At 38.2% G+C, this 467,658-nt stretch overlaps 5 protein-coding genes and 2 pseudogenes across 10 annotated transcripts in view; 4 read left to right on the forward strand and 3 right to left on the reverse strand.

The window, feature by feature from the left end:
- Positions 1-17,097: 17,097 nt before the first annotated feature.
- Positions 17,098-29,671, reverse strand: si:dkey-31c13.1 (uncharacterized protein LOC100002197 homolog). Of its 5 annotated transcripts, none has more exons than XR_007892294.1 (10): positions 29,498-29,671; positions 28,738-28,886; positions 28,513-28,635; positions 27,084-27,236; positions 26,820-26,900; positions 25,502-25,677; positions 25,118-25,323; positions 23,373-23,611; positions 17,304-17,449; positions 17,098-17,162 (listed from the first exon to the last, which is right to left on the reverse strand). XR_007892294.1 is itself a non-coding variant. In XM_051647160.1 (10 exons), the coding sequence occupies exons 1-10, from the start codon at positions 29,616-29,618 to the stop codon at positions 17,440-17,442; spliced, it is 1,434 nt and encodes a 477-aa protein (XP_051503120.1). In that variant the 5' UTR covers positions 29,619-29,671; the 3' UTR covers positions 17,310-17,439. The 5 variants fall into 5 exon arrangements, 4 of the variants coding, with proteins under 4 accessions (XP_051503120.1, XP_051503119.1, XP_051503118.1 ...); XM_051647160.1 differs by lacking the exon at positions 17,098-17,162 and adding an exon at positions 22,929-23,104 and having other exon boundaries at positions 17,310-17,449; XM_051647159.1 differs by lacking the exons at positions 17,098-17,162; positions 17,304-17,449 and adding exons at positions 18,859-21,533; positions 22,929-23,104.
- A 177-nt stretch (positions 29,672-29,848) lies between these two features.
- LOC127411524 (26S proteasome regulatory subunit 4-like) lies at positions 29,849-37,564 on the forward strand (annotated as a pseudogene).
- A 5,816-nt stretch (positions 37,565-43,380) lies between these two features.
- Positions 43,381-45,381, forward strand: LOC127411523 (antimicrobial peptide NK-lysin-like). Its single transcript, XM_051647179.1, has 4 exons — positions 43,381-43,473; positions 43,914-43,975; positions 44,888-44,989; positions 45,116-45,381. Exons 1-4 carry the CDS (start codon positions 43,431-43,433, stop codon positions 45,272-45,274), a joined length of 366 nt encoding a protein of 121 aa, XP_051503139.1. The 5' UTR covers positions 43,381-43,430; the 3' UTR covers positions 45,275-45,381.
- Positions 45,382-46,092: 711 nt separating this feature from the next.
- Positions 46,093-50,540, reverse strand: LOC127410784 (tonsoku-like protein; annotated as a pseudogene).
- A 697-nt stretch (positions 50,541-51,237) lies between these two features.
- On the reverse strand, positions 51,238-68,796 carry LOC127411514 (ubiquitin thioesterase zranb1-B-like). The gene is made up of 10 exons (XM_051647162.1): positions 68,158-68,796; positions 65,759-66,724; positions 62,922-63,109; positions 61,235-61,388; positions 57,141-57,212; positions 56,374-56,572; positions 55,823-55,943; positions 55,175-55,304; positions 54,336-54,565; positions 51,238-53,704 (listed from the first exon to the last, which is right to left on the reverse strand). Exons 2-10 carry the CDS (start codon positions 66,603-66,605, stop codon positions 53,486-53,488), a joined length of 2,160 nt encoding a protein of 719 aa, XP_051503122.1. The 5' UTR covers positions 66,606-66,724; positions 68,158-68,796; the 3' UTR covers positions 51,238-53,485.
- Positions 68,797-73,997: 5,201 nt separating this feature from the next.
- On the forward strand, positions 73,998-295,114 carry LOC127411506 (A-kinase anchor protein 6-like). Its single transcript, XM_051647145.1, has 15 exons — positions 73,998-74,203; positions 103,520-103,898; positions 125,983-126,234; positions 126,738-128,138; positions 134,916-135,038; positions 152,212-152,308; positions 156,089-156,258; positions 207,129-207,259; positions 212,928-213,048; positions 248,868-249,014; positions 260,708-260,962; positions 283,772-283,987; positions 287,106-290,162; positions 291,271-291,390; positions 294,120-295,114. Exons 2-15 carry the CDS (start codon positions 103,563-103,565, stop codon positions 294,150-294,152), a joined length of 6,459 nt encoding a protein of 2,152 aa, XP_051503105.1. The 5' UTR covers positions 73,998-74,203; positions 103,520-103,562; the 3' UTR covers positions 294,153-295,114.
- Positions 295,115-309,435: 14,321 nt separating this feature from the next.
- The window catches only part of LOC127411510 (neuronal PAS domain-containing protein 3-like), a 400,645-nt gene continuing 242,422 nt past the window's right edge, over positions 309,436-467,658 (forward strand). Inside the window, exons 1-3 of one of the 2 annotated variants that reach the window (XM_051647156.1) lie at positions 309,436-309,895; positions 406,701-406,799; positions 461,423-461,667. In XM_051647156.1, coding sequence (XP_051503116.1) covers positions 309,738-309,895; positions 406,701-406,799; positions 461,423-461,667 — 502 coding nt within the window. In that variant the 5' untranslated portion in view covers positions 309,436-309,737. Of the gene's footprint in view, positions 309,896-310,688; positions 312,377-406,700; positions 406,800-461,422; positions 461,668-467,658 lie in introns of those variants that run through there. The other variant, XM_051647155.1, reaches the window with a different exon arrangement.

The raw sequence follows: 467,658 nt of genomic DNA on the forward strand, positions 1-467,658 counted from the left end.
GAAATGCGAACCAATACACACTGACCATAATTGCTTGTGGAACATTCAATACCACATGCATTAATTGGAAGTTCTTCTGGCTTCTCAGAAGGTATTCCGCTTCATTTTAGAACAAGGCTGTAGGTTTTGCTCCCATTCGAACACAAGAACATCAGTAAGGTCAGGCACTGATGTTGAGCGACGGTTCTTGCTTGCAGTTGGCATTCCAATACATCCCAAAGTTGTTCAATGGGGTTCAAGTCAGAGCTTTGTGTAGGTCAATCAAGCTCTTATCCATTAAACTCAAAATGTTGTCGAAGCAGATTGCATGGTTGTATACTTCATTTGATGCCCCTGATAGTAATCTTTTGTGTTGCTGAAATAACCAAATCTTTTGATTAGAATGGGACAGTCCACCAGTGGCGGCTGGTGCTTTTCAAGATTGGGGAAGCACAGACTATTGATTTTAGTGTCTAAATTATTTCTCCCAAAAGCTGCTCAAACTAATAAGTGCCAATAGGCAAAATATCGGTTTATGAAAGCTGAAATAAATGTTACTTAAGAGTTCATTTCCAAGCTGCAAAACACACTGCGCTCGTGAACGGTGCTTTTTAAGGCCGAAACATACTCTAAACATACATATTCCAAAATGTGTTAAGACCGGTTCATACTTTTGCGACGAACCTGTGACGCAGCCTCTACGCAATGGCACTACGTAGTTGTTTGCATTTATAGTTCTGCATCGTGCTATGAGTACACAGCCAAAATGCTAGTGTATTGAGGGAAAATGCCTTCATTTTGGAAATAAATATACATTTAATAAATAAACAAAATAATTTGTGAATACAAAAGTATTTATTTATTTATTTATCTTTTTTGGGGGGGGGGGGGATTTTTCCCCTTTTTCTCCCAATTTGGAATGCCCAATTCCCAATGTGCTTTTAAGTCCTCGTGGTTGCGTAGTGATTCGCCTCAGTCCGGGTGGCGGAGGACGAATCTCAGTTGCCGCCGCGTCTGAGACCATCAACCCGCACATCACATGGCTTGTTGAATGCACTGCCACGGAGACATAGCGCTTGTGGAGGCTTCACACCATCCACCGTGGCAACCACGCTCAACTCACCACGCGCCCCACCGAGAGCAAACAACATTATAGCAACCACGAGGAGTTTACCCCATGTGACTCTACCCTCCCTAGCAACTGGGCCAATCTGGTTGCTTAGGAGACCTGGCTGGAGTCACTCAGCACACTACAAAAGTATTTATTAAATTATTGTAGCATCAGAGTATGTGAAAATGTTGAGATTTAGGAATCATTTATAATCCATTTTGCCTACCATGCAGTGAGAAAATAACTCAGGCAAATACAGTATGCTTGCTTGTGAGTTGCTTAAATAATGAATATCAAATCAATATTTAGGCATACGATGATCTGTGTTAAAAAAAAAATCTAATCAATGAATAAAAACTCGCCTGACAATCACAGAACGGGTGTCGTTTGAACAAGCCTACGGCGTAGGTTCAATGCAGAAGTATAAGCCGAAACATACTCTACGTAAGTACATGAATGCAGACGCTTCTAGCGAAAATATTGCTAAGCAAGTAAGTTAAAGTCAGTATATAATGTATATAGCAAATTACCAGAATAATAACACATTCAGTGTACCTTTGAATGTAATGCTATGGTTCCCTTGAGTACTGAGATTTGTTATGCAAAAATGCAATAGCCGTATGCATGGTTACGCTTCAAGTAATAATGGTGCAATGCTTAAATATATAGTTCTGTGTAAGCTGTAACCAGGCCCAGGAAGAATCTACAGACTTTTTGGGGGCAAGATTCCGGAAACTTAGCACCCATTAATACCACCATTAGGCTAAGTTTTATCTTACACACGGCTGGCACAACTGGTACCTGGAACTTATAAAGAATTTATCTTTCAAGATATAACCCTCAGGAATGAGCCACATTAATGACAAGTCAAAAGTTCATACTCATATATTCAAACATTCATGTATTGCCACACATTGTATGACTTTCATTGCATTAGAGAGCAAAATATCAAACCAAGTGACATCTGCAAACAAATGAGGAACTATAACAACACTTTTCTTGCTGTTACTTTTAACTAAATGCTGTAAGTGAAGGTGATTTTTGTACCTTCATGATGTAAGAATGGCATGCAAAGTGTGTTTGTATATTCATTAAGTGAGATGTTAGTAGAGCGAGACAGAGACCAAAGAGGAACATGTGGTTGAGAGACAACTTAAATCAGTTTATCTGCTAAAAATGGAAGCAGATAAGATTATTTGATTTGACTGATTTTTAAAGACCATTTGCAGTGTAGAAAGTCATATATTTATTCAGAAACGGCACTTTAAAATGGTTTGATAGTGTCCTACTTATGGTAACACAGCTAACCAAGTTACGTGGCCGTTACGTAACTGCAACATAATCTGATGACCAAACATTCATTGTGACAACCGGAAAAGCGAAATTCTTGGATTCATAGCCACAACACAACTTTGGAATGGTGCCAGTCCGTCATGATGATGTTGTGGCAAAGTCGAGAATCAATAGATGAAGTTACCGTTTACAAACAAACGGTCCGCCCCGGCCCCTTCCGGGTTCTTTTGGTAGCCCAGAAAAGAACTGCTGTCTATGGGCACTTCACTCAAAGCGTGCTGAAACTGCCCAAAAAGTGCTGTTTGTGGGGTTGGAACACCCCGTTTTACACAGATTACTGGAGAGTGGGGATTCTTTAGGGGTCGTTTACACAACAACTTTTTCAACTAAAAACTGAAAACTTTTTATGCGTTTTGGCTGTTTGTTTACAAGACAACGGCGTTTTGGGCCCTGAAAACGCAAACTTTTGAAAACGGGTTTCAAAGTGCAGGTTTTCGTTATCGTCTAAAAACGTGGATTTGTGAAAATGATGACGTCATGCACATGCGTATTACGTGTGCAGTCTATAGGCATGCGCGCGAGTACTTCAAAACAACCCGCGATACATTCAAAACTACAGTGGCGGACTACAGGACTTTGTTTGTGCTGCTCAATATTTTGAGTTTATTGACGCTTCTCCAGCAAAGTGTAGATTTACTGCATCACTACTACGACCAGCGATCGCCAACTTCATTGTTTGTATTCACCGCTCTGTGGAAGAACGCTTATGTGCGCAGGCGCGTAGTGTTTCTTTACAAAGTGACATCGCCAACTACTGGCCTGGCATGCATAATACAGCGTTTTTAGTCGTTTTCGCTGGTCCATGTGAACGGGGATCATTTTGACAACGTTGTCGTCTGTTTGTGAAACCTTTCAAAAACACAAAGGAAAAACTTTTCCGTTTTTAGTACATCGTTGTCGTGTAAAGGTACCCTAAAATTTCCACCAGATCGTTGCATCAGGAAAAACACAGGATTTTACATAAATGATGATGATAATTCACGGGTCACCGTCATTGTTATCACATCTGCTTTATTAGACACAATTGACCCTCAGCTGTTTAGTGATATTAACTTTTTAATGAGTAAATTATGTAAACTCTGAATGCAAACTGCAGTTTTTATTCCCAGAGTGCTGTCGGTGTGACAGATATGAGGTCAAATATGATCTTATCTGATCAAGATCACCATATACGATATAATGGGAGAATCCCGTCTCCACCACCACAGCACATGGACTACTGTTTGTGAAAGGATATGTGAATACAAATAATGTCATATTTCAAAAATGATGTCTTTGCATTTATTTTGAATGCAGTAAATAATATTGTTTATCGAAAATGGCTGTTATTAAGTTTTGATATGTAATAGGATCATATTGAAGTAAGAATATTATTATTTATTGTATGTGGGCTAATAATTTAAGCAGTAAAGACACATATTGCATTTCTAGTGGTAGTTTTTATTTTTATATATCACATTTCTTAGGCTGTGTTGTGTGTTAAACGTGATGATGTGTATTCATCAACCTGTTACATGTCTGACATAATCATACAGACTGTCACTGTAAACCATAGATAAACCATTTATAATAACTTTTATTTACATTAAAATACATTATTACATTCTATAAAGCTTAAAAGATTATTAAAACTGCAGCACTGCCTATTTCCACCATTGTAATCTGCTGCACAAAAGAAACCGGAAGTGCGGTTTCCTGCAGTGTGACGTCAGAGTAAATTCATCTATAGATGTGTGTTGATAATCAGTTCGTAATTTTTGCTTTTAATTATTATTTTATGGGCGGACATGCAGTAGTGTAACCTAATGTATGTCCTCATTTGCCCAACATTAATTTAAAGGCTATTTAAAAAGTTGCGTGCGTGAATAATGAATGCAGACTCAAAGTTAATGTACTTCATTTATTTTGACAGAACAGAGAAAAAAAAAAAAATGCAACAATAAAAGAAATGAGACCTATTGTCACAGAACTGCAATGAAATTACAAGCCTAAATTACTTTTGTACTTAGACCAGCTTAACACCTACTGCCTTGAATTACATTTGTTAATTTAAAGCAATTTTAAGTATATATAAAAATGGTTAATGACTTCATTAGAATATAATATTCAGAAGATCTACATATGTTTTTCAATAAATAATTATATTAAATGATAGCAAAAAAAAATATATATATATATAACTTTTATATATATATATATATATATATATATATATAATGTATGTATGTACAGTTGAAGTTTACATACACTTAGATTGAAGTCACTAAATCAAATTTTTTAACCACTCCACGGATTTCATATTAGCACACTATAGTTCTGGCAAGTCATTTAGGACATCTACTTTGTGCATGACACAAGTAATTTTTCCAAAAATTGTTTACAGACAGATTGTTTCTCTTTTAATTGACTATATCACAATTCCAGTGGGTCAGAAGTTTACATACACTAAGTTAACTGTGCCTTTAAGCAGCTTTTTTTTTGGACCTCTGGTTCATCCTTGGGAGCAATTTCCAAATACAGATTCATCTGTACAAACACGAGTACGCAAGTATAAACACCATGGGATCACACAGCCATCATACTGCTCAGGAAGTAGACGCATTCTGGCTCCTAGGGATGAACGTAGTTTGGTGCAAAAAGTGCAAATCAAACCCAGAACAACAGCAAAGGACCTTGTGAAGATGCTGGAGGAAACAGGTAGACAAGTATCTATATCCACAGTAAAACAAGTCCTATATCGACATAACCTGAAAGACTGCTCAGCAAGGAAGAAGCCACTGCTCCATAACCGCCATAAAAAAGCTAGACTACAGTTTGCAAGTGCACATGGGGACAAAAATCTTACTTTTTGGAGACATGTCCTCTGGTCTAATGAAACAAAAAAGTAACTTTTTGGCCATAATGACCATCATTATGTTTGGAGGAAAAAGGGTGAGGCTTGCAAGCTGAAGAACACCATCCCAACCGTGAAGCATGGGGGTGGCAGCATCATGTTGTGGGGGTGCTTTGCTGCAGGAGGGACTAGTGCACTTCACAAAATAGATGGCATTATGAAGAAAGAAAATTATGTGGATATATTGAAGCAAAATCTCAAGACATCAGCCAGGAAGTTAAAGCTTGGTTGCAAATGAGTCTTCCAAATGGACAATGACCCCAAGCATACCTCTAAAGTTGTGGCAAAATGGCTTAAGGACAGCAAAGTCAAGGTATTGGAGTGGCCATCACAAAGCCCTGACCTAAATTTGGGGGCAGAACTGAAAAAGCATGTGCGAGCAAGGTGGCCTACAAACCTGACTCAGTTACACCAGTTCTGTCTGGAGGAATGGGCCAAAATTCCTGAAACGTATTGTGAGAAGCTTGTGGAAGGCTACCCAAAGTGTTTGACCCAAGTTAAACAATTTAAAGGCAATGCTACCAAATACTAACAGTGTGTGTAAACTTCTGACCCACTGGGAATGTGATGAAAGAAATAAAAGCTGAAATAAATCATTCTCTCTACTATTATTCTGACATTTCACATTCTTAAAATAAAGTAGTGATCCTAACTGACCTCAGACAGGGAATGATTTCTACGATTAAATGTCAGGAATGGTGAAAAACTGAGTTTAAATGTATTTGGCTAAGGTGTATGTAAACTTCTGACTTCAACTGTATATATATAGAGAGAGAGTGAGAGAGAGAGAGAGAGAAAGATACACAGAGCGATAGATACACAGACAGACAGATAGATAGAATGATAGACAGATAGATAGATAGATAGTAACTCCACTGCAAACATTACTATATAAAATCAAGTTTTATGTATTTAGCATCTTTCCAAAGGTCAAGGAAACTTTACACACAATATTTCAGTAGGCTACTTTTTTAATAAAAGTTGTTTATTTGTTATGAAGTAATAAGTGTTTTACCTCAGAAAAACTCTCCTGTCAGACGCAGAAGTAAAAAATAAAATAATTTAAAAAAGTGCCTCAGAAATACGCGTCCTGTTTATCTGCTGTCAGACAAGATTCTATCAGACTTTGTGTAAATAGAAATATTCTAGTGTTATTTTCATAACTTAAGACATTTTTATATTGTGTTGTGAAATAAAAGTGTCTTACATCAGAAAACAAACGGTCCTGTGAGACGCATTTCCACTGTGCGCACTAACGGATCCTGGCATAGGCCATATAGGCAGGCGCCTCGGGCGGCAACGCACTCTGGGGCCCCTGGTTCGCGATGGGAGAAAGATAACCCAAATCATGACACCTTGCCCTGAGCTCGTAATATCGCGATGGGAGAGAGGTGCCCCAAATCGTGCTACCCCACAAAGCTTGCAAGATCGCGATCGTGAAATTTGCTCCGAGTTGTTCCTGACAGGCCAATCAGCCTTTTTTTTATTAAAATTTTTTTATTGATTCAACCATTAAATATATACATAGCAGAACACACATATACAGAATCAATATAGAACCCCCACTATCCCCCCCCAATCCCCCACCCAACCCCCAGTGGTCACACAACCATAGACACACAACAAAAATAAATAAATTAATTAATAAAAAAACTAAAATAAAATAAAATAAAACAATCACACACATAAAACCCCTACACCTCTCTCTCCACTGTCCCTCCCCGAGAGCCCTCCAAAAAAGACAGATATCTGCCCCACTTCTTCGCAAACATGTCCAGACTCCCCAGCCTTCTGGATACCCCCTCCTCAAGAGCTGCCACTCTGGCCATCTCTGAACACCACTCCTGAAAAGGGGGCGCTCCAGCCGACTTCCAACTCCTCAAAGTGGTCTGGCGATCATAACACTAGATAGGACCCAGTTTTTCACGTGCTTATTCTCCAAATTAATGACTGCCCCATCTCCCAAGAAACAGAGTCTGGAGCAAAATAAAATTTGAGAGGCCAAAACCTTGCACATAAAACTCTGAATCCTCATCCAAAATTCCTGCATCTTAACACATCCCCAAAAAACATGGGTTGTGTCTCCATCTTCTAATTGACATCGCCAGCAGGTGGGTGTGTCTTTAAGACCAAGCCTATGTAGTCTAGAGGGAGTCCAATAGACTCTATGTAAAATTTAAAATTGCATGAGGCGAACCCTTGCATCTCTGGATGCAGATTTGACATTTTTTAGAATCCCAGCCCACTCTCCCTCCTCCAATACCAAATTTAGATCTTTCTCCCATAATCTCTTAAGAGAAGTTGAAGTTCCGTCTCCCAGACACTGAATTAGTAGGGAGTAATACACTGATGCCTCATGACCTTTTCCAAAAGCAGTAATCATCTCTCCCAGAGTGTCTGCCACTTTAGGAGGGTGTAAACCACTCCCAAAAACAGTGCAGAGCAGGTGGCGCAGCTGTAAATACTTATAGAACTGAGTTCTAGGAATCCCAAAAAGTTGAACCAAATTTTGAAAGGATCTCAACACTCCATTCTCATACAGGTCACCGAGTGTAGAAACCCCCCTCCCAATCCACCCTGACCAGCAAAAAGGGGACTTGTTGATGCATAGTTTGGGGTTCAGTCATATGCTTGAGGCAACATTTAAAAAAATGTCAGAATTAAACAGTCTGGACACTTTAGTCCATACCGAGTTCAAGTGCGAGATAACGGGATGTAACTTAGCTTTTCCGATTAATTTGATAGAAAGGCTCTGCAGTGGTGAAATAGGGGCAAGAACTTCCTGTTCTATACAGAACCAGGGAGGGGCTCTCTCAGGTGAAAGCGACCAATGAGCCAAATGTCTGAGACCGAATGCATAATAATAAAATAAAATCTTGGGTAGGCCTAGCCCACCTTTGTCAATCGGCCTATGTAACTTATTGAAATGTAATTTGGGACGCTTACCATTCCAAATGAAAGACTTTGCTATGCTATCAAATTGCTTGAAATAAGAGAGGGGGACATCTACAGGGAGAGACTGCAGTAAGTAATTGAATTTTGGAATACAATTCATTTTAATAACATTAACCTTCCCAATCATAGATAAATGTAATGAAGCCCACCTGCCCACATCACTCGAAAACCGTTTTATTAAGGGGTCAAAATTAACTCTAACTAAATCACACAAATTTGCTGGAAATAAAATACCCAAATGCTTAATGCCCTGTTTGGGCCACTGGAAAGCACCCGGCTGGAAAGCCGTTTCTGGGCAGTATGCTGTCAGAGCCAAAGCTTCGGATTTAGACCAATCCTGAAAACTTAGAAAAGGAATTAATAATTCTGTGGAGGCAAGGCATAGATCTACTGGGGTCAGAGACAAATAATAAAATATCATCTGCGTAAAGCAAGAGTTTATGTGCCATACCTCCCGCCACCACCCTTGCAAAATCATCCTCCTTTCTTATCACTGTTTCAAATGGTTCCAGGGCAAGACAGAACAATAATGGGGAAAGAGGGCAAGTAAAATAATCTTAAATTAGTCCATTTGTTTGTACCACCGCTACTGGGTGTCTATAAAGTAACTTAATCCTTCCAATAAACGTACTCCCGAACCCGTATATTTCCAAGACCTTAAAAAGATAATCCCATTCTACCATATCAAACGCCTTTTGAAACGTCAAGTGAGATGGCAGCGACCGGAGATTGATCATTCGCTACTGACCACATGATATTGGTGAGACACCTAATGTTTTCAGAAGAGCTACGGCCCCGAATAACCCCACCTGATCTATATGTATAAGTGATGTCCTACCTTTACTTAATCGATTAGCCAGAATTTTTGACAAAATTTTTACATCTAACTGGATCAGGGAAATTGGATGGTAACTTTTACACTCGCTTGGATCTTTGTCCTTTTTAAGAATCAGACTGATCCGGGCTTGTGTCATGGTTGGCGGAAGCTTTCCATTCTTTAATGATTCAGTATAAACTTCTAACAAAAAAGGAGCCAGTTCTGTAGCATAAGATTTGAAAAACTCAGCAGCAAAGCCGTCAGGCCCTGGAGACTTGCCCGTAGGCAAGGCCTTAATAACCTCGCCAAGCTCCTCCAAGGTTATCTCAGAATCAAGAGAATTTTTTTGCTCAGTCGTCAGTTTAAGGAGATCTAATGGTTCCACAAAGTTTTTAATATCTTCATTAGTAGATGAAGATGTGGAACTATAGAGATCAAAGTAGAATTCTTTAAAAGCATTATTAATATCAATGGCCGAGGTAAATATTTCACCACCAGCAGATTTCATTGAGGGAATGGTAGAAAAAGACTCTCTCTGCTTTATATATCTAGCCAAAAGTTTTCCTGTTTTGTCCCCTGACTCAAAGTATTACTGTCTTGCCCTGAATAACCAAAACTCCACTTTCCGCGACAAAATAGTATTATATCTGTATTTCAATCGAGTCAATTCTCTGAGGCCATCGGATGACAAACGGCGCTTCAGCTCTGCTTCGGCATTTTTAATATTTCCTTCCAACATCACGAGTTCTCATGCTTTGGATTTTTTGATGAATGAGGCATACTGTATGATCCGACCCCTAAGGACCGCCTTAAATGCCTCCCAAGCCATGCCCACAGTGGATACTGAGGACGAATTGGTCTCCATATAAACACTGATTTCAGCCTTTAGCATTTGTTGGAAATCACGTTTTTGCAAAAGGGATACATTAAAGCGCCAACTATATGATTTCTTTTTCTCCGTATGTGGCACCACCTCTAAACTCACCAGGGCATGATCTGAGACTAAGATGTTTCCAATGGAGCAATCAACAACAGAGGAAATGAGGGATTTGGATATAAAAAAAAAATCTATTCTAGAATAAATTTTATGGACTGATGAAAAAAATGTATAGTCCCTACCAGATGGGTTCAAAAGTCTCCAAATATCTGTAAGACCAAGATATTTACACATCCTGTGAAGCGTCAAGGTTGCTCTAGGGGGCTTACACACTTTTGCTTTACTGTTATCAAGGACTGAGTCCATCAAAAGATTAAAGTCTCCTCCCAATATTATATCATGAGGGGTGCCAGCGGCTTGCAACATCCCTTCAAGATCTATAAATAAGCCCTGATCAACCTTTGCCCTTGAATTTCAGCTAAAACAATAATGACTCTTCCTAATTTATCTTTAATCTGTTTGAGAAATTTGAATTGTAAATGTTTATTTACCAATATAATAACTCCCCTGCTCTTACTTGTGCCAGTACTAAAGAAAACATGTCCACACCTTATCTTCCCAAATTTTTCAGCTTCCTGCGGGGAGAGATGTGTTTCTTGAAGAAACACTATATCATATTTTTTACATTTAAGAAAAGTAATAACCTTTTTATGGGGTGCCCCAACCCATTCACATTCCATGTGGAGGGAGATAGTACACTCATATTAACAACTGACATATTGATATAATAAAAAAAAAATAAACTGTGTGTCAAAAACAAAATTATACAGACCACATTCCCCATTAGTGAAACAATCAAACCCCGAACTTCCCCCCGAACAAAACAAACAGAAAAAAGAAAAACATGCGCATTAACCCCGCGCAGGAAAGCGCTAACCGGCGACAATCCCTCTAAACTCAAAAGGTCCATGAACGCCCACGAGCCCCCACAACAGCTTTGCCATCGGATTGCTCAATTTTGCCTCACAAATTTGTGAAGCAAAATTACATAACAGAAAATACTTTGTAAAATAACCCCCAGCCAAAAGGAAGAATGAACACAGAACATCTAGATTAATTCACAGAATTGTTTTAAAGGTGTGATCCTCCACAAAACAAATTTCAGCTGATATAAAACCGTCCAGTTTCACAAATGTTCAGTGAGCCAGCTGTTATGAGTTCAGCAGATGATGTAATCATTCCAATGTCCCGTAAATGCCACAAGTTCCAGCCGCTAGGCGGACCCAACACAAAAAGAAACAAAACCGACATCCCGGTTCCCCGGATGGTCAAGTCAATTCACTCGGAGGCCGCATAAAAGTATATACCATGACTTACTCAATCCGTCAACTTTATAAAAGACATCCTTTGTGTGAGCATGTAGATATTTTGCGGTCATCCGTAGTGTCCACTCTCAAACTGGCTGGGAACTTCAATGCAAAAGTAATCTTTCATCAATGCAAAAACTTCTTTAAGGAAAGTGTTATTCACAAAACAAACTCCAGCCGCTAGGCGGAGCCAATGCAAAAAGAAACCAAAATGACGCCCAGCTTCCTCAAGAGTAAGAACAGCGAGTCAGACCCACTCATATGAGAAACATCCAATGGTTTACTCACCCATTGATTCAATAAAAGACATTGCCTGATTGGGGCATGTAAATACTTTGCGACCATTCTTCGTTTCTATTCTCAGTTTGGCCGGAAACATTAGAGCAAACGAGATCTTTCACCGATGTAAGAGTTTCTTGCATTCTTGAACCGATCGCGTTTCTCTCTTGTCGAACTCGCAAATTCCGGGAACAAGAAAATATTATGAATCCTCCAAGAAAGCTTCCTTTTGCTCCTCGCCTGGCTCAACACGAGATCTTTATTGGATGACCTCAGAAATTTGGCCAGAATCGATCGGTACCTATCTCCCTCAGCAGATCTGTGAGCTGGGACTCTGTGAGCTCGCTCGATTTCCAGCTTGTGGCCTGTTATGTCGAGCAGTCTCGGGAAGAGCTCGTCTAGGAATTTCACCATATCTCTGCCTTCCTCATGCTCAGGAATTCCAACAATTCTGACGTTATTCCTGCGGTTTCTATTCTCAAGATCTTCAAGCTTTTCAAGAATACATTCCAGATCAACTTTGGTCGCTGGCGGATTAGCGGTTAATTCCCTCTCTGAAGACTCCAAATAATCGATTCGTTTCTCAGCGTCCGACACTCTTGTAACTAACTCAGAGAATTTTATTTCCATCGCCGTAATCGATCGACGTATTACAGCGAGATCCTCCAAGTCAGCAAGAACCTTCGTCAACATCACCGACATGTTGGACAGCTGACGCTGGATGTCCTCTCCCGCCGCGCCATCCAAATCGAGTTCCTGGTCTGTAGGTCTGTCGGACCTTTCATCCTGAACACGTTAAGTGTCTTTTAATGTCTCCAGAGCCCGATGATTTTGACTTCTTTGCCATGTTTTACCTCAAAGAGCAAATGTGTAACTGGGTGTATCGAATTTCATCAAATTATAACATGAGAATAATAAAAAATTTAGCAAAGTGAGCAGAGCTCGTCATTCACACGTCTGCTTCTTGCATGGTGTCACATGACCTCCGGCCAATCAGCCTTGAAGGCTCTATATGGTTAGGATTATAGATGTTCACAATGCATTCTTACATTCTGAACAAACATAAGATAATCAACAATATAGGTACACCATGACAAAGGATCAACTCAGTGGTCTTGAGAAAATAAGTATCAACCATGTGATCACTGGGCAGATAGGCTATGACAAATTCGTTGATGATTTTGCATCAATGAAAACTAGGAGAGGAGGGTTAAATTTTAAATTAGGAATTAGGTGTAATAGCACAAGCAGCAATCTAAAAGTATTTTGCCATTTTCTTTATTTATTGACAAAAATGTATTTGAGCAATTTAAGTTATTAATATATACAATGTACATGTTAATATGATTTGCCAATATTGTGTGTGTGTGTGTATATATATATATATATATATAAACATTATGTCCAGTAAACATAAAAAAGCTAAATCAATATTTGGTGTGACCACCTTTGCCTTTAAAAACGCACCAATTCTCCTAGGTACACCTGGACACAGTTTTTCTTGGTTGTTGTCAGATAGGATGTTCCAAGCATCTTGGAGAATTCACCACAGTTCTTCTATCTATTTAGACTGTCTCAATTGCTTCTGTCTCTTAATGTAATCTCAGACTGACACGATGTTCAGTGGGGGGCTTTGTGGGGACCATGACATCTGTTGCAGGGCTCCCTGTTCTTCTATTCTAATCTTTTCTATTTGCAAAAGTAATGTTTGGGAGTCTAACATTTATATTTCCTATTGACACACTAAAGCTGAAGATATAAATAACCATCTTAAGACAAATGCTTTTGTGAAACATCTTATGTGCCTAAAACTATTGCACAGTACTGTATATACTGTATATAGTTCATTTTTATATTCATTGTCTAGTTATTTTTATTTAAAGGGACAGTTCACCCCAAAATGAAAATTCTCTCATCATTTACTCACAGTCGTGCCATTCCAGAAACATGGCTTTCTTTCTTTTGCAGAAGACAAATGAAGATTTTTAGAAGAATATCTCAGCTCTGTAGGTCCATAAAATGCAAGTGAATGTTGGCCAGAACTTTGAAGCTCCAAAAAGCACATTAAGGCAGCATAAAAGTAATCCATAAGACTCCAGTGTTTTAATCAATGTCTTCAGAAGTGATATGATAGGTGTGGATGAGAAAATCTTAATTTTTTGGTGAACTATCCCTTTTATTTATTTTGTGTGTTAAAGCATAGTTCTGTAATAAAAAGTTAATATGATGCGTGTGCAAGAGTTCAGGCGGAGGCACGTGCTGTTATGTTACAGTAGCCTATGTATTGTGTATTTCCCATTCATCACTATATTAAAACATCATTGTTTATGCGTATCATGTTAAATATGTTTAACTTTGCGAAAGCAACACATTCTATCTTCAGAGAGATTTTCTTTTTCTGTGTTGTGACTGGAGACGCTTTATACATTTTAAATAGCAAATTCTGGTCATCATAACACATTGCAAAGTTATTGTGGTTTCAATTTGTTATTGTGTAAATATGTAAGCACTTGATTTATGCACATTTTGTGGATGTCTCCTAACAGATCTAATTCAAATCACTGTTTTGTTTTTAACTTGAATTTTACATGCAGTCTCTTATATTCTGCAGAGGATTCAGAATATTTAATGCACAAATAATTAATCATCTGAGACTGTAAATCAAACAGATAGAAAAGCAAATGATGCATGAAATACTAATTAGTATGTAAACATTTTGTTTTATAATGACACATTTTGTAAGATTTCATGTCCACTCATTCATCCAGATAAATTGTAGGCCTACTAAACTTGAATGATAGCAATTATTAAACTGCTACAACACAAATCTGTCATAGAAATGCAATTTTCCTGTGTTGCGACTGTGGTAATTATATTACAGACCTATGATATTGCAAATACATTGCCAATATGTCACAGAATTACCCAAATATTACGAATACTTTCTGTAACCGGACCATTCTGGGTAAGCTTGGGACATTAGGAGGACGTAAAGATGACATTGTGAATAAGTAATTTAATGGTAATGAAATGATGGGCCCATGACGTTGCAGTTAAACCTGTTAGTAAAAATGAATTCAACTGCCAAAAATGATGAATAAATGATGTAACTGGTACATTGTGTGTTAGCAGAGAAGTCTCGAGGTTAGCTGCAGGAATCCTTTACTCAACTACATGTACATCCAATCCTCTTGCATAAGTAGGTTTAACTGTAAATAAACTCATAACGTGTAACTAAAGTGTAGGCTACTAATCAGAAAAAGATTCATTTCTAATGAAAGAAAACACATAGTTGATTGTTTCATGTATATATTTTATTATGCTTTCATTATAATGGATTTAATACTTTCTGAGTAGTTTATACTCGTTCAGAGATTGTCATGTGCTCAATCAGATACAAAAATGAATTCCTTTATGGGTGGTGGTGGTGACCTAAATGAAACCAGAAACAGAAAAAAAAGTTATTCAGAATCTTCTTACTTATATTATGTATTACCATATTACCAGAGAAGAAGACACAAGACACTACACTTTAAATGCACTGTATTTCTGGGGTACCTATTTGCAGACATGAATTTTAGTACAGATGATGTTTGGGCCATCAGTGGTGTGGAGCTCGTCGATCAAAGTGCTTATATACTTTTGGATAAATTTCTTGCACTGAGATTTATATATGGGGAGTTTCTCGCACTTGTTGTTCAGCTTCACTTTGATTTCATCCTAAGGAAATTGATGTCATTAGTAAGAGGTGCTATAAAGGGTCAATTAAATATTGTGGCCTGAAATCATGACACCCACCGGCGTTGTTTTGGAGGAGATAATTTTTCTTACTTTCTTCATGATTATTTTACATATCAAGCAATAATCAAAAATCTTTTGCTCCATCATGTTGTCAGCCTGAAAAACACATGAAACAACATATAACAGCTAAGAACAGATAAGAACCATTTAAAGGAATATTCCAGGTTCAGTAGACCTTATTCACACTAGCACCATCTTTGGTGGGAATGACAATGGGAATGACAATGAGGCTGTGAGGGATGGACTTAGTCTCTTCAATGGCACGAACGGTATAAAGCTGTATATAGCTCCTAGATCACATCTGATTTTCCACTACTCATGTTGTCTGGAGTTCTTTGTCTATACTGAATGTCCTTGGGCAGATATTTTATCAATGTTTTGTCCACGGAACAACCCAAAAACACTTTAAACTGCAGTACAGCCCATTGAAGAGACTCTTAAGTCTATCCCTCACAGCCTCGTTCTCATTCCCATTACAAATCAAAGATGGCGCTAGCGTGAATAAGGTCGGTACAATTTAAGCTCAATCGACAGCATTTGTGGTATGATGTTGATTACCACAAACATTTATTTTGACTCATCCCTTCTTTTCCTTAAAAAAAGCAAAAATCTGGGTTACAGTGAGGCACTAACAATTGATGGGGGCCAATCTGTAAACGTTCAAATTAGAGGTTGGCCGATATATCGGTTTTACCGATTAATCGTTGCCTATAGTTGCTGATTTTTCTTTTATTATTCCTCATCAATAAACCTCATCTGGTGAAATGTATCTACAAAACTCTTCATCTGGTGATTATAAAGGCTATTAAAAGCTTAATTTGATAAATACTTCACTTACTTCAAACTTACTTCTCTGTCTGCTCGTATGAATGTAACACATCATAAGAAAGTGTTTCACCGCTGTTCAAATGCACTTTGGATCGCATCATTTATATGTATAAATGTTTTCCATCTGAAAGGACTAAATATTAAATGAAACAAATGACAATAAAATGCAAAGTAATCTCTTCAGTAATCTAAATACTTTTTGAATGTAACTGTATTCTAAATACCAATGATTTAAATTGTAACTGTAGTGGAATACAGTTACTTATATTTTGTATTTTAAATACGTAATCCTGTTACATGTATTCCATTACTCCCCAACCCTGGATTCACATTTCTGCCTTTAAACCCTCCAAAAATTGGCCCCATTCACTTCCATTGTAAGTGCCGCACTGTAACCTCGATTTTTGCTTTTTTTCAAGAAAATAAATTTTGTGGTAATCAACATTATGCCACAAGTACTGTCAAAAAACTATATGTAGTATATAGATGACTGTGCATCATCACGGCCCAGCCATGCCCTCCTCCTCGTCACAAATTATAATTAACTATCACATAGAATAGTTAAGTAATAGTCTCCCCTCTATTTTCCTGGTAAACAGTATTAAGTGATTTACATAATAATTGATCAGGTTAACATGATTGTACTTGTTTATTTTTCGAAACAAGAGAGTCGAAGTCATGTACATCTTGAGCACAAACTGTTGGAATTAAATCAGTTTAAGTTGCCAATTTCATATTTATCGATTATTGGTCCCTCAGTCTTGCACAACAGATCCAACATAAGTTTGTATGTTTACACTTCATAAATTGTGTTTATTGTGAACTGGATAAGCTTACAGGAATCTCTTCAAGTTGATCCTCAGCAGAGTCCAGTTCACGAATCTCCCAGTGAGCTGCACACACTGTGAAAAGTGCATTAAAAATAATGAATGCAAAGTTAAAACAAATGACTACCCAAGAACATTTGGTAAGCAGTTCAAAATTTCACAGACTGAACAATTGTAAGGAAAAATACAGAACTGAGATCATAGCGTGGATTTTACCTGAGTATACGAGTAAGGTGGCAAGAAAGATGTTCCGGAGCATGTTGATGTTGAAGAGTTACCAGCTGAAGAACCTTTCAGAGTCTGTACGTCTGTGTTCTTTAAAAGCCTGTGGACACTTTTGTAGTAGCCCTTCTTATAGGGCTCTGTTTGAACCACAGTGACCAAAACCACAAACAAAAAGTCATAGATGAATCATAATTAGTAATATTCTTTATTATATTTGTAAATTATAGCTTTGTTGGTTGTTCATACAGCCTAAAACATATCGTGTACGTTGACTGCACAGGTCTTATTAAATTTGTTTTATAATTCAAACATAACTAAAGGCAATGCATTCTTCTCTTAGATACAAAGTTAACTCTTGGTTATTACAGGATGTATGATTCATTCTAGTGAAATGGATCGTTCAGATGGTTTGTTTAAATTAATAAGTCCCAGTGAGGCATTTTACATTTCTTTTGGTAGAAATCCCAAATTTCATTTAAAAACGGTTTGCTTCTGTGTAATTACATAAAGTGTCATATAGTGTGCTGTTTATGATTCCAACATGTTGGTAATTGTTTTTTTTTTTTTTTTGTAAAGGTACAGTCAGGTGATTTACAAACGCTTTGACAACGGTCGTGGCTAGATCCACTGCCATGTGCATTTTTAATTAAAAGTAGTTTTAATTAAAGTAGTTTCTACTGTACCTACTTTGTTCTTATCAATGTAGTTCTTATGAGAACTTACAAGGGATACCTCACCCAAAATAAATAAATTAATTCATTATCATAATTCATATCATAATCATCAGTCATTATTTACTCACCCTGACATTCTGGTTGACATCTCATTTTGTTTTCAATGGAAAGAAAGTAATACAGGTTTGGAACAATATCAGGGTAAGTAAATGATGACAGAATTTCCATTTTGGCACAACTGTGAAGGCCAGGTGATGATGGTTATAGCACCCTCTAATGTTCATGTAGCAGCTTATATAATTTTCTTTTTTTCTTTTTCTTTTTTTCAAACAGTTAGTTAATAACCTTCTATTTGGACTCAGCACTGTTAAGGCCCATTAGTATGATTAGAACTCATATATATATATATATATATATATATATATATATATATATATATATATATATATATATATATATTGAATCATGGTTATACACTTAATTAGATGCAGAGTTGGAAACAGAACGAAGGAAAAAAAAAAAAAACATTGTTAAGACTGCTCATTTGTAATTTGTATTACCAGTTTTTTATAAAACTTCTATACTTATTTACCAATGACATGAGGCAAGACATTTTGTCTGAGGAAAATATTGCATGTTACTCACCAGAATGTCAGGGTGAGTAAATAATGACTGATGATTATGATATGAATTATGATAATGAATTAATTTATTTATTTTGGGTGAGGTATCCCTTGTAAGTTCTCATAAGAACTACATTGATAAGAACAAAGTAGGTACAGTAGAAACTACTTTAATTAAAACTACCTTTAATTAAAAATGCACATGGCAGTGGATCTAGCCACGACCACTGTCAAATTTGCACACAAATTTTGGTGCAAATGGCCTTTGGATCACCAGAAGCGATACTATTAACTAAAGTGTTCACAGAATTATTCATTTTTTATTCAAAGAGTAGTGAGATGAATTACATTTTAAATTCTTGTAATCAGATCATTGAATATCATGCTGCTTTCTGGTGCTTTTTTTGTTTTTTTTTGTGTTTGAAACTTAAGCTTTACAACTCTGGGCTCATAATTTATTTATTTATTTCAAAACACTTAGTGATAAATGTAATTTTAGTTAAAAAGTTTCTGTCGATTTTGTCAGTGTTTTGCTTGTGTTTATGTTTTGGCCTCTAGAGTTCCTCCTGGTGCTCTTATACCTAGCGTCTCTATTTGTAATCAGTGTAATTAAGTTCACGTGTGTCATTTAGCCCATGTATTTAAGTTACTCTGTCTCCTAGTTTCTTTGTTTGGTGTTTAGTTGTCCAGAAGCCAGATACCGAGTAAGTGTTCACTCAAAACGTTTGATTAACTCTGCCCTAGGATTTTTCCCCTTCACTGTTTTATTTCTTGTGGACTTTCTCCTCTGGAGTTTTTTTGCTTTAACTTTTTGGTGTTTTTTTTTTTATGCATTTGGGGAATGCCATTTTTGGACTGGTTTAGTTTGAGGATTACTTTTGCTGTTTTTTGCTCCAGCTGTGGATTTCTGTTGCCTGAACTTTTTATTAAAATATCTTCTGCACCTCAACTTCTTAGTGCGTCTTACTATTGGGTTCACTATCCTCCAGTGGCTCAAGGGTTGAGACTCCTGAGACCCGAGTTCAAGTCCTAGCTCTGACAGATTTTTCCTTTCTACCCCCGTGGGACTGGTGATGCAAAATGAGGAAAATGTTTGTATCTTTAAAAAGCAGCTTTGATCAATATCAGTGAACTGTGAGATGACATGGCAAGGGATTATATGGTTTGAGTGACTCTACTGTTTTCAAAAGCTCAGACTGGCCACATATTGTCTTTTAGATCTTAAGCTTCACTGTGTCCTACCACTCAGCACTCTGGTTAGTGCCCTGGTGCAAAAGGTATTGATTTTAAAGGTGCACAGTTATTTTTTTTTACCAATTAAATTTTACTCCAATGAATGTTTATTTTAAAACATATGTATAAAATCATGACAGCTTACATGAGATGAAGACTCTAATCATATCAGTAAGCTATTTTATTCTACATGGGGCAGGGGCAATGCAAATAAATGGTGATCAGACCTTTTGTAGCTCCAAAAATCACATAAAGGAAACATAAATCCATATTTTCTGAAGCGATATAATAGGTGTCAGTGAGAAACGGAACAATATTTGTCCTTTTTTACTCTAAATCTCCACTTTAACTAAGATGTGAAAGTGAAACTAAACCGGCACCACATGTGACTTTCAGATGTAAAAGTGGAGATTAAGAGTAAAAAATAAAAAAAAAAGGACTTGATTTTAATCTTGTTTCTCACCCACACCTATTATATCGCTTCAGAAGATATAGATTTAAACACAGGAGTCATATGGATTACTTTTGTTTCCTTTATTTGTTTTTGGAGCTACAAACGTTTGATCACCATTCACATGCATTATATGTAACTACAGAGCTGAGATATTCTTCTAAAAACATTTGTTTGTGTTTTGCTGAAGAAAGTCATACACATCTGGGATGGCATGAGGGTAAGTAAATGATGGGAGAAAGTTCACCCAAAAATGAACAATGTCTTTAATACAAATGTCCATGTCAAGCACTAGTAATGGTAGAGATGGGTTTGCCCACAATAATCAATCATACAAATAAGTGAACAATAACATTTTATAAAGCTCTTTTAAGGAAATAAACAGCAATTTGAGATGTTGTGTAACAAAGTAACTTGCTTATAAAGTTTGACAACAGGCTGAAATCAAGACATTTAAGGGAAGTAATGTGCTACGTAGTTCAAATGTCACTTGTAGGGACTTGCTCGCACCACTTAGCACAATGTCTTCGGGACTGTGCTAAGTGGATTTGGATGCCTGGTGGAAACTGAACACCATTTCTTGGACGGTGGTGTGTAGGAAAGGTCAAGAGTGTCGTTATGGGGAGTGTGGTGTCTCACGTCTTCTAAAAGATCAGTAAGGCGATCAATTACTGAATCGAGAAAAGTCTCATCTTGTAAGTGGCTTGTCAGATCAGTTATCTCCCTTAACAAGCTACCACACTTTTGCAGTTTCTGTGCTTGGAAACTAGGGGTGGTTAGGATGGTGCCTGAGGGAAGAGCAGGTGGTTGAGTAGAGCTGCCTTTCTCTGGAGTCTTTTTATTCCGTTTCTTCTTCAGAACCTCTGCTCTTTGCCTCGCTAAATGAAGATCAGCAGAGGAAGTTACAGGAAGTGTCCCGGAGTGTCCCAGGCAAACTTCATCCAGAGTGAAGAAAGGGTTCTGCCTGTACATGGAGCTTAGGTTCTCCCAATTCCAGCCGGGAACTAAGTTTAATACAGCACAAAAGTGCTGGCATGGGAGAAGATTTTCCTGCCAGTCCAGGCATGTGCATGAGGGCATCTGCTCATCACTTCCGAAGTTCACCTGATATTCTTCTTGTGAAGTCTGACTTTTAACATTGAAGACAGCCTTGTCAGCAGAAGTTATGTCACTTATATTGAAAAGCAGGGACTCTTGGTGCCTCGCCATGATGTGTTGAGCGATCATTCTTGGCCTGTCCCTTAGATAACAAGGCACATTTGCGCTGTATTTGCGATAGCCACTTGAGCATTTGACATTCAATTCAACATACCTGTATATAGATAAAGAGATTAAACCGCTTTATGAAGTTTTTTTTTTTGTTATTGGGCACAGTCATTGGTTGATATTGCAAAATTAACCCAGACAGGGTGATCTCGCGAAGCGCTGTGGTCTTGTCTCACCCTGAAGGGGTTTATTTTGCGGTAACAACCGGCTTACTGTACAAATATCCAGCTTATTAAATGGCTACTAACCAAATACATAAATACGTGGAATTAAATATTGATTTGCGTTGAAATTACTTAAGTAATCGCTGAACAGCTGAAATCCACCTCCAGCTTGCGTCGGAGTTCTGTTGGTGTTTATTTTGTAAATAATGTCTGTCTGACCCCTTATTATGGATCTTATTACAAGACTACCTGCCAAATAAATAAATCAATGGATGTGAAACATTGATTTGAGTTTAAATTATTTCATTTGCTTGCTTGTATAGATCACACACTGATCCGAGAAGCAGGAAAGATGACTTGCAATACCTGGATGTGTGGTCTGATATGTGGATGTGCGGTTGTTACTTAGAGATATCACACCTCTAGATGGCGCCATTGACAAATCAGAATAGAGTATTCCAGAGCGCCGTGTAATAAAACGTGTTAATTCAGTGCTATATATTGACTTCTAAAGCTGGTTTTTGTATTGCCCAATCAATGCTTTACTCGTCAGTTACAATAATACAATGTCTTCGAATTATCGTATATAATGTATAAGCATATACAGTATATATATTATCTTAATTTGGGGGCCTTTTTCAGCAAATATTGATATGCGATTAATTGCGATTTATTTGACTAATTATTCAGTATATCATATTAATTTGATTAAAAAAAATTCAATTGTCAACCCAAATTGTATTAAATAAAATTTATCCTATAATTAGGACAATTAAGATTGTTGTATTGTGACATTATTTTCATGACAATTAAGCACCCTGCAAATTTCCATTACGGTAATACAGTGGCATGTTTCACCTTTTTTGCAATTCCCATTATACTCCATGGTGATTCTCATTAGAAACTCATTACTTGTATACAGTAATATTTCAATTGAAATCAGCATTAAAGGCAGCACAACAAATAATACAATGATGTAAAAATACTTGGCAATTTAAATAATATATCATTATTTGATGTCACATTATATTAATGAGATTGGGAGAAGGGATTTGTCATGTTTAATTGTAATGAAAACAAGGTCACAATGCAAAAAAACTAAATCTCAATAGTCCTAAAAAATAGGCTTAATTTTCCTTGAGCAAAATTTAATTGCTTATATCTTTCCTTTGATTTTGGTGTGAACAAAAAAGAGGTGTTCTTACTTCTGATAGGATCTTGGCAGGAGGTCTCTCACTATCACGATCAGTGTTTCGCTCAGGCTGCAGTTTCTATACCCCTCCAGGTATGAATGCTTCAAAGCTTCATTTTGCCTTTCCACCCCGTTATTTGTGTAGAGGACCAACTTAAGGTTCTCATTTTTGAACACTTTTAACCATCTCTAGTTCAGGACATAGAAGAACAAAGTCAATACATTATTCGCTGTCGTCCTACTGCAGGGTTCCCACCCTTTTCGACCAATGACATTCCATGACTGTTCTAGTCATTTAGGATTTCTGGATACAGATTTTAATGAAGAAATTGATTCAGACCAATTTGCTGATTTGTGAACCGTTTGGAACCATTCATTGACTCTATCATTGGTTTACTAATTATGAAAAACTCAAATACAATTTCAAATAGAGCTGGCCAAAGAGTAACACACCCACCTCTGCTTGAGAAAGCCATTTGCTGGAGAACCATCTTCTGAGCTTCTCATTGGTCTGCCAGACAGGGTGTTGTTTGAGGGTAACGGTGCTGTTCTGAAACTCTTCTTTTGTCTGAGCATCTGCTATGGCCCGCAGAAGTGTAAGAACTTCTTTCTGGCATGTCACATCATTGTCCTTTATTCTTGTCCACTCCACCCATTCCTTCTCTCGGTGAAAATCAGAAAGGAGCACTTTAGAGCCTATAGACAACAAAGATTAAAGGGATAGTTTACCCAAAAATTAAAATTCTCTCATTTACTCACCCTCATGCCATCCCAGATGTGTATGACTTTCTTTTTTCAGCACAACACAAATGAAGGTTTTTAGAAGAGTATTTCAGCTCTGTAGGTTCATACAATGCAAGTGAATGGTAGCCAGAACTTTGAAGCTCCAAAAAGCACATAAAGGCAGCATAAAATTAATCTATACGACTCCAGTGGTTTAATCCATGTCTTCTGAAGTGCTCTAATTGGTTTTGGGTGAGAACAGATCAAAATATAACTCCTTTTTCACTGTACATCTTGCCATTGCAGTCTCTAGGCATGATCATGATTTCAAGCTCAATTACACGTCCTAGTGCTTGATGCACACACAGAGTGCTAGATGGCACAAGGAAGTGTTATTGAGCTTGAAATCATGATGTTGATGTCAAGATTTACAGTGAAAAAGGAGTTATAGTTTGGTCTGTTTTCACCCAAAACTGACTGGATCGCTTCAAAGACATTGATTTAACCACTGGGGTCATATGGGTTACTTTTATGCTGCGTTTATGTGCTTTTTGAAGCTTCAAAGTTTTAGTCACCATTAACTTGCATTGTATGGACCTACAGAGCTGAGATATTCTTATATAAATCTCTGTGTTCTGCAGAAGAAAGTAAGTCATACACATCTGCGATGGCATGAGGGTGAGTAAATGATGAGAATTTTAATTTGTGGATAAACTATTCCTTTTACACAGGACATGTCACACAGGAAGTGCTGCCGGTAAAACTGTTAAAATGTATTATATTAAAATAAAACAAAATAGGTGGGCTAGGTTACAAAAAATTAAAATAAAATTGAACTGAGAACAAAATGAGTCCACTTTCAAGTTCAGGTAAAGGTGTGTGTGTGTGTGTGTGTGTGTGTATGCAAAGAGAACTGGATTCTTTTACACTCTATTTAAACTTTAGATCAACTAAAGGTGTCTTTACACAGCTGAGTTAAGGCTGCTTTGTACCTGCTCAAAATTTTGTGTTAAGACTCAATGCTGCATAAAAGCCAAACTAAATTAAGCCTGCTCTGACCCACCTCAGCTCCAGTTTTAAGGCAGTTCTGATGCTGCTTTAGTTCTGTGTAAATTAAATGCTGCATCAGAGCAGACTTAGACTTTGTTGTCATGACAAAGCATATATGTCTTAATTTAGTTTCATATTTGAAAGTATAATTTAATATTTGCATTAATTTCACATTTCTGTATTCATAATTCTATATTTAAAACATTAATCTCATAATAGTATTTATGCAGTTGTAACTGCATTTATGTCTGCTCTGAGTAGCATTAAACAGTCTGTTCAAATTCAGCTAAATGCCACTTCAGTTGCAGCTTCTGTGCCACCTTTGAACTGTAAAGACGGCTTTACAGAGGTCACAATATCATCAAAATAGTTGAATAATATTGGCCTATATATAAAATTATACAGAGATTTACACACTTCTATATTTACCCTTAAACACCTCTTCTAGAGCACCAATTTCTGCCTCACGGAAATCCACCATGAAGTGTGAGGGATTCCAGTCTGAATTCCAATTCTGAAACACTTTCAAGGCATCTGCGATGTCCTCTTTAGTGTCAGTCTGAGTTATAAACACTCCAACAACAGCATAGTTGACATTTGTCCTCACCCACAAGAAGAAGAGCGGCACTGAATATCTGTTAGGCAAAGACTAGGAACTGGTTAATTTTTCCATTCAACTTTTTTTATAATTATTGTTTATTTGTATAGACACATTTTCATCTGAGATTCAATTACTATGAATTAGTACAAGTTATACAGCATCTAAACAATCTCATCTCTAATCCCCAACTAATTCCAACCGACATACAGTACCTGCTTGTTCGATAGGTTGCATCCAGTAAGCAGATCTGTTGTCCATACAGCAACATAAGCCTCCTCTGCCAAGGCATCTGCATGCACAGCAGCAACTTCGACATGGTACCACCCTTCTCCTGAGCGGGTCTGTACTCAATAGCATAGCCCTCTTCGTTCCATTTGTTTACCAAGGCCTAAAATGCATAACCTGTCAGTTAATTGTTTTATAGAATTCCACAACACAATAAAACATTATCAATGTTCAAACAAGTTCAAACATTCCTGGTGGCCAACAGTGATTGAGGCTCCTAATCTATACCATAACAAGCAACAAAACCAGGAGACAAAAATTTTAAAGGGACAGTTCACCCAAAAATGAAAATTCTCTCTTCAGTTACTCACCCTCATGCCATCCCAGATGTGTATGACTTTCTTTCTTCAGCAGAACACAAACAAAGATTTTTAGAAGAATATCTCAGCTCTGATGGTCCTCACAATGCAAGTGAATGGTGACCAGAACTCAGAAGGTCCAAAAAGCACATAAAGGCATCATAAAAGTAATCCATATGACTCCAGTGGTTAAATCCATGTCCTTAGAAGTGATATGATAGGTGAGGTGAGATAAAGAAGATCAATATTTAAGTCCTTTTTTACAATAAATCTCCACCTTTGACCAGCCCCAACCAGTAGGTGGCTGAATGTGAAAGTGCAGATTTTCAGTAAAAAGGATTTACATATTAATCTGTTTCTCACCCTCACCTATCATATCGCTTCTAAAGACATAGATTTAAACACTGGAGTCGTATAGATTACTTTTATACTGTCTTTATGTCCTTTTTGGAACATCTGAGTTCTGGTCACCATTCACTTGCATTGTATGGACCAACAGAGCTGAGACATTCTTCTAAAAAATCTTTGTTTGTGTTCAGCAGAAGAAAGAAAGTCATACACATCTGGGATGGCATGAGGGTGAGCAAATGATTTGAGAATTTTCATTTTTGGGTGAACTACCCCTTTAAAGTCAACATAAAAATAAATTTGACCCTGTTTACTTTTTAATACACATTTCTTGTCTGATTGCGTAGAATTCATCCATGCACGTTATTCCAATGAACAAAAATATTTGTCTTCGTAATCTTTCATCAAAATATAGTAACTTGAATTGAAATTACTTTCCTTTTTGGCTGATGTCAACAAGGCGTTTTATGTTTCACCCAAAGATTCAATCAATTCCTGATGGATTAAATTAAGGTTACAAATGTCATTTCATCTTGACTTTAAGAATGCCCATCGCAGGCTTTTTAGAACAGCACCTAAATCAGGTTTCAGTCTTTACCTGTAGATTAAGATGGTCTGTGCTGGATGTCCTGTTCCCTGTCTTTATCTTTTGAATGATGTTCAAAATGTCTGTGGTTGCCTACAAGTTCAAACAGACCAAAATGACACAATTCACAGCATTATCTGAAACAGCCTTGTTCATACTACAAAACTGCAAAAATCATCGGGGCAGGTGAACAATCAAATGTCAACAACTGGGGTCGACACTACAGTACATGAATTTATCATTAATTCTTTGCATTAACACAGGAGTCTGTGTTACCTTTACAGCAATTGGGTGGTTTTGATGATCCTTAATATTTGGGAAACAGGCTGCAAACATTTCCTCCGAGCGCACCTGCGATGGATCTTTTTTAAGAGCTTCTCTTAAGGCAGATGATTTGTCACGTTTCTGGTTAGGGTTGTCTTCAGTTATCTAGCAAAGACAAAATAACAAAACATTTTTATTGTACATTATGGAAGTGCAGTTTTGCAGAGCCAGACTTTTGACTTTTCAGTATAAAGTCTGTTCCACTTTGCTGTTTAATCTTGCCAAGAATCACAGCTTAAAGCAAAACTTCACCCAAAAATTAAACTTCTCTCATAATTGACCTACCCTTATGACTTTCTTTCATCTGCAGAACACAACAAAGATTTTTAGAAGAATATTTCTGCTCTGTAGGTCCATACAAGTCAAGTGAATTGTGACCAAAACTTTAAAGCTCCAAAAAGCACATAAAGGCAGCATAACAGTAATCCATACGATTCCAGTGGTTTAATCCATGTCTTCTGAAGTGCTCTAATAGTTTTTGAATGAGAACAAACCAAAATGATGTCCTGATGTCAAGATTTGTAATGAAAGGAGCTACATTTTGGTCTGTTCTCACCCAAAACTTATTGGATCACTTCAGAAGACATTGATTAAACCACTGGTGTCATATGGATTACTTTTATGCTGCATTTATGTGCTTTTTGGAGCTTTAAAGTTTTGGTCACCATTCACTTGCATATTCTAAAAATCTTAGTTTGTGTTCTGCTGAAGAAAGTCATACACATATGGGATGACATGAGGGTGAGTAAATGATGAGAGAATTTTCATTTCTGGGTGAACTATCCCTTTAAGAGAACATTTGATTCACATGTAAAGTGACCAACCACAGTTTGTTTTGTTTTTATGTGACACTTAGGGGTGGGTTTCCATTAAATAGATGATTGCAAGATAATTAATGGCATGGGGAAAAAATAAAGTAGCGGTCTCAACTAAAAGTTGTACCGAAAACACTAAAGAAATTCACTGAAATGTGTGTCGACTTAGTGATCAGAATTTCTTTCTGTTCAAAAGTAATAAGTACTGATTACTATCAATTACTTTAAAAGATTTCATGCCCTAAACCTCAGTTACTTTGGCAAAGTGCTCATTGAAGCAGCCTGGGAATTTGAAAACACAATTTTGTTTCTTTATTCCCAGGAATTGCATAGCAAACAGCCAAACAGATTAAACTGATGATTTCAATATGATCAGCGATAGGTCGTCTGAGGCTGAGACTAAGTGTGAATGGCTCACTTGCGAATGGGATAAACAGTTACATACTTTATACAATATTACACTTAAACTGTACACTTAAATACATTTACAACACAAGTTTTAGATTACATTTCCAAATGATGGCAAAAATGTGATGCTACTCTTGTCATGCAAGGTTTCCCCTTACCAAATAATCTGGAAATTTCACAATATGAGATACATATATGGTTGCAGGACAACCCATTTTTTTAGTTGGTTGCATCAAACGTCTTGTTTTAACACTTGAATGGTCCTCTTTGAGACATTGTGCCTAAAACAGAAGACATGGAAGAAAATCAGAAATTGTATTTCATACGGTATACACGATCTATTCAAAGTGTCGGACAGAACTGTAAGTGTTAGAAAGTCTTACTTTTGTCTCCTCGCGTCTCTGTTTTGCTTTGGCATGCTTGTCTCTTCCTTGGTGACATATATACGTTTTTTTCCCAATAACCTTAAAAGGTATGCCGTTGAAAGGGACCGTCTTCACCTCCCAGTTTAGCTGTTTCTCCACGGTCTGATCTAAATTAGGAAATAAAAAGTTGAATTACATGTTTTCTGAAGAAAATGTGAGGGGTTTTTAGTTATTAGAGTGTTGCTATATGGTTACAAGTGTGTTCTTCAGGGATCCACACCTTTTGGCCAATATATTTCCATGACTTTTCCAGGTATTCGTGATTATTACTGAATAACAATTTCATTGAGACTGCACTCAGAAGGAGCCATTCCTAGCGAATAAGTCTATCTTTTGCTTTATACATTAAAAGGGTAGGGTTATCCATATGTCATAATGCATACATTACTTATCGTCATGTTGTTGCAAACCCATATAACATTCTTTTCACTGTGGAACACAAAAAGAGATGTTAAGCGGTATGTTTGAATCAGTCACCATTCACTTTCATTGCATCTATTTTTTCCCTACAATGAAAGTAAATAGTGACTGAGCTACAGCTTATGTCGGGAATTGTCGGGACGAGTTACACGCCAAAGTTTCGTATTGAGGGTTAGGGATTTGTATATGAGTAATTGAAACAGTAATCCTTAGCTGTTTATGGCTATTAATCCGAAGTAATTAAAATTTAATAAAAACAGAGATACAAATACAGAGATGTGCTCGTTCCTAAACGTACCACTTTTTCCAAATGATCGGTCGCTCTTCAGAACGATGAACTTTGTTTTAGTGTCCTCTTCATACTGTCGAAGATATGCACTAAAATGATCCAAAGACGCGAAAGTTTCGATGCTCCCCATTATTTAATTCCCTTATACATTACAGAGAGGCTAGTAGCTAAACGGTAACCCGCGTTTTGTAGACTCTCGCGAGACTATAACGCAAACTTTTAAAGCCTTGCAATGCACTCTCGCGAGAGTTTCGCCAGAACGAGGGTCGAATGATTGGTCCATTTTTTTTTTTTTTTTTTTGTCTTTTATTACATAATGTATTTATTATTATTTTTAATAATTGTATTACATAATTTAATTAACTTATTTACACACATTTATTTAACAAAACAACTCAAAAAATATTTCTACTGTACGTCTTGATCAGCATGGCCTCCTCTCCAGGCAGCAGGTGGCTGTTGCACGAAAAGGAAATGCTTGACTTCAGTCCACAAGTGCAGAAGAAGAAACTGGTATAAACGACAATGGTGAGCCAGCTTATTTAACTGATTTTCCATTTTTTAAATATTTTATATTTCATTTATATATTTATTATGAAAGTATATGTATAAAATGAATTATGTGGGCTTAGAATTAAAGCATATGTGCCTTTTGTCATATAATAACAAGAAATATTAGTAGCTAGTATTGTTAGCTTATAACCAATGTTTACATCTGATCAAATGAAATATATACACTGGCGGGCAAAAGTTTGGAATAATGTACAGATTTTGCTCTTATGGAAAGAAATTGTTACTTTTATTCACCAAAGTGGCATTCAACTGATCATTTTAACATTAATAACGTGAAAAAGTACTATTACAATTTGAAAAAATGTTCAGAACATCTTAAACTACTTAAAAGAGTTCCCATCAAAAAATCCTCCACGTGTAGCAACGACAGCTTTGCAGATCCTTGACATTCTAGCTGTCAGTTTGTCCAGATACTCAGGTGACATTTCACCCCACACTTCCTGTAACACTTGCCATAGATGTGGTCTGTCTTGTCGGGCACTTCTCACGCACCTTACAGTCTAGCTGATCCCACAAAAGCTCAATGGGGTTAAGATCCATAACGCTCTTTTCCAATTATCTGTTGTCCAATGTCTGTGTTTCTTTGCCCACTCGAACCTTTTCTTTTTGTTTTTCTGTTTCAAAAGTGGCTTTTTCTTTGCAATTCTTCCCATAAGGCCTGCACCCCTGAGTCTTCTCTTTACTGTTGTACATGAAACTGGTGTTTAGCAGGTAGAATTCAATGAAGCTGTCAGCTGAGGACATGTGAGGTGTCTATTTCTCAAACTAGAGACTCTGATGTACTTATCCTCTTGTTTAGTTGTACATCTGGTCTTCCACATCTCTTTCTGTCCTTGTTAGAGCCAGTTGTCCTTTGTCTTTGAAGACTGTAGTGTACACTTTTGTATGAAATCTTCAGTTTTTTGGCCATTTCAAGCATTGTATAGCCTTCATTCCCCAAAACAATGATTGACTGACGAGTTTCTAGAGAAAGCTGTTTCTTTTTTGCCATTTTTGTCCTAATATTGACCTTAAGACATGCCAGTCTATTACATACTGTGGCAACTCAAAAACAAACACAAAGACAATGTTAAGCTTCATTTAATGAACCAAATAGCTTTCAGATATGTTTGATATAATGGCAAGTGATTTTCTAGTACCAAATTAGCAATTTAGCATGATTACTCAAGGATAAGGTGTTGGAGTGATGGCTGCTGTCTAGATTTGATCAAAAATGACTTTTTTCAAATAGTGATGGTGCTGTTTTTTACATCAGTAATGTCCTGACTATACTTTGTGATCAGCTGAATGCCACTTTGTTGAATTAAAGAACCAATTTCCTTCCGAAACAGCAAAATCTGTACATTATTCCAAACTTTTGGCTGCCAGTGTATGTATGAATAAAAATGTCAATATGTTATTTTTATTATTCTAAATATAATATTGTACTATAAATTGTGTTTGTGCTTATATAAAAGACATACCGGGATCTGGCAGAACTTTAGTAAAAGCATGCATGTGTCAGAATAATACAACAGAAGGCAAAATAAGATCAATTTGTGTATCATAAAGAAAAAATAAAAAGTATTTGAAGCCAAATTATTGTTAAAATTAGCATTTTCTAAGTAGAACATTTTTGTAAGCCAAAGTTATGCCATAAAATTGAGAGTCCCATCTCATGCATTTTGTTAATTTATTATTCATTAGCATAGATGGTAGACAGCCCTGTTAAAACTGTGATGATGTTTGTTCTGTTTCACAGGGTCAGAGTCAAAGTGGAGGACAGGGACCTGGCGGGGGAAAGAAAGATGACAAGGTGAGTATTTATTAGGAAAATACACTTACTACTATGCCGTGACACACAAACACATAAGGAAAAGAGTCTGTAGAGATTCATCCAGGCCATAATAGAACAGTCATTACAGTGCCATGTCTTCAACCATCAAGAAATTTGTCATAGGACAGTTTGAATACAACTGCATTTCTTTCTCCTCTTATCTGATAACATATCCCATTATTTCAGGATAAGAAACAGAAATATGAGCCTCCCATTCCCACAAGAGTTGGGGAAAAAGAAGAAGAAAGTAAAGGGACCAGATGCTGCGAGCAAACTCCTGCTGGGTAAAATAAACATCATTAAAGCTGTAACATAAATTGTAGTGAGACACATCATCATACAGTACTGTGCAAAAATGTTAGGCACTTGTGAAAAATGTTGCATAGTAAGGATGTCTTCAAAAATAATGACATAAATAGTTTTCATTTATCACTTAATGTCATACAAAGTCCAGTAAACATAAAAATCTAAATCAATATTCGGTGTGACCACCTTTGCCTTCAAAACAGCACCTAATTCTCCTAGGTACACCTGGACACAGTTTTTCTTGGTTGTTGGTAGATAGGATGTTTCAAGCTTCTTGGAGAATTCACCACAGTTCTTCTATCTATTTAGGCTGTCTCAATTGCTTCTGTCTCTTAATGTAATCTCAGACTGACACGATGTTCAGTGGGGGGCTTTGTGGGGGCCATGACATCTGTTGCAGGGCTCCCTGTTCTTCTATTCTAATCTTTTCTATTTTCAAAAGTAATGTTTGGGAGTCTAACATTAATATTTCCTATTGACACACTAAAGCTGAAGATATAAATAACCATCTTAAAACAAATGCTTTTGTGAAGCATCTTATGTGCCTAAGACTTTTGCACAGTACTGTATGTAGCTGTAATTCTTTTCCTCAGTCACTCCACACACTCAGTGTCGACTGAAGCTTCTCAAACAGGATAGAATTAAAGATTATCTGCTGATGGAGGAGGAGTTCATCAGAAATCAGGAGCAGATGAAACCTCTGGAGGAGAAACAGGAGATGGAGCAGACTCTTTCTGTGTCATTATCATCTCTATTTCTTTAACCTTTTGACAGTTTTTTTTTTTTTTGCAAAAGAGGTGTTAATTGTCAATTAGGCTTAAAATATGTAATGTGGTTGTGTTATGTTACATGTAAAATATGTAAGATGTTTGTTTTATAGGAAGAGAGATCTAAACTGGATGATCTCCGTGGGACGCCCATGTCTTTGGGAACCCTGGAGGAGATTATTGATGATAATCACGCCATTGTGTCGACATCAGTGGGCTCTGAACACTACGTCAGTATTCTCTCGTTTGTGGACAAAGATCTCCTCGAGCCTGGCTGTTCAGTTTTATTATACCACAAGGTTGGTAAAATCATTGTTATCTAATTTATTAAAACTGACTATGACTCAATGTCTTTGCTTCATAGATTCCACCCAATTAATTATATGTTACATGTTTTTTTTTACCATGGCATTTTAGCATGCCAAATAGATTATTACAAATTGATTTAATTAATAATGTTATTAAATATGAATTGTGTAAATGTTTGCAGGTTCATGCAGTGATTGGGGTGCTGATGGATGACACTGATCCTCTGGTGACTGTGATGAAAGTGGAAAAAGCTCCACAGGAGACATACGCTGACATTGGAGGCCTGGACGGCCAGATTCAAGAGATCAAGGTAACACACCAGCTACCAGGCAGAGCAAAGATTGTTTTGGATTTTTGTGGTTTACCAGTTTTATTTTAATGTGACGAAAAGCAACAAAGAGTGTCTTTTTTAACGCTATCACTGTCAAAGGTAGAAATTTAAAGCTAATGTGTGTCATTTTTCAGATATTAAAGATTTTTTCTAAAATCTAGAGGTCAACCGATATGGGTTTTATAATGGCCGATGCTGATATCCAGAGAGCAGGGTGGCCGATGGGCTGATATAATGCCAGTACATCACATAATTTATTATAATAGTAAATGGCATACATTATGCATAAATCTGCACCAAAAAAAAAAAAAAAAAAATTAGAATAATTTTTTATTTTGCATTATATTTACTCAAACTTTCACAAATTTTCTCACAAAAAGACAGAATCAAAAAATTGCACATACAGTGCACAGTGAATAGAACATTTACTTATACTGCACGTAAAGCGCTTTTACTTTGTTGCTTTATTACTCTCGTGCGGAGCCAGTAAGAGCAGCAATCTACTGACCGCTTCCAGTTTACTCAGCCCGGATTGCTGGCTTTGACTGTCACCATGTAAATTCCATGTATTTGTATGTCATTAAGCTTGACATTGTTTGTTTCCTCCTCTAGGAGTCTGTAGAACTTCCCCTCACACATCCAGAGTATTATGAAGAAATGGGAATAAAGCCACCTAAAGGGGTCACTCTTTATGGTGCACCGGGGACAGGTGAGTCTGCCTGCACAGTCCTATTCCTGCAGTTCTTTCTGCAGAGTTTAGTTCCATCTCTAATCAAAGACACCAAAACCAGCCAATCAAGCTCTTGAGGTTCACTAGAAAGTGACAGCGTGTTAGAGCACAATTTGAGCTTAACTCTGTGGTACATCTTCCAGGAGCAGAGTTGGCTACCGCTGCAATATATTTTCTATGTTTGGTGTTTTTCTCACATAAATTGACGAAAATTGTCCCTGGTGTGTAGGGAAGACTCTTCTGGCGAAGGCGGTGGCTAACCAGACGTCTGCCACCTTCCTGAGGGTCGTGGGCTCAGAGCTTATTCAGAAGTATTTGGGTGATGGTCCCAAACTGGTGCGAGAGCTCTTCCGAGTGGCTGAGAAACATGCTCCATCCATCGTATTCATAGATGAGATAGATGCTATAGGCACAAAGAGGTTGGTTTGTAGTTTTTGAAGTGTTTGGTTGGATTAAGGGTGTACACATAGGACACATTATTGCATTATTACAATTTTTAACTTAACTGTGTCTTTAAAACATAACGCTTATGGCATGAGATGATGAAACAACATGAGACAGCATGCAACAGCTAAAGACGATCTTATCCATATGTACAGTACATGCATCAACAATTACAAAATGGCACAAATGGAACACAAGAACACTTTCTCTGGAACACATGAAAATTCTCACATTCTTCTCACCCTCATGCCATCCCAGATGTGTGTCTTGTTTTCTTATACAGAACACAAATGAAGATTTTTTTGAAGAATATCTCAGCTCTGTAGGTCCATACAATGCAAGTGAATGGTGACCAAAACTATGAAGCTCCTTTAATCCATGTCTTCTGAGGTGATTTAATCGGTTTTTGGTGAGAACAGACCAAAATATAACTCCGTTTTCACCATAAATCTTACCATTGCACTCTCTTGGCACATCATGATTTCAAGCTCGATTACACTTCCTGGTGCTTGACGCATGAGCACTAGATGTTGCTAGGAAGTGAAGTTGAGCTTGAAATCATGATCACCAAGGAGACTGCTGATGTCAAGATTTATGGGGAAAAAGGAGCTACATTTTGGTCTGTTCTCACCCAAAACTGATTTGATGGCTTCAAAAGACATTGATTAAACCACTGTAGTCGTATGGAGTACTTTTATGCTGCCTTTATGTACTTTTTGGGTTTCAAAGTTTTGTTCACCATTCACTTGCATTGTATGGACCTACAGAGCTGAGATATTCTTCTAAAAATCTTAATTTGTGTTCTGCTGAAGAAAGAAAGTTATACACATCTAGGATGACACGAGGGTGAGTAAATGATGAGAGAATTTTCATTTTTTGGGTGAACTATACCTTTAAGGTAGTGTTTTGCAGTTATCTTTTTCTGGAGTTACAGAATGATGAACAGTGGTGTTGCGATTTATACCTTGATGAAGTAATAGTTTGCTTCTGCTCTGCAGGTATGACTCAAACTCAGGAGGAGAGCGCGAGATCCAAAGAACTATGTTGGAGTTGCTGAACCAGTTGGATGGATTTGACTCCCTGGAGACATTAAAGTTGTCATGGCTACTAATAGGATAGAGACTCTTGACCCTGCCCTCATTAGACCAGGTAAATTAATGAGCTTACCATGTTTATTTCTGGTGTGGGTTTCAGATCCTTATTAAATCAAACTTGACTCCATGCCCTTGTACAAATGTCTACGCCATCAAAACACTAGTGTGCAGCACAGTGTTAGGATGATGAGCAAAATACTGTTTAGATGGATTATAGAATGTCACATAGGACATGTCAACTACCCATTTCCCATTTCACTGATAAAGACGCCAAGAAAGTGTTCAGCATTGAATCATACTTTATTTGAACAATACTTTAATATCCAACAATAGTGTCATAGTAAGAGTGGGTTTGCCCTCTGTTATTTGTAATTCCACAGGCAGAATTGATCGTAAGATTGAGTTCCCACTGCCAGATGAAAAGACCAAGTGCAGAATCTTTCAAATTCACACCAGCAGTTTGACTGTGGCAGATGACGTGACATTGGATGACCTCATCCTGGCTAAAGAAGACCTCTCTGGTGCTGACATTAAGGTAGCCTTAAAGTAATTTTAATTACTCAGAATATACATGATTTTGCCTATTGTGCGTAATGTTTACGATAAAACATTATTGTATTTGGTCTCATGATCTCCTAATTTACAGACTTTGAACTGCAGATGACAAAGCAATACATTATAAATTAAACATAGACCATCAATGGTTTTTAACACATTTGTGGTAGTGTGCTCATTTTCATGTATTACTTTAAATGTTGTTTTCTTCCAGGCCATTTGTACAGAGGCAGGGCTGATGGCTCTAAGGGAAAGGAGAATGAAAGTTACAAACGAAGACTTCAAGAAGTCCAAAGAGAACGTCCTCTGTAAAAAAACAGGAGGGGACACCAGAGGGGCTGTACCTTTAAGCCACCGCCAGTCAAAGTCCTGTCTTACATGATTACTTTTTATAGTTACATTTATTCCTGACGTAAACCTCTGTTGTTCATTTGTGCTCGATGCCAATTAAATATTTCCATTCACTGAGTGTTTTCGAGTCTTAGCAGAACCCATATACACTGTTGATCTGAGTAGAATCAGGGGTGACTCTCACAAAAACACGTCCAGGTCAAATTTCACCCCAATATCAAAAGAAGAAAAACAAGAAATTATCGCATAAAGAACATGATGCTTATTTTAGGATTGTTAGGATTTCTTGTGACATTTTAATGATCATTATTTTAATTATTGTATTTTTTTTTTTTTTTTTTATTCTTTATTGTGATTCTTATCATAAAATATAGTATATACATACACTGGTGGCCAAAAGTTTGGAATAATGTACAGATTTTGCTCTTATGGAAAGAAATTGGTACTTTTATTCACAAAAGTGGCATTCAACTGATCACAATGTATAGTCAGGACATTAATAACGTGAAGAATTACTTAAACTACTTCAAAGAGTTCTCATCAAAAAATCCTCCACGTTTAGCAATGACAACTTTGCAGATCCTTGACATTCTAGCTGTCAGTTTGTCCAGATACTCAGGTGACATTTCACCCCACACTTCCTGCAGCACTTGCCATAGATGTGGCTGTCTTGTCGGGCACTTCTCACGCACCTTACAGTCTAGCTGATCCCACAAAAGCTCAATGGGCTTAAGATCCATAACACTCTTTTCCAATTATCTGTTGTCCAATGTCTGTGTTTCTTTGCCCACTCTAACCTTTTCTTTTTGTTTTTCTGTTTCAAAAGTGGCTTTTTCTTTGCAATTCTTCCCATAAGGCCTGCACCCCTGAGTCTTCTCTTTATTGTTGTTCATGAAACTGGTGTTTAGCAGGTAGAATTCAATGAAGCTGTCAGCTGAGGAGATGCGAGGCGTCTATTTCTCAAACTAGAGACTCTGATGTACTTATCCTCTTGTTTAGTTGTACATCTGGCCTTCCACATCTCTTTCTGTCCTTGTTAGAGCCAGTTGTCCTTTGTCTTTGAAGACTGTAGTGCAGTGTTTCCCCTTTTTTCTGCCACGGCACACTTTTTACGACTAAAAAATTCCACGGCATACCACTATCCCACATAGGATAACCATCATCAATATTTTGCCTTTTCAAGAACTTGTCCATGTTTTCTGTCCGTCTTAGTAGCGTGTTTACTTGTAATGTTTGAAATTCGGCTATGCAAAAAAAAATAAAAATCACAGCAAAATAAAGAGTATTTTGGTGAGGCTTGCTGCTGTTTCACAAATTTGTTCAATTTTATTAATTGATTAGTTCAATGACCCCTTCTGGAAATGACACTTGGTGGTGAGCGTCCTATGTGCTATGAGCGAGTCATTGAATCATTTTGAGTTGTTCATGACCGAAATCTACCAAGAGACTTTATAGTGTTTAAGCATTAAAAGAACAAAGCAGATGTAGAATCTTCCATCAGTCTGAGCATTATTTTTCATCCAAAAGAATAGTCTAATAATAGTGAATTTCAATAACATCCTTAGCTTCTTCTTTATTAAAACTTGCATGGCTACAAATCTACTGACTTCAGTATAAGAATTATAAACACAGGCTATCTGGGGGGGGATCACGTGACGCCTTACAAATAGCAGACGTGTGAGCGACGAGCTCTATGCACTTTGCTAAATTTTTTATTATTTTTATGTTATAATCTGGTGAAGTTTGATACACTCCGTTACACATTACCTCTTTGAGGCAAAACATGGCAAAGTCAAAATCCTCGGGCTCTGGAGACATTAAAAGATACTTACATGTTCAGGATGAAAGCCCCGACAGGCCTACAGACTGGGGACTCGATTTGGATGGCACGGCGGGAGAGGAGATTCAGCGTCAGTTGTCCAACATGTCGGTGATGCTTGTTGTCGGTGAAGGTTCTTGCTGACTTGGAGGATCTCGCTGTAATACGTCGATCGATTACGGCGATGGAAATAAAATTCTCTGAGATAGTTACAAGAGTGACTGATGTTGAGAGACGAATCGATTGTCTGGAATCTTCAGAGAGGGAATTAATCGCTAATCTGCCCGCGACCAAAGTTGATTTGGAACAGCTCCTTGAAAAGCTTGAAGATCTTGAGAATAGAAGCCGCAGGAATAATGTTCGAACTGTTGGAATTCCTGAGCATGAGGAGGGCAGAGATATGGTGAAATTCTTAGATGAGCTCTTCCCCATTGATATTAATAATGCCTTTAAAGAATTCTATATTGATCTTTATAGTTCCACGCCTTCGTCTACTGATGAAGAGATTAGGAACTTTGTGGAACCATTAGATCTTCCTAAACTGACGATTGAGCAAAAAAAACTCTTGATTCTGAGAGAACCATGGAGGAGCTTGATGAGGTAATTAAGTCCCTACCTACTAGCAAGTCTCCGGGGCCAGATGGTTTTGCCGCAGAATTTTTTAGATCCTATGCTACAGAACTGGCTCCACTTTTGTTAGAAGTTTATACTGAATCATTAAAGAATGGAAAGCTTCCGCCAACCATGACACAAGCCCGGATCAGTCTGATTCTTAAAAAGGACAAAGATCCAAGCGAGTGTAAAAGTTACCGTCCAATCTCCCTGATCCAACTAGATGTAAAAATATTGTCAAAAATTTTGGCTAACCGATTGTAGAGCCGAGGAGGGCGGGGCCAGGCTGGAATGACGCACGCCCGGTCCCCAATCAGCCTGATGGGGCGCGCAAGGGATAAAGGCGGCCGGGGACGACAGTTCGAGAGAGAGAGAATTACAGGCAGCTGTACTGTGTTTAAAGGTTGTGTGGTTTTGTTTAAGTTGTTTATTAAATTATTATTTAAGTTGTCAAGCCGGTTCTCGCCTCCTCCTTTCCACTGAACCCCCTTACACTGGTGCCGAAACCCGGGAAGGAGGAGGGATTCCCGTCGACCACCCAGACGCGGGGAATGGCCGCCGTCCGCGAGGTGAGTGGGGACGGGACTCCCTGACCGCCTGGAGCGAGGGAGCTGCTGCCGGGGGCGGAGGAGTGCCCTGCCGTCCCCCGGGAACGCGGAGGGGTCGAGAGAAGACCGCTGTCCGCGGGGGGGGGGAGGGAAGTGACTCCCCAACCGCCTGGAGTGGTAAGGCTAATGCCAGGGGCGGAGGAGTGTCCCCACGGGACGCCGGGAACACGGAGGGGCGTTCTGTCCGCTGGGGGTCGGAGGTCTGACTCCGGTCCGCCCGGGGAGGAGCGGCTGCCGTCCGCCTGAGAGGGTGGAGGAGTGATCGAGGACCACGCAACAGCGCATCAGAGAACCGGTGAGTTTCTTTTTCTCTCTCTCCTCTCTCTCTGTCGCTCCGTGTTGGCCTTTCCCTCGCCTATTTTGTTTTGTTGTTGTTTTTCCCCTCCTGTCTCCTCCCAGGTCGAGGAAGGTGGGGATGACCCGCCGGCAGTCGGGGCGCAAGGCACGCCCCCCCGGAGAGGAAGGGGGGGATGTACGTCATGCCGGGGGCTCCCCGGCCTAAGGCAACGCCAGGAGGAGTGTAGAGCTGAGGAGGGCGGGGCCGGGCTGGAATGACGCACGTGATGGCACATGACAGCCCGCCTGGAGTTTGCCAAAAGGCACCTGAAGGACTCTCAGACCATGAGAAACAAAGATTGAACTCTTTGGCCTGAATGGCAAGCGTCATGTCTGGAGGAAACCAGGCACCGCTCATCACCTGGCCAATACCATCCCTACAGTGAAGCATGGTGGTGGCGGCATCATGCTGTGGGGATGTTTTTCAGCGGCAGGAACTGGGAGACTAGTCAGGATCGAGGGAATGATGAATGCAGCAATGTACAGAGACATCCTTGATGAAAACCTGCTCCAGAGCATTCTGGACCTCAGACTGGGGTGAAGGTTCATCTTCCAACAGGACAACGACCCTAAGCACACAGCCAAGATAACAAAGGTGTGGCTTCGGGACAACTCTGTGAATGTCCTTGAGTGGCCCAGCCAGAGCCCAGACTTGAACCCGATTGAACATCTCTGGAGAGATCTGAAAATGGCTGTGCACCGATGCTCCCCATCCAACCTGATGGAGCTTGAGAGGTCCTGCAAAGAAGAGTGGGAGAAACTGCCCAAAAATAGGTGTGCCAAGCTTGTAGCATCATACTCAAAAAGACTTGAGGCTGTAATTGGTGCCAAAGGTGCTTCAACAAAGTATTGAGCAAAGGCTGTGAATACTTATGTACATGTGATTTTTTTTTTTTTTTTTCGTTTTTTATTTTTAATAAATTTGCAAAGATTTCAAACAAACTTCTTTCATGCTGTCATTATGGGATATTGTTTGTAGAATTGAGGAAAATAATGAATTTAATCCATTTTGGAATAAGGCTGTAACATAATAAAATGTGGAAAAAGTGAAGCGCTGTGAATACTTTCCGGATGCACTGTATATGTGTGTATATATTTATTATTATTTTTTTGGATTGTGTTTGTGTTATGTGGGACCACAGGGGTGTACGTTAGGGGTCAGGGTGGGATTGTATTAGTAGGGTTTAAATGTAAAATGTTGATTCTTTATGTGCTGAGTTTTTTCTACTGTCATATACATATGAATCAATAAAAATGTTAATTACAATAAAGATGTACAGTTCTTGATGCTTGATGACACAATGGACAAGAAATAATATGAGACATGATCATAGCTGATTAACTCAAGCCTTTAGGTGACTATAAAAGTGCAACAAAGACCGTGTGAAGGGGTTTAGGAAGTGTGAGTGTGCATTTGTGGGTTGTTCGTCAAATGTTGCTGTTGAGTTGTCTGGTTGTTTTGGTAGAAGTGTGAAAATGACATATAGATCTTGGGGTCTATCACACATGTAGGTGTTTGTTAAAATGTGGGTTTGCAGACCAGCTTTTTCAAGACTCAAGAAGTGGAGGCACATTATTTTTAATTGAGGTTGATAAACAATAAACCTTACATTTAAATTGAAAGTGAGATTGTAGCTCAACTTGCAAGGTCAGGGGTTCAATTCCCAAGGAATACACGTCATGATAAATTGTACACCTTAAATGCACTGTAAGATGTTTTTTTTATAAAAGCGCCTGCCAGTTGCATTCATGTTAACTGATTCTTCCCTTCAACATATTAGAAGCCTTTTTTAGGCCTTCTCCAATAAAGAATGCAATGCGTGACATTTGTGGTTGTCCTAGGTATTATTTCAGGGAGAAGGCCTTTGCAGAAATAGTCGACATAAAATTAAAGTTCAATAAAGCTAAAAACAATCAGGTTTTTACATTCACCCTTACTGTCAATTTCAAAATGGTGGTGTATACATTCTTTTACCAATAATTGATTGGAGATTGGAACACAATGCAGGCTGGATTCAAAACTTTAGGAACTCAGCACATTGCTACCAAAAGTTCCAGTACCCTGATATCGACCCCATTCTGCCAGTTACTGAGAAGCACCATCTTTGCATCAATTCAAATATGTTGTTTTATTTTCCAGTGGTGCTCTTGATTGTGCGTTGCCAAAGCTGCCTCACAGACATGGGTTCTGGTCCCATGAAGAGCAGGTAATCAAATTAATAAAATCAATATTGAACACGATTCATAGGTTTAATTTTCCCTCTAAAGCCCTGTCTGGACAGGATTAGTTTTCTAGGTATATGTCTGTAAAGTAATATGTCAAGTAATTGTGGACGTTTGTATTGTTTACCGTCGATTTGCAGGGGTTAAGCAATGTCTGTAGAAATCTCAGAGATAGTAGTGTCTACTGCATTTACACACTGCTGCTACGTAACTGGCCTATTAGAAAATGTATTTAGCTGTTCTGTTTAATTATGCAGGAAATATTAAACATGAGAATATACTGTATCTGGGATTATATTAGAAGAAATTGATTGAAATATCTGGCAAAATACAACAGAACTGTTGACATTAGCAGACTTTAATCCTATATTAAACTCTTGAATTAAAAATATCGGCAATCTGTTCACATTATTTTAATCCCCTCCAGAAAACATGTTCTGAAATGCTGGGCTGCATTTTCCAAACAACATTAAAAACCTCAACACAATTTCCCACTTCACAAAATTACATGCTTGTGTACTTCTCATTTTCTTAACCAAAGGAAAGCATGCTTGTTTCTTTATTGTTTGCATGGGTAAAAACACTTGAATGCTTGAGAAAACATGCGCAACGGTTCATCCGCAACGGTCAGTGTTATCTGATGTTGTGAAGTGCGTCTTTTCATTTTCTGGTTTCTTCTCATTAGCCATCATCCACTTCAGATATTGGAGAACATGAGAAACAATGATAATAAGAGGGTTTACAGGCTGGTCAATGCAGATGCACTGGCTTTTTACCAGCATGTTATTTTACATGGGATTAGAATAACCAGGGGTACTGTTAACACTTGAGTCAGAGTGTAAAAAACTTAGCAATGTAACACTCAACTATGGTAAAGGAATCTGAAAAAAAAAAATACAAATTTTTTTTTTTTCAAAAATGCTAGTGTTTCTTGACATGCTATAGGTGCCAATGGTCTCACTTAAACTATATATATGCCTGTGGTTTTTGGTTGAAGTGTTCAAACAGCCCTATAAAAGATCTTCTGCAAATCTGAAGCCAACAAAGGGTTACCAGTCTCCAAACAAGATGTTCCGAAATATCGTCCTTGTCACCCTGCTGATATCCTCAGGTATAGTTACAGTAATTAAATGTTAATTATCTACATTAATAATATTTTTTTATTATTATTGTTATTTTTTATGTGCCCTGCTAAAAAAAAAAAAAAAAAAATGGGTTATGCCAGTTTGGACCAGCTTAAATTCTGAAATTGTCTTAAACTGGTTTTAGATGGCCAGTGCTGGCATAATATGGTTAATTTTGTTATTGTTGCAGGTAGAAAATCCTCAAAACATATTCTAGACTGCTTTTGACAGCATGTTGATTGCATTTTTGAAACCAGGTTGACTGGCCTTTCAAGCTTAATTTATTGTTGTTGTTAATGTATTTTAACCACTTATCAATTTTTTTTCTCCACTATTTGGCTGGATTTATGTTAAGTGCGCTAAGTAGGGGACATGCTATCTTTTGGGTGTGGTATGTACTAAATCAGTGGTTCATATTTCTTCACAGTTTGTGCTCTGCACTATGAGATGCACAAAGGCTCGACTGGAGATGAACCTGAAGAAAGCTCTGTGAGTTTTCCTTGACGTTATGTTTTATGATGGACAGCTGCATTACTCTGTCATTGTAAATATATGCCTCATTTTGTGTTAATTTGAACTGTGGTGCACTAGACTGCTTAAGTCAGATTGCATAGCAATATTTAAAGAGGAACAAAATAACCCTACAAAAAAGTACTGTGGCAGTATTATGGTGCAGTGATGGTATCAAATGGCTTCAAAAGTACTGTTACATTGATATACACCTATACTATGTTGCTGAATGATTACCATTTTCAAATACCATAATAACATGGTACTCCAAGGCACTTCAAGGTGATGCATGTCCAAAACCCATTGTATTACCATCACACTGTCCAAAATAATTTCAGAAATGCTTTGTTAATGTTCTATAAGTGCAATGGCATCTGCTGTTATTAAATCCCCAAGAGTTTAAGGCCACGTCCATGCTAATCCATTTTGTTTGAAAATAGTTTTCAGTCTCCTAACATCATCATTTTCCAAAGCATTTTCTAAAGTTTTTGTTGGAGGAAAACACCATTCCAGTCTGGATGAGAGTCGCAAACGCAGCTAAATCAATGTGTATTCAAACAAAAATGTATTTGCGTGGATGTGACTCGGAGGACCTGACTACGGCCATGTTTTTATTCAAAAATGCATTGATTTTGCCACATTTATGATTCTCATCCAGAATGGGATGGTGTTTTCCTCCACTGAAATCTAGAGGCCTCATCCACAGTAATCCGTTTTTGGATCGTTTTCCAGACTATGCGGTAATGGAGAGCATTTTCAAAACGCTTTGTTTTCGGTGGAGAACAAAGTGCATGTAGAAAATGGTTTTCAAACAAAAATGGATTAGTGTGGACATGGTCTAAGTAACTGTAGCTAATAATTCTAATATTTATGTTGTGTCTGTTTTGTCAGGGTATGTCTATGGCAGAAACAGAAGGGCTACCTGGAGTTTGCTGGGCATGTAAATGGGCCATGAGGAAGCTGAAAAAACAAATCTCCACCGGTGCCACTGCAGTCAGTGTGCTCTTAGAATACTTTTGTAAACGATAAAAAATAAATAATTAAAAATTCATATTCAATATTCATGTTAGAATATCCAAATACAGAAAGTACAACATTGTTGTTGTGAATTTCCCACAGGACGACATCAAAAAGCTGCTGTCAGGCATCTGTGATGAGATTGGCTTCCTAAAATCCATGTGTAGGAACTTTGTGAACAAGTTCACCGATACGCTGGTTGAAGAACTTTCAACTACTGATAATGCTCAAACCATCTGTGGAAACATTGGTGTTTGCTAGAAAAAGGGATAGAGTTCATTTTCTTTTCTAAACTTGAGATTCTTTTTTTCCCCCTTTGTGAACTGAAGTAAAAAATGCTAAATAAAAATGTCAATAATTGCATGTTCTTGTTTGCTGAAAATGTTCATATAATTTTGCAACGCTCTGAGTGCACAAGGGTCAGTGGTGTTGCATATTGTGCTTATTAGTAAATATCACACTTACTGCAGATCTGTTGTAGTAGGAGGGTCTTAAAATGAGAGTTGTTTTTGCTTGTTTGTCATGCACACTTGCCTTTACAGTACTAGAATGTTTTCTGCAGTCAACTTAAAAATGTAGCTTGAAACAAACTTGTGCTTTAGTGACATTGTAATGCTACATTGTAATGCTACGTTTCAGATTTTTTAAGATCACTTTTATTGGTCAGTTTCTTTCGTGGCATCAAACCATCTGCTGTCGAAAAGCATTAACACCATGTACACTGGTATCTCACACCCATTTCATATAAAACATAATTTCTTGAAATTCTTAATTATTCCACGGCAAAGAGAATTTGCAGAAGAATTCTCAAGTGACACTGCAACTTCTTATAAACATACACACATATTTGTCTGTACAAATAATTACAACTGAAATAAAAAAGACGTACAGTACTCAACTATTCTTGCCAGATGCTACAATTACAAACAACATTTATAGACAATTGTGCTCACCAAACATGTCCTAAATAGATATTTTTGTAAGGAGTAGTTATAATGTAAATAATAGTCCTGAGGCGGAAAAATGCACCGCATTTTCTGCAGCAATCTGACTATTATGTTGGCAACTTGCTGGCTATATTAGTGAGATGCTGCAGTAATGCTCAGCAAGCATTTGGAGTTGCTAGAGAAGACATGCCCAGGTTCGGTTCTCTGTCTCCAGCTCTGTTGCAGTGCCTCCTGGTCCAGTTTATTCAAACTTTGAGAACACAACCGTAGATCCTGAATATGATCAGACAAGCTGTCCAAACACAGATCACCCCACGGGCCTGACACCTGGCAACCTGTCATGTAGAACCAGATAGCAACTTCTAGTCAAGTGTCAACACATTACAGGAGATATCAAATAAACAAATTTATATATAATAAATAGAATAATTACAATAATTTAAATATATTACATCATTGTGGCAGACAAGTACAGCATTAGACAATACAAAAAGTGGCTTTAGAAGGCAAAATATAGTTTTTTCCATTTCACTGAACATTAGCCAAACACTGGCCTACAGTTCACAGCAATCCATTTTGCTATTGAATTCATCTATTTGTCCAAGGCAGACTTATTATAAGGGCTTTTCTAAGAAAGCTTCAATGTACACATGCGTTCAACGGATGCTTTTGGAGAGTCTCTCTTTGGTTGTGTTGTGTCATAAACAGTTTTTTGGTTGCTGTGTCAAGTTAAACGTAGTTTAAAACTTAGAAATACACATCTCGAGACCCCTACATTTGGAGTTGCACTCTGTCCAGCTGTGTTTGAATGCAAGAAGGCATCCTCATCTTGCACTGTCTACTTTCAGTAAGTGTGGTTTGTTGTTTTGTGTTTACTGCCCCCTGCTGAAAACACGAAGTTGGTACTTCAAGCTTAAATTGCTCCGATAGAAGGAATATTCCTTATAACGGTCTGGGGACATGATTAATTGCAGTAATTTTTTTATGTGCTATTTTATTTAATGTAATTAATTGCACTGAATTAATGTGTTAAATTGACAGCCCTAAAAATAAACTTGATTCTACAGTACAAAGACATATGTCAAAAGCGATTTCAGGCCGAAACGTACACAAATATATGAATGCAAGCGTCTCTTATGCAAAGATCGATTTTGCACATTGTGTTCCAAGTACGTGTTGCATTCTTAACGTTGCCACAAGGGGCACTTTAGCAGAGATTAGTGTGAACTGTCTGCTTCTACAGTTTGTTTATTCTTTCAAGTCAACTTCTGTCATGGCGAAGCAACAGTTTAAAAAAATACTGCAAGTAAGTGAAAGTCAGTATATTTACAGCAACTTATCTGAATAATAACACATTCAGTTTAATGGCACAGACTTTCGAAGGTGACTATTGTAATTTCAGTGTCACTAGCATCTCCAAATGCAATTGCTCTAATAATGCATGTTTTCAAACAGGTTCCCGAAACACTGCCCCTGTCTACCACTTTCGCAACAAGTCCAACCCTAATCTCACGGCATTGGTTGTGAGTGAGTGTTGCTATGTTGGGCTGGTCTGGGTGTTCAAACAAAGAGATGAATGTGGCTCCACAGAGCCAGTGTTTACATTTTTCTGGGAAATCAACCTACGAATGGCTTACGTATAGTTGCCCTTTGACTGCCAGTTCACGAATCTCCTCTTTTGTGGTTTCAACCTACAACCTTTCTGCTATCAGCCTAGATTTCCAACCATTAAACCACAACACCCCCAATGGCAGGATCCAAAGCAAAATCCACAAAGACATTTTACGCACTTAGCTGACGAGATGCTGGCAATCAAACCTACAAATCGCAATGCAGGTTTACCTTGAAGATTGAGATGGGTCAAAGGTCACTGGGCCTCCATGAGGGTGTTAAGGAGACTTTGAAGCCCGGCCGAGGTCACAGCAGGGTTGGCCTACAGGTCCAAAGATGTCAGGGAATGACAGAATGGAAGACACCTAAAAACAACCAATGATCATTATACTGTAGGATAATTTTTGTACAATATAATTACTCAAAATACTTGTGAAATTGTCTTGGCAATATCAACAGCTCCAAACTGAAATGGTCATAGACATAAGAGCGCCAGAAAGTCTAGAACATGTCAAATGCACGGACATTATTGATCAATATTTCAGTACGAGTGACAAGAACAAAATGATTCACCTGGCGAGAGAAAGGATGCTGTGGTCCGTCAGGCCGTTACCAGCAAGACTTAAATGCATGAGCGGACAGTCACCCTGGAATCCAAACACAGATTGACTTTTAACATTTAAATAGTGATATCTGTTTACATAGTAGAATCCCACAGTGCAATTGCCACTTCAAAATAGATAAATTGACAACATCACATGTTTTTGCGGAAAAGATTCCTCGAAATTGTTGTACAGTGTGGTTCCTCGAAATCCGGAAGTGTTAAATACCATTCGCATTTGTTAAAAGCAATTCAGTCACATGCAAACTAATGGAATGGCAAACTAATACAACACTATATCAGCTTCATTTTTAAATAATTGTGTTTAATAGTGGAATTCCTGATGAAGAACTACACTACCCATGATCCTGAAAGGAAACAATCAACCAATCAGAGAATCACTGCGAACAAAGTGCACCAAAAGAGCTCTGCAGGGACCGCCCACTCCCATGATGAACTGCAAATAATGCAAACAAGTCTGTCTTCCTACATTCTCATCTGAATATTTTGCAATAAACTTAAAATACATTGCTTATGTTCTTAAAATCAACAACTTTAAATCAATAATTTTAGATTTTTTCATCATTATAAATTCGATTAAGTCATTCACAATTCTTCATGAGATTGTAGTTCATTCCCTTACGAAAGACGTTAAGTTTTCTACAAGTCTAGTATCTTTGTGTTTTTGTCCGATTTTCAAATACTTTTTTGCTTCAAATCAAAGTTTGTTCTGTTGTGTTTCACCTCGGAGCTGGTTGGCTTGCTTCATGCTTTAGAACTCTTTATGTTGGAAGAAATGTATAGGAAAAAATTCTTCCAGAACCAAGATCGCTGAAAAAGTAGGTGGGAATTGTTCCGCTCTATACAACAACTAAGAAGTCTTACATAAATGTATGTGCATGTGTACCTGTGTCAGAAGTTTAGTGAGGATTTCCAAGGCAGGCTGGTCAGATGGACCTCTACAGACCGCAGACAGCTGAAGGTGTGTGAGACAGCTCATTGGTAATGTCTTCAACACAAGTTCAAAACCAGTGGAGCCCAGTGCATTGTGGGAGAGACACACCGACCTCAGGTTCCCAGTGCCTGAAAGCATTAAATAAAACAGAAATTAAAAAACTAACAAACTTGACCTTCATTATAGGAATCTATTTAGTAATTTCACTGGTTTCATTTGGTGAGCTTATAATATCTGAAGGTGTCCTTACAGGCCATGGCATTGGCCAATAGGAGACGGTGTTGCTGAAGAAATCGGGCCGATAGGCTACATGCTTGCAGGGACAGAGTGGAGAGCAGGGGACAAGAGGACAGAAGACTTGCCAGCGCTTGTGCCCATCCATCACCCAAAGGATTCATACTGAAATTCAACTCCTCAAGACACTAAGAAATGTGAACATGAGGGGGAGACATGATGAAGAATTAATCAGAAAACCCAGGCAAGAACTATGGCTAATCGGTTGAACATGGAATTAGAGAGACAGTTCACCCAACAATAAAAATACTGGCATAATTTACTCACTCATGCTGTTCAAAACCAATAAGACTGACTTTCTTCTATCAAACACAAAAGGTGATTTTTTGAAGAATATCCTGGACACTTTTTTCATATAATGCAAGTGAATAAAGACTCAGCAAATCAAGCTCCAAAATGACAAAAAGCACAATGAAAGTATCAAAAAAGTGGTCCGTACGACTTGTGCGCAGTATTCAAAATTTAACCCTTGTGTGACCTTCGGAACATTTTTGTCTTTTTCATTTTTGTTTTTCTGATCATTTTGGCGATGCTACCAACGGCATAAATTTTGCCAAAGGTGTGTATTTTTTGGGGAATTTTTATATTTCAACCTCAGTTCCTAAAATACATCTATAATACATAGTGTACACAAAATAGTTACACTCAGTAGTAGAAGTAGATTTGTTTATTGTCATTGTTAGTAAAAACAACTAAATTTAGTTAAGCAGCTCCTAAAAAACAACGTCCAAATAAATTAGCAACAATAAATAGAACAACATAAAAACTCCAAAATAGCTCTACAATATCTACACATAAAAATAAAATAAAAAACAATACAAAGTAATTAGTACATATATGCTGTCAGGTTCTTTCAGTCAAATTAACAGCTCTAGGAAAGAAGCTGTTCTTTAACCTGTTTGTGTTGGTTTTAATTGTTCTGTATCTTCTTCCAGAAGGGAGGGGGGAGAACAGGCAATGTCCAGGGTGGGATGGGTCCTTTATAATACAGCTGGCTTTCTTTGTAAGTCGGCCAGTGTGTAGGTCTGTCAGTGGTGTGAGCTGGGCCCCAATCACTTGCTGTGCTGCCTTCACCACCCGTTGTAGATCCCTCCTGTTTTCTGCAGTGCTTCTATGCATACCACACCGTACAACAGTAGGTCAGAAGACTCTCAAACCTCAGGAAGGACTCAGAACCTTCAGGACAAAAATGTCCCCATTGAAACCCATTAAAACTGCCATATTTGATCCCAGTCCTATTAAAGCAGTGTTTCCCAACTTTTTTCTGCCACGGCACACTTTTTACGACTAAAAAAATTCTACGGCACACCACTATCCCACATAGGCTAACCATCATCAATATTTTGCCTTTTCAAGAACTTGTCCATGTTTTCTGTCCATCTTAGTAGCGTGTTTACTTGTAATGTTTGAAATTCGGCTATGCAAAAAAAAAAACAACAGTATTCAAAGACAATGGTATCCAAATATGGTAATTACTTGGTGTCAGGGTGTATATCAAAGAAAGTACATCATCTGACACCATCACTATACCATGGTGATGCGACAGTACTTATGAAAGGGGATGAGCCGGTTCTCAACAAACCAGAAGTATAAACTTCTATCAGTGTGAGATTCACAACTAACACTTCGACCATAAATGCTAATGCACTAAACCACACCACACAGTACCAATCCAACATCACAAAACTGCAAACTCCTGGCCACATCCTGATAAGACAATAGTGCACTGTCTTTTATTCGTCCTTCATAATGTCTTGTAAAGTGACGGACCCTTTTCACAAACTGTTGGTGTATTTTTGCCGTATTCCAGTTAGTAGGGTAAATCTAACTTTTTTATTTTACATTTTTTATTATTTCACGTACAAGATATGATGGTTTAAACTCAGTGACTAGGATCAGAAAATCTCCAGCATTTGCGGAACAGACACGAGAGCGGACTTTTACACTAAACACTGTGATGAGATAGAAATCACATGTCAGAATGGATCACAGTCCATAATGAGACCGGCGCAAGCATTTCTTGGCTGCAGTTCTCCTACTCGCAGTCCAAACATGCTGTTTATTAGGGTAAGCTGTTAGACAAAGCGTGGATTCCATCGCTTATATCCGTGTGTCTGATAACGGACAGGATAAGATCGAAATCACTCGTCAGAATGGACCACAGTCCATAACAGCACCATTATCTTTACACTCTAGAGACTGTTGTGTGTGAAAATCCCAGGAGATCAGCAGATACAGAAATACTCAAACCAGCCCGTCTGGCACCAACAATCATGCCACGGTCTTACATATTATAATACATACTGTATAATACTACCACAATGGATACATGCTCTTATACAATGTTTTTTTTTTTGCATTATGGCAAAGAGAATGCTCCTAAAACTCGACTTCATATTCTTTATACAAAACAAACATTTCTTATTTGTCAACATTTGCATATTTTATTAAATATGACCCAGACATGTTCTTGACGGTTTCTGTGAGACTCATTTAAGGTAACAGACGGCTAAACAATAGCTAGTAATAAATGTGCTATTGCTATATCCTTACAGAAGCTGATATTTAATACAGCCTTCATCTGAATGATATATAATTTAGGAAATCACACCTGTTCAGTTTAAAGTTTTATAATAATTTCAGAGTTGGTCATTCAAAACACTTAGGTCTTCAATATCACCAAGTTTGTTCTCCACCTTATTATATATCAAATATATCATAGTGTAGCGGCAACCATCACACAATTTAAAAAAGAAAATATAACTTTTTAAGTTGGTGAGGGGCGAGACTGGACACAAATACAGGAGGTTATGAGATGCTATGAACATGGAAAAACAAACCCAGTTATACCAGGTTAAATTACCACTGCAAACACTCCACAAAATCTCTCTTAATGTTCACTTTGGTCTACATCAAGTCTTTGTAATGACATGTGCATACAGAGATTTGGAAACAGTGAAAAAATAAAACCTGCATTGAAAAGTAATGGGCAGACATCACAGATAACAAACACATGCAGAACTACAGAACTGAAAGAGTGAAACGGACCACAGTTAAAGAAGAGTTGAAATAATGTACCCTTCCAAAAGGGTATGAAATCTGTACCCTATGGAAAAAGTATGAAATGTTACCTATGTTCAACAAGGTGCCTAACACACACATAATCTGACATATGCCCCATTCTCGCAGCGTTCACATGTGAATGCGATTCAGTTCAAAGATGGGACATTATTGGGACGTGTGGAAAAGCATTCGTTTCTATGGCTCACAAACTATTATTTTTATAAATAAAAAAACATGTGATAGAAATTGAATTAAACATGAACTTATCTCTTTGTAATGACCGGGTGAAAATAGTCAACCAACAGAACTTTATTTCGAACAAATAACATGACAGTCCTAGTTTGAGATAGTCTATAGTGTGAATGCATGTTTTAAAACATGTGTAGTGAATTATGTTTTGGTAATCTCAGTCTAGAGCATGGGTAGTCAATCCTGCTCCTGGAAAGCTACCTTCCTGCAGAGTTCATCTTCAAACCTGCACCAACACACCAACCTGTAATTTTCAAGTAATCCTGAAGACCTTGATTAGCAGGTGCAGATATGTTTGATTAGGGTTGGGTGCAGAGTTGGCTACACCTGGTCTAGAGTAATGCAAAACAAAAAGTAGACATTTGTATGAGTTTCATTACAAATAGAACAGAAAAGGGTGCTTAAATTGCTGCAATTTACCTATTAAATATATTTTTCTTTCCAGTGCACACTGGCGTAATTTCCAAATACTTCTATTTTTTTTTTTTTTTTGTAAATCACTACAAGCATTGCAAAAGCAACTTTAAAACAAAACACAAACGAAACCAAATAGCATACTGTGTAAAGACAAATACAATCATGATTACATTCCTTTATTTTCAACAGATCCATATGATTAGAGACAAAAACCAAAAGGAAACCATGGGTTTGTCATTCAGCTGGGACTAAATGTGTGCGTTTGTGCGTTTCAGTGTTAGGGAACACGAAAGGGCCATGTTGTAGTGTCAAGTGAACTTTGATGTGGGCCTTCATCACTCATCCTCATCTTCCTCTTCCTCCTCTCCGTCAGAAAGAGTGGGACAAGCAGCAAGCTGCCGATAACCGTCCAGCCACTTTTCAACCATCTGAGTGACAAGCGTGTGGTTCCGCCTCCTAGAGCTTTTCTGCATGGCTACCAAAACCCCGCCTTCTGTCACACAGCAGTCCATCCACTGCCTCAGCATCCGCTCCTGCTGCTCCTCTGTCCCCATCTGACAGACACAGACAATAGCCAAATCAGAGCACTTCAAGAGGAGTCACCCAATCACAGAGTGACTATAGAAACATACGTTGTGATACAGTTTGGAACTACTAGTTCTTAGAACATTATGCATAAGGGAAAGTGTCTTTTCACACCAAGTACAATCTGAATGACACTGTGGTATAAAATATTCACAAGCCAAAATATTTTTAGACCAAAACTATTCACATAGTGTCTGATGGAATTTTTCATCCATTATATGGAAAATAAATAAATATATAAAATACTTGGACACCTGAATGAATAGTTTGGAATTCAAAAAAATAAAAAAAATAAACCAAAACCCAAACTATTCAAACACAAACACACAAAAATAAACAAACAAAACAAAAAGCCAAGTCAAACCAAACTCAAAGCTAAAATCAAAACAAACACCAAAACCTAACCTATTTAAACAGAAAACCAACCCCCCTGCCCCACCCCCAAAAATAAATAAAAATAATTAACCAAGCTTCTAAATAAAATAAATGAAAATGGACTATCGCAGTACAATACTTTCATAGTGTTCATAGAGATGCGCTTTTTTTTTGGTTTTGTTTGTTCTTAAAAATCTTATTTCATGCTAGCAGAGTTTCCCTCACCTCCTGTGCAGACAGAAAGTGAATATGTAGCAGCTTCCGTTCACTGTCAACCAATGGCAGGAAAGTGACCGTGACATCATCGTCTGTGTTCAGGTTGGCGCCCGCACCTCGATTATCATAGCCATCGTTCTCCATGGCAACCAAGGCGGAAAAGTGTCCGCGTGTGTAACCGAGGGCAATAGGGCTTTTCCAGCAGAAACTCTGCTCCCATAATAGAGGCAGATATACACCTGTAATTGAGGCAAGGATAAGATAAAGGCAAAAGGAAACAGTAAGTGCTGAAGCTATGTGACTCTGACAACAGGAATTAACATTGGTTTTAAAGTAGGGGGAGGTTCAGCTAAAAAACAGTATATGGACTGTTTCCAACATGGCCAAACAGACCGAAAATATGCTAATTTGCTCATGTTAAGAATTACTGTAAACACTGAAAGAAAATACACATCTGTGTGTGTGTGTGTTATATATAAAGAATTTCACTGTATATGTGCAAAAACGTATAATGTGAGATAAATAAAATGAATTAAAAAATGTATTAATTTATATATATATATATATATATATATATATATATATATATATATATATATATACACACACACACACACACACACACACACACACACACACACATATATATATATATAAGTAATGATAAATTCAATGAATGTATTTTTTGGTCATTATATTGGTCATCAGCCACACTGCTCTTTTGATTTCAGAATTGGTCATTGAAAAACCCATATTGGTCAAGAACTATTTAAAACACAATAAGATTGCCAATGCCATGTCAAATTCAATCTACACCACAGAATTGAGTGTTGTGAGAGGCAGCTCACCCTGAAAGCGTGTGTATCCCAGCGTCTCTCCTCTGAAGCTCTTGTAATATTTCACACCGTACACTATGATGGGCCTGCGAAGAATGTGTGCCAAAACAAACACATGCGTCTGCTCTAAACTGGCACCCGGCTACAGTCAGAACAGACAAGAATACAAAGAGCGAGAGTGGGAGAGATTAACAACATTAATACAGGAAATCATTTGACAGAAATTACTGGTTGGATTTCCATTTGTATGCCATTTTAGAATTTTCGGATTTTTCCACGTTTCCCATTATCATGGGAACCATGTTAATATTACTTTACATGAAATATTTAAAAAGCCTTTTTTCTTTGCAAATTACTCCATGCTTTTATGCTTAATGCCATGTTTAACAAAGTAATGTGATTTCTTTCACTGTGAAACATTGTGAGAAAATAATGCAAAATTGAGTTAGGGAAAATGCATGCAAAGACTAATGGAAAAAAACTCTATAAAGTGCTCATTGCTCAAACATCTGTCCAGACTTCAGTCCTCTCTGGGTGGGATGTGTCTGTTTCTGTATGAGTTATTTGTGCAGGTATCTCAGTAGGAGGTGAAATACTGATTTGCTACATGGAAATGTTGTTTCCTTGATTGTATCAGCAGCTGTATTTGTGGTTGTATACCTGACTAGCTAATGACAGTATAAACGCCCAGTCCTCCTGCCACTGTTCCTCCCGAAGAGAGAAATGCAAACCAAAACTCTGTGAATACCAAGATTCCCACTCTTTCCAACGCGTGTAGAACCTGGAATACACACACAGACACAAGCAAACCCATTATATCAGTAATAAAATCCACAGATGCAGTTGCTCACATTTGAATCAAGTTATTTGACAAGAATTATGGTATCTCAGTGTAAGTCTTTCCCCTATTTTATCATCTGCCAGGCGAAAATCATTCATTTGATTGCTAAGAAATGTAACAGCACACCTCTCCTCACCAAGGCGCATCATTTGACAGACATCATTCATGTCTGTACCAAACGTGTGGGACAAGCTACATGCCCAAGTTTAATACTTTGGCAACCAAGTTAGTATGAGCAAGAGTAATAGTCATGCTTGCCTTTATTCAGTCTCCGTTATTGTTACATAATGCTGGTTAATGTGATGATATAAAATGCATAGCATCTAGAAAACTGTTGTACAGATACCTGACTCCTAATTTCGAGTCTTACCAGTGAGAGCAGTCGTGCAAGCTATCATTGAGGCTTTTTCTCAGGACAGAGTCTTTGTCATAGATTCCCCATGTGGCCTGTAACACAGAGTCCAGAAGGCAATCTCCTGCCGTTCGGTTCCAAAGAGCGTACAGCCGGCTGTCCAGACGTGTGCACAGCTCCAGAGACCAATTAATGATGGGAGACTCCTCTTCCAACTCTGAACAGAACAATGAAACCTGTTTCTCTTCATTAATTAACACATTATGTTACTGCTATCTCAATACTGAATTTAGACCAGTTTAGGCATCTTCTAGATCAGTGGTTCTCAACTGGTGGGTCACAACCCAAAAATGGGGCAGTGCATCCAATCAAACTTGTATTTTGCCACATTCAGCTGTCATTAGACAAATTATAATGCCAACTAGGGCAGGTTGCGTGATACGCCCTCGTCCTCAAAAAACATAAATCACAAAATACATCACGACCCAATCTACATTAAATACGGGTTCACTTGCAATGTGCATAAACATGGCTGAACTCTGCATCAACCACAGTTTGGTTGGTGGGTGAATTTTAAAACCACTGAAACAATTCTGCCACCATGTTGGATTGCCACTTGATTTATACTGTAAAATCTGGGTCCTGAAGTTCTGTTCTAGATATTCTCTAGTGCAAGAGACGTAACCAAGGCAACTTGATGTTTTAGTGCTATTTTCAGAAAAGCACATCCTTTTCTGGTTCTCAGTCAAAAAAAAAATAATAAAATAAATGTGCTAAATAGTCACCTTTTTGTACATCTCGATCCAGGATCTCATCAAACAATTTTTCTTGAACATTTGGGGGAAGGTCTTCAATATCTTAAAAGAATAAAGACATTTAACAAATTTTTTTGCAGTTACATTTGTGCATTAAAGGAATATTCTGGGTTCAATACAAGTTAAGCTCAATCGACAGCATTTGTGGCATAATGCTGATTTCCACAAAAAAATAATTTCTACTCGACCCTCCTTTTCTTTAAAAAAAAAGCAAAACTCCAGGTTCCAGTGAGGCACTTACAATGGAAGGAAATGGGGCCAATATCTGGAAGGTTTAAAAGGCAGAAACATGGTGCTTATAATTTAACAAAAGCCCTTATATTAATTCTTCTGTTAAAACCGGTGTATTATTTGAGCTGTCAGGTTGTTTAAATTATAAATACAGGGGCCTGGGTAGCTCAGCAAGTATTGACGCTGACTACCACCCCTGGAGTCGCGAGTCCAGGGCGTGCTGAGTGATTCCAGCCAGGTCTCCTAAGCAACCAAATTGGCCCGATTGCTAGGGAGGGTAGAGTCACATGGGGTAACCTTTTCGTGGTCGCAATTAAGGGTTCTCGCTCACAATAGGGTGCGTGGTAAGTTGTGCGTGGATCGCGGAGAGTAGCATGAGCCTCCACGTGCTGTGGGTCTCCGCGGTGTCATGCACAACGAGCCACGTGATAAGATGCGCGGATTGACGGTCTCAGAAGCAGCAACTGAGACTTGTCCTCCACCATCTGGATTGAGGTGAGTAACCACGCCACCAGGAGGACCTAATAAGTAGTGGGAATTGGGCATTCCAAATTGGGAGAAAAGGGGATAAAAATAAATAAATAAATAAATTTTAAAAAAAGAGAGACGAGCCGAAATAATTTTTTGAGGTAATCAACATTATGCCACAAATGCTGTCGATTAAGCTTAACTTGTATTGAACCCGAAATATCCTTTAAAGAGCACCTATTATGGTTTTTAAATGTGCCTAATTTTGTTTTAAAGGTCTCATACAATAGATTTACATGCATCCAAGGTCACTTTAATTTGCTCATAATTTAAATTGCAGCATTACCTTTTTTCCCCCAGTGTCAAAAACGACTCGTTCAAAGGATTCATTCTAAACTCCTCCTTTCAGAGAGCCTACTCTGCTCTGATTGGTCAGATGTCCCAGTCTGTTGTGATTGGTCTGCCACTTAGTGTTGTGTTTGAGGGCAGTTCAAAGCTGTTCTCGAGCAGCCAATGAAGACCAGTGGAGGGTTTTTTGTTACCAAATTACGTAGGTTAGCACAGGAAATAAGTCTGGAATTACTAACGACTCGTTTCAGGTGTTCAGAATCGGTTCTTCCTTTTGGGAGTCAATAACTCCATTCGTCCTGCACTTTGATTTTTGAAACTTTGCAGACTTTTTTTACATTCACAAACAGCTATATAACACGCTACATGAAAGGTAATATTTGAAAAACCATAATAGGTACTCTTTAATAGGGTTATTAGAGGTCGACAGATAGTGGATTTTGCCAATACCGATAACTAAGGTGGTGGAAAAGGGCGATGATGATTAATCGGCCAATAGTTTTTTAAAATCAATTTATATAATAATAAAACTTCTTATTCTTTCCTTACTATAAAAGGCACAGACATTGAGGCTCCCAAAAACAGTTTATTGTGCAACCAAAATCCCAATAATAACCAGAGAAATGAAGATTTGGTGCAAAACGCGGGACTTTTTACTTTAAACAAGCCCGAAATACACCAGGGACTCTTATTTTGAAATTACAGAGATTTGGCTCTGTTACAATGCTCTATAAGTATTTATTAAATTAAGCTTTTTTATAGCCTTTAGATACACCAGATGAAGAGTTTTTTATGTATATATTTCACCAGATGAGGTTTATTGATAAGGAATAAAAAAATTTAAAAAAATTAAAAAAAAGGAAAATAAATATCGGCAACTATTGCCATATATTTTCCAAAAAGCAACTATCTGTGCAGATTAATTGGTAAAACCGATATATTGGTCTACCTCTAAGGGTTCTAACACCTTTGAAATAAGAGCTTGATGTACAGTGCTGTTAAAAAGTCCTGATTTCTTGTATATTTTTTTGTATTTCTCAAACTAAATTATTTTAGATCTTCAAACGAGATGTAACTTAAAACAAAGGCAACCTGAGTAAACACAAAATATAGTTTTCAAATATATATCTTTTTTTTATTGAAGAAAAAAGTTATCCAACACTTATATCACCCATGTGAAAAACGAACTGCCCCCTTAAACTTCATAGCTGGTTGAGCCACCTTTAGCAGCAACAACTGCAACCAAACGCTTCCGATAACTGGAGATCAGTCTTTCACAACACTGTGGTGGAATTTTGGCCCACTCTTCTTTGTAGAACTGCTTTAGTTCAGCCACATTGGAGGGTTTGAGCATGAACTGCCAGTTTAAAGTCCTGCCACAGCATCTCAATTGGGTTCAAGTCAAGACTTTGACTTGGCCACTCCAAAACTTTAATTTAGCTTCTTTTGAGACATTCAGAGGTGAACTTACTCCTATTCTTTGGATCATTGTCTTGCTGCATAATCCAGTTTCGCTTGAGCTTCAACTCGTGGACTGATGACCGGACATTCTCCTTTAGGATTTTCTGGTAGAGAGCAGAATTCATGTTTCTCTTAATTATTGTAAGTCGCCCTGAAGCAGCAAAGCATCCCTACTCCATCACACTACCACCACCATGCTTGACATTAAGTATGATGTTCTTTTTGTGTAATTCTGTGTTTGATTTACGCCAGATGTAACGGGACCCCTGTCTTCCAAACAGTTCCACTTTTGACTCATCAGTCCACAGAATTCTCCCAAAAGCTTTGAGGATCATCATGGTGTGTTTTGGCAAAATTCAGACGAGTCTTAATGTTCCTCTGGGTTAGCAGTGGTTTTCACCTCGCCACTCTACCATGGATGGCATTTTTGGCCGGTGTCTTTCTGATAGTGGAGTCATGAACAGTGACCTTTATTGATGTGAGAGAGGCCTGCAGTTCCTTAGATGTTGTCCTTGGCTTTTTTGTGACTTCCTGGATGAGTCGTCGCTGTGCTCTTGGAGGAATTTTGGAAGGTCGGCCACTTCTGGGAAGGTTCACTACTGTGCCAAGTCTTCTCCATTTGGAGATAATGGTTCTCACTGTGGTTCTTTGGAGTCCCAGAGCCCTTTAAATAGCTTTGTAACCCTTCCCAGACTCATGTATTTCAATCACCTTGTTACTCATCATTTCTGGAATTTCTTCTGACCTTGGCAAAGTGTGCTACTAGATGAGACCTTTTAGCCAACTTCATGCTGCTGAAAAAGTTCTATTTAGGTGTTGATTTGATTGAACAGGGCTGGCAGTAATCAGGCGTGGGTGTGTCTAGTCCAGCTGAACCCCATTATGAATGTAGTTTCATAGATTTGGGGATTTAGTAACTAAGGGGCAAATACTTTTTTTTTTTTTTTTTACACAGGCCCATTTGGTATTGGATAACTTTTTTGCTTCAGTAAATAACATTATCATTTAAAAACTGTATTTTGTGTTTACTCAGATTGCCTTTGTTTTATGTTAGATTTTGTTTGAATTTTTGAAACAATTTAGTACGAGAGATACACAAAAACAGAAGAAATCAGAATGGGGCAAATACTTTTTCACAGAATTGTACATATAGACATGTACTATAAACATTTACAACAAAACATGAGTGTATTAAGATATGACTATTCAATATTCAGCAATTTGTAGTGTAACCAATGTATACTACACCAGTAACCAGACATTTACAGACGTCTTAAAAGTACATTAGCAAAAAACAGACTGTTTGTTAAATTCTAAGGGTCAGAGAGAGGGTGGAAATGGTCACTAAAAGCTAAGGTGCAAGAAACCTGGACTAACATTATATGTAGACTTCAAGGAAGAACAATAAAATGCTACAAGAGAGTAGAACATGTCCCCCTTTAAACTACTGGCAATGTCAGTATTCAACATAGGTCTCTTACTCATGTGGTCTGAATGTGAGATGACTATCATGGGACAGAAGGGGAATTCTCTTTTAATAAAGAGTGCATGCTCACCTGCTGGTAATGTAAAGGTGACGAGGTCAGTGAAGAAGTAACAGGGGAATTCTCCTTTACGTCTGTGAAGTGCTGCCGCCACCTCTCTGCGGATCTGTTCTGTTAACTCAGGACACACCAGAGCTGGTATACACTTAGCTGTCTGCTGAGATACCTACGTGGAGACGACACACATAAACATCAGACATATAATTAAACAGACACGCGCACGCGCACACACACACACACACACACACACACACACACACACAAAATTTCCGAACAAACAGCCAAAATGGTCTATGAATTAATTAAGCAATAAGGCACTCGATGCCATGCCATTTCGTGAATACACACATGGCTAAAGGGACACAATAAAAAAAATATTAAAATAAATATTCCGGTTGCAATAAAAGTTATGCTCAACCAACAGCATGTCTGGCATAATGTTGATTTCCACAAAAATTAATTACGACTCGTTTATTTGAAAAAAAAAAAAAAAAAAATTACAGTAAGGCCCTTACAATGGAAGTGAATGGGGCCAATACATAAACGCAAACATTTCAAAAGTACAGCAAAAAGATGTAAACATAACACGTTCACATGATTGTAGGGTGACAAAATCGCATACTAGCATTATCGGTGTTACGTTATATCCAATACCGGAATTACAGGGTTCTGTTCTCATGACAACAAAGTTGCAATATTGGATATAACTTTACACAGATAAGGTTAGAAAGTGATTTTATCACAATAAAATTGTCAAAATGTATAATGTTTACATCTTGCGGCTATACTTTTGAAACGATGTGCATTTTAGCGTTTATGGACTGGCCCCATTCACTTCCACTGTAAGTGCCTTACTGTTACCACAATTGTTTTTTAAGGAGGGATGAATCAAAATTATTTTTGGTGGAAAAAGTTATGCTACAAATGCCACATTATGCCACAAATTCTGATAATTGATCTTAATTTATATTGAACCCAGAATATTCCGTTAAGGACACACATTTACTTTGAAAAGAATTATATTACTAAGTGAATGCAGTAAGTGGCGTCCTTCCACTAGAAAATATAGTCCCTACCATGTAAACTAAGAATAATGGTTGGCTTCTATGGGTGCTGTGAAGTGATACACATGGTATCAAGGTGAACGGGTGTTTTGCATCATAACCGTTTCTACTATATTGTGTACGTTAGCACGGCTGGAATTCTGTTTTTGACCAATTAGCTAATTAATGACCAATCCAGGACCAGGATTATACATTTTATGTCTCAAGAAACAGACATTTCCGGCTAATATCTGATTGGATGAGCCACACTGACAGATGTGACAAAATAACTCAACTAAATGCCAAATCGCTCCATTAATAGAATGATTTTTGATTGTTACTTTTGCTTGACAATCTTGGAAATTATGATTAATAAACGTAATTAAATATATTAAACATTGGCGTCTTTTATAACAATGCTGTTGCACTATTTTATAAAAGCAATAAACCACTCGAGGATGTGTGAAAGTGATTTTACCACCATTAATGGTTTTTCTAACAATGCTCCCCTAATCATGTTAAAATAATTGTAACCCACAACCTCTTGTGGCTTATTGTAAAATTACAAGTGCGTTTTTACCCGGGGTCCCACATGACACTTTAAGATCAATTCTCTTCTGACCTCCCTTGACCCCTCATACACGTTAAACTCTGACCTCTGTGAGCAGCACGGCGAGCATGTCCTGTCTTTGGAACCGAATGGCCAGATGCACCAGCGTGAAACCACCGTCAAACGCAGATGGGCGGTTCAGGATCCGCACCTCGTCTGCGGTCAACTGACGTGCGATGTCACCGCCTGATGACTTATACGCCTCCACAGCAGCCAGATCCCCCTCGACAACACCTGAAGAAAGGTGGCAGTACTTTTAGAGGGGACCAATGCATCCAAATATACTGAAGCACACAAAGACAACAAACACCCTAGTTTTTTTGCTTTATCCAGTCCGGATTCAATCTGCACCATGACTCATACAGATGAGCCATATGAATTTCCTAAAAGACAAAGATGCTGCTCGGGAGATAAATGACTTCATAAACTGATGCAAGAAATCAGACAGCTTACAAGAGTATTCCCTGCTGCGGCTGAGCCCATGAGAGCAAATCTGTCAGTTTGCATGTGGAAATCAAATCATGCACATGCAAACGGTGTCCCACTAGTTTAGTGATGAGAATAAAGAGTTACACCAGCTGATGCCAAAAGATGCAATTCTGATTTTTTCTCTCTAATTGTCATAATACAGTATATCAAAGTTAAACATGCCACCAAAAATGTTGCATGGACACCTAAACCATACTTAATATGGATGAATGTCATTGCATTGGATAACATTAATATCAAACCAAGTGGTGATTTAAAAAATAAAATAAAAATAGTACAAGCACACTACAAGCAAGTTGTCAGATGTTAGTTGAATATGTACATAGTTGACAGGGATGGGAATTGTAATACATTTCAAATTTCTGGTTCAGATTCCCCCGATCAATTCTGATTCCTTTACGTTCCATTAACAATTCTCTGAGGAAGAGCAATTTGGAAATAAGAAATGCTATTTTTATTGCAATTACTGTCCTCAGCAGTCTGTTGCCAAATTATGAGATCACTTTAGAACTCAACAGAGCAGATATGTATCAAATCAGAGATACAATTTATATAATTCTTCCAAAAGAGTGTTTAAAAACTTTTTAATTACTTTTCAAAGACTTTTTAGAGGCATAAATGCAATGCAATAATTGGTCCTACTGTAACTATACTGTATGTATGCTTAACTAAATATTCTAAACAAAAATGTGCAAAACATATTTCATACATTTTTTAATTTTTAATTACATTTCACTATTAACAACAAAACTTGTAATGTGTAGGTAACTGTACAAAAGCCATTCACAAAAACAAAACAAATCATAAGAGTTATTCGTTCGGGAATCAGACTACAGCTGGTAATGCTGTACATTTTGCGCTTCAGATTTAAAAGAACTGGCTCATAAGAGTCATTGTAAATTCAAAAGAAACAGTTTGTTAGAGTCATTCTTTTGCAAATCAGACTGCACTGGTCACGCTGTACATTTCGCATTAGATTAAAAAATCTTTCAGAAATCAGACTTCACTGGTTGCCCTCTAGATTCAAAAGAACCAGCTCATAAGGGTTGTTCGTTCAAGAATTGGACTACAACTGGTCGTGCTGTAGATTCAAAAGAACCGGTTCCGAAAATTCATTGGTTCAAGAATCGGACTACACTGGTCATGCTGTAGATTCAAAAGAACCGGCTCCGAAAATTAATTGGTTCAGGAATCGGACTACACTGGTCGTGCTGTAGATTCAAAAGAACCATTTTCCAAAAATTAACTGGTTCAAGAATTGGACTACACTGGTCATGCTGTAGATTCAAAAGAACCAGTTCCGAAAATTCATTGGTTCAGGAATCGGACTACACTGGTCGTGCTGCAGACTCAAAAGAACCAGTTTATGAAAATTCATTGGTTCAGGAATTGGACTACCCTGGTCATGCTGTAGATTCAACAGAACCAGTTTATCAGATTCATTCATTCAGTAATCTAACTACACAGGCTGTGCTTAATATTTCACAGATTTGTATAATGCAGCAGAAAACACTGTCAGAGCATTTTGGCATGGTGTTCAGTTCGCATCGGCAGAAAATTGCACAATCAAAACCGTTAACGGAACCAAAAACAATGAAAATCTTTCAGTTCTAGTATTGTTTAAAAAATGGAATCGGTTCAGAAGAACCGGTTCTCCGTTTCCAACCCTAATAGTTAATAATACATGTATTTGGGGGCCTGGGTAGCTCAGTGGTAAAAGATGCAGGCTACCACCCCTGGAGTTTGCTAGTTCGAATCCCAGGGTGTGCTGCGTGACTCCAGCCAGGTCTCCTAAGCAACCAAATTGGCCTGGTTGCTAGGGTGGGTAGAGTCACATGGGGTAACCTCCTCGTGGTCGCTATAATATGGTTCGTTCTTGCGTGGTGAGTTGAACGCGGATGCCGCGGTGGATGGTGTGAAGCCTCCACACGCGCTATGTCTACGTGGCGACCCGCTCAACAAGCCACGTGATAAGATGCGCAGGTTGATGATCAGACACGGAGGCAACTGGGATTAATCCTCCGCCACCCGGATTGAGGCGAATCACTACGCGACCACGAAGACTTAAAAGCGCACTGGGAATTGGGCATTCCAAAATTGGGTGAAAAAGGGGAAAAATTACAAAAAAATAATAATAATACAAAAAATATAATACATGTATTTAATCTGCTAGGACACCAAGGAAACTTGAAGATACTGACATACAGCCACTAAAAATCACCTTGACACCAATTAAATAAAAGTCATTGCAAAAAGAAAAGTAGGTTCTGAGAAAAGCTCTAACATAATTTTATTGCAGATGCCACTTGGTTTGATATTTTTTCATTTAATGTAATGACATTCATACATTTTTAATTGTGACGCTGTATCTGGTATATGGGGTTGATTTCTCACCAGCACAGGCATTCAGGAAGAGCCAGTCGCTTCTCTGCATCCTGTTCCGGATCTGTTTAAGTTTTTTAAAGTCCGCCTCCTGCTCATTATCACTGCCCACCGCACCCGATGCCAGTTCGATTTTCACCTCCGCTTGTCCCTTAGACGTGGGGGGAGAAAGTTTCCTCTGCCTGCCCCTGATACCCCTGCTTATCCCCCCTCCTCCCGCTGTCCTTACGTTATCTCGCTCCTTCTCATTACCTATGGATGGGGACATTGCGCTCTCCGCCTCCGAGTCTTGCTGTGGCATCTCAGGTGTACTGCTCGGTTTAGGGTGGTCACAAACCACACATCTGAGTCTCTTTGGCCAGTTCTCATAGGTACACACCGAGCACAACCATTGCTGTGCGTGCATGTTCAGCCGATTTCGGTCGTTATACTCCTCGCAGGGATCAGAGGTGACCAGAGAGGGTCTGGGTCCCGAGTCTGAAGTTTGGGGGGCTTCTAAAGGACTGTGGGGCCCCAGATGGGACCCCCGCTGTCTTTGACTGAGGCACTGTGTGCAACGGATAGCGCGTGACCAGTTAAGGTAGGTGCACATGTGGCAGGACCATTTGCTGCTGGTCTCGGGCAGCTCGTCTGCAATCCGTACCTGAGGCCGAGCGCTTGAGTCGGGGCAGATAAGCAGGGTGGAACCGCCCAGGGTGGTGCAGAGCTGGAGGTCCAGGCTGGATCTGCACTTGAAAGGTTCCTCTGTGATGATGGGAGCGTTGTGTCTTTGGGCCCGACACATGGTGCATTTGATGGCGGATGGCCAGTTCTCGTAGGTGCAGTACTCACAGCTCCACTTCAAACCAAAATCTGTCATCCTCGCTTGTGCTGGTCACCACAGCTGATCTCCCCCCTCCCTCCCTCCCTCCCTTCCTCCCGTCTGTGCTCCGTTCTTCTGCTTTCACTCGCTCACAATCACAGAGCCTCCAGTTTCTCCTGCAATTATGACAGAGAGACAGAGTTTTGTTCTTGTTTGGGTAACGAAGTATAAGCTTAATTTAAAAAGTAGCAGTATTTACGTTTACATCTTGCTTAATACATCTTGCAAATACTTTTGAAACTTAAAAATACACAAATTAAAATGTGTCTTTTAATATTAGTAGACTTGCCCCATTCACTTCCATTGTGACTTACTGTAACCAATAGTTTTGCTTTGTTTAAAATAAACGAGGGACGGGTCGAAATCATTTTTTGTGGTAATCAACATGATGCTTCAAATGCTGTCAACTGAGCTGAACTAGTACTGATACTGAATCCAGAATATTCCTTTAATGACAAAATGCACTCGGTCCATGTTATCCAATGATTGGAGAATGTTCCAAAGAGCATCTTGTGAGCTTCCATGGAAGCAAGTAAATCTGATCTTTTGTACAGAGGAGCTAACACGGTCAATGGCACAAATTTGATTAGTGACCTAGAAATAGTCCTATCTTAAATATCTTAACTTTACATCATAACTATCACATTTTCAAAATCCCAAGACATTGATTATATCCAGTTTTAAATGAAATAAAAATTGAATTTCAATGCGGTTTCACACTTTTAATATGTTAATACAAAGAAGTACCAAAAAGCACTCTTGTATTACAATGCACCAAGGAAATTCCATGTTTTTTGGACATTTACAATGGTAATACTATGGTATTCTTTGAAGTACTTTGGAGTGCGATGAAATATCATGGTATATAAATATCGCTATCATTTAATATCATGGAACATATCAAAGAACCAATGAATTACCATCTAATGCCATCACTGTACAATGGAACAGTAGGCTACTTATTACAAGGGTGGTTACTACATTTCATTTCTTCTGATTAAATAGAAAAATAAATCTATTCAAATGCAGATAACATTAATAGCCCTGATAGTTTACAGCATAATGGTTGATTTAGTAATATGTATGTACAGTATATGTATGTACATACATCTGTACATTTTATTCATGTCTCTTTTATACAGTATAACACGTAAATTCTAATTTAAATCACATATTTCACACATTTGTCCCTCCATGTGAATGACTTTAATCTTTCCATTTGCTGTTGTAATAAAAGGGTGCAAAATACATTTATTCTGAAAGGCTTTTTAGAGTTCCTGTCTAATTCCTGACAACAGTCCAAACAGGTGGGCAAAGAAAGAGATGAATCCAGCACACTGAGGCATATGGTCACATCCTGTGGCCTACATTTCTACACTGAGTGCTGGGTGCTCGAGGCAAATCTATGGGGGCATATGCATTTTTAAAATGTCTGATACAGTAAACGTAATTAGTAGGACGCTAAACAAATCAAACTGCATTAATTTGCCCTGTTGCATATCCCCATTTCAAGGATACACACATCTATTAAATATCACAAGACCCTTACCTGTCTTTGCCCTCCACACTTCCCGAGTGTGCCCTTCTGCAAACGGATCGCTTCTCTCCCGAAGGTCTATCCAACCGAAACCCAATCGGGTCCAAATCCGGCTCAGCACCGACAATCTATCGCGATCTGCGGAGGAGCACCCATGCTATTTCGCCTCCCTTCCTCTGAAACCCCTCACAACACCGCGATCTTCGGGTCAGAGCGGCTTTTCAGAGGGTTTTAAACACCGGGATTCACATTTCTGTTGCCGACTCTGCTGGCTCTAATGGCGGCGACAGAGGAGCGGGGGTAAACCAAAATAAACCGACTCCGGAGATACTGGTAGGAGGGATATCACCTGGATCAGCGGGCACATATGATTGGCTCTCACTCCGTAAACACAGTGGAAACCAATGAGGGCGAATTTCTTTCGTTAAAGGGCTTCACGGCATCCCTCCTTTATGAGCAATAACAATCAGGAAACTGGAGCTCTGTGTCCGCCATCTTGGCTCTAAGAATGACTAGGAAGATATAGCAAGTATCTTTTGGATTGGAGCCAAAATGGCGTGTGTTTCGCGTTTGGATCCGCTGCCTGAGGCCGGAGGGATGATGTCATTGCTTCAACCGCAGCATCATCTGCAGTGACATAAGGGCAGTTTTTCAATGAAAACAAAAAAAGAAGAGTTGACTATGTTGCTCCAGGGCCGTTACATTGTACGGCATGTGGGGTTTTAAATAAATCAAAGGCACATGCATTTAGTGTGTATGGTTTTAGATGATTCATTTAGCAGACGCTTAAGCAAAAGTGCTTAATATAAGCGTCAATCCGTTTCAGTTTATTCATTTTCAAGTGAAAATGTGCATGACAGCTTATAAAGCAGGGATTTATTAAAAGGCTTGGAATCGAAAGCCTAATAATTAACACTTCTTTATTATGCATTCCTTCAATTGATCAATTATCTATTTAAAAGTATTTAATTAGCATGAATGTTTTACACACAATATTGCCAAAGCACAAAAGTAAATAACAGCATAGGAATAAATACGTAGAAAAAAAGCAAATAATAAGAGAAATAATAAAAAATAAAAACAATTTGCGACATATCATAAATCTAAATTAAATCTAATCAAAAATAAAGTAAAATAAAATAAATTGAATGTTCAGCTAACTTTAAGAAAGGTATTTCCTATACTGTAGGTCATAGGTTATGACCCATTGGACTACATGCTTGCTTCAGTTGATTGAACTAATCACTTTTCCATCACTTTAATTATTCAGCAGAATAGACTAATGCTTTTTTAAATATTTTTTTATTTTTTATTAATAACAATACAAATTGTACAAACATGAGTAGCCTACATATGACATTGTTTTAAAATAAACATGTCAGGGGTATACGTAATGAACAAATAAAATGAACAAATAAATAAAATATATAATAAAAAAATAAATGAAAGTGAATCACACAAATTACATCATAGGAAAAGACTGTACATAGTAAATAGTTGCAGTCAGAGTTCATATTGCTGCCATATTTTTACCTTTAAATTTTGTTTACAAGTGTGTACTTATTTTAATTTTAATAGTTCAAATAGCGGCATTTTTTTCAGTCAGTTTAACTTAATGTATCTATATAATATAGAGCCGTTTAAATAATTAAATCACATATAAATACATATATACATAAATATATATAAATAATTTTGGCGTTACTAATTTAAACAAATTTTAACAACATTCGAATCTTCAAAATTAACAAATTTTTATTTATTTATTTTTTATTTTTTAATTATTATTATTTATTTTTGCAAACTTTTTTTTTTTTAACTCTTTTAACTGCTTAAACATCAGCAATAAAGTGCAACTTTGTCGGTACCCAGTGGTATGAATTGGCTATAGCAACAAGAACGTTTGAAATAATGATATTGACTTCAAGACGCCAAGTATTCGGTAAGAAAAATAGAATTTTTTTTTTTTAACATTTTTAAATTTTTTTAATTTATGATTTTATTTTGAATTTAGAAGCAGAACATGTGATGTGTGCATCACAGAGCCAAAACATTATAAATCAACAAGGGAATAAATACGTGTAACACTTTGAAGACAAGCGTGTTTACATCATCGGGTAATTAATATATAGGCCACTACCCGTTTACTTTAGTAAAATACAGTATACCTTTTAATAGGTTACTATTCTGTAATTGTTTACTAAGAATCTTGTTTACATATTTTTTCTTTCTTGTTCAGAATTGCGTTGTATTTATGAAACCACAACAACAAAAGATAAAAATTGGGACATACTGACAAGACTAACAAAAAGTAATAAAGAGCGCTATCATATTACAAGACATGGCAATGAACATGGTAATACCATGGTGTTTTGGACATGCACTATGGTTGTATCATGATATTCTTGGAAGTTAATAATATTGTATCATTAAAGGAATATTCGGTGTTCGATCAAAGTAATGTTCAGACAGAATTTGTAGCATAATGTTGATTAACACAAAAATTAATTTCAATGTGTCATTCCTTCTCTTAAAATCTGGGTTACAGTGAGGCACTTACAAGGAAGCCATTAACCTTATTCACGCTAGCGCCATCTTTGATTTTTAATGGGAATGACAACGAGGCTGTTAGGGATAGACTTACAGTCTCTTCAATGGGCTGTACTGCAGTTTAAAGTGTTTTTGGATCGTTCCGCAGACAAAACATTGATCAAATATCTGTCTAAGAACATTCAGCAGACAAAGAACTCCAGACAGCATGAGTTGTTGAAAATCAGATGTGATCTAGAAGATTTATACAGCTTTATCCCTCACATCCTCGTTGTCATCCCCATTAAAAATCAAAGATGGCGCTAGCGTGAATAAGGGCTATGGGGCCAATCCATAAACGTTAAAATACTCACTTTTTAAAAACTATATCTACAATATGTAAACAATATGCACGTTAACACGAATTTAGTGTGATACAATTGCTTACTAATTGTTTCTTTGTGGTTTCAATTTTACAGTTTTGCTGCCATGACAGCGTGACACCATAAACCCTGTAATCTTGCAAAACCGACAATTTAAACAACTTTCCATCTCAAATAATAAACAATTCCCCATACAAAGACCCCATTCACTTTCATTGTAAGTGTCTCACTGTAACCTACATTTTTGCTTTTTTATTAAAGAAAAGGAAGGACGAGTCGAAAGTAATTTTTGTGGTAATCAACATTATGCCACAGATGCTGCCGATTCAGCTTAACTGGTATTGAACCTGGAATATTCCTTTTAAGTACCATGCGTGTGTGTGTGTGTATATATATATATATATATATACAGGTGCATCTCAATAAATTAGAATGTCGTGGAAAAGTTCATTTATTTCAGTAATTCAACTCAAATTGTGAAACTCGTGTATTAAATAAATTCAATGCACACAGACTGAAGTAGTTTAAGTCTTTGGTTCTTTTAATTGTGATGATTTTGGCTCACATTTAACAAAAACCCACCAATTCACTATCTCAAAAAATTAGAATACATCATAAGACCAATAAAAAAAACATTTTTAGTGAATTGTTGGCCTTCTGGAAAGTATGTTCATTTACTGTATATGTACTCAATACTTGGTAGGGGCTCCTTTTGCTTTAATTACTGCCTCAATTCGGCGTGGCATGGAGGTGATCAGTTTGTGGCACTGCTGAGGTGGTGTGGAAGCCCAGGTTTCTTTGACAGTGGCCTTCAGCTCATCTGCATTTTTTGGTCTCTTGTTTCTCATTTTCCTCTTGACAATACCCCATAGATTCTCTATGGGGTTCAGGTCTGGTGAGTTTACTGGCCAGTCAAGCACACCAACACCATGGTCATTTAACCAACTTTTGGTGCTTTAGGCAGTGTGGGCAGGTGCCAAATCCTGCTGGAAAATGAAATCAGCATCTTTAAAAAGCTGGTCAGCAGAAGGAAGCCTGAAGTGCTCCAAAATTTCTTGGTAAACGGGTGCAGTGACTTTGGTTTTCAAAAAACACAATAGACCAACACCAGCAGATGACATTGCACCCCAAATCATCACAGACTGTGGAAACTTAACACTGGACTTCAAGCAACTTGGGCTATGAGCTTCTCCACCCTTCCTCCAGACTCTAGGACCTTGGTTTCCAAATGAAATACAAAACTTGCTCTCATCTGAAAAGAGGACTTTGGACCACTGGGCAACAGTCCAGTTCTTCTTCTCCTTAGCCCAGGTAAGACGCCTCTGACGTTGTCTGTGGTTCAGGAGTGGCTTAACAAGAGGAATACGACAACTGTAGCCAAATTCCTTGTCTGTGTGTGGTGGCTGTTGATGCCTTGACCCCAGCCTCAGTCCATTCCTTGTGAAGTTCACCCAAATTCTTGAATCGATTTTGCTTGACAATCATAAGGCTGTGGTTCTCTTGGTTGGTTGTGCATCTTTTTCTTCCACACTTTTTCCTTCCACTCAACTTTCTGTTAACATGCTTGGATACAGCACTCTGTGAACAGCCAGCTTCTTTGGCAATGAATGTTTGTGGCTTACCCTCCTTGTGAAGGGTGTCAGTGATTGTCTTCTGGACAACTGTCAGATCAGCAGTCTTCCCCATGATTGTGTAGCCTAGTGAACCAAACTGAGAGACCATTTTGAAGGCTCAGGAAACTTTGCAGGTGTTTTGAGTTGATTAGCTGATTGGCATGTCACCATATTCTAATTTTTTGAGATAGTGAATTGGTGGGTTTTTGTTAAATGTGAGCCAAAATCATCACAATTAAAAGAACCAAAGACTTAAACTACTTCAGTCTGTGTGCATTGAATTTATTTAATACACGAGTTTCACAATTTGATTTGAATTACTGAAATAAATGAACTTTTCCACAACATTCTAATTTATTGAGATGCACCTGTATATACAGTACTGTGCAAAAGTCTGTAAGATGTTTCACAAAAGCATTTGTCTTAAGATGGTTATTTATATCTTCAGCTTTAGTGTGTCAATAGGAAATATAAATTTTAGACTCCCAAACATTACTTTTGCAAATAGAAAAGATTAGAATAGAAGAACAGGGAGCCTTGCAACGGATGTCATGGCCCCCACAAAGCCCCCCACTGAACATCGTGTCAGTCTGAGATTACATAAAGAGACAGAAGCAATTGAGACAGCCTAAATAGATAGAAGAACTGTGACGAATTCTCCAAGAAGCTTGAAACATCCTATCTGCCAACAACCAAGAAAAACTGTGTCCAGGTGTACCTAGGAGAATTGGTGCTGTTTTAAAGGCAAAGGTGGTCACACCAAATATTGATTTAGCTTTTTTATGTTTACTGGACTTTGTATGACATTAAGTGATCAATGAAAACTATTTATGTCATTATTTTTGAAGACATCCTCACTATGCAACATTTGTCACAAGTGCCTAAAACTTTTGCACAGTACTTTGTGTGTGTGTGTGTGTGTGTGTGATATATATATATATATATATATATATATATATATATATATATATATATATATATATATATATATGTTACACTACTTTGTTAGGTAAGGAGATGAAAAAAGTCTGTTTGTATTTAAGACATTTTAACACTTGCAATGATATAGCCTAATTATATATTTTTGTGACTCTTTTTATGTTAGAAATATAACACAAATAGTGTATCAGATGCATGCCAATCCTCCTATTTACTCTACAGTATATGAGCATAATACAGCCTTTTATGAATATGTGTTTGTGTGTTATTGCACACCAAAAGGACTCTCTCTCTCTCACTGAAATAGTGCATTTGCTCTCACAGCTCTGCTTCTTCTCTCCTCTCATGCTAAGCCACTCCCACCAGGGGCCCCATAGCAGGAGCACCACCCCACTTCAGCCAATCCCATATCAGCATGGCCCCTCCATCACTCCTCAGTTTCCAAGGTAACTGGGCTGCCCTCCTGAAAGGCGCTACATCATCAGCATCCGTCCAGCGAGGGCTGCTCGAGGCAGGCAGCCCTGCAGTAGATCGTATAGCAGGCACCTCCCTCACACACTGGAAGGAGAAATGGAGTAGTGGAGTACTGTTATGGTGAGTACCTGGCTTCTGTATTCTTCTGCTATGAGCTACTGGACTTATGATTTCTTAAAAAAAAAAGACCAGGATAGAATCGAAAATGGATATGATCTTTTACCAGAAAAGGTTTAAAGTTGATGGGTATTATTGGAGGTATGCAGCACGTTGCTTTGTCAAACTGGCCTGCAGAGGAAGAAGCTGTCGCATACACAAATAGTATCCAGAAAGGGGGCCAAACATATACATTGAAGCCTTTTAAAGCCCAGGGAAGGGTTGTTTTCTTTTTACAGTGGTGCTATTTCGGTCTATAAGGATGGGAATGTGAATGTGTCAGTGTGTATTCTCCACCCACCCTTAAACGGAAGTATGGCCCACTGTTTTCCAGCGTGTTTGTTTGCATTAAGCACGTTTGTAGCTGAATGGCTCATCCAGTGTATGTACATCTTCAGCTCTTGGTGCTGCAGGGTGGAGGATGCAGGATTTGAGGGTTAATAATCATTTTCTCAGGGCATGTGTTGCTGTGGACACGCCTGTGTGGTTCTATCATTGCTCGGTCATGGTTCTGTCTCCTCTAGATGCTGCTTCATCACCTTGAGCCCAAACATATGCCCGACTCTGTTCAGCCTGGGTGATCTTGGGCGACAGATGCTTGGAGATACATAGAAGAAAGCAAATCTATTGAAATAAGGCAGCATGAGTGCTAAGGTGTGGTGTTGCACCACAAGCTCAGAATCAGAATTCACGTGTATTTAATTGGTGGAACAGGAATTTGACTTGTTGGCACAGTAAACATGGTATCAAGCAGTGATAATATAGCATTACAAACTATATACAATACAGTATATACACACATAGTGTATACAGTATAATATACAGCGGGGTCCAAAATTGACCAATAGTGAAAATGTTTCTATTTTGCATACTTAAAAAAAAAAAAAAAAAAACATCAAAATGTTTTTTTTTCATTACAAATTATATTATCAGCATAACAGTCTGAGCCATACAATGTATGGTTCGTGTAACGCTTTAAAATCCGTTTTTCAGACTGTACCAATCCAAATGCAAAAATAGAAAAACAGTTTGAAACTTTTATTTTTCATTTTTTTTCCGGTTACTTTAAGAATGAATAATTGTCCTTTTCTCTCATTTTCTTCAATTTAACTTTTTCTAAATTGTGACTTTTAGAAGTCTTGCAATTTGTAAGACACTGTACCATTAGCGCGGGGTATGGGTTAGGGAATGGACTGCATGTACGTTAAGGAGTAGTTTTAAAGGCTTGCCCAGGGGTCGACAATTGAAGGCACACTTGCCACCTTTGCCACACGGAGGGGTTGGCACATGGGCAATAGCAAGAGTGTGGAAAAACTATTTGTGCGACCCACTGAGCGAAAACTTTCACTCATTGTTTATATGATCATAATTTTAACCATGTAATAATTCGTATTTTTGTAATTAATTTTCATAGTTTAATATTGAAAATCTGGGTCTGGGACAAGGCTGAAACTGCAACATATACATAAAAGGCATTTGAAAAGTACCAAAAATAAATGATGATGACCTGGTAAAAAAAAAAAGTCATTTTTAATATGATCTTCATATAACAAAAAGAAGAAAGGTTAAAATGTGTTCCTGGGACACTGGGTAATTCCTGGAACAATATAATATACAGTTACATTACAAAGTAAAATATACAGGGTGTGTACTAGAACAAGTGAGCGGCAGAAAGAAGCAATTAATGCAATAAATGCACTAAATAACTGATGCATTTGAGTGTGTTATCCATTGTAGCTTTGAGTTCTGTGTCTACAAGTTTCTAATGTCATAAGATAGCTGTTTATTTCAGCTCTGTGGCCCTACACACTGTTGCAGTTTTGCATGCCATGTCTCTGGGTTTTGTGAGCCAATCGTCTGTGATCTGCCCCTCCCTCTCCCATGAGATCCCTGTTTTATTATGGTGATGAGGGTTTGTGTTTAAGACACTTGTCTGTGTGTGTGTGTTTGAGTGTGGAAAGCAGGGGTTAGGTGGGGAACAAACCCTTTCTCTTCATTAGCATTGACCCCTGTTATATAGACATGGAACAACCTGTGTAGCTGTCTGCTTTTATTGTATCGCTTGCCTAAAATACAAAACTGCTCTTTGGAAGATTCCTACAATGCAGTACATTTCCATGTCCTTATCATATACAGTATGTCTTATATATTGGATACAATATTAAACACAATTTTTAAAGATGGAAATTATATAAGTTAGTTTTCTTTTCACAAAGTATCACAATTAATTGTACATGGGGTGAATTTTAAATAACGTTTCTACTTGGGTTTGAGTGGAGGTTGAGGGAATCCTCCAGGAAGTGATGTAATTTATGGTGGAAAAACAAATTAAAATTGAGAAGTTGATATTCAGGTCAAAAACTACGTTTCCATCCAATAATTTTTTGCGAAAATAGTTTTAGTGCATCAAAATAAAGCTGATGGAAACACAAATTATCGCTAAAATTTCACAAGTGTCGACATAATATTTTTCCGTTTCACTCTAGCGCATAAACTATGTCGATACTTCAACTGTTGCGAAAAACTGGTTTGGAAACACTTTTTGTCGAGAAAATTGGCATTAACGCAAAAATGTAGTGTCACATGACAGAGTTTACCCCAATCGTTAGCCTGTGTTAATCATGACAACGGTATACATCCTTGAAAGCCAATTTATTGTACGTGATTATGGATCGATCTTAACGGCATATAGATCTGATCACAGCAAACATGACACTTCCAGGAGTGCCAACACAAATATCTCGTATCATGCACATTGACAAGTGCACGGAGAACAAATGAATGGCCACTGTTTGTGATTAATTTAATCGCGGTAGCCATCTGTTTATTTATTAAAGTTGCTTTTCCACACCATTCAAAATAATAGATGGCAGTCACGGAATTAGCCCAAAATACAAAAAACATATAATTTCTGTGCACAAAGATGTTTTAAATAAAAAATAAATACACAATACTAGGAGAAAATCTTCAGTGTGCTTTTTTGGAACACGAACATATAGCCCAATTCTATTAAATTATTGTTTAGTTTATTTTTGAAAAAATGCCAGCAAAAGTCCCTATATTAAATTAAATAAATGACCAAATGAAATTTTTTAAATTTTTTTTTAGACCTATATATGCCTTTTTGTTACACAAACTTAATTTAGCAAGTCGGCTGAATTACATTTTCTACACTTCAGAACTATAAACTATCAGAACTATTTGTCCAATGCTGAGTTCACTTTCAGAAAATGAGCTTTTGCACATTTTAAAACGTTTAAATATTTAAAATCTAACCCTCTTTACCTCAGATACACATTTGCTGAGCTTCTTCAGAAAATGTAAATTGCACTATGATGCTAAAATTAATTTTAGATGATAATCGAGTTCAGTTGGTCATTAAAAGTTGCTGGACAAATATGCGGGACATAATGCAGTTGAGATGGCGATTCTTTAGATTAGATGATTGTTCAAAATAGCCTATTGAACATCAGGAATGTATCATATGTAAACCCTAATATTACACCGTATCATTTTTCTTTAATAGCTGTGCACACAGCATATACACATCGATGGATGGTCCTTATACTAAGACCAAAAGTTTCCCCACTACTTGGTGCAGGTTGTCAGCTTGAACAGGGCCATGACGATTCGTTTTCGGGTCAGAACCGGTGGCAACTTGCAATAGGCGCAACATCAGGACCAATATTACAGTCCTATCAGAAGGGCAACTGTTCCCTTTTGATTGCAATTCCTCTTCTGATTGCAATTTGTGAAATTAAAATGACAGTAAGCTGGTTAATTTCAATGAATTGTCTCAATACTCTCCCCATTTTACCAAAACCTCGGAGGAAAATAATTAGGGATATCTGGGTGGCGAATTAGCGATAAACACACATTTCTGTATGGAAATGGCTTAAGGGCAGATTTCTTTTACGATAAACCAAAACTTATGCGACAAAGTGTTTTTTTAGGCATGACGTCATCACGCACACCATTTTTATCGATAAAAGGCCATTTGAATGGAAACAGGCAGAAATTTCGCAAATGTTTTTTTACGCATTTTCACTTTGTCAATAACAAAATAGCGCGAAAAGTGGATGGAAACTAGGCTAATGACATGATGCTCTTTTTTTTCCTTTTTTTTTTAACTGATTCAAAAATACATTAAAAATGTAATTTACACAAAACAATTACTTGAAATATGTTTTTCTGGGGCTTAGAGTCCCAGTGGTGTAACTGAGAAACTTAAATTAATAAAAGTCTCATTATTAGCTGAATATTTTGAGAAATTTTGGCATATGTAGTTGGAAGTAATTGTTATTATTATTAGTTTTAACAAATTAAAACATTCTTCAGAATCTATAACGAGTTTTATTTGATTATTCATTTATTTTTGTATACTAACGATGTCCAACAGTGTATGGTCCGTGTAATGCTTTACAATTAGTTTTTCAGACTGTACCAATCCAAATGCAAAAATGGAAAAAAACGGTTTGAAACTTTTCTTTTTCTTTTTTTTTTTTCGGTTACTTCAAAAATGAATAATTGTCCTTTTCTCTCATTTTCTTCAATTTAACTTTTTCTAAATTGTGACTTTAGAAATGATTTTTTGAATAATTGACTTATCATCAATTTTCAAATTTTCTATTTCTTTGTTGAGTATGCACTGTACCATTAGCGTGGGGATATGGGTTAGGGTACGGGCTGCATGTACGTTAAGGAGTAGTTTTAAAGGCTTGCCAAGGGGTCGACAATCGAAGGCACATGTGAACCAACATTGCCAAACATAAAACAGAGAGGACTCCTTTAGACCCTCATGACTGTGTGTAAAGTTTTAAAAAATATGATATTTCGGGGGCCTGGGTAGCTCAGCGAATATTGACGCTGACTACCACCCCTGGAGTCGCGAGTTCAAATCCATGGTGTGCTGAGTGATTCCAGCCAGGTTTCCTAAGCAACCAAAATGGCCCGGTTGCTAGGGAGGGTAGAGTCACATGGGGTAACCTCCTCGTGGTCGCTATAATGTGGTTCTCGCTCTCAGTGGGGCACGTGGTGAGTTGTGTGTGGATGCCGCAGAGAATAGCGTGATGCCACACTAGGTCTCCGCGGTAACGCGCTCAACAAGCCATGTGATAAGATGTGCACATTGACAGTCTCGGACGCGGAGGCAACTGAGATTCGTCCTCTGCCACCCGGATTGAGGCGAGTCACTACGCCACTACGAGGACTTAGAGCGCATTGGGAATTGGGCATACCAAATTGGGGAGAAAAGGAGAGAAAAAATAAATACAAATGTTTCGACATTTTTATAAAAAGTAACATTTTATGTCAAATGGAATAACCCCGAGAAACGTCTTGCTATCCGTGACTCAAAAATTCATGATATCTGTAAAAAATAATTTTTATCTTGAAAAACGTTTTTCTATTTATTTATTTTTTGTTAATGATAAAATGTTTCCCCAAAATTTATTAAACCAACATGGACATAATGAAATTACATTTCTAGAAAAACTTGACAAATGTGTTTTAAGCTAATGACCTAATGTCTAAATTTAGATTTTATTTCCACCCTGTTAGGTATACTGTTATTTTTCTTCATGTAAATGAATACAATAAGGAAACTTATTTTAATTATTAAAGTTAAAGTGCCTGAGCATGACCAGAGCATATTTTTTAAAGTCTGGTGCACCGTTTTATGAAAGTACCTTCTGAAATTACAACACAAGTGTATTTAGTTGGTTTTTGGAGTTCAAAAGCATGCTTAGCATGCTTTCATAGCAAACTCTAAGCCTTAAAGCTTCCCAACACTGTAAAACTGTGCAATAAGTAATTTAAATGTGGATCCCAAACAAAATTTACACCTGACGTGAAACACATTGTATTTGGCTTTTGGTAACTGTTGTAATCAATGCAATAGGCCTATTGTTGGCCTTTCCTTCTCTAGCTATGATGGTGGTATCATTCACGTCTCAGTTAATGTTCCATTTGGACAGTGCCGTGCAGTCTGCTTGTCTCTGTATCATGTCCAGTTATTTCCGTTATTATTCAAACATAATGAGAGCAGCTGCCTTTTAACATCAAGACCAAGGGTGTGGCAACAGCCGGCTGGGCATACTATTCTTATTCAAAGTGTTATTAAGTATGTTTCAAATCTCTTAATCACAGTAGCTGGATTCTCGCACAAAAATAGAATGACCCTATAATGCTGTTCTCATTATGAATTACTTTTCAAGTAAATTAGTATGTAAGTTTTCATTGTACAGATGCTTTCATTACACATGTGCACATGGCAGTAATAGTAATGAACTTGGTGAATTAAAGATACTGACTTTTAACCTCATTACTGATTATTGAGGTTAAAGGTTAACAACATATTGATCAGGCACAGGTAAAAAATGGCCTGTAGAGATGGACAGCAAATGGGAACTTAAAAGAACATTCAAGCAGTAAAAGGGCCACACCAGAGAACATTGTGATTGTCATTGTCATTTACAGTGATTTGTGTTGCTGTCATACAACTGTAGAAATAGTCTGCCTGCAAAATACAAATAAAAACTCTCTTTGAAACTTTGGAAGTGGATAGAATGGCTTTTATTATACTTCTCTGACATAGTGGGTGGTGTGGCTTAAAGGGATAATTCCCACAAATGAAAATTCGGTCACCATTTACTCACCCTCACATTGTTCCAAACACATATGACTTTTTTCCTTCTGTGGAACACAAAAGGAGATGTGAAGCAGAACCTTCAGTCACTATTCAATTGTATTGCATCTATTGTCCAAACAATGAAAGTGAATGGTGATAGAGACCGAGTCATTCTGCCTAACATGAGGGTGAGTAAATAGTGACTTTCATTTTCACTTTAGTGAACTTTCATTTTTGGGTGAACAATCCCTTGAATTATTACTGTCACTTTAAATAAAAGTGTTTGTTAAATCCAAAATAACATGAAAAACATGAGACAGGGCAAAGACACCAGACATACTTATTATATTCTAAAGCAAGAATGAAAATACTAATATATAGACTATGAATAATAGAACAAACATTCTTCAATCCTTTCTCCAAAATGGCGGATGCAGCAGTTTGTGAGGTCATCGCTTTAGTGCTATGAATTATTGAAGTTCATCTGATATCTCACACAGATGCTGCAGGTCTCTGATTTAAACTGACGTCATATAACTCATTGTTGCATTGGCCAATGCAGAGCTATGACTATTTTTGTGTCTGTTCAGATGTTCTGCTTCTGTGGTCCTGCCTGAATTTGAAGAGTGGCCCCAAAACATATTTAGACACTTAAGCCACATTAACAATTTCAGAATGACATTGCATGAGACCACAAAAAATCAAATCAAGTGTCATTTATTTGAAAGAAAGATAACATACACTAAAAAAAAACAACAACAAAAAAAAAAAAAAACTGGTTGCCCATGTTTACTCCAACTGAATCAAGTAAACCCAACAAAATTTAACATGTAAAAATAACTCAAATTAAACTCTTTTAGTGATATGCTAGTGACAGGAAATGCTAGCATGCTAAAAACATGCTGGTGGTAAGCATTTCCAAAGTCTTTAAAGACAAGTCAGTCCACTTGGCGGCCATCTTTGGAACGCTTTTGGGCAGACTGGGCAGCTATTTTTCCATGTAAATAAGCGGCATAAAAGTGCAGCTCCTATCTACTTGAATGGGGAAAGACCGAAATCACCAAAACGGTTGGTCAAGATTGTGATCAAAGAACATATTTCAAATCAACAGTAAAGTCTGACAACACTGGTATCATCAACTGTGCTTCTTTAGCTCAGATCACGCTAATAAATGCTATTTTCCTGGCTTGTCTAGCTAATGCTTGTTCTCGAGTTGATTGACAGGCGATGTCTGTATCTAAAAGGTGATTGGCTCTTTTACCTGTAAGGCAGGACTTCCTTTTCTACAGCTGTTGGCAGTTCCAGTTTCTCCCATTCATTGTAACAGAAGTGGCCCGTGTCTGCTAAATAGTCTCTGGTATTACTGAGTGCAACTTGGTTACTATGCTATGGTTAGCACAGTAATTGCTCAATGGATAAAATATGTAGACTATTCAAAATGCATCGATCGTCAACCTAGGCTCAAGCTCCCCTCTTCACCGTGATGGTAACCCAAAATTTCTACATAACACACATTCTTCTAAATCTCAACATAACAAAACATTAAACACTAAAAAGTCTCCCCCTTTATATTTATCTTGCACAAAGAAAGATAAAATAACACTTAATTTTAAAATTTACTCTGATGACATGCTGGGAACTAGAAATCCTCTGCACAGTTTTAGTTAACCAAACAAAAAATATTCATGTTGTCACAATGCAAATGGAGTGAGTAAAGCTGACAAGACACTTTTATAGTTGAATCAACTCAGTTAATTTAAGTTCCCTTGGTTATATTGGGAAATATAACCTGGGAATATTTCAAGTTATATGAACATATTGAATAAAACTGGATAGTGAAAGTAAATTTTTATTTTTATTTTTTAAGTAAAACATTCCACTAAAAGAAGTTGGTTTGGTTAGGTCTTACAGGGTTAGTGTCATAATATATGGACCACTGTAAGTGCATTGCCATTTAAGTGTGGATTAAATTCTTAACTTTCTTTGGTAACTTAGATTTGAAATATTATACATTGTTCTTTTTTCATGTTAAAGTCTGTTGTTGTGGGAACAGTACTTAAATGTTATACTTCCTCTTTTTTGTTCTTGTTTGTTTTTAAAACACTGAAATATGAACAATCTTAAGTTATTCAAAGTGATATAAAAATTAACATGTCTTCTGTTGTTGAGCAGGGCGTGATTAAAATCATAATTTAAAAATATATTGTACAATTTGTGACTATAATAAAACATAACAATGCTTTACAGGATGCTACAGACAGTAGCCCCTTTCACACATGCAACCAGGTAAATTACAGGAAAATCATTGGGTTGCATTTACTGGTAAATGTACCACATGTGCTATTCATGCATGCAATGACTTTCCGTCTTTTTCCTTTTTGCTAGTCCCATTCACACATCAGCACCAAATGCCGGTAAACTCTGTGATGTTGTTTGCCGAAAATGACATCTACACGGCTGTGCCAGAAATTTAGGTTTCTTGTTCGAAAACATGGCAGGGTATTATTTTGTATCTGAATTCTGAATGTGAATTCTGAATTGTTTGGCAAATGTTCACATTAATGCAGTTGCTCGAGACTCAATGACATCGTATGCCATGACTTCAAAATAAGACTGATGAACTACAGAAAATAAAATGCTGTTGCTTGCATCCTAAGGTGGAGAAGCTATCTGCAGCTGAAAAGCACAGTAATGAGTACGTATATCGCTACAAAGAGGTCTGGGCATTCCCGGAGGAGGCTGGTTATTGTATCGTACGTAATGGAAATGCTTACTGTTCCTTTAAGCTGTCGGAAGATTTCTTCATCTGCTCGGATGAAGAGAAGCGCTCTAGTAATTGCGTCATCTATGTCAGAACATCTATTTCTTATTTCAGCACATCCCAACCTCGTACGAACTGAAACCAGCAATCTTATGGCTCTGTTCACACACACCATCAATATGGAAATGTATTGGTAATGAGACAACTTCTCATTAAAAGTTGCTCTCAGTAACTTTTTCTTTGTCATCTTGGACTTACAGTGACACCTAGTGGTGTGGATGTAGCATGCAGTTTTCAGTTACAGATGCCATTGTAGAAATTCACAATTCACAATCAGCCATGATTAATTTAATCCAATCAATCACATTTCAATCATATTTATTTCTTTAGTACATTTAAAACAACACATGTTGACCAAAGTGCTTTACAATAGAACAATTTAAAATACAGCCACATTTAAAACATACACAATAAAAATATAAACCAAAATATAAATACAGTCAAAGACAATAGAGAAAAGATGAGTCTTTAACTGAGTTTTAAAAGACTCAATTTAGAGTCAAAAGACTCAGAATTAAAATACAGCCACATTCAAGCACATACAGTACACAAACCAAAATATCATTACAGTACAACTAGGTACAGTCATAGGCAATAGTAAAAAGGATGAGTTTTTAACTGAGTTTTAAAAGACTCAATTGTGCCACAGGATCTAATATGGAGAGGCAGACTATTCCAAAGGCGAGGGGCTGCAGCAGAGAAGGCACGATTCCCTTTAGATTTAAAATGGGACTTGGGGACACTCAAAAGCAGACTCTGTGAAGACCTTAATGGTCTAGTGGTTTGATATTGATGGAGAAGGTCAGAAATGTTATCAGGTGCAAGCCCATGCAGACCCTTAAGAGTACCTTAAATTGAACACTATATTTAAATGGAAGCCAGTGCAAAGAGGCCATCACAGGAGAAATGCTAATGTGCTTCCTAGTGCCTGTTAGGAGTCCAGCCGCTGCATTTTGCACTAACTGTAAACGTGATAATAAAGCGTTTGAAAGCCCCAAATACAATGCATTACAATAATCCAATCTCAATGAAATAAAAGCATGAATAACAGTCTTCAGGGGCCAGTTGCACCAGCTATATGTAAGTTACAACTTAGCCTAGTTGTGGCGTAAATGGGCACTAAGTCACAATTTACGCACTACTAAATATTTGAGCATTGCACCATTAAAGTTATGTAGGACATAACCCTAGGTATAAACTAAATATTTACGGAAGACTCTGACCAAGAGTAACAGTTGGAATAAAAAAGCAGACTGATATTTTATGACATCAATGAGCTCATGTTTTGCGTGACAGGCTTCAATCCTTTCGACATATAGTATGATGTTGACATTTACGCTCGTTTACATTTACGAGAGAGAAAAAAAACTTTTAAACAGCTCTTCAGCATAAAACCATTCTAACAGTGCAGTTCTCAGGATGCGTCACCCGGTGTCAAGTTTCAACACATTCAAAATACATATAGGATATTATAATGAATAAATGTCTTTTTTTCCAGCCTGTTGTATTAGTATTTATTCATCACCCCTTATTTATTTAGATACAGTTCCTATATATTTTTATTTACACAGGGCAAATATACTATTTATCAAATCTACTTTTATTACGTATCATATTTCAGTGGGGATATAATTTATTACAGCTGACAGTTACGTGAGCAAACAAGGTTTGAACATCAACCGTAACAAGATAAAACTAAAATGCACGGCTTTTTAACACTTCTGTGTACAAATTTGAAGGCTGTTTATTGGATCAGTACAGGTAAACATCATATTATGCGACTACGCATTACTTTATGGAGAGCTTACGACCTGCTAGTTAAGTCTTGCCTTAAGAACAGGTGGTGCAACCAAATTAAGCACTGACTTAGATACAAACTAACTAGTAGTTACTAAGCCCTAAGTGTGCAACCCTACCCTGATCCTTTAATGACCACCGAATGAATTTGCTTGTCAAATTTTTGATTAGAATCAGAAATTAATACCCAGATTTCTTGCCTGAATAGTTAAATTAGTGGAAAGAGGGCCAAGATGTTTAATTAATTGTTTAGCCGAATCAGGGGGGCCAAACACTACCACTTCAGATTTTTATTAATTGAGCTGGAGAAAGTTAACAGCCATCCATCTTTTGATATCATTAAGACAGCCGAACAGAGAATTTAAAGCAGAATCATCACATGGCTTCAGGGGGAGATAAAGCTGAGTGTCATCAGCATAACAGTGCAATGTTGTATTTTTGACAGATAAAACCTAATGGAAGCATGTATAGAGAAAACAAAACATGGCTGAGAATAGAGCCTTGAGGAACCCCACAGGAGATGGGCACAGAGGAGGAGGAGAAATACCCAGTTTTATCAGTGAATGTTCTCTCCTTTAGATAGGAAGAGAGACATTTAAGTGCAGTCCCTCCCACTGACTTAATCGCTCTAAAAGAATACCATGATCTATAGCGTCGAAGGCCGCACTAAGTTCAAGGAGCACTAAGATCGCACAGTTTCCTGAATCTATAGACATCAACGAGTCGTTAGAAACTTTGAGGAGAGCAGACTCTGTGCTGTGTTTTGCTTTAAACCCAGATTGAAGTATATCAAAAATTCTATTCTATAAATTCTATAAAGTTCTATCCAAGAGTGAAAGTGTCCAATAACAAGACGGTAACTGAGATTAAGCAAGTAATATTCGGCTGGTCATGTGATTCTAAAATGGCAGCCCCCATGAGGTTGCCCCTGCCCCATGTAGAATAAAACAGCTTTTATAAGGTTACTGGTATGACTAGAGTCTTTTGTACATATGTTTCAAAATTACAATTAATTTCTATAGGAGTAAAACTTTTTTTAATGGGGAAAAAATTACTGTGTGCACCTTTAAAGGAAATTGCCAGAGCAAAATTTACCAGTATTTTCAAAAGGGTCGTGCTCACACATGACCTCTAACCTGAAAATTGCAGTACATTTTCTGAAAAAAGGCTGTATGTGTGAAAGGGGCTAGTGTATTGGGTGAAAAGTAATGTCACATTTCAGTCAATCAAGATTTTTGTTTATTAATGGTGATTTGGTGATTTAATGGCTTCTTTAACACTTCTACGGTGGCCCAGAGGTGCACAACACAACCAAATTAGCAAAGCAAGTAAAACCTGAAAACATAATGGAAACAAACCACAGCACAACAAAATTAAGCCACAACACAGTGGAAGTAAGCCATAACACATCTATATTAAGCCACAACATAATTAAAACGTGGCAAAATGTGGCTTATTTACATTGTGTTGTGGCTTAATTTAGTTTTGCTGTGATTGATTTCCATTGTTACAATTCACAACATACTGTATGACAATACAGAAATAGCATTCCTTGTTAACACAAGAAATTGTATTATTGCACAAAGTTGCACGTTGTGTTCAGATTGTAAAGTGTTGTGTTCAAAAAGAGGAGAAAGGAAATTCACACAGTCACCACAATTTATGAGGACAGTCAAAGGTGGACTCACCTCTCCAGGTATTTTAAGAACGGGGCCTAGGATGTTTTAGTTTTATTTCTTAAGCGTTCATAATTAGAGTTTTCTTGCAGTAAGCTGCGCCAGTGTGTTATATATCATATTCTATAACACCTCTTCAACTGTTATGCATAGCTATTGCAATTAAAGCATTAAATTTGAGCAAACATTCTCCCCTCTAAGCTCAGTAAGCAGTGTGGAGGGTGTAGGTCACAGAGACGGGCTGGTTTTCATCCAGTGGAGAGCTGGAGGTGATGCTGTGAGACAGAGAAATTATGTTCCTGTGTTCTGCCAAAAACGCTGCTGCAGGTGTGGGAAGGGTAATGAGCTGTGTCTTGGCAGCGTTTTCCTTTCTCTTATCATTCCAGTCTACAAATTCATTAAATCACATCTTCATTTTAATGCTTCTCATGTATTGCAGTTCTAAAACAGAGATTAGCAGAAAAAAGGGAACTTTAGCTGTTTGAAGCGGAAGTAGTTGAACTTCATTTGGTTGAAAAGTGTAATTGGATTTGCAAAGGGATAATAAAGGTTATTCATAATCTGTTTTTACCAGCCTGATCGCATGAATATTACTTGACCGTGGTAACATTTTTACAAACCAAATTACGTGCTTCATTACATGTTTCGCTGCAGTTTCCCAGTGAAATGTCCAGCTGGGGGCGGCAAAAGCGATTATAACGGTGTCGTAATCAGACGAGGTTTTTAAGGTGAATATTAGATGGAGGTCTAATATGTTTTTAAAATATGAATATTTTAATGAGTAAAACCTAAAACTTTAACCTAAACCTAACCAATAGTTTTGTAAAAGCAAATGAGAGGTGAACAAAACAGATATCCTTACCCTTAACCATCGCCTAAACCTAACCGATAACGTCCTAAACACAAATGCGATCTAAAAAGCACATTTTGTGAAGAGACCATATAATTTTGTGTTGCTTCTATGACACTTTTGTCTCACGTGCCAGCTTGCGTGCTTGGCTGGGCTCGAACCATGGATTGTCGAGTCCAAAGTCCAACACTCTATCAGGCAAGCTACCGCGGAAGCTAATCACATTGAAATAAGTGTGTAAATGTAGGTGGGTCTGTAATACAAGTGTTAAAATGTGTTGTTGTTTTTTTTTCAAATGATGCATTATAGTAAAAGTGTTTCGATATCATAACATAGCAGTGTGTGAGTAATAGTGTGAAAAATAAGTGTTTATAAAGTCATCAGCCATTTGTGTGAAAGTCAATAAAATGCACAGTTGTTGTAGCGCCTCGTGTTCATTTCACCAGGAAACTGCAGAGAATTGTGGATTGCGGCACTTAATCAGTTTGCTAAAATTTTGTTACAGTAACGTTCATTCTATGAGTATACACTTCCGAATACTTCCAGTGGCGCTGCTCTGCTGGCAACTCGGACTGGTGCTGTTCATTATATTTGTTTGTTTTCTTGTTGTTTTCTTGCTATTCATGTGGAAACTATTTGAACCATGACAACATCGGTACAGTTTTTGCTGCTAGCGCTGATTATTGGAGGACTTTTTTGACACAGACCGAGTTACAGGAATACAGTATGCTCTGTTGGCGTGCTGCCGCTATCGTACAGCAGAGAACAGCTGCTTTCATTCAGAACTGCAAGGACAATTTCCCCTGTGGATCTACCTGAGGCTGTTAAAAAGCAGCGAACTCAGAACTCAAGGAGGTGTTTACGGAAAAGAAGTAGGAGAGGAGGGATATGACAGTGTCTCTGGAACAGGGGAAACAAACCACCATCTTAAGTAACGTTCGGTCTCTCAGAAACAAAATTGAGGAGCTTTGTACAAACTCCAAGACATGCATTGAGTACCGGGATGCCTGCCTGATGGTGTTCACCAAGACATGGCTGCAATGCGATGTCCCCAGCTTGCTGATCGAACTTGAGGGCTTTTCCCTTATACGGGCAGACAGGAACGAAACATCGGGAAAAAGCAGAGGAGTGTGTATGTAAGAGACGACTGGTGCAGTCAGCACACTTTAAGAGAAACAGTGTGTAGTCCTTATGTAGAACTTTTGTGTTTATCGATGAGACCCTTTTATCTTCCAAGGGAATTCGAGAACATTCTAATATGTGCGTGTGATGAGGAGGGGGGCCGGGCCATGACTATGCACGCCCAGCCCCCAGTCAGGCTAATCAGCCAAGGAGAGGGATAAATGCAGCCAGATGCAGCAGTTCGGGAGAGAGAGAGCCACACGCAGCTGCTGTGTATGCATTTGTGTTTTGTGTCTTTATGTTTAAATTACTTTGACTGTTCAGCCGGTTCCCGCTGACCCCTTGCCCATTTTAAACCTGTTATATTGGTGCTGAAACCTGGGAGGGAGGAGGGATGTGCTGTCGTGGAGCCCTCGCCACTGCTGTCCTCCCAAATGAGCAGCCGCATCCTTCCGCCGAGGGACGGAGGAGTCGCTGCCGGCCGCCTGGACGTGGAGGAACAGCCGCCGTCCGCGAGGGGAGGAGGGGCTCGCTGCTGGTGCCTGGAGTGGTGGAGCTGCTGCCAGGGGTGGAAGGGCTCGCTACCGGCCGCCAGAATGCGGAGGGGCGTTCCATCTGCTAGGGGTCAGAGGACTTGCTGCTGTCCGCCCCGGGGAGGAGCGGCTGTCATCCGCCAGAGGGTGGAGGAGTGGTCGAGGACCAGGCGACGGCGTGTTTGGGAACCGGCGAGCAATTGTTTCTCTCTCTCCTCTCTCTCTCTCTCTCTCTCTCTCTCTCACTGTCACTCTGCCTCACCCTTTCCCTCTCCTCTTTTTTTTTCTTTTTTTCCCTCCCCTTGTCCCCCTTCCCAGCTCTATAGAGGTGGCGAAAAGCCTGCCGACAGGCGCAGCCAGAAGGGCAACATCATGCCGGGGGTTTCCCGGCCTGAAGCAAAGGAGGGAGGAGTGTGACGAGGAGGAGGGTGGGGCCGGGCCTTGACTACGTACGATAATCACATCGAACCCACAAAATGAACAAATTAACACAACAATAAGTCAATAAAGGGAGAAAGAGTAGAGCAAGTGTCAGTTGGCAGCCAATAGAATAACATATCGTCTCAGGCTGCATCAGTAAAATGCACGTCTGTATTGTTGACCAAGTGCAGGCAAATTACCCACTCACACCATTGATTTAATGAAGGCCATAGCTTGTCATGGGCTTGTAAAAGTCTTGCGACCACTCTTGGCGTCAGTTCTCAGCTTAGCAGGAAAAAGCAGTGTGAAACCCACCTTCTGTTGGTGAAGCAATTTTTTACACTCTTTGAATTGCACTCTGAATTGAATTCATGCTTTGCTTGATTCGATCTAGCAAAGTCTGGAAAAACCATCATCTTGTGGTCCTCCCAGCACAACTTGCCTTTATTCCTCGCCGCTCGTATAACAAAGTCTCTGTCAGCTGACCGCAAGAATCTTGCCAGGATAGATGGGGGTCTGTCACCTGCCACAGGAAGCTGACTGAAAACTCTGTGGGTGCGCTCAATTTTGGCCCGGCGGTCTGCTGTGTCGATCAAATTCGGAATAAGCCCGTCCAAAAACTTCACCATATCTTGACCTTCCGTTCCCTTGGGGATTCCAACGAAACGAACATTATTACACCTGTTCCGATTTTCCATATCCTCTAGTTTTTCCTACACGTTTTCCACATCAGCCTTGGTAGCAGGTGGGTTAGCCTGTAGCTCTCTTTCAGCTGACTCCAGAAACTCGACCTGTTTTTCAGCATCGTCCATTTTTATGATCAGGGTGTAAAGTTTCGTCTCCATAGATGTGATCGCTCGACTTATTTCTGCGAGGCCCTCTAAATCAGTCAAGATTTTCGTCAGTGCTGCATAAATATTCGAGATCTCCCGACCTACTTCACAAAGCTTGCTGCCACCATTCACTGGACCTCCGCCATGCTGATCCTGCAAGGTGTCCGACGCGTGAGAATGTGAGTGCTTTTTAATGTCCCCACAGGTCGAAGATTTCGAATTTTTCAACATCCTGCCCTCCCAGCACAGTTAGCAAACAAAACTATTACAGTTCTCACTGGTTAATATTGCTTAAAAGGATAATTGTAGCAAAGTTTAAGCGGAGCTCGCCTTTAAGCGACCAACCTTCGCATAGTGTCACGTGACTCCGACTAGGTTGATTTTTACACAAATGTAACATGACAACTTAAGATTTCAGTTTTACAATTTAGCCTTGACAAAGTAATACTTTGAGTTCTTTATTACTGCATGGAAAAAGGTATCTAATTCTATTTGAACTGAAAGTAAATATATTCATGCAGGTTTAATTTTTTTTCTGGAATATCGTAGTTTTGCTCCATTTTTTAAGGGGTGTGAAGTACATTTGGGGGTGGGGGTCACAATGTCTACAACATATCTGCTTGTGGAAACAATTAATAATTCAGTGGATTTGGACTGGTGCACCAGAAGAATTCTACTGGTGTATCCCTTCAAAGTGTTCACAATCCTGCTCTCTGGATATTTCTGACTGCATTGTTTTTACAGAAGCAAACATTGAACAGTAGACTGTATTTACTGAGTGCTTTCTTTGTCTCAGGACAGGATTATCTGATTGCCTGACCAATGGCAAATGAAAGGCAAGAAACCTGTTCAAAAACTATCATTGTTTTTGCAGTTCTGTTTGTTATGTCAGCGTCACATAAATTACACATTTCAGTTTTACACAAAAAGTCTCCAGTTTGCTCTCGATTTAATGTAATTGGTTTCTACAGAGTAGTAGAAGTGGTCTTACTTTCTATCATGTGGGAATAGCCCCTCTATAACTCAAATGAGGCCAGTCAAAGTGAATCACAGCATGACTGGAAATAGGTTTTAAATGCAGTTAGAGAGCTTAATGTGGGTGTTATGGGATTACTGGAGCAGCACTTTGCAGAGATTGAAGTCATCGCACACTGCTATCATTCACTCCCAGTACTGCTGTACACGTCTGTATTAATCCATTCTAGTTCACTCATTTATGTAAACCAGTGCTCAGCATGAAATATACACACAAACACAAACTCAGAAAGATGCCATTGCAGCCATATACATAAAGAGCAAGAGTACTGAACCTGATTACTATATTATTATAGAAATATAGCTCCATTATTGCAAGAAATTATTATGTTGTGAAAGCAATTTCAACTTATTCATGGACGATTTGATATCACATTCCCTTTACAGTAAATAACTATTCCATTAGAGTTGAGTATTCACTGTACATACAAAGGATAAAGGGGTTTAACTATCACAAGAAAGCTCACAGCTATCAGTCATAAGAAAAAGCCCATAGGCCTATACACTTTTTTGATAACACATTGCATTAAATTAACAGGTCTTATAATAAATTTGTCTACTAATGAACATTGTGTCGGGTGTAGAAAGGGTGGACTGTAAACTGACCAATCAGAATGGATATTCAAATGACGCAACATAATTTATGACGGAATGCTTTTGGGTCAATGCCGTCAAGAAGGATATAGCTGCAGACTGAGCTCCAAAAGTGGCAGGAGCTCCAAACCGCCAGCAAATTCAAAGCCCTTAACCCTAACCGTGTGTGGAATTGTCTACCCCGGTAGTTGGCCCAACCACCTTCTAGAGTAACACCACCCCCTTCTGAAGTTGTCACACCCTCTTTTGAAGGTTCCGCCCCCATTTTGAGATCTCTAGGCTGCATCAATACCTAATTGGCACAGATGGCGAGAAGGATATAGCTGCAAGCCAAGCTCTAAAATGGGGCAGGAGCTCCAAACGCCCAGCAAAGATATAGGGAGGACCTAACCTAACCCTTATTCCAACCCTAACCATGGATGGAAGTAGCGCCCCCTTTTTGGAGTTGCCCCACCCCCTTCTTGAGGAACCACGCCCCTTCTGGAGTTACTCCGCCTTCTTTTGGAGTTTCCTACCTCTTTTGGAGATCTCCGGTCTGCAGCTATACCGACTTGGCGACGGCTGGAATAAAGGGCATTTATATTCATGAGAAGAGCAATACATGATTGGTATGTGACTATTTCCAACCCTAAACCTTCCCATAAATGTTTCACCAACCAATCGGGTAGAACTTTCCTCATAATTACAAATTCATCTTTCCTTGCAACTGCCACTCGTCCAAAACACATGCAAAAAAGGGGGAACAAAATGAAATGTAATTTTTTTTCTGATAACCAGTCATTATCAGAGGTTATCTTTCAAGCCAATCAGCTTTCAGTGTCACTTTAATGCGTCATCAGGCCTGTTTGCAGTTAACGCAACAGACCAAAAATTTTGAAGGATCTGAAAACAAGTGACAAACTGAATTTTACATAATGAAGGAGCGAATGTTTGTATTGGTAGTCTGCAGATGGCACTGCGGGATTTGTTTTTTGTTTGCTATATTGACTTGTAAAATTGGTTCAATCAAGTCTTTTAAATCTTTTCACCAAAAGATTTTTTAAGATTTGTTTAGTGACCAAAAAATTGCTTACTGTCAGAGTATGTACTGGATTTAATAAAGGACGCACTTCTCGGCCGGTAAAACCGTATGTTCTTTAGGTATGCATGCGAGTAGTATGAATAAATTCCGGACATACTTCATCCGGGGACGTGGGTATTGACCCTTGACTCAAACATATGATGTAATAACAACTGCGCAGAGGTGGGTAGAGTAGCCAAAAACTGTACTCAAGTAAAAGTACAGTTACTTAAAAAAATCATTATTCAAGTAGAAGTAAAAGTGCTAACAGAAATAATTACTTGAGTAAAAGTAAGAAAGTATCCAATTAAAAGAGTACTCAAGTAGTGAGTAACTCGTGAGTTTCACAAATGACAGGGGCAGGATGTGTTGAATAGCCTCCGTCTGCTGCTTCACCACCGAGAACTGCTGGGAAAAGCCCTCGACGGTGTCGCCGAACAGGCCAACCTGGGAGATGGGGGCATCAAGGAACCGTGCCTTGTCAGCCTCTTTCATGTCGACCAAGTTGAGCCAAAGGTGGCGTTCCTGGACCACCAGGGTGGACATCGCCTGCCCGAGAGACCGTGCCGTGACCTTTGTCGCCCGGAGAGTGAGGTCGGTCGCAGAGCACAGTTCCTGCATCAATCCCGGGCAGCTCTTTTAGCGCCCTGGCTTGGTGTACCTGCAGGAGAGCCATGGCGTGCAGGGTGGAGGCGGCCTGTCCAGCGGCACCACCTTAGTCGCCAGAGACGATGTAACCCTACAGGCGCTGGACGGGGGTCTCAGGTGGCCCTGCCAGGTGGTGGCGTTTTGCGGGCACAGGTGCACCGCAACCACCTTATCCAACTGGGGAATCGCCGAGTACCCCCTGGCAGCCCCACCATCGAGGTTAGTGAGAGTGGAGAAGCTCAGAGACCGGGTCCGGGCAGTGAAAGGTGCCCACCGCGACCTCGTGGGCTCCTCATGCACCTCCGGGAAGAAAGGGACTGGGGTGGGGCATGGCCGTGAGTGGCGCTCCGGGCCCAGGAACCAATCGTCAGGCTGCGAGGGTTCAGGGGGGGTGGAGGGTTCCACTCCAGCCCGACACACACAGCTGCCCGGGCAAGCATGGCTGCCAGCTGCGCATCAGGCTGCGACCGGGCGACCGCACCCGAAGGTGGGAGCCCAGTCGAGTCCTCAGCGTCAGACTGAACAGCCCGCTCTCCGATGCTGCAATCGAGAGCTCATCCACTTCGCTAGTGCCGAAACGAGATCGCAAACTCGCCCTGAGACGAGCCGGTGGTCTCATCCCAGCAGGGCAAACGAGCATACTGGGGAATGGGAGGTCCGTGGGGAGTTACCCGGCGGAGTGGCTCCCATTGGGGTCCCCAAATCGCCCCCAGTGCTAACCGACGCGGCCTCAAACCCGTAGGTAGAAGGACCGAGGCGGGGAGCTGCTGGGGTGGTCTTTCCCTCTAACGAAGGAAAAACCACGACCGCAACGTTGCCATGGTCACGCTCTCGCAGTGAGAACACGACCTGTCCACGAATGCTATCTCCTTGTGGGCAGCGCCCAAGCACGTAAGACTGCGATCGTGGCCATCGGAAGCAGAGGGGTAACAACCGCAACCAGGAAATACACACAAACGGAGAGGCATCTTTAAAAAGACGCTCTCCGTTAATACCACTTTTTTAGAAGGGAAAATATACTCTTTCAGTAGGAAGAATATACTCTCGCCAATTCCCATTGGCCTTTTTTCAAAAACGCAGAGGTGTTTGGGGCTCCCAAGAGTGACCCCTAGTGTTACTACATCGACACAATGTACAAAGGGTCACATGGGTTTGGAACAACATGAGGGTAGGGAAATGATGACAGAATATTAAATTATGGCTGAGCTATAACTTTAAAGGGGTAGTTCACCCAAAAATGAAAATTCTCTCAACATTTACTCACCCTCATGCCATCCCAGATATGTATGACTTCCTTTCTTCTGCAGAACACAAATTATGATTTTTAGAAGAATAGTTCAGCTCAGTAGGTCATTACAATGCAAGTGAATGGGTGCCAAAATTGTGATGCTCCAAAAAGCACATAAAGGAATCATAAAAGTAATCCATCTGAACCCGTAGTTAAATCCATATATTCAGAAGTGATATGTGTCACGTCTAGATGTGTTTTTGTTCATGTTTTGTGTTAATGTCTTTTATTTTGAAAAGTGTTTCCATGTCATGTTATCTCCTGTTTCCCTGCCATGTCATGTGATTCCCTGTTTCCATGTCAAGTCATGTGATTATCCTGTTTCCCTCATGTTCATGTGTCCTGTTCCTGTTGGTTATAGTCTTGTTATTAGTTCTCTTATGTCATTGGTTCATGGTCATTGTCTTGTTATCTTGTTTATTAGTTCAGTCTTGTGATTGGTTGTCTTGTTTACTTGTTACCCATGTCTGTGTATTTAAGCCCTTATGTTTGCCATTGTCTCTTGTCAGGTATTGTTTATGTAACATTATTTGGATGTTAAGTCCATGTTTCTGGTTCTGTGCACGGTTTTTGGATTTCACGTTTATGAATAAACTGCACTTGTGTTCTTCACATCACCATCGTCTGCCTGTCATTGCCAGCATTTGTTACAATATGATAGGTGTGGGTGAGAAGCAGATCAATATTTAAGTCATTTTTTGCTAGAAATCCTTCTTCCTTGCCTGCAGGGGGCGATATGCATGAAGAATGTGAATCACCAAAAAACAAAAAAAGAAGAATGTGAAAGTGATCTGTTTCTCATCCACACCTATCACATCGCTTCTGAAGAGATTGATTTAACCACTGGAGTCTTATGTCTTACTTTTATGCTAACTTATGTGATTTTGAGCTTTAAAATGTTGGCACCCATTCACTTTCATTATATAGATCAAAAGAGCTAAGAAATTCTTCTAAAAATCTTCATTTGTGTTCGGCAGATAAAAGTCATACACATCTGGCATTAAGGGTGAGGAAATGATGAGAAAATGTTCATTTTTAGGTGAACTCTTATCAGATCTGGATGAATTTGCCAATAAGAAGAGAGACGTGGGACAAAGCGCACTGATATATTGCTGCAGATTTAAAAATGTACACTTAAAAACTGATGTGATGCGCCCATATTTACAGAATCACCCTGAAAATGACTATCACCATGTCACAGAAAATCCCACATTATCATTAGAGCCACGACTTACTTCAGAGTGCTGCCTTAAGTTGGAGCTTCAATTTTAACCTTGAAATATCTGCTTGACTTGGTATAAAATGGTGTTGCATGACGAAACTATTCTTTTTTCATTGTGCAGAGCAAAGAAAGTGTTTCACTTTGTTTGAAGAGCATGATGCTGCAGCAGTGATCGGCTTGAGTGACTATGACAGTGCGCGCAGCTGTGTGAACTTCCGCTGTCATAAAAGTCCCATTCAGTAATCTCTCAAATTATGCATGAATTAAAATGAAACCCAGTAATGTAAAGACAGGAACGCTGCCCATTGTAACAAAATAAAAGTAAATTTTTTCATTAGAAATTTACTTAAGTGAGAGTTAAAAGTACCCACTTTTAAACCTACTCTAAAAGTAATTTTTTTTCCAAGAAGTTACTCAAGTAAATGTAACGGAGTAAATGTAGCTCATTACTATCCACCTCTGCAACTGCGGCAATAATCTACTCTGGTTTGTTAAACAAGCACCATTTAAGCACAAGGCACAACTTTCTTGGTTTATATAGCCAACTGTTACTGTTGAAAAGAGCCATCTGACTCGCGGTTTACCACTGTTCTTTTAATTCTAGTATTTTGAATGGGATGTCTCCTCAGCTCCTAAGGGATAAAAAAGTTTCCAGCCGATCTGCACTTCAGAATCTCTCTGGAAATAGTAGGTCATCCGGGTATTTCTCACTTACTGTTTTATGAATACTGAGGATTCGGACATACACTATACAAGTGTTCGCTCACCCATCCAAATAATTGAATTCAGGTGTTCCAATCACTTCCATGGCCACAGGTGTATAAAATGAAGCACCTAGGCATGCAGACTGCTTCTACAAACATTTGTGAAAGAATGGGCCGCTCTCAGGAGCTCAGTGAATTCCAGCATGGTACTGTGATAGGATGCCACCTGTGCAACAAGTCCAGTCATGAAATTTCCTCGCTACTAAATATTCCACAGTCAACTGTCAGTGGTATTATAATAAAGTGGAAGCGATTGGGAATGACAGCAACTCAGCCACGAAGTGGTAGGCCACGTAAAATGACAGAGCGGGGTCAGCGGATGCTGAGGCGCATAGTGCGCAGAGGTCGCCAACTTTCTGCAGAGTCAATCGCTACAGACCTCCAAAGTTCATGTGGCCTTCAGATTAGCTCAAGAACAGTGCGTAGAGAGCTTCATGGAATGGGTTTCCATGGCCAAGCAGCTGCATCCAAGCCATACATCACCAAGTGCAATGCAAAGCGTCGGATGCAGTGGTGTAAAGCACGCCGCCACTGGACTCTAGAGCAGTGGAGACGCGTTCTCTGGAGTGACGAATCATGCTTCTCCATCTGGCAATCTGATGGACGAGTCTGGGTTTGGCGGTTGCCAAGAGAACGGTACTTGTCTGACTGCATTGTGCCAACTGTGAAGTTTGGTGGAGGGGGGATTATGGTGTGGGGTTGTTTTTCAGGAGCTGGGCTTGGCCCCTTAGTTCCAGTGAAAGGAACTCTGAATGCTTCAGCATACCAAGGGATTTTGGACAATTCCATGCTCCCAACTTTGTGGGAACAGTTTGGGGATGGCCTCTTCCTGTTCCAACATGACTGCGCACCAGTGCACAAAGCAAGGTCCATAAAGACATGGATGAGCGAGTTTGGTGTGGAAGAACTTGACTGGCCTGCACAGAGTCCTGACCTCAACCCGATAGAGCACCTTTGGGATGAATTAGAGCGAAGACTGCGAGCCAGGCCTTCTCGTCCAACATCAGTGTCTGACCTCACAAATGCGCTTCTGGAAGAATGGTCAAAAATTCCCATAAACACACTCCTAAACCTTGTGGAAAGCCTTCCCAGAAGAGTTGAAGCTGTTATAGCTGCAAAGGGTGGGCCAACGTCATATTAAACCCTATGGTTTAAGAATGGGATGTCACTTAAGTTCATATGCGTCTAAAGGCAGATGAGTGAATACTTTTGGCAATATAGTGTATTACTTCATTGGCATACTGTTTTTGGCGTACTAGATTGTAAGTAAGTATGGATATTCGGATGGAGCGGTGTGGATATTTATGTTGTTTTATTAACCCAAAAATGATATTCCCCATAGCCTCAAATTTGTACTCAATAGTGAGTAAATTATTTTTATTTTTTGTCCCCCATAACTCTGGGGACCCAGGCTCTCTCTCTCTGTTGTCTGCTGGCGGTGTGGCTCTTTTATGCCGCTCTTCCCGTGCTCACTGTAATTAGAGACAGGTGTTAGACATAACCTAGCTCAGGTGCAAGCACCCTTACCGCTTTCTGTCTCTCCGGAGAGACGTTTGACCACGCCCCCGCTGCCACACTGACCCTTTCTCACATGTCATTTAAAACCCGTAAAGTATGATTTTCTTTCTTCTCTGGAACAAAAATAAAGATATTTTTCAGAATTGTGCATGACATTTACTCATATAATGTAAATGCCTTACAACCAAGGGTGCATTTGTACCAGCTTGCAATGGGATATGACATAGACACCCACAAAAGATCCAGTCTGTGTGTTTGTCATGTTTAGAATATATTATGCATGCATTTAATATGCTAATCATCACCTGTAAGTCCCTCTGTAATCCTGTGTACATGTGAATGCTTGTTTGTATGTGTCCATGATGCAGATGTTTGTCATTGTAAGCCATTCTGTTACAGATTCGATGTGCCCTTTCATGTTTAATGTCAGCTTATGAATAAGTTTGGACGGTTTCATCCATGCTTTAACAAACAGCACATGCAAATGAACTGTAAATGCCAGGAAGTCATATAGGCTGAATAATTCATTGTATTGCTGTGATGCTATTGGTGGAAGTGCATCGCTCAGTGCTGAAGCAGCACATTAACCAGCCACACAAACTGGATCATTCAGTATATTGATTTCTAGGTTGGAGGGTCCTAGAATTCCATGCTGATGAGATAATGAGATAATCACTGTTCCAAGTTAAAGTCATGCTTAGTACCATCCCAAGTCCCAAGTGCAAGGTCAAAAGGATCTCAGTTACATTATGACATTGTGTATGACAGGGGCTGTTCTAAGGTCAGTGGACATCTGGGGCTTAGCCCAGAGACATTCATGTATGCATCATTATACCACCAGTACACGAGATACACTTTCAAATATGTTTAAAAGTTACATCGGCAAAGAGTGAATTTTTTTAATGAAATAAATCATTTATTATAGTTTGTTAAAGAATACAAAACAAAACATTTATGCCCGAGCATTAAATGAGTTGGATTGAAAACTTTTCAGATCTACCAACTGCTTTATTCCACCACTATAGACAATCTTCCACAATCCTCCTTAATAATACTGCTCAATACTTTTATAATTTGTATCAAACTCTTTGAACACATAGGCTATATGCTGGAAATCTACAAACCCTACGAACAAATAACATTATGCATCCAGATCAGATAAAGTGAAAGCCTGCGGATGTCATGGAAACACAAATGGCGCTTTCATATAATCACAGTGTGTGTTTTGAGAAGTCTGCGGCAGCGCAAGGGCCAGTCAGAAACTTCGCTAGCTTTTATTCCTCACAAATAGAAATCAGATAAACTATTAAAAAAAAAAGACACAAAAATGAAAATAATGCAATGATGAAATCATTGTTGTCACTTAACAGTTAAAGGGCTGTTAGGCGGCAAATAGTTAGCTTAATTTGACAATGCAATCAAGTTACAAACATACCTGAAGCCGCTGCATCTTGCCGGCGAAGTGCTGATGCTTTCTGAGGCTGTTTTACTTCTTCCTTTTTTAAATGTCCATATCAATATTGTAATAAATCTCCTCACCAAGACAAGTGCACACTGTGAACTGTCTGTCTAAAGCAGGGGTGCTCAAAACTTCCAAGAGGTCCGGTCTCTACATTTCCTTCCCAGCAAAGGTCCGGATAATAATATGTAGCTTACATGGTGTCAGTAGTTATATGGCTAGGAAATAATGTTTCTTTTTTATATATATATATTCCTAAAGAGTCAAAATAGTCTCTTCAAAACTGGGCAGGGATGAGGACATTGGCTGTCTATGGGCCCTCAAAGTAGTGGGTTCTGAGAGATCTTTTCTACCAAAAGATTAAACTATTTCATCAAGACTTCATCAGTCGAGGGCACTTGCATTTGAATATTAAAAGATATTCCACCACTATAGACAATCTTCCACAATCCTCCGGATCCGGACCGGAGTCCGTCTATTGAGTACCACTGGTGTAAAGCAATCGATGTAATTACATCCAAAAGTTCTAATCTCATTGGCTGGACAGAATGTAAATTGTTATTGACGATTGGCCAGTTTACATGTCAATCAGAAGTTCTTGTCTGAGCGGGTGATTCTTGTCAGGAGCGAATGAATGTAAAAGAAGATACTGTTTGATGCGCAGCACACTGAATAGCGGTTCTAAAGGATTTTACTTTACTGCACGCATAAAAACTTGTGATTAGTAAAAGGTTATAAAATAATTCTGGGCTTTTCCTTAAACATCTGGGGCTTAAGCCCATTAAGCCCACCCCTAGCACTGCCCCAGGTGTATGACTTTAGAGATGACTGCATTATTCATTATTCATCTGCATTTGGTGTTCATCTTACAGTAACTAATGAAAAAATTTGATTAGCACAGTGAGATACTAATGGAAAATGTGTATTTTACGTGAAATTATGCTGTGCAACAGTTTGTAATTACACATTCTCATTCGTGCTTGCTATGGCATTAATAAGTTACTACGGATATTAGTTACTTCAGATTGTGTAACTTCAAAAGTAACTTTAAGCTTGTTGAGTGCATAAGACCTTTGATTTTTGTCTGGCAGACAAAAATAATGTGATCAGTGTCTTTGCAGTTAGCACAAATACTAATCAAATAATTACATGTATCACAAAGGACATAGACCCATTTGGAAGACACTACTGGCGTTACCAAACACGAGGCTAGGTGAAATTAGCGTGTTGCTAATTCTTAGCAGCAGGAATTTTCTTGCTGAATACAGGTTAATGCTGGAGGATTCAATACTACCCACAAGCATATTTTTGATGTTTATTTGATGGTTTTGGTTCATTAATTTTACATTAGATATTAATTAGATTGGGTTAATTTTCCTAGAAGAAATTGTACAGTGTGGTTATGTCTGTGAGTTTAAGGTTGCATGGATAGGGAGAGTTCATCAAATGTTTTCTTCATCAAAAAAGGAAATATTTCCCAAATATGAGAAATCCCTCTTTCTTTTTAAAGTCTCTCAAATCAAAGTATCTGCATGCAAATGACTGATAATTTACTTGCCATCAGACTGTGACAGTGACCATCGTTAAATTTGCATCCCAAATGACCTGTCTGGCTCTTATTGTCATGTTTAGTATTTAAAATAATCTGACAGCTCTGAAAGAAAAAAAAAAAAAAAAAAAACAGCCTAAGATGGTTTGCATGTCTTAACTGGTATAAACTGTTTTTATTATTATTATTATTATTATTATTATTATTAATCTGTTTTAATCTGGTCTCTGAGTCTGGCTAACCTGGTTTAACTGGTTGGCAAGCTGGTTACTCAGCCTGATCATTTGAAAAGTCTCCAAAATCCCTCTAAAGACAGCTAACAGGTCATCCAAACTAGCCTTGGAGATCAGCTAAGACCAGCAAACTATATTTTGCTGGTTTAAGATGGTCTCTCATCCAGACCAAGCTGGTCTTTAACTGTTTTAGCTGGTTGGTAAGCTTGTCTCCCAGTATGACCTTCTGAAATTATCCAAAATTCCTCTAAAACCAGCGAACAGAGCATCTGAAGCAGTATGGGTGACCAGCTAAGACCAGCAAACCATCTAATGCTGGTTTAAGCTGGTCTCCACCCCTGATCATGTTGGTCTTCAACTGGTTTAGCTGGTTTGCAAGCTGGTCTCCCAGCCTGACTATTTGAAAAGTACCACAAATCCCTCTGAAACCAGCCAACAGACCAGTTTAACCAGGCTGGGAGATCAGCAAAGACCAGCACACCAGCTTTGGTTGGTTTAAAGCTTGTCTGATATCCTGACCAATCTGATCTTCAGATAGTTTAGCTGGTTAGCAAGCTGGACCATCTGAAAAGTGCACAAATCCCTCTAAAACCAGCTTACAGACTATCCAAACCAGCCTGGGAGACCAGCAAAGACCAGCCAGCCATCTTAGACTAGTTTAAGGTCTCCCATTCTGACCAAGCTAGTCTTTAGCTGGCTTAGCTGGTTGGCAAGCTGGTCTCCCATCCGGACTGAAAAGTGCCCAAAATACCTGTAAAATCTGCTAACAGACCATCTGAACCAACTTGGGAGACCAGTTAAGACCAGCAAGCCATCTCAGGCTGGTTTAAACTGGTCTCCTATCCTGAACAATCTGGTCTTTAGCTGGTTGGCAAGCTATTCTCCCAACCTGACCATTTGAAAAGTGCCCAAAATCCCTCTAAAACCAGCTAACAGACTATCTAAACCAGCCTGGGAGACCTGCTAAAAACAAAAAGCCTTCTTAGGTTGGTTTAAGATGGTCTCCCATCCTGACCAAGCTGGTCTTCTGCTGGTTTAGCTGGCTGGCAAGCTGGTCTCCCAGCCTGACCATCTGAAACGTTCCCAAAACCCCTCTGAAACCCCTTTGCTAAGAGACCAGCTTTGGCTGGGTTTAAGACGTTTTTGATCAAAAGAGCTGTTAATCAGTATTTCTCATTATTGTTTCTTTTTTCCTGATCTCATCCTTTTTCTTGTCTCCTTTCTGCACAGTTAAACCAAAAGCCCCATTCTCAGGATCACACTGTGTTTCGCCATGAACGTCACTGTATCGCCAATGGCTAGCGAGGCTTCCTCGCCTATGATAACCTCTGTGACCCCAACCCTGGAACCTGGCCCTGATAAACACGATGATTCTGATCTATGTGTGCCCACTGTTAGCGGGGATGGGGAGACCCAGAAACAAGATACCTACCGCAGGTACCAGAAGCCCCCTCCACTCCACACAGGGGCCGACTGGAAGGTGGTTCTTCACCTGCCGGAGATCGAGACCTGGCTGAGGGCCACAACAGAAAGAGTGAGAGAACTTACACACTCTGTGCAGCAAGACAGCATCAACAGACATGTGGATGTGCACCTGGTACAACTCAAGGTAAGAGTATTGTCCCTCATTGAGCAGTACATCATGATGATGCAGTTGGCTGAAAAGGTCTAGTTTATTATTGTAGTGAAAATAATGTCACAATCCAAAAAAACCTTCAAGGAATAGTTCACCTAAAAACGAAAATTTGGCCATTTACTCACCCTCATGTCAATCAACTCCCAACAGAAGCGGCCAAATAAAATATCAAATCAAAACAAATCAAATCTCTTTTTATTGTCACACAACCGTATACACAAGTGCAATGGTGTGTGAAATTGAGTCCGCACTGAACACGTGCGGACTCAATTTTTCTAACCGCGCGTAATCTGAACGTATGTGCATGCGCCTGGAATTATTTGCACTAGTAAGTGGGTTTACAAGGTGGCAACACTCACTGTTGAGCCATTGCTGTAATGAAGAAGCGCTAGAAGAGGATGTAATCCTCACTAAACAACAGGAGACGCACCCCATTTTTACCACCATTCTTAGTGGTTTGTCCAATGTGCTCAACAGTTGTTTGCATGCCTGCTTATGTTTTGATGTCAAAACCAGAGAATAATCAGATGATGTGAAATTTCATGTAAACATGTTGTTAGATATTTTTAAATATGCTGATATTTTGGTAGTTAGCAGTGTATTGGTGTGCATGTAAACACTCATTGACGTTCAGTCTGCGCCATAGTTGCGAAATTTGATTTGAGAGCGAATAATTACTTAAATTTCTGTCTGTTCATCATAGTAAGTAAATAAATAAGTGATTGTATGAGTAAATAAGTACAGGAATTTCCATTTTGGGTGAGCTATTTCTTTAATGGTTTTAAAAATTGATTTTTTTATCTTCAAGCAAATAGATTTTTTTCATTTGGTTTTGAGGTGAAATCTGGACATATCTTGCCTCTAATTGCCATCATCTTCATGATGGCATAGATGTAGTTATATAACCTGCCCTATAACCTTCAATATTTTAATGGCAGAATTTGAATATTTTTTGCTGTAGGCCCAGTTAATAACTCAATTTATTCCAGTTAAATAAAACACCTCATTAAATAAAATTAAAGTTTTGTGGCTTTTTTGTCTGTAAATTCGCGTTGCGATCGCCTATATGATAGTTTAGTCTTCTGGTGAAATGGTACAAAATGATTGCTGACTTCCTCTCCTGATCAGGGGTGTACACATTTTTTTTTCCTCCAATAAAATGCTCTCTAGAATGAGATTGTGGGCCCTATTTTATGAGCGCTAGCATTAAGCAGAGTGCTATGCCATAAGTCATAAGTCAGTGGGCATGGCCATGAAATTTTGCAAGCATGTGCTAAGTCTAGGCACAAGTAGGATTGGTGAAATTGTACGCGCAACGCGCAAATGGGCTGGATTAATAATTATACATAATAATAATACTTTTAAAATATCTATATATAACACAAATCTCATAAATCTTTGTTTCATAGTAGACCGCTACAATTCATCAGGGACATAATTTGACATTCCACTATATTTTCAGAGTTTGGACATTAACTTTATTACCACCTGCTGGTTTTCAAACGTGGTTTTCAAACGTCTTAGCGCAACAACCTATTTCACAGCAAAATAGCAAATTGCGCTTTGCACCACTTAGTAGATCCTCGTGGTGGCGTGGTTACTCACCTCAATCTGGGTGGCGGAGGACAAGTCTCAGTTGCCTCCGCTTCTGAGACAGTCAATCCGTGCATCTTATCACGTGGCTCGTTGTGCATGACACAGCGGAGACTCCCAGCATGTGGAGGCTCACGCTACTCTCTGCGATCCACGCACAACTTACCACGCGCCCCATAGAGCGAGAACCACTAATCGCGACCACGAGGAGGTTACCCCATGTGACTCTACCCTCCCTAGCAACTGGTCAAATTTGGTTGCTTAGGAGACCTGGCTGGAGTCACTCAGCACACCCTGGATTCGAACTTGCGACTCCAGGGGTGGTAGTCAGTGCCAATACTCACTGAGTTACCCAGGCCCCCCTTTGCACCACTTCATTAACTTACGATACACCCACAGTTTGTGTGCATACACCTACAATAGTGCAAACACTCCCACATATGCCCACTTGAGCTTTGCGCTGGCACGTAAATTGGATAAGACATTGCGCATGTTTGTTGCACGTATCGCTGTGCTTTGCGCGCTCACGAAAATAGAGCACTGTCCCTTTCCTACAAGGATCATTAACTGAGTGCTTCACGTCAGGCCACTTAGATGGAGAGAAATGCTTTAAAGGTTAAAACACAGTAAAGACTTTGAAGAGCTGTACCGGATCTTTGGGTTCTCTCTGTTAATGTGATTGGAAGTGGATCAATCATTCAATGGGCCAGAGGTCTGATCAGACTCCTCTACTCAGTCAGCTGACAGTATTTCTGCTTAGAGAATAGCTATCTGGATGTCACACAAGCACAGACTAAAAGTTAAGGTTGACACACACTGACAGCAATGTATAAAGATTTATTGTTGGACATATGAATTAATATAGGTTTATAGATTATATGTGTTTCCAATTTTGTCCTATACTGAGCACATAAATGTTTCCTTGGTTTGCTACTTTTAGGGTGCATTGAAAACCATCCTATGTTTTTAGTTTTCAGACAATTAAGGGAATGTCGAAGTATATTCTGTTACAGGCCGATAAGAGTTACACGCTTTTAGGCTGTTCACACCAAAGCTGTTTTTGCATCTGTCTGTGCTGTTTTGCAATTGTTTTTCCTCAGTAAACATGTGCCACATTGACATCTTTGATCGTTGCGCTGTCTCGCTGCTGTTCAGCGTCTTAAGCTAGCACACTAGCAGACTCAGAACAACTCGATTTTGGCCGAGGGTGTCACACATGCAGACTGTTTTGCTGAGATCTCGCTCTCTTCAGTCGGAGGTATGCCACACTTGCTGATTAAGAATGGTACAGGGGTGACAGGCATACCGACACACAGCAACTCTCTCTCTTTTATCCCCTGTCACATGGAGCTTGCCGAAATAACAACAGGAGTACTGCATGAGCATAAAAAATTGTAAAAGAGTGATTTAGGATGCGATTTATGGAGTAACATTACCTTGTTAAAGTGTGTGATTGTGCATTTATCCCCTCCATATGCAGCTTTCAGTGAAGAGTGTAGAACAGCGGTCACCAATTAGCGGACCACGGTCCGGGTCCAGACCCCGGATTGGTTCATTCCGGACCGTGAGACAACATGAAAACGGTTGCCCAATCTCACAGTTTCTACACTTTAGGTTAGCAGCGCGACAAAACAACGGAGCTGTGAGCACTGCAAGGGCTCCGGGGCGTAGGTAGCACTGATCTTTCAGCGCTATATCTTTGAATATTTTTCTCTAGCACCGATATCACTTCATTTATACCCTTTAAAGCTCCGCATATGTTGCCTCTCTCACTCGGCCCACGACAACATGAGGTGCCGCATAGTAGAGCTGCTGATGCAGTTATTTCAACGACAGTAGACCATAGTGGAGAAATACAGTGAGCAGCAATATAGATGGATACCGGCATTTTTCGCTAAAATACACTGCAGAAAACGAAAATGAAGTGAAACAATCTTCATGGGTCTGATATGACTCCGACGGTTCAGCTAAGCAGGGTTTGTGACAGGACAATTTATCGTGGTTCCAGAGCGCCTTTAGACCAGAAACAATTTTTTTCCATCTAATATTTGCTTTATTAATCAACATGTTTTGAGCCTATTGATAATAAACAGAGATTTTTGTTTACATTTTGTGAAAATTGAGTCAGAGATAACATCATCTCTAGCATGGAAGGCAAGAAAGACAACCAAAATTTTGAAATTACGATTTCTCTGCTGATGATGAAAAACATTTCCATTAATTGATAATCAGCCCATTTATACTTCACTCTAGCAAACAGTATTTTTAAACTGCACTATTTACATACATGTACATTGTTTGTTTGTTTTTGGTAGATTTGCATTTTAAGGAAAATATAAAAATGGTTAATTAAAACTGTTCGCTGTCCCCCACTTTGCTCGGTACATTTTCCTGCTTTTTTGTGCTTAGCCGATCACATGCCAGAGTCTAGGAAAAAAAGGCAGGAAAAGCACTTGGTGACAGAATCACTATGGATTACAATCAGCGTTTGTGATATGCAGCGGAGTGTGATGAAAATGTTCAGATCAGCTTGACGTCTTGTCAGTTCTTCAGTAAAATAAGAAGCTCATCGTTCACTTGAAGAGAACACAAGAGCCTACATTGGCAACAGAACAATTTTTTCAAGCAAGCCTGATGTGTTTTTTCAGTTTTTGAAGCCATTAACTCAGGTGGGAGCCCCGACAGTCAATTGATTAATGATCTCCCGCTGGCAGACGCTGATGCATCCTCCGTCTCCCTCTGCCTGGCTGGCGATTATGTAAATTTAAGCTCACACCTGAAAATCACTGAAAAGGTCAGCTGTATGGCGTCGGCTTTATGTAAGTTAAAATAATGACAACGGAAAAAGACACCTGCGGTAGTTTGGTGCATGGATGCATTCGGTCTGAACGACCACTTACTCTCTCTGTTACCAAATCTCTCTCAGATGTTTGAACCGGAGAAACTATTATATAACACAGTTTGAAAGAATGGGTTGCAGTGACTCCACTATATACCCTTTGTGTTCTTTCATCATTTTGTAGTTTGTTGAGGACTTTTTAGAACAGCAACCTCAGCGCTCTTTAATTAGAGATTCGTCGTCGCAATGTCTTTCACAGCAGAACATGTTGTGGCAGCCAGTGGATCATATAAATCTCTGATAAACAATTGCTCACACATCATTAGGAGAGATCAGATTGTTCCTGTAAGCTCAAATCTTTGCGTGAATGAATTAGAAATATACAGTCCTTTTTACCTAGAGGTAAAGTGTGTGATAAAGTGGAAAAAAGCTTGGCACCATAAAGCTAGAGTGTTATGGTTGGGTGCCAGGGAGTTATACTGTTGCTCCGGTGTTCTATGTGGTCTTAGCGTATTTCTATGTGGTCGCTTGGGTGTTCCGGGTGGTTGCTAGGGCATTGCTAGGTGGTTGCTTACTGGTCCAAATCAAAAGAGCCAACTCATAGTCTTATGTCCCTCCTTTAATGTAAGTCTGTTTGACTTTTTTCCGCCCGTTTTATTGTCTGCCATGCATATAATAAATATATGCAATATAACAATAGTGATAGTTGCCTTAGCAAGCTCTTCTCCTTTAAATAAGTGAAAGTGAAAAGAAAAAGCAGCCAATTGTTGTTCCGCTTGGCTGAATGTCTGCATTATTAATGTGTTACTGGAGTCTTTCCTGTAACTGAACGTGTATCACCGGCTCTGTAATGTGACCTGCTTTTAAAAGTATAGTTTCCTCTCTTCTCTCTGACAGTGCATTTGTCTGCTGCTGTTTGTTTTTAAATAACACACTGCAGTCTCTGGTGTCATGGCTTTAACAGCCAGTCTGAGAAGCTGCCTGTTCTGTTAATAAATCATGTGTGAGGTTTTTAGAAAGTGTGTGTGTATATGTAAGGGGGTTCAGCGGAAAGGAGGAGGCGAGAACCGGCTTGACAACTTAAATAATAATTTAATGAACAACTTAAACAAAAACACACAACCATAAACACACACACAGTACAGCTGCCTGTAATTCTCTCTCTCTCGAACTGTTGTCCCCGGCCGCCTTTATCCCTCGCGCGCCCCATCAGGCTGATTGGGGACCAGGCGTGCGTCATTCCAGCCCGGCCCGCCCTCCTCGGCTCTACACTCCTCCCGGCGTTGCCTCAGGTGAGGGAGCCCCCGGCATGACATACATCCCCCCTTCCTCTCCGGGGGTGGGCGTGCCTTGCACCCCGACTGCTGGAGGGTCATCCCCGCCTTCCTCGACCTGGGAGGAGACAGGAGGGGAAAAACAACAACAACAACAAAACAAAATAGGAGAGGGAAAGGCCAACACGGAGCGACAGAGAGAGAGAGAGGAGAGAGAGAGAAAGAAACTCACCGGTTCTCTGATGCGCCATTGCGTGGTCCTCGATCACTCCTCCACCCTCTCAGGCGGACGGCAGCCGCTCCTCCCCGGGCGGACCGGAGTCAGACCTCCGACCCCCAGCGGACAGAACGCCCCTCCGCGTTCCCGGTGTCCCGTGGGGACACTCCTCCGCCCCTGGCAGCGGCCCTACCACTCCAGGTGGTTGGGGAGTCGCTTCCCTCCTCCCCCCACGGACGGCGGTCTTCTCTCGACCCCTTCGCGTTCCCGGGGGACGGCAGGGCACTCCTCCGCCCCCGGCAGCGGCTCCCTCGCTCCAGGCGGTCGGGGAGTCCAGTGCCCACTCGCCTCGCGGACGCGATTTTAAATCAACAAATCTGTCATATTCAGCAAAGTTATTTATCAAAGCTACAAACCTTTAAAAGGAATTTTCCGGATTCAATAATGAATTTATTAAAAATACCTAAATTTAGGCTAAAATAAACATTTGTGAAGTCTTGTTGTAGCTTTATTTTTAAAGCTTTTTATAATGTTTATTCCAGTGCAATGTCCTGCCCCTTAGACTACCACTGTGCATTACTGTACACATGATTTTTGTTTGTAGTGACATTTCATTATGATTTAAAAATTTTTTGTTTTTTTAGATAATATGCTATCATCACAATTTGCTTTAAAAAAAAATAATAATAATAATTTAAAAAAAAAATGATTTAAATTTATAATTAAAGACAAGCCACCTGGATCAGCTACTTCACGAAGACTGGAAGGAATGTATTTGTGACGAATCAGAATCGGAATCAGAGAGTAGTCAAACAGGCAGAGGTCAAACCAGATAAGCAAATCCACACAATGCAAATAAATCCAAATCGAGAGACAACAGGGGAACAGGCAATGGTCAAGACAGGCAGGCCAACAAGATAGAAAACACTCAGAAATGCAAAACAACTAGGTGAATTGGCAAGACTTCGCAGTGAAGTGAAGCCAGAGCAGAGACTAAATACACAGGGAGCTGATGAGGGAATGGGAAACAGGTGTGTGTGAGAATGTCAGGAGGAAAGGGATTCTGTGAATTGTAGTCCAAGGTCGAGTTAATACTCAGGAGAATGGGATCTCATGTAGACAGATCTGGAAGATGTGACAGTATTTTAGGGCTGTAATAGATTAACATTGCCAAATCATTTTCACATACTTTTGTATTGTAGCTTGTCTGTTAATGGTAAGCCATAAAAAATGGAGTACAAATTTTAATGTACTTTGTTTACCCACTCATAACATTCGGGGACATCCTTTTTTTCCCCTTCGTCTAAGGATGTCTTTGGTTGATTGAGCAACATTTTTTCTGCTTCTGTTGAGGAGCATTATAAGCTCTCTCTCTCTCTCTCTCTGATGCTTTGTGTTGTTGTTGTGAAGAATTCTGTGTGTCTTGCTGAAATCAGTGGGGGGGTTTTTTTCTCTCTCACTATGACTGAACTCTTTGTGTCCAGTATCAGCAGACAATGACTCAGTCTGGCCAGGACACATCTGTTTCTGTAAAAGAGAGGCCAAAGACCTCAGCACTGGCTGATACTCCTACACTAGTGTGACTGTGTGACTCACATTCTTTCTTCCTTTGAGGTATTGAAGCAGTGCTTTGACTGTAACTTCGATATTCACTACAGGGTAAGCTGTGACCTAAGAATGGATTTTTTTTTTGTATTTTTTATTTTTTTTGTCATGTGTGCAGACAGTGATTGCTTTGAATTTCTATTTTTTATCAGCATGGAGCTTTGCGTATGTAATACGAACCTTAGGTGAATATATCTTGTCAACATAATCATGAGTTTTCTTGATGAAGCAGAAGGAATTTTAAATCATATGATTTTGAAGAAATTACAGATCTTTTCATACTATTATATATTTCCTAATTTTTTAGTTAGCTGCAGTTATTGTGCTTCCAAGCATACATTTTATACTTTTTGCTTAAACTAAGTATTTTGTTTAAAACATTTCAGTGGCTGTTCTCAGTATAATATGGAGAATTCCAGGTGTGTCCGCTAACTACTGAGACCAGTAGACTCAGTGCAGTGTGTTTACTATGACAGTGTGTTTACTATGACTTTCAAGCATACATTGCCATCTTGTGGAGAAGATCTATAGCTCAAGATTGAATTATGAACACCCATTACATTTGTCCAGTTGAGAAGGCATAAGCTTTACTTGCTTACATATTAAGATTGTTTACAGATTATACTAGATTTTATACATATCTTTACATATAAGTACTTTTTACATACAATTTGAAAAATACAAATTCCTCCAATACATAGGCCTATTTGTTCATCAAAAGGATTTTAGACCTTAAGGACTCTTTTTTTGGGGATGTTTTAAAGGGTTAATCACATGAGAAATTTTCCTTTATCTTTTTAAGGAATAGTTCACCACAAAATGAAAATTCTCTCATTATTTTCTCACCGTCATGCCATCCCAGATGTGTATGACTTTCTTTCTTCTGCAGAACACAAACGACGAGAAGAATATCTCAGCTCTGTTGATCCTCATAATGCAGGTAAATGGTGACCAGAATTCAGAAGCTCCAAAAAGGACATAAAGGCAGTATAAATGTAATCCATACGACTCCAGTGATTAAATCCATGTCTTTAGAAGCGATATGGTAGGTGTGGTTGAGAAACAGATCAATATTTAAGTCCATTTTTACTGTAAATCTACACTTTCACTTTTCCTTCCACATTCTGGTGTGGAAGTGACTTTCACTTTCACATCCAGCCACTTACTGGTTGGTGCTGGTCAAAGGTGGAGATTTATATAAAAAATTAAGTTTCAGTACTTAAAACATCCTTCTCACTACAAAAAGAGCATTTATTGAACCAAGCTGCCAAAATGACTCATTCTTTTCTTCCACCACATTGTGATGTCACACTGTAGAAGACATTTGCATCTGACTTTACCTTATCGCTTCCGTAGCCCCGCCCAGTTTGCAAGGAGTGAGAGCAGGCCAATCAAGAGCAGAGAGACAATCAGAACAGTGGGTGTTTACTGTCATGTCTTAAAGGAAAAGCAGCACCAAAACCGAGCGTTTCTGACAGAGGGTCAGAATGAGAGTGGAAAATGAATGATGTTTTACAAATATATGACAAAAAAACTTTACTAATATTATAAGTGATCTTCAAGGAACATATTGAGATAATAAAAAAAGGCACGTTATGACTGCTTTAAGTAAATATGTTATGTCATTTGAGCATGATATGATTTTATTTGGCAGGATGCTGATGTACCATCTGTTGACCAAGAGATGGCGTCATCAACATGTAGTCATACTGAAAGAACATGAGACGGCCTGCCACTGCTGTAATTAAAGGGATAGTTCACCCAAAAATGAAAATTCTCTTATCATTTACTCACCGTCATGCCATCCCAGATGTGTATGACTTTCTGTCTTCTGCTGAAATCAAACAAAGATTTTTAGAAGAATATTTAAGTTCTGTTGATCCTCACAATGCAAGTGAATGGTGACCAGAACTCAGAGGATCCAAAAAGCACATAAAGGCATCATAAATGTTGTGGGTGAGAAACAGATCAAAATGTAAGTCCTATTTTACTATAAATCTCCTCCTTTGACCAGCCCTGACCAGTAGCTGGCTAAATGTGAAAGTGAAAGTCACTTCTACACCAGAATATGGAAGTAAAAGTGAAAGTGTAGATTTACTGTAAAAAAAAAAAAAAAGACTTAAATATTGATCTGTTTCTCACTCACACCTATCATATCGCTTCTGAAGATATAGATTTAACCACTGGAGTCATATGGATTACTTTTGTGTTGTCTTTATGTGCTTTTTGGACCTTCTGAGTTCTGGTCACCATTCACTTGCATTATATGGACCTATAGAGCTGAAATATTGTTCTAAAAATCTTAATTTGTGTTCTGCAGAAGAAGGAAAGTCATACACATCTGGGATGGCGTGAGGGTGAGTAAATAATGAGAGATTTTTCATTTTTGGGTGAACTAACCCTTTAACCACATGCTCTATAAGACATTTTAACAAAACATCAGCAACCTAATTTTAAATGTATAGATAGACAGATACAGACAGATTTCGTCATTCCAGAACAAAATAGAATCCCTGTAGGAAAAATGTTGTAGAATGATGTGTGATTGTGTGAAATGCTTATCATGATGTAATGCTAAATTTTGTGACACGATAATAATACCATGTGGATATATATATATATATATATATATATATATATATATATATATATATATATATATATATATATATATGTGTGTGTATATATTTTAATTCCACTAAATACAATAAAATAAAATATATATATATATATATATATATATATATATATATATATATATATATATATATATATATATATTTATTTTTTTTTTTTTTTTGTTCTTAGGAAAAAGTTGTAAAGTAGAATTTTCCTGAATATATTTTTATACATTTATTTAAAAGTCTGGGTGGGGGAGAAGCCCAAAATAGTGAAATTCTATCAAATTTAACATCTCAACACTCTAAAAATTAGGAAAAATTAGACTGTGCAATATTTTTTCAAGATTTTATAATGAAGCCTTTAATGCTTGTTTCTTTAAAAATCATCTTAGGTGACAGAAAAGTTTTCCAAATTGTAAAATTACCTATTGATAGATTTTTTTTTTTTTAGATTGTGCTGATCATCTGCAAAAAAGACTCCAGTATATTTTGTTGGTTTGCAGTAGCAGTTGTGTGTTGAATGTAGAGAGTGAGTATACACTAACAGCAGTGAATGTGTAATGAGATCAGCAGACAGCTGTGATGTCCACATTCCCCACTGAGACCAGCCCACAGAACAATGTCTGCAGCACACCAGCAATGCAAACACACCCTTATTCCACATATATACAGCATGAACACTATTCACACATACTCATAACTCACACACACACACACATATGCACTATAGACATATAATAGCATTTTACTTATTAACAGGATCAGTTGTGATTTATACACACAGAGACACACACACACACACGTTTCTCACATCTGTGTTTTTACCCAGTTGAGACCAGATCAGAGCATGTGGATATTTATTTAGGGTGGTTTCACATATAGTACATTTTAAGTGAACCAAACCCAGTTCAGTTAAAGTGAACCAGAAAGAGAACCACCCGCAAATGACCTCAGTGCTTTTGGTGTTCACAATGTAAGTGGACTTAAAAGAGGACCCAGTTTCTTTTTTGGTCCTCTTCACATTAATGTGGTCTCAGACCCATTGTTGTTCACACCACAGCTCCTCAAGAACTCAGACCCCATTGCAGCTAGGGCTATCATGATTATAATTGTGATTATTATGATAAGCAATTGTCATACAAATTGTCATACTTCTTAAGGTGTACGTATGCTTATGACAGATAGGCCTACACCTTAAGTAGTAATTTATTGATATTTAACTTGAAATCATATAATAAAATGGGACTATATGATTACTTTTAAGGCTTTAAAAAATATTGAATTTTTCATTAAAAAATTTTGCACAGGGATAGAATTGCTTAAAAAGTAATATTTTATATGTTATATCATTTATGAAATCCAGACAACACTGCCAATTATATTACATTATGCAATAATAATAAAGTATACTGTATTTCTGTCCTAAATTCTTCACTCCCAATGCCCAATTCCCAATGCACTCTAGGTCCTCGTGGTGGTGTAGTGACTTGCCTCAATCTGGGTGGCGGAGGACGAATCTCAGTTGCCTCCATGTCTGAGACCGTCAATCCACGCATCTTATCACGTGGCTTGTTGAGCGCGTTACTGTGGAGATGTAGCACGTGTGGAGGCTTCACGCTATTCTCCACAGCATCCATGCACAACTCACCACGCGCCCCACCGAGAGCGAGAACCACATTATAGCGACCACGAGGATGTTACCCCAACATAACTCTACCCACCCTAGCAACTGGGCCAATTGGTTGCTTAGGAAGCCTGACTGGAGTCACTCAGCACACTCTGGATTCAAACTTGTGACTCCAGGTGTGGTAGTCAGCGTCTTTACTCGTTGAGCTACCCAGGCCCCCATCAAATTGAATTTTGACATTTTTACCAAAATTAAATTAATAAAATTTTAAATATTTTTGTTTTTTACATTTTATTTTAAGGATTACTCAATTCAATTTAACTGAATTTTGTTTTGAAATTGAAATGCGTGAATCTTGAAATTATTATATTTGGGGTGTAAAATGTATTTTTTCAAAATCGGGCAATTCTATGTCCCAGGGGTCATTGGCAGATTTAGGCATGGGCGACATGGGCAGCCGCCCAGGGTGGCATCTTGCAGGGGGGTGGCACCATCGCTATTATTATTTATATATCAAATTACAAAATATATTACAAATAATTACTTATTTAAAACAATGAAAATCTAAGCAAAGAGTTAAATACACAAATAATTTCAGTATTTATTTTGTGAAAATTATTTCTAAAAATGTTTCAAAAATTACAACTGTCCCATATGTAGTTGTGGCGTCATTTCACCACGAAAAACAATTTTGACCCTATTATAGTTCTTTCAACAGTTAATGTACTGGTACTTGTTAACCAAGTTGACAAATGCGTCAGTGTAATGCATGCTTGAGATCACAAACAAGTGATATTTGTAGAAAACAAAGAAAATTCAAGGTAATATCACTTGTGAGCAGAGTCTTTTTATCGGCCGTCATTCCCAATCAAGCTGTAATTTTGCCAAATTATGCAAACGTTTTAAAAATGTTATTTAATTGTGTGATTCTAGGATTCATAAAAAGTTATCCATGAAATTAGACTTAACAAGACATAAGAGTTGGCCATTTTATAAAAAAATAAATAAAAAAAACTTTAACCCTCTGGGGTCTGAGGGTGTTTTGGCCCTGGAGAAGTTTTGACATGCCTTGACATTTGTGCTTTTTTCAGTTGCTTAAAAACATATTAATGGCTAAAGTCTGATAACACTGTATTCAGCACAAACTGTGTTACAATAATATTTGAGCAACATGTATGTACATGTTTGTATTTTTGAGAAAATAATGTTTATGCGTGGTTTTTGAAAAAACAAAAATTTTAAGTCACTGAAATAAGGCCATATAACACATACTAAACATTTGTTCACAAGACTTTTGAGAACTGGATCTTGTAGCCTAGAGTTTTTGCTACAAAATGATGTGAAAACTATCCTGATCACTGATTCATACAAAACAATATAGTCATTTAACTTTTGTAAGACACTTTTAGTGTTAGAAAGGCCATATGCGAGGAGGCGTGATCATGAATATTGATGTGATTCACATCTGAGGAGACAAAGATCCCTCCCCTGAGAGAGAATGAATGTGAGGAGACTTAATGATTGAATGTATTGTTTGTAGCTTATTCACAAAATCAAGTTTAAGTTAAAAGAATTAATCTGACTATACATTTTCTTTACATAAAGACTTAAACATTTTAGACCTTCACTACTGTTTAAAAGTTTTAGATCAGTAAGATTTTTTAATGTTTTTAAAAGAAGTCTCTTCTGTTCACCAAGGCTGCATTTATTTGATCCAAAACAGCAAAAACAGTGATATTGTGAAATATCTTTACAATTTAAAATAACTGTTTTCTATTTGAATATATTGTCAAATGCAATTTATTCCTGTGATCAAAGCTGAATTTTCAGCATCATTACTGCAGTCTTCAGTGTCACATGATCCTTCAGAAATTATTCTGATATGCTGATTTTCTAATATGGGCATATTTACAGCACATTTTATACATTTACACCCAAACAGATATTTGCAAGCACAAGCTTCGTTGATGATAATGAGGCAGCATAAACACTAGTTAAAATATAATCTAAACATTCATATTATTTTGATATCTTATTACATATCATATTTATATCATACAGCATACAATTTAAATACCTGCTTTAGCCGAAACATTTAAATGTAACTAAAACTTGCCTATTAGGACATATTTCAAATTTCAATACTCTGAATCCTGGCTGACAAGTCTGGAAATAGTCCAGCTAGTAAAATATGTACATGTTTATATAAAATAGCATGTCAGCTAATGTAAGTAAAGACTTACTCATCCAAAATGTTATCCTCGGCTGGATCAAGTCGCTCTTCAAATGTTCATCGTCGGAGTCCCGTTCTTCTTCTGAGGAAAATGTGAACTCTTCGTCACTATCCAGGACCATCTGAAGAGCTTCCTCACCTGTGTAGCGTGCCATCTTCCAAACGCGCAGAAAAGTGAATGAACTTGATGCTTTTTAAGGCACTGTTGGGGGCGTTTACCATTTGCATCGATCGCCTCAGGACATTACCATTTGAATAGCGTGCTCTGCTGGTGGGTGGGATCACATTAGCGATAATTAGCAGAGCCAGGAGAAACTGTACATCGCTTTATTTCATCCAGATTACATTGCAGTAGAATATTTGTTTTAAATTGGAATTGTTTTATTTAAAAGTAGACATTTTAAGCTTTCTTTAGACATATGTTTCATGTTTGTCTGATTAGTATTCACGGAGTTTCAGTTCATTTTTGTGACATGTTTCAGAAAGATGCTTGCGGAGACAGAGATGGCTGAAAGCTATTCTATATTTTTCTATATTTTACAAAAGCACAAGGTTTTGTTGTTATTGTGAGTGTACACAAATAAAAGTAGACCCTTTACAGTCTCTAATGATGTCTTACATTTATCTGTATGCCCAAAAATGACGGAGTATTTTAAGTTGTTTCTGCTGTTATGAGGAAAAAATCCAGCAGGACGTGCCGGTGTGTCCATAGACCCCTGAGGGTTAAAAATTTAATTTGCATCAGTGTCATTTCAACCACAGAATTCTGTTAAGCACAATACAGAATTTGTGATGGAAATGACACTGTGGTTGGAATTCCCATGACTTTCAGAGAAAAATAACATAAACTGTGTGTAATGCATGTACATACACTGCTGGACATTGTTAGTAGACAATTAAGAAAAAAATTTGTTAGAGTGAGAAAAATGTTAAATCGAGACTACTATCTAGACGTTCATGGTGCTTAATGTGCCCAAAGTTAAAGAAACACCAATTCAGTATACTGTACAATTTGATATAGAATTGTACATTAAATGTTAAAAACAGCAAATGTAGAGCATGAGTTAGACAAGCCTTGTTGGCGTCAATGCAAATGTGTTTGCCGCAACTTGTGCTATGACCTTACCCTCTCTAGTTACCCCTCAAACGCCCCATCCCTGTAATTCCTCCCTCAGCAGCTGCCCGTGCCGAAGGGGTAGACAAAGTGAGAGCGGCACAAGGGCCAGAGGAGGGAGGGAGAGGTCAAGTCCCAAAATAGCCCCTTGTTGTAGTGCGGGAGCCCCTCCTTCAGAGATGAAGACAGGATGGAAGAAACAGGCCAGTTAAGAGAGTGAGAGCGAGGACGACAGCATATCAGACAGCATGAAAGCTCAGAACTGTCACGTCTGACATCAGATCTGACACATCAGCGTTACAGTGCTGTTGAGCACACTAAACGATTCGCAGACTTCTGATTCGCTTTGATTAGTTGCTTTTAACATTTTTCACTGAACAGGTAAGAGAATAAACTGACATGCTAAAATAGATTTTTAATCGGAAGTCCCTGAGTTGACATTGTTGAGTGTCAGATGTTAGGCAGAATGTTGACTTCAGTCACCATTCTCTTTCATTGGAAAAAAGATGCAATGAAAGTGTATGGTGACTGAGACTGAACATTCTGCCTAGCATCTCCTTTTCTGTGGAAGAAATTAAGTCATATATTGTAGGTTTGGAACAACATGAGGGTTGTAAATGATAATTCTTTGGGTGAATTATTCTTTTAAAGTGTTGTGTGTTTGGGGTTGCTGCATTTTCTGTTATGGCTAATTGTGTATGCTGGACTGGCTTTGTGTTTGATGTGATTGGGTTGATTTATTGCATATTTTAAATGGGAAAGATAGGTAATTGTGTTGGATTTATGTATATTGTGTAGGAAAATGTTTAAGCATTATTTTTCATTTGAAAAAGGAAGATACTTTTGCTGAAAGTGGGATTTTCACTGTCCATGTGTTTGGATCATCAGAGCTCAGGGGTCACATGATGTCGAGAGGGCAGCTGTGGTCTGATTGCACCCTCTCCCTGGCCTTTATCACTAGGTATGTAATAGGCTACGTAAGGGATAATCCATGGCTAGGTGCACGTTAAACAATTTTAATGCACCACATGGAGGCGAAGAACCACCCGACGCGAAGGTCCTGGTTTTCTTCTCTCCCCCAAGCTGAATGTCAATCCATACTTCACTTACAAACCTCATCGCTGTGTAAGAGGAAAGTGCAAGTGCATTCCCAATGACCTCCAGGTTGGACTCCTGTTTCCTGTAGCGCTTCACAGTTGATTTAAAGATGGCATAGCATGACTTGATGTTGTATTTTGTGATGTAATAGTTGATTCCGGGTCTGAGACTCATCAGACTTGCTACACTATATTTGTGTCCAGAGATAGTTTGAGCAGAGCCATAAAACTTAGTATGCGAGCAGGTGAAAGTAGGCGCTAGGTGCATTAATATAGAATGGTGATCAAACTGACTGGAACTACCTGTACATTATTATATGGCTACTAACCAAATAAATAAATAAATGGACATAAATGTTTAATTTGTGTTGCAATTATGTCGCTCAACAACTGAAATCAACAGCTGAAGCCATTGATCAATCAAAATTGAGCACTCCAGAGTAGTGTGTAATAAGCTGTTTTAATGCACAGCATTTGAGCCAATCAGAATTGAGTATTTGAATACATTTACATTTATGCATTTGGCAGATGCTTTTATCCAAAGCGACTTACAGTGCCCTTATTACAGGGACAATCCCCCTAGAGCAACCTGGAGTTAAGTGCCTTGCTCAAGGACACAATGGTGGTGGCTGTGGGGATTGAACCAACAACCTTCCACTTATCAGTTCATTGCTTTAGTCCACTACACCACCACCACTCCCGGTGGTATAACACTTTGAAAAACCTGGATATATTAGGGGATTTTAAAAGGGTGATTTTCAGGCCTGTAAAAAATAAATAATAATAATTCCATAGTGGAGTTGATTATTAACTAGCTTATAAACCTTTAAAGACAGACCTACTGTGAGCTCAATGGTATATGCTTCTGTTGAAGTCATCAGTCTGTGTTATTTTAACTTTGTTTAAAAATGAAAATATGTTTAATAGCACAACTCTCATGTAGAACTACATTACCCATGATCCTGATGAGAAATGATCCACCAATAAGGAATTTACGGCAAACAAACCGCGTGCCACAAGATTTGAAACTACTTATTTGTATACATCTGAATATTTATCAATAAATTTAAAACATATTATATCTATACTACTATAGACAACTTTTAATCAATATTTTTATTTTCGTTTTTTATCATTCTTAATAAAATTACGTCATTTGCAATGCTCTATGGGATTGTAGTTTATGCTCTCATGAAAGACGTTAAGTACACAGTCTTGTACCTTTGTCTTTTGGTTAAATTTTCAAACACTTTTGCTTCAAATCAAAGTTTGTAATGTAATTCACCTCAGAGCTGGTTGGTTTGTTTCATGACTTAGAACTGTTTTATGAAGGATTTTATCGAGATATGTGCTTTAGGCACAGAATGTATTTTGATCTGTATATTAGTCATATAATAATATCATAACTAAACCACATATCCCACTAGACCAATAAGGTATCAAATGAATGAGATATTTCACAGAAATTAAGATCTTACTTTATTCCCATTCTCCTGTTCCAAAGATATTTTTGAATGTTTCACCCTAGCTTATGCAAATTTTTTTTTTTTTACTTTATAAATTATAATAATTTTAATTACAATATGTAATATTACAATATGCACTTTGTATGTACTGTAGCATGATTGCCTTGTACTCCCCTATTTATTTTTGAGTCCGTGAGGCAGGAGACTAGTGTGGGACTTGTAGCATGCTAGCTGCGTTTGACCTACATTCAACGGTGCCATGTTATTTTTGGGGGTGGGCAGCACTGTAGCTGAGATGCTGCTGGCCGTAACTCCAGCGTTGCTGTGTTGACAACGAGCACCAGTTGCTTTGGCACGTCTGCCACATCCCATAATGCACAGCTGCTGACCATATTGTCATACTGGTTTTTATGCAGACATTGCCATAGGTATTGGCAATTATATTTTACTAAGTGGATTTTTTGGAGCTGTGGCACAGCGGTTAGTCCAGATTGACACTTTCGAGCTGTGGTGCGAGTGACACAGGTTCAAGTCTAGCTTGCAATGCACACTTAAAATGAATAAATGCTATTGCATTTAATAACAAAATATCGAACCGCATTGCATTTAGTCCAAAGAATTATGGCACAATCACATTTTAAAGCAAACATTTTACATTAGGCTTTAAATGCTAAAACAATAGATGTACACGGACAATAAAGATAAAGTATTTGGACACATTTGAGTTGTCAAATGTTAGTGGAGCATGTCCATAGTTAATGTGGTGAACTACACCTGTGGTTACTCTGCTAAGACACCTGTGTGAACTTGAGGGGATTTACAATAGCAAAATAACAATTTCAAAAGTTTGTTTTAGTAAAAGGTCTGCACCATATGTTTGCAGATGTCATTTGGATTGATATTTTTTATCTAATGCAGTGAAATTCAGACATGTTAAAGTGTGACTTAAGTTTCCAAATACATTTTTAGGGTCACTGTATGTGTGCTATTGCTGTGTAGTGTTTCTAATTCAGAAAAAGACTGGATTTCCATCTCATGTTATCGTGGTTTGTGATCTCATCTTCTGAAATGATCTGCTGCTTCTCAAATTAGCCTTTTAATATTATCTCCCCACAGCTGGATTTTTGATTTGACCAACAGTGACGGCAGAAGAAATAAGCACTAAAACTTAGTGACCCACAGTCGTAAATATGCTCTTCATTGGTTTGACTTTCACATAAGCTGAACCAGAAAACCCCATGTATACTCAGAAGTGCCTTATTATAGACAAATCGCTTGAATGAATGGCCACCCAAAGATCATGCAGGATCTCTAGATCAGCCAAACACATCAATGAAACATGTTTTGAGAAAAACTAATTAATCTATTTAAATAAAAGACATAGATGTCTTATTACACTCCCCCTTTCTTTCTTTGTTCGGCTCAAACAGCTTTAAGGCTTTAAGAATTTTTAAAAGTAAGAGATGGGAGGAGAGCTGTGGAAGTCTTCTTGGACCATTAAAGGAATATTGTGGGTTCAATATAAGTTAAGCTCAATCGTCAGCATTTGTGGAATAATGTTGATTACCACCAAAAAATTATTTCAGCTTGTCCCTCCTTTTATTTAAAAACAAATAACAAAAAGTAAGGTTACAGTGAGGCACTTAGTGCATTGGAAGTGAATGGGGCCAATTTTTGGAGGGTTTTAAAGCAGAAATATAAAGCTTATAAATTATAAAAAAGCTTAAATTAATTCTTGTTAAAACTTGTATATCATTTGAGCTGTAATGTTGTTTAAATCATAGTTTTTATGGTCGTTTTAGAGTGTAAGTGTTTGCGGTGTTACGTCGCCATGGCAACAAAGTTGCAAATTTCTGTGCAAATGTAACTTTGCACAGAAAAGGTTAGTAAGTGATTTAATCACACTAAAGTGAGCATTGTAGCGTTTACGGATTGGCCCCATTCACTTCCATTAAAAGTGCCTCACTGAAACCCAGATTTTTGTTTTTTTAAAGGAAAGGAATGACAAGTCGAAATTGATTTTTGTGGTTATCAAAATTATGCCATATTTGCTGTCGACTGAACTTGTATTGCACCCGGAATATTCCTTTAAACTTAATTTGATCCCAATGAAATCTTACAAATGGTTTCTTCAAGATATACAGTACAACATGGTCTCAGAGCAGTGAATCTTAATAAACAGTGCCAGCTGTTGCTTGGGTGGTCTGGACTAAACTAGATAGGGCTTATAGAGCCATGCCGTTTTGAGTTCATTATTAAAAGAAAATGAACAGTATTTCTAGAGGTTTCTATGTGTAGACCAGGCTTACTTTTTACCTGATGAAGTTTGACCACATTTGTGTAACTAATACTGTTCTGTCAGCTTGATATTTACTGAACATGTCTATATTTGTGGTGAGAGAACTGCATAATCGGTAGTGATTAACGGAGAAAACAACGCTATGTGGTGCTCCTTGGTATATTCTGAGATTTCCTCTGTATTATTCATTATCTCATGTGCAAATGACTCAAATATTCCTTCTTAATCATTTCCTCTTACATGGATACACAATGTTGTGATGCCTCATGTTTGTTACTTGTGACTTGTTTTGAAGGTAGGTGCATCACAAGATGTCTTGACATTTTGCAAAGCAGTTTAAAAGAAATTCCTTTTACCAAAAAAATATTAAATACTGTAGAGAGACCTGGGAATGTTGAGCTATTTCTCTCAGGGATCATCATTACGCTATTTGGTATGCATGATTCAGAAATATCCTGTTGAGTAATTCATTTTTTTATCCCTCGGTGGATGATTCTATCACTAATATTTGCATTGGTGATCGTCTGTGTTTGATTTCTGAAGACTCTCATTTCTCTCTGAAAATTTCAAAGTACTGATGACTCATGTAGCATCCTTGTTACTATCTCAAGAGCTGTAATTCATACAGGATAAACCATTTTGCCTGAACTTTCAATGCCTTTCTATGTCTTCTGTCTAAAACTCTTTAAAAGGATGTATGTGTCTTGAATATCCGTCTGGGTTGCAGATGGAAATAGCTCATTGCCATTTGCACAGAGGAGGAAGTAGTTGTTTTGATTTTATTTGGAGAATGCCTCATCATCAGAACTCTTGTATTTGTAGTGTAACTTAAGTAGAGGTAAATAAGGGACACTCTCAGTTTCTTTTTAAGGAGAAAAAAAAATAGCAAAATGCCACGTTGGCCATTTAAAATATAATTAAATCATTGGTGGCAGGTGACAATTGACCACATTGTAAAGAAAAACAGTAAGGCACTAAAATACGGGACAAACTGCATCCCTTGGGTGTTTCTTCAACTTCGGGCACTTTTATATCACAGGGGTTGATTTATATGAAAACGAACAAATTTCAAAATGTTACTTTTTTCATATGAAAGTCTCATAATTGAAAACTTTTTACCAGGCCTTCATCATTTATTTTTGGTACTTTTCAAATGGCTTATATATATATGATTTACGGTTTTAACCTTTTAGTGAGACTTTCAATGTTAAACTATGAAAATCCATTATAAAAATACAAATGATTACATGTAAAAAAGAATTTTTAACATAAACCAATTCAATATTTATTGTATGAAAAATATTTCTATCAATTATGACTGTGCCACAATTATGGTAAAATTCTTGGTAAATATCTCTTGTGAACAGAGTATTTTTATTGGGCATCATTTCCAATCATGCTGTAATTTCGCTAAATTATGCAAAAAATTTGAAAATATTATTGTAAAAATACTATTTAATGGTGTGCATTTAGGATACGTAAAATGTTAGCTATGAAGTCTTAGCAAGACAGAGTAATTTTTCCCCAATTTTTTTTTAAAAATGACACTGGTGGGAATTTTATTTCTCAGTTTATAAAAATTATTGAGAGTGTGAAAAATGTTTTATTGAGACTTCACTTCCCTTAAATAAGGGTCGATTCCATATTATATGGATGATTGGCAATAGGGTTGCATGAGATGGAGGAAAAAATCTATAAAATGTTTGGATAATGCCAACACTTTTAAAATTCGGTCAACATATACTGATTTTGGCTTAAGAAAAATCAGCACACATTTGCCGATTTTTTTTTATTTTTATTTTTTTGAGATCAGGCTGATAATGCAGTTGTGATATACAATTCATTAACCTAAGATTTCAATTATTTTCAGGTAGATTTAAAGCCAGAAAGCAAAGCATTGAGTATTTCTCATTTATTTATTTAAAGACCTAATTTTATTTAGTTCTTGTCCAAACAATGTGCAAATCAAATTGAAGGCTATAAAAGCAAATATAAATGTATGCTTTACATTGTGTGTAGAAAATTGTGTAGTGTATGTATAATGTCAAACCTGTCTCTTATGTGTTTTATAGGACATCTGTGAAGACATATCCGATCATGTTGAGCAGATCCATGCACTGCTGGAGACAGAGTTCTCCCTGAAGCTCCTGTCCTACTCGGTGAACATCATAGTGGACATCCGGAGCGTTCAGCTCCTGTGGCACCAGCTGCGAGTGTCCGTGCTGGTTCTGAAGGAGAGGCTTCTCCAAGGCCTGCAGGACTCCAACGGCAACTACACCCGCCAGACCAACATCCTGCAAGCCTTCAGCCAGGACCATGACGAGGTCAGATACATCTCCAAAACATCACCCAAACTAAACCACCTAAAGCGAGAATATCCCTATCTAATTCACAAGGACAGAAGCTTAGTTACGCAATATCCTGCTTGGAGCGTACAATAAACTCATATTCTTTATCCTTCACCAAAGACATTCACACCAGGCAATCCTATCAGAAAGAAAACATGCACAATCACCATGCCCGTTATGTGAATAAAAGCTGTGTTCTTGCCCTCTTTTTCCATTGTTTTACTATGTAAAGATGCACTAGACAGACTTTTTTTACTTGTGTTTTCTGTCAGCGTCTCGCAGAGGAGAGTTGTTTAGAGGCCGTGTCAGATTAAAAAGAACAGCAACTTTTAAAAGCTTGTTTCGAGACATTTGCGTTCTGTTATCCTCATTGCACTGTGTCTGTAGTTACTTATAAATCTGAACAAACAGTATATTATTTTAATATCAGTATATTTAATAGTGAAGTGAATAGTTTTTGTTATCACTCTCACATTCAGGCTCGACTGGAGGCTTTGACAGAAGTGGACGACTCTGGTCAACTGACCATTAAGTGCAGTCAGGACTACTTCTCTCTGGACTGTGGCATTACTGCTTATGAACTGAGTGACTACAGTCCGATCGAGGACCCAGAGGGCCGAGGGCCACGTTCCCTATATCCTGAATTGGAACAAGACTTTCCTGAACTGCTTCAGAGTGTGGATCTCCTCAGCATCGCAGCTTCAAGACAGAACCAGGCGTCATCTCCACCTGCAGAAGTTCCAGTAACCTGCACCCAGGAACAGCAAGAGACAATCAACAGCCCTGCAAAAGGGGACAGCACTCCAGCGTCAACAATGCAAAGTGTGACGCCACAGGGAGACAGCAGCCTTGGCCTTTCCAAACGCCCTTTCCAGGGCAGCTTTAGGAGTGAAGTGTCTCCCACACAGCCATTGCCAAAGAAGCCAGTGTATTTGGAGGGAGATGGGGAGACAAAGTGCAATAGACCTTCACCTCTTCGGTACCAGGCTGACTTGAGCAGAAGCACACCCTCTCTGTTGGACCCACCCGATCGCTCAAAGTTTTGGCTGGAGTTGGAGTCAGTTTATCCGGGCAATGGGAGTCAATCTTACGAGAGTCTCAATGGGAGGAACTTGCAAACAGGTCAACAGGCAGCTCTCAAGAGGCCCCTTGTGCAAATTCAAATACCCCTCGAGAGGCGTTCATCTGAGGCGAAGCCAGGATTCCACATGCAGAACCACTTAAAGAAAATGCACGTCAAAGCCGAGCAGGCTAACAGTGACTCTTCCAGCTCTCCATCATCCGGGGAGGATATCTCCGACCACGACCCACGAGAAATGTCCTCCAGCCCGGATGATCATGCTCCGAGATCTCTGTGGATCATGAACCAAAATGGCTTGTGCATCTCAAACGCATCAGGTAGCCCAAAAGAACACTGGTACGGCTCGGATGAGTTTCTCGCCCTTCCTGCCCAGCTGAAGAAGACGGAGATGTTGGCGTTTAAGCTGGAAAGCCTGGCTCAAGCTTTACCGCAAACATGCCTGCAAGAGCCCATTCAGGATGTTGATGATTGGGAACTCACTGAGGTCAACCCTGAATGGGAGAACAGCTCCGACCTCCTTCATCACTCTTATAAGAAGCCTTTCGCAGCAGGGAGGTTTTCACCTGCCTCCTCAAGTGATGTTGCTCCATCTGTAGATGAGAGCATTGAGTCTGGGCCCCTCAGTGACCTGCTGTCAGAAGACGAGGGGGCGAGGTGTACTCCTGAGTCCAGAAGAAACATAATAGCTGGATGGCCCAGTGCACCAAAGATGATGTTTCAGTGTACACCCATGATACAGCAACTACTAGAGGACATACAGCACCAGGAGAACTACCAGGATGTTTGGGGAAAGATAGAGGTAAGAGATGTCTGCCTTTCCAAGAGGTTGTGTTTGAAATGGAATACTAGTTTACTACTTAAAGGAATAGTTCACCCAAATATTACAATTCTGTCATCATTTACCCTCTTGTTGTTCATAACCCCCATGACTTTCTTTCTTCTGCAGAACATGTGACTTCAGCGTCATGTTCCAAGTCTTCTGAAGGCATGCAATAGGTTTTGGTGAAATTAAAGTTATTTTACTCAACTTTCGCCATAGCTCTCCTTTGCATGTTCAAAAACACCTTTTGCTTTTGCTCTCACTTTTAAAACTGAAGTGTGTCATTTCTGCACCATTAGCACCAGCGAATGGAATTGCAAATAAACGTTGTTTTTAAACAGCTTTCCAAATATGCCACCTTAAGTCGTTGAGCAAACAAACAGATAGTCCCACCCCCAATTCACACCACTGGTTGAGTCAATGTTGTTTTTGTTTAGCCTCCCATTCAACTCATGAAAACACACTGCGTGATCATGAGAAGGATTACATCAAGATGTAGATTGGAATGCAGGTGCGGAATTTATATAAATAAAATAGTCTACTTCTCTCTCGCCGTTGATGTGGATGATTACCCCTCCGCATGCCAATGCTGGCATGTGTGCCATAGGTTGCCGACCCCTGATCTATAGAAATGGCTTATTACTCTTTGCACATTTCAGTATTTTAGTGAATAAAAGTGTAATTTATCACACATCACTATTTGCACTTTTTGTAATTTGTTTCATAATGTCAGCTGCTTTTTTAACATGAGTATGTCCATAGAAATTATTAAACCCATGCCTTCTGAAGACTACTTTTATTACATTTTCTTGTCCTTTTTTAGAGCTTTAAAGTGAGTCACTATCAACTGCCAATGCATTGAAATCAGTGTATAGAACATCCTTTAAAATTCCTGCTTTTGCGTTCTGCATTAGAAAAAAAAGTCATACAGGTTCAGAACAACATGAGGGTGGGCAAATGATGACAGAATTTAAATTTTTGGTGTGCAGTCCATTCAATGATAAAACTCTTAATTATTAAACCTATCATCAGTTCTACAGTTTGTATCTAATTTGGGGTATAATAATTAAGGAAGTAATTTGTATGCCTTAATTCTTATTCACATGGAGGTACCAGCCAGTGTGTGTCACTATACACTAAGCAGATATTAAAAACAGCTGATAAGTAAAGGGGTAATGAACTAACAAGCCACCCCATCCTTTCACTAATGTTCAGAACTTAATTAACAGGATTGCACTCCTTCACAACCTCTCTTCAGTCCCTTGTCTGTAATTAAATGATTAGCTACATAATTAAGAACATGCAATCATGTTTGTAAAGGACTCTGATACTCAAAACCCAAACTCATCTGACAGATCTTCAAATTCTCATTGTTTAACAGTCTCCCTCTTAATCAACAAATCTCATCAGCAATGGCATTGAAAAACACTTTCCCAAAAATGAAAATTCTTCCCCGATGTCGTTCCAAACATGTATGACGTTCTTTCTTCCGTGGAATACAAAAGGAGATGTTAGGCAGAATGACAGCCTCAGTCACCATTCACTTTAATTATATAGAGAAAAGATGCAAGGAAAGTGAATGGTGACTGAGGCTAACGTTCTGCCATCTGCTACACATGAGGGTGAGGACATGATGACAGAATTCATATCATATAAATAAAAGAAATGGCAAAGTTTTGTTCTAAAAAAGATTAAGGTATAATAAATAGTTCTTGAATATCTCTTGCAGAGTGAATTGTTGCTTTGAGATTTCATGTGTATTCTTTTTTTTTTTCTTTTTTTTTCCTCTCCTTTTCTGATTGGTTTCTCGCTTCAGGTACATTGTGGCACATTATCGCCATCTGGTGGTTGAATGCAAATACACACTAAATACATTGTTCTTTACAATTCAAAAATGCTGTGGCTCTAGAAAATCTTTGTACACTTAAAATGTATGATTTGCATTGCATTAAATAGCAAAATTGCAAACGAAGTGGCATTCATTTTAAAGAAAAATAGCACAAGCACACTTTTTTTTTTTTTTTTTTTACATGGGTTTTAAATAATAAAAACACTACATATACTGTTAAAATGAAGACATGTGCATAGTTAGTGTGTTGAACTACACCTTTTGTTTCTCTGCTAGGACTGACTTCATACATCCTCTAAAAATCACCTTGACACCAGTTAAAAAGTCAGAAAAGCTCCTGCATCATTTGTTTGCAGAATTGACTTGGTTTGATATTTCATTGTTATGCAGTGACATACAGACATTTTTAAGTGTGGCTTAGGTCAGATTTTTGCATCTGATTGAGGTAAACAACATCCAGAGTGAATACTCTCAAAAGTTTGTGACTATATCCTTCCTTTCATTCCGGTTCAAGTGTGTGCATGTATGTAAGTGTGTGTGTGCGTGTGTGTGTTAGTGTGCAGTAAGCTTACTGGAGCAGGTGAAGGTAGGTAGCCACATCCACCTGAGATGATGTGTGTCATGCGGGATGTGATTGATTACATTAGTATGCAGCCACTGGAGATGACTTCATTCTCATGGCAACAGACAGCTGGCAGCTGAAGCTTCTTCTCGGGGGCGTCTCAGGGGTTTAGTCATGTGTGACGCCACCAGCCTGTCTCCCTCTTCTCCTTGTCTGTCTCTCTCATCCAGCCTCTGTCGTTTTTTGCATCTCTTTCTCTTTGAAGCTACCCCTTCCAATTATTTATCCCCATAGGAAAGTATTTCTCATTTCTTTCTCCTAGACAGTATTGAGAACAAGTCAGACCTGTTTAGAGTGTCAGAAGAGATCTCATCAATGTCTCAAACTTTGCTCAGATTTGCCAAGACATCAAAGTCTGCAATCAAAAGTCAGATTTCAATATGAACTCAAACATTTCTCATCAGGGGGCCTGGTAGCTCAGTGAGTATTGACGCTGACTACCACCCCTGGAGTCACAAGTTCGAATCCAGGACTTGCTGAGTGACTTCAGCCAGGTCTCCTAAGCAACCAAATTGGCCCAGTTGCTAGGGAGGGTAGAGTCACATGGGGTAACCTCCTTGTGGTCACGATTAGTGGTTCTCACTCTCAATGGGGCACGTGGTAATTTGTGCGTGGATTGCGGAGAGTAGCATGAGCCTCCACATGCGGAGTCTCCGCAGTGTCATGCACAACGAGCCACATGATAAGATGCACAGATTGACAGTCTCAGAAGCGGAGGAAACTGAGACTTGTCCTCCGCCACCCGGATTGAGGTGAGTAACCGCGCCACCACAAGGACCTACTACGTAGTGGGATTTGGGCATTCCAAATTGGGAGAAAAGGTCAAGATCAAACTTTTCCAAGACTAAACTATTGGCTATGCTGTCCATGTTAAAGGAAAACTTTAAATAAAAATTAAAATGTGGTCGTTATTTACTCACCTTGATGTCGTTCCAAAACTCAAATAAATGATTTTATATTTACTGATTTTAACTTAAACAAAATAAAAAATTAATTATTTTTTTTATAAAGTTGTATTCACTTAATTTTGTTAAAAAAAAATAATTACACAATTCAACTTGAATGAATTTTGTTATGAAATTGGAATGCATAAATCGAAAAAACAGGCTAAAATATATTTTTTTCGAGTAAAATCTATATGCTGTTATTTTTTATGGAAAAGAAAAGAAAGGAAAAACACCATCAAAATACCACAAAAGTAGTTCAAATGACTTGCCTTCTATATTTCAAGACTTCTGAAGCCAAATGATAGTTTTGTTTGAGGAGCAGACCGAAATTGAATGTTATTTAGTGAAAATCTCGCACCTGTTTGTAGCTATCAAATCAAAGATTTCAAGTCTTTTTTGGATTTTGACAGATGTTTGTGTTCCACAGGAAAATTAAAACAGTATACAGTTTTGAAGGGCTGGGTATTGATACAGACTTTCCTGTTTGATTTGATTTCGATTCACAAGCTCGTCTAATTCTGATTTAATTCCGATTAACTTGGATATATTTCTGTAATAATGCCCATTTTGCTTGCATATGAAAGTAATTTGATGCTTGTCAATAACAATTCCGATACCACAACCAAATGCTAAATTGAGTAAACATTGTGTCAAATTCTCAAGTAATTTATTCAAGACAAGTAAACAGTCAGTAATGAAATAAGAACAAATAACCAAAATTGCAAGGAATAGAACAAGTAAAAACAATAGAACAAAGATACAAATTAAGAAATTTATGTTTTAAGATTTTAACACCAGTATTAAGTATTCAAGTAAACATTCAGAAGTTGAAAAGTTATTAAATGTAACATAAAGCTACCGTACTTAAATGACTGGTCTTCACTGTATGTTCAAAATACATTCATATATTTTAAAGCTTCTTTCAGTTGTTCCTTAATGAAAACGTATTTAAAAATATATATTTATCCCATTTTTTCCCAAATTTGGAATGCCTAATTCCCACTACTTAGTAGGTCCTCGTGGTGGCGCAGTTACTCAGTCCGGGTGGCGGAGGACAAGTCTCAGTTGCCTCCGCTTCTGAGACCGTCAGTCCGCGAATCTTATCATGTGGCTGGTTGTGCATGACACCGTGGAGACTCGCAGCATGTGGAGGCTCATACTACTCTCTGCGATCCACGCACAACTTACCACACGCCCCATTGAGAGTGAGAACCACTAATCGCAACCACAAGGAGGTTACCCCGAGAAGCAGATTTGAAATTAAAATAATAAAATAATTATTAATGAATTATTAAGAGTTTTAAATAAGATAACATTTAGTCCAAACACACCCAAGTAGCGTGTGCATGCATGCAGGAGAGAGAGATTTTGGCTATTAAATGTATTTTTGAAATATTTTAAAGATTTTTGGGGATAGATTTAATATTAAGAATACATTTATTGAAAAGATGTTGTTTTATATTTGCTACTGTATACTTTATGATATCTATGATGATAATTCCCCCAAATGGGAAAAAAGTGTAGTTTATTATTTTCACTTATTTTGGTTGAGGCAAGCCCTAATTTTAAGCTTGTTTTTCCAGACCAAGTCCCTTTTTTTTCTTGAGAGATTTGGTAACAATGCACTTGGTATATAACCCACTCTTAGCACAGAGTACTGTCATTTAAAAAAAAAAAGAATGTTACTAACCTCTCTTTAATTTAGTTCTAACTGATTATCATTTGGAAAGGAGACCAGAAAAAATAAATAAAATAAAAAAATAAATACAGTTTCTACTCAGAACGAACATTCCGTTTTTAGTTCCTGGAAATAAATGACAGCGTCCAAATGAATACCTCACTGAGACGAAATTATTGAAGCTGCAACTCCGCATACACGCTCAGAGCACTCCCACATGTAAATCGGTATTTGGTAGTAGTCTCTCTCTCCATCTCTCTCTCTCTCTCTCTTTCATTCTCTGGGGCATGAAGTCATGTCTCATTTTCTCTTCCTCCTCTGTAATACACTCACAAACAGGTGTGGTGACAAGCTCAGTTAATGCCATGACCAGCGGCTACATATTCATCTGCTCTGAGAGCCGTATCAGCGCATGAGATGAGAGCGAGTTGCGCAAGGTCGCTGCCAGGGGAATAATTTAGCAGCAGTATCTATCGATCTCCGTTGACTGCCACAGTCTCACTGAATTCCTTTGGTCCATGATCATGTGTCATATTGCAGCAACCAGAATTGCATAGAGGGGCATTAGGTTAGAGGGGAGACCGGGCTAGTTGTCACAATTTTTTACTCCAGTGAATATTTCTCACGGTAGTTACACTTTTGAAAGTCAATTTCTGCAGAACCACATACCTTAAAGTCTTGGCTAGAAAAAAGCTAGTGAACATTTTCACTGTTCTTGCCCAGGAAAAAAGATACAGTTCATTGACCTTTTGTAGCAATAGTGGGGCATGTTGTCAGACAAAGTGGGGTTAGTCGTAACATTAAATCCGTGGTGGAGGTTTCGTGCGAACATTGAGGGGTGATGAGGTAATGTGTCCTCCAAAACCACCGCAGGTCTAGGTTTTGAAATGGCGCTCACACAGCGGTCCTCTCCAGCATTTAGCTTTGACAGCACAGCCAATCTCGCCTACTTCAAATCTCGTCTGCCTGGCTGGTGAAGGCCAAACAGTCGATAAATGATGGGATTTTTAGCCAGCTTCTGCAGAGAGGTAATTTGTATCAATAACTTTGATTTTCACCAATGAGCAGGGGGTGCTGCTGTGGAGAAAGGGCAAAAATATCCTCATATTCATTCAGATGGCTGCACCTGTTCATTAGATGTTAAAGAATTAAATTTGATCAGTTTGGGTTTGTGACAATAACTAGTGAACTATGCTCCATTCCCAGCAGCTCAAGCACAGGATCAAAGATTTTGTTCCGCAAATGCTATTGATTGAGCTTCACATGTATTGGACTGAACATTTCTTTGATGTGCATAGTTTTAGAGTGTTATGAGTTTTACATACATCCAGTAGATGGCAGTATTTACACATCACTCACACAGAACTGCACAGACCTCCTTAAACTCATAAAGCAATTCGGGTGCATCAAGGGCAGCAACTGTGTGACATTCCCTTAAGCATTGTGTGCTTTTAAACTTTTATCTGTTTATCTGTACACTTGATTCCATCTGTAAAGTTCTATTTGTTTTGTTACAATTTAACAGATATTTGGTTCAGTTTTAAGAAGGCTTCACAACATTGCTAGTTTTCACATTTTGAGATGTATTATGTCAAAAATAGTCAGTATAATGATGTGTGCCATGTTTGACCATGTTTATGTGCCTGTGTGTGTTTTGCAGGGTTTTGTTAGCAAGCTGGATGAGTTTATCTGTTGGCTGCGAGATGCTTTAGAAACCACGGAGAACTGGACGCCACCCAGAGCAGATATCGACAGCCTCAAACTCTACCTGGAAACACACCTTGTGAGTAAAGAGTCAAGAGTATAAATTGAGTAAATATTGTGTCAAAGTAAAATGTTCATTTATTTACTAATGATAATAAGTAATATATGTTCAGTTCATGTAGATTGGGCCACTTTTGTCACAGAGAGGCTGGGTTCACAAAGCAGCTGAATGTGGCCCAAATCAGTTTTTTTTTTTTTTTACTCACATGTTACACAGATCTGTTAATTGGGTGACCATGTGAACAGCCAGAAGTGCTTTGAAACATTTTCAAATCCGATCTGGGCCACTTTTCACATGTGGAAATAGATCAGATACGCACGAGATTTTTTTTCCCAACCTGCCTTCATTGTGAACAGCCAGGTCAGATTTAATGTGATTTTTTTTTGCATCAATCTAGCTCAACATTTAGCATTTACGCACTTGATTACTGGCATGTTATTGTTTAAAACTATTAATTGCGAGTCCTATCTTTTCTAGTTAACGCATTCGGTTCTTTTTTAAGGAAAGAAAATATAATTCTAGGTTCAACAGTTGGGTTCAGCAATTAATTTTGACTACATGTAGTAAAATATGTGCATGAAAAGTTGCAGAGATAGATTTATGTACTGTAAATGCTCTGATCGCGCAGAAAACACAGTTTCTATATTTCTCAAACTGTATCAAAATGCGAATGCAAGCAAGTCAATGAAAATCTGAAATGATTATACAGTAGAAAACAACTCTTCTCACCTTACAGTTTTTTTTTCCTGCTGTACATCGATTGTTTTGTGTGATTTGCTCTTAAGTTATATTATACTCTTTAGCTTTGATAATAATTAAATTGCACAATACGAAGGCAAATTACTTTATTTATGCTTTATTAATGCTTTATCCAAGATCAAGACAGTCTTTCTCCAAAACTTGCTGACATATTATTAGATACAGTTCAAGTCAGAAGTTTACATACACCTTAGCCAAATACATTTAAACTCAGTTTTTCACAATTCCTGACATTTAATCGTAGAAAACATTCCCTGTCTTAGGTCAGTTAGGATCACTACTTTATTTTAAGAATGTGCAATGTCAGAATAATAGTAGAGAGAATGATTTATTTCAGCTTTTATTTCTTTCATCACATTCCCAGTGAGTCAGAAGTTTACATACAATTTGTTAGTATTTGGTAGCATTGCCTTTAAATTGTTTAACTTGGGTCAAATGTTTTGTGTAGCCTTCCACAAGCTTCTCACAATAAGTTTCAGGAATTTTGGCCCATTTCTCCAGACAGAACTGGTGTAACTGAGTCAGGTTTGTAGGCCTCCTTGCTCGCACACGCTTTTTCAGTTCTGCCCATCGGATTGAGGTCAGGGCTTTGTGATGGCCACTCCAATACCTTGACTTTGTTGTCCATAAGCAATTTTGCCACAACTTTGGAGGTATGGTTGGGGTCATTGTCCATTTGGAAGACCCATTTGCGACCAAGCTTTAACTTCCTGACTGATGTTTTGAGATGTTCCTTCCATATATCCACATAATTTTCCTTCCTCGTGATGCCATCTATTTTGTAAAGTGTACCAGTCCCTCCTGCAGCAAAGCACCCCCACAACATGATGCTGCCACCATCATGCTTCACGGTTGGGATGGTGTTCTTCGGCTTGCAAGCCTCACCCTTTTTCCTCCAAACATAACGATGGTCATTATGGTCAAACAGTTTTTGTTTCATCAGACCAGAGGACCTTTCTCTAAAAAGTAAGATCTTTGTCCCCATGTGCACTTGAAAACTGTAGTCTGGCTTTTTTATGGTGGTTTTGGAGCAGTGGCTTCTTCCTTGCAGAGCAGCCTTTCAGGATATGTCAGTATAGGACTCGTTTTACTGTGGATATAGATACTTGTCTACCTGTTTCCTCCAGCATCTTCACAAGGTCCTTTGCTGTTGTTCTGAGATTGATTTGCACTTTTCGCACCAAACTATGTGCATCTCTAGGAGACAGCATACTTCTCCTTCCTGAGTGGTATGATGGCTGCGTGGTCCCATGGTGTTTATACTTGCTTACAGATTGTTTGTACAGATGAACGTGGTACCTTCAGGCATTTGGAAATTGCTCCCAAGGATGAACCAGACTTGTGGAGATCCATAATTTTGTTTCTGAGGTCTTGGCTGATTTCTTTTGATTTTCTCATGATGTCAAGCAAAGAGGCACTGAGTTTGAAGGTAGACCTTAAAATACATCCACAGGTACACCTCCATTTCAGTACACCTCCTATCAGAAGCTAACTGGCTAATTGTCTAAAGGCTTGACATCATTTCCTGGAATTTTCCAAGCTGCTTAAAGGCACAGTTAACTTAGTGTATATAAACTTCTGACCCACTGGAACTGTGATATAGTCAATTAAAAGTGAAACAATCTGTCTGTCAACAATTGTTGGAAAAATTACTCATGTCATGCACAAAGTAGATGTCCTAAATGACTTGCCAAAACTACAGTTTGCTAATATGAAATCTGTGGAGTGGTTAAAAAAATGAGTTTTAATGACCTCAACCTAAGTATATGTAAACTTCTGACTTCAACTGTATATAAGCATTAAATGTCCTATCCACTTACAAAACAGCCAATTACATTTTTAAATGCAATGTAATTCATTATTCATATCATAATGATGAGTTTGCCAGAGTTAAAGGAATAGTTCTCCCAAAAATGAAAATTTGCTGAAGTTTACTCACCCTCAGGCCATCCAAGATGTATCTGAGTTTCTTTCTTCATCAAAACAGAATTTAAGATTTTTAGGATTTCATTTCAGGCCTCCTCCTTTAAACAATGCAAGTGAATGTCCTCCATTTTTTGACGGTCCAAAATGCATATTTAGGGTATAATCCACACGAATCCAGTCGACAAATAAAGTTCTTCTGAAATCAAACGATTGATTATTTTTAGAAACAAAACAATACTTAGATACTTTTTAACTACAAATGTTCGCTTCCGTACATCTCTGTGACGTGCGCTCATGAGAGGGATGACGTAAGCTCGTTGGTAAGGTCACGCGTCACGTGGAGGAGGAGTCAGGAAGCGCGTCATTGTTTACAACATAAACTTGCACAGATCACAGACCAAGCGCCGTTCACAAACCAAAACAGTCCAAAACAATTTAAAAACAATATAAAATAAAAAATCATTTCCAAATAATAATAAAAAAAACTTTACTGCAGTAAATAACCATCCTTTATTTTGGAGCAATGCCGTTGCGTTATCTACTTGTACTTTTCCTTTAGCAGAAATATATAGGCTATATGACTGTCAGAAATTCAAGCCACACAAGTTGTAGTTAGTGAAACCAAATGCGAGAGTGTTTACTGAGATTCACAGGATTTACACAGTGAGATCAATGGTACAGGTGATATCACAGAAGAGAAGCTTCACAAACTGAAGCGAGTGAATTGAGTGCAGGTGCAGTGAATTAGAAATCGGGTGATAAGGATCAGAGCGCTGAGGGAGGTGCAGAGCTCGAGGGAGGCGTGACAATTACAACGTTTTCACACATACCTGAGTTTGCTGGAAAAACAGCACGGGCACAGCCGATGAATTCAGATATCGACCCTTTGTTTCTTTCGATGGTCTGAAATCCTCAGCGGTAAAATGTTCACTGCACACCCTCGAATATTTGAGAGAATGTGGGGTGTACTGATATCCAGGTTCAGCACGATAAGCCAGAGCTTCAATTGCTCATGATCATGTATAGGCAATCGAAGAAAAGTTAATATTTTTCCTGCCGTGCATTTTCTTTGGGGTTTCTGAAGGTTGAAGCATCCAGGATACACACGCCAAACGACCATTTTGAACAATACTCTTATACAAATACAAATCTTCAGCAAAGACAATAACATTTTGTATAGTGCTTCTCCTCTTGTAAACAATGACACGCTTCCTGACTCCTCCTCCACGTGACGCGTGACCTTACCAACGAGCTTACGTCATCCCTCTCATGAGCGCGCATCACAGAGATGTACGGTAGCGAACATTTGTAGTTAAAAAGTATATAAGTATTGCTTTGTTTCTAAAAATAATCAATCGTTTGGGTTCAGAAGAACTTTGTTTGTCGACTAAAGTCATGTGGATTATTTTGATGCACCCTAAATATGCATTTTGGACCGTCAAAAAATGGAGGACATTCACTTGCATTGTTTAAAGGAGGAGGCCTGAAATGAAATCCTAAAAATCTTAAATTCTGTTTTGATGAAGTAAGAAACTCAGATACATCTTGGCTGGCCTGAGGGTGAGTAAATTATCAGGAAATTTTCATTTTTGGGTGAACTATTCCTTGCTCAGGGATTGTTTTATGCATGCGGGTCAGTTTAGGAGCATCGGCTGTTCAGACCAGTATCTGATATGGGCTACATCATGTGAATAACCAATAAATAAATAAATAAATAAAAGATTTGAGCAGAAAATCAGATTTGGGTCAGCAGCGGTATGAACGTAGCCAGAGGTGAATGGCAAAAAGTGGCCCAATTTACCTGTATTTACCCCATATATTTTATCAGTATTACATATATCAGTGTTTTATGATATATACTAGATTTGAATTAGCATGTCATCGGCCATTGGCCACTTAGCTCTCTAGCTATTTATGTCTGCATTGACTATTAAAAAATCTGTATTGGTCGACCACTAGTTAAGATCTCTTCTGAATCTCCAGAGGAGACACATGTGAGATGTCGGGTCTTTTTCTCAGGAGAAATATCTGAGAAGCAGGGGACTTTCCTCTCCAGTTGCTCTCCATTCAATCTCATTGTTGTCTTCACAATTGAGATATTAAAGGAATGTTCTGGGTTCAATAGAAGTTCAGCTCAATCAACAGCATTTGTGACATAATGTTGATTACCACAAAAATTTATTTTGACTCGTCCCTCATTTATTAAAAAAAAAAAAAAAAAAAAAGGGCAAAAATCGCTGATACAGTAAGGCACTTACAATGGAAGTGAATGGGGCCAGTCCGGAAACATGAAAATACACACCGTTTCAAAAGCCACAAGACTTAAACATTATATGAGTTAACAAGATTTTATTCTGATTAAATATCGCTTACTAACCTTATCAGTGTGGTTTGCAGTATATTAAAAAATTACAACTTTGTTGCCATGACAATGCAATGCTGGTAAGCCCTGTGATTTTATCACACTAAAATCATGTTAACATATATAATATTTACGTCTCGTGGCTATACTTTTGAAACGGTGTGTATTTTAGCGTTTATGGACTGGCTCCATTGGCTTCCATTGCAAGTTGCTTACAGTAAAACAGGGACGAGTCTAAATTAATTTTTGTGGTAATCAACATCATGCCAAAAATGCTGTCGAATGAGCTTAACTTGTATTGAACCCGGACCATTCCTTTAAAGTTATCTTATTATGTTGTCTTTCTGTATGCACTAGTGAGACTTCGACTGTTTATCCACGTGTCCGTGTGCCTATCTTGTCTCTCCTGCAGGAGGGAAATCACATTGTGTTTAATAGTGAGGGGATTCATTCATTTTTATTGATTTAGAGAGAGGGGTCAGACATTCTTTGTCTCTCATCCAGCGTTCGGAGGTCTCAGGATGTGCTCACAGGTTTAATGTCTGGACGTTAAGGCCAGCTGGCAGGTGGGAAGTGTGCCTGTGTGTGTTTGTATGTGTGCATACGAGTACAGATCTTTCCGGTACCCATGGGAGAGCCATAAGAGGAGGCTGGCTGTTTCAGGGTAGTGAGAGAGAGAGAGAAAGAGAGAAAAGGAGTGAGCTTTCTTTATAAGGCATTGAGAGATTGTGAAATGAAACAGCTATTGATTGCGCTGGGTGGCGGATCCAGGTCTCTGAATCACATTAACGAGACACACACACACACACAAACACACACACATTGGCAAATGGGAAACAGAGACAAGAGCCTGCAGTCACAAAGATAGTGAGTTGTGCCCCTGCTTTCTAACATACAAGGAAACATTAAACACTCATCTTTTATACGTCTGTTAGTTGATAAAATGCACAGCGAAGAGGATGATGTCCTCAAATAGATTTGGCCTGAATGGACTTCTATTATGACGTGGCATGACGGTAAAAGACATCCGTCTAGTGCATGTTTACATAGCAAAACAATAAAAAAACAGCGCTGACAAACATCTCTGACAGCCTTAATTTGACCGCCTTACAACAATATCAAACCATTGTGTTTGCCAAGAAATATTGTAATTTAAGGCGGCATAAAATGGAAATTGAGATTTTTTCCATTCCAATTTTTCTTCCCTTTACAGGACACTAAATATAAAGGGAAAAAGAACACTTAGCTGTGCTTTACATCCCAATATTGGTGGATAATAGTGCGTTAAAGAAAATGAATAAAGTTTGGGGTAGGGAACAGGGTTTTGGCAGGAAAAACAGCCGAAAACACACCTCTTCATCTCTGCATTTGCTGCTTTGATGGCATTTTTGTGAACATGACTCTTGAAGTGGCAAGGTTAAAACTTGGCTTTACTGCAGCGTGGCCGTGCATACATCGGCAGAGTCAGTCATATCACCGGAAGAGCAAGTTATGACATATGAGTACGAGGTCAATTTTTTATTTTTATAAAATAGCAAATATGCATGGATGAATCATTCACAATAAGACCAGTAATAGGCACTATTAAAATAAATTGGGTCAGTTTTGATTTCATGCCAACTTTAAAGAATTATACAAAATGTAAATATTGGAGGCAACATCCACACTAATCCATTTTCCTTTGAAACCTATTTTTTTTTTTTTTTTTTTTTGCAAACGTCATTCTTTGACAAAGTATGTGGCCCTAGAAGGCGTTTTTTTTTTTTTTTTTTAATGCTACGTTTTTGGTGGAGAAATTGCCATTCTAGTGTGAATGTGAGGCGTAACTTAGCAAAATCAATGCGTTTTCAAACGAAAACGTATATAAGTGTGGAGGAAGGGATTGTGGGTAATATTAGTGCACTAAAACCATAATAAGTTGACTTTACTCAATTGACTGAATAAACTCGTTCCCTCAATTGAATTGAGTAATGGTGTCTCCAAAACTTGTGTAAAAGTTTACTTAAAGGGATATTTCACCCAAAAATGAAAATTCATCATTTACTCACCCTCATGCCATCCCATGCCATTCTTTCTTCAGCAGAACACAAACAAAGATTTTTAGAAGAGTATCTCAGCTCTGTCGGTCCATACAATGCAAGTGAATGGTGATCAGACCTTTGTAGCTCCAAAAATCACATAAAGGAAACATAGAAGTAATCCACTAGTGTTTTAATCCATATCTTCAGAAACAATATAGGTGTGGGTGAGAAACAGATCAAAATTTAAGTCTTTTTTTTCCTCTAAATCTCAACTTTCACTTTTACATCTGGAAGTCACATGTGGTGCCTGTTTAGTTTCACTTTCACATCTGAAAGTGAAAGTTAAAGTGGAGATTTAGAGTAAAAAAGGACTTAAATATTGTTCTTTTTCTCACCCACACCTATTATATCACTTCTGAAGATATGGATTAAAACACTGGGGTCTTATGGATTACTTTTATGTTTCTTTTATGTGATTTTTGGAGCTACAAAGGTCTGATCACCATTCACTTGAATTGTATGGACCTACAGAGCTGAGATACTCTTCTAAAAATCTTTGTTTGTGTTCTACTGAAGAGAGAAAGTCATGCACATCTGGGATGGCATGAGGGTGAGAAAATTATGAGAGAATTTAAATTTTTGGGTGAATTATCCCTTTAACTTGGTGTTCATATAGAATGAACTTAACTATTTAAGTTAAAGTAACTACATGCAAGTAGATTCGCTATTTAAATGTTGTTTCTACTTAATAATTTTATTTGAATTGACTCAAATTTAGAACACAGCTCAAATTAAGAAGATTATAACCGATTCTAGGAAAATAATTAAATAAACGTAATTCTCCACAGAAATACACATAGACATGTACTTCAGTTGCACATGCACAAGGTGAACTGAAATAGAGTTAACAGGGTCCAAGTTGACAAAAGGAGACACAGATCATTCTAATACTGTCACGTGTCACACAAAACAACTATTTGTAATAAAACAATATAATTAATACTGAAAAAGAGCTAAAACCTTTATGAATTCTTAATAACAGCCATTTAAATGCCCCCATAAGTTCCCTTTGACCAAGGAAACATAATTAAATAATTCATGTGCAAGGGATTAGGGGTATTCGTTTGAGTTATTAACACTTAAAATTTTAAGTCTATAGATTTTTAAGATAAATAAGTTCAAGGGACATATATATTTAAGGCCCAAAACTTGACATTTCAAATAATGTTTAATTAAGACAACTGATTTTTTCCAGTAGGGTTTACAGTGTGCAAAAAGCATTCACAAATGCATACTTTGCAAATCCACCAGATATAGTATGGCATCTGGCCACATTTGGCATAATGTTTGCAGTGTACTATGATTTGGGATATACTAATCAAAATCTTGCTTAGTATATTGTACAAATAATGTGCGAACTAAGAAGCAGCCAGAGTTGGTGTTTGGTCTTCACACAAACGTTCTTAATAACCAACCCAGCACTCCCTCTGTTTCTCATAAACGCATCTCTCTATAAACTCTGGCTCCTCTACCCCTGCCTGACCTCCCTGATCCAGGAGAGACCAGTGGGCTGCCCGCCCCCCCGTCTGCCCACCAAGCATCCACGGATTCCATCAAACCAACACACCGCAAACCCCAATCTGTTCCTCCCCTAGCAGCTTTTCTCCATGCCCTCGCCTTACCGTCTCTCGCTCTCTGATTTAGGGATTAGGACAGGGGGAGGTTCGTGGTCCACTGCTTGCTGTGGCACATCTATTGATGTCAAGTAAGCGATAACCTGTCTGCCCTCACGTCTGATCCTAGCGAGGGAGCTTCAGCTCAGTGTGTGGCGGTAGCACTGCGTCCTGTCTGTCTGCTCACACAAACATATATACAGAGGCGTATCACACACCTCGAGCTGGCAGAACAAAGCACATATCACCTTAGATGTTAAGATGGAACTTAAGTTTTCACTGTAATGGCAAGTAAAACACACATCTGCCTTAGGAATCGACTTAAAAGACAGATTTCAGCTTTACACTCCCATAAGGCAAGATTTCATTGTAAACATTGGATTTTCTCTTTGATTCTGGGTTTCCAAGGTAAAGGTGATGATGAAATGGATGCAAGGGCATTTTACACACCTAGAGACTCAACAGTATTTGGTTTTTTTTTTTGGGGGGGGTGGGGGGTATGGAGCTAAAAATATTTAACCAAATGTTCTCATTTCATAAAGCGTGATACTGTACGTGCTGCATTATTGGTTAAACTCAACCTTGAATTGAAAGCAGAAATGCTATAGATGTGTGCATATTGTTATACAGAATCTATTGTATTTTAATAAGATTGTTTATTAAGAAAGTAAATAGGGGCCATTTTGAACTCATGTTGATTTTTGGCTGTCCAAAAGTGTATTTCATTGTGGAATACAGCATTCCAAGTGTGCTCTGGTTGTGCTGTATACTGCATATTTGAGTTAGTAGGTTGTCTACACATAACATTTAGTTACTTTGCACAATGTACATATTGCATACAACAAAAATAGTATGGTAGTATACTGTGAAATAGATGCATTTTGGACATTTTGGACACATTGAGACTGAGAACATAGTATACTGCATACTGCAATAATAGTTTGAGAGTAGTATGCTACGAAAATGTAGTATGCTGTGAAATAGATGCAAGGGCACTTTGCACACCTTGAGACTAAATGGAAATGTGCAAACAAAATACACATTCTTTGCACAGTAAATATACTGCATACTGAAAAATAGTATGCATAGTATGGTAGTATACTGTGAATAGATTGAGACTTTGAGAGTCAACAGGAATGTGCATACATAAAATTTACATATTTTGTGCAGTGTACATACTAAATACTGCAAAAATAGCATGATTCGTATGCTCTGAAATAAATGCTTGGGGATTTTGCACACCTTTAGACTCAACGGGAATGTGTTCGCATACTGTACATATGCTGTAAGTGTCTGGAGTATGCAGTAGGTATGCTGTGCAAAGTATGAGTACTCCTATGGCAATATGCTATGAAATAGATGCAAGGGCATTTTGCATAATTTTATCATCGGAATGAGCATACATAAAATGTACATTCTTTATACAGGTGCTGTGAGATAGATGCAGGGACATTTTGTATATCTTGAGACTCAACAGGAATGTGCATACTTACAATTTGCATACTTTGCACAGTATACAGGGTATACTGCACAAATAGTATGAGTGTAGTGCTATGTATTTTGCACACCGTGGGACTCGAATGTCCTTTTTTCTGTTCATGAGCTTAAAAAGGTGTATGTTACGAAATATATTTTGCATTAAATATCCTCATTTCATAAAACATGATGCACGCTACATTATTGCTTACACTCAACCTTGAATTGGAGGTGCAAGTATTGTTCTTCCAGGATTTTAATAAGATGTGTGTGATATTGATATGCCTTCAGTTATAGCTGATGGGATTATCACAGCTCCCTTTTTATGCTCTTGAATACAGTGTAAGGATGTCTTTGCCAGGTGCACCAAACATTGATATTAGGACTCCTCTGCGATTGTTTTTAAAAGGCATTTCTTTGAGCGTGTGTAAGTGATAGATATCTGTTTATTCTGCTTTTTTTTTGCTCTGGATTGTTTACTCATTTTAAAGGTGTTTAGCTCTGTAAAGGATATCAATTTCAGTCAGTATCCAAAGCCATAAATAAGCTCTCCCCACTTTCACTCTTGTCTGTCAGGAGTGATAAATTCTCTCACCTGCCGATCCATCACACGTCTAGTCCCGCTCACGCTTTCTGATGGCACAAAGTTGGGAGTGTGTCTTGGCTCTCTCGTTCGGCTCTTAGACGGACTCAAACACCAGACCATCTATTTAGTACGAATGATGGCCCTTTTTTTTTATTTTATTTTTTTTAAGAAACCACTACACTTAAGGTTTGTATGATTATTGATCTCAAATGGGGCACAGTCCTAAACATTGGTAAAGATTAGTAAACGCATTAGGTATCATGAACTTACAATGAACATAATTTTTTAACAGCATACAGTTCATGTTAGCTTATAAAATACAATTGTCCATTGGTTAGTTCAGTAATATTAGTTAACTACTTCTATTTTATAAAATGTGTAAGTATATGTTGAAAATTAACATTTACAGCACTTTAAAAATTGGTTAATGTTCATTGTTATTTCATGTTAAATAATGTTAATGAATACAACCTTATTGTAAAGTGTTACAAATAAGTGTAAGGCAGGACATGATTTTCCATTAGGAATCAGAATCAGAATCAAAATGAGCTTTATTGTCAAGTGTTCTCACGTACACAAGGAATAGGAGAAATAAGTGCACACAGAACATTACAGTGAGACACAGAATATAAAACAAGGTAAGAGTATAAGTAGACATATAAAAAATAGGACATATAACATAGAATGGCGTATGTACATGTGCAAGTGGTAATATAATTAATTCGATTTCGAAACAGGATTGATTGATTCATAAAAAAATTTATGTTACACACCAGAATGGAGCCAGACCTGAATGTGAATTTTGTAACAATGCCTTTCTAGTAGAGTTAGGAACAAAGAAACATTTATTTTATTTTAAAAACCGGTAAAATAAAAAAAAATAAAAAATGGAACTAAAGGATTTTCATACAAATTTTGGTTCCATTAACAGTTCTTAAATGTGCATTCCTCCACTGATATGGACGCAACACTTTGCTAGTTTGCTAGACACTGTTTCCTGCTATCATTCAGCAGCATTGCAACAATGCTACTAAGCTAACTATGCTACTAAGGCTGCTTTAACACTAGTGCTTTTGGCACATGATTTTAGGATGATGTGAATGCTGTTTTCTGAACTCGAATAGGTGATCTGTGGTACGTTTAATGTGAACTCCAGTACGGTTCGCTGCTGATATGAACACAATTGTTCCATATTGCGGAAGTGAACCACTTGTGATGACGTATAATTACCATCTTTGCAGGTTCTGGTTGCAGTTTTTGTGGTATAATGCATTTCTCACACCTGCTCGTCTCCAAATAAATCCCCTAAAGAGAGCAGCTCACATTTTTCACCTCTTTTGTAACGGATCTGCAGGTGATGCTAAAATTCATCACATCATTGAACATTCAATGCATCTATGGCAGACAAACACATGGGTTGTTCTGTGCATGTAAAGTTTTGGTGGTAAATCCAAAGTGACGAAGACTTTAATAACACAGTGTGGCTGACGTCTTCTTGAGTTGTTACCTAGTTACAGTGGTAAACAGCTACCACTTGTACTCACGTCGATGATGCAATTGGATCGCGGTTTGTACCCAAATAATATGATGTTAACGGGAGGGGGGAGGAAATGTACACCGGTTCGGTCCAAGCAATCGCAGCAAGTGTGAAAGCACCCTAAATCAGCAGTGCGAAATGCACAGTGCGACCAGTGTAGTGCGATTCTTGAATGAATGACTCTTATGAACCATTTCTTTTGAATCTACGGTGCGAAACACACAGTGCGACCAGTGTAGTCCAATTCCTGAACAATTGCCTCTTTGAACCAGTTCTTTTGAATCTATAGCATGAAAAATACAGCACAACCAGTCTATTCCGATTCCCAAATGAATGACTTTAATGAACAGGTTCCTTTGATTCTATAGCGCGAAACACAGTGCGACCAGTGTGGTCCGACTGCAGGATGAATAACTCTTATGAACTGGTTCTTTTGAATCTGCAGTGCAAAACACACAGTGCAACCAGTCTTGTGCGATTGCCAAACAAATTACTTTTATGAGCCGGTTCTTTTGAATCTATGGTGCAAATTATATTGCGCAATCAGTGTAGCCTGGTTGCCAAACGAATGACTGTTATGAACAGGTTCTTTTGAATCTACAGCGTGAAACACACAGTACGACCAGTGTAGTGCGATTGCCGAATGAATGACTCTTATGAACTGGTTCTTTTGAATCTGCAGCACAAAACACACAGTGTGACCAGTGTTGTACTATCGCCAAATGAATGACATTTTCAGCTGTTTTTTTTTATTTATTTATGGTGCAAATTATACAGCACAACCAGTGTAGCCTGATTGCCAAACAAATGACTCTTATGAACCAGTTCCTTTGAATCTACAGCGTGAAACACACAGTATGACCAGTGTAGTGTGATTGCTGAATGAATGACTCATATGAACTGGTTCTTTTGAATCTGCAGTGCAAAGCACACAGCGCAACCAGTGTTGTGCTACTGCCAAACGAATGACATTTTCAGCTGGTTCTTTTGAATCTATGGTGCAAATTATACAGCACAACCAGTGTAGCCTGACTGCCAAACGAATGACTCTTATAAACCAGTTCCTATGAATCTACAGCATGAAACACACAGTGTGACCAGTGTAGTGCGATTGCCGAACGCATGACTTTTATGAGCCGTCTTTTTTTTTTTTATCTACAGCACAAATCATACAGTGCTTCCAATCAAAAGTCATTTCACTGGTAGAGTTTGATTAAGAAGATTAATAATTCACAATAAGTCTAGGAAAACAGGAACACATATTAATACATTAAATTGGGTCATATTTGATTATACACTGACCAACTTTTGCCTGTCCAAAAGCAGATTGCATTGTGGTAAATAGTATTCTGCACAATATGCTCTGATTGTAAATTACTTTTTGGCAAATGTTGTGGATCGTCATGCATTACGTTAAAGCAAATTACACAAAATGCAGAACATTTGCATGTGCAGACAAGTAATATATACAGTAATGGATACATTATAGAGTAACTATAGAGTAATTTGTTAGTATGCCATTTCGAAGAACATACCCTTGGTCTTTTTTTTTTTTTGCTCTAGACAGGATATGTGTTGAACAGACAGGTGGATTTGTGACAGCGGGACAGAATGGATACACTTTACTGAACAGATACAGCATTTTGATGTGGAGGCAGGGAGACATGTAGCTCTCCGTCAGGTAGACAGGCTGTCTGTCAGACAGCTGAAGGTGAAAACGGGCCGTGGCAGTTCCCGCTGCCCTCCGTGACGCTGGTCAAATCAGAACGGTCGGTAATGGCGTGAAACGGCACAGGGAGATCTGAGGAGATGAGAATCGAAGGTGAGGATGGCTCTAGGCGCCTCAACCTCGGGCCCCCTGTGGGAGCAGAGCCCCCCCCCCCCATTCCCCCTTTTGGCCCCCTCTGCACATCTTCAAAAGCTCAACCCCCCTCCCTTGCTCCAGACCAAGTATAATACTCTCTACTTTGATTACACTTAGCAACTAGAGAGCTCTCCATTCGAGAGTGCTGCGTTTATCAAAACCAATCAACATGAAGTTTTTTAAAGCCGTGGACCCACCCACTGGAAGGCGAGGGCAGGGAAAGAAAGGGTATTCATTGGGGTTTAGAGAGCGAGACGTGAAAAAAAAAGGGTTATAGTTGAAATACAGACATCAGGCTAAATGGGCAGTCTGTGGGGAGACATACGCATGAATGTGAGTAGGAGAATACTCGTCTGGTGGATCCTTTGAGCCACTGAGAGCCACACATTTTATTGTGGGTTTAAAGTAGAGAGACAGAAATAGGTTCAATTCCAAAACCTACATAGGCAGCATTTCAGTGCTAGTAACATCATCAAAATGAATTGCAAAAATATTTAGTTGTTCAATATCAAATCAACCAAATTTCAGAAACCGGCTGATTTTTTAAACCGGCTGAAATTTTGTTAATACTTTTCTGAACAAGGGTAAACATAAGTTTAGTGTCATTATTTTATTTTTACACAGAGATAGGAAGGTCTATTACAAAAATCAGTTGACTTCAGCACCCCTAGTTGCATTAAATGCCAATGGAGTCCAAAAATTGGAAAAAAACACTTTTTTGTTGTTGTTTCCCCAAAGTTGGAGTGCTTATAAATCCATAAGTATTAAAGATATCTTAATTTGCTTTTAGATACTGGTTCAGAACAAACTTTCCTTTTTGTATCTTTATTTTTAAGGCCATATATGGTTAAATCCCTGAGATATGGGGCTCTCAATGTTGCTCCATCCGTACATTTTACACATTTTCAGTGGTCGAAAACCAAATGTGGATCACATGGTAGGAAGCTAGTTTTTCTTGTCCAATAAAAAAATGGTCTGAAGTACAAATAACATTCAAGAAACTAGAAATTTATATTCACATACAAACAATAATGTCAAAATCTCTATTTTTTTGAGAGTCCAAACATACACAATCATTATTATTTTAATTTTAATTTTTTTAAATATTTTTTTCTCCCCAATTTGGAATGCCAAATTCCCAATGTGCTCTAAGTCCTTGTGGTGGCGTAGTGACTCAATCCAGGTGACAGAGGACGAATCTCAGTTGCCTCCATGTCTGAGACCATCAATCCGCGCATCTTATCACATGGGTTGTTGAGCACGTTACCGCGGAGACATAGCGCGTGTGGAGGCTTCACGCCATTCTCCACGGCATCCACGCACAACTCACCACGTGCCCCACTGAGAGAAAACCACATTATAGTTACCACGAGGAGGTTACCCCATATGACTCTACCTTCCCTAGAATCTGGGCCAATTTGGTTCCTTAGGAGATCTGGCTGGAGTCACTCAGCACACCCTGGATTCTAACACGTGATTTCAGGGGTGGTAGTCAACGTCTTTACTCGCTGAGCTACCCAGGCCCCCCTAACCTACACAATTATTAAAAATAAATGACACTTGTGGATCTTCAGTTAGTGCAATAGCCATATCTAGTTTTTGGATTTCAGAAATGTACATCTGCACAGCTCTGGAATGCATCATCCGTGCTGAAACATTCTAATGCCAAAGTCTTTTGTAATCAAATGATGAGTGAGTGTCTCCTGTGTGCTTCATGTGAGGAGCGGTATTTGTATGAGTTTCTGAGCATTTTGTGCATTCCAAATCACCATTTATGAAGCTTTTCACTTAGGATGCCTCCTTACAAGACACATAGAGAAACTGGAAAACAGATGCTCAGTAGAGTGGGCACCTGATGTCATTTTCTGGAGGGCATGACTATGGGAGAAATGGCTTCAGTTTTATAACGCCATTTGAATATTAGTTTATGCCACGGATGATGAATTAGAGGGACGGCTGTCGTTTGTTAATAATTCAGTGCTGTGTGGATTGCAGAATAGACTCAGGCAAATACACAGAGATGGGCTTCATTCCAGTGAGGATCTATGACTAATGTTCCACTGAGATCAAGGAGTGTGTGAAGGGTGTTTAAAGGTTGTGTGTCAGCAGCGTGCAAGGAGATTATGTACATTCTCGCAGATTGCGTAGAATTTTATGAATGTTTCTTCATGACTGGGGATAAAACCAGAAAGCATCAATTTCATCTGTTGTATTCTGATGTTCCATTGCATCCTGTAGGAAAGAAAAAGATAATATCTCAATTGTTTCTCTTTGACAGCATTGAGATTAAATGGAGAACAAATGACGACTTCTGTTTCTCAGATTTTCCCTCTAAGAAAAGACATCAGTAATCTCACAAGTGTCTCCTCTGGAGTTTCAGAAGAGATCTCATTGTTGAGTTCTTTTTTATAGCTCTGTACTCTTAATTTACTCAGTAAATTCACATTACTGTTAGAATAGATTGGCATAACTGGTATCATGCTAACTTCATGGTATTTATTGTAATGCTGTTAATTTATGCTGAGTTAAAAATATAATGAATAGCATATAATGTCAATCATCTTTGATAATAATGGGGATTCTTAATAATGTGTAAATTATGACTTGTTTTTATTGACATATTGTTTTTATTATTATTATTATTTTATGTTACTTTTATTTTTTTATTTTATGTTACATTTTTATTTATTTTAATTCTATTATTTTATTTTATTTATTCCTAATAATGGATAAATTATGACCTGGTTTTATTTATAAAATGTATAAAATAAATCCATGACCTGGTCAAAAAAAAAAAAAAAAAACAAAAGCATATAATTCTCCTCAGATTTGTTCGATTATATGTGTATTAAAGTCTTCTTGTACTAGAAGGCAGCAGGAAAATCTGAAGACGACCGAAAGTGAGAACATGAAAAGATGGTCTAACATTATTTTCCGTGTGCTAAGATGTCATGCTTTGTGTTTTGTGTTTGTTAATGTGTGTGTAGAGTTTCAAGCTGAATGTGGACAGTCACAGCGCTCTCAAAGACTGTCTCCTGGAGGAGGGACGACAGCTTCTGGAACTCATCATCTCCCACAAATCAGGTACAGTTCCGCCGAGCCACACATTTATTATTAATGTTTGTATTAACATAGTGACCTTCAGAATTTATAAATCCTCAAGCTACCCGCTTCTGAACCATCCAGTGCACATTTTCACATTCATAACAAACGCTGTGCAGCTCGCTGAATTGAGTTCTGGGATAAAGCAGAGAGACAGGCGCAGGAGTCGGCCGAGCGCTTCCGAGTCATATATGTAGAGAGCAGGAATTAAGAACGGCGAGTTCAGGAGTCAGAGACCATCGCAGACACTCGTTCCTGCACAATATCTCTCTCGTTCTGTGATTATTCACCTGAAGAGTCTGGCGGAGTGTTCTGCAAATGCACATATCCACTAAGCTGACCTTCCTGCTGGTATGTCTGGTATCCGCTGGGTAAAGCTGGCTGCCATTAAATATGCAGATGACAGAGTCAGAGCAGTACCTTATAATACCCTGACAGTGCTGTCCTGCGGTGCCACGGCGTGAAGACAACTCCCCCACCAACTATATAAATACAAACATGCACGCTCATGCCTATATTATACTGTACACCTGACCTTCTTTGCCTTATTTTGCAAAATATAGTTTTTTGAACTGAAGTACAAATTTTAGGTTTCTTGCACCAAAATTCATAATTTATTGTTTCATGTCATGTCATTTTTCACCCTATCTTTGATGCTTAGAATTAGTCAACATGAAATGGTCTCGCAAGAAGTACATAAAAATGACGTAAACCGATGAATTGGTTTACACATCAGTTTTCCACTTTATCTCTGACCCTTAGTGTTTAACAAGCAGTTATTGCTAATGTACCATTAAGATTTTTAAATGACCTTATTATTGGCTAACCTGTTTGTATCAGCATAGTTCACATTGCCATTCATTACATCAGGCCAAGTTTATGAAAATGAAATTACTCAAAGTTGATACAGTATATAAATGCAGTTGTGATGACCAAGACGATTTAAAAAACAAGCCATTTTGGCAGCTTAAATGGTCTGGGTGTTGTGGGTAGGGAGCTTTGCATCATGATTGTTGGAGTATATGTACTTAGTTCATGATTTCAAAACATTATTTTAAAGGAGCAAAGAAAATCCTGTTTTCAATTATACGTCCCCTTGAATGAAATTATTCAGCATTGTAATTAGGAGCAAATCTCCATCTAACCTCCCACCTTGACCAGTATTGCCCCGTATCTTAGCAACTCAGCAGACGGTTATCACTCCACAGGTATGAGTAGCGGCTTCCATCACAGTGCGCCGTCGGCCGCATCTAGAGACCTGAAAAAGACACAATGCAGGGTCACACTCCAAAAGACTGACTCAACCGTATTTATCTTAATTTATGCTTTTTAATTACTTTGAATAAATAGAATTTGACTATGGAGATGCTGATCGTGGCCGGTTGAGACGGAAACGACACATGATTAGTTTAGAATGTAGATATATCTCATAATACCCAAGGATTAACTCAATGCTTGGGTTCTCATCAGATGCAAAAACACACTCATGGGTCAGCTCGGGTCACCGACATCAAGTGTGTTATTCCTGTTATGCAGTAACGTTTGAACTCTTTAAAAAATCAATATGCTTATGTTGTAACTCATGGAAGTATTTCTAACAAAGGGTACACCAGACTTTTAGAAAAATGCACTGATCAAGCTCAGGTTTGATTAATAATTAATAATAATTATATACTGTATTAATATAATAAATTATTTATATCTGTTTTTGGTAACACTTTCTATGTAGCCCATTTTTGTATGCATTATAATGTGCATGTAATGTCTGATATTACACCTTATAATATGTTAAAACTTCTCATAAATAATTATAACCACAATTATAATACATTACAATACTTACCTATTCTTAGTTATACCTTAGAATACAATGCATTATAGCATGACCAATATAAAAGTTATAATGTAATATACATATTTGTATTATACAAGTGTATATAAGGTATGCTTTAAAGGGATAATTCACCCAAAAATGAAAATTCTTTTTAGAAGAATATCTCAGTTCTGTTGGTCTGTTTAATGCAAGTGAATGGTGACCAGAATTTGAGTCCGAAAAGCACATAAAGGCAGCATGAAAGTAATCCACATGACTCCAGTGGTTAAATCAATATCTACAGAAGCGATACGATCGGTGAGAGTGAGAAACAGATCAATATTTAAGTCCTTTTTTAATGATGAGTAAATTATGAGATAATTTTTATTTTTAGGTGAACTGTCTTTGTGATCATTAAGGCTGAGTTGTGATTAATGTTTAAAGGGGACCTATTATGCAAAATTCACTTTTACATGGTGTTTGAACATAAATGTGAGTCAGCAGTGTGTGTGTACACGACCACCCTACAATGTTAAAAGTCCACCCACTCCTCTTTCTTATATTTCTATTAATCAAAAACAGTGTCTCAAAATGACTTGTTTTGGTATCCACTCTAAAGTGACATCACTTTAGAGCAGGCCACGCCCATGACTGGTGACGGACTCCACCCTATTATCATAGATCCTCCCCTGAGTGATCGACACACAGTCCGCCATTTCTTTCCGTGCTGGAGCAGCTACAGTGAGAAGAATAATGTCTCAACTTCATAAGTGTCATAAGTGTTCTGTTGTTGGCTGTAAAAGTGAACATAAGAGTCTTCATGTACTCCCGGCATCAGAGCCACTGAAGACGCAGTGGACAAGTTTTGTTTTTGAAGAAAATGTTCCCCAAAACATACCAAAATTCGTGTATGTTTGTGCAAATCATTTTACACCGGACTGCTTTGTGAATGAGGGTCAATGTAAAGCAGGATTTTCTAAATATTTAATTCTCAAGCATGGATCAGTACCAACTGTTCGTGTTCCAGCTTTATATCCTGAAGATGTAAGTATCGCACTTTATATTTTGTGAATGTTTGCAAATCGCATGATGCAAGACAACCCCCTAAAATGTCATGTCTCGTTATAGCGCATAGCTAACGTCATTACAGTATATTTTTGTGCTGCTCATCCATCGTTGCTAAATGGCTGAAAAACACTCCGGTATTTACAGTGTCAGTCATATTGGTTCTGATTTGTTGTTGCTATAGTATCCAAAGCAGGAGCTGTAAAGGCACAGCCCTGTTCCGTAAAGGGGGCGGGAAGCAGCAGCTCATTTGCATTTAAAGAGACACACACGAAAACGGCGTGTTTTTGATTCCTCCCAAAAAGAGGCATTTACAACATGGTATAATAAATGATCCGTGGGGTATTTTGAGCTGAAACTTCACAGACACATTCTGGGGACACCCGAGACTTATATTACATCTTGTAAAAAAGGGGCATAATAGGTCTCCTTTAAATCACAGCTCATTAAAGGCTCATTAAAAAGAACTGTAGGGGGATGTGTGTGTGTGAGTGGGATGGGCAACTGGACGTTAGTAAAACCTCATTGTTGGGTTTAAGTGGGTGTTCTGCCAATTGGCTGACATTAGCTGTGTGCAACTATTGTATGCATGCACAACTAAAATCATGTTAACACAAATATTGTTTATGTCTTGTTGCTATACTTTTGAAAAAGTGAATGTTTTAATGTTCAAAAATACCTGTTCTGCATAGGATTGTATCTATATACCATTGTGTAAGATTATATAGGCCTACCTGACTATCGGAGCATGTTAAAAATTTTTTTATGATTGATCAAATTGAATGTTGATCCAAAATATTGATGTATTGATATATCGGATTACCACAAATAGTATGTGTGCATTAGTGTAAATGCTGATTCTCTTGTCACATCTGTGCACACAGGGTTGCGGGATATGCTCCATATGATCGCTCACCAGTGGCTGGAACTTCAGAGGCAGATTCGCCGTCAGCACAGCTGGATGCTGCGCACGCTGAACGCTCTCAAATCCCAAATCCTGTACAGTGAGAGGGACGAGGAACAGAAAACACAGCATCATCATGACAGCCCTGAGGTACAGTCGCTCACCCAACCATATGCCACACCGTCAACCCTGTTATCGCCCTGTATCCAAAGCTTAAATCTCTCCATCTATCTGCAGCTCTCAGTTCGCCTATGGCCACGCTCTGCTCGATCAGTAAAACATACAAACACGCAGTGGGAAGGATAGCCACGTATTTCCATAAGAAACGGCTTTCAGATAGGCTCTTCAGTAAGGTTTTCCATTCAGGGAGGATGCGATATGCGTGATGTGAATGAGAATGTTCTGTCTAATTTCAAAATCCAGCTTGTCGATTTTGAAAATATGTAGTTTTGCACATCTCTACATCAGTTCAGCACTTATATCTCAAACAACGCACATATTCACTCAACTTGGGGTGATGGTAAAGCATTGAACTCACATGTGAAAGGTGCTGCATCCACTTAAGTTTTGCTAGCTGCTACATTCTTCATTATTTACAACTGTTTTGTCAGACCAGCAGCGCAGCCAGGTAACTCCACCCCTTCCGCTATGTACGGCAAGCTGCGTGCGCTGAGTGCATGAAGTGTCCAACATTTCACACTCCATCTTGACGGTTGAAAAAGTGCATCATCCGAGTAATTAAAGTACACGTCTTTTTGTTGCATTTTCAGTTTTAACATACTACTCGCACTACTTACACTACAAATTGGCATAGAATAGTGCAGAAGTGTGCGGTTTTGGACGCACCTCTAGTGTACTGCCTGAATTTTATTTAATAGTATGTGAAAAAGTAGTACGCTACAGTACCAGTAGTTCAAGCAACCCTAGTCGAACTAGTCGATTTTTAAAATATGTAGTTTTGCACATCCCTAGTGTACTGCTTACTTTTTTATATAGAAGTATGTGGGAAAAAGTAGCATACTACTATTCATCCAAGCAACCCACTAACTAGGCAGTTTTGAAAATATGCAGTGTTGCATGTCCCTAGTGTACTGCTTACTGTTTGTTTGTTTTTTAAAAGAATGTGAAAAGTAGTATACTGCTAGTCATTCAAGCTACTCACAGACTAGTTAAAATATATCGTTTTTCAAATCCCTAGTGTACTTTGTGATATTTTTCAAATATTCGGTGATTAAAGTAGTATGCTACTAGTCGTTCAAGCAATGGCTCCGCAACTTTCCATGTTAAATTCAGCAAGTGTCATCCAGTTTTGGATTGAAATTGTGGTTAAAATTACTTACGGATTTATTGATCACACTGGACACTGGAAGGTCAAGTTACAGTAAGTGTATTGTATTAGAGGAGACAGTATTCCATCATGTATACTCATGCACATTTAAGCAGTGAGGTAGTAGTTCTTTCCATACTGTACACAGTATACATACTACATACTTCTTTCTAAAATAGTAGGTTTGGTTATGCCATTAGAAACAAATGTGATGCGAATGAGAGTTCTCTGTCCATGAATGAGCTGTAACACCATGGCACAAGACATTTGATAGCTCTCACATACACATACACACACACACACACACACACACACACACACAATTATGCTTTGGAGGCAACGCACAAGACTCAATTTATACTTCACACTTAATGTGTAAATACAGACATTGTTATTTCAGAGACCAATTTCTTATTGTTTAATTGTGATTGGGTAATTGCACTCCAATTAGATGGCGTGTTTATGTGCGTTGGGACCCTGAGAGCGCGGCCTGGCAGAAACAGTGAGGCGTGTTTGTGTTTGTGCACAGCGTGTACTTCAGTGGCAGCTTTAGGAACAGCGTGATCTCGCCTGGATTTCCCTCGGGAGCGTGAGTATCACCAGGGCGCAATCTCCACTTCTCCACTGTAATCTCTTCTGCTTCATCTGCAGAAAACCAGAACATCAGGGTCTCTCTCATTCTGTATTACTTTCTTTCTCTCTCTTTCATATCCCTTTTCCTTTCCTCTTTAACTGCTTAAACAGTAATCTATGGCTACTGTATGTTTGGAATTGCATACTAATATACTGCTCAATTACTGCAGTATGTAGTATACTATATATTGTGCACAGTATGATAACTTTCTGTAAATATGCACAACACAACAGGGCACACTAGATGGAACACTGTATCCCACTATGCTATCAGTTGCGGTTTTTAAAATCTCTATAGAGCGCAAAAGTGCCCGCCACTTTTTCAGCCTTCTTGGTTCCAGAGGTATTTTTCTCATTTTTTCCCATAGGGATTTCATAAAATTCTTCATAAAAGAGTTCTAAGCCATGAAACAAACTAGCTTCGAGATGAATCACAACATGAAAAACTTTGATTTAACCCCAAAATTTGGTACAAGACTGTGCACTTAACATCTTTAATGAGAGAATAAACTACAATCCCATGAAGCAATGCAAATGACATGATTAATAATGATGGGAAAGCACAAAACTATTGATTTAAAGTTGTTAAAGATAAGTATAGAAAAAATTTTTTTTCAATTTATTGCAAAATATTCAGATATGTAAATATATAAGTAGTTTGAGAGTGTTGGGAGACTGACTTGAGTCCGTCATTCACAGTGCATCATGGGAGTGGGTGGTTGCTGAAGAGCTCTTTTGGTGCACTTTGATGGTCGCGATTCTCTGATTAGTGGATCTTGCTCTGGAGGATCATGGGTAGTGTAGTTCTTCACCACAAATTCCACTAGTAAAAGCATTTTTTTATGAAGTTGAAATAAAGTTGTTTGATGTGTTCAGAAAAAGCTTATACAATCGATTAACATCCTGAGAGCTCAAGGTAGGTCTATCTTTAATGGTTTATAAGCTATCATTTAAATTCAATTCCCTATGAAAAAATAAATAAATGAATGGGATATTTACTTCGGGAACCAGCCTGTTGCACTCTGTTTTCACTCATTATTTGATACGACTACCAAAAATATATTTATACACAAAATTTGATTATAATTGCAAACTGTTTTTAGTTGATAACTCAATTAAAGATGCAGTGTGAAGTCGTGTAACAAAATAGCATATTATGTTTACTGTTGCAAACTGCGTACTGTTTCACTTCATGTTAGAGCCATAAATGGCCAAAAATCAAATTTTTCTGAATATTAAGTGTTTTTTATTTGTGTGTGTATATTATAATATGCTTATTTTAATTATTTAGACTGTATAATATCATGTATTTAATTTTATATGGTTTAAAATAATGGCCTTTTTATGAATTATTTAAAATTCAAATATTTCCTCTTTTTGGCTCACATGACTTGTCAATATCATCTGTAATACGTATACGTAAATTAACGCAAACTTTTCAAATAGTAATTCGAAGAATGGGGGTCGTTACAGTCTTTTGACCGTAAAATCATTTTTTATTTGAAGCTTGTTCACGTGTAAAAAGTTCTCAAGTTTGATTCTTTTTGTATCCTGACAAATGGAAAGTAAACTATAACACTGCAAGTTTCTGGCTGCAAGCACATTGCATTGAGGAATACAGTATTCCACAAAGTGGAATCTAATTATGTATTGTACGTTTTGTTACTGTAGCTAGTCATATGGGTTTTACATGAATGCAGAAAACTTGCATACTGTGCACACACTGTGTATACTACTTTCTTTCAGAAATAATAGGTATTATGACATTCCGAATATACCAGATCCTTCTTTTTTTCCCCCATTTTGTGGTGCCGACATAAATAATCATGGTGCTTTTAATTGTTTTGTTGCAATTAGAAATCACCACAATCAGTGTGATCAGTCAGCGTTGACAGCTATTAGCCGCTTGGTTACAGCAAATTAACAGAGAGAGGGGTGAGTGATTCATTATCTGAGCGCTGTTAATGATGATCAGATGCATCGCCTAATTAGAGACAGGCCAGAGGATTGTGGGAAGGTCACACAAGGAGCCACAAATCTCTCTTTGTCTGAGTGAGGGCGGGGCAGCTGGACTTAACTGTGCATGGCAGGAGTTTTGAAAATAGGTCTAGGTGGGACCTTGAGGTTTAGGACCATGTATAATGAACGTATCATAGGTACAAATCGATGTGTCTTTGATTTCACCATGGTTACCATGCAGGTACTTTGGATGTGCTGATGTACATTTATATTTCATTTGGCAAGAAAGTTTTATCCAAAGTGACGTACAGTACTGTGCATTCAAGATGTACGTTTTCTTTTAATCATCAAAAACATGAGATGCAGGAACCCTGTTATAAAATGATGTACAATACACTTTTTTAGAGTAGATTAAGATCAGTAATTTAATAGTTCAACGAATAGTTTTGCTGTCTTTCCCTCGAATCTCATTCGCATTTGCATGCATTCAAACTTGGGTTAAAAGCAGAAATGTGCAGCTCCTATTTTTCTTGAAGCACTTAAGTGTTTGTTATTTCAGCTGGAAAGTAATCGAAATTAGTCCTTTTGAGGTGCGACTACTGTTCTAAATGGAGGAATTTGGTAAGATATTAAAAGGATGGTTCACCCAAAAATGAACATTCTCCCATCGTTTACTCACCCTCATGCCATCCCAGGTGTGTATGACTTTCTTTCTTCTGGTGAACACAAACAAAGATTTTTAGAAGAATATCTCAGCTCTGTAGGTCCATACAATGCAAGTGAATGGTGAAATGGCACCATTTTTTAAAATCTAAATCTCCACTTTCACTTTCACTTTTACATCTGAAAGTCACATGTGGTGCCTGTTTAGTTTCACTTTCACATCTGAAAGTGAAAGTGGAGATTTAGAGTAAAAAAAGCCACACCTATTATATCGGTTCTGAAATAGATTTTACCACTCATATGCATTACTTTTATGTTTCCTTTATGTGATTTTTGAGCTATAAAGATCTGATCACCATTCACTTGCATTGTGTGGACCTACAGAGCATAGATATTCTTCTAAAGAAAGAAAGTCATACACGTCTGCGATGGCATGAGGGTGAGTAAATGATAAAAAAGTTTGAATATTTGGGTGAACTATCTCTTTAAGACGTTTAGTTTAAAGTAACTCAGATTACTCTTTAAACCTTTCAAAAAACTTAAAGCTGATATTAACAATAGAATATTTTCCAATTTGTTTGTTTTTCCTTTTACTAACATATAGTATTATATTTTGAGTATGTTAAAGTCTAAAAGTCTTTATCTTTGTGCTAAGTGTGCACTTTCACCTCGCAGGTCAAATACTGAAACAAATCCTGTTTAAAAGCCTGTCTTGGGTCGCCACATGGCCCATAGATTCATCTTAATGGAGGCACAGGGAATTCATATCATTTTGTTCAAACCTGTGTTTGCTAAACAATATTTGGAAACTGCTGTCAAGGCGCTCTTTTCAATGACAAGCCCTCCCGTTTGCTATTAATTCCTAATGCTTCACTACAACAGGTGTCGTTTGCGGTCATTAATTTGCTTTGGTTAAAAAACGGCTCACAAATGAGCAATGCTTGCCGTCAGAGGAGTAATATATTCCACCTCAGCCAGACACTAAGTCTGTCCCCAGAATGCCATTAAGGTGTGTACAGAGCAGGCCGCGTTCTCTCTCGACAGCCATAACGGTTTGTTATTATAGCTGAAACATATGTTCGCACCCACGTCTTGCCGTTGTATTGCGCCGTCTGAATTATTTGCTCGAGACCATAAAGTTTTAACATGGCTGGATGCTGGTCAAATGGCAATCCTGAGGGAAGCCTGTCTAGTTTAGTTATTCGCCTCTAATTAAACCATAGGGGGAAGATCACAGCATCGAAGGTGGGGGTGGGGAGTCATTAACGGCATGAAGCACCAACAATCGACTCGCAATAACATGGTTCTTGGACGTGAAAATTGTCATGCTCAAATCCAACATTCTCTTTGCTAGATGTAGACCTTAGCTCTGTTCCAAAACCAAGTAGCCAGCATTTTAATGTGTCACCAAACATAATTGCATATTAAAAATATATGCAACCTGATTATGTTGCCTCCTAAGATTACAGATTTTTTCCTGATAGATAGATAGATAGATAGATAGATAGATAGATAGATAGATGGATGGATGGATGGATGGATAGATTGAAAAGAAAGAGTGATGATAGATAGATGGAGGGATGGATGGAGAGCCTTCTCAATTTAAACTATGATGCTGCCATGGAAGACAACTGGTATGTAGGCAGCAAGGCAGCTCTCTAGGGTTTGAAACAGAGCCCTTCTCTCATATCTCCTCAACAATATTCCACAGTAAGTCACACATGACATATGTAAATCAGCTAAATGTCACAGTATATCAGAGGAAATGGAGAAAAGGATAAGCAGCAGGCAAACTTCAAATGTCTGACATATGTGCAGGGATTCATAGGTAATTTTTTATATGTATTCATGCTGTCACATTCATGGTGGGAATTCTCTGATCCGGTGTCAGGCTGTGACACAAGTATGTTCTTTTCCTGATCTGAAGGAGATTTTATCCACCTATAGAAAGGGATTCCATCCCATCACCATCTGCCTAAATATTACATCTGCCTTGCTTTCATTTCGAAGTCACCAAAGCACATTTCCATGTCAAATATACTATCACTAAACCCTGCTTTACCCATATAGACACCTGGCATTCAGTTATTTAGATTAGACAAACCCACCCTTTGTCATAAAGAAGTGGACCTTTGAAAGTAAATGAATATATTGGAATTGTTGATCTTACAAAGCATTGTGAAATAAAGCACTGTTTTCCATTAATGTTTTGCACATGGGTGGACAGCCTTCTAGAACATTTTAAGGTCTCTCAAGGGTGTTTTCACACTCCTTTAAAACTCAGACCCTCAGACAAAAAACTGAACAGAGTGCATTCGGCAATAAAAGTGAGCTCAGATATTTGTGGACTTTTTGTGGTCCATCTTAGTTTTGACAGTGCCTCAGTCCACATTCCATGCATTGTTTTGTGGAACGTGATAATTTTATAATATTCACCATTATAATTGTATTTATTCATTTATTTAGGGACTATTCTCAAGAAACATGTCAAGGTCATATTTAACCCCAAACCAATGCCAAAAAAATAAAATAAATATAAATGCATAACGAAAATGAGGCCTAATTTTAAGACCATTACGTTTTTTGTTTTTTGCATTTTGACATTATTTTCAGGGCAATTAAGCACATTTTACCTCCCAATTCTCATTTCCATAATGCATATTTTCACTTACTTAAAATCAGCGAAAATTAAAGGTGCTACCAGGGGAGCTCTTCTATGATATATATATATATATACACTGGTGGCCAAAAGTTTGGAATAATGTACAGATTTTGCTGTTTCAGAAGGAAATTGGAACTTTAATTCACCAAAGTGGCATTCAACTTATCACAAGGTATAGTCAGGACATTATTGATGTAAAAAAACAGCACCATCACTATTTGAAAAAAGTCATTTTTGATCAAATCTAGACAGACCCCATTTCCAGCAGCCATCACTCCAACACCTTATCCTTGAGTAATCATACTAAATGGATAATTTGGTACTAGAAAATCACTTGCCATTATATCAAACACAGCTGAAAGCTATTTGGTTCATTAAATGAAGCTTAACATTGTCTTTGTGTTTGTTTTTGAGTTGCCACAGTATGCAATAGACTGGCATGTCTTAAGATCAATATTTGGTCAAAAATGGCAAAAAAGAAATGGCTTTCTCTAGAAACTCATCAGTCAATCATTGTTTTGAGGAATGAAGGCTATACAATGCTTGAAATTGCCAAAAAACTGAAGATTTCATACAAAGGTGTACACTACAGTCTTCAAAGACAAAGGACAACTGGCTCTAACAAGGACAGAAAGAGATGTGGAAGGCCAGATTGTCAACTAAACAAGAGGATAAGTACATCAGAGTCTCTAGTTTGAGAAATAGACGCCTCACATGTCCTCAGCTGACAGCTTCATTGAATTCTACCTGCTAAACACCAGTTTCATGTACAACAGTAAAGAGAAGACTCAGGGGTGCAGGCCTTATGGGAAGAATTGCAAAGAAAAAGCCACTTTTGAAACAGAAAAACAAAAAGAAAAGGTTCGAGTGGGCAAAGAAACAGACATTGGACAACAGATAATTGGAAAAGAGTGTTATGGATCTTAACCCCATTGAGCTTTTGTGGGATCAGTTAGACTGTAAGGTGTGTGAGAAGTGCCCGACAAGACAGACACATCTATGGCAAGTGCTACAGGAAGTGTGGGGTGAAATGTCACCTGAGTATCTGGACAAACTGACAGCTAGAATGCCAAGGATCTGCAAAACTGTCATTGCTGCACGTGGAGGATTATTTGATGAGAACTCTTTGAAGTAGTTTAAGAATTTCTGAATTTTTTTTTCAAATTGTAATAGTAATTTTTCACGTTATTAATGTCCTGACTATACATTGTGATCAGTTGAATGCCACTTTGGTGAATTAAAGTACCAATTTCTTTCCATAAGAGCAAAATCTGTACATTATTCCAAACATTTGGCCGCCAGTGTATATGTGTGTATGTGTGTGTATACAGCATATATATATATACACACACACACACACCCACTGGTGGCCAAAAGTTTGGAATAATGTACAGATTTTGCTCTTATGGAAATAAACTGTGGCATTCAATTGATCACAATGTGTGTATATATATATAGTATACAGGTATACATTTAATTATATTACATTATAATAGCAGACACATTTGCGTAACTGACATAAAAATAATTTCACAATGCAAAATATCTTAATGGCCCTAAAAATATTCATAATTTATTTGCATTCTGAGGACCAGGACATTATCTTGACAGGTTTCGTGAGAATCGCCCTTATTTATATTTTTGTTTATTGAATAAGAGAAAAACTACTATATAATATTAATATATTTATTTCATAATTCTTTTAATGTACATCTCAGTATGTAATATCAGAAATAGAATCAATTGGAAATTTCCAATGTGTTGTTGCATTAGGCCACACAATATTAGAAACTTATTTGAATATGCAAGCAAAATAAACCTGGTGTGCACAATGTAAATTAAATATACTGTGGACTCCCGAGATTGAACTGAGTTTGGTTTGCTTTAAAAGGATCCATGTTCATTTGGTACATTCACATTTAAAGGAATAGTTCACCCAAAAATGAAAATTCTCTCATCATTTACTAACCCTCATGCCATCCCAGATGTGTCTGATCTTCTGCAGAACACAAATGAAGATTTTTAGAAGAATAATTCAGCTCTGTAGGTCCTTACAATACAAGTGAATGGGTGCCAACATTTTGATGCTCAAAAAAGCACATAAAAGCACCATAAAAGTAATCCATATGACTCCAGTGGTTAAATCAATGTCTTCAAAAGTGATATGATGTGTGGGTGAGAAAAAGATCAATGTTTAAGTCAATTTTTGCTAGAAACTCTTCTCCCTGCCCAGTAGGGGGTGATATGCATGAAGAATGTGAATCACCAAAAATGCAAGAAAAAGTGGAGATTAACTGAGCAGGGAGGAGAATTTATTGTAAAAAAAGGACTTAAATATTAATCTGTTTCTCACCCACACCTATCATATCACTTCTGGAGACATTGATTAAACCACTGGAGTCTTAAGGTTTACTTTTATGCTGACTTACTGTATGTGAGTTTTGGAGCTTCAGAATTTTGGCACCCATTCGCTTGCATTTATGGACCAAGAGAGCTGAGAAAATCCTCTAAAAATCTTCATTTGTCTTCTGCTGAAGAAAGTCATACACATTTGTGATGGCATAAGGGTGAGTAAATTATGAGAAATTTTCATTTTTAGATGAACAGTTCCTTTAAGTCAAATATCTTGCAAACCGCTCTTAAGACTAGTCAAACGAACTGCAAAGTGTGAAAACACTTTGCAGTTCTTAAAGTCACTGCCCCCGATTAGACCATGTCATTTCTCACTAACTATTCTAATCCTATAACCAAGCTTGTAAAAATTGTCCTCAGGTTAACAACCAAGCTATGACACTAACACGTTATTTTTCGGGTCACATTTTCCACACGCATCCCCTTTACCAGTTTATCGGCTTGTTGGGCACCTCCTCGACGGCCCGAGGAATTTGCAATATCTGCGTCCCTCTCGCAGCGACTGGGCAAAGCACAGGCCCTGCCAGCTGTCTGTGGCATATTCCTCTGCTGTCATATGTATGTATAAGGCAGTCAGGACTCTTATCGGTGACTCCTCGGAGACAGCTTGTCTGCCCTAGGGCGGTTATTTCACCCCTTGCTCTGTGCTGAACGCTGTGAAGTTGGGAGGAGGGGGAGAAGGAGGGCCGTACTGTTCGCTGGCATATGTTAAAAGCAGCCTTGCCACACTACACCACCCAGCCATGCATATGGAGCAGGCTAAGGTATATCAAAGTCACCATGCTTAAAAAGGGACCTGGGGTTATTGCTGGTGAAAATGAAATTACAGGAGGTGGCAGCTGAAGTATGGGAAAGAGGGGCCTGACCACCTCTGTGTAGTAAGTGCAGACTTAAAATTTAGAGTTCACTCCAAATTTAACATTAGTTTAGAAATTGAGAATTTAAATTAGAGTTTTAAGGGTTTGATGTATATTTAACCGCAGTGTTACAGAGTTATACGTTTGATATGGTGTAATTTGAGATTTTAGGGTGTAAGGCAGGGTAAAAGTTGGAGTCTGGGAATCTTGTATTTAGTTTTTCGTTTTACTTAGTTCCTGAAATAGTTGCTAGGTGGTTGCTTAGTGGCAAAAAAGCCACTAAATCAAAATAACCCACCTCTGTTATATCCTGGTCCATAGATATGACTTGGGTCCCCCTTCTTCGAGTGTATTGGATTTTTTTCACCCCCAATGATAAATTCAGCCTGATTTCATGAAAATTATGTGACTGTGGCGCACTTTTTGCAAAATGATATTACGTGGTTTCTTACGTATGTCGCAGCAAATCTAAGGTCAAATGTCCACTGTGAGGCGCTAAAAAATAGTTACATTTTCTCCAAGACAGATGAGGTTTTTAAGGTTAATGCTCTATTGAATTTTAAATCAACAAAACTGACCTCCCTCCCCTAAACCTAAGACCTAAACCTAACCGATAGTGTCATAAAAAGCAAACGTGAGATGAAATACGCAATTGCAGATGAAACCTCGTCATTTTGTGCTGTTTCTGTCACTTTTTCTGCTCCCGAGTTGACCCGCGTGCTCTTCAGGACTCGTACCCTGGTCCTTTGCATCACAAGTGCAACACTCTATCAGTTGAGCTACTGTGCAATTTGATCATGTTTGAACAAGCTTGTAAATGTAGTTGGCTTTGTAATGATAACGTTAAAGGGATAGTTCACCCAAAATGAAAATTCTCATTATTTACTCACCCTCATGATATCCCAGATGTGTATGACTTTCTTTCTTCACCATTACACATTTGAAGAAAAATAAAAAAATATCTTCACTCAGTAGGTCCTTAAAATGCAAGTGAATGGAGATTTATCTTTTGAAGCTCAAAATCACAGACAGTCAGCATAATCATCATCCAGACAACTCCAGTTGTTAAATTAATGTCTTTTAAAGTGACACGACCGCTTTTGGTGCAAAAAAGATTGATATTTAAGTACTTTTTAACTCTAAATCATGCTTCCGGTGAGCAGCGGTACACTCATGTGACGTACTGTAATCACATTGGCATTTGAAATACGCGAGAACTGACTTGCGTGTCACAGCCGGAAGAGCAGCGCTGTTTACAAGTGAGAAGGAGGAACGCTGAACAGATCCTTGGTTTTTGTTTAGATCTGTATTGATCTGTTTCTTTACTCACAATGGTGCATTTGTGTGCTTATCCTGGATGTCTTAACCGAGTGGAGAACGCAAGATTACATCTGTATCCATGGCAACGCGAATGCGTCACACGAGAGACCGCTTTACTCTGGATTTATGCTAGAGTGAGAAAAAGTCATTGTTTTGGCACCTCTAGTGTTATTTTCACCAGGAAAGTGCCGCAGTATGTACAACGAGCCAAGAAAAAAATCATTTTGCAAAAATCTATGTTTAGTAAAGTGATTCTATGAGACCAGGTTGGAAAAATTGTGGGGGGAATTCACTAAACAGTTGTGCCACGTTTGCGCGTGGTATTTCAGTGCAAACACCTGCGTCTTATTTACTAACCACCCTCAATCTATTTCAGTTGGCGCAATCAGCACTGAAATTGCCTTGCGTCTAGAGTATTTTAATTAAGCCAATGTAATTTCTTTCCGTGCAAACACGCCACCTGTCTATGTAAATTAGGCTCATTGTAGATTGCGCTTCATTCACAAAAATTGTCTGGCGCAAAATAGATTGCGCTATTACAACCAAATGAAAGTAGGCGGTAAAATGAATTTTATTTAAAAGAAATGTTTGTGAACATTTTCAACCGATCATATCAGCAGTAATTTATCAAATAATCATGAAATGATAGAGAAGAGCGTTATAACCTGGCATATATCCAGATGCGTTGTGTCATCAAGCGCACATTCTGCATGTTTAAGAGATGATCCAGGTGTCTGGATTGAAGTGATGCTGTGCAGTCCCGGCAGGGTGTGTCAAACATGGTGGTCTGCGTCATCCTCCGCTATATAGCGCTCAGAATCAGACCGCAAGAGCAGAATTGCACATGCAAATTGCGTCATTCAAAAAAATGAATCTGCTCTGTACTGGATGTTGAATTGGTTAGAAAGTATTAGCATACCTCTGCTCAACAACCCGCATGCTTTGAGGTATCATTCATGTTTGTTACATGTAGACGTTTAATATTTAGGGTTATAGATTTGAGCAAAAGGATGAACAAAAGGTTGCATTAGCAACCACCACTAATTAATCTATGGCTCTTATAAATATCAAACTATGATTCTCACATTTCTATCTGTGTTTGTAAATCCATTTTAGAATGATGAGCTCATTTAACAGAACTTTTGTTAATTTTGAAAGACTTAATATTCATCCAACCCCTCTGATTTAAAAAAAAAATAAATAAAAAAAATGATTATTAACGTTTGCATGACAAATGAAAAATAATCAAGGACTCAAATAGGTAGTAATTTATTTCAGGTCTCTCTGCTTATATTAGCATGCAAAAGCACTCCAGCTGTAATTCATAAAGTGACTTAAAAATGCCATACCTCTTTAAGTGTTTTTTTTTTCTTTTGCCAGAGGCAGTTTGACAATTGAAATGAATGTTTTATAAAATAAATTAATAGCACCTAGTTTTTGCAGACAGTTTCAAATATTTAATCACACAAATGATATTAATTTATATGCAGGCAAGGTTTAATTCATATGAATTTCTTCTTGCAAATGAGATGTACAAGCAACGTGTTTTGCAACAAATATTCTTAGTACGACTTGAATAAGTGGCTATGTGAAATGTGCACCTCATAACTGTCTGCCTTTGTTTGGCTCACAGTTGTTTTGAATTGGTCTGCATTTGTCTTCTATGTCCAATGTCTTTTTTAGTGTCTTCTTAAAGGGACAGTTCACCCAAAAAGGAAAATTCTGTCATTATTTACTTATTCTCATGAGGGTTGTTTCAAACCCATACGACTGTCTTTCCTCTGTGGAACACAAAAGGAGATGTTTGGCAGAATGTTAGATGTTATGAAAGTGAATGGTGACTGAAAGTGTTCTACAGTAGAAAGTCAGTTGGGTTTGGAACTACATGTAAAGTATGACAGAATTGTGATTTTAGGGTGAATTATGCCTTTAATTCCAGAGTTCAGCTGGAGAACTGGAATATTGTACTTCTGTTTTTATGAAGAATACATGTGGACATGAGGTTTTTCCAATCAGTCTTAGACGTATGAATCCATAAACCCCTGCTAATACTGAAACCCTCCTCTTGTGACTTAATTTGTTTTGTTTTTTTTATCCTGTGTCCTTTGGCTATATATCATGCCTGAGAAAGTCTGGAATATTAACCAGATTGTATTATTTTTTCATTTGTATTCTGAATTGTGCACTTGGCAACCGGATCAAAGATTACCAAACTTCGCAAAAAAAGCAACAAGGATCACGTTAGGCTGCAATTGTTGGAATCAGAGAGCTTTTCTGAAAAAGATAATGCAAAGGAAGAGTGTGTCATTTCCTTAAATGTTTAGTAAATTCTATCAATCTTTGAATTTTCCTTTGAAACACAAAATATCAGTTTACCCAGATAGGTGATATAAAATAAATAGATTTTTATGTTTTCTAAAGAAAATGTGAGTGGTCGCCACCATTATTATAGAGTGTTACATGTATTTGCTAGGGCATTTGTAGTTAGTTGCTAAGGTGTTCTTGATGGTTGCTAGAGTGTTAAGATGCAGTTGCTAAGGTTCTCTGGGTGGTTGCTAAGGCGTTACTAGGTGATAATTCGGATGTTCTGGGTGGTTGTTAGATGGTAGGGGTTTGTTCAAATCACTAACCCTAAGTATAAGCAATAGTTAATTACATCCACAGTATATAATAGTATAATTCTTACATTTATTGTACAGTCTTAGGGGTTTTCACATTTTTTACCGTTTGCTTAAGAATCACAGAAGTTTATATGACTGAAAGTCTTGCTGTGTCTAGAATGAGCATGATTTTGATGTGCAGACATCGACTGTGGAACATGTTGGAAAAATGGACATTAATAATTGCATGGATCTTTATTCTCAACTCTCTCTCTCTCTCTCTCTCTCTCTCTCTCTCTCCCTCTCTCTCTCAGTAGTGAGCACTTAGCCTTCTGTCACTGAGGAATAATTGTCAATGAATATTTAACAAGCCTTCAGTACGAGGGATAGGCATCATAGAGGCATCAACGCTTGCTCTATTATTAATATTGGAAATGCTAGAGACACTGTAGTCAGTGGAGCAGAGTGCATACTGGATTAGCAACTGAAAATGATACAGATGTGAATAAACCAACTCGTCTTCAGTCCTGCAGCTTTGCGAATAGAAGTGCAGATTCAGTTTTCTTATTTTGAACAGGGGTAAATCTTACCATGTAATATTTCACCACAAAATCAAAGGAAAGAAATAAGAAATATTTTGCCTAAAGAAAATGAAGCCGATATTTAAAGCCATTAAGACTTTTAGAATTGTGACATTATTTTCATGACAATTAAATACATTTTATCCCCAAATTCTTAATACTGTAGTACACAAAAAAATCACTCTAATGCAAAAAAAAAATAAAAAAAAAAACAAAACTATTGGACACATTATAAAGAGAATTTGGGGGTAATGTGTTTAATTGTCCTGAAAGTAGTCACAATACAAAAACTCAACTGTTTTCTTTTTCTCTCTCTCTGTTTTACTTTTATGCTGATAAAAAATAAATTGTATTACAGTACTTTTAAATTTATTTATTTTTTTGCATTACAGCAATAATAATTTGGTTGGAAATGTGCGTAATTGTCATGAAACGCCACAGTTCAAGAAATCATAATGATTTTAAATATAAGCTTAATTTTTTAATTAAAACATGATTACTTATTTTTTTTATACAGATTTATATGTAAAAGATATTGCAATAACTGTATTACAGTGATGAGGAAAATGAGAGTTACCACTGAGATTTCATTCTTTTTTTTTTTTTTTTTTTTACAAAATAATAAATAAAAAATAAATAAAAATAAAAATAAATAAAGTAATACTTTATTGTGTTACAGCAAAAAACTACTGTGGACAAAATTTTCATGCTGATCATTATTAGTATTCATAATCATTTAGTAGTATTATTGATAATTTGTGTTACATTATTACACTTATGTTTTATATTATGTTGTCTAATATGCATGCCTAAAACTTAACTTTAAATAAGTAATTTATGCAAGCCTTATATAAGTTGCATATGTAAGTTGCAATGTAATTTTCAGATACATTTGATTGACATTATGAAGTTATTTTAAACAGTGAAGTATGTGTTGTTGTTGTTTTTTGCTATGTATACTTAAATATGCCCTGCAAAGGCATTTTCTTCAGAGAATGACCAAGCAGACGAGAAGACCACCTTGTTTTTTGCTTTCTCTCCTATGTCTGACAAATAAAAGAATTAATAAATGTGTTATTTATTGGCAAATAACTGTCTCTGTGACTTCACAATAGGGAAAAAGACATCAACTACAGTAAAATCAGCATAAATTAAAGCTAAGAATTGGGACATTTTTGCATTACAGTAATGAGAATTTGGATGTAAATGTGCGTAGTTATCAAGAAAGTAATTTCACATTTCTTTATTTTCTTTATGCAAAATATAATTTCTTATTTTTTTACCCATTTGATTTTAGGGTGAAATATGACCTGAACATGTTTTTGTGCGATTCACCCACTGAGATTTGACAAACACTTAAAGCCAATCAAATTTAGCTGATATCCAAATCTCTTCATGTGCTTTTAAAATTTTCACAGATGTATACACTGTCTTGTTTTTGTTTTTCTATGTTCAGTCTTTTTCTTTGTCTCAATCAGTAATGCTTATGGCCAATCTGGTAAACATAAACCTGTCGGCCATGCGATGAAATACGCCGTGGCGGAATTACCTTATCACGACAGCACATTTAAGCATGCCTCTCAGGTGAGACGCCTCTCATCATTCCTTCAGAGTCCTCGATGACTGTCAGAGGAACTTCATGTTACCCGCTCTCTCCCTCCCCTGTCTTGAAGTGATATAAAATTCTAATGTCTACCCTCTGGTTTCCTTTCTCCTGAAATCTGGCCAAAGCGCTGAAGGTATGCGAGCTCGCTGACGTGCATGAGAAGGAAAACAGCGAGATGAGGTGAAGGCAGGAAAACCTGCTCATAAAATATATTCCAGTCCTGGAAAAATAAGAAAGAAGACATAAAATGCATGGGCGCTAGTTTGGTATCTGCATGTATCTTTTATAGCCCTGGCGTACTGCTACAAGCCCTTTGTTCTGTGCGTTTTGGATGCATTGATGAGCTCTAATGATTTCCCCTCAGATTTTACAACAGGCTGTGACATATGCTTGTAAAATGCTGTACTATCAGAATCAGGATTGGTGCTCAGACTAGAATGTGTATGCTCTTAAAAATAAAGGCTCTTCAATCGTTCTTTGCAGCACCTTCAGTGAAGAACTATCTGAGTCACTTATTTGATTCTACAGTATAAATTATATATATATAAATTCTCCAGGTTACATTATATTTTCTTCAGGTCAATTTATTGGTTTTTACATCAAAGGTTTTCTAAAGAACTGTAGAATAAAAAGTTCATGTGGAAGTTAAAAATGTTCTCCAATGGAATCAGACCGGAAGACCAGGCAGTGTTCTGAATTTTTATGGTTTAGTAATTTTGCTTCTCATGTAAACATATTTTGTTTTAAGAATGTGAACATCCTTTTTATATTGGAAAACAAGACAAAGATACTGATTAAGAACAAGATTGTTGCCGTGTAACTCCTGTTTAGATTATTTAAGATTGAAAACATTGCATGTAGCTGGTTTGACTGACAGTGATGAGGTAGCGAACAGGGAAACATATAAATCTCCATCATCATTTGAAAACAGGTGAAGTATGTCACATTCTGACTGAAACAAACTGCTTCCTCTTGAGACATAGTGCAGATCTTATGTGGCCTTGGTTGGAAACAAGCTAGACGAGGACTGACAGGATGACTGAAAAATGTATGTGTGTATAAGTAATTGTGCTTGTAAGTATCAGCCAAACTTTTTCAAAAAGAATTCAAAGCACTGTATAAATTTGACTCCCTCCAAGAAAGTCAACACAAAATGTTGGGCATGGGTCTTAGGGGCCATTAACACAGAACATGTTTTTGCATCCATCTATGCTGTATTTCAATAGTTTTTCTATGGAAACATGCGTTAGATGGACATCTTTGACCATTGCACCGCACCTTGCTGTTTATTTCAGTGTCTCGTGCAAGAGCGACATGTGTTAGGTCAAAAAGAATGTCAACTTTTACAAACATGCATTTTTCGTGACACCTACATATGGTTCTATTTGTTGTGTAGCATCTTGCTTTTTTAGCGCAAGAGCATGCTTCGTCATAACGGGCTGTTAAAAGGGTACATAAACTAAACAGTATTAAGTCAGTACTAACCCTCATGCACTGTTTGGACATTTTTGACCAAAATCAATTTTGTTTCTTCAATAAAACTGGTTTCCTTTATCTGACGGGTACGAGACTTGGTGATTTTTTGCCCATTTGATATCTGAACACACAAAAGTTTCAAAAATGACCGCCATAGAAAATGAATGGGAAACCCCAAAAATCTGAGATTTTTTTTTCATTATTTAGTCTATAAAATCTAAAAAACAGCCACAATGCAGAAAAAACACACACAGACATGAAGGGGTGAGACTACCAAACATCAAGAGTGCAAAACACACACACAAAACTGAACTGGTTAGACTATAAAATGGAACTGTTTTTTTGTTTTTTGTTTTTCATTTGTCAAAAAAAACACACACACACCAAAATGAATAGGTGAGACCATAACACATCTACTATGCTGAACACACACACACACACACACTCACACACACACACACACACACACACACACACACATTCATCTTGTTATAACTAGGGATAAATTAGGTTATTAATTGTTATTCTACTCATTTTAGGTATGCAAAAACTGACAAAAATAACCTCAAACAAATCAAACAGAATGCTAAACTTTGACAAGTAGTCTTTGTTAATGTTTAAATATATATCTAAATGCAGAACTTGTGACAGAATCTAGAAATCATCTTCTCTTCAACCATGGATGAATAAGTTGCTCTCTGCAGCCATGTAGTGTTTATACTTGGAATTTCATCTGGTTTTTATTTATTTATTTATTTTTTGATTTTCTACCCTTTTTGTCCCCAATTTGGAATGCCCAATTCCCAATGCACTCTAAGTCCTCATGGTGGCGTAGTGACTCGCCTCAGTCCGGGTGGCGGAGGGCGAATCTCAGTTGCCTCCGCATCTGGGACCGTCAGTGTGCACATCTTATCATATGGCTTGTTGAGCGCGGAGACATAGAGCTTGTGGAGGCTTCATGCTGTTCTCCGCGGCATCCACGCACAACTCACCACGCGCCCCACAGAGAGCGAACCACATTATAGCAACCATGAGGAGGTTATCCCATGTGACTCTACCCTCCCTAGCAACTGGGCCAATTTGGTTGCTTAGGAAGCCTGGCTGGAGTCACTCAGCATGCCCTGGATTCGAACTTGTGACTCCAGGGGTGGTAGTCAGCGTCTTTACTCACTGAGCTACCCAGGCCCTTCTGGATTTTATTTTAAAAAAATGGACAGCACAGTTTGATTCTTGAGACTTTAAGCTTTCAAACAGTATATCATTTATGAGGACTGGTTCAGTATTTGAGAAAATATTAATAATTTCTTTTTTTAAGTCTTTAAATGTGCTTTTACATAATTTAATTTAGAGTTGTTACATTTCTTTAATAACAATTTTACAAAATTACACGTTTATTGTTTCTGGTCACTTTTGACTGGGAACAACTGGAATGTGATTTATGATGAACAGTGCATAAGGGTTAAGTAATTTCAAAATTGCTTTCAAATGTTTCAGTAACCACTAAAATTAGATTCCAGGCTCATCGCAGTGTGTATTTCACCTGCACCTAATAGAAACTCGCGAACAGAAGTCCTGTTCACTTGAGGAGGTAACCATAGCAGCTGTGGGCTTCTTGAACGATTTCAGATATTATCAGAATCGATACATCAACATAATTTCCATACAGTCATTATTTATCTCTTCATTAGAGATATTCATATTAAAAAAATATCTTTAACAAATGGTGTGTAGACGTTATTGTAATTGCGAGATTCCAACTTCTTCTCTATTAGAGCACACACATTGACGTTGAACATCTTTTTATAGACGCGTCTTTTTAAAGATGCCTTTCCGTCTTTGTGTGATTCCTGGATGCGGTCGTTATCTCTTCGCCTCTGGCGGCCACATGCGCTGCCTCACGTGTCTGGGCAGTGATCACACTGAGGCAGCGTTTGTGGATGGTTCATGTTCTTATTGCGAGGATATGACCATGGCAACGTTGCGGTCGCGGCTTTCCTCCTTCTGAGGGAAAACCACTCTATTGCCCCCCCCCCCCCCCCCCCGTGCTGTGCCTTCTACCCACGGGTGTGAGGCCTGCCCGGCTGGTGCTGGAGGTGATTTGGGGAGTTCAATGGGCGTAGTCTCGCCGGGTAATTCCCCACGGACCTCCCGTTCCCCAGCACGCTGGTTTGCTCCCATCCGGTTCCAAAATGAGACCAGCCCGCCTCATGGCCGGCTTTACGTCTCTTTCGGGGCTTGCGAGCAGGATGAGTCTTCGATTGCTGAATCGGAGAGCGCACTGGTGATGTCGGATGCCGAGGACTCGACCGGGCTGCCACCTTCGGGTCTGCCCGCCCAGTCTGAGGCCGATGCAGAGCTGACCGCCATGCTTGCCTGGGCTGCCACGAGTATCAGGTTGGACTGGAACCCTCCAGCCTCCCCTGAGCGATCACGGTTTGATGATTGGTTCCTGGGTTCAGGACGCCACTCACGGCAGGAGGTGCATGACGAACTCATGAGGTCGCGGAGGGCACTTTTCGCTGTGCGAAATAGACTTCTGGGTTCGTCCGCTCTCACTACCCTCGTCGAGGGGCGGTCCACGGGTACACGGAGGTCCCTCAGGTGGATCAGGCGGTTGCGATTCACCTGTGCCCGCAAAACGCCGCCACCTGGCAGGATCGTCCTGCGCTCCCCTCCAGAGCCTACAGGACTACGTCATCTCTGGCGGCCAAAGCCTACAGTGCTGCTGGACAGGCCGCCTCCGCCCTGCATGCCATGGCCCTCCTGCAGGTACACCAGGCCAAGGCACTAAAAGAACTGCACGTGGGTAGTCCTGATCCCGATGTGCTGAAGGAGCTGTATTCGGCGACCAACCTCGCCCCCGAGAGACGAAGGTCATGGTGTGAGCACTCAGGCAGGCGATGTCCACCTTGGTGGTCCAGGAGCATCACCTGTGGCTGAATCTTGTTGAGATGAGGGACGCAGACAAAGCACGCTTTCTCAATGCGCCCATCTCCCAGATTGGACTTTTCGGCGACACCGTTGAGGACTTCGCCCAGCAGTTCTCGGTGGTGAAGAAGCAGACGAAGGCCATCCAGCACATTTTGCCCTGGCACGGCTCAAGATCCCGCACCCTGTCTGCTCACCGAGGGTGTCCCCCTGCAGTGGCGAAAGCCCAGGCGGCTCCGCCTCAGCCCGAGCCTAGCTCTTGGCCCCAGCGTACAGCCCCCCGTCTCTCGGGCCGGCACGAGGACACGGAAAGCTCCTAAGCGCCCCTGAGATGGACGACCCAGGGAGCGAGACGTCCGCTACGGAGCTGGTATCCAAACCACTCCATCCCCCGCTGGAGGGCTGGGAGGTAAATCCTTTGTTTCCTTTTCTTTTTTGTTCGCAGCATCCCGAATGGGCTGCGGTACCCAAATTGTCACATCCTCACTCCTTGGGTCACATAATTGGTTTTCACGGCCGCCGTTGTCACGGCCGCCAGACACCGAGCATTCGCAGCCAGGGCCCTGCGAACTCGGCCCCCCGTCTTCGCACGCCCGGCCGCACCACACCTACGGCCAGCCAGTTGTGATGAGTCTCGAGGACGGCCAAAGAGGCCCTCCTCCTCAGTCACTAACCCGCCCCATGCGGGGTATGCAGAGCAAGGTAAGTGCTTTGAGGTCCCCCTCAGCGCAGCCCCCTCGGGTCAAAGCAATTCTCCTCAACGTGGCGTTGCCTGCTCCCCCCACCGCGAGGCCCCACCCCCAGGTACATCAGATGCGACTGTCCCCTTAGTGCCCCTCGCCCGGAGCTTGGACGCGTGGCTAACGCTTTCCAACCCATCGCGGTGGCTGGCCAGGACCATCCGACTCGGCTACATGATTCAGTTCGCCAGGTGCCCGCCCCGGTTCAGCGGCGTCTGCTTCACTTCAGTGCAGGGCAACAATGCCACCACCCTGCATGCAGAGATTGCGACCCTTCTACGCAAGGGCGCGATAGAGCCTGTCCCTCCAGCCGAGATGGGGAAAGGGTTCTACAGCCCTTACTTCATTGTACCAAAGAAAGGCTGTGGGTTGCGACCAATCTTGGACCTGCGAGTTCTGAACTGGGCCTTACACAGACTCCCGTTCAAGATGCTAATGCAGAAACACATTCTGACGTGCGTCCGGCATCAAGATTGGTTCGCGGCGGTAGACCTGAAGGACGCGTACATTCACGTCTTGGTTCTACCTCGACACAGACCCTTCCTACGGTTTGCTTTCGACAGCCAGGCGTATCAGTACAAGGTCCTCCCCTTTGGCCTGTCCCTGTCCCCTCGCGTCTTCACGAAAGTCACAGAGGCAGCTCTTGCCCCGTTAAGGGAAGTGGGCATCCGCATACTCAACTACCTCGACGACTGGCTGATTCTAGCACACTCTCGCGAGATTTTACAATCTCCGGGTTGAGCCGGTTCATCCTGTGTTCTTTCAGGTAAGAACAGGTAGAGTTTGGTAATACGGAACAGTTGGCCGGGTGTATCGCTTGCATATAGCGCCTTTCCCCTCCCCTGAGGCGAAAACATGTGCTTTTACCCCCAGTCGAGTTCACGAAGTCGTGGGCCCTGGATGTCCTTCCTCCCTAACCCTATGGTTCGCAAACTCAGCGGAGGAGTTTGCAGCCAGCCCCACTATGGGGTCTAATATGCCCTGTACTGGGATAGGTGCTCCACAGGTGCCGATTACTCCGGTAACCCCTGTGATGTATATTCCGCGGTACGGTCTCCCTGTCGGCGGACCCACGTCTCTATTGGGCAGAGCTCTCTCTGCCCCCGGTCGTTGTGTTTGTAGAGTTCCCCCCCTTTTTTCGTGGCGGGACTTACCACCGCATCTCTTCCATGTGCGGCTGCTGAGCCCATGTGTCGTATTGCCACATGTTGACCTCCCCTTTGGGCAGGATGTGGTCTCCACGGGGTCTTTTCCCCCTGAAAGAATAGGAAAGGAAAAGAACACCTTCCCCGATGCGTATGATGTTAGATGGCCCCAGCTGAATCTAACACTCTGTGGAGAGAAAACATAGAAAGAAAAGGCCGCGGCTGGCGCCCATGCTAGTTACGTCGCTTCCCCCCCTCAGGGATATGGGGAACTACATGATGTCTTTTGGGGCGTTGGGGGAGGTTAAGTGCAGTCTGATGCACCTGCTATTACGCAGCTTGTTGCACCTGCATTGGCAGTTCACGTAACACAGTTCAGCGGTTTTGGTGTTTTTCCATAGGGACCCCTAGTGTCACTACATCGACACAACATCGAGTGAGTGACAGAAGGGGAACATCTCGGTTACTGTCGTAACCTCCGTTCCCTGATAGAGGGAACGAGACGTTGTGTCCCTCTTGCCACAACGCTGTACTAGCCGCTGAAATGGCCAGGACCGTGTCTCGGCTCCTCAGCAAAAAACCTGAATGAATCCTGCATTCCAGCTCCCTTTTATACCCATATGTCCGGGGGAGTGGCATGCAAATTCCACTCGCCAATTCTCATTGGCCTTTTCTCAAAGATCTGAGGTGATCGGGGCTCTCAAGAGTGACCCCTAGTGTGACTACATCGACACAACTTCTCGTTCCCTCCATCAGGGAACGGAGGTTACGACAGTAACCGAGACATTGTGAACTCAGAATTCTATGTAAGCTCCGACTTGGCAGACGTAACATCATGTAAAAAGAACCAAAATGGAGTAGCCTCAACAGTAAAAGGCAGATTACTTATATATCTGTTTGTTATTCCATTTTATTATAGCCAGTGTTGCCTGGAGTGCTATGTTTATTCTTACATGAATTTATTCACTCACCTCAATACATTTTTACTGAATATTTTGTTGTCATGAACAAAAAGCTGCATATGGAGTTGTAATTTTGAAATAATGGTAATTCCGACGTTGGTAAGATGACATAATTTGACGTTTGGCTAATTTGGGTTGCTTAAAATGAACCTCAACAGACTGTGGCCAGAAAATTACCTTTAGAAATTTCTTGTGGAAAATGTACCCCTTTGAAAGTCAAATTTAGAAACTTACCTAGAGTTGACTGGTACGTGTACATTTAGTGCATATAAATTTATATCTTAATATATACAATATGGGCACATAGAAGATTCCAAAATGTGTATGCATCATCATAGTTATATTTGAAATGAAACAGGACACTCATTTTTATATTCTCATGTTAGATGTGTTAAACAAATCAGTCTGCAGAGAGAGAGAGAGTGAGAGCGTACTGACTGTTTTGAAATGGAATTTTAATTTTGTGTTACTTTAGAGCATCCATTATAATACAAAAGTTCTTAATAGATCTTCGAAATTGTGCAAAACAATCCTGAGTAATAATGACAAATGATCCAGCATTTACAACCAGAGTGTCGAATACATTACATTTTATTTGTTTATATAAAACTGTCTTTGCCTTACAGATAATAACTGGGACATTTTCACTCATCAGGAATTCATGGTTATCATTTCAAAGTCTGATTCCATTCCGTTGTTTCCTCTTTGTTTTCCGAAGCCAATGAAATCCATTACAGCATTGTGGCAGTTACAAATGCAGGGCTTTCTCCGAACACAGAGAGGCTTGTCTGCAGGATTACTTTTGATTTATGCTCCAGCTGTGATATTGTAACTCCTTGCGATAGTGTCCTTGAACATAAATGTAAGTAAACGGCAGAAAGGGATTCATGAAGGCCCGTGTATCAGAGCTTTCTCAGAACTGCTCCATACCTTTATTTTTAGCCGTGCTGTGGTGCGGGGTTCCCCGGGGAATTCTGACCCTGATGTGTGTTGGAATTCTGTGATCTTCCGGAGAGCTGAGTTGTGTAGTCCAGTACACAGCTGATAAGGTGTGATAGGGCAGTGAATCGCTTGGATAGCATTGTAGTTTTGAATATTAGTATGTATTTCTTTTATATTTTACCTCTTTTGAATATTAAAGTAAATTATGGGGAGAAAAAGATGCGAGTCAGTCATAAATAATAATAAAGTCAAGAAAGATCATTTTTCACTCTGGAAGTGGAAGGTCAAGGGATACAGTATTCCATGCTGTATGCGCTGGTTGTATCCTACATATTTTGGCAAATGAACTGTTGTATATCGTACAGAAAATTTGCATACTGTGCAAACCATACATACTACAAATTGCTTTCTTTAAAAATAAATAGTAGGAGGGGCCTGGGTAGCTCAGCAAGTAAAGACGCTGACTACCACCCCCGGAGTCGCGAGTTTGAATCCAGGGCGTGCTGAGTTACTCCAGCCAGGTCTCCTAAGCAACCAAATTGGCCCTGTTGCTAGGGAGGGTAGAGTCACATGGGGTAACCTTCTCGTGGTCTCTATAATGTGGTTCTCGCTTTCATTGGGGAGCCAGGTGAGTTGTGCGTGGATGCCGCGGAGAATAGGTGGGCCTCCACGTGCGCTACATTTCCACGGTATGTATCACATTATCACATGGCTGAACAAGCCATGTGATAAAATGTGTAGATTGACATCTCAGACGTGGAGGCAACTGAGATTCATCCTCCGCCACCCGGATTGAGGCGAATCACTACGCCACCATGAGGACCTTGAGCGCATTGGGAATTGGGAATTACAAATTGGGGAGAAAAAGGGGAGAAATAAATAAATAAATAGTAGGAAGGATGCAATTCTTATTACTCTCACCAGTCTTTTGTAGCTCTTTTCCTGTCTCTTCTTTTCTATCTTTCCTCTTTTCCTTTGTTGTCAGTTTCCTACATGTGTATGCATAAAGCAGCCACCTTGGATCTTAAACGCCACTTATCAGCCACACTTTCTTTTCAACAATGACAAACATTCTTTCTATTTATGACACAGTTGACTTTAAATAACACTTAATTGTTCCGAATTACCCAAAATGCCATTATTACTGCTAATTTCCCCCAATGCATTAACATTTGCATACTACCCATGAAGTAAATAAGTGAGCTTAACTGATCTAATTTTTTTGTTTTCTTATTTAAAAAAAAAAAAAAAAAAAAAAAAAAAGATTCTTTGTTAAAAGACAAGAAACATTAGGAAATACTTATAAGGAATAGTTTCATGCAAAAATTGTACTAAAGAATCATGAGTCATTTCTTTCTTCTGTGGAACACAAAAGGAGCTATTTTGCAGAATGTCACAAAGTGTTCGTATTCATACAGTTAAAGTGAATGGGGACGGGGCCTTCGTGCCCCAAAAAAGAACCATAGAAGTTCATTAAAAGTGGCCCATAAGACTTGTGCACTACATCCCAAGACAAAGGATACTCTAGCTTTGCAAGAGGAACAGCGCAAAATGTAAATAATTATGCCCTGAAATATTTCCCTCTGCCGTAGCTCTCAAATCTCATTTGCGTTTATGTATATTCAAATGTGATGCATCAAGATGCATTGCTGCAGATTTGATATCCATAATATCAAACATTGGTTCTTGTGTGACCGATTATCATTGACATCAAACCTTGACACACTATATTTGAACATTCACAAATGCAAACAATATTTGAGAGGTACTATATTGTCGCTGTCTGATGAAAGGCACGTATCTCCAAAAAATTCTTTTTTCAAGAGCATGGAAAAGCTCTTTTTCCCATAAACAATCTTACAAAATGAATCTAAATAACATAATTAATCACCTTTAGCTCATGTGCTTGTGAACTTTTCGATATTTTAATTGGACTTACATAGGCTTTTGTTATCGAACGTGGACATACATGGTTTTCTTATCATGGGTTCCAGTGGTTCATGTTCAGTTACAGACTGGAGTCTAACTGTTCGTGTTCCCAGAACTCAGTTGGTAGGTTATACATTTCTAGAGAATTTATTTTTGGATATAATCTGAGCTTTCACTTGCTATTTTAGATCGAAATCAGAAATGACTAGGGTTTTTAGTCTGGCTGTTGAATGAACAGTTCGGTTTCGAGACGCGTTTTCCGGGTCACTTCTCAAGGCCAATGGAGATACTTGTTAAACAGATTGTTAAAAGATTAAACATCTTTTCATTGGTCATTTCAATGCACAATTCAAACAGTAGGAAGAGGTCATTCCGTGCATTCCGTCTATGGTAAAAAGTAAAAATTGCCAAAAGTGGAGATACTTGTTATTCATCAACAGCGACGATATACACTGGTGGCCAAAAGTTTGGAATAATGTACAGATTTAGCTGATTCAGAAGGAAATTGGTACTTTAATTCACCAAAGTGGCATTCAGCTGATCACAAAGTATTGTCAGGACATTACTGATATAAAAAACAGCACCATCACTATTTGAAAAAAGTCATTTTTGATCAAATCTAGACAGCAGCCATCACTCCAACACCTTATCCTTGAGTAATCATGCTAAATTGATCATTTGGTACTAGAAAATCACTTGCCATTATATCAAACACAGCTGAAAGTTATTTGGTTTGTTAAATGAAGCTTAACATTGTCTTTGTGTTTGTTTTTGAGTTGCCACAGTATGCAATAGACTGGCATGTCTTAAGGTCAATATTAGGACAAAAATGGCAAAAAAGAAACAGCTTTCTCTAGAAACTCATCAGTCAATCATTGTTTTGAGGAATGAAGGATATACAATGCTTGAAATTGCCAAAAAACTGAAGATTTCATACAAAAGTGTACACTACAGTCTTCAAAGACAAAGGACAACTGGCTCTAACAAGGACAGAAGGAGATGTGGAAGGCCAGATGTACAACTAAACAAGAGGATAAGTACATCAGAGTCTCTAGTTTGAGAAATAGATGTCTCACATGTCCTCAGGTGACAGCTTCATTGAATTCTACCCGCTCAACACCAGTTTCATGTACAACAGTAAAGAGAAGACTCAGGGGTGCAGGCCTTATGGGAAGAATTGCAAAGAAAAAGACACTTTTGAAATAGAAAATGAAAAAGAAAAGGTTAGAGTGGGCAAAGAAACACAGACATTGAACAACAGATAATTGGAAAAGAGTGTTATGGATCTTAACCCCATTGAGCTTTTGTGGGATCAGCTAGACTGTAAGGTGTGTGAGAAGTGCCCGACAAGACAGCCACATCTATGGCAAGTGCTACAGGAAGCATGGGGTGAAATGTCACCTGAGTATCTGGACAAACTGACAGCTAGAATGTCAAGGATCTGCAAAGCTGTCATTGCTGCACGTGGAGGATTATTTGATGAGAACTCTTTGAAGTAGTTCAAGAAGTTCTGAAAATTTTTTTCAAATTGTAGTAGTAATTTTTCACGTTATTAATGTCCTGACTATACATTGTGATCAGTTGAATGCTACTTTTGTGAATAAAAGTACTTTTATGCTTCTTTTGGTCATTTTCGGCGCTTGACAGTCTATGTATGGAAAAGAGCAGCCATTTTCAGTTCAAATGTCAGAACTCTCCTTTGGCCCTTTTAATGTGATCCTATTACACATAAGTCCTTGTGTTGCATTAGCTCTCAGCTATGCAATAAAGATTGCATTCTTTTTTTCCCCATGAACCCTCTTCAACAAATCATATTTGATTTCATGTGTAATTAGTTTGTCCATCAGCAGTCGATGGGACCCTGTAGCTGGGGTATCTGCAATTTCTGTGAGCTCTGATGACAGAGACTTTAGGACAACAACCAATATACATTGGAACAAAAGCACTGTTTTGCCCCATCACTCTGGATGAACTAGAACTCATCTCGTAAAACTAAAAATTTGTAACTATGCTCTCTCTTTACCTTGCACACAGCAGACCTCGTATATCCCAACACAGGCAGCCTTCAATATTTGATAGACGCTCTGCTCTTCGTTTTAAACTGGAAGATTTAATTATAATTTGAAATGATATTTTAATTAAATATTAAGGTAAGCAAAAATGGATTTGAAAATAATTACATCAAACATAAAAAAAAGTTCTGCTTGAACAGCAGAAAAAGTAAGAAGCCTTATTTTAGTGTCTAAGAGATGCAATCTAATTTAATTCTCTCTCCTCTAAATAAACAGTTCTCCAACCTTTTTCATCTGGGGGGAGAAGAGATGATGGAGGTAATCAATATTTCTAGCATTTTAATTAAAACCGTTAGTGGAATAAATCCATTTAATTATCAGTTAATGAAATACAAGGTCATTTACGTGACAGCAACTTTGAAGGTGGCTTACTGGTTGGAATGAGAGCGCTGGTGAGGTGTCATAGCCGTTTAGCAGCTGCCAAAACTCAAGTTGAGATTCTCCTCGGCTTGTTAACCCCTCGCTGTCCCGTCTGCACGTCGCCTGAGTCCTGCCTTCTGTTATACACACACAACAACACGCTGATAAGGCCATGTATAGCCAATAACCACAGCTAATAAAGATCAGGGTCAGAGCAAAGTAGGTTTTGTGTGGTGTATGTGTCAGTGGTCTATGTTTATTACAATTTACAATGGCAATCATTGTTACCATAGGCATTTACAGGTGTGATGTGTGGGACATGTTCCTACCACTTTTTGCCTTTGCCAGTTTTGTCCCCACCACTTTTTGGAATTGCTTTCGTCAGGTAAGTGTCTAATGCAGAAGAAACATCTCCAGTTCTTGATCAGGAGTTTCCATTTCGTTCGTGTGGGTTATAAGTGGTGATCCAGTGCTGGAGTTTGATTTTTAATGTTGTGATGAGTGCTCGTCATGCCCGCATTAATGCACGGGCTTACCAGGGCTTAAGTTTCATGGGGGCCCCCAACTCGGAGACAGTGCGCAACAGCAAAAACTGTCCATGTAGCGGATATATTATATTAGGGCAGATTAGAACCTGGAACTCATTGTACTAGAGGCGAAAACTTTACCATGAGACCAACCAGTCATACTAGTTGTAGTTATGCTGATGGATAGACCAACAAAATCCCAATACATACAGTGTTGTGTGAAAGGATGAAAGTTATCAAATGAATTATGTGAAATATTTATTCTAGCACTTGAATTGGTCATCAAGAACAACTTTTTACCAAAACAGTACAAGATTATTTGACATTATCTACACTTAACCTAATTAATATTCATGAGTTTTGCCACTTTGTGACATTATAACTATCCAGATTAGCATTTTTATATTTGGATTTATAACTATATATTTAGATTTACGATTTTATATTCAGATTTATAACTATATATTAAGATTTAGGGCCCTATTTTAAGAGTGCTAGCGGTAAGCGCAGCACTATGCCATAATTCATAATTCCAAAGTCAGTGGGCATGGCCATGAAGTTTTTGTATTTTCGTGCAAGCATGCGCTAAGTCTAGGTGCAAGTGGGTTTGGCGAAGTCACGCGCGCAACACGCTAATGGGCTGGGTCAAGTTCAATTTAATTTTGAAGTTCTTCTCTGGGTATTGCAGCATCTGCATCCTATTATATAGTACATTCCCTCTAGCACCAGTGATATAAATAAAGACAGCACATTCATAAGAACTTGGTATTGTAAATGGACTGTATGCATTGAATTAGAATAATAGAAATATGGTCACGTTCCTTTTATATGCTTAGAAAATGTTATTCTCATCAAGATTTGGATGTACGCTCCATTAAATTATAGAGAATAAATGTATTGTTAATAATTTTCATCTACTGACACACATATCATGGCTAGTATGTAAGGTGCACTCAGTAATTTTCACATTAAAAAGGTTTTACTCCTCAAGAAATTGATTGCAGTTTTAAAACATAAAATCATGACTACTCACATGAGATGAAGACTCCAGTCATACCAGTAACCTTATAAAAGCTGCCTTTTTCTACATGGAGAGGGTCCTCTTATGGGGACTGCCATGTTGAACGGCTACAACTCTGATCGTCAGAAACTTCATTTGATGTTCCACTGTACTTTCAGAGTACTATTTCACTGTACTATTACCACCCACTAACCCTAACCCTAATCCAAACTGCAATTTTAGGAACTGAATTTAGACTTTGCACTGAAAACAGACCTGCTTTTGAAACATCGTAGTGCAATGACCTATTTCTCAGGAAAATAGCAAATTGCACTTTGCGGCACTTCATTAGCATACAATACACCCAGTGGCTTGGGTAGCTCAGCGAGTATTGACGCCGACTACCTGAGTGACTCCAGCCAGGTCTCCAAAGCAACCAAATTGGCCCGGTTGCTAGGGAGGGAAGAGTCACATGGGGTAACCTCCTCATGGTCGCGATTAGTGGTTCTCGCTCTCAATGTGGCGCGTGGTAAGTTGTGCATGGATTGTGGAGAGTAGCATGAGCCTCCACATGCTGGGAGTCTCTGCAGTGTCATGCACAATGAGCCACATGATAAGATGCGTGGATTGACTGTCTCAATAGCGGAGGCAACTGAGACTTGTCCTCCGTCACCTGGATTGAGGTGAGTAACCGCGCCACCACGAGGACCTACTAAGTAGTGGGAATTTGGCATTCCAAATTGTGGAGAAAAGGGGATAAAAAAACAAAAAAACAAAAACAAACATACAATACACCCATAGATTGCACTCTTACACCCACAGATAGCGCAAACACTCCCACCCATGCCCACTTGTGCTTTGCACTAGCACAAAAATTGCACTTAGAATTAGCGCTCTCATGAAAATTACATAAGACGTAGCACACGTTTGATCTTATGAAATAGAGCCCTTATAGCTATAATTTGATTTACATAATACTTATTCTGATTTAAAACGGACATGAGGTTAAGTAAATGATGACAGGAATTTTTGGGCGAACTACTCCTTTAAAAGCATTCAGAACACAAACACCTTGAGAAAATCAAAGATCATGTTCGTTTCAACTGTCAGAACTCTTATTAGGCCCTTTTGATTGGATCGTATTAATCATAAGCCCAGCATCCTTGTGTTACACCACGGAACTGTAAGGTACTTTATGTGGTAATACCATCATGACAATGCTCAAAAACATCATAGTTATCAATTACCATTATGTTTTTCGATTAATTTTTCAACTGTAAATGCTCTACGGTTATTATGTCTTTCTGTAGTTGAACTTTTAGAGCATGGCACTAGTTATGCCAAGGTCATGGGTTCGATTTCCAGGGAACACATACTGATAAAAAAACTATCCTTGAAAGTACTGTATGTCAGTTTCTAAAGTTAAAAGCTTTTTCTAAATGAATAAATGATTTATGATTTTACATTATTAACAATAGCTGCAGTTAACAGTTTTCTGGCAGAAACTATGGTTGCTATGGTACATTTCTGGGTAACTTTGTGTATTTGAGTAACCAAGGGGTATTTCTCATAGAAACTGAACATAAATAGGCTGTACTACAGTGAAATTAGTTTAATGTCTGTCAGAAATGTTTTATTTTTTAACTTGGTCATCTGAGTTCTTCAGAGTGTGAAATTCAGTATGGAGGATGCAGCCACTGTGTGTGTGTGTGTGTGTTTAGAAGCGAAGGCTTTGTGCGAGAGAGTTTATTTCAAACTCAGTTTTCTGGGGTTGGGGCAACAATAGTCTCCCAGCAGCCCTTCCTTCACTATCTAGAACAAATACAACAAATAATAAATAGAGATACAATGGGGCAGAGAAATGGAATTTAACTCGGCCTGCAGCACTTACCTGAAATGTGCATATAATGGTCTGGGGCATTTGTCATAGCAAATGCTTTCTGGAGTTTTTGTCCTACTCTTAATGAAATAGTAAACTTGGCTCTGTACATTACGGTCGGGCTTTATGCATCGATCTCTGCAATAGCTTTCTTTGTCTTATTACTAAAATCTATTTCCCTCTGTGATTGCCAAGAAGAGCATTTAAAAGCACTTACTTCATGAAAGGTTTTCTAACTCCGTTCCCCACCTCTATGGCTTTTATTGTTCGGTGACAGTCCTTCCTAAAACAAATGCCCTGTATACGTATACAGCGTTCTTGGAAAGTGCCCGACAAATATTATAATCGGACTTTGAAGGACAGTCAGTCATACTCAAGTGAGATGTATTATTACTTTCCCAATCCTGGTTTGATGAAAGTGTGCCTAATTGTTAGACATAAACCTTATTTTGAAGGTTTGGAGTTACGTTTTAAGCACTAATTATGTGTTACACAAGAAGCACATGTTCCTTGACCTACATCTTTTGTTTTTACTTGAACATTTTGACTATCGCTGCTAATACACGTGGATTTAATACAAAAAATTGCATATCAGTAGTACTAGGACTACTTAAAACCTTTATTTTCTGAATTTCTCTTTTTATCTGTCTCTTAGACACATTCAGACCTGCAGGCAGTGGCTATGACGACTGATGTGTCTGTGCTTTAATACACTGATACACTGTTTGAATTGCAGTCAAGAGCCCAGTCTATATCCTCTAGATATAAGTTTGATATAAAGCCGGTTTATAGTTCCAGCTGACCACAGTCGACTTTGAAAAACTACCCGTTTCATCTCACACCCAAAGCTCATTTCTTCTTCCCAAACCTCAAAGATGCCATGTCAAGGTAGCTGCGATAGCATCTCCTTCCGATTTCAAATGAAGATCAGATTTTTTTTCTGTTACTTAATTATTTCCTAATTAGTTTGCATGTTAATTAAAATGGTGGCTAATGTTAATTACCTGTATTAATGGATTCTCATGTAACACCTGCCCGAAGCGCTTGGCTCCGTTTTCAGAATATCTTCATTTAAGCCGTTTGACGCATGCCGTCTCGCTTTGTTGAAAAGTGCAAAGGAATTGAAGTCTGGGGATTTTTGAAGCAGGTCGCACTGAAGTAGTCAAACCGAACACTTTCTTTTCTGCTTTCATTTGAAAGCAATATTTGTAGAGAGGATTGGCATATTGTGATTATATTCATATTTGTAAGCATGTTAAATGTGATGCTCAATCTATTAGACAAGATGTTCTTTGAATCTGCTGCCATTTCCAATTTGAAAAGTTTATTTTTTTATTTTTTTACCCTTGTGTTGTGTTCGTTTGTGCCAACACATTTTGTGTTCTCGGGTCAAAATGACCGGCCCACTAATATTGTTTATAAATCTCTCTTATTGCATGCTATATTACCACAAGATATTGCATTAGATCTTTTTATCAACTTCTTTTTTATTAATTATAACATGTTTTGTGCTCTTTTTTTGAAGATATTTTTAAAAATATATATCTTTATTGATAGAAGGAATCATTGATCTGAGCTTATACCAGGCCAGTCAGAAGCACTCACTTGCGGAAAAAAATACAAATAATAATAATTACATAATAAACGAATAACCACTTACTTGATCTGAACAAAATAGATGTCATTTTAAAGCTTAGAATCTGGACTTAACAATGCATATAGCTATATCCTACCAATTCTTAAATAATGCTTTTTAATTTGCTGACAAATAAGAGCTGATTCGTTCTCATCATTTGCAAATTTGTTATCACAACAATTATATTTAGAGTTGGTAAAACCATAAAAAAGATGAGATAGCCAAGTGTTACTCAGTTGAAGTCAGAACTTTACATACACCTTAGCCAACTACATTTAAACTCAGTTTTTCAAAATTCCTGATATTTAATCATAGAAAACATTCCCTGTCTTAGGTCAGTTAGGATCACTACTTTATTTTAAGAATGTGAAATGTCAGAATAATAGTAGAGAGAATGATTTCTTTCATCTTTTATTTCTTTCATCACATTCCCATTGGGTCAGAAGTTTACATACACTTTGTTAGTATTTGATAACATTGCCTTTATATTGTTGGGCAAACACTTTAGGTAGCCTTTCACAAGCTTTTCACAATAAGTTGCTGGAATTTTGGCCCATTCCTTCAGACAGAACTGGTGTAACTGAGTCAGGTTTGTAGGCCTCCTTGCTCGCACATGCTTTTTCAGTTCTGCCCCCAAATTTTCTATCGGATTGATGTCAGGGCTTTGTGATGGCCTCTCCGATACCTTGACTTTGTTGTCCTTAAGCCATTTTACCACATTTCTCCAAAAAAGATCTTTGTCCCCATGTGCACTTGCAAACTGTAGTCTGGCTTTTTTTATGGTGGATTTGGAGCAGTGGCTTCTTCCTTGCTGAGCAGCCTTTCAGGTTATGTCAATATAGGACTCGTTTTGCTGTGGATATAGATACTTGTCTACCTGTTTCCTCCAGCATCTTCACAAGGTCCTTTGCTGTTGTTCTGGGATTGATTTTCACTTTTCGCACCAAACTATGTTCATCTCTAGGAGACAGAATGCGTCTCCTTCCTGAGCGGTATGATGGCTGCGTGGTCCCATGGTGTTTTTACTTGCGTACTATTGTTTGTATAGATGAACGTGGTACCTTCAGGCATTTGGAAATTGCTCCCAAGGATGAACCAGACTTGTGGAGGTACACAATTTTTTTTTCTGAGGTCTTGGCTGATTACTTTTGATTTTCCCATGGTGTCAAGTAAAGAGGCACTGAATTTGAAGGTAGGCCTTAAAATACATCCACAGGTACACCTCCAATTGACTCCAATTAGCCAATTAACCTATCAGAAATGAATTGGCTAATTGCCTAAAGGCTTGACATCATTTGCTGGAATTTTTCAAGCTGCTTAAAGGCACAGTTAACTTAATGTATGTAAACTTCTGACCCACTGGAATTATGATATAGTCAATTAAAAGTGAAACAATCTGTCTGTAAACAATTACTGGAAAAATTACTTGTGTCATGCACAAAGTAGATGTCCTAAATGACTTGCCAAAACCTATAGTTTACTAATGTTAAATCTGTGGAGTGGTTAAAAAATGAGTTTTAATGACTTCAACCTAAGTGTATGTAAACTTCTGACTTCAACTGTATATCGTTGGAAAGATCTCGATTAGTAGAATGCAATGAGCAAATTTGTTTCTCTCAGAGGCCAAACTGCAGTGAGTATTAGTGTATGAAATTCCCACTGACACACATACTTATAATAAACAGGAGTGACTTTTTGTCATGTTTTTCCTTATTACTTCCTGAAACATACATATAACATTGTCATACAGCAGACTATCCTGATTCAAATGAGTCTAAACACAACATGATTATTAGATCTAGAAATATTCCTCAGTGTACATGGAAAGACGATGCACAAAAGGGCGCTCAACACACTTTGTGTGTGTGTGTTGTGTGTGTGCACATGTCCGAGGACTTTGTGTGTGCAAACACACATCCACATATGTTCTCATCTGAAGGACTGGGATGCTCCTGAACACTTAATATTTTTGGATTTTGTAGTCAAATCCATTCATTTCCAATGGCTGGTCATTTTTGACCAGGAACACAACAAGTGTAACAAAGTGAAATAAAACCAATTTTCTTTTAAAGAAAATGGTCCAATTTATTTTTTTTTTCCAGATACCATATTTGAACAAAGTAAAAAAAAATATTCTAAGAAAAAAAAAGTTGTCGGGGTCAAAATGACCAGAACACAACATAAGGGTTAAAGTAATATGAGTTTTAAATAATATTTCAGACAAATACTGTTTGAGTGTTAAACATGTTATTGTGCAATCGCAAAAGAAATTAATAAATGGTTGGGAGATATTTATGGCGTCAGGAAGGTAACATGGTTGACAGTTTTACAATTTAAGTTGACATTACAAGCTTTGAGTCAGGGTTATGGCAAGATAATAAAACAACAATATGCTTATTAGAAAGAAATTGCTGATTTTTCCACAATATCCAATTTTCAAAGTTCAATTATTTATCATTATAACAACATAACAAAATCAAACATAAAGTGATAAAAAAGAGAAGACATTTGCTTTATAATTCTTTATTTATTGATTCATTAATTTTTAAATTATTATTTTATTCATTTTTATTTTTTATTTTTAGTAATTTATCATTTATTTTTTGTTTATCTTTTATTTTTTATTAATTATTAATTTTTTTAGAAAGTGGGAAAATGATGGTTACAGGAAATGCATAACCTTATTCTTCAAGTCATTTTAATAATACTTTAAGCCAAATAAAATCTACAAATGTATTTTGAGAGAATAATGACAAAATGTTTCAAAATGTACAGAAATAAAGGGGTGGGAAAAGGAATTGGTAAAAGCCATTACCATGACAAACATAAATGCATAAATTATTATTATTATTATTATTTTGTATTCTATAGGTACTGGAGTTTTGTTGTATAGAATAATGTATAATAACATATAGTTATTATTGTTACAGTCATTTTTTACACATATGTATAGAGACACAAACTGCAGCCGTTTTGTATAATGACCTAGCCGTTTTCTCATCTCCTGTTTATGATGGCAACATTGCAGATCTACTTTGACATTCATGACACACCTGGTGTGATCGCTTGGCATGCATGACATACGTAGCTGAGCAAACCAACACCATATTAAAGTGAAGATGGTCTCTATTAGATTGAGAATGATGATCACTCGATCAATACGACCCCCTGTCTGACTAATCCATAACGTGAACATTGTTCCAGACCCTCGCGCTTCTACCCTACATGTACCTCGGGTTGCTTTGATCTCATGGAAGCAAGGATCAGCGATTAAATGTCACCTTTCAGCAACAACATTAAATAAGAAGCAGCAATTTACCTCCTAGCTATTGCTAATTTCACGCCCTGATAAATGTTGCAGGAGCTAAAGCTTTCAAAGTGCCTCAGATTTGTCTCAAAATGGTTGCAGCATACACAGATAAAGGCCTGATCTGTTTCGTGGGGACAAATGCACGCTTTTATATCAAGGTCAAAGGCATTGCTGACGTTATTTTGCTTGAAGCTAAATGTAAGTCATCCCTTATTAACTATTAAAATTTTATTCTGACTTCAATTAGATTTAGAGTAAGGGCTTGTTAAAAATAGATATTAAATATGCTGTTTTAAGAAATTAATGTGCATTGGAAGATATTTGACATTTATGAGAGGTTGTATAAAGGGGCGTTCACACATACAGCAACAGAAGACTGTCAATGACTGTCCGCTATTTACAACTAGATGAGCAATGGCAATCGATGGCATTGAAATGTAGGTGATGCGACAAAGTTAATAAAAGTTTAACTTTATGCAAATGAGCAGTGACAAGATGGAGTAACGCCTTGCAGTTAAAAAAGCCACTCTTCTTTTTGATAGAGCAGGGGTGGGCGATATAAGCAAAAATGTATAACAGTATTTTTATGCAATATATCAGTAAGATTATATATCTTACAACTAAATATATCACAATATACACATTCTAAAGTGATTCTTACAAATAGTGAAAATAATGGAAGACCTTTCACATTAGAACACACATTCTGTTCAATGCGGCGTTTTGCATAACTAACATTAGAAGCATAAAATATTTACAGTTTCCTTTATACTATAAATATAAATTATATTTGTAAAGTTACATTTTTACTATTGTATAGGTCCCCCACCCCTATATATAACCACTTAAAAAAAACCAAAAAAAACACATATCCGGCAAAGAAATGTACAGTGACAATTATTTTAGTTACAATATACTATTAAATACTGTATACAGTATATTTTTTGAACAGCTAATCCTACACCTAAACCTAACAATTTCTTAACAATATAAAAAAGGTAACAGGCAGATACATTTAATCACAGTACAGAAGTGGTCCAAATGACGCTGTGATGCATTCGAAGTAGTGCTGGTTGAAATGGCTGCAAAAATTATATCTCAATATTTTTCAGCTTATTGACAATTTTTAATATATATCTCGAATTCTCGATAATTATGTATTTATTCTAAAATAGCATTATTATTATTAATTTTTTTTTTTAATAAGAGGAACCATCTTGAATGATTCCAAATGATGCCAAAAACAAAAAACATCCAGTGAGCAGCAGTTCTGTGGACAGAAATGCCTTGTTCATAAGAGAGGTCAACAGAGAATGACCAGACTGGTTCGAACTGACAAAGTCTACGGTAACTCAGATAACCACTCTGTACAACTGTTGTGAGAAGAATATCATCTCAGAATGCTATTCTGAGATAAAGGTTGGCACTGTTTTGGCGGCACGAGGGGGACCTACACCTACAGGTGGTTTTAATGTTGTGGCTGATCGGTGTATGATGACTACTGGAACATGGTCTGTGTGAGATATATATATATATAGTTGGTTTAATATAATGTTTCAAATGTGTGTGTGTATATATATTTCATCTTCACCTGGAGCTTTTATTCTGGCGGAACATGGAAGTGCACTTTGGTTACAGTACAAATGTTTTAAATTGTTTTAAATTGTGTGACCAAACAAAAAGCACACTTCAGTCATCTTGATATTCACGATATTGCTTAATTTTATATCGCCGCAGCAAAGCCATCGCGATAACATGAATATTCCAGAATATTCTATATATTGCTCAGCCCTAATTCGAAGTGCTCTCTGACGGCATACAATAACTTTGTGTGAGGTAAAGAGTGGAATTTCAATTATTAATTGTGATTATTAATTATTAATGATCCACTCGAAGAAAATGTCAAATGAACCCACATGACTCTCTTTCTTTTATAAAACACAAAACGAAATGTAAAAAGCAGTATGTTAGTCTCTGTTACCATTCTCATTCATTGCGTCTTTTTTCCATACAGTGAAAGTGAATGGTGACTGAGGCTGTCATTCTGCCTCCTTTTAGGTTTCATTTAAGAAAGAAAGTCATATGGGTTTGGAACTTTGCGTGGAGAGTGAGTAAATGGTTACGTAATTTTAATTTTTGGGTGAGCTATCCCTTTAAAGGGCTTTAACATTTATGTAGAGCATAACTTCTACAATTGTAATAGAATACCATGACATGTATTGTATGTTGCAAACTGCTTGTTTTCTGTTGTACAGAAAAAGCATGACCAATTTATCTGGCACCTACGGTGGCATGTATTCCAGTGGCATTATAGATAGCCATAGAAATATGGCCCCCCTGTTTTTTATTGCAATTTATTGCATTAATCACATTTATTTGACCAAGCAGTCAAACAACTGCAAACGAATGAGCTCGTATCAGCAGCTGGTTAACTGCAAACAACAGATAAGAGCAAACGAACGAGAAGAACTTCTGTCTTACAACACTGTAATAATCGCCATTATTTTGGGCTATAAAATTGTGTGATTCATGTCAGAAGACCCCACCACATATTATATCCAGCCTTTATGACTAGTGATTTGAAAGTAATAGTTTTCAAATGAGTTTCATGCCTTCAACAGATCCTTTGAGGCCTGCTCTCCTCAAAAATAATCTCCCCTCGTAACTTTTCAGGGTAAGATGCAAAAACATCAGCCGCCAGGAATACTTGCACATTTTTCATGCTTGTGAAACTGGATGCATTGATTGCCTTGAAATGATTAACATCCCCTTTAAGGGATAGTTCACCCAAAAATGAGAATTCTGTCATCACTTACTCTCATGTTGCTCTGAATGACTTTCAATGTCTCGAAAAGAGCAGCTTGGAAATTCTGCTATTATAGGAATAGTTCACCCAAAAATGAAAATTCTCCCATTATTTACTCACCCTCATGCCATCCCAGATGTGTATGACTTTCTTTCATCTGCTGAACAAAATGAAGATTTGAAGAGCTCTTTTGGTCCATACAATGCAAGTGAATGAGTGCCAACATTTTGAAGCTCTACAAATCACATAAATCCTCATAGAAGTAATCCATAAGACTCCAGTGGTTAAATCTGTGTCTTCAGAAGAAATATGATAGGTGTGGGTGAGAAACAGAGCAATATTTATAGTCCTTTTTTACTATAAATTCTCCTCCCTCCTCAGTCAATCTCCACTTTAACTTTCACTTTAACATTCTTCTTCTCGTGTTTTTGGTGATTCATTCTACATTCTTCATGCATATCGCCCCCTATTGGGCAGGGAGAAGAATTTCAAGCAAAAAGGACTTAAATATTGATCTGTTTCTCACCTACACCTATCATATCACTTCTGAAAATATGGATTTAACCACTGGAGTCGTATGGATTACTTTTATGATGCCTTTATGCGCTTTTTGGAGCATCACACTTTTAACACCCATTCATTTGCATTGTATGGACCTACAGAGCTGAAATATTCTTCTAAAAATCCTAATTTGTGTTCTACAGAAGAAAGAAAGTCATACACGGGATGGCATGAGGGTGAGTAAATCAGGAGAGAATATTCATTTTTGGGTAAACGATCGCTTTAACTCGTTTTGTGTTCCACAAAAGGAAAACAAAATCATTGGTGCTTGGAACGACATGAGGGTGAGTAAATAATAACAGAAATAAAATTTTTACATGAACTCCACCTTTAAATGACAAATGTGGAGTTTTGTTTTCTTTATTACACCAAATGATCTCCTTTCCCAGCTGTCATGTAGAAAGTTTGTGAAGGTGAAGCTTTGCAGGCGGATTTGGAAATTGATGTGCTGCTTTGATAGAACCCTTGGCCGTTTACAACGGGCGCCTTGACCCCACACAACTCCCAGTTGAATTTATTTTCCAAACATGCCTGCATGCGCGCCGCTCAGCGCCGATACTGCCTCTGAACATCAGGACAAACCTGATGGGAGACATTTCAAACAGGGCGATGTATCTTCTGTCTGTTTTGAACACCGGTCGCTGGGGGGCTGAGGTGGTGGCAGACTTCCCACCGTTTTCAATCTCGCCGCGATGCTCCTCGCATTCAGAACAGATGATATAGAAATGAGCGAACACTGTGTTTTGTCACATAGCTTAAATATAGAATTTAGAAGGTATCCTCAGGCCCCATCCAGCAATTCACATTTATTTTGTACGTACTGCCTGCTGAAGTCACATTTTTCTGTTCATTAGTTTATTTCATTCCCCAGCTGCTTTCAGTGAGACTGTGTCCTGTTTGCACTGCTGCCACACGATTCATCTTCTTGTCCTATTTTTCTTTCTCTTTGTTTTGCATTGCAATGAAGCAACAACAGAGGGTTACTCAATTCTGTTTGGATTATTTTTGATCCTGATGAATATTGCCCTCCCGTTCTATGTGAAACACATGTGCATCAAAGCTCAAGGACTATCATGTTCTGTTAGTGTTTCCCTCCAGTGCACATTTATAAATACAATCTGCAGATTTTTTGCATTCGGTCCTGCCTGGCTTACGAACAGTCTGCAGTCTGTTTTTGTTATGCCTGTTAGGGCCTTTAATACTTTACTGTTATTGACATATTCTCTCAATATTATTTCTCTTTGGTACAATATAGTTTTTAAAAATAGAGGTATTTTTAGTGGTGCTTGCTAAGACTAGCATAACTATTACTATTGCTTATACTTGGGGGTTAGGGATTTCAAAAAACGGTAAGAATGAAATTTTGACATGTAACCTTTCCTGCAGCGATTGTGCTACTGACATAAGTGATGCATTAAAGCATGTGGCTTGTTGAGGAGAGATATGCTATTACTTTTCTAAATGATCAGATATTTACAATTTCAGCCCGGTGGATGACAAAACAGGCAAACATATCTCATATTTATATTAAAAGACCCAAATCATATCTAAGGATTAGAAAATCAGTAGCTGGTGAACTATTTCAATTGATGTGAATTTTGGAATATTGCATAAAAAATGCTAGATGGTCACATTTTTAAAATCTCAAAAATGTGCAAACCTATACGTATGCTTGCTTGAGGTGGATTAATTTTTTATTTGGTAGAAGACGTGCACTTAAACTACGATAGAAACACATTTACCGAATACTGTATACCGAATACACACATTTATTTACTGAATACCGAATATTTACTTACCGAACTCAACACATGGGTTGAAAACATTGCTTTATTCACATTGTCTTTGCGATACTCAGATTTTTCACATAAATTAAATGCATAATCGAAACGAGACTTTCAGGTAGGGCTCTTTTTGACTTGGGCCTGTAAGCAACCACCCACAAAAACCTAGCATTATGGTGACTCACATTTGCTTCAAAAAGTGTAAAAAAACTAATTATTTTTTGTTCTCGTGACAGTTTTGGTGTCAATTTTCAGGTTTAGTTTTTGGATTTTGTCATTTTGTTACATGCATTGCGTTATATTTAAGCAGACTGACCTCACTGTGAATTTGGCAACAGTAGGTTGAAAGTTTTGCTGCTGAAATCAGACTGTGCTTCCATAAATTCAAAATACTGCCCCCAGTGTCTGAAAGTGGAAATCTTGTTAGAAGTATTTTCCGTGAGCAATGTCCACAAAGTGGAACCAATAGCAAGTTGTATTTTTAGTTGTAAACTGTGCTGGGTAGTAACGGATTACATGTAATCTGTATTATGTAATCAGATTATGAAAATCATGAACTTGAAATTGGATTAAAATACATTTTAAAATACTCATAATCAGACTACAGTTACTTTTTTTGGATTAAATGATTACATGTTAATTAGGCAACGGCATTAAATTGTTCATAATTTATTGATCACCATAATTTTTCTCTTTATTAAATCTTTTACATTTTTCACTCTAAATCAGCCTACCTATGATATCCATTCAGTAACTCTTCGAGTGTTTTCAGAAGAGAGGGTGAGGTTGAGGGTTGTGAAATTGCAGACAGACCTGATACTTGTCATTAGCTAGGTGTTTGGAAGGGTTTTGTCCATCAAAATGCCCAAATACGCATCATTTCATATTCACAGAGTAAACCAATTGCATTAGCGCCCTTAAAATTTGTTTTAGTTTCGTGAAATGCTTTTGTACTCTGCTTCAAAAAATGTAAACAAATGCACTTTTGCTTTAGTAACAGCTTTGAGGCCATTTGTTTGACATTCATTCTTAAATATAACTGGTCTGATCTCTTACCACACAGGAGTGGCATTTGTAAAATGGCGAAATTGCATGTCCATATTTCTAGATACTCCCATAAGAAATGCCTGTTAAACTCAACATAAACTCAAATAAAAGAGTTAGGTTGGAAGTAACCCAAAAGTAATCAAATTAGATTATCCCATAGATGTAATCTGTGAGATTACTTTACTGATTGCAATTTTTGTCATGTTATTTGTAATCAGCACCTGATTACATTTCAGAAGTAATCTACTCATCACTGGTTGTAAATTATGTACAATAATAAAGTCAACAGGAATGCATATTTCAATAACTTTACCTCCTAACCCATACCCAACCCTAAACCCAACCATCAGTGGATTGAAAATGTAATTTTAGAGCAGAAATACAACCTCTGAATCGCACTCACCATTATGTGAAGGCGATTACTCCCTGGATCCGACAGGACCAGAACCCTTGTCTCTGTAGCACTAGAGGGAAAGGTGATCACGTATGAATTGGTGAAAAAATGTCTGATGGGGTTTGACACTTGTCAGTAATTTGACAGAAAGGGGTTGATTTCAGGGTACACGGACTTCTGGAAGCAACACGTTAATTTTGGCATTAGATGGTAAAGATGGTATTGGAGCTTGGGTTACTTTGCCTGTGGGTCTCAGATATTTAGTCAAAGATTATGAGTATATTATTTATTTTCAGATCAATCTTTATACTTGGTTTCTTGGAATTTTCCTATGTTCCTTGCTAGCCAACTTTGGATATAAAGATATTCTCTCTAACCAGTCTTTAAGGTGGCACAGTCCTATTGACATTATATAAAAATCATCTGCAGGCTGTTTACTGCAGTTTGTATAATTTATTGATAATGTACAGTAAACTGATACTGTATTTAAAGGAATTTACAGTAATACAAAATACAGTAATGTGTGTATGTGTGGTCAAATATGATGCTGGAAGTGATGATCACCACAATGTTATTGCGTGATTGACAGTGGAAACATACAGTGTCTCCCAAAGGACTTGAAAGTGCAGAAGTTTCTGGGGGGGGATACATTGAATTGACACAGACATGTAAACAAAAGGGCTCGATTCGGCAGATTTAACTGACATCCAATATCATTTTCACTCTAGGGACGGAAGTGAGAATTCATCAAATGACTGAATTTATATTGATTCCTGCCCTATTAGCAGTTTAAAGCAAGATTGCTTTTGACAGCACAAGTGAGAGAGGTTTCTGAATGATTCTGTTTGAAATAAGAATACAGAATATTCCGAAGTAAATCCCCTCTGTTTGCATATCTGAATAAGTATAACTTTAAACAGGTCAGGAGAGGGACAGAAAATCCAGACTTAGCATAACAGGGCTCAGCAATAAGGATTTTTCTGCTGGCAAGATCAGGTATATACAGGGAGCCCCCTCCCCTACCCAAAAAAAAAACAAAAAACAAATGCAAAAATGGGGCCACTATGTTTGATTGCTCATATCTTAAAAATGCATAAAGGCGTTCGCACATTTTTTGGTGTACTTCTTCGACTTTTGGAAACAACAAAATGACGTCACTGTGACATTATCGTGAGCAACAACTTGCTACAAATAAATAAATAAGTAAATAATTTTGTTTTCAAAATAAGTTTTCAGTGGCAGCAAACTTAGTTGCTTCTCTTTCGCCATGTGGCCCCTTTTTTGGATTTTCTCCCAGTTTGGAATGCCCAATTCCCAATGTGCTTTTTAAGTCCTCGTGGTCACGTAGTGGTTTGCCTCAGTACGGGTGGCGGAGGATGAATCCCAGCTGCCTCCGCGTCTGAGACCGTCAACCTTCGCATCTTATCACATGGCTTGTTGAGCGCGTTGCCACGGAGACAGAGCGCATGTGGAGGCTTCACGCTATTCTCCACGGCATCCATGCTCAACTCACCATGAGCCCCACTGAGAATGAATCACATTATAGTGATCACGAGGAGGTTACCCCATGTAACTCTACCTTCCCTAGCAACCGGGCCAATTAGGTTGCTTAGGAGACCTGGCTGGAGTCACTCAGCACGCCCTGAGATTCGAACTAGCGAACTCCAGGGGTGGTAGCCAGCGTCTTTTACCACTGAGCTACCCAGGCTGCAAACACCATTTTTAAGATATAAGCAATCAAACATAGTGGCCCTGTTTTTTTTTTGGGCCACCCTGTATATAGAGTATGTATACATACTGTATAGAAAGATACTGCTGTCAGACAGAAGTATATTTATATTTTATCAAGTTCATTACATGACAAAATAAAAACATGTAATGACAAATAATTTATTAGGTTTTTAATTTGTAATAATTACTTGAAATAATTCAGCTATAATGAGAGTTGCCACACCTTTTGACCAATGACTTTTTATGACTTTTCCAGTTGTTCATGATTACTATAAAGAATTTTTACATTAATTTAAAGAGATTGCAATGATAAAGAGTAATTTCTAACCAAAATATTTTAGGGCCAAGCATACTGTAAGTAGAAAGATCAAAATTCACTACAGAAATGTTTCATGACTTTTCCGAGCCTGGAATTCACAATGTAAAAATTCCTTGATATTTCCAGGATTTCCATGACCGTGGGAACACTGTATAATGTAACTCCATAACAGCTTTAATTATAATAAACAGAATTTAATTTGATTTAAAAGCAAGTTTATATGAACTGATAATCTGCCGTTTTACTTGTGATCTGTGTGAAAGTGAATAAAAGTTATTGTTGTGGTAGCGCCTCTAGTATTCATTTCAACTGGAAACTGTTGTGATATGTATGACGAGCTAAGTAAAAATCATTTTGCAAAAATGCCGATATAGTAACGCTTTTCTTTGAGACCAGGTTGCATTAACCATTTAGATAACTTTACCTTGGTGACAAATTTTAAGAAGCAGAATTTGCAATATGCATAAGTGCATGTGCAAGAAACGTGAGATGTAATGGCAATGCAGCATTGGCCCAATAAAGCAAGTGACAGTTCCATCAACTGGTTGGGAACTCTCTCACACTATCCTCGACCTATAGGCCATCCTCATTGTTGAGCACTGCATTCACTGCAAGATTTGGAGGGTTATTTACCCCATCCACGAGAGGCTCCGTGTTCTTGGCGTAAGGTCGTCTGGTAAGCCAGAAGTGGTTGTTAGCACAGTGGGTGACGTGCTTTTCACTGTTCATATGTAGAACACTGCAGCTCATAGGAAAATTAATTAACCAGTGCTTTGCTTTTAAGTCAGAGGCTTACATGTGTTTTTCTATGGTTGACATTGTCTGCTTCGAGATTATGAAAGCTTAGTCTTTATCTCAGCAGCAGTCAGACACTGACTGCACGGCATTGTAGGAGCAAGCCAGTGTGCAATATGAGGAGACAAATGATCGTCAATAACACGATTTCTCCTTCAAGAATTGGATCGCTGAGAATTATAGGTTTATATCCTCAGTATTGATATTTTTCATGTTCACCCATGGGAGCCGCATCTTCCAGCAGCCCAGACATATGCATTTATAGATTTCTTATACAATTCAACCATGTGATTTTAAAACTGATGAGTAATTCTGGTCCGTTTTGCAATAAGGGGTGGGAGTTAGATTATCAGTGCAAATGCTTATGAGTAATTCCCTACTATGCTGTACATTTTCATGTCAGCATCATAAAATATCAAACTCAAAATGTTTATATATTAAAGCCATATGTGTAAGGGGCCTGGGTAGCTCAGCGACTTTTGACGCTGACTACCACCCCTGGAGTCGTGAGTTCGAATCCAGGGTGTGCTGAGTGGCTCAAGCTAGGTCTCCTAAGCAACCAAATTGGCCCGGTTGCTAGGGAGGGTAGAGTCACATTGGGTAACCTCCTCGTGGTCACGATTAAGTGGTTCTCACTCTCAGTGGGGCGCGTGGTAAGTTGTGCGTGGATCGCGGAGAGTAGTATGAGCCTCCACATGCTGTGTGTCTCCGCGGTGTCATGCACAATGAGCCACATGATAAGATGCGCGGATTGACAGTCTCAGAAGCGGAGGCAACTGAGACTTGTCCTCCGCCACCCAGATTGAGGTGAGTAACCACGCCACCACGAGGACCTACTAAATTAGTGGGAATTGGGCATTCCAAATTGGGAGGAAAGGGGATAACATTTAAAATAAATAAATAAATAAATATGAATGCCATATTATCTTTTTTTCTTATCACAACATGGTGGTAAATGATTACACTAGTTCACAACTGCTATATTTGCCAAAGCTAGCAGTTTATTAAGAAGCATGTGCATGTAAATGTGCTTAAGCGTCCTGAAAATTATGTCAGAATGCAAAAAATCCTAATAGTCGTAAATGTAGCCTTCATTTTCTTTATGCAAAATAAAATTTCTTATTTTTTGTTTATGAATTGAGTTATGGCTAAAAATGACCAGGCCATTTTCTTGACAGCTTTCATGAGAATTCATCAGACGTACCTAATATGCATCAAGAAAACAAAAGCCATTTCCTGTATGACATCATCCTCCAGGAAGTGACATAATTTTGGTTGGAAAAACAAAAACAGCACAACATTTAAGTATTTGCAATGGATTAGATTAATTTTGTGATGTTTTGCTGTATTACATGGTTTCTCTCACTCTTAAATCACAGAAATCAGTATAATATCAGAATTTCAAAAGATGGCTCATTGTGCAATGCTAACTTTTGCTCTTTATTTCCAACCTTTTAGGTTCCATCATGTACATTTTTATGCCAATGTGTAAATAATCATGCTATAACTGATAAAGTTTAAGTGCCTAAGCTTGACCAGATAATATTTCTGAAAGTCTGGGTAACACTTTACGAAAAGTTTCCATCATTAACATTAGTTAACAACATTAGTTAACATAACCTAACAATGAACAATACTTTTACAGCATTTATTCTTCTTCATTAATGTTCATTTCAACACATACTAATACATTTTTAAAATCAAAAGTTGCACTTATTTACATTAGTTAATGCACTATGAACTTACACAAGCCAACAATGATTAAACTGTATTTTTATTAACTAACATTATCAAGGATTAATTAAAGGAATGCTCCGGGTTCAGTACAAGTTAAGCTCAATCAACAGCAATTGTGGCATAATGTTGATTACAACAAAAATGCATTTCGACTCGTCCCTCCTATTCTTTACAAAAAAGCAAAAAGCAAGGTTACAGTCAGCCACTTACAGTGTAAGTGAATGGGTCAATAAAAGTGCATTTGGCCAATTTTTGGTGGATTGAAACACAGAAATGTGAAGCTTATAATTTTGTAAAAGCACTTTCTTCTATTAAAACTTGTGTATTATTTGAGCTGTAATTGTTTAAATTGTCATTTTTTCCAGTCATTTTAGAGTTTTAGGGTTTGTTGACATTACATCGACATGGTAGATAAAATTGGCTATAACTTTACACAGAAAAGGTTAGTAAGTGATTTTATCACACTAAAATCATGTTTACACTCATATTGTGTATGTCTTGTGGCTATACTTTTGAGAAAGTGAGTAAAAATGGGCCCTATTCACTTCCATTGTAAGTGCCTCACCGTAACCTTGATTTTTGCTTTTTTTTTTTTTTTTTTGAAGAAAAGGAGGGACAAGTCCAAATGAATTTTTGTGGTACTCAGCATTATGCCACAAATGCTGTTGATTGAGCTTAACTTGTATTAAACCCGGAACATTCCTTTAATGCTGTAACAAATAGATTGGTAATTATTTGTTCATGATACCTAATGCATTAGGCCTAACTAATGTTAACAAATGGAACCTTATTTTAAAGTGTTACCAATGTTTGTTACACATTTTTGTAGAAAAACTTCATTAAATTACAATACAAGCATAGGATTTTTTCTTAAAGTTACAGAATTTAAAAGGTACTGCATAACAGGAACAACCTATCCATTTCTCCCCAACACACCCTTTGAAAAGCCACAAGACAGGCAAATCTCCAATATGACAATGCCGTCGTTAACTCAAAACTCAAAAGCTCAGTGCTGGGCCCATCTGTCCTTAGACTCAAGGTGTCTGGGAGAAATTGCTTTTGTTGGAGGTGGGCATTGGTTATTATTGTGTATGTAAGCTGCTCCGGCGGGATCGAGTAATTAGGATCCTGACATGGCATCGGCGAGCGAGCTGAGTGAATCAAAAATGAAGTCAAATGAAAGCAAATTTCTCAGAGGAGGTAGAGGAGAACTCAGTGCACTCGCAACGCTAATTTTCCAGAGCTCCTAGTTAGGTTCATTTCATTCCTCCCAAATGAGCAAAGCGCCTGAGCCCCGCTGCTTGATGCCCGCCCAATAAATGGAATGAAAAAGTGACACATCTTTCTGTTGATTTGCTTGTTTATTATCAAGGGTAGCTTTGATTGAGGAGCCGTTTACATTCATGGAATTGTCTGACCTTTCTAGAGGCATCTGCTGAGTGGAGAACACGCAACCAGTGCGCTTCATAAAGTGTCGAGAAATGAGCAAAAAATCAAAGGCGTCTGTTGGAGATTTTATTGGCTCGCTCATTCATGGCCACGTACTTTGCACAATAACTGATCTCCGGCAAGCCAATGTAGCCAATTTTCTCAAGCACCGAGAAGAAATACATATTTTCTTTCTATCTGATTTGAAAAGCGTGTACAAGAGTTCCTAATCACAGCTGAAAGCCAGCACAAACATTCTGAAATAGAAAGACGCCAGTTTGAAGTGTCTCCTGTTTATTGCAGTCGTGTTGATTAAACTGTTTGAAATGGGAGAACTCTGTTTAATAGTTTTGCAAGTTTATTATTTGTATAGTTTTGGAAGTTGGATCAATAATGTTGTAGTTATTGTTTTTGTAGAGGTTGCAGCAATAACACACTACTAATATGTGTCTCATGAAAGGCAGACCTAAAATATGTATGAATTTCTTTACAAAGCTAAAATTTCGATAAAGATTCGAAATCGAAATGGATGAGTTGAACTGGATAGTGAAGGAAAAGCAGCTAGGCAAGTGTCGCTCAAACATGGGACTCCTGTTCATGGGACATACTGTTTAAAAAGCATCTCAGGGTGCACCTCATGAATCTGGTTGTGAGAATAGCTACTTTGAAAAAGCTACAATATAAGATTTGTTGGACATTTCATTGGTCACAAAATAGGTCCCATGCTTCCATTTGCATTATTTCATAGTTTTGATTACATTTGACACTATTATTCTAGAAAGGATGAGTTGGTGTGTTCAGACTTTGGATTGGTGTGCGACACTGTGACTTTGTGTTGATGGTTTCTCATTGTTTAACTCTCCTTTGGTCATCTTTGTATTTGTCTCAACAGGTCGAGGTCCAGCAGAGCTATCGAGAGGCCCAGAAAGATGTTTTGGATCAGATGAGAGTTAAACTGAAGAGTCAAGAGTACTGCTCCAACAGCAGAAGTGTGGATTTCACCCTTTTGTCCAAGTCTAACAGGTATGATCTGACATATGTGAGAAATGTAATTGAATGCCCAATATGTCACTGTCTTGCAATAACAATTGATCAAACATAAAATGGATTATGCAAGAAATTGCTTAAGATGTCTTTTGGTGCTGAGTGATTCAAAAAGGAGATCGATCGGCTCATATCTAACCATGAAAATGTGATTTTAAATTGTTCATGAATGTTATTAGAACATGGCCCAAACATAATTTTGAAAAATAAGAGGAATTCGGGACATCAGGCTAAAAGGAACGTTTTTTCGGATGCGAAGCAAGTTATTACAGTTTGATGAAAGATTCTGAAGATTTAAAAAAAAAAAATGTTTTACTTTGGAATAACATGCACCAATGAATTGTTTTAAATGTATATAGAGATTTCGTGTACTACACAAGACTTTTGATTATCAACATAAAGTCTGGTGTGCATTGCAGCTTATTCTGTCTGAGAACCTTCCACTTTGACACAAGATTCTTCTTTCATATGTAACCTTGGGTATTTTGTTTTCACAAATATCTTGGCATTTTATCCATAGATTTGGGCTACTTTAAGGACTTTGTAACCATTTTTTTTCTCATGAGATGAGGAAAACATTATATAGTATATATATATATTTTTTATCCTTCCAAAAATGACTAATCTCTTCTTTTGGAGGAGCATTTGTTCTCTATACTCCTCTCACTCTCCTGATCCACTAAAGTCATGAATGTTAACAGCAGAGTCCGGACTGGACTCCTCGCCTTGGCTCTGAATCAAACATCGTTTTAATCCTTTTAAGCTTCCCGTTCTAATGATTTATTTTGCGGTAAAAACCCATAATGATCCTTTGAATTTTAATGTGGGTCTGCCTGCTCAAGGATTCATTGTTTTGACTTTTTGGCCCTTACCTTTGCATGAAAACATGTCTTAAGGGAGGAGCTGTCGAATTCTATGGCTTCTGGTGCCTTTCTACAGCTCGCCGGCCTCATCAAGCTCCCAGCAGCCTCACATCTGATCAATGTTGGGGTGTGACTAACTAAAAGAAGCGACACTACTTGTTTAACTGCATTTTTCAGTAGCATGACAGTAGTTCAGCTGTTTTCAAAAGAGTGTAGCTTTTCCAGGAACAATCTACCTTTTCCAACAAGCAGCGGTGTTGCGTCACAAAATTCATTTTTGTAATTGGGCACGCAGCAATAATGCTGTGCAAGATGAGGTGATAATTATTTATCTCTCAAATATGTAACCTTTGGAAGTGTAAAACATTGAAGTGAATTGGTTCGTTTAGATTCATGCTAATGAACAGGTTAAACTAAACAATTAACAGACTCACTAATATGTAGTGTTGGAAAGTCTTTTTTTTTTTAGTGAATCAGTTCGTTCGGATGGTTCACGTAAATAAACCAGTTCACATCAATGATTTACTGATTCATTAGAATCTGCAAAAGTCACTGTCTTTTTTTATGTGAAATATTTCTGTAAATAAATAAAAAGCGGGTTTATTTCATTTTTTATTTTTGTTTCATTGGTTATATTTAGTATAAATATAACCAATTAATATGCTCATTGTTCTTTTTCATATGTAAGCTTTGGAAGTCCAAAATATTTAAGTGAATTGGTATGTTCGGACATGAACCGGTTAAAGTAAATGATTCACCAGTTCACTTATATATAATGTTTCGAATTCCAAGTCATTTTAGTTTATCGATTCGTTATGATGGTTTCTGTTAATGAACCAGTTCATATAAATGATTCACTGATTCATTGTAACCTGCAAATCTACTGCATCTTCAGTTAAATAAAAATCATATTTTTTTTATATTTAGTATAAATGTACATACTTTTTCACATATAACCTTTGGAAGTCTAAAACATGTGAATGTAAGTGTAAATAAACACACACACATACACACACATATATAGTGTTGGGAAAGCGAGAATTGTTCACATAAACGATTCACTGATTCATTTGAAAGTCACTGCGTCTACTTTTCTTTTTTTGTGGAGTGGTGGTGGCGTAGTGGGCTAAAGCACTAAACTGGTAAGAAGAAGGTTGTTGGTTCAATCTCCACAGCCACCACCATTATATCCTTGAGCAAGGCATTTAACTCCAGGTTGCTCCAGGGGGATTATCCCTGTAATATGGGCACTGTAAGTTGCTTTGGATAAAAGCATCTGCCAAATGCATAAATGTAAATGTAGATCAGTACTGTTCTATTACTAATATCTATCTTGTAGTTATTTATTAAAAACGTTTTTCTTTAGATAGCTACGATGTAGTTAGCTATTTATTGTTAGTAGCTTGTAGTGGAGCTGACTACTTTTTAAAGCAGCATCTTGACTGTAGTTTTGCTACCTGATTGAGATGGCTCACCTGTCATTCAGGAATCAGAAACCCTCTCCAGGAGTGAAAAATAAAGAAGATCATAACAGACAGCTGTGAAAAAGAGATGTTAAGTCCCATGCATTAGGTACCAGGAATTAGCATCATAAATTAAAGAGCTCTTTCTATAAAACTGTCACTTCACATGATATGTGAGGGGTGTCAATATAGCTGGCCAACCTTTCCATGTGAGACTTGGGGTGAACTGTGCTGCAGGTGGGCTGATGAATTAAAACACCTTCCCCCTCTTAGAAAGGTGGTGGTGGTGGTGAGTGGGGATCATGTTGACATTAAACGGATTTGAAAAGAAAGAAAGACAGAGAGGCATATATTTCAGTCTCATAGGAGTGTCAGTCCGATGTTGACCTGGGTGAGCTGGTTTCAAACGGCTAACATTTAATGCATGTTGACAAAACTGCTCCATTCACAGACCGTGGGTAGAGAGAAGCATAGTTAGAGGTCTAAAGGACAGGTGGGTAAATCTCATGAAACCTGTCAAGCACATGTCTGGGTCATATTTCACTCCAAAAAAACAAAACAAAAAAAGGAATTGTATATTATTTAAAGGTGATGTGTGTAATTTTTTCAATGTTGAAACACTTTTTAATATGCCAGCTCAATATGCAATGACAACTTTTCGTAGGTTAAATTCCCTAAAAAGTGTAAACACTGTTATGCTACCAGAACATTTCTATTTTTTTGAGCACTTTTATTACTCTTTTGTTTGTTTGAGCACCTCAACCAGCTCAACATAGCAACCCTGGCTCAACCAGTTTGTGGCGGAACTGTTTGCTTGCCTCACCAATGGCATACAGGGGAGTACACAGGAAACCTCATTGCAACCCTGTAGTTACTGAACGGCAGGGGCGTTTCTAGGACTTGAGGTGGTTCGGGGCTTAGCGGGAGCAGGGGGGTGGTGGGAGGGTTCTTGTCACATGAACTTCAAACAAAATGTAGCAATATTATTGCGTAGCCTACATTTAAAATTACATTCGGGGATACAGTCAAAACATCCGGAAAAATGACCTGGCGACGCCGATGCTGTACAGTATCTATATATATTTATAAGTATTTATGCATAATGGTAGTTTTTGTTGTACTGCCTTAAATTTATTTATAATTCACCCTGTTTATGGATTTAATTTACACCCCCCCCCCCCCCAAAAAAAAAACGAATCTATTAAATTCTATTATTTTGATTTTTTTAAATAATAATTTTTGAATAAATTATTATTATGTATTTCATTAAAATGTATATTAAGATTAAGATATTAAGATTGTAGGTCATGGCAGTATTGGTTGTACTGCCTTAAATTCATGCTGATTTAATTATAAAAATATAATTTATACATCATGGTTGTACTGCATTACATTTATGCTGATTTATTTGAAAAAAAAAAAAAAGTAAAATAAATCTATTAAAATCTATTGTTTTTAGTTTTTTTTTAAATTTTACAATAATAATTTATCATAATTCATTACTAAATTATAATATACTGTATTATTATAGTGTATTTCCATTACATTTCTATTATTATCATTTAAATGGTAAAGTATTTATAGATCATGGTAGTATTTGTATTACTGCCTTAAATGTATGCTGATTTAATAAAAAAAATAAAACAAAATTAAATGTACGTATTTTAAAAGTATTTCACTGTATTTAATAATTTATTATTAAAACTATAGTTTATTAATATTATTTCTTTCTTTTTAATTTCTATTAATATTATTTAAATGGTAAAGTATTTTAGGATCATGGTAGTATTTATTTTACTGCCTTGATATAATTTGAAAAAACCTCACAAGTTTAATGTCTGGATACGTGACAGCAATGAGAATATTTTTATTTTTTTTTCATTGAAATGTGACTTAAACAATCTTAAATCTTTAAGACTTATACAGTTATACACGAAATATACAGTAACTGCTTATTTTTTCCTTTTAAATTTCAGGTTAAATGTGACCTGAACGTGTTTTTGTGAGATTCATGGTCAGAGGGTTCACTCTTGAGGGTGCTTGTGTTAGAAAGGATGTACAACTTGTTGTGTTCACAACCCAAAGCGAGCGAGAGGAAAAATGATGCTGACAGATCAAAATCCCATGATGCACGTCTGCTAAATGGATCTCACATTTTTTCTCCTGCTTGTTTTTCGTTATTTGTTGTTAATGTTGTTTGGATGCCCCCAGAGCTTATTTTACAAGCATTTAGATTTATGTTAGTGAGGAGAAAAAAACGACCACGAAAAACAATACAGTATGCAAGAATACAGAAATATGCTTGTCTGTTTAACTCACAAAAAGCATATTGAGTTTTAATATCAGTCATTGAGTGCAGCGCCTGAGGGAGTCTTCACACTTCTTCTGCACACGTCTGACTGTTTCTAATTTGCTGTCTTTGCCGTTTTGTTCTGATCAATGCATTGCATACAAACACAGCTCAAATGTTCCACGTACTCCCCAACGTCGTTTTGTTTAATCAGCGCCTGCTTGGAAATGCTAATTTGCACCACCATCCTTGTTGAAATTTCACACGTGCTACTGCTTTCTTGTTTCTTTTGTGTCTGCTCTGAATTGGAATAAAAAGAAAATGTTGATTTCTCTTCCACCGTTTTTTATCGTTATTTGTGTAACTTCATTCATAGCTTTTTTTACTTCAGGGACAACAGGACTGCTTGAAAAGTGAGAGGAAGGAAAATGGTGCTAGTCTGACATAACTGTCAAAGCGCTCGAAAGCTGCACAAATTCGAAACAATTTTCAGGCTAATGTTTATAAATCTGTGGCCCTCCTGCTGAGGCGAAAATCTAAGCAAAGTTTAGACACTAATATGTTTGTTTGTGCATGTGTAGTGATGTTTGTGCATTTATGAGTGTGCGTCTAGCCTGTATGGCTATAGTGCAAATATATGCACATACAATCGTACTTGTTCTGTTAAAAAATATTTGATACACTTTCACAGTGGTGCTGAAGGCAGTGTTGAGCGATCAGGAGGTGAAGTCATGTTTAATTAAGATGTTCTGGCTCACGAGCCGTCACTCAGGTTAAAGATCCCTTGTGCTCGCCGACTCTTTCACACTTCACATACCCACGACGCACTGTGCCTCGGTGCACCGCCCGCTAACGGGCTAGTATAATTACCTCCACTTGTCAAATATTCACCCAGTAAAATATGTCTGCATGCAGCCTCCCTAGACCTCACCTGAGCCAGAAAAACAGTGAACAGGAAGAGACTACTTCTAATATTAGACAAAGTGTGCCTTGTTTTAAATAATTGTACTACATTTCCTTTTTCCATCCAGTCTATCAGAGTTTGAGGCTGAGTATCAGGAGCTCTGGGATTGGCTGATGGATATGGAATCCATAGTAACGGACAGCCACGATCTGATGATGTCAGAAGAACAGCAGCATCACCTGTATAAGGTGAGTGGGTGGAGTCCATCATATGGTAGGTGATGATGATGAGAATGATACCATTTCTTCTTCCCTGAAGTAAGAACAATAAAATTATGCATTTCTTTTGGGATTTTATGCTATTGTAATCTTATTTACATGTACATTTCTAAATTTTACCATTAGTTTGCATATACAAATAAACAAATGTTTTTGAAAAAAACAAAAGAAATTTGAACCACGAAAAAAATATGAAAATGTGACATAAATTGGAGGCAGATTGCTTCCATCTGGTGAACAAAATATAAATGGTATGAACATGTCATGCTAGTAACAGCCAGTAGATGGCTGTATACACCTACTCTATAGTCTGATGGCTTGTTGTAACCTAATTTTATTTACATATTATCACAAGAGATGCATTTGGATATATATATATAGATATTATCAAACTATTATTTGTCAAAGTTTAGCATTTTAAAATTGAGTTGAAGTGTCAGTTTTTGCAGTTAATGTCATTATGCTTGCAATCAAACCTGACCATGGTGTTACAAAGAGAAGACAGAATAATCATTTATCTACCAATAATTTTTTTCAAACATAAAAATTTAGTAAATGCATAATAATTTCAAACTTTCTGTGGTCAAAATTCATTTAGCAAATGTGTGTGTGTGTGTGTGTGTGTGTGTGTCTGTTAGATTGCTTTCATCAGCTTGAAAACAAAAGATTACTTGTAATGCCAACAATGACCAAAAAATGGCTGTAGAACTCCACTTATTGATGCCCTGGTTCTGTGTGTGTATGTTTGTGTGTGTGTGTGTGTGTGTGTGTGTGTGTATTCTGCATTGTGAGTGTGTTATTGTCTCACCCCTTCATTTCTGAGTTTGTGTGTGTGTGTGTTTAGCATTGTAACTGATTTATTTTTTGTATTTTTTTTGACAAATGCAAAAAAAAAAAAAAAAACTTTTGAGTTATAGTCTCACCAGTTCAATTTCGTGTGAGTGGGTGAGTATGTTTTGCACTGAGGATGTTTTAGAGTCTCACCCTGTAATTTCTGTCTGTTTTTCTGTGTGTATTGAGTAGTTTGGGATTATCTTGTATTATTATTTCTTAATAAAAAAATAAAATTAAAAAAAATAAGCATTGAAACAATTTTGTTTTCAAATATTATCATTTAAAAAACTTTTGTCCACCAAATCGAAGTCAGGTGGTAAAACTAACACATTTCTTTCTAACTAACTAACTAACTAACTAATGTTAACAAATGGAACCTTATTGTAAAGTGTTACAAATACTACATTATGTGAACTTTTTTATTTTAGTTAACAATTTATTGCCCAATGGAAGAATTTGTGGGATTTTTGTCTTTTTAACACATTTTAATAAAAGTTCATTTTTTAGAGAAACAAGAGAGAGGAAAACCGAAAGAAAGAGAGAGTGCAAAGACGAGATAGTACCTCACTCTGTTTACAGTCCATGAATTTTTATTAGTCCCAGATAAAGTGGCTTGTATTGTGTTAGGTCAGTATGTTTGTTCATGATTAAAACAAACTGATTTTGGTCCTTCGTATTGATTGCATGCCCACCCGCTCTAATAAAAATGTACTGGGCTTCCATGTTTGTTATCTGTTTTTTGCGGGGTTCTCTCCTGTGACGCGTTATCAGGACTGTATGTTGGATTGATCGGGAGAGGAGTACATGTTTTAGACCGAGTTGGGGCTGGGCGGCGTGCTGTTTGCCCATGCAGGGGGAGTTTATCATGGTGGAAAATGGAGGGGGGCGGGGGTGCGGCAGAAAGCCTGACTCGCCGGGAGGCAAAGACTGTAAATCAGTCTCATTTAGGCATTCTTTACCAGACTGATTCTGACACTCTTCATCCCGCAATTGCTCCGAGCATATGGCATATTTCAAAAGAGCAGATTGTGAATCATAAAGAAATTAAATTAATACCACCCCCCCCCCCAGGACTGGAAACAAGCCCTAATGATGAGAGAAATAACAGCGAGTCGGCGGCCCCCTACTCCTCTTCCTTCTCCCCCTCTCTCTCTCCCCTCGAAACCTTTGGAGGTCACGTTCAAGGCCAGAACTAATCTTCCCGCTCATCGGGCATGCTGACCCCACCATTAGTCATATCTTACAGTAAGAGAGAAAGAAATATCAGCCTGGTTTCTGCGTTTTCTTTTAAGTTCCATAAAAGACTTTTAGTCCCGGGGTGCATTGGGAATGGCATGCTACCATATTTCTTGTACTGTTTTTGTAGTATGCAGTATGTTTACTGCGCACAGTATGCAAGTTTTCGAAATGCAAGGAATGTCTGGATGAGCTGCTACAAAACGTGCAGCATGGGTCAATGACGTGATGCTCATTTTTTGTCTGGATCTAAAAATACAATTCACACAAAACTGTTTCTTGAATGCACCTCTACAATGATGAACATATTTTCCATTTCTGATTTCAAAGTCATTTTGATATTTTTTTCTGGGGTTTAAAGTAAAAAATGTCTGAGTGGGGTAACCGTTTGGAAACAGTCTAATTAAAAGCTGAAATTCCTGAAAACAGTAATGCTGGCATGAGTAGTTTGGGATAATCTTGTATTATTATTTCTTAATAAAAAAAATAAAAAAAATAAAAAAATAAGCATTGAAACAATTTTGTTTTTAAATATTATCATTTTAAAAACTTTTGTCCACCAAATCGAAGTCAGGTGGTAAAACTAACACATTTCTTTCTAACTAACTAACTAACTAACTAACTAATGTTAACAAATGGAACCTTATTGTAAAGTGTTACAAATACTACATTATGTGAACTTTAAACATTTGTTTTAAACTATATTTTCAAAAGATTTCTCATCTTTATCACCTTGGTCAAACACATTTGTCGTTTACTTGTGTACATCTAGAGTACAAGTTAGTATACTACGGAATAGCATACTACCACACTATTCTTACTACTGCATTTCTGCCAAATAAGTCAGAAATAGTAAGAGTAGTATGGCAGTCCCTTCATCTTGTGATATGTTAAGAATGTTTTACTGCCATCAGACTACTCATACTTTTTCTGCAGAATGCAGAATACTTATACTGTGCATAGTATGCACGTTTTCTGTATGCATAAAATACACGGATGACCTACTGCATTTGTTAAATTGTGGAGCATGCAACAAGAGTACACTACGTGGAATGCATTGCGCTCAACTTGACCTAATATTTCCAGTGTAATGAATGAACTGGAAGTGACATAATCCATGACTAACTATGTCTTTCTTCACTTATTTTTTCATCTCAATAAAATTATGATATTTTTACACAAAATTGGATTTAAGATACAAAGTCACCACATTCCGAGATGATAACTGGACAACAACTGCTGTTTGAAATGTTTATCATTGAATCGTTTTTACTGTTTCACATACTGCAAAAAACAGCATACAGTGTATACAAATATTCCATTCCAAACATAACCTCATAAATACAAACCGCCTGACTATTTCTCCTCAAAGATCGCCACCTTTCACAACAAATTGTAGTTTCACCGAAATGTACTCAATTGTTATTCAGTTCTTTTATAAAACAAATGTTGACATACTCTTAGCACTTTCGACCAATTAATGTGTAGTTTATCGTCTTTGTTTATGAGTGTTTGCTTCGTGTCAGGCATCAATCAGGTGTTAGCTTGTTAGCCACTCATGGGCTCAAAGCATCGGTGTGTGTACGGCTCGTTCGGCGCTCCTTTAGCGAGCTCTGGCACGCTGAATAGATCTTAGTGTAATGTAACACGCTCTAATGCACTTGCTGATCAAAGCCTGGCTTCAACCAAACCTTTATGTTCAAGCTTTATCTGTCATGCATGCACGTTGCCCTGCAGATGCATTTCTTTTCACTGGTTTGTTCGTTCAGAGAAAGAGAGGTGTGTCTTTGAACAGCAAGGTTTATGAGGCATTGTTATCTGTCTTTATGCATGTGAAATCAAAAGATCTGATTCTCTCTCTTTTCCCAGTTGCAGTCATAAAAGGTATTTCCCACTTGGCCATGTCTGTGTGATCTGTCAAAACCTGTAAAATGCAACTTCATTTGCTGTTTGGATTCTCAACTCTTCACTTGATCTCATCTGTTTTGATAGCTCATGCAGCGTCTCTTTAAAACGCCACAGAGCTGATTAGTGGTTCATTTAGTGAGATTTTGGACTCAGTTTGTTTTAGTTTAAATGGGTGAATCTCACAAAAATATGCCCAAATTTCCCCCCAAATAAATAAATAAATAAATAAATATATATATACACGTGGATGCCACGGAGAATAGCGTGAAGCCTCCACACGCGCTATGTCTCCGTGGTAACGCGCTCAACAAGCCACTTGATAAGATGTGGAGGCAACTAAGACGTGGAGGCAACTGAGATTCTTCCTCCGCCACCCGGATTGAGGCGAGTCACTACACCACCATGAGGACTTAGAGCACATTGGGAATTGGGCATTCCAAATTGGGGAGAAAAGGGGAGAAAAAAAACCCCGCCTGCCTAATATTGTGTAGGTCCCCCTCGTGCTGCCAAGAATAGTATTCTGAGATGATATTCTCCTCATCACAATTGTACAGAGCGGTTATCTTAGTTACCGTAGACTTTGTCAGTTCGAACCAGTCTGGCCATTCTCTGCTGACCTCTCTCATCAACAAGACGTTTCCATCCGCAGAACTGCCACTCACTGGATGTTTTTTGTTTTTGGCACCATTTTGAGTAAATTGCAGTTACAGTAATACTCAAACCAGCCCATCTGTCACCAACAATCATTCATGCGATTATCTAATCAGCCAATCGTGTGGCAGCAGTGCAGTGCATAAAATCATTCAGATACGTTCAGGAGTTTCAGTTAATGTTCACATCAACCATCAGAATGGGGAAAAATGTGATCTCAGTGATTTTGAGTATGACATGATTGTTGGTGCTGGGCTGGTTTGAGTATTTCTGTAACTGCTGATCTCCTGAGACTTTCACGTACAACAGTCTCTAGAATTTACTCCGAATGGTGCCAAAAACAAAAAACATCCAGTGAGTGGCAGTTCTGTAGATGGAAATGCCTTGTTGATGAGAAAGGTCAACAGAGAATGGCCAGACTGGTTCGAACTGACAAAGTCTACGGTAACTCAGTACAACTGTGGTGAGAAGAATACAATCTCAGAATGCACGAGGGGGACCTACACAATATTAGGCAGGTGGTTTTAATGTTGTGGCTGATAAAAATTACATTTTATTTTGCATAAAGAAAAGCCTAGACTATTAAGATTTTATTTATTTATTTATTATTATTTTTTTTGCATTGTAGCATTTATTTCATGACAGTTTAGTACATAATTTTTTCTAAATCTCCATTTAGAAATTAAAGGGATAAGTCACCCAAAAATGAAAATTATGTAATTATTTACTCACCTTCATGTTCCAAACCTGTATGGCTTTCTTTCTTCAATGGAACAACGAATGCAAAGTTTAGCAGAATGTCCGAGCTGCTCTGAATTAAATGAAAGTGGATGGAGTCCAGGGGCTTTCAAGCTCCAAAAAAGGATATAAAAGTGCCATTAAAAAATTTGTAGTTAAAATAAAATAAAATAAATTATAATTGCGAATAATCACATAATTTTTCATAGTTAATCGCGATTAATCACAGATTTTGGAAAGTGCTGTAATTTAAATATATATACAGTTGTGCTCGAAAGTTTGCATACCCTGACAGAAATTTTGAAATTTTGGCATTGATTTTGAAAATATGACTGATCACGCAAAAAACTGTCTTTTATTTAAGGATAGTGATCATATGAAGCCATTTATTATCACATAGTTGTTTGGCTCCTTTTTAAATCATAATGATAACAGAAATCACCCAAATGGCCACATACCCTTGAATGTTTGGCCTTGTTACAGACACACAAGGTGACACACACAGGTTTAAATGGCAATTAAAGGTTAATTTCCCACACCTGTGGCTTTTTAAATTGCAATTAGTGTCTGTGTATAAATAGTCAATGAGTTTGTTAGAACTTTATAAAGATGGAAAAGGATATAAAAAGCTATCCAAAGCCTTGAAAATACCAGTCAGTACTGTTCAATCACTTTTTAAGTGGAAAATCCGGAGATCTCTTGATACCAAACCAAGGTCAGGTAGACCAAGAAATATTTCAGCCACAACTGCCAGAAGAATTGTTTGGGATACAAAGAAAAACCCACAGGTAACCTCAGGGGAAATACAGGTTGCTCTGGAAAAAGACGGTGTGGTTGTTTCAAGGAGCACAATATGACGATACTTGAACAAAAATGAGCTGCATAGTCGAATTGCCAGAAAGAAGCCTTTACTGCGCCAATGCCACAAAAAAGCCCGGTTACAACATGCCTGACAACACCTTGACACACCTCACAGCTTCTGGCACACTGTAATTTGGAGTGACGAGACCAAAATAGAGCTTTATGGTCACAACCATAAATGCTATGTTTGGAGAGGGGTCAACAAGGCCTATAGTGAAAAGAATACCATCCCCACTGTGAAACATGGTGGTGGCTCACTGATGTTTTGGGGGTGTGTAACCCTCCAGTGGTTACAGCAGAAAAAGGTGAAGGTTCTGGAGTGGCCATCACAGTCTCCTGACCTTAATATCATCGAGCCACTCTGGGGAGATCTCAAATGTGTGGTTTATGCAAGACAGCCAAAGACTTTGCATGACCTGGAGGCATTTTGCCAAGACAAATGGGCAGCTATACCACCTGCAAGAATTTGGGGCCTCATAGACAACTATTACAAAAAACTGCACGCTGTCATTGATGCTAAAAGGGGCAATACACAGTATTAAGAACTAAGGGTATGCAGACTTTTGAACAGGGGTCATTTCATTTTTTCTTTGTTGCCATGTTTTGTTTTATGGTTGTGCCATTCTGTTATAACCTACAGTTGAATATGAATCCCATAAGAAATAAAAGAAATGTGTTTTGCCGGCTCACTCATGTTTTCCTTAAAAATGGTACATATATTACCAATTCTCCAAGGGTATGCAAACTTTTGTGCACAACTGTACTTGTCCTGTCAAAATTCATTTATGTCCTTCTAAGGAAAGCAATATGTAACAATAGTGCTTTATTAACATTTTACAAACAAAGCCTTCAACATTGTAAAGGTAGAAATGCACAAAAAATAGCAACAATTCAAGTAACATTAAACATTTCCCAAAGTCTTAGTGGGAGGTTGATTAATTGAAAGAACTAGTCCCCATAGGTTGCATGTTCATTGCATTGCACATTAACTCTCTTAAACTCTCATCCTCTACAATATTAAAAAGGGCGTCAACGCCAGTGTCAAGCGCTGCTTTGAACTCCAGATTAAAAAAGTTTGCAGACAATGTCTCATTCTGCATTTTCCTTATAGTTAAGACTTGACGTGCTTCTGTGGTTATTCAATTGCATATTATAGAGGCTACAAATACTGTGTGTGTGTTGTGTGTGTGTGTGTGTGTGTGTGTGTGTGTGTATGTTGGCGGTCTGTTTTGGTGGAGCGACAGTGGCTGCGTGTGACACATTGCTGCTATATAGAGCCGGAGCAGGTGGTATGTAATGTGTCACAACATCACTGCTCTCACTCTCTCTCTCGATCTCCCCCTCTATTTCTTTAGTTTTCTTTTCAGAGGCCTTTTGCTAAACTTAGGTTTCCAAACCCTTCTGAGGGCCGTTCACACAAAACGTATTTTTGTATACATGTAAAAATGTGCAAGACAGACGTCTTTAACCATTGCACAGTGTCTCACTGTTTTTTCAGTGTCTCGTGCAGGAGTGCCACGTTTTTAAGACGTTGGGTCAAGTTAAAAGAAGTTCAGCTTGGTGCAATCCATTCTGGAATTGTCTTAACTGGTGCTGCCTTAAAATTTGCCTAAAATATGATATATTAGAATTTACACAAACATTTACCCACAAGAATCTTACACACAAACACACACACATACACAAATAAAATGACTATTTTCCCCTGTTATGACTATTTCCAAAGACCCCCACGTTCACATCTGCGGTATGTGCCGAAGATTGTGCAAATACTCTTGGGCGCACCTGCATGCACCATTACCCACAGACATACACATACAGCACTTTCAAACATCACTATAAACATGCATATGCACTTGCACTAGCTTCTGTAAGTATGTGCTAATGTAGGTAATCACTAATGGATGTTTTTTAAAATTTGATTGCTGTGTATTCGTTTATCTTGTACTCTTCCATTTTGGTTGTGTTCTCGCTTCTGTTCTAGGCCGGTATGCTTTATATAGGGTAAATAAATTCCTCCTCCTCTTCTCTCTCTCTCACTGATAGCGAGCGGTCCCTGGGTCACTCCATCTGAAAAGCTTCTCAATGGAACAATTTAATGCTGTAGTGTCTCTAGTAGCCAGGGCAACTGTGTCACTTCCAAAAGTAAACAATAGTGTTTTTTCTTTTCTCAAGAAGCTAATGTCCCATATACACTGAAAGTGCCATGATGCAACAAATGAACAAACGTTACATTTATATAGTGCTTTTCTGATACTATACTCAAAGCATTTTACACAGTGAACAGGGGACTTTCCTCAACCACCACCAGTGTGCAGCATCCACCTGGATGATGCAACGCCAGCCATAGTGCACCAGTACGCTCACCACACACCAGCTATTGGTGGAGAGGAGAGAGTAGAGTTATAGAGCCAATTAATGGATGGGGATTATTAGGAGGCCGTGACTGCCTCCCTAATACCTCTTCCAGCAGCAACCGTAGTTTTCCCCAGGAGGTCAACCATCCAGATACTGACCAGGCTCAACCCTGCTTAGCTTCAGTGGGCAACCAGTCTTGAGCTACAGGGTGATATGGCTGCTGGCTATTAATGTAGAACACTCCCGTTATATACAAAATACTGTATCTTTCATTCATTTTTTTTTTTTTTACTTTTGCCACAGGGACCAGCAGATTGATTAAAGGGTGAAATGACCAGGAAATAACCCAAGCTGGATTTAAACTCGGGTTGCCTGCACATTAGCGTAATTTTGCAAAATGTCTGAGATTTTCACCTTCACATATTTACATAATGTCTCTACATATAAAGCTACTTTTCTACAACTGATAAAGTCAAAATTGAACCAGTAATAAAAGTTAATATTAAGAACCCCAGAAACCATACATGAATGCATGCTTCAAAAATCCACCAGAAATACCATGTCATCCAGGCACCTTTGGCATACTATTGTCAAAATACAATGATTTGAGAAGCACTAACTCTCTTCTAGTATACTATTTGATACGAATGCAGTGTTACACTTCCGGGGTGGTTTGCAACTATATATACAGTTTGGCAGGCGATCAAGTGACCGTCTGTTTAAAAAAAAAAAAGCATGAGCGCTCATCACAGGCTCAAGAAAGACAGACAGCACTCTGGCTGGGAAAATGTGTGTGTGTGTGAGAGAGAGAGACAGAGTGAAAGCTTGTGAGATCTTGCCAAATAGTGTATTTGAGAAGGAGTTTAGGAGGAGATGAGAAGTGTCATTGATGTTTAGTTATGAGTGTATTGATAACTCCTCTGACTGACCCAGTGCACGCTTGGCTACCTCACTGTGATCTCTTCTCAACCGTCTCTCTCTTGCCCTCCTCACACCTTTTGATCCAATATCCATCACTCTCAGATCCAGCCAGAGACCGCACACCCTTTATCAGGGCTGCTATGTGTGTGTTTGGTGCCAGGGACTGAACACAAAGGGCCTAGTGTTGGAGCTAAGAATACACTCTATACACACACACACACACACACACACACACACACACACACACACACACACACACACACACACACACATACACACACACACATACACATATGTTGGTGCGGCTATCCTTATGAGGACTCTCCTTAGACATAATGATTTTTATACTGTACAAACTATAGATTCTATCCCCTAACCCTAACCCTACCCCTAAACCTAACCCTCACAAAAAACTTTCTGCATTTTTACATTTTCAAAAACATTTTTGAATATGTTTTTTAAGTGATTTCAATAATGGGGACACTAGAAATTTCCTCATAAACCACATTTATAGCAAAATACCCTTGTAATTACCAGTTTGTAACCTAAAAAAATGTCCTCGTAACCCCTCAAACCCACCCACCCACACTCACACACACACACACACACACACACACACTCACGCATAAACACGTTCTCTCTTACTCTCTGTCCTTCTTTCTTTCACTCTCAACAAACCCTATCTATCCATCCATCCATCCTTCCATCCATCCTTCCATCCATCCATCCATCCATCCATCTGATCTGTTTGTCTGTCTTCCATCTTTCATTTTTATTTTCCCTTCCTTCCCTTTTATTTTTTCATCTTCCTTCCTTCCTTCATTCTTTTGTTTCTTACCCATGTGTGCATATTAATGTACGCGTGTGTATGTCGATGCACCAGATGGCTGATCGCAATGCAAACGGGCATTAAAAAGTGAAAGACATTCCACAGGGGAGAGATGCAACAAGCCTGCAAGTTGTTGGATGCAGACTCCGAGATCAAGCTCTGCCCCTGGTCAAAGAGCTGTCGTGGCTGTCACATCCCTGCAGTCCACCAGACCGCCCATCCCACCCTGACTATCAACATTAGGCCCAGAATAAAGACCACAGCTCCCTCCTCTGTATCTATTACACCGACCGACTCATTCTGACCAGATTTATGCGCAACATGAACACTTGATGCAGAGCCTCAAGATGCCTGTAATAAGGGAAATGTGGTTTGTCAGGAATGACAGCCATACAGCCCATGAATTATTGAAAGAAGGGATAGAAGAGAAGGTAGAGACACCTGGAAAAGGAGAGAGGGATGAGAGGTGTAGGAACAGCTGAGGAGACGCATCAGAGAAACGGAGAGTGAGGGAGACAGACAAGGAAAGAGAGAATGAGAGTGGAGGACAGACACTACACAAGCTGTTTGAAGGCTGCTGTTTCTTCACCATGGTTTTTCCTGGGGTTGTGTAATAAATAATGTGACTTGTTCTGCTGCTCTTATGGCTCTCACCCTTTACAAGGTCTCACATTTTTCGACCTCTCAGAAATAGACTGTAGCATATACAGTGGTGTGAAAAAGTGTTTGCCCCCTTCCTGATTTCTTATTTTTTTGCATGTTTGTCACACTTAAATGTTTCAGATCATCAAACAAGTTTAAATATTAGTCAAAGATAACACAAGTAAACACAAAATGCAGTTTTGAAATGAAGGTTGTTATTAAGGGAAAACAAAATCCAAACCTACATGGCCCTGTGTGAAAAAGTGTTTGCCCCACCTGTTAAAACATAACTTAACTGTGGTTTATCACACCTGAGTTCAATTTCTCTAGCCACACCCAGGCCTGATTACTGCCACACCTGTTCTCAATCAAGAAATCACTTAAATAGGACCTGCCTGACAAAGTGAAGCAGACCAAAAGATCTTCAAAAGCTAGACATCATGCCGAGATCCAAAGAAATTCAGGAACAAATGAGAAAGAAAGTAATTGAGATCTATCAGTCTGGAAAAGGTTATAAAGCCATTTCTAAAGCTTTGGGACTCCAGAGAACCACAGTGAGAGCCATTATCCACAAATGGCGAAAACATGGAACAGTGGTGAACCTTCCCAGGAGTGGCCGGCCGACCAAAATTACCCCAAGAGCGCAGCGACGACTCATCCAAGAGGTCACAAAAGACCCCACAACAACATCCAAAGAACTGCAGGCCTCACTTGCCTCAGTTAAGGTCAGTGTTCATGACTCCACCATAAGAAAGAGACTGGGCAAAAATGGCCTGCATGGCAGAGTTCCAAGACGAAAACCACTGCTGAGCAAAAAGAACATTAAGGCTCGTCTCATTTTTGCCAGAAAACATCTTGATGATCCCCAAGACTTTTGGGAAAATACTCTGTGGACTGACGAGACAAAAGTTGAACTTTTTGGAAGGTGTGTGTCCCATTACATCTGGCGTAAAAGTAACACCGCATTTCAGAAAAAGAACATCATACCAACAGTAAAATATGGTGGTGGTAGTGTGATGGTCTGGGGCTGTTTTGCTGCTTCAGGACCTGGAAGACTTGCTGTGATAAATGGAACCATGAATTCTGCTGTCTACCAAAAAATCCTGAAGGAGAATATCCGGCCATCTGTTTGTGACCTCAAGCTGAAGCGAACTTGGGTTCTGCAGCAGGACAATGATCCAAAACACACCAGCAAGTCCACCTCTGAATGGCTGAAGAAAAACAAAATGAAGACTTTGGAGTGGCCTGGTCAAAGCCCTGACCTGAATCCTAATGAGATGCTGTGGCATGACCTTAAAAAGGCAGTTCATGCTCGAAAACCCTCCAGTGTGGCTGAATTACAACAATTCTGCATAGATGAGTGGGCCAAAATTCCTCCACAGCGCTGTAAAAGACTCATTGCAAGTTATCGCAAACGCTTGATTGCAGTTGTTGCTGCTAAGGGTGGCCCAACCAGTTATTAGGTTTAGGGGCAATCACTTTTTCACACAGGGCCATGTAGGTTTGGATTTTGTTTTCCCTTAATAATAACAACCTTCATTTAAAAACTGCATTTTGTGTTTACTTGTGTTATCTTTGACTAATATTTAAACTTGTTTGATGATCTGAAACATTTAAGTGTGACAAACATGCAAAAAAATAAGAAGGGGGCAAACACTTTTTCACACCACTGTATGTTTGTTTTTTCTGATACCTAGAATAAGTGAAAGCTAAAGGTTAGCATTCTGATCCTCGCTTATGAGTCAACAAATTATTGTTCTTCAAAAATGTCAGTTCTTTTAGTTTTTCAGGCTGAAATTTTAAGTTGGAATTCACAGAAAATTCTGCTAGCTAACAAATTTTATGTTCCACTGAACAAAAAGCATCATACTTGTTTCAAATGACATGAGAGTGAGATGTTCTGATGAGTGTGAGTAAATGACAGAACCATCCCTTTTTTGGGGTGAACCATCCCTTTAAAACTGAGGTCAGAGATGAGCTCAGTAGATATCTCTATCCATTGTTTCCATCTTGCGACCATAAAACCTTCTCAGATGGTTTACATATCCATGAATATTCAGGGTTTCTGTGTTTTGTAACTGGTTGGCATGTGATATTGGGTAGTTTTGTCCCCCTACAGCGTCTCTCAATGTCTCTTCTCAGAAGCTTCCACATGAGGGATGGTTGAAGGGAATTGTGTATGTGTGGTGTTTTGTGTGGTAAAATGATAGATTTGTTGTCTGTGTGTGTGTGTTAGTTGTGATGGTGTTGCCGTCTGGAGCCAGTGGCTCTTTCTGCAGGATGCTGACTAATTACAGCACTAATGCAGAACACCCACTGATACACACTCATTGAGCATGACCACACACACACACAAACACACACACACACACACACACACACACACACACACACACACACACACACACACCTGTTTCTTTGCCTCAGTCTAAAACTTAATTACGCAGGCTTGTGCACACACAGACAAAAATGCAAACATAATCTACAGACAGACATTCACATAATCGCAAACAATTTACTAGTCTTGCATAACCTGACTTTTGACTATTAACATTAAGTTTGGTCTACTTTGCAGCTTTATCTGGCCAAGAGCCACCCACTTAGACAGGAAAAGTCTGTTTAACAGACAATTCACTGGCTGTGTCTCATTTCGAAGGCTGCTTGCTAGGTAGGACGCGTCCTTTGAAGGCTGCAGTATACTGAGCGTCCTCCTTTAAACAAGCCTCATTTAAACGAGATGGCCTTCCTAGGACAAATGGAAACGGAACGTAACATGGTTGCTATGACAGCACGCCACTCTTTAACAAGCGCGAGCGCTTTGAGTGAGAAGGGAACAAAGTTCCTCTGGAAGGGAATGCATGAGGTACATTTTAGGAGAGTTATAATGATGTAAAGAGAAAAGAAAATAGATTTTACAGGTGTACTTTTAGTCTAAACTTTATTTTAATTACTATATTAATATAATTATACATATTATATACTCTGCACCCATCTACTGAGGTACTTCAACTTGGGAATTAACATTCCTTGCGTTTGAACATCATATTTACGGGCAAATTGGCGTCATTTCCGATGAAGCAAAGAATTGTGGGTTGTGAGTGGCCACGAAGGATACACCTCATGCATCCTCCGAATTCCCGTGAAAGAAGGTCGCATTCGAAGGCTGCAGTCGAAGTGTCCTACTCGCTTTTCTGAAACGAGACCGCCTCAATGACATATGCGGCTGACAAATACGACCTCCGGAGGATGCAGACACTGTCTTCTATGTGTGGTTTAGGGGCGGGTTCATCTGAATTGGCTTATACAACAACAATAATAGATGAACATAGAAAAAACTAATTTAAATAAGTGCACCATGGTGTCATTCCACAACTTGATCTATAGAAAACACTGAAAATTAGTGGAAGTGTTCACTGCAGACTGCAGACCACACCTGTTTATACCTCATAAATATGATGTATCTTCCTTTTGCAATTTTTCCCAACTCAGAAACTTGTCAAATAAGGAACACAATCAGCCGATAGACAGGAATTGTATTACCAGCATTTGTATGAGAACTGGAAGGCATAAAGTCAAGTAAATATATATGCAGAGTTTGATTCCCAATTATGTGTTTTTCTAAGAGAGAGGAGAGGGAAAGGAAAGGAAAGGAAAGGAAGAGGGCACAGAAGGAAAAGGGATAGATGAGAGCAGGGAAGAAAAGAAAATGAAGAGGGCAGAGAAGAAAAATAAAAGGAAAGGAAGAGGGCAGAAGAAGAGAAGGAGAAGGAAATGATATCAAGAGATCGGAAAATAAAAGAAAATGAAGAAGGAAGGGAAAGGAAATTAAATGAAGAAAGAAGGAAAGTGAAAGGAAAGGAAAGGAGCTGAGAAGGAAACGGAAATGATAGCAAGAGAGCGTGAAAGGAAAGGAAAGGAAAAGAGCACAGAAGAAAAAAGGAAATTGTAGCAAGAGAGCGGAAAAGACAGGAAAAGAGCAGAGAACGAAAAGAATATGGAAGAACGAGTCAGAAAGGAAAGGAAAGGAAATGGAGGGAAAGGAAAGGAAGAAGGCAGACAGGGAAAAGTTAAATCAATAGAATAAGGAAAAGAAGAAAAGTGAAAGGAAAGAAAGAGGGCAGAGAAGGAAAGGAAGAGAGCAGAGAAGGAAAAAAGGAACGGAAGAGGGCACAGAAAGGAAAGGAAGGGGCAGAGAAAAGAAAAGTAAAGGAAGAGGGCAAAAAGTAGAAGGAAATGATAGCAAGAGAATGGAAAAGGAAAGGAAATGAAATGAAGAAAGAAGAGAAAGGAAAGGAAAGGAGAAGGAAAAGGAAACGATAGCAAGAGAGCGGGAAAGGACAGGAAAGGCAGAGAATAAAGGGAAGATATGGAAAGGAAGAGAGCAGAGAACACAAAATGAAAGAATGAGTTGGAAAGGAAAGGAAACAAAGAGGGCAGAGAAAGAAAACAAAGTACAAATAGAGTAGCAAAGTAAAGTTAAGGAAATTAAGAGAGCAGAGCAGTGGCGTATCCAGGACATTTTTACTGGGGTGGCCAGGATGGGACACAGACTTAGTGTGGGGTGGCAATACCGGGAGAACCTTTATGAATGGCACATGATCAAAATGTGTAAATATTGCATTGCTTTGCTTCAACATCTACACATGTATAATAAATGAATTCTAAAACTCATGTTAGCATTCACTGAATTGTTTGTATTCAATATCAGACTGTAGTTTTGACATTTGACAATTTTCTATTCCTGTTCTATTTCAACCTATTACAGTTTCTGGGAATCTCTGGTTATTTTAACATAACATCCATTTTTAAATCAGCAATTGTTTAGGAAAAGTCAGTTACACATTTTTAAGAGCTATTCTCATTGTAGATCAATAATATGCGTATAACATTAGGTATACTGTATAATCATAAAAAGATACATGTCAAAAGTACAGGTGATAACTGATTGAGGCGCCTTCTTGTATGCCTCATTAATGGCATCACGTATGGAGAAGTCAGTGAGCACTGCCTTCTTGTGCTCACCCCATGCAAACATAGCATTGACATGACCCTCTGACTTATCATGTGCTTTGAACCCAGCATCTCTGTACATTGCCTTTTTCCAACGATTGAAGCCTTGCTGTGATGTGAACACAGATGCTGGGGTATATGGCAGAGAGAAATGCCTACATGCATAACAATAGGCAGAGTCTTGGCTTTGAGAATATTCAAGCCATGGATACTGTTATACCAGTCACTGTGGAAGCACCTCTTCCTGTTACCTTGCAGTGTCCAAGGAAATATTTTCAGATGAGGCTGTGTTGGACCTGCTGCTCTGGACTGTGAAACATCTACAAATAATAATCAAAATCAGTCCATCACCGTGAGGCTAACCGGTGCAATGTATCAATGCATTGTTACATCATTTTATAAGGCATGTCATATGAGCAAGAATGTAACATTAAAATTACATTCAAAAGGATTAGTTACAAAGTTAAGTAACAGTCAGTATTACAACTTGTTCCATGATAATTACATAGAAGGCACTCATAATGTTGTTTAGACTGAAAGATTAAATGTCAAAACATACCGTGAGGTCTGGGTGGGGCAGTATGTGCTTTTATAGCCTGAAGAGCCTCTTCATCAATGGTGTCAACATCACCTCTTGTAATGTCATTAGAATCACTTTCCCCACTAGATGAAGAACCTGAAGTGATAAAAATAATAACCATCACATTCATAGTTTGCGCATGGACACATTGATGTGACTTTTCTTCCTGTATCTTTTTATGTTCTGTAGTGAAATATTAATAATGTTGTGTATGCTAAAGTGTGGGTTTGCTCTGTATTAGCAAATGAATATCACATACACTGAGCAAAAGTGGATCACCCTTTTTAAATTAAATCAAATATGAGCACAAAAAACAAGTAACTATTCATGGAACTCAGAAAAGGAAGCAACTGAATTTGACATACTATTGTGAGGTGAGGCGGGTGGTGCTCCAGACACTCCTGGATCACACTCATCTCCCACAACTTTCTGTTGTGAATGTGGCCAGTCAACTGAATTTGAAGCTGCAGTGTCTGAATACAAAGAGACATCAGGTTGGAGGCTTTTCTCTGTCTTTTTCTTTGTACACTCTCTCTCTCTCTGCATTGCTGGCGGAGCTAGGATGATATTTGTGTGTGTGTGTGTGTGTGATGATTTATATTAAAACTATTTTTAACTAATCTTTTGCTGCAGCGATATTTGATCATATGATTGTACCTGAGTGACAACTTGAATGTAAGATTACATGGCAAATTCATATATGTTCATCCAGAAGTCACAGGGATTACCGTGCTGTGCAGGGGGAGCTGACTGATCACTGCTGTATCTAGGCAGTGAGTGGGCTTTTCCACTGCTGCTGGAAGTAGCTGCGGCTGGTTCTGGCTCTTTTCTTTTTTTGAAGAAAAAGATTTGAATATCTTTGGTTCTCTTCATAGCTGTTATCCTGGGGGAAATGCAATTCAATCAATCATTCAATCAATTATGCATTCATTTATTAGCTATAACTGCACTGTCCAGCAGAAATATTGTTAAATTGGGTACAAATCAGTGTGTGAAATTGGCTACGGGGCTTATAGGTGTCTGTCTGGAAAACCCAAAAAGAGCTCTATATACAGTAAAAAACAAAACTCTATTTACAGTGTCTACACAGGTTTCCACATGTTCTGATAGCTTCAATTACTTTGAATATTACCCAATAAAATAGTCAAATCATTTGCGGTATTTAAGTGCAATTTGCCCTGCCTCTGCATATTTAAAATGTCAAATAAGGTATAAAAACTTTGAAGATTTTATTGGTCTGACTGACCAATAATACACATAAAGAGCTCATAAATAACTCATGTAAAGACTTAAAGTACAGTCACAGCACAAACACACAGGTTAGCCATATATATAACTTTAGCTATTGAACACACCTCCATCATTAAATCAGAAAACATGGCATTTAATATTTCATGTCAATATCAATATAACATGCTGAATGTGGAGTAGGGTCTAGTTTACTCTTTAACCTAGCTACTGTTAACATGTTACATGAATGTTTTCACATTCAGATGGAAATTCGGGATAAATTAAACGTTAGATTAGATGAACGTACCTCTCAATTAACAGCTTTCTTTTTGCCCACAAATCGACATCGTCAACTCCTTGGAAGTTGGAGGTAGACAGTGCTTCTGACCGTCCGTTATACTCCAGACCTGGTGCCTGCTGCCCGCGACCTGCGGCACCTGCCTGGCCGCCCGAAGTCTGCCCCTTCCCCACTGATCAAAAATCAGCTCACACAGCTTCAGTTCCACCACTACTATAATGGTCAGAAATATAAAACTGACCCTGGGTCAGTGTGACTCTAAATCAACAAATGGCCTGAGATGTCATCTTTGATTGACAGGTGTTTCTCTTGGTTCTTCGTTCTTGTGTTGATGAACATGATGAACTACCAATCAGTTCTGGGGTGGCCAATGAGATTTCAGGGGTGGCTCAGGCCACCCCAGGCCACCCCCTAAAATTGCCATTGGAGGAGAGAAGGAAAGGAAATGAAAGGAAGGGAGAGAAGAGTAGAGGAGACTCACTGGCCATTCTTAAATTGACTCTGGGCTCAACAATGTGATGCATGCACATGCTCAAACCACTAGATGGCACTAAAACATCCAGAGCCTATTTAGACAAACTCATACACTCACATATACTAACATACATTCTCAAACACAGTCCTGTGTGAGTTTATTTCCTGTATACAGATGAGAAGTGTTCTTGTGTTCAAAATGTATTAAAACTGTGCTTTGTCAATTTCCCTCAGAAAACAGGCAAATTTGTTAGTGTTCCCTAAATACATGCTGCATTAGTTTTGGGGGTGTTCTGTTCTGGAGATCAGACCCTTGAGATGGTGAATATGAGAGAAGATTAATATTTTGTTGTCAGCAATTCGGGTAGAGTCCTGTTATGCTGCATGCATTATTCACTAATCCAAATGTTGCTGTTGACTAAAGGAAGCCATATCATTTTCTCTATAAGAAAGTGTGCCTGGGCGAAATTCACAGCTGGGTATTAGATCTGAGATTAATTAACGAAAAAAAGCTACTCTTGTTTTCTGTCTTTCTCTCATTCTCTGCCAGTTTGATTCAAATGATGCAGCTCGAATAATGAATTATATTTCTGATTATCTTCATACCGTGGTTTTATTGAATCAGTATGAGAAAGAAAAATGAAATCACGGTGGAATGAGCATTATTATTTGAATGCCTACATAAACGATTGTTATGCATAGATCAAAGGTCAAAGGTCATACTTTAACACAATATGCCTTATCCCCTGTGTCCTAAAAACTTCCTGTGGTGGTACCATGGTGGAGTTATGACATTAGAATGTGATACAGTGGCGCTGAATGAGTACAGTATAAACATGTTTAAAACACGTGGTATTACCATGGTACATGTCCAATTAACAGGGTTTTACCATGGTGCATAATAATAATAATAATAATAATAATAATAATAAAATAAAAAACATAGTATTACAAAGGTACATCCAAAAAAAAAAAAAAAAAAAAAAAAAAAACAACAACATGATATTACCATGGTAAATGACGCACAAACTTTGGTCCAAAAACATTGAAGTACCATGATACATGTACAAAAATGGTACATAATTTTTTTTTTATAGTATTATCATGGTAAATGACAGAAAAACCACAGTATTACCATGGTACATGTTCAGAAACATGGTATTATCGTTGATTAAAGTCCAAAAATAATGGTATTACCAAATGAAATACATACTGTAGTATTACCATGGTCCATGTTTAAAAACATGGTATTACCATGGCACATGTCCAGAAACATGGTATTATCATGGTAAATGTCAAAAAGCATAGTATTAATATGATACCACATACAAAAACCTCCAAAGCATTACCATGACCAAAAATTCATGGTGATACCATAGTATTTTTTTGCAAGTGCAAGTCAGGGAATTTTGTGCTTAATTTAAAACCAATCATCCTGTACTTGTATTTATTTCTGTGTCCATATATAAGTTCATGTATATTTGTATAGCTTTGGTAACGGACTGTAGTCTGCCAGTGGCTTATGTCATTGGATTTGTCTGACACGAACACACACATACACACACAGATACATTCTCACACATCGGCACTCTCTGCAAGACTATTTTCCAGTAGCTAGTCAGTAGGAAAGCAGTATTTGCATTTTGCCTTGAAGAATGCACTGTGGGGCTTTGGGAAAGTTTACTCATAAGAGTTAAAAGCAGAGAGGGGCATTGAGGGGGCGGTACTCTAATTGTGGGCAAATAGTCCCGAGGCATTAAGACTATGAGAGAGATACAGCAATTTACTGCATCTGTGTCTGAAAATATCCTAAATAACTCTTTATGTACATTCGGCTGTTCCTTTCAATGCAAGGCAAAATGGCATTTTAATGCTGTGATGTAATGTTGGAGTTGTTCTCTGGACTGCACGGCAGGCAGAGCGCTGTGTTGTTGTCTTTGCTCCCTGTTGTTTGACTGGCTCCGCTCCAGGATGCTGGAAAGACCTCCACAGCAACGGACAACTCTCTCTCTCTGTTTCCACTTTATGTTCTCCTCTCTCACTGCGGCTTTGCTCCATTTGTGTTTTTCTCTCTAACCGAGCACTCGGAGAGAGGGACACAAAGGGTAAGTCAGGGCACACAAGAGCTGGATCCATGCAAAAAAAAAAAAAAAAGAACGTTTTCAAGATAAATTATAAGAAGTTCTTACAAAGGTATCTAGCTATTAAAATGGACAATTTAAGCAAAAAGATAACATTCTTCAGAAGTCTTTTCGGGAATGCAAAATATTCTTAACCTGTTTTCATAAGTTAAAAATAAGAAGAAAATAGTTGTTGAAAAGGATTTTATTTTTAAGAATGTTTTGTGAATCCGGGCCCAGGTTCACCCTCATGTTGTTCCAAACTTGTATGATTTTTCTTTCTTCCATGGAACACAAAACAGATTGAATAAAGCTGACGCAGCCAGAGACTATTTAGCAGAGACAGGCCACTTCTATTAAAATGAATTGGGGAAATTGGAACGCTCAACCAAGTAACTCTAGTGCCCAACGGTCAACAGATGTAAAAAGGAAGTCCCGCCTTACAGGTAAAAGAGCCAGTCACCTTTTAGATACAGACATCACCTGTCAATCATCTATAGAACACGCATGCGCATTAGCTATACATGCCAGGAAGATTGCGCTTTTAGCGTAATCTGAGGTAAAGAAGCACAATTAAGCGCTCTAAGTCCTCGTGGTGGCGTAGAGACTTGCATCAATCTAGATGAATCTCAGTTGCATCCGCGTCTGAGACCGTCAATCTGCGCATCTTATCACGTGGCTTGTTGAGCGCATTGCCATGGAGACCTAGCACGTGTGGAGGCTTCACGCTGTTCAACACGGCATCCACGCACAACTGACCACGTGCCCCACCGAGAGCAAGAAACACATTATAGCAACCACAAAGAGGTTACCCCATGTGACTCTACCCTCCCTAGCAACCGGGCCAATTGGTTGCTTAGGAAGCCTCACTGGAGCATGCCCTGGATTTAATGAAAAAACTCTTTTGATCGTAATCTTGACCAACCATTTTGGAGATTTTGGTCTTTCCCTTTACAAGTAAATAGGAGCTGAACTGTCATGACTGGAAATAGTCTCCTGAGAGCGTTCCAAAGATGATCGACAGAGGACTGACTTGGTAGAAAGATTTTGACGCAGCTCTAAACATATAAAAATGGAAGGTTTAAGAAAAAAGATGAGAACATATTATTTTTTTTCCTTAAAGGAATATTCTGGGTTCAATACAAGTTAAGCTCAATCGACAGCATTTGTGGTATAATGTTGATTACCAAAAAAATAATTTTGACTCGTCCCTCCTTTTCTTTAAAAAAATAAAATAAACTAAATAAAAACATAAATCAAGGTTATTCACTTACAGTGGAAGTAAATGGAACCATTTTGAGGCTTTAAAAAGCAAAAATTTGAAGCTTATAATTTTATAAAAGCACTTACATTCAAACTTCTGTTAAAATGTGTGTATTATTTCAGTTGTACGGTTGTTTAATTCATAATCTTTATGATCGTTTTAAGGTTTTAGGTTTTACAGCGTTATGGCAACAAATGTATAGTTATAAAGTTATAAAACTGGATATAACTTTGCACAGAAAAGGTTAGCAAGGGATTTTATTACACTGAAATCATGTTAGCAGTCATATTGTTTACATCTTGTGGCTATAATTTTTAAACTGATTATTTTAAAGTGTACGGATTGGCCCCCATTGACTTCTGAAGCCAGATGTTTGCTTTTTTTTTTATTTTATTTTTTTTTTAAGAAAAGGAGGGACGAGTTGAAATAATTTTTTGTGCTAATCAACGTTATGCCACAAATGCTGTCGACTGAGCTTAACTTGTTGTGACAAGGAGGATGGGGCCCGGCGCCCTATCAGGCTAATCAGCCGAGGAGAGGGATAAGTGCAACGAGATTCGGCAGTTCGGGAAAGAGAGAGCTACAGGCAGCTGCCCTGTATGCGTTTGTGTTTATGTTTTGTCTTTATGTTTTAATGTCTCATTAAACATTACTTTGATGCTTCGTCCGGTTCCCGCCTCCTCCTGTCCATTGAACCCTGTTACACTTGTATTGAACCTGGAATATTCCTTTAAGTTATAAAATAAGAAGAAAATACTAGTTTCATGAATCTGGTCCCAGGTTCTGAAACTTTCACAAGATGTGCAAGCATCATATTTGTGTACAAACATCTGTTTAACATTGTAAACAAAAAAATAAACAAAAAATGTCACAAAAAGACATATTGAATGTTGTTCAAATGTCCGACTGCAAACATTTTAGCGACATATTGCAGAGACACTTTATGTATTACATCGTCCACATAAACGCACACATCAAATAGACATCTCAGTGACACATGTGTGCTATCAGTGAAGAAACTGCCCCGAATCCTCAATCTCTTGACCTCTGATAGAAAACACAAGATTGAGAGGACCAGACCACCCTCAAACGAGGTCAGGAAGGTGTCTTAGAGTCTTAGTGATTTGAGGTGGTGAAGCTTTGAGAGAATATGTCTCGACTGTGTGTGTGTGTGTGTGTGTGTGTGTGTGTGTGTGATATTCTCTGGCTCCCGTGTTGTGGAAAGCCTTAGGGGATTCCTGTCCTACCTGCTGTTTGGAGAGAATCTGGAGAAACAGTTGTATGGTCCCCTGAGGAATGGAGAGATGGAGCATTAAACGAGTGTACTCCGTCCATCATTACAGCTCCTGATCTGGGCCTCATGTTCTGTGCTACTTGCTGCAGACATGTTGTGAAATTCTTTCAGACAGCATTCTGTTTGCCGACTGCCTTTTATGTTACACACATAGTGCTTGTTATATTTGATGTCATTTCTGCACACAAGCTTGAGCTTACATGCCCAAATTTTCAACAGTATTCACAATTACTGCTGTAACGATATAAAGGCATAGTTCACCTGAAAAAAAAAAGTCATCATCCACTCACCATCTTGTCTTTCCAAATCCATATGACTTTCTTCCGTGGAACACAGGGGGAGAAATTTTGAAGAATGTTGATGCTGCTCTTTTATTCCATACAATGAAAGTGAATGGTGATTGAGGCTGTCAGTCTCTTCACATTCTACCCAACAACCCTTTTGGGTATTATCTGGGTTTGAAACAACATTACTGGGGTGCGTAAATGATGTCAGAATTAAATTTTGGGATAAACTCCCTTTAAGCGCAAAACGGTTTTCAGATATTGAATGTTGAGCAAGTCATAAATGACGTGTCTAATGGCTTTAGAGCCAATTGATATCCACAGGATGTAAACATTATATATAACATTAAATAAAAGTAATTTCGACTAATTTTGAAAAAAGTTACAGTGAGGCACTTACAATGGATGTAAATAGGGCCAGTCCATAAAAACAAAAATACACACCGTTTCGAAAATATAGCCACAAGGTGTAAACATCATATGTGTTTACATGATTTTAGTATGATCAAATCAGGGATCTATCGCTGTTACAGGGTTTACCAGATTACAGAGTTTACTGGCGCTTCATCATCATGACAGCAAAGTTGTATCTGTAGATTTAGCTTCATACAGATAAGATTAATAAGCAATTGTATAACACTGAAATCATGATAACTTGTACATTGTTTACCCTTTTGTGACTATACTTTTGAAATAGTGTGTATTTAAATGTTTATTGACTGGCCCGATTCACTTCCGTCACCTTACTGTAACCACGATTTCTAAGTAAATGCGGGACGAGTCAACATCGGCACATTCCTTTAATACCTCATCTGTTCCCAGAACCCCTCCCTCCACTCTTCCCTCCTAAACTCTGAACTTCCTTAAGGACGTAGAGACGCCCTTTGCACATTTCAGCCATACAATTAACGCGTGAGAGCTATAGAGTGTGTGCCCTGCTTCGCTCCATTCATCATAAGGCTTTTACACTGGCCTTGACACCCACTTCATTAGAATAAAAATTGTCCTGCATTTAGGTTACATTGTTCATCTGCACCCAGACCCCATGCAAATTCCTGCACAGGCGCGGCAGGACTGGCAGAGGTCATCTGCATTAAATGATCGCAGCTATTCTACAAATGCTGCTTTTCATTTGGCTCAATTCAAACCCTCCTTCTACTCTGCAGCCCATAAGCTAGAGTTTACCTCCTTGCTCACATTACTACAGGACGAGAACTTGATGTAATACAAGTTGAGAGGCAAATGTTGTAAGTCAAATTGCTTAGTAAAGAAATAGCACACTTCACCTCAAAAAGCAGTATGATTTGAGGTATTATTTATGACCAAAGTTCATAAATAATACCTGAGGATGAGCAATAGTAATAGTCATGCTTGTCCAAGCAAGCACCACTAATGAAAGTTCCCAGCATCTTTCAGTTGATAACTCAGCACTTGTTGTGGAATAAACCTGCTCTGTTTTTGGGGCTCTCTCTTTATCTTAATCCCTGGTTTAGAACCCAAATATATCTCCATTACTATCACATCAGTCAAAAGCAGACGGGCTTTTGAAATAAAAAGGCTTCCTAAATCCCATTCTGCACTACATATATAATTGGAATTAAATTATTAATGAGGGATACTTAAAAAAGATTGTTTTATGATTCGCTATTAGTGAATTTGCTATTCATTTTAATTTTTTCATTTGATTTATATGGGGATAATGCAATATAGGCTCCAATTAACAATGCATTGCATGTGTAATATGATTTTCAGTTAATGAAAATGGAATAAGCTAGAAGAAAGCAAGCGATTCGACTCCTCAAATGTAATTTATTCGGCCAGTTCTGCCAATTTTAAATGACATTGTACATTTTAATTTTCCTCCTTTTTTTCAAAGGTTGCAAATTTATACTCATTGAGCCGAACTGCCATTAATTTACATGGAAAATTACTAGCGGAGTTGGAACATCTGTCACGTTCACACCTATTTACTTTCAAAGCTCCAGCAATGAAGCAGGATAGAAGGTTACAGAGAATTCAGACAGTCCTCTACATAACGATTTCTGTTTGTAGTTGGTTAAAGTCACTAAAATGTCTAAACTTTCTAATCTCACTCATAGGACAGGAAAAATCACAAATGAGATCTCTTTATTATTTGAATTGTTTATCTCGGACAACTTTGAGTTTAAATGGAATGCAAATGGGGACTTCTATTAGCAATTTGCAGTTGGTTAAAATCACTAAAAAGACCAAATTTGATCATCTCTCCCACAGGAATGGGAAAACTCAAAATGGAGATCTCTTTGATATCTCAATTCTTTCTCCTAGACAGGACTGAGTATAGATGAAGAGCAGATCAGAAGACCATAGTAATATCACTTGTGTCACCTCTACAGTTTCAGTGTCAACAGTGTCTCACACTGTGCTCAGATCTGCCATTCATTTACATGCTCAAAAAACAAATTCATTACCTTTACTTAATTTAAGAACGTTTTTACAAGCAATTTAATTAAGTTACTTCTAATTAATTCAGTTTCATTAAACTAACAATCTAGTTGGATTAGGTCAAATCAATTTGCTATAGTTGGATTAACTCAACTTTATTAGGTTAATCAAACTTAATTTTTTTATGTCAGTTCAATGTAATTTTATTACTTTACTAAGGTTTATTTAATTAATTGTCTTATGTTAACTTTTTTAATTGTTAGTATATGCCAAGGTGAGCAAGTGTAAGGACAGTGAAACTATTGCACTCTCAGTTTGATAGCAACTGCTTATAGAGCTAAACAGCGTTCAAATCAAACATCACTTGAAAGAGCCATCACTAGAAAGTCCATCCTCCACCAAAGCACAAGCAGCAGTCTTCACCACATTGGTAACCCCCCAAACTCCAGCCAAACAAACACTACTTTAAAAAAATGATAAAACAGAACAGTAAACATGAACAAAACTCATCCTGTTTTTTCTTGCTCAAAAATGCATAAAATAACACTTAGTTTCGACATTTGTTCACACCATCCAGTCCCCTGCAAAGCATGCTGGGAAATCGAAATTTTCATCAATGCTACAAAGAATATTCATGTAGACCTTACTCAAATGGATTTTTACAAATGTAATTGAATTTAACGTAATGAATTTAAGCTAAGACAAAATGTTCTAGAATGTTGTTTCTTTAGTTAATTTTAATGAATTAAGTGAACAACCTGTAAAAATCCTTGTTTTTAGTGTAGCACTATGCTTACATTATTATTGTATTTCTACACTTTTTTTGTGTGTGTGTCTGTTTTTTTCTCCTCAGGAATTTTAGGAAAAAACATTTCAGACTGAGTTGATACTTTATCAAGATTTTCTGAAAAAAGTGGTCTGGGTGGCTGCGAGGCTGTTGCTATACAGTTGCTGGGGTATTTTGGGTGTTTTTTTATTTTTATTGTGGGTTCAATACAAGTTAAGCTCAATCTACAGCATTTGTGGCATAATGTTGATTACTACAAAAATTTAATTAGACTCGTCCCTCCTTTTCTTTAAAATAGCAAAAATTGAGGTTACAGTGAGGCACTTACAAAGGAAGTGAATGGGGGGCCAATTGTTTGAGGGATGAAATGTGAAGCTTAAAATTTTATGAAAGCACTTACATTAATTCTTCTGTTAAAACTCATGTATTATTTGAACTGTAAAGATATTTAAATCATAATTTTTACAGTTGTTTTAGGGTTTTTTGACATTACATTGTCATGGCAGCAAAGTTGTAAAATTGTATAATATAATCAATATTATACCACGAATGCTGTCGATTGAGCTTGACTTGTTTTGAACCTGGAATATTCCTTTAATGAATTTTAAGAGAAGCATCTCCTAAAGACAAAGTTTATACTTAAACAATGTGAGTGGTGCCTGCCTGTTGTTCTGGCTGGTTGCATGGGCGTTACTGTGTGGTTGCTAGGGTGTTCTGGGTGGTTGCTACTAAATTGCTACAGTAGGTGTTTTTGTGTGTGTGTTTTTATTTTTTTTTATGTTTATTTGACTTCTTTTTAAACATTTTAGGAGAAATATTTGAGAAAGTTGATACTTTAACCAGATTTTGACATTTTCTGAAAATAAAATAAAAATCTTGTCCATTGTTCTGGGTGGTTGTCAGGGCGTTGCTACAGTATGTGGTTGCTAGGGGGTTCTGGGTGGTTGTCAATTTTTTTTTATAATTATCACATTTTAAGAGAAACCTCTGAGACAAAGTTGATACTTAAACTAGATTATTATATTTTCTGAAGAAAATATGAGTGGTGCTTACCCATTGTTTTGGGTGGTTGTCAGGGCATTGCTATGCTGTGGCTAGGGTGTTCTGGATGGTTGCTATGGTTTTATTTTTTTCCTCTCTTTATGAATTATTGGAGAAATATTTTAGAAGTAAATATTTTCTAAATAAAACAACAAATAGTACTTGTCTGTTGTTCTGGGTGGTTGTCAGGGTGTTGCTATGTGGCATTAAATTGATTCTTAACTGAGACATAATTAAAAACTCTTGACTTTCATGGGTTATGAAAGAGCAATTTTTTTAGCTATACTGTACATAACACTCAGTGCTCAGTACTTCAATCAATGCAAATTTTGGCACCATCAGATTTTGGCACCACTATCCTACAGCCAGTTCGAGCAGGACTGAACTGATATTAGGCTGTCTCTCTCTCTCTCTCTCTCTCTTGGCAATTAAAGCCCAACTTTCTTGGCTGATTGTTTTTTTGTCCTGTGTTTGTCTGGTAAATAAAAATGCCACGCTCAGTGTAGAGAGGGTCAGTGGAGAGATTTTAAGGGGTTTTAAGGAGTATCTTTCCATGAGAACCCCTCCTCCCTGAACTCACAGCTGAGCTTCAGGCCCGGGGCCCCGGATAAATAGTGCCTTTGTTCGCCATTCAATGGCATTAGGCGTGGGCTTCCTATGGGGTTCACTAGCAAGCCTTGTGAGGGGACAGAAGAGGAGACTGCAAAAGAACAACACATCTAGACCAGCAGATCTATCAGCAGAATGGAGGTAGAGGGGCAACGGTGGTCGTAGTTTGTCGATATGAATCAAATAATGTAAAGACCTACAATTTACCACATAAAAAGCCATGTATCACTCTATTGAAAGTCATATTTCTCTCTGAAATAAAAAATTTGATATATTTAAAAAAAGAATCATAAAAAAATATTTTTGTGCCATTTATGATTTTTGTTTACGATCTGTTTTTGATAATAATTGGTTAGATGACGTATAACCACAACCATATACATGAGCTTTTATCAACATCAAGATTTTAGGTTTAAATGTATCTAAATTTATAAGGGAGTTTATATCTTAGGTCCTGTAACTGATATCCGTTTTTACGTTTTTCACCATTTTTTATCACCTTTTTGCCTTCAGAAGTTAATTTTAAATGGGCCAGTAGTGTGACAAATATATATATATATATATATATATTTACAGATATTCCATGTAGTCTCTCAATTAATATGAAGTCATAAAAGAAACCTGCAGACAGTAATAATAATTTTTTTTTAAATTGTAAAAAAAACAAAAACAGGATGATTTTTATTACTACATTACAGTAATTAACTGGCATTACAGAAATTGGAATTTTAGGGGAAAATGTGCTTAACATGAAAAAATAATGTCGCAGTACAACAAATGTTAATAATCCTTAAAAATAAGCTTAATTTCCTTTATGCAAAATATCGTTTCTAATTTTTTCAATTGTTTTTAATTTGGAGCAAAAATGATGACCTGGACATGTTTTTGTGAGATTCACCTAAAAAATAAATAAAATAAAATAAAAAAAATCACACAATCAGAAACCCATAAGGAGAGCCCATAACAGGCTGTAAAGCAATCCAGAATGTTTTCTTAAGTTTTTCTGGGTTAAAGTCCTGGCTGCTGTGTCTCACCATTTTTATAATATTGGTTTGGCTGACCAGGCTTTCTTTTGTTCATTTGTCCTCTTGAATTTCTCATTACCACTTAGAAACCCGCATAATGCATTCTCTTTAGCGAGAAGTGTCGGAGAGCAAATATCCTGAATTCCTCCATGCTCCATATTGTTTTGCAGATGGCTTGCTATTATGACAGCGGGATAGAGCAAATGCATTCCCATAGTCCCACATGGGTTAGTGACCATGACATCTCTTTTTCTTGGCTCAACCTTTTCTTGTCGTCGTGAACGATAGTATTGTCAATGCAATTTGGTGCCACTCAATGAATTTTGACAATGTGAAGTGTATTTTATCCCCCAATTCTGTTCCTAGAGAAACCTCATGCCAGGTTTGGAAAGGCTGATGGAAACTCTCCTAGGGTCCCTCGCTGACCCTGCTGTGACTGCCCACCTTGTTCTGAAACAGAGAGAAGAGAGCGGGGGGTGAAAAAAAGTGCTTGACTCAATTCGAGCCTTCTATACCAGCTGTAAAATGGCTTATTCTTCTAGTCACCATGGTGACAATTAATAGTGTTTCTAGGACTTTTGTTCACGGCCAGTTTGAACAGATTTTTTTCACCCCCCTTTTTTAGAAGCAAAGTGATTTTTCACGAACCGGGGAAAATAGCATCTATTTTGCATAAACAGTAAGGAATCGCATCCAAATGGGAGGCTTCACGTTTTTTCCCCTCCTTTTAAAGTAAATATGTTGCTTTTTACTTCCTGGTCTTTCAAGCTTGGAGCTCACACATCACTGAGAGCTTGGCTCACCCTCTTCAGCTGCACAGAGTTTGCATGAATGGGCCTCTTCTACCCGGTCCTCCTCCCCTCTCGACTGCTTCCTCTGCACCCTCTTCCCCAGCCCGCCATCTAGAGCGAATTACAGACATCAAGGATGCTGGCAAGATATGAAAAGGCCTCAAACTGATTAAGTAATTATCAGTTTTCCCAGCTTCATTCAGCTCTGTATCATGAAAGCATATCAAATGTAATATTTTGTACCTCAGAGTCAATTTGTAGCTCATCAGATCCCAGTGTAGGTTTTTATGTGACTGATGCATATTCAGTTTTTTCTTAAATGGATTCCCTTTTCTTCGTGCTAAAAATCTAATACGGCAGCTTCAGTGGATTATCGGAGAACCTCAAAATTGACTCTTTCGCCCTCTGTAGATTCATTTTTAGGGCACAAGAAAGATGTTATCACTTCATTTTTTGATTCAGAGACAGTGTAGAGACAGTGTAGAGTCAGTGTAGTGCAGAGTCACGTGTATGTCATAAAAACTATCAAGAAATTACCAGGTCATATTTCTGATGTCAAAACAAAAACATTTGATATTGTATTTTGTGTAAGGAAAATTAAGACTTTTTGGGCCATTTAGATTTCTTGCATCGTGTTTTACAGTATTTTATTATTAACACATAAAGGATAATTAAAGTACATTTTGTTTAAAGAACATATTGTCATTATTTAGGGCGCGTTCACACAGAACTCGTTCTTGCATTTAAAAAGCAAAACGGAGCTCAGTGGAATGGAAAACATGATGCTCATGTGCGAAACGCTGACAAAACAGCAAAATGTGTCACAGTGGTTGAAGATGTCAGTTTGGCGTGGTATTTTGCATAACGAAAATAAAGCCTTTTGTGGCCCATTAAGATTTCTTGCATGGTGTCATTATTTGATTATTTAATCCATTATTGATAGTTAAAGGGTTAGTTCACCCAAAGATTAAATTTTGTCATAATTTAGGGTCCGTTCATGCAGATGTACTGTATGATTGTATGTCTTCTGTGGAAGACGAAAAAAAATATGACACTGCTCTTTTTTTCTTCTTTTTTTTTTACAACAATAAAAGTGAATGGTGACTGAGGCTATCGGTCCCTAATATTCTGCTATTTGTGTTTCATGGAACAAAGAAAGTCATACATGTTTGAACCAACATGAAGGAGAGTAAATGATGACAGGATTTTTATTTGTGGGTGAACTATCCCTTAAAAGGATTCCCTTTTCTTCATGCTTAAAACCTAATACAGCAGCTTCAAGTAGTCATCGGAGAGGCCCAAAATTGACACTTTCGTCCTCGGCAGATTTTTTTTTCAGTGCACAAGAAAGATGTTATTAGTAAATGTTTTTGATTTAGAGACAGTGTAGAATCCGCTGTTGAAATGAGGGCCCCTTGAGAGGCTAAGAGTGCCCCGTGAATTCACATTTTTTCCCGGCGCCTTGTGGTTCACGTGTGAACGATTGCATAAAATGATTTAAAAGCGGCCCATCTCTGCCTCAGTTCATGGAGTCTTACGTCTGTTGTCTCAACAAGTTACGGAGCCTGAACCAATTTAATTTAATGCTTAAGATGAATCTTACGAAACACATTAAGTGTGTTCATGTGTGACATGCATTTTTGCTGACAATTTCAGACTTGTGTTCATTAATATGTGAAATAAATTAAACTTACTAGGGCTTGTTGATATTTCATCTATTTTTACCATCTCTTCTCACTATTTCAATTATTACAAGCATTGTACTCTTAAAAGGACTGTTTGTAAAGCTGCCGTTTCCTTTTTAGGACCTCAAGGCATGTGTTGAGGCAACTTAGTGATTGTGCCAGAAGTGATGTTGCATTGATGTTTTTAAAAAATCTTGCTATGGCAAGCATCACTATTACTATTACTTATGCTTAGGGTTAGGGATTTGAAGAAAACCCTAATAATAAGTATTAGAGCTGCATGATTTGAATTATGTTTTATTTTTATTTTTTTGCAATTGCAATTTGAAGTGCGATGTGATAAATGTAAAAAAAAAAAAAAAAAAAACTAGTATGTGATTTCTTTTGACCAAAATAAAGTAATGCTTTGACCATGCTCTGTTGCCAAGGAAGAGGGAAGAGTTGCTCTTAAAGAGTGTTCACACTTGAGTCCTCTTAAAAAGAACCAAACTCAGACCACTTTCACTTCAACAAAAATAAATAAACAAATAAATAAATAAAAAAAACTGCAATAAAGAGGAAAAAACATTAAAAACAAAACAAAATAATAATAATAATAATAATGATAATACTTATTATTTAATAATAATAATAATAAAAAGCATCGATGTCTGGTTCAATTACACCATCAAGCTTGGTGGAACACTTAAGATTACTTAAGATTTTACTTAAGATTTGTTAAGTAACATGAAGTGGCCATACACATTTGTAATTTCGCAAAGGTGAAATTTGAATAAATCTGGGAGCATTAAATATAATGCGCTCAGTGCACATTAGCAAACCGAACCAAACTCTGAGCACATCTGAACGGAAGATTGCATTTGTGCATTGAGATTGTTTATTTATTTATTATTGATCTATTTAAAGAAATCACAGCCTTTTGTGGTTTAATAATCACCCCAAGGCCATATCATGAATTTGATTTCTTTTTAATTGTGCAGCCCTACTAAGTAATAACCTTTGGTGCATACTGTAACTCATCCTGCAAATTTTGTGCTACAGACATGAGTCAAACCATTAGTCTTGTTGAAGAGAGGGGAACTTTTATTTTTGTAAGTGATTAGACTTCAGGGCTAGTTGAATTGAATGTGTTCAAATGTGTACTGTTTTTCACTGATAAACCACTCTTAAAAATAAACATAGTTTTTTCAAGATTTCATGTAGCACTAGTCAAGGTTAACGGAGCCATGCCAGAATTATGTTTTTCAGTCACACCTTCACCTGAGTGCCAACACTTGGCCCTGAAATATGTTTTTCTTCATTGTCAATTACACAGTTGACTATAAAGTTTTCACTGTGCCTGAGCCAGATCTATCTTCTAGGGTTAAGTATGCAAATCACCCTATCTAGGTTGCAATGGAGAAAGTGACTCAAGGACCAGAAGTCAGCCATGCACATAGCTTAGGTTAGCATGATAATTCAACTCCTCATCACTCTGGCATTCTAATTTCTTTGGCTATCTCTGCCGCTGTCTGTATTCTTCATCAATAAAATGCCATTTTTTAAACCAATGGGAGGACTTAAAATCAATATTTGCTGTCAACAAACAAATTGTGTTACCCCCTTTTACTTTAAAGCCAAGCGTCTTTAGTTTGGCGGCCACTATTAAAAACTGAAAGGGATGAATGATTTAAAAGGATGTGTGATACCATCTCCATCAAAACAAATGACAGTGAAAAATGAACGCTGGACGGATGACAGCGAGGAAAGAGAGAAAAAACAGCACATTTAAATATTTAAATGTGCATCCGCCATAATGATAAATGACAACCGAAAACTAGAATCAAGAAGCTATTGATGCAGAAAATGAAATGGGGAGAGAGAGAAAAAGAGAGGGAGGAAGAGAAAAATTAACTGAAAAAAGGTGTTGAATATCACCACTTTCATCTTTTACTGTATGTTGGCCCAGCATTAATACGGAAATGTCACGCCTAAAAATTGTAACAAATTCGCAAGACTACTGGTACAGATAGAGATTAATGTCAGTTAGCAAATACGGTTTGTTCTGTATCATCTGCTCATATATTTTGGCAATATATGCAATGCAATGCAAAGATTGTCATTTTATATTTTTCTGCACAGAGCTGTGGCCTGGGGCCGGATTCACAAAATCTTCTTTACATAAAAATTAAGAAAGTTCTTAGGATAAATTATAGGAAGTTTGTAAAAATGTTCCTGTAAGTGCAATTCATAAGAACATTCTTAAGAAGTCTTTTTGGGTTTACAATATATCCTTAACTTTTTTCTTATCCTCCTGAGACTCGAGCACGACTGCGATGTGCATATCCTCATATGTGGACAGTGGGACTAAGTTGCAAAATTTTTACTAATACCAAGCTATAGAAAGTCAGTTTGGCAACAAAATCTCAATGTTCTCTCTTTGCACTGTCAAATAAACAAGTGATTGCCAGTGCTGAAGCATTTTACCAATCAGAAATTAGCATAAATAATTCTGATTCAAAGTAATGGCCAGCATCTCCAGTCACTGCCAACCATGTTAAAATAAAATTTAGCATCATACATTCTGAATCTAAGTACTGATTATCATTGTCCCATGAGTGCCAACCATGTATAGGATTTCTAAGGGAAAGTAGTCATTGTGTTTTACAGCGTGCCATTTCACGCTAAATGGAAAAATGTTTCAAAATGGGTTATTGGATAAAACTAGAGACTACTTTTTTCACTCAAACAGGTTTCAATGTAAAAACGTAATGAGATTTTTTTTACCAGATGTAGTTTTGTTGGTGTTTCTCCCAAACACAAACTCTGCTGTGATCAGCACCATATTGTTTTGTCACATGACTCGAGCATCAAATGTTTAACCGTTTACTAACAGGGTTAAATTTAAAGGTGGGGCAAAGATAACAAGAGGGAGCGGCGGGTTGTTGAAAAATTAAGAGACCACTGCAAAATTATCACTGGATTTACTATTTATTGGTACTGTATGTGTTTGAGTAAAACGACAATTTTTGTTTTATTCTATAAAGTACTGACAACATTTCTCCCAAATTCCAAATACAAATATTGTCGTTTAGGGCATTTATTTGCAGAAAATTATAACTGGTCAAAATAACAAAAAAGATGCAGTGTTTTCAGACCTCAAATAATGCAAAGAAAACAAGTTCGTATTATATATATGCTCCTGAACACTTAATATTTCTGTATTTTGTAGTCTACTCTCTTCATTTCCAATGGCTGGTCATTTTTGACCGGAAACACAACAGGTGTAACAAAGTGAAATAAATACAATAAAATGTAAAGAAAATGGTAAATATTTTTTTTCCCAGATACCATGTGAACAAAGTCAAGGGGTTTATTTCAATTGGATTAAGTAAAAAAAAGTAAAAAAAAAAAAAAAAAGTTGTCTGGGTCAAAATGACCGGAACACAACATAAGGGTTTAAATGACCAATATCTCCTTGAATTAAGTGAATATTTCTTAAATTAATTGATATATTTATACACTCAAAACTTCTACAAATGAAAACTGAGTGAATCTTTATCATGCGTTCTTCTATATTGTCGATTGTTGATGTCGTTTACACTGTCACTAAAGCTTTGCTTGTCCTTACTGTTGTCGGAAGAGCTACCGTAACTGTGCACTCTTCTTGCCCTTTCCATAAAGCATTGCCCTGTAAATTTTTGTCCGAAGGGAAGAAATACAAATCACAACTGTGTTATTCATGCATTGATTACTGATACAGTAAATGAATAACAGTCCTGTTCCCCTCTCTTCTGCTCATCATTTCTTGTTTGTGCTATAATAATGTGACAAAAAGCCCCACCAAAAAAAAAATTGTAAATTGGCTTTTTCTCACCCTCTAACTGTGTTTGCTACTGTACATGTGCATCTACAGGGGAACAGTGTGGAGATGTCCATGTGGCTCCCAAAGAAGACACAACTTCTGGGTTTGTCTGAATCTCTGAAGAGGAGCTGTGCTGAACTTCCAGCTAACTTTGACCAGCGACTGAACACCCTGAGGAGCAAATGGGATCAACTCGAGGTGAGGTTTGACTTGGTTTTTCTCTGTTCAGCCTACTGTACGAACATGACATTTTCAATGGCAACATCTCTGAACAAGGAGAATCGGAAACAATAGACATCTTTGGGAAACCCTGTTAAATGATGTAAAAAAGACTCAAAAAACACATCTGTGGTTTCCATATGGGACGAAAGAGCTCTCTGAACGAAGAAGTCGACTGCTCTGACACGTGAGTGTCACATATTGAGAGTGATCTTACCTGATCCAGGGCACCCTGCAGAGAAGAGAAAGATGCAGGTGGGTTGGGAGGGATGGGGGAGAAATAGACAGAGATAGATACTAAGAAAGAAGGGAAGACATTGTCAAAGTAAAATTACATGGTAAATACCTCTTAAAATACTTATACATCCTCCCTTTGCTTCAAGTTCTTGCTCATGTATATCTCAGCTTCATATGTGCAAATATATCTTATTTTACTACGGCATTTTAGCTATTGAAGATGCTCTTTTGAGCTATTTTGGTCTCTCCACAATTTTTATGCTCGTATGGACACTTTTTACAGACTTTGATTTTACAGGTTTAAACTGCTCTAGCTTATCACTAGTGATCAGGCTGAACTGGTGTATAGTTCATTTAGCTGGACGATGAGCAGTTCTGCCAGCTTGATCGGTTGTCAAGTGCCCAAAATTTCTCTAAAAACCTCTAAATCCAACCAAACTTGGCCATGCTGGGTGACCAGCATTTTTAACAAACCACCAGCCTGGGCTGCGTTTCCCAAAAGCATCGTAAGCCTAAGTAGATCGTAGAATCCATCTTACGATTCATCTTATTTTTGCGGCCCATTTCCTAAAAGTATCGTAACTTAAGTAGTACTTTAAAATGCTCATAGATTTATGAGTGCTCTGGAGTAATCGTACAGCGCTAAGAGCATCATAAGCATACAGACTTATGCAGACACCTGCAGGACAAACTCGAAATTTCACCTGATATAATTTAAACACCTATAGCTACACTTTATGCTAAAATTTTAATATCAGGATACCTAAGTTTTATTTATTTTTATTTTAACAGACAAGTGTAATAATAATAATAACAAAATACATCAAACAGATAGTTTATGTAAATAGATGAGTAGATTCATTAGTAAACATATAAAGTTGTTAGTGTGGACTAGTTGGTAACAGCAAAGTGGTGGCATGACTGATGCAGACAACTGTATAAATTAAAATCAGAGAGAGAAGAAAAAAGTCAATAAAATAAAAAAAATCGTGCCTCGTGCCACCCCCCCACAAATGCCGCCCTGGGCATCTGCCCATGTCACCCATGCCTAAATCTGCCACTGATATTGTTTAATCCTTGTCTCCTCTTCCTATCTGACACCCAAAGGCGCTCTCGCCAGCACATCAAGTTGTGTTGCACCGCACATGCAGCACTGCTGTCACCGTTATCAATTTTGGAAGTAAAGAGCAGACCTCCACTTTACTGGTGAATACCTCTTCTAAACGTCTCCTTATATTGCGCTGCGTGATAACACGGTGAACCTCGTAATAGTCAATGAATCCTTGTAAGTAGCAGGATCATACACAGGGCCTCCACTGTCTTCACTAATCCTGAAAGCTTTCATATCGAGAGAAATGTGTGAAAATGAAATATTACACATGCACGTGTAACCAGTCCTGCTCAATCCGCTCTGAACAGGATTTGAACCGGCGTCTAACGATTTGAACCGGCGTCTAGGCGGGCACGCTAACGATGAGGCTAAAGGCTACAGCCTCTAGCATCAGTCGCTAGTGCACCTCTTGAGGCCAGGGGAGTGAGGTTTACACATACCGCACAGCTATCACTTACCAGCTGGCTCCTGTTACACTCACCCCCCTAATCCTCACTCCCATCCGGGTCACGGCACCACTGTAACCGGTCCTGCTCAATCCGCTCTGAACAGGATTCGAACCGGCGTCTCCAGCATGAGAGGCGTGCGCGTAAACAAGGAGGCTAAAGGCTACAGTAGCTAGTGCGCCTCTTGAGGCCAGGGGAGTGAGGTTTATACATACCGTACAGCTATCACGTACCAACTGGCTCACCTGATTATGGAAGCAGATCGTGTAAAAGAAATAGATCGTTCTGCACAAAATTATTGTATAACAATATGTAAATATGTAGTTAAATAGGTTGAATATTTAAGAAAATATTTTTAAACAAATATTAGCAAGGTAAATTACAAATTATTGTAAAGTTACGCACAAATATAATAAAGTTACAATGACAAGCAGCACTATACATTCACATTTCAGCACTGTTGTACGTACAGCGACTCTGTTAAGAAGCACTTAAAGTGTGTCCTCGCACGTTCATGTTAAGTGCAGTTTTGGGAAACGCACGTAAAAAATAACGAATGTTCATAAAATCGCTCATAGAAAACGCTCTTAACCAGCTAAGGTCCATTGTTATTGGGAAACGAGGCCCAGGACTACCAAAAACTAGTTTTCTCTGGATTTTTCAGATTTGTATCACATTCTAATGAAAATTAAGGTAAAGTTATGATTCATTAAAAGCTGTTGCAGCTGTATGAGACTTTTTGTCCTACACTAATAAACAGTAAACAAATACACCCATGTGGCTATGCATCTGCAATGCTCTTCAAAATTAGCATAACAGCCTTCGATCTGATCACATATTTTTTGCAGTTTCAAAGTGTCAAACAACTAATTTCTTTCCCCGTGTTGCAATCAAACGTTAATGAGGATCATCCAGAAGTAAAAATTCAATGCTACTTGGCCACAGCAAACTTTCTGACTGGCGTTAGCATGCGAGATGACGATTCATGATGAGTGCCGTTTTGCTAGCGCGACGTGAATAAAGCGTCAGCGGTGCGGAGAGTTCAATCTAAGCACCGCTGCATACTGCCCCTTGCATTATGCCATCTCAATTGCATATTAAACAAGCCTATCAAGTCAGCCATTGGCATCTGCTGTGCTGACACAAATTGTGAATTAAATGAAATTGATGTCCCCTGTCGTATATATTTATGAAGACAGACCATTTTCTGAAGTATTCTGCTTATAAAGAATTTATGATTGCAAACTGTTCCCGAACAAAATAAAGTGGCAATAAATTCCTGTTTTTGTGTTGCGTGACCCTCCAAGGGCATCGACTTTACCTCCCACTGAGACATTTGTTACTCAGAGAAAACAATAGCTAAATCTGGGTTCCATTGATGCTCGTCCAATCATCAGTATTCAAAGGAGGGGAAAGGACAGTGAAATAAAAGGAGAGAGAGAGATACAAACAAACAGAGGCTGTGAGAGTCTAAGGGCTTTACAGTCAACATGCTAAGGGGCGGTTCACATCAAATGTGTTTTGTGTCTGCTGTTTTTCAAATGTTTTTCTAAGTAAACATGCGCTAGATGGACATTTTTGACTGTTGCAACGTGTCTCGCTGGTTTTTTTTTGCGTCTCGTGCAGGAGCGCCACATTTTTTTAGACTGCATGTAAAGTTTAAAAGAACTTTAACTTTTAAAAACGTGACTCGAGACAACTGCGTTTTGCTCTATACATTGTGCTGTCTACCTTTTTTTTTTTTACACAACAACGATTATACTCTGTGCATAGAACTGGAAGTCTTTGGCTTGTACAGTCAACATATTAAAGGCTGTTCACACCAAATGCAGTTTTGTATTCATTTTGGGCTGTTTTTCAATTGTTTTTCTGCGTAACCATGCACTAGACAGATGTCTTTGATCAGTCTCGCTGTTATTTCAGTCTCTCAAGCAGGAGCACCGTGTTATTTAGATGCCATGTCAACTAACTGCAACACTGCGTAATGGACAATATTCTACACTTTCATACCATTTTATTGTTTGTTTGCCTAAAGTCCACTTATAATGTTTTTCAAGGTTCCTTGAACCACAAACAGTCGAAAAATAGTTTATATGACAATTTCCACCTTCACTCAAAAATGTTTTACTTTCACTGTCGTCAGTTTTACTCAGTCCTCCCATGTTCATATTACCCAAAAAAAAAATGTAACCTAGAGAACATAAAATAACTGAGTTGATTCAATTAAAAATGTGTCTTGTCAGCTTTACTCAATCCATTTGTGTTGTGACATAATGAATAATTTTTGTTTAGTTGGGCAGAGCATTTCTAGTTCCCAGCATGCTTTGCATGGGACTCGATATGGAGAGTAAATGTTAAGTGTTATTTTATGCATCTTTGTGCAAGACAGATATAAAGGGGAAAACTTGTGAGTGTTTAATCTTTTGTTATGTTGAGATTTAAAATAATTTCTGTTATGTTGTAGATTTCAGGTTACAATAATGGTGAAGAGTGGAGCTTGAGCCCAGGTTGAGGGCCAATAGATTTTAGTATTCCACAAATTGCTTTGTCCTTTGAGCAATTACTGTGCTAACCATAGCAAAGTGCTTAAACTGCACTTATTAGTGCTTCCCACCAGCATGTATTTAGCATGCTAGCATTTCCTGTCACTAGCATATAACTGAATATAACTAAATTCATTTGAGTTATTTTGACGTGTAAAATTGTGTTGGGTTTTTCTTGATTCAGTTATGTTCCCTCTACTTGAAGTAATTAAGTTGAAATTACTCAGTAATGTTAATTTAAGAAAACTCATTTCAAACATAAGGAACCACTGTCTGTGATTGAATCAAGGTTAGCCAAAAAGTTTTTTTTTTTTTGTGTTCTTTCTGACCTTTAGGATTAAATGGGCTGTTTTAAACAGAAATTGCTTTTAAAATATTTGTGAATCTGACGAAAACAACATCCTGGTCACATTTTACCCCAAAATCAAAAGGATAATAAGAAACAATATTTGGCGTAAAGAATAAAATATTGCCTATATTAGGACCATCAAGATTTTTTTTAAATGTCACATTATTGTCATGAAAATTAAGCACATTTAAACATCAAATTCTCATATCTTGACGTTTTAATGGTGCTTAATAATCATGAAAATAATGTCACAATGCAAATAATTTGAATGGTTCTAAAAAAGTCTTAATTTTCATTAAGCAAAATATTTTTTTTTAATGTCTTTCTGTTGATTTTGGGGTAAAATATAACCTGGATATGTTTTGATATGACAGCTTCATCCATATGTAAATGGCATCCGTTATATTTTCATAACGTCTAGGTTACTGTCGTAACCCCCATTCCCTGATGGAGGGAACGAGATGTTGTGTCAATGTAGTGACACTAGGGGTCACTCTTGGGACCCCAAACACCTCTCATGTTTTAAGAAAAGGCCAATGAAAATTGGTGAGTGGAATTTGCATGCCACTCCCCCAGACATCCGGGTATAAAAGGAGCTGGTGTGCAACCACTCATTCAGGTTTGTGCCGAGACAGAGTCCCAGCCATTACAGCGGGTAGTTCAGTGTTGTGGCAGGAGGGACACAACGTCTCGTTCCCTCCATCAGGGAACGGGGGTTACGACAGTAACCTAGACGTTCCCTATCGGACACTCACTCGATGCTGTGTCGATGTAGTGACACTAGGGGTCCCTATATGAAATGCCACAACCAGCTGAACTGTGTTACATGGAACGGCGGTGCAAGTGCAGGCAGGCCACTGCGTGCAAAGTAACAAGTGCACCGGCCCCATCGTAACCTTCCCAAGGTCGTGCTTCCCCAAATACTTACCGTCCACTGCATCGTGAAGTGCCGCTATAGCGGCTACATACACATTCAAGGTGGAGGGGGACAGCCGCCCCTCCAACCTCTCCTGCAGGAAGGAAAGCACAAATCTGACTGCACAAATCTGTGGGTCTTTGCCTCGGGAAGAACACCAATTCGTGAATAGGCGCCACTTCAAGGCATACAATCACCTGGTAGAAGGGGCTCTGGCCTGAGTGATAGTGTCTACCACCGCGGGTGGTAGGCCACTCAGATCTTCCACATCCCGTCCAAGGGCAAGATGTGGAGGTTTCAGAGGTCTGGTCACGGGTGCCAGATCGTGCCTTGTCCCTGAGAAAGAAGGTCCTTCCTCAGGGGAATTTGCCAGGGAGGGGCTGTCATGAGGAGCGTGAGTTCCGAGAACCAAGTCTGGGTGGGCCAGTAGGGCGCTACCAACAAGACCTCATCCTCCCTGACCTTGCACAACATCTGTGCAAGTAGGCTCACTGGGGGAAACGCATACTTGTGCAGACCCCAGGGCCAGCTGTGCGCCAGTGTGTCCATGCCGAGGGGGGCCTCGGACAGAGAATACGACAGTGGGCAGTGAGAGGATTCCCGGGAGGCAAACAGGTCTACCTGTGCCTCACCGAATTGACTCCAAATCAGCCGGACCACCTGGGGCTGGAGCCTCCACTCTCCCCTGAGCATCACCTGCTGCGACAGCGCATCCACTGTGCGATTGAGTTCGCCGGGGATATGAGCGACTTGAGCCGCTGCTGGCTCCAGAGGAGGAGATGGTGGGCGAGATGTGACATGCGGGGTGAGCGCAAACCACCTTGGTGGTTTATGTACGTTACCATCGCCGTGTTGTCCGTCCGGACCAACACATGCTTGCCCTGGATCAACGGCAAAGCCTCTGCAGGGCTAGCAGTACCGTGAGCAACTCGAGGCAGTTGATGTGCCAATACAGACGAGGGCCTGTCCAGGAACCTGCGGCTGCGTGCCCATTGCAAACGGCGCACCAGCCCGACTTGGAGGCTACTGTCGTGACGACGACTCGCCTGGAGACCTGCTCTAGGGGAACTCCTGCCCATAGAAATGCCAGGTCCGTCCAAGGGCTGAACAAGGAAGGATCTGTTACGAGGCAGGATCGAGATATGAAAGTACACGTCTTTCAGGTCTACCGCCGCGAACCAATATCGCACGATAGAATGTGCTTCTGCGTAAGCATCCTGAACAGAAGCCTGTACAGGGCCCGATTCAGTGCCTGCAGGTCCAAGATCAGTCGCAACCCACCGCCTTTCTTGGGCATGATGAAGTAGGGACTGTAGAAGCCGCTCTTCATCTCGGCTGGAGGGACAGGCTCTATTGCGCCCTTCTGCAGAAGGACCGCGACTTCCGTACGTAGGGCAGCAGCGTTCTCGCCACCTACCGAGGTGAAATGGACACCGCTGAACCTGGGCGGGCGACTGGTGAACTGAATCATGTAGCCGAGTCGGATCGTCCTGGCCAGCCATCGTGACGGGTTGGAGAGTGTTAACCATGCCTCCAAACTCTGGGTGAGGGGCACCAAGGGGATGACTGCTGCTAATGTACCCACGGAACGGGTCTCGCGGCGGAGCGGAGCGGGAAGTGCTACGTCGGGGTGCCTCGTGTCCCGATCTCGCTGTATATGGAGAGATGTTTAAGCACTTACCTCGCTCCGCGTACCCCACGTAGGACTGGTCAGTGACGGGGGAGGTTGCTGAGCGTCTTCATAGCCCGCCACAACCGCCTGTGCGTGGGTGTGTGTGTGTCACGGCCGGGTGCGTGGAGGTGGGAAACCCACACCTGCAACGCCCTGACCACGAATGCTCGGTGCATGGCTGTTGTAACAACAATGGTCGAAGGCAGAGTGTATGACCCAGAGAGTGAGGAAAGCGCTCTTTTTTTAAAAATGTGGGTAACGCAGCCCCTCGGATGTGCGGCAAACTCAACAAAAAAGGAAACCAAGGATTCTCCCTCCGGCCCTCCACCGGGGGATGGAGTGGTCTGTCTGCTACCTCCAAATGTGGCGAGAGTGTCCTCACCTCTGGGTCGCCTGTATCGGGGTGCTTAGAAGCCTTCCTAGGGTTCTTGGTCACGGACCATGAGACGGGGGCGTCAACTTCCTGCAGGCAGCTCTACACCGGGGCCGAGCCATTGGCTCAGGCTGCGGTGGAGCCGATGTTGCCACCACAGGAAGGTCGCCGCGGCGACGGGCAGACGGGGTGCACGATCTTTGACCACGCCAGGGCAAGATGTGCTGAATGGCCTCGGTCTGCTGCTTTACCATTGAAAACTGCTGCGCGAAGTCTTCGACGGTGTCGCCAGAAAGGCCAGCCTGGGAAATGGGGCGTCAAGGAAGCGAACCTTGTCGGCATCCCTCATCTCAACCAGGTTGAACCAAAGGTGGTGCTCCTGGACCACCAATGTGGACATCGCCTGCCCGAGAGCCTGCGCTGTGACCTTCGTTGCCCGTAGGGCGAGGTCGGTCGCCGAGCGCAGCTCCTGCATTACTCCCGGGTCAGGACCACCCTCGTGTAGCTCTTTCAATGCCTTGGCCTGGTGGACCTGCAGGAGGGCCATAGCATGCAGAGCGGAGGTGGACCACCCCTTAGTCTTACAGGCCTTGGATGGGAGCCTAGGACGGTTCCGCCAGGTGGCGGCGCTCTACGGGCACAAGTGCACTGTAATCGCCTGCTCCACCTGGGGAACATCTGTGTAACCCTTGGCCACCCCGCCGTCAAGGGTGGTGAGAGCAGCAGAACTCGAAAGCCTGGTCCGGGCAGTGAAAGGTCCCCGCCACGACTTTGCAAGTTCTTCATGCTTCCCTCTGAGGAAGGAAAGCCGCGATCGCAACGTGGCCATGGTCATGTTCTCACAGTGCGGAAATGAACCATCCACGAATGCTGTCTCAGCTTGTCTGGAGCCCAGACACGTAAGGCAGCGATCGTGACTGTCAGAAGCGGAGAGATAATGACCGCAACCAGGAACTGCACATAACCTGAAAGGCATCTTTAAAAAGACGCTTTCCGTCAGTGCCCACTCTTTTAGGGAATATACACTCTTTTAAGGAGAAATATGCTCTTTTAGCGCTCAACACGTGCCGCCGAAGCGCCCAGGGGCGTTATCTGCACTTATCTGTGCGAGAGGAGGAGGAACCGCTGTGATGCACCGTAAAATCCAGCAGCCGCGGAGATCGCTCTTTGCTTTCTCTTGCAGAAGTGAATGGATTGGCAGTGGAATACATCAACACCGCTCGGCTCCAAAGAGTCTGAATGAGTGGTTGCACACCAGCTCTTTTATACCCGTATGTCCGGGGGAGTAGCAAGCAAATTCCACTCGCCAATTTTCATTGGCCTTTTCTTAAAACATCAGAGGTGTTTGGGGCTCCCAAGAGTGACCCCTAGTGTCACTACATCGACACAAGTTCAAGTGAGTGACAGATAGGGAACTTCTTCGTGCCAGCATACTGTAGTTTATTAGGGTGATTTATCAAGTTGTTTATTATTGCATACACACTGATAAATAAATGTTGGCGGCCATTTGTTAATGTGTTCGGGTTAGGATATTTTTGAACTCTTATTTCAATAGAACATGAAAAAAAGGATTTCATGAGATGTCCACTTTAAAATAAAGGCTGAATTATCTGAATATTGCCTAGACTCCTGAAATTATTTTGATACAAACTGTCGATAAAATGCAGCACTTTAAACTAAACACACTTCAAAACATTTAGCTCATTTAGTTTCACAAAAAGCACTCTTTTATATTCTATCATACAATACAATCACAATCTAGAGAGATCTGATATTGCCACAGTCAAGACGGTGGAAAACTCAAAATGTGTTTTCAGCCAAAAAAGCCCATTTTCACAGTTCACAGCTAAAACACCCCTGACCACTGAGTTGATCTGTCCCTTTTCTTTGCAATTAACACTGTGTTGACAGAAGAACACAGATGTGTTAATCATGGCCTGATTTTTTTGAGCGGACACATGCGGCCAAACCCTGAGAACCTAATACGTGCTGCATGCTGAAATAGACACTTAATTGCTGCATCATAATGACACCTGCATTCATTCCAGCTTTCTAACACACATCACATATAAAGGAAGCACAATTACAGCAGCCAGTGTGTGTATTAATTTGATAATGGCGTGTTTTGTGCTTGCAATTGCCATCTCAGTATACAAGGTTCAACCTGCACTCTGTCTCCAAAAGTGCGACTGCTAGGCAGGCAGGTGGGAGTATATACACGCACAAACAAGCACACAGACGCACACAAAACACACACACACACTCGCGCAGGCAGACTGCAGCTCAGCATGATTCTCTGCTCTATTGCTGTCAGTGGAGGAAAATTGTTCAGCAGAGCCCATTTCTAATATCAGTGGTGTGTTTTTGCTGCTGATTGTTTGCTATTCAACAAACATTTGAATGTTGCTCTAAAAAGTAATGTTTTGCGATGAGATTTTAACCCTTTCAGACCCATCAGATAAAACGCACTGTTTTCAATGACTTGAGGCATACAGCAGCAACTTTAACAGCAATCCTTTCAGAATTTCACTTAATTAAACCCAAATAAGAAGAGTCAATCACAGTGTATTAGTCTATGAATCAGATTGTTGAGTCGTCTTGGCCATTTGTCTGAATGCATTTGAAAGTTATGTTTGTGTTTCTTTATGTGTATTTAGTGAGTCACTCTTTATGATTGACCATATTTCTTGTATAGTAAAAACATAGGTAAACTGTTGAATTTGTAGTAAGAACATAGTAACCTCTGGTAAAACCAAGGATGGTCCCCCGCAAACATGGTTAGATCAATTTATATATTATATCTATAAAACAAAGCATGATATTTCTAATGAAAGATACTGTAGAAGCTAAAACAACAAATACCATAGTGAGTAAAGGGCCCTATTTTAAGAATGCTAGCACTAAGTGCAGCTCTATGCTTTAAGTCATAAGTGCAAAGTCAATGGGCATGACCATGAAGTTTTGGTATCTTCATGCAAGCATGCGCTAAGTCTAGGCGCTAATGGGCTGGGTGAAATGCAATTGAATTATGAGGTTCTTCTCCGGTTATTGCACCGTCTGCATTGCTTTATGTTTGGGTTAGGGGTTAAACTTAGGAAAAAGGTGTTAGGGTTAGGATTAGGGTTAGGGTTACGTTTTCCCCATCTCGTACTATTATTATGACTTGTCATCAGAATGGGCTGGGTATTACCATCATGATACCATCACTGTACCATGGTATTGAATCAATGGCTGTGTCTCGTTTCGAAGGCTGCGTGCTAGGTAGGACGCGTCCTTTGAAGGCTGCAGTATACCGAGTGTCCTCCTTTAAACAAATCTCGTTTAAACGAGATGTCTTTCGTAGGACAAACGGAAATGGAACGTAACATGGTTGCTATGACAGCACGCCACTCTTGAAGGTAATGTATGAGGTAAATTTTAGGAGAGTTATAAAGATGTAAAGAGAAAAGGTGTACTTTTAGTCTAATACTTTATTTTAATTATATATTAATATAATAATACATATTATATACTCTGCACCCATCTACTGAGGTACTTCAACTTGGGAATTAACATTACTTGCGTTTGAACATCATATTTACGGGCAAATTGGCATTATTTTTTTTTTTACATTTCCGTTGAAGCAAAGAATTGTGGGTTGTGAGTGCCCACGATGGATATTCCTCATGCATCCTCCGAATTCCCATGAAAGAAGGTCGCATTCGAAGGCTGCATTCGAAGTGTCCTACTCGCTTTTATGAAACGAGACAGCCACGATGACGTATGCGGCCGAGAAATGCGACCTCCAGAGGATGCAGCCTTCCAAATGAGACACAGCCAATGTAACCTAATGTGACCTTAATAGATCATTTAGTGTGAATCTACAACAATTCCAATAAAATACCATATTCACCTTTATTTACTGTAGTAAAACTTCCATTAGGAAGAACTTGCAAAATTTCCATTAGGGATATCCAGTGATGTTTTCCTACTGTATGTGTGTGCATATGTACTCAAATGTAACATCTCTGTTTGTGTCCCATCAGAAAACCCTTTCTGAGCACATGGAACCCAGTGTGGGCAATCAAAACCCCCAAGATCTTCTGTCTCCAGACACCAAAAGGATGGTGACCCAGCTGGAGCACAGGATCAAGGAGTTAAAGAGCTGGCTAAGAGAAACTGAGCTCTTCATCTTCAATTTGAATCTCAGACCAGACGCACAACGGTGTGAGAGCAGCGACCAAGAAAACGATGACCCACAACATGACCCACAGGCTACCAAACTAATCCAGCACTTCAAGGTGAGTAGTTCATTGTCAAAATTATGTTTTGATTTGGTTTGATTGGGGTAGGCAGTTTGTAAATCTGCAGTTAACCCATTTTAGTTAAAGTTGAAGTGTGTCAGGGGCTTGGGTAGCTCAGCGAGTATTGACGCTGACTACCACCCCTGGAGTCGCGAGTTCGAATCCAGGGTGTGCTGAGTGACTCCAGCCAGGTTTCCTAAGCAACCAAAAAAAGGAGAAGTGTGTCATTTTTTTATTTTATCCCAGCTTAATATGCAAAGACAAAAATTTCCCTGAAAAATGTAAAGACTGTTGCTTTGTGGCGCTATCAGAGCATTGTTCTGTTCGGCCCATCCAGCCCGACACAGCAACATTAGCTTAACCAATGGAGGGGGGTGGGACTATCTCTTTGTTAACCAGCGGCAGACAGGGGGAGTGTTTGAGAAACCTGTTTGAAAACAATAATTAATTTTGCAATTCTGTTTGGTCTGGAGCCCATGAGAAGGGAGGAATTTTTTTTCTGAAATGGGTTTGTGGTCCCTTACAAAATTTTTGGATTCCCTTGCAGTATCTTCATCCATCCCTTATGAAAATGAACCATGGTTTTACAATAACCATGCCTGAACTATGGTATTTGCAGTAAAACAATAGTAGCCACAAAATGTACCATGGTTTTACTACACTAATTATAGTTCAGCTATGGTATTTGTAGTAGAACCATAACCACTAAATGTACAGTGGTTTTACTACAGTAACCATATTTTAATCATGATATTTGTAGTTAAGCCATAGTAATAATATAGGAAAACTAAAAGAATAATAAAAATAACCATAATAATTCTGCCCAAAAAAATACAAAATAATGGCTACTACTGTACAGTTTTACCGACCAAATAGCGTTGTATTTACATCCCAAAGCCAATTTTTACTCTCTTTTGGTGCAAGTTTTAATTTTGGACTCTGTCTGTAGGCCTACTTCGTTTAATTAGCCAGCATTAGCAGTGCTAACCCATTTTTGCCAAAGCTTTGCTCTCACACTAGCACATGGCAGACCTTAAAGGAATAGTTCACCCAAAAATTAAAATTCTCTCATTGTTTACTCACCCGTATGCCATCTCAGATGTGTATATCTTTCTTTAATCTGCTGAACTCAAATGAAGATTTTTAGAAGAATTTCTCAGCTCTTTTGGTCCATACAATGCAAGTGAATGGGTGCCAAAATTTTGAAGTTCCAAAAATCACATAAGTTAGCATTAAAGTATTCCAGACTCCAGTGGTTAAATCCATGTCTCCAGAAGCGATATGATAAGTGTGGGTGAGAAACAGATCAATATTTTAGTCCTTTTTTACTGTAAATTCTCCTCCCTGCTCAGTCAATCTCCACTTTAACTTTCACTTTAACATTCTTCTTCTTGTGTTTTTGGTGATTCACATTCTTCATGCATATCGCCCCCTAATTTCTAGTAAAAAAGGACTTAAATATTGATCTGTTTGTCACCCACACCTATCATATCATTCAGAAGATATGGATTAAAACACTGGAGTCTTATGGATTACTTTTATGCTGCCTTTATGTGCCTTTTGGAGGATCGAATTTTTGGCACCCATTGTATTGTATGGACCTACAGAGCTGAAATATTCTTCTACAAATCATCATTTGTGTTCTATTGAAAAATGAAAGGCATACACATCTGGGATGGCATGAGGGTGAGTCAATCATGAGAGAATTTTCATTTTTGGGTGAACTATTCCTTTAATACAAGCTTATACTACAGTACATGACAATATAGTGTCAGGTAGTCTGTGTATTTATCATGTAAAAAGAGAAGAAATGAAACTGCTTAGTCAAACTACACCAGAAAGAAACCCTCTCTAATTATAACCATGCTTCAGTGGAGCTGTGCTCCTTTAATAAATACAGAGCAAAAAGCACACATCAAATCCCCTGACTGAAAATCTATATGAAATAATTATTTGAGTTAAAATCCAGAGAAACAGCTCGGAGTATTAATCACGAAGCGTCAAAACACAGGTCGCCGAGTTGATTATCTTTCACCTGCTGAGTGACAAACATAAGTGAGGAGAAGCTTTAAATATACACAGGGCTAAATGACCAGGAGGGGAAAATGAGGCAAGACTTTCCTGCTTGATAAAATTCCATGAAGCCAAATAACATATTTTTGAAAAAGTCCAGAGAAAAGAATAATGCAAAGATTGGAAATATTCATAAGATTGTTGTCGTCCACGCTGCTTCTACAGTTGCAATGCCAAACTGAAGGCCTTTTGGCTTAAATCAGAAATGAATTTAAGACAACTCGAAATCAAGGGCATAGCCATGAAATACTTTTGGGTGGGCCTCAATAAAATGGATGGGCCAAGTTTTTGCCCACATTTTTTTTTTTACAAAATTTTCCTTAACAACAGAGAAGCACAGTATTCAAGCAGTTCTTTCACACTCTCAGAAATCCGAATTAATTTATTTTTAAACTATTTTATAAATATAAATTTGAAGTCAAAAATCATCTATAATTTTCTGGGTGGGCCTGGGTCTAATTTCCGGCCCACCCTTGGCTACGCCACTGCTCGAAATGTACAGTATATTGAACATTTGTTCAGCAGTTTAAGAGTGTTTCCATGTTCTGTCTTGATTCTGGTAGAATGAACTAAGATCTTTATTTATCGCCTCACGACTGGGACTGGTGGAATTTCAGCGTCTGTTCCATGTAGATCCCTTATGTCAATAAAATCCTGAAATATGTTTAAAGGAGAGATAGTGAAGCTCTTCATTATGCGTAACAGGTATGGGCACCCTTTAAAATGTCATCATAAAAATGTCTATCTTCTGCTGAATAAAAACCATTAAGTTCTTCACTTGCTAAGGGGGATAGGAGTCGTCTAAAATTAGACACTATTGTATCTTAACCTTCTCTGGTCAGACAGTTCAGAGTAGTTGGCTGCCAATTTCACTTCTTTCATTAATAACTGTCTTAGCTTTAATAGTGTGCCTTCATGATATTAAAACCCGAGGGTTGGACATTTCCTGACAGGCAGAGGAGAGACTGCAGGAACTGCGTGCCAACTTTGGTCATTAGATAACAGTGCTTTTACTTACAATACCTTCCAATAAAACTCTATATTGATATTACATTTTAAATATCACTGTTACTATTGCTCAAATTTAGAGTTAGGGATTCTTCAAAACCCCTAACCCTCAGTATTAAACTTTGTTTGTGCTGCAGACATGAATGGTGTCCAATAGTCAATGTCTCGATAAATTTGACATATTTTCAATGGTTGAAAACCAAATGTGGGTCACATGGTATGAAGCTAGTTTTTCTTGTTTAACAAAACAAAGGTCTGAAGTACAAATAAAGTTGAAACTAGAAATTTACCTCTATTTATAAATAGCCTATTAGCCTATAAAAATACCCTATGATATCTATATCTACTTTTTGGATTTCAGAAATGTAGGCCACATCTGAAAGGGGGAAAAATTCCATAGATTTAATCTGTAGGAGGGACCCAAGCCATATATATGGCCAGAATATCATAGAGACTTGGGGTTGGGCTATTGTGGCTTGGGCTGGTAAGCAACCACCCAGAACACCCTAGCGTAGTGACGGTAACTTCTGGACAAGCATCACTCACATTTTCTTAATTAGTTATAATTGTAGTCTGTTTTGACAGAAGACACTTGTATGTTTGTTGCACAGATGTCAGAATTTATTAAAGGCATAAAGAATTTTTTTTATAAAAGCTTACATTTATAGGAAATTGATCTGCAATTATTTTTAGAATATATTTTTATGAAATTATGTATGACATTGGCCTTAAAAGGGCCTAGTGACGCAATAAAGCTAAAGCCACAAGTCTGATAATGTTGTATTCCAAATCTGAGGATGATAACTTTAAAACTCAAGAGTTTTATGAAACATAATTTAAAACATTCAAATTGGTTTCATTTTCAGTTCATGAAAATTATGCCAATCAGTGCCAATTGGCACCAGGTTTGTGCACCATTCAGACTCAAATTGATAATGCATTTTTAATTTCAATTCAATTCCTGAATTTGAATTGAGGTAGCAAACAGTATGCGGTATTTGTAATTTGAATTTAGGCAAGTAAAATGAAAATAGAATGATGTGCTGTAAGTGTAGTTTTAATAAGACATTACATTTCTCAGTATGAATTATATATTTTATATTAAAAAAAAATATATATATATATATATATATATATATATATATATATATATATATATATATATATATTTAATATTATTATTATTATTTTATTTTTTATTTTTTTCAAAAAAGCATCTGCTTAATTACTAAATGTATATTTCATTATATCCAATCCAATCATTTTCATGTTATTGTCCATGTTGGAAGAACTCTTCATTTCCCAGATTGATCTAATGTACCTTATAATCTTCAAAATGAAGCTAAACAACATAAAGCAGCTTTCAAGATTTGTTATTAACATTTTTATTGATTCCATTCATAAAAAACCAATAGACACAACATAAAATACGGAATCAGATATATAAATTAAACCCTTCCCCCCAAACATCCCCCCCACCCAACACAAACACGCATTACAGTGGTCTCTTACAATTATAGCAAAAAATTAGAAACAAACCCTCCCCTCCCCGAGAACCCTCCAAAAATCAAAATATCCACCCCACTTCCTATTAAACAAATCCCACTTTCCTAACCTTCTGAAGATCGCCTCCTCAAATGCCGCAACCTCGCTCATCTCCCTGCACCACTCCCGAAACGAGGGTGCCCCCGCTGTCTTCCACCCCCTGAGTATTATTCGCCTGGCCACCATAACTCCGGCCAGGACCCAACCTCTCAAGTGGCTATCCCCAAAATTGATGACTTCCCCATCACCCAAAATGCAGAGTCTGGAGCAAAATGAAAACCTTTTGTCCAACATATCACACATAAATCCCTGAATCTTTAACCAAAATTCCTGTATTTTAACACATCCCCAAAAACCATGGGTTGTGTCCCCGTCTTCTGACTGGCATCGCCAGCAGGTGGGTGTGTCTTTAAGACCAAGTCTATACAATCTAGAGGGGTCCAATGTAATTGATTCAAAATCTTAAATTGCATCAGACGCACCCTCGAATCTCTAGATGTAGACTTGACGTTTTTTAGAATCTTAGCCCACACTCCCTCCTCCAATACCAAATTTAAATCTTTCTCCCATAATCTCTTGAGAGAAGTTGAAGCAACCCTGCCGGGTGCCCCTATCCAGAGTAAAATAATCTGAAATTAGTCCATTTGTTTGTACCGCCGCTACAGGGTGTCTATAAAGTAGCTTAATCCAACCAATAAAAGTACTCCCGAACCCATACATTTCCAAAACCTTAAAAAGATAATCCCATTCTACCATATCAAACGCCTTTTCGGCGTCAAGTGAGATGGCAGCGACCGGAGATTGATCATTCGCTACTGACCACATGATATTGATGAGATGCCTAATGTTATCAGAAGAGCTACGGCCTCGAATAAACCCCACCTGATTTATATGTATAAGAGATGTCATAACTTTACTTAATCGATTAGCCAGAATTTTTGACAACATTTTTACATCTAACTGGATCAGGGAAATTAGACGGTAACTTTTACACTCGCTTGGATCGTTGTCCTTTTTAAGAATCAGACTGATCCGGGCTTGTGTCATGGTTGGCGGGAGCTTTCCATTCTTTAATGATTCAGTATAAACTTCTAGCAAAAGTGGAGCCAGTTCTGTAGCATAAGCAGCAGCTTTCAAGATTAAAACCTTAAATAGAACATCTGAAGGGCTGTTCACATCGAACGTGTTTTTGCATCCATCCGCACTGTTTTTCAATTGTTTTTCTATGTAAACCTCTGCTAGATGGATGTCTTTGACCGTTTCACCACGTCTCACTGTTTTTCCAGAGTCTCGTGCAGGAGCACTGCATTTTTTAGATGCCGTGTCAGGTAAAAAAAAGAACGTCAGCTTTTAAAAGTGCATCTTAAGACACCTGTTTCTATTCTATGCGTTGCAATGCATCCAGATTTTTTAGTAAAAGAATGCTTTCGGTCTGATCTGCCTTTAGTTATCTGTTCTTGCCTGTTGTACCAAGGTAAAAAGGGAAAGGAGGAGGCGAGAACCGGCTTGACAATATAATTAATAGTTTAATAATTAACTTAAACAAAAAGACACAAACATAAACACATGCAGGGCAGCTGCCCGTAACTCTCTCTCTCTCTCTCTAACTGCCACCTCCGGTTGCCTTTATCCCTCTCGGGCTTGATCAGCCTGATTAGGGGTCGGGTGTGCAGCATCACGGCCCAGCCCCGCCCTCCGCCCTGCCACACCCGTTTTGTTGTGTACTTTTTTAATTTGTAGTATGACTGTGCTGAATTTCTTAGAATTACAATTCAATAAATTCTTCCCATCATTCCTGTTTAATTCAAGTTCAATATCTTAAGGGGCCAATTCGATTCATATTTCAACTCATGAATTGAAAAAGATTTTATCCTTAAATTGTGAATTTCACCCAAACCTTACTTGCACTTGCCCTAACTTGCTGCAAATGTATTGAGTCTATATACTGTATTTATAAAAAGCATATTATGGGAATTTTCTCTTTTAGATGGTCATCTTTGTCTTAGCTATTGTTGTCCTTTTGGAAAGGGGGGGGGGGAGAGAGAGCTGTGGTATTTCAGGAGCCCTTCCAAAAAAAACCTACATCTCTTAACCACATTTCTATTAAAGGCATTTCACCAGAGAATTAGACTAAATGGAAATCAGACAGAATCTTTGCAATAGCATTTGAGACTGAGTCCATCTCCACGTCTCTACGGCACCTTTGATCAGCTCGCCACAGCATGGGGCCCCGGGGCCTCATCCTCAGGCACCCGTCCTGCTGATTGAATGTGACGGCGCAGATATAATATCAATACTTTCTCATGATTAGGAATAAAGAACTCCTGTTCCTTGGCAAGTGGTAACCACATTAAGTCTGTTCTGGGACGGGTGTGCACGAGCGCCAAACGCAGAGTTAGCATCTCATCAGCAGGTAATGGGGAGCAGACAGGTGACAGGCCTGTTCATTACACACACAATCGACTGGCCACACCCGCACACACTGAGTTGTATCTTTCATTATATGTCCATCGCGCTTGCATTCACTTACAGGGACTAATGAGAAAATGTCGTCATTGATGGCAATGTTATCACTTTCCTGCCATTTGTTTTCGTTAGCACAGTGAAGAGGACGGCTGCCGTTCGTAAGACATTAGTCTCATTTTGAAAACACTGTCATTTTTTCTCTTTAAGGGAAAAATAATTAGAAATAAGCATCTTTAACGATTGGTTTTATGGAGGAAGGTCACTGACAATCTGACGCAAGCGAACACATTTCGGTCTTGGTAATTTAGATGTATTGGAAGAAGTCAAACTGAATTGAAAACAAGATCCTTTATTGTCATCTTATTTCCTGTAAAATATGGCTATGTAATTTGCTTCAGTCTTATGTGCAGATTGGTTAAGTTTGCCTTAAGGTGCGCATTGATGTCCTCAATCATTCAACCCAGTTACTAAGTTATTGTAATGATCAAACAAATCTTTTTTATTTTATTTTCTGGGAAATTTAAGTTTAATTTAACTTTGTTTCATTTATGTTCAATAACTACAAACCAATATTTGGTCCAAAACTGGCTAGCCCCTACTGAGTGTGATTTGGATGGCCAGATTGGTGAATTGCCACCCTGTTTTTTGCAGCCCTGTTATCCATTGTGGTGTAATACATGCATATACATATTTTAACTGTTGTAGCTGGCATAGGCAATGATGATGAAGTGAGAACCCAAGTGCAATTTATTAAATAAACGTGAAATCCAAAATCCTAACTACACATGAACTAAACTAAACATGACTTAACTTAAACATGGCTTGACATAAATGTGGCTTGACTTAAACATCTACAATCACATTCAATACTTGACAACTGACAATGGAAAACATGAGGGTTTAAATACATGGACATGGGAGAACATAAACCAATGAACAAACAGAACTCTAAACAAGATAATTAAACAATGAACCAATGAAAACAAGACACATGAACAAGGAGGGAAAAACAGGACATCACATGACTAGGGAACAGGAACTAAACTTTTCAAAATAAAAGACATGAAATACATGAACACACACATTAAACATTACATATACCCCCTGCTAGGGGCGGCTCCCGAACACATGAACCTGAACACACACAATAAACATGATATAGTTCGAAAGTTCTGTTGGGAGCTGGAGGGGTGGGTGTCTTGAGGCGTGGAGTGGGGCATGGGACCAGGGCAGAGTCAATGGAAGGTGGGGCCCTGAGAGGCTCGAGGGGTGGAGCTGTGGAAAGGTGGGGTTGTGAGAGACTTGAGGGGCAGAGCCATGGAAAGCAGAGCCGTGAGAGACTCGAAGGGCGACACCATGGAACTTGATACCCGTAGAGTAGCTGAAGACCCGAAGGACCAGGGTGGAGCCGGAGGCAGGGAGGACCAAGGCGGCACTGGAGGCTTGGAGGAGCAAGGCGGAGCTGGGGGATCGGAAGACTGAGGCGGAGCCGGTGGGACTGAGGACCAAGGTGGAGCCGTAGGGAAGGAGGTCCCTGGTGGAGCTGACAGATTGGAGGGATGAGGCGCAGCCAGAGGATTGGAGAGCCAAGGCAGAGCCAGGTGACCGACAGACCAGGGCTCGGAGGGTCCAGGAGGGGTCGGATACAAGGGTACTAAGGGTGGGTACAAGGGTGGGAACCATCTCCAGGTCCAACTGCTTAGATGTGGCTATGACAAGGCGTGGAGCAGACTTAGGCATGGCTGTGACATGGCATGGAGCAGACTGAGGCGTTGCTGTGACATGGCATGGAGCAAAAGATGGTGCTAGCTCAGCGACCATGACGAGGAACTCTGGCTCGGCGGCCATGACGAGGAACGCTGGCTCGGCGGCCATGACGAGGAATGCTGGCTCAGCGGCCATGTCGTGGAACGCTGGCTCGGCGGCCATGTCGTGGAATGCTGGCTCGGCATCCGCCTCCTCCACAGTGAACGTAGAACCAGTGATCTGCATGGCAAGGTCGATATACTGAGCGAGGGTGAGGGTACTCTTACCACCTGGCATCAGAGAAGAGATGGGTTCATAAAGTCCAAATCGGAAACAGTCCTTGAGGGCCACCTCATTAAAATCCACCCGGTAGGCCAGAGCGCAAAAGTCCTCCACATAGTCCTCCAGGGGACGATTCCCCTGATGTAGGCAGAGGAACTGGATTGCTGGGTTCATAGTCGGTCAAGTATTCTGTAACATTGTAGCTGGCATAGGCAATGACGATGACGATGAAGTGAGAACCCAAGTGCAATTTATTAAATAAACGTGAAATCCAAAACCCTAACTACACGAACTAAAGTAAACATAAACATGAACATGAACTGACTTGACTTGGCTTGGCTTGACTTGGCTTGGCTTATCATAAATGTGGCTTGACATAAACGTGGCTTGACTTAAACATCTACAATCACATTCAATACTTGACAACCGACAATGGAAAACATGAAGGTTTAAATATATGGACATGGGAGAACATAAACCAATGAACAAACAGAACTCTAAACAAGATAATTAAACAATGAACCAATGAAAACAAGACACATGAACATGGAGGGAAAAACAGGATATCACATGACTAGGTAACAGGAACTAAACTTTTCAAAATAAAAGACATGAAATACATGAACACACACATTAAACATTACACATATACATATACATATATTATTCATAAATATTTATTTAAGTTTGATGTTTATATAATGTTTTGCGCAAAAAAAAATAAAAAATGACAATCACAGATGTCACAGATTTTGGTAACAGAGTAGCAAAAATTGCAAACCTCATATAATACATAGTTTGACCTCCTGAAGTGGACGATCATCATTTTCTGAAAGTTAGATGGTAGTTCACCCAAAAATGAAAGTTCTGTCCACTGAAATAAAACATAAGAAAAAACATACATCATTTAATAAAATATAATTACACCCAATTTTAAAGAAATACTGTCTAACATAATTAAAATTTTTGCTGTTAGCTATAACGTAAATCATGTTTTTTTTACTTACAGTAAAACATATTTCTTTTTACAATGTTTGACCGTAAAATTTCATGTATTGTCTTGTTAAATTGTACATAATTTTTCATAAAATGGGTGATTCTCATGAAACCTTTAAAAAAAAAAGAATTCTATTTTACTCCATAATCAAAAAACAAAAACAAATAAGAAATTATAGTTTGCATGTTGAAAATTAAGCCTTTTTTAGGGCCATAAAAAAATTTTACAGTGTGAACTTATTTCCATGACAGTTTTCCATTTTACCCTCCAATTTTCCTGAAAACAATTTGAAAAAAAGATGGTCATTAAGAAATTCTCTTTATTACAATGTGATATAAAGATATATGATGTGAACTGTTAAGTATTTACACATCATTTTAGTACTCCCTTGCTACTGCCTTAAGTTTTCACTGATTTTAATAAAACAAACTGTACAATAGTAATACAGTAAAAAAGTACTGTGTTATGGTAATTAGAATCGTAATAGAAAACAATGGGAATATTAAAAGTAAAACACCCAGACACAATGAGAAATGGGTTGTAAAAATGTCATAATGCAAAAATCCTTATGGTCCTAAATGTAGGCTTCATTTTCTTTATGCAAAATATAATTTCTTATGATATTTCTTTTGATTTCGGAGTACAAGACATTTTCTTGACAGGTTTAGTGAAAATCACCCATATCTGATAAAGTAAATATCGGTTAACCAATTCACAGTGATTTACTGTAGCATTCATTTTCCATTTAAATAGCAAATTTTTTTTAAAGTGTGGGTTTGGAACAGCATAAGGATGAGTAAATGATTACAGAATTTTATTTTATTTTTTTATTATTTTTTTTTTAGCTGACCTATCCCGTTTAAGCACGATTTGTTGGGATAAAAAAGCCTTTGTTTTTTTTAAGCCCTATTCATTGAAAGTGCCTTTTATTTTTTATCGACGCAGTGGTACTATTTCTCTTTATTAGCACGTGGGGATTGAAGCAACTGCGATTGACAGACAGACACTGATGAAACTCGAGGCTGTGAGAGCTGAGGGAATGTGTGTGAGAACAAATGGCCTACATGAATTCGTTATACTCATCTGCGATAACAAGTGCTTGTGGTTTTAATTGACTTAATCAACAAATAGAATTAATCAGATATTTCTAATTAATGGTAAATGATTGAATATCCACTGGGTCACTGTCGGAGCTCGATTCCCGTGTCCTTGCCGTCACTGTAGGGGATTTGAGCTCCACTTCTCAATCTTGCCGAGATTAATTGAAAATGTTAAAATTGCAGCGGCTATAAAGAGCGAGATGAAGTGTGCATCCGTTTCTCCCAGTGGAGAGAGGGAAACAAATACCCCAAAACCCAAAGAGCAGAACTGTCGTCTGGCTTTTTTAATCCTAGTGCCGGCGCACACGTCATTTAAACTCCTCTCGCTCTTTAAGTCATACCATGCACAGAAAAAATTTATGAAAATCATAAGGCTTGGATTTGAATGAAATTAAGTGGGAGGGAGAGGTGGGGAATTGGAGTTTAAAGGCTTTAGCCTGAGTCTAGCGCGGTCTGTTCTCATTTTGTGCTGAATAAAGAGATAAGCAGTTTTTTTGTGAAACACTCTTGGGAGGTCTGTGTAATACACATGCATCTCACTGCCGCAGGTGTGATTACAGACGCTGATAGCGAGAGACCTGTAGATTAATACTGTACACCAGATGGATTTAGCCACACGATAACAGCCAGGGGAATGCGATGAGAGAGAATAGTGATCTCTGCCTCTCTGGAGATTGTGTTAGCACCTAAACAAAGCACGAGACAGCTGATCCTCTGATAGCTTTATTAAAAAACACCTGATAGATGATCTTGGTTGTGATGTTAGGTATTCTTAAGTTCTCACAGAAGATGGACAACTGGAGTGGCTATTTGTGTTTTGTTTCTGTAGTCTTTCTCAGCACACTCCCAGAGGGAAATGTTATTGCTCAGAGGTTGCTCTTTCATATCTCAGGAGACTTTGTGCTGTCAGGGTTCTCATGGCCATGGAGAACCTGGAAATAGTAGGGATCTTTAAAATTATGATTTCTAGGCCTGGAAAAGTCATGGAAATTGATAAAATCTCAAAAAAATCCTGGAAAAGTCAGGGACATTTCTAAAGTGAATATCAGAGGTTTATAGAAATGAAGTACAAATACTTTGTAACTGTACTTAAAAACAGTTCTTGAATATTTCTACTCAAATATAAATGTTTTTGTTGACTTTCACGTTTCACTACATTTTGAAGAAAAAATGGACTTTTACTCCCGATTCATTTCTCCAGACCCTTTCGCTATTTTTGCGACTGAACACCACAAAAAAATAGCACTGCTGCAAATGTAAACTGAATGCAGCTCAGCGATGATGATGTCCAATTTGCAAATTACAGTAAATGTTTAAGTTAAATGTTTTGAATTTGACTTTTGAATCAGTCAAATCTGTTCAAAATGTGGACTGAATGATTTGTTTAGTGAATCGATTCGCGAATCTGAATCAGAATCATGAGGGGAACCCCTGTCGTGTCTCCACTTCAGAATCTAAAGAGAAGAGACTGTTCATGTAAATTTTAATCTGGGATTTTGGCTAGAAATTAATTGATACAATTTTAGTTTTTCTGCTAGATTTTGCTCTTGTGTAGAGGAAAACTTGGCTTGCAAGCCATAGTGATTTTTTTCCTCCCCTTTTCTTGCCAATTTAGAATGCCCAATTCCCAATGCGATCCAAGTCCTCATGGTGGCGTAGTGATTCGCTTCAATCCGGGTGGCGGAGGACGAATCTCAGTTGCCTCCACGTCTGAGACCGTCAATCCGCGCATCTTATCACGTGGCTTGTTGAGCGCGTTACCGCGGAGACATAGCGCATGTGGAGGCTTCACGCTATTCTCCGCGGCATCCACACACAACTCACCACGCGAGTTAAAAATATAATTATAAAAATATCATTATATATTTGCAATATAGTATTAAGTATTAGTATATATTTATCATATATTTTTTTAAACATTTAACATTTTAAAATGAAATTTATTGCAAAAAAAAAAAAAAACGGTTGCGTTTTACAAAAAACTGTGTATATTTAACTATACATTGTCATATTAACAACAAGTGCAATGACTGGAAAAGGAATTTTATTGGTCAAGAAGGGTGGGAACATATTTCTCAGCATAGTTTCATTGAAGAGTCAACTTTGTTAGGAAAATCTAAGAAGCATGGGACTTCAGCAAAAGCCTAAGTTAGCTCTACATTTCATCTCATTGCTGTCCTGAAGGAAAAAGAAAGAGGTATTACAGGGTTGGTTCACCCCAACATGAAAATTCTGTTATAATTTACACACCCTCATGATGTCTTAAACCCATTTGACTGTCTTATATGTGGAACACAAATGGGGAAATCTTAATGAGCATCTCGTCCATCTTTTCAATACTATGTCAGTTGATAGGGACTCATTTTAAAGCTTAAAAAAAGACCCAAAAGTATCATAAAAGTATTCCATGCGACTCATGTGTTACATTTCTTATATATTTTATATACTGTAAATCTTCTGAAGGCATACATTAGGTTTTGGTTAGAAACAACCTGAAATGCATTAGGGCTGGGTGATATATTGAATATTAATGATATAATCGTGATAATGTTGCTTACGATGTAAAATTGACCAATATTGTGAATATGATTTTAATGTGCTTTTATTTGACCATTAAGTTTCATAAAGAGCACATCAGTAGACTAATTTCACAATCCTTCAGGGCTGCACAATTAATCAAAATAACATCAAAATGTCAAGTTGGTCTGTAACGGGGTTCAGGAAGGGCAAGGAGAAGGCGGGAACCGGCAGAACAGTCAATATAACTTTATAAATCGACTTAAACAAACATAAACACACAGACACACACACAGCGGCCACGTGTGTCTCTCTCTCTCTCTCTCTAATTGGTGCCTCCGGCTCATCTTTATCCCCCTCCTGGCTGATTAGGACAATTCAATGCCGGGCATGCGTCCTCACGGCCCGGCCATGCCCTCCTCCTCGTCACACTCCTCCACTGCCTGATCTAGGCTGGGGAAACCTCAGGCTTGACATACTCCCCCCCCCCCTTCCCTTCCTGGAGGGGAGGTATTGCCCTTCTGGCCGTCCTTCTGCTGGCGGGTATTCCCCGCCTCTCTGGAGCCCTGGGAGAGATGAGGGGAGGGAGAGGGGAGAGGGAAAGAGCAAGGGGGAGAGACAGAGAGACAGAGACAGAGACAGAGAGACAGAGACAGAGAGACAGAGAGAGAGAGAGAGAGAGAGAGAGAGAGAGAGAGAGAAAAACTTGCTCACCGGTCCCTGGACACGCTGTCACCTGGTCCTTAGTCACTCCTCCGCCCCCTGGTGGACGACAGCCACTCCTCCCCTGGCGTATGGCAGCAAGTCCTCCAACCCCTAGTGGACGGTAACGGCTCCTCCGCTTCCTGGCGGACGGCAGTGGTTCTTCCGGCTCCTGGTGGATGGCAGCGACTCCTTCGTCCCCCTGGCGGACAGCAGTGGCTCCTCCGCTTCCTGGCAGACAGCAGCGACGAGGACTGCACGACAGCGCATCCCTCCTCATTCCCCAGTTTTGGCACCAATGTAACGGGGTTCAGGATGGTCAAGGAGGAGGCGGGAACTGGCAGAACTGTCAACATAACTTTAATGACATAGATCGATTTAAACACAAATAAACACACAGACACACACACAGCGGCCTTGTGTGTCTCTCTCTCGAACTGGAGCCTCCGGCACATCTTTATCCCCTTCCTGGCTGATTAGGACAATTCAGCGCCAGCCGTGCGTCCTCACGGCCGCTTCAAGTTATACAAATTTACAAATGCGGCACAGAATAATAGAAAATGAGATTACAGTGTTTCAGGAAACGCGGAACTTTGTAAACTGTCAAATACACATTGCCTTTATATGTCGAAATAAAAGCTCCTTTTGAAGTTCAAGTAAATACGACAGCACTTTCGGTGTCAAAATAAAAGCCCCAGGTGAAGGTGAAGTAAACAGGACAGAAATATTTTACTCTTGTATAACGCAAATCTAATCTAAGAAATGGAATCACTGCACTCTACTAATTCAGGGCGTAGATCCATAAACCAAAAACAAAATGATCTGCACTCCTTTTCTCAATTTCTTTACATTTTATTTTATATCTCACAGAACATGAGAACACAGACATTTCGGCCTCATGGCCTTCCTCAGTGTCTGTGCCTATAACGCAAATCTAATAATCAGAATAATAATGATAATTCAGCATTATATTATAATAATCAACCTGACGTGCCACACAGTAATCATTTAGTATTATGCAATGTTCAACTGGGTTGAAGTAGCTTTGCACACTTTGTTTATTCACAAAAATGTATTAAAAGCAGTAAAACTTAACTGTTGTAAAAACATATGAAGGTAAATAATGCTTTTTATTAAGCAACTATGAATCATTGTATATGAAATATAAATATAAAAGTGCATATCAATGAAAATTAATTTAATTGAATTCTCCCTTTTGCTTATTTAGTGAAAAGCGAATTATTTTTAAATAGATTTTGAATAGATTTTCATTTAATGGCTACAGTGGCTTTTTGGATGAAATGATGGTTCCTCCAACAGCCACTTTTGAGCCATTTCTGAGCAAATACATAATTATCGAAATATATAGGGAAAATCGCCAATAGGCTGAAAAATATCAAGATTATTTTTTTTAAATGTTTGCGCTAGAACTTGCGTTATTTTTTGCGCTAAACAATGCAAGTGCTCTTGCACATTTTCTATTGTGTGTTCATGAGAGCATGAGAGAAGCTCATTCACAGTGGTTCAGGTGTTCACACCAGAACCTGTGTTGTTTGTAATGTTAAACAATGCTATAGTTCTCGTGTTAACACGCGGGCCACTGTGATTTAGCTTCTCTCATAGCGTTTTTTTGTTGTTGTCCTTTTTCCTCTTTTGATTTCTAACTGAAGTAACAGGGTTTATTGGCTAATGGCCAGCGTCTCGGCCATAGTGCTGCTTTTGTGGCTGTGAAATGGAGTCATTGTGTAGATTCACATACACAATGACTCCAAAACAAGCTACTTTGCTACACTGTGTATTTGGAAAAGCTTCTTGGCACCTATTGGTGCACCATACTCCTCTGTTCCTCTTTGTTAAAAAGACCGGACTCAATAGGGGGAAATCAGTTTATTAGACCCAGCAATGCAGAAATTACAGAGCATCAGATTTCTGGCGAGTTTATACATCTAAAAGTGTAAAACATTTTAAAACGTAAAAAGTTTTATTCAACATGTAATTATAAAGTACCCAATTCTGTACATTTAATCAGAGTGAAACTGTGGTATCAATTGACGATAATAGTTTGTCTGTATTTTATTGACATTCCTTTGGGTTCACCAGCTAATACCGGAAGGGTGGAATTTAGATACGGACAGAGTAGATCTTGGAACAAAACAGGCAACAAAACTGAACTAATAAAAGTTTATTTATCAAGGAATTATTTTGGATTAACCTGTTTAATGTGCTCTGAGGTATTCACCTATGTTTGAGTGCATTCTCCTGCTTCTTCCACAAAGATGTTGTTTTTGCCTTTATCATAACTCACCATGGGTCAACACCATCAGAAACAAATAGTAATAATAATAATAATAATAATAATAATAATGTGTCAAATTTGTATTATAAAGATTGACAAATCTGCCATTGGCTTCAATGAATGGATGGACTGGCTGATTTTTAGCTCCATCTACAGAACTGTCACCATGGAAATATGTAAAGGGGCCCTTTAGAATAAGGGCTGAGAGTTGATATTGCCTGATTTAAAAATAAATAAATAAATAAAAATATTGTTTGGTGTTGACAAAAAGTAGAGACACAGCTGTGAAAGAGGTATATTTCTTTTTGTCTGTCAGGACATACACTGCAAAAAACTAATTTTCTTTTTTCTCTGAATAAAACAACATTTCTTGTCATTTTGCTTCTCAAGTAAATTTCAAATTTGATATGTTGCTATTAAAAAATAAAATAAAAAAGTTGTGGGACATGTTTTGTCTCAAGTCTTAAGAATCAGGAAGCTTATTCTTGTAAAGACCCCAGGGGCATTTTAACTGACCAACATGTTGTGTCCAAAACATTTTTTTAGTTCAGGTAATTGTAAAATGTACCTGGATATAGACCTGAGAACAAAGCAGAATAAACAGTAGAGAATGTTGTTTACTTGTTATATGCTAGTGTCTCAAACTAAACCATTAAAGGTATAGTTCACCCAAAAATGAAAATTCTCTCATCATTTACTCACCCTCATGCCATCCCAGATGCATATTACTTTCTTTCTTCTGCAGAACACAAATGAAGATTTTTAGAAAATTATCTCAGCTCTGTAGGCCCTTACAATGCAAGTGAATTGTGACCAGAAGTTTGAATCTACAAAAATCCCATAAAGCCAGCATAAAAGTAATCCATAAAAATCCAGTGATTAAATCCATATCTTCAGAAGCCATATGATAGGTGTGGGTGAGAAACAGATCAATATTTAAGTACTTTTTTTATATATAAATCTCCACCTTTTACCAGCCCCAACCAATTGGTGGCAATATGCATGAAGAATGCAATCACCAAAAAATGAAAGAAGAAGAATGTGAAAGTGAAAGTGGAGATTTATGAAAAAAAAAGACTTAAATGTTTATCTGTTTCTCACACTCATCTATCATATCGCTTCTGAAGACATGGATTTAACCACTGGAGTCGAAAGGACTCTGGTCAGTTCAGGTCACCATTCCCTTGCAATGTGTGGACCTACAGAGCTGATATATTCTTCTGAAAATCTTCATTTGTGTTTTGCAGAAGAGAGAAAGTCATACACATCTGGGATGGCATGAGGGTGAGTAAATGCTGAGAGAATTTTCATTTTTTAGTGAACTAACTCTTTTAATATCTTTATTTTTTATAACAGTGCTAATTGGCATTGATATTAATTACAAGCTGGTAATACAGTTCACATGATGATGTAAAGATAATTAACATAATTAGATTAAGATTAAAATCCCCACCATGCCCAGTCCAAGACCTCCACCCAGACCATCTTTCTATGATTAGATGCTATAAACCTCACAAACTTTAAGACAAGGGTACTATGTTCCCTAGTCGTCATACTTTATGTGCTGTTTACTTGTGTGTGAAATAAATAAATAAATAAGTTGGTTTTTCATCATCTCACTCATTTCTAACTGTCAAAGTTTTAACTATACTGTAGGATAACTCTATCAGCGAATACTCTCCTCTGCCTCCTCTCTGGCACACTGCCGTCACATTTTACAGTCTCATTACCTTTTTTAAAAGACACGGCAGAGGGAAATATGCTAAAACAGAGGAGGGAAGCACTCCAGAAAAATAAAATCCTATTTAAATGTAATGGTGAAATGTAATGGTGTTTAATATTTATTGAAAAATGTACAGAAAATGTAAGGCAGTGCTTTTCGGGGCGGCCGGGATATGCATAAATTGTTTTCTGAATGTTTTTGTCCCGTACTGCACATGGAGTAGAGCCCGTCTATTCGCAAATCTGCCATTGCATATTTAAAAGAGGTTTTAGTACAGGTGAGAGACCATCAAAATTCCATAGACTTACTTATAGGATCTGTGCACCTGTGTGGTCTTCTGTTGGAGAGTGTAGTGTATGCTCTGGCGATTTCATTAAACAAGTGTCATTGCTGGACTCTGAAGCATGGGAATGAAGCTTTGGCCTTTAAATATTTAATTCTGTCATATTTATGGGGTAAGGGAATGTGATTTACATGTTCCTGACAGGCGGGATTGTTGTGGAGACCTCATCAAGCGTAAAGAAGTCGCTCTCTCTCTCACTCTCTCTCTTAATGTCATTCTATCTGTCTCGCTCTCTTCATTCGCTATGTTCATTCATGCCACAAACTAGTACAGAGTTGTTCTGAATTGCAGTAAGTTGACATACATGACTGTATTAAACACAGCAATAAACCCCACATTTGTGGCCAGGGGAGTAACTAACTAAAAGTAACTTAATTACATATTTCATTAGCGTGCCAGTAGCTCAGCTTTTTTTTTTTTTTAAACAATCTGCTTTTTCATTGAAGTCATCGCTCAATATTATTCACAAAAATCTTTGCATGAAATTTTGTCTTATTTTTCTTGTAGCAAAATACATACAGTATCAATTAAATTCTGTTACTATGATTTATTTAAGGGTTAATGTACAGTCAGCTGGTTAGTATCACAAATTAAACCCAACAGGGTGATTAGGTCTTGTATCACCCCGAAGGGGTTTATTTTGTGATAACATCTGGCTGACTGTACACTTATTACACGGCTACTAACCAAATCAATAAATACATGGACATAAACTATTGATTTGCATTTAAATTATACTGTATAATTATGTGAGAAGAAGTAAATGAGCTATAATCCACCCCTTGTTTGAGTCAGAGTTCTATTGTTGTTTATTTTGTGAAATCTGACTACCCATTATCCAGCCTGTTACTAGACTACTTGCCAAATAAGCAAATACATGTACATGAAACATTCATTTGAGTTGAAATTATTTTATTAACTTACTTTTAGAGATCCCACAATGATCCAAGAACCAGGAAATATGGATTGCAATACCCGGATGACCAGTCTGATACGTGGATGTGCGGTTGTTACAGAGCAATATCAGACCACTAGATGGTGCCATTGACCAATCAGAATAGAATATTCCAGAGAGCTGTGCAATAAAATTGTAGTACTATAGTATTAATTCAATAATACTAATGTCAGTAGGTGGCTCGCACAGATCCAACACTTACAGTGCAGTATTAATATATTACAGTATATATTAATATAAAAGTATGATATGAGTACTATATTAATATATATGTATTATTTACTTTTAATATTTGTAGTATTTTAAAGATTCAAGTATTGCAATATAATTGCAAAATTGTGCAAAATTAGCTGCAAAAAATAAAGGGCATCTTGTGGAGCACTTGCTTCTGTTCACACATGACAATAAAAGACTGAGCACAAGCTGGTCCTGAATAAATTATTTAATCAATTACAATAATGACAATTGTGCATGTGCACAATTTTTTACTCTGTGCTTGAGCATTATGGGATTTAAATGGATCCAAGTGGCTCGAGTGTTTTGACTACATTCACCAACATTCGTTCAGATCCATTTAATGATTCAGTGACCATTTCTGGTGATGCCAGAAGGTGGTGACCAATGAGTGTCTTGTGTGTAATAAGTTAGTCACTGAATCAACGATCAAAAGAAAATTTTAATCCTTTAAAATTTGTATGTCTACAGATCTACAAAGAGACTTTAGTTGAGGTTTCGAGCATTATAATAAGAACAAAGCAAATCTATAATTTCCCTACAGTTTGTGAGCTGCTGAGCATGACTTTTATCAAAAGACAACAATAATAGTCTTATAATAATTATGAGTTTTAATAATGACTGTACATTTGCATGTATATAAAAGCGTGTCTACATATCAATTCACTTCAGTAAAATGCCTAAGTGTTCTAAGAACACAGCAGATCTATCTTTAATTTGTCGACTGCACACCAACATAGAGGTAAAAAACAAGAGCTGTTATTAAAAATAGATTTACATATTTAACACAGATCTAGTAATCTGTTTAAATTGGCAAAAACAACCGATCAAACTATAACCTCACAAACATAATATAAAAAGCATAATTTAATGAAGACTCATGCACTGATATAAACTCCACTTACAACTGCTGCTTAAAAGAAGGATTGTCCTTTGTTTTTTTTCTGCAGTGCATTTCACGTAATGCTGCTATCAAGAATGATATGCTGATAAATAACTCTCGTTTGTGTGTTCCTCATCACTAGATTATTCATTTAGATCAACAACAGTGCCGATTAAAGAACATGGATAAATGAGCATTGTTGAAAGCAATTTTGTTTACTTGTTATATGCTAGTGTCTCAAACCAAACTATTAAAAGGGTAGTTCACCCAAAAATGAAAATTCTTATTTACTCATTTACTCACCCTCATGCCATCCCAGATGTGTATGACTTTCTTTCTTCTGCAGAACACAATCAGGGTTCTAAGTTCTGGTCACCATTCACTTGAATTGTATGGACCTACAGAGCTGAGATAATTTTCTAAAAATCTTCATTTGTGTTCTTCAGAAGAAAGAAAGTCATGCACATCTGGGATGGCATGAAGGTGAGTAAATGATAAAATCATTTTAATTTATTAAATATATATAAATATTTTTAGAATTGTACTAATTGGCATTGATATTAATAACAAGCTGGTAATACAATTCACATGATGTAAAGATAATTAAGATAATTAAATTAAGATTAAAATCCCCACCTAACCCTAACCTAACCCTAACCTTCCATGATTAGATGCTATGAACCTTGCAAACGTTAAGAAAAGGGTATTATAGGGGGCCTGGGTAGCTCAGTGGTAAAATACGCTGGCTACCACCCCTGGAGTTCGCTAGCTCGCTAGTTCGAATCCCAGGGCATGCTGAGTGACTCCAGCCAGGTCTCCTAAGCAACCAAATTGGCCCGGTTGCTAGGGAGGGTAGAGTCACATGGGGTAAACTCCTCGTGATCACTATAATGTGGTTCGTTCTCAGTGGGGCGCATGGTGAGTTGAGCGTGGTTGTCGCGGTGGATGGCGTGAAGCCTGCACATGCGCTATGTCTCTGTGGCAACGCACTCAACAAGCCACGTGAAAAGATGCTTGGGTTGACGGTCTCAGGCGCAGAGGCAACTGGGATTCATCCTCCACCACCCGGACTGAGGCGAATCACTACACATCCACAAGGACTTAAAAGCACATTGGGAATTGGGCATTCCAAATTTGGAGAAAAAAAAAAGAAAAGGGTATTATGTTCCCTAGTCACCATACTTTATGTGCTGTTTAGTTGTGTGTGAAATAAAAATAATAATAATAATAATTAAGTCAGTTTTTCATCATCTCACTCGTTTCTAACTATCAAAGTTTTAACTCTTCTGTAGGATAACTCTATCAGCGAATACTCTCCTCTGCCTCCTCTCTGGCTCGCTGCTGTCGCATTTTACAGTCTCATTACCTTTTTTAAAAGACACGGCAGAGGGAAATATGCTAAAACAGAGGAGGGAAGCACTCCAGAAAAATAAAATCCAATTAAAAAAAAATTTTTTTTGGAAAATTATCTGTTAATGTTTGATGATATCCCCATAATTGAGATAGTTATAAATATAGCTGTTTTTAAATAAATTATATAATCCAATGTAATTATAAATACATTTAATAAAGTGTATATTATATTATATTATATTATATTATATTATATTATAAAAGCTAGCTCCAATGTACTCAGCTGCTTTTTGTTAGTAACTTAGTGTAGCTAAATACTCTTTTAAAAGGTTATCAAATAATAAGTAGCTTACAGCCTGGCAAATAATTTCTCCAACATTGTTTGTGGTGCTAACTAAGCTTTTAGGGTGGTGTTTTGATTCCTGTTCTTAGAATTCAAAATGTCTTTAGTCTTTTGGCATTAACAAAACAAAAAGCTATTGGAGTAACCTGTCCTGATAACAGGAACTTTAAACCCTGTGTGTACTAACACAGTATATTAATATGAGTGTTTGAGAGGACTGACCCGTCCCTGTCTCTTCAGGCTCTCTGTATGGAGGTGCGGGGCAGACGGAAGGGTGTTTCCTCTGTGCTGAAGCTCTGTCAGAGGCTGCTGGAGGGGCCTGAACATCAGAGCTCAGACACAGAAAGACAATCGCTGCAACTACTGCAGGTCAATCTGGAGAGACGCTGGGAGGCCATCATCATGCAGGTCCTACAGTGGCAGACCAGACTCAAATGCTCGCTGGGCAGAGAACAGGTCACATATGCTGTACACTACTCTTATAAGCATAATACATAATATATCGTACTATGAATATAAACAGAATGGTGTGTTTCTAATTATTGCTTTAAGGAGATCAAGGGTACTTGGTGGTTGCTGGGTCAGCATATTATAGGTGAAGTATAGAAGTGGAAGAGACAGGCTGTTTTCAGAATGGAATACTACATACTGCCTTTTATTTATTTTATTTTATTAAGAATTGCATGTGAAACAGTGTGCAGTACAGCTTAGTATGCTACATTGTTGTCATATGACCTCACTGCTTTGTGTTCATCATCTTGAGGGCCGTAGCTAGTGGGGTGAAAGGTGATAATGATTCTAGGGGTCCAAAGGTCCAGGGGGCCCCACAACAAATTCTGAACTGTATTTTTTAATAGTAAAGGGGCCCAGAGCAAAAAAACAGTCAGGGGGCCCAGGTTACCTTGCTATGGCCCTGATCATCTTTGAAATATGTTTATTTTGCTAAATGCAGCGCTCTAGTGTGAGATGCTAAAAAAGAGCGAGACACAGCACAATGGTCAAAAATGTCTTGTCAAGCTCATGTTCACATAAAAAAATAATTTTAAAAAAAACAGCGCAAATGGATGCAAAAACGTGTTCAGTGTAAACGGTTGCTAGGACAATTTTAACAATTAATATGCTAGCAATACAGTAGTATAGCTGTAACAGTGCTATAAGAATGTTCTAGTATAGAATAGAACAGAATAGAATAAGCAAACCACATATAATGTGCACATACCGTCTTTGCAGCAGTTTAAAAACTTTTCAACCTTAAAACGGAACCCTTAACTAGCTCTTATTGTATGTGTGGGACCATTACAGTGCGACTTAAACGGGTGAGTGGGACAAGGGCTAGACTTCGCCTTTTGTCATGTAGATGTGCATTCCTGCATGGCCGCAGCAGGACTCTGGGGAGGCTGCGAACTGCACACAGAACAGCCCCGAAACCTGTTTGTGAATGTCCACTCACTTACACAGGGAAGACAAATTACTTGTCCCTGTCGAAGCCTGACCTTGCGGGCCTAAAGTGCAGTTTCACTTTTTGTGTGTGCAGAACAGAGGAAAAGAAAAATATTAGGTAGAGTTTGTTTCTGTAAATACAATACACTTCATGAAATGATAAAATACTTGACTGTTTAATGCTTAAGGAGGCCTTGCTCACAACCAGTCTTGTGTTAGGATTCTGGAAAAAGATATTCTGTCCTTAATCTTTCATGTGTTTTTAGATGGTAGTTTTTAGTCTGGATATCATGAATTCAATTTGAAGGTCAGAAATTATGCTTTTTTTAGTTTTTAACTTCATGCTCTCAAGGAAGTGATTAACCAGTGACAGAGTATCTCTTAAAATTAATTGAGCTTTACAAGGTCTTTCAATATACCGTTTAATATAACTGACACTGTAAATGTATTACTGTATTAGTATTTAGAAACTTATGCCACACTTAATGTATGAATGTTATTGCATGAGAAAACACAATATCAAATTTACAGATTCCACTTCGTTTGATATTTTGAAGATACATCAAAATTCATACATTTTAAAGTGTGGCTTAAGAGCCCAGCTTTTTTGAAAATGGCTTTCATGCAGCCAAAATCACTGGCCACACTATTTTTTTTTTTACTTTCTACAAAATTGCAAAACTAAATACTTTTTTAATGGCATAGCTGAAAAAAAAAGTTACTCAGAGCTCCTTAGAGAACAAAAATGTCTGTCAAAAAGCTGCCATAATAATATTATATATTAATATTATCTTCCACTTTCAGTTTTTTTAACTAACATCAGTCCTTATCGCATCTACCAAATATTCATTCATTTTCAAGATTTTAACCCTTTAAATGCCAGTTTGTTTCTATAATGCCACTGTTGTTTTTATGAAAAAACACAAAAAATTAATTATTTTCCATATACAAAATGCTAAGGGGAATTTTTTTTTTTTTTTTTGTATTATCACAGTCTGGGATATGTCAGTGATTATCAACAATGTTGATTTTGATGCATTATTATTTTTTGTCCAGTGTCAGATTAAAAAAACAAAAACACTCAGGACCTTAGAGGACAAAAATGTCCATGTCAAAAAACTGCCATAACAATATTATATATTAATATTATTTTCTACTTTCTCTGACTTAGATTTTTTAACCAACATCAGTCCTGATCATAACTACCAAATATTTATTAATTTTCAGGATTTTAACCCTTTAAATGCCAGTTTGTTTACATAATACCACTGTTTTTTACACACACACACACACACACACACACACACACACGCACATGCACACAAATTTCTCAATACACACATAAAAAACACAATTTAACATCCATACCAACACACCCACACAATTTTAGCTGCATCATTTATTCAATTGGCCTGCAGTGCTCTATAATACAGCTAAGAAAAAATTGGAAAAAAAACATGTATTTGCTCCATAGGCTAAACATGATAAAAATGGCGCCATCTGATGGAAAATATACCAAATAAAATGTTTGAAGCCAGGGCTCTGGAATGAAAGCATAATATCATAGAATTCATGATTTTATGCTTTAATGGTACTGGGATCAAATATTGTTTGTTTCAGTGGGGACATTTCTGTCCTTAAGGTCCTGAGTGTAACTGTTTTGTGTACAAAGTATATTATAGATGTATTATAGGAACTGAGGTTGAAATATCAAAATTCCCCAAAAATACACACCTTTGGCAAGATTTATGGTGTTGGCATTAACACAGCCAAAATGATTGAAAAAACAAAGATGAAAAAGACAAAAATGTCCCTAAGGTTGCACAAGGGTTAAATTAATGAGATAAAGAGGATCATGTAAATAGATCCTTCCTGAATGAACAAGAAGCAAAGCAATTTGTGTAATTATGTGTTGTACAAATTGGCCATATCTAAGCAAAAACTGTTGCATCAAAGGTTAAAAGGATATTTCAACCAAAAATGAAATTCGAGAAACTGAGAATTCTCATTAATGGGTGAACTATCCCTTTAACCTTCATTTGATCTAATTGAAATCCTTAGTAAAGGCCAGCTTGATCACAACTGTTACAAGAACTCTTTTGTGCCCTCTCTGACAACTTTTTGTCCCCTACAGGTCCCAGGAAACCTCATTGAGCCTTCACTCATGGACCTACATGGCCCGACAGAAGACTCCTGGGAGTGGGATGAGATGGACATGGCCATCAGCAATCTTGAGTCACAGGACTGTGAAGATAAGCAAAGCCCTGAATCTGAATTGCACCTTAATTTCCCAAAGGAGCCTCTGAGACTCACTGAGTCACGCCCAAATGGCACAGGTTGTGAAACAACCTTTGGCAACATGGAAGCGAATGCCACATCTTCCCGTGTTTATCAGGTGTACAGTTTGCATAACATTGAACTCTACCAACAACCCCAATATAATCATAAATCATCTTTAACCAAAGCCAAGTCCCAGCAGCCACTATTGAAGAGCCTGAGCATGGATTCCTCGTTCTCTTCAGCTGAATCGCTGCCTGATATCCTGGGAGAACTCTTGAAAGGGAAGCAGGCTCTGCTATCAGAGTCGGCCAGGAGATCGGAGAGCGAAAGTGGGATAGTCAGCGAAGGAGACACGGAGACCTCGGGTAACTCAGAGACCTGTTTGCTTTCTCAAAGCGAAGATCCAAAGGTCTGCGTTTCTCTAACTCCATCCACACGAGAAGATTTACTCAATGGAGATAGAGTCTCTGATGACGATATAGACAGGGTTTTGGAACGTGCCAACAAGAGTGTAGAATATGGAGACTGTCACACCATTGGGAGTAGTGACCAACGATGGCATATGTTGAGAAAAAAGAGAGAGGATGGTCAGGAAAGCAAGAAAAAATGCCACAAGGAACCAGTGCAGATCCTCATCAATGGCCATGGCCTAAGCCTTGAGGTTAATGACAAAAACCACCGCACAGAAGATGACGAGAGGGTAACCACAAAAAAAAATCTCCAAAAGGAGTTCACACAACTATCCCAAGGGTCCTCCCCCGACTCCCTTTACGCAGTAGGAGAGTTATTTCCATCAAGCAAAGAGGCACTAACTCGTAGCACTTCCCTGGAAAGCTGTCTTATTCCATATAAGAGTTCAGAGGATGCTGGCAGCAAGGAAAGTCTAAGAGACATTGGATTGGCAGTGGAGCCCACAGGCGAGCTAAGCAGAAGAACTCTGGAGCTGCTCAAACGCCTTGAGAAAATCCAAAGCCCTCTTGCCCTGAAGATGACACGTAGCATTTCTGACGTAACGCTCCAGAGCAGCTCACTGTGGCGTGGGTCACGCTCGGCTGGCGCTCCCTCATCCATTAACGAGAGCTCTGCAGCCTCTCTGACAGAGCTGAGCAGCACTGAAGACTCATCGGTGGCATCTGAAGACCTGGCTGTACAAATGAACCGCTGCATGGAATCCAATGCATCATTCCAAAAGCAGTGCCGCAGCCAGCAACAAACCGACGAGGCTGATGCTAGCATCAGTATGGTTGTCAATGTATCCTGCACCTCAGCCTGTACGGATGATGAAGAAGACAGCGATCTTCTTTCGAGCTCTACTCTGACTCTCACCGAAGAAGAGCTTGGTATTAAAGATGATGGCTCTAGCATAACTTCAGAGGAAGAGTACATTGAAGGTTCCTTCAATCTTGGGATCGACTACACGAAGGGTGAATTTCAGAGTTGGATGAAGCCCAGATCTCAGTGTAGAGAGAAAAATGAGGCAGATCTCGTGGATGAATTGCAGTGTGGCACCATGTCGAGAGAAATCCTGTCACCCGTTAAGACTGCAGATGATCGGCACTTTCTTAGCCGTCCTGCCTTGAAGCTCTTGGAAGTGAACACTAATGCTAAAAATGAGAGCCTTAAGCAACAAGAGGTGGACAGCAAACTTCGGGACACCACCAGGAGCTATATCAGTCGCTTTGTTGATGATATGGAGAACGGTAATGTCGAGAGCTCTCCAATCAAAGGAAAGGATGAAGATGACGAGCTGCTCAGGGAAGAGGGAAGTCTGCTTATTAGGAAGGGGGAGTCATTTAAAGGCTGTTACATGATGGATGCTGTAAATGGTGTCAAAAGTGATTTGCTTACCGCCACCTCTCCGTCCTCATGTGAACAGCTGAGCTTAAACTCCAAAGAGTCATCACTGGAGGGACAACTGAAAGGCGAGCTTCCCTGTCACAATTCTCACCATCCTTCCCCCTCTGTCTCGCCGGTGGAGGAGTGCTTGGGGTTAGCCGCACATGCTCACAGCCGAGAAAAGCAACTCGCTGCCTTTCTGAATGACGTCCATGAGAACCATCAAGAAAGCTCTTCAGATACCTGCAGCCACCATGTTTTCATCTCTGAAGAGGTCAAGAGCGAGAATGTTCATGATTTTGTCATGGAGATCATTGATATGGCATCTGTCGCCCTGAAAACCAAAGAGGCACAGGCAGACCAGCCTACGGAGGTTTCTAACCCAACATCTGTTTCTCAGATCAGAGAAAAGGTCCTTGAGCACTCCCATCGGCTTATCAATCTTCGCAAGGGAGACTTCTACTCCTATCTGTCGCTATCCTCGCACGACAGTGACTGTGGAGAGGTCAGCACCTGCACGGAGGACAAGAGCAGCACCCCGATCCTGTTCAGTACGCCAGATATCCGTGACGAAGAGCCGCTCTTTGAGGCCTGCACAGAGGAAGTGTACCTAGGCCCTCCTCTCCTTTACAGCATGTCCGTTAGCAAACGGCCTACGAGACATGGCACCCTCTGTCTCCCAAGCCCAGCACCTCCATCCTCCTGTGATGAATACCAAAAAGCACATGGTATTTCTCAAGCAAGTGTAGCGGGTAGCCAGTCAGAGTGCCATAATGAGGCGCCTTATCTTAATCCTTTACCATGTGAAACCCTCTTAGATACTGTTGAATGTTTTGCAGACACTAAAATGCTTGAATCCAATATTTCCCCTGTAATGACTAAGATTAGAGTCTCTTGCTCCCCTACAAATCCTTTAAAGGAGGAAGGGACCCTTTATATTAATCCCAAAATTAACTGTACGCTGATAAGAAAGACTGATAACGATGAAAGGGCCCCTGCTTCACAGTTGATGAGACACAAGAATGCCGGAAAAGGGCGCAGCTCTCTTCAGGAAGCCAAGTCGACTCGTAAACAGGTGTGTTGTTCTGACATTAGACCACACTCAATCTACTTGTAATGAGAGCGGTGTGCATTTCTGCTGAATTCATTCTCTCACCCCTCCTCTCCATTTTTCCCCTGAAGTGCTAATGGAAGAAGGATTTGCAGGCATAGATTTAAAATGTTAAGGTCTACAGAACAGAATAATCATAATCAGTCAGATTATGTTATGATTCATAAGCAAGAGTGTGGCGAGGATCATTACTTAATTTCATGACTGAATTAGCATGTATTTGTGTTCTTTTTAAGTAGTTTTCTATTTCATATGCAAACATCTCTCTGCTTGGTTCCAGCTTTGTCTGCAAATCCCGCATTTGACCTTATATTGCTGGCGAATTAAGTTCCTACTTTTCAGCTTATCGTTGATACCAAAAACACAGCATTAATGGCTGTAGTCATCAGTTGAATTTCAATGGTTTTACTCAGAAGGACGAATTAATTAAAATACAGTAGCTTAATATCTTTTACTATGTCTGCCTTTCTCGCTGTCTCTCAGTTTTTCAATTACAATTTAGTATGCTTTATTGGCATGACAAACAACTATTCATTTGTAATGCCAAAGTATTTTCACCTTAGATGAGTACAATAAAGTATAAATAAATGCATATATAAATAGTGGTAAGTAATATCAAGTCAAATAACAATAGTGTAAATGGAGTTTTACAGTAATATTAATGGTGATATGTGTTATTTTTTTCAATGTTAAAATATCCCAGCTTAATATGCAGAGACTACAATAAGTAAGCCATTTGTACATTGATTCAAAGTTGTTTGAACCTCCCAACCAGCCAGACATAGCAACACTGTCTCAATCAATGGCATGAATTTGGGGTGGAAATTTCTGTTTTCTGTACAATGGCAGATGAGGAGAGCATTCAGGAAACCCATTTGAAAACAATCCTTATTTTTGCAATTCCTTTGGTGAAGCTAGCTGCGCAGAAATACGCACTTCACCGTTAACATATAAAATTAGCAATAGAATAAATCAAATTATACAGAGTAAACAAGGAAATTTGGAATACATTCTAGACAAAACATTAATTAAACTTTCTATTTTTTCTCTGCTATTCTCTATTCTGTCTCAGTTGGCAAGGTCAGAGAACAGCAGTGGTGTTGTGGAGGGCCGCAGGGCTCAGATCAGTGGTCCGCAGACAGATAGCTCATCTGCAGGAAGGAGTAGAGTCAGCAGCAGGCCTCAGGTCAAGGTATGTGCTATAAGACTCGCTTCAACACTCTCAACTGCACCCTCCCGGCCACTTCTACAGGACCTCTGAAAAACGGCTGTAGGGTCTTTTCGACGTGAAGCGTTACATTGCAAACAACCCCATTTTCCACTGAGCTCCAAACTGCGTGATTTATTAGCATTGTGTTTTGAAATGAGTCTGTTCTGTGTTTTTCCATTGTTTGTAGGTTCTGAAATTTATCTTGATAAAAACCCAAAGGCTCGCTTTGAGATGACGCAAATTCCCGGTTTGGAATGACGGTGTTATGGTTTAAATTATAGGACACTGTACTTTCTACAATGATGATTCCCTTACCAGTAAATTGGTTTGAAAGGCAGTCATTACGTAACATGGTCTATATATCCAATGGGGTTGGCCTTTGAATTGTCTGCCCATTTTTCTCTGTCTTTCTCTGTGACTGTCTCTTTCTCAGTCTCTGCTGTGCCCTCATCAGAGAAGGGCTAGAATAATGAATGTGTGTTGGTAGGCAATCATTTTTCTTGATGAAAAGCATACACAGCAGATAGAAAACTCTAAAAAGTCCAGACTGCTAGAATATAGTACACATTGTAATCTGAGGAACTGAACTGATTCGGCAAACTTGACAAAAAATAATTGTACTGTAGATAACAGTAGAACACTGATTCTCAACTGGTGGGTCGAAACTCAAAAATGGGTTGCAAGTCTGCTCTAATAATGGACAGTGGGGGGGGGGGGGGAGGAAATCAATGCTAAATGCAAATGCACTGCTAACAATCAGTTTCTTTATCAGTATTTTTGTCTTGTTTTCCAGTACAAATTTCTAAAGGTCCTTAAAACTACATATCTTGAATTATGTTTATGTTTCTCACCCCATTGGAAAATTGTTTGTTTTGTTTTGGGATAAGTAAAATAAGCTTAATTCAAAATAAATTCAAAATCATGTCTCTAATCAAGTAAATATATTACTTAAATATAACTATAAATATATACAGTATAGCAAAATACAAGACAAAAAAACTAAGAAAAGTATTTTTAGCAGTGCATTAAAATGCAGCTAACATGCATATTTAGAATAGCAAAATAAAAAAACATTGATTTTGAAAGGAATTTTTTTTCCATATCTTTTGTTGGCTATGTGTCCAATCAAACTGTACAGTATTTTGCCACAATACACCGGCACATGTCAACATAGACAGATTATGTGACATGCCTTCATCCTCAAAAACCATGCACAAAACTGTGCAAGGTATAAAAAATATGACCCAAAACCACTGTAAAGCTAGCAAATATGTCTGGGAGGTTCAGTGCATATCCACCACAAACATAAATGATGCAATGATAATGGTAATATAATTCAAAGGAAAGGTCATGTTGAAGAATGTTAGTAGTTGGTGAGTTGGACACGTTTCACCAAACGCCCGAGGCTTTGGGGACACAGTAAACAGCAGAGAGAACAAACTATCTGTCTCTCAGCTACAGACACTATCATATCAGCCCTTCAGCCAATGAAGTTCAGTACACAGTGAAACATACTGCAGTCTCCCATTACACAGAGAGGAGCTGAACCAAACAAACAAACTATTAAGATGTATATTGTTGTTAAAATCAGCCATTTTCCACGAATAGGATTTAAATTGGAAAAAGGGGCAAAAATAACAATAAAGGGGCAAAATAATGTTTTTAAAGAGCCTAAATATGTTAGATATACATTTATCTTGCATGGAATTATTATAATAAAAAGGTAGCTAGTTTTCATTAGCCATTTAGCCATTCACAACCACTCAACCCTGTTTCCAAGCTAGCTAGCTCCTACAGAGTGATAGTTCACTTTTGGCTACATCTGCAACCCTTGACTCCAGCTAGGTCTCCTAAGCAACCAAATTGGCCCAGTTGCTAGGGAGGGTAGAGTCACATTGTGTAACCTCCTCGTGGTCGCGATTAGGGGCTCTCACTCTCAATGTGGCGCGTGGTGAGTTGTGTGTGGATCGCGGAGAGTAGCATGAGCCTCCACATGCTGTGAGTCTCCGCGGTGTCATGCACGATGAGCCACGTGATAAGATGCACATATTGACGGTCTCAGAAGCGGAGGCAACTGAGATTTGTCTTCCGCCACCCGGTTTGAGGTGAGTAACCGCACCACAACGAGGACCTACTAAGTAGTGGGTATTGGGCATTCCAAATTGGGAGAAAAGGGGATAAAAAAAAAAAAAGTGCAACCCTGTTGCCTAACCCTGTTGCCTTTATTTTTTTTTTTTATAAATGTTATTATTTATTTTTTTATTTATTTTACAAAAAAGGCACAAACCTCCTGTGTTTAGAGGGAAAAAATTGTGCTGCTACAGTGATAGTTTACTTTAGGCTAAATTTGCAATCCTGTTACCCGTTCTAAATTTCATTTATTTTTTAATTTGATTAATTTTGTTTACTTTTACATTTGTTTACCAGTCTTTTATTTATTTACATTTATTTATTTACTAAAAAGGCACAAACCCCATGTTTTTACAGAACCCCATGCTCCTACAGATTGATTTTTATTTATTTATTTATTTTTCATATTTGTTGCTAGGAAATTATGAAATCATTTCGGTTTTAAACTGTATTGAGACATCCCAAATTTTGGTAACTGGTTTACAAAAAAGGTATCAGTGGATGCAATGTATTTGAATTCAAGTCTGTTTACAGACTCTGCAGTCTAACGAACTAAATCTGTGTGTGCTTTTCTCTTCTAGAGATTCTCTGGAAGTCTATCCACGCCTAACTGATCTAGTTAAAGCCATCTGAAGGCTTGCACACCATCTCTGCATGGTGACTTTTGGGTCTGGAATCTATACCCACTTGGATGTTAGTGCATGGGCCGCTAGTCTGGCACTTTAGAGACCTCAGTTCTTCATCCTCAGCACCCTCATCCTCTTCCTCCTGGCTGCTTTAATATCTCTACCCTCTGGTGACGTTATTGTGACCCACCACTCCCAAGCTCCACCCTGGACTGAGCTGTTTCACCAGTCTTCCACCATCCTTATCCAGTTTGACACTTAAATTCACAGATATACACATAAAACCTCTTGTTATATCCATCATTACCTGATAATACTCTTTCTGGTCAACCAGCTGCCGCTATCAAGTTGTTTGTAACCCTTAGGGTCAAAGCTGAGGTGCGTTACTTGAGGGTCGCTTCAACCAAGTTATAGATTTAAGAAATAATAATCAGTAATGTGGCTCTAATCAGTCTTGATTGGGACGTGAGGTCATGATCGTCACATTTTCAGAGAAAAAACTGGCTTCACGTTCCTCTGAGAAATGACTGATGTAGCGCTACAATTTCTATGCAACACAACGGTTGTATGATGTTGTGTGGCATGTGATTTTTTTTGGCAGTTTGATGCGATATTTATTTATTTTTTTTACTCCCTGAGAAGAAAGCAATGTATAAACATTAAATTTTGTGCCTTGCAGTTATCACATTTAGTTAAAAACACTGCTTTTCTTTGTTGTGTGTTCAGTCAGTGGTGAGAAAGCAGATGTGCGGACAAAGGCTGATATTGATGAATGGGCATCTGTAAATATGTAAACTCTATGTTCAAACCCTGGTGTATAATGATGTCATAATTACTTCATGTTCGTGTATGACTGTTTGTGTTATGTGATGTGGATAAATAGACAACTGTTAGACTGCATGGTAAACTATGTACAAGAAAACTTCCATAAATAAACCTAATTTAATGAATCCCAATTTCACATGTGGCATTCATTTCACTACAAATATATTACAGTATGAATAAATTATTTAGCATCAAGTATACTTGAGTACAGTAAGGAAATTATGCAATGACTTTAAGAGGGTATCAACTTCTTTTAAAAGAACAAATTTCTTAAAGTTATATTCCTGGTTCAATACAAGTTAAGCTTAATCGACAGCATTTGTGGCATAATGTTGATTACCACAAATTTAATTTTGACTTGGCCCTCCTTTTCTTTAAAAAAAAAGTAAACATAAAGGTGACAGAGGCACTTACAATGGAAGTGAATGGGGGCCAATTTTTGAACATTAAAACCCTAAAACGACTGTAAAAATTATGATTTAAACAACTTTACAGCTCAAATAATACATGAGTTTTAACAGAATAATTAATGTAAGTGCTCTTATAAAATTATAAGCTAAACATTTCTGCCTTTAAACCCTGCAAAAATTGGCCCCCATTCACTTCTATTGTAAGTGCCTCACTGTAACCTCGCTTTTTTTAAAAGAAAAGAAGGGACGATTTGAAATAAGTTTTTGTGGTAATCAACATCATGCCACAAATGCTGTCGATTGAGTTTAACTTGTATTGAACACGGAAAATTCCTTTAAAGGCATCGAGAAGTGCCATTCAGAACCAATTTCTGTAATCTGATTTGTTTTTATTTATTTCTTTGGTTAAATTATAAGGATTAATTTAATTATTAGGTTCAATTACCAATGTTTTTTTTATTTTATATATATATATATATATATATATAATATTATTTTGGCATTAGTATTTTAGGGATGCACCAATATGATTTTTTGGATGATACTTATTTAAAAAATAATAATATCAGAATTGCCCTTTTCCAATAATGATATTTTGCCACTTATTTGCCTTATTTTGTCATCAGATCACTGTTTTGCTTTGGAATTATCCTTTAAAAAATGTACAAAGAGATACAGTACAACACAACATCTATTTTATTGTTTTAACAATAAATAATTTCCATAGAACATGGAAGGGATCTTTGTGACAGGCACTTGACTGGACAAAATTTGTCACCTTGTGTGAGTGACTAATTGCACACAGGTATTTGTGCTGTATGTGATGAAAATAGCATCTATCTTTATTTACAGCAGGGTGCAAAAAGCAGGAAACAAAGAAGCAAAAACCATCGGTTTTTCATATCAGCATTTTCTTGCTTATGACCGATATGCTGATGGTTTTAATTTGGTCAATAATTGGCTGATAAATATCGGTGGCCAATACATCAGTGCATCCCATTCATTACTGATTCTAACTAATAGAATTAATTCAACCTACTGTTGTTATAGCTACCTCCTTATGCAAACATCACCTTTTTGTCATTTTTTTTTCTTCATGTTTGTGAGTGTCTATTTGGTGCAATATGCGTTCCAATTAACTTTTAATTTAAATTATGTAGTTTTGCTTAACCTTTCCGTTTTACAAAAATGGTAAAATAGCTAACTTGTTTACCATAGCAATACATGGCATACTTACTTACCACCTTTAAAGCAGAGCCCGAGCATTCAAGCAGACATCAGCCATTTATTTTTGTGGCTAATATGCTGTTTACAGGAAGTCCTGATGACTCTGAAGATTGCGTGATGGGTCCTCAGAGATTCAGATATATACAGTGGCATCGGAACCACTGGAACTCTTCCACAGTCAATCAAGTGCTCTCCTGATTGCGGCATCACGGCCTGATGATAAGCTACATGCTATAATCGTCCATCGGCTCCTGTTGGAGATGCGTGTTTGTTGATGATGAGTGTGCGCTTGCACCGGAAAGAAATCAGTCTGTGGGAATCAAATGCTCTGAAAGCATGCGTCTGTTTTCTTATTAAATTAAGGACAGTGTGTTTTGGGTGCAAGTAATATCAGTGGCTTTCTCATTTAATATCACTGGCTACTGATTATAGGTGAATCTCAAAAAAACTGTTAAGAACATGTTTGGATTATTTCACACCAAAATAATTAAAATGAAGACAAAGAAGCATATTTTAAAAGGGGTCATGACATGAGGAATTACATTTCCCTTAATATTTTGACATATAAGATGTCATTATACTATAAAAACATGCTGTAAGTTTCTGAACTCAGAACGTCCTCCTCACTGCAAAAAGAGCATTTGTTGAAACCAAGCTGCCAAAACGACTCGTTCTCTACTTTCTCCACATTGGGATGTCACACTGCGGTAGACATTTGTATCTTACTGCCTCCACAACGACACATCAACGCCTACTTTACCTTATCACTTCCGTAGCCCTGCCCAGTAGTGGTGAGCAGTGAGATGGCAGGTCAGTCAAGAGCAGAGAGCCAATCAGAACAGTGGGCATTTACTGTCAAGCCTTAAAGGGGCAGCGGTAGCTCAGCGGTTAAGGCTCTGGGTTACTGATCAGAAGGTCGGGGGTTCAAGCCCCAGCACCGCCAAGATGCCACTGTTGGGCCCTTGAGCAAGGCCCTTGACCCTATCTGCTCCAGGGGCGCCATATCATGGCTGACCCTGCACTCTGACCCCAGCCTAGCTGGGATATGTGAAAAAAGAAGAATTTCACTGTATATGTGCAAATGTATAATGTGATAAATAAAGAAAATTATTATTAAAGAGAGGTAGCACCAAAACCGAGCGTTTCTGACAGAGGGTCAGAATGAGGGTGGAAAATGATCATGTTTTACAAATATATGACTGTCTTCCTCCGATGCATGCTGCCATTTGATTACATTAGTAGCGGTTGTCATTCATCAAACAAAATGCTACTCAGAGTCTTTTCAAGCACATAATATGTTTATTTTATGTAACAGACAGCCTAATTGTCACCAAAGTACCACGATAACAGTTCACAGCTTGTATCTGTATATGCACAGCCATCACATCTAAACGTGATCTTCCCATGCATGCAGCCACGTCTACTTAGTAGGCACAGATGTGGTTTTCATTCACACAAACAGCAACTCAAAGCAACTATGTCTTTTCAGGCATATAATACATTTGTTTTCTGAAACAGACAGCAAAACTATCTACTGGCTGTGCAGTGTCACATGCAAAAATAACTCACTCCAGGGGGCACTGCAGGGGAATTTAGACCCAACACATGAAAAGGTTAAAATAAGGTTTTGCCAGTGAAAGATGGCATTGATAAATTAGGATGGAAATTAATTCTTACACTGTCTTCAAAACATTGCATGGTGAACAAATTATTCCCCTTTTTGCAATTAACAGGACATTTTTCGTATGAAATGGAAATGGCTTTAAAGGTAATAAAGGTCAAGTGTATCCAACCATGGTGTCTTTGCAATTATAGCCAGTCACAATGTTGATTTGGAGATTTTGCCCAGACATAGATGGAAAAATTAATAAGTTGAAGTCTCTTTGTTGAAAAGATCGCTGTTGATTACATGACATTATGTGACAAAAAAGACAACATTTTTTCCACTTGTGTTTAAGTGGGATAAAAGAACACGAGTGTGAAATTCAAAATGTCAAAGATGCCTTTTTAATTTAGTGGACACAAACAGAAAACTTTATGCTTTAACAATTCTTCTTATGATCTAAACTATGTAAAGCTTGCTATGTTTTGCATTCACAAAGATGGACATGCTGATGTGTTAGAAGGAAATTCAAAATCTTCTTTGTCCTCCCCCAACCCCTTATTATTTATTATTTTTTAAACTAAAATATAAATGCAAAAATGTCTGAATCCCATCCACAATGGTGCCATGAGTAACACTGGGCTGCAGTCTAGATGCTGTGAGGAGGGTTTGATGTGAAGACACAATATTAAACATGGCATGTCACCATAACACAAAGTTATATATCAAGAGACACTTGACAGAATGTCTATACATCACTAGCTTTTATGTTTCAAAGTTATGATGGGCTTTTGAAAGACACTGTAAAAAAAAAAAAATAATAAAAGGAAAAGAATCAAATGCCGTCCAACTCGAGCCTAGAGGATGCTGCAGATCTGTGCTGCCAATGTCAAGCCATTTTGACATCATTTTTTTTCATAAAATTGCAGTATTTTTGTTGTAAGTGTTGTAACTGGACACTATAGGATAGCAATACAATAAAAGAGTGATGTTACATTAGGCTGATTCGTTGCCACAGAATACAGATGATCATAAAATATCTATATCAGGATTTGGATCTATTAAGTTAATACATTTAAAATGCAATTCATACAGACAGTGGCCTGAATACACCTCTCCAATAATGATCATGTTTTCAATTTATGAATTAAAAATTCATTTTGAATTCTGATGTTTTTTCTTCTTCTTTTTGTGGTACTTAAAGTACAAAGTCTTATGTAAGAGATTAAAATTCTGTCATCATTTACTTAACCTCATGTTGTTCCAAACTATACAGGTGACTTTTTTTTGTTCTGTGGAACACGAAAGGTGTTATTGAGAATGTTAGCATCAGTCACCATTTACTGCATTGCATCTTTTTTCCATGAAAGTGAATGGTGACTGAAGCCTATTCATACCAAGTCTGAATTTTCGGAGCAAATGTTCATTGCGAAAAAGCTTTTGAATAGGAACAATGGATTCCAATGGTGCTATTCACAATTGTATTTTTTATTTTTTTTGGACTGTAAAGAAAACTGTCTGACCAACGAGATAAGTGCTTTTAGTCAGGTTGACCGAGTCACTGCATTGGCAAAATCCAGAGTATTGATGGCACCAACACATCAAAAGTTGCCCACCAGACCAATATTAAACACCTAAAGATGAACAGCTAGAAACTGGCGTCAAATATGGATGTTAAGCTGCACTTGTCTTTGGTATCTGAGCACAAGGAATTATTTGATAAATGTCACAGTGGCTACAAAAATGCTATGGATTGGCTATAGAGTTATTTTGGCAAGGAACTGCAGAAAAAACAATCAGAACCAATGCTGAGTTTTTATTGTATTACTGTAAGTAGTCTTTTGATTATGAAATTGCTTTACTAACGTTTACATTAACATTTCATTAACGTTTGTATGTGGTGCAGTGAGAAACTTATGAGATACATAAAAAAGTACTGGAATAAAATTGCTTTTTGTTAAGTGCCACCTATTGTTCGGGAGTGAGCTTGCTTTTCAAACAGCCCGAGAAAAAATGGTCTCAGTCAAGGTATGAATAGACTTTTCGTCTGGAGTTTGTTTAGCTAATCGCAAATCTTGGATTTGGCAGGAATAGGCCTTGAGACTGAAAGGGATATTTCACCCAAAAGCAAAAATTCTCTCATCATTTTCTCACCCTCATGCCATCCCAGATGTGTATGACTTTTGTTCTTCAGCAGAACGCAAAGAGTTTTAGAAGATTATTTCAGCTCTGTTGGTCCACACAATGCAAGTGAATGGTGATCAGACCATTGTAGCTCCAAAAAACACATAAAGGAAACATAAAAGTAATCCAAACAACTCCAGTGGTTAAATCCATACTGTATTTTAAAGCAATATAATAGGTGTGGGTGAGAAACAGAACAATATTTAAGTCCTTTTTACTCTAAATCTCCACTTTAACTTTCACTTTCAGACATGAAAGTGAAACTAATCAGGCACTACATGTGACTTTTAGATGTAAAAATGGTGATTTAGAGGAAAAAAGGACTTAAATATTGTTCCATTTCTCACCCACACCTATAGGGTACAACGGGGCTAAAAGCTCCTTTAATTGTGTTTTCTCTCAAAACACTAAATAGCATCAAAAACTACCACAGCACTTTCCTAAACACCTGTTTGATACTATGAACAGCAAAATTCTCCTCTTCCATAAGGTCATTGCATGTGGCGTCTAAAGGATGATTTTCAGGCAATTTGATCTAATATTTAATATATTTTTAAATGTTGTAAATTAATTTATCTTATGAATATCCTGGAAATTATTACATTTATTTTTAAACAAAATACTTATTTGTCATTTTCAATTTTGTTCATTGTGATTATATACAGTATATATAAAAGAAATCAATAACTGTCCAATAAGTGAAACTGACTGTTGTTATTTCTTCCTCTCATATGGATTACTTCTATGTTTCCTTTATGTGATTTTTGGAGCTGCAAAGGTCTGATCACCATTCACTTGCATTTTATGGACCTACAAAGCTGAGATATTCTTCTAAAAATCTTTGTGTCCTGCTGAAGAAAGATTTTTCATTTTTGGGTGAATTATCCCTTGAACATTGTGCCTAACATCTCCTTTTGTGTGAAGAAAGAAAGTCATAAAGTTTTGGAACAACACGAGTGTGAGTAATGATGACATATTTTTTATTTTTGAATGAACTACTCCTTTAAAGGTTAAAATTCTTGAAAATAATTTTTAATTAATATTTTAAAATAAAATGACTCCACTGTTTAGTTTTTAGAGATATATAAATACAAGATTATGGGAAACTACTAACCCTAACTACTTTTCAAGAATTTTGACCTTTAAAGGAAAATTAAAAAATGTTATCATTACTCACACTCATGTTGTTCCAAACCTGTATGACCTTCTTTCTAGTAAAAAAAAAAAAAAAAAAAAAGTAATTAAATTACTTTTTTTAAATAAAATTACAATTCTTTATAATATTGTATTATTTATTATATTAATGTACTGGACACTACGGTAGCAATACAACTAAAGAGTGATATTACATTATACAGACACACCATTTGTGACTATTACATTTACATTTGCCACAGTCAACAGATGATCTTAAAAATATCTATTTGGGCCAAAAGATGTGTGATAGGGGATCACAGTACATTGCAGACAGCAGCAGTAACAGGTTTAGAGAGGGTGTGAGAAATGTGCGAATGACACAGTTGCTGCCCCCATTAAAACACTCCACAATGTGCTGAATTTGTTCATGTTATTTGTGGGGTGAGTAATTGGATTCCAGACGTGTCATCAAAGCATATTAGAAAACAATCTGATGTGAAATCACACGGAGGGCGAAAAGGCCACGCGGCACTTACCATCAAGAATAAACAAAATCCATGATGTCATTTTCCTTTGGCCCCTCCAATCAATCATTTCCATGCTGATTTCCCCCTCTCAAAGCTTTGTCTGTAATTTCTTACAGACGTTCTTCATTCAGTCTTGAGCTGTGATTCTCTTCCACAAATGCAGGGAAGCAATCTTTCATTATTTATTATAGATTTGGAGAAATTTTTTTGCAGTAGCCTTTAACCCTTGCTTTTTTAATGTTATCTGTTTCATCCATCGGTGCTGGGGAGAGAGTCAAATATAATTTATTTCTGACAAGTCCAGGATTAAAGTATTACCTTTCGGTTGCATTTGCATCCACCCACGTATAATCACACACTAGACACACATACAGTAGAAATAGCAAAGCACAACCCATGATGAGTCAGGCAGCTAAGAGATATTACATTTCAAACGATCAAATTATCTAGTAGGAATCTTCAGGGTTTAATACAAGTTAAGCACAAATTACAGAATTGTGCGGCATAATGTTGATCACCACAAAAATAAATTTCGAATTGTTCCTCTGTTTCTCAAAAAAAGCTAAATCTGGGTTACAGTGAGGCACTTACAATGTAAGTGATTGGGGCCAATCCGTAAACGTTAAAATATTTAGTTTCAAAATTATAGCCACAAGATATAAACAATATGCGTGTTAACATGATTTTAGTGTTAAAAAAAAAATTTCCCAATCACATACTAACCTTTTCTGTGTAAGGTTATATCTAATTTTACAACTTTGTTGCCATGATGACGTAACACTGTAAACACAAAAACAACTGTAAACACGGCGATTTAAATAACTTTACAGCTCAAATAATTCACAAGTTTTAACAGAAGAAATAACGTAATTGCTTTCAAAAAATTATAAGCTTTATATTTCTGCCTTTAAACCCTCCAAAATATTTGCCCCATTCACATCCACTGTAAGTGCCTCACTGTAACCTCGATTAATTATTTTTTTTTTTTTTAAGGTAATCAACATGTATGTTTCTCTCTTCACATTAAAGATATATTGCAGGTTCAATACAAGTTAAGCTCGGGGGGCCTGGGTAGCTCAGCGAGTACTGACGTTGACTACCGCCCCTGGAGTCACGAGTTCGAATCCAGGTTGTGCTGAGTGACTCCAGCCATGTCTCCTAAGCAAACAAATTGGCCCGGTTGCTAGTCTCCTAAGCAACCAAATTGGCCCGCATTGAGGTGAGTAAACGCACCACCACAAATTGGCATGTTGAGCACGTTACCACGGAGAAACAGCGTGTGTGGAGGCTTCACTGCATTCTCCGTGGCATCCACACACAACTCACCACACGCCCCACCGAGAGCGAGAACCACATTATAGCGACCATGAGGAGGTTACCCCATGTGATTCTACCCTCCGTAGCAACCAGGCCAATTTGGTTGCTTAGAGGACCTGGCTGGAGTCATTCAGCACACCCTGAATTTGAACTCGTGACTCCAGGGGTGGTAGTCAGCATCTTTACTCGCTGAGTTACCCAGGCCCCCCATAAATCCAGTTATTACAATGTAAATCTATGGGTCAAGAAAATTTATTGGGATAAACATGAAAATACACACAGTTTTGAAAGTGATCCACTAGACTTAAACATTGTATTGGCATGAAAGTCATGTGGTAAAATCGCTTACTAATCTTGAATGAGCAAAGTTACATGTCAGGACCATGTAAAGCACATGACTTCCCCATAGACTTCCACTGAAGTGCATTACTGTAAACGCAATAGGTTTCTACAGAATTATTGTCTGTGTCATCAACGACATGTCACAGATGCTGTCCACAGAGCTTATTTGTTTTAAACCCTGATAATTCATATAAGATTCGTCACAGTTCCAGGGAAGCAACTTTGAATATTTTAGAGATTTCACCATTTTTAACAAATGCTAAACTTAAAGTTTTCAAGTTATGCACTTGCCACATTAAAATAGCTAATCAGAGGTACTTTAATTAAGAAGCAGCATCAGTAATCACCTCTCCATAAAAAAGAAAGAGTCATATTCATCGTGCATTGTTATCATTTAAGAAGGCTAAGAGGAAAAAAATGTAATTCACAGTTACAGCTCCAATTATCCTCTTCTGATAGGAGCGCTGCTGATGACCTCATGATTGATGGAATTATCACATAATGGGACATACTCATTTTACAGCATAGAATGTTCGTTCTGATAAGCCAAACCACCAGTAACCAGTCGACAAACCTCAAAACTCCTCCGAAAAAATACCATTGACTTCATTTAACAAGGACCTTGTACTGATTGTTATCACAGGTGTTGGGGAGGATGATATTCAGGAAACTGGAGGAAAAGGAGGTGGGCGACTTTAAGTCTGCACTACCATTTGTTCAGCCCGCAGGGGAGAGATTTTTCTTTTGAGGCCGAACGGAGAGCTTGAGATGGAGAAAGTTTGGACAAAGTGGGGACCGACAGCGCCAATCACAGTTTGTCCTGCTTCACATTAGGCTGACTTGTCAACATGTGGTTTGGAGAAGAATGCCATTGACTGATGCCCTGTCTCTACGAGTGAAGCCCACCGCTGGTTTCCAGAATAATCCACTGACGCTCAGTGAGCAAATCATGTGCTGTTGAGAGCTAGCATCAGATAAGTCACTAGTATTGTTTGAGGAAAGGGGTTTTATGTGGTGGGTTTGTTGTCACATGTGTATTATAAAACATAGTTAGATGTAGTTAGCAAAAATGTAGCAAAAATGTAGTTAGATGCAATTCAGAGGTTGCATTTTTACTCTAAAATAAATATTTTACTCCACTGACGGTTGGGTTTAGGGTTTAGGGTTTGGGTTTGGGCGAATTGTTAATAAAACATGCATTCCTGTTGACTGCATTGCATCAAAAAATACAACTCACTTTTGGCGCCACTCTGTGGACATATTACTCAAATGCTGGAGCTCACACATGCCTATATGCTCAAAAAACTTCCAGCTTCAGCCACTGGGGGCAGTGATTTGAATTTCAGTGAGCACAGACCAATTTCAGCAGCAAAACTTTCGACATAATGACCCATAATTTAGTGTAAGGTCAGTCTGAAAAAAGACCCTAGTAATCTCATGCGTTTCAGAGGAGAGCTCTACAATGTCTCAGAGAACTCCTATCTTGTGAGCTATGAAAGAGAAAACTTAGCATCTGCACAATGCAATTTTACCCTGAATTGTGACTATAAACATTGCATTTCTTTGTAACAAGTGTACTTTGCTTGCAATCCTGACTGTCTTTTAACAACGCTCTTTGCTCCTGGTTTAGGACTATAATATTGATTGCCAAAGCTTTTCTCAAGAGAACTTGCACCACCAGCGTAGCTCTGTGATGTGGGAGGCTAACGCTGCCCCGGATCTGTCTCATGCAGTTTAGCACAGCACTTTAGACAAATAAATGCAATACAGACCACTGCAAATACCCAGGGAAGTAAACAGAAGAAAGTGTTAATCTAATTGAATTAGGAGCTGCAGTGTCGGTTTCAACCTTCCAGTGTAATCTATTTGATTCCCTCACAGAGAAGAGCAGCCTCTCTGCTGTCTTGTTTGTTAAGGCTGTTTTATTAGAGAGCTTTTCCATTTTCTGTCCCAGGTGAAGCACTAAGGGCATCTTTATTGATATTTAATCACGTCTGCTGATAATCTACTGGAGTATTTTTCATTGCAAAGAAGAGAGAGAATTAAATGTTCTCTCTTTAAAACTGTACACAATAGAGAGATTATGGCACATGTGTAGTATCAGTCACATTTTCCAAAATATCACAAATGATAACTCTTTAATATTTGAATGGAAAGCAATAAAATACTCTCATAGAAAGCAATGGCATTAAATGAGTGTAAAAAAAAGACTTTTGCTTAAAAGCTTATCTTAAAATGTTCACCCAATAATGAAAAGAATTTATATATTTGGAATATACACACTTTGCACACTGAAGAATAACATCGGGGTAGATAGGAAAAGCATGTTTTGTTTTGTCTATAAAATACATGAAATAAACTTAGACCTTCATGATCAACATAGTGCTAGTAAAAAAATTAATTAAATAAATAAAAAAACAGGCTAATATTTAATATGTTGGGGCAGAGGAATAGAAAATGACACTTGTTATATGAGGAAATATTGTGCCTAAAGACACCATACTTTCTTGCATTCTTAATATCAACATTTTGAAAAATGTCCTCCTTGCAATGTGTCCCTACCAACTTTCAAACCAAACCTACGCCTTTGTATTACACACACACACACACACACACACACACACACACACACACACACATATATATATATATATATATATATATATATATATATATATATATATATATATATATATAGTATTTTATTTTTTATATTTAAAGTTATATTTACACAATATATACAGTATATATATATATATATATATATATATATATATACACACACACACACACACACACACACACAGTATATATATAAATATATATATATATATATATATACACACACACACACACACACAGTATATATATATATATATATATATATATATATATATATATATATATATATATATATATATATATATATATACTATATATAGACATATAGATATAGATATATAAAATGTAAATATAATATACATTTTATATATCTTGTTAAAAAATAACCCATTACTCTCACATATACATCTTCTCTGGTGTTCTAGAGATCTCAGCAATGTCTCACACTGTTCTCAGATTTGCCAAGAGACCAAAGTTTACAATCAAAATTTAAATATTTTAATAAGAACTTTTCTGATATTTTTTTCTTAGACCAAATTATCTGAGCTATATACAGATTTAGGTTATAGCTTCATATTTTTATTGTATCTCAACAATTGTCTCATTTGTGTCTCTTTATTTGTGTTACCTTTATTTCTCCTAAGGGTTTGTTAAAATAATCGGAGACAAAGTTGATATTTAAATGAAACATAACTTCGAACTTATTTAAGTCTCCTGAGCTAAAAGATCAACGTCTGAGCAATAACATTTTCTTCTGGGATTTGAAATGTCATAACGTTTCTCTTGTCATTCTGTATGAATATAGAAATGCAACAAATGTGCAATGGCAACTAAGTATACCTACTGACACATACAAATCTGCTTGTAACCTAAAAGATAACTGATGTTTTAGTTTCAAGGACTTCTAACTGATGTTAGAGGTTGGCATGTGTCCACTGAAATCATTTAGAAGCTGCAAATCTTTGATAAATGCCATAATACAATCCTCATATATGGTGAATAGATAGCCGTCTTTGGTTTTTCAGAGGACAAGTGAGCTACAGTAGAAGATTCATGAGTGCTGGTGTGGATGCTGCTCAATATTTGCATTTAGGAATATTTTATTGGGTAACACTCAATCACTATCACAACAATGACAGTTCAAGAACAGAAGAGTCAATGAGGAGCAACTTGCGAACAACACGTGCCCACCGTCACACAGTTAAATCAGTGGAACACATTCGGCATTTCTCTGGAGTCTTAATTTCATTTCTTCATCTGTACATGCATCTGGTCTTGTGTAAAGTACTTAATTTCCTTCAGATGAACATGAAATTATGCAGGAGACACTCAAAACTCAGTCAACATTGTTTTGTTTGCACACACAGAGAGAGAGAGAGAGAGAGAGAGAGAGAGAGAGAGAGAGAGAGAGAGAGTAGAGATTTTGAACATTTTTCTCTTATTCATTTGTAAATAAAACTGTTCTAAAATCCCAACCCTGCTAGATCTAGGTGCATATATTTCTAAATTATATTGTAGCTTAATATTCTTTCTGAAAATGCTTAATCATGTCTGCTAACAATCTAAGTCTACTACACTTCATGCATACACTATATATAAATGTGTGTGTGTGTGTGTGTGTGTGTGTGTGTGTGTGTGTGTGTGTGTGTGTACCTCCCCCATCCCCACTGGAATCTACGCCCCTGTACGGATGGATGATTTAAAGTTGAGGTTTTGAGCTGTTGTCAGAAAGCTTGGTTGGAAAATCCATGAAAAGTGCCCAACAAGCCAATGACATCTTCGGGAAGTGTTGCAGAAAGCATGGGATAAAACTTTACCTGAACATCTTGAATAATTGACTTCTACAATGCCTGCGGCATCACTGCTGCAAGTGGAAGATACTTGGATGAACAGAAAGTTTGAAGAATACAGCATTTATTTCAAAAGAAATAGCCATATTTACCATTATAAATGTCTTTACTGTAATTATTGAACAATTTAAAGCATTCTCAATTAAATAAGGATAATTTTCTTTCACAAACATAAACATTTCACAGTGTTTCCAAACTGTTGAAGGAAAGTGTGCTAAGACTTTTTCAAACCATGCCAATAATGCCTCTCGAATCTCATATTGATAATTAACAGATTCAGCTGCTTCAATGTAACTGATCTTTTTCTAGTTCTACTTTCGTAAATCTTATAACTATCCATCATTCTGTTTCTAAAGGGTTAACTGCTGCGGTATCCTCCGCGCGCTCCCGTGCGAGCGTCCGATTGGCTGCGCAGCAGGGGCGCGCGCCGTTAATCAGCTGCACGAGCGGCTGAGTTCATCTTCTCGCACGCGCTACTGGGATGTCATTGCCACACACAGCAGGGCAACACAACACTACACACCAGGAGCGTGCACACAGCAAACATCCCATCATCTGACGCACCAGTGAACATTACAGCTGTGCACGTGTAGCAATCACTGAGCAGCGCAGCATCAGCACCAACATCAACAGAAGAAGAAGAAGCTTAGAGTTCCTTCTCTCTCTCTACAACTGAAAGCAGTAGCACATCATCATCATCATCACAACAGTAGGAGGCGAGCAGATCACGTCATGCACTGGACTTTCCTCGCGCAGAGACACACACTTAGATCTGTTTCCTGAAACCCCTCGCGGAATCGACAGCTGTCTCCGAATCTGAATCAATAGCTGCTAATTTCTTTCGGTCACACTGGACAGAAAAAAAAGTTATTTGCTCAAATATTTATATATAAACATTCCTTTACACTAGAGGGAAAGCATTGCACATTCCTTTACAAATAATATTATGGCTATATAAAGTTTTTAGCTGAAGGCTAGAAACGTGCCAATTGACATTTTTCGCTTTTGAAAGTTTAAATAATGACTGCATACATTGATGTGGTATTTTAAGAGTTCGTTTATCACCTTTTTTGTACATTTCCGAAACTGCCATAACATTCTGAGCTGCTAAAGTGGTTTTACGTACCAAAACGGACCCTGGTTGCTACTCTGATTTTTGGACCATAGAGACAGCCAGAACATTCATAGATTAGAGGATATGGTGAAATAATAAGGTTTTGAGGGAGTTCAACTATATAACAGAGGGTCCGAGGGATCAGAAACGCTCGTTATTGCATTTGAAACTTTTACGCGTAAAAGCGCACAGGACGCGCAAAGAGGCTTCGGTCGACGGGCATCTCTCATCACAAACCCTCTAAAAGCAGCACTTCTCTCTTCTGTAAGCCGAAAAACGAGACGCACAATGGCTGATGAGCGTGTTTTCATCACTAATGGGATTGCGCTGCTGTGATTTGTCGCACCGGTGGGAAGGCTGCTCGCAGACATCCACACACACTCGTTTGGTGTAGCATCGCGGTGTGCGCTCGGGGATGATCAGGATCTTCCCGGATTTCAGTGTTCAGGTGACGGCGGCGGCGGCGGCTGCAGGTGGGGGAGCCGGTGGAGGGATGCCGGCTGCGTCTCGAGTCCCGGGAGCTACGAACGGGAATCCGCAAAACGTCCAAGGGTTTACTTCCTACCAACAAAGGTATGTCGGATAAAAGCAAGACGTTGTTTTCTTTACATTTAGGTGACATTCATAACATTCATTTCATATTTGTTGCGTGCGTTCATATGCACCACGCGTTGGCAAGCTTAAAGGAATATTGGACTTTACTGGAGGTTTCTGTTACAAATTTAGACTACTGGAACATCATTATTGGCCAAAAACCCATGTTTTGCATTTACTTTATGAGACAAAAAAGATAAATGGCATAAAGCGGGTCGTTTATTAAGCTTTAAAGTTTGACTCTCTTGTCAAATTCCAGAACACACACTCAAACACGCGCACAGGTGAAAAGAGAAATCATAATATGATTGATAATCAACTTGGATAAAGCGTTTAATGTACTGAATACAATTGATCAAATAAAGAAACACCTTTTCGACCACAATATAAAATAATAAAGGCGATGTTGACATTTACAAACAAGTCATGAAGAGTCATTTTGGTGCACTCAACGTATGTCAACACACACACACACACACATGTTGGTGCAGCTATCATTATGAGGACTCTCCATACTGTACAAACTATAGATTCTATCCCCCAACCCTATCCCTACCCCTAACCCTCACAAAAAACTTTCTGCATTTTTACATTTTCAATAAATCATCGTTTAGTATGTTTTTTAAGCAGTTTGAATTATGGGGACACTAGAAATGTCCTCATAAACCACATTTATAGCATAATACCCTTGTAATTATCAGTTTGTAACCTAAAAAAAAAAAAAGTCCTCATAAACCACTTAAACCTGCCCACACACACACACACACACACACACATACATACACACACACAAACTCCCATTAACATTTGAAACAATCGCAAATGATTATATTACAATGATTTGGCATTAACTGCATGTAAACTCAATGCACATCGGTTACATCCATTTGCTTTGCTCAGAAACTCTCAAGAAGTGTTTAAGTAGATCAAAAAGATAACTACTAGAGATTTACAATGATTAAGTTGTAGTTTTAAAACTTTAATCACCAAAGAGAATGCCATCTAAACCACACATTGTGTGTTTATGATTTAAAAACAAAAGAAATATATATATATTTTTTTACATTTTGTTAAATTGATAAACACACTAAATGTTTTAAATGATTTCATGATTTTGTTATTTAGCCTATATGTGCATATAATTTACATCCATTTGAAACACAACAGCTTTTTAATTGTTTTGCAACTGGCGTGTAATAAACGTGAATGTTTAGTTTGTTTGTATACCAGCAGAATAAACTGATCAAATGCACACATGCTAACATATTCTGTCACGTTCAATTAAACAGTCTATTTACAGCACAATAGAAGGAGCAAGACATTAAATGACGTGTTTGTCAACACATGTCCTTGACAGGTCACGGGCTCTGTAATGCACAGTTGGAAACAGGCCTTTATTTATGTCAAAACATATTTCTTTAGTACAACCTGAAATAGATATGAAATTTAAAATACAAAAGTGAGTAGATTTAATGTGCATTAGTGCAAAACAAACAAACAAAAACAACAACAACAACAACAGCAACACTTGAACACTCGCATACTTTTTTACGCAGCATTAGATCTCTAATTGTTCAAGACATTTCCTCAAGAATGCATTTTTTGGATATAGAATATTTTTTTCACTCCTGATGCTTTGTCAAAATTAAGCTACTAATTTAGACATTACGCCAAATCAAGTTAAGCCATTACCCCAATCTGCTATAAAACAGATAAATCTTTGTATAAGTGTGTCAAATTGCGATTAAACCTGAGATGCTCTTTATATGGACGTATGCGTTGATTTTGACACCTGTCAACCAAATGATTGAACATATTTATAAAAACAAATCTGTTCTGAAATGATCAAAAACGTGTCATTAAAACAGATATAAACTAGTGCACCTAGTTGATGCTCTGTAATTGATGCACGTGCAAATCTTTCCATTTCTGCATCAGAAACAACCTGTACATTCCCAATAAACTCAAACTATTTCCAACTACAACTGAGTGGCGTTGTTGCGCCGGCAGGAGAGGAAGATGAGAGGGAGAGAGAGGCAGATAAAGATGGAAAATGCGGACAAACGTACTGAGAAAAGGGGGCTTTAGAGCGCGCGGTGTTCGAGGGGGCACATCCTGATGTAAATGCCCCGCTGGTGCACTGATATCTGCCCTCATTTACCCCGAGAAAACCCCGGTGTGCGCGAGGACAGCCGCCGGATTTCCACTCACTTTTCTTGGCATGCCTTTGGATCTCAGTCTCGGCTGCTCTCCGCGCCTGTCTGCACGCGTATGAACGCACGGAGACACGGGCACGAGCGCTTCGAAAACAACCGATGGCGTTGTTTAAATGCTCGCGGTTCCGCTGTCAGCTGCTCGTCGCGTGAAATCTGAAGAGGTGAAAAGTAAGAAATCAAATAATTGCAGGAAGATGGCGCCCACCAAGCCTAGCATACAGCAAGACCCTTCCAGAAGAGAACGGTAATAGCGCTTGGTTTGTTTTTGTCTCTGTGGAAACAGCGCGCGCTGACGCTCGCGAAGCTTGGCGTGCATTTTGTTGGACTGAGATGGGCCAACTTTGCCCTTTCCGCACGAGTGGGTTTGAGGGGTTGGGTAACAGGTATAAACGCTGAGAGAAGGCATGTGTGTGAGTGTGTGTGTGTGTGTGTGTTTGGCTGGACAGAGGACATGACAGTTGATTGAATGTGTGGAGCGATCTGTCCCGCTGACCGTTGACGCGTTTCCCGGGAAAAGTGTGAAATTCGAACGTGACGTTGTTGCAACACTGTATCCGTTTATTTCCTCTAAGCGTTCGATTTCGCCAAACACGCTGTTTGCTGCTGAGAAATGCTGCTGCTGGTGTTAAATGTGCATCAGGCAGCTGTTTGTTTAAATGTAGGCTAGATGCCAGGATTACTCCAGCAATGTATTAGCTTGGATTAGAAACACCATATAACGATGAGCAAAATGTATGTACTGAGTTTATCTGCAGTTTAGAAATTCGTTTTATGACTGAAAATATAATAAGACCATATATTGGCTATACTAGGCTGTTATTTTGTTTTTGAGTTTTTGGAATACTTATTGTTGCATTGCATTTGTTGCATGCAGTCTTTCACACTTATTAGATGACATTTCAAGTGCCTCAGTCTTTCTACACTTGGCAAGTGGTGTGGTGAATTAATCTACAGTTATGAAATTACTTTCATGAATGCAAATTGTGAAATAAGACTATATCTTGTATACAACAGTCATATGCATGTTTAGTGCTATATTGTGTATTGCATACAGTAATTGAAAGCCTTTTGATTGCGTATTCATCAGTCTTTCACACAAATCTTGTATGGTAAAGTTTTAGGAAATTGCCATTTCTGCGTATCAGAGATTAAATGTCAACCTCTATAATACCTGTAGTTCATATTTTGTTTTGTCGAAAGCATTTTGGACAGGACTATTAAATAAGGCAGTGATCTGTACAAGGCATACAGCTTGTTGAACTAATGTTAAATCGTATGCAATAATTCACCTGCGGTGTATATACAAAATTGCAGCCGTAGAGCCTGTGACATTTTACAATGTAAACACGGCCTGCTTCATATACTGTGCAATTGTGTCCCTGACCGGACTGAGAATGGTTATCATGTGCAAGCTTGACTAAAATCTCTGAGTGAGCATGATTATTTTATAATTCACACTCGAAACGCGCAGATTACACTAATGCACCTACGTCTAAATAGGCCACAACGTTAGAATTACATTCAACCCCCTGCCAGCCATAACAGCAGGAGATGTTTATGCTAAGTCAGTCTGCAGTAATCTTTCTGGCGGGTGCGTATTTGTGTGCCATTCCGAGCATATCACAGAGATAGGAATCTTGAAGATGGAATTAATTTTGAAGAGGGGAAACTTCATAGCCGGTGCAACGAGTGCCTCTCTTTTATCACCTGTTTCCGAGCAGCATTCTGAAGAGCTAAATTGCTCTCTGTGATTCGTTATTTGGCTGCACTTGAGAGTTGAACCGAACAACACTGGGCCTGAAATTCTCAGGGAAAGGTTTGGGAGTAAATTTTTTAATGCAGTGCTGTTTACCAGGCGTCGCTGCCTGCTGCTGTTAGAGTAGGGAGGTGAGGATTGTACTCTTGGGCTAAGCAACTCTGAAGGAGTCGGGCGAGAATTCGAGAGAGATTGGTTGGCGTGGATTTATACACAACACTAAACACAAAGTTGGCTTTGTGTCGGAGAAAGCAATGCCTCCCTCCCTCGCTGAGGGCAAACAAAAGTGCTAAATTGTTCTGTTTTCTCTCCTACATTGCAGTAGTGGTGTTGATCAGCTGCTTGGAGCTTTGGAATAGTTAAGGCTACTTGGTTTATTTGGCATTACCCATAAAGGATCATCTCTGTAATCATCCTGTTTATGTTTGTCATGTATTCAACAGGTCCATTAAGAGACTCTGTATTTGGGCTGTTGGCTGGAGTCCTTTTTTTGGGGGGTTAAAATCTGATATAAATGTACAGTATAAAGGACAGTGAATATCGTACAGTAGGTCTTTTAACTTATTGTAATTTCTTTTAAGTTTAGCACCATTTGTAATCACTGTTTTGATTAAGATCAGGTAATACAAGCTGCATAAATTGTCATTTTAAAGGAATTAAAGCACTGCTTAAAATAGTTTTAAGTAGGGCTGGGTAAAAATATCTATTTTCCGATAAAAGGAATAATTTTGGTTCAATACAAGTTAAGCTCAATTTTCAGCATTTGAGGCGCAATGTTGATAACCACAAAAAAAAAAAAAAAAAAAATATATATATATATATATATATATATATATATATATATATATATATATATATATATATATATATATATATATTGACTTGTCCCTTTATTTTCTTAAAAAAAAAAAAAAAAAGAAGAAAATTACAGTACTGGCACTGACAATGGAAGTAAATAGGGCCAGTCTGTAAATGTTAAAATAGCCACTTTTTCAAAATTATAGCTACAAAACGTAAACAATATTCATGTTAACATGATTTTAGTGTGATAAAATTGCTACTAACCTTTTCTGTGTAAAGTTATATCGAGTTTTACAACTTCGTTGCCATGACGACGCAATGCAGTTAACCCTAAAACCCTAAAACGACTGTAAAAATGACAATTAAAGTAACTTTACAGCTCATATATTACACAGGTTTTAATAGAAGAATTAATGTAAGTGCTTTTATAAAATAATAAGCTTCACATTTCTGCCTATCTGTAACCTACATTTTATGAAAAAACGAATCTAGTCTAACTAATGTTTTTCGACAAGTTCCGTGGAATGAGCTTAAGTTGTTTTGAACCCAGAATATTCCCTTAATTGTGATCTTCATTTGAACAATCCCAATGAAGATTCTTAAAGTCCTAAGATCAATCTTTTGCTTTAAAGTTTACTTCAGTTTGGGTTGTGTTAATGATTAGATCTGTTAAATAAAATAGTTTGGGTCCTGTTGTTAATTTTTAAAATATGTTCATAATGCATGTTTCATAGTGGACATTATAACTGAAATATAGGCTATATCCAAATTAATCAGTATCGAATCAAATCATATCAGAATCGAACTGATTTGAATCGAGAGCTTGTGAATTAAAATCAAATCAAATCGGGAAATCTGTATAGAAACCCAGCCCTAGTTTTATGGAATATAGAATTGACACACAGGACATGTCAACTTCCCAAATGGAGGCCTATTGCTTATCAACTACCCATAATTGTTCTCATTGCAAAATCATTCTGGTTGTTATTGAAATCACATTTTCAGTATTTCCCTATTCACTACAACAATCCTTTGATGGGAAATTATTATGAAAAATGGTGTTGACATTGTGCAAGATTACGTCTCGCTGGACTCTCAAAAGCTGAGAGTGTCAGTGCATGGTGTGTGTTATTTTTATTTCAAAATCACCTGTAGAAAATCCCAGAAGTGACATCCAGAGGGTTTGCGGTTATATTCTTTGAATTCTGGAGAGGCAGACAGCCCAAGCTGTGCTATACCATCACACAAAGGATGCAGAAATTCCACCCGTTGATTTGCCAGCGTCGAACACGCTGTGGAATGGAGGCAAATAAGCAATTCTGATGTGTATTTATCACAATTAAAAGGGATTTGCAGCCCCCATCTGTGGCTGCCGCTCGGCGTGTTGTGCAGTGATTATTGCGGCGCTTGCCAACTGCCACTCGTGTCTGTTATTGTGAAGGTCAGAGCAGAGAGACATACTGAAGATGCATCCCACAAAGGTAATCGTGCAGCCTGTACTCCAGCTGCATTAGTGCACGGCACATGGTGTGAAAGCCTTTATCAAAGCTGTGTGATGCATACATCTGTATGTTTGATTAGTTTACTGTTTGTGTGACACATGTGGACATTCCATTTATAAAGGTACCAGTGAATCGGTTGCAGGTGGATCTGTTACGTTGATGCAATGAATCGGTGACTGACCATAAGGAGCCATACTAAATTCTCCATAATATTCCTTTTTTATTATTATTGCCATCATAAATGTGGGCTTTAAAAGTGATAGTTGACCCAAAAACGAAAATTCTGTAATCATGCAGTATACTGTAGCCACTCACGCTCACGTTGTTCCAAAATCGAATTGCTTTTTTTCTTTCTTCACACAAAAGATGTTAGGCAGTATGTTAGTTTCAGTTGCAATTTGCCATTCACCTTTCATTGCATCTTTTTTCTTTCAATGAATGTTAATGGTGACTGAGGCTGTCATTCTGCTTTACATCGCCTTTTGTGTCCCACGGATGAAATCAAGTTATACAGGTTTTTGAACAACATAAGTTTGTGTAAATGATGTGACTTATACCAAAGTATTTAATTTTTAGGGATAAAAAAAAAAAAAAACCAAAAAAAGGTTATCCTTTTTTTTTTCAACTTTTAGAAAGTCTACTACAGTTTGAGATTAAAATATACCAATTGCCTAGTTCTAAATACCAATGGTTTTCAACTGGTCGATGATGTTGTGACCCAAAAAAGGGGTTGCATGTCTGTACTACAGTACTGGTCGAGTTTTATAATGGCTGATAGGCTGATACAATGCTGATATATCACACAATTTAATATAGTAAATAACATAAACATAAAATTGCTAAAAAATTTATAAACTCTTATTTAGCACTATATTTACTAAATTTCACACTAAACTTTAACTTTGTAAAAAAGAATCTAAAAAAAGAATATTGTATTTTAAGATAGCAGTAGATAGTAGTTTCTTCTGATTTCTGTTTAGTCATCAAATTTTAGTAATTTATTTGCACATGAAGAAATTGTTGATATATTAGGAAGGAAATAACAGTACACACAGTTGTCCATCAACCATAGATGACGTGCACATTAACAATTGCATTTTCTCAAAAAAACAGAATCAAACCAATTGCACATACAGTGCATAATGAATAAGACATTTACTTATAGCGCACGTGAAGCGCTTTTACTTTGAGGTTGCACTCACACGTTTGTGCGGATCCAGCGTGAGCAGCAATCTCCTGACAGTTTAAATGGCCTGGATCGCCTGCTTGGATTGTCACAGACTGACCGTCATGATTTGCGAATCATAGGAACTTTTGATCCTGTTCCTGAAGTTTTGATTCTGGATGATAGAATACGCACTTCAGAGGAAGATATTAGATGAGCGCTCGACGGAAATAAAATGCTGGATTTTTGTGAGGTTCGTGAATTACATCTGTTTAAACGAGCTATCTGCATATTTGCAAATGGTACAGTATATAGTAGACATTTTATTGATATTTGCCTTTTATCATTAGAAAAGAAAGTTTAAAGTGACAGGGAACTGCTGAGGAGAGGCTGATAGAATACGTTGAGGTAAATAAATGATGGATGCTGAATCTGCTCAAGTTTTTTGAGGTTTGTTTATTACATCTATTTAAATGAGATAGGCACATATTTGCAGATGGTATATGATATTAGTTTTATTGATATTTGCCTTTTTATCATTAGTCAAGACAGTTAAAAGTTACAGGGAACTGTTGAGGAGAGAGAGGGAGAATGAAACAGGCGAACACTTTAACGTTATGAGCTCAAACGCATCTGCTGCTGCTCTGATATGCGGACTGTTTGGATAACACTGTGTTGCACACCAGTCTATTATTGTAGTAACATGAAGGCATGTAACAACAAAATTAACCGTGATTGGTTGTTTACATTTCTCAGTCACTTCACATGCAAGCAGGTGATTTTTGGCACTTTCAAGAAACAAATCGGCCAAATGGGAAAATGTATCGGCCGATGCTGATAATTAAAAAAGTCTGAATATCATCCAATTTATCAGCCTTGGCGATATATCGGTCGAACACTAGTCTGTACTAATAGGGTCATGGACAACAGGGGAAAACAATCAAATGCAACTAAATATATAATTGCACACAGTTAAGATGGAAAAATAAATTGTCGTAACTTTTAAAAGGGAGGAGAAAATGCTTCTTGCCGAGAGCATGAAACTATTAAAATTCAAGAGACATTTGAAAACTGAACATATTAATAACAGTAGATTTCATTAGTAGATTTTGGAACTGACACTACGTAGAATGACCACCTTTGTTACTCGTCCAATTGAGCAGTTATGGGCAGATGCTGATTATCTAAAAATGGCCAAATATCAGCCGGTCAGTTGGTCTACCGATTGGTCTAAGGCTAGTTAAATCAGAAGTAGTAGGTTGACGTTTCTAGTAGCACTTTACAATAAGGTTCCATTTGTTAACATTATTTAACATGAACTAACAGTAAACAAAACTTTTACATAATTTATTAATCTTGGTTAATATTAATTTCAACATATACTATTAGATTTTTAAAATTAAATGTTGTATTTCTTAACATTATTAGTTAATGCACTATGAACTAACATGAACTACAATGAACAATTGTATTTTGATTAACATATATATATATATATATATATATATATATTTATTATTATTATTATTATTATTATTATTATTATGTGTAATATATGTAAGTTCATGTTACCTAATGCATTAACTATTTTTAATGAATGGAACCTTATTGTTAAGTGTTACCAGTTTTCTTTAGCTGAAATTGTGTTTAGTGTTGTGAAATGCTTACCGAAATGTAAAACACTGCCCCCAGTGGCCAAAGCAGTAACTGCTGTTGTGCATATGGGCACATGTGAGCTCCATTTTATGGGTGTATTGTCCATGGAGGGGTGCCAAAAGCGAGTTTTGAAGCGAGTTGTTTACAGCTGTACAGGCAGCAATACAGTGCATTTTTTAGTATCTGTAACCCTAAACATAAACCTAACCCTAAGTGGAGTAAAAATGTTATGTTAGAGGGAAAAATGAAAAATCCGAATCGCGATCATCACTGATTATGCAAACTCTCAGAAACAACATGCTGACTTCCCATGTGATCATGTTGACCTAGAGGATAACCGATTTTGTTGGCCTTTCTTAATTTGGATTTTTCTACCTATGACCCTCAGTGTTCACAAATTTCAGAAAGATTCTTTGTGCATGTAAATATGACAACAAATCATTTGCTTTTTTTGCCTTGTGTGTTATTGAACAGTGAATCTTTGAGTTCCATTTAGTCACTGGATGCTACATCTCAAATCTCAAATATTACACTGACATCTTTTATGATTTCTGGAAGAACTGTACATTATATCTTAAAAGACTCTAGGCAGGAAAAATTTTAGCCGATTGTGCTTTAGGCAGCTAAGTGTTGCTTTTGAATATTACAGGTTTTGTTATGGTTCGAGACCCGAGGTCTCTATATATGCGTTTAGTGTCCACAGTGGTTTTAAGACCTTCATTTAGTATGTGCTTGTACAGACAGATGTTGTGCCTGCTGACTCCCATCTGCTTGTTTAGTTTGGCTGTGCAGCGATCATCTAATGCTAGCAGCAAGCGTTGCCCTTTTTCAGTAGCACTTCTGAGAGCCTAATAAACTCTACAGCACTTCCTGTATTCACGTGTAATCATCGTAAATGAATTGGCAAAGAATATGGATGTAAATACGTATATGACATACTTGGATTTGGGTTTGGCTATCCACATATTTGCACACATCAAAGAATGCTTAAAAATTTTGATTTGAAAATATTTCCAGTTTTTCTCTGCATGTGAGATGTTTTGCATTTAGATGTCTTTTCCTTCTTTTGACTCTTATAAGCTGGTTCTTTTAAATCTACAGCGTGAAACATACAGAGTGAATTCCCGAACGAATTACTCTTTTGAGCTAGGTCTTTTTATCGAATCAAAAACATACTGCCACAAATCATTCATTTTGTCATGACCGTTTTGTCATGTTTAACCTGAAATGAACCAAGAATTCAGATGGGTATTGATATGACAATGCATAGTTACAGATACGCATTTGAGTTTAAAAAAAAATAATTTAGAGCTGGATCTGATTTTATCAACACACTTTCACAGCAAAATCGTTAGGATTCGTACGACTTTTCTAAATTTGTCTAATTCGAATGATATCGTGCGATTGCACTTGTTTGAATTCCAATGACTTTCAATTAAGCCAATGACGTCGCTGGACATCATTTCCATCTAATACGCGACAATTACTTGCTTCTGTCACACACAGCAGCTTCCTATCATGTTTACACACTCTACTGATTGGTTAAGTTTAGATAAGGGGTTTAGGAAAGGGCATAATATTAATAAGTATGTCCTTAACGACTCGTGAGCGGAACTCACGCTTACTTTGCATTAGACATCCGGAAATTTGCACGTAATGAAGTCGTACGAGTTTATGCGAACAATATCGAGCACGACCATACGAAATAGCCAACTCGTAAATTACGTATGACTTTACATGAGATTGGGTTGGAATTTATCCATCAGGAATTGATTGGATTGTAAAAAGTGGCCTCTATATAACAAAGTTAAGAGAGCCTGCTGATGCCAGCCAAAAAGGAAAGTTGTTCCCTATCTGTCACTCACTCGATGTTGTGTCGATGTAGTGACACTAGGGGTCACTCTTGGGAGCCCCAAACACTCCCAAATTCCAAATGGGAATTGGCGAGTGGAATTTGCATGCCACTCCCCCGGACATACGGGTATAAATGGAGCTGGCTCGCAACCACTCATTCAGATTTTCTCTTCGGAGCCGAGCGGTTTTGTTCAGCGAGCTGAATTACTCTGCCGATCCATTCACCTCGAAAAGCTGTTGGATTTATGGCGCATTACAGCAGCTTCTCCCCCTCTTGCACTGGTTAAGTGCAGAGAACGCCCCTGGGTGCTTCAGCAGCTAAAAGAGTATAATCTTCCTACTGAAAGAGTATATTTTCCCTTCTAAAAGAGTGGCATTAACGGAGAGCGTCTTTTCAAAGATGCCTCTCCGTTTGTGTGTATTTCCTGGTTGCGGTCGTTACCTCTCCGCTTCCGATGGCCACGATCGCGGTCTTACATGCTTGGGCGCTGCCCACGCGGAGACAGCGTTTGTGGACGGGTCATGTTCTCACTGCGAGAGCGTGACCATGGCAATGTTGCGGTCGCGGTTTTTCCTTCGTTAGTGGGAAAGACCACCCCAACGGCTCCCTGCCTCGGTCCTTCTACCTACGGGTTTGAGGCCACGTTGGTTAGCACTGGGGGTGATTTGGGGACCCCATTGGGAGCCACTCCGCCGGGTAACTCCCCACGGACCTCCCATTCCCCAGTACGCTTGTTTGCCCTGCTGCGATGAGACCGCCGGCTCGTCTCAGGTCGAGTTCGCGATCTCGTTTCAGCGCTCGCGAAGTGGATGAGCTCTCGATTGCAGCATCGGAGAGCGGGCTGTCCAGTCTTACGCTGAGGACTCGACTGGGCTCACACCTTTGGGTGCGATCGCCCAGTCACAGCCTAACGCGCAGCTGGCAGCCATGCTTGCCCGGGTGGCTGCGTGTGTCGGGCTGGAGTGGAACCCTCCACCTCCCTGAACCCTCGCAGCCTGACGATTGGTTCCTGGGCTCACGGCCATCGTTATCACGACCACCGGCCACCGTTCCTTTATAGCAGGTATGGCGCTGCAGGGGTGGCCCCCCTGCCCCAGCGCGCCCAGCTGTGGCACAAACACGCCCACACCAGTTTGGTTCCGATGGACTGCGGGGACGATATTCCTCCTTCCCACTCCCTGGCCGATCCTATGGTGGGTATCAGGAGCAGGTAAGTGCTTCGATGTCCCTGGACTCAGCACAGTTTGCAGAGGTTGCGGAGAAACTCGCTGCCGGCCCAGTACATGTGCTAACTAAGCCCTGTGCTGGGGTAGGTGCTCCACATGCGCTGGTTCCCCATAGGTGACCCCATGTGATATATCTTCCGCTAAATCATTTCCCTGTCGGTAAACTGCATCTTCCTTGGGCGTAGCAAGGAAGAATAGTTAATAGTTAAAATAGTTAATGCATTAGGTAACATGAACTTACATATATTACACATAATAATATATATAATATTAGTTAATCTGCCCCGGTCACCGTGTTTGTAGAACTCCTTCCCCATTGGGTAGGACCTACCATGGGACTTCTCCACATGACATACTTCCGACAAGACTCGGTAAGACCATGTGACCTCCGGGCGGGGTGTGGTCTCTGCGGTGTCTTCCCCTTGGGAGTGACACCCCCCCGACGTAGATACTTATGGCCCCCAGCCGGTAAACAAAATTCCACTCTTTTTGGGGAGAAAAAAAGAGGAAAAGAGGCCACGGCTGGGCTAGCCTGTCCCTATTTGTTGGGCAAGTCGACTTGTTCCCAAAGGACCGTTCGACACTCATAAGAGCATTGGGGGAGGTTACGTGACGGCCTGGTGTGCTGGCCACGAGGCACACAGCGGTCTGCCCGTCTCGCACCACCAGTCCACTTAACACAGTTCAGCTTATTGTGGCATTTCGTAAAGAGACTCCTAGTGTCACTACATCTACACAACGTCGAGTGAGTGACAGATAGGGAACATCTTGGTTACTTTCGTAACCTCCATTCCCTGATGGAGGGAATGAGACTTTGTGTCCCTCTTGCCACAATACTGAACTACCCGCTGAAATGGCTGGGACCTTGTCTCGGCTCCTCAGCACAAAACCTGAATGAGTGGTTGCGAACCAGCTCCTTTTATACCCATATGTCCGGGGGAGTGGCATGCAAATTCCACTCGCCAATTCCCATTGGCCTTTTTTCAAAATCAGAGGTGTTTGGGGCTCCCAAGAGTGACCCCTAGTGTCACTACATTGACACAACGTCTCGTTCCCTCCATCAGGGAACGGAGGTTACGAAAGTAACCAGGACGTTTTGAATAGTGTGACATTTTTAAATAAGTTTTTAAAACTACATTTATTTTCTGTTGATGTAATCGATGCCATGTGGGTGGGGGAATGTAATATCAGAATATCTGAAACACATCAAATTATGGAACTTAAATATGTTTTAAATGCTGTTTAATGCTTTAATGGTTGTAAGAACATTACAGCCATTTGATCATCTGCACCTGCATGACCTTCTTAGGCAATCCTATGTTTTGCATATGAAATTACAAAGTCAGAGAAGTCGCTGGAACACACAGCCTGATTAACACCAACTAGACTGGCATCACACGTCACCGTTATAGGTAAAATAGATTTATCGCCACAGATGTTTGCTAGCCCACCTGTCACTTTAATAACCAAATGTCATAGTGGCGATTTGGCTGTAAATGGAAGTAAAACCTCCATCACCTCACCTCACAAAGGAGCTCAAGCACGTGGAGGTATTTTCTCTAGCATTCCTTACGCATGTTGTCACCTAAAGAAACCCCCTTCGCGGGGATTCACTGACTGCTTTTGTCCCGCCGTTTTCCCAGGCTTATTGCTGGCTACACTCATCTAAAGCAGCTCCGTGGGACACTGTGTCAAGCACTTCTGTGTCTTCTGACACTTCTTGTGCTTTGACGTAGCAAAGCCAAACTTTTGAATTGATAATATATCCGGCTGTAACAGAAATACTGAGTGTGACTTGTAATTGAGTAATAGCATTGCTGTTGTCATGAAAAGGCTAAAATTAGCCCACATTCCTGAAAAATAGATGTCTTTCCACTGGCAGACTGTGGGAAAAGATCAAATTGCTTATTGATACAGCACAATAGCCATCAGCTAAAGTAAACGCACACAAACTTTTCAGTACTATCACGGCTTTCAATGAAAAACTCCTAAAAGTAATGAAATACATAGTAAATTATTTTATTTTATACCTGCAATTTAAAAGTCAGCAAAACTACCATTTACCTACTGTAAAAGGCTTATTTAGTTTTCCATTTCACCAACGATCGATCTGTCTGTCTGTCTGTCTGTCTGTCTTTCTGTCTGAACAGGTGATTTTCAAATACATTTTAGATTTGTAAATTGTAGATTTTAAACATTCCGACAAAGAATGTGTTTTGCCATTCCAAGCAAATTTATTAATTGCTAATATAATTTTGGGATAAAACTATGCCTTCAGAAAAGTAACAGGGTTGAAGGGTTTACAGGTTATGTAGCCATTTCTGGCCTTGTGCTAAAGGTCATGACCTTTTAAGTTGTTTATTAGACAGTTCATTAGACAGATAATTTAATTTCTACTCATTCATTTTTTATACATATATTATTTGCTTACTGTTAAAAAGATTGTCTCCTGAAAAACTATACAAAGCATATTTAAATGTATAATTTGTAGATTTTAAACATTCTTTCAGACAAACAGTATGTTTTTTAAGTGTTTATAAAACTGCCTTGTGCCATCTCAAGCAGTTATTAAATATTAATTTAATTTTGGATGTAACTATACCTTCATGAATGTAACAGCGTTGATAGTTTTAAAGGTTATTTTGTCTACCTGTCTGTCTGTCTGTCTAGCTATTATTTTGTCTGTCTGTCTGTCTGTCTATCTGTCTGTCTGTCTGCTCTCCGAAGAACACATGCGATACAATTAACAGTCAAAACAGTCAGCATAAATCACTTGAAAATCCGGATATTTCCCCCCGTTTTATTAAAGCAGATGTAAACCATAAGCAAGCACTTTCGTTGCCTCTTAATGATTTACAAACTAAGCTCAGGGGTTTGCATTTGAAAGATTGCTTTTGGCAGGAGCTATAGAAATTAAATTTTGCCCAAGAACAAATGAGCCATGTTTACGAAATAACCGTGTATTCCGACATCTCGAGAGCACTCCTACGGCTTTCAGACGGTACTCGAAGACCAGAGACGGATAGGATACTCTTCGATGGAACAGAAAACAACTTTCAAGAAAGCATACTTGAAGTAGTTGAGGTTTTGCGAGGTCAAAATGTATTTTTTCTCCCTCCCAGACATTATTTCATGGTTGTGCGGCTTTCTTCTTTATAATTCTTTTCATCTCATTGTAGCCCCCTGTGTTTGAAAGTCTAGGTCAATAAGGATGGGCACATTGCGAATTTCATGATCTGTGTAGTGGAACAAATTGAAAGCAAAGCCTTTATCAATCACGCTGAAGGCAGGGTTAATTGTTCTTGCTTCACAAGAACTCTGGACAGATAAAGGCATAATGAAACACTTATGCCTCTGATGTGGGCACTTCTCAGGATGAAATGATAGAAAACAAATGAATGTTTACTCCTATAGTAATTATGTTGGTGCAGAAGTCAGAGAATGAGAAGCCAAACAATTATTTTTGTCTTTGATGTCTGTGTCTTTCAAACGTCCTGATTTTTTCCACCTGTATTCTTTGCCCTTGAAATGTTGTTTTTAAGGATATCGGTATAGAGTTCCATGTAGCGCAACTGGTAGGGCTTAATGTTCGCAATACTGAGGAGTGCAGGAGTCTGCAACCTTTTTGACATTGATTGCCATTTTTTATTTTCCTGGTCAAAAACCTGTCCTTTTGTACAAAATGAGTTAACACAGTTAATGTCACAAATTTGCTTATTTGATTACTGATCATGAAATTGTGTGGAATCTTAAATATTTCTTATATTATGTCATACATTTTTCAAAATCACGCAGAGCTGATCACTAGTACGCAAGCAACAGCGAGAGAGGAGCAGTCTATTTTATTTATATGTTTTTCGCACCTGCATTCCAATCTGCATCTTGACGTAATCCTTCCTCGTGATCATGCAGCGTGTTTTCATCAGCTGAATGGGAGGCTAAACACTATTGAAGTGTGACGAGACTCGCGCTATGCGTGCAATCCATTCGTGCATCATAAGCCAATCAACTATTTAGCCCTTTTCGATGAACTGCATCTGCAAAACCCTAAAAATGTATTTCCAGGTTTAATTTATATTTTGAACAGACTTGAAAAGATTTTTGAATCACACGATGTGGGTTTATGTTTTCTCTTTTAATCGTTTAACTATGGTTTAAGGAGGGTGTACCTGTATGCTGTGTTGGAAATCTCAACGATTAATAGTGGTGTTTTCCATATTTCATCATGTGTTGTTCTGAAAGCAAAAAAACAAAACAAAAAAACAACAACAAATGAAACACGGAATGTAGGCTGACATCCGCGCAGCCTTACCAAAACAAAGCGGGCGCGTTTACTCGTGCGATTAACCAAAAGTGAAGCGCTGCCGGCTCGTGAAGTGTGAATGGCTTGCACGCGCTGCACGAGTCTGTTGGGTTTACTGCAGTCTCGTCACATTTGAACTTTTTGTTTAGCCTCCCATTCAGCTCATGAAAACACTCATGATCATGAGGAAGGATTACATCAAGATGTAGACTGGAATGCAGGTACAGAATTTATATAAATAATAGAGTCTACTTCCCTCTCGCCGATGCTGGCGTGCCAGTGATTACCCCTCTGCCTGCCAATACTGGCACACGTGCCATAGGTTGCTGACCTCTGGATTAATGTATTCCTTAAATGCACTGTAAGTCATTATGGAGAAAAAAATCTGCCAAATGAATAAATGTATATTAAATGTTTTTTTGTGTTATATTTATTCAAATCTACATATTTTTCAAAATCAACTAGTCGGTCACTTGCCATCAAATCTCTGCTTCTTTGCTCAATATTATAAAATGGTATGATGCAAAATTTTTAAATAGAACAAATCACACACACAGACACACAAACAAGCATGTGCAACCTTATGCATGCTTAAGTAGTGTCATGCACGCATGCAAGTCGCAGCACACACACAAATGTTCATGTATATTATATATACTTTTCAGTATTTAGTTAATTGAACTCTAAAGTCCATGACGGCTATCACAACACAGTGGGTAATTCTGAAAATTAATGAGAATGATAATTCTTAAAAGACTGTTCCAGACTTTGCCCAAACTCATTAACTAAATCTCTCATTTAAATACATTCTATAGACTTTCTGGGGAAAAAAACATTGTTGCAATGTAAGCATTAACCAGATTCTAAAATGCTGAAATGCAGAATTTTATGGAGGACTGAAAGTCTATCAGTCTATATTCTGGGTTGGAATCCTGCACTAAACAGGTTTTATCTGCTATAATGCAGAAAGATAAACTTCACATTAGTTCACATGGTAAAGGAAAACAATCCAATGCCTCGATATGTATGTATGTTCACCAGTAGATTGTAAATGTCCAACAACTATTATATTGTAATAGCTCAAAATTTGAAATATAAACATTTTAAAATTTATTTTTAACATTAAAGAGTGCTCTATGTGAGTCCATCATAAACCTTTTGCACTGTAAGTCACTTTGGATAAGTGCATCTGCCTTAAATGTAAATATAATACAGAGTTGATTTACTGTTTCATGTATTTGGCCAGTTGTAGCCATGTCATCTTGCTTGTGCCAATGTTTTAAAGTTCTGTTATCTGCAGACCATCTCACAGCGTCATGGAGCTCCTGATAGCTCAAGTTAATCATTCTGTTTGTTATCTCCATCTTCTGATGATTCCAATTAGGTTTTAACATATCATATCTGACTCATTTACTCTCTCAGTGGCAAATCTGTAGAAATTTCTGCCTGAACTTGCCTTTCTACATTACCTGTAGAAAGACCTCTGCCTTATCTCAGTGATTTAAAAACAGAAATACTGTACCTTGGAGACAGAAAAAGTGTCACTGGTTAAAAATGTGAGCAATCGAAAGGTTGGAGTTTCAGAGTCAGGTCTGTGGAGGGGTGGGAATTAATCAACAATTGGAAAGTTTCTGAGGTTGTGATCTTAGTCTAACATCGATGATCTGGTGAGAAACACCCTCAATTCTTTCACCACAGGGAGATGCCAACTGTAATTGGCTTATAGTAAGCACTGGATAAAAAAAAAAAAAAGTCCATTTAATGATAGATTTAAAACTTCCAAAAGCTTCAGTTGGCTGGTATATCTTTTCACAACTTAAAATCAACATGAAACAGGAAAAATGTAGTGCAGGTCTGTTATCTTTCAGAAAGTAATTGGATCGTAAAAAGTGGGTATTGCATAACAGAATGGAACAAGCTGTCAGCTGAAAAGGAAAGTCCTTTCAGAAGCAGTGGAAGTTAGCATATTTTGATGCCATATTATGTTTTTTTCCCCCTTTGAAATAACACACATCAATGAATCATTTACAGTAAGACCATAAATATGTATTTAAAAAAAAAATCATGTTGAATTTAAACCACATAAAAACATGCAAAGCAAAAAAAACAAAACAAAAAACAATTGTTCAATTGTAGACAGATCAACATGGTCACACGGGAAGTTGGCATGTTGTTTCCAAAAGTTCCGGTACCCTAGGATCAGCCACATCATGCCGCCTCACCGACAAGCGCCATCTCAGATCAGACATTTTTGCTTCGCCGCCAATATGTTTACCTTCCCCTGTGGTGCTATTGGAAGCACGATGCACCAATAGAGTGGGAGACCTGAGTTCGGATCCTGTGATGAATCCAGAATGCACTTGCATTTGCATTATCAGTGATTAGTGCGATTTAGAGGTTGCATTTTTCCCTTTAACGTGACATTTTTACTCCACTGATTGTAGGGATGGGTAAAAACATTGTTTTTACGATGCATCACTGTCTTCATTTGAACAATCTCGATATTGATTCTTAAATCCCAAGATTGATTTTCACTCAGTGCACAACCCTCCACTACAATGAGAGGAAATCACTCGCATTTGCAACCAGTGAACATAAAGTGAACATATTTGGCAACTCGCTGGTAAATGTTTACATTTCACTCACCGGTAATTGTGTAGTTTAGTCGTGAAGTGTTCAGCAGCGAGATCATTTCACACCTTTCACTCTTTTAATACCCTATCTGTTCTTTACAGTCAGTTGTTGAGCAAAACAACTACAAATTTAATTCTAATCATGCATCACACAGATGAGTTAAAGCCGTTCGAGTCATCTCTAGTTAACATGCGCTCATTTAAAGGCGTTGTTTACAGAAATGCAGTTCCCTATCTGTCACTCACTCGATGTTGTGTCAATGTAGTTACACTAGGGGTCACTCTTGGGAGCCCGAGACACCTCTGGTCTTTGATAAAAGGCCAATGAAAATTGGCGAGTGGTATTTGCATGCCACTGCCCCGGACCTACAGGTATGCAACCACTCATTCAGATTTTCTCTTCGGAGCCGAACGGTCATGCTCATTGAGCTGAATTTTTACTGTTCATTCACCTCTGCTGGATCTGACGGTGCATTTCAGCGGCTTCTCCCTCCTCTGCACTGGTGCACTGCAGAGAACATCCCTGGGCGCTTCGGCAGAAAAAAAAGAGAGTATATTTTCTGAAAGAGTTTATTTCTCTAAAAGAGTATATTTCTCTAAAAGACCAGCACACACGGAATGTCTTTTTAAAGATGCGTCTTTTTAAAGATGCCTTTCCGATTGTGTGTTATTCCTGATTGCGGTCGTTATCTCTCAACTTTGGATGGTCATGATCGCTGTCTTTCGTGTCTGGGTGCGACCCACACGGAGGCAGTGTTTGTGGATGGTTCATGTTCTCACTGCAACCATGGCAACGTTGCGGTCGCGGCTTGCTTTCATAAGAAAGCAAGCCACCCCAGCGGCTCCCCGTCCTGGTCCTTCTACCTACGGGTTTGAAGCCAGCGTGGCTAGCACTGGGGGCGATTTGGGGACCCCAATGGGATTGCCTCCGCCACGTATCCCCCTGCGGACCTCCCATTCCCCAGCATGCTCGTTTGCCCCAGTTGGGCTTTCGGATGAGTCCGCCGGCTCGTCTCACGGCGAATCTGGCCTCTTGTTCAGAGCCCGCAAAGATGATGAGCTCTCGAGCGCAGCATCGGAGAGCGGGCTTGTCCAGTCGGATGCAGAAGCCTCAGCTGGGCTCCCCCCTTCGAGGATGATTGCCCAGTCACAGGCTGATGCAGAGATGACGGACATGCTTTCCCAGGCGGCCGCGAGCGTCGGGCTAGAGTGGAACCCTCCACTCTCCCCTGAACCCTTGCGGCTTGATGATTGGTTCCTGGGCTCGTGGCACCACTCAAAGCAGCCACGCCCCCCTCCAGTGCTTTTCTTTCTGGAAGTGCATGAGGAGCTGACGAAATTGTGGGGGGCACCTTTTACTGCCTGGTCCCGATTCCTCAGTTCCCCCGCCCTCACTACCCTCGATGGCGGGGTGGCCAGGGGCTATACGGCGATTCCCCTGGTGGATAAGGCGCTCGCGGTGCACCTATGCCCGCAGAGTGCCGCCACCTGGCGTGGACGCCCAAAGCTCCCGTCCAAGCCCTGTAGGTTCACGTCGTCCCTGACGGCTAAAGCCTACAGCGCTGCTGGACAAGCCACCTCTGCCCTGCACGCCATGGCTCTCCTTCAGGTCCACCAAGCCAAGGCGCTAAAAGAACTGCACGAGGGTAGTTCCGCACCAGATCTGAGGCAGGAACTGCGCTCGGCGACCGACCTCGCTCTCCGAGCAACGAAGGTCACGGCGCGGTCTCTCGGGCAGATGATGTCCACATTAGTGGTCCAGGAGCGCCACTTTTGGCTCAACCTGGTCGAGATGGGTGAGGCTGACAAGACACGGTTCCTTACTGCCCCAATTTCCCAGGCTGGCCTATTCGGCGACACCGTCGAGGACTTTGCCCAGCAGTTCTCGACGGTGAAGCAGCAGACGGAGGCTATCCGGCATATCCTGCCCCGGCGTGGCTCAAGATCCCACACCCCGTCTGCTCGTTGCCAAGGGCGTCCCTGCAGGAAGCAGACGCCACCCGTCTCACAGTCGGCCGCTAAGAACCCATGGAGGTTGTCAAAGTGCCCCTGAGACGGGCGACCCAGGGTCGAAGAAACCCACTCATCTGGAGCTGGTAAGAAGACCACTCCATCCCCCGGTGGAGGGCCGGGTGGAGAATCTTTTGTTGCCTTTTTGTTTGATTTCGCCGCATGCCCAAGTGGCTGTGGTACCCAACAGTTCAGTAAAAGAGCGGTTTCCTTGTTCCCTGGGTCACATACCCAGTGTGCACGGTCGTCATCACGACTACCGTCCACGGGTTTTTCCTTGCAGGATTGGCTCTCCAGTGGTGGTCTTCCCGCCCCTGAGCGCCCAGTCATGGCACACATCCGCCCCCGATGTGACAGTCTCCACGGGTCACTAGGACAGGCCTCTTCCTCCCCCGTCCCAGGCTATTCACAAGGAGCCAGGTAAGTGCTTCGATGTCCCTAGACTCAGCACAGCCACGACGTGGTGTGGCACCTCGAGCTCCGCCCAGCCGCGAGGCCCCACCTGCCGGTACGTCCAACGACGTTGTCCCCTTGGTCCCCCTTGCATGGAACTTGGATGCGTGGCTTGCACTTTCCAATCCGTCGCGATGGCTGGTCCTGACCGTCCGACTCGGCTACGCGATTCAGTTCGCCAGGCGCCCGCCAAGGTTCAGCGGTATCCACTTCACCTTGGTGAAGGACGAAAATGCTGCTACCTTGTGCGCGGAGATCGCTACCCTCCTATGGAAGGGTGCGATAGAACCTGTCCCTCCGGCCGAGATGAGGAAGGGGTTTTACAGCCCCTACTTCATCGTACCGAAAAAAGACGGTGGGTTGTGGCCAATCTTGGACCTGCGAGTACTGAACCGGGCTTTACACAGACTCCCGTTCAAGATGCTGACACAAAAACGCATTCTGGCGAGCGTCCGGCATCAAGATTGGTTCGCGGCGGTAGACCTGAAGGACGTGTACTTCCACGTCTCGATTCTACCTCGACACAGACTCTTCCTGCGGTTTGCATTCGAAGGTGAGGCGTATCAGTACAAGGTCCTCCCTTTCGGCCTGTCCTTGTCTCCTCACATCTTCACGAAGGTCGCAGAGGCAGCCCTTGCCCCGTTAAGGGAAGTGGGCATTGGCATTCTCAACTATCTCGCTAATCCTAGCTCACTCTCGGGACATGTTGTGCGCACACAGGGACTTGGTGCTCTCACACCTCAGCCGACTAGGGCTTCGGGTTAACTGGGAAAAGAGCAAGCTCCTCCCGGTTCAGAGCATCTCTTTCCTCGGTATGGAGTTGGACTCAGTCTCTTTGACAGCACGCCTCACGAACAAGCGCGCCCAGTCGGTGCTGGCCTGTTTGAAGGCGTTCAAACAGAAAACAGCGGTTCCACTGAAACTTTTTCAGAGGCTCCTGGGGCATATGGCATCCTCAGCGGTGGCCACCCCGCTTGGGTTGATGCATATGAGACCGCTTCAGCACTGGGCTCTCGTTGTATGTCACAACTCGCCCACCGTCTCCTCCTCTGGAGCCAGCAGCACTTCAAGTCTCTGCGAGCCACTCTCTTTGGGCGAGGTGTGGTCTCCGCGGTGTCCTCCCCTTGGGAGGGACACCCCCCGAGTAGACCTGGCGGCCCAGTCGGATAATCCCCTTTCTATTTTAGGGAGTGGAAAAAAAGAAAGGGAAAAGAGGCCACGACTGGGTTAGCCTGTCTCTATCTTTTGGATAGTTGACTTGTCTGAAATGGCCTGTCCTTGTCTCGGCTCCTCAGCATAAAACCTGAATAAGTGGTTGCATACCAGCTCCTTTTATACCTGTATGTCCGGGGGAATGGCATGCAAATACCACTCGCCAATTTTCATTGGCCTTTTATCAAAGACCAGAGGTGTCTCGGGCTCCCAAGAGTTACCCCTGGTGTCACTACATCGACACAACGTCTCGTTCCCTCCATCAGGGAACGGAGGTTACGCAAGTAACCAGGACGTTTTTTGTTGAAGAGGTTTTAGCACGTGTTCAACAAATCAATGTAAATACTTGTTATAGTACAAATTATGCAATTTAACAATAAATATGTAACAAAAATAATATATGAAATATAATATCTTATTTATTGATTGAATACATTTATTTGTTCATTTTTAAAAAGCCAAAATGTGGCTTTGGCCACTGGGGGCAGTGTTTTGAATTTCAGTAAGCACAGACCAATTTTAGCAAAAGAAAAGTCAACCTACTGTTTCAATTTTACGGTGAGTTCAGTCTGGATAAATAATACATTTTTCTCTTATTTAAAAAGTGACAAAAGTCTTAATGCTTATTCATATATTCATAAAAGCTAAAAGATTAATACAACAACAATATTTTAATTAGGGTTGCACTATTATAGAAAAATCATTATTGTTCACAGTTTACATTAATGTTGTACTTGGTGATGACTAATTCCGATGAACAGAATTTGTAATAAAATATTTATTTTAGGCTACTGCATGCCATATTCTTTATGTACACACTTCTGTCATACTTTACCAATAGACCTATAGACTAATTTAAACGCCTCTAAATTTCCATTATATTTATGCACACAAGACGCTGATTGTTTACAAAGCTCAAACACTGAGAAAAAAAAAATTATATATATATATATATGTGGCAAGGAGGAGGGCTGGGCCGGGCCGTGATAACTGTGATTTACAATTAATTGAGCAGCCCTAATTTTAATATTTTTAACTGGATAAATTTCAGCTGGGAAACCAAACCCACTGAGCCCAAAATAGCTTAATGCATAGAAGACTGATGTATTGGCAGCAAGGATGGTGTAAGTGCTGGGCTTACTTGCTCTGTGGTTTGACCAAGTCTTACACAGAGAGACGATGGAAACTCTGCTTCAGGCTAGGACTGAGGGAGCCCCTGGCACTGTGTGTGAGCTGTGTGTCTTCCTCTGAACTCTCTCTCCACTGTCAGATGTGTGTCTCTCGCCCAGCAGTAATGGTTTACGCTTTCAGTGCCCACTCAAAGCCCTTTGAGAAATCCCCAAAGAGCGCTCTTAAAAGTACATGGACCCCTCAGAATCACTGTGGGGCATCAAATGAATGAAATCATATTAGTTGACACTATAAAAGGGGCGGATGTTGAACTTGTGTGTCCAGGATTTTAGTTATGTTCAAATTAGATCTGCAACTAACGATTATTTTGATAATCGATTAATCTAATGATTATTAGAACAATTATTCGACTATTTGGCGTTTATTGCAACAATGAATCATTAGCTCTTAACCAATTATTCAGCTTGTGCCTGACTTAAAAGGTTGTATTAAAAGTTCTTGCTAACAATAAAGAGGAAAAAATCATCTTTTAAAAATAAAAATACTTTTCATTAAGTTTAATTCAGTAAAGAAATTCACTGCAAAAGTGTTTTTTGTTATCAAGTGTTTTTGTCATGTTTTCAATTTAAAATTGTCTAAAAATCCTTAAGACAAGATACATTTAATTGAGAAGCAACATATAAAACTTGCTTTAAGAGAATGTATATTAAATATATATGTATTTTGTATATAAGAGTATTTTTTTGGTTATAATTCTGCGAGTGCAGTAAAGACAAAATATACCTATATTCAAGATCTATTCTCTAAAAGCAAGTCTAAATATCTTATATGCTGCTTCTCAGGTGAATGCATCTTTTTTAAAGGATTTTTAGATATTTTAAAATATTTAAAATTTACGTTGTTTTAAAGGATTTTTAGATATTTATATGGGAAAACAAGCCAAAACAAATCAAAAACATATTTTGTTGCGGTGTATAATGGGGCGAAAACTACCTCTCTCACCTTTCTGTTCACTTCAATCCATCTTTAACTCACAAAAAAAAAAAATAAAAAAAAAACTCATTAATAAAGCTGCGTATTGCCAATTTTTTTCACGATAAGAAATGCACAGTGACATATATTATGATTCAGTAAGTTGCGAGCCATCACGTTATAATCTAGCTGCATTAAGCATACGCGCTTGAGGGATGAGCGTCCCCGCAACAGAGTGTGCATCAGCCGGATGCAGTTTTAATCTCTCCTCCTTAGATCGGGACATTCACGTAACTCATAGAAGAGGCACTGACCGCACAGAGAAATGCCAGTTTCAGAGTTTGTAGTTACTTACATGATCTGCTTCCGTATTATTTGAACTTTAATAAAGCTATAACACATTAATATAACTGCATTTAAGATGTAACGCTGGGGTGTTTCCTTTAAAGACGCTCAACACGCAAGTTTTGCTTCAGCGGAGCGGCAGCGGCAGCTCCAGCTCCAGCTCCACATATTCCACAACGAGAGTGCTTCTGTATTTACTTATTTTGTATTTTTGCATTATAATTCCCTCATACTTTGTGATCTACATCACCTGAAACTGTTTAGAATGTTAAGAGTGCATCTGGACTGTGAGCTGTGTAATTCTTCCTCTCCTCAGTCAGGCGTGAGCTGCAGTGCTGCTCTTGTGCGTCATCGTTAGAGTTTAATGTGATCACATGTTACGTTAAATGAGATCAAATGACTATTCGACAACGAAAATTTTTGTTGACTATTTTTTATTGTCGACGTTGTCGATAACGTCGACTAACCGTTTTGGCCCTAGTACAAATGCTTGTTTCTTTATTGCGATGGCTGTCAGACTGTCTCCATTTGTTTGCCATTTCTTTAGCGCCTCTAGTGTACATTTCACCAGGAAACTGCTGCATTATGTACAACACACCATATAAAATTACTTGCAAAAATGTCGGTATAGTAATGTGATTCTATGAGACCAGGTAGTCACATTACGACAGTAAAATGGGTTGTGAACGCAGCTTCATGTTCACTTTTAATAGATTTTTCAATAATAATTATTATTGATTTTTTCATGTTTCATATAACTTGAATTAGTTTGTCATAGAAAACTGCAATAAATAAGATTGGCCCTAATGTACTCTGAATTACTCCAACAGAGCATGGGTGTTATTAATTACTGCCATACCAGCTAAATTTAAAGAATATTGCCCGCAGACTTGCAGCAGAGATGCGTCACGAGCAGTTGCTGAAGGGTTAAAAGAAATCAGCGGGGGGCGGAGCTGTGTGTCAATATTTGGACAGTTACTGTGTAGCACACCAGATGAATGCAGCATCTGCTGTGCGCAGGAGGAGGCGGGTGGGTTATTGTGTAGGCTGGCACACAGTATGTGCCCAGACACATTCCACAGGAAGTTCTGCGATTCTGTTGGCATGCGTGCCCGGTATTAATCATAAATATTTTAGCAATATCATTGCCCGACCATGCCTCAGTCATTTTGCCAAGTGAGGGGGGAAAACATTTAGCTCTCCCCCTCTATTTCGCTCTCTGATGGCTTGTAAATAATTTTTCATGCTGCAAATGCCAGTATATTTATTTCTCCATGAGCTGCATCATTAGATATAACAAGAATAATCTTAAAAATCTCACTTCAGTTATGTATAATCTGGCGCTTCACTTCAAAGCCACACTGTTTACCATATCAAGGCAATTCTGTCAGAGGGTATTTCTCTATGCTTGTTTACTATGAAATTGGCAAAATTGTCAGGAATGGAAACACAGAACATTTTTGTTAAGTTGTGATGCTCATTAAAGTGGATCTTTTCTCTCTCTCTCTCTCTCTCTCTCTCTCTCTCTCTCTCTTGGCCCTGTGCTAGTGCAAATGTTCTGTTGAGACCGTTTGCAGACATTTAGAACATTTTGTATTCCTCTGTCTTGCTTTGTCTCCGGCGTGCGCTGTTTAAACCCTCGCAAGTGCATATTTTGTCCTTCTCTCTGATGTGGATCCGCTAATGAGATCTCTGACAAATACAGTAATGGCCTTTCAGTTATGTATTTGGTGAGTGGAAAGAGGCTGTCTGGTGAAATTACGTACTGCTTCATTGAAGGAAAATGACTTGTAGCCTCAAAGGTACAGTAGTGCAGACAGAACTGCAAACGTTCTAGTGTGTACAATGGAAAGCTTTTGCAGAAAGCCTTTATCCTAAAGACTTTAAAGGAATATTCTGGGTTCAATACAAGTTAAGCTCAATCAACAGCATTTGTGGCATAATGTTGATTACCACAAAAATTAATTTCGACTTGTCCCTCGTTTTCTTTAAAAAGAAGCGAAAATCGAGTCCAATTTTTGGAGGTCTTGAAGGCAAAAATGTGAAGCTTATAATTTTATAAAAGCACTTACATTAATTCTTCTGTTGAAACTAATGTACTGTATTATTTGAGCTGTAAAGTTGTTTAAATGGACATTTTACAGTCATTTTAAGGTTTAACAAAGTTGTAAAATTGACTATAACTTTACACAGAAAAGGTTAGTAAGTGATTTTATCACTTATTGCATGCATATTGTTTGTCTTGTGGCTATACTTTTGAAAAAGTGAGTATTTTAATGTTCAAAAATTGCCCCCATTCACTTCCATTTTAAGTGTCTCACTGGAACCCAAATTTATTTATTTATTTATTTTTTTAAAGAAAAGTAAAAACAAAAATCTCTCTTTTCCCCCTGTAATTTTAATGTTTACATCTAATTTTTAATCCTCTTGTCATTTTTTTAAAAAATAAAATCCATCCATCCCTTCCTCCTCTCCCCAAAGAAATCTGTAATTACACAGCCGTGACATGAAATGGACCTGCAGTGAGCAGACACATGAAAGAGGGGATGGAACACGAGCTGAGAGCTTGGACATGGCCACAGCGAGAGGTCTTTGAGAGAAAAATAGATGACTTAAATGTAGAGAGGGAGGGCTGAGAGCGAGAGAAATAGAGAGAGAGAGAGAGAGAGAGAGAGAGAGAGAGAGAGAGAGAGCGAGAAAGAGATTTCAAGCCCTGGCTGGTTGCTAGTGGCCATGAGATGATGTATTTCAGCATCACTGTACAGAAATCTTGTACATTCAAGTACCAGGGGTAAATATCAGTTATTTTTGTGTTGTTTTGCCCCATATTTTAGAATATTATATGTGAGTAGACATAATGTACATTTATTATTAGTTTTACTTAGGATGCACAATATATTTTTGACAATTAAATTTTTTTTTTAATTATCGGTATGATATCGGTATGATTAGGCTGATATAAGCTGAGCAGATAAAAATACCACAAATTTTTTCCCTAATTCAATCAAAATGCATTTTTCAATGGCGATGTGACGAGGAGGAGGGCGTGGCCGGACCATGAGGATGCACGCCCGGTGCTGAATTGTCCTAATCAGCCGGGAGGCGGATAAAGACGAGCCGGAGGTGCCAGTTCGAGAGAGAGAGATACACATGCGGACGCTGTGTGTGCGCGTGTCTGTGTGTTTTATGTTATGTTTCAGTTTCTTTATACCATTAAAAGTTAATGTTGACTGCTCAGCCGGTTCCCGCCTCTTCCTTTCCCTAACCTGTTACAGACGAGTTTCAAAAATACTATGTAGCGAAAGTCTGAATGTCTGAGTGTTTTATGTTCCCTTTCGTAAGAACTCGAGTTGCGTAATCGCATTGGGACACACCCTGAGTGTCACGTGGTCTGAAGACCTTATACAATCACGGAAATGTATTGGCTGATGACGCTTAAGCGATGCCCCTAGGGAGCTACATCACGGGCTCCATAAAGGCGCTCGCTTCATGCCATCGAGTCAGATTTTCTGTTCCTCAGTGCACCATCTTGTCTGGCCCGTGTTGTACCAACGACTCACGTCAAAGTGAGGATCGTTATTATTCTCCCTTTTCAGTGGCAACACAGGATGGAATTTAGGAAGTGCTTACCTCCGTGCACACGGTTCATCGTCGGTGAAGATTCCCACGACATGTGTATTGCCTGTCTGGGTTTTCGCCACACAGAGGCTGCGTTGGAGGGTTCAGATTGCCAACAGTGTGATTTAATGAACGTCAGGGCGCTCCGTGAAAGGCTCGCCTCCTTTAGAAATGTGGTCAAGCCGCGTGCTGGTGCAGACCGTGTGTCTGCCAGCACCATGCTGACGTTTGACTCATGGGAGGCCAGCGCAGATGCCGAGGAGATGGGAGCTGAGCAGCAGGCCGACCTAAGGTTCTCTCTGCCTTTCTCCCTGCAGATGCTTCTTCGTAGAGAGAGAAAAAAGCCCGCCGCATCTCTGGTGTGTTCACGTTCGGTATCTTCGCAACATCCCACCAGAGAGCCGCATAAGGTGACAGACATGAGTTTTGCACCCCCTCAGAAGGATTGGGGTCCTCGTTCATTCCGGCCATCATGGGCGCGTCTGTGTAGGCATTTGGATGTTGGACCAGCCCCTTTTAAATGGCCGGCAGGACACCAGAAGCGAGCCTGACGGACTTGCAGTGAAACGAAGGGTGAGTCCCCATTCGGTGAACAAAACCAGACCATACAAACGTATCCGTGTCTTTCCAGTTTACCATTCAGACAGTATCGGGTTGAGTTCGCCGTTGTTCACGCTTCGAACACCTGACAGCCAGAATATAGTTCAGTTTCCCCCCGCAGCTTGCGCTGGGGAGTGAACATTAAAAACTCGCATTCAGAATTCAGCCTCTGTCTCCATGACCAAGGGTCTCGAGACATGCAAAACAGAACTCAATGTTCATCAAACACAATTTTCACAAAACACACAATGAACATAAGCACCACACATTGTCCCCCCATAAAGAATGCTGGGGCCATTGTGGCAAACCAGTTTTCCCAAATAAACATTTCTCCCAATGTTCGTACATTTTTCCCCATTCAAAATGCCAGGGAAAAAGGTTTATTCTGTCAATATTCTGTTTTTGCTTTATGCAATAAAGCAAAAACATTATCAAATTCCCTTCAACCAGTCTCAGTAGCAGAGGAGCAAAGGCTTCCCTCCGCTGTGCCGCTGGTTCACGCAGTCGCCGCAGGTCACGCTGCAGGCAAAAGCCATGCATTAATCCCTCTGTCGAACTGGGTTCTTCAAACGATAAAGCATGGTTATGTAAATCAATTCAGGCGAACTCCACCGGAGTTGAATGGGGTTGTTCTGACAGACATTTCTGTTCGAGAAGCCCGGTTTTTGATTCGGGAAATTCATTCTCTCTTAGAAAAAGTGGCAATAGAGGAGATTCCCCCTGCTCAGAGAGAGTGTGGCTTTTACAGCGGTTATTTTCTGGTACCGAAAAAAGACGGTGGCTTGCATCCCATTCTGGATTTGATATCTTTGAATTCCAAACTAATGAAATGTCAATTCAGAATGCTGACGCAGAAGCAAATAATTTCACAATTGTAGCCAGGGGTCTGGTTTGTGACAGTAGATTTGAAGGACGCTTATTTCCATATTCAGTTGCGCCGAAGCACAGGTGCTTTCTCAGATTCGCTTTCGGGGGCAAAGCGTATCAATTTTGCATCCTTTTGTTCGGACTTGCACTGGAACCATGCACTTTCACGAAATGCATGGATGCGGCTTTGATGCTTTTGAGGCTTCATGGCATCTGCATTTTTAATTATCTCATTGATTGGTTGGTGCTAGCTCACTCTGAGTCTTTGGCACTCCACAAAGGGACTACAGCCATTGATGCATATGTTCTGTCTCGTGGGTGCTACTGAACTCTGTAACCATGGAAACGGACCTGCCTTCTGATGTTAGGCATTCCGTTGGGACAGGTGTGTCACAGCAAAGTTATAATGACAGACGCCTCCTCCACAGGTTGGGGCGCTGTATACGAGGGTCTTCCAGCCTATGGGGTTTGGACTGGCCAGCGGCAATATTGGCACATAAACTGTCTGGAGATGTTCATGGTGCTGCTGGCGTTAAAATTTTTCCTCCCGGAGATTCAGGGCAGCCATGTCCTTATCCGGTCGGACAATAGGACGGTGGTGTCCTACATCATTTGCCAGGGAGGAGTGCATTCTCATGCCATGCTGAGGCCGGCATGGCGCATTCTTCTGTGAGCATGGGACAATGTGCAGTCTCTACGAGCTGTGCATGTTCCGGGCCGGTTGAATTTGTGGGTGGATCTCCTGTCCAGACAGGGCTTGATGACCGGTGAGTGGACATTACATCCTCAGATTATGGAACAAATCTGGAGAAGGTTTGGCAGAGAGGAAGTGGATCTGTTCACTTCGAGCGAGATGTCACACTGTTCCCTTTGGTTTTCCCTCTCGCCCCCAGCACCGTTGGGTATTGATGTGTTGGCACATCAGTGGCTGACAACGTGTCTTTACGCATTTCCACCGGTCAGTCTGCTCCACGCAGTTCTGCAGAGTGTTCGGGAGGATCTGGTATGGCTTCTGTTAGTGCCGTCGTTTTGGCTATCTCAAGTATGGTTTTCGACTCTGGTCTCTCTCCTGGAGAAAGTGCCTTGGGAGATTCCATTCAGAACAGTCATTTTGTCTCAGGCTCGGGGCAGTATTTGGCACCTCCGGCCAGACTTGTGGAAGTTACGGGCACTCTTTTGAAAGTTGGGTTATCACCTGCCGTGGTTGATACCATTCTGAATTCTAGAGCTCCATCAACTAGGAAGCTTTATATGTTCAAGTGGCATATTTTTGCTTCTTGGTGTACAGCGCGAGGTGAAGATCCAGTTCACTGCCCTGTCGGTACAGTGCTGGATTTTTTCAAGAGCGTTTTGGGGCCGGGGTTGCCCCGGCAATGCTTAAAGTCTATGTTGCCGTTATAGCGGCTGAGCATGCGCTTATCAATGGAGTCTCTGTCGGTAGAAATTCTCTTGTCTCCGGTTTTATGCATGGGGTACGCCGGCTTAGAACTTTTTGTCCCGTCTGCGTTCCTTTATGGGATTTATCTGTTGTCTTAGAGGTGCACTCGGGTGTTACTTTTGAGCCCTTGGCAACAGTCGCTAAGTTTATGACCCTTAAATCGACCCTGCTGGTGGCATTGGCGTAGTTTAAAAGGGTTAGTTATTTGCATGCCCTGTCGATAAATCCTTTATGTATGGATTTTGCACCAGGGAGTTCAAGGGTGGTGTTAAGACTTTGCTTGGGCTATTTGCCCATGGTTCTATCCATTTCAGTCAGAGGAGCATGAAAGATTGCATATGCTTTGCCCAGTTCAGGTGCTGCGAGTTTATGTTGACCGTACTAGCCAGTAGCGTAAGTCAGAGCAGTTCTTTGTGTGCTTTGGTGGCTGCAACAGGGGTGTTTCGGTGTCCATGCAAAGACAGTCTCGTTGGCTAGTTGATGCAAATTCAAGTGCTTACAATGCGCGAGGTTTACCTTCGCCTTTGGGTATTGGAGCTCATTCTTTGAGGAGCATGGCATCCTCATGTTCTTTGGCTAGTGGTGCGTCCTTGGAGGACATTTGTGTGGTGGCAGGATGGTCCTCTCCGAATACATTTGTTAAATTTTATAATCTGGATGAGGGTTTGACTCCTGCTTCCCAGGTTCTCTCTGTTGGAACAGGAATAAACTCATAATTCCCTCTGTTTTATTCAGACGTTGGCGTAGACAGTTGGCAGCTACTGTTCTCATGGTGTGAATGTATATCGTTCCTAATGCGATTACATAGCTCGAGTTCCTACAAAAGGGAACATCTCAGTTGTGTGAAGCGTAACCTTGGTTCCCTGAGTGGGAACGAGATACTGCGTAAACTGGCCATACTCTCTAGCAGCTGCATAGGCTCGTGCCATAGACTCGATGGCGTGAAACGAGCGCCTTTATGGAGTCTGTGACACTAGGGGTGTTTCTTAAGCGCCATCAGCTAATAAATTGGCATAATTGTATAAGGGCTTCAGACCACATGACACTTAGGGCGTGTCCCAATGCAATTACGCAGCATCTTGTTACGACTCAGGGAACCAGGGTTACGCTTCACGTGACTGAGATGTTTGTATATTATATAGAAAACAAAGTGGATGATGGCTGATATTATGTCAATATACAGTATATCATACAATTTAATGATAAGATGTACACAAAACAGCTTAATTTACACTACCGGTCAAAAGTTTTGAAACACTTACTCATTCTTTATTTTAATTTTTTTTCACATTTTAGAATAATAGTAAAGTCATCAAAACTATGAAATAATATAAATGGAACTATGGGAATTATGTTGTGACTAAACAAAATCCAAAATAAATCAAAACTGTGTTATATTTTAGCATCTTCAAAGTAGTCACCCTTTGCCTAGAATTTGCAGACATGTACTCTTGACATTTTCTCAACCAACTTCTTGAGGTATCACCCTGGGATGCTTTTTAAACAGTATTGAAGGAGTTCCCATCTATGTTGGGCACTTATTGGCTGCTTTTCTTTATTATTTGGTCCAAGTCATACATTTCCAAAAAAAATTTTTTTTTTTAAATAAAATTTTAGTTTTATAATGAAATAAATTAATATGGTGGTACAATTATATTTTTGTCTACAAAACTAATTTCAAACATTTAAGCATACGCCTTCAGATCAAAAGATTTTTAAGATCATGAGAGACATTTCAGTCAAGTGTTTCAAAACTTTTGACCGGTAGTGTATATAAACAAAATAATAAAAATATTTCCATTGAAAACGTTGGTAGATTTTGGAATTGACACTTTATTGTCAAATAACCAGTACTACATATTGCAGTTTAGTCTATTTAATGTTCAGTTTGTCTTGTCTACAATAAAATGAAAAGAAGAAAAAATTTTGATGTCTGATTTCACTTTCAGTATTCCATTTAGTGTGTATGCTTTTTTTTTTTTTTTTCAAAACAACATAGAATTATCATATTGGCCACTGTATATTTGCCATTATGACAATAATTGTCAGCTATTTGCATCTGTCAAAATGTTGGTGCATCCTTAATTTGTAATTTTTATTTATTTATTTATTTGTATAGCAACAGTACAAAAACATGATTAGAGCAAAAAATAAATAAATAAATAAAAAAGATGCATTGTAAATAGAGAATGCTAATTTGTAGTTCAGGTCCCCAGATATGCTTTTTCCCTAAGAAAACAAAACAAAACATAAAACTAAAAAGTAAACCAAGTTAACATTCAGGCTGTATAACTGCTATGATTTGAAACAATCCTTGCATTGTAATGATTCTTTTCTATGGTATTGTTTACTCATGGACACTGAATATGTTTTTAGTGGACCAAAGGCTTGGAGCTTCCCATCAATGTGGATCTCTGAGGGTTTGCTGCTCACTGCTTGTGTTAATAACAGTTGTGCTGACTGAGAACTTTAAACAGTGACAGCAAAGACCTTGGGTTGGTTTTCAAGCTTTTGTGGCATCTAATTATTGTTCTAGGGAGCAGATTTTAGGCCGCATTGCCATCTTACGATATATGTAAGAGAGACAGCCTAGAATTGGTTTATCTCAAGAAAGTAACCTTCTGGTCTCACTCAAATGTCCCAATGGAAATCAGTCTAATTAGAAGAGCAACTATGAGGGAATTATAAGGGTGTCTGCTGACTACTGAGGACAGAGTTGTTGGACAGGCATTCTGTTCTATAATAGTACCATGTTCAAAAACTCAAGATTTTATTAGATTAACATCAATGCATAAATCTGATCATGTTACTTAATCCTAAACTTTAACATTACTGCTGTCTCTTTGCCTTTCAATAAATACAACACACTTGTTTCATCTCCATCTCGCCACCGTAATCTATTCTGCACATCACTAACAAAATGAATTGATCCAATCAAAATGCTTCATTGGTGATTACATGATCAATCCGTTTTCAATGTCTGAGTCTCAATTCTGCCTGTCCTGTCTTTGTACTACTCACTGAGCTAGTCTGTCTTCCTCTAAATCTGTATTTCTTCTTCAAACCACTCTAAGCTCTCATCCTCCTGCAGTCTGTCTATTTGTATTTATTACTTTAGCTTAGGATGGCCGTCTCATTGAAATATGGTGTGTGCACGCATCTTTCATGTTGCCCCGGCCCGTGTTTTATCTAAGTAATGTGCAACGTGTCTTTGCTTTCTCCGCTTTTCTTTCATGCTGCATTAGACTGAACAAGGACATGCATTGAAATCACGTATACAGTGTTTCTGCACTAAATTTGTCTTTTAAGTTGCACAAACATAAACATGACTATTGAAGACAATGCATCAAGAAGGGTTAAGGTTGACAATTAAAAAGACAGCAAATGGGCAAATCTGACAAACCCTAATAACTAAAAGAAAGAATTTAGTTATTTATATTTTGCTCAAAGAAAATGAAGCAGACAAAAATTTCTGTTAAATTTACGGTAAATACCTGGGAGTTGTGGTTGTCAGAACTGTTCCTTCCAAAAATATGGTACACCGTATGATACATTGTAATTTTAACAGTAGTTTACCATGAAAGTACAAGTATTGTTTTTTCACCATAAACTGTATGGTAATACATAGTCTTTCATCTAAAAAACAAAAATTGTACAATATTTTACAGTAAAATTACATGTATTGTCTTGTTACAATATAATTTGTCACTGTATATGGTACGGTAACTACCAGTTAACCAATTGTTTTTTACTGTAACTATTTTAAATTATTTTTACAGTGTGATATTATTTTCATTACAATTAAGCATACCCCACATATATATATATCATTACCGTACCATCAAAAAGGGATTTTATTTTAAGTCATGGTACTATTTGTTGTACGGCCTTTAATTTATGATGATTTTCAATAAATAAAACATTGTATTACTGTAAAAAATACTGTATTACAGTTAAGAGGATCGTCATTGAGAATAATGAGAATTACAGAAAATGCTCATTTCATTTCAAAAGCTTAATTAACATTGTTTATATATATACATATATATAAACAATGTTAATATATGTATATGTATATATATATAATATATATATATATACATATATTATATATATATACATATAATGTACATTTACATTTACATTTATTCATTTGGCAGATGCTTTTATCCAAAGTGACTTACAAAAGAGGAAAACATAAGCGAATCATCTTAAGGAGACAGTGGTATGAAAAGTGCTGTATTACAAAGTATCACTAGCATCATAATAGTATTCAAAACAGAATAAAGTGCAACAGAAATTATTATAATTTTTTTTTTTTTAATGACTGGTTAAGTGCTCATGGAAAAGATGTGTTTTTAGTCATTTTTTGAAGACAGAGAGTGAGTCAGCTTCACAGATGGAGTTGGGAAGGTCGTTCCACCAACGCGGTATGATGAAGCTGAAAGTCCGGGAAAGTGTTTTGGTGTATATATATATATATATATATATATATATATAAATCATAGTGTTTAATAGCAGTATTCATAGTGAAGAACTACACTACCCATGATCCTGAAGAGAAAGATCCACCAATCAGCAGCAAACAAAGAGCACCAAAAGAGCTCTGCAGCAACTGCTCACACCCATGACGCACATGTGTCATCTGAGGTTTAGACTAAGCTAAAGAGGTTACTGTATCTCCAAACCTCCCAGTAGCTTCATGAAACCTGTTTCTCCTCTCATTTCACGCTCTAAATGTCTTCTTTATTCCTTTCTTGAGAACACAGAAAGAGTGAAAGAGGGTGAACGAGGAACAGAGTGTATCAGTCGTCAGCATGTACGCTGGCTTTGGTGAAGGTTCCTCCTTCCTGGCATCTCAACGCCTCAGAAATCACCACAGTAAGAGCAGCAGGTGTATCAATTTGAGCTGGCCAACTGCACAGCTAAATGTATGTGAAAGTTAACAAATCCCTGAGGTAAATTGAGCCAGATTTGAGCTGTCTGTGCGAGACTACTGAGGTGCGACATGCTGGATTGAACCTAATGCCTGAGGCTAGTGCAATCAAACCGACAGTTGAAGACTCTCCAGTTCCCAGCTGGGGAGAATCTCAACCGCACAACAAATGACTCACCTCAGAGCTAGGGGGAGGGAGACGCTGTGACATTGTTTTTATCGACTATTAAAGCACCCTGCCAGTAATTCAATTTATATATATATTCTATAGTGCATGCTAGAAATAAGGTAACGACTGCATCACAATTCGCATACAATCGGTACCATAAAGAATGAGATTAGTTCTCCCCAAATCATAGTATGTTAAAACAGTATAAAATACTGTACTGTTTTTCAGTGGATTTCCAAAGAATGCATTCATTCATGCTTTTTAGGGCTAATGTTATCTACAACCCCTTGTGCCATGGAAGAGGAGTTTCTGACGGCTCTATTTTGACATGTTAATTGTATAAAAATGATGAGGAATGCGAGTCCGAAGCTGCCACAGCAGTTTTTCTAAGTGCATGAAACTTATGTAATAACGCATTTTTAACCCTTGTGCGTCAATAAAAAAAAAAAAATTACTCAGAGGTCCTTCGAGGACAAAAATGTCCATGTCAAAAAACTGCCATAATAATATTATATATTAATATTATTTTCCACTTTCAATGAGTTAATTTTTTTAACCAACATCAGTCCTGATCATAACTACCAAATATTCATTCATTTTCAGGATATTAACCCTTTAAATGCCAGTTTGTTTATATAATGCCACTGTTTTTATACACACACACACACACACACACACACACACACATTTCTCAATACACACATGCAAAACACACTCTGGCATCCATACCAACACACCCACACAATTTTAGCTGCATCATTTATTCAATTGGCCTGCAGTGCTCTATAATACAGCAAACAGAAAATAGGAAAAAAGCATGTATTTGCTCCGTAGGCTAAACATGAGATAAATTGCACCATCTGTTGGAATATATAAACATTTAAATTTTGAAGCCAGGGCTCCGGAATGAAAGCATAATATCATAGAATTCATGATTTTATGCTTTAATGGCACTGAGATCAAATATTGCAGTTTTAATGGGTTTCAATGGGGACATTTTTGTCCTTAAAGTCCTGAGTGTAACTATTTTGTGTACACAGTATATTATAGATGTATTTTAGTAACTGAGGTTGAAATGTCAAAATTCCCCAAAAAATACACAATGCCGTTGGCATTAACACAGCCAAAATGATCGAAAAAACATAAATGAAAAAGACAAACTGAAATGTATGAAAACGCTGAAATCCTCTTATTGCGCATGTGAAAAGTCGCTGTTCCATGTACATTCTGAAAAGCAATTGTCCTCGTGTTCCGTCGCCGGACAGCAAATCTAAGTAAACTTCCAGTTGTCTTTGAAGGAATGCAATGTGATGATTTTACAAAGTAACATTTATCTTTACCAACATGGATATCAGGCACAAGCCGCCATCTTGATTGTTTTGGCTGAATGGATTACATGACTGCGTCATATGTCAACAAATGCGTCATAATTTTTGGATATATCCGTTTTCGCAGTCCACACTGCAATGCAGAGATGGCATATTAAAATGTATCCACTTGGGAGAGCATTTTCAAAAAGCTCTGTTTTCACTGAAAACGTATTAGTGTGGATGTGTACTTTCCCGTCACTTTTAGGAGCTGCCTTGCTTCATAGCTTTGTTGATGCGTTGTCAGATGACGCAATACAAGAATGGGAGTTTTGAGTTCACAAGTGTTGCATTTGGGTTAACTAATATCCATGGACAATAATAAACAGTGGAATATCTTACAGACTCATCAGAAGCTTGAACAGAGCAATTAATAAATTTCTCTCCATTTCTATCTACAGAATCTTGCACAGTCTGTCTGTAATGCATGTCTGAGAGAGAATAACATGTGTCCTCCCTTGTGGTTGACTTGTGTGGGGATGCATTTGCTAGGGATGTGAATCGCCAGCAATGACAAGCGCGTTTCCTCTCTCTCGCGCGTAGCTGCCAAGCGTACGCCTGCATGTTCCTGAGTGAGTGACTGTGTAAAGTATTGACATCAGCTGAATAAATAAACATAAGCTGGGATTTCACTCCCGGGCCGCTTGGACGGACTGAGAAACAGACGTGCCGCTCTCTTCGGTAACACCCCTCCCACCCTTTCTTCCCTTGCCATAACGGCACATTTACAGACAGCACAAACAAGGCCGCTCTAATCCTCCAACCTCAGTGCTGGATATTTATCTTAGCTGTTAAATAAATTGATTAGAAAGCGCAAGTGAGGAGACTCGTCCATCAGGCGGCCGTTTCAGGGGGAACTGCATTAGGGTGCCGTTAGAGGGCATCGCTCTAAACGACCCTCCCCCTCCTTTCTCATATCCATTCCTCCTCCACCGTCAAACCAATCTCTCTCTGTCCCATTGGCCGTCATGGACAATTTTATTTATTTATTTTATTTTTATGTTGAAGGGGCACCAGTGGTTTACCTGGCTCAGTTGGTGCCCTAAGACATAACTTAGAAAAAACAAGACTTTTTTATTTTTTTAAAGCTTCATTGTGTTCATGTGCAAGACATGTTAGTCAAGTGATATAGTTTTCGTTTAGCGGGCAAGGGGACTCAGTTTTAAATCCTGACCTAATATGCAATTTTTTTTTTTTAAGAGATAGTTCACCCAAAAATGAAAATTTTGCCTTTATTTACTCACCCTCATGTCGTTCCAAATAGATATGCTGTTTTATTTTTCTCTGTTGACCACAAAAGGAAAATTTTGAAGTATCTTCTCATAGCTTTTTAATATATCAGTGTTTATAGTAACCACGTGCTTTCAAGCTCCAAAAAGGACCAAAAAGCACCATAAAAGAAGTCCATACGACTATATTCCAAGTATTCTGAAGTCATATGATAGGTTTGTGTGATGATCAGACTGAAACTGAAGCAATTATTCTGTCATAAATCTAATAATGTATGTAACTCGTGCAGCTCTCAAATCAAAAACTGGATAGGTTTGATGTCAATAACATCAAACCGGTTCTCATGTGTCTTGTGACTAAACGTCATGACATCCTGTTGCACATTTGGTCACGAGATGCGACGAGAACCTAGAACGTTTGAAAAATGTAATTGATGTTGCCACCATATCTGATGTACTGTAAGCGCTCTTTATTCAAATAAATTTGAGAGTGAACAACAACTTGTTCATTGCCTAAAGTAATAGTAATGCTTCAGAAGTCTTGGAATATAGTGTAGTATTGATTATTTTGACTGTGGTTTTATGGTGTTTTTTCAAGCTCAACAGACCGGATTCATTATTCACTTATATTATAGCGAATAAACCATGTAAAGACTTTAAAAAATGTTTTTTTTTTTGTTCCACTGAAGAAATAAAGTCATACTGGTTTGAAGTGTCAACAGGGTGCATTAATGCCTTTAAATGGGATTGAAGTACAGTGAAACAAGAATATGTACTACTGTTTGCTGTGTTGTTACACAAATAAAAAAATCTATAAAAAATTACCTACAAAAATTTTGAAACTTAACAATAGTTAATTACATTATTTTAATTTTTTTTGCAGTTGCACTCAAAAAAAGCTTGCATTTGAAAGGGCATGACACCGCTGGTTTTTGTCTCTCCTATGTTGCGTGAGTGACTGTGACTTAGCTTCAGTGTTCCACTTCATGGGAGTCCAGACACCTGCCTGTCTCCCTTTTGCATATGTGCACAATATACTTAATGGGTCACCAGCTCCGGCAGAAAGAGGCGATTTTCAGAGGGGGGAGGCAGTGGAAAGCGGGTTTCACAGGCCTCAAGTTAGCTGGTCTCTTTTCAGATAATTCAGAGACAAAAGGGCCTGATTTCAGCCCACATTCAGGCCCAACCAGTCAGCGTGCATTTCCATTTTTTATTTTTTCACAAATGGTCCTCTCGACTGTTGTGAAATGTTTCAACCCTCTTGTGAGGCTCGGAAAAGAAAGTCTGAGTTTAGAAAAATGTGTTCTTTTTCATTATTTATTAAACTATCCACTTTCTATTTTGCAGTCAAAGGGGTCACTGTGCGACCCCTGTGTGCAAAATTTATCACACAAAAATCATTATTTGCCAATATGTTCACAATACATTTAAGATCAAATTTAGCACCAGCTCAAACCACACATAAAACTCCATTTGGTCTCAGAAACATGGAATTTATTAAGCTGATATTATGAGAAATGTAAAAACTTTGTGACTACAAAAATCTTATTTCAGGGTAACAAAAATTATGTGCATTATAGCTTGATATGGATAGATTCTGCATAAAAATGTAGCCAATCACGTGTAGTCTAGGCCTAAATAAAAGGTATTCATTTTGGGTTTCAACTGGTTTTGAGTCAATTTTTGGATTTAGCGTCAACTTTCTGTGCACACTTGAAAGCAATTATTAGTGAATAGAACCCAGTGTATTTTTTCAGCTTTGTTCAACTTTGTTCATCAACTTGTATCAAATCAAATTGTCTGCATGATTTTCAGGACCCTGGAAACATTCCCACAAACATTTGTTTTTCCTTCTAATTTAATCTTCAAGCTAATTTCTATTTAGCTTCCATTATGTAGTTATTTTCTGGAATTCTGGTGTAAATACCTATAGACTCGTCCCAAATTGCTGCCTGACAATTCATTTAGGCTAAAAATTCAATAGCTCTGTGTTGAGGACACTCTGCCCTCAGGTGTGCTTAGGAATGCAGGGGAAGGTAAGTTATTTATGGACCATATTCCACCTACTGGAACAATGTTATTAGAGTTTCTTGCCGAGTACAAGTCCAACTCTGCAATGGTAAAAGCATTTGCTTCAGTTGTCTATTAAGTAGCAACATTTCATTGCAGTGTTCGAGATTCGTTGGTTGTGGTCACTCAACTGTTTGATATTACATTGGCGGACAGACCAATGCACAATGCTACCGTATGTAAAAGCAACGTGTCGCAACATAATTTATGAATTTTGGCTGACACGTTTGCAAATCTGATTTTCTATCCAAGTTGCGTCGCTCCTTTCCTTTGTGAGATTTTATTGGAGTTGAAATCTAATTTATCATAATTCAAACGTGATTCAAGGCACATGTCTTTCAGTTGTCTAAGCCATTTGTTTCATTCAAATATTTGCTTTGCCCGAGTTAATCCCACCTCCAGTAAATCACATTTCAAAGCTGTGTGGTGCTTGAGATGAACGATATGATGAATGAAGACTGGACGGAAGAGAGCAAGGTGTGCATTTTGATCAAGGGTGGGTGCTTTAACCAACGTTTTTTAAAATGGTGGGATGTTTATCCTGATTTACATTACTAGCAAACAATCACAAAACAATTGTGCCGATAAAATGATTTACGATACTTGCAAAATATTTTGCTGAGGAATTTAAGAATGGAAGACTGAAAACACGTGGCACTTGAAACGTGCTGGCGATTCATTGTTTAAGTACAGCTTTGACAAAGACCTAAATGAGATGCATGCCCTGTTTTTGTCATTTTTTTCTTTTCTTTTTTTCTTTTTTTTTTTAAACTGAATCTCACAGTATATTACTCTTTTTTGAAATGTCAGTTTTACAAATCATATGTCAGTTCAGCACATATTGTTTAGATTTGGATCTCAGTTATAAATTAGTATTAGTGCAGTGATGATTGATAAACATTTAACCATCAACATCGAACACAATTGTATAGATTTAGCTCAGAATTTTAAACAAATAAAACAATTTAAAAAATAGAATAATTTTCTTGGATTTTTCCCCTTTTTCACCCAATTTGGAATGCCCAATTCCCAATGTGCTTTTAAATCCTCATGGTCATGTAGTGATTTGCCTCAATCTGGGTGGTGGAGGACGAATCCCAGTTGCCTCTGTGTCTGAGACCGTCAACCTGTGCATCTTATTACATGCCTTGTTGAGTGTGTTGCCACAGAGACATAGCATGTGTGGAGGCTTCACGCCATCCACCGCGGCAACCACACCCAACTCACCACACACCCCACCGAGAACAAACCACATTATAGTGGCCACAATGAGGTTACCCCATGTGACTCTACCTTCCCTAGCAACCGGGCCAGTTTGGTTGCTTAGGAGACCTGGCTGGAGTCACTCAGCACACCCTGGGATTTGAACTAGTGAACTCCAGGGGTGGTAGCCAGCGTCTTTTACCACTGAGCTACCCAAGCCCTGTTTTCACAGTTTTGATATAGACCTTTGTGCTCGGTTTCTTCAGATTTTTTGTGTCATTTAATGTGTTTGCACGAAAACTGCGTCTCTTGTTACTCTTGCAGAATTTTACACCAGAAGTTCGTCAACTAATTTCGTCAACTTAGCATGTTTTTAATTTTGGTTCCCAGTTTCGTGGTCAAATTAGCTTCTGATTTTTGCTGACATTGAATGTGTTCATATGAAATCTGCATTGAAGTTTGTCAACTTATCAGATTTAACTTGTATATTTTTAGATTTGGCGCAATAATGTTCAATAAACATTTAACTGTCAACATAGTTAAAATCTAAAGATTTACCTTACAAACTTAAACAAATAGACAAAATTGTCAGGCTTATGTTCAAATATTCTGTATATAGCTGATAAAAACACGTGAACGTGAAACTTGCTGGCACATCGTTTTCGCAGTTTTGATGTAGACTTCCAGAATGTAGACCAGTTTGATGTACACTTCCAGAATTTTAACCTCAGAAGTTTCTCAAATAATCATGTCAAGTTAGCATGTATATTATTTAGTTGTGGTTCCCAGTTTCATATTAGCACAATGAAGTTCAATAAACATTTAACTAACAACATAGTCCATCCATCTTCTATAGCCTCTTGTCCTATGCAGGGTCACAGGTAGTGCTGGATCCTATCCTAGCTGTCTTGGGTGGCCATCACAGGGCAGCACACACAGACATACACATTCACACTCTCACTCATACCTACATGGCAATTTAGGGTCTCCAATTAAGCACCTATTATGGTTTTTAAACGTGCCTAATTTTGTTTTAAAGGTCTCATACAAAAGATTTACATGCATCCATGGTCAAAAAACACTTTCATTTGCTCATAATTTAAATTGCAGCATTACCTTTTTTCCCAGAGTCAAAAACGACTCGTTCAATGATCCGTTCTAAAGGATTCATTCTAAACTCCTCCTTTCAGAGAGCCTACTCTGCTCTGATTGGTCAGATGTCCCAGTCTGTTGTGATTGGTCTGCCGCTTAGTGTAGTGTTTGAGGGCAGGTCAAAGCTGTTCTCGAGCAGCCAATGAAGACCAGAGGTGGGGTTTTTGTTACCAAATTACGTAGGTTAGTACAGGAAGTAAGTCTGGAATTACTAACGACTTGTTTCAGGTGTTCAGAATCGGTTCGTTCTTTTGGGAGTCAATAACTCCATTTGTCGTGCACTTTGATTTTTTGAAACTTTGCAGACTTTTTTTACATTCACAAACAGCTATATAACACACTACATGAAAGGTAATATTTGAAAAACCATAATAGGTGCTCTTTAACCTGCATGTCTTTTTGGACAGTGGGGGAAACCAGGTCACCTGGAGGAAACCCACACAAACACAGGGAGAACACACAGAAGGGCCCAGTTGAGACAGGACTCAAACCCCAGACCTTCTTGCTGTGAGGCAACAGTGCTACCCACTGAGCCACCATGCTGTTTTTTAGCTTTGGTTCCTAGTTTCGTAGTTGTATTATCGCAATGACATTCAATAAACATTTAGCCCTAAGCAGTCAACATTAAAAGATTTGTTAGGCTTTATCCCAGAATTTTAAACAAATAGCATGGAATTTTGCAATATTATATGACATACTATACGGCATGTATTATATTGTACTTGTGAGTTTAGGCAATCGCATAAAGCTGCATATGAATTTTAAGTGTCTGCTCTGCACATTGCACTCCAGTACTGAAGCAGTCATGAGAGATGAGTGTTTAAACTGCAAGCGGGATCCATCTATACCAGAACAAAGGATTTCTGCTTGCTCTCTCTCTTCATACTAACAGCATCCTGCACACTGTTGCTCCGTGACTCCCGAGTGAAGGCATTCCCACTCTGTCATGGGAAACTGTTCGCGGAGGGAGAGAAGAGCCCTTCCACTCCAAATCTCCTTTTGTGTGATGGCCCTTAATTGGGCCCTGCTTTGAAATCCAAGGTGCTAAAAGAGGGACATTAAATTTATTTTTCCCCATCTATTAAACAAAATGAACAATATGTTCAGAGAAAATCTCCTCATCATCTTGTTCACCTGAAAAAAAGCTAGTCTTTTTACACACACTCAGGCTGTGGGAATTTTCTCGTCTCCCGTAGCGCCGCAGATATTGGTTCCTGTGTAAGAGGGGCCTGTATTTACAAGGCTTAGTGTTGTCTGTGCGGCTGTGGACGGCGAAGATAACCTGACTATTACAAGCTTTGTTTCTTTGTTCAGAGATGGCAGTCAGCTGCCTCTTATTAGACCAATTTAATTAGACTCATTTCAATAGAATTAATTAGTGCAGTGCCACAAGATTTAAAAAGGAAGGTGATTGAAGTTGTGCGGGTTTTTTTTACGCCTCTGTAAAAAGCATTGTTTCATAATTTAATTTCAGAAGTTCTTTAATGGGATCTTGGATCTTTTCGCCATGTAGAAAAGTGGTTGGATTAATTTTTGAAACAATTATAAAGGTTTCGCACTTGCATTATTCTCGTAATTGCACCACATGCTGGTCTAAATGTCAAAAGCTGTCATTTTAAGGAAAATGTATTATATATATATATATATATATATATATATATATATATATATATATATATATATATTGAACATTTGTATATACAAAAGCCCATTTTTACAGTCCAGTGACCGGTAATCACGGTTTGTATGATCATTACTGCTAACTAGATTTGTGGCTATAATTTAGGAGATTTTGGTGCCTTCTCGCCACATAATGTGCAAGAAGGTGCAAGAAATAAATCTTTCTCAGGGCATTTTAACCACAAATCATCCAAAAAAGAAATTTCAAAGTTACTCAATCTCATATTGCTATAAACCTGTATGACTTTCATTTTTCTGAGGAACACAAAAGAAGATTTTTGGCAGAATGTTAGCCTCAGTCACTATTAACTTACATTGTGTGGGTTCACTTTCCATTGTCATACGGGTTTGAAACAACATGAGAGTAAGCAAATTATGACAGAGTTTTCATTTTTGGCTGCACTATCTCTCTAACTCTGTAAGTGTCCTTTACGTAATTGTATGTGTGTGTGTGTGTGTGTGTGGTGGGATAAACTCCTTTTTGATTTTTTTTTTCAGCCCGATTTGCCACTACAAGGCCATCCACCATTCTATTAGATATAAATGTTGCTCTTTGATATGCACAGGAGTCTAAAAGCGCTAGCATATGGGTTCGCTGCGACTGTAGAAATTTCTCCTCATCTCAGCACACCAGCTTTACGTCTGAAATGTACACCCTTTGAACATTTGATATGGAGATAAGCGGAGAAATTTGAGGAGATTTACATATTTCACTGTTTCTCTGCTCTATGTGGTGGGTAAATTTTTAATCAGTACAGAGGAAAAATTAATTTGCTATCCTAGAAAGGCAGAGCGGTACCAGAGGGATGCTTACAGTTTCATTAGTCGTGTTTTGTCAAAACAGCACCTACTGGCAGAAAGAGAGCGAGATACAGAGTGAGGAAAAATTGTCATTATTTATTCACCCTCATGTTGTTCCAAACCAGAATACATTTATTATTTATTTGTATTTTCTTCTGACAAAGCCAACATCCTGTTATTTTACAGAACTGGTTTAGGGTTTTGCTAAAATTCCAAAACAAAGACCAATATTTTTTATTTTAACTCCTTTCAAGCTAAATACAGCAAACTTGGCACACACATTCAGATAGTTCTAACTCGTGTTGCGAGTTGTCTTTTCTAACTGATTAAATGTACCGTTTTCCCATCACAGACAATCAATCAAAAACCCCCAAAATCCCATAGACTTACAATAACAGAATGTTGAAACGGGCCATGAGTCTGTCATTGAATGTTTGTGATTTCAAACTCCATCTGTCAAAACTCACACACATGTGTGCAAGACCTTCAAGTCACATTTACCTTCGCATGGCGAAATTCCAAGCAACGTGGTCATGAAATTCTTGCAATGGATTGTGGCGAAGTATTTCCCTTTGCGGATTTTGTGTGGAGTTCAAGTCTGATGAACTTTGACAGGCAAATTTGCCTGTAACAGCGCCTTTAGTCCCTTTCTCTCTCTCTCTCTCTCTCTCTCTCTCTCTCTGTCTGTCTGTCTGTCTGTCCATCTGTCCGTCTGTCCATCCATCCATCCATCCATCTATCTAAACACTATAACTTGCATGAACACCGTTGCAATGCTTAGAAATCAGCTAGAACACCTTAGCAACCAGCTAGAACACCCTAGCAGTGCCTAGCATCAAACAAGTAATTCCTAGCAATGCCTAGTAACCAGCCATAGCACCCTAGCAACTACTTAGTATTGCACTTTCTGTCAGTTTTGTCACCCACTTTCTCTGTCTGTCCATCTGTCTGTCTGCTGTACTGTAAGGCCTGTATAACTTTGAAACTTTTAAAGGTGCTGTAAGTGATTTTAGCATTCTGAAATTTCACGTGACTGAGCCGTTGAATTAGCCATGCCCCCTCATTCCAAAACCCCGCCCTCCAAAGATAATTTTGAGACCAAAACCGAGCTAAAGAGCAGCATTGTTAGTTCCTATGGCTGTCAAATTCAACAGTGGCAAAATAGCGCCCTCAACTGACAATCATTATGAATCATAGCCTCAATGATCCGCTTCAAATACAACACTATGAGCAGGACCGTATTTACACACGGGCTTACCAGGGTTGCAAAGGTGCTCTGAACACACAGGGTGTCCCGTCGACAAACTTTATCAATCTAGTTACCCTAATGACTTGAATTTCAGTCTGTTTCTCACACAAAGATATTGTGTAAGACTTTGAATATAGCGCACTGGTCGTGTGGTGTGTGCATTCTTGAAATGTTTTCCTTATGTGTTCCACAGAAAAAAAATATCAGCATGAATGACATTAGAGAGGCTTAATAATGACAGAATGTTGATTTTATGTGAACTATTCCTGCTAGACTGTGTTCAGGAAGTATACAGTTTGTGTGCAGGAAACCAACAACAAACAAGCCAATCAGAGTGCTGAGAAGTCTCAGGATTATTTGAAGCCCTGCAGCACCCGCAACAGTTCTCATGGATTTATCTCTCTCTCTCTCATATGTGCTGTTCTCTTCCAGCTTTAGGGCAAAACTCTGCCTGGAGAATTTTAGATGTGCATCGCATCGATATCCTTTCGGAGAGTTTGATTAATTATATAAGGCACGTTCAGGGACGCGTTCCTGCAACCTGTTTAACTCGCAGGGATTTCGGCATGCAGACAGATGGAGCGAGAGTGATGGAGGAGAAGTGAGAGGCGTTCTCGCCAAACCTCTGCTGAGGGGGGAACAATTTAGAGTGTTAGCAACTGCCTGATAAGAGGTTAACAATAGTGCGAGCTTTCCCTCTCTTCTTTCAGAGCCATACGGTACCACAGGGAGGAAAACGCCAGCGCCGACTGACAATCACTCGCTCTAATGTATTCATATATGGAGACAAGGGGGTGTTCGTACGCCTCTTTACTGAAGTGCTCCATGAGAATGTGTGAAGTTTGTTTCAAGGCAGTAGAATAAAATGTTAAAAAGAGATGAATAACAAAGTAAAGAGCAAAATGAAAGTCTTTTGGGCTTTTGTGGTCTGACAGCACATCAGACAAGAGCGTTCCTGATTGAGTCCATCATTTTAGGGAGTAAGGTAGCTTTGCAATACATAGATGCAGTAATGTGCTTTAAATACTAGAGCGGTCTGGTTACCACAGAATATGCGGTTATAATGTTTTTTGTCATTCTTAAAGACGACATGAAATCAAAATCGACCCATTGTATATTTTTAAAGGGATAATTCACCCAAAAATGAACATTCTGTCATCATTTACTCACCTTTATATTGTTCCAAACCCATATGACTTTCTTTTTTTCAGTGGAAGACAAAAAGAGATGTTAGACAGAATGACAGCCTCAGTCACCATTCGCGTTCATTAATTAATAAATGTCCTTGGTCTTATTGTGCAATTCAACAGTACAAATTATTTTAAAGAAAAAAAAAGTTTCTTCTCATATTTTGATTCATAATGGAAATTACTTTCCACCTCTGTAACGACTTTGCTGATATAATTAAGGCTGTGTCGGCGGTGACAAATTATATTAAAGGAATGTTCCAGGTTCCATACAAGTTAAGCTCAGTCGACACAGCATTTGTGGCACAATTTTGATTACCACAAAACAATATTTTCAATTCGTCCTTCGTTTATTTTAAAAGAAAAAATCGTGGTTACAGTAAGGCACTTACAATGGAAGTGAAAGGGCCCATTCCCTAAAAATGTAAAGACACATTATTTCAAAAGCCACAAGACATAATATGAAATGTGTTAACATAATTTTAGTGTGAGAAAATCATTAACCATCCTTATCAGTGTAAAGTTATTTCCAATAAAACAGTAAAACATATAGGCGATTTTAACGTACTAAAATCATGAAGAACAGATTTTATTCACACTAAAATCATGTTAACACATTTCATGTTTACATCTTATGGCTAGTTTATTGTTTATGGACTGGCCCCATTCACTTCCATTGTAAGTGCCTTACTGTAATTGCAATTTTTATTTAAACAGGGGTCGAGTCAAAAAAAATTTCTGTGGTAGTCAACATTATACCACAAATGCTGTTGATTTGAGCTCAAGTTGTATTGAACTCCAAACATTCCTTTAACCAGTAATATCATACCTTACTTTTCATGGTCCAATCAAATCCTGATGGATAAAATCAATCTTTCCTGTCGACATTACCAAGGTTATGTGGGTGGGGCAAAATATTATAAACCAACTAGACAAATAAAGTATGTCAAGACAAACTTTGATTCTGACTTGACAAATCATTAAAAGTTTCTAATCATTTCTGAATCACTTTAAAAGCTTAAATGTTGAAGATTTTGCAGGTCCAAAAGAAAGTGTCAAATAGACAGACAAATCGATCATGTCATGGTAAATCTATGGGATTTTTGGCCATTTTGAAGGTCAGATACAGGAAAACCGAAAGTCTGATCAGTTTGAAAATACAAAGCACACTAAGTTAGAACAGCATGAAGGTCTCTGCCAATTTTGGTGGATGTTGCCTGAAAGCTCTAGGAGGAGCTGCAATTGGAAATGTTGGTCTTTGTCAAGCCAACATAATATCGTGGCATTCCATGTTTCACACAGTCAAATCCCAATGTATAAAATAAAGTCCTGTCCTACATAATTTCCCACTGAATATTCTGTTCCTGTCAGAAATACGTCACATTAAAGAAGTTAAATGCATTGCAAATGCAGTTCCATGTTAACATTAAGCTGTAGCTGATTTGAGTTCCACACAAAGTACTCAGACATGCATATCCACACACTCTTACACACAGGGGCGTAGGAACCATTAGAACTGAGGGGGACATGTTCCCCTCACTTTTAGAAATAACTAAATTCATCCCCCCCACTTTTTGAGAAATAACTAAATTCATCCCCCCCACTTTTTGAGAAATAATATTTACATTTTAATAAGTTTATTTTGCTTAATTGTAGTGCAAAGGAAAAAAGTGCAGCCGTTTGCCTAACCCGAAGCCTTTAAGACCCAGCAGAAGCCTCTGCCAGCTTGTTGCTTTGGCAGTGGGCGAAACTAACTCAAAAGTGGTAATCCCATTGGCTAGTGCTCACAGTCCACATTTTGATTCAGCAAATCAGTTCGAGTGAACGCAGACAACGTAATAAATATTACTGAGCCCAACAGAGCTGCAATCTACACGAGATAAGATGTGAGCAAACAGAGAAGTTATCTTTGACTATTGTAAGTTAATGTTGTTAAACAGATGAAAACATTTTACATTTTGGTAACTTTCAGTGAGTTTTAAATCTCTGACCTCTTTAGTGTTAGTCTTTTTCACTGAAATACTGAATGACCGATAATGTCTCATGTACAACCACCAGCTAAAAAACTGAAATGGACAGACACTCTGGACTTCTTTCATAGACTCGTGTGTGGCAACAATAATAATATGTCATAGTATACTTCTAAACAATATATTGTTCTTTGAATTTTCCATGTTTTTTGTTTGGCTATTATATTGAATTTAGATTAATGGTAGTGGTGATGTTTGTGGCATATCTATTTTAGAAAAAAAGAAAAAAGATCAGTGATCAAGTCAATAGTGTAGACAGAGAGGTGACACAAGCTTCGGAAATGGTTCAGGTAAGATCATATTTGACAGCAGGATTCGTACAAGGTGCTTGAAGTACTTGAATTTGGCTTTTTTAAATTTAAGACCTTAAAAACCTTGAAAATAGCTATTTTAATTAATTTATTTATTTATTTATTTATTTACCAAGAGATGCTTAAAAAGTGCTTGAACTGCGGAAATCATTAAATAACTTAAATTTATTTATTTATTTTCGGAAAAACCACGGTTGCAGTCCTGTTACAGAAACACCCCCTTTGCTACAGCCAATCACCACATACCCCCTTCTCCCACGTCTTGCTCTCACAGTCACTGTTATTTCATGAATCATAGAGAATAAAGAATTTATTTGATTAATATGTTATTGCATACCTAAGGATGAATATAAGGATGAATGTTGCATATTCGTAAGAATGAATTGCGCCCGGTAACATCGCATTTCATCGTTATCTGGAAACATGACAGGTTACAATGCTCTTCTCCAACATTTTATCATTATTTGATGAATTACTGCTGAAATTATTGATAATACAGTAAATGTTCACAAACATCTCTTTTAAACAAAATTTGGTTTACCGTCTTGTAAATTGTGCCGGGCAATTTTTATGAAGCACAACCTACACTGAGCCTAATTTACATAGAAAGGAGGCGTGTTTGCACGGAATGGAACGATTATGACTTCATTTAAAAATTGAAGACACAACGCAATTTCAGCACTGAATTGCACCTGCTAAAATAGATTGCGTGTGGTTAATGTGTATAAGAGACACACGCGCAAAATAGTGAATTCCGCCCACAGTGTTTCTGGAAGTTATTCAGCTTTGTGCGCCATTGCTGAATTTACCTCAAGAAACATGCAGCGTGAACAGTGTAGTGCTATTTGCGAACAAATGACTCCTATGAGCCGGTTCTTTATAGAGAATAAAAAAACATACAGGGCCAGATTAATCACATCCAAGGGGCGCACCAGGTGATGCAAACTGTTTAATTGCCTCACTTTACAGTGCAGTGCGTTTCATTTTTTTAATGTTTATTGAGTTATGTGGCACCTGATACTTTTCGCAGCGCTGTTCAGTATGGGCGTATCACAAACTATTATTATTAGTTGAGGATTACATTTTTTTTTTTTTTTTTTAATATATACTGCTGTGGTGTATTTCCATTCACAAGAACATATCTTTGCAAAACATTTTAATTAAAAATTATTACTCCAGAGTAAAAATGTCTCAAATGAGATATATAAAATGTTCTGAGGTTTGAATGCAGTTTATTGGAGGATTCGGTTTCCTCTGTCAGGCGTCCCCTTATGGAAAGAAAGCTTTGTGTAGTGGCTGACAACATTTGCAGTTTTGGTCAGTTTCTCACATAAAGCTGTTGTATGACTTTAAAAAAAAACATGGAACAGATCTCATGGGTCATATGAACTACTTTTTAAGGTTCCAATTATTCACTTTTGTTGGAAAGCAAAGTGCATTTTAAGGCTGCTCACTTAAGAGTTGTGTTGTAATAACTGGTATTTTATAAAAATAAATTAAATTAATAAATATAATATGCATTTTTTATTTAAAAGGAACAAATTAAGAATTTGTTTGATGAATGACATCTCATGCATAGTTCTTGAAAACAAATAAAAATGTGCTTGAAAAGTCCTTGAAAGTCCTTGAATTTCACTTTGAAGCATCTGTACGAACCCTGTGACACGGACATTATGGAATTTTTTTTTTTTTTTGTGCTTTGATTCTTTGGTTCTGGCTGACTGGAGCAATGTTTGAAATGTTTGACAGCAGTCATTAAATTATATGATTATTCATTTGTTTAATATGAACATTTTCGTTCATACATGGTTTCTACATTTTAGCTCTAATTATCAAAGTTCTATTTAAAAAATGCTGTTTCTTAAATGTTCAGTTGATATGCTTTCTTTCAAATGATATCACATATTCTTAAAAACATAAAATATTATAAATAAAATAAAAAATATATATTATTTTTAAAACTGTCATATTGTGAAGAGAGGCTGATGAGAACACCCTGTCTACATTGGGCATGTCCGTTGATGCGACGCAACAGCTTGAGGCTGTCTACACTGGACGCGTTTACATGAATGTTCTAAACTGTTTATATGTGTTGTTGGCATTGGTAGCGGCAGCACATGCAGTGCAAAAATGTGACGGGACACCCGTTTACTGTCAGTGCAATGCGATCTGCCGCAACAGACGCTTCCAGTGTAGACAGCATCATTAATTATAATGGGTTCTATTGCTTTTGACGTGACGCGCCACTCACGTCCGGTGTAGATAGGGTGTTAGAATGTGTCCCTCCCCAGTTTTCAGATCGTTCCTACGCCACTGTTACATAAGCACCGCAATCAGTACACAGACAACCAGAAGATCTGTGCTACTCCCTGAAGAACGGGCCAGCTTGCGCAGATGTCCGTCCAGTTTTAATGGCTGTGAGATGGAGCATGTCTGACCTCCCTGTCTGGTGCCCACTGATTCACCACTCTTCCCCAGATCGGCATGGCTGGCTCCAGCCCCTGTGCAAGCTCAGCTAATGCTGAAACCAAAGCCCCGGGCCTGGGGTCTCACAAGGGGCTTGCAGTTCAGCGGTGGAGCTTCCTTGACAGACTACAGAGTACCTGCTAGCAGTTTGTTCACTCAAAGAGGCCAACCCCTATGATTGCTTTTGAGTAAAGTGAATCGACCGTGCAGTTGGGAATTCGGTACAGTAGGTTTGCACTCCGGGCTCAGAGCCGAGAAAAAGTTAAAAGGATAGTTCACCCAAAAATGTTTTCATTCTGTCATTGTTAACTTGCCCTCATGTTGTTTCCGAGCCTGTGTGGCTTTCTGTCTTCTGTGGAACACAATAGATGTGAGCTACATTTGGTTTTCGACCTGTGAAAATGGGTTAAATTTAACCATTTATGGAAGGAGCCATATTGAGAATCCCATATCTCTGGGATTTAACCATATAGGGCCTTCAAATTGAAGATTCAGAAAGTAAAGTTTGTTCAGAACCTGAATCTAAAAGGACATTAAGATACCTTTAATACTTTGGGAGAAGACAGGTGGAAGCATCTCTCATTCCAGCCAGTAAGACTACGGAGAAAAACTTCCTGTACTTCGTCGATGCTGTTTCCTGCCTCTGCCGCAAATGGGCTGTTCATGCAGATGTTGTTTGGATGTGTAATTTGACAGCAACTTCCTGATAATATTTTAGTGTATTTAATCAGGACATATCATGGAAAACAGGATTTTTGTTGTTTCCTTACTATATAAACTTTTTAATGTTCGCAACGCATGGCACAAGATGCTGAAAAAACTATCCATCTGACAACGTCTATATGAGACACGAGCAGTACGGTGTTACAAAAGCAAATCGCTCCCAATATAATCAATAATGCTGTCTACACTGGATGCGTCCGTTGCATCATGCCGACAGTAAACGGATGCCCCATTCTATTTTATGTTGCATGAGCTGGGGCTACTCCTTTCAACAAGACAAATAAACGGTTCAGAAGGTCTGCATTGACGCATCCAGTGTAGACAGCCTCAAGGCGTTGTGACGTTACGGGACATCGCTAGCATCCAGTGTAGATAGAGTGTAACACATATTTGCATAGTTCCGCCCCTCTAAGTACTCAGTTAATTTAACTAGAAAGTACTCAGGTAGACAAAATGAGCAAAATGCCTATCTCTAACTAAAATTAACCTCTCATTTTTACATAATGTCCCCTTTTGGTTATTAGTTTAGGGACAACATAACCACATTTAGCTTAAGGTTTAAGAGTTTTTGAAATATGACATTCGATAAAGACATTGGATTACAGACAGTAATTATTTTTATATATATTTGGCATTTTCTGATTAACTTAATTTGACTTAATCACATTTGGAATAATTAAGCTGTGGCGTGTATCTGATTTTTGTTCGATTATAGATGTGCACGTGTACAGCTCATTTGCTTAAGCTAACTGCTGTTTTATTAAATTAACTTATTAAGTTATAATAAATGAAATGAAGTGGACTTCTGGGGAAAATAACACAATGTGTACCCTTTATAAATCTCTTTATGCTGTCTTTACCCTCTATGCCAATGCTGTATTGTGAGAACTGTGCTAGTGTTGAATGTGTTTCTCTTCTTTTCAAGTATGTGATTGCTGGGCCGTTTCTTTCTGTTGTTACTGGAAGACTGTTTTCTAGCCTCATTTTGGGCCCTTGCCGACCTGTCCTTGCCAAACGCTCTTGTTTGCTCCCTCTCTTTCCGCCCCCTCTTCCCTCTCCATCTCCTCCTCCTCTTTCTCTAAACACCATCAAACTCATTTATCTCACATCCCCAACATCTGCCCCCAGTGTGTGCGCTCACAGAAGAAGCCGTTTAGTTTAGCAAGCAACACAAATGCGATTTACTCCCAGACATCAAACGGTGAAATGTGAAAATCTTTTGTGAGAATTATCAGTGCAGCACTTGAACAGTTTGTCATTTTTGAGTCACTAGCAACACCAAAAGGGAATTGCAAAAAATAACGATTGTTTCCAAACGTGTGTCCATTTTTTAATGCAAGAATGCCTGTGTTTAAATGCCCCCTTAGGCTATGATATTATTGGTTAATAGTATTTTTTTCCCGATCCCACACAGCATTATGTAATCAAATATATATATATATTTTTTTTACGATTCCAACAGTCATGAAAACCTGAAAAATATCTGAAAATTGTTACATTTCTTTACACTCTTAAAAATAATGGGTTTTTTATTAGCATGTATGGTTCCATGAAGAAACTGTAACATCCATGGAACCTTCCCACTGCACAAAAAGTTCTTTGTAGTGGGAAAAGGCTCTTTTGACTGAAAAAAAGTTCTTTTAAAAAGGTTCTTTATAGAACCTTTCACAGTTAGGTCTTGCTGGCTTAGCTAGTTATTCTATGTTAGGGACAGGCATCCAAACACAACATATGCTGGTGCTTTTTAACAGGGCAGGCCTGGAAAAAATCATGAAAATAAATAAAATCCTAAAAAAGTGCTAAATATTTCAATTGTGAATATACATTTTCTTTTTATGCTTCGCTCTAAAATTTGAGTGACAATAAGCCTCTTTTTGTGAGTGCACAAAATGTTTTATGTATTATTTTTCAAAAATCCTATATATCATGGAGAAGTAATGGAAATTTATGTATGTTGCTTTGGATAGAAGTGTCTGTTAAATACATATGCATTTCGGGTTGACAATTCACTGTAAAAGTAGGCAAATGTAAGGAATCATTGCACTGTGTAGCCAATATCAAGCGGAGCTCCAGTCCTTCTGAAATAGACTGGAGCTGCTGCATATGTTGATATGGTGTAATATGGCCCCTGACCCCTTTCTCTTACTGTAAATGAGGTTAAATCACAGAGAACAAATAAAAATGTGAAGTCAGACCTCATTCACTCAGTGAGACGCTGGATCTCACTCCTCTGCATAATCTGTCAGGGTCTGTGGGCATCAGGAGTGAATATTGCATGCTGGGTAATTGCGGGCTGGCAATGTAAACATCTCTGTCAAGCTGCTGATGGGGGGGAACACTCTCAGACAGCTGCCATTTGTCAACTGAATCATGATTTCTCTCTGTTGTGTAATTTTACATTTAATAATAGTGGAAAACAACATTCCACATTCCTTAGTGAGTTTAAAGACTCCACTCATATTTTGATTGTGTAGGGTGTCATTCTCATTAATATCAATAGCTAGCATATTCTACAGTAGTAATTGTAAAACAACATCAGTAGCTTTTAATAGCTAGCATTGATACCATACTGTATAGAAACAACAACAAAATCACATATAGCATTCAGAGTTGAAATAGGCCATGAACTAAAGACACTAATAGACTGTAATTGTAAAGGTTACAATTATGAACATGTTTTTAATTCCTGAGTCTAAAATCATTTTGCTTTTTTTAAGTGTAAGTTAAACTGTCTTAAATAGTGTAAATATCTGGAGATGTTAAAAATAAGTCTCATGAAAAGATGAAATTCTTGAAAAAAAGAAATGTTGGCATACATAGTTTGGAATAATCATTAAAAAAAGTATTGTTACAATTTTGTTTTAAAATATGATTTATATTTGAAGAACGGCCCCCCCACCCCCCCCTCCCCATTTATATATTTAAAAAAATAAATAAAAATAACTAAATAAATAAAACAGAGAGAACCTATTTAGACATTTTGACACTTTTATGAAAAGGCACATTTTGTTCGGGTCAAATGGAGTAACCCTAAGAAAACGTCTTGATTTTTGTGACTTAAAAAGTTCATGATATTTGTAAAATAAAAAAATAAATACATAAATAAATTACCTTGTAAAATATGCTTGAAAACGTTTTCGAAATTAATGATCAAGTTGTGTACATTTATGTGTTTTCACAGCGCAAGAAAAGTATTTTTACCCATTTGAAATAACTAGGCATATAATTAGTCATATTATAATTTTCGTTGGGTTATTGATGTGTATATGTGTACTCAAAAAAACACAAAGAAGTTCCGTGCCAAATATTACTCACAAGTGGTTTTCGGGGTAGTTGATTCCACATGTGAGGAAAAAGTTCAAATGGAATCCGCACACCAGAGAAGTTCAGATTCAAAAGTACTGAGGCTTGAAGTCTATATGTGTTCTCAACTCAGTTGCTTAAGATAATTGCAGTTTTCGCACACATTTGCAACATATACGACGATCAGATCCCTTCGCAAAGCATGTGCATATAAACAAATAGCTTTTAACTGTAGAAATAACTGCCTGAGGAAAAGTGATTTACTAAATGTGCTACATGACAGTGTCCATGATAAAAGGACATCTTATTTATAACAGTTATTGTTCTGATTTTGTGATTCTATGAGAAAAATGCATTCAATCAAAGGAAAGGACTTTTCTGTCTTGTTAAAGATGTTGGCCTTTGTAAGGCATTGTAAAAGCTCTTTTTATTTCAATAGATTTTATTTTATTGTTAGTATTTGGCAGGAAACCAGTGTTTGAGCAGAAAGCTGTTTTTTTTTTTACGATTATTTTTTCTTCATTCAACGGCAACGGATGACATGTTTACCACTTGTGTAATCTATGTTATGTCCCACACTCTGATGTCCGCTGCTGCGGGTCACCCGCTTGAAACCGATGAAGCCCAATTCATCATTATGGGAAGTGAAACAGGCTTGAACCCTGACTCCTCCGTTTTTGATTGAAATGAAGGCAGTGCCTCGAGCTCCTCCACCCCGCCCCCTGCCGTGCCGAGCTCTGCCGCGGCCCGGTTCCGCTCCCATGGAGAAATCGATACACTATATCTTTCCTCCTGACCTGCGCTGTGACCCTGATTGCCACTCGCCCGGCAATTGGTTTGAACAGCGGAGCCTGTGAATAAAACAAGCCCGCACTGACGTGGAAAAGGTGCCTTGGCTCTTACTTTGAGTGAGCTGTTCACCTTGGCTTTGGTTATAATCATGCATTACATGAAAGGATGAATTCCTTTCATTATTGATCATTGTGCGCGCTCTGCTCTTGCGAGCTCTTGCCCCTGTAAATAAGCACTTCTGACAGGCCCTGGCTGGCTCCGTCCCAGTGCTCTATCTGGTACGGATGCACATCGGCAAATGGGTTGTTATATATAAAGCTTGTAGATGAAATGGAGCAGGCCGTGAGATGCCAGCTGTAAACCTCTGAAGGGCATGCTGGACTGTATGATAGCAGTTCTTTTTAAAGGGGTAATGTCCCTATTTTCCAGTATATTAACCAGGGTGTTCGGTCAGTGCAGCAATAGACATTAGTCAGAGAAGACAGAGTACTAGAGGAAGGAGAAGGAGTCGGATAACTCCTAAAATAAAAAAAGCACAATATGGCGCCTTTCAGTTAATAGAAACAACCACTTTTTTGATCATCGCCTGTTAGACATTGGTTGTTTGTTTACTCAAGAATATGCATTAGTTGGACAAGCCTGAAAAATGCAGTGTTTTTTTAGCAAGATGAGCGTGACTTTGGTGAGTTTTTTGCAAAAAGATATTACATGGGTCCTTACACATATTGCAGCATTTTCGAGGTGAAATGTCCAGTGAGTGGCATTAAAAATGTCTTAAACCTTCTCCTATACAGATGAGGTTGCTTTTCATTTTAAGATGAAAAACAACCTCCCTACCCTAAACCTTAAACCTAAACCTAAACCTAAACGAAAGTGTCATAAATAGCAAATGTGAGATGAAAAATGCATTTGCTGAAGCAACCAATTCTATGACACTATCAGCTTAAGTTTTGACTTGCGTGCTCTTCTGGGCTCGTACCCCGGTCATTTTTATTGCAAGTGCAATGCTCTATCAGTTGAGCTACTTCATAATTTGATTGTGCACAAACAAGCTAGTAAATATAGTTGGTTATGTAATGCAAATTTTCAAATGTTTCACCTTGCAAGCCATGCACTATAGTGAAAGTGTTCAGATGTCATAAGATAGCATTGTGGTTGAAAAGTAAGTGTTTATGAATTGATAATCTGTCCTTGTGATTTGTGTGAAAGTGAATTAAAGTCTTTGTTGTTTAGTGCTTCTAGTGTTGATTTCACCAGGAAACTGCTGTGAGACGTTCAATGAGCCCCGTAAAAGTCATTTAGCAAAAATAGAGTAACGTGATTCTATGAGACCAGGCTGAAAATAGCGTTCTGGGGGCATTACCAAAATTGCCGCCAAGGTGACTAAACTTACTATTAAAGGGACTTTGGCCATGGGTTAGTGCAAACAAAGCTGTGAGTGACAGAAGTACTGTCCTAAGGACTAAATCCCACATTATATTCGTCAGTCTAAAATGAACGTTAATGTGGCACCCTTATTCTGAAAGAAGACACGAAATAGATTGGAAATATAGACAGATATGCTAAATTACTTTTAAAATGAACTAAATTAAGACAAAGCATTTTGAACTCCCATGATGTTGCGGGGGCGCCAAAGTAAAAGACGTCCCTAAAGAACTGCTTTAGGCTCAACAACATTAGAGTTAAATAGAGATAGTTACGAGATATTTTCTGGAATGGAAGTTTGTATTTTGTACATAAATATCAATACTTAAGTAATTCAGGATGTTTTCAGGATGAAGAATTGTTTTCTGTACAATCTAAATTCATTTTAGTCATACAAACCTCAGAGGTCGAAAACTGGGCTGCAATAAAAATGTCCACCAGTGTTAAAGTGTGATTCACTCATTAGCCATCATTAGAAAGCCTAATTCTTTCAGTGCAAAATTAATATGTTTTATGACAGAGATTTTATAAAACATTTTCACTCTGCTTTTGGCTGAGAAATATGAAAACATTGATGTTTCCCTTCCAGATGCAACACTGTGTTTTTTCCAGTCCACCTCTGGCATTACTCCTGAACTTTACACCAAAAAACAGCTCATTTATTTTGCAGATATATACACTGAGCCTGAAGATATATATCCATCAAGCAACCTGACATTCTCTCTTTATTCACCTTCATACAGCAAATCAATTTCCTCTGTCCTCTAGCCTTCTAACATGAAGAAGACAACTTGCAAATGCAGCTGAAAACTAAAAGCATGGAGTGGAAAGTAATTATGTTTGCTCATGTAAAGGGATCTGGCAAAAATATAGTATACAATAGAGTTTTTAATTATATATATATATACGTTTTTCTTTTATTTTCTGCAAATGATGAGTGAAATGGTTGCTTAACTTTCAGAAATTTTTTTTTATTGATAATAAATATTATATCAGCTGTTATATTTTACATTTAATGAGGTCTGCAAATTTTGCAACCCTGTTGCCATTATTTGGAATATATAAACCTATATTTCCCATTAAAGGAAAAAAAAATAGTAGTTTGATAATTTTTCTTACAACAACTTTGTCCACAGGGATGAATGCTTGAGCTTGTTACTTTAAACACTACAATTTGTATAAAAAATATTTTTTTTTGTAAAATGGTTGCGGTAACAGGGTTGCACGCAAAATGTGGACACAGCTAAACATGTTTATGGTATTTAAAACTAGTTAGTTATGAATAAACAATGAATAAATAAATACAATGAATAAAACTGATAAAATTGGGATTTTGGAGTGCCTTACCACATTTGTTGGTTTTAAAATAAACTAAAAGAAACTTTTTTATGATTATCTAACATATCAAATTTTTCCCACCACAAAAAAACATTGGAATTGTGCTTCAATTGCTAAAAAAAGAATACCACAAATCAAAGTCTTTCTGTACGGTTTTACTTGCCAACATAATATTGTGAAAAGAGATCTCTTTCCCAGCAGAGATGGACAAGATAAATAGTTAACAGTCGCTCTTTGATTGCGGCCGGTAGCGGTTGAGTTTCCACATAAAGGAGGCCTTTCACAGACCAGAAGGCCATTGCTAACAGAGGCGAAAGCAAAGCTGTTTGGCTTTGATCCTGAAAATATATCCGAGGCAAGTAAACGGCTTGCTTTGTTAACGCATGCATGCAAAAAAATGCGCACACACGAATCATCCCCTTGCGGATGCTTTGCATTTGTTGTACTTATCGCTGAGTGACAGAGCCCAGGTTGCGTTTGGTTACGCATGAAAGTAAAATGCGACTCCCCAGCTTGTCATGTATCAAAATGTTTGTCGACAATTGTTTAAAAAAAATCATTTTGCTATGAAGTACCACGCTTTCAGCCCAAGCTGCCGAGAGATGGATTGCTTTCTGGAGTTTTTGACAGGTGTAATTGTTAAGGCGTCATCTGTGCTTGTTTGCACAAAATACATTTTAGCCAACTGTAGGACTTGCTTGCTAATCTTTCTCCCATCATTTCATTCTTTGCTTGCCACTAGACAAATCCCCTGTTATTTGACCAGATGGTGGGAAATCCATTCTCATGATAAGTTGCCTCTAGTTTGCATTTAGATTACCTGCAAAAATGGAACAATTTACTACCCTGCCTCTAACCATAACTTGCCATTTTCTTTGTGTAGATTTGACTTACTTGTAGCAAATTATATAAATCTTGATGAGTATGTTAAAATTGGTGGTAATGTACATCAGGAGGAAGAACCAGTCGCTTTAACGGAAGCTGACGTAGTTCTGTGGAGCTGCAGAAACAGCAGACAAGATATGAACTCTTTACTTGGCACCATTAAATCTGCAAAATGTGTCTTTTGATCTTCCAAAGAACAACCAAAGAACCTCATTTTACTCTACATTTTCCACTGGAAAGAAAAATCAGATCTAGTCAGCATTGAGATTGAAAGGAGATCAAATTGAGACTTGTGAGACTGCTCAGTCTGCAGTCAAAAGATTTCAGTAATGAACTCATATATTTCTCATTGAGTTATGCTATCCACATTCATTTTAAAGCGGTCTCATTTGTGTATTTTTTTTTTTTTCTGAGGAGAAACGTCTGAGAAAAATTGATTCTTTCCATGTCTCCTGAGCTATAAATGAGCAAATTCTTGGGGTTATTTTGCATGTATAAATTAAATGGGATCTGAAAGTTTGAAGTGGAGCAAAGTTTCATATTTGTTGTGTATCCAGCACCATATTTTGGTGAAACATAGGCTATACACCAATCAGCCACAACATTAAAATCACCTGCCTAATATCGTGTATAGGTCCCCTCATGCCACCAAAACAGCTCTGACCTGTCTAGGCATGGACTCCACAAGACCTCTGAAGGTGTCCTGTGGTATCTGGCACCAAGACGTTAGCAGCAGATCCTTTAAGTCCTGTAAGTTGTTAGGTGGGGCCTCCATGGATCAGACTAGTTGGTCCAGCACACCCCATAGATGCTCAATCGGATTGAGATATGGGGAATTTGGAGGCCAAGTCAACACCTTGAACTCTTTGTCATGCTCCTAAAACTATTCCTGAACCATTTTTGCAGTGTGGCAGGGCGCATTATCCTGCTGAAAGAGGTCACTGCCATCAAGGAATACCATTGCCATGAAGGGGTGTACGTGGTCTGCAAAAATCTTAAGGTAGGTGATACGTGTGAAAGTAATGCCAGGACCCAAGGTTTCCCAGCAGAACATTGCCCAGAGCATCACACTGCCTCCGACCTGCCTTCTTCCCATAGTGCATCCTGCTGCCATCTCTTCCCCTGGTAATTGACACACACGCACCCGGCCATCCACGTGATCCAAAAGAAAACGTGATTAATCAGACCAGGCCACCGTCTTCCATTGCTCCATGGTCCAGTTCTGATGCTCACGTGCCCATTGTAGGCGCTTTCGGCGGTGGACAGGGGTCAGCATGGGCACTCTGACTGGTCTGCTGCTACACAGCCCCATACGCAGCAAGCTGCGATGCACTGTGTGTTCTGACACCTGTTTATCATAACCAGCATACTAACCACTGCATACTGGGAACACCCCACAAGACCTGCCGTTTTGGAGATGCTCTGACCCAGTCGTCTAGCCATCACAATTTGGCCCTTGTCAAAGTCCCTCAGATCCTTACGCTTGCCCATTTTTCCTGCTTCCAACACATGAAATTCAAAAATTGTCTGTTCACTTGCTGCCTAATATATCCCACCCCTTGACAGGTGCCATTGTAATGAGATAATGCATGTTATTCACTTAACCTGTCAGTGGTTTTAATATTATGGCTGATCAGTGTATATCTTACACCAAATGTCATCCGTAATAAAAAAAAAGGAAAACCATGATTTACAAATGAGTTAATGACAGCTTGTGCCTGCTTTAAAACTAGATGACAGTAAACATGATTTTAAGGTGTGCTGTCAACGAAAGCGCCTATTGCTCAGGTACATTGCCTGCAGATATCCAGGGAAAGTGTATTATATATAAATTTTCTGTCACCTTTTTTCAGTCTTCCTATGCTGTGATGAGTGCTAATTTGCATAATCCTTTTAAGGAATCAAATTATTCTGTCATGTAGCAGATTTAACATGCTAGCCAGCATTCCACTGCCTCGCAACTAATTAGTATGTACATTACAGCCCGTTTAAATTTGCTGCCGGGGTCCACAGCAACAGACAGTTGAATGCTCGTGTCCATTTCCTGGTCAGAGTACAATTTGGCTGTCATTATCAATTGTTCACTATGGATTCTTTCAGGTTTCATTCAATAAAGTCTACTACAAGGAACTAAGAACAGAATTGAACAGTGTATGGAATTGCTACGATGCATTGTTGAACTGTCTTTTTGTTTTTTTAAAGATTTAGCATAGTGCATGACTTCCTGTCTATATCCCAGAATTTTGAGAGCGAAGAGCTTTCATGACAAATGGGTAAATGACTTGACACTAATATTTGTCCCGATCTTTTTAAGTTATTCGAAATGCAATTGACAAAAAAACATTAGTTGAATACACCTCTACTATAATGAAAAGTTTTTCTGTTTCTGAGTTCAAAGTCATTTTGATGTTTATTCTGTATATTTTCTTAAGTAAAATGTCTACAGTAATTGGGAACCGTATAGAGACATAAAAACAATAAATAAAAAAAATAAAAATAAGTCTCATTAAAAGCTTAAAAAGAAATCTTCATTAAAAGCTTCATTTAAAAAAAAAAAAGAAAAATGAAAAGTTTGCTGAGCCTAAGTAGTTTTGAATAATCTTTTATTATTATTTCTTAAACAAGCAGTGTAACAACTTTGATTTAAAATATTATCTCCCAAATCAAAGTCAGGTGGTGTAACCAACAACAACAACAACAACAGCAAAAAAGTACTCTTTTAAACCCCTATTTTTTTAGTATTAGATATTTTGACATTTTTATGAAAAGGTACATTTTGTTCAGGTCAAATGGAGTAACCCTAAGAAAACTTCTTAATATTCGTGACTCAAAAAATCATATTTGTAAAAAATCTTTTTTACCTTGAAATTTGTAATTTTTTAACATTAATTATTAAGTTGTGTACACTCACAGGTATGTGAAGAATTTTTATGCCTTAACAAATGCTATAAATGTTGTTCAGAAATGTATAAAACCAACATGGACACCAAGATCACATTTCGATGAATTGAACACATGTGTTTTAAACAAGATTAATATATATATTAATTTTGAAACACTTGACTGAAATATTTCTCATGATCTTAAAAATCTTTTGATCTGAAGGCGTATGCTTAAATGTTTGAAATTAGTTTTGTAGACAAAAATATAATTGTGCCACCATATTAATTTATTTCATTATAAATCTAAAATTTAATAAAAAATAAAAAAAAGGTTTTTGAAATTGATGACTTGGACCAAATAATAAAGAAAAGCAGCCAATAAGTGCCCAACATAGATGGGAACTCCTTCAATACTGTTTAAAAAGCATCCCAGGGTGATACCTCAAGAAGTTGTTTGAGAAAATGTCAAGAGTACATGTCTGCAAATTCTAGGCAAAGGGTGACTACTTTGAAGATGCTAAAATATAACACAGTTTTGATTTATTTTGGGTTTTGTTTAGTCACAACATAATTCCCATAGTTCCATTTATGTTATTCCATAGTTTTGATGACTTTACTATTATTCTAAAATGTGAAGAAAAATTATAATAAAAAATTGACCGGTAGTGTGTGTGTGTGTGTATATGTGTGTATATATATATATATATATATATATATATATATATATTAATCTTGTTTAAAACACTTGTGTTAAGTTCAAACTTAACACAAGTGTTTGTAGTTGGCAAATAAGGATGTCCAAGGTGATATATATATATATATATATATATATATATATATATATATATATATATATATATATATATATATATATATATATATCGTTGCAGACCCGTATGACTTTCTTCTTTGGAACTTCAAAGGAAGATGTTAGGCAGAATGTTAGCCACCATTCACTTTCATTGCAACTTTTTTCCATACAATGAAAGTGAATGATGATTGAGGCTAACATTCTGCCTAACATCTCCTTTTGTGTTCAGTGAAAGGAATTAAGTAATATTGGTTAACAGAATTTTCATTTTTTGGTGAAGTATAACTTTAAGTCTAGCTTTAGTCTGCTACAATTTACTACCATTGACTACAAAATATCTGATCAGAACTCGGAGTGTAACACCATTGATAATACTGTAGTCTACTGGAAATCTTGTAGATGCATCCACTGTCAGTAGAAGTGCATCCATCACATTTCTCCCAGTGTCTTGTGTCACCTGATAACAGGAAGCTGTCTCTCCCATCAACGCTCTTGTTTTCCCTGAAAGCCTCCAAAACAACAGGAAATTAAACTGGCACTGTGTGCCAAGCACTTGGACTTTTCATTTCAAAACAACAATTTTACAGATATCTTTAATGAAAATCAGCAGGGTCAGCGAGATAAAGCTCTGGCGTGAGACCCCTCGGAGCCAACACTCTAATCATCTGATTTCCAGAGTTTGGGGTGGTTCGTGGCTGAATCAGTGTTTGCCCAACATAAGTGTCTCACCGTGACTCAAGATCGCGATCTTTAATCAAGAGCAAATTGGCGGTTTGACCGAATGTGTAGATTGGAGGACGGACAGGGTGAATTTTTAATACTCACAGACTAATTGCGATTAGAATCACATTTGCTTTAATTCAAGCGGCGCGTGATAAAAGCGGAGCCCAGGACATGAGCACTGCCGTCATTAGCCGTACGTCCCAGTCCACAGTGTCTCCGCTAGCTTCTTTATGTCTGCATTCTCCTGTATTAATTTTCTTAGCCTTATACAGTGACATTCGCTGAAGGTCATCAGATGTATCTCTCTCTCTCTCTCTCTCTCTCTCTTTGAGTGCCTGATGTTCATCAGGGCCTTCAGCCAAGTTGAGATCCTATGCGTGATCTGGACGGCGTGTTTTGTATGGCGTCCAAGCAAGAACGCCGCTGTTGACAAATGCTGTAATGAGTCTTGTCCTGGCATCGGTCTGGCCACCTGAGTAAAAGGATCTGCACTCATCTGTTTTCATACCCACCCTCTTTATCTGTACTTCCTGTTTTGCTAATGCTGGTTCACAGGAAAAAATATCTTGTCTTTTGCCGCAAACATAATTAATGTTTTTTTTATGATTTGTAATTGGATATTGCACATTTACTGCACTTTCTGTGCACATGTAGCAATGATGAAACCATGTCAGTAAGATTGGGGGGACCAAAGGTAAAAATTCTAAGAACTGACCATTGACAAAAAACTAGAATAATTGAGTTTACTGTGTGTATAATACACAAATACCAAAATTTTTTTATTCCAACACCTGACCAAACGTAAACAGTTATGCACACAACATTTGCACACATTTGATAAGCCGGTAAGAATGTTGGTAAAGATGTTTACATGCAACATGAAATTGGAATAATGAACAAAAACCTACTTGTGGCGATCGTTTTTTTGGTTCATTGACAAGCACTTTTCACAATACACATAGTTTCAAACCAGCTTTATAGAAAATCATGCCTTATTGTCTGAAGGCCCCCAGTAAGCAAACTGAAATGACTGTAGCAAGGAAAAAACTTCTATCAATGTTATCTAGTCGTAAAAAAAAAAAAAAAAAAAACCCAAGAGGAACCTGACTTCTGGTTTTACAATTTATGTACGTAATCTACTATTACTCTATTTAGCCATTTGAGCAAAAACCGAAACAAATCATTTTTTTTTGCCCTCTTCCCCCTTTCACTTTGCACGTAAACTTTACCGGCGTTATTACCGGCTCCAATGTGCACAAGTTTTGTTCTCAAAGCTGTTTACATTTCGAAGTCAAAAGCAGAGAATTATAAGTCTTATGTAATTGCGGGTTTCTGACGTTGTCGGTTTTTTGAATAAGCTGTTTTTGATAGTGGGAGAGTTGACTGTTAAACTTGCTGCCTTGCAAATCCAGCGATTTGTGCGGTGATGTCTGTGTAAATAAAACAACAAGTTTGATGTACTGTAGCACCGGGACATGACACTGTTGTTTGGCAAATTCGACAAGCTGTACCACTACAGTACAATCTACTTGATGTTTGCCATCAATCTTCTCGCCTATGTACTGTGAGTGTGTTGCTCTGTTTTTCTGTGAGTGCTCAGCGCCGCCTCTAATGGGAGGAGACTGTTTCGCAGCTCTCAATGTTGCTCTTCTTGGTTTTAATCACTGTAATGTTTTAATGGTATTGAATCGTGAGCATCATATCGTACGATACACACCTAATTTATATACAGTATATATATATATATATATATATATATATATATATATATATATATATATATATATATATATATGTGTGTGTGTGTGTTTGTGTTATTATTAAATTCATGTTATTTTGTTATATTTGTTATTTTGTCACATGACTACAAAATGGCTACCTACATGTTGATTACACCACATTACTTTAGATTTGGTGGGCAAAAGTTTTTCAAATATAAATCATATTTTTAAATAAATTATTTTCAGTGAATATTAATTATAGATTATTCTGCACTACTCATGCCAGCATTTCTTTTTTCAAGAATTGTAGCTTTTATTGTGATTTAAAAAAAAAAAAAAAAAAAAAATTTTTATATATATACAGTTACACCACGTGACATTTTTTTAACTTTTAGCCCCAGAAAAAAATATTAGAATTATTTAAAATTGAATTTAAATAAATTTTAAAATTAGTGCTGTCAGCATTAACACACTAACGCATGCGATTTATTTAAAATGTTTAACATTTTCATTTTTCTTTAGGCATGTACCGATTTGACATTAGATTTTGACATTTTATTCAACTCCATGTGAGTTATAAACACTGTTAGAGGGCGGAACCCTTGCGATGTGTCCAGTGGGGAAATTACACTCATAAACACACTAAAAACAAACACACAAGTCCGTGCCAATGATCAAGTGCTGGAGAAAGAACCTCTTATAAAACTAATGCTGAAGGGACTTAGCGAGACTTCACTGAAGTCCTTCACGTGTATTTTTTAAGTCAGCATTTTACCACATAAGCATGTCAATCCTTACATGCCCGCTGTGCAGATAGTTTTTCTCCCTGTTGACGCTCTGCTCAAATTTAATATAATTTCAACTTTGTACCCATTGCCACTGAGCTTTTGAAGAGTCAACTAATGATCACCGGACAGTTCGAATGAATTATCTTTATATTGGAAGTGCCGCTAAAAGCAGAACAGACGTGCTTTTCATATGGAGTTCAATGCAGTGTTGGATGCCCTGAAACAAATCATGTGCATTGCATATCTAAAGTGAAAAGAGAGTCTGCCGACTGATTAATATTAAATGAGGGTTTATTGTGCATCGTAATGAATACAAGTTCTTTCAATCAGTCAACATCCCACTAAGACTTTGGGAAATGTTTAATGTTACTTGAATTGGAGTTATTTGAGTGAATTTCTGTCTTTATACTGTAGAGTTTGGAAAATGTTAATAAAGCACTTTTGTTACATACTGTATTGTTTTGTTCTATTGTGTTGTTCTTTCCAAAGAACAAATAAATGCATTATGACAGGAAATAAATGTACTATATATTGAGTAAAATTTGACTACTTTGAAAATCTGAGATTAATCGCGATTAACTATGAAAATTTATGAGATTAATCGCGATTAAAAAAAATTATCTATCAAAGTAGAAGTGTATGCAAGTAATTGTCTTGTGTGAATTTCATTTATGTATTTTTGAATATTTTAATAGATCTGGACAACAACAAAAAAACTTTTTTAACACCATTTATGACCTCACACTAAACTATTTAAGATGGTTACATGATCATGTAAATGATATAATCTGTGTAAGATTGTGCTTGTAAATGCACTCAATATCAAATAGTGTTGTAATCAATGTCTTGTTTTTATACCTTATAAAGCTCTGAAAGTCAACATGAAATTTTACTAACAAAATGTGACATTTTAGTGAAATTGTATTCACTGAGAAAAAAAGTGTAGGCTGGGAGTTGATTTTATTAGACTTGATTGGATGGCGGTTGCCATATTATGTCATAAAAATTATTTGTTTGCGTCTAAAACATTTTTTTATTATTTTTATTTCTGCTGACGTAACCAAGACCACAGAGTTGTTTTTAACCAATAATATCATAGCCTACTTTTCAGAAACCAATCAAATCTTGGTGCTAAAATCAAGTCCCACCCGGCATTGAATATTCAGTTTAAATCATAAACAGAATATTTGTTAAAATGCCATTTCACATGCGCAATCCATTTTACTTCTATAACGTGACGTATTTCCAAGTAAAACAGGATTCATTCAGAAAAAATGAGGGTGGGACTTGATTTTATCCATCTGGAACTGATTGGATGATGAAAAGTGGTCTCTGTATGACAGGTAGTTATAGGAGGGGGTGATGAAAAATAAGAGGGCTTGGTGACGTTAGCTGAAAAGGAAAGTCTAGTCAGAATCGGGTCAAGTTTTTTTACATTTTAGTGAAGGATTACAAAGACAAACGGTTGTTTTCTTTAGAATGATGTGCACAGATGTGCATAGTAAGGATGGGGATGTGTATTAAGAAAGTATATAGGGTCATTTTAGATTTTATGTTGACTTGAACCTTATAAAGTAAGCGGTGTTCTTTTAAATATGAGTTATGACTCCCTCAACCACTCATGTAGCATAATATCTGTTACATCTTTTACTCTCACTTTGTCAAGTGCCAAAAAACAGGAAATGTTTGGCATTCACTCTAAACAACAACTTTCTCCCAAACCCAGTTCTGGACATGTCCTGTTTTCCATGAACTTTCTTCCACCTCATAACGGCTGCAGCCAGAATAGAACGACATTACTGCAGACCAGCTACCATTTATTCTTTCGTTTTTTCTTGTCCCGAACTCTTCCATCCGAGTGGTCACAGTTAGTTTAGTGGTTCCCACTCTGACGAGCGTTCGGCCCGGCTCGCTCTTTCTGCATGCCAGTGCTTTCCGCAGCCAGCAAATCATTACATGCGGAGTCCTGCCAAAGTTTTAAATACCAGAAAAGAACACCGTTTACCACACGCAGGGCAATTATTTCTGTGAAAAATTATTACCCTGGGGTTTTTTATTTGTGATAAACCCCCCTTTCTTTACAGAGAAAGACGATGCGCAGCCGGTTCTTTCAGGTCCACGCAAAACTCCTCATTAATATTTATGACCTGCTTTGCAAAGAAACAGTGATAAGCACTGGATGACTATTGAGTTTGATTTGATATAATTTTTTTTTTAAACTATTCACTAAATTAAAGAAAGAAAGAGGAGGAAAACCTTTAAAGAAAGGTAAAGAAAAGTGGAGACTTCATCGTGAAAAGATTAAATGGTTCATTTTGCACAGACAGAGGAAAGGAAGCTAACTTTCAAATTGCGTGAAAGAGCAAACTCTGTGATTTTTTTTTTTTTTTATTTTATTTGGCTGAACCGAAACAAAAATGTAGAATCCACTTGCAGGTGCCAGCATGGCCTTCCTGTCACTTCATGGCCAAGTTGTTTTCTCTTTGTTTAGGTATGGCAGACGATCCTTGAGTTGTCACGGTGTAGGATGACAGGGGTTTCTCTTTTCATGCCATAAATATGAATTAGTGGAGTGTACGTCTTTATACAAGAAAACACAGGGCGGTAACATCCTGCAGAATGAGATACCTGTCTCTTGTCTGTGAGATAGTGGATGCTTCTGTCCAAATGCTTGTAGTTAAGTTGAGTTATAGTGCTGATGTTGCTTGTAGAGCATCATTATGTTCTGAAATTAATGATTAATTTACCATTCTAATTAAAGTCTTATATATATTGCTGTACTTATCTGTGCAGATAGTGACACTTAGAGAGTGCTGGTTCTTTGATAGGACTTGCCATCCAAAAAAGACATTACATGTCCACAGCTGTGACATCTATATGTCTTGGCTCAAATACTGTTGAAAGCATTGTGACAAAATCAAATGATTAGTTGGCTATTAGTTTGGTCATGAAGAATGTTACTTGTGTGGCCCAAATAAGAAATTACAGATCATTTAATTCTGGTGACACTTGTTATAATAGCATTGGCATCCAGTTTTAAGCCCATTGCTGTTTATGGTATTTTCTCTTCAAATAGCTCATTGAAGTCTGTAGTCCTATACTGATATGAAGTGCTTGCACTCTTAATTAAGTCCTGCAAGTAAGTAGTAATTTATAGGGGTACACAATATATCAACGACCAATATAGTATTGGCTGACAATTGAGAAAATCTAAATATTAGTATTGCGCAAATAGTGGAACAATAGCAAAAAATGTTGCCGACAATTTGCTTGTGGCAAAGAATCACTGACTGCTCTCCTTCAGGCAGACAGTCTCAAGCATCGGTGAGCATGCATAGGAACAGCATTTGTGACCAGAAAAGATGGGATACAGAAGGGTATCGCGTCACTCTTTGAGGATAATTTCAACTTCTATGCACCATGTTAAGCTGTTGCACTCTTCTTACTAGTAAAACTCAGCATTGCTTTTATATCAATAATGACATTGTTATTAGTACAAATATCCATTCCTGATATCAACAATTGAATTATAACTAGTGAAAGTGTAAATGTTAGATTTCTGAAAATGTACAGTATTTTAACATGTTAGATTTGGTATTCCAGATACCTGGAAATGGATTCCAGATATCAGTAAATTGGAGAGTAATTAAATATACCTTAAAAGGCTTTCTTACTTGTTACAGTAACTTTACATTTGTATATCTTAAATTAACATTGCCACTTGTGAACACCGAATTACAGATATCATAAATAAGCACTTTTTGTAATTCAATTGTTGATATCAGAAATGGACATTTACACTAGTAACAATGTTATTATTGATGTCAAAAATGATCATTTTTTACTGGCAATAAGTGCATTACTGATATGTGAAATTGGAATTTCAAGTAGTAAGAAATGAATTATAGAAATATGTAACTGTGTTTTGAAAAGGAGTGAAGGACTGATCATTGTGAAATTCTACTAGTGAAACTGCAATTACAGATAATCATATTTTTATTAGCTGAAATTCCATTTTTGTTTTTATTTATTCATTAATTTTGTTTTAATTTTCTCCCCTTTTCTCCCCAATTTGGAATGCCCAATTCCCAATGCACTTTAAGTCCTCATGGTGGCGTAGTGACTCGCCTCAATCCGGGTGGTGGAGGACGAATCTCGCATCTGAGACCGTCAACCCGCACATCTTATCACGTGGCTTGTTGAGCGTGTTACCGTGGAGACATAGTGCGTGTGGAGCGGCATCCACGCACAACTCACCACATGCCCCACTGAGAGCGAACCACATTATAGTGACCACGATGAGGTTACCCCATGTGACTCTACCCTCCCTAGCAACCAGGCCAATTTTGTTGCTTAGGAGACCTGGCTGGAGTCACTCAGCATCGCCCTGGGATTCGAACTCGCGAACTCCAGGGGTGGTAGTCAGCGTCTTTACTCGCTGAACTACCCAGGCCCCGAAATAAAATTTTTGAAATCAAGAATGTGTATTTCTGCAAGTTAAGACATTATTTTGTAAAATCAAGAATTAATAATTTTACTAATGCAAATTGAATTACTGATATGAAAAATTAGCACTTTCACTAGTAGTAATTCCATCCCTGATATCAAGAGTTAGCATTTTATCTAGTGCAGATTGAATTGTTGATATCTGTAATTATTATCTTGCACATTGACAAAAATTGACAAAAGTCAGTTCGGCTTGCCATACATTTTGTGTATTTATGAAAACTCCACTCATCAATTAGAGAGTTAATAATGAAGTTTCAACTTCAAATTTCAGTCTGTTCTGGCTTCAGAAGATTTTGAATACTGTGCATGAGTCATATCGATTACTTTTACTGTGGTTTTATAGGATTTGTTTTTTTTTTTGTTTTTTTGTTTTTTGTCCTATTTGGAGCTTGACAGCTCAGATACACTATTTCTTTTAATGATATGTCAAAAAACAATGCAAAGACCTTTTAAACTTTTCCTTTTGTGTTTTACTAAGGAAAAAAAAATCATATGGGTTTGGAGTGACATTAGGGAAGTTAAAAATGAGCAGTATTTTAATTTGTGGATGAATTATTCCTTTAAGTGTCTCGATCAAGGCCATAATGGTGGTAATGCATGGTTTTCCCCTTGGGGGATTTGAAACTTTTTTAGTGACCAGTCCAACAATTGTACTTGTTTAGTAAACACTTCTTTAATCACTATCCCCTAATTACTGATGGTCAGTGGTTGAAAAATGGCTGATAAGATCTGATGTGACTCTAGGGAGAATCTGTACATGAATAGAGCAGAAGTGTATTTAAGATGGAGCCTTGCTAAGATTGGAGGATAATGCTGGATTCTCGCTGTGTCTCTGCCCGAGAGCAGCTTCACCCAGCCTCAAGAACTCTCCTTTCTTCATGCTACTGCTCATTAATTCTCATAATAAAACAGCAGAGCCATGAAGAGATCATACTGACTGCAGCAAGCTGTTAGAGGAGTTAAACCCTGCTGTACAGTTAGCATGTGCGGGAGAGGCCTTCTGTTTGGTTAGTGTAGTCCTCTACTTGTCTGAACAGCTTGGTGTAGCCTTGAGTTGTATAGTTTAGCATGCAGAACACACAGCTGACAGAATGCAAAGGACTACGTTGTGTACTCCAAATGGTCGAATATCTTTGGTAGCATGTTTCAGGCCTGAAAAATACTCTATGCAGGTATGTGAACGCAAGCACTTACAGCTACACAAGCTTGATTTCATGAGTTGTTGTATTCCGAAATGTGTCACACCTGATGCAACGCAACCCTGCTGAAAAGCCACCGTAAACCAGGCTGGTTTAAGCTGGTCTGCTAGCCTGGCTAACCTGGCATTCAGCTTGTTTAGCTGGTCAATCAGCTGGTCTCCCTGTCTGGCCCTCAAACAAGTGTCCCGAACCCCACTTAAACCAGCAAACCAGACTGGAAGACCAGCTAAGTTGCAAGAGGTGATACAGTGGCATTTCGCATAAAAATCTCTTCTTCTACAGCCATTTTTCTTTTTCAGGTCAACTACTGTCATGGCAGAGAAATAGTTTTAAGAGAATCTTGCTGAACAAGTTAAAGTTTCTTACACTGGCTACCACCCCTGGAGTTCACTAGTTCGCTAGTTCGAATCCCAGGGCGTGCTGAGTGACTCCAGCCAGGTCTCCTAAGCAACCAAATTGGCCCGGTTGCTAGGGAGGGTAGAGTCACATGGGGTAATCTCCTCGTGGTCGCTATAATGTGGTTTGTTCTCGGTGGGGCACATGGTGAATTGAGCGTGGTTGCCGCGGTGGATGGCGTGAAGCCTCCACACGCGCTATGTCTCCTTGGCAACGCGCTCAACAAGCCACGTGATAAGATGCGCGGGTTGACTGTCTCAGACGCAGAGGCAACTGGGATTCGTCCTCCGCCACCCGGACTGAGGCAAATCATTATGCGACCACGAGGACTTAGAGCGCATTGGGAATTGGGCATTCCAAATTGGGAGAAAAAGGGGAAAAATCCCCCCCCAAAAAAAAAAAAAAACAACGTTTCTTAAACTGTCAACATGTTTATAGCTAGCTACCTGAATAATAACACATTTGGTTTAATGGCAGATACATTTGAAGATACATTGTAAAAATGTTTTGTCCGGTAACCTAAAAATTTAATTCATGTAGTAACATCGAAATGAACTGGTTTAGGGGTCGGGGTTAGGCTTGGGGTTAGGGTTAGTTAGGGTCAAAAAAACCAAAATATGATTAAAAATAGCTAAATCAACCTGACAAATTGGGTTAAACCAAAGAAAGTATTTTTATAGATTAGAAATATATCAACTGAGGTAACAGTTACAGGTTAAGGTTTTTTTTAAGTGTAACCTGAACTTGAACATTGCCCACTTACTAAGTACCAAAGTTTGTTACTGAGGTTTTTCACTAGAACCAATGCTTGCACACACTACAAAAAAAAAAAAAAAAAAAAAAAAAAGTACTTACTGAGTATTTTTGTCTTGTTTTACAATAAAAATCTAAACATTCTTAAAATAAGATACATAGATTTAAGAAGTAAAATGACATAAGATGTTTGGTTTTGTAATGTTTATGCTTTCAAAAAAATGCCATTTGGGTAAGAAACATTTTTTATTAAAAGGGGAATCAAGTTTGGGTTTTTTTAACTCTTTTTTTTCTAGTTTTAAGCATAAACACCACAATTTTTTTTTAGATTTCTCTGAAAACAATACTTGCTGGAATATATCATGTCATTCTGCATTCAGTAATTTTTTCTTGTTTTAAAGGTGTTTAGATATTTTGCTCATTAAGAAAATATATATTGTTTTTGCAGTGAAAGTGTTCACATCTGTGTTTGTGTTCTTAGGTAGAAATGTTTTCAGCCTAAAAGACCAGACCCCTTATCTACTGTCAACTGTGGAATTTTATGGAGATAATATCTGAGGATTCTGTGAGTGATTGAGCTCTGTTGTCTTTAGTTAAATAAACGTTTAATCCTCAGGACCTTGATCGCCCCCACTTTGCCGCAGTCTCTCAGGGCCAACTGTCAGAATCTCACCAACCTACCTCATCATGATGTCAACATGGTGAGACATTAGGGCTGGATCTTTCTCCTCCTCTTGTCTCCAAGCGTCTTGAGCGTCACTCTGCTGCAAATACACAGGCAGAACTCTTGGGAAGGCAGAAGTGTGGCGGCTGCGTCCCATTAGAGTTTTGCTCCACCCCGCACCAGAGGGAGAGCAGCTTTTGCCAAACACAGGAGCTTTTTCTCGCTATCAGCTGGAGGTTGCATGCAGTCACTAATTGATTGCAGCTGTGCCGTTTAGCAGTTAAAACATGATTTGAGGTGTCAAAGATCAAACATGTAGAGGTTTGTTAATAGCCCAAAGCGTGTGTGCGTAACTGAGTTACATAATTGTGAGGAAATTAGGTTTCTAAAAGTGTGTGCGTGCAGTGAAACTATCAGACGTTAGCAGAGTAAGTATGGATGTCAGGGGAGCTTTGTTTTTGCTTGATCCGGCACCTTGTTTTGCAGGTAGCCAACAAAATATCGTAAGTTATCAAAGAAGCACCTGTCAGATTTGTGGATCCACCAAGTATGCACACTGTGCGTTCTTGCCTAGAGCTTTAGACTGCCTACTTCTATTGTCTTCCCCTCACTTTCCTTTTAAATCCTCTGCTTCATTTTCCCCTACCGTAATCCACAATTAAGGTGGAATTCAGATTTCTTGACTAACTATGCTCTTGCTTAACATACAGTATGTGGAAGAATGTAGCTACTTGCTCTGCAGTAGAGAGGGTGGAAATGGTCGACCTCAGATGAATTAGTAGTGGCAGGTTTCTTGAAAGAGTTGTCAACATGTAGACCTTGAGGCTTGTTAAATTCTGCTGAGCCAGATCTAGCATTATCAGAAATTAATGCAAGGACAAAATGCATGTAAAATGTAAATTTTTTGTCATCAGCACTTGGTTTTAGGTTGATGTTGTGCACTGGAGATGCAAAGAGAACCACAAATTTTTTAGATCTTTAAAATCCTTCTGCTTTTATATTATAGCTCTTATCTGCTTCTGTCTGATCTGATTTAATCTTCACTTTATCACAATGGTCTAATAAAGGGCATGAACAAATAAGACAGCATTATCACATGGGAAGTTGGCATGTTGTTTACCCTAGTATCGGCCACATCATGCCGACTCAATGGATTTGCATTGGCTTCAATGTGTTTAACTTCCCCTGTGGTGCGATTGGATGCACGTTGTGCTAGAGATGTGGGAGACCCGGGTTTAGATCCCACTATTCGGAGGTTGCTTTTTCCCCTCTTTCCCTTTTTTCCTTCTAACATGATATTTTTACCTCACTGATGGTTAGGATTAGTTTTGGGGTTTGGGTTGAGGGGTTCAGTGTATAAAATATGCGTTCTTCTTCTCTGTATTACAAGCTGCACAGCTGATCACAATGCACTTTTGGCACCCCTCTGACTGATAGGAGATGGTGCTTGTCATTGAGTCGGCATGATGTGGCCAATACTAGGGTACCGGAACTCTCGTAAACAACATGACTCTGCATGTGATCATGCTGTCTTATTCGTTCATACGCTTAATTAGACCAAATAGTTTACTCTTAAATAGTTATATCTAAAAATATCTACAAATACAAATGCAATCAAAAATCCAATCTAAAAAAGAGAAAGAAAAAAAATATATTACCAAAGCAAAAAGGACTCGCTGCAACACTTCTCCCCCCTCAAAACAGTGAAGAGTGTACGGGTCACATGCCAATCAAATTTCAAAAACGCAAATTATAAAAATGTTAAGACAAGCCCCCACAACAAAAGGAGGAGACGAGCATAATTAATAAAATAGAAGCACTTTATTTAAGCAACACACATTACGGAAAAGCTCGAGCAAAATAGACCACGGACACGGAGTGATGTGTGTTGTTTGGAGCCCAAAAAGGATTGAGACACCTCTGCTACAGGAAGGAAACGACTTAAGTAGAATGGGAAACCTGCATGCCAGAGTTCCAAATCACTCATCAGCCAGCCAATCAACTGCAAGAGAAACACACGGATGCACACACGGAAGTGACAAAGAAACACAAACAGAGAGCGGGTCGATTGGGTCATCACAATATACACTCACCAGCCATCAGAATGGGGAAAAATTTGATTTCAGTGATTTAGACTGTGGCATGATTGTTGGTGCCAGACGGGCTGGTTTGAGTATTTCTGTAACTACTGATCTCCTGCTGATTTCACGCACAACAGTCTCTATAGTTTACTCAGAATGGTGCCAAAAACATCCAGTGAGTGACAGTTCTGTGGATGAAAACGCCTTGTGATGACAAAGGTCAACAGAGAATGGCCAGACTGGTTCGAGCTGACAGAAGGGCTTTTTTTTCTGTGCTAGGATTCAAACGTACTGGTGATCTTTATTAAACTATAAAATCATAAAAGGTTTTGTCTTATGTAAAGGTGTATCCATTTCTGGTTAATGTAGGTGCTGTATATAGTTTTTTCTCTTTTGTAGCACTGTAGTACTTTTCATAGTACTTTTGTAGTACTGTTAAAGGTGGGGGGAAAATCGATATGTTATAGTAATGCAACATTTTTACTCACAATATTGTATCGATATTGATGTTGGTGCAGCTATCATTATGAGGACTCTCCATAGACATAATGATTTGTATACTGTACGAACTATAGATTCTATCCCCTAACCCTAACCCTACCCCTAAACCTAACCCTCACAAAAAACTTTCTGCATTTTTACATTTTCAAAAAAACATTGTTTATTATGTTTTTTTAATCGATTTGAATTATGGTGACACTAGAAATGTCCTCATAAACCACATTTATAGCATAATACCCTTGTAATTACCAGTTTGTAACCTAAAAAATGTCCTTGTAAACCACAAAAACCTGCCCACAGACACACACTCAGACACACAGACAGCACGCTATTGAGAAGCATATTAAAACTATTGTGAACTAGCCTACAGACAGAAACTCCAAGTTCGTCCTGCAGTGTTACGCAAAAAAAGAGTGTAATATAACTGTATGATTATTAACAATAACAACAACAACAATAATATATTACAAATTATAATAATAATTAAATTGACTGAGTAATGTTACATCCTCTCAAAAATAAAGTGTACACAAAAGAGGTCCACTAAAGGATCTACAGACTTACAGTATTTGAGGGTCAGAATTATCTTTACAAATAAATGGTTTACGTTCAAATTATTTGAGGCACTTTTATATTTATTTAATAATGCATTTGGTGATTTGGCAACAGTTTTCTGAAGTTGTATGAATATGAATGAAAAACAGTGAGTAAAACATGAAATCGCAATATATTCGCAGATTTGATTAGCAATACACCAAAAATAAGGAATCACAATTATATCGTATTGTGACCTAGATATCGATATAATATCGTATTGCCAGTTATCTTGTGATTCCCACCCCTAAGTACTGTATCTCGCTAAATGTTTCTGCAACAAATCTGACTTGTTTAAGCTTGTTAGCTTGTTGTTTAAATCTTGTGTGGTGTTCTCTTCTCTACAGTATATGCATAAATATGAATGAAGGAGTGGTTTGTACTGGTTTCCTCTGATATTTCCAGGTGAAACCATCTTTCCTGGATCGACATGCATAAACACGGTAATGCATAAATACATACATAATATATGGAAAACATCCCCAGATGTTTTGCTTTATGTGGGCAAAGACTTTCCCTATTCTGTAGTCATTGGCAGCAAAATGACACCTCATGCAAATGGTGTGAGATGTTTGCCCTCGAATATTCGCACAAAGCCACGCAAGACGATCCTCTAATTGGTACAGCAGCAATTTGGCCAAGTTCCAGTCTATCAATTACCGTCGCTGCTTTTCTAAAGTAATAGAGTGTAATTGCAATTCTTTTGCTCGTATTAATAGGATGCAGATGCGCTGGTGCACTAACACAATGGCAGCGACTTGCAGCGGCCAGCCATTTGGAAGTTATTTCAAAGATGAAAGCGTCTGCGGGCTCCCTCTGTGCAGATCTTCATTGCTTTCTCTCGGTTCCTTTAAAGTGCTCTTTCCCTGTCTATATCTCTCTCCTGCGTGCCCTCGTTCTGTCCCATCGTGACTGACAGTCTCTCTGTTGCACTACCCCCCTGCTTCATCGTGCAGCAAATCAAATATGACAGCGAGGACTGTAGACATAATGGAGAGTGTTAGGAGAGACCGCTACTGTACACACACAAATAGCCGGGGGCTTAATTGAACAGTGCTGCCCGTGACCCAAACACTTCCAGAAGTCTGCAGGAATGTAGCCCGTTCTCCGTTTTGCCTTGTCCTCGGGGTCGTATTTCACTCTTTTATTTACTGTCAGAATTGCTAAAGCCTCTGTCGGAGCTAAAACCTCCTGAAACATGACGTTGATGCAAAAAAAGCTATAAAACAGACAAAAAGGAAGACCCCGTGACCAATCGCATGCAGGTAGAGTCAGCGGTTTAACTTTATTTAATTAAATGCAAAGCTCCGTTGCTCATGAAGCTGCAGCGAATCAAACACTGTCTTCCTGAGGGGTGTAATTTTTGCAATGTTAGCAGCGGGTGAATTCAGGCTAGAGGAAGCTCTGATGGAGCATTTGACGGACAGGAATGCTCAAGATTCATTTTACAGGTCAGTTTGAAATCAAGCGGGAATACAGCAAATTGGATTTCCCATCTGAAAAGACAGCTTAAAGGAATGTTCCAGGTTCAATACAAGTTAAGCTCAATCGACAGCATTTGGAGCGTAATATTGATTACTACAGAAAATATTTTCAACTCATCCCTCGTTTGTTAAAAAAAGAAAGAAAAAAGAATCACAGTTACACTTACAATGGAAGTGAATGGGGCCAGTCTGTAAAAATTTAAGTACACAGTCTATCACAAGTATAACCACAAGATGTAAACATTATACGTGTTAACAGGATTTCCATTTCCATTGTACTTGCTTTATTGTAATCATAATTATTTTTTTTAAATAAACGAGGGAGTCTATGTGGTAATTAACATTGTGTCGCAAATGTTGTCGATTGAGATGAACTTGTATTGAGCTTGGAATATTCCTTAAAGCAACCTATTCTGGTTTGCCAATCTTAGCTGATCTCCTAGCCAGGCTGGATTGCTGGTTTTAGAGAGGTTTTGGCACTTTACAGCTAGTCATGAAGATCTGCTAAACTAGCTTAGCATCACCTTAGCCAGGCTGAGAAACCAGCTAAGCAAACTTAATCCAGCTAAGACTTCCAGACCAGTTTAGGCTGGTTTTAGCAGGGTTTCTAAAGCAAAGCCTGTCCTACCTAAAATTCCCATTGAACAATGGAGGTCTGCTTTAGAGTGCATTGAACTACTTGCAAACGGTATGATTTGTGAATTCTTTTTCAAAGAACGAATCAAAGAGTGATTCAAAGAATGATTCTCTTCATTCTTCTGAGTTGGGTCTTTTCATTGAATCAGTCAAACCGGTTGACAAATCGAATAATTCATTAACGATTTTATTAAATCCTTATCCAGTTATCACAAATGACTAAATTCATTGGTCAATAAGTGTGAGAAACCCTAACAACGCTACTGACCTACAAAAGCAAAACACAGTAACTTTTCCAACACTAAAACTGAGAAAAATGGCCTCAAAGTTACATGATTTTATTGTTGATTTTGTAGTTAAAGGCATTTTCACTAAAACTGAGCATAGTTGAGCCAAACCTGTCTGTCACAGGACAGATCATTGTCTGAGAGGCCGGATTTTGGTCATTACTCAATTTTGACAAAATGTGTAGCAACTGTGTTTGCCTTTGCGGGGTAGTCTAGTATGTAGATGCCACTCTCCATCATCAGTTCTGAATATGCCCTGTCTGAGTTGTTGGAGCTGGGTTTGAGAACTATCTCTTTGCATCGCCATGCCGCTGTCTCTTTTGAATAATGGCACTGATAATTTGAGGCACGCCAGTGAAAGTGAGGCGTTGATGCTGAGTAAATAGGCTGATTGGGGAGAGATGAAGGTCAGTCCCACTGCAGGTGACAAAACAGACACCCGTTCTGCTCAATCCATCATTTCATTCCTCTGTTTTATCCTCCTCATCTATTGAAATCCCCACTGTTCCTTCCTCACCCCCAAGAAACTTAAAATAACACAAATGGTTCGCAGTATAGAGATGCTTTTTGCTGAACAACCGTATCTGTTTCCTTGAAAGGTATTTTAGCAGGTTTCATTTCAAAAACAGACTTCTCCTTTCATGAGGGGAATAATCAACATTTAAGAATTTTAACTTTGTTGTATTAGGGCAGGGCATCACCAAATACCTCACGATTCTTTACATATCACAGTGCATACAGTACATTATGTCACGTTTCAATACATCCCAGTGCATCACAATATCGTAATTGGGTTGCGATTGAAATCAAAAAGTATCTTGTCTTTTGACATAAACATAATTAGAATTTTTTTGATCGTTAAAATTTGCTGCGCTTGTTTAGGCGACATTGTCGAATATCTTCGAGTGTTTACCAAAACGTGACATATTTCAGAGTGAAATATATTGATATCCTGGAAAAAATGTGCAGGACGGGCCTTGATTTTATTCATTGAGAATTGATTGAATCGTGTGAAGTTGTCTTTATATGGCAAGTGTTTGGAATAGAGGAGATGAAAAATAAGATGTATTGGTGAAATCAACTGAAAAGGAGAGGTGTTTCAGAGCAAATTATTTCATTTTGATAAAACAATATGAAGGATTTTTTTTTTAAATCATGCACAATAAGATAATTAGAATGGTATTAACATAATAAAGTAAACATGCTCAATTTTGATTTAATGTAGATTTAATTACTTTAAATTGAGTTCATTTTTGCCTTCATTTTTGCCTTAAGAAGGGGTGGTACTAGGGTCAGTGGATATGCAAGGCTCAGTCCAGACTCCTATGGATAAGTTTAGGGCCATTCTTTGATGAGATTTTGGAATATAATACACTTTATGATACAAGTTTATATATTACATCTGTGAGGTGTCATTTATAGAAAGTCAATCATTAAATATTACTGGAACCAAAACCAAAAGCCTTTAATACAATCAAAGATCAGAAGTGCTTGCATTTAACACTTTATACTTTAAAACATGTTTAAAAAAAGCATTCTTTTTTGTCCCTTTCGGTTTTCCATTTTTGTTTTTTGGTTTTGAGTAAGAAATGGACTAAATGTTACTCCTTTATCATTAAATCTGCCGTCTCCTCAGCACAATAATGAAAAAGAAGCAAAAGCACACTTAATATTAAAATATATTTATATTTGAGTATCGAATTGATATGGAAGAACTTGTACATTTGTGATCTCAACAAGATAACAAAAACATTCGGGCTTTGCTTAAAACATTTAGGGCTTAAGCCCGGTAGCCCACCCCTAGCGCCGCCCATTAGGGCTGTTTCACTTCAAATTTGTATGCCCTCCCCTCGCTAACTTCCCTCTGTCTCATGGGCTCAGATGTATGTCATTGCTTACATTGCCAAGCGCCCACTACTGGCGGAACCTGTGCAGCGGGTTTAAATGGAACGGCCAAAGCTCTTGATCACTTGGAGATTGTTATCACTATGCAATAAGATTGATGTCTTTTTGAGGAATTATTTGTTGATTTTCGCACCTAAGAAAACGTCTTTAGAGATTGATGCAAGCACAGCACAAATTACAAGTTTAGTTGTATTTTCAGATGCTTATGTATACATCTTGTTTTATGTAAATTAACTTTTTATTAGAATTAATTGTTGGATTTATGTAAATGCTAAAATTGCTATTAATTCAGAGGCTATGACTGTGTTAGTTTAAGGGAGCTACAAGTATTATGGTGTTTAATCTCAATATAACTCTTCTAAACTGCTTATTTGACCTAACTTCACTTACATCTCTAAACAGCTTTGCATTATATCATTCACTAAAGCAGCCGTGTGGTTAGGTGAAGCGCGATCTGCTGTGATGTCACAATCGTGTTGCATTGTGGGATATGGAACTGCCTGAAGCGTACATCTGAGTAGGCTCGCTCCCTCAGTCAAAATCAAGGGGTTGAGGGTCTGTCAGCAGAAACTTCCCTCGCCCACTTCCAAAATGGCATCGGGGATTCCTCCGAGGGAAAGTTCTTAAAGAAGTTAGCCAGTGGATATTTAAATTGAAGTGGAATACATCCTAGGTTACTTTGTGCTCTGTACCACCTATTGGATGGTGTTGGAATTACGCAGCATGGATTGTATTCCTCCCAGCTCTGCTTGCGCAGGGAAGTGCACATGCCCTTAAAGAACAAGTGCGGAATGATAATTAAGAGCTGTAGTTTTGAATAAATCGGCATCATTAGTGTCTCACTCAAGTTCATGACATCAGAGATGTTACCCATTATAGCCTACAGGAGAGAGTCAATCTAGACGCCTGCCGAGGGTACGCAGTTCTTGCCGCACACCTACACTGCTGAGAGCTGGGAGACACACACACGCACACACACGGTCTGAATCATTCACATTTCTCCTCTGGCACTTACAGCAAAGCATATGTGTGAGTGTCATTCACCTAATGTGAACTGAAACACTGGCTGGGATTTGATTCCGTGCGCTGAAAGCTTAGGGTGTCTTTAGCTGCGTGTTGGCATGGGGCAGGGCGCAGCTTTTAGGCCCGAGGGTTACGGCTGAGAACAGACTTATAGAGCAGCAGTTATCAGTTGGCTCATAATGACTTATCCTTGGTGTTGTTTGGAAAAATATGGGACTATTATACAAATGTTTTTCCAAGAAATAAAATTATAGAGGAAAGTGTGATGGTTATTACTTATTATCGGTCGGACACATAATCTGAACACCCGTCATTCATAAAGTTCTACACATTCCTTGCTTGTTTGTTTATCAAATATTTCGGCTGGTTTGATTATGCTTTCAGCTACCAGTGTTCACACAAATTATGTTTACATCTTGTGACTTTACTTTTGAAACTGTGTGTATTTTATAATTTATGGACTGGCCCCATTCACTTCCATTGTAAGTGCCTTACTGTACTTACTTTTTTATACACGAGGGGATAAACGAGGGACAAATTGAAAATATAACAACACTGTGCCACAATTGCTTTCGATTGAGAGTTCAGAGTGTCAGCTACTTTTATGTATAGATTTATTTTTAATAAAGAATAGGTATTGTTTGATTGCTGTAAACCAACATTGCAATTCTGCAATGCTGGGCTCTCAGAGTTAGAGACAACTAAAAAATAAAGCAATTTGTAAAGTTGGTTTGTTGAAATTAGTTGATTCTGTGGCATTATTAAAGGGGTCATGAAATGCCATTTCTTTATATAATTGTATTATCTTTCTTGAGGTCCACTGATAATGTCAGTAAAGTTTTTTTGCACCAAAACTGTCATTGCTAAGAAATAAATGATCATTTTCCACCCTGTCTCTGGCGCTCTGTCTGAAACACTCGGTTTTGGCCTCAGTGTCTCCTTTAAACTTCAGTGTAAATGGCCACTGTTCTGATTGGCTAACATCGTGCAGCCCCTCAAAAACAGCCATATCTGAAACTCAATTGAAAGAGAATGGACAAGCTCCACAACATTATAAAACTAAATTTCAGGGTTTACACATAATGCACATCCAACACATTGCATCTGAATATACAGTATTAAACTGTTCAAATACCGTAAGCACAAAAGCACCATAAACTATCAAACAATCATGACATGTGAAATATTCATGAATGAAGCTGTTTACTCAGTTTTGCGGTCAAGTTCAAGTGTTTTTATCTGCCCCATTCTTCAATAACAGTTCCTTTGCAAAGCTTGAATCGTATTATGACTGGTTCACAAGCAGTCCACAGTGATTTAGCCACACACACAGAGTTCATGGCACGATGAACAAAATGCACACACATTGGTGCACTGAGGCACAGATCACCTGAAACGCATCCAAACGGTCAAAGATGTCCAGCTAGTGCTTGTTTACATACACAAACAATTAAAAATAGTGCAGATGGGCGCAAGAACAGCAAGACGCAGAGCAGCTCTGTATTTGAGTTGTAACATGACACTGTGTCTTTTGAAATTGGCGCGATAAACATGACAACAGTCAAAGACGTCTGTCTAATGCATGTTATATGCACAAAAAAAACAACAAAAAAAACACTTCAAAGTAGTCCAGATGGGTCCTCTTTGGTGTTCAGTGTTTAGCTGGTCACACTAGGCCTGTCTCTCTCATTCTCTGTTTATGATATGAACTGAACGCCAGTGGGCGGGGCCAAGGGTGTGATGACGCATGTTGTGGGGCACGTAAATACAACTGAGCAATGTCTTGTGACGTCACGAACACACCGTTTTCAAAACGAGACGTTTCAGAAAGGTGTGAACTGTAAAAGCTCTTTTTAGGCTGGGGAGGAAGTTTAAGTTCTGAAATTTACTGTATGTTTTTATAGTACATTTACCTCTTATGTGTCTAAATATGAAGGAAAATTTGATTTTCAATTTCATGACCCCTTTAAAGAATTGCTCTTTGTTTGTGAGCGACCCATCCTTCCTGACACATATATATTGACTCAACCAATGGTGTGAGTTTGGGGTTGGACTATATGTTTTTGTATGACCAATGGAAGACAGAGGGAGTTTTCTGGAATCTGTTTGAAAAGAGTGATTATTTTGGGAGTTTTGGAATGCAAAAGGTGATGTTAGGCAGAATGGTTTTCCCAGTTCACTTTGTTGCATCTTTTACAATGAAAGTGAATAGTGACTATGACTGTCATTCTGCTTAACATCTCCATTTGTGTTCCACAGAGGCAAGAAATTCATATAAGTTTGGATCGACATGAGGGTGAATAAATAATGACAGAATTTTCATTTTTGGGTGAACTATACCTTTAAGAGTAGGAACAATTGGAACAACGGTTTGTCTCTATTTCTAAGCGTGTGAGTACGCTCAACAGATATGACGGCACTCTTGTCCCTGTACCGCAGTGAATATCTCAGTTTGTGGTTTGATGTGGTGCAGCAGACTCTTCTTAATAATTTATTTTTGTAGCTGCGCTTGAACAGTTTCTATCACACACACACACACACACACACAGGTCAGGTCTCTAACCCTCACTACAACTGAAACACAACCACACAAAACTTTCTGTGTCATGTTTGTTAGTGTATTCTACAATCATGTACCAGCTGCAAACAGCCTACAGTTAAACCAATGAACTATATTACTTTGCAGGAGAACTGTTTTTGGTGATTATTAACATTTATAACTAGATTTTTACATTTTCTATAGAAAATGAGTACACAAAAATCTGATATATGGCAATATATGCAAAGCACATATTAAATATTTCTCATTTATTCATAAATGGTTTTCACTGAAATGAAAACGTCACATATTGTACTTGTACATGCATGCAACATAAATGTTAAAATAACACAAAAATTGAAATTTTTCCAATACTAGTGGAATTTGAACATGTACATACAGTAGGGTTCAACAGGGCTAAAGGCACCCCTTAAGGAAATTTTCCTTTTTTCTTTTTTTTTTTTTTTGATCACAAAATGTACCAAGGTCAAAATATAATTGATTATTGATAGAGCAACATCATTTGTGTGAAAATAAATAACAACGGAAAGTTGTTTCTATTAAAATTCAGTTTAAAAAAAAAAAAGGCAGTCTTTTACCTCACACTTGGGGAAAAAGGCCCCTAGGGGGGTTAAAGTGATATTGTGTAGATACCGGGGCAATAGTTATAGGGCACAATTTGTCAACTAATGCAAATCATTTTGAGACAGCAAGATACTTTTTTTGAGTAACAAATTAAAATAATGCTTACTCAAAATAACCACTTAAAAAAAGTCCACCATTTCATGTTAATTTCAAACACGTTTGGCTTTTTATTACATCTCAAGTATTCTATAAACAAACTAATCTCTATTATGATTGGATGAGTCAATGTGAGCCCACTTTGAACATTTTTCATAACAAATGTATTCACCCCACTCAAGATAAAACAACGTATTTAATAGGGGCCTTTTACCCCAAATACTGTCCTTTCACTTATTGGACAGTTATAATTCTTTTTATTTTTTTATTTATTTAATAACCTTAAACAAAACTGGAAAACTGGAACTAAAAAGAAATGTGTTCATTTTAGGGATTTTCATTAGCTACATAAATGTGCAATGTTTAAAAAAAAAAAGAAAAAAAAGATCAAATTGCCAAAAAAAATCAAATATTAGACATTACACGCAAAGTTCTCATGGAACAGGAAAATTTGCCAGTGCATACAGGTGTTTAGTGCTGTGGTAGTTTTTGTTGCTATTTAGTGTTTTGGGAGAAAATCAAATCAAAAGAGCCTTTTGCCCTGTTGAACCTTATATTTTAAAGGAATGTTCCGGGTTCAATACAAGTTAAGCTCAGTCAGCATTTGTGGCATAATGTTGATAACCACAAAAAAAAAAATTTCAACTCGTCCCTCCTTTTCTTTAAAAAAAGCAAACATCTGTGTTACAGTGAGGCACTTACAATGGAAATGAATGAGGCCAATTTTTGGAGGGTTTAAAGGCAGAAATGTGAAGCTTATCATTTTATAAAAGCACTTTAATTCTTCTGTTAACACTAATGTATTATTTGTGCTGTAAAATTGTTTAAATTGTAATTTTTACAGTCGTTTTAGGATTTTAGGTTTTGTTGACATTACATCGTCATGGCAACAAATATGTAAAATTGGCTATAACTTTACACACAAAAGGTTAGTAATTGATTTTATCACATTAAAATCATGTTAACACACATACTGTTTATGTCTTGTGGCTATACTTTAGAAAAAGTGAGTATTATAACAAAACAAAAGAATCGGCCCCCATTCACTTCCATTGAAAGTGCCTCACTGTAACCCAGATTTGGGTGTTTATTTATGGCCATATCATGGCAACGACATACCAAGTTTATTATCGTAAACTAAAAATGTTTTTTCCGTAAACTGAACATAATTGGAAAATCTGAAGCTAAACTAAAATACATTTTCATGGCTCTGAAAAAAACTAAACTAAAATAAAAATAATCGTTAAAAATATTTAGTTTTCCTTTTTGTTGCGGGAGGTTTTTAAACCTTTAAACCCACTATCACCTTAACATGAAGATGCCACTATGCGGCGATAGCACTAGCAGATGGCCTATTGCCCTTATTACAATAGCAAAGACAGAGCGGGCGGGAATCACTGCAGTACATCATGGAGAGAAGCAAAGCAGTTAGAAAACTAGGGGGACCAGAAGTTGGTCCCGGATTTACGAGGTGTGTCCCTGTGTCCCGTCATTTCTCTAAAAAATGTAATAATGTCCTTCAGTTGTTAGGCTCACTTCCTTGAAATTAAATATCCTCAATGTCCTTCTTTGTATCGTGTCTGGTATTGATTGCAGGGAAGGGAAGATATTTTATTGCATTGCATGATGATTTGACGATACTTTCATTCTAGTTATGCAGCAATCCGCTCAGAATCTATCTGGTTACCATGACAATGACTCACGTGCTTGGCACTCTCTGCTGCTCTCTGCCACCATCCAATGCAAATTAGAAATGCACAAGTGAAAATGCATGTTCAACAAGCTGAAAGAAGCCGATCTATTTCTTTGCAAAACATGTGAAATTGGAATTGAAATGTTTTGTTGTCACTGTAACAGTGTTAAATAAGAGACTGCAGGTCATATTCATACAGTTGAATTTTTTTTTTAAATAGTACAAGCACTTAAATGTGAAAATGTGGAAATGTATTTGAATTTTTAAGTTCCAATGTTGTAAATATTGCATAAAAATATGTAGCTGACAAGAAATTTCAAGCACTGACAAGTCATATCATTATTACACATGCAGAATGACTTCATATGGATAGAACAGGCTATATGGAAATTGTAAATTTTTCAAATATCTAAAATGTGGTTAAAATCGTATAAAACAATATATAATAAAATAAAAATAAAAACATTTCACATACTAAAAGATGTTATATTGAATTTAGCTACATATTTTAATACAATGTTTGCATTTATATATACAGTATATGTATACAGCTCTGGAAAAAATTAAGAGACCACTGCAAAATTATCAGTTTCTCTGGATTTACTATTTATAAGTATGTGTTTAAGTAAAATTATCATTTTTGTGTACTGACAACATTTCTCCCAAATTCCAAATAGAAATATTGTAATTTAACTGGTCAGAATAACAAAAAGATGCAGTGTTTTCAGACCTCCAATAATGCAAAGAAAACAAGTTCATATTCATTTTTAAACAACACAATACTAATGTTTTAACTTAGGAAGAGTTCAGAAATCAATATTTGGTGGAATAACCCTGATGTTTAATCACAGCTTTCATGCGTCTTGGCATGCTCTCTACCAGTCTTTCACATTGCTATTGGGTGACTTTATGCCACTCCTGGTGCAAAAATTCAAGCAGCTCGACTTGGTTTGTTGGCTTGTGGCCATCCATCTTCCTCTTGATCACATTCCAGAAGTTTTCAATGGGGTTCAGGTCTGGAGATTGGGCTGGCCAATGTGTGTCCATGACAGGGTCTTGATCTGGTGGTTCTCCATCCACACCTTGATTGACCTGGCTGTGTGGCATGGAGCATTGCCATGCTGGAAAAACCAATCCTCAGAATTGGGGAACATTTTCAGAGCAGAAGGAAGCAAGTTTTCTTCCAGGATAACCTTGTACGTGGCTTGATTCATGCATCCTTCACAAAGACGAATCTGCCCAATTCCAGCCTTGCTGAAGCACCAGATCATCACCGATCCTCCACCAAATTTCACAGTGGGTGCTTTCCAACCTGTATAACTTTCTTTCATCTGCTGGACACAAAAGGAGATGTCTTAAAGAATGTTGCTGTCACTGATGTCCATACAATGGCAGTTAATAGTGACTCATGTTAAAGCTTAAAAAAGCACCCAAAAGTGTCATAAAAGTTGTGACTAATGTGCCAAATTCTAAGTCTCGTGAAGGCATACGATCACGTTGTACTATGAACAGACTCTTCATTCACTCTCAAATAAAATAAAATCATTGATAAACTCCTCAAGTAACAAATATGGAAACAAGTCAATAATATCAAACCTTATTGGTTCTTGTGACTCTTGTGTCATAATGTTTGTTCATAAGACGTGCAAGAACTAATAAAGTGTGATGTTACTGACGTGTTGCCACATTTGAATTGGGCTCAGCATATGAGTAAAGTGAATAAATGATGACAGAATTTTCATTTTGGGTGAAATATTCTTTTGAGCCTGTTGATATATCTGTATTACATAATACTGCCCTTCAGTTTGAAAATCAATTGTATTTCCAGATACCGAGACATTTTTCTTTCTGTGTATTTTGTCTGTCAGTTTTATGTCCGTCGTGTCCAAGCAGACTAATCTGGTCCTTTTCTCTGTGATTGTTAAGTTAACTCTCTGGTCAGAGCCATTGGCCCCTGTGCACTAGATTTATTATCTCAGCGATGGTAGTTGGGTTGCGGTCAGCATGTGAGCGGGGTACTGGGGAGACTGTGGATGGGTTGTGCATTATTGTAATGGACTCTTGTATGGGAGAATTTACCTGTAAATGTCACTCACCCCACTCCTCAAGATGACATCGATAAAAGGCCCAGTAAATCACGCCGGGCGGCCCCTTCACCCAGTCCAGCAGTCAATACAGCAGCCCAATAAACATGTCAGAGAGTCATGGATCTCTGTGTGTTTTCAAACAAGCAGAAGTTCTATGAAGACAAGCTTCTCTATCTCTCACCATTGATGGGACTCATCTGTTTGGTCTAGGCTGCTTTCAAACTTGGTACATTGGCTTGATAGGTAGTTGACATATAACATTGATCTTATGAAAATGACATGACTGACGACATTTGAGTTTTAAATCACCAAAACCTACCTCCCTACCCTAAATCTTAAACCTTAAACCTAAACCTAACCGATAGTGTTATAAGAAGAAAATATGAGATGAAAAACACAATTACTGAAGCAACCATGTCCTTTTATGGTGCTTCTATAACACTTTCGGCTCAGGTGTCGACTTGCATGCTCTTCAGGACTCGTATCCCGCTCTTTTGCATCGCAAGTGCAATGCTCTATCAGTTGAGCTTAAGTACTTCTCAATTTGATTGTGTTTGAACAAGCTTGTGAATATAGTTGGCTATATAATGCAAACGTTAAAATGCATTGCAGTCCAAGTCATGCGCAATAGTAAAAGTGTTGAAAAAGTCAATGTCATAAGATAGCATTGTGGAGAACAGGGTGAAAAGTAAGTGTTTATGAACTGTTTTATTTGTGATTTGTGTGAAAGTGAATAAAAGTCGTTGTTGTTTTAATACCTTTAGTGTTCATTTTACCAGGAAACGATATGTTGCGATACGTACAACGAGCCACAAAAAGTCATTTTGCAAAAATGTAGGTATAGTAACGTGCTTCTATGAGACAAGGTAGTTTGTCAACTACCTCGGCTCAAACTTGAGTTCAGTTCAACCCTGGTCGCAGCAGGTCTCTTTTCACGTCATATTATTTGGTTCCAAACCACAGTAGTCTACGTTTTTTCCAGGAACGTGATCTCTACCGTGAACTGAATTCCAAAAACCGCTTGCACACCAAAAACCAAACCGATACGCTGATGGCACACAGATTCGTGTCTGCAACAACATTTGTAGTGTGAAATGCCCCTTACCGTGGTTGATTCTCAACATTTCCCATATAGGAAGTGTCTAGAGTTCTCTGTGTTTCATTTTTCTCCCATTTACACAGCTGAGGGAAAATAAAGTGTTATTTTGCGGGGCTATGACACATGTGCATAGTGTTCCTGTATTTGATTGACACGCTCTTCGTTTTGTGTGAATTGAGAGTCTCTGTGATCCGGCATGGGTCTGCTGTACCTCTGCACTGGCCTTCTATGTTTTTTCTTTGGTGAAACAGTGTTGTGAGCACTGTTGGAATACCATGGAAGAATAATAGAAGATGGAGATGGAAGAATATTCTTTCACCCAGCAACTTTGCCCTCCTTGCCCCTCCTTTTACTCTACTCACTTAATGGCCTCTCTTTTTTTTCTTTCTGCCAGCCCTTTGGTATATTCCACTCTATTCTAACATGATACCATCATGTTGGATTAAAATCCTCAGATACTATAGAAAACCAACAGAACAGAACTTCAAAACCAACTAGTTGATTAGTGATGTTGTCTACCAAGATACAAGTTAAGCTCAGTCAACAGCATTTGTGGAGTAATGTTGATTACCACAAAAAGAATTTAGACTTGTCCCTCGTTTATTAAAAAGCAGTTAATTACACACTTACAATGGAAGTGAATAGGACCAGTTCATAAACACTAAAATGCACACTGTTTCTAAGGTATAGCCACAAGATGTGAACATTATATGTGTTAACATGTTTTTAGTGTCATATAATCACTTAATAACCTGATCTGTGTAAAGTTATATCCATTACCAGGAATACAGAGTTTCGTTTTCACAACAACAAAATTGTAGATCGGGTTAATAAGCGATGTTGTCACATTAAAATCATGTTAACACATGTTTATGTCTTTTGGCTATACCTTTGATATTTTGGCCCCATTCACTTCTATTGTTAGTGCCTTACTGTAACAGTGATTTTTTGCTTTAAATAAATAAATAAAGGAGGGAGGAGTCTAAATTCTTTTTTTGTGAGAATCAACATTACACCACAAATGCTGTTGATTGATCTTATCTTGTATTGAACCTGGAACAATCCTTTAATAAGTTTCCGGCAGAGGTGATTTAAAGGGGTGAATTTAGTGTGCTGACATTAATTGTTAGACAGTTGGCATGGTAAAGCCCTATCTTAGATGTTACATCTCTTAATTTATTTTTAAAACACTAAACTACAAAGCTACAGCCATCAAAATGCAGCTTCTATACCAAATTCAACTCTTCCACAATACATTTTGGACCCATTTTATATTAGGTGTCTTTAACTACTTACATACAATGTACTTATTATGTACATGTACTTATTATGTGTTGTTGCATTGTACTTACATTTAAAGTACCTGCATTTAGTTACATCTTTAGTTACACTGTTAACCTTACCCCAAACCCTAAACCTATCCCTACCCCAACCCTTACCCTAAAACCTAACTCTACCCCCAAAACCTACCCCTAAACCTACCCGTACCTCAAGCTCATTAGCAGCAAACGTGAATTTTGTGAGAATGTTGAAGAACAGCATGTAGTTACACAATAAGTACATGTATTGTCAGTATTTTAATGTTAGTACATTGTAGTTAAAGACAGCTAATATAAAGTGGGACCTACATTATTGCTACATTTTTACTTAATTATGCAGAATCCATACATCTCTGTTCATTTGAAGACTATGATATTTTTGTCAAGAACTCTATTGAAATACTACACATTCTTGGATTTAGTCTGTTCAGTTTTTTACATGTTGTTCTGTGTACAAAAGCAGATGGGCCTTTTTTTCCCAATGTCTTGAGCCATGAACTCTGCATATTTAAAACAGTGTGTCAATAAATTTAAGTCACCCATTTTTATCATGTTTACATTGAAAAACAATTCTAAAACAGCACAAATGGACACAAAAGTGTCCTCTATGTGGACGTCCCCTAATTATGCAGGTTCCAGACTAACTAGTTGACTAGTGGTTCAGTTCAGACAACCCACCGACTTGTCAAAGTTTAAAAACATATCGTTTTGTACATCCTTAATATGATTTCCTGGACCAAACCAACAGGAGAACATATCCGGCAAACGTTCAGCTGTCCTCCAGCCAGCCAGACTGTAAGGGAGCCTCACAGGTCCTCCCTTACAATCTTACAAAATTTAGGACACTATGTGAAACAACAGTCAGGTTCAGCGGTGCTGTTTATACGTGCACCCGAAGCAGCCCTGCTTACAAACCTGACACATTTTCAATCATATCGGCGATTCCCTGGAAATCACGGAAAGGCCACGTCGGAGCATTTTATAGAGTACAATGCACCAGATGGGGATTAGTTTTCCCAACATGTGCGGAAAAGGGTATTTTTTAAGGAGAATGCGTGGTGTAGGGGTAATATAGTCGGCTTTGAAAAATGGACCAAATCTTCCTCTGCTGTCTGCAATATATATTGCCTTTTACGGCCATGAAACAAAATCAAAATGGGCCTACATTGGGCCGTGGAGACATAGTGCTTTATTTGTGTGTGTGTGTGTTGGCGCGTTGCATGTGTAGGTTGTTTTCATTCAGTGGTGGTAGAATGGCATCACTCTCCATACCTCCTGGAAATTTATTGTGCTAAATGAATTGTAGCCTGTAGAAGTTTGTAAATTGCAAGGCATCAATCTAGCGGAGATAGAGAGAGGAACACTGCTATGCTCACACCTGTCTGATATCAGTCCTTTGCTGTTAAAAACTCACTTTTCAATTCCTCCCCATTTATCCTCCAGCAACCTCCGGTGTTTAACAGCGTTCATGAAGAGCCCTTAACGAATAAAAGCTCTTTAGCATTCAAGTGCCATAGATGAATGTGTGAACGAGGGTGTTTACGCCGAGCAATTAGGACGGCACCCACTATCTTTAGCGCATCACGGTGGAGACAAGCCTGGAATCAATACCTCAGAAAATTTGTTCTCTTTTGAAAAATAAATAAATACAACATTCTTAAAATCGGTCAATAAACATTCAACATTAAATCCAGGGATTTGCAACGATTACATTTGAGAGATGTACAACATGTAATGCAACAGTCGGAATGAATCCTAAATGTTTTGTGTGTACTGTAAGCACAAATAACAATTTAATTTATTTATTTTTTATCGAAAAGTGAATAAAATGCCCAAGAATCTTGTCTTTCCAATTTAAACTTGTCATAAGAATTGCATTATATTTCTCATACTGGTTTCTAACCTCATAAAATATCAAACAAAAATTCACTGATGTCTTATTAATTTTATAAATTAATATTTTATCGGCTCATACACTTTTATTGGCTTTTGAGAATTCCAGAATTTTCCATGTAGGCTCATTTCCAACTGCTTTTATTCCATCATTCAACTCTTGTAGCATTACATCAGGTCTGTGCCATTAGTTCATTTCACCAGTTTAATGTGTTAGTTGTTTTATTTATTTAATCAAGTGTCACTGGAACATCCCAATCCATATATTGCTTTATGATATTATCAATTGTACTGGATTTTCATCATAGTTGTACACATAATTGTTGCTAGTGTGTAGTTACGCATTACGGCCGTTAAGAGCTTTTCCACGTTTTTCCACAGCGAGCCATACTGGGAGAGATCTGCTAATGCCAGCTCCTGTTCTGCCACTAGGCCCAAGACACTCCACCTTGGAGGGCAACAACATACCTCATCGCCATGGTAATCCATCCCTTCTCCCATGTCCCAGTAGATATCACATGAGATGCATTGATATTAATTATAGCATATTTCATAATACATATACTGTAGTTCCTAAACATCTCAAATTATATAGTTTCTGTATTTTATATGTAGTCCTTCATCATAAATGCATAAGAGGTTCATTTGTGCAGAATCAATTAGATATATATAATTACCATGTCATTGTCCACTCCACTGACAGTGATGAGATATCACTCTGAAATATGTTGAAGGTAAAACTCTATAAGACTTCCAAGCTTTTCTATGAGTTTTGCAAAATATTACATTTCTTTAGCCTGCATTTCACCAGTTTTAATAACACTGTCCTTGCTCTCCCTTACAGAACTTTTACCATGATAACTGTAGTTTCTGCCAGATTATCATTGTTATCAAGTTACTGTGGTAGCATGTGCTGTGTTCATATCAAATGGAGAACATTTGGTAATATTTAAAAAAAGTTTCAGACTAAAAAACAGAAAACTCTGAATTTTATGAATGCTCCAACTTCCCTCACTTGTCCATTGTCTTGCAAAAACAATCAAAATAGCAGTAGCTTAAACACTTTTTTAAAACTTTTTTAATTTTTATTATTTTATTTTAACATAGCAAGTATTGATTGGCTATAATTAATTACTTTCTTTGTAAATATACTGTACGTAGTAATACACAGTGTTGGGGAAGCTACTTTGAAACTGTAGTTTCCCTAGCTACAAGCTACTCATAACTATAAGTTAAACTACAAGTCAAGCTATTAAAAAAAAAAGTACAAACTACAAGCTACTAACAAAAAGTAGCTAAAAGTAACAAAAAGTATACTGTATATACAATATATATATATATATATACACTACCGATCAAAAGTTTTGAAACACTTTATTATAATTTTTTTTTTTTTTTTTTTTTACATTTTAGAATAATAGTAAAGTCATCAAAACTATGGAATAACATAAATGGAACTATGGGAATTATGTTGTGACTAAACAAAATCCAAAATAAATCAAAACTGTGTTATATTTTAGCATCTTCAAAGTAGTCACCCTTTGTCTAGAATTTGCAGACATGTACTCTTGACATTTTCTCAACCAACTTCTTGAGGTATCACCCTGGGATGCTTTTTAAACAGTATTGAAGGAGTTCCCATTTATGTTGGGCACTTATTGGCTGCTTTTCTTTATTATTTGTATTATTTTATTATAAGTCATCAATTTCAAAAAAAAAATTTTAAATTAAATTTTAGTTTTATAATGAAATAAATTAATATGGTGGCACAATTATATCCTTGTCTACAAAACTAATTTAAAAACATTTAAGCATACGCCTTGAGATCAAAAGATTTTTAAGATCACGAGAAACATTTCAGGCAAGTGTTTCAAAATATGTGTACATACCTATATATAGTTGAAGTCAGAAGTTTACATACACATTAGGTTTTAGTCATTAAAACTCATTTTTTAACCACTCCACAGATTTAATATTAGCAAACTATAGTTTTAGCAAGTCATTTAGGACATCTACTTTGTGCATGACACGAGTAATTTTTCCAACAATTGTTTACAGACAGATTGTTTCACTTTTAATTGACTTGATTAAAAATTTTGATTGAAAATCAAAAGAAATAAGCCAAGACCTCAGAAAAAAAATTGTGGACCTCAACAATTCTGGTTTATTATTGGGAGCCATTTCCAAACACCTGAAGGTACCACGTTCATCTGTACAAACAATAGTACGCAAGTATAAACACCATGGGACCACACAGTCATCATACCGCTCAGGAAGGAGATGCATTCTGTCTCCTAGAGATGCACATAGTTTGGTGCGAAAAGTGCAAATCAATCTCAGAACAACAGCAAAGGACGTTGTGAAGATGCTGGAGGAAACAGGTAGACAAGTATCTATATCCACAGCAAAACGAGCCCTATATCGACATAACCTGAAAGGCTGCTCTGCAAAGAAGAAGCCACTGCTCCAAAACCACCATAAAAAAGCCAGACTACAGTTTTCAAGTGCACATGGGGACAAAGATCTTACTTTTTGAAGAAATATCCTCTGGTCTGATGAAACAAAAATGTAACTGTTTGGCCATAATGACCATCGTTATGTTTGGAGAAAAAAGGGTGAGGCTTGCAAGCCGAAGAACACCATCCCGACCGTGAAGCATGGGGGTGGCAGCATCATGTTGTGGGGGTGCTTTGCTGCAGGAGGGACTGGTGCACTTCACAAAATAGATGGCATCATGAGGAAGGAAAATCATGTGGATATATTGAAGCAAAATCTCAAGACATCAGCCAGGAAGTTGAAGCTTGGTCACAAATGGGCCTTCCAAATGGACAATGACCCCAAGCATACCTCCAAAGTTGTGGCAAAATGGCTTAAGGACAACAAAGTCAAGGTATTGGAGTGGCCATCACAAAGCCCTGATCTCAGTCCGATAGAAAATGTGTGGGCAGAACTGAAAAAGCATGTGTGAGCAAGGAGGCCTACAAACCTGACTCAGTTACATCAGTTCTGTCTGGAGGAATGGGCCAAAATTCCAGCAACTTATTGTGAGAAGCTTGTGGAAGGCTACCCAAAATATTTTACCCAAGTTAAACAATTTAAAGGCAATGCTACCAAATACTAACAAAGTGTATGTAAACTTCTGACTCACTGGGAATGTGATGAAAGAAATAAAAGCTGAAAGAAATAATTCTCCCTACTATTATTCTGACATTTCAGATTCTTAAAATAAAGTAGTGATCCTAACTGACCTAAGACGGGGGAAAGTTTTCTACTATTAAATGTCAGGACTTGTGAAAAACTGAGTTTAAACTAGTTAATATACACTAATAAACTAGAAAACATGCTATTTCATAAAACTCTATCGAAATAGTGATAAAAATAAGTAATAACTAAATATTTCATAAAAAAAGAAAAAAAAAGAAGGCAAAGCCACTTTAAGGGTGTGTGGGGCTCAAGTGAATCAGTGAATCATTAATGTGATCTAGTTCATTTACAAGAACAGTCCAAAAGAACCGGCGCACTAAAATTAATCGGATTTCCCAATGCTAAATATAATGGAATCGTTTATTTTAACCAATTAATTTACAAGAACTGTCTGAAAGAACCGATTCACTTCAATGATTCAATGACTTTCCAGCGCTACATGAAAGAGAGAGAGGACGGTTTACAGTAGTTGAGCGCTTGTGAGTGTTTGATTGATTACTCCCTCGGCTCTGTTGTCACATTTGCAATAACAAGTGACAAATATAGCGTTTTTGTGACGTAACAGCTCTACTTGCCGGAAAATGGAGCTTGGTACTGGAAAAATGTCACTTTTGTAAAAATACTGTAGCTGAACTACTGTCACGCTAATAAAAAATGTAGTTAAGTTTGTAGCGTTGTTACTTTTAGTTGCCTACTTCCCAACACTGGTAATAAAGCATTTTGCTGTCATTATGAAAAACCATTGAATCCATTTCGGTGATATGAGAGCTTCTATAGAACAAATAATTTCTCAGTCCGAGGACATCACAGAGTAGAAACTAGAGTTTCATAATTAACATATTTCATGTTAATTTCCGACAATGTGAACGCAGCTTTGGTATTAGCCTCTACTCTCACCTTAAAAGAAATGAACCACAATTATTCCAAGAGCTCGCTTATTAATTTGGATTATTTTGCAGTAGTAACAATAACTCTTGTAACTATGCTATTTTGGCGGAAACAGTGATTTTTTTGCGAACTCCTAGCCTTCAATTATCCACAACAGAGATTTACTGCATGGATGTTTGTTTGTTTGTTTATTTTTTCTATTGTTAGAAAGAAACAATTACGAAAGAGTTCTGAGGTAGAGCAACATCTTTGTGTTTTTTTAAATACTGCAAAACAACACGAGTGAGTATTTACCCTCACATTTCACAAGCACATACTTAATTGTTTTTTTTGTATTTAAGTATTATTGCTTCTGAGCAACAGCAGCTCAAATCAATTATGCCATGGAAACAGAAATCCAATATGTTATAGGCTTAGTAAGGCAAGCCATATAGCTTATAGCTCTGATAAACTATGCCCCTCTCTTGAAGTGGCCTTTTATTGTGTCAGAAGCCCCTTGCTAGTTTCAAACCTGTGAAGATAAAACAAGGCATCGTGGGAAGTGGAGTTTCACTTATTCCTCTGAGACCACAACAGGCGCAAAGTTTTCTGAGATATGCGGAGCGCTATGAACGAAGTGTGTTTGAGAAAGTCTTTGTAGCAAACGCAATTGAGAAATATGCCGTGCTGATTATGTGCGGGTGCTGCTTGATGGATTGGTAAGAAACGGAGGCACAGGGGCGCTGGGATTACTGTCACACTGACTAAAGAGGATTTATTTATCACATTCACAAAAAGCCCATCTAATAGCTCATCATGGGGTGTATTTAGAACTATTAGTACAACCACCCTTGGCTTCTGATACACGACCTGCCAGTACGCATAACTCGAGACCTGCCTTCCCTGTCATCAATGCTTTCTTTCTCTATTTATGTCTCTCTCTTTGCATACAAACACACATGGGTGCATGAGCTTTCTGTTCACGCTTTGATGAGTTAGGTATGGCGTAAAGCCACTAAATAGACTTTCACCTTTTTATTCCTCTTTGAAAGCATTCCAGCGAACAAAAGCACAATGCCAACACCATCACCACGTCAATAGACTGGCATCCGATGCCCTCACTGTCCATTAAAGAGGAGCATGCTTAAAAAGCCTGGGAGTTATTTAAATAGGCCATATTTCACACTTTTGTTGCATTTTTTATTTTTTTGTATCTCTCATCATTCACTCACCCTCATGCCATCCCAGATGTGTATGACTTTGTTTCTTCAGCAGAAATTCTTCTTCTTTTAGAAGAATATCTCAGCTCTGTAGGTCCTCCCAATGCAAGTGAACAGTAATCAGACATTTGTAGCTCCAAAAATCACAGAAAGGAAACATAGAAGTAATCCATGAGACTCCAGTGTTTAAGTCCATATCTTTACTCTAAATCTCGACTTTAACTTTCACTTTCTGGTGTGAAAGTGAAAGTGGAGATATAGAGTAAAAAAAATGACTTACATTTTGAAATTTAGTGAGGTTTATGCCTTAAACAGAAAAAAAAAAAAAAAAAAGCAGCTGCTGGAAACACTGATACCAACTATTTAATAATTACAATAATTAACTCATCACACTTATGTACATACAGTATGTTTTCCCTTAAGAAAGTTAATTAGCTCCTCACTTTTTGAACATACTCAAAATAAATAATTTTAGTTAAACCTGTCTCACTTTATACGTCTATTTATTTAAGTCTAATTTTAATTAGGTACTTTAGCTTTAAGTGATACTGTAAAACAGGTGCAGTGGCTGTCTGGTTTGGTCACTGTGAGGTGTGCTTATGTATCTCATGCTGATGAATTCCAGCAGGGTTATTTAGTTTAAGTGCTGTTTGATCCGGGAACGCCGGGCAGACTGAAATTGAGATAAATGGCTGTGTGGAGAGGGATGGCCACCTCTCTTTCCAGTGTGGGGACGGTATGGGCCGCAGCGGGGCCAAGGGTCTACCGCACACCTGTCTCTCCTCGTTATGGAGTCCGGCGCTCACAGACACACCAGCTCTGCTCTATCAAGGCTTATTGGGACCTTTGGCCCCATAAACAGCAAGACATGCACAGCAATTGAGTCATGCACATCTTTTAGATGTACATACATATTATGTACATACACACACACTCACACACGTTATATATTTTATCTGTTCTGCATTCTCCTCAACAACCTGATTGCAGAAGAATAGGATATAATTCAAGTAAACAGTTGGAACAGCACTGTGGAATAGTTCTGGTTAAATGTCGGATAGTAACAGGGAGCCATAGTGTTGCACTAATATTGTAAAAATGTCAAAGATTTAGATGAATGCAGCCTGATCTCATGAAAATAACATGACTGTGTTGACATTTTTTTGCAAAATTATATTACATGGTTCATCACACATATTGCAGCAGTTCAGAGGAAGCGTCCACTGTGTGGCACTAAAAGCAAGTTAAATGTTCTCCAGAACAGGTTTTTAAGGTTAATGCTCTATCTAGTGTCATAAAAAGCAAATGTAACATGAAAAACACGATTGTTGAAACAACCACGTCATTTTGTGGTGCTTCTATGACACCTTCAGCTCACGTGTCGACTTGCGAGCTCTTCAGGACTCGTACACCGGTCCTTTGCATTGCAAGTGCAATGCTCTATCCATTGAGCTACTTGCGCAACTTGATCACACTTGAACAAGCTTGTAAATGTAATTGATTGATTATCGCAATCTTCATTTGAATGATCTCGAGTCAATGAGAGTAAATCACTCGCATTTGCAACTGGCTGGTAAATGTTTAGATTTCAATTACCAGTAATTGTGTAGTATAGTGGTGGAGTATTCAGCAGCGAGATTCTTTCACTGAGTGTTGAGAGTAAAAGTTGTTCCATGTAATCTGTGTCCAAAGACGAGATCCATGCGACCCATTTGTCAATGAATAATTTCACTTTTAATACCCTTTCTGTTCTATACAGTCAGTTGTTGGTCAAAAACTAACAAAAAAGAAACATTTAATACTAATTTGTAATCTCTCATTAACATGCACTCTATACAGAAATGCTGGTTTTCTTAAAGAGACAGTACTGGTTTTTGACACCTATTCAACAAATCAATGTAAATACTTGTAAATAGTACAAATTATGCAATTAAACAATAAACATGTAACTGAATATAATAAATGTAACATAATATCATATTTATTGACTGAACACATGGATTTGTTCATATTAAATGACCAAAATGATGAAAAACTAATAAAATATCATTAGTAAAATTAATACTTTCATAATGTACCTAATCAGAAGGTCTCATATAATTTACAACATTAGCTGGGAGAGATTGCATTTCATATGTAAGCAAAAGGGACATTAAGCTGTCTTTAATAGTCAAGATATGCAGCTTTTCAATGGCTTGCTGTTGATAGAGAATTTACTAATAAGTGAGCTAAAGCAGGCTGTTTATCAAAAATGTTGCATCAAATGTGTGACAGTTTCAATTTGATGGCCAAATCATAGTCTGATAAAGCTAAAGTTATTTACCAAATGACATATGATGGATGAAGTAGGTCAAGCTACACTGCTGACGTTCAATGTGCATCATCCTTTGTCTGTAAACAAGAAATTGGTTTGTTGTATTATATTTGTGTCATCAACATTTCAAAACAAGCATAACTAAACAGAAGTGTATGTAGCGATTCTAGGCATAACTAGATTTACGAATGTTCAGAAGAAAATGTGGGCGGTGCTTGACTGCTCAAAAGTCTTTGCCATGATGCAGGCGTGTGTGAGTGGTTGCCAGGTGTTCCAAGTGCTTTTACATACATTGTTATGTGGTTGCTAGATGGTGTTCTGGGTGGATGCTGACAAGGGCTTAGTCAAAAGTGGCCACTTCCAAGACTTTAGTCCCTAGTTTCTGACACTAAACCAGCTGAACACTAGCTAGACCAGGCAGAGAGACCAAATAAACCAGCCTAAACCAGCAAAGTAACTGGTTTAAGCAGGCTTTTTTTCAGCAGAGTAGTGAATCTTCCCTTACCAAACACCAGTGCCAGTTTTTTAATGGTACAACTTCCTGTTTTCTAAATTTCCCCTGGTTTTACTGTAAATCTGAGGTTTATATATAAAAAGTAAGTTATTCCTCTGTTGTTTTAAAGCCTGGACTCAATCCTGACCAGCGGCGGGACCATTGTGTTTGTCATGGGGATAAATGAAGCTGTCCATTAGAGAAAGAGAGCGTGAGAGAGAGAGAGTGTGTCCCGTAAACCGCTGGTTAATATAATGTGTGGCAGGTGGCCTGCTTTGCCTGAGGTAGATCTGTTGGGCATGACAGCTCAGGAAAAGGCACAAATCCTCCTGCTTCTCTCTTATCTGCAGCCACATTTAGTTGCCATGGGGATTTTATTTATGCAGCTGGAAACTTCCATACTTCAGGTGAGATGCAAACATTTCAGCTGCTGCCTCTCTGTCGGCCGCAGCTCAGGCTCAGAGCATGCAGCGTACCACTTTTAATGCCTAAATACATGACATAGGGATGCCTGTACCTGCCGTAGAGGTGTGAAGACCTGTCTGTCGTTACCTGGGGAATGTAAAAGTATCTGTTTATTCCATCTAAAAGTGGATTTAACATTGTCAGTTAAAGTATTTCTGTGATGATGCTGTCCAGAGAGATTTAAGCGGCATTTTTTTATAGTAAAAAGATACCACAATGCCTGAAAACAAGATATTGAAGATCACATGAAATCAAATTTGATATTACTTACATTTCTTAGTAAATGTTCCTTGTTTTGTTGAGCATGGTCAATCAGTGCATGTCATTTTATATATATATATATATATATATATATATATATATATATATATATATATATATATATATATATATATAATATTAAAATGTAATAAATTCTCTGCCTTTGAAACTTTTTTTTTTCTGCTGACATAGCATAGGCTGTGTGGATATAGAGCATAACAAACTATACATGCATGCAAACTATACATACATTTGTTTCGTTTCTGAAGAAAACGTGAGGGGTTTTGGGGTGATTCTCACAAAACCTGTCAAGGAAATGTCCTGGTCCTATTTGACTTAATAAATAAATGGGAAACTATATTCTGCACATAACGAATGATCCCTATATTAGTGCAATTATATTTTTCCTTGTATCTCACACTGTGAACCCTATAGTGTTTACAAACATTGAGACTCAAATTTTATATAGACAGAATATGCCGTGTGAGAGCGTTGTCGTTCTGCTGTTACTCGCATTGAGACCTTTGTGAGTACTTTACAGGCTGCTTTATATCCATCCCTGCTGATTATACTGGACTCCACTTACTTAACCCCTGTCCAAGAGACAGCGCTAGAATTAGCCAAATGGACACGGCACAGTAACAGCGCGGTGCTAACAGCGCACTCCTGTTCTGTCCTAATGTGCTAATAGAGCTGAATATGGATGACATTAGCTGGGAATGTCAGCAACATTAAGACAGCTTTTTAAGCACATTTGCATTGATTTTGTCATGACTGTATTTATTGCATTAGCTAGCTGCGTTAGCGTTCAGTTCACCCTTTCAGTGAAGTTTGGGGTCTTTTGCTTTTCTATTAAGGTAAATTTTTGCTTCTTTTATTGGTGTATATATTTTAAGAGATGAAATGATGGGTATAATAGAGAGGAACAAGAAACACGTTACTATACCTACTATAAATATTTAAAAATAAATCATTTTTACGTGGCTCGTAGTCGTATTACTGCAGTTGCCTGGTGAAATAAACACTAGAGGCACTACAACAACAATGACTTTCATCCACTTTCACATAAATCACAAGTAAAACGGTAGATTATCAGTTCATTAACACTTACTTTTTGCCCTGTTCCTCACACAATGCTATCTTATGACATTTAAACACTTTTACTGTAGCTCGTGACTTGTAAAGCGATACGTTTTAACATAACAATAGCCTACATATTATATAACCAAATACATTTACAAGCTTGTTCACGTGCAGTCAGATTGCACTGTAGCTCAACTGATAAAATGTTAAACTTGCATTGCAAAGGACTGGGGAATGAGTCCTGAAGAGCACGCAAGTCGACATGCGAGCTAGAAGTGTCATAGAAACACCACAAAATGACATGGTTGCTTCTGCAATTGTGTTTTTCATGTCACATTTGCTTTTTATGACACTATCGCTAAGGTTTAGGTTTAAGGTTTACGGTAGGGAGGTACGTTTTGTTGATATAAAACTTTATAGAGCGTTAACCTTCGTTTTAGCTGGTCTCTCGCTTTCAATGCCACTCAGTGGACATTTCACCTCGGAACTGTGGCGATACGTGCAAGGGGCCACGTAATATCATTTTGCAAATATGTCACCACGGTCACGTAATTTTCATTAGATTAGTCTCAGTTGATGCTTAAAAAGGTGAAAAAAATCCCACAGACATACAGCATGTTCAAGGAGGACCTGATCCATATTTAGGGACAAAAGACTTGGGGGGCTAGGGCATAGCCAGGAAATTTCTTTTGGGTGGGCCTCAATAAAAATGGATGGGCCAAATTTTCACCTCAATTTTTTTTCACCAAATTATCTTTAACAATAGAAAGGCAGCGTATTGAAACAGTTCTTTCACACTTTCAGAAATCAGCTATTTTATAAATATATTAATTTGAATTCAAAGAATATTCTCTAATATTTTGGGTGGGCCTGGGTCTAATTCAGGTGGGCCCAAGCCCACCCTTGATTACGCCACTGCTTGGAGGTGGGATCTTTTGACTTGGGCAAGTAAGCAACTGTAAGGCAACGACCCAGTAACGCCCTAGCAACCACACAGAACACCCTAGCAAGAAGATGTTGGGGCAGGTGGTGTTGAAATAATGCACACTTTGTGGAGTGATATGTTTTGAACATTGTTTGAGCAGTATATATAACTTTGTTGTTCGTTTTTCTTTTTGATGTTTTTCTTTTTTTTTCACGGTCTGATCTACTTTTTTTAACCAAATTACCAAGATATGAATTCTACTTTTTATTTATTTATTTATTTGTGCAGGTGCGCAGCATTCGATTATTTAGCTGCTTTCTTTTCACTTTTTCATCTACCTGTTTCTTTGTCTGTGTGCATGTGTAAATAATACATGTTATAGATTTCCCGCAGTGGAGGACTGGAGAGGAGTGTAGGGGAGGTGCAGAAGGTGTTGCTTGCTTTCTTTAGGTGTATTTGAACAGCAGAAAAACTTTGACCCTGTCTGCACCCTGTCTACCTGGCTCTCTGCTAGCTCCTTGGGATCCCAATGACAGCTTTTTGAAGTGCAGGTTGCCCGCTTATGCAGATTTCGTGCAGAAAAGAAGGAAAGTGGTTTGATCCCTGCTCTACTCACGTGGGCGGCACTTGTCTCACGGCCTCAATATTGTCTAGTGACACGTAGAACAGAACCTTTGTGTTCCACAGAAGAAATAAGATCATATGGGTGTGGAATAACATGAGAGTGAGTAAATGATTCCAGAATTTTAATTTTCGAGTGACCTATTCCTTTAAAGTGGAAACCCTGTGTGAGATTTCTAAAGTTTGAAAATGCACTCATTGCTTATGTTAGATTTATAAGCCATTTGCACTGTTTTTATTTCTTAAATTCTGCATATCAGAGCATAACATTTCACAGAGAGAAATGTTGGTGACAGGATTGTAAATTTAGCATTTAGTGCTAAGCATACATGACAAATGGACACACAACAAACTGCAAGTTTCAATCTCTCACAAACGTACTTCAAAACAAGTCTATTAATCGTATTTTTCTGATCTTATGTTGATTCTCTTTGGAGAATAATGCAAAAAATATATATATTATTAAAAGGTAGCCCTTAGCATTGTAGGCTATCGCACGCTTAGCATTTTCTTAACAAACACTCCCAAGATAGCTTGAAGAACCCGATTTATTGTCATAATCATATATTTATTAGCTTCATGTTCCACTAAACTAACTTAAACTCCACGCCTGGTTGTCTTGAGAAACACTGGCATCAAAAATTAATTTCTCTCCATCCAACACAGGCCCTGAGAACTTTTAATTTAATGTTTTATTTTTCTTTCGTCAGAAAAATTAACATCAAAGTCAAATTAAGCTCATCCAGGTCCATGTAATCTGTAAGTTAGGAGCCTGGAGCAACAACACTCTTTGAGTATGGCGTTGCAGCCGTCTTTAGATGTGGACGGCAGTAATTACCCAGCTGTTGCAGAGCTGTGATTGACATGTGTATTTGGCACAGACTATGTGCACTATTCATGAGCCGAATACCAGCTATAATTAATTGATTCATATGCCTCAAAGCTTTTTCTAAAATATTAACAAGATAAGATTAAAAAGGCATGGAATCGTCAGAGCAGGGCGGTTCTGACCGCGGCATTGGTTGTGAGTATATTACCTGGAGGAACGCTCCGATTGTCTGCTTCACATGTTGTTTTGCTTGATAAAGTGACTCCTGCTATAGCACAGAAACTTACCTGCGGATGGAAATGAAATGCATTTTTAGGCATACAAAGTAAAGTTGTAGACATTTATGTATTGTGCCTATGCCTGTGTTTTTATGTTTGGATGTCTCTGTATGTACATAGGAAAGACTGGGGCTAGTTATAGTGGGGCATATTGTCACATGATATGGGACAAGTTGTAATGAAGGAATTTGCCATTAAATCAGTGGCATAGATTTCATGTGAACATTAAGGCTTGACGGAGAAACAGTCAAACGAAATCTTCGCCTTTAAATCTACACCTGCATTAAACAGTTTATTACAAGCATTTCAGCAAAAAAATTTAAAAAGGAAAAGAATTATAAAGTGCAAAACATTCATTAAAAAACAAAAATGCAAAAGGTAATGTACAAATATATCACAACTTGTTTTGCCCAATAAATATTGTAATTAATAAGTTACTGGCAACACATGACTGCCTGCCCCAATACAAATGTGACAACATATTTTTTTCCTAAGAACACATTAAAACTTTTCGATAAAAATCTACATCATAATAGACTATATCATCTAAAGTATATCATAATACTTTGCCTTAATGTAATCCACTGTGCTTTGATTATGTTCACTTGTTTACACAAGATCTAAAACAAAAATACTGCATGAATAGTGAAAAATTTACCTTGGAGGGTAGAATTCACAAAAATATTTACATTTAGTTAGTTAATTTAGTCAAAACAGACTTATGCACTTATCAACCAGACGCTTTCTCTAGTTTGTAAACACCCTGAAACAATATTTCATTTGAAATAATGTAGAGCAGGCCTTGATTTCATTGGTTTGTGAAAAGCAGACTATGACATTATTTGTAACACTTTATTTGATGGTCCCAAATATATATTTAACTGAATATAAGTGACTTATCAACTGCCTTGCTATAGCTAGTAAACAGTGTTTCAACAAACATTCAGTAGACTTTCAATAGCCTGTATAACAGCAATAAAATAACAGCTTATTGACTGACTTGCTATAGCTAGTAAACAGTGTTTCAACAAACATTCATTAGACTTTCAATATCCTGTATAACAGCAGCAAAATAACAGCTTATTGACTGACTTGCTATAGCTAGTAAACAGTATTTCAACAAACATTCAGTAGACTTTCAATAGCCTGTATAACAGCAATAAAATAACAGCTTATTGACTGACTTGCTATAGCTAGTAAACAGTGTTTCAACAAACATTCATTAGACTTTCAATATCCTGTATAACAGCAGCAAAATAACAGCTTATTGACTGACTTGCTATAGCTAGTAAACAGTGTTTCAACAAACATTCAGTAGACATTCAGTAGCCTGTATAACAGCAGCAAAATAACAGCTTATGGACTGACTTGCTATAGCTAGTAAACAGTGTTTCAACAAACATTCAGTAGACATTCAGTAGCCTGTATAACAGCAGCAAAATAACAGCTTATCGACTGACTTGCTATAGCTAGTAAACAGTATTTCAACAAACATTCAGTAGACATTCAGTAGCCTGTATAACAGCAGCAAAATAACAGCTTATCGACTGACTTGCTATAGCTAGTAAACAGTATTTCAACAAACATTCAGTAGACATTCAGTAGCCTGTATAACAGCAGCAAAGTAACAGCTTATGGACTGACTTGCTATAGCTAGTAAACAGTGTTTCAACAAACATTCAGTAGACATTCAGTAGCCTGTATAACAGCAGCAAAGTAACAGCTTATCGACTGACTTGCTATAGCTAGTAAACAGTATTTCAACAAACATTCAGTAGACATTCAGTAGCCTGTATAACAGCAGCAAAATAACAGCTTATCGACTGACTTGCTATAGCTAGTAAACAGTGTTTCAACAAACATTCAGTAGACATTAAGTAGCCTGTATAACAGCAGCAAAATAACAGCTTATGGACTGACTTGCTATAGCTAGTAAACAGTGTTTCAACAAACATTCAGTAGACATTCAGTAGCCTGTATAACAGCAGCAAAGTAACAGCTTATCGACTGACTTGCTATAGCTAGTAAACAGTATTTCAACAAACATTCAGTAGACATTCAGTAGCCTGTATAACAGCAGCAAAATAACAGCTTATCGACTGACTTGCTATAGCTAGTAAACAGTGTTTCAACAAACATTCAGTAGACATTAAGTAGCCTGTATAACAGCAGCAAAATAACAGCTTATCGACTGACTTGCTATAGCTAGTAAACAGTATTTCAACAAACATTCAGTAGACATTCAGTAGCCTGTATAACAGCAGCAAAATAACAGCTTATCGACTGACTTGTTATAGCTAGTAAACAGTGTTTCAACAAACATTCAGTAGACATTCAGTAGCCTGTATAACAGCAGCAAAATAACAGCTTATGGACTGACTTGCTATAGCTAGTAAACAGTGTTTCAACAAAATTCAATAGATTTTCAGTAGCCTGTATATAGATCTTTATTAATTACCTTTTAATGAACTGATGTTCTCAACAATAATGTAAGTAGGTTAATAGAGATCTATATACAGGCTACTGAAAGTCTACTGAATGTTTGTTGAAACACTGTTTACTAGCTATAGCAAGGCAGTTGATAAAGGTAAGTAGGTCATTAATAGAGATCTATATACAGGCTACTGAATGTCTACTGAATGTTTGTTGAAACACTGTTTACTAGCTATAGCAAGCCAGTTGATAAGTCACTTATAGTCAGTTAAATATCTATTTGGGACCATCAAAATAAAGTGTTACCATTTGTTCATATTTGTTTTTCCCGCCCACATGGCCTTGATTACATCAGCAGATAAGAAAAGTCATTTCAGAGGCTGAGAAAGTTATTACATATTAAAGCAACATTTTGGAAGCAAACTGTTTCTGTATTCTTTACAATAACATGTATGCACAATACAACCAGGAACATTTATTAAAAAGTAAACCGGATCAATTTTGCTTCCATATTGTATTTAATATTTGCGCATTCCACAGATCATTTACACTACCATCTTCTCTTTGTCACAATATTTCAATGGGTCAACATTATGCAACATAAATCCATTCAGCTATTACTTATTACAGACTGTTCTTCAAATGTCTGTGAATTAACCCTTAGATTGCACTCTCTTTAAGCACACACATACACACATACATGCTCGCTCGGCAGCCTGCTTTTCCCATCTATCAAATGGAATCAGGGAGAGAGAGCCTTGTGAAGCTGCCAGATACTGACAGGTAGTCACCTTGCAGGTCTCGCTGCTTGTGTCATGAATAAACATGGTTGCTAGTGGCATACTACTTGGAAAAGCACACTGGCTTGGGTAATGGCCTCTCAAGCCGCGAGAGTGAGAGACACCCGCTGCACTGCTATTACAGGCCGTTCCAAAGAGCCCCGGCTTAGAAACATCCGTGGCGGCGATGTTTATTAAAGCCAGCAAGAGCTCAAGACACACACAAACACACAAACAAACATATTGACTGTGGCCTGAGGTGGAGGATCTCTATTTTCTGCCTGTCATCAAACTGTTGTGTGCTTTTTATCGTGCATGAAAGTGCAAGCAGCGGTTCTAGTGCTGTTATTAGATTAGCATGTGATGTACAATAGTGGAACAGTAAAAGCAGACTGTAGTCAGATTAGATACAATATTTAAAGGTGAAGTGTGTAAAAGTTTTAAAATACTTTTTCCTATCCCAGCTTAATATGCAGAGACAACTAAAAACAGGCATACAAGGGTTGATTTTCCCAAAAAAGTGTAATCACTGTTGCTCTGTGGCACTTTTAAAACATTGCTCTCATTGCTGTTTGAGCATCTCGACCATCCCAACAGAGAAAAATGGGCTCAACCAATGGCATGAGGTTGGGCCGGGACAATCTGTTTTGTTCGATCAATGGATAATGGGGGAGTTTTCAGGAAACCTGTTTGAAAACAGTTATTATTTTTGCAGTTCCATTTGGTGATGCTAGAAATTTGTTGGCGCAGAAATAACATTAATTTCTCGCAGTCAGAGATTTTTGTCCACTTGAAAGGTTCGGAAAGGTTTCTTTTTTTTTTTTTTTTTTTGTGTTTTGTTGGTTTGGTTAATTATAATAATAATAAAATACCATAGAATTGCACCGCAAGAGGGACTTGAACCATATCAGGGTGGTTTTTGTTTGTTTGTTTGTTTTTTACCATCAAATTTTCAATTCGACTTTCATCAAAACAAACATTATTATTTTTGTATTTTTTTATTTTTAAATAAGGTTCTCATTAAAAACGATTCAGAAACTTTTTACCAGGGTTTCATAATTTATTTTTGTATATTTATATATTCTTTTCAAATTATTTTTATTATTTATTGATTTTATTGTTTTAGCCTTGTCCCAGATGTAGAATTTTAATATTAATATATAAAACTACAAATTATTACATGTTTAAAACTTTGATAATCTAAACTAAAAGTGAAAGAAACATTAACCATTTCAATATGTATTGTGTTAAATGTATATTTCTACAAATGTTTAATAAATTACACAGTTGTGCATCATTTCCACCACACCAAACAATTTTTCTCCTAATACATTTGTTTCAAAAGTTAGTGTACGTGTTTACCAAATCAACAAAAGTGTCAGTGAAGAGCATAATTAAAATGAACTATGAGACGAGTGATGTTTGATTATAAAAATAAATCATAAATTTTCACTTGTGAGCAGAGTATTTTATGCAAAAAGTGTGAAAATATTATTTAATTGTGTGTATTTAGGATACATAAAATGTTAGCTATGAAATTTGCATTGGCAAGACAAAGCAGTTGGCTATTTTATTTCATAAACGTTAAAAATGAGGGTTAATTTCCATCTACGTCATTTCCGCCACAGATTTCCTTTAAAAACAGCACAGAATTTGAGATGCTCTGGAAATGAACAAAGTTGAGTAAACACCCATCTAGGGAACAGAATGTCACCTACACTTGGGGGTGGGCCAGTAAGCAACCACCTAGCAACTGCATAGCAACGCCCATCCACCGCCCACAACACCTTACAATTGTGGTGGTCACTCCATAATCACATGTAAATTTGTCTCTGTTATCATATATTTTGCAGTGAGGTTTGTTCGAACAAAATACTGCATTTTTCTTAGAGGCCTAAGTGAGTACTTTTTTGGGATGCACAAGTGTCTACAAGAAACTGCTTTAACATGCATTTACCAAACTGTAAAAAGCAATATATAGGCACAGCTTTAAGAATATGCAAAACATTGTTTCTGCAATTTCTGCTGTAGAGCAGAAAAAGTAAATTATGCCTACCCTGACAGCATGAATTGATGTATATGAGATGTTGAATGCAGTCAGCTGTGTCAAAATATTATTTTTCACGCCCTGGCTATTTGCTTTTGCTTGCGTTCGTTTGACTGTTTGGGGTGATGTAATTATCTGCCAATCTCTGTAAGTAAATCACTATGTAAACAGGCGGAGTGGGGCCGAAGCAGAGAGAAAGGTTTGGTAAATCAGCTCTGGAATGAGGTGGATGCAGTGGGTCACTCCTTTTGTTTATTCTCAAAATGAAAAGCTACTAAATATGTCGTAAATAGCTCAGCATTTTCTTCAAAATAAAAGCAGAAGACCCTTGTTTATATCTTTTTAAGTGTCTCAGAAGCAATGTTTTTTTAATACTAGATTTTTACAAATTCTAAAGAAAATGTAAGTGGTGCTTGGTCATGCAAAACTAGCCCATGTGATGCTATAAAACGCAACAGTTTGGTCCCATTCATTTTTTTCCAAAGGAGAATTTATTTCTAACAATAACTTATAAACTTTTAACAGACCTACCGTGAGCTTCGAGGTTGTTAATCAGTGTTATATGCTTCTGTTAAAGCCATCAGTCTGAGTTATTTGAACTGCATTTATAAAAAAAAAAAGCAAAAAAAAAAAGCAAACTGTGACTAAAGAGCCCTGCAGCGAATGCCTTTTGTATATATGGAAATATTTTGCAATAAACTTAAAATATATTGTTTCTGTACTTACAAACAACAACTTTAAATCAATTGTTTTATATTTTTCCAGTGTTTTTAATTCTATCACATCATTTACAGTGCTTCATGGGATTGTAGTTCAATCCCTTTTTAAATGACTTTCATGAAATCCCTTAGAAATGTAATAGCATTCCTCTCCTCCACATAATGCACAATTTCAGGTATCATTCATGTTTGTAGCACAAACAGTGCGGGACACATTACTCGCCGAAATGTAATACTTCAAATTCTTAAGTATATGCAATAGTTATAGTGGTACATGCCTTCTCAAACACCTCTAATTTAAAAAAAGGAGTTAAGGAGCATCAAGAAAGTTTATTTGAGAAGGAAAAGTTTTGCTTTAACTAATCATCCATGTGGTTATGTCCTGCGGCTACGTGAACCAATCAAAAGCTCTCAATTCTGCGGACATTACACGACATTCCCTGAGGTCTACAGTAGAGGAGCTCTGAGCTCAAATTAAAATTTAGAAATCATCTCATTATGATGATGAAAGCATAGAAGGAACTTTGGAGAAGTCTAAATGTGTCATCGTTGTAAGGTGGGTCGAAATCAAACCACTTATTTTTCCCTAGCAAATGAGTTACCTTGTCGGGCTGTTCACAGACTCCCTAATGGCTGTATCCATTAGTGCGGCCTATCAGTGCAGATACATGGATTAATCATGCTTTCATTTGGGATGGAACATCATATGGACTGGAGAAAAGGTAGACTTCAGAAGGAAAAAAAATGGGGATTAATCAGCTGTCGTTTGGGAGATATCAGTCACAGAAAACACAGTTCAGCCACACGCTTTCTTTCTAGAAAGACTGCCTGAACTGCCAGGTATATTTAAAAGATTTTGACTTTTTGATACCTGATCTTTAAGTGATATATGCAATGCCAACTTCTGTGATGTCACATTTCTAAAGTTGCTCGACTTGATTTTGTCAATTGTGATTTGATTTGATTGGATTTAAACATGTTAGGCTTAATATTATTTATTAATATTTTTTTATAATATTCTCCCATCCACATGACATTGGTTTTGTCAGCGAAAAGAAAAATAATTTCAGAAACGGGAAACACTATTAGGTTTTGAGGATATTCAAAGATATTGACAATAATAAAAACAGCAATATGATCACATGGTAAATCAACATGTTGCTTCTGAAAGTTCATGTACCCTAAAATCACCCCATTCAGCCGAATTACTGACAAGCGCCATACTCCATCAGACATTATTGCATTAATTCAAGTGAGAACACATTTCCTCTCTAGCCCCACTGATGACCTCCTAGACACAGGTTCTGCTCCTGTGGGAACCAGGAAGTAATTGCATTCACATAAACAATGATTCTGAGGTTGCATTTTCACTCTAAAATTACATATTAATTCCGCTGATGGTTAGGTTTAGGGTTGGGGTTTGGGTTAGGGTTAGGGCGGATGGTTAATAAAATATGCATTCCTGTTCACAGTATTATATTATTTACAACTAAAAATTCACATTGCTTTTTCCGCCACTCTGTGGACATTTCACCCGGAAACTGGAGTGCACATGTGCCTATACTTTCAACAACACTTCTAGCTTCAGCCACTGGGGGCAGTTATTCAAATTTCTAACATACATAATTAGACAGAGACATTTATTAAAGGAATAGTTCACACAAAAATCAAAAATTTCTCTCACCATTTACTCACTCTCATGCCATACCAGATATGTACGACATTCTTTCATCTGCTGAACTTAAATGAAGATTTTTAGACAAATATTTCAGCTCGGTTGGTCCATACATGGCAAGTGAATGGGTGCCAAAACTTTGAAGCTCCAAAAAGCACGTAAGTCAGCATAAAAGTAATCCATAAGACTCCAGTGGTTAAATCAATATCTCCAGAAGTGATATGATAGCTTTGGGTGAGAAACAGATCAATATTTAAGTCCTTTTTTACTATGAATTCTCCTCCCTGCTCAGTAAATCTCCACTTTAACTTTCACTTCCACATTCTTCTTCTTGTGTTTTTGGTGATTAACATTCTTCATGCATACGCCCCCTACTGGGCAGTAGAAGAATTTGTAGCAAAAAAAAAGGACTTACATTTTGATCTTTTCTCACCAACACCTATCAAATCATTTCTGAAGATATGTTTAAGAGATATTAAACACTGGAGTCATATGAATTATTTTATGATGCCTTTATTTGCTTTACGGAGCGTCAAAATTTTGGCACCCATTCACTTGCACTGTATGGGCCTACAGAGCTGAAATATTCTTCTAAAAATCATAATTTGTGTTCTGCAGAAGAATGAAAGTCATACACATCTGAACTACCTATTTAAGGAAGTAAATAGGGTAAATTTAGATTTCAATGGGTCTTTAAAATCAACATGTAATCGTAGACTAGCTTCATATCTGTGCTATTAGGCTAATGTTTTATCAATTCGTGTTATTTTATGAGCCGACATTCTGGTGAATAGGGAATGAAAATGAATGGCAGGAGCAAAAACTTTTGGAAAGTTTGCATGATGAAAGCATTTGTCAGATTTCTTTGGACTGAACTACTGTCATTGTAGAATAGTGAGAGATATGGGCTGTTTATATTGGCCTTATGTTACCCTCCGTCCTCGCCCACATTCTCTATCTAGCACTTTCTCACCATTTTTGAAAATTTTAGGTAATTTTCCAGCCAACCTTTCACATTGCTCTATCCATTATGGTTATCTTTTATCTCATGACACAGTAGTGTTTCATTTTGTGTTTAAAACATTAAAGGGAGATTTGAGGGTGTTATGTTATAAGGGACTATATGACAAAGACATTGTCAGTTTTCCGTTTATTTCAGCTAATGTTTTGCAAATAATCTCAGGTACAGCTGCAAGCTGCACAAATGAATCAAGTTGCAGTGGAATGTTAGATTATACAGTACTTCACCTTATAGTTTTTAACAACATGAACCAAATGAAACATACTGTGGAAAAAAAAAAAAGTTTGTCTTATAATCTTTTATCAAAATGCAATGTATTGTTATTGTAATTGTAATGTTATTTGTTATTTCGTCTATTGCTATCGAGGCATTGTTTTAGGATACTGTTTTAGGTGCAGCCTTTCTTAAATTTTGCCATTATTTGGTATTCACTTGGCAATAAGTCACATTACAGAACTAAAATGTTTTGCAAATGCCACTGACTTGCATCTATCTGCTCTGTTGAGGGAGTTCATCCATGGTGTACCATTTGGATTGTTTTTTGCGGTTTCTTTTCCTGACAGGTCTAAATATAGAAATCATATTCTCAGCAGGGACTAATTTGAGTTCTTAATCGTGTTCAGACCCAGTGGATTTGGTCTTTTAGCTGGCCACCTGTCGAACACATTAGAAGGCTTTTTTTTCAGGGCAGATGGAGAGAGGAGGGAGTCTGTCCTTGTCTTAAATATTCCATCAAACCGTGTGGACAGTCTCAGGCCTGCCAGAACACTGCTGCTTGCACAGATTCCTTAAACTACCTCCAGCTGTAAAGACAGCCAGTCGAAACCGTCTCTGCATGTTCTGTATTTGTGAAACAAAGTACTTGAAAGATGCCAAATAACATTAGGCAAATAATTGAGACAAGATTTTGAGGGCCTGCACTTAATTTTTAATGCAAACAATGAGTTAATATCACGTAGCCTTTGGCAGAAATTTCGTTCCATATTTCATCGTCCAGGTTATATTTTACATAAAGAAAATAATGTTCACAATTTCATTGTACGATTTAAAATAAATTATTGTTCTATAATGCAGTACTCATATACACTACCGGTCAAAAGTTTTGAAACACTTGACTGAAATGTTTCTCACGATCTTAAAAATCTTTTGATCTGAAGGCGTATGCTTAAATGTTTGAAATTAAATTTGTAGACAAAAATATAATTGTGCCACCATATTAATTTATTTCATTATAAAACTAAAATGTAATAAAAAAAAAAAAAAACGTTTGAAATTGATGACTTGGACCAAATAATAAAGAAAAGCAGCCAATAAGTGCCCAACATAGATGGGAACTCCTTCAATACTGTTTAAAAAGCATCCCAGGGTGACACCTCAAGAAGCTGGTTGAGAAAATGTCAAGAGTACATGTCTGCAAATTCTAGGCAAAGGGTGACTACTTTGAAGATGCTAAAATATAACACAGTTTTGATTTATTTTGGATTTTGTTTAGTCACAACATAATTCCTATAGTTCCATTTATATTATTTCATAGTTTTGATGACTTTACTATTATTCTAAAATGTGAAGAAAAATTATAATAAAGAATGAGTAAGTGTTTCAAAACTTTTGACCGGTAGTGTATATGAAATCAATCCCATGAAATCAAAGTCGAAGTTGGGAATCAAGAATCGCTTCTACTGGGACTGAATGATTTTTAAGACTTTCAGTTTTATTAACGGTTCTCGAATATGCATTTCCAGCCGATGTGGATGCAGCACAATGCTAAAGTACTGTGAAAGTTTTTTCTGCTACCATTCAGTGGCACTGTAATACTGCTATTGAATTAGCAGCGCGAAACAAACAGCACGACCAGTGCAGACTGTTTACCGAACAAATGACTATTAGGAGCCGGTTCATTTGAATCTACAGCGCAAAACATACAGCGTGACCAGTGTTGTATGATTTCCAATTGAATGACACTTAGGAGTCAGTTCTTTTGAATCTACACCACAAAACATACAGCGCTTCCTACTGAATGAATGACTTTTTAGTGAATAAACACCGCGGAGACCCAGTGCGTGTGGAGGCTTCACTCTATTCCCTGTGGCATCCTCACACAACTCCACTGAGAGCGAGAACCACATTATAGTGACCACGAGGAGGTTAACCCAACGTGACTCTACCCACCCTAGTAAAACATACAGTGTGACCAGTGTTGTATGATTTCCAATTGAATGACACTTAGGAGTCAGTTCTTTTGAATCTACACCACAAAACATACAGCGCTTCCTACTGAATGAATGACTTTTTAGTGAATAAACAACTTGCTGAACAGCAAGTCATTAATTTTGTCATGTCCGGCTTGAAATGAGCCAAGAATTCAGAGTAATTACTGGATGGTTATCCAGTGTGAAGTGATAGATGCACATTATGAGTTTGTTAACTTAATTTGATAACAGGATGCTGAGGGTAGTAAATCCAAGAGGAATTGCATTTTTATTTCCAATTCTTCTCCCAATTTGGCATTTCCCAATTCCCAATGCGCTCTAGGTCCTCATGGTGGCATAGTGACTCGCCTCAATCTGGGTGGTGGAGGACGAATCTCAGTTGCCTCCGCGTCTGAGACCGTCAATCCGTGCATCTTATCACGTGGCTTGTTGAGCGCGTTACCGCGGAGACCCAGTGCGTGTGGAGGCTTCACTCTATTCCCTGTGGCATCCTCACACAACTCCACTGAGAGCGAGAACCACATTATAGTGACCACGAGGAGGTTAACCCAACGTGACTCTACCCACCCTAGTAACCGGGCCAATTGGTTGATTAGGAAGCCTGACTGGAGTCACTCAGCACTTCCTGGATTCGAACTTGCGACTCCAGGAATGGTAGTCAGCGTCTTTACTTGCTGAGCTACCCAGCTCCCCCGGGCCTTTATTCTTTATATTCTGGGGTGAAATACTGTATAATGGGCCATGCTTTTGTGAGATATACCCATAGCTGGCAACAAAATAGCCCTATTTATCCTTTGCCCCTCTCTTTATATATCTTGTGATCTTGTGTTTTCTTAATCATTCATGCTGGATTAAAAAAAAACCCATTGCTTAATTACTCTGCTCCATATCCATAAAGAGACACGTGTTGGCATCTCTCAAGACTTTGATTCAGTGACATATGGGAAATTATAGTGGAAAATGCAACATAGCTCCACTTCAGCACATAAGCTTCGCACCTGAATTATCACTATGTGTCAGATTTCATGCTGTGATTGATCACAGTCATGGTAATATAACATTTATCAGTTTCTTGTATAATTTACCACCAGTATTTACCAAGAGCAATAGCAAATTAGATCTAATAGGAGATTTAATATCTCAAATGTTTCTTCTAGATAGCAGGTGAAATGGAAACTTTTGCTTGTCTCCTGGATCTCATTGTCTCAAATTGTGCTCAGATTTGCCAAGATCCCAAAGTCAGAGATTTCAATATGAACTCAAACATTTCTCATCCTATCATTCCAAAACAAAACCAGCTGAATTATGTCACACACATTAATTTATAGCTCTACACTCTTACTATATGTCAGCAATTATCTCAGTTGCACCTGCTTGTATTACTCCTAAGAAAGTTTTAGGAGAAACATCTGAGACAAATTTGGTAGTGTAAATAAAACACAACTGACTCAAAAGTAATCAACAAAGTACTCTATTTGGACCCACTTTATATTAGGTGGCCTTAACTACTATGTACTTAACCATTTGATACAATGTACTTAATATGTACATACATGTTGTTGCATTGTAATTACATTTAAAGTACTTGCATTTAATTACATTTGTAGTTACACTGTTAACTTTACCCCTAACCCATCCCTTACCCCAAAACCTAACTCTAACCACTAATCCTAACCCTACCCTTACTCCTAAACCTACTCGTACCTCAACCTCAGTAGCAGCAAATGTGGGAATTTTGAAGAGCAGCATGTAGTTACACAGCAAATACGTAGTCTTGTATGTATTTAATGTTAGTACATAGTAGTTAAGGCCACCTAATATAAAGTGTGACCCTATTTAGTACTACTTAAGTACATTATTAAGTAAAGTCCCAGTAAATCTACATTTGTAGATCTGAATCTGGCTTTTGTCATCAGCAGTAATATAAGCTGTAATATTTTAGCACTGCTAGTAAAAATGATAAATACTCTATGTACTGTATTTCTCGATGTATGTTTCGAAACATTTATTTTCTAGCCTAAACTATTTATACTGTCACTGAAACACCCATTACAGAAGATCTTATTGCTCTCCTTTACCTTGAAGTGTCCTGTGACGTCTCGTCACCCTGATATGGACCTGATGTGAAATGCAATAACGCCACATTCCCATGGATAAGAGCTTGTCAATGCTGGCAATATGCTTTATAGTGGCTCTATGATAATAATATGGCTGATATTGTAGAGGCACTGGAAGTGAATTCTGATTAAAGCTCAGATAACTGCCATCCCCATTCCCGCTCCTTTATCATTCTCAAAGCAGATTGTGCACTGTCTTACCGAGTGTTTTATTAGCGCATTATACAAATTGCAAATGCAACAAACACCATAAATAACAGCACACACAGGTAAACAAACACACTGTGGAGGTGTACACACTAATCGGATAAATAAACAACAATAGGTGGAGACAATAAATTTTTAATTATTTACTGGTGCAAAATTCTCCCTTTCAGCAAACCATTCTTGCATTGGATGTCTACCCCTGAAATCTACCGTATCTACCGTAACTATATTAAGGATAGGTTCTACAGGCATAAATTATGATTTTGTATGAATTTAACCATGTTGACTTTCTGCGACATTTCACAAATGACCAAACATCCAAAATAATAATGACTGTATAATATAATGTAATGTAATGTAATATAATCTTTATTTAGTAATATTTTCCTCTCATTATAAACACAATGTCTCATGTGTCATAATAACTTTTGATTTTCATTCTTTAATGATATTTCTGGTAATTCTCAGTGGGATTTATTTAGTATGTTCATTTGTATGCATGAACAAAGTGTTTTATTGAATATTTTGTAAAAAAAAAAAAACATTTTAACAAAAGGGTCTGACAATAACCAACCAACAAAAATAGTATTAGTATAATATTGTTAAATCAAATTATTAATTTATATTTTTAATTAAAACAAAAACGCAAAGTTGACATTTTTATATAGACAAAAGTCTTTATAGCTTATAATAATAATAGTAATAATAATAATAATAATAATAATACATTGTGATGTGGAGGAGGGCAGGGCCGGGCCATGACTACGCACGCCCGGCCCCCAATCGGGCTAATCAGCCGAGGAGAGGGATAAGTGCAGTGGGATGCGACAGTTCGAGAGAGAGAGAGCCACACGCAGCTGCCGTGTGTGCGTTTGTGTTTTGTGTCTTTTTGTTTCATTAAATATTATTTTGACCGTTCAGCCGGTTCCCACCTCCTCCTTTTCCATTTTTAACCTTGTTACATACATAAATAATAGTGCATACATAAAAATACATAAATAATAATAAAAACACATGCCATTTGTATAATACCTTTTATACATCAAGTGCAGCTCAAAGTGCTTCACATATTAGGAATTAAAAGTTAAAAAAGTTGTTTTGTTGTTATTGTGAGTGTACACAAATAAAATTAGACCCTTTATAGTCTCTAATGATGTCTTACACTTATCTGTATGCCCAAAAATGACGGAGTATTTTAAGTTGTTTCCGCAGTTATGAGGAAAAAATCCAGCATCGACCCCAGAGGGTTAAAAGAAATAGTATTAAAAATTAAATAACAAAATGAAATTAAAAATATATATTAAATGAAAAATTGACACAACAATAGTAAATAAAACATTTTATTTAAACAGTAAAAAAGTAAAGAAAAAAAATTCTTTAAATGCTTTTTACAAATGTCGACTTTTACAACTTTTACATTTTCGTATGAAAATTTGTGCTTATAAAATGGTGCCTAATTTGCATGTTTTAAATGTTTCAATGGGAACAGTGACAATACCAAACGTATTGTTTTAATGTGCATTTCTAATATTACAATGTTTCATTAGGATTAATGGAAAGTTAAAAAAAGGCTTATATTCACCTTTAGTAACACCCTTAATTCTGACTCGCTGCATTTCTGTAAACCTACCATGACTGCTGCTTGAACAGGGCGAAAACGCAAGACGGTGCAATATTACAGGCACATGGAACATCAGAGGCAGGCCTAATCTGTAAAGAGAAAAGCCATGAAACAAGCCCAGCTTCTGTAGCAAGTAGTTCAGGGTGCATTTTTCCATGATTATGCTGGTTGTAGAGGAGAGACCTTCATGAATCAGTAGTCAGGTCAGTGCAGCTTTGGCTTATACCAACCGTGATGACAGAAGCTATCTCTCCTCTCTCTCTCTCTCTCTCTCTCTCTCTCTCTCTCTCTCTCTAAACTGTTTTTGTTTTCCTAAACAATGATTGTCATCAGCTGCAAATCTGAACATGTTCCAAATCAAGGCAATCTGAGAGCTCTTCTGCATTGTGCATCAATTATTTAGCTTATGTTGCTTTGTACAAACAAGCTCTCCTGGTGGAGGGATGGGTGTCTGCACACAGCCAATTACTTCAAAATATTTCGCTCATTCATTATTGAGGCTGTAAATCTTGTACAGGTTGTTGGGAGCCTGACCCGGTGTGGAATCCGGTGCGCAGTGCTTTGATCAGAGCTCAGCTGACTGGCATGGAAGGGTCCAGTCTCTGTGCTCCTGATGTAGGCAGGAGAAGGGCACTGGTGTTGCTGTTTCTCTGTGGGCCTGTGGGCAACCAGGAGCCACGGTGGGTAATTACACTTGTGAGGTTGATCTCAGAGCTGTGTGGGCATATCGGCCCCCACAACATGCCCTTTTCAGAACTGAAGGCCCTTCTTTCAGGCTCTCTACGCTCTGCCATGCTGTCTGTTAACTTGGCGCGGCTTTTAAATGGGAGGAGGTGTATTTTGACCTGTGCATTTTGGCAGGTCAATATAAGACTCTGATCTGAAGCTTCACTTTGTTCAATGCTCAGAAAGGCTTGTTTATTTCATAGTATTATTTTATTACTGTAACCTTTGTCTTTACAACAACACTGATCCAAGTATCTTGTTTGTCTTTTTTAAACATGCCTTTGTGTTTCTTCTTTTTCTAATGCATGCCAGTGAGCATCGACTTCATCACAAACAAGCATCAGGATTTGAATTGAGTGTCTTTTAGTAGAGTGGAGCTTTGACTTGAGATAGGATTTAGGACATAAAAAGAGCAAGTGTGAGAGAGAGAGAGATCTCTTTCTGTCTCTGGCTTGACGGGAGGCCAGGCGAAGTGAAGTGAGCTGTTTGAATGACAGGTTGAGGGGGGGGAAGGGGGGAACTGTGGGACAGGAGAAGATGGCGTTGAGACTTGGCTCAAGTAATTGTGCGGCTCCCAGGTGATGAGGGCTTTCATGCCATTAACAGTGTCTATGCCTCTGCAGAGCGTGCCAGCTCTTTAACGAGACAGTGCTGCTAATTTCACAGCTAATACTGAGCCGTTCCACCTCGACGGGCCGCCCGCAGTAGGTGCAGCTGGGAAACGGCCGGGAGGGAAGGCAAAACAGAGAGAGAGACAGAAAGAGGGAGATGAGGAGAAAATGACCATTGTGCTTCAGCTGGTCAGGTGGTAATTTTTAGTCTCTTTGATTGAAGCTTTGGGTTTTAGACATGAAGCTGGTTTGACAGGAAGTTGAGGGAGGAAATGACATCATGGCAACCTTACAGTCTGGTTGATTGCACTGTATGTTGTTTTTTCACCTTATAAATGTATGGTCAGTTCTGATTATTTGGATAAGAGCATATTGTTTGTGTGTTTTACAGATATTTGTAGGTATGGACAGTCAGCCAATATTTGGGTATTTTGTGATTTTCGATATCTTCCCATTTTTGGTCTTTTCGAGATTTTCAGTTATGGCCGATATTTGGAAATTTTGAGATTTTCGTTATTGGCCGGTGTTTGAGCATTTTGAGATTTTTGAGATCATCCAATATTTGGTCATTAAAAGATTTTCAGTTTTGGCAGATATTTGCTTATTTTGAGATTTTTGGTGTTGGCCTGTGTTTGGGCATTGTGAGATTTTGATATCTTCACATATATGGGCATTTTGAGATGTTCGATATCATCTGATATTTAGTCATTTAGAGATTTCTGGTATTATCCAATATTTGGTCTTTTCGAGACTTTCAGTTTTGACCGATATTTGCGTATTTTGAGATTTCTGTGTTGGGCAATATTTGGGCCAAAACATGGCCATTTGAGTTTTTCTTATTGGCTGATATTCGTGCATTTTGAGATTTTCGATATTGTGCAGTGTTAAAAATCTTCAGCAAAATATTACCAAAATGTTTATTATATTAGGATTATATTAACATTTTAAAGACATCCCTTCAGTTAGAGAAAAAAAAATCCAACAAGACATCCAGATTTTTAAATTGATGTTGTCTCCAAAGTCCACAAGAGGGTGCAATAAATACATATAAACCAAAAAGCGGTGTGTTGTTATATTGCAAAGAACATACCTGGCTGTTAACAAAAGTGCATTCCATTTTAAACAGACGGAGCGCAACAGAATTGAAGAGAACGCAGGGATCTCGAGAACAGAATAGAAGAGAGCGCAGGGATTTCGAGACTCGCTTTTCACAATGTAATTGTTTTTATATGTAAACAAGTGTTAGATGCACGTTTTGGATCAGTTTGCCTGTTAAAAAGCACTTCGACCTTAAAACGTGTCTTGAGACACCTACGTTCTGTTAAACTCCATTCGTTGCATTACAGCTTTTTAGGCACAATAACATGAATGGTCTAAAGTCACTGTCATTGCTTGGCACACATCAAATATTCTAAAGCACAGTTTTAGCAACCAAATGTGCATATTTATCTTAAATTCAACAAACATTTGAAATTCGAATATAAATTTTACAGCCTTAGTGGACTGGAGTGACTGTATACACAATGTATAGTTTGAGTGTCTTTTTTATTTTATTTTATTTATTTTTTATTGTATTATTATTTGCTTCTATGTAATGGTTACTTCAATATTACAAAGACATATTAAGGACATACATTGTCATGTTAAATGTTATTTTATTAAGTGTCATCCTTCAATTACAATATACATATATATATACTGTATAGTAGTCCCTGACATGTAACCTAAAGTTAATAGTTGGCCTCTATGAGTGCTGTGCAGTGATATACACAATAGCTGGTGGACAGGTGTTTCATGCCAAAGCTGTACCTATATTGTATATTTTACAATGTCTCATAGCTTTTATTTTATAAGTGTTAGATTTAGTCCTAACAAAGGAGATTTATTTCTCGCAATGTTGTTCTTTTGACTCACACATCACAGTGAGAATGTGCGAAAGGGAATGCAGGGTGTTTTGTGTTGTCGATTTGGCTTTTCAGGCATTGCTTTTGCCATGTAATCGCATTGCATGTGGCTTACCTGTGCCGCCCCCAATGGGTTTATTCACAGCTAACGGGATTTGCTGCGGTGCACAGATCCGGCGAGCTTGTGGCTTTCCACAGCCCTCTTAATTACACACTGACAGCAGATCAGCGCTGACAAGCCCACCCTCTTATCTTAAGAGAGGGGCCCCTGCAGGCCCCCATGGGCCCTACACAGATCTGCTGCCCACATAATATAAAACAGCTTACCACAGAACCACCCTGACCAGTGCATGGTCTGGAATGATCAGTGAGCTGGTTTGTGAGTAATGAGAAGCTTGCTGTTATTTTGATTGTTTTGTTATGTATGAATGAGTTTATATCCACATATTTTGAGCTTACTGCTTAAATGTAGACGGTTATTTTAATGTGTAATAAATATTTAGGATTGTGGATGTGATTTTAAAGGAATAGTTCACCTCAAAATGAAAATGACATACACATTGAATGTCTTCAAAAGGCTTAAAATATAGTGGACCGAGTCAAATAGACTACTTTATGATAATTGTATGTCCGTATTTTTGTCATTTTTGTGTTTAAATGATGTAAATGATGACAGAATTTTCATTTAGGGATGAACTATTCCTTTAAGAGCACATATGTTAGATGGATATTCCAAAATACAGTGTCATTGGATTTCCTTGATTTCTTCTCTCCTTTGAAATTGAAAGATCTTAAATTTAAATGCTCATTTTATCATAGTGAGTGTTAGTAAGTAAAGGTTTCAACTGAATGCATGCAAGAGGGAAAACATTAAGGACATATTCTGGTCTGTATATTTGGAATGAATTAAATTTATTATTTGATTTAGTTGAATTGCAATAGATTTTAATATTTGTGTAAATGTAGGTGCAGTGTGTGTTGCTGTCAGTAAATGGCTTGTTTCCACAGTGAGCTTGTGACTCACCTCATCTCTCTCTCTGGCGCTCTGACACGAGTTGCACTTTGTACAAGCAACACTGTGACCTTTTCCTCTGACAACCTCTCTTTGTCCAGCCAGTCAGGTCACCCTTGTGCTTTTAAACAGCCAATCACACGCTTACAGCCCCTCTGACACTGCACACATCTGCAGGGCTATCAGAAACCATTGAGATGTCACGCCTGTTCGAAGATAAAAAGAAAAAACCCTGTGGGATTATCAAACCCAAGCAAACATGAGGAAAATCCATGTATCTGGTCTGCATTTTTAGATTTTCAAGCTTTTTTCCTCTGAAGAGTTAGATTAAATGTAAAGTTCACCCAAAAATAAAAAAAAGTCATCATTAACGTTTCAATTTAGTAATATTTTCTTTCTTCCATGAAGCACAAAAGGAGATCTTAGGCATAATGTCCAAGCAGTTGTTTTCCATACAATAAAAACGGATGCTGAATTTGATTGTCAAGCTCAAAAAAGGACAAAAATTCACAATAAAATCACATAAAAGTCGTCCATACGTCTGGTGTGCTATATTCCAAGTGTTTTGAAGCCATATGATAGCTTTGTGTGATGAACAGACCAAAATTTAAGTCATTATACATCTTTCACTCTCAGTTTTCATTTTTGTGTTCAATTAAAAAAATGGGGCATGAGGGTGAGTAAATGATGAGAAAATTTTAATTTTCAAATTTTTTGGGGTTAACCATTTCTTTTATGTTAATTATTTCTATTTAGAAGAATTGTGAGTTTTCAGTCAGAATGAGAAATTTCGAAATGGAACAAAAATCCTACCAACATGGAATATTACAATTTAGGATTTACCGTCAACTAAAAGTGTGCATTTTTATTAAATTGATGCTTGTTATCTGTTGTTGCGACTCTATGATTTATGAAAACATTTGACATTTTTTTCTGTCGCCCTCTCAGATACGCCACTTTCCCCTTCTGTCTAAAATAACACCCTTCTTTGCAAGCTCTAAAGCTAAACAAAAAGAAAAAGAATCTAAATTGCTTTTAGCTAAGAGAGAGAGAGAGAGAGCAGTCTTTATGAAAGTGTTCAGTGAATTGCATTCTGAGCATTATGAGAGTGTCTGCCACTTTATGTTATTGTCAAAAGACAAGAGGGGACAATTCACTGTGAAAGTGGCCTTCGAGAAAGCCTTAAGATGGGTTTACAAGGCCGTTGCCAGACAGGCGGTCACAAGGAACAAGTTCATTCCAGAAAATAATTAAGGGTTATCCACAGGGTTTCACCTTGCCTAAATTGTAGGTATTATAATTTTTTTAAATTGACCTCATGATTGTATGCATAATAATTATCTACAGGGCGTTTGTATGTAATCAATATGTACAAAGCTATTGCTCATACTTAGGGTTAGGGATTTACAGTAAACCAAGATCCCTCAAATCTTGTGGTTTGTTGAGAAGAGATGTGCAAATAGGGCTTCTTCATGATAAGACACGTATTGCGATACATACACTATATTGCCAAAAGTATTCGCTCACCTGCTTTTAGATGCATATGAACTTAAGTGACATCCCATTCTTAATCCATAGGGTTTAATATGACGTCGGCCCACCCTTTGCAGCTATAACAGCTTCAACTATTATGGGAAGGCTTTCCACAAGGTTTAGGAGTGTGTTTATGGGCATTTTTGACCATTCTTCCAGAAGCGCATTTGTGAGGTCAGACACTGATGTTGGACGAGAAGGCCTGGCTCGCAGTCTTCACTCTAATTCATCCCAAAGGTGCTCTATCGGGTTGAGGTCAGGACTCTGTGCAGGCCAGTCAAGTTCTTCCACACCAAACTCGCTCATCCATGTCTTTATGGACCTTGCTTTGTGCACTGGTGCACAGTCATGTTGGAACAGGAAGGGGCCATCTCCAAACTGTTCCCACAAAGTTGGGAGCATGGAATTGTCCAAAATCTCTTGGTATGCTGAAGCATTCAGAGTTCCTTTCACTGGAACTAAGGGGCCAAGCCCAGCTCCTAAAAAACAACCCCACACCATAATCCCTCCTCCACCAAACTTCACAGTTGGCACAATGCAGTCAGACAAGTACCGTTCTCCTGGCAACCGCCAAACCCAGACTCATCCATCAGATTGCCAGATGGAGAAGCGTGATTCGTCACTCCAGAGAACGCATCTCCACTGCTCTAGAGTCCAGTGGCGGCGTGCTTTACACCACTGCATCCGACGCTTTGCATTGCACTTGGTGATGTATGGCTTGGATGCAGCTGCTCGGCCATGAAACCCATTCCATGAAGCTCTCTACGCACTGTTCTTGAGCTAATCTGAAGGCCACATGAACTTTGGAGGTCTGTAGCGATTGACTCTGCAGAAAGATGGCGACCTCTGCGCACTATGTGCCTCAGCATCCGCTGACCCCGCTCTGTCATTTTACGTGGTCTACCACTTCGTGGCTGAGTTGCTGTCATTCCCAATTGCTTCCACTTTGTTATAATACCACTGACAGTTGACTGTGGAATATTTAGTAGTGAGGAAATTTCACGACTGGACTTGTTGCACAGGTGGCATCCTATCACAGTACCACGCTGGAATTCACTGAGCTCCTGAGAGCGGCCCATTCTTTCACAAATGTTTGTAGAAGCAGTCTGCATGCCTAGGTGCTTCATTTTATACACCTGTGGCCATGGAAGTGATTGGAACACCTGAATTCAATTATTTGGATGGGTGAGTGAATACTTTTGGCAATATAGTGTATATCATGATACAGATTCGATACCGATTCACAAGCTTTCATTTCCAATTCATTTGAGCATATTTCAGTTATTATGTCAGCCTTCTAACTTGGTAAATTACAGTAATATCAATTGAAATGTTTTATTAGTTTTTCATCATCTTGGTCACATTTTAGCTTTTGAAAAATATACAAAGTCCATGTATTCCATCAATAAATATGATGTCTTGAAACTGCATATATTATATACTGTATATTGTTTTATTACATGTTTGTTGTTTTATGTCTAATTTGTGCTTTTAAAAAGTATTTACAAAGATATGTTGAACAAGTGCGAAAATGGTACTGTACCGATAATCTGACGTGGTGCGAGCTGCTAGGCGATCGTCTGTGTTCCACGACTGCTATTGGGTCCTTGAATAATGTATGACGTGTAAGGAAGGGCAGCCGAGGGAGTTTCTGGTGCCACCATAGAGTAAGATGGTGCCCAGCTAGGGAGTTGGTGCCCTACGCAGACTGCGTAATATGCGGATATGGAGCAGCGATACTGGTTTGCACTTATTTAGACGACCTGCTTCTTTTTTATTGAAATGCTGGACATGACATGAACACACAAATAGTTGAATATAAATATTACGATACATGGATCTGAAGTATCGATACAATATTGTGAGAAAAAGTATCGCAATATATCGATATTTTATTGTATGGACACAGCCCTATGTGTTTTCTTATTGATTTATTGAGACAAAGTGGACAACAAAACGGGCAAAAAAATCAGTCTGATCTCATGAAAATAATGTGACTGTGGCGAGAGTTTTGCTAAATTATGTTATGTTGCTCATTACAAGTATCACGGCAGTTCTGAGGTGAAATGTCCACTGTGTGGTGCAAAAAGCGAGTTAAATATTCTCCCAAACAAATGAGTGTTTTAAGGTTACGAAAGCAACCACATCATTTTGTTGTGCATTTATTACACTTTTGGCCAGAGACTATTTAGCAGAGACGGGAACTTCTATTAAAATGAATGATAGAAATTGGAAAGCCCAATGGTCAATGGATGTAGAAAGGAAGTCCCGCCTTACAGGTAAAAGAGCCAATCACCTTTTAGATACAGATATCGCCTGTCAATCAACTCGTGAACGCACATGCACATAAGCTAAACAAGCTGGTAAAATTGAGTTTTTTAGTGTAATCTGAGGAAAAGAAGTACTGATTTTACTGCTGATTTGAAATATGTTCTTTGATCGTAATCTTGACCAATCATTTTGGAGATTCCGGTCTTTCCCCATTCAATTAGATAGGAGCTGCACTTGTATGCTGCTTGTTTACATAGAAAAATAGCTGGCCAGGAGCGTTCCAAAGATGGCTGTTGAGTGACCTGACTTGCTAAAAAGACTTTGTTTTGGCTCACTTGTTGGTTCTTTCGTCCACCAAGAGTTGACAACCTTCCATGACGTCACCCTTGACAAACTAATTTTAAAACGTCACAGCGCGTAGTATAAATGCATGCCTCGTTCACCTAGAGTGCTTTTGCTTGTTCAGGAGAAAAAAAGTTTGGCTTCTTCCATTGTATAAATAAGGCTTTATCATTTTGTTTTGGTTATATTGTTTGTTGTAATTGATAAACCTTTATGAACTTTAGAACAGTCTAATAGTTCAAATTCCATTCAGAGTTCAGTCGTTTACCACAAACACAGCACTCGGGACAAACAAACAGCCAAATGACAGTACTTTGAGGGCAATGAAAGCAATGGACATTCCCATCAGAACCAAATCCATTGTACTGATTGAGAGGGGAGTACGAGCAGACCTTGAAGGGAATTATTGAGTCTTGGAAGACGTAACCTTGCGCTTAACAATGCTCATTTGAACATAGCCAGTCAATGATCCAGTTTGTAGTGGCACTTTTCGTAGTAGTTATTGCCATAGGTCTTATAGATTGCACCAAGAGTTGTTTTTCTTGCATGAACAGGTGAGCTTTAGACACAGTTTTGCTGAAGAAAAACAATGCTGGTTTGCTTAGGTGTGGTCTCCCTGGTCAGGCTGGTCTGGTTTCAGAATGCTTTGGGCACTTGTCAGCTGGTCAGACTTGGAGCAGCTAAACCAGTGTACAACTGCTTGCCCAGGCTGGGAAATTAGATAAACCAGCTAAAGACGAGCTTGGCCAAGCTGGGAGAAACCCAGTTTAGGCTGTTTTTTTCAGCAGGTACATTTGTGTTATTCTACTGAAACGTGTGTTAAAGAAAGAGTTTGATGTACTATTTAAACATGCTCTATCGTTCAAAGTGCATTTTTTAAACTAGGCTGCAAAAGCGAGTCTTCCAGAAATGGTATATTACGTAGTATAAATGTAACAACCACAAGCATTAACCAGTCATTTAAGAGGTCATTTACATATAACAATATTTTGGGCCATTCAGATTGAATGGGTTCTTCTGCTTGAAAAAACAAAAAGCTAGATGCAGCAGAACGCAGGTGTCTCGAGTTCTGTTGTTAAAAGTTCATTTAAACCTGACACAGCATCTAAATACGTGGTGTTCCCGCACGAGACACTGCACAAACAACGAGACACATCATAACGGTCAAAGGTGTCCGTTTAGCACGTTTACAGAGAAAAACAGCGCAAAACACATACGATTTGAATGCCCCCTGAAGGAAACAATAGCAAAACAGCCTGTTTGAATTCTAAGGGTCAGAGAGAGGGTGAAAAATGGTCTTCAAAAACTAAATTATGACTCATTTGGTGCAAGAAACCTTGATTAACATTCATAAGTGGATTTCAGGAGAAAACAATGTTTCAAATGTATAGAATATGGCCCTTTAAAATGCATTTAGAAATCTTGAATTAACAATACTATTTTTTAAAGTGATGGACATTCTAACTGTTGCCGGTGATATAATACTACTCCGTCTAATTTTGAACGATCATATCACATACTGTATGTATAACCAAGTCAATGAGAATATTAATGAGGTTACCAAGGAGATAGCATTTACTTTAATTAGAGGGACCAAAACTATGGCCTTTTTTACAGCAGCATGGCAAAGAGTCACAAAAGGAATTGATTGGTTTTGGCATTTAGTCTCTAAACAAGTGTCATCTATTGCTTCAGGAGGCAAGAAGATAATCTAAAGTGACATTTCTCTTCTGCCGTCTTTCTCTACACTGATGAAGGCAATTACCTCAACCCTAAATGATCATTTGCACAAGTTTCAGCCTCTTGATTTTTTTAATACCTGCCGTAGACAAACGTGTCAGAGTGATTCGCTAATTTTGTAAATTGAGCAATATGGTCCTTCACAAAGTGAGATACAAATTTAAAAAGTCTTTGAAAAGGTCCTAAAATTGTCCTGATATGTAATCTAAAGATCTTTTAATGGGACATTTTACCCAAAAATGTAAATGCTATCATAATTTACTCAAAATCATGTAGTTGCGAACCTGTATGGCTTAATTTCTTCTGTGGAACACAGAAGAGGATGTTATGCAGAATGCTGAGTCACCATTCACTTTCATTGCATTAAAAAATAAAGATGAATTTAAATCTTAAGTAAACTTTATCGTGAGTTGTACAAACTCTAACATTTCTATCAAAAAGACTTGAGATTATGGAATAATATGAACTAAAAGATACTTATATCATTTGGCATAAGCCCCGTCCTACGGTTCAGCGCTCGATGCTGCTTGAACCGTCAGATCCTGCCGAAGGCGATGACGGTGGGGTTGCTTACCCCCACCTTGGACAGGACCTAAACTGGTGGAGGTGGGGTGGGATGGGGGGTTGAAAACAAGGAAGTATGTGAACAATGAGAGGCAGCTGGCAGGCTTATAAATTGGAGGCTGTATTCTGATTGGATGAGATGCCTGATAGGATCAATCCCAAGATCTTTCTGCTAGAACTACGCTTACGCTTACATTTCTGGATAAACATCTCTGAAATCGTTTATGCCGCTTTTATGTGCATTTAAGATAATCAAAGAATACTTTCATAGCAGCCTAAAAGGAAAAAAAATAATAAATAGACAGTAGAATCCAGCAAAATCCAGCCTGGTCTCATGAAATTTACGTGAGCATTTCAACGTTTTTGCTGAAATTACGTGCTTCATTACACGTTTGGCTGCAGTTTTAAAGTGAAATGTCCAGCAGGGGCCACTAAAACAGAACGAAATGAGGTTTAATCAGAAGAGGTTTTTAAGGTGAATTTTAGATGGAGCTTTTAATAAGTAAAACATACCTCCCTAACCTAAAAATGTACCCTAAACCTAACCAATAGTGTCCGGAAAGATAAATGAGAGACTCATTCCATCCTATTTCCCTGGAAGGTCCTGGAAGAGTCGTGGAGGGCCGTTGCTATCACCTTGATTTCATATTTGTTGCATTTTCTCATAGTACATAATATATATTTCACAAAAATGAAGGTCACCTAACCTCAGCGCATCAAGACATATTTGGTAGGATAGCAAAATGCTTTCCAAGTTTGTGTAACAAATGAAATTCTGCTGCTCTGCTGCACTTTGCATCCAAACAGCCATTACAACTAGCTTTATATACTGTCTGAGCATCAGACCATCAAATGGTGTTTTTCTATTTGTGCAGGAGCAGTCCACACCATTGAGAATGGAAATCCATCTCTCATATGGAAAGGCACAGAATGCGTCTATATTGAAGGATTAAAATTGATCAGCATCTACGACTACAGTTTTAGACCTGTACAAGACATCTTTGGTGGTCCTTTAGAGGCAATTGGGCTTTTTTGGGCATGTTATTGCTGGAAGTTGTTTGGAAATAATTGACCAATAGCAAAAGAGAAACAAAAAATTTGAATTCTGAGGCTGCATTAAGAGTATAGTTTTGTAGGGTTAATAGGCCTACTTAAAGGATTCAAATTGATTATAAGATCTACTGTACGATGTCGAATGGTGATGTACGATGTTTTAGATCTGTGCAAGATATCTTTGGTGGTCTTTTTGAGGTAATTGGGCTTTTTTGAGTGGGTTATTGGGGAATTTTTGGCAAATGGTTAAAACTGAACAACAGAGTAACAATTCCGAGGCTACCTAAAGATCATAGTGTTATACGGTTAATGCTTAAAGGATTGTAATTGATTATAGCATTATATATTTTTGGTGGTCTTTTGGAGGTAATTAGGCTTTGTTGGGGTGACTTATTGCTAGAAGTTGTTTAGGAATTATTATCCAATAGTAAAATTGGCACAAATTGTGAATCCTGAGGCTACATTAAGATTATATGGTTGATACTTAGAGGACTAAAATTGATTATAGCATCTACAACTAAAGTTTTAGATCTGTCTAAGATGTCTTGGTGGTCTTTTGGGGGTAATTTGACTCTTTTTGGTGGTTTATAATTGCTGGAAATAGCAAAACAGCAGCAAGTAATGGGAATTGCGAGGCTACAGCAAGATGTTTGTATTCTATGGCTCGACTTTTATGATGCTTTTAGTTTGTTGATAAAATGTGAAGACAATATCCGATTGCTTTCCTTCTACAGTCATTTTTCATCCATCAATGCATTCTTCTTTCCTCATCTTCCGGCACTTGCAATAACTGATTTAGCATTTATGATGGTAAAAAATGTATCTAAATGTCGGCCAACAGGGAACGGCGAAGCTCTCGGCTGATTTATATCCGACTTAATTCGGAATGGCTTGACATGATGAACGCTACAGAAAGTGGGCAGTTGTGTTTTGGAAGTATTAAAGTGGTTGTTGCAAGTTGTTTGATTGAAAATCATAAATCAAGGAGCTCAAACCTCGGACAAGAGAGCTGAGTCTATAAACATCAAAAAGCCTTTGCTTTGTATGTTATTGGCTGATATATTGAGTTTGTTCATGTTTACTTGTGCTTAAAATGGATGAAAATTATGTGCAAGCAGTTGTTGCTTATAAGTTAATTGTTGTTGTTTTCAAAAGCAGAAGATATTCAGAGATAATTTTAGATGCAAATAGTTTAAGATCACTAGTTTCAAAACTAAATGGGTAAATTTGTCCTTTTCTGAAACTTTAGACAGATTAACAGTCAGAAAGGCCACCAGATAAATAATTAACAAATCATTGTTTGGTCACAGTTTATATTAGGTGGCCTTAACTACTGTGTACTAACATTAAATACATACAAGACTATGCATTTGCTGTGTAATTACATGCTGTTCTGCAAAATTCCCACATTTGCTGCTACTGATGTTGAGGTACGGGTAGGTTTAGGAGTAAGGGTAGGGTTAGGATTAGGGGTTAGAATTAGGTTTTGGGGTAAGGGTTGGGTTGGGGTCAAGTTAACTGTGTAACTACAAATGTAATTAAATGCAAGTACTTTAAATGTAATTACAATGCAACAACATGTATGTACATAATAAGTACATTGTATCAAATGGTTAAGTACATAGTAGTTAAGGCCACCTAATATAAAGTGGGTCCCATTGTTTTGTGTGAGTGTGTGCCAGTGTATATTTTAGACATATTCGGTCTAACATTACTTCTGAAATCTAGTGCAGGCGCAGTTAGCTTGGTGTTGTGTTTCTTCATCTTTGTTAAAGAGCTCGGCTGGGAAAGAAGATCTGGGGCCGGCCGTCTGTGTCTCTGGTAAAAAGGCAGCAATGTGAAAGTCATTCACCAGGCGGTCTCTTGAGACCCCGGGCCAAAGCTAATCACAACCGCAACCCACTTCTGGATTCCAATGACTGAATCAATTGAGCTGAGGTCTCCCTCCGGAGCACAACAAAGTCGGTGCAACTATAACTTTAGCCTGCTGCGGCCCAGCGCCACAACACCGCGGTTGCCCGGCCTGTGTGTGATTGGCACAGAGGTGTAGACTTGATACTATATACAGTCAATAACAAAGAGCCCAACACAGCTATTGAGTTCAGTTACACCGTGTCTCTGCCGGGGCTTTTTGTTTGGCGGGTTAAAATAGTGTCAAAAACACAAAGGCATGTTGAGCATACTGCAAGTAATTACATCAAGATTTTCATCAGGGCCGTAAACTTGTGTTATGAATACAAGTTAATATTATTGGATCTGTCAACTGTACCACATAGGGGTGGGCTGTGGTATGAAAAAAATATTTTGATATCATGATACAAGTAATTTTATATCATGTTTACAATATACAAAACAATGTTTTTTTTGTTTTGTTTTTTTTTTTGCTGAAAATTCCATGAAAAATTTTTTTATACTGTATAGTAAATAGCCATACCATAAGGCCTACTTATTGATCTATCTGTCTATCTGTCTATCTATCTCTCTATCTATCTATCTATCTATCTATCTATCATCCATCCATCCATCCATCCATCCAGTTGTAACTATAATAACTAAATATAACTATATGTATATAAAATTATAAAACATTGTTTCAAATCTAAATTGTTATTGGATGGATTCTAAATTGTGATACCATGGTACCTTTACAAACTTTGCAAAACCATGTAATACCATAGTATATGAACTAGTGGTCAACCAATATGGGTTTTTTAATGGCCGATGCTGATATATAGAGAGCAGGGTGGCCAATAGGCCGATACAATGCTGATATATCAAACAATTTAATATAGTAAATAACAAACATAAAATTGCTAAATAATAATAATACATTTTTATTTAGCACTATATTTACAAAATTTCACACAAAACTAAAAAATAATACTGTATTTTAAATAGTAGATAGCAGTTCTTCAGATTTCTGTTTAGTCATAACATTTTTGTAATTTATTTGCACATGAAGAAATTGTTGATATATTAGGAAGGAAATAACAGTACATACAGTAGTCCAGCAACCATGGATTCAAACCAATTGTACATACAGTGCATAGTGAATAAGACATTTACTCATAGCACATGTGAAGTGCTTTTATGTTGGGCTGCATCCGAAAACGTTGGCAGCTGACTTGCTACCTTGCTGCCTAATCAGTAAATGGCTTAACAGACATCTGTTTTGAATTAATGGAACTCAGGAAACTGGTCTCCGAACAGCACATCATTTTCATCCTACCTCCGTATACAGCCTCCGGAGACAGCATTTTCGTGGTTTCAGATGCAGCCTTGAAGTTGCAATCATGTGCTCATGCGGATCCAGTGTGAGCCTCAATCTCCTGACAGTATAAACGGCCTGGATTGCCTGCTTGGATTGTAACTGAGTTACCGTTATTATTTGCGAATCAGAGGAACTTTTTTAAAAATATATTTATCCCCTTTTCTCCCAATTTGGAATGCCCAATTCCCACTACTTAGTAGGTCCTTGTGGTGGTTACTCGTCTCAATCCGGGTGGCGGAGGACAAGTCTCAGTTGCCTCTGCTTCTGAGACAGTCAATCCGCGCATCTTATCACGTGGCTTGTTGTGCATGACACCGCGGAGACCCACAGCATGTGGAGGCTCATGCTACTCTCCGCGATCCACACACAACTTACCACGTGCCCCATTGAGAGCGAGAACCACTAATCGCGACCACGAGGAGGTTACCTCATCTGACTCTACCCTCCCTAGCAACCAGGCCAATTTGGTTGCTTAGGAGACCTGGCTGGAGTCACTCAGCACACCCTGGATTTAAACTCGTGACTCCAGGGGTGGTAGTCAGTGTAAATACTTGCTGAGCCACCCAGGCCCCCAATCAGAGGAACTTTTGGTCCTGAAGTTTTGATTCTGGATGATAGAATACGCGCTTCAGAGGAAGATGTTAGATGAGGGCTCGTCGGGAAGAAAATGCTGGATTTTCAAGAGGTTTGTGAATTACATCTGTTTAAATGATATATCTGCACATTTGCAGATGGTATATAATAGAAGTTTTATTGATATTTGGCTTTTATCATTAGAAAAGTTAGAGGGAACTGTTGCGGAGAGACTGTTAGAATACTTGCTTCAGAGGAAGATTTATGAGCATTCCACAGGATGCTGGATCTGCTGAAGTTGTGTGAGGTTGGTTTATTACATCTGTTTAAACGAGATATGTGCATATTTGCAGATGCTATATGATATTAGTTTTATTGATATTTGCTTTTTCTCATTAGACAAGACAGTTAAAAGTTACAGGGAACTGTTGAGGAGAGAGAGGGTGAATGAAACAGGCAAGCACTTTAACATTATGAGCTCAAACGTGTCTGTCGCGGCTCTGATATGCAAACAGTTTAAATGACACTGTTGCACACCAATCTGTTATTGTATTAAACGATGGCACGTAACAACAAAACGAACCGTGACTGGTCGTTTACATGTCTCAGTCACTTCACATGCAAGCAGGTGATTTTCAGCACCCTCAAGAAAAAAAACGGCCAAACGTGAAAAATGTATCGCCAATGCCGATAATGAAAAAGTCAGAATATTGGCCTCTGCGATATATCAGTCGACCACTGATATGAATGTTATAAAAATAATATATGCTACACTGTAAAAAATAAATTGTTGAGAAAACATAATATTTTAACACAACACGATGCATTACGATTTTTTAGTTGTCTCAGCGATTGCTTTCAGATTGTCCTAATTAATAATACTTCATTTGGCCAACTTGGATTTGTTTGTTCATGGAATGTTGATTGTCTTACTCTGCCAATAAAGATATTCTTGTCACAACAACTACATCTAGAATTACTGTCGTTAACCAGTTGTTTTTTTTTTTTCTGTTTCGTGAATGTAAAAAATGTAATTAGTAAAACAAAGTTTTATAAGCCACCATATTTTCCTCATTTTAAATCAATTTACAAATGACAAACATGGCCTTGTTACTTTATACATTAATTTCAATTGGAAAGAACAGTAAAAACAGTTAAAGAAGAATGTACAAGATTGCAAGACACAAAAGTCGGTAAATCTAATTTAAGTTTGAGTTGACACTGTAATAGATACTCAGAATCAACTAACTGCAAAGAGCAAAAAATGCAGTGTTGTAGTGTTTCTACAATAAAACCAATAACCAGGTTAAATTTAAACACTGTAATTAGAGTGTTTCTACAGTAAAATCAATTAAAATTTTTTAAGAGAAAGCACATTGCCGAGTGCACAGCTCCTGTATCCACATCATACTTGAGGTCTTTGTTTGACACAATGAAGGCCAAAAAAGGTATGCCACCACACTGTTCTGATTTAAGTTATAATAACAGTTTGTTTTTAAGAGAAAGCACAGGCTGGGTGCATCCAGACCACAGCTCCATGAAGACATTCTGTTGTGTCATCAAAAGTGTTCTTGAGGTTTTTAGGACAGGAAATGTTTCAGGGCATAGAGAAGGCCAAAAAGCTATGCCAAAGCAGAAAAGAGGTCTGGGAGATGCTCCAGAACAACATTCTCCTGTAACACAATAGCAATGTTCTGCACCATTGGTGATGTTGTTGTGGTGTAATCCTCCAAAACAAACAGAATGACAATAGACACCCCATTTGTCCTATCTTCAGTTTGCTGTGACAAGCATAATAAAAAATATATTTGGGCATAAAAATCAAAAAGTTAAGATCGCATTTTTAACCACAATAAAGGCAAGTGGGGTTTTAATGTTTAAGACTATGAGCAGGCCATGTATCATCCTAGTTTTAGTTCAGTCTAATTCGCCATGGGTTCCCTCTGGATTTTCCTATGGGGTTTTAAAACGGGAGTTTTGGATTTATGATTGAAATAAGGTCTGTGCTAAACACTACTTGACGATACATGGACGTTTTGTTCTACAACATATATTACACACTGTCATACCTCAAATATGAATTTGGAAGTGATTTAAAAAAAAAGTATGCAATTCAAACTGGCTTCGAAATTCACGTTTGATGTATGAAAGTGTGTAATATATGTTGTAGAACAAAACGTCCACTTATCATCAAGTAATGTTTTCCACAGACCTTATTTTACTCATAAATCCAAAACTCCCTTTATAAAACCCCATAGGAAAATCCAGAGGGAACCCATGGAAAATTCTCTTCTGGGTTTGTGGACTACAAACTGAACAGTTCTATTCATCAGCTCAACTAATCAATCCATTAAAGGAATAGTTCACCCAAAAATGAAAATTCTCTCATTATTCACTTAACCTGATGCCATCCCAGATGTGTATGACTGTCTTTCTTCAGCAGAACACAAATTTAAGATTTTTAGAAGGTCCTTATAATGTAAGTAAACAGGTGCCATCAGGCTGCTGGCTATTTGATGGTCCAAAAGGCATATTTAGGCAGCATAAATGTAATTCACACAACTCCAGTCAATCAATTAATGGGATGGCATCAGGGTAAGTGAATAATGAGAGAATTTTCATTTTTGGGTGAACTATTCCTTTAAATCTTTTGAACAAGTCTTCCCAGGAGCTCTTCCATGTCTTGCCCAAAAGTTCCTTTTCTGCCACAGTACAATTTCAGAAGTTTAGGTGTGTTCTGTCCACGGCTGCTCTGAAGATTCTCAGGAGGTCTTTGTTGGTGATGCGGAAAAATTCCTCACAGATCTGTTCATCACAAACAATACCATTGTCTTTACATTAATTAAACTTATAAACACTACATTGGAGACAGTATTTACTGTGATCTAAACCCATTTGAAGAAAGATTTATTTGTATTTTTTAAATATTATTAACAGTTCTTCGAAAAAGAGTGTAGGCCACCTCTCCACAACCTCTACAACCATTGGTTGTTCTTGGACCATTCCTTTAACTTGTTCAAGATGGTTCCAATGCGACTGAAAAAAAATTTTCTCACTGCATATCACTCTGAAATCACACAATTCACAATTGCATTTTAAACGTTCCAGATGGACTGTGTCACTGATGCGGTGCAATCTAGAAATATGGGATTTTAAAGCACCTGCTGTTCTAAAGACACAAACACACTCTTTATGAATGCAAGGCCAGTTGGAACCTCTCCTGTGACAAAGTTTATAGTGCTTCAGAAGGATATCTTGGTTTGAATTGGTGAATTAGCGGAGTTTACACTGCATGTAGTCTTCAGTTACAACGTTGTTATGAAATGTATTTTAAAGATATTTAAAATTTAAAGCAATGATATTGATGGATATACAGTATATATATATATATATATATATATATATATATATATATATATATATATATATATATATATATATATATATATATATATATATACACAGGGTTGGGAGGGTTACTTTTGAAATGTATTCCACTACAGATTACAGAATACATGCTGTAAAATATAATTTGTAATGTATTCTGTTAGATTACTCAAGGTCAGTAACGTATTCTAAATACTTTGGATTACTTCTTCAGCACTGGTAGATTTTTTCACTTGTTTTGACTATAAAAACTCTGCCAGTACAGTGAGACAAAATACACATGTTAAAAATACATTCTCTGAAAAACCTAAATATCTTATGCAGTGTTGTTTCAAAAACAAGATCAATCAAACTGATCTTGTTTTAAGGATTTTTTTATATTTTTACAGGAAAACAATACAAAAATTATTATCAAGAATACGATTTTTGCCCTAATATCAAAGGCCTTGCTAGAAAAAAAGAAATTATGATCCAACGTGAATTTTCTTAATAAAAAAAATATAAACGTGCCTGGTAACGTGCATGTGCAATGTCTAGAAATAGCATTTTAGCTTAGCGTAAAGCTGACAATTTACACAAGGTTTATTTCTATTTATTCTGCTCCAAACTTACTTCAAACTTATTTCTCTGTCTGCTCGTATGAATGTAACACATCATAAGAAAATGTTTCACTGTTCAAATGCACTTTGGATCACATCATTTATATGTATAAATGTTTTCCATCTGAAAGGACTAAATATTAAATGAAACAAATGACAATAAAAATGCAAAGTAATCTCTTCAGTAATCTAAATACTTTTTGAATGTAACTGTATTCTAAATACCAATGATTTAAATTGTAACTGTAGTGGAATACAGTTACTTATATTTTGTATTTTAAATATGTAATTCTGTTATATATATATATATATATATATATATATATATATATATATATATATATATATATATATATATAAATATGTATTGAATGCTTTTTCTGTGTGTATGTAAAGGGTTGCTGCAGAGTTTTTTAAATCAGATTTAAGACTTTTTAAGACCTTTTTCAAGACCTGAACAAATAAAATGAATACCGTATCCCCATACCAAAACGAACCCACACAATCTCAAAATAAATAATGTATCACAGACTCTTACTTAAACAGGCAGGGGCACACATTCAACATGGCCTGACATTGCTTATCAGTAAAACAGGGTAGGATATATGCAAGTTTTAAATACTTAAGGCATGTTTTCCATATATATCACATTCAAGTTGGTTTATGTACCATTATATAAATAAATACAAATTAGACGTAGCCCAATATAGGATTTTGCTGATACGATAATGAGTTGAAAGAAAGGCAATTCATCTGCCAATAGTTTTTAAACTAAAGCCTATATGAAATGTTCATGTAGTCATTCCTTCCTGTGATGGGGAGGTCGAGACAGAGGCTACAAGAACCCAAATTGAATTAAATTCCAGATGCTGTTTGTGGTGCAATCAATATACCAAATTTAAGACCTCTTTAAATGATAATTAAGACTTTTGTTGTATCATTTAAGATATGTAAGACATTTTATGACCTTAAATATAGGAAAACTGAATTTAAGACATTTTAAGACTTTTTAAGGATCCACGGGAACGCTGATGTATTCACCTTATTTTTGACGTAAGAGCGTGGGAATGTGGAGCACCCTATGATCTGCCTCCACCTCCGAAGGGTGAAGAAGCTCATCGGCTTTGGTTAAAAGCTTTAAACAACGCCTGCATGTTTGCTCATTCCACTTCGCTGTTGGAAGTCCCATGGAAGACAATCCTTTCCCCGAGAAGTGGTTGGGCTATGATGCTCCAGTAAAAACTCCAAGGCAACGTTTTTTCAGGACATATGCACAAACAGGTACAGTATCTTGCTAGGTTTTATGGTTAAGCTGTGTGTGAATGATTATAATCTCTAACGTTATCTATATAGCTGTCTTTAGCTCAGATCAAACGTCCTCAAACAGCATTATTGTTTTACTATTTCAGCGTTTAAGGATGGCACCTTGTTTGGGCAAGATAATATTAAGCTAACGCTGAGATATGGTAGTTGATAAAAGTAGCAAACAGTGTTAACCCTTACAAAAAAGTATTATGTTGGTACTGTGATGGTATCAGATAGTAATACTATGGTACTGAAACTTGAGTACCATGGTATCTTTGTGGTAGTACCATGGTACTATGTCCAAAATACTTTTTGATACTTTTTTGTTAGTGAAGCCTCAACTAGTACTTACTGTCTAGATCATTCTCAAATATGTGGGGGGTAGGGGGATTTAACCATTTTTATTGAGTGCATGCAGGGTAACCTGCTAGATAGTTATTTCACTGGGGTACTTTTGTGAGAATGTATATGTTTAGCTAAACTTACTCTTGTGTGTTGTATTTTGCAGACGATGAGCAAGGTGACATAGAGACTGCACAGACTGTGCCATTGCAGCTGTCCCAACAGCATAGTGATGCCTGCACTCAGTGGGAGGTTCAAGCATTGACAGACCACAGTTATGCCACAGAGGATAAGCTAATGTTAGACAAGGCAACACAGTGCTGTAAAGAAGAACCTTTAGCCCTTGCCATTCTCTGAATGACACTAGCTCTTTATTGTACACTGGCTTCACTCTTAGTGTCTTCAAAGAGCATGTTATGTATCTGCAGCAGTTCTACAAAGCCAATTTTAAGATACACATAATGAATCAAATAACAATGACCATGATGAAGCTGAAGCTGAATTTACTTCAAGGTGATCTTACTCAATGCTTTGATGTGTCCCAGGGTGTGGTAAGCTAAATTCTCTCCTACTGGATTGGCAAAATGGAGGAGCACATGAGAGTCTACATTCCTTCTACTGGAAACAATCCGTAGCACAATGCCTCAGTGCTTTAAGGAAAACTTTCTAACACTACCTGCATTATCGACTGCTCTGAGACAACTCTGCAGAAAGCACATAACCTCGACTCCAGGAGGGAGTCATATAGTCACTATTATTCAAGCAATACTCTGAAGTATTTGGTTGCCATTTCCCCCTGTGTACTTATTATGTTCATCTCCCCCACTTATGGAGGCAGATGCAGTGACAAGTTAATTACCCAAGAGTCTGGCTTCCTGGACTATCTTCAGCCTGGTGATGAAGTGAAGGTAGATAGAGGCTTTACAATTTGTGATTTGCTGTTCGAGAGAAAGGTAAATCTTGTCATGCCAGCATTTACTCATAAAGGTGGACAATTGTCTGATGAGGATGTTACAGGCACAAGGAGGATCGGCAATGTTCGCATACATGTGGAAAGAGTAATTAGATGGCTCAAGGTGTTCAAAACTGTCTCCTTGACTGTCCCTGTTAACATGGCACACAAAATGGACAAAATCCTCAGAGTCTGTGCAGCACTTGTGAACATGCAAGGTGACATCATCCATGAGGATGCAGAATAAAAATTGTTACCTTGTTCACTATCAATCCCGTTTTTGTTGAATCTGAACTTATGTACATTATGTAAACTGGTTTTACTTTTAGTTGCTGTTGGACCCCACTGTTTTGATAGTGGTTGAATAAATTATCAGTTGTACATTATTAAAATATTGTGTAAATAAAACCACAATTCCACTACCTGTAATTGAGAATACCCCAGTGAAAAATCCTTTTTACATGAAATTTAGTGAGTTGGAATTCTTCAGTATGGCTTCCTCACAATGCACACACTATTAAATATACTGTTTTTCCACAAATCTTATGTGCAAGATCTTCTATTACTTCTCTCTCTCTCTCTCTCTCTCTCTCTCTCTCTCTCTCTATATATATATATATATATATATATACATACACACACACACACGCACACTCTCAAAATGGCAAGATGCATTTTATTATGAACTTTTTTCTCCACTGAAAATGATACTGTGGAGCAATACTTGGTGAATAAACACAAAATTGTCACTATTTCAAAACTCATGAACAGTATGGGAAACATTCTGAACAGCACTGTAAACAGATTACAGATAACGACAATAAAACAATTTCATTACTATTTCAAAACTATCATCAAGAGTCTGGAAAATACTTCACAAATTAAAGAGATCACCAAAAATAAATTCATCACTCACTCACCTGCATGACTTCCCTTCTTCTTTGGAACACAAAAGGAGATGTTAGGCAGAATGTTAGCCTCAGTCACCATTCATTATCATTGTATGGACAAAAGATGCAATGAAAGTGAATGGTGACCGAGTCTAACGTTCTGGTTAACGTCTCCTTTTGTGTTCCACAGAAGAAAGGAAGTCACATGGGTTTGGAATAACATGCAGGTGAGTGAATGATGACAGAATTTTCATTGTAGGTGAAATATCACTTTAATATGTCAGATGCAATTAGATGTGCACATTAAGGGAATACAATATTTTGGAAAGTCATATTAGTTTTACCTGTATTAGCTTACTTACCTTTGTCCAAGATGCCTCTTAACATGTGATTAAATGTACTTACCTGGATCGGATAGAATTACCTTTCTTATGAATAGGAATACAAGAACAAAGTTAGTTAAACCTTCAAATTCATTTAGAAATGGACGAACTTGGAGCAAAGATGTACATAAATGTCAGACTGATACAACATCCTACGTTAAAGTAAGGGAAGATTCTTAGTTATCCAGGTCATCGTAGAATGTTTAGAGTTATTTTAGTCTACTGGATGCACTTTCTTCTGGAAAATACACCTACTTGACTACAATAACTCTAATAAACATCGTACAAAAAGGCATACATTTATGGGGGAAGTCACACTAAATGTAGAATAAATGTCAGATTATAACACCTTTAGCACAGCTAGCTAAGCCATATGCAAAACAATAGTATAATAATGTTAGCAGCAGTTAAAAAATAACTGTTAGCATTTTCCTGTGTGTGTTTAGCAGTATATACTAAAGCAAACTTACCTTCCAGAGGATCGCAGCTGCATGACTACTGGACTTGCCCTGTCCTGCGATACAGGAGCAACCAGCTGTCTCATATCCCCCATTAGTTGTAGTAAGGACCCAGGCAGAGTGAACATTTGCTCCACTTTGACTGGGATTCACGACTGCTTTTAAAAACACAAATTCGTTGTCCATTTCATGGACCAGCACTCTTACCGACTTTCCCACTGAGCATGTATTGATAGGCCTCAGTGCTTTTATAATTGTGCATTGAAGACCGGTCTACTCCGAGCGACAACACAAAATAATTGAATGTGTCTCCATACGATATGTCAGACCACTTCTTCATTTCATCCTCCAAGCGGGTGTGGTAAATATTTACCATCATGGTTTGTATTAGCGTTTGTATGTGCTCCCACGACATCATTCCTTACATACCGGCTAATGAAACGGAAGTCTCGCACATTCAACGGAAGTACGTCATATTATTTACTTCCACATTTGAAAATAAAGTGGATACAGTTGTGCTCAAAAGTTTGCATACCCTTGGAGAATTGTTAATATATGTACCATTTTTAAAGAAAACATGAGTGAGCAGGCAAAACACATTTCTTTTATTTCTTATGGGATTCATATTCAACTGTAGGTTATAACAGAATGGCACAACCATAAAACAAAACATGGCAACAAAGAAAAAAATGAAATGACCCCTGTTCAAATGTCTGCATACTCTTAGTTCTTAATACTGTGCATTGCCCCCTTTAGCATCAATGACAGCGTGCAGTCTTTTGTAATAGTTGTCTATGAGGCCCCAAATTCTTGCAGGTGGTATAGCTGCCCATTCGTCTTGGCAAAATGCCTCCAGGTCATGCAAAATCTTTGGTCGTCTTGCATGAATTGCATGTTTAAGATCTCCCCAGAGTGGCTCGATGATATTAAGGTTAGGAGACTGTGATGGCCACTCCAGAACCTTCACCTTTTTCTGCTGTAATCACTGGAGGGTCAACTTGGCCTTGTGCTTAGGGTCATTGTCGTGCTGGAAAGTCCAAGAGCGTCCCATGCGCAGCTTTTGTGCAGAAGAATGCAAATTGTCTGCCAGTATTTTCTGATAACATGCTGCATTCATCTTGCCATCAATTTTCACAAGATTCCCGGTGCCTTTAGAGCACACACACCCCCAAAACATCAGTGAGCCACCACCATGCTTCACAGTGGGGATGGTATTCTTTTCACTATAGGCCTTGTCATCCCATCTCCAAACATAGTGCTTATGGTTGTGACCATAAAGCTCTATTTTAGTCTCGCCACTCCAAATTACAGTGCGCCAGAAGCTGTGAGGCATGTTAAGGTGTTGTCGGGCATATTGTAACTGGGCTTTTTTGTGGCATTGGCGCAGTAAAGGCTTCTTTCTGGCAACTCGACCATGTAGCTCATTTTTATTCAAGTATCGTCGTATTGTGCTCCTTGAAACAACCACACTGTCTTTTTCCAGACCAGCCTGTATTTCTCCTGAGGTTACCTGTGGGTTTTTCTTTGTATCCCGAACAATTCTTCTGGCAGTTGTGGCTGAAATCTTTCTTGGTCTACCTGACCTTGGCTTGGTATCAAGAGATCCCTGAATTTTCCACTTCTTAATAAGTAATTGAACAGTACTGACTGGCATTTTCAGGGCTTTGGATATCTTCTTATATCCTTTTCCATCTTTATAAAGTTCCATTACCTTGTTACGCAGGTCTTTTGACAGTTCTTTTCTGCTCCCCATGGCTCAGTATCTAGCCTGCTCAGTGCATCCATGTGAGAGCTAACAAACTCATTGACTATTTATACACAGACACTAATTGCAATTTAAAAAGCCACAGGTTTGGGAAATTAACCTTTAATTGCCATTTAAACCTGTGTGTGTCACCTTGTGTGTCTGTAACAAAGCCAAACATTCAGGGGTATCTAAACTTTTGATCAGGGTCATTTGGGTGATTTCTGTTATCATTATGATTTAAAAAGGAGCCAAACAACTATGTGATAATAAATGGCTTCATATGATCACTATCCTTAAATAAAAGTTTTTTTGCATGATCAGTCATATTTTCAAAATCAATGGCAAAATTTCACAATTTCTGCCAGGGTATGCAAACTTTTGAGCACAACTGTATACTGTATGTATATAGAGTTGTCAGTCGAGGGCGCTAGTTTGCTACTATTGTGTTTAACAACTGTGAAAACACACTCTTATGCTCTGTGTTAATCTTAACGGTATCTTTGTGCAAGATTTAGGAAAGAGGGGGCGTGGCTAATTCAACGGCAGTCCCGCGAAAGTTTGAATGGCTTAAGTGGATTCACATCATTCAACACACACAAGTAGGCAATGTTAAAAAAAATATGTACTGTATTACAATTAGTAAGGGTAAATTCATGAACAGATAAGAAATCAGACTATTTTAAACTAGTGATGACTATCATCAATGATGTTTGCAGGAATGATCGAAGTAATAATTATTTGTCATTTGTACTCAATACCATGCATACAATAAAACAAAGATTTTTTTTTTTTAAATTAGGGGATAGAATATAAAAACGGCTAAAAAATTGGAAAAGGCTCCATTGTGTGAATATAGAAATAGTTTCACCATCACCACAAATGGCCAGCGTTGCTCAAATTTATACAAGTTAACATTTTAGGAAAATTTTAATCGTTTTTCAACCAGTAATCATGTTGGGATTTATAAAAAAAAGAAAAAAAAAAAAGGCTGAATTGTTTAAACAAACGTTGTAATTCTCCAACCCTGGGTCTCTGAGGGGTTCAATGCACTAAACATTCTGACCACAACCAACAAAAATATCTGTGCCACAAGCCGTATTTGCATTTGCATCAAACCATTTTATTTCAAAAGAGCAAGAAAAGACTGCTTTCCATGATATGTCTTCTTAAACAGCATTATAAATACCTATCAACATTAATAAATTAGTCAAGACTTCATTAAAACTATACATGGATTATCCGCTGGTAACATTGCACAATTCTTATCACTAACAACACACGTTCGCCCGCCATTTAGCTTGCATAAAATGAAAAGTTTTATTAGTTACCTGTAAATGTTGGCCAATGTTTCGACCCTCGAAGAATCACGATATGAGCGATGTCCAACATGGCCACGAGCAAACTTGTGAAAGCAAAATGTGGAGGAGGAAACCCTGTATATTGGCAAGGCTCACAAGGCATGCGCAAACCAATTAAATATCAACATTGTTGCTGTTCAACATTAAAATCTGTAAACACAGCTTTGTTAAATCTGTTGCTACAACATTTGGGGAATAATTATTGACCTAACATGTAATTTTATGTAGATTCACAGATTCACATTTTTGCGTTTCTGTGACTCAAAAAGTACAGTTTGCTGGATAAAATGCAATTTAATTTTTCACAGTGTAATCATTCTGTATCATGGTGTATTTGTACCATGTACTATGCTTTCGATATCTGATACCATGGTGTTGGTGCAGCAATACGTTTCTGTAAGTGTTTTTTCATTTAAAAGTAGATTTTCAGTGTATAATTCAAGTTCTCATCCCACAGCTTCAAAGATGAAGAAATGATTTCACAATCATCTATTTTCTTTGTTCCCATAGTTTTGTTTTGCCTGCTGGGACGTCGTCCCTTGGCACCTCCCAAACTTAAGCATTTTAACAAGCATAAAGGATTTTCTTGATGTTTTGTCAATCTTAAGAAGTTTTCTTACAGGAACGCATAGTTTGTCTAGCTTTGACTAGCGGTAGCTGTTTACGTTACTGACATTCTTGCGTTTGTGACAGGTTGCAGGCTCTGAGAAAGGAGAAGTCACGTGACGCCGCTCGCTCACGCCGGGGGAAAGAAAACTTTGAGTTCTACGAGCTGGCAAAGATGCTTCCGCTTCCCGGCGCCATCACCAGCCAGCTGGATAAGGCCTCTATCATCCGCCTCACCATCAGCTACTTGAAAATGAGGGACTTCGCCAACCAGGGGGACCCGCCGTGGAACCTGCGCATCGAAGGACCACCACCCAACACCTCAGTCAAAGGTAAGAGATGTTCTTCCATCATGTTTGGAATTTTTTTCTTTTCTATTTAATTAACAGAATATTTCAGGGTTATTTTCAATTTAAAGTCAATATGAACTCAAAACGCACATTCCTGGTGTTATTGTTCACATAATTGTGCACGTCATCACAAAGAAATAAATTGTTTGTCTTTATAATCTTTTTTAAAAATTGAATAAACTTTTCAGCCTCTGAAATGACTTTGCTTTTCATGTGACATCACAAATCGCTCTTACTTTTCTATTCCTTCCCTCCAACCACTCCAGTCAATTTCCAATGGACAAAAAATCAAGTTACAAATTATTTTTTTTCTTGATTATTCTGTTACATTGATTACGGAAGTAAAATAGGTTTTAAATGGTGTTTCATGTTGACTTTAATGTGTGTCATGCTGTTGATTACATAGACAATCCTTTTGGTGTCGTTAGTGATGCAGATTGACACAAAAATGAGTTCAGTGTGGCCTGCTATAAATAAGCATATTTATTGTAAACATTTGTTTATGCAACTATTCTTTTTAAAAACCAATTATTGTTATTGTTTGTGATAATTGAAAGAATCCCATGCATGTGACACATAAAATAGGTTATTATTGAAAGTAATCCAGAAATTACTAATACAAAGAGCAACAGATCCTAAGTTAGTGCTTTTGGTTAGCAGTCTAATAAGACAGCAGCAAGGACAGGAAGTAGCGAACGGAACAGTGAATGTACATTAAGTTGGTTCTGTGAGGAACTGTACCGTGGTCATAACTCCATACTTCTAGGTTGGAGTTTGCTGCAATACCAACTCAGGGGGGAAATACAGTAGCTGTCGGTCATAAATAAACAAGACTATGTGTCATGCCCTACAGAACCCTAATTAGTTACGAATGTCAGTACACTAAAGCTGCTTATAGATTTAACAGTAACTATGGCTTCTTAGTTGGACTCTAACGATTAGGTGAGTAATGCAGTTGGTTTATCAACTAATGCTAATTGGTTGGTGATAAAGAATGTGGTCAGGATCAATGAAAATAAAAAAGATGCGCTCAATATTTGCTGTCCTTCTCATAGTCGATGGACATGATTAAATGTAATATTTAAAAGCGATGATGTTCTTAGGACTATTGGAATTTGCAGTGATGTTTTGTTTGTTTATTGGCACATTTCTTGATTGATTAGTATATTTCTTGCAAAATCGGATACAGTGGGGTCCAAAAGTTTGAGACCAGTGAAAATGCTTCTGTGTTGGATTTTCTTTAATGAAAACGTACATTTAGCAGCAAAATAAATGTAGCAAAAAGGTTAAATTGAGAAAAAATAATATTTCTTATTAATTTTACATTGTAATTTTTCTATGCATTATATTTTTCTCTATCCTAAACATTTCTGTCTGTTTCTAAGTATAAATGGGATTGTAGATCCCATATTTGCAACAGGATCTCTGACTTTTGCACTGTATGTAAAATATTGCTTAGTTATGAAAGTAGAACGTTTTTCACATGAGCTTTTGAGTTTCAACCAAAAAGATAAAGTATTATTTCAGATATTTACAGTTGACATAAAAGCCATTTTCCTTGCTTGACCATTTGTTTGGTTGGACTGGTTTAGAATTACAATTAAATGTTTTAATTTAATATTTGGAAACTTCATTAACATATTTTAGAAGATAATTTTTTAAATGACAAAATTAATTACTTCTTTGTACTTAACAATTAATTATTTACTGTAAATTTGGAATGCAATACCGTGAACATTGTTAAAGGCGAGAGTTTTAAATTGTTGCAGTTTTCAGCCTTTGTTTCGTGCATTCCGGCCAGCACACAACAGATGGTATCATTGTGCTCTCGCTTTGAAGAGCCGCATGCATTTTAATGAGAAAATGTATATGCTGAATAATTTGCTGTAGCTGTTCCACAGCACTGTTGCCTTTTACACGTGAAGACCAACATGCTTGACATTCAGTGTAGGAAATGATGTAAGCGCAGGAAATAAATGAAGTGTAATGCATCCCTGTGTATTAATGAACGTTCAGCAAGGTGAAGTCAAACCCTCTAGGACAATGAGAGGTTTTTTCATCCTTCCATCTCATTGACAGCCGCCGTTTGAATTGAATCAGTGGCGCGGTCCATTTTATTTGCATTACATTTCGAACAGAACCTGTTATCGATTCCCATTTTGCCGCTCTGCATCACTGAAGCTAATGGATACTACTCAGCATAGCTCCCAAATCCTCCGAGCTCATGAATCTCTGTTTATTTTCCGATCGTAGAGAGAGGAGATGTGCCTGACCTACAGTGGTACAGCTCTCCTCCTCGTTTTTTAGAATAAAAGAGATCTGTGTGATTTGATTGGCATTCAGCTAACCGGCAGTTCCTGTAATGCAGAGCATGCTAATATAAGCATAAGGTGACTTATTGCATCAGGCCTGCTGCTCCGAGGGCAAGGCCCATTTCTCCTCTGGATTGTTTGCGCATGAGTCAAGATGAGCTTGGAGGAAAATGATATTGTTTCCTCTGCATGGAAGTACCCAGTTCATTTGTCAGGCCAGACTTCCAGGCAATTTCCTTGCGACTTTACATAGAGAGCCGAGGCCAATGGTTTTCTGTTATTATACAGTATTTGCAGTGAAAAGAAGAAAACGAAGTTGACTTCTTGTAAGGCATTTCTACATAATAACAGATGATTGTAACCTTTTGGGAAATCTCTGAGCAGTGTCATTTGGCAAATCTCCTGTGCTTCAGGAATGATTTTTTGCTTAGAGAAAAATTTACCTACTCGTTTTTCATGTCTGTGAAAACAATTTGAAGCTGGCATTTGTCCAACCACGATGGCTTCTAGATTTGCCAAACACCATTAAAACAAAGCCACATTTTGTTGAATGCAAAACTAGGGTGACAAAGCGTAGAATACAGGCTGATAACAGCACTAAATGCTTGCTATAATCCTAGCGTCGCAACTGAAAGAATTTGACCTCCACTTCTCAAGTGTTGATTTATTATCATAAATCGCGAGGCACGCAAGCCACCTCTCTCCTTCGCGCCTGTTGACCTTTACCGTAATTGACCCATCAACTAATTTTTTTTGGAGCGTTTTAACCGAAATTTGCTAGTCTCTGTCAGAAGCATTTCACATCTGTTGAAGGACACTGCACAAACAAGCATGACCTTTCTGTTGTTTGGAGGCTGGCGCGGGCCCCTGACCCCCCTCCACCACCTGTGCATTCATTATTCATGCATGCAGAGCAGCGAGTAGTCGCCAAAATGCCACACTTCACCAACCACACACCCTGAAAACTCGACGATGCTGCCTCTACAATTGACACGTTTTATGCCTGTAGTCAGCCGAGTCGAGGACACATATGCTCATTGTCCTTTGATGATCACCGGAATGTGTCTCCAAATGGGCATAAATATTTACAAAATAGCAGGCTTCATATTTTCCTTTGGAATGTCAAAAAATCCCTCCGTCTTAATCACCAAAGGCGTAAACATCTTACGCCAACGGCTGCTCAGAGACTGTCAGTAATGGAAGAGAATGAATTGAGAGAAATTGAGAGAGTTATTTTTACATGCTAAATCCAGGACCCATAGGAAAACAGAATTACAAATGAGATCTCTGTAACATCTCAATTGCTTCTCCTAGAAAGGAGTAATGTCCTTTCTAGGTAATTCAGAAAAAATCTCAAAATCGCAGATACGATCTCTGTAATGTCTCAGTTGGTAGGCATAGATAGCAATGAGATTAAATGGAGATTTATTAAGTCACCTGCTTCTCAGATTTTTCTCCTGAGAAAAAGACTGTAGACATATCCCATTTATCTCCTCTAGAGTTTCAGAAGAGATCTCAAAATCACAAATAAGATATCTGTAATGTCTCCATTATTTCTCCTACACAGCAATGAGATTAAATGGAGAGCAAATTGAGACTTTTGTTTAAGTGTTCTGACTCTTGGATTTGTTTTTCTCCACAGAAAAAGACCCAGTAATCTAACAAATTTGTCTCAGATCTAAAGAAATCTTAACAATGTCTAAAACTGTGCTTGGATACCAAAGTCTGCTGTCAAAAAGAACTCCTTCCAAAACCAAATGATTATAAGCTATGCTATTGTAAGGGGGAGGCCACCCACTGGCCCAAGGACGGTATCCAATGGCGTGGCTGAAGGTCTCCTGCGTGTTCTGTCTTATCGTGCGCATTAAGTTTAAGTTATTTGGTTCCAATTAATTAACTATATTATTCGTTTTATGATCCCCGTTTATTTTATCTGACTCCAATTCTAAAAGTTTCCAAGGATATATTAATGTTCCAATCTTAGTTATTATTATAAAATTTGGTTTAACATTTGATCATCATATTTAACTCTGTTTTGTATTGTACTCGTTCATTCGGATTCCTGTCACTTAGAGAGTCTCGCGCCGGCCGTGTACGCGGATCTCACGGTCACAAATATGCCAGTATTGGTCATTAAAACAGTAATTGACTAAATACTAATTAGATGGCTGCTCACACTTGCCCTTTTATCTTAAAGTATTTTGTTTAGTCCCCTTAGATAATAAACACTTAATTAGAGTAACATTATTTCTACCCAGAGGTCATGACCACTAAATTTACAAAGATAGACCAATAATACCTAAGTTAAAATAACTTTATATAATCATGCCATAGTTTCCTATGTACACTTAGCTAGAAAATATTACAATAACCAGAGGTTTAGACTTCACCCTATTTAGGCTTGGTCGACAACTTCATGTTGTCTTAAACGGAAATTCCATATCGAGCCTGTACACTGTAAGTACACTAGAAATAATGCCAATTTGTTAGTTGGAGCTCTAAAGTCTCAGTCGGTGTGCCCCATGCTCCACTCAGAACTGAACTTTAGTCCGCTACTAACCTGGTCATAGATTTGCGGAAACATGGACTTAACGTAATCTACTAAAGACAATCGTTTCAGAGTAAATCAGAATAAACTCAAATGTAACAATTTATTTACCAGGTAAAATAATAAATTCATTAATTCCAATTAGACAATAATATATCAAACTCAAAGCTATCAGTGAACCAAGCATAATAATATAATTAAAGTTGCATTCCATTCAAACATTTACCAAACATAAGAAATTCAAATTGCAATTACCTGGTAGAGAAAAACTACACACAATGTTTACTGTGTGGATCATCTGGCTACAGAGACCGATTCAAACATTTATCAATAATAAGAAATACCTGGTAGAGTAAAACTACATGCAAACGGCAAAGCATGGGAGATCTGGCTTACAGATTCCCCGAGCTCCTCTGCCATCCTTCCTTAAGTATCTAACGATTCTATTGTTGTTTCAGATGTGCATGTTTGATGTTATGTAGGATTTGGTTTACAATTTAGGGAGTTGTAAGTTGACCTTTGATTGAGTAGGTTGTTTGATGTTTACAAAGAATGCACCTAATCTGCATACAGCATCTGGTCTCTATGTGAGACTTGGGAGGGGCATGCCCTGGATAGAATACAGTATTTTCCTAAGTTCTTAAATCTTACTTGTGATTTGACTTTGCTGAAAGGGAATGAGACCGTTTTACCAGTTGCACTGTTACCTCTTGAATGATACCAAACATGTATGGTCAGAAAACCTTTTTACATTACAGTACATGATAAGTCATAACTTAGTTTTTGGTGTCCTTAAAGTGACTTGAGGTGAGAGAGAGAGAGCAGATGTGAGTGTGATTTGCGTTTTATGGTCCCTAATTAGTGGGGTATGTTGTCTCAGGAGGAGATGTCTTCTCAGGGAGTGCCACTTCGTGCAGCTGTCCCTTTTGTGTGTGAGTTTTATGATGATGTTATCTCACAAGTTCTTAACTTTCCCAGAAGTGATGCAAAAAATGTGTCTATTTGTATTTCTCCTAAGGAATTTATACAACATTATGGGGAACTCCATTTAAGGGATAATTGACTCTAAAATTATCATTCTTTTATCATTTACTTACCCTCATGTTGTTCCAA

This window comes from Myxocyprinus asiaticus, chromosome 20, assembly GCF_019703515.2.
Source record: "Myxocyprinus asiaticus isolate MX2 ecotype Aquarium Trade chromosome 20, UBuf_Myxa_2, whole genome shotgun sequence".
Lineage (NCBI taxonomy): Eukaryota > Metazoa > Chordata > Actinopteri > Cypriniformes > Catostomidae > Myxocyprinus > Myxocyprinus asiaticus.

Bases quoted from the DNA above. Each gene is read 5' to 3' on its own strand.
- si:dkey-31c13.1 (XM_051647158.1), bottom strand. From the start codon at position 29,618: ATGGGGAGCATCGAAACTTTCGCGTCTTTGGATCATTTTAGTGCATAT. The intron at 23,612-25,117 runs GTAAATATAGAA...TGTTGTCTATAG, and splicing joins TCTAGAAGAGGTGTTTAAGG to GCTCTAAAGTGCTCCTTTCT. The intron at 21,606-22,928 runs GTAAGAACACCT...ATCTATATACAG, and splicing joins CTGCCAAGATCCTATCAGAA to GTATGTTGAATTGAATGTCA.
- LOC127411523 (XM_051647179.1), top strand. From the start codon at position 43,431: ATGTTCCGAAATATCGTCCTTGTCACCCTGCTGATATCCTCAG. The intron at 43,474-43,913 runs GTATAGTTACAG...ATTTCTTCACAG, and splicing joins CACCCTGCTGATATCCTCAG to TTTGTGCTCTGCACTATGAG. The intron at 43,976-44,887 runs GTGAGTTTTCCT...CTGTTTTGTCAG, and splicing joins ATGAACCTGAAGAAAGCTCT to GGTATGTCTATGGCAGAAAC.
- LOC127411514 (XM_051647162.1), bottom strand. From the start codon at position 66,605: ATGACAGATTTTGGTTTGAAGTGGAGCTGTGAGTACTGCACCTACGAG. The intron at 57,213-61,234 runs GTGAGCATGCAC...TATTCTTTTAAG, and splicing joins CACCTTTACATTACCAGCAG to ATATTGAAGACCTTCCCCCA. The intron at 54,566-55,174 runs GTGAGCTGCCTC...CCTCAATTACAG, and splicing joins GGGATACACACGCTTTCAGG to GTGTATATCTGCCTCTATTA.
- LOC127411506 (XM_051647145.1), top strand. From the start codon at position 103,563: ATGAACGTCACTGTATCGCCAATGGCTAGCGAGGCTTCCTCGCCTATG. The intron at 103,899-125,982 runs GTAAGAGTATTG...TGTGTTTTATAG, and splicing joins TGCACCTGGTACAACTCAAG to GACATCTGTGAAGACATATC. The intron at 290,163-291,270 runs GTGTGTTGTTCT...ATTCTGTCTCAG, and splicing joins CCAAGTCGACTCGTAAACAG to TTGGCAAGGTCAGAGAACAG.